Source organism: Chelmon rostratus, chromosome 8 (genome assembly GCF_017976325.1).
Source record: "Chelmon rostratus isolate fCheRos1 chromosome 8, fCheRos1.pri, whole genome shotgun sequence".
In the NCBI taxonomy this organism is placed as follows: domain Eukaryota; kingdom Metazoa; phylum Chordata; class Actinopteri; order Chaetodontiformes; family Chaetodontidae; genus Chelmon; species Chelmon rostratus.
Window position 1 is genome coordinate 11,547,717 of NC_055665.1, and position 512,209 is coordinate 12,059,925.

At 42.5% G+C, this 512,209-nt stretch overlaps 40 protein-coding genes across 55 annotated transcripts; 21 read left to right on the plus strand and 19 right to left on the minus strand.

Moving 5' to 3' along the window:
- Window positions 1-1,152: 1,152 nt before the first annotated feature.
- On the minus strand, window positions 1,153-11,204 carry si:dkeyp-69b9.6. Of its 4 annotated transcripts, XM_041941882.1 has the most exons (5): window positions 10,867-11,204; window positions 10,360-10,472; window positions 5,414-7,884; window positions 4,020-5,125; window positions 1,153-3,926 (listed from the first exon to the last, which is right to left on the minus strand). In XM_041941882.1, exons 3-5 carry the CDS (start codon window positions 7,446-7,448, stop codon window positions 2,757-2,759), a joined length of 4,311 nt encoding a protein of 1,436 aa, XP_041797816.1. In that variant the 5' UTR covers window positions 7,449-7,884; window positions 10,360-10,472; window positions 10,867-11,204; the 3' UTR covers window positions 1,153-2,756. The 4 variants fall into 4 exon arrangements, with proteins under 4 accessions (XP_041797816.1, XP_041797815.1, XP_041797813.1 ...); XM_041941881.1 differs by having other exon boundaries at window positions 1,154-5,125; window positions 10,871-11,204; XM_041941879.1 differs by having other exon boundaries at window positions 1,154-5,125.
- A 6,721-nt stretch (window positions 11,205-17,925) lies between these two features.
- LOC121610042 (protein shisa-7) lies at window positions 17,926-22,314 on the minus strand. Its single transcript, XM_041941939.1, has 5 exons — window positions 21,548-22,314; window positions 20,112-20,266; window positions 19,543-19,608; window positions 19,070-19,255; window positions 17,926-18,848 (listed from the first exon to the last, which is right to left on the minus strand). The coding sequence occupies exons 1-5, from the start codon at window positions 22,312-22,314 to the stop codon at window positions 17,926-17,928; spliced, it is 2,097 nt and encodes a 698-aa protein (XP_041797873.1).
- Window positions 22,315-28,198: 5,884 nt separating this feature from the next.
- On the minus strand, window positions 28,199-32,832 carry ube2s (ubiquitin-conjugating enzyme E2S). The gene is made up of 4 exons (XM_041942104.1): window positions 32,661-32,832; window positions 31,405-31,552; window positions 29,897-30,087; window positions 28,199-29,807 (listed from the first exon to the last, which is right to left on the minus strand). The coding sequence occupies exons 1-4, from the start codon at window positions 32,661-32,663 to the stop codon at window positions 29,436-29,438; spliced, it is 714 nt and encodes a 237-aa protein (XP_041798038.1). The 5' UTR covers window positions 32,664-32,832; the 3' UTR covers window positions 28,199-29,435.
- Window positions 32,833-34,784: 1,952 nt separating this feature from the next.
- On the plus strand, window positions 34,785-38,105 carry josd2 (Josephin domain containing 2). Of its 2 annotated transcripts, none has more exons than XM_041942127.1 (5): window positions 34,785-35,006; window positions 35,264-35,392; window positions 36,745-36,870; window positions 37,448-37,642; window positions 37,898-38,105. In XM_041942127.1, exons 2-5 carry the CDS (start codon window positions 35,271-35,273, stop codon window positions 38,007-38,009), a joined length of 555 nt encoding a protein of 184 aa, XP_041798061.1. In that variant the 5' UTR covers window positions 34,785-35,006; window positions 35,264-35,270; the 3' UTR covers window positions 38,010-38,105. The 2 variants fall into 2 exon arrangements, with proteins under 2 accessions (XP_041798061.1, XP_041798062.1); XM_041942128.1 differs by having other exon boundaries at window positions 34,994-35,123.
- A 1,425-nt stretch (window positions 38,106-39,530) lies between these two features.
- On the minus strand, window positions 39,531-57,263 carry ttyh1 (tweety family member 1). The gene is made up of 14 exons (XM_041941968.1): window positions 57,129-57,263; window positions 55,490-55,719; window positions 52,531-52,642; window positions 50,804-51,141; window positions 48,040-48,135; window positions 47,681-47,753; window positions 46,081-46,156; window positions 45,793-45,848; window positions 45,411-45,503; window positions 45,221-45,313; window positions 44,533-44,672; window positions 43,411-43,578; window positions 41,793-41,871; window positions 39,531-40,565 (listed from the first exon to the last, which is right to left on the minus strand). The coding sequence occupies exons 1-14, from the start codon at window positions 57,261-57,263 to the stop codon at window positions 40,482-40,484; spliced, it is 1,773 nt and encodes a 590-aa protein (XP_041797902.1). The 3' UTR covers window positions 39,531-40,481.
- Window positions 57,264-65,469: 8,206 nt separating this feature from the next.
- Window positions 65,470-71,855, minus strand: leng9 (leukocyte receptor cluster (LRC) member 9). Its single transcript, XM_041942322.1, is given in 12 exon segments — window positions 65,470-65,634; window positions 65,737-65,842; window positions 66,259-66,307; window positions 66,310-66,347; window positions 66,349-66,490; window positions 66,600-66,815; window positions 66,818-66,913; window positions 67,031-67,154; window positions 68,029-68,038; window positions 70,505-70,557; window positions 70,560-70,600; window positions 71,843-71,855. Coding segments are annotated over 12 exon segments (1,053 nt in total).
- A 3,016-nt stretch (window positions 71,856-74,871) lies between these two features.
- flcn (folliculin) lies at window positions 74,872-82,221 on the plus strand. Of its 2 annotated transcripts, none has more exons than XM_041941970.1 (12): window positions 74,872-75,116; window positions 75,284-75,496; window positions 75,645-75,803; window positions 77,636-77,857; window positions 77,976-78,142; window positions 78,231-78,322; window positions 79,152-79,315; window positions 79,599-79,712; window positions 80,496-80,619; window positions 80,729-80,851; window positions 81,369-81,471; window positions 81,576-82,221. In XM_041941970.1, the coding sequence occupies exons 2-12, from the start codon at window positions 75,284-75,286 to the stop codon at window positions 81,781-81,783; spliced, it is 1,689 nt and encodes a 562-aa protein (XP_041797904.1). In that variant the 5' UTR covers window positions 74,872-75,116; the 3' UTR covers window positions 81,784-82,221. The 2 variants fall into 2 exon arrangements, with proteins under 2 accessions (XP_041797904.1, XP_041797905.1); XM_041941971.1 differs by having other exon boundaries at window positions 74,873-75,116; window positions 75,645-75,791.
- Window positions 82,222-83,807: 1,586 nt separating this feature from the next.
- On the plus strand, window positions 83,808-87,983 carry zgc:174888 (uncharacterized protein LOC558116 homolog). The gene is made up of 5 exons (XM_041942105.1): window positions 83,808-84,359; window positions 84,731-84,837; window positions 85,323-85,394; window positions 85,715-85,861; window positions 86,112-87,983. The coding sequence occupies exons 1-5, from the start codon at window positions 84,347-84,349 to the stop codon at window positions 86,463-86,465; spliced, it is 693 nt and encodes a 230-aa protein (XP_041798039.1). The 5' UTR covers window positions 83,808-84,346; the 3' UTR covers window positions 86,466-87,983.
- A 1,120-nt stretch (window positions 87,984-89,103) lies between these two features.
- Window positions 89,104-95,191, plus strand: grwd1 (glutamate-rich WD repeat containing 1). Its single transcript, XM_041942003.1, has 7 exons — window positions 89,104-89,326; window positions 89,442-89,559; window positions 91,721-91,883; window positions 91,982-92,192; window positions 93,061-93,206; window positions 93,943-94,134; window positions 94,578-95,191. The coding sequence occupies exons 1-7, from the start codon at window positions 89,104-89,106 to the stop codon at window positions 94,884-94,886; spliced, it is 1,362 nt and encodes a 453-aa protein (XP_041797937.1). The 3' UTR covers window positions 94,887-95,191.
- A 210-nt stretch (window positions 95,192-95,401) lies between these two features.
- On the minus strand, window positions 95,402-98,441 carry cdc42ep5 (CDC42 effector protein (Rho GTPase binding) 5). Its single transcript, XM_041942072.1, has 2 exons — window positions 98,182-98,441; window positions 95,402-97,293 (listed from the first exon to the last, which is right to left on the minus strand). The coding sequence occupies exon 2, from the start codon at window positions 97,289-97,291 to the stop codon at window positions 96,380-96,382; it is 912 nt and encodes a 303-aa protein (XP_041798006.1). The 5' UTR covers window positions 97,292-97,293; window positions 98,182-98,441; the 3' UTR covers window positions 95,402-96,379.
- A 3,146-nt stretch (window positions 98,442-101,587) lies between these two features.
- Window positions 101,588-112,995, plus strand: leng8 (leukocyte receptor cluster (LRC) member 8). Its single transcript, XM_041941918.1, has 15 exons — window positions 101,588-101,933; window positions 102,005-102,137; window positions 103,428-103,568; window positions 103,758-103,835; window positions 104,487-104,916; window positions 105,649-105,820; window positions 105,906-106,076; window positions 106,381-106,629; window positions 106,731-106,895; window positions 107,238-107,532; window positions 107,799-107,900; window positions 108,013-108,081; window positions 108,171-108,300; window positions 108,406-108,613; window positions 108,705-112,995. The coding sequence occupies exons 1-15, from the start codon at window positions 101,893-101,895 to the stop codon at window positions 108,865-108,867; spliced, it is 2,547 nt and encodes an 848-aa protein (XP_041797852.1). The 5' UTR covers window positions 101,588-101,892; the 3' UTR covers window positions 108,868-112,995.
- A 156-nt stretch (window positions 112,996-113,151) lies between these two features.
- Window positions 113,152-126,991, minus strand: rbfox1l (RNA binding fox-1 homolog 1, like). Its single transcript, XM_041942035.1, has 12 exons — window positions 126,667-126,991; window positions 121,000-121,236; window positions 117,791-117,970; window positions 117,613-117,666; window positions 117,426-117,518; window positions 117,260-117,329; window positions 117,118-117,177; window positions 116,880-117,015; window positions 116,749-116,788; window positions 116,601-116,668; window positions 116,108-116,189; window positions 113,152-116,007 (listed from the first exon to the last, which is right to left on the minus strand). The coding sequence occupies exons 1-12, from the start codon at window positions 126,751-126,753 to the stop codon at window positions 115,963-115,965; spliced, it is 1,152 nt and encodes a 383-aa protein (XP_041797969.1). The 5' UTR covers window positions 126,754-126,991; the 3' UTR covers window positions 113,152-115,962.
- A 618-nt stretch (window positions 126,992-127,609) lies between these two features.
- On the plus strand, window positions 127,610-129,968 carry rps9 (ribosomal protein S9). The gene is made up of 5 exons (XM_041942123.1): window positions 127,610-127,642; window positions 128,460-128,572; window positions 128,704-128,826; window positions 129,018-129,204; window positions 129,711-129,968. The coding sequence occupies exons 2-5, from the start codon at window positions 128,476-128,478 to the stop codon at window positions 129,886-129,888; spliced, it is 585 nt and encodes a 194-aa protein (XP_041798057.1). The 5' UTR covers window positions 127,610-127,642; window positions 128,460-128,475; the 3' UTR covers window positions 129,889-129,968.
- A 255-nt stretch (window positions 129,969-130,223) lies between these two features.
- Window positions 130,224-139,197, plus strand: mboat7 (membrane bound O-acyltransferase domain containing 7). Its single transcript, XM_041941996.1, has 9 exons — window positions 130,224-130,346; window positions 131,485-131,564; window positions 132,517-132,646; window positions 133,138-133,264; window positions 133,348-133,504; window positions 133,885-134,080; window positions 134,441-134,593; window positions 135,148-135,324; window positions 136,043-139,197. The coding sequence occupies exons 2-9, from the start codon at window positions 131,489-131,491 to the stop codon at window positions 136,452-136,454; spliced, it is 1,428 nt and encodes a 475-aa protein (XP_041797930.1). The 5' UTR covers window positions 130,224-130,346; window positions 131,485-131,488; the 3' UTR covers window positions 136,455-139,197.
- Window positions 139,198-139,550: 353 nt separating this feature from the next.
- Window positions 139,551-146,782, plus strand: tmc4 (transmembrane channel-like 4). Its single transcript, XM_041941943.1, has 16 exons — window positions 139,551-139,604; window positions 139,787-139,968; window positions 140,797-140,945; window positions 141,089-141,238; window positions 141,899-141,984; window positions 142,787-142,932; window positions 143,112-143,259; window positions 143,366-143,524; window positions 143,617-143,774; window positions 144,262-144,388; window positions 144,939-145,036; window positions 145,130-145,313; window positions 145,437-145,567; window positions 145,793-145,948; window positions 146,068-146,146; window positions 146,301-146,782. Exons 1-16 carry the CDS (start codon window positions 139,551-139,553, stop codon window positions 146,391-146,393), a joined length of 2,100 nt encoding a protein of 699 aa, XP_041797877.1. The 3' UTR covers window positions 146,394-146,782.
- A 115-nt stretch (window positions 146,783-146,897) lies between these two features.
- On the plus strand, window positions 146,898-153,274 carry leng1 (leukocyte receptor cluster (LRC) member 1). Of its 2 annotated transcripts, XR_006007030.1 has the most exons (5): window positions 146,898-147,487; window positions 148,725-148,907; window positions 150,322-150,611; window positions 151,331-151,691; window positions 151,812-153,274. XR_006007030.1 is itself a non-coding variant. In XM_041942080.1 (4 exons), exons 1-4 carry the CDS (start codon window positions 147,356-147,358, stop codon window positions 151,548-151,550), a joined length of 825 nt encoding a protein of 274 aa, XP_041798014.1. In that variant the 5' UTR covers window positions 146,898-147,355; the 3' UTR covers window positions 151,551-153,274. The 2 variants fall into 2 exon arrangements, 1 of the variants encoding a protein (XP_041798014.1); XM_041942080.1 differs by having other exon boundaries at window positions 151,331-153,274.
- Window positions 153,275-153,392: 118 nt separating this feature from the next.
- lmtk3 (lemur tyrosine kinase 3) lies at window positions 153,393-174,429 on the plus strand. The gene is made up of 17 exons (XM_041942323.1): window positions 153,393-153,434; window positions 153,648-153,960; window positions 156,321-156,454; window positions 156,854-157,001; window positions 157,840-157,913; window positions 158,119-158,237; window positions 159,324-159,411; window positions 160,363-160,511; window positions 160,629-160,713; window positions 160,908-161,029; window positions 162,708-162,857; window positions 162,974-169,328; window positions 169,427-169,590; window positions 170,145-170,278; window positions 170,715-171,049; window positions 171,134-171,218; window positions 172,992-174,429. Exons 1-17 carry the CDS (start codon window positions 153,393-153,395, stop codon window positions 173,123-173,125), a joined length of 8,631 nt encoding a protein of 2,876 aa, XP_041798257.1. The 3' UTR covers window positions 173,126-174,429.
- A 176-nt stretch (window positions 174,430-174,605) lies between these two features.
- prpf31 (PRP31 pre-mRNA processing factor 31 homolog (yeast)) lies at window positions 174,606-179,802 on the plus strand. Its single transcript, XM_041941986.1, has 14 exons — window positions 174,606-174,750; window positions 175,571-175,786; window positions 175,883-175,943; window positions 176,095-176,178; window positions 176,292-176,389; window positions 176,789-176,895; window positions 177,038-177,207; window positions 177,317-177,474; window positions 177,572-177,661; window positions 177,976-178,103; window positions 178,319-178,391; window positions 179,121-179,249; window positions 179,332-179,430; window positions 179,523-179,802. The coding sequence occupies exons 2-14, from the start codon at window positions 175,571-175,573 to the stop codon at window positions 179,634-179,636; spliced, it is 1,527 nt and encodes a 508-aa protein (XP_041797920.1). The 5' UTR covers window positions 174,606-174,750; the 3' UTR covers window positions 179,637-179,802.
- Window positions 179,803-180,101: 299 nt separating this feature from the next.
- Window positions 180,102-190,344, minus strand: cnot3a (CCR4-NOT transcription complex, subunit 3a). 3 transcript variants are annotated; one of them, XM_041941916.1, is made up of 18 exons: window positions 190,210-190,344; window positions 189,485-189,555; window positions 189,299-189,366; window positions 189,129-189,203; window positions 188,930-189,019; window positions 188,691-188,819; window positions 188,327-188,422; window positions 187,025-187,244; window positions 186,796-186,929; window positions 186,522-186,578; window positions 185,281-186,220; window positions 185,052-185,157; window positions 184,791-184,932; window positions 183,965-184,064; window positions 183,302-183,500; window positions 182,456-182,588; window positions 182,244-182,369; window positions 180,102-181,838 (listed from the first exon to the last, which is right to left on the minus strand). In XM_041941916.1, the coding sequence occupies exons 2-18, from the start codon at window positions 189,507-189,509 to the stop codon at window positions 181,740-181,742; spliced, it is 2,739 nt and encodes a 912-aa protein (XP_041797850.1). In that variant the 5' UTR covers window positions 189,510-189,555; window positions 190,210-190,344; the 3' UTR covers window positions 180,102-181,739. The 3 variants fall into 3 exon arrangements, with proteins under 3 accessions (XP_041797850.1, XP_041797849.1, XP_041797851.1); XM_041941915.1 differs by having other exon boundaries at window positions 183,956-184,064; XM_041941917.1 differs by lacking the exon at window positions 186,522-186,578 and having other exon boundaries at window positions 183,956-184,064.
- Window positions 190,345-190,718: 374 nt separating this feature from the next.
- On the minus strand, window positions 190,719-196,758 carry tfpt (TCF3 (E2A) fusion partner). The gene is made up of 7 exons (XM_041942118.1): window positions 196,510-196,758; window positions 195,746-195,847; window positions 195,225-195,347; window positions 194,685-194,755; window positions 194,534-194,603; window positions 191,591-191,749; window positions 190,719-191,397 (listed from the first exon to the last, which is right to left on the minus strand). The coding sequence occupies exons 2-7, from the start codon at window positions 195,845-195,847 to the stop codon at window positions 191,323-191,325; spliced, it is 600 nt and encodes a 199-aa protein (XP_041798052.1). The 5' UTR covers window positions 196,510-196,758; the 3' UTR covers window positions 190,719-191,322.
- A 48-nt stretch (window positions 196,759-196,806) lies between these two features.
- On the plus strand, window positions 196,807-198,054 carry ndufa3 (NADH:ubiquinone oxidoreductase subunit A3). The gene is made up of 4 exons (XM_041942148.1): window positions 196,807-196,858; window positions 197,106-197,180; window positions 197,681-197,758; window positions 197,861-198,054. The coding sequence occupies exons 1-4, from the start codon at window positions 196,852-196,854 to the stop codon at window positions 197,950-197,952; spliced, it is 252 nt and encodes an 83-aa protein (XP_041798082.1). The 5' UTR covers window positions 196,807-196,851; the 3' UTR covers window positions 197,953-198,054.
- A 2,151-nt stretch (window positions 198,055-200,205) lies between these two features.
- zgc:158689 (uncharacterized protein LOC791177 homolog) lies at window positions 200,206-209,317 on the minus strand. Its single transcript, XM_041941944.1, has 14 exons — window positions 209,207-209,317; window positions 208,999-209,074; window positions 208,808-208,894; window positions 207,736-207,797; window positions 207,394-207,465; window positions 207,148-207,285; window positions 206,470-206,622; window positions 205,664-205,840; window positions 204,467-205,109; window positions 203,817-204,018; window positions 203,277-203,339; window positions 202,651-202,819; window positions 202,456-202,496; window positions 200,206-201,384 (listed from the first exon to the last, which is right to left on the minus strand). Exons 1-14 carry the CDS (start codon window positions 209,252-209,254, stop codon window positions 201,312-201,314), a joined length of 2,004 nt encoding a protein of 667 aa, XP_041797878.1. The 5' UTR covers window positions 209,255-209,317; the 3' UTR covers window positions 200,206-201,311.
- A 9,631-nt stretch (window positions 209,318-218,948) lies between these two features.
- Window positions 218,949-223,740, plus strand: LOC121610056 (neuronal pentraxin-1). Its single transcript, XM_041941961.1, has 5 exons — window positions 218,949-219,684; window positions 220,619-221,093; window positions 221,706-221,959; window positions 223,090-223,269; window positions 223,531-223,740. The coding sequence occupies exons 1-5, from the start codon at window positions 218,989-218,991 to the stop codon at window positions 223,738-223,740; spliced, it is 1,815 nt and encodes a 604-aa protein (XP_041797895.1). The 5' UTR covers window positions 218,949-218,988.
- Window positions 223,741-225,112: 1,372 nt separating this feature from the next.
- Window positions 225,113-231,931, minus strand: LOC121610101 (myelin-associated glycoprotein-like). The gene is made up of 12 exons (XM_041942036.1): window positions 231,864-231,931; window positions 228,591-228,657; window positions 228,069-228,464; window positions 227,677-227,973; window positions 227,477-227,576; window positions 227,285-227,320; window positions 227,156-227,188; window positions 227,005-227,046; window positions 226,231-226,266; window positions 226,079-226,150; window positions 225,947-225,974; window positions 225,113-225,848 (listed from the first exon to the last, which is right to left on the minus strand). The coding sequence occupies exons 2-12, from the start codon at window positions 228,634-228,636 to the stop codon at window positions 225,786-225,788; spliced, it is 1,149 nt and encodes a 382-aa protein (XP_041797970.1). The 5' UTR covers window positions 228,637-228,657; window positions 231,864-231,931; the 3' UTR covers window positions 225,113-225,785.
- A 514-nt stretch (window positions 231,932-232,445) lies between these two features.
- Window positions 232,446-252,043, plus strand: LOC121610292. Its single transcript, XM_041942324.1, has 19 exons — window positions 232,446-232,581; window positions 233,753-233,917; window positions 236,047-236,122; window positions 236,249-236,644; window positions 236,740-237,036; window positions 237,137-237,236; window positions 237,374-237,409; window positions 237,532-237,564; window positions 237,973-237,980; window positions 243,588-243,686; window positions 244,907-245,173; window positions 247,126-247,488; window positions 248,211-248,501; window positions 249,408-249,662; window positions 249,771-250,031; window positions 250,137-250,227; window positions 250,585-250,677; window positions 250,811-250,883; window positions 250,964-252,043. The coding sequence occupies exons 3-19, from the start codon at window positions 236,077-236,079 to the stop codon at window positions 250,997-250,999; spliced, it is 2,745 nt and encodes a 914-aa protein (XP_041798258.1). The 5' UTR covers window positions 232,446-232,581; window positions 233,753-233,917; window positions 236,047-236,076; the 3' UTR covers window positions 251,000-252,043.
- Window positions 252,044-253,606: 1,563 nt separating this feature from the next.
- Window positions 253,607-260,563, minus strand: LOC121610124 (myelin-associated glycoprotein-like). Of its 2 annotated transcripts, XR_006007029.1 has the most exons (10): window positions 260,463-260,563; window positions 260,249-260,309; window positions 259,778-260,149; window positions 259,642-259,668; window positions 259,393-259,437; window positions 259,151-259,262; window positions 258,652-258,726; window positions 258,362-258,440; window positions 255,174-257,882; window positions 253,607-254,931 (listed from the first exon to the last, which is right to left on the minus strand). XR_006007029.1 is itself a non-coding variant. In XM_041942076.1 (9 exons), the coding sequence occupies exons 2-9, from the start codon at window positions 260,307-260,309 to the stop codon at window positions 257,808-257,810; spliced, it is 846 nt and encodes a 281-aa protein (XP_041798010.1). In that variant the 5' UTR covers window positions 260,463-260,563; the 3' UTR covers window positions 253,607-257,807. The 2 variants fall into 2 exon arrangements, 1 of the variants encoding a protein (XP_041798010.1); XM_041942076.1 differs by having other exon boundaries at window positions 253,607-257,882.
- A 630-nt stretch (window positions 260,564-261,193) lies between these two features.
- si:dkey-238d18.4 (TBC1 domain family member 15) lies at window positions 261,194-267,116 on the plus strand. The gene is made up of 10 exons (XM_041942002.1): window positions 261,194-261,720; window positions 263,070-263,255; window positions 263,377-263,495; window positions 263,968-264,071; window positions 264,975-265,042; window positions 265,172-265,318; window positions 265,665-265,755; window positions 265,858-266,006; window positions 266,085-266,226; window positions 266,325-267,116. The coding sequence occupies exons 1-10, from the start codon at window positions 261,510-261,512 to the stop codon at window positions 266,491-266,493; spliced, it is 1,386 nt and encodes a 461-aa protein (XP_041797936.1). The 5' UTR covers window positions 261,194-261,509; the 3' UTR covers window positions 266,494-267,116.
- Window positions 267,117-267,908: 792 nt separating this feature from the next.
- Window positions 267,909-272,769, plus strand: hsc70 (heat shock cognate 70). The gene is made up of 9 exons (XM_041941948.1): window positions 267,909-268,046; window positions 269,387-269,591; window positions 269,758-269,963; window positions 270,286-270,438; window positions 270,514-271,069; window positions 271,188-271,390; window positions 271,520-271,718; window positions 271,868-272,100; window positions 272,286-272,769. Exons 2-9 carry the CDS (start codon window positions 269,387-269,389, stop codon window positions 272,478-272,480), a joined length of 1,950 nt encoding a protein of 649 aa, XP_041797882.1. The 5' UTR covers window positions 267,909-268,046; the 3' UTR covers window positions 272,481-272,769.
- Window positions 272,770-274,488: 1,719 nt separating this feature from the next.
- Window positions 274,489-276,485, plus strand: LOC121610110 (chemokine-like receptor 1). Its single transcript, XM_041942049.1, has 2 exons — window positions 274,489-274,598; window positions 274,918-276,485. The coding sequence occupies exon 2, from the start codon at window positions 274,950-274,952 to the stop codon at window positions 275,994-275,996; it is 1,047 nt and encodes a 348-aa protein (XP_041797983.1). The 5' UTR covers window positions 274,489-274,598; window positions 274,918-274,949; the 3' UTR covers window positions 275,997-276,485.
- Window positions 276,486-277,310: 825 nt separating this feature from the next.
- Window positions 277,311-282,213, minus strand: lin37 (lin-37 DREAM MuvB core complex component). 2 transcript variants are annotated; one of them, XM_041942092.1, is made up of 9 exons: window positions 281,748-282,213; window positions 281,460-281,535; window positions 281,319-281,369; window positions 281,186-281,215; window positions 280,895-280,980; window positions 280,596-280,756; window positions 279,098-279,229; window positions 278,877-278,950; window positions 277,311-277,837 (listed from the first exon to the last, which is right to left on the minus strand). In XM_041942092.1, the coding sequence occupies exons 1-9, from the start codon at window positions 281,779-281,781 to the stop codon at window positions 277,750-277,752; spliced, it is 732 nt and encodes a 243-aa protein (XP_041798026.1). In that variant the 5' UTR covers window positions 281,782-282,213; the 3' UTR covers window positions 277,311-277,749. The 2 variants fall into 2 exon arrangements, with proteins under 2 accessions (XP_041798026.1, XP_041798025.1); XM_041942091.1 differs by having other exon boundaries at window positions 281,460-281,538.
- A 166-nt stretch (window positions 282,214-282,379) lies between these two features.
- proser3 (proline and serine rich 3) lies at window positions 282,380-287,343 on the plus strand. Of its 2 annotated transcripts, none has more exons than XM_041941936.1 (13): window positions 282,380-282,450; window positions 282,903-283,011; window positions 283,118-283,392; window positions 283,708-283,859; window positions 283,962-284,065; window positions 284,492-284,577; window positions 284,658-284,791; window positions 284,979-285,187; window positions 285,287-285,786; window positions 285,875-286,064; window positions 286,473-286,623; window positions 286,923-287,004; window positions 287,184-287,343. In XM_041941936.1, the coding sequence occupies exons 1-13, from the start codon at window positions 282,431-282,433 to the stop codon at window positions 287,254-287,256; spliced, it is 2,085 nt and encodes a 694-aa protein (XP_041797870.1). In that variant the 5' UTR covers window positions 282,380-282,430; the 3' UTR covers window positions 287,257-287,343. The 2 variants fall into 2 exon arrangements, with proteins under 2 accessions (XP_041797870.1, XP_041797871.1); XM_041941937.1 differs by having other exon boundaries at window positions 282,391-282,828.
- hspb6 (heat shock protein, alpha-crystallin-related, b6) lies at window positions 287,114-288,954 on the minus strand. Of its 2 annotated transcripts, XM_041942129.1 has the most exons (4): window positions 288,813-288,954; window positions 288,555-288,712; window positions 287,968-288,090; window positions 287,115-287,860 (listed from the first exon to the last, which is right to left on the minus strand). In XM_041942129.1, the coding sequence occupies exons 2-4, from the start codon at window positions 288,708-288,710 to the stop codon at window positions 287,702-287,704; spliced, it is 438 nt and encodes a 145-aa protein (XP_041798063.1). In that variant the 5' UTR covers window positions 288,711-288,712; window positions 288,813-288,954; the 3' UTR covers window positions 287,115-287,701. The 2 variants fall into 2 exon arrangements, with proteins under 2 accessions (XP_041798064.1, XP_041798063.1); XM_041942130.1 differs by lacking the exon at window positions 288,813-288,954 and having other exon boundaries at window positions 287,114-287,860; window positions 288,555-288,802.
- A 1,397-nt stretch (window positions 288,955-290,351) lies between these two features.
- Window positions 290,352-292,193, minus strand: psenen (presenilin enhancer, gamma-secretase subunit). The gene is made up of 4 exons (XM_041942145.1): window positions 292,116-292,193; window positions 291,647-291,728; window positions 291,296-291,400; window positions 290,352-290,968 (listed from the first exon to the last, which is right to left on the minus strand). Exons 2-4 carry the CDS (start codon window positions 291,705-291,707, stop codon window positions 290,829-290,831), a joined length of 306 nt encoding a protein of 101 aa, XP_041798079.1. The 5' UTR covers window positions 291,708-291,728; window positions 292,116-292,193; the 3' UTR covers window positions 290,352-290,828.
- A 1,485-nt stretch (window positions 292,194-293,678) lies between these two features.
- kmt2bb (lysine (K)-specific methyltransferase 2Bb) lies at window positions 293,679-320,757 on the plus strand. Of its 2 annotated transcripts, none has more exons than XM_041941863.1 (36): window positions 293,679-294,008; window positions 295,522-295,600; window positions 295,793-299,308; window positions 299,418-299,599; window positions 299,792-299,911; window positions 300,129-300,315; window positions 300,887-301,118; window positions 301,222-301,289; window positions 301,395-301,652; window positions 301,885-301,991; window positions 303,757-303,867; window positions 304,533-304,646; window positions 304,808-304,954; window positions 305,050-305,142; window positions 305,245-305,362; window positions 305,474-305,587; window positions 305,755-305,939; window positions 306,135-306,236; window positions 306,892-307,002; window positions 307,112-307,188; window positions 307,388-307,611; window positions 307,707-307,810; window positions 307,962-308,099; window positions 308,332-308,490; window positions 308,589-308,706; window positions 308,809-308,887; window positions 308,979-309,139; window positions 309,246-309,413; window positions 309,547-312,724; window positions 314,231-314,331; window positions 314,504-314,641; window positions 314,767-315,019; window positions 315,316-315,423; window positions 315,605-315,688; window positions 317,755-317,884; window positions 317,992-320,757. In XM_041941863.1, exons 1-36 carry the CDS (start codon window positions 293,679-293,681, stop codon window positions 318,265-318,267), a joined length of 11,670 nt encoding a protein of 3,889 aa, XP_041797797.1. In that variant the 3' UTR covers window positions 318,268-320,757. The 2 variants fall into 2 exon arrangements, with proteins under 2 accessions (XP_041797797.1, XP_041797798.1); XM_041941864.1 differs by having other exon boundaries at window positions 303,772-303,867.
- A 3-nt stretch (window positions 320,758-320,760) lies between these two features.
- igflr1 (IGF-like family receptor 1) lies at window positions 320,761-324,169 on the minus strand. The gene is made up of 8 exons (XM_041942071.1): window positions 323,644-324,169; window positions 323,369-323,561; window positions 323,087-323,114; window positions 322,958-322,999; window positions 322,604-322,658; window positions 322,438-322,518; window positions 322,115-322,219; window positions 320,761-321,968 (listed from the first exon to the last, which is right to left on the minus strand). Exons 1-8 carry the CDS (start codon window positions 323,726-323,728, stop codon window positions 321,643-321,645), a joined length of 915 nt encoding a protein of 304 aa, XP_041798005.1. The 5' UTR covers window positions 323,729-324,169; the 3' UTR covers window positions 320,761-321,642.
- A 5,979-nt stretch (window positions 324,170-330,148) lies between these two features.
- On the plus strand, window positions 330,149-339,007 carry LOC121610091 (G protein-activated inward rectifier potassium channel 3). Its single transcript, XM_041942017.1, has 2 exons — window positions 330,149-331,061; window positions 337,854-339,007. Exons 1-2 carry the CDS (start codon window positions 330,164-330,166, stop codon window positions 338,204-338,206), a joined length of 1,251 nt encoding a protein of 416 aa, XP_041797951.1. The 5' UTR covers window positions 330,149-330,163; the 3' UTR covers window positions 338,207-339,007.
- Window positions 339,008-339,174: 167 nt separating this feature from the next.
- On the minus strand, window positions 339,175-350,774 carry zbtb32 (zinc finger and BTB domain containing 32). The gene is made up of 5 exons (XM_041941987.1): window positions 350,686-350,774; window positions 346,996-348,030; window positions 345,858-345,970; window positions 343,772-343,939; window positions 339,175-341,984 (listed from the first exon to the last, which is right to left on the minus strand). Exons 2-5 carry the CDS (start codon window positions 347,997-347,999, stop codon window positions 341,755-341,757), a joined length of 1,515 nt encoding a protein of 504 aa, XP_041797921.1. The 5' UTR covers window positions 348,000-348,030; window positions 350,686-350,774; the 3' UTR covers window positions 339,175-341,754.
- A 6,478-nt stretch (window positions 350,775-357,252) lies between these two features.
- Window positions 357,253-389,157, minus strand: aplp1 (amyloid beta (A4) precursor-like protein 1). Of its 2 annotated transcripts, none has more exons than XM_041941934.1 (17): window positions 388,942-389,157; window positions 369,237-369,416; window positions 368,086-368,215; window positions 366,445-366,557; window positions 365,816-366,012; window positions 365,425-365,729; window positions 364,597-364,724; window positions 363,364-363,438; window positions 363,086-363,244; window positions 362,866-362,994; window positions 362,357-362,456; window positions 362,051-362,218; window positions 361,888-361,908; window positions 361,719-361,786; window positions 361,527-361,592; window positions 361,281-361,424; window positions 357,253-360,236 (listed from the first exon to the last, which is right to left on the minus strand). In XM_041941934.1, the coding sequence occupies exons 1-17, from the start codon at window positions 389,005-389,007 to the stop codon at window positions 360,138-360,140; spliced, it is 2,148 nt and encodes a 715-aa protein (XP_041797868.1). In that variant the 5' UTR covers window positions 389,008-389,157; the 3' UTR covers window positions 357,253-360,137. The 2 variants fall into 2 exon arrangements, with proteins under 2 accessions (XP_041797868.1, XP_041797866.1); XM_041941932.1 differs by having other exon boundaries at window positions 357,253-360,239.
- Window positions 389,158-390,721: 1,564 nt separating this feature from the next.
- zmp:0000001114 (suppressor of tumorigenicity 14 protein homolog) lies at window positions 390,722-411,933 on the plus strand. Its single transcript, XM_041941919.1, has 19 exons — window positions 390,722-390,941; window positions 397,573-397,720; window positions 398,372-398,532; window positions 399,741-399,811; window positions 400,220-400,392; window positions 401,108-401,143; window positions 401,721-401,949; window positions 403,307-403,446; window positions 403,551-403,654; window positions 404,034-404,143; window positions 404,480-404,610; window positions 405,116-405,220; window positions 405,981-406,088; window positions 406,443-406,556; window positions 407,109-407,228; window positions 407,714-407,894; window positions 408,764-409,032; window positions 409,607-409,743; window positions 409,872-411,933. Exons 1-19 carry the CDS (start codon window positions 390,915-390,917, stop codon window positions 410,031-410,033), a joined length of 2,526 nt encoding a protein of 841 aa, XP_041797853.1. The 5' UTR covers window positions 390,722-390,914; the 3' UTR covers window positions 410,034-411,933.
- Window positions 411,934-412,344: 411 nt separating this feature from the next.
- On the minus strand, window positions 412,345-450,809 carry kirrel3l (kirre like nephrin family adhesion molecule 3, like). 2 transcript variants are annotated; one of them, XM_041942501.1, is made up of 15 exons: window positions 450,728-450,809; window positions 424,205-424,360; window positions 423,438-423,587; window positions 421,342-421,499; window positions 419,718-419,868; window positions 419,438-419,543; window positions 418,977-419,125; window positions 418,726-418,853; window positions 417,363-417,489; window positions 417,079-417,179; window positions 416,170-416,368; window positions 415,256-415,363; window positions 414,977-415,086; window positions 414,728-414,817; window positions 412,345-414,601 (listed from the first exon to the last, which is right to left on the minus strand). In XM_041942501.1, the coding sequence occupies exons 1-15, from the start codon at window positions 450,777-450,779 to the stop codon at window positions 414,110-414,112; spliced, it is 2,277 nt and encodes a 758-aa protein (XP_041798435.1). In that variant the 5' UTR covers window positions 450,780-450,809; the 3' UTR covers window positions 412,345-414,109. The 2 variants fall into 2 exon arrangements, with proteins under 2 accessions (XP_041798435.1, XP_041798434.1); XM_041942500.1 differs by having other exon boundaries at window positions 415,244-415,363.
- Window positions 450,810-512,209: the final 61,400 nt, after the last annotated feature.

Below are 512,209 nucleotides of genomic sequence, written 5' to 3' on the forward strand. Positions count from 1 at the left end.
TGTTCCAGCTCACGTGTATCAGGCACGCGGAGACCAGGCCTGTCCGCTGGCGGCTCTGCCGCCGATTGGCTTAGGAAGCTCATCGCTCCGCCCAAAACGAGCGCCTATTGGATAGAAATAGGTCGAATCCGCCCGCTCGGATTCTCCCCGTGCATGCCACTGCCGCGTGAGACCAGTTCGAAACACAAGAAGCGCGAGGGCTGTCTAGTCTACTGTACAGTTGCATTGCACATGCAAAACAAAGCGCGCCGCAGGAATCCACTACTTGTGTTTTTGTTTTTTTTTTACAGAGTTGGACATTAAAAACTTGGCACTTGAACAGTTGACAGGCTTAAGTCATACAGCTCAAAGCTTTCGTGTAAATGTAAAAGTAAATATTATGAACTAAATGTGAACAATATTGAATATAACAGTGCTGTCACCTGTAAGTAGATTTCTGGGCCTCTTCATTAAGTACTGTCCTGAGACACCCTTGCTTTTGTTTTGAATAAAACTGGAAGTTTTGTCCAGTTGTGGGTCCCTAAGATAGTTACCTCCTGTCATCCCACCTAAAACAGCTGTGGCAATGAATCATCATATTTTATGTTTGTAAGCACAACAGATGGATTTTATCATCAATATGAATGCAAAAGCATATTGGAACTTTAAAAATCAGTTTAGCATGTAGGCCTACTATATGTGTGTGTGTGTGTGTGTGTGTGTATGTATATATATATATACACACACACACACACACACACACATCAGGACATCTGTTGGTGCCAATCACATTAGGCATCAAATACTTTCATGTAGCCATTTTCTCTATCATGACTTCATATATTTCAAATTACAGAAAGGGTTAACATTAACAAATTATCTGATTTTCAAATGCTGTGAATTTATAGATCACACACATGCAAAAATACATGCATTTAAACCTCATTAATTTCTAAACATTCGGTGAGATTACAGAGTGGTACTCCAGCATTTTGTTTACTTTGTGGCATTAATCTTGTAGTAAACAGCAGACGGGCACAAAATTCAGTCACACAACACTCACACAGGCTCCCCAGTCCACCCCTATCAGTGCAAAATCCATGTGACTGCCACACTCATCCACAGCAGACCCTGAGTACAGTATAAATGAGTTGCTTACTGCCATCTTGTGGAGCTAGCAGTGAGAAGTTTTGCACAGCCATTTATTTCAAGTATGGTGATAATATACTGTAAATTTTACCTACTGAAAACAATTCTATACCCAGGAGTAATCTGGCCAATAACATTGGTAAGCCTAAGAACTTGGTATTGGTATATCAACTACATCCGGAAATCCATTTAATCCACATATATGTAATTCACGTGGTACATAATGCTAAAAATAATGGTATAACTTCAGTACTGACATTGGTTACAGTTAGAACCTACTCATATTAAATTACTAGCAGTTTGTACCATCTTCTGGATATTGCCGTAGGTAACTTTGAATGAAAAATGAAAGGAAAACAAATGATTACACTTAAGGTTTATTCATTGCTGAAATATAATCAACTACTGACTTCTCAGTAAATAATGTGATAGAAATCTACTAAAACTATCATTTTTCTTCAGAAGAAAAAAAAAACAAGGCTTGACAGGGGTATGGACATTTCATATGTGAATAAAGTGACAAGATGTACTTAAAACTTATTTTTTCTTTAGAAGAAAAGAACAAGGCTTGACAGTAAGAATATGATTGCAACTCAGCAAAAAGTAAAAGATAGAAGGGGTTAAGTATAAGATTGGCATGAAGACCGATTGGGTTACACACATAAATACATGGAATATTACATTTGCTTCTATTATGATAGGTCCTTGTCTTTAACACACTGTGAAGTACTGTAGAAATAATCACTGCTAAAAAGAGCATACAAATAACATGATATAACCGTGTTACAGTCAACTTGTTTAACCTGTTTTCAATCTCTTGGTATAAAAGCTAGGAATATCTCAAATAAATGAAGTAAAGTGAACATACTAAGCAAGGCTTTTTGTAAGTTTCTTCATTTTGGCAGGAGAGGGATCCTTGTACTGCTAATTACCAGCAACCTTGACATTTTATCTATACGTGATTAAATCACTAGGGAATATAGAGCAACTTTCAAATCAAGTTTAACACTACAAACTTCTGGGGATATACTGAATAAACCATCACATACTGTAGGAGTGATTTCACAACCTCAGCAAAAAACTTGACCAGAGAACAAACATGCACTGACAGACTATCAACAAAGGTCTTTGTCCCCATGTCCCTACTCCTAATAAATGCACTTTACATCTTAAAAAAATCCTCAGAGCCTCTAAGTGAACAACAACAAGACAAAGTACACGGCAGAGACGTTTATCATACAGCAAGAGGTGTAGCAGGGATTCTAGTTATGGGGAAGAGAGATACATTAGCAGGTCATTTCACCTAAACTTCTCTATTAACTGCACAGTGTCAGCCAAGCATAGTGTCAATGCACTTAAGGGGTTAAAGAACATATGGAAACAGTCACGTCTTTGAAAACACCTTCCAATATAATCTGGAAGAATTTCTGGTGATATTTTATAGGATGCTCTACAGTAGTTGTTAACACACTCATTCTAATAGTCAGCAGAGTAGATGTCAACAGAGACATGAGGCAATTTCTCCTAAAGGCAACATATGCCTTTTCAAGTCCCTTTTTTTTCTCACCTTCCCATTTTAGAACTGAAATATCCCTCTTGTATGCCACTCTTTTCAGATACCAGGATGCTCAATATCTGTATGGTCCCTGTAGGTATGGCATCTCCCCCTGACCCTCCTGGGTCTGTCTCTCTCCTGGTCTCTTTGAAAGCTTCAGCCTGTTTGCATCTCCTCGCTGCAGTCCTTTAGCCCTGCGGCGGCAGGACACCTTGTGCCTGTGGAGAAGTGTTGCATTCCAGAAGCGTGTGGAGCAGCGTCGGCAGGAGAAAGTCCCCCGGGCAAGATGGGAGGCCCGATGGATGAAGGCTGCCAGAGGCTTGTGAGACTGCTTCCCACATACGCTGCACCTTAGTCGATCCTGAGTGGTCGAGGCTTTTTGTGGGTGTTTTACTGCCATGTGGACTAGCAGTCCCGCCTTACGGGAAAACACAGAATTGGGGCATATAGGACAGCCAAAACGTTTCACAGGTACTTTGAGAGATGACAGGATCTGCACCTTCACTCCCCCAGTGTTGACAAGCTTATACCCACCACCACCTGATCCTCCTCCTCTCCTAATTGTCAAACGAAGAGAGCCTTGTTTTTTATTCAGCTGCCCTCTTATTGTACAACTTATCTTTTTCTTCCTTTTGCTTCCATCGAATCTGACCAAATCTTGGGATTCCCATTTATTTTCCCTCCAATCTCTCCTGTTGGACTTTTTTTTTTTCTTCTTGTGTCGCCTCATGTCATCGTGTGATAACTGGATGTTGCAGTCAAGGTGCTGGTGGGACTGGGTACCTGACTGATGATGAGGATGATGGTGGGAGTGATGATGATGATGATGATGCAGATGATGATGTTCAGTGGAGGGCAGTTCCGTGAGGGGCTGGAACGGGGCTGTGGTGTGAAGCGTGCGGCTACGGGATCCAGCCGGATATATGTGCTCTCCTTTCACCCCAGCTGGGGAATGCGGATGCTGGGGAGCCATGATTGTAGAGTTTGGAGGCAGAGGCTGCGAGTAAGATGGAGCATTAGAGGCTGAAGAATGGGCTGCATCATAAAAGAGGGGAGAGTAACCAGCTGGTGGTTGCGGGGGTGCCTGTTGATGGCTATGAGTGACAACAGTAAGACTCTGCCCTCCATGGCCTTCTGTGGAAGGAGCCATCTGTAGCAGCGCATTGGTTGCAGCCTCACTCTCTGATGTTGACTGATTAACATCACTCCCACCTCTGTTGTCTCCAGAACCACTGCTGCCTTCCTGTGGGTTAGATGGTTCAGTACGGGTCATCCCATGCTGTGACTGCCTATGTCGAGTGAGGCTATTTGAGTAAGCAAATGCTTTTCCACATACCTCACAGCAGAAGAGCTTTTCACCACCACCTTCATGAACCGTCTGGTGATGGGCAGTCAGATGGAAGTGATGGCGGAACGACTTCCAACATATAGCACAAGTGTAGAGTCGAGGTGGAGCTGGGGGCTGTGGTTGGGGTGGGGGTGGAGGCTGTGGCTGGGGGTTGGTGTCTTGAGGCTTGACGTCTTGAGAGTAGTAATAGGAGGAGGTGCTTGGTGCTTGGTTCTGGCTCCTATCTTGGGCCACGCTACATTGAGGGTTTGGGTTAAAGCTGTTAAGGTTCTCCGCAGCTGGTGTTGTGGGCACCTCTTCCAGCTCCCCTTTCTGGTGGAGCTTACTGTGCCTCCTGAGGCTCTGGGAGTAACCAAAGTCTTTCCCACAAATGCTGCATTTGTAATTCTTTGCCCCAGAGTGGACTGTTTGATGCTTGCTGAGGTGAAAAGCCTCTCTGAAATATTTTCCACAGACAGTGCAGTGATGGGGCTTTTCTCCAGTATGGATGCGGTCGTGCCTGCGTAGGGTCTCACGACGTGCAAATCCCTTACCACAAACACTGCAGAGGTGAGTGCGTGGGAGCCCACTGGGACCCATTCTGGGGGTGTATTGCCTACGTTTGGGGGGCTGTCCACCAGGTGCAGGATCTTTCTTAGCTCTGGGTTTGCGTGGACGTTTTGGTTTGGCAGTAGGATTCTGTGAGTTGCTGCTCATAGCCTCCTGGCTCCCAACACCTCTGAAATTCTTATCCATACCAGATGTTGTTGAGGGTGAGCCCAGAGGACCTAAACCAAGACCACCTAGCAGACCTCCTATGATGTCTCCCCTATCATCCCCTCTATTTCCACTGTTACTAGCTGCTGTTATTGCAGAGATTGCATTATTGACAGAGCTAGTGACATCATCCTCTGAGTCATCCAGTAGAGAAGAAAGGGGCAGGTGGGGCTGTTGCTGCGGATGGTGGTGCTGGCTGTGGCTCTGTGAGTGTGGATGCAGTGTTGGGGCCAGGGGTGCCTTTCTCAGAGCTGGGCCCGCCATCCCACTTCCACAGGGGGAGGCACCAGAGTAGCATGGAGATGGATTACCTTGAGAACGGTGATCATCGTGGTAGCCTGTGTAACGATTCCGAGAGTAGTCAGTGGGGTATTTACCATCTGTTCTGTCCCTGTCATTTGAATTCCCTCCCCTTCCAGACTGAAACAGACCATCACATCCTAAACCTGATTTTGGTTCTCCTTCCCCCACAATGATTACACCATCTTCTTCCTCAGTTTTCCCATAAATAACCCCTCTATTGCTCTGATAAGTTCCCCCTCCTCCATTACCTCCTCCACCCCCTCCCCCGACTCTGTCCTCACCATCAGTTCCTGTCTTGCTGCCCCTTTGTTTGGGTCCCCTACCTGGCTTGCCGCAGGTGCCTGAGGCAGCATGGTTGAGTAGAGAGGTGCTCTCACGGAAGGCACGACCACAGGCGGGACATCGGAATGGCTTTTCCTCATGTATCTTCTCATGGCGTGTCAGTGACTCTCTACGATTAAAAGCCCGAGAGCAGGTGGAGCAGCCATATGGGCGGGCTGAAGAGTGTATAACACCATGTTGCAGGAGGTGCCCTTTTTTCTTAAAGCCTTTGCCACAATCAGGGCAATGAAATATTTTGTCTGGGCTAGGACAAGAATTGGATGAGGGTTGGGGAGTTTCTTGGGTCGAATGGGGAAGGCTTGGGTCAGACTGTGTTTTAATATGAACAGGGTTTGGGCCAGTAGTGCTAGTATTGCTAGTACCTGCTGTGGTTGGCTCATGCATGCGCATATGCCTGCGAAGGCTTGAAAGGTGAGGGAAGCTTTTGCCACAATCTCCACAGCTATAAACGGGCTCTGTATCAGACTCTGTGGGGTTGGGTTGCATTGAGCTCTGGTTATCAGATTTAGAAAGGTGAGAATCATTAGTAACCAGTACTGAGGCAGCAGTGGAAGAGGGAGCAGAGGAGGAAGAGGAAGAAACTACAGATGAGGATGAAGATGATGAGGCAAGAAGGGATGATGGGTCTCCACCCATATTTGACATACCAACCCCACTCCCAATTAAAGCTGGTGGCTGACCATGACTAAGCCCTCCACCATTACTAGTAGTGCTGGGATTACCACTATGGCTGCTGTGGCCATGGCTGCCACTGTTATTACTAGCGTTATCAGATTTTCTCTGTGGCAAATAACCGGCCATAGCTTTCTTCCTCCTACTGCTACTGCTACCGCCACTACTACTGCCACCTCCACTGCTTTCCCCTTTACCATCATCCTTAGATAAAGATAAATGAAGTGGCAAGGGGAGGGGCAGACCGGCTTCCTGCTGCATCAGAGAAGCTATCTGATTAGATGAGAGTACAGGGATGCCCTGGAAGTCAAAGCCACCCAGTGATGAGGGCTGGGAGCCTGGGTGGAGCGGGTGGTGAGGATGAGAATGAGAGTGAGGATGAGACAGGGTGTGAGCTGAAAGCTGTTGCTGCTGGGGGGGCTGCTGTGGACCCTGCTGTGGCTGGGGAGTGGAGTGGCTATGTGAGTGAGACGAATGCAAAGCAGGAGGCGAAGCAAGACTAGTACTAGGCTCCCCACCTGTCTGACTTAAACCAATTCCTAAGTGGTTATGGGTTCCCTGTTGAACAAGAAATTGCTCTAAACTAGCATTAGCAGGCACCCCAGAAAGAAAATACTGATTAGCAGCTAACATGCAACTAAACTGTTGGTGAAGACTCCGTGCATCAGACTGGGCCCCAACCAACTGGTGTCCCAATGAGCTGACTGCACTGCTGCTAGGAGGGTTATTAGAGGTGGCCACAGAGGTTGAAGGGGAAGGAGAGGAAGAGGAGGGACCAGATGATGCTTGGGGGACAGAGAGGCCGGGATGCAGAGGAGGAGGGGGTGGAGGTGCTGATGTTACTAATCCTCCCAATCCCCCAGCACTCCCACTACTGCTACTTCCCCCAGCAAAGTGCTCAAAGCGACCTACACCTGGGTGTAACTGCTCCTGTGCTAGTGCTGCCTCAGACGGGTGGAAAGAGCGCAGGAACTGTGGGTAGCCTGAAGAATGGCTTGAGCTGCTGCTGCTCATCTTGCTTGACTTTGAACGAGAGCTCTGAGATGAGGAAGGCTGTTGTTGTAAAGGTGGGGGAGGAGGGGCACTCATCTTGGCAAAAATGGAGGCAGAATCAGAAAAGGCGTTACCTCTAGACCCCTGCAGGGGGCCCAAGCCAAGTCCAGACAGAAGAGCTCCAGAAGACTCAGCCTGCTGCTGCTGCTGCTGCTGGAGTTGATGCTGATGAAGTTGCACTTGCTGTTGATGCTGTAGTTGTCGATCTAAACCAAGGCCTTTAAACTGGTGGGCCTGGTGCCCACTTAACATCTCTATAATGTCCAGATTGTATTTTCCAAATTGGAACATTTCCCACTCACTGGCACATGGGGGTGCAGGGGCCAAACCTCCAGCGCTAGGAGCGGCAACAGTGATCCCACCACTCACTGGTGAAAGACAAACTTTACCCTAGGGGTGAAGTTATGACACTACTTATTCCAGAACTATTCAAATGTCTTAAATCTACAGTTAGTCTCTCCAGACAGTTTACTTCTGGTGCTGCTACTCCCTGTTGATCATCCACTGCCCACACTCTACTTCCAAAACGAGTGGGGTCGCCAGGAAGGTGAGTTTATGATCAAAAGGTAAAAGTGTCTTCCACCTAATTACAAAATTGCTTGGAATAGTTTTTATCGAGAAGCAGTTCAAATGGCTTCGTCTTGTTTCCTTTGACAGTTACTGTGTTGACATTTTCCTTCATCTAAGCAAGATTCCTCATCCGTGTTCAGCCAAGAAGTTCCTATAGCTGAAAAAACAAAATTCAAAAAAGAGGTGAAAGTCATAGTTGGGAACAGGAGTAAAACTTGAATAAAATGCTCCTTACTGTGCCTTGATCATTTAACCTATAACAAAGCACCCCATCCTTAAGGTGATCTACTGCTTGTAACAGATATGTAGAAAACTAAGTCTGTGCTGTAACATCACACTAGGTGGAAAAAAATAATTTAAATTCCTTCAGTATCGTTTTGATAAAGTCACAATACTTACTGACACAAGCAATTAGGTATGTTGAGTTTAGCAGAATACGACCTTTTTTCTTCTAAATATATTATATTTCATATCACAAATAAGTACCTTTTTACTTATAGCTTATTTCTATTAGGTTTCAGCTATCACTAGTTTCTTGATTATGCTGCAATTTACCTACCATTATTATTACTGTGAGCCAATTAGACCCTCAGTTTAAGTGAGAAATTGGACCAGAGCGCCTCGGTTATGGAATGGTTACAGCATATGCCACGTGGCCACGTGGATGCCGGTTCGATTCTAGCTGGCGACATTTGTGGCATGTCCCCTCCTCTGTCTGTCTGTCTCTCTCTCTCTCTGTGTCTGTCTCTCCCTATTTCCTGTCTGCCTCTTCATCTGTGACTATCAAATAAAGGCATACATGCAAAATAAAGTGAGAAATGCAACCAATATGCAATTCAATTACTAGTTACACAGAAAATACTTAACACCTGGTGTAATAAACACAGGAAATCGCTTATATTTTGTAATAACTTACCTTGATGTGGTTCTGCTGGATTGCAGCACAACCAGAATTGTTGCATGAATGACTGAATATCTTTTTATAATACAGTATGTTCATATTTACTAAGGAGGCAACAGTTCTCATCAGCATTCTTACTGTTTCTACATATTGCTGTTAATAACATGCCTCTGCCATAAAGGTGAGTTAGTAGTGGAAGGAGGATGTTGCTCATTTAACAAAGCTACTTTGGAGATAGTGACCACTGACTTACCTACCCCTTCAACCCCTATATGCTGTAGAAGTTCTGAGATGTATCTCACACTTGATTTTGGCCTCTCAAATGAGATGTACAGTACATATACAGTTTATATGGCTATTCTACAAGTACAAAATGTTTATTAAGGAAGAGGTACAGACAGAATAGAGAGTGGTGTGGCAGCATCAAAAACCACATTAGACAGCACATGTGTTGCTTTTGGTTAGGTGCAGGTGCATGTGTAACTGATTATTTGGATTTTACCTTTAATACTTACACAGGTGGCACCAATGCTACATTTTACTACTACTACTACTGCTGTCACAATTCTGCTAATTATGACTTATAATTATCACCACTAGGATGCTGGCAGTTTTACTGGTCTACATTTTGTGTTCACTGAAAATCCAATTTCATATAAGCAAAATGTAAACAATGTATTTTCACAACATATCCATCATTAAAATGGGGTGATGATGAATATTTTTATAAAATAAAAATTCCATTCAGTTTAGATGTTATTCAATTTTAAGAGCCTTTTTTAAGTCAGATTTCTGCATACCTTAAATTGGTGGAAACCACTGGGACACTGTCCCTAATCCAGGTTTTCCTTCTCAACATGAAACTATTCACTGGTCATGAATGTGAAACTGCACATCAGCGAGCAGTACCAAATGTTTTCAAATGCAGGTCAACCTGTCCTGCAAAAAAATGTTAATTATTCACATTCAGTCCTCCTTTAGAACTTTGGTGAGCACATTTTCTAGCCCCAAAGTTCACCACACTTGCCGCAGACTTTTTAAATTTCAGTTTTTGTTTATTACCAGATAGTCACAAAGGCACACAAGTATTTAGTGCATTAAACAACTGTCAGATTAATTCTTATCATAAAAAAGTCCACAAAATGTAAAAATACTGTATATGGAATTGTCTTTTCTGTCTTAAATGTTCTCAAAGGAATACTACTGGTGGGCAATCACATGAGTAAAGAATAATGGGCGTAATTACACCATTGCAGATGCTGTGTTACACCTTAAGGTAGGACAAGAGGATGACCAACCTGTAGATATCAAATTGCATCCATTCATATTGCATATATTGCATGATTATTATAAATGATCCTGTACATTGACTACTTTTTTTGTATATCTAGAGCACTTTGTTACCGCTGGTACCATCTGGTCAGATCCAGAACTGTTTTTGTTGTCCTTCCACTCACTATGTGCAGGGACAATAAAGTTGAAGTTTAACTAACGCAAACTACCAATAATAATGGGATAAATCAATGTGATTCAAATAAATACATTAAATACACCTTTCATACCTAAAAAAAACATTGAAAGTGTAACTGTTGCGTTATAACTCTTAAACTGCATAAAGGCAAATTAAGTTAAAATTCCCCATTACGCTACTTCTGAAAAAGCTGAAAGTACATTGGCTACGGCACAATCACTCGCTTTGAATCTCGTTTTGCTCACCTCGTATATTCTTACCGTTTCCTCTAATCGATGCGATGATCGTAGCGGGGGGTGAGTTCCCGTGGCAGCTGAGGGAGATAATCTATCGCATATTTGACTGCTTCTCATTTTAATGTAAATCACCAATCCTGTGGAGAAGGGCAGAAATGCTCAAATTAACATCAGTATCACACTCGCTGCACAGTGTAAACATTAGCAGAATCTTACAGGCGCAAGTAATAACGGATGCACTTGAGGTAGCATCCTGCAATAGTATTGGCTAGCATTTGAAGAAAAAAAAAGGAAAACATTGGACGCGCTTGCATGAAAAACTTCACGGTTCTCCTTAGCATCATATTTTACACTGGCTCGGCGTGTTTAGCCATTCGGTGCCACACGCAGTCTAGAAAACCACACAACCGCTGCTGCTAACATTAGCCGTCGTCCCAAACCACAATATTAAAAGCATGCCGACTACCGTTAACATTATGATGCTAGCGTTAGCGTATACATCTGCGTAACCTATATTCGGCAAATGTTTACCTACGCATCCAGTTGCAGAGCACAGTTGCAGATGGATGAGGCCTGTCACGCCTTCTTCTAACTGCCTGGCTAGCTACCGTCCGCTTCCATTTCTGCGTGCTGTTTTCCAGCCGTTAGCCAGAGCCATTTTCACTGATGCTGAGCTGGGTGAAAGCTTACACCGTTCCCCACAGAAATCAACGCCGACGGATACCGCAGCCGCCTCCTTGCCATTTGATTACGGCGATTTGCGCTGACAGAGAGCTTTTGCTGAAGAGTTCGACGGCCGAGAAAAATTTGGGTGGTCGGTAGTAATATTTTTGGGTAAAAGTGAGTGACGTGTGCTCTCTTAACATTGGTCCTTTCCGGCCCTTGTAATATTTCCGGGTAGCACGAGCGGGGCTCACGGGCGGTTGTCTAGGGCTCACAGCGGATTCACCGCGTGGTTAAAGGGGGATCCTCGTCCACAAACGATGCATATTCAGATAATATGCCACTTTCACAGCCCTATGTATGGTTATGTCAAAAGATGCACAGTCTCAGTGGGAGGCTGATAACTTGTCCACAGGCTGCATAATGGCTGATGCCTTATAGGCCTACTTATACCACAGGAATATTACATCTTCAGGCTATATAATTTCTTGAAAATACATAGGACGTTAAGTAGATAAATATCTTATTCAAAATCGTAATAGTATTATATTTTAGTCTAGAAACAAAATGCCTACTAATTATACAAGATTGTATTCAAAAGAGTTAGGCACAGGTCATATCCTACTTTTAATTATGCCATATACATTTAAATGGATCATTGTTATAAAAATTTAACATCAGACGTGTATAATCTCTAACATACGTGGCTAGAGAGGCATAATCTGGTGAGGTTAAGAAAACAGGTGTTTAAGGGGCATGAATCCAAATTCAAATGAATAAATGTTGTATGATAGGACATTAATAATTGTGATAAATACCAAAGTACATTATATTCATAGGAGACATATCTCCTTGCATAATCTACACCACATCCTTCTTCACAGTTCATTTGTTTGTCTATATCATTTGTCTGGATATTTTACAAACTATATAAAGGGTATAATATAGACTAGTATTTGCAAAGAAGTGGTTCATTAAATGAAGGCTTTGTAATTCCATTCATACCTGGCCTTTCAGTCATAAACACATCCATAATGCTTAATAAAAAATGTACTACACCTGTGACTGATGGGTGAAATGTATTTATGAACACAAGTCACATGTATTTACTCTCCTCCATCCCAACAACAGATCCACATAATCGAGCCAGTTTAAAAGGATCAGGCCCAAAACTACAAATTACATTCCAGATCATTATGATGATTAAAAAGAGATATGATATGTGTTCTTCCAAAGGTGTGACATATGTCACGCGTAACTCAGGAACTCAACCTCAGGCTAAATCATCACTTCATCATAATTTACTTCTAGGATTTGATTCAGTCCTTTTAATCACAAATATGTGAATAATTTCAGCTCTCTGCCTCTCTGATTTTTAAGGATGGTAATCATGCCCGGGTTAGGATGCTAATTGTGTGCACACAGCATGTAGGACATAGAATCTTTTACTCAGGACCATCAAAGGAGCCGGAAAGCTTTTACTCAAACATTTGCAATTTGAATATTAATTTGTCTTTTCAGGCAGTTTTTCTGAGCTACATTCAGTGTCACAAATTGGGCATAATTTGTAAATATGGTTTCATTTACTCGGGAGACATATAATGCATTAATATGAATGTTGACGGGTGCCGGATAGTGTGAGCATCTTATAGAATATATAATGTGTAGAATAGTCAGATATAATTTTTCTAATTTGTTCTGGTTTCTTCAGAATAGTCAACATATTAGTCTTCCTTGTGAAAGTTAACAGTAATATCTGTAAGGGTTAAATGATGTGAAGTGCTGAGTGAAGGCTTCATGCAGGTTTTGCCTCAGAGCTGAGCGGCCACTGAACCTCCTGGTGGTGAAATGTGCAAATTACAACAATGGCAATGCATCAGTGGCAGCCAGCGCCTAAATCAAACATAATAATTTCTGTGCCCTTTGTGTACCGCAAGTAAAAATTATTTCTGTATCAGTACAGTGTCACAGCCTGCTCTTTCATTTAAGCCTTCATACATCTCAGTGCAATAAATGCATTCACAGGAGGTTTTAAATATGAGCTCCATAGCCCTTACCTCACTCTAAGAATCCAGCAGGTACAGTATGATATAACTCTGCACTCAGATGGTCTCGAGCTGTGAATGATATGAAGACAATTTCACCTTTTCATTTCATTTAAAAGCACGGTTGTACACTCCCACTGGCACTGTATAGCCTGACTGTGGCTTATACAATATCTCACATCCTGGTGATGTGGGATTTTATCATAGATCCACTCTGTGTGCTCGCTAGCCTACTGAAGACTAAAAGGCTTTTTGTTATTATAGAGCTTTTGATTCTGGTTTGACCCCGTATAAAACACTAATTTGTCTTGTGATTATTTCTGGAATCTCAGTTTCATAACAAACGGCCTCTGACCAAGCCAGTGTTCTCAGAACTGCGGCTGGTTTCATTTTTGCAGAAGTCAGTTTCACCTGGTTTAGCAGTTGTCACTGAAGTTTGCGATAAAATATCTATATATGTAATATATTGTAACCAATGGTGGAATGTAACAAAGTAAATCTACTCAAGTACTTTACTTGAGCACAATTTTACTTTTTACACTTTCACTCTCTACTCCATTAGATATATGTAATCATATAGTCACAAGTAACATTCTGGATCAAGATTTTGCACACGGCATGTATGATGACTTTATAAATATAATGCACATTTATAGATTAAACTGCTCGTCAGTATATAGATTAGATCTAAAGAAGCTCCACCTCAACCAGTAGTTAGTAGTGGTAGTATATTAATGCAGTTGTAATAATAATCCATTAATATCATGTATAACACACAATATATGGTATGTAATAAAATATATACTACACAATCACACTCACAGAGCTCAATTTTCTGCTTTTTCTGCTTTTACTTTTAATAATTTAGGTACATTTTTAGCAATAACACTTATGTACTTTCAGTTAAGTGAAATTTTCACTGCAAGGCTTTTACTCATCATCGAATACACGTCTGTCAACAGATTTTCTGCTGAAACAGAGAATCTCATTGGCTTGGCATGTGTTTTAGTTCAAAAAGAGTGTTAATTTAACTACATTACATAGCAAATTAGTCCTATTTAAGAGAGTACAGAATTACCTTTGTGCAAAGAAGGAGCACAGAAATCTTAGATTTATAGGTTTGAGCGGGTTTGCAGGTGTTATCCAGTCCTCCAAAATGAAGAGAAAATTTCCCTCAGAATGTCAGGAGGCTAAGTTGAGACATAATTGCAAGGCATAGAGCCCCGTTTACATTAACATTACTGCAAAGTAAGGTGCACAGTGCTTCAATGTTTGCCTCTTTAAGAAAAGAGTGTGACAAGCCTAATGGCTGAGGAATATGTTTAAAATGTTCCTAAAATATGAATATATATCAATCACTGAGTGACAGGAACAGTGCCTGGGTTTGGTAACAGTGATAAGCAATGTGCCAGAGAAGTAGACATAATTGCAGAGGTTGTGGGTGACTCAAGCATTTATGTGTCTCAGGCAGAAAAAATAGAGATTACAGATAGATTGCAACTAAGGTAAAACACGATAATTCAAGAACATTTACGTAAGAAACCTCACACTCTGTAATGAATGATTTTTTCTCCACCAACTTTATTATACAAATTCTTTGTAAGTCACTGTCGTATCCAAGGGGATCAATGCATTGAACATTAACAAAAGGGTTGTTTTGAAATTCATTGGCATGAAAATAAATCCATGAATTTAATTACTGGACGCGGTCCCCGTCCATACAATTAACTGTTCGTAATGCTTTACATTTCAGGTGGCCATTAACCATCCTCTCTCTAAATGAATTCATAATGGTAAAAACACACACCATATTCATTCATTTCTCTCTGATAACTAGCCTGCTTTTAGCTTACTTGCCTGTGTATTAGTTCTCAGTTGTGAAAAAGAAATAACCCCTGTAGTTTTGTAGGAGGCTATGACAATAGAAAGACAACAAAATGTTATGAGTTTGGCACTGTACAATTCATTAAATACTAACACATAATTTGTTGAATCCTCAAATTAATGTCAAAGAGATCACTCAAAATATTCTGATTGTACTAGCTATACAAAATACAATACTTGCACAAATTAGATTAACCATTTATAAAATTGTGATAATGAGTTTTGATGGATATGGCTTGTGAGATATTACAGACTTTGCTACAGACCTTTTGTGGCTCTATTAAAAAAATCTAATACTACTGTATGTCATCTGTCCTATTTCCCTGAAAAAGACACTGCACTCAAAGCGTTCCAGTTTCCATTAGACGTCCGTTCCTCTCCAACCTGTGTAATAAACATTCATCCAGACACACATACATTATGGCATCATGGGTTTTGTGTGTACAACCCATAATAAGTTATTGGGTCAGGCTGCGGCAGTGGAGACTGTCTCCAGTCTGGTGGCGTTTAAAACTTCTGGCCCATTCCAAACACATCTATCCCTCGCTGGCTGTTAATACACCGTCATCTCCACATACATTTAGAAGGCTGCAGATTTTTTCAATAGATGTTTTTGTACCCGAGTGGAAACCTAAGTAATCACTTGAGATCAAGGAGTCATAAGGCCGATGTCTAGGCACAGTACATACGGCTGGACAGTTGGCCATATAAGCATAGATGACCTTAAAATCCAGGCATACTGTAAATGCCTCTCAATGAAATGGAGCTGGCATGCATCAAGATTCAGAATGTTTTTAAAAACTTGAATTTATGACCAGATGTATGAAAAACCAACTAGTCATGAGAATGCTAGTTATCTAAAAACAATAAACACTTAAATCCCACCAAGTAAAAGAACATCACATCATAAGATAATTGTTAATAATAACCATAACAGTTATAATAATTATTAATAATAACACTCCATCATATTCATAACAACTACATTTAGCACTGTGTATAGGAAGATTGTCTGAATGAAATCTGTGTTTCTGTTTAGCAGTATTTCATCTCTGTATTCTTTCACATGACTGAACAAAAACCAAGCTCTAACAAGTACCTTCTTTGATCTGCGTAATGATCTCTGATTTCTGTTGATTTAAAAAAGGAAAAAAAAGAAAAGAATCCTCGCTCAGTACAATACCTTCCATTGATCAGTCACACTAACTCTCAGCCGTGCTCGTACAGAATGTAAACCTTGAGGACACGATACAAAGTAAGCTTGTATCTGGTGCAAATATCAGGGGATAGATTTGTGCAAAGTTTTGTCTGTGTTTCTCTTTGAACTGTGCTTAAATTGCTCTTGTTTTTTGTACACATTAATACTTAATACATCATGACAATATCAACACAAAATCAAGAGAAAGAGATAGCATTTTATATGGACCACAGATATCACATACTACAGTATATAGGATAGGATAGCCCTTAGTATTGATAAGCGTTGTTATTGATGATGATTTTTTTTTCTCTTTTCTGTTTCTTTTTTTTTTTTACTCATACTGGCTGAAGTGCGTTATGATACAGCAAGGTCTTCGTCTTGAGGATGGGCAGGGCTTCCTAACCATCCGAGTCTCTCATGGCATGTGGAGCCACGCAGGAGAAGGCCTCAGGTCGCCCTCTCTCCTGACTCAGAGGTTTTTGGCTTGCTTCGAAGCCAAATCCTTTGACTGTACAAAATATCACTGACTTGTATAATTTGTCACCTGGTGAGAATAATAAAATGGTGATTGTCAGACCAGCTTCCTCTGTGGTATTTTCTTTGTATCTCCATAAATGGCTTTGAAGGACAGTTGTGTAAGTGCAACCTCTGCGTCATGTTTCTATTCATTTGTGCTCTGCAGAAAAACCTTTGCTCTTCGTGCACAACCTACATTTAAGCAAGCTGCCTTTTTATTGGTAAACTGAACACATACTGTTTTCTCTTGACTTGTCTACGTTTATGTCAAGATGTTTTTGTAATAACGTGACAGATGGCTCTATATTATTTGGTAGCCCATTGTTTTTATAGCTAGGTCCTGATCTATAGGTGGGAACATGAGGGAAAACTCACCCATAACATAATCACACATCAGTTGACACTGCTGGAGTGTAAGAGTGATCAGAGCGTGAGTTCCTCTGGGGATTTGATCTAAGGTCACATGGAAAACTAGGCAACCCAGGCATCAGATTGGTAACGTGGGTACGTCCGCAGTTTAAATCGGGCGCGGAGTCCTGCCAATAGTGTCAGGCTGCTGTGTCCCGGTCAGAAACAGCCCCCACCGGTCTGCTCATTTACATAGGAAGCAACAAAAATCAGTTCTGTCTCCCTGTGTCAGGATGAAGATGGCTCAGCAGAGTGTCAGATCTCCAAAAAACCCTCACCGGGCACACAGTCCATTCAGCCACATCTGGTCCTTTCACCCATGAGATTCAGTTTAATAAATCATTGTCAGCGAGGGCTGAGCAGGCTGACAGTCCAGCAGGTAGTTGGCTATGAAATTCTGCGATACAATATTCCACATGGTCCTCCTCTTCATCGACCTCTTTTTTTTTTATTTTATTTTAATATCGTCTTGTTCCCTATCTAATATGGCTCCTGAGTACTTTTTGAAAAACATATATAAAAACAAAATTATGAACACTTCTGTTGGTTTTGTTTCACCCTTCCAGTCTTTCTACAAGTAATGGCACCGCTGTATATGGCAATATGGCAAAATTTGATAAAAAATATGGCTAATATAGGCTATCACATAATTGGAACAGATATTCCCCACTTAGATTTTTAATTAAGTAATCATATTTAAGCAATTTAATTACAAGATAACACTAATCTGAATAGCCTAAACACGTTATACTGTTACTATACTTTATACTTCTAGTTTTATGTCTTGTAATTGTATATCTAATAGTTAAATGCAGAAGGGTGATCTATTCCCACACCTCTGATGAGGGGTAAACTCTACATTAGGCACAAACCTCACACTGTCACCTCATTTTTACTCCCCGTCCTGATCCCCTGACTTCCTCCTCCACTTCCTCCTGACCCCCCACCGCCCCCTCCCGGTATGAAATGTAGCTGCTCAATGGTGTTCTGCCTTTTCGCTGCAAAAGCCATCCTCCTGGCACTGTGGCCCCCTAGTGTTCCCGTTCCCATGACTACCCCCGCCCCGGGCATCTCCCCTGCCCAGCCCATGCCCCCACTCATGTGCCCCGTCATGGCCGGGTTCCTGTCCTGCTCTCGTCCGGACGTGGGGTGAGAGTTCATCTTGATCATGTGGTGCCGGTCCAGGGAGGGCGTGGCGCAGACGTTCTGCTGGGACTGAGCCTTCTGCTGGCGAGGCAGTGTGGGGACAATGCCTCCTGTGTGGGCGTATGGATCTACAACCCCCATCCCGCCGACCCCCATCCTCTCCTCTAAGTGGTCCGGGGACATGAGCAGCCGCTCCTGCCTCTCTTCTCTCCTGTCCTGGGTCTTCCTGGTGAGGGTCTGCGTGTTGGAGTTCTTATTGGAGGCAGCCATGGCTTTGTAGTACTGGTGTTGCTGGTTCTTGGACAGCCTGGACAGGGTCCCTGTGTTGCCAGGGACGTCACCCATATTGAGCAGCTGGTCAGTGGACTTCACTTTCCTCGGGGGCTTGGAGAGCGTGTCGTAATTGGGGTTGTACTGTGGCTCTGGGGGATCCAGAGGATAAGGATTGGGGGTGGGTGAGGCAGGCATGCCAGAAGGCGGTGGCGGGATCCAGGGGCGGACTGCATGCCTGGGGAGGGTGCCTCTCCCACTGAGGGTGTAGTCTCCACCCCAGTGGAGGTGGTGCTGAGAGGACTGGAGGGCCGGCTGGGCTGTGTGAGGCCGGCGCTTGGTGGTGCAATAACCAGACGAGTACTCATCAAGACCTTTTTCTGGAAGCCAAACAAAATTTCTCTGAATTGTTTATCACCTCAGTAAATAGCATCAGCACATAATGACACATCCTGCACTTTATGTCACAGTGTGAAGAGTGTCACAGTGTTTCAGTACTGAAAAATGAGATGAAGCAGCTGCAGTAACGGCTCTGTGAGGGGAGTGAGGGACAGACAGACTGGTACATTTGTCCTCATTTCTCGAAAACGAAGGTACTTACCAAGGCGTTTGAGTGAGGAGTATCTGTTGAGCTCAGGCTTGGTGGCGCTCTCATAGGAGGGCGGCAGCTGAGCCAGGTTGTGCAGGGAGTGGTGGAAGGAAGGCTGGGATTTGGTGTTGTTGTGTTTACTGGAGAGCAGGGTGCCTCCAGCTGCCAGCTGAGCATTGTTCATTCGAGGGGTGCGTTCTGCAGAGACCACAGGGGGAAATGGCTGTGTGTTAAATGAGATTTGCTCCTCTGGATATAGCGCACCGCACGTAGCAGTGTGTGAATCTGCTAACATTCACTGGAAAAGACAGATTTTAACTTGCTTTCAGCACAGACACAAGCAACCGAAGCTATGATAATCATTATTATTGTGGGGATAAATGAGTCTACTTTTGAGTTTAAAACAAAACAGAACCAAGTAAGTAACACATTGTGGTGATGACAGGAGATTTACTGAGGAGAACGGCTTTCACCAGTTGCCTTACCGATAGTTGCGGTGTGTTTGGGGCTGGAGCCTGATGAGTGGATGAAATTGTGTTGCAAATTGCCCACTGTAAGTCAAAAGAACATAAGGTAGTCAGCTCAAAATGGATGTCAAGCAGTTTCCATCAGTGATGCTTTAGCATAGAAGATCAAAGCAACCATAGACATTTATGTATCTGCATCAGTTCACCATCACATCATCTCACATGCACAGAGCTTCTCAGCATGATCATGTAAGGCATACATATTTTAAAAGCACTAATTTCCACAACCCTGTGCATTTAGCTACTTGAATCTTGACGTGGAGGCCTGATATTATTACACAGAGAAGTCACAGATATCTCTTCTCAGTGACCACAGCCGGTACAGACAAATCACTGATACCAATTTTTAAGATCTTGCACACCACCATGGATGATTCTCTTTTTTCCATGGTGCCTATTGGCTACAAAAATATCTTGGTGGTGGGACAAAGAAAAAAACCTGCATCCACATGCAGACGTGACAAACACAGGATGCAGCTATTAAAGCTCTGATCATGCTACTGGTTAATGCTGTAAAAGCCCCTCACATCTGTTGTCCTTGCTGGGCAGTCCTGGGGCATAAAGGTTTTTTGGTGGTCTCCCCAGTGTCCCCTGTCCGTCTCCTACGGCCAGAGCCACGCTGTTGTTTCTCTCATCCTGCTGGACTGGGCTGGACTGGTGCCGCAACATATCAACCAGGGCTCTAATGATATAATAAATAGGGGCACAAAGGAAACACAAAACAAAATTGACAGTTAACTATTGGCTGTATGGCTGACATATATCACATCTAATTTATACTGTCTAACACTGTGAATATATGCTTGTTAGTCTATGTTTGAGGAAAAGGACTTTTCATTTTTGTGCTTGAAGTTTATCAGCCAGGTCCTGCCAAGCAGTGGTATGAAGATGATGTAGGAAGAACTCGGCTGATACAAGCTTGAGTTAAAGAGACCTTTATTAACAAGCAGTATCAGATCAGATGCCGGCCATCCGAGAGAGCTTCAGGGTCAGATCAGAAGACTCTGCCCTTAACATAAAGACAACACAATATATAGCATGGCATTTCGTCTTACTCCACCCATACTTTTCCTAATTCAAAAACCAGATCATGTTCTGGGCATATGTGCCACTGAGGAATGTTTTCCTTTGCGACAAGCTATATCTATCTCTTTGAGAGGTTTACGTCCTAATAGCCCCTCTATAAACTTTACCACCTTTGGTGTCCCTTTCCCTGCTCTGACCCTATGTGGTCTCACATACTACAACTAAAAGTAATCTACATTTAAACATCAGTTTACCCCAATTATGCTTAATCTAACATATATTTGGTATTTACTTAATCTGATCATATACCTCATGCTCAAAAGGTATCTTATATTGTACAGTGGGTTGGTTCATATTTGATTAGCAATAGATCATCCACGTGTGGATGAAGGATCATTAGATAAGAGGGCAATTTATTGAACATCCATCTTATATTTTTCAAAAACATGTTGTATTTGAATTTTGTAAGAATCTGCCACAGTCTTTTTTGCACAATCACCCACCTGCCAATGATTTGAATATAAATTTGTGCACAGTGATGAAAAACAATACGCTATTAATCATTTGTACTCATTAAGGGATCAACCAACGCTCACTATCGGACTACAACCACCATCCTCCACTACCGGAGGCCAAGATTGAAAAATGTGACCTGTACAAAAATCAAAACGCAAATCTTTATTGCCAAGATTACGGGCCGCACATGAAATAAAAAGCCCAAACGAATCAAAACAACCATGAATTCTGCAGCAGCCACTCGATGAAGATCAAATATGTTTCAGCTGATGACTAACAACATTATTCTGAGCCCAGAATGATGAATCTGGGCCATTTATGGAGTCCTGAAAACCTAATTTCATACATACAGTATTGAAAGGAAATACCAAATTCAGTTGTGAGAGGTGATGAAAGGAAAAAATGTTTTTCAAAGTCTCACCTGGGCATGTTGAGGTCCCTTTGGTTGGCTTCCTGTTGCACCTTGTTGAAGACCACCTTGATGCCCACAGCGACAGCCACCATGAACACAACCACACCTCCGATGACAAAGCCCGTGTTGTGGCTCTGCTGCTTCAGTGGATCAAAGTCTGGGTCAGGACCTAATTCCTCTGATAAAATCATGGAGTCTGTTTGTGGCTTGGCCCAGTCAGGAGAGTCATAGTTTTTACAGCTGTCCTGCTCCAGTTGCCGGCTTCGCTCGGGACAGCAGAAGCGGTAGTGGCAGGTTCCGCAGCAAAAGACGAAGGTGTCCTTGGAGCAGTTGAAAGCGCTGTCAAAGTGTCCCATTACGTCATAATACCCCCGACATACATCCATCCATACATCCATCAGGCGGGGTGGAATGGGCGCTACCTGGGCTGCGCCTAAGGGAGGTGCGAGGGCCTCCGCTGAAGTCACATTCTTGGGGAACATGACCTGGGGAAGGGGTTTCGGAGGTGTCTCAAGAACTCCCTCTGAGGTTTCTGGAAGTTTTTCAGGGGTTCTGCTCCTGCCTTGGAGAGCAGCTGGAATGATATTGGCCTGCAAGGCGAGAAGCAGGAGGGAGGGGCTGGGGCCGGTCTTGGGCTGCTCGGTGAACGGCCTCCCTGAGCGGTCTATGTGCTGAGGAGGAGGGGACGGAGAGGTCTCCACAACAGTGGTAAGTGGGGCAGTAAGGAGGGAGAGCAGGGAGACAGCGAGGACTCGGAGATTGGTGGTGGGCGTCATTTTTACATGACTAAGAGATCTATTTTCTGTTGTTGAGTCAATGCAGTTGCAACACTGTATCCGCTTTTGCAGTTTAACCCACTAAAGTGGCATGTGAAATATTCAAGTAGCATGTACAACTGACTGGATATTGATGATGTATCAGTGGTTTCATTCAGTAATGTTGGATGATGAAATCTGAAGCCTGTTTTATGTTTTGTCAGAAACTGAGTATTTCATAGGGTGTAATAATAGAAAAGGTCAGGAATAATAAAAACGAAAAGGACTAACACTATCAAAATCAGTCGGTGGGATACAATAATTGTTGATAATGGTGTTCAAATGGTTTTAATTTACTGCCAGAGAGGAACTCTGAATGCGTAATGACTTCATCTTTTGCCCTCCAAAAACACCTCTCAAGTCTAGAACGCTAAAATGGATGCATCTTTGCAGAAAGGACAAATTGAAAACAACAATCTTCATGCTTTTAGTCCTTAATGCCTCGTTCTACATGTCCCACTGAAGAAAAGAACAAATATTGGACGTACTGCTGGATGGAATTACGTCTGGTAACCACAAGAACAAGTATTTTCAACAAAATGTGGCAGACCTGTACATTCCTGTGCTGAACGTGGCACTTGAACAATAGTCTGTGGTCTGCGGTTTGTCAAATGTAAACAGTTTTATCTGTTTTGTTCATTCCTGGATGACTGCTTTTAGTCTGGCACTACATACATTCAGAATTGGCACTTGTAAGCAATTATTTTCTGGAAAAATGTATGAAATCTATAATTATTTTCATATATTTGGTGATGTGTGGCATTGTAAACAATCAGATGTAATTAACAGACTGCATGAAAACTGTCTATTAATGGTGCCTAGTTTCTCTTGAGGGACTTGTCTCCATGTTAACTTGCTCTAGGCACTCGCCACATCTATGGATACACCGTGTACTTTATCTCAATCTTTTCTATGGATGGATTAATGTGCATCAGTACTCGCCTGGCACAGGCTGTTTCTGTGATTGGGCCGGGGGGTGATAATGAGGGAGGCTCGGCTTAAGTGTGAGAAGACTGTAACAGCTGAAAATTAGGAGTAAGCATAAACCCAGGAAACGACTCCCTGCCTGCAAAATACATCGCAAACCGAGGCAAACGCCGTGGATTTCAAATGTGCTGCATTCAGCTTTGAGGCACTAAAAGTCGCCCGTGTCATTCAACTGTACCACTAATTAGACATGAACTGAATGGCACATTGCTTCTCCATGTGACATGTCGCTCTAAGTAAAATTATTCCTGATTTGTCTCCGAGGTTCAAAGAATATCACTTTTGTTGAGAAATATGTAAATGTGTGAAGTTATTGTGTTGGAGGTGTTGGCAATAATAGACAGAAGCAGATCTGTCTCCCACAGAAATTATAATTATATGTAATTATCAAAACGTCCCTATCTGTAGCAGAGAATGTAGGCACAGATGGGGGAGACAGAATGCTGAAATCACCGAGGGCTCCGTTTGTTTCAGTTACATGCTCCTCTGACCTTCTGAGGAGAGTTCAGCGGAGGAAAAATGAGAGACACAAAGCAGCAGTTCTCCCACTGACTAATGTTCCCAAAGAGCTCTCCCTCTCTCTCTCTCTCTCTCTCTCTCTCTCTCTCTCTCTCTCTCTGTCCCCGTCACAATTTCTCCTCTGTCGTCTCTAAACGTTCTGCTTCATTTCCAGAATTGTCTTCGGGTTTACACATCGACAATCGAACCTGGAGCGTGTTGGCCGAGCGTCCACTGCAATGCAAACGAGAGACATGATTAGAAAGGAGCCCTGCAACCTCTCCTCCTCACTTACTGACACCCGGCGTATGCACATTTTGAGCGCACGAAACACAGTCATTTTTACTAATTGCATTGTGCGTGTGTGTGTGCGCGCTGCAAGAAGCCGGGTGTGTGTCAGTGTGCCTGTTTGCTTGCAGGAGGAATACGCTCCTGAAAAGCCAGTGATAGAGAAAGCGAAAAAGAGAGCAGAGGGATAAATGCAGGGTATGATTTAAATGAGCAAAGCGATTGTGGCGAGCGGGAAGAGCCAGAGGTATAGATGCAGAGACGACCGTGAGTGGGAGGGCGGTGTGTGGGTGGCACAGAATCAAGTACATTTCTCCCAGCACTTACCAATACAACACAGCACATCACACAAACAGCACCACAGAACAGATCTGCAAATGCAGTCAATGCCACACACAAGAGGAGCGCTGATCAAGACTGTAAATCAGCTGCTGTTAGAGCACTTTAAGAGGTAGAATCCTAATTTGTAAAGGCTTTGTGTGCATGTAAGAGACTATAGTAGGCATTCTGTAAACCTCCTTGTAGTCTTTCCCTCTCCTTTATTCCTTTTGCTCCCTCCTTCTCCTCTTTCTCCCTCGTTCTGCCTTTCTCTCTTTCTCAGATTCTGTGCGTGGGTTGAGGCAGCTAACTCTCTCAGAATAGCACTGCAGCTCTGTCTGTGTGTGAGTGAAAGGGGCAGTGAAAGAGGCAGTGAAAGAGAAGGGAGGCAGAATCCAATCTACACCCATTAGCCGAACCAGATTTCAAAGTCACATCTGCCCGTCTGTCGTTCGGCGAGATGACACTGACGCCTCGCGCCATCGTCTGCGAGCGCTGCTCAACTTCCATCACCACGTTCTACTGCTCGTTCACTTCTCGACGATTCTCGGGCCAAATATCCAAACCACTACCCGCTAAATGTGCAAATGCAGTTCTCTACCAATGCACGAGGTTAAAATATCAAATGATTCTAGATGTTCAAAATATGGAGGGTCAGTCCTGCTGCACCCAGAAGCTTGAGGTCCAATATTCATCTTTCCAGCAAAGTGACTCAATGTAGAAAAGAAGCAAATGTTCTGTTGTTGGTACCTCTATACTGTGCTGCTGAAGCAATGCAGTAGAGGTGGGAGAGAGGGCGAGGATGGGAACCAAGGGGTGAAGGGCAGACATACAGTAATGTGAAGATGCATCCCCGAGTTGCATGGCCACTGGAGAAGGAACAAACCGTTTCCACAGATTCCTGCCATTGCAAGCAACCGCATCAGAGCCAGGGAACCAAGCGGCGCCCTTACTTTCATTGCAGGTTGCTGATCAGCTGTGCACACGCCTGGCCATGCAACAATTTCAACAGGTGTTCGTCGGAAATGAAACAAAATGGCTTCTTTTTCTTTTGAGACGCTGTTGCGGAACGCGCTGTGGGGTGAATCAATGAGAGGGGGATGGTTCAGAGAAGTCATGTTGATGTTAAAACAAACAGACAAAAAAACAAAAAAACATTTAATCACAGTGAAAGCCTAGGAGCAGCGTTGGCTTTAGTCTTATCAGTAAAATATATGCTGCGCAATGACTTCGCACCAGTCGAGTGATCTGGACATCGACTCCTCAGACTCCAATCCATCCGTCATAAGGTTATTAAGTTGAAACTTGCAATGAACAAGCATGCGGGTTATGGACATGACTTGCATGTATCAGTAGGCTAAAAGTGCGTGGGTGTATCCGTGCAGGTGTGTGTGTTTGTGTGCGTGTGTAGTCCGTCTGGATGTGTGTGCTATCAGTGGTCTTAATATCAATATGCCGAGAATGTCGCAATGTGCTGGCAGTGGTCGATTAAAGTGTGTTAAGTGAGGGAAAACATGTCTACCCAGCGCAAAGCCTGCGTGTAGATGTTTCTGTGGCGCAGCTTTCATCCAAATGTTTTGTTTGACAGCCTCCGGCACAGCTGATGCGTCCAAACAGATGCCAAAGTCATTTTCCATCCAGACACAAACACACAATGCAGGTACCAAGCAGTTTTGCGCGTAATTCTGGAAGCGATGGTGCGTTGATAAAAGGTGCATAATGTCGTGTCTTACCTGTGCGTTGCTCTGGGGTTTGATGCTGGAGAACGGCGCTGGGAGAGCCTGCGCACTGTATCTCAGCGTTCCTCAGATGGCAGCCTGTTATTGTATCAGAGGATGATCAGGACAGCGTGAACTGTTGCCGGATCTGCCACCTGTTTTAAATGCCCGTGTCTTCTACGAGCGCTGCAGATCTCGGTCGCTCTTGGTGCGTCTCGGGCAGTTGTTAATCCATTATCGCGGCAGATAGAAAAAAAACGCGAGCAGGGAAAAAAAGAGAGAGGGAGAGAGTGAGGGAGAGAGAGAGAGGGAGGGAGTCAGTTCCCGACGAGATGTTTTGAGATTTTCTGATGTGACAAGGCGATACAACTATACACTACATCGGAAAATTCCGTTTGTTGTGCAGCGCAAGTTCTAGTGCAACCTGGAGGGCGCGCAGCGATTCGGGTGTCAGATGCTCAAAATGTCAAACGCCCGGAAATTTCCCCCAATTCTAACTTTTCTCCATCTGGAACTGACTGAAGGTGGCTGCCTTCATAAATTCCAAGCGAGATGGGTTACACGTCTAACTGCGCCTGGCCTCACGGAGGTCCGCCAGTGGGGGAGCGCTGTGATTGGTCGGTCAGACTGGTGCTGATGAGACTCTCAACTCCGCGCTGCTCGGCGCTGCCGGTCATTAGGCCCATTCAACTGGTGGCGTTCATCTTTATTCCCCTCCATTTCATCCCCCTCTTTAACGGAATGACCCCGACGGCCTACATTTGTCCGCCTCTGACAAAAAAAAAAAAAAAAAAAAACATCGGTTAGGGATTTTGTCAAAGGCAGGGCTGAGACGAGGCAAAACGAGGGAAGGGAAAACAAAAAACAAAAAGCAAAAAAACAAACAAACTTAAATTAAAGCAGCCGGCAAATTCAGCGGAAGACCTCGGAGATCCAAAGTGTGTGTGCGCGAGTGTGTTTTCTTTCTTTGTGTGTGTGCGTGCGTGAGAGAGAGAGAAAAAGAGAGACACGGTTACCACAGCAACTGTGTCATTATGTTGGTGGCAATTATGAAAGCGATGAAAACGGGAAAGGGGAGAGGATTGGCGCAAAAGCTTTAACACTGGAGCGTGAACGAAACTGTCAATTAGACCCAGATCTGCATTAGCAATTCAGAGGTTTCTGCAAGTTTAGGACCAACGGGGACAGCTAGACGTCCTCAAAACGAGGAGGAAGAGTGAAGGAGAGGCAGTCTGAGGTTTGTAAGAGATGGAGTTGCCTCTTGTTTGGCTTCCTTCCACCGTCACACACAGTTAACTGCCTCCTCACGATCCTCAGAGATCAACAGCACATGAATGAAACCGGATTTAGGTTTGTGAGTCAATTTTCAACGAGGACTGTGGTACATGAATCAGAATTAAGTGATCACACATTTGACCTAAAGGATGAATCATAATGAACACCGTGGCACTGTCTGTGACACAGGAAAGCCAGCGTGCATTCCCTTTCACACCTGATCAGACCGAATTCATGTAATTGAACAAAAGAAATGTCTAAGTGTTTGCTCTGACAAACTGGGGAGAATATGCCACGGAGGTGGATAGCAGGTGGGGAAGAGGTAAGCACTTCCAAAATGGGTCTTGGGGAAGGTGTAAAGGGTTATGTGGAGGCCCAGGTGTATAAGACGGGCCTGATAATTACCTGCATGGCAGGCTGCTATTTCTACACAGGTGGGTGGGCTGCTGCATGTCTGCAGCAGAGGCTGGAGGAGCCCTTCATTAGATGGTCCTACGACGCTCTACCGGGTGCACTTTTCACTCACTGGTTTGCTGGGGTGGATGCAATTACTGATTTCCTCATAATGGTTATTCCATCACTGCAGAACAAGAGACCACTATAAACAAAATGAAGCAGTACTACACCTCACCGAACAGTAAAAGCTTCAGCCTCATATCCACTCCCAGTGGCTTTACAGATAGATGCACAACAGCCACATTTTTAGCATAATAAACAATTACACATGCAAAACAAGATCAAATAGGAGGAACAATGACTCATTTTCCATTTCACTTCTCGTATTTCAATGTTTTATTAATTTAAATAATTTAAAATGGACACAAAATATCCAGCCAACAGTCTGCACGATGACAGGAGTTTCAGAGGCACCTTTTCCATCCAAATTAACACAGCGCTTCAGTGTGTTTCCTTGGGAAATGTAGGCCCCGCATGCATTTAGAACAGAGAGAAAACCTGCCCTGGAAACCCCGCCAGTGCTACGGTTTGGGAGACAAATTCTATCAAACGTGGAAGTTTTCCTACAGAGATGTCTTCTCAGGTACCCACATGGCTGGTTGGACAGCTGGGCATTTGAGAGCACATACTGCTTTGTAGGGAAGCAGGGGTAGTTTAAACAAGTCACACCACTGTATGCTTAATACAGAGAATAAATTATTCTTTTTTATTTTTTAATAAAGTAGTCTGGCAGCCTACCCTGTTCCCTTAAAGCCACTGATCTAGGTCTTCACACACAACCACAAGACAGCTGAATATGAACATGTCAATTATAAACAACTTTTGAAAATACTTGACAGTGAAACAATTTCAGAAAAAAATTTAAAAAAACGTTAAAAGGGGTTGAGGTTCCATGACAAAACAGACCTCTTATATCCACTGCCAACTCTTTCCACACCTTTACTTCATTCAGACCACAATGTGAAAAGTACTATTTAACAAGATGTTACTATTTTGTGTGAAATTAACATTTCTCTTCCAATAATGAATCCAGCGACTTCTTGCATATTTGTTTAGCAACTTCTGCTGTTATTTCCTTTTAGCTCAATTTGAAAATATGATTTGAATTAAAGTAGCATCCTGATTTAGACTGAGCCTGGCTGCACAGTACACAGTACCATCACAGCAGAATTTACCAAGAAACACTTTAAAAACAGCTGATGTTAAGTCTGGGACCATCAATGGACAGACATTAGAGGCCATGTTTTGCACAGTGAAAGCCATTCCCTGTATCATTCATTCACTCCAGGCCGAGGGCAAAATAGAACAGATGGCATGACAGTGACTGTGTCATCTTTCCTTTCAAAGAGGAACAGATACTTTTCATCGTGTCTTTAAGTATGGAAATAATTAACAAACCTGTAATGCCAATAGGACAGTGGACAGTCTGGATAGGTGGTAGAAAGAGTCAGAAAAAAGGAACAAAAACATCATTTGCACACTTCGATATTTATATTTACACACGCTCACCCACATACGCACACAGAGAATTATGCTGAGGTATTAAAGTCGCCTCAATGCACGCTTTTTATCTGCTTTCTTTTTCCCTGCTACATTGTTAGTGCTACTACTACTACTGTTGCTATTGCTGGTGGTGGTACTGGCTCCGTTAGCTCCATTACCCAGAGCTGCTGGCACAGCTGCTGCACTGGGTCCTGCTCTCTTTGTGGGGTCACCTGCATGCTTCTTCGGCTGTGGGCCGTCATTAGGGTCCTGAGGTGCCCCAGAGGTACTGCCAGGCCCACCCATGGCGTGGATCTCTGTGAGAAGACGAGCTCGGGACTCATATTCTGCATAGTCCTCTAACAGCAAACGCCCTGCCTCTTCGTTCAGAGCAGACTCTGGATTTGGATGGATCAGAAGACACTTGATGGTCTGTGGGGAAATAAAGGAGACGGAATTGTAAAAATAGTGGAGACAACAAAGGCTGACACTCAGAGAAACAAACTGATGGTCCCTCTTACAAGTAAGACATGTCTGAGGCCAAGTTCTGCCTTCCAGTCCCTCTTCAGCACGTTGACACAGATCTCTCCCTTGTGACCCACGTTGGGGTGAAAAATCTTGGTCAGGAAATACCCCTTGGGTGGAACCGCAGGGAAGTCCTTCCCGAGGACCAGACGCATTCGGAAAACGCCACCAGCAAACGGAGTTCCCTCTGTCAAAGCATAAAGAATTAATTTCATGAACAGTATGTTTGAACTGTTCCAAACTTGCTCCATAAAAAGAAATAGGGTCATAGAGTGGCAACTGAGTCAACTAACAAAAACAATGTTACATCCAAGTCAGCCACAGATCAGTTAGTTCAAACTGTCTTTGTCATTACCTAACTGGAATATGACAAATACTGTCACATACACTCTAATGAATATATAACCCTATGAAACATACTGTAGTGCCACTTGAAAATATGTTAATTTTGGATGTAGTTTGTTTGCAAATAACAACGTATGATACCATTTCTACATGTAAAACTGATGCATTTATACTCATCTTAAGGAGTTGCTTGCCTAATGGGTAAATGATGCATTGAGTACAGGATATAATAATAATAATAATAAAAAAAGTAGTTCCATAGTGGCAGAGCTTAACGTTTAAGCTTGAATAGTTAACCACCAACTACTTAAACATAGAGGTGCAGACAAGCCATCATAAGCGAACAGATAGTCAGCCAAGAGGTGTTATTACCTTAGGATAATGATAAATGGTTGGCCATCAAGAGAAATCTCTCTTCACTGCCAAATAGTTATCAAGCTATTTTACTGAATGTGTAGTGGTGGTGCAGCTGACATACTGTAAGTTGCAAGTATGACACAGCTATAGTCGCAGTTATAATTAGGAGTGCACAATAAGCTATAAGATAAAACTAGTGGGCATAAGTCAGCTGTTGATGAAATAATTGCATTATAATGGCAAGGAGGTCATAGGACATTGTTTTATTATTTACTTAAGAGTGGACATGATAAAATTATCACAGACCTTTACGAATTGAGTTTCAACTTATTCTAGATAGTTTGTTTTTTTTAGTTAACCTTTAAAATGTACGGTGCATTCAAGAACGTCTATGCCTGCTTACAAGCCCAATCAATATAATGTCAAAATACATGCTCTGTATTGACCTTTCAGTAATTCCATTTGACCAGAGTTTCAGACGTTTTTATGGTCACGTGAGACAGCTTAAAATGAATACTGTCTTGAGGACAGATGGAAACAGAGCCAAACTAATACCGAGATGTGAAAGACACTGCTGTATAAGATTCTAAAAAACTTTAATGAATAAAAGACAATATGGATGAATTATCACAGTGCGGAATATACTGTTAATTGTCTTGCAATGCAACCATTTCTTACTGTGTGCAGACCAGTGAGAGCTTTCATGCAAGAATCAAAATTAGCAGTGCAATGTGTTTTTGCTCTAAAATGTCTCATCATGGCCAATGCCAGCTTGGGCACAACACCACATTACAATCCTTACCCGGTCCTTCGATGGCTGTATGCAGCTCAGTTATGTCTTCCTCGCTGGGATAAATCTTGATACCCTCAGGCGGGTCTGCCGCTAAAGCTGAAACTTCTTTGTAGACCAAGCGAAGAACATGAGGAGGCAAATTCTCCACATTGGAGTTCTGTGAGAGAAACAGAAAGATGGTTTAGCTAACTACTGCCAGAGAAAATATTAAAGTCAAAGGTATTTTGACTATGTTGAGAAATGGTAATGCTGCTTTTTTGACACCAATGTAAAGACTGTATCTAGTATATTCATAATGGCCTACAACAGCTTTGAAAAGCGCAACTAGACCCTTGTTGTACTGCCAGTATTTGACCACTGTTGTGATTTTCATTGGGCATATTGTCCAATACAACTGCCAAAAATATATATCATACTAACAAGTATTATGGTGTTATTTCCTTACAACATGCAACCTATTTTTCACCTACATTCTGACTTTGACCTATTGCTATACAAACTTTGAAATCTGAAAAACTAAAACAAAGTAATGCAACATTTAATTATGATAACACACTCACAAGTTCCTAACAGTTTAAGACAACTGATATAAGACACCATTATCAACATCAATTAAAACCCATTACATTTTTCTCTTGCTGACGCGCACACGCACGGCGTGGTGCTCCCAGCTATGTTCCTTTTTAGTTAACTACTGCTTGTCATCATATGTTCCTAATCATTCAACTCTTACAAATACGAAACCTTCAACTGCTTTTGGTCGAGTTAACAGTTATAAAGAATATGAGGTTACACGCGTAAGTGCCAGTGTCTTTACAGAAGCCACGCAAGTTTCATCTTAATTTGTTTAACGTTAGCTTATCTGGCATTGACATCATCACGAACGCCAGGTAACATGAATATATTTTTAGGGTAATTGTGACATCTGTTAACAACCATCCAGTCGATATGTAACGTTCACGTTAACTTTGACGATAGCTTTCTATTGCATTAGCAGCAACGGTGCTAGCATAGCCTCAATCTGATAACGTTCATATTAAAGCAACTCGGCGGTTTTAAAATGCTCGATGCAGCATCTATCATCACCAGTTTATTCATCAAACGATAGAAATGTAGATGACGAGTCTTAATTAATGTCAGGGTCTCCAGCAAGTAGACACAACCCAAATTAAAAGCTCGACGGCTGGCGGCAACGGCTAAACATCGGATCAAGCTAGCAGCTACTGCTGTTAGCCCTTAGCAATAAGCTCAACCATTCGACTTACCATCTTTAAAAAGAGTTCTGCTAAGGCGGTGGGTGTCTGGCTGGTGTCAGATATGAGGATACTTTTTCGTAATGATTGAAAAAAACTATCTTTGATGAAAACTTAGCCGGGTCTCACAGGTTACTGTTCTTTCTTCTTTTCGTTGACACAGGAACAAAAATACGATCCTGAGTTGAACCTACCACAGACCAATGGCTATCTTACTGACATTAAACGTTCGAAGCCTTGAGCCAATCATGAAACATTGTTTTCGAAGCGTCGGAGTCTGAAGGCCAATCAGGTGCGTAGAATCGAAAATATGACTAACGCTAGTCAGCCATAGGTGCGTTTGAAAAACTCAAAACCCCATGAACGTTCATAAGAACATAAAGCTGTGAAATACAAATAAGATGCACAAATCTCAAAAGAGAAACGTTCACTGCGTTTAACTTCTTAACAGAAGCAGGAAACGGGAAAACGGTCATGAGTAGAGGATATCTGCTGAGTAGGGTCGGGCAGATACATAAAAAAACAGCATGCAAATAGAAACTTTGACCTTAAAAACAGGAAAAACAGACACAGCTCACAATTGTAAAATTGTTGTTAAGTCTACTTAGTTAACATTACTTGAAAGAATACCTATCACACATGCCTACAGACATGTCCAGGATATCACAATAATTTCGAAAACTCACCGAGGCCCATAACCCAGTTTAGGACAGCAAATCTATGCTTAAATCTCTGCTTTGTTCTCAAAGCTGCACCACTGCCATGATTTACAGAGAGATGTTTTAAAACATCCAGATTTGATTCATCTTGACTTAAGACACTTACTTATATAACACACAAACAAGATGTTTAAATAAAGTGAGCTAAAAATATTAATTCTGAAGACTATTTCTACATATGAGTATGTATGGCCTTAAAAGTCTCATAGAGTAAAAATGAAAAAAAAAAAAAATCAAACTCAGAAACATTTAATATAAGCTGTGTCAGGTTTCCATGATGGAAAAACTCTTACAAGAAAAAGTCAAGAATTCAAAATTTGACTTGAGTAAAAGTAAAAAAAAAAAAAAAAAAAAAATTCTCATCAAAATATACACATTAAGTATCTGCAGTAAAAGTACTCATTATGCAGAATGACTGACACCAGAACAGTATATATTATACAACTGAACTACAATTATTGATGCATTAATACATAAGCATCACTTTAATGTTGCAGCTGGTAAAGGTGGGGCTAACTTCATACGTTCATAGGTAGCTTAGTCTTTAATAACACATCTGAATGTATTTGTTGATGATGTTGTTATTATTCAGAACAATCATAATGAAGCTGTGCCTGGCAACAGTGCTCTTACAGATATGTATAAACAATAAGTATAAAGGAAAATCATGTCAGTGGAACAAAAGATAATTCGAATCTAAAGCATAAAATTGTGCAGCAGCTAAAATATGGGATTGTAATATAACATAAACCACAAAAATCGAATATAAAATAAAATACTGTGGAAGACAGGTGACAACTAGTAGCCAGGTGAGTAATAGTAAAATGTAAAACTGTAACGTAAGCAGCTTGTATGATTATATACTAAATGTATATACATAAGTGAGCAGGTTGTAGGCAGGTACCTATATATTTAAATGTTGCAATGGATAAATATATACTTTGATGGATAAGCAGTTCATAAACAGGTAGTAAATCAACTAGATACGTGAGACGTAAACGCAGTAATGTGAATTTGCAATATAGCTAGTATCTATAGTTGTCAAATAAATGGAATGGAGTATAATATTCCTCCCTGAAATGTAATGGAGCAGAAGTATAAAGTAGCATAAAATTGAAATAGTCATGTAAAGAAACTCAAAATTGTACTGAAGTAAGTTACAGTGCTTTAATGAATGTACTGTTACATCCCACCACTGATGAGTCTATATGTATTATTGCAACCCTAAAAACTCCATCTGTACCCATGCAATTCTATCATCAACGTTTTTTTAATACCACAAACTACACATCACCACCCCTGCTACGATCGTGAGCGTCGATAACCAGGCTCAGCACTAGAGGGCGCTTCAACATAACGTCCATAGTCATGAGACATGACAGTCGTGGTGGATTGAGAACGCTTGTGTGGGTGTCCAATGAGATAAATTTGATTTTAATGTATTGTTGTGTGAACGGGTGTAATAGAATCAAAGCCAATTAAAAGTGGCAGATTTTCCAGTGCTGCTGTGAATACTGTAAATGGGCGTGCCGGCCGCACAACAAAAGCATCACAACAAAAACAACGGGTCTGCTTCCGGTTTCTGGATGTAGCTGTCAGACTCCAGCATCTGCTTAACTGGGAATCGCTTTATCAGCAGGTCAGTAGCTTCATTTGGCTATTGTTGGTTAATAGTAGTTCACGTAGCCGTTGTTTGGCAAACTGTCAGCGACCAAACTAGAGTATGGTAGGCTGTCACACTTTGGCCTCCGTTACGGTAAGCACGAGCTAACGAGTTTAAAGTTGTCGTTAGCCTGAATGGACTGCGAACTGTGCTAACGTTAGCTACCACGCTAATATGGTGGCTAACGTTTACTCCTCTAACGGTGCCTCTTCTCTGTGCTTGTGTGTGGGAAGCATTATTATGAGCGAAGGAGAAGTGTTTCATGAGAAGCAACGGTTGGAGCTGTGCGCGATTCATGCACTCAACAACGTGCTCCAGGAGCGGGTGTTTACCAAGGAGACAGCCGACGACATCTGCAAACGGTAGGTGAACGTTTTGGTATGGTATCGGTGTGTTACAGAGAGTGAGAACAACAGATTTAACGGCTTTGCTTTGACCAAAAAGCACACTGAAAGTACGAATCTAAGACATATTAAGCAACCGCAGTCCCCTGACATGCCCCACAGCACTGCATACCATCATTTGGTAGCATAGCATTCCCTTTGAAAAAGTTGCTTTGTACCTGTTATGCAGCAACTGGTGGATCGTCACAGTTAATTTTTTTTGATCATACAGATGTCTGCTTTCCGTCCGGAATGATATAATGTTTGCCAGGCGTGAAAGCAACGTTGAAATCTAATATTCCCACACACTGTGCTGGCCACTGCCACAGCTACAGCCTGCCGTGGTTAGCACAGCAGAGAGGGGGGCCACAGTGGTTTCGCCCCAGGAAAACATTTCATCAGGTAGACTGGTAGACAGCTGTGGGTTCACCAAAGTACCTTTCAACATCAAACCTGCTGCAGGACAACAGGTGACAAAGAAATGCATCTGACTTGTTTTCTCCAGAGGTTTGCACATATGTCGCATATGGATGTCAAGGTTGTTGTCCACAGCCTGACCTAGTTTCACATACAGCAGTAATGTTGTTTAGGAGCATGTGAGATAAAAAAAAAAAAAAAAAAAAAAAAAGGTCTTCCTCTGACTAATGTTTAAGCTGGGAATGCAAATCAAAAGTTTAAGTACTGTGTCCCATTGCCTCTGACAGTAAAGTCAAATTCACACAGCAAGAGCCTCTTTCTATAGTGTGTCTATTGTCCATGACATCATTGAATAACTTAATTGACTACGAGACCAGATAAGTCCTGTTTTGTGTAACTCAGGACTTAGACTAAAGAATTTGCTTTTGGAAACCCTGTGACTTCATTGCCTAACAGAAACTTAGTCCTGGTTGTTATAGACAGATCTGCTTTATTCGAATGAAGGGCAGTCCTGTCTCTATATCCCAGTTATATCAGGGGCCCTGGGCCTCAGAACGACCTGCCCGAGGAGAAGAGGCTGCACAATCGATGACTCCTTTTAAATCACTTCTTTCATTTAGATTTAACATTTTGCATTTTTACATCTTTCATCTTCTAGTTTTAACTTATTCTTACTTTTACCTTACCTTGCCAAAGCACTGTGTAAACTGTATTATTGTTACCATTACTAAATCACCATGGATCTCAGGTGTGGAGACGTCCATTGAAAAAGAGAGCTTCAGAGCAGTCCCGATTCCCAACAGTCTTTGCTAGAAGAGGCCTTTCTGCCAACATCCATATTTAAAACTGAACAGAACCAAACACAAGGTGGATTTTCCCTTTAACATGTTGTGTCTGTGTCTCCCTCTCTGCAGGCTGGCTCCACAGTGCGTGGTCAACCCTCATCGCTCAGTGTTAGGCACAGGAAACTATGATGTCAACGTCATCATGGCGGCACTACAGAGCAGGGAACTGGCTGCGGTGTGGTGGGACAAACGCAGGTGAGTGAGACACACTGAAACGTTGTTTTTCATCAGCTTCAACCTTTCCTGCACTAATGTGTTTTAATGAAATCTGAAAGGTATGTTTTTGTGTTTACGGGACAGTTCATCCAAAAAAACACACATTTCTTTTAATTTCTGTGCTTGTTTTTTCAGTTGGTCATACATTTCTCCTCTTTCACATCATCACAAAGCATCTGCTGTTTGTGTCAGGCAATCAGAGAACAAATGTATCCTTTCCGACTCACAGACACAGAAATACCCATTTCTGCACAAGCAGTAAACCATAGCTTTAGGCCATCATGCATTGCAACCCCAAAGCATGTTGCACTGTAAATAAGAGGCGCAACGCTCACTTTTTACTCTCAGTCTTAACCATCTCCAGCAACATGTAAAACTGAGGGTATTATTTTTGGAAATTTAGGGAGTCAGTAAACGCTGCAGAAGTCGGTGAGTCAGGTTGAGGTCAGGTGGCTCGTCTAATGCAACAGTTCATTTTGAGATATTTCCCAGTGTGTTCTGAACATATACAACTAAGAATATCTCTGATATCTATATCCCAAAATCTCTCCTTCAGGACGGTTCAGAGCCTTTGCATGTCAAAGGTCCAGGGTTTTATTCTCAATGTCCCATCAAGAGTATCTCTGGGGATCGTGTCCCTCCCACTCCGACGGCGGCACTGGCTCGCGGTTCGGCAAGTTAATGGACAGTACTACAACCTCGACTCCAAACTGAAGAGTCCTGTCTGTATTGGGGGAGAAGCAGAACTACGGTAAGAATCTTTTCCGTCTTTAAAATGTTTCCAGACATGCAATCTTTGTGCGTGGGGGTCCGCTCTGAGTTATATCAAAACTTGGCTTTTGTGTGCAGCTTGAACTGTGTCTCAGCGAGTGAGTCATCCCATATGAGTGGTCACATGGGGCTTACTTCACTGTTTGTTTGTGTTAGAACGCTGCACTCTAATAATCTGCCCTCTGTCTGTGTCCGCGGTTATTCTAACGTTTTGCCTTCTGTCATTTCTTTTCAGCACATTTCTCAGCGAACAGCTTTCTCAGGATGTGGCAGAGATGCTCCTGGTTGTCCGGCGGGAGGTAGAGGAGGATGGTTCATGGCTGAACTCTGACAACCCCAAGAAGTGATGCCTTGGGACAGGATATACCTTCACATAGCATGAAAAAAAAAACTCCTCTGGGAAAATGACAGACTTCTGTTTTTAAAACAAACACCTCATTACAGAAAACTCTTCAGGGAATGCACTAAAACTACATTTAATATCTACACACAGACACAGAGGAAATTCCAAAGAGAAGCAGAGACGGGCGTTTTACTCCTGAAATGAAGAACTGTTTTGATTGTAAAAGCTGTTGCTCTGATATGACCTGTGTATTTGCGTCATCGTGCTCTTGGTACCTTTGTTTTAACACTGGGAAGGTGCATTGAAGCTGACAAAGTCGATGCCAACGTGGGCTAGCTTGATGATACTTGAGTTGTGACATACAACTGAACTTTCACTGTTTCGTGGTCAGAAAATTGCAGCGTTCGTGCATGATAAACCATCTGCAATAAGGATAAGTGGACTACTATCACTAACACATTGTCAACATGAAAATGGTTTAACCGAACTTGCCCCAGATTTTTACACCCAAGTCACCAAAGTCAGAGCAGTATGTACTGTACGTACAAGGTGGTTGTATCAAAACTCATCAGTTATCAAGCAGCAGCTGAGTGCACCATCTCTTCCCAAGACCTTTGTTGTAAACCTTCTATGCACTGCAGAGTTCGATTTGTTAGCACTGTTTGTCTTTGTGTGTGGTCATACAGGCACAGGAACTGTGAAGTCATCATCTGGTGCGGCTTTGAAGGACTACCAGTGTCTTTGCATGTTGTTGTCCATTTACTACGACATTCTACACTTTTTTCATAGCGTGCCACATTTTTTTAAAAATGCAACGTCTTTTTGTCCTCCAGACAGCCGTTGTTTTCCTTTAGCTTTAGTATGAAAAAAAAAATCAACTTGCAGAGATTTGAAATGTGGTTAAGATCAAGACTCCATCACAATGAACACTGTGAGCCTCCTTTTGTTTTTTGCCAAAGTTGTTCTTGATGTGTGGTAATGTAGCTGGATCCACACAGTGTTGAAGCTTTGACAAAATGAAAGCAGATGTAACTTTGACTAGGATCCATCTCAATCAGGGTTCAAGTCTCTGCAGGTTGAGTTTCACCCAGCTCTGTCATGAATGAAAGCTAGTGGTTGTGTGGAAGTTCGGAAGATCAGTTTATTTTAAATCTAAACGGAAAGCTTGCAGGAACATAAAATACACTGTGCTGATGTAGTTGTAGATGAGTCAAATATGCAAAAACACTGGTTCTGTGACTGTATGTAACCTTTATGTTCGGATTTTGTCTCTCCTATTGATCTATGCATATCCAAAAGAGTAGGAACACTGTCTCTCTGGTACACACTAGTGACTAACTTACACATAAACCTAAGCTCAGAGGTTCAACTATTGAAGCTTATTTATATTAAACTTTGACCTCCTGTTTAAAGTATGAATTTATTGTAAAGCATGCTGTGTGTCATTTACGTTGCACTGACTTGTGGACATGATGAAGACCAGGTGAAGGTTATTGAAGTTATTTTTATTTATATTAGACTCTTGAGTGTAAAAGGATGCCATTCAAAAGGAGCATTGATAACCATACAAACTCAATTCAAGGGTTAACAAGGTCAGTTGGCAGGGACAGGGGATTCAATGAAATCTCCAACATACCATACCATATATACACAAAACACCTTGGAGAGATCTCAGAAACCCAATGCTATACATAGTTATTATTGCTAGTTACGGTAGGGCTACTGCAGCACCAGTAGCAAGAATCATATTGCTATGTACCTGCTGTCATTGCATGGGATTTGTAGTTCTCCACTCTCAAGACTGGAGTGGCAGTTGTAGTTCTCCATTCAGTCATTAAAACAGGGTCATGGTAGCCCTCAAGTAATTTTTTTAAGAGCAAAGGTTCATGATTATTCAGATATTATAGACAGTGAGATATACAGAATACCATATGGTAATACAAGGAAAATACAGAATTGCCACCTATAAAAAGTAATAAAAAAAATGATACCAAGTGAGGGAACTGCATAACCATTCACAGAAAAAAATGTGTCTTGTTGCTACGTGCCAGTGCTTTTCTACAACAATATTTATATAAAAACTTAAAAATAAATTGGTGGTACTGATACATTTAAGAATATAAAACTACAACGTAGTAACGTCAATACCATTCTGACTTGCCTCACCACTGTTCACAGTTTACACAGAGTTTGGACAGACAAGGGGAAATAATTTAGACCAAGTGGACTTGGTTCGTAGCTTTGCACAACCATCTGACCAGCATTATCACCGCCGGTTATATCAGCAGTCCATTTAGACCTGTTTCTTTTACGTGCTTCTGACAATAATAATATTCAGTGGTACTGACGTTACGCACTTTGAATTGACACCTAGCATTCATTGTATTTAGATTAGTTTCTTTTTCATTTCAGTAAAGTGTCCATTCATATGAAAACTAAACATTTTTTTTCTATACATTTCCTAACAAAAAAATAATCAACGTGAATACAGGTTCCGCGAATGGGCAGGATTGGGGTGTGATTGACTTCCCCCGTAACCAGTCAGCATGCTGGGAGAGTACTGCACGTCCAGAACAGACGATGAGATTCAGCAGGAGAGAGGTCGAGGTGGTCCGAAGGTGTGTTGAGTGAAAATGAAAGAGAAGAAAACAAAATTTATTGTCTACGCATGTGAAGATCAACTCATTAAGAGTTTCTCACTATCTGACCAGCAGGCTTTGACATATTTCTGCAGAACTTCAGATTTTTCAAATAAAATTCAAAATCTAAGTAACTTGACTCCTTCCTCAAAAGAAAGTGAAAGTTTAGAAGACTGCAGTTCTAAATATATTCATTATTTTGACAAAAAAAGACAAACTCAATGTCCACTTACTAGCTTTTCCCTGATTTAAGCTGCATCTCGTGGTCTTCCTCAGTGCATGTTGTTTGTTCGCTTTTCTTGGAGATGGTTAAATTCTACGGTCATGTGATAAATTGTGGTCACTTATGAGGCAAAGGGGGGAGGGGGCTCAGTCAAGGACATCTGCTGAGGAAGACCATGAGGTGCAACTGAAAGCTTTGGAAAAAGCAAATGAAGGGAACGTAGCTTATTTGGTTTGTTTGTCAAACTGACTAAAGACTGAATGGAGAAGAATAAATAAATGCAGTTTTAAGGGGTTCTCTTGAAAAGTAACTGTCAGTTACAAAGATCATTTTGACAAACAAAAAATGATCAACATCAAAGCCCTCTTATTAGCTTTTACTGAAGCTTTCAGCTGCATCTCATAATCTTTTTCAGTGGATGGAGTTTGCTCAGTTGTCATGGAGAGAACTAATTTGTCGTTAAGAGCCTGAAAATTTGGGCACTTTATCTCATGGTCATCCACTGAGATGTGATTGAAAGCTGTGGGGGAAAAAGCCAGTAAGGGAACCTTGAGTTAGTTTTTTTTCTCTCTTTTTTTTTTTTGCTGTCGTTCTTTTATCAATCTGCTGTTTCCGAAGTCAAGAATGAACTTTCACACTGAATGTTCATGAACATTGTTATAGTCAAGGTTAAGGTGCTCTGTAAAATGGTCAGTTAATTGCTAATTGTTAGTAATGAAATCATGTAAACTCTCCTTCATGGCTTTGCAGGGTTTGAAACATTGCATCAAAAAGAACACAAGGCCGGCCCACAGGGTCCTGCGAGGTCACAGCCTCACCACCATGTTAGTCCGTCTGCTGCCGATTATTAAAGCGAGCGTGTGCACTAACAGCAACGATAAAATGGCACAGATTGCGATGGTGTCACAAGTACAGAGGAACTCACAGAGGGGGGTGGGGACTGCCTGTCAGTCAAGGGGAGGCTCTCATAGCCAGGGTTGCCATTGGAGGAAACGTTTGGAGTCCTGTATAGAGATAGAAAGAGACAAGGACAGAGGAGAGAGGGAGAGGAGGAATGGAAGGATGAAGAAGAGAGGGAAACAGGGGTGAGACACATTGAGAAAGACAGAGGGGGCGGGGGGCCGCGGGGTGACGGGACCCAAGGACAGGTAACAGGAAAGAAGGAGAAAGAGCGGTTAGAAATATAGTGCGGAAAAACAGAGCACTCAGTATAACTAGTAGGTATTAGTACTACTGGCACTCAAGTGAGAGACTGTGAGCACCAGCATCGGGCGTACAGACCACTCCTGACTGATGATGCACTGCAGGATTTATACAATAATCTGCAATTACATGCATTTAGAGCCGGGTGTGACTCACCAGTCCCATTTCAGCTGTAATGTTGTTTTCCTAATGAATCTGTTTATCTGCACGATAAACCCCAGAAAGCTTTTAAAGCAATCCCGAGCAGATTCCATTTAAGAGGAGTGGACTGCATTTTTAGCTCTAGCTGAGTTTCTGAGCCTTGACAATTTAGTTTAGTCTGTATCCTTGTTTTTACGTGTTAATATTAGATATAGGAGCAGTCAAGTCGATCAGCTGGCATTAGAATAGGAAGTTAAATAGTCTAGGATTGGGTTTCTCAGGGCACTAGCTAAGCTTGGAAACACCAGAAAGGGAAGAAACATAATAAGATGAGAAAACTGAAAGTGAGAAAGAGGAAGAACCAAAAAGGAGGCAGGAGGTATGATGAAGAGAAAGGGTGCAGGGACAGATCTAGAGAAATAACTGGAGAGGTCTGGGCACCACAGTGAGGAGATAGATGAGCGTGATGCAGGTGATGGTGTTTGGCGGGGGTGGGGTTACCTATAGTGAACCTGAGCCTCACATCGCCGGAGTTTTTACGAGCGCAGCCTCGTCAATGACACCCTCCCCCCAGCACAGCAGTAGTCTACTGCTGTTTAGGAGACAGGACGCCATTTGAGACAAGATCTGTGAAATGACCGAGCGGCCTATATCGTCTGTCCTGAAACGCTTGACAGACGGATAGACAGACACACAGACAGACAGACAGACCTCTGGAGTTGTGTCTGTTTCTCTGCCTACACTGTAGTCCATATTGACCTGTCTGTGTGTCTGTCTGCAATGCATGTGCTTAACCTGACAGCTCTGTGGATTTGGTCTAATCCTACATGTCTATAGACAAAAGTATGTGAACCTAGCTGACTATACTGTGCTTCCACTACTCTGCTGTAAAGATGTGTGTCCAACATCTGTTATGTATGTCATGAATACAATTACAGCTGTTTGAAGTGGGAACTATGTGTCTGCACAAAAACGTCTCAGCCAGTCTCTATGTGTTGTTTGCTCTGTGTTATCACACTACATCCTGGACTTTTTACAATCCCTGATCTGCGGGGCATCGGTATAAAAGCTGCCCGTAGGCACAGATCTCGACACAGAAACACGAGCCCGATGCCAAAGCTGTGTCTAAGAGCAACCTCCTCTTGCAACACGTTCTGTCTGTCTGTCTGTCTTTGTGTCTGTGTGTCTGTGTTACTCACGGGAGGGGTGGCGCGCTAGAAAACGGGGGTGTCCACCCGGCCCCCGGGTAATTATAGAAGGGGGCCATGGCCCCTCGCTGAGACCCCGAGGCCGTCTGTCTACGTGCCTGATGGGAGGTGAAGGGGTCCTCACTCTCGCTGTCCGAGTCTTCGTACTCTTCTGATTCACTGCCGTCGTCCATGAAAGAGAGAGAGAGACAGACATGTGTGAGCAGGGAAATGATCTTTCAGTTATAGTTCCATATTCAGAACACACAAATATCTTTATTTTGATTAGTTAGGCGCTAGTATTTCAAGACGAAAAGGTTCTGATGCACGCTTCAGATGGTAACAATCATCGTATCTGACCTCTAATGGTCGCCACAGAAAACATTAAACTACTGACCTACAGGACCAATCACAAACTACTACTATTGCTGTTAACTGATGACACTTGTAAAGGGTTCTCAAAGATTTCAGCACACCTGGAACAAACTTGTGATCCCTGTCTGCTCTCTAACAAACCTGTGCTACTGCTACCAAACTCCTGACTGCTACTGCTAAACCCTATCCTGTTCATCCACCAAGAAGTGGGTTGAGTAGAGCCAAACCTCCAGCTGTTACTGGCTATTTTCATGTAGCGCTGTCATATGACTGCATAGCTTGCTGGGCATGCTGGACTTTTGCAGATGCCAATTTTCATTAGAAATTTTTCGAGGCTAAATTTGGGCCCACTGTCTTCAGTGCAATCCAGTATTTTTTCCAGGTTTTATGCCAAGCAGCATTGTATGACATGCAGAAACGGCAACATTTGTAATCATTATCTGATTGTGAATGATTTGTTTTTATGGCTGGAGGAGCAGAGGAGTGTACTTTATCTCCTCCCAGATTCTGTGGATGGATTTATGGCTTTTCAGGAACTTTAGTCCAAGATCAATCTACAGTGGCTCCCACCATCCAGTTTGGTTACTACTTTTGGTAGTGTTTTATGTTAGGCAGTTTATCATGTATAAATGGCTGAAAGTCCACGCAAATAACAATGTCTAACTTGTCCTTATTTCTTTGATAGAAACAACTGATCACCGCAAAAAAACCCCAGCAATAATATCTATGCAATACCCACATATTCCCAGTCTCTCTCACCTGGGGAAGCTCCTCCAGGCACCGGGCAGAGAGCAGAGGATGGCAGTGAAGGCCAGAGCAGAGAGGAAAGAGTAAAGGGAGAGGTAGAGCAATCCCTCCATGCCATCATAGCACAGGCCTTTCAAAGAGTCAATGTAGTCCTAAAAGAACATGGATACGTATATCAATGAAAGTAAAGAAGCAGGAATGTTGTGTTCCTGAGCTGAGATGTATTAATCTCCTTTATACAATCATGTGTTCACAAAGTGGTGAACCTCTTTCCATCCTCACTTGTGAATGACTGAGCCTTGCCAGGATGCTCCTTTCATACCAAATCATGATACTATCACCTGTTACCAGTCAACCTGTTTACCTGTTGAATGTTCCAAACAGGTGTTTTTGGAGCATTTCACATCTTTCCCAGTCTTTTATTGCTCCTGCCCCAACTTGTTTGAAATGTCTCATTGGCATCAAATTCAGAATACAAGCATTTATTTACAAAAATCAATGAAGCTGATGATGTAACATGTTGAATTTATTGTCTTTGTACTGTTTTCATTTGAGAATATGTCAAAAAGAATTAGCAAACTATCATATTCTGTTTTATTCATGTTTTACACAGCATCCCAACTGTTTTGGAATCGGGTCGTAATTAGCGCTCTTGCTCACGAGTACAGGTCCTGTATTCATGCACTGCGCCGTGGGTTACCTTATTCAGACCTCGACAGTTCAGCAGTGCCACCAACTGATGAAAGTTGCCCTCTGTGGAGTTTAGTATCTGCTGAACCTCCCTGAGTGATTTCTGCAATGATGAAAAATTGCATCAAGTTACAGAAATCAAATCTAAAATGTGGTAGAAAATGTATTTTTCAGCTGCATATTTAAATAGTGTGACAAACCTCAGCTTTGGGGAACTGTGTGAGAGCATTTCTGTCCAGACTGGAGAGGTGAGTGTGAATGTTGGACAGTGCCCTCTGTGACTGGGTCAACAGCTGAAACCAACAAGTAGGTGGAGTTAGAAGCCTTTATTTTGCATTATTGCTCAAATATACCATTAATATGCTGAGAGTGTAGCTTTTTATCTGGGGAGCAAATCACTTGAAGGGCAGGACACGCAGCAACAGCTGCGCATCCTGCCTCAAATCATTTGCCCTTAACCGGCCTTGAACAAGTCTGACATACAATCTGCTCCTTTACTTTAAATCAGTGAGGGTAAGAGTGTGAGCTAAATGCCTGCAATGTTATATACATAAGACATGTGACTGACAGAGGTCACATTACCTGCTGGAATGGACTGTTCATGCGCCTGCTGCAGGTCAGGTAATAATCCAACACATCTGAATGGCCGACAAAACACCAGTGCACAGCAGATCAGTGCACAATAGAAAAGATGTGGGAACATTTAACTGTCATTATATTAGATTGTGCTGACATAAGCGCAGTTGGGAGGTAAATCAAGTGCATTGAAGAGATGGAAAACCACCAGCACTTTCACAAAGCCTTGCTTGTCTGTACATGCAAGGCTTTGTGAAGGTGCTGGTGGTTTTCCAGGGCGGATTAATACTACACCTGAGCTGGTGCCGGTGGTGAAGTGGGTGGAGTTGAGGACAAACGTGTTCGGATCTGAGCAGAAGTCACTGAGAGCCTGGCAATGCAGCAAAGTGATGGGAGACAGAGAGAAGGGATGACAGGAAAAAAAAAACAGCAGGAGAGAGGGACAGATGAGGCAAAGGAGGGAGGGCAAGAAAAATGATCACAAGGGAAAAGTTAGTAGACCCACTGACCGACTGACATACTTACCTCCTCAGATATCTGACTACAGCTCACAGCATAGCAGTATCGATCTGCCTGCGCCACATGCTGCCCTGGATAAACGTGACATCTAGTTTTCTTTCCATCACTCATATCCTCCCCTCTGTTAACCTCTTTTTCCATATCATCTCCATACATTGCTGGCCTATTTTCTGAAGAGGATGCACTCCAGCAAGAGAACACATACAAGCACGCTCAGCTTGAGATCGCCCCCACCAGAAGAGGGAGTGAGAGCCACACAGAGGGCTCGGCGCTTGACGGGAAAAGCGGCGACCCGGGACAGGATAAAGTGGGCAGGCCCACAGCTGGCCCTTTGTTTCCCTGTCAGTGACCAGGGACAGAGCGGCTCTGTGTGGACACACAGGCCTTGGGACATCTCCCGCCAGCTCCACATGACACTGGGACACTTAAAGTCGGCAGCAGGGCAGAAAAACAGCCACCATTTACCCACTTCACACACCCCCAGCCCAGACCAAAACAGTCTCCTCTTCTGAGAGTCCAGACTTCACAGGGGCCGACTGAAAAAGGACAGCCCTCTGTTTGAGACATGAAAACTTTCCCTTTGCTTTGTTGTTGAGAAATGTCACTGCCTCTAACGGCGGCCGGGTTCGTGCCTGTAAGACACAGGACACTGGTGGGGTTGTCATGTTTAGGCCTTGAAAGCACAGCTGGACGTTCTGCTGAACGTTGTCCAGCAGCATGTTAGTGAATTTTATGTTCACGGGATTACACTCACACTTCCACCTCCTTGCAGGCATAAGCCTCAAGGGGCCGAGGTACAGCAACAGCTTCAGGCCCCGCACTGTTGATGGCGAGTTGACGGTTTACCCACGCTCTCTCTCTCCATCACTCACTTTAGCTCGCTCTCTCTCTCTCAAACTGATCTCGAGATGCACTCTCCCCTCCTCACTCTCGCTGAAAGCACTTCTCTTCATCTTCTATCCTTACTTCTCGAAGCCAAACGCCCACACACTTGCAAACACACTTACATGAAAAACACGCACTTTAATGCACAAGCACACTTTGTTCACGAACGCGCTTGTGCACACGCGCATTGAATCTTTAATCTCTGCCCCATTTTTTTGCCTTCTTGGTCCTCTGCCATGACTGCAGCGTTCCCTAGGAGGCAGGTCTTTTCACGGTTTAGCACAATGGGCACAGAAATCACACACAAGCACACACACACACGGCTCTGGCCTGCCATCGGCCTTCCATGGCTCTCTTCCCTCAGCTGTGGCCAGCCAATCCCTCCCATGACAGTCCCATTCACTTCCTATTCCTCCAGCCCTTCATCCCTCCGCTTCCTCCCTCCAGTCCTGGCCCCGCTCACCAGAACAGTTTTACTGGGTCTACTCACCACTACAGTGGCTGTCTCCAAGCCCAGGGAGCCCCAGCTTAGGAAGAGAGCCAGCCAGGCCAGCACGGTCATCCTGTGGGAGGAAAGCACGAACCCTTCAGCCAAGAGGACACCCTGACCATCAATCCAGTGTTGTATGGATTGTGTCTAAAGATGCATGTGTGTGTGTGTGTGTGTGAGTGAGACATAAATGGAGACAATTACAGACAGAGAACTTTAGTCCCCAGTCTTAAAATTTTAGGGAGAAGGTTAGTGCAAGTCTCCAGAAATGAATATAAGTGTATGTTATATCCCAAAAGTTTGCTGCATGACTGTGTGTGTGTGTGTGTGTGTGTGTGTGTGTGCGTGCGTGTACTCACAGGATGAGCAGCCAGCGGGCTTGCTTGGCCAGTCCCAGCAGGATGAACAAACACACTATGAGGTCAAGCAGCAGCAGCAACACGTACGACAGCCACCTATAACAAAGACAAACACAGACACCACACAGAGCAAAGGTCATTACATCACAACCTGTTGCAAAAGAGTGTAGAGTGTTTAAGAATATTCTTACACCAAATAGTTGGACCAAAAATAAGCAGCTTTATTCTATGGTTTAAGGTTTTTTGTTTTGATTGTTTTCATCAAACTACGGTTACAGAAGGTTACAACTCTTAAACCACTGTCGCCTGTCAAGCACAAAAAGGACGAACTGAGAAGAAAACATGAGACTATTTGTCGTTAACATCTAACAGCTGCGATGTTATGATCTTTTATCTCACAGCGCAGACAGAAATTTGTCATTTTAATTTAATTGTGGTCAGTACTTATATGTTGATGTTGTTTTAATCTGTGGTTTTATTTCATAGGTTACTTTGTTATGTAATCAGAGTTGGCCAAGAATGGGAGCACTTTCACAATTTCAATGCTTTCATGGATGAATAACTTGAAGCTTGACCAAGCTTTCAATTATAGAGACTTAGTCAGAGTCAGAATTAGTCAGAGCGACACCAGCAACTACAGTTCAGTTCCAAAACTTCCCCGGCTCAGAGTTTCCCACCACAGCGGTCGGACTAAATGCTTCAAGTTGCAGGTTGCAAATTTTGCAAAATAGTGAAACAAGGCTTTTGTTTTGATTTTTTTCAGAGAGGGATTCAGTCTAATGTCCCATTAAAGATCTCTGCTCTGCTGGAGGAGCTGATCCACAAGGAGATGTGATGTCTTTAAAGATCTTTTGATAAGAAATGTGATGAAACCGCCTTGATGTCATATTTTACGGCTTTGAACTTCAGTCAAGGATGAAGTTATTCAAAGTGGCAGCAGTAGCGACTTCTGTCTTTCTTATTCATTTAATCATCTTGGGACCCTTTAGATTTATCTTTAGGTAGGGAACCATTGCTGTAACAAATCTGAGGTTAGTGCACTGTGAAAACAAGCTACTACTTTCTATTCTCCTTTTTCAGTTGTAATTTTTAGCTTGCCCTTTTGACTTTTTGTCTTATCTGTTATGTGTTTGGTGGTGCGTTCATTTCATCACATTCAGATTTTTCCACCTGCTCGAGGATTAAAACTTGCTCTTTTATTACCCGCTGTTCCCAGAATTAAAACTGCTGAGAATTGTAATAAGACTATTAGGATTGTGATAAGACTGCTGATCCAGGATATCTCTATTAAACCGCAAAAATGAGACATTCACGCAGAGTGTGCCTGTGGTCACCTTGAATAGCTTTAACTTCATTTTCTATTGAAGATAAGGCAGACATTAAGACTCCACTGCAGGATGGACACAGTAAAGTCAGGACAAGGCTGAATATTACTTAACCTCCAGCTGGTCAAGGCCAAGGATGAACCACATCTGCTGTGTTTGCTGCGTGTGGTTTGTTCATGGGAAGCGGTACTTTCCCGTTGTTATTACAGTGGGACTTATTTATCAGTACTGGGCTACAGCCATAAACTTTTATTAATCAATTTAAGTGTGCTGGTTATGGAATATGGGAAATAAAAGCATCCCATCAACCCATTATGTATAGGAACATTTTGTTCACCGCGTTACTTCAATAAACGCAGCCATCTTCATTAACATGCAACATTTCTAAAAAGCTGGGTTGATTGAATTTTAACTCCCGATGCTTCTGCTGAACAAGTTCGAAAAAGCAAGACTTCTGTCTATGTAAATAAATGTAAGTGTTTATGGCCACAGTGTTAAACTACTGGTTGGAAAGCTGACAGATCACTATTAGTAACAGTGAGTTTAGTCAGTGGAAAGAACAACAATTCAGGTTGTTTTAGTAACTGAAATGATAAAAATGTATTTTATTGGAACCTGCTAAAGCATGATTCAATCTTGCACAATTACCAAGAGGAACAAATACATTTATTATTAACTATCAGGGGTCAAACTGTAAGCAGAAAAAGAACATAAACAGCTTTAGTCTGATTTCCCAGAATGCTGACTGTCGCTGCCAATGTTTACTGCTGTTGGTGTGTTAGTGGACATAATTTTCTGGGGCATTTCTGAGGAAGCAGGATACTTCGGTTGAATTTGAGCTTAATCGAGATAATAAAACACGTAATTTTATGGGTCCATAATTCCATTGTTTGGAATGAATTACAGGGACATTTGCTTTTTGTTTGAAAGACCTGCACCATTGAACCCAGAAGACAATATTACATTAATAATTCAGTATTCATTTATGACATGAAACATGTATTCTTCATACATGTTATGTTGATGATGTTCAGGTGACAAATGAAACACCGTCTATTCGTTTATTTATTTTTTCATTTAATTCCTAATTACATATTTCTTTCAAAAAAACGACTTTGAAATTTCTTTTTTTAATCTGAAATAACAGACCCTTAAAATAAGTGTTACCTAAATTGCATCTGAGACAAATTATATTAAATCAGCTTTGATTTTCAGTGTATCCTGTCATGCAGAAATATCTGTATTAGATCGTGGGCCATGTATCTAGATATGTATGGAATCACCTGAAATACATAGATACACACCCATAAAATGCATATGGGAACAGATCCTGGCCATACTACAATTGTTTACTATCCAAAACAAGCTATTTTGAATGTGTATTTGATCCAAATTGAAACATCTCAAATCCAAATGGCTACTCTGGACCACAGCCTCACCTGTAGTCCTCATTGACCATCAGCGTGTTGGCCGCCCAGCCAGGTGAGAAAGGGTTGGGCATTATGCTGCCAGTTGGCACCGCTGTTGGAGCCACAGAGGGAGGTACTGGGGTCAAAGGTATGATGGACGCCCCACTGACACTGCTGTCATTCCCCAGACCTGCATCAAATCTGGACCGAGCCAGGGAGATGGAGGAGAGGAGGTTGACCACGTTCTCAGATAACCTCCGGCAGTTCCGTGTCGACACCAGGAAGGGTTTGCTGCCAGTAAACAGCTCCTCCATTGAGGTCAGGGGGCCAGAGATAGACAGCTGCAGCCCAGCAATTGTGTCTGAAATCTGGAGAGGGAGGAAGGAAGAATGTGAGAGGAGTTAAGTGGGATGGAAACCACAAAGTAGACATGATGATACTCGTAAAATCATGGTGGGCTTAGAGTGACTGTGTGGTGGGCAGCATGGTGCCTCAGTTTCCTAATGCATGTCCCTCAAAATATATAACACATGTTAAATCTCAGGTCCTGTATCTATCAAACTGCAGAGTACACAGTATACTAATCTAAATGTAGAGAGTACACAGTATACTAATCTAAATGTAATACCATTGAAAACACCTTGTGCTTACCACCGTGTAAAATACATGGATTTCTGTAAAGACTGAACAATGGGGCAGGGTTAAAAAAAAAAAAAAAAAAGGTTCCTAGAGTGGGTGCTGTGGCACCCTGGGATGCCTTCAGCTCAGGCCAAGGATGACAAAAAATCTGCTCATTAAAATTTGGTATATTTCTCATAGTGTTTCAACACATTCAAATTCCCCCCAAACATTACTGCATGTTTATTTTGCATTTTTGCATAAGTCAAAACAGAAAAAAAAACAAGCATTACAGAGCTAAAAACCAAAGAACTGAACCAATGCATGAAGTCGTGTGTGCACGTTCATCTGTGCATGCTTACAAAAATGTAAGCAAACTTTACTTTTCAATAAAATGAAACAAATATATTTAACTGGTTAGAGTATTTAACTGTTATTCGTTGTTTATTGCAAGTTCAATATTCACTTATAAATCTGCACAGCAAGACAAAACAAACATTGCTCTTTTTCAGAGCGACAGAGTGATAGAGGATAGGCCTTTATTATTTCACTAAATATTGATGTTAGTTTATATATTGTACATGACATATACGTATGTCACATATTTAAAAACAAAATACGTATTTCAAAACATATAAATGCTTTATTCTTCAGGTGGCTCTTTACAGCTTCCTTAAGTGTTAATGTTTGATCAATACAGGCCCAGATTATTATGTCCAGTGTCTGTGTGCGCCGCGTCAAATGCTGTTGGGTCAGACTAAATATCCTGCTCTAATATTAATGATTGCTAAGTTTCTTTCTTTGATACGAATGGAGATGAGCTGGACTGTGCTTGTCCCACTCATTCTAAGGTATTCAGATGTATATCGCTGCCTATATTACTGTAGTGTTCCTGACCTGCATCCTCTACAGTAGGAGGACATTTAGCAGCGTGACACACAAACCGCCGTCTGACCACAGGGAAATCGATGAAACAGAAGTTTGTATCTGATTTTCTTTCTCTCTCTGCAGACCACATGAAAGCATGAACACATCCTCTCTCTCTCTCTCTCTCTCTCACGCACACACACACACACACACCGGCATCGAGCAGGGCAGATATTCTGCATGACACTTTACTTGCGGAGAGCAGCACTCACCAGCAGATCGATGGAAGCTAGCGTATAATTGGCTGTGAGAAGAGACGAGGTCAACTGATACATCCCATCATTAGCCTCGCTGTTGCCATAGAAACCGATGCCTATGGCAACACTGCAAAGAGGGGGGGAAAAAAAGGACACATGAAAACATTGTGTGAGGGTGTATATATGTGTGTGAGCAGGGGAAAGAAGAACAGATAGCAGAGGCATAACTGTGATGTTTAATTCAGTGTGTATGTACATTTTAAATGAATGTGACACAAGGAGATAGAGCTGGAGAGGATGGGATGTGCGCGCTCTGGGTGAGCATACCAACAGTGGAGCGCAGGGGAAGGAATAAACAGATGATGGGAAAAAAATCTGACTCCCAGCACTCAACGGTTAAGCTTGAGCAAGGAAAATATTCGAAATGTTAAACATCGCGGCATGTTTACACATCTTTCTGTTATTCAAATATTCAGATTAAGGCTCGGGCCAGATGTTCATCAAATCCCTGCAAACCCGAGAGGAATGGTACGACCCAATCTCCCACAAAGTATGTGACCCAGATTAGAAAGCAGGGGGAAAAGGAGGAATGTGTGTCTGCGTCTGTGTGTGCTTTGCATTTCAAGCTGCCAAATGTGAACGCTGTCTAATGCAGCTGCATTTCAAATGACTGCTTCTGTGACCGAAGGCCACCATCTGGAGGAAAGGGTGTCACATGAAATATTTTCAAGAGGTAAACCGCAGCATCATTTTTTCATCAGGTCTGGCACAGAAAGCTCTTATATTGAGCACTGACTGCATTACGTTACATTAGGGTCCATAAGGGGGAGACATGAACCACATCAACCTACAGTCAGTATATGATGACATCATTATGACAGCTGAAATCAGACCTCCAGCACATATCTCAGTGCATATAAACACTCAGGGAATGGACGGGAATATAATAAGAAACGCTGCTGAAGCATTAAATTGAGCTATAATTTTATTACAGCACACAGCTGGGGCTGTAGCTTTAGATTTGAAAGGCAGCTGAGCTTCCCTTCAGTGACTCTTGCTATACAAGAGCGTGCTGGACAGACATCAAGCAGCATTTCTGCATAACGTACAGCGGAGACAATGCACCGCCTTGATGACTGCATGGTCTCCAGATCTGAGGGGAACACCAGTGGGTAAATGACTGTGCTGTAGGTGGGCAACTGTCACACACACACACACACACACACACACACACACACACACACACAGTGCTGTCATAGGCCTGTGGGTTGGTAAACAGCAATATAACATGACCATCAGCTGCCATCCAGGCCTCTTTTTTTCCTCTCCAGTGACATTGGTGACTGTGTGAGAGACTAAAAAGCACATGACGATGGAGAGGGTGACAGCTTGTGATTCACAGCCTTGTTGCTGTTCCACCTAAAAGGCGTTGGTGCAAAATAACTAAGCACATTCGCTTGAGCACTGTGCTGCAAATTCGGAGATACTTCTACTTGAGTATTTCCAGCGTCTGTTACTTTACACTTCAACTCCACTACATTTCCGAACATATAATGCCTTTGGCTGCATTTGTCTGACAACTATAGGTGGCAATTTATTGTGCAGTTTAAGATTTTACCAAAAAAAAAAAAAAAAACACAAGCTTGTGAAAAACAATGCATTTTGAAGATTAAACCAGTGGCTCTCAGTCTGTTTGTTTGCAATTTGAGCAAAGTGATTTTCCCCTTTAAACATGGTTCATTTAAAGGTACAGTTCAACATTTTGGGAAAAAGCATATTCGCATTGTGGCAGAGGCAGATAAGAAGACGGACACCATCTAATGTCCGTATGGTAAATATGGGGCAAGTAAATATACAGCAGCAGCAGCAAAATAGCTTAGCTTATCATAAAGACAATACACAGGGGAAACAGCTACCCTGGCTCTGTCTAATAAGGAAACAAAATAAAAAAACATTAACCTTCCAGTGAAGTCAGGCTAGCTGTTTCCCCCTGTTTCCACTCTTTCTGCTAAGCTAAGATAACCGGCTGTTGGCTCCAGCTACTGCACAGACATGAGTGGTATCCATATTTTCATGTAACTTGTGCAAGAAAGTGAATAAGCACATTTTACAAAATGTTGAACAATTCCTGGTAATAACAGTCGCAGGCTGAAATAGGTAAAACAATCCAATATTGTTAACAAAAAAAAAGCAAAGAAGAAAAAACACTAATTTGTGTATCAAATGTTTTTCTTTTTTCCTTGACCATTAATTATCTTACAACCCCTCAGATTTATCCTGTGACCCACTGGAGGGGACTGGCCTCCCAGGTTGGGAACCACTGGCCTAAACTAGCTGACACGAGCTGACACACTTCGACAGGCTGCGACAGGAATTGAAGCATCAGTATGAACAATCTAATAATGAGTGATGGAAGAAGTATTCAGATCTTTCTTCTGAAAGCAGCTAAATCACAATAAGAACATACTCAACCACAAGTGAAAGCGTTGCACTGAAGTATCAGCAAAGTGTATTTTATATAAGTATCACAAGTAAAAGCACTCATTCTACAAATGGATCTGGAGATATTGTTTCATATTATATTAGTATTGATTGATCATTATTACAGATGCATTAATGTCTAAGGGCCATTTTAATGTTGTAGCTGGTTGAGCTGTAGCTAATTGCTTGTTGCTTTATATATTACAGCAACAAGCTCATCATACGTTTTGTATGTAAAATTATACTCTGCAAAGTAACTGTGACTTAGTTACCAGCACTAATACTAATACTTAATGTTTTGCGGATTATACTTCTGTTCTCCTGCTCAAGTAAAAGCAGGACTTTTACTTGCACTGGAGTATTTTTACAGTGTTGCAGACATACTTTTACTCAAGTAAAGATCTGAATACTTCTTCCGCCCCTGCTAAAAGGCGACTTGTGTGCATTGACATAAAATTTTAGAAGATAATGATGTCTGCATCCTCCTCCTCACCAGCACAGCGTGACAGCCGCCACCGCCACCCACGTGACACAGCCGATGCCCCGCCCCTTCTTCCCGCTGTAACCGTGACCTGTGCTGGCATCCTCATCCTCCTCCTCCTCCTCTGATCCCTCGCTCCGGTCACCACGGTGACAGCAGCAGTAGTGTATGAGGAAGGAGAGAACCACCAAGAGGGAGATAACGAGAGCGATGGCTGATAAACTGGACAAAACCAGCAGAGTCTGAAAGAGGAGGGGAGAAAAAAATCAGAGAATGAGTCAGTGAATGTGAGAAATGGCACTTTAATTCCATTTTTACAAGTGGAGAAGTGCAATTTGAGAGGGTGTAATACCAACTAATCCTGTTAAATTCCATAGCTTGTCATACTGTCCCGCCCCCATTAGCAGCAGGAGATGGTGATTAAGAAGGTATGGTGAGAATATAAATTGTGTTTTTCAAAAAGGCAGGAAGAAAATAAAGGATACAGACGTACAAACATACATTAACAAAGAGATGAATTTAACACGATTCATTTGAGGCCACTCTTGACCATTTATATGTATTTCAAAGGCTTTAACCCATCAATCCCTGATCTGTATGCACCACATATCGAATATTAATGTCACTAAGCCATATCAGACTTTGATCAGGCTCCATGTCATAAAGTCAACATTACTGAAATGCATTTCACTCCAACACATATCTACAGTATTATCCGTCATCCATCTGCCCGTCTGTCACTCCCCATTCCTCCACCTTCTCTCTATCTCACCTCCTGCTCTCTGAAGCCCCTCCCCATCGCCCCACTCCACCCATCCCGCTTTCCCCACGCTCTCACTCTTTCTCTCCCCCACTCTCCCCTCTCTTTCTTTCTATCCACACCACTGAATCTCTATTAATAATCTGTGACCTACTTAAATACATTCACTGCCACTCTCTCTCACTCCCACTCTCATCTCTCTCTCTCTGCCCGGTCTTCTGTTCAGCAACCTCCTCGCATTACTCATTCCCTCTCTCATTCTCTCTCTCAGAGCACTTTCAGTCTCTTTTGTCTTTCTGTTCTGCAGGATAATTTGTGTCCCCCCCCTCCTCTCTTTGTACTGCAGAGAAGTCACAAACACGCACTGCTAGCTGGAGCGTTTTGTATGAGGGAGCCTGTTGGAGAAGGATGAAACCTTTGCATGTTGCAGCAGAAACTGCACAGTTCACGATCATGCAGCAGTGGAAACCTGCTTGAGGACTCGCACCGTGCTGAATCTCGTGCACTCCCTGGAACCAAATTGCATGAAACATCTCCACTTTGCATGCGCAGAGGCAGAGTGTTAAAAACAGTTAAAAAAGGCATTAAAGCATCTACAGCAAGGTGGAAAAATGGAAAAAAAAAAGATGGGCTAAGAGGCTCTTGAGGGCTCTGGTGTGATCTTACCACCAATAATCCAGTCAATAAATTGCCATGAAAATGTGTTTTTAAGGACTGTAAAGACAGCTCTGCAGATTGCTGCCACATTCCGAGATTTAAGGAGCAATTTATAGAGTGTATGAGTCTGAACGGGGCTGTAATTATTATGCAATGTGGCCCCTCAGATTGGACAGTTACAGTACAGCATGTGGTTACAGTGTGTTATGAGTGGCTGCGGCAGGTGTCCGTTACCTGCTGGTACTCCCAGCTGTCGGGGACAAAGATGTTGTCCTTCATCTGCATGGTGAGGTCCAGCCGGGGGAGGGCATGACACACTCTCACCCACAGCGAAGGGGTATAGCTGGGTACCGTTGTCATGGCAGCCATTTTCTACTGCCACTGGTCCCCTCCTCCAACCTGCGGGAGGGAGGAAACACGGGTCAGAGCAACCAGGATGTGAAGTAAGAGCAGAGGGGAGGTGAAGAGGGTAAGGAGGGGTGAAGGACTTCCTGAGAGGACAGAGAGGTCACGGCGAGCTCTGCAGCCTGTGTGTCCCTCCACCCGGGTGCAGTGGCAACGATTTATGACCAGTGATCACCTGAGTGATGTCAGGGTCACAATGTCGGCCATAGTTACTCGAAACGAGCTCTTGAGAGTGTAAATCAGTGCATACACGTTACTAAGAGAGGAGGCTGAAGTGTGTCCTTCTGTTTTTTCTTTACCTGTTAACATTCCACATACAGCAGAGTGTGGCTTCATTGATCTTAGATCAGTTCCTCACGGCAACATTAACTGAAAGATTAAGAAACGAGGCTGAGCGAATTAAGTTAATTTCTCACATGCATTCATTTTGTTTTAAGCCTTACGTGTCCCAGTGTTAACTTCGATAGTTTTGGGACATTATTCAGAAAAACAGCTTTCTTTTATTGAGCAGGTCATGTGTTCAGATTTCAAAAAATTTGACAATGAATTGATGAATCAGGCGATCCATAGGAAACTCGTCTGATATATTTAAGCAATTTAAACAAGCAAAAAGGTAAAACATTTACTGCTTCTAGCATTTTAAAGATTTTATGTGTTTTCTATCATTCTTTGGGTTTTGCACTGTTGTTTGGATGAAAAGAAAATATTTCAAAATGCAACTCTAGGCTCTTTGTGACGTTTAACAGCACAGACAATTAATCTATGGATTAAAAAAATCATCAACAGATTGAATGATAATAAAAAATAATCATTAGTTGTAACCACAGGGGATTTGCCTTGAACAGAGGGAGACTATTTGTAACAAATGATTGTTATTCACAGACCTCTCTCTTAACCTTATAAAATGGGTCGATTCTATAGGAGCAGCATGGATTATATAGGGGATAGATGTGGTCTTTGAAGAAGTCTAACAGGCACAGCAGAAGACCACTGTATAAGGCACCAAGAAACCCATTACACACAGACTGATGTGTAGCGTCTCTTATTGAAGCCGGCCAAGGGGGAGAAAGTAGGGTAAAAACAAAGGGCAAATCCGGTTAGCCAAAACATACACTGGAATCCTCATTACAATGATGAAGCAGTGGAGGAACAGAGGGTGAGACAAGAACCTGCAGCCTCCTGATCCAGGTTGCACAGATTAAGAGACCATTGGAGCTTTTCTGTTTAAGAAAGGAGCATTTTAAGACAGCTCAGAGACAGAAAGAACAATTCACATAACAGCTCTGAAGCTTAAATACAAAGAGCTATACAGCTTCGCTCACTGTTGATATTACAGGCAGATACAATTCTGCATTTGAGTCAAACAGGATCCACTAACGTCACAGAGGCTCTGAATTACAGGCTTGTGTTGGATTTTATTATCTCTTAATGCAGCTGTTTATTTATTCAGTACAACTTTCAATCAGCACAGTATTCTCCACTGCTGAGGGATTTTACTCTCCCTATTGATTCACGCTTACAATCCGTTGCACAGAATTGTGTTAAATACTGTGATAATGCAACTAGTGACACAAGTTTAGATTCAGCCACATGTCGCATTCAATGCCAGACAATATCCCAGTCAGATTTGGGGCGGTTATGGTCCAGAAGAAGTTAACAGCTCGCCCACAGGCCAGACAGGGCTGCTCTAAGCCCATTACAATAAGCCTGTTCACCTTAATGGTTCCAGCAGCCCAACTGTCATAAATCGAATCATCGCCAACACTCCATTTCCCTTATTAAAACTGTGCTGAACATGATGGGTCACATGCTGTGAGAGCTGCATCCATCCACCAAACATCAGCAGTGTAAACAGACTGTGTACTGTACTCTGGTGTTATATTCACACAGTCCTTAATGATTTGATGTATTACCAGCAGTTCTATGAGGTACGTTTGCTTACTGGAGAGGATTAAAATGTTTCTAAGCTGAGTAATAATCAAGAAAAGGAATAACTCCACAATCAAAGGAGAATTAAGGGTACCTGTTGTGATCACCATCAATAAAGTGGGTCAATATAGAAAAGCATGTCCTTTGATGGATGACAATACTGCGCAAAAGATGGTTTTCACCGAGAGGCAAATAAGACACAAGCAGAAAAACACCATATAAATCCCATTATCAAACAATTAGAGATAAAGAAATATGAATCAGCAACATGGCTGCTGTGTCAGACAGTGATGACAAACATCAGGTCAAAGTTTAAGATTCTCCTGCAACCCAGAAAGTTATTGAGGCAACCCTAATGAGGTGCTGATGGAAGTGAAGGGGGTTCAGGAGCAGCAGTTACTCAGCAGATGTCACAGATAGGAATCTTCAAGTTGACGTGACGTCTCGTGCCAGCTTGTTATCAAGCCTCTGACCGTTGCATAACTGAAGCCAAATAAATGTGATTTTTGAGCTCAGTCGGCGGAGAAAAAATGGGAGAGACAGGGAGAGAGACGGCACTGACTCTCGCCTAGCCATGAGCTCTTAAGGAAAAACAAAAAACAAAACGGGAATATTCCGTTGTGTTCAGTCTTCGTGGAGCTCAGACGACACGATGAAATCAGTTGCATGATATGAGACTCCATGATGTCAGAATGTAAAGAAAAGGGCCATTTTGTGAGGCGGCTAATGAGAGCAAGGCTGAAGCATCTCTGTCAGCTGGATTTAGGATCATCTTTAGCACGGGAAACTCATCTCCACCTTCATGGGGTTTTTTTAACAACAGTACAACTCTCTTGATCAGAGGATTGTAGTCATTTTGTTGCTGAAATGATGCACATATCCAATTCCCCTCATAAAATCTGTTGTAATTCACATTACAGCCTGAGCAGTCGTCCAACACCCTCTTAACAACAGCCTTAATGGCTGTAATTTATGGGAAAGCATTACAGCCTCATGACCCGCTACATCACCCAGGAGAAATTAATTAACAGCTTTGTGGAGTTACCTTCGTCTACCGTGTGAAACCACGGGAAAAGAATATTCTCAATTAAAATTTTAATTTTCACTCTGCATTTATCTCCAAAATAAATTTCCAGTTCCAACAATGAACCTTCAAAGTGAGTGCAGCTGACCGAAGGTAAGTGAGTGCAGCTCATAGTCAGTAAGTCAGAGCGAATCAGTGCTCTGATGTGTGCAAGAGTCCAGCATGACAAGTTGATGGTGACAAAATGCTTCCACACTACTGGCTGAATCGACAAACCCTTACAGAGCAGAATATCAAATGTTGTTGCAGATTAAACTAATTGTCCCAAAGCATTTATTGAAAAGACAGATGAAACTATAACTGAGTAGAAAATAATTGGATGCAATCAAACCATTACAGCAACATCTGATAATTCACTTATTCCACAAATGTCCACGGGAGAGGACTCATGCATTAGGTGTGATAGTTGAAAACAGAAGCATGAATCCATTTTGGCAAAGTGGTGTCATGGTTTCATGAACATCCATTAAGCATGTTTGAAAAGATGGCTCCAAATTAGCAATACACTGTCACATAGTGTAATGTGCATTTATATCATATTGCACTTGATTGGTGATTAATCTCTGCAACCACATCAAAAATTAAGCGAGAGGAGAGAGATCAGTCTCTTACCTCTGTCGGTGGCGTTGGGAGGTTTCTCTCTCCTTCTGTGTCTTCTCTTCGACGGGGGTCCGTGAAATATTTACCCACTCAAAGAGGTATACTGCCAGCCATCAGCGCCTGATGCTCTTGAAAAAACATCATCCTGAAAAAATGGCTTGGAGACATGCCAAAAGTATGTAAAAAATGGGAGGGGGGGAGAGGGGAGGGGAAAAATAAGACAATAAGTCTTGCAGTAATTGAAATATTAAATAGCCAATAATTGTATGGTTGTCTGGTGACAGTGGAGAGGTGCTTGTGTTGATGGATGGGAGAGGAGCTCTCAGTGAGAGCGAGTGAGTGAGAGAGACAGGGCGCGAGAGAGAGCGAGAGAGAGAGAGAGAGAGAGAGAGAGAGAGTGAGAGAGAGAGAGGGATTAAGATTGAGGAGACACCCCTAAGGGACCCTTTATCGTTGCATTGTAGCCCGTCGTAGCTTAACGCCCAAACGGCTTCACAACAAGGCAGCAACACGATATTGCCCAAAGATAATTAATCTGTTAGCACGGATTAGCGGGGGTCTAGCCCCTCACTCACTTCATACTGAGATACCAGAGGCACACTTCTAATGCCGACCCCCACCTACATACATGCATACTCCCATCAACCTGACCAATCTCTGCCCAGACAACCACGCTGAACCCTGACCAGATTACTGAGAGAAAGACCAGAAATGCTGCCGGCCAACTGTGTGCGCTGAATAATAGTGAAAAGAGATTAAAAAAAAAAAAATCCACTCACACACTGGATGCAAAAGCGTGAACTCCAGCCTTTACGACAGCTCTGTTAGGCTGTGATGTGTCGAGGGCTACTGTAAGGTAGAACTGCACATAAAATTAGAGAAGGAGAAGCATGTAAACACACATAAATGAATAAGGGGAGGGGGAGATGCAGGGAAAGGCAATGTAAAATACTGAGGAGGGGGAAAAAAAACGTGGGTTCCCTAGGAGTGATGCTGAGAGAAAGAGGAGGGAGGGAGCGAGATGGAGTGAACAATGAATAAAGAGGGGGGAGAAGCAGCATGTATTGGGTTTTTAGGCAACCAGTTTTCAGTGGAGGCTGCAGTACAGCATCAACGCTGATCCAGTGACACGGAGGCTTAAGGAGCAGATGCAACAACACAACATTAATGAGGAGAGGGTCCTGATGGAGGTGATGCTCTGTGAGGGATTTGGCTGAGGAATGCAAATTGGCGATAGCATGGTGAAGCACAGCGAGAACGAGTAAAAAGAGTATGGTGTTTGTCTGCCATTGGTGAAAGTGGGGCAGAAGCGAGTGAGCAAAGAGGGAGGGGGCGGCGTTAGTTTTTCTGTGTCACTGAAAAGAGAGTGGGGGAAGGGAGGCAGGGAGATAATGCCAGCGAGGGAGCAAACGGTAGAGAGCCACAGAGCATAGTCACTGACTCATATAGCCTATGTATAGTGTGTGTGTGTGTGTATCTGGGAGGAAGAGGGCAAAGAAGACAGAAAATCATATTATGTATGCAAGAGTTGTTCGGGGAGCGTTTACGCAGCCTTCGTGTGTCTATATGTTAAACCACAGCAACAGTACCGCATGCAGGCCATCCATCACCGCACTGATAAAATATCACCACTCACAGGATTTAAAATAACCAATTCAATATTTAATGCCCTTGACAATCTAGCGGTTATAATTCATTGTAAAAGGACACAAAGTCATAATTCTTGTGGAACACAGTGCGTACAATATTAAACAGATTGTATAAATTGTGGAGTTATGAGCTGCAGAATAATTAATAATTATATAATAATATAATTAATTGAGTTAATTCATGGCAGTAAAGACACAATCTGTTTTTCCCCTCACGGAAAATTTGTGTCATACACACACCTTCACGGCAGATGCATATCCTTTCTGTGTGAAGTTAAGAAGCAGTAGATAGCAAAGAGAGTCAGAACCAAAGTAGGGTCTGTGTGGCCCACCAAGATGATTTATAGAGGAAATGAAGCATTCTACACATGGCATTTTATATTTCAAAGAAGTTGGTATTCGACTTATATCCTTTATATCCTAGGAGTTTAATGACTCAAAACTGTCTTTCAATGGAGAAGCTAGAACTCAGGAATTTTTGCTTGCATTCAGTTCATCAAATATCACAACCATTGGCTATTAATTTTCAGTTAGTCGACAAATTGATTAATTGACTGTACAGTTTTGTTCTAAAGATGCTTAAATTAGCAATTGTTGCCTTTGTAACAAAAAATACGACAGATGAAAGTTTACATTTCATTATAACTCAAAAAACAGACTTCACAAGCATAATTAATGTTATTCTTTCTGTAAATCTGTTTTTAGTCTTTGTAGTCTTCTGTTCAGTCAGGCAAAGTAAACATCTGTGCTTTTAGTTCTGGATGCACTGCATCCCGGTATCATTATTCTGTGTAGACTACATTCATTTCTCAACAGATGTAAATGCATTCATTAAGGAAAATACATATATTTTTAATGATGTTATCATTTAAGTGTACTTCAATTTAGCATAATTGTTTGTGATTGTGCCGCAGCGCTGCATCAAGTTAAATTTCACTCTCTTAGGCCGTCCCATAAAAACGTCTTTCACCCGATTAACTTTAAATCAGCTACAAGAAGAATTTAACAGGTTATGAAACAGTTTCAATTTAATACCAATGCCTCTATCTGACCTACATAAGCAAACGAGACCATCAGCAAGAAGACTGACTATTTCTACACAGCTATTCTTATTGGCCGTCCCAGGGTCAGATTCAATGCAAAATCAGATGAACGATTTAAACCGGAAAAGTTGCTGAGGTGGAAGTGAATGAATGAAAACAAAAGCAGAAACCTTATGCCTATGGCTGATGGTTTGAGACGAAGTCTACAACCCACACAGGGGCTCAGGTAGTGCAGCTCATCCAGGATGGCACATCAATGTGAGCTGTGGCAAGAAGGTTTGCTGTGCCTGTCAGCGTAGTGTCCAGAGCATAGAGGCGCTACCAGGAGACGGGCCAGTACATCAGGAGATGTGGAGAAGGCAACAACCCAGCAGCAGGATGCCTTTGTGCAAGGAGGAACAGGAGGAACACTGCCAGAGCCCTGCAAAATGACCTCCAGCATGTGTCTGCTGAAACGGTCAGAAACACACTCAATGAGGGTGGTATGAGGGCCAGACGTCCACAGGTGGAGGTTGCGCTTACAGCCCAACACCGTGCAGGATGTTTACCATTTTCACAGAGAATGCCAAGATTGGCAAATTCGCCACTGGCGCCCTGTGCTCTTCACAGATGAAAGCAAGTTCACACTGAGCACACGTGATAGACGTGACAGAATCTGGACACTCTGTGGAGAACGTTCTGCTCTCCAGCATGATGTTTGGCAGTGGGTCAGTAATGGTGTGGGGTGGCATTTCTTTGGGGGGGCCGCACAGCCCTCCATGTGCTCACCAGAGGTAGCCTGACTGCCATTAGGTACCGAGATGAGATCCTTAGACCCCTTGTGAGATCATATGCTGGCCCTGGGTTCCTCCTAATGCAAGACAATGCTAGAACTCATGTGGCTGGAGTGGGTCAGCAGTTCCTGCAAGACGAAGGCGTTGATGCTATGGACTGGCTTGCCCGTTCCCCAGACCTGAATCCAACTGAACACATCTGGGACATCATGTCTCGCTAGATCCACCAACGCCACGTTGCACCACAGACTGTCCAGGAGTTGGCGGATGCTTTAGTCCAGGTCTGGGTGGAGAGCCCTCAGGAGACCATCCGCCACCTCATCAGGAGCATGCCCAGGCGTTGTGGGGAGGTCATACAGGCACGTGGAGGCCACACACACTACTGAGCCTCATTTTGACTTGTTTCAAAGACATTATATCAAAGTTGGATCAGCCTGTAGTATGCTTTTCCACTTTAATTTTGAGTGTGACTCCAAATCCAGACTTCCATGGCTTAATAAATGTAATTTCCATTGATAATTTTTGTGTGTTACATTCAACTATGTAAAGAATAGTATTTAATGAGAATATTTCATTCATTCAGATCTAGGATGTGTTATTTTAGTCTCTATATATATATATATATACACACACACACACACACACATATATATATATATATATATATATAAGGACATAACAAGGAATGTTGATAACATTGGCTTTCACCAAAATTACTACTGCCAAGCAACTGAATCTGTTGGCTTACATGTAAACTTGGTGTATCAACGGTAATAAAAAAAGTCTATTTTGTTTCACTATTGTCATATTACACTTATTAATTTTAAATAGCCACAAACATATATATTACCTCATCACTATGCATCCTGCATGTACAGCTGTTTATCAAAGAAATATTGAATTAAGTTGTGTTTTTCTGTTACTCATTAGTTACTCACAAATGTACACGCTAGCCAGATCAAGATCATTACGACACGAGGCGGTGGTGCTCATGGGAAATGCAGTCTTCATTCTGGGAACATACACGAATGTAGTGTGTGCTTGTAAACCGGAATACTCTTCTTTCATCAAAGTGTTTCTGTGCACACGGTCTCAGGAAAATAATCTACTCCGGAGCCTCCTCTGGCACAAGTAAGTGTTGGCCCTGATGACGATGAAGTGCGTGATTCGTATTTTTTGAGAGTAACCGCCTTGCTTCTCTCCTCTCTTCCCAAGAGGTAAAGGACCCTGGCTGATGTTCAGGACTCCGAAGTAACTCTGAGTATCACAGAAAAGCAACAGAAAGATCATCACTGTGTTCAACATAAACTGTAAAAGAAGAACAAGAATGCATTTCATGGTGACCTTTACTGTACCCACCAAAGTATCTTCTTGCAATTCCAACGAAGGCTCCTCCTCAGCCTCCTCTTTTACGCTCGCTCCTTCTTTCTGGGATAGGGAGGTTTGGTCTGTTAAAGCTTTTGGCCTAAAATCAAAACAGGTGGGTAAACTGACTCAAGAGGCAGAACAGTCTCTTGCAACATTGAAGTCACACAGCATACAATTTCCTGCGAAAAATAATTTAAAACATTTTCTTTCCATTTCTTTGTTATATAAATCAAAAACATATATATCCTAAAAAAATAACTAAACTATTATTCAATTATAAACACGCTTGCTTTTCTGTCAATCGATTAATTAACCAGAAACCTGCTGCTCTATTCTGTTTCACTCTAAAATGCGTCACATTGCAAAAGCTAAAGATGCTCCAGCTTCTGTTTCACTGTGACTTTAAGATGGCATTTTGTATTGAACAAACAGGCTGAGTAGAGAACATGCAGACAACATTTTGTATTGTATCTGTTCTCAGCTAACTTTGAAGGATGGACATGAATATCAGACCTAATTGCAGCCTCCTCCGTAACACATGCTCCTTGTGGTTTCCGTTGTTCCGAAAAGTGTTTTCTCCACACTTTGGCGCTGGCTGAGTCACTCGGCTTCTCTTCCTCCAGATGTGTGCTCTCTGTATGACTACACTGCTCTGTTTCAGCCACTTCCTGCACACAGGCAGCAGGTGGCTGCCCTTCTGTTGTTTTAAGGTCTTGCTGCTGCTCTTGGCCCTCTGTGTTTATTCCTTATGAAAGAAATGATTAGATTTGGTAAATCTAAACTCTGTAGTGAGTACCAGCTTTTAGAACTTTTGTGTATGTAAGGTGGGGTAGCAATAGAGGGTCCTCTCTTACCCTTTACTTCCTTCTCCCCTCCAAAGGGGGGAGCCAGAGATTGACCGGTGGAGCCAAACACCCTGTCAGTCCTGCGTTTTCGGTCCCAGACGCGGTGGCCCCTGTAGATGAAGTACTGGATCCTGTTTCTAGACAGGGCCAGTTCAGCAGAGTAATCACAGTTGTGGGGGTTGATGTCCCAGTTGTTGTCATTGAAGGGACACTCCAGCACACCACATACCCCACTACAACTTCTGAAGCATCCACTGATGGGTCCGACCGGATCCGAGAGGTAACGTCATTTGGTGTGCTCATGCGAGGCTTTTTGTCCACCTCTGCAGGAGAGTGAGATATAAAAAAGTGTTAAAACAGAGCAATGTACGGCCACCAGCCTCTAAAGAGTATGTTGTCATTATCCAATGGTGCTGGAAACCAGCTAAATATGGAGTGACCTTTTGCCCATTTTGGCTTTGTTGCTTTGTTCACTTTCTTCTTGTGGTTTTCCATCTTTTTTAGATCTTGATTGTAATCCTGGTCAGGAGATGCACCCCCTGAATCATCCATTGATTTGTTTTCCTGCTTTGTTTGCTTTATGAAGGAAATGGTAGGGTTTGTTGCTTCTTGAAGGAAATGTTAGAAGAGGCTGTTAAATCTAGTCTGTGGTTTAGGCCTCCACCTTCAGCACCCTCTAAATTTTCCACCCCCTACCCGAACAAGGGTCTGTATCCAATCCCTACTTTCATCTTTTGACTCTACCTCTTTATTTTCTACCCCCTACCCGAACCAGGGTTTGTATTCCCACCCCGCTTTTTTGGTGCAGTTGGAGAGAGGCAGGTGTGGATGATGGTAGTGTGGCAATCGGCAGTTACATGTGGCATCTAGGCCTGTGGTAGCATTGTAGCAGCTAACAATAGCTAAAGCGGTGAGAGTATGATAGTTTCTTAGCAGTTAGCATTGGTAGCTAGCAATTAACATTAACAGTATAGGTGAATCTAGCTTTATTGTCTTCTTCTGTTCCTCTTAGCAGGTAGCGGTTAGCACGTAACATTAGCTAAATGGTAGCATCGGAACTGTATTGTCTTCTTCTGTTCTTCTTAGCAGTTAGCATTAGCATTAGCAATAGTTAAATGGTAGCATCGGTACTGGCCACTACCTGGAGCATCTCTGGGTCAGTTGAACGTGGCAGTGCTGTTTGGATTGTGTAGGAGCAGTGTGAACTGGCACAAGGGGGGTGACTCTGGGACGCCGGAGTTCACTGCCTAACCTCCTGGAGGTGTCGTGGGACTAAGTAGGCGAAACACTGTTGAAGGGAGGTTTCCACCTGATGACCCCCAGAGACGTGTTAGGAATCACTGCTCTTTGGCATGTATAGAGGCAGATTAGAGCTCCAAGGTTCTTCACTGAGAATGAATCCTCTTTTTGAGCACAAGTATCTTGTGTTTAAATTAACAGATGGATCACTAAGAAAAGAAAGCAACAAGAGTGGAAAAAATGTCAAAATATGAAAGTGAAATGTGACAAAAAATTCAGATTCATACAGCATGTCTGAATTTTGTGTATGCCCAGATTTGGTCACGGCTAGTATCAGTCTCTGTCAAGAGACAAGAGAAATAAAAATTACAAACATCATACTTCAATGTCCAAAAAGACACCTGTAAAGAATTCCCTATATCCAAGTGGAGCTTAATGATATCTAGTTAAAGGATAAGTTCACAGTTTTTCAAGTCTGTCTTCACTACCTGTTTAAATGAGCCAAAAATTAGAATAGGCTGAAGTTTTAGCTGAAGAGTTTGTGCTGTCCCACTAATCTACTTTTGCAGGTAACCCCCGGCCTGATCTCAAGACCCATCTTGGGGGTTCTGCTGTCCAGAGGTGCTAAATTGTGGTCCTCGATCTACCTCTAACACCAAGTCGGAACCCTTGACATATTGCAGAAGAATGTCATGTGTTGAGTGAGGATCAGAAAAATGCTAAACCTGTTGCAATGGTAAAATCTGCACATTGCCATTGCATTACCACCAGACAGTGAACTCTCCACCATGAGGAGAAACACCTTATTCCTTGTCATTTACAGTTCAACCAGGCCTCCACATATTACCTTAAGTGGATCTTTTAGTTGTTGGCAGATACATGTCTACAACTTCTTCTTTTTTATACCATCACTGGATTTTAATTTATCTGTCACCCTCAAAACGACTGCTCAAACATTATATTTAATTTCTAGTAATAGTACCCTTTTATTCACAACTATGTTCGCAAAGAAAAACAATTTTGCTGAGATGCTGGGACAACGAAAAGGTCCGATTTTTCAACCTCCGTCACAACAGCAGATTGTAGTTTTCTGAAGCATCTTTGAGTTTTGAAAAAACTTCACAAGAGCACCAATGTGTGTGTCTTTCTTTTGCTGTGCATCAAGAAGACTGGCTGGTCCATGACATCATGTTCCAGAATGCATGGCACTCCAAAGTGCTAGGATGTTTTTTTGCTTTTTTGTTTTTTTTTTCTTTTCTATTCATTCAAGTTCATACAGTCAAACAAAAAATGAGAAATAGTAATATTCATCATTTCAAAATCCGACTTAATGTTTTTTTATAGCCCATTTTAAAAACACATGTTGTTGCTGATGATTAAACAAAATCAAATTGCGTGACGTGACACGGACCAGTACAGCAATACCCCAAATTAAGGCCTTAGCAATAAACAAAGAGTTAAATTAAAACCACACTGACATCATCTCTGCAACAACTAATCAAGTCAAGATGACCTCATTTAATCCCTTAAAATTACTTGTTCAATATAAAACTCCTCTTTATATGAATATAAAACAGCTCCTGTCAACAAAATTGTATTTGTTGTAGGTGTATCTTTTTGCTAGAGCTCAGTCCATGGTCGTTTAACCTGACATACACAACGAGACATAAGTGGGGATGGATTTCAGTGGTTTTGATCAACAAACCCATGATGTCCAGACGCAGCCATGGTCGTGTTAAAGCCACTGCAGCTCACTCTAGGATTGAGGAGTTGGCAGAAATTGCATTTAAGTACCTGCATTTGTGTTTATTTTTAAGGCTTTATTGTCTTATATTTTTTGTATTTGATGAGATAATCCGGATTTTGGATTTTGCGCCCCATCACTTAAATTGAAGCTGCTTCAAAACCATAATCTTTAAGATTTTCATATAAATAATGAACACGAGTTGACTATTATGAAGCAGCCACAGGCAATGCAGTGTGTTTGTCGGTGAGCTATTATTCATCAAAAGTGCATCAAACCAAGACAACACTCGTTTTCAGCATTTTTTGACAGTGGGTCTGTTTGAAATATTGGAGGGAATAATCGAACAAGAGGGAGCAGCCGCAGAGAGCTGTTTGATGAAGAGCTGCAGGCTGCAAACCTCCAACTTCTCAGCAAGGAAACAAGCTCCTTCCACTGTGCCCTGCTGTCTGCAGATTCATGCAGTGTGCAGCATAAAATCAGATCATAGTTGCTAACAGAATGGTGGAAGAAGGCCAATTATTGCATGACTTCATTATTTTATGAAAATTGTTTGTTCTGTTGCCCTCAGAACTTTGTGACATGCGGCATTAAAACTGCCTTTGCTGTTACCACCAGTAACCACAAGCATCGCCAAATCAACCAGGACTTAAATCTACAAGGTTGCCACTTGAAGAAGGGATCTCTTGACCACCAGTATGGACAGAAGCAACATTTACAACGACAGATAATAGTTTCAAAGTACAGTGGCATGTGAGTTTATATACCTTTAACATTCAGGCCCTTGTGCTACAATAACTTGCAATCCAACATTTAGTGTTGAAGCTACTAAAAATAAATGAAGTACATTCAGTCAAGAATCTCACTAGGAAATTAAAAGCCATCTTTTCTCCTGCTGGTGAGTTTGCTGAACAAAAAAATGAGAGCAGACCTGTGAGACAAACGACATCTGTGGCCAAAATAAGACCTTTCCATCAGAAAAAAAACTGGCACACGTTGACTCCTTCCTCATCCCGTTCTGCTGACTCTGTCAGTGATAGAGAGACAGAGAGAGAGAAGGTGAGCAGGACAGACTTGGGATTAAACTGTAATTAAAGTCTGTAATGAAAGTGAGCAGGCTCTCAGTATGGGCTCTGAATTATAATGAAATGAAAGAAACAAAGACTACAGCGTTAATGAAGTAAAACATCCACAAATATGATCCCACTACAGCCTTACTCCGTCCAGACTGAACTCAGGGAGTGGATACAGGCACAAAAGAAAGTACAACCAATGAGTTTATGCCGGTTTTACACTGAAAATACCTACGACAGTGTGGCAGGATGTTCTCAGATTAGAGTGTTGACAAATTAAAATATTAATATGTAGTATTATGTGAGATGCGTACTTAAAGCAGGAGATGAGGTATCTGGTTATGCTGTTTGCTTCTGTTTTGTTTTATTTTGCTTTATACTTTTTCTTTTTTAACAGTTTGTGCTCATGTATAGTTGCAAAAATGTATGTTAGAGTAATGATGAGAAAGGTTTATGATGTAAAAATGAAATAATTTATACCAGTGGCAAAAAAAACAAACAACTCAAATCAGAAATAAATAAGTGATTAATCCCTGAGAGGAAACTGACAGTGGAAAATATGCATAACACTATATTTCCTCTCCAATACACTTTCAAAGAGTATAAATCATGTAACAGGTGGCAATGACTCGACCCAGAGGACTCAAATGTCAGCCAAGTAGTTGGGATGTTGCTGCCTGTAAATGCGAACACATACCACGCACCCCACAATGCTATTTCCAGATAGGAGCACTAGAAGTGATTCACAGCCCAAATTCTTTAATTATTAGCTGTCTTCCTTCCCACTGACATACCACAGGCTGACACGGATTGCTCAGATCACAGGAGAACTTTAGCAGACATTTCAGTCTTTAAACTGTTTACAGGCATCAGACTTCAGTGACTGGAAGAAACTGGTTAAAATAATAATTATGAAGTTTTTCATTGCTTAGAAAAGTTGGATTGAGCCCCGTGAGACAAGTTGGAATGGATGCAGACAGTAAACCTCCCTCTCATACCAGAGCTCAGAGTCAGTTATTGGGTCCCTGACTTCCACAGGACTTACAGGCTCCAGAGACATGATGACATAACCAGAACCTTACCAGAACTCAGACTGCTCACAGTAACACAGAAGAGTATTGAAATATGATTAGAGTTTATTACTTCGAAAAGATCCAGACTGATTTCAATAATATGAGATACTAGCATGTCCATACCATAGACATACATACGTAGACGCTGCATCGAGCATTGAATCATATGTTCATGATTGCCCCCTAAAGATGTGTGTGCGTGTATATATATATATATATATATATATATATATATATATACACACGCACACACACGATGAGGCTTTTACAATTATTAAAGCTTTTACAATTATATGCCTAACAGTAGCTATTGTGTCAAATTAAGTCAGTAGCCTTTGGAGACTCATTTTACAAACAGCAAACAGTCATTTTACCTGGTGTGGCTTTAGTGTGTCGTTGCCACTGTTAGGCTCAACGAGGACTGCGTGGAATGTGTGTCTGTCAAGTGGGTCCCATCATCTCTCTGGTCCTCTGAAGGAACTGAGGACAGTCCTAATCCACCTGATGGCAAAGTGTGCTGTGTCGCTGTGGTGTTTGCTGCTATCTACACTTTTAAATTTGTTAGTCCTAGCTTTAGTAAAAGAATACACTCGCACATGCAGAAGTGGTTGGTTAACATTCCACAGTATTACAAACACTTCAAAATTAAACAACTCATAATAATAGTAACAAAAATAATGATTCTATAATTGTCAGTAAAACTGTTTCATCTCAAATCTTTGACTTTCTAACCGAAGGAAAAAAAACAATTCTGGCTTTCAGCACCCTTTGAGTTTGTTGACCCGCAGGGAATCATGGGTAATGAAGTTTTTTTTCTCTTTATTTAAAAAACAACAATACATGAACAATGACAAACTCATATCAAATTCACACCTCCTAAGAGATTACAAACTGCAAGCTAACAGGTTACAATGCTGGTGTACATCACATTACAAAAGCAAACACGGAACAATAATAAAAATAAAATAAAGACTGAGAGGAGCATAAAGTAAATACTAATCCAGTTAAAAGGTAAAAAACTAAAACTAAAAAAACAAATAGATCCATGTTAAATAAAAAACAAAGGGTTTAGGATAGGTCAAATTCCGCTACAAATGTATATAATTTATTTTCATTCATTTTTTTAACGTTTTAATAACAAGGATATTTCATTCTTAAGATTAGGTCGAATATTTCGAAAGGACCAAAAATCAATGTTACTGTAGCTGGATGACATTAAGTTGTGGAGAGATTTCCATAATTTTTGAACAGTTTCGCATTCATAAAACAGGTGCTCTGTTGTTTCCAGATTCGTTTTACAAATATAACAGTTATCTACCAGAAATTTAAATCAACTTTTCATGAATTCATTTGAAGGATATTCTTTATAGTTTTAAAATGAATTTCTTTACACTTTGGGGGAATTGGGTATTTTAAGTATTTTGTTTGAATGTTTGAAATTTCATATCTGTTATAATCTCAAAGAGAAAGTGAGCTTTCAGGTGTTTACTAAAAACGAACTGTAAAACGTATTGTTACATTTTTCGCTCACTAGGTCTAGCTCATCTATTCTCACTTTATGTAAATTTAGAGTTCATATGTTCAAGATATTAGTTTTTATTATTGGATAAAGACTATTGGGATATTTTGTGAAACTTTGTTATAGATCTCGAAGGAGCAGCTCATGCTATATTTGGCATTAAAATCATTCAGTTCAAGTATGTTTCCATTCCCATACATTAAATGCATCACAGACCATATTCATTTTGACATTCAGTCTTCCATAAACATAGATCTTCCCCGACTCAGTATCACCCTATTGTTCCACAATGGCTCATGATGGGGGCTAAAGTTATGCTTGAACATCATTTTCCAATTTAACAGAACCTGTTAGTGAAATTTAAAACGTTTTATGGGCAGTTTGGATATTTCAAAGTCACATACTAATAGAAACTCAATACCTCCAACTTTGTTGAAAACAAGAGAAGGTAGTGAAAACAAGGAAAAAAGAGAAATGTCATTTTTTAACTGGAACACAGAACACATTAAAACAGTTTCTGTAGAAGTATAAGGGGGTGGAGTAGAAAAGACTTGAGATGAAAGTCCCATTTGATCTGTCCCACTTCACTGAACCATTTCACATCCAAACATCAGCCCATACCTTGGGTCTCAACCACGATGCGCTTGCCTTCTATGAAACCAAATGGGCCCCTGAAACCCGCAGCCTTACCTTCCCAGCCTGCTCAATTTTTGGCCACATTACCTGTCTGGACCTCCAGTCCCCTTGGGTCAGGTCTTCAGCAAAACAGATCCCTTCTTCTTTACACACAGGAGAAGCCCTCGTCCGTCCTCAGTTGTCATCTCTCATTGATTTAATAGATCGCCTTTAATGCCATCATTATCTTTTGTTAGTGACTCAATCTGCTTTTCTATGTGTTAAATCTTCATTTCACACTCATCCAGCTCCATTGAGTTTAGCTGCACTGATTTAGCGATAGCAGCTAGCATGGGGCTGTGTTGTGACATCTTTTTGCTAACCTCCTCCATGCAGTCGTCAACACGTTTTCCAAGACTGTCGATAGCTTTCAGTATGGTGACAGTGTCAGTGGATGTGTTGCAGTCATTTTCTTGAGGCATACCTTTAGCTTTTTTTCTCCGAGTGTGATTTTTGCTGCTTGCTGGGGTTATCGTTCTCTCCTGTTTATTGCTGCTAGCGTTAGCCGTCTCCATCGGCGTTGAATTGTCATGCTCGCTATTCTTATGGGATGTAAGCGGGAGGTATTTCGCTGCCGGAGGTTTCGTGCTGTCGGTTTTTTTCATGTTCGGGCAGAATTTTCCTTTTTAACTGTTCCGCAAAGTGGAGTATATAACTTCAAAAACTATTACATCGGAACTTTGTTAGGCAGCTCAGACGGATGCGACTGCTTGGTACGCCATCTTGCCGGAACTCTTGGGTAATGAAGTTTTATGTCTTTTGTCGAAAAATCTCCTTTGTGGACACATCAAACAAAGCCAGATACTGGCATATAAATCTGTTATTTCCTAACTTTCTTATCGCTTCAAATGTACTTGAGAAATTTTCGATTCAACGGCTAAAACTGAGAAAAAGAAGCTCGGCTAACTGCCATGCGTCATTTATGCCAGAGCGCGTGACTCTGCGTCACATGACATTACGTGTTATTAGCAGTTAGCTGCAGCACAGGAGGAGAATAGGGCAAGTGTAGAAAACTCAAATCTGAGAGTCTGAGAATGATGGATTTTTGAAAAACGGAGTAAATCGAGAATCGAGTTTTGAGTGTTCTGTTTTAATATGCTGCTTTTTAATGTAACGGCTTTTTGAACGTTGCGGCCGATGAATGTACTTTTGTGAAGTAGCATTGAGCACCAGTCATTTGTTGAACTTGGCTCAGTTCTGAAGGTAAGACTCTCAGACACTATCAGCTGTAATAACCCTGGTGTAATCTAATAATGGCATAGACTGAACAGAAACAGATGTTAGGTCATGAACTCCTCGTTACTGCTCTTATCAATCTCAAACATTTTAAGCACAATAAACATTTGAAACGCTTTATCTCTCCCTGTCAGATGAATGCTCTGGTTGCTCTCTGTCACTTCTGTGAGCTCCATGGCCCTCGGACGTTGTTTTGCACTGAGGCGCTGCACCCTCCGTCCCCATCCCCTTCATCCCAGGCAGGTGTCCCAGTGCCTGGGGACAGGGACCGCGATGGCGACAGGGAAGGCGAAGGGCTGACCATGAGGGCCAACAGCTCGGCCACACAGAGAGGAGAAATGTGTGATGTGAGTGTAGGGTGACAGCTGAGGATGAACTTTCCTCCTTTTGAACTGACCCATCCTTCTCTCTACCTGTCTTTTACGTTATAACACAATTTTTTCTGTGCATTTGTGCGTATAGTCGACCCATTGTCCTTTTCTCCTTGCGTCACAGGGATGTCGATCTCTCCCTGCATCTCACCCGGGCTTTGTCAGCATTGATGATGAAACAGGCATACGCTTCCTGAGCCACCAGCATCCCAGACAGCCACAGCTCTTCAGCGTGGTCCGCCAGGCCTGTGTACGCAGCCTCAGCTGTGAGGTAAACAGTGACGTACGTCAGCATGTATGTGTGTGTGAGTCACACATCTCATTCAATTTCAATGCAATTCAGTTTTTTTTTATATAGCGCCAAATCACAACCGAAGTTGTCTCAGGACACTTTACATGTAGAGCAGGTACAGACCAAACTCTTTATCTACAGAGACCCAACAGATCCCTCATGAGCAAGCAATTGGCAACAGTGGCGAGGAAAAAGCTTCCTTTTAGGAGGCAGAAACCTTGAGCAGAACCAGGCTCTGGGTGGGCTGACATCTGCTTCGACCGGTTGGGTGGGAGATAGAGAGGTTCGGGGTTGAACAGAAATCACAATTTTGACAGCTGTAATAGATTGTCCACATGACAATAAAGTCAGCTACAATAATTATTTTGTCTTTTTTTAAGTACTAACCCTGATAGAAACTCTGACAATTCAGATATAAATTCAGAATAAGGACCAGGAGGGCGGTACACTATGACTAATAAAACTGTCTGTGATGTGTTTCAGGTTCTACATATAGTTATAGTTAGAAATGAGTTTAGGTCTAGGCTTGATTACTAAGCTAGAGTCAAAAGTGGCTGTAACTCCACCTCCTCTGCCGCTGCCTCGAGGAACATGAGTATTAGTATGACTCACGGGAGTAGCTTTATTTAGGCTAACATACTCATTATGAGACAGCCAGATTTCAATCAGGAAAAATAAATCAATATTATGATCTGATATTAACTCATTTACTAATAGAGCTTTAGAGGACAGAGATCTGGTATTAAGTAGTCCACATTTAATTCTCCCATCTTGCACTGTTGCTGTGGTGGTGTTAAGTTTTTAGATATGACTCCTCTCCTGTTTATTTTAGATTTAGAGTGTTTACGTGGTCGTGGGGGCAGACACAGTCTCTATGGAGTTTTGGGTGGGTAACTGCTCTAATGGAGGCGCTTTAGGACCGCAGTTCTGCCTCCTGGACTCAACTCTGGATTGTCACAAGTTTGGTCAACTAATAAATTCGGCCAGATTTCTAGAGATGAGAGGTGCTCCCTCCAAGGTGGGATGGATGCTGTCTCTCCTAATCAGACCAGGTCTTCCCCAGAAAGTCTGCAAATTATCAATGAAACCCACACCGTTTGCTGGACACCACTTGACAGCAAGCGATTGAATGATGACATGCGGCTAAACATGTCATCACTGGTCAGATTTGGCTGGGGCCCAGAGAAAACTACGGAGTCCGACATTGTTTTTGCTTCAGCTGTGGACTATGCTTCCTTCGAACAGTCACCCATCCTCCCTGGTTTCCCGCCTGCTCAGGAGCTGCTGAGGGATGGCTAGCAGGGGCTACCCTAGGTCCAATTCACTAAGCCTCGCCTCCAGCGCAGCAAACTACATTTATTACTTGTACCAGTATCACTAAAGAAGGCAGAGGAATAGCTAAAGATCTGACAAACCGAGCTTGAAAAAGTAGGGGAGGGAGAGGGAGAGGGAGAGAAAGAAGTCATCGCTACCTGCTAGGCTAATCTAATGTGGCTAGCAGACCGAACAAGTGTGTGAAAAAGTGAGACTAGCCGTCGCTAGAGAGAGAGACCTATGAGTGCTTGAGCAGAACTAACGTTAGTTTAAATAGCGGTAGATTAACCGCTGTGATAAAAGAGCAATAACGCAGTTTAGGCCCAGACAAGCGTGAGCAGCAGGATTATACAGCTACTAACGCAGCAACTGGGAACAGGAAATGGGACAATACGCTTACCTCAACACATCAGCACGTTCATTTCCCATACAAATCATGCACTAAATATACATAGTCAGTTTTCTTATTCTGCTGATGCCACCCATAGTCTTTCTGTCTGTTTTGTCAGGTGTGCCCCGGCCGTGAAGGGCCAATTTTCTTTGGAGATGAGCAACACGGTTTTGTGTTTTCGCACACCTTCTTTATCAAAGACAGCCTGGCCAGGGGCTTCCAGCGCTGGTACAGTATCATCATGGTAGCAATGGACAGGATCTACCTTATCAACTCCTGGCCTTTTCTTTTACGCCACCTTAGACTCACTATACAGAGCCTGCAAAGCACAGCCCTCAAGGTAGGCTGCTCACCTCCACATGCCGTTTTCAATTTACTCAAGTAGAAAAATGAAGACTTTTTCGACAGGCATCTATCTGTTAGCTCACCTAAAATCTTGGCTTTCTACTCTCCATCAGGTGTTTGACAATGAACAAGGAGTTTGCCCCCAGCGAGCAGTGAGGATGAACAGTGTCTTCTCACCTGCAGTTTTCCCACACCAAAGGAGTGGCAACGCAGCTCGATCACTTATGTCTCTTACCCAGCATCCCAACCTCTGGGCCAGCCTGCACTCCTCCTTTAGCTGGTGAGTCAGTATACTTTTAGTCCCACTATGACACAAGCTGTTGTCTCTGTCTATGTAATCACTTATCTTGACATGTGGATGTCTCCAGGTTGCTTAAGGCCTGTGGGAGTCGTCTGACAGAGAAGCTGCTGGAGGGAGCCCCCACTGAGGACACACTGGTGCTCATAGAGAGACAGACAGGTAGAAACAATGTCCTTAATTAAGAGGGTTTTTTTTTACTTGTTTAAGCCTGTATCTGGGCAAGATGAAGAAGACAAATTTTCCAGTGACACAGAACTTATTAGAAAATGGAAAATCATTTACTTAGGCGATGCTTCAACATGTCTCACCTTCCAGGCAAGGTTTGGCCTCTTGATATCAGCAGATGTCATGTGTTTCCACAGCGTGCCATGGTGTTATCATCGCAATCGTCTGAAAAGTCTCCTGTTTAAGTCTGATTCACTGGGTCAGTCAGCGCGGCCCTCTGTCCTCTGGCCAGAATAGCAAAGTGATTCACTTAACCACTGCACTCAGATGCACTTCCCTGCCAGAAAGGATTTAGTCATTTTTTTAGTCAAGATTTAGAAAGTGATTAAAAGACTTAGATATTTCCCAGTTCAGTGCTGCTTTTAGGTTGTGGAATTTTGATACCCTGTTCCCTTATATGGATATATAAGGGAATAATAAGCAATATTAAAGCAGCAAAATACAAATTCCAATTTTTGGAAATAGGTTTTTCAATTTTTTTTAATGTAACAGACTACAGGGGAGGCTGTGTCATTAAGTGCTGGCTCGTATCAGTGGAGTCCAGTGAGTATTGTGGAAATTAGTGTCACACATAAGTGGTGAGATTGTGAATTTTTGTTTGGAAATAGAGGCTGAGGAGCAACATGTGCTTATCACACACACACAGTGTGACATGGCCGGCCCTTTGCAATAATTTCCACCGGAGTTCCCCCACATTCATGATGAACCTCTGCATGAAAACATTCGGTCACTGCTTTTTCTGCTCTTATGTCATTTCCAAAAGAGCAAGAGGAGGAAATGAGCTGCTGGGAGGGAGCAGAAGGAGGCGCTTCTGAGGCACAGCAGCACCAGTCAGAGAGCGAGCTGGGCCATGACTTCCTGTGTGATGATGCAAAATTAGATGAGTTACCTGGTCCCAAATTTAGGTCACTTAGGCATTTGAGACAGGTAAGTTTTTGAGCCTGTCATGTTGTTGTGCATGAATATATTAAATTAACTATGCAAGTTGGCAGAAACTGAAAAAGAAAACATAAATGGCTGAATTCTACTGTTTTTTTCAACCTGGGAACAGGGACAGCATTGCAAGGTTTTTGCAAGAATTTGTAGTTTTTATGTCATTAATCTGATACATTTTAGTTAATGACTTTTCAAGAAGTTGTTCACATTTTTACATTAGCTCACATGCTATATCTGCAAGCTGCTGTACATTACAGTCTAATTTGTTCTGCAGGTCCTCGGGGCTGCTGAGTTTCGTCACCTAGTGTGGCACGTGCTCATGGGAAATCAGGTCATATGGAGAGGCGCAGACCCCTGTCTCATCCAGTCAGCTTTTACAGTGCTCAAGGTACTCTACTACTGTGGCCCTTTTCTGCCTCGTTAGGACAGATAGTGTCAGTATAATGTGGCTAAATATAATTTGGGACAAGTGGTAATTTTGAGTCAGTGGTATAATACATTTGTAACATCATCTAACACTAAACACTTTCAGTTTGTTTCTTGTTGTCATGGTTGAAAAGTAGTTATAAAATATGATTAATTAAAAACGACTGATACCTTCATACATAAGTTTGATGTGATATTAACTGATAATGTTTGTTCCTGTGATTTCTCCATAAAGATCCAATCCTCACCTGAAGACATACTGTATTGTTGTTTATGCTAATATTACACGCCTTGAAATTGTCTTTGCCTGTACATGCTTCCCTGAGCTTTCCATGCAAGAGACACAAACGAGACAGAGCATGTAAACTGTTTTTTTATGCATTCCTTTTAACTGTTGAAAGATATTTCTTTGTATTTTTTGTAATCATTTTCATACTTTTATTTATTTGTAATTGTTTGATTACAAATACATTGTTCCCTGTTTTCTGATACTTCCCAGGCCTTTTCACAGCAGACAGTTTGACTAGTGTTTCATTCAAGTGTCCCAGTGAGTCATGACCGTGTGACAGTGATCATCATTAACCATTAATTTTATTTTTTATGTGTTTTTCCTACTGTGACATGTGTAAATGTCATCCATGAAAAAGGTTTTTCAGCCAGAAAACCTGAACGGTTGAGCAGGACAATTAACTCACAGCCAGCCAACTGTGTTGATAATCCCAATCTCTGTCCTGTTTCCCATCAGTCTTTGCTCCCGGTAGGCTGTGTGCGTTTGGTGCCATACAGTGCTCAGTATGAGGAGGCCTATAAATGCAACTTCCTGGGTCTCAGCCCGGATGTGCCCATTCCAACCCACGTCAGCTCCTCGGGTACAAGAGCCTGTGCACTCACACTGTGATCGTTTGCTGTATGAAACTGTAGGCCTGTACATGCAGGTCATATTGTGTTGATTTTACCTTCCTTTTGTTTGTCCTATAGAGTTTTCAGTGCTGGTGGATGTCAGTTCAGAGAGAAGCTGTCAGATCTCAGCGATGTGTGATGATATCGCCTCACTTTATCAGTTCACCATCAGCAGTGCCAACACACAGCCCACAGACAGGGGTGAGCGTGCATACTTGAATTTATAAATAGCCACCATGGGTCCGCTGCCTCTTCCAGTGCCAACAATGTACAGTGCATGTCTCTGGCAACGCTGTGCTGACTTACTTCATATTAATATTAATTAGAAAAAATATTTTTACACTTTTAATCACAGTCTGCTTCAAATTACACATAGTGATGGGCTATGTGGGCCAGATGTCTTTGTCCTTTTTATGTAAGAACAGAAGTGAGTGTGAAAATATTGAAACTGCACAGACATGTCCTATCCCGTAATGCTAAGGAATCCATAAAGAGCTCCCAGGGTATGGTTCCACATGGAAAACTGGTTTGTTTCTTGGCCAACTTTCATTTGGGGTCAATGTCAATGTTCATTTCATTTCATTTCATTTCTTCTGGACAAAATGGACCAAAAACAACCTCCTTGTTGGAGGGACTTAGGTTAGCGGGAAACATGAGAAGGCCAGCTTTATAAAAGGTGTGTACTTATACTCTAGGTATTTTTATCCTCTTTTTCCAGGTCCAACATTATTGAACAAGCTTGAGGTGGCCCTGTCTAATGAGAACTTGTCTGTGGACGTTGTATCTCACTGCCTGCTGTGTCTGAAGGAAGAGTGGATGAAGTGAGTAAAATCCATTCAGTCTTAACGAGGACCCCCTGGGGTTAAGTAAGATCTCACCACTTTGCCTATGAAAGCCTTCTCATGGCTGATTCTCTTTCTTTCAGTAAGGTGAAAGTGCTGTTCAAGTTCTCCAAAGTGGACGGGCGAGGGAGAGAGGACACCCAGAAGGTCCTGGCCCTCCTAGGCGCAACAGGGCCGGGCGAGGAGGACAACGTCAGGCTGCTCAAGTTCTGGATGACTGGACTCAGCAAAACCTACAAGAGTCATTTAATGACTGCTGTGCGAGGAGGGGAGAGGAGCCCCAGCCAGTGACAAAGAGAGATGAAGAAAGAGGGGAAGGAGGGGGTAGCAGGGTGAAGAAAAGGGGGCTGATAAGGCGGGGGGAATACTAAAGAAAGGAAAGTGAAAGCAAGAATCTTTTTGTCATCCGTTTTGTGAATTGTTTGGGACTTTTAGCAGAATGAAAGGGGAATGTGAATAGATGACAAATGCTTTGGTTCATCCATTATTGTCTTTTTAAGTAATGAGAAATCTACTGTCCCTAACCTGATTATTATCCTGCACAGATTAACACATTCAGTCAGTTTGGATAATGAATGGGGCTTTTGTTTGTCAAAGGGAATCATTGCACAAGGCCTCTACATACTAATATGTGAACTTTAACTTATTACAAAAGACTTTTGCACTTTGTTTACGGTTTGTTTAGTGTTTTGCTGATGTTTAAAAGTGAAATAAATGAACATGAACGGCCAACGACATCCTTTTTCCTTCTTTTTTGAATTCCACAATCGGCTCCATCTTGTGGTGAACAGGAAGAATGAAATGGGAGTGAGCAGGAGGAGAGAAGCCTTTCCCTGCCTTCTCCTTCTCACTTGTTTGAGTGGCTGACAGCCAACAAGTCTCAAGTGGTGTAAGACAACACTTTTAAGGTTTTCTGGTGTCCTGAAATGAACAAAACGGTTGCATAACAGGGCCTCGCACCAGTACAGGCGGACCACATCAGCAGGATTTTGGCTTCTTAATGAGCGAGTCACATACTGATCCACTAAAAGACTGAGCTCTTTTTTTTTTTCATACCACAGTTATTTTAGCCTGTTGCTTTGCTGAAGCTTGCAGACCTCAGTCAATAAAATTCAGCAACATACGGCTTAATTTAAATTAGGAGGGCTGCCTTTTTTCATACTCACGTATTGTGTAAAAAAAAGAGGAAGTCATATGCATGTTGCAGTCCAAACTGAAAGCAAAGGTGTGTTTGTAAATATGAGGATCGACTCCAGCTTTCCTTGTAAAAATGGATTTACCTCTCAGAATTGCTACAGTGTCCTAATAGAGTTTTACTTGTTGCATTGTTATGCTTTTCTCTGACTAACTCAAATCTGGATTTCATTTTGCAAGTTTCACTAATAGAAGCACGAACATGATTCGCAGCAGCTCCACAGATTAGTTACATATTGCAAGCAATTGCATATGCAAGCCATGTATGCAACAGGAAGACGGCTCAGTGACTGGGTATTTATACCCGTCGTTAAAACACATAGTATAGGTGAAGGGGTTTTGAATTGATGATGCCTTGGGGAATATTACAATGTGTTACATGCAGTGAGGCTCCTGCTCTCTAGTTTCCTTTTCCCCTCAACAGCGATGGGACTTTGGAAATCTGTCTTGCTTCATTTGGCTTGTGTTCAAAAAAAAGGACACATAGAAGAACAATTCCTCTTTGACATCGAGAAACTTTGTACTTCCTTCCTCTTACTCATAATTAACTCCTCACATCTTAACCAATATAACACAATACTTCACATAACCTGAGGGCTCAGAACAACACATTGCAGACAGGGTGATGACAGCTGTGCACAATATTAGACATCACCATCACACCATCCAGCTCTGTGGAGCCCGTTTTAACAGTAATGACCACAGAAAGCTGTCACACATGGAATGACTTGCAAGTTCTGGCAATGCAGTGTTGCAATCCTTTTTGTCAGTCTTTTCAAGGAATGTGATCTTGTGATTTATTTAAAAAAAAGGCAGTTCATGTGGTGATTAAACAGGATGATATTGCACACTGACTCTGGAGGGATAAAGAGCAAGGGATCCACAGGCACAGAGGTGTGGGGGAGAGTCCAAATGAAAAACATACGCTCCAACTGCATGACTAAGCCTCCTTGGGCCTGGTTTGGAGGGGGGAGGATAGGGGCAAGAGGGTGGGTGCCAGGGAATGTGGGGAGCAGGGGGGAGGGGGCCGGGTCAGTCAATAGTGAGGTAAAACGTGTGGCGGTGGGAGGGGCCAAGACTTAAAGGGAGCAGACAAGCAATCCAGCATAGCACTTTCACTTTGAGCAGAGTGAGGATACACAGAGTGGCCAGAGGGAGAGACAGAGAAGAGGAGGCCAGTGTCTCTCCCGCTTTATCCATTAACCAGTTTCGAGGGAGAGAGGAGTGACTCAAATTAGGTTGTTCAGGAAAATTCTAGGTCAGTAGTGAGAGGGGAAAAGGGAAAGAGACATAGCAAAAAAAAAAAAAAAACAACAACAAACAAAAAAAAAGCTTTCAGAGAAAAAGGCTGCAGCCATTCAGGCTTAAGTGGGAAAATCCAAAGTGAGAGAGCAGGATGGCGTGAGAGGATAAATGAGGCGGTTTTTTGGAAAGTACCAAAGGAACCCAAAAGGAAGGAATGTATGAGGGATGTCCACAAGAGGACTAAATATCAGGCCGTGAAGGAGAAGACACAGCAGCGTCCTCTGTGTCAAAGACCTCAAGAAACCACAGAGGAGGAAACTTTGCCTTTCACAGACTGACACTGAAACCCTTCTGCAGAGTGATTGCCGTCAACAAGAGAAATGGAGAAGTGTCCATTCTCAGAAAGATAAAAAGGATGTCACTGCCAGGTGAGAAACAAGATAAAGAGCATGTAAATGTGTTTTGCAAACTTTCTTTTTAAAGTCCGGAGGAAAATGATGGAATATTTGAACGTGTTATTTTATAGTCAAGACTCATGGATGGAATCTGACTCGTTGTGTTAGGGTTAGGGTTGTTAGTGTTACAATAGCATTTCCGGTGTGCACACATTCAATTAGAACTGTTGCAACAACAAAACATGTTTCATGTTGTTTTCTGCAGAAAGAGCTAATTGAGGCAGGAAATGATGTAATGTGTCTTTGGAGGTATGCAGTTTGAAGAACCTACAAACCACAGAAAGTTTCCAACAATTATCTGAATGTGTTCTGTCTCTTTTCCTTCTTACTCACGCCTCAAACAGTTTTGCTGTTGCTATCACTCTTGACTGTCCAATGTGGTGGATGTGACTTTGACTGGGAAGGTGTGAAAAACATTAAAACGACTATCGACTCCAATCCAACTGGATTTGTAAGTTAAAAACTTGTGACTTTTTTTTTTTTAGTCCTTCTGTCGTTTTAAAAGTGAAAAGCATCCTCTCTGTAGTAATGAGATTTTTTCTTAACAAATGTATTCACTATGCTTTAAAGAATACAGTCACTTATTAACAAGTGATTGTATTTGTTAAATGCATTTGCTTTAAAGCATACAATCGCAGTCAGTTGGTACATAGAGGTGGTCAAAGGTGAAGATCTGGCTCAGTGAACGATAATGATCGGCTCTGATTTATCAGATGACAAGCAGTTAATACCGGGCATGAATAGCTCTGCAAAATCAAAGGGATCAAACATTGTGCAGCTCCACCTTTGTGGTTGGTTAGATAATCAGTCATACATTGTTCTTGTCAAACTACGGCTTGACTGAAGTTCAGCATAGTAATTGTGACAGTATAAATGCAAACTTCTTTCATTATCTGTCGGTTCATTCTCATCTTTTTCTTTTGCTCTCTCCTCCAGCGGACAGTATTTCCTAAAGATTACTATGTAGTGCACCACTACACAAGAAGCATGCTCTGTGACACTGATCCGGTGAGTTCCTTATCAGACAAAAAGGGGAAGTCAGGTTTGATGTGCAATAAATGGGCCGTACATCTTAAAGTCTAATCGGCTTTGTCCTGAAAGACATTTTAGTTTCTCTAACAGGTTAATCATTAACTTTTACCTAATCTTCGACGACTGTAACAGGCCTCATGAATGGCGGGTTTGGGAAAAGATCATTGTACAATGTACCACTTAGTCTAGCTTGTGATTTAGCAACTGGCGTGGTTGTTGTGGTGATTTGTCACATGTGTTTCGCACGCTGCATCTTAACTTTAGAGCTGTTGTGCTGTTCTGCCTTTTCCCTGCAGTGCTGTGTGTTCCCTGCTGCGGTGGTCCTCCTGGATTCCTGGCATGTGCTTCTCAGAAACCTCTGGGATGAGCACCTAAATCACTCCTTAATCCTCGATCTAAAGCAGACACTGGATAAAATTGTAAGGAAGAACAAAAATACAGAGGTAGGATTTTCTTTTCAAATATATCTTATTGTAACACCTCATTATATGCTTTACTCTACTAAAGAAAGTTTAAAAGACATTCCTTCAATGCAATGCATTTGCCGTGTGACTGCTTATTGCATTGCCAATGTTTTAATTTTTATTCCAACATTAATTTATGTGCAGGCACATTAATAAGAGTTGTGCTTCTGGCGATTCTGTGTCTTTGTTTACCTTCTTTTGTAAATCTCTTTTTCTTCCTTGTTTCTAGAGGTTCCAAGAGGAGACGGACCTGGCCCAATTCTCCCCATTATCTTCCTCTCCCGAGGAACTGCTCAACCTGACGTCAGAACTTTTCACTCAGTGGCTCAAGGTTGCGTGCTTGCCTTCCATCAAAACTTGCGCCCTGCCCTCTCTGCCCCCCCCTGTTGAGAGGAAGGACTACGGTCCATCGAGGGCCAGACTCTTGACCACCAGAGCTATCAGCGGCGAGGAGGAATTACAGCCTGACAAGATGATAGACATTACATCGCCGCCGTCCAGCAGTGGTCCCCCGTCCTTATCGCTTCATGCTTCTGTCTGGAGCCCCTTGCTATTCAGACTCTACTGGTGGTTGTTGCCATAGTAACTAAAAAGGGTCTTTTTGATGATGCACACAAAATGCAAGACATTTCCTGGCACTGAATGTTTGTTTTCTTATATTTGTGTTAATGTGTTTTAATGCAGTAAGCTTTGTTAATTTGAAGTGACAAGCACAGGTTGCATTTAATGTCCAAAGTTAGCTCACATAGCTAAGTTCACTGTCCAACAGTGACCCTGTAACAACTGATATCACACATATAAACATATAGCCATCCTCTCTAGAGCAAGCCATGTGCTCCAGCTAGCTATGCTCTTTATGCTAACAATGCTGAGCAAGCCAATGCACATAAGCCATTGTCTATTGATGTGGAATTCATCACTGTTTACAATGAATGTTGTGTAAATGTAAGATATTACAGTCTATGGGCGTTTACTTTTGTACATAACTGTAAATTAAAGACATTTAGATATATGCATTGTTAGTTTTTGGTTTAACTTACCAGGATATACTATCCCCAAAGTTGTAAGCTATATTTATTGTGCTGTTTGTCATCAGAGATGGAAAGTAACTAAGTCTATGTAATCAAATACTGTGCTTAAGTACAATTTTGAGATACTTGTACATACTTTCCTGGAGTATTTCCATTTTATTCTACTTTATATTTCTAGTCCACTAGATTTCAGAGGAAAATATTGTACTTTTTATGCAGCTATATTAATCTGACAGCTGGAGTTATTTCTTACTTTACAGATGTGTTGCATTGTAAGAAATTTAACTACACAACAATTCATTAAAGGACCAGTGTGTAGGATTTAGTGACATCTAGCCTTTGCCTCACCCTCCCCTTCCAAGTGTGTACTAGAACCTAAGGTGGCTGCGAGACTTGTGCGAGGTGTTGTCTTGACTCAGTGTTTCATTTTTTGTTGTGGGCTACTGTTGAAACACGGCAACGCAACATGGCGGACTGCATGGAAGAGGACCTTACGAATTGGTTCACCCTAACCCTAACCAATCATCACTCCTCATGCCTAAACCCAACCAACCCAACCACAAAGGCAACAAGTACTAGCCAATCAGAGGCAGAGTGTGGCAGGTCATAGCTTCACCATATAGGTTTTGTAATTTCCCTCTCAAGATATAAAAAAAACTCATCCAAGGTTATGAAAATATAATGATTCTTGTTTTCACATGATTACACTAATGAAATAGGCTATTATTTTCAATTTCTGACAAAACAGATCCCCCTAAATCTTACACAGTGGTCCTTTAAGTCATTAAAATTAGCTCTCTGGCATTATTGCATTAACAAATCTAATCTATCAGAATTATAATGCATTCAGTACTTCAATACCTTTGCTAACAATACTCCTACTTTTACTTAAGTATGCCTTTGAATGCAGAACTTTTATTTAGTATTTTTACAGGGCATTGCTATTTTTGCTTCAGTAAAAAATCAGAGTATATCCTCCACTAGTGTTTGTCACTAAGACCACTTACATACTTGTATTTCTGTCAATTCTGCTAAGAGAGATTAAATTTTATTTATGATTTTGCATTGCAGCAACAGCACACAGATTTTGTGTTGGAGTCCACGTTCATGTGAGCTCAACCATCACTGCCGGATCTTTTTAAGAGTCATTCTCAGTGCAGAAATCCTTTACAACTGTTTTGTAACTCTGATATAAACTGAAAGACGAGTTGCAGATGAGAGAGGAATGCACTCTGGATGGAAAAAGACTTCAGAGATGTTCTGACTTCTGTCAAGAGCTGCATGCGAAACAAAAGTGCACCATTTGTTGCTCGCACTTGCCCCTGCTTGTACACACCCACGCACGTAATGTGCACCATTGTCCTCACTGGAGCCGCCTTGAAATTTCATAATGCTTAAAGTACATTGCTAGTTTGCCTTGGCCACTGTGGGAAGAATTTTTTGGCTTCACTGATCTATTTTTCCACTGACCGTATGTCATGATTTGGAGGGATGGGACAAATGTAACGTAACATCAGTTAGATAATCGCAGTGCCAGAAGACAGAAAATTGGACAAATTAGAAAAACAAAAATGCAACAAAAGGCTCAAGTGCTGTTCTTCTGGACTGGGGACAGCACTTTGTTTGGAGGGTGCACATCTCCCAGTACCTGTTACTGAAAGTCACTTAAATACTGTCTGTCCATGTCAAGCTGCCAAATCCATAGTTTCCCATCAGCAGTGCAGCTATGCGGGTATGACCAGAGGGTCAGTGGTGCAGGTCTGCCACATTGTATGAAATAAATGCAGTACTCTGACTCATTTGGAGCATGTGTGAAATCCTGTCCCGTGTCAGTACATTACTCCAAAATGTGGAAATGATCAATCTGATATCTTAAACAAATGTCGTCCTCCTCGGAGAGGGAGACGAGCCTGAAAATCCACTTAACTCTCATCTTATTAGGCCGAATTAACATTCATGTTAAAGCACTGTAGTTGGGGCAATTTCCGAGACAAATATTTGCAAGTCTGATTTTTCCTGGCAGAGGGGAGCAAAGCGCCAAAGCAGCCAGCTGAATTCCCGTAAATGGGGGAAGAGAGAGGGGAGAGAGCGAGAGTGAGGCGGCGGGGGAGGAGTGGGCGACCGCGCAGGGTGTTTAAACCACGTGGTCGCTCTGCATACCGGAAGTAAGCAAACTCTGCCTCTGCCAAGATGTCTGCGCCCGACGAGGACACGTTTGCCGAGGAAGGAGGCGAGATGGAGGAGATGGACGAAGCTGGCAGCGACGACGACGAAGGAGTGGAGATGGAGGAGGAAGGAGCGGGCGGAGAGGGGGAGAGAAAAGTGTACGTGCCCGGGATGGAGCCGCTTCAGCCCGGAGAGGAGCTGGAGATGGACCGGTCCGCGTACCGCATGTACCACGAGTGCCAAACAGGCAGGTCGAAGCAGCTGTGCCGCTAAAGTTAGCAAACGTGTCTCTATAAGAGCGCGGAGCTTTATAAGCAGCCGCAGTGTGAATTCAGCAGCGTTGTTTTGTCGTTTGTGTTCAGGTGCTCCGTGTTTGAGCTTCGACATCCTGACAGATGGACATGGGGAAGGCAGAGAGCAGTTTCCTCTGTCCATGCTGCTCTATGCGGGCACGCAGGCGGACACAGCTCTGAGCAACAGGTACAAACCCCCTGAACGACAGCATACACTACACAAGGGCTCTGTGTTCAAGGATGCTGCTGCTCTCACCTCAAGTTAATTGAACTTGGACCAAAGCAGTCCCTGGTGATGGTATCCAGGCAACAGGGCTAGAGGAAGTAGTCAGAAGGTGTAACTAATGCTGGAAAGTACATTTACTCATAAGTCATACAGCACTTAAGTACAACTGTGAGTTACTTAGTTACTACTATTACAAGCTTCTACTAGGTAAATATTGTTCTTTTCAGTCCACAACAATACACAGATTAACGATTCAAAAGATAATCAACGAGACGCCATCTTGCGATGGACGTGTCAACATGTTGATGTTCCCTCCCATGAGCACTCAGCTGTCATTACTACATTACTACATGTGTAATCAGTACTAAAGGGTTGGACCACCCGACACACCTTTGAGGTTTTGTGACTGCGCCTTGCACGGTTGTGATACCATGCATTGTTTGTATCAAACCAGGGAATATTTCAACCAAACAGGTCAGCTGTTTTGCAAAACTCCTCCCATGTCATGTCCACTGCACCATGCGGCTGGTGTGATCCCATTGCAGGTCGGTCCCTATTCATGCCTAATGTCTTAAAGTGGACGGGAACGGTTAAAACTGGGATACAATGATCCGCAACTTGAAACGCATCCAGGCCAGAGGGCCTGAAGTTGCGGGGGGGAGTAATGGCACCTTCCCCACTTCCTACCACCCTACCTCCAGCATCCTTGCTCATACCACAGCCATCTGCAAACATGGTCTTCATTCTGATTTCAGCTTCACTCCTTGGAAAATTCAAAACTGCAACTTTCATAGTTGTTACAGTGTTGACAAAATCTCTCCACAATCATATTAACACCTGGAAAAGTACTCAAAACCACTTCTGTGGTAGTTCCTACTATAATAGGTATCTCCAGGACCACATTTTGCCATGATCACACACACACACACCACCTTTAACAACTGTAACATGAAAGTGATGCACACATTGGATATATCGAAGCTTTCAGAAATCTGGAAATTTTAAAGTATACTTGATTTTGTCACTTTTCCAGTGTAAAGAAACAACATACACACCTGTTCAGAGTTACTGTGCAGTGTGGACTTCCCACCTTCACCTGAGCAGAGGTCAGATTAGCCAGATTAACTGAAAGAGAGAGTGCAAGACCTTTAGCAATTTAGCACACTGTAAAAATACTCCCTTACAAATAAAAGTCCTGCACACATAATTAGAAAAGCGCCACTGAAATGTAGTGAAACAGATGTACAAAGTGGCAGAAAGTGTAAAGTCCAATCACTCCAAAATTGCATTGAACAACACTTGGATAAAGACAGGTGTACTGGGTCTTTATGACAAGTTATTCTAGTTTCTAGATGACATGGTTAGAGGCACAGTGTTCAGTTACTCTTGTTAATTTCTCTTAATCAATTATTAATTAATTGGTCGTTAATTACTCTCTCACTCCTCAGGGTAAACGTCTTGGTTTGATTTCTCTGCCGTGAGCTCGCATCTATCTCAGCCTGCTAACGCCTACATTTTATTTAAGAGCACATCAATCTGAAATCTTTAACATCGTAATGGAACTCTGAGTTACCCTTTTGTTCAAAGGAGATGAACTGAAAAGACTGAACAGTTAAGCCCACATGTATAACAACCATATAGACAGATAGCACTTATACCTAGCCATTAATATTCTAATTTTAGGGTATTAACAAAACCAATAAATACTCATGAATAATATATGTTTTTCTTTTGAGTTTAAGTGCTTGCATGCGTTGTGTTTAGACAACTGCCTGTTGTGTAGACACCGAGACATAACTCACAGTACAGTAGAGGTTCTGTTTTTTTTCCAAGCGGTTTTAGTTCTGTTTTGATCATCCAAACAGCTTTGAAAGAGTTGGTCATTTTGCTTTTGAAGAGAACTTAAAGGGTCATCTAAAGGTCAATGGAAAACATTTTCAAAAAAAGTGTAGACCATTTTGCGTCATACTGAAACTCAGCACTTGAATAGCGATCACAGACTAGATTAGAGACGTGTCTCTCAAATAGTTTGCTTTCTTCTGCACGCCGTGAAATGAAAACGCTGCAGGCTGCACACTACTCTGAAATCATTTGAGTGTCACACAGTTTTGCTTTCTTGCAGACTTCTCGTCATGCGCATGCACAACCTTCATGGAACAGAGAAAGAAAAAGACGGTGATGAAAGCAGCGATGAAGAAAGTGATGACGATGAGGAGGAAGAAGATAAGAAGCCACAGATGGAACTGGCCATGATGCCTCACTATGGAGGGATTAACAGAGTCAGAGTATGTTGTGTATCGTTTTCTAGGTAGCTACTAAGCCATTAAGCCTTCGTTTACATTTCTAGAGTTTCTTATTACTGATTTTGCTTCTTAATTCCCAGGTGACCAAACGTGGAGAGCAGTCATTGGCTGCTGTCTGGTCAGAGAAGGGACAGGTAGAAATATTTGACCTCCAACCTCAGCTGGAAGCCGTCCACAGTTCTGCTGCTATGGAAGCTTTCGTCAAACAGCAGAAGGAAGCCACAGCTCTCTTCAGCTTCTCAGGACACATGACTGAAGGCTTTGCGATCGATTGGTCGCCCACAGTACCTGGTGGGTGAGGCCTTTACCTGCGATGCAGTTTACGCATTGAAAAAATACTCACATACATTCTGGCCTTGTTGACGTTAAAGTTAACCTCCAATGATGTAATATGTTGTGTGCTACAAGTGTAAACGTGTCCCTGACTGCACCTACTTTGTAATGTGTGAGTAACATGGGAAAAACAGTCTGTATGCAACATAAAGTGTAATTTTCTTCCTCACACTCTTAACTGTCTCACCCAGTGTGAGACATCAGAAATGTTAGTGTAAATTCTCAAGCTACAACTTTTCAATGCAAGAAGCAACCAAATCGCATTGTCCTTGTCACAACATCCACGTTTGCTGCATGTTTTAGCTTAGAAATGAGATGCTGCCCAAACATCGGTAAACATTTTGATCCAGATCTATCCATATCAAAAAAAATTCCTTTGCTTGGCTCAGCTTTCTACCCAATTTAACTGAAACTTGGGTTATTCTAAATATGAACCAGGCCATCAAATAAACAAACAGGATCTAAAACATAACCTCCTACGCAGAGGTAAAAGAAAACATTGTAGTGTGCTTGGAAAAATGGTCTGCAATAATGTAATGGATAGCAGCGTTGTAATTATAGAGGCTAAAATTTGCACAACCACAAAGAAGAAAAGTGGAACAAACTGGGTGTGCCAATTCAGAGACAGACCCTCTATCAGCATGGCTGAGTGTGTAGAAGGTGTTGGGACAGAGCAGTAAAATGGAAAGAAGAAAACACACAAAGACAACTTGGATTAGATTCGAATATTTTAACCTTAAATTTATCAAACTTCATCTTAAGCGGTGTGTATGTGTCTGTGTCTGTCAACCAAAAGCTAACGTGTGTGTTTGAACTTTATTAACAGGCCGTCTTGTCAGTGGAGACTGCAAAAAGAACATCCATGTGTGGGAGCCACGAGAGGGAGGGACTTCGTGGCAGATTGACCAACGACCCTTCAGCTCGCACAGCAAGTCTGTGGAGGATCTACAGTGGTCGCCCACCGAAGCCACAGTATGTTTCTAGGAAAATAGTGACGTGGTGGGTTGGACTGAGGCGCTGCAGACGGTGCTTTAGTGGGCGGCAGCGTGGCTCAGTGTTCAGTGACTAGGATCCATCGTCTTGTGCTGGTTTCCTCACAAACCTAAAATACATGCGTGTGAAGTATTAGACATGGGGTTTGACATGCCTGTTAGGTGTCCGCAGTGCCCACCGACCGCAGAGCTGGAGTCGCCTCACTGAGGCCAGCAGTGCTTTACAGGTGTTTGGATGGAAGAACAGGGTGTGTTCAGGGAAATGAATGATTGGAATGAATGAAACTATGTTGACATTATAAACACCACCTGTGAACACTGTAGTTATGTGCTGTCACAGTGTTGTACCTAAGAAACACAGACTAAAATATGTAAGTTATATGATGTGTCAATCCTGCAGCTAACATGTTACCAAACTAGTTAGTGGTATGTGGATGTGGATCTTACAGGCTGATGCTTTTTGCTTTTTGTCAGGCTCTTTGGGTCTCTGTGCAACATAACTGACTGTGATTTGTCAATGCAGCAAGGATTGCAAAAAGTATTAAATACAAATTCTGAACACGGAAAGCCCAGCTCTCACACACTAAAAAAACAGCACAAAAAATGGTTTGCAAGAAATCCAGTCAGAGTTCCTTGTTTGAGATGATCAATCAAGTCTTGTTTTGTACATATTAGACGTTGAAATCTCAGAGGCTGTACTCTCTTGTTTGCCACAGGTTTTTGCATCCTGTTCGGTGGATCAATCTGTTCGTATCTGGGATATCCGTGCCCCACCCAATTCAATGCTTTCAGCCGATGAAGCTCACTCATCAGACGTCAATGTGATCAGCTGGAACAGGAGCGAACCATTCCTCCTGTCAGGAGGGGATGATGGGCTTCTGAAAATATGGGACCTGCGACAGTTTAAGGTAAAACACCAAGAGCCAGCGGTTTGATTTGCACATTATTTTATTAGCAAACAAGATAAATCAGGCGACAGTTATACAGCTATGAGTTATACATGACAGGGAGTGAAGATATTACTGTTGTGTGTCATCACAATATAGAGCGACAAAACAAACAGTGTTAAGCACTTGTATTATTACACCATCACATAATGAAACACCTTCATAGTTTGTCAGCCCCACCCAACCAATAACATTTGTTCCGTCTTGTGCCTGTTGCACAGGCGTGTGTTATTAATACAGGAATACATTTTTTATTCGGCAATAAAACACTCTGCTCATGTTTTTCTTGTTACGACTTGTGAAACCCCCCCCCCACAAAATACAGATTAATAAATGGGTGTTTTTGTAGCCTGATGCTGTGTTTTATATGCTGTCACACTGAAGTGCTCTTGTTCCACCTGCAGACTGGGCGGCCCGTGGCCAACTTCAAGCAGCACAGCGCTCCGGTCACGTCGGTGGAGTGGAGCCCCGTGGACTCGAGTGTGTTCGCCGCCTCGGGAGCAGACGACGTCATCAGCCAGTGGGATCTGTCCGTGGAGTCATGTGATGTGGGTGCCAGGGTGGAGGGGGTGAAGGACTTGCCCCCTCAGCTACTGTTCCTGCACCAGGGTCAGTCAGAGATCAAGGAGATCCACTGGCACCCACAGATGCCCGGTGTGATGATCTCCACAGCTCTGTCGGGATTCAACGTGTTCAGGACAATATCTGTGTAATAGTGAGTGAGTGTGTGTGTGTGTGTGTGAGTGTGTGAGAAACAGATGATTGTTGCATTTACATGAGTTGTACACATTTAATGTGTAATGAGCAGTAAACCCCAATAGGTTTAATAATGTACATAACTCGGCTGTGGAGGTAATTGTTCTTTGGACGTTTATTGGCCAACATAGGCGCCATATGGTCTATCATTCTTTACTATTGAACTTTCAGCCTGTATGTTTTACAGATGTGAGTGTGAACTATTTTAGGCATTCCCAATTGCGTGCTTAAAATAAAATGTTTAAAACTATGACTTCGTTTTTCTTCTGTTAATGTTTTTAAAGGTCTGCTCTATTTGTGTTTTTTATTTACAATGGAAGAAAGCACAGAATTACTTTATTTTAGGAAGTGGTTATACATAAAAGTCTGGGCCAAAGGATCTTCACATTCACACTGAATACTGAACGCTTTTTCTTTTTGCTCCAGTTTTGCCCTGAAGTAATTTCTGAAGAAAATAAGTCATAGCCAAGGGTGGTGAATATTTAAAAATCCCAATAATTGTTTTATTGTTTTCACTGTAATCCTTATTAAACCACAGGAATACACATGTGTTAAACCAGCATTTTCAACAGATGAAGACAATGGTCTCTCCCTTTTACAGCATTATGAAATAAAATACTTCTTCAAAAGCAAGCATTATACAAGCAAAAAACATGTACAAAAATACACCGCTGGTCCTGATTTACAATTGACCTTTAAAATCCCATGATTGTCTTAGCATTTTAGTATCAGTCCAGCCCCACAACCCACAGAAAAGCTTTGGTAAACTTGAAAACATGCTGAATAACTGCACTATGAAACAGATTTGGTTTGGTCTGAACCAGAAAAAGTCACACTTGCGGATTTGGAATGTGAAAAATTCACAGTAATTGATTATACACAGGATAACTGTTTTCTGACGAGGTCTCTGGGAACCATTTGGAAAGCTTAAACACCAAGAAACGACATGGAGATTGTAATAAACATGCAATATGAGAAATAAGTATTAAGACACTGGTATGGCACAGGGTACAATAACGTAAGCATACAGCTCCCTTTAAGGCACTATAACATAAAGCTCAATAAACACAGCGCCTGTGTGTGTTTTACATGACAAATATAAGACAAAAACTTTCCACTGAGCATCAGTTTCATAGCGAAGCTTCCAGGTGAATGAAGTAAATCAAAGTGCTACAAACCTTTCACTGTAATAACCTAAATAACACATTGATAAGTCTGATCAAAGTGACAGACTTCTGCAAATCTGTTACCCTTACAGATAAAACATTAAATGTATTTTCCAGTTGAGCAACATCGTCGAGCTGTTTATATTTCACTGAGTCTTGAAAAATCCAGTTTGCATCCTGTCAAAGCCTCCCATTCAATTGATACTGGAATGATGAGTTTAGGAAAATACAGTATGATTTACGTGACAGCAAAGATGTTTTCAAGGGGAAGCCGTACTGATCCCCTATAGACCGATTTCATCATCAAACTCATCTTCAAATGTGTAGCCCCGTCCTACTTCCTCCTCCTCCTCCTCTTCCGAATCAGTCTCTGAGTGGCAGTTGTCGACCCTCCTCCTGTCCAATGAGGTGACTCCTTCATACTCTGAACTGTGTGACGAGGCCGGACTAGGTGGCAAATCTACCTTGTGATTGGTGAGCTCGGTTTCACCTCCACCTACTATGCTCTCACCCCTCGTTGGACTGCGACACGCCAGCTGATCCTCATCCTGGAAGTCAAACCCTTGACCCTCTTCCTCTTCGGACGCTTGGCGAATGATCTCCTCTCGTTTGTCACTGAATCGCACTTTTGGTCGTAACCCCTTTGGCTTGATGCCATTCCCATCTGCTATCCTGCTGTCTCCCACCTGGTCTCCATCCAGCCCAACCAAGTTCTTCCCGTTCAGCTCATTCTGCAGGTTCACAGACATCTCGGCGGCTCCTTTTCCCTGCTTTGTGCCCACAGAGGAAGTGTCACTTTTGGGACTGAACACATCTTCCTCATTGGAGTCAAGTCCCAATCCGTCCATCACCCCCAGTACATCCAGCAGCATAGACGGGCCTAAATCCAGGTCCAGGTCCAAGGTGAATGAAGACACTGACTCAGAGTGCTGAAGCTCATTGTTCTGTGGGCTTCCTGGTGCATCTGTATAAAGATCACTGTGGTTGGCTGCTACCTGAGGGTCTGCTTCTGGCACAGTCCCCGGACTGCCAGGGTCAGGGCTGGCCTGGCTCGGGCCAAGAGTGGACAGGAAGGAAGTGTCCCCAAAGGCATCACCTCCCCTCCCAATGTGCATGGTGTGGCGAAAGTCACCCAGTGGGGCCGAGATCATGGTAGGGTCCAGGCGAGGGGCCCGAGATGATTTGTGCAGCGGCATGACTGCAGACAGAATGGAGAAGAGGAGAAGATGAGGGTGAATTCTTACTCATACATGACAGCATGGAGTGCAACCTGAGCAAATTAGATAAAAAAAAAATACTGTAAAACAAAAACTGTGCAGTAAGAAGCTGAAATACTGAGGCCCCAGTCCTGATAAGGCTGAGCAGCGTCAACACTTCACCGTGTTGTGCAACATTGCAGGAAACCAATGAGCATTTTGGCACTGGTGCCGATGTGAAGGCCATGCTGAGACTTGCACTTGAAGCACACTCATGCAACGCTAGCACATACTTTTCTCTACCCTCAGGGGTGTGTGTGTATGTGGACAAAAACAAGACAGTAACTTTCTCTAAAAAAGAGTCGGACACAAAAGCCACTGAGATGTGCTTTGGTGGGCATTTAGATTTCAGCACGAAAGAAACTATTCCTGTTGAGGCCAGCAATGCCACATATTAAGTTAATAATTACTATCCTTTTATTAGGGGGAAGCAAATATTACCCCACCAATTTGATCATGTCTGACAGGCTCAATCACCTTTATAACAAAGACTTTATCAACATCATACACTGCAAACCACAGCATACATTAAGAAATCTGTCTTTTTAGTGCATGTGTGTGTGTCTGTGTGTGTGTGTGTGTGTGTGACTAAAGAGTCTGGGAGGGGAGGGGGCTAACAGGCCTACCCCTATCCTCAAGACTTTCCAATCATCATTAAAGTAAATGGTACATTTTAATAGTTCAATACATGATTTAGAAGTTGTAAGAAGAGCACGCGAGGGCCACACTTATTGGCAAAGCAGTGAGAGGGACGATCGGATCAATGTTAAAACTAATCAATTGACCTGAGTGCGCGTCACCGAAACATTCAACAAGTATAGAAAACCTACCTTAAAGAGTATATTCTGGTGTTCGGTGGGCTCCCTCTCCGGTATCCAGCTCTTTCATCTGGCTTTTTGCTTTCGCTTCCCTCTCGACTTTTCCCTCGCTCTTTTTCTCGCCGTCGTTTGTCTGTGTGAATTTTCTTTTTCTTTCCAAAGGGATGGGCATGGGGCGAGGAAGTGACGCGACGGTTATTGGGGAGAGCTGGAGCAAAAGTAGCTCTCGACTTTACCAGACACTGTTCAGGCGTAAGCGAGCCCGTCAGGGCTGAGCAGAGTCTTTACTCATCGCTGTTCTCACTGTGAGCTGTGATCCATTGAATCCATTTAGCGACAGGGTGATGCCGCTGCCTGGAAGTTCATGTCAATAAAGGTTATGTCCATTTAAAAAATAGCAACTGAATAGAGGCCTGAATATATTAGATACAATAATTGAAAAAAGAGAAATCAAAAGCTTTCCTAAATTAAGAAGGGAATATGGATTAGAACATCAAGATTTTTACATGTATTTACAAGTCAGAGACTATTTTAATAAAGAAATAAAGCCAGCCCTCCCGGGTGAACCAAATAAAGTGATTGTGACTCTATGCAATGCACACAAGAACAAATTTAGCAGAGTGATATCCGAATTGTACCAGGGTATGGTAGCAAATAGAAACACTTCAACTTTGTACATAAGAGATAAGTGGGAGAAAGAATTAACGGAAGTAATAACTGCCGAGATGTGGTATAACATATTGAAAACACAACAAACAACTAGTTATTCCAGAATATGGAAAGAATTTTGCTGGAAAAACATTGTGAGATTTTTCATCACACCAAAAATGAAAAAGGGACGATCACCTGTACAACAACTCTGCTGGAGACTGTGTGGGGAACAGAATGTGGGTCACACACATATTTTTTGGCATTGTACCAAAATAACAAGATACTGGAATGATGTGTGGAAGGAGATGGAAAAGGTATTAGGCTATGAGCTGCCTAAAACGTGCATTGTACTATACTTGGGAAATGTAACTCAAGAAAACATCCAAGACAGAGACTGGTATCTGATTAAGATTTTACTGGCAGCTTCCAAGAAAGCCATCACAAGGAAATGGTATAAAGAAGACCCCCCTACTTGGAGGAACTGGATGGAGATCATTGACGAGATACACGTTATGGAGAGACTCACACGTATCATAAAACTGCAACAATCATTATGCGAGAGCAGATGGGAAAAATGGACTGTCTACAAAAAACAGTATGAAGACTGATAGTAATTTTACTGACACTATGTTCTATTATTGTTGTGTTGTTTAAATGAGAAAATCAATAAAATATAAGTTCAAAAAAAAAAGCAACTGACATAATAACAACTTATGCCATTTTTAATTTTTATTTATTTATTTATCATTATGAAAAAATAGGCAGTAACCAGCATTTAGAAATATGCTTGAGTCAAAATCCTGCCACTACTATCAAGAAAGTTTAATTTTGGGACAACAATGGAGGTGAGGGCATCAGTTCTTGTTGATGGGATCGATTGTCGCCTTTGGTCTTATCGTGGCATTTGCTGAAAATATGAAAAATAAAGTATACTCCAAAATTAAGTAATTGCCTCCGAACTTTGTCTCAAGCTTGCCTGTGTTTATGGTTATTGCCATGAAGTGAAAGGAAACGACTGACTCATACATTTAAGTTTTATTTGCCAACATGAATGTCAAAATAATGTTTCAAAGCTCAGTACATTGGTTTAGAAATACTGGAATCAGCCTAAAATTTGTGTGAGTTTTTAACTAAGATTTCTAAAATCCCCAAATTCCTTGGAGAAAAAAACCCCAAAACATTGACTCCGTGACCTCAGTGTCCTCAGAGGTCGCCTCACTGGGTGAAACTCACATATTAAAGACTTTTTTCAGGTTACGGTTATGCTTAATGCTACACCAGTATACCAAAAACATTTCATTTCACACTGAAATTATTATGAAGGGTTTGACTAACAGTTGACTGCAATTATGATGGAATGCAGTCAGTTAAGTTAACCCTCATGTGTTGCACCACTTAGCTGACAACATAATATTCTGTCTGTCTGGTGCATTGTTAACTCACACCGTTAACCCCACATTCATTTACTCATACAACTCACAAATGAGGAACCCTCTTATAAAAAGATCAGCGACAGGAGTGGAGTACAGGTGCTTTTAAAGAGTTCCTATTATGCAGCTTCCTCCTATGTGCTAAAGAAACAGAAGCATTACCAAACTCCAGGTACTCACACAATGGTGCTGGCTGGTGAGTCATTGTTTGTGAGATGTTGTCACAAATACTCGACATATTTGTGTGGTGATGTAGCTGGCAAGACAACAATGGGAGCAAATTATTCATTCAGCAGGCGCATGATATCATTCACTGTGAGAAATGGGCTGGAAATTACACTAAATACAGTATCTTATTTGTCTTGAAGCATGTACATTTGGATATCAGGCAAGATAATGCTCAAAAAAGTGGATTTAAAAGAAGGCATTGTCGCACTTGTCAGTATTCAATTCTCAAAAAAGTCAGAGATTTGTTGTATTAGTGTTTTGTGTGGTGTCAGATTGGTTCCAGTTGGAGTCGATCTTTTAAAAAGACTCTGTGAGCCCTGCTGTTTTTTTACTATGCAGGAAAATACACGTTTATTAACAGTCGTGAGTATCATTTACACTCCATAGAGAATTCCAAAAGGCTTGAATGAGTTGGGGCTAAAGTCGCAGAGAAACTGTCAGACAGGAAATGACTCTCCCCCTCTGTAATACACACACACACAAGGTCACACATCCTGCAGCTGTGTGTGCCTCACATGAAGATGAGAGGAAAAAATGTATGTATTCCAATGAGGGAGTATGCCTAAAATCTATACATTTTGAAAAAAACAAAACAAAACACACAAATAACAACATGCACTGTATCCTTTTTTGGGTAATAATAGCCAGCCCAGCCTCCCAAATATGGTCATAGTGAAGAACATTTTTGCTCAAATAGTGTTATGGACAAACGACATGAGCTGATTAAGAGCATGAATCGGTGATTAACCGATCTACCAATCTATCTATTTATATACATTATTGGATTTCATTAAACTTTTATTTTCTTTTTCACTACTCATGACTGGAGCACAGTGAAGAACCATAGAGGTAAGTGTGACCTGCTCTTAGTTTCTCAGGCATCAAACTCCCGCACCCGTTTTTATGATTGACAGGCTAGTAGGTGAATACGGCTCTGACCTAAAGCCCAAGATAGGCATTTGATTGGTGCAGCCCGCAGGGGACGGTACAGAAGGTGGGACAAACAAGAGAGTAAGCTTTGCCTGAGAGGACTTACTCTGGGGAGCACAAATGTGAAAACAGTAACGTCACTTGACTTGGCCAATGTTACTTATCTGCCATTTTGTATCTCCGCAGCCTGGGCAGCCAGATGAAGTTGGTCGTTAACGAAAAAGGAAGCGATTATGCTAATGTTCACTTCATTTTTTAAATTTCCACCTTTATTCTAAGGATGCTAAAGTTTGACTTACTCGGATAAATAGTGTTAGTATCGTTGAGTTGAACATCGTGTCAGTCTTCATGTTGTCTACCTTTTGCTGTAGCAGGAAAGCTAACCCTAACGACGTAAGTCGAGTTTCTCGATAGCCAGCTAGCTTAGCTAGCGAAAGACTGCTCTAGCGTTAGCTTTCTAACGGCTGCTGTAGTCCGTGGCGAAATGGCGGCCAACACGACCCAAGCAACCCCTACAACTAACTGGTAAGTCACACTCTCTAGCTACAAAAGTGACACAAACACAAACACTTGACTCATGTTGTTATTGACGGCAGGTCCTACGGTGCTCCTGGAGACGCCCAGGTTCACGAAAACCCAGAATGGGAGAAGGCAAGACAAGCATTAGCCTCCATTAACAAGAGTCAGAGCTCTGCAAAGACTACACAAGCCAACCGGACAACAGCAGAGGTTTGCTTTTATCTCTAAATGTGTCTCTATCTGTTTTATACCTGGCATTGAAATCAATCTTGGGCTATCGTGGACTGAACATTAAAATAAATGTAAAAAAAAATCTGATCGACCACGTTAAAAGGTGGCATGAGAAGAAATACTGAAGCCGTCACACACTGTAAATAATCAAACGTGCGGCCTCACTCCCAGTTAAAGGTATAATATAAAACATTTAAAACAGCATTTAAATGTCCAAACTGTCTGTATGTTGACTTTTTTGCATGTGGCACTGGTGCTACAGGGGTTAAAATCTCAGCAAAATGTGAATATTTCACTAAAACTGCAATTTAAAAACAGAATTGTGAAGCCTGCCGAAAATGTGCTTAATCATTTAACTTTAGTGTTTGTTGAACTTGTCTTTTTTAAAGTCTTAATTTATTTCCAAAATTATGAACACAATAACATCATGACAGTTTACATGTAAGATCAAATGAGATGTTTACAAACTAATTACGCTGGGTAAAGTTAATATAATTTATTATAGAACTCTTACTATCTACAAAAGAGGAAGTATTTTGGTATGAAAACACACATTTTTTAATTTGATCAAGTAATCTGTACCATAAATACAGGTCTGGCATTTGTAACAAACCAAATCAGTTGACAATTCAACAATAGAATTGGTGTCGGATGCATGGGGACACAAGTTTAAATGCATGATGGACTACAGCTACCAAGTAGAATAATGACAATTGTCGATTTACCTCACACATAATCCCTCATCTCAAACCAGGTGCTCTGGCTCCATCCACACAAACAAGTTTTCATTTTAAAATGGCATTTTAGAATGAAAACGATCTCCGTCCAGGCAAATGCAATTTTAAACACATGCATCGCAGAGCTGTATCACATGGGTGCTATCACTGAATGATTTTTTTTTCCCTAGCAGATGCACATTGTACAGCCCTGCTATAAACAACTAGACCTATTTATATATTTTGTTGATTTGTGTGCTTATATCAGAAATGCGTCCAACAATGTTCAAACCCAGAGTAATCTGTAATTATTACCTATGGCCACATGCTACTTCACAGCATCGTCAGACTTTGTCTTTTGTGTTTGTTTTGATTGATTTTGATCGTCACAGCAGCAGTGGATACCAACTAATTGCTTGTGGGGGTTATGATTAATTTCACAAATATTTGTTTCTGTATCTTCTTGTTGTTGTCATTTCTGTCCTTGCTAGGTGATTTCCTCTCTGTTCAGGATAAAAATACCGAGACTGTTTGTGCATGGTTCTCATTTCAGGCTGGTCAGTTTCAGCCAGCAGTGACTGACTCTGCTGCCATTCAGCAGCAGCAGCAGCAGTACTATCCGTGGTACCAGCAAACTCAGCAGCATTATCCTGGATACACATACCCTTATAACTACTACTACCCAATGGGCCCAGTAAGTTCAAAGAAGGATTTTTTTTTATTAGTATGTTAACTTAATGTTAAATACAAATTCAAGGTATGTACTGTGTTCAGCACTGTTAGCTGCAAGGCTTGAACATCTGTATCTCTTAAAATAACATCTGATGTAGAGAGATTGGGTGATCGTTGTACAATGACAACTTTGGTTTCTCTGAATTTCCAGTATGGAGCTGCATATCCACCAAATCAGTATGGTGTACCCCCAGGGCCTTACCCAGGAGCTCCAACCTCTAATGGACAGGTACACAACAGAAATTTCTAGTTATTCATAGACCCCTGAATTATGTCGCAGGAATAATTAATGAATGAATTGAGGTTTTAGAAAGATAAAACTATGAGCACCAACTAATACCTTAGTGACTGGATGTGACCAGTGACACATTTTGTAATAGTGTGACAGAGCATTTGGTGAAATTAGTATACGGTGTAATGTATCAGATTAGATTAGATAGATACTTTATTAATCTCACAATGGAGAAATTCACTCTTACAGAAGCTCTTCAGAACACACAAGGGGGGTGGGGGGGTTAGCAAATGGCGGTGCAGATAAGAACAATAGGAAGAACAAGAACAATAAAGGTGCAAATAAGAACAATGGAGCAATAAATTACAACTGTGCAAACCACAAAAAGAATTTCAAAAATGTAAAAAGAAATAAAGAAAAAAAAAATATATATATATACAAACACACACACACACACTGTGTATATATGTAGAAAGTGTCTTTTAACCAGCAGCAGTGGGTTTGGTGGGTTTGGATGTTTGTAATCAGAGAAGAACAGAGGTTAGGTATTTATGTAGCTTCTGGTACAATTCTTCAAAAGCTTTATTTTGTTATACTACTAAATATCTTTTTTTCCTCCCCTTCTTCATCTTTTTTTTGTTCTCATAGCCTCCTCCAGTGCCTGGAATGGAAGACCAGTCCCCCAGCTATCCGTCACAGCCCCAGCCTCCTCCCCCTGCTACTCCCCAACCACCCCAGAGCCCAACCACCTCAGAGAAACCCCCTCCTCCTCCACCCCCACCCATTCCTCCCCCACCCAACTCCCAGTACCCCCCTCCTCCATCCCAAAATGCTTACAGTGCCAGTAACTCCATGCCATACCCACCTGGTGACCCCAACCAAATGCAAGTTTACAATCATTCCCAGGGCAGACCTAACTATGGACAGGGCTTCCAGGCCCAGAACACCTATCAGCCCTCTCAGAATACCTCTCAGCAGCAACAGCAGCCAGGCCAGTATGTACCAGGACTTGGCAGAGGAGACGCCAACAAAAACAAAAACCAAAAACAAGGACAGCAACTGTGGCACCGCATGAAACGTAAGGTTTACTGTTTTGAGGTAGCTGACATGTATAACCTTTCCTCAACTGAATTGCTACAGAGAGTTTGATAAAAGTAACACTGTTTTTCTCTGAATGCAGTTTACATCTATGTTAATGCCTATTACTGTTTCTGTATTTGCATTTGAGTTCAGTCATGAAATGTTTGTTTCAATTACATAGGCAGAAAGTAAGCATATTCATACACAAGAACAGAGAGCAGGAGAAAAGCCTGTTGTCCTGGACATGCCAGAAAGTGTGTGTAATTAGGATTGTTGTTGGAAGAGAGTGACGCAGTGCATCTCTGTATCAGGAGCAGTCTTTAAACAGCAATGTAGGAGAAGTACAGGGAGGCAGGTTTTTCCACTTAGCAACAGTTGTAATGATGCACACTGTAATGACGTGTCTCTAAATCATACTAATCAGAGAGCTCTACATGTGATTGTTCATATTCCAGACCTGTATTGTACAATCTGCCGTTGGAAGAGTAAAGCACTTTATAGTAAAGAAGTAAAGTTTTGTTCTTCTGAATCTTGGTGTTAGGTTTCCACAAACCTCATAGTGGTTATTTAGTTTATCTTGTTGAAGGCTAAACGGGATAAACCACAATGACAGAAGACGGAAATCTGTTTTTAGTGGGATTTAGAACAGATGTCAGTTTTGGTTATTCAAAACACTCCCCAGTTAATTTTTATTTCTAAATTGTGTTCCTTTTATATTTTTTTCTCACAGAGGCGCCTGGGACAGCTTCTGTGAAGTTCAATATCCCAAAGAGGCCCTATCAGGTTCAGTGTTCTACAATTTCCAATCAGACTTTCCCTCCAGGCGAGCAGCCCTCAGGCTTGAATCCAGCTCCTTCCTCCCCAGCTAGTGCCAGTGCTGCAGCTGGTGGTGCTCAGACACGGTGGGAACTGGTCTGTTTCTACTGATTCGCTGTCTTTTCTTCAAATCTGTGATTCATATGTTGACATAAAATGTCTTGTCTCCAGACCTCAAGACTGGCCCCAAGCCATGAAGGAATACGTGCAGCGCTGTTTTACAGCCTGTGAGACAGAGGAGGACAAAGATCGTACAGAGAAAGTGCTGAAGGAAGTTCTGCAGGACCGGTTAAAAGATGGCTCTGCATATACCATTGATTGGACTCACGAACCATTGCCTGAGTGAGTTTAGTAGTGGATTATTGTTTGCCAAGTGTATATTAGTTTTTATCTAAGCTTTTGAAATTTCTGCAGACCGCTGCACATGAGCTATGCAGATTAAGCAAACATTAAATACTGTATTTTTATATGGTTTCAGTTGACTGCAAAGGTGAATTCTGGGTTTGTTTTCAATAAGTTCTGCTGTAACAAGCTAAATGGATGCATTTCTTTGCTCTGAATTGTTGTGCACTCCTGTGACTTGTTGGTAGTGTTGGCACAGAGGCACACATTAAGATTTGTTGTTTTTCCTTTTTTCTTTCTGTAGGCTAAAAGTTAAGCAGTCTCGTTGGGAAGCTGTTCAACCCCAGAGGACATCAGATGGTTCAATTAGCCGTGGTGGAAGCACAGCAACTACAGCATCAAGAGGCAGGGGTGGCGGACACAGACTGGGCCACTATAGGAATATATTTTCTCAAAGGAGTCCATCTTCCAGTTCCTCCCGTTCCTCCTCCCGATCCCCATCCCCCTCCCATGGCCGGCACAGAGACCGCAGCAACCAAAGGCATAGACGCAGGTAAGACACCATTTCCTCTTCGTTTTTTTTTTTTGTTTGTTTGTTTTAGTGGACACCTTGTGTGTCTCCTTTTTAAATGTCTTGTGACTTTTTGCTCCCAGCGATTCGGGCTCCCAGTCAGACAGCAGCATCTCAAGTGACCTCCGACCTCAGCTGTCACGACGAAGTCAGAGAGGAGCACGTGGTCGTGGTAATGACAGGGATAGAGGACGTGGAGGTGGAGAGAGAGGACGTGGAAGAGGAGGAAAAGCCAACAGAGGAAGGCGGTAAATTAATTAAAATTGGAAAAAGGTTGTACTTCAAACATGGTGTTCTCAGTGGAGTACTAAACCTAAAATCCAGTTTGCATATTAAAAATATATAAAAAGGTAGCACATCCCAAGTTATCATATAGAGGAGGATAAACCAGTTAAATGTGAGTATTTTGTCTTCCTTGACATGATAACATGGCATGTGCTACATTTTTATATTTTTTCAAATTAATGTTGGCACAAAAATTGCAACTACTTTTTTACTCATTGATCACTGCTCTTGAGGAAGCCTCAAATGGAAGACCAATGTCTGTGTCTTTGACTAGCTTGTGAATAACCTATAACTTTCTCTCCCAGAAACATGGAAGATTCCAATTCAGCTGTTGGAAAGAAGAGGAAAGGTGGCAATGCTGGTCTGGACTTCCATGACCCCAACAGGGAAGCCAAGAAGCAGAGCAGAGCAGCTCGTTTTCACAAGCAGCTTCGCTCAGAGCCGCTGGTTCTCTCTGTCAATGCCCTAGACTTGCCTGATGGTACACAGGAGGGCCTCAGCTGGGAGGACTGCCCAATTGTTGGAACATGCCAGGACATCACCAAGTCCTACCTGAGGCTTACGTGTGCCCCGGACCCCTCCACTGTGCGCCCAGTATCTGTAAGTTGTACTCTTCTGTCAGCCTTTTTAATTCGTTCTGATTGTAGTTGTAGTAGCAGTCTTGAGATGTGTCTGAGGAATGCTGAATAAATGTTAAACATTGTCTGAAATCACTTTTTTCAGCATACTGTAACTGCAATTTGCATAGAATAAGAGAAGAAATGGACTGATGTGATGAAACCTTTGATTATATTTATGTCTCCTTCTACATAACAGAAGATCAAGATTCAGATTTAGCTCTATTTCTGAACTTTTTTGTCACTCAGGTCCTGAGAAAATCCCTGCAGGCTGTGAAAGCGCACTGGAAAACCCACCAGGACTATGTCTATGCCTGCGAACAGATGAAGTCCATACGACAGGACCTCACGGTAAGTTATTTTCATATAAATTTCATTGTCATTCTGTCTTTGTCTTAAGTCTCAAAGTTAAGTACTGTCTGTTTTTTCTTTCCTTTGAATGTGTTTGTTTCTCCCCGTCCAGGTCCAGGGAGTTCGTACCGAATTCACAGTAGAAGTGTACGAGTGTCATGCACGTATTGCTCTGGAAAAGGCAAGTCTGTTTGGTTTCTAAGTGTTGCATTAGCTAAAAGCAATAACAGTACATTTATTTAATTCTAGCTGAATATTTATTGTCTTCAGGGAGACCATGAAGAGTTCAACCAGTGCCAGACCCAGCTGAAGGCCCTATATAAGGACAATCCCTCCGAGAACATTGGAGAGTTTACAGCATATAGATTGCTGTATTATATCTTCACTAAAAACTCTGGAGGTATACTCACATTATTTTCTTTTAAGTAACTGTTAGACATCACTTACATGTAGCCACACTTTCCATATTTCCATAATAACCTTGTCCATTCATCTTCCCTTCCAGATCTGACCACTGAGTTGGTGTACTTGACGCCGGCGCTGAGGGCAGATGTGTGTGTGGCTCATGCACTTGCTCTCCGCGCTGCGTGGGCGTTAGGAAACTATCGTCGTTTCTTTAAGCTGTACCAGGAAGCCCCGCGCATGGCTTCGTACCTCATTGACAAGTTTGTAGAGAGAGAAAGAAAGGTTGCACTGAGGGCCATGGTCAAAACGTAAGTCAAGTTCCAGTAAGATCTGTTTGCAGATTTTAGGTGCTTGGAGCGCATGTGCTGATCTCCATTTCTCTGTTTCCTCTCTCCGTAGGTTCAGGCCTGACTTGCCGGTGCAGTATGTGCAGTCCAATCTGGGCTTCTCTTGTTTAGACTCCTGTATGGGCTTTCTTACTGGCCTAGGTGTTACATTTACCCCCTCTGACTCCCAAAAGATCGACTGCAAAACCAGCACAGCCTCTTTGGCTGCCTCCTGAGGGGGGCGGGGGGTAGCAACATTAAAGGAGATGCTAGGGGACCATCATAGATCCTTACATATACAATGCACTGCACTTCAGACACCTCAGGCAGTTCAAATAGAGTAATTGGCAGACTAAAAACTAATTGAGGATTGTCTAGAAAGATACATGGTAGAATACTCTGCTTTAAGTTTCAGATTACAGAAGGCAGATGTAATATTCTGGTTTCTCTGATAAGAGCTGATGTAAACATGAGTCTGCAGACTACAGATATTGTAGGATAGTTTAATGCGCAAGATCTCACTACATTTATAATGCGAGAAAAGTGTGCGAACAGTTTAGATTTGGGATTATCTTGTCATCTCAGAATTTCAGGGCCAAGAAGTCACAGAACCAGGTCAGGGAGGCACTCACCCTCATGCTTCCTGTTCCTTTACCACCATCAGATGTCAAAGCTAACGGTGTTCTGTCATGTTTTTTTCCTTCCTCAAGTCAGCAGCTCCAAGACCTGAAGTTTCGAGCCTTGTCAACCAAGAGACAACCAAAAACATGTTTTTCAAGTCATTCATCCAGCCGCCGCCTGTTTGAAGTCAAGCCTACAGTGTCAGTTCAGCTTTACATTTCCTCTCAGAGACTGAGACAACGAGGTGAGAGGCTGCCAGCAGTTTGTCTGAAAGAAGACGAGGTGGTTTGTATGTCCTGCCCTGCGCCTGGTTTCTTCAAGGTATCTACAGTTGGCTGTTTGTCCCTAGTCGTATGGCCAGTGAAAGCAATGGACTGAAGTCTTGAGTCTTGTTCCGGATTTAGTTAAGTAGTATTCCTTCGCTGGTCACAACCATGAAATGATTGGCCGGCATTGGCGGAAAAAGTCTCAATCTGATGAGCATTGACTTTGTGAATGATAAAGGCTACAGGCAAGTGTTCTTCAAGGTGATCTCCTCACTCCTCCTCGAAGCTCTATCTCCAGAATCGAAGCATCCAGATGCAGAGTGGGGATCTGGCTCCATCATCCTCAGGTAGATGTTCCACCAGCACCTGGAATCAGCAAGACCTGATCGACACAGCAGTGTGCAGTGATGAGGCCCATGCTTGATCCACGTCTTAACCTCCCCAGTAAAAGAAAACAGCTGCCATCGTCAAATACAGCTGAGGGTGAATTCTGCATCCGGGGGGAACCCGGCTGCTTCAAGACGGAGTAACGAGTGGTTTGTATGCTACATCTTGCTCGGGTGTTTGCGAGGCTGGTAAGCGAAGGGGACTTTGGAACGTTATGGAGCCGCAAAGCAGATTGCTATGAAAACTTGCAGGTTGATACTGAACAGATTAAGTTTCAAAACTAATAACATCCTAAAAGGCAAAAAGCAAATTCTGTATGGTCCCAAAAAAATACTGCAGATACACACTGCTGTCTACATGTTACTTTGAGTCTTAAATTAAAACACACTTTTTAAACCAGCATTGAAGTAATAATGAGGAGATGCCAGTTGAGTGAAGACTAGTGCATTTATATAAATTTGTCCCCTAGTTATGATACAGCTTTGTGAAAAGAAAAAAAGCTGCCATGTTCTGGTCTATAAAGACGCTGTTGTGTCAGTGGAATTGTAGTGCTCTGATGTGTTTTTTTTTTTTCCATGTAGCTTCAGGTGGTCTGTGCTTTTCAGGACCTAGAATGATGATGATGTTGGTAGTGGGGCACACTGTCTGAGGTGACAATTGGGAAATTTCTGTCTTACAATACTTTAAAAATAGTGATAAGACAGCTTGAAAATGTCAGGAAATGCACCCTAACCAACAGTACCTTCAGTGCAGACTTGTCCAGCATATCCTATACTTCCTTATGTAGAATGATTGTACTGAAATTGAAAACCAAGGTTGACTTTTTTTCTCTTTTTCATTTTTAAACAGTATTAACTGCCACTGTAGAAATATTGCGCCTGAGGTATTTAAGACTGATGTAACTGAGCAGAACATGACTGGATGCAGTCTGCTGTACAATCGACGTGTTTACTTATCTATACAGTGTATGTTTGTAAATATTGTATGATATTGGTGTGATTTCAACTCGAGCATAGTGTAGGGTTTTTGTTTCACACACGGTAAGTGTGATTTTATTTTTCTTTTCTTTTGGGTTTTGCAAAACTCTGTGAATATGTGAATTTACAAACAGACAGATCTGGATTGGGTTGTGTATCGTGTCTTCATCGTCACAGTGGATGTTGTTGATTGCCTGTTTCCAGTGCCAGTTAATCCCGGGCTGGGAGAAACTAGCACTGGAAACATGCAGCCTGAAAACATTAGCACAAGCTCTTGAACCAAAGTTTGGCAAGATTCCAGTGATGCGAAGAATTAGGTTTTTTAAATTGTCCCTTCAGACAAAAACACATGACGACATTCGTGTCACTTGCCTGTTTTGTGGCAGTTGTGTGTTGGCAGATTGTTCCAGACAAAGCTGGTGTGTTCTCCGTGAGAAACGGGACCACCACTGCCAAACACGTGTCGTTAACGTCTCCCACAAAAGGACGAGGACAAAACGCTTTTGTGAACCTGTCTTTGTTTTCCGAACTATTAATTGCTTATTATTTCAGCAAACATTTTGTCATGACAATGATCTCAACATGTTTTCTTTCTTCCCCCTTCATTCACCTGACCCCCTGTCCTCTTCGCTCTTCCCTCCCCTCACTCCCTAAACCTTTCTCTCACACGCCACCAGACTTCTCATTCTGCAGCTCGTAGTACTGCTGCATTGCAGGAGCACACGGAGTGATGATAAGTGGGCGAACCACCTCCAGACGGCAGCCGGAGAGGGTGAATTGTTAGCAATCCAAGTCTCTTGGTTTGACCCACTGAAGTTGAAGCCGTACAGCTGATAAAATACGTGGGAGCCTCACATAATGAAGTGTGGAAAATGCTGATCTGCTGCTAACCCAAATATTTAAAAAGTCTTTCTGTGCAAGTGATACCTGTTTAGTTTTTAAAACAATGTTTGATGATTGACAAAGTCACCATGTACTGTGGTTTTTCTGTTTGTCCAGATGCATTCACATTTTTTAACAAGCCTGCAGTTCTTTGCTGATATTTAGGTTTTTTTCTTTCACTCTATTTATTTGTAGTTGTGAATCATTTGGCTTGCGTTTGCTAGGTTAACAGACCTGCTTGAGTCGATTACGGCGTTGCAGTTGAGCCGAGTTTTCAGAGTTTAATCCCGCATCTGAAAATGTGTCTGGACATACAGAACAGGTTCTTATCCTTGGATTCACCTCCATTTATTAACATTTCTTTTAATATGCAGTCTTCTTTAGCAAAACATAATGGTTTGACAAGTGCTGGTTCGTGCTTCCATGCTAAGAGAAAGTTTTTGTTTCTTTTTTTCACGTGATGAGCTCGACTGATGGTTGTTTGTTGCCTTTGGTTTGTCTGAATGTAAGATTTTTTTACACATGGTTTAAGTGTGTAATCTGATGTCTCAGGTTTTCAGCATTGAAACAGTCCAGGATGTTTGCTTTGTTGTTGTTTTTTTCTTTCTTTTTTCTTTTTTAGTCTAAAATTTCACCCCCAGACAACTAACAATACACATTTTGATTTTGGATGCTTTTTTTTTTGTTTTCTCCAATGCCTGAGTCATGTTTTCAGTATTTTTTGCTCCCATGTTACTATATACCTCCATCAGTCCTTGTAACTCCTTCCTTGATATTTGACACTGGAACAGCTCCCACCTTCCTCACTTCAGCTGTATTCATTTCCTGCCATTTCCTTTTAACTCGTCTTCATTTGAATTTGTCTCTCACTTCCTCTTATTTCCTCTCCCTGCATGCTGTCCTCTCCTCGTCCTCCTCCTCCTCTTCTCGTCCTACAAATCTCTAACCGGTATTTGTTCTCTCCTCACTCTCTTCTTTTTCCTTTTATGTTGAGTATGTTTGTGACCATTTGCCGTGTGCAACTAGTCACTCTCACTAGTAAGTATTGTATTGCGTCTGCAATGCTTTAATAGTTTATGTTGCAGCTCACTAACAGCTGACGCTGAAGGTTTACCTGCAATGCTTCCTCCCTATCACCATGCCTCTACAGATCTGACAATGATAAACTGCCATTTTGTAAATATTGTGTACATATTTTGAAAAGTCTAATAAAATTGAAGTATAAAGAGCATCAGCTGTTTTTAATTAATGGAACACTTACTGTCAGAATTTATTTCAGAGACGGACGGATAAAACAAAAGCGAAACAATTTGAGCATTGGTCAAAGAATTGAAGAGTCAGATTTGACATGGACGTACTTTTATTGTGAAATGTCAAATATCTAGTGAGAGGCACCTGTGACACCCTTGAAATAGAAGTAAAATGAGTCTGGTTACATGGCGCAATGAAGGCATTTCCTTCCTGATTTTCCCTTACGCAGCCAGGTTTGACTTCTTTATTTCGGGCGATATGATTGAGGTATACATCAAAGTAAATTCATGGGGCAGTGGGAACAGTAAGGAGTTTCATGATATAGGTGGAAAAACATTTCGAAAAGTTAACATTGCTGGGAAAAGGATAGAAAACAGGTAATTAAAGATTAAAATAGAAGAAAAGAATAATATGTAAGACTACATGCAATCAGTTAAATAGAAGGAAAGAATGGCAAAGGACGAGTTCATGCAGTTAAGTTTAAAAGGAAACAGCAGAAAAAATAGAAGGTTGAAAGCTTTATACAGAAGGTGCACTGATACTGAAAAAGGATCAAACTAAGATGGTATGACAAACCGCTAATGAAAGTCACAAAATAGAAACGTGTTTTGTATTTGATGAACTCTAGATTATGTCCACGAAACCCCATAACCTGTAGTTATAAAAAGTGTGTTACTTTCACAAAACTACAGTGAAAAGTTCTGCAGCAAGCAAGCACATCTTTTATTTTTGTCAACAGTTTTATCATTAAAGGTGAATAAAAAAAAGCTTGTATGTGTGTATCTCAAGTCTACAGCTGTGCAATTCATCTCGTGTACAGTTAGAGAATTTAAAATCATGAAGCACAGTCTGGCTGTTCAATTAAAAAAGAAACTACTCAGAGCAAAAGAGAAACTACTGATGAAAGAGAAATGAGAAAAACTGTAGTTGAGAATTATATAAATTCAGAAGACAAAGGAAACTAAAAACTAAGAAGTAGAAAAGAAAAAAGCTAATTTAATTAAAGAAAATAGAGCTAGAACTGCATAGTATACAGGAGCAGAAGAGGGAAATGAGAAGAAAGAAAGAAGATTAAAATCTTAATACTTATACACCTACACCAACCGCTAGTAAAGAAAAGAATAAAACCAGTAAGTGAAGAAGAAAATAGAAAAGAGACGGCAGTGCAGAAGACAGAAGGAAGAAGAGGAAGGAAGCCAGACTAGAGTGAAGTGAAAGGAAGTAAGCACTGAAATTAGAAAATAAGTATGATAAGTATATAAGTAGGAAATGGTAAATGAAAGCAAGGAACAGACGAAAAGAGGCTGCTTCAGTTTCTCTTCAAGGCCTGATGGACATTAAAGTTTCACATTAAGTTTCATGGTCAATGAATCACAGGTCGAGGCCTCTTAGGCAGCAGAGCTGAAACAGGAAAACAACCCAAAGAATAATGAGACACGATTAAAAGAAGATTGGATAAACGCAACAAGCCAATAAAGGACAGAAGAGGAGAAGAGAGGGAAAGTTTTATTTAGAGGTAAACATCAAACACAGCAGAAAAGAGTGCAACAGAAACAAAGAGCAGGCCGAGAAGAAGTGATCAATACAAGTCAAGAAGGCATTCAGCAGTTCTGAGTGAGGAAGGAGAGAGACAGAGCGGGAAAGGATGCCAGTGGAGCGAGACGCGAGGCAACAATAGACCAGAGTTTGAACAGAACAGAATACCTGAACTCTTAGTGGGCAGCTGCAGAAGCGAGCCTTTGAGCAAGGCCTTTAATCCTCCGTTTGTGTGGCGAAGCTAAAAGCAAAAGGCTGCTTCTTGCTGCAGCTCCCAGCCGTGGCTGTGTATGACTGTGTGAGCGTTAAACTGGAGGTTTGAAGCAGCACAGAAAAAGGAAACTTCTCTGGAGAAATAAGAGAAGGCACACTGTGTTAGTTAGGATTCAACGGACGGAGAGGTGAGAGGTGGACGGAGAGGAAAGCTCACGGACACGCGATGGAGGATTAATAATGACGGCTGTATTAAAAGCTAAAAATGTATGAGAGGTAGATTGTTAGAAAGGCAAAAAACTAAAAAGGCTAGCACATTATATTAAGGTACGTATATTAACATGAACTAGTTGCTTATAGCATGCATATTAGTCATTATAAAGCACTTATTAATGCCTTATTCTGCATGACCATAGTTTTCCTTCAATAATCTGCAAATTACTGCTTATTGATAGCAAGTAGCCTGAACCCCCAGAACAAGGCATTAATAAGTGACAAATAATATGTTGCTAATAAGCATGCTAATAAGCAACAAGTCAGTGTACCTAAATATAAAGTGAGACTCAAAATTAAAAACAAATGAAATTCCACTTATATCCACACAAACATTAGTTGTGCATTTGTAATAATGATACCAGTGTCACAGCTGTCTCTCAGTCGACCGGGTAACTGAACAACCTCACTCATATGCTCACACGCACACACACACACACACACACACACACACGCACACACTCAAACAGAGGTTTAGTAAATAATTAGCATCAAAAATAAGTCATTTAACATTGTACAAAATGTTCTTTTCTTGTACAGTTTGACCCGTGAAAAGTCCCAGAAATGACTCGCAAACATCAGTCTCACAGTATTTTTCACCTTCTGCAGTGTGAGGCCATCTACCGGCATCAGCACTCTTTAAATTCAGAAAACAATTAAGCAACTGTCTATATATTACATATCATCCTCTTCCAGGTGCTAGGTATTCATCAGCAGAATGGGCGGTAAATGGGCCCTACAGTATTTACAGCTTCAGTCTGTTTAGTCTCTCGAGGAGAGGTTGTGATGGAGACAGGAGGTAAAACCATTTCCACATTTCCAAAGTTTAAGGATCTCACTCTCTGTCCTGCAGCGTCCACGGATCAGCCAATCCCAGAGTTCAAGAGAGGCGTCTGTACCCCGACCCCCCCTGCGGGCGGGCTGCTCAGTAGGGGGTGAAGCGGTTGTATCCTCCTCTGTACAAACTGGCCTGTTGACAGAAGCAGTACGCCAGCTGTGACCGGGGACTGTTGTTAACCGCACATGTAACAGGATAGCTTTCAACAGAGGCTGTGCACGTTGTGACTCACCACTGTTCCAACTCCATATGTTGTTGTTGGTCCGACCGAGTGGTGATAGGGATCTGCAGCTGTGGCGTAAACCCGTCCGTATCTGCTCAGAAACATCAGAAGCAGATGTGAATGTCATCTGACGCAGAAAGGATTCGAGAATGTCTGAGTACATGCGTACGCCCCCCAGCTCAGCTCCCTCCACAAAAATGTTTTTGTTTGGATGTTTTTGCTTAAATTTCATCAAAAATGTTGCCTAGAAATGGTCAAAATGAGAGACAACTAGTCTGCAAAAATCAGCATTAGCCTTAATTAAATCCACCATGTGTTGTTGTGTGTATAATTATGGATTTCCAGAAACAACCCAAGTGCCGAGTGCAGAGTTCAGAAAATCCGACTCAGCTGAAAAATCACCTTGTCAGGCTCTCTGGTGTCTAAAGCCGACACTTTCTCTAAATTAGCTGTTAAAGCTGATTTGTGATTTGAGGACTGTGTGTGGTGTTGGTCTGCCTACCCATCACTGTAGGTTGCTGTGGCGGCAGACGCTGATTGAGCCACTCTGTAAGCTGCAGGATAGCCTCCCTGCACACAAATCACAAACCAACATGAATGTAGCCGCCGTGCTCCAGGAGGAAATATGTGAAAAGAGTGCAGCAACTTACATATACTTCTGCTCCGTACAGTCCATCCTGATATACCACCCTGATTAAAGTAGATACAAACAGTATTAAAAGGTGGAGCAGCGGTGAGGCGTTTGCAGAGCAGGCACTGTTACTCGGACACACAGTCTTACCCCGGATAGGCGGGCACTGCAGCAGGTGTGGCTGCAGCAGAGCGGATCGTGTTGTAGACGGCTCGGCCTCGACCCCGCAGCGCAGAGCCCCGGTAGGCCAAGGTGGGAGTCGCTACAGGGTACGGGAAACTGGCAACTGCAGAAAAAAAGAGAGAAAAGCGAATATCAGATAAACAGAACCGTACAATGCTGGTGATCTCACAACAGCAACAGCTCAGAGTCACAGAGAGGAACTTACCTGTGTAGAGTTCAGGTGCGTACATCGCCCCCATGACAGGGTTGATCTTCCATCCAGATGCTACACAGAAAAAAAAAAGATGGTAAGTTTCTCCCTACCAGATATAAGCAGAAGCCTCCCACAATCCGGTGAAATGCCTTACTTGAAAGTTCACCATTCACCAGAGGCGTCTGGGGCTTCTTGGTCACCACTCTTGCAGTGGCATTGTTAACCTGAGGAGACACAGACCAGGACGAAGGCAATGAGAGAGGATCATTCTGCAGAATATTAAAGCGGAAGCTTACTTAAGGTTGGAAGTTCTCCCTCACCTCAATCTTTCTCCCCTCCACAATCGTCCCGTTCAGCTTCTCTCTGGCCCTGTCAGCCTCAGTGGCGCTCTCGAAGGTGACGAACCCGAAGCCCTGCAAGTGCACATGGTCATATTGTTTGTTTGTAGTCCGTCTTTGTTCATTTAATATATTCTTTAAGGTCTGATAATATTCCTGTGATGCTCACCTTTGACCCCCTCTCATTGAAGATAATTTCCACATCAAGGATCTTGCCAAATTGCTGAAAATGTCAGATATTTTATGTCAATATCATACTCATTTAACTTAGGAGGTGATTTAATTTAGTTTTCCAATATGGACAACAGTCATATAAATATGTTGTGATACTGCGTGATTAATCATACCCCAAACATCTGGCGGAGGTCGGGGTCTCTGAAGCGGAAGGGGATGTTGGAGACGTGGAGGCGTTTCGGTTGGGCCTTACCTGACCCTTCCTCGTCACTTCCGCTTCCTGCTCCGCCCACCGATGACACCGACACGCTCAGAGACTGGGAGTCAGAGGTCACAGGGACCAAAGCATCCTCCTGACAGTGAGAACGTATGAAAACAGGAGGAGGAGGAAGAGGAGGAGAGAAAGCGAGCACATGGAACAGAAGAAGAATGGACGTGAAAGAACAAACGTAAACAGAAAGACGGAAAACAAAAGATGGAGAAAAAATGAATGAGATGAGAGTAGGTGTGAAGAGGGAGAGGGCGTCAGTAGAAAAGCAAAGAAGGAAAGGGGGGGAAATCAGAAAAGTCAAATTCAGCTTTCAGAGAATACTCTTTGTGTAAAAACTCAGGTGCGTAAGCATCACATGGCATTAGGCAAAGATCATTTTCATGAAGTCAAGTGATTCAAACCAAAGTTCAAAGAGCATTCAGCAACCAGTGATCCCTCTCAGGCAAATGTGAGGAGGCTCCATTTTAGTGAGGCGTGCACTAATGCACTGTACAACAAGAATAAAGACACTAATATTGACGATGACAATAAATCTACTTATGCTCACTCAAAGCTGTGGCAAACTGAATTAAATAAAGTTTAAGCCCCTCTGACAGCTTACAGCCAATTTGCCTTCTGATTTGCATTCAGTATTGGTAAGAGTCTGTAAAATACATATTAAACTATGCTAATATTTAACTAATTAAAATTGCCCCATGCAGAAAAATCAGACCTAATGTGCCAAAACCAAAACATTCACTATCCCACAATGCACCACGATGCTAGTGTGTGCACGTGTGTGTGCGTGTATGTGTTGGTCAACCAGCGCAAAAAAAGAATTGTTAAATATGTTTTTTTTTTCTTTTAAAGACAAATGAATGAGTCCAAACAAGAAGATGAGAGTGAAAAGGTCTGCAAGAAAAAAAAAAAACAGTGCTCAGCTTCAGCAGTGAGATAGAGAGAGAAGGGGTGGAGTGCATTTAAGAAACATTAAAAAGCAAATAAATTACAGGAAAAGTATTGATATGTGGGGGGAATGCAGTCCTTTATGCAGAACTTGAGTATTAGCATTGTAGTACCAAGAGACAGTGGAAAAGGCCTCAGTGCAGCAGTGAAGAGTAACATTAAACCAGAGTAAACAAGGCAAAGAAGGTGCGCAAAAAGCTCGAAAAGGAAGGGGGTGATGGGGGGCAAAGGGGGCAGAGGTCAAAACTGAACGTTCCACAAGGGTCAGTCTGGGGTCACGGTGCTGCTTTTCTGCCAAGGGTTAAAGGTCATTGAAAAGGGGCGACATTAATAAGATAGGGATAGACAGAAAAAAGGGTACAGAGACAAACATGAATGCACACAGGCCACTGGATTACGCCTCACTGGCTTGCCATGGCTAACTACAGCATCACACTCACCCCCACACACACACACGTACGCGCCACAGACAGGCTACAGTGGAGGGGAGCGGGAGACAGGGGGAGAGGGTTGAGTTGGGTGGTGGTGTCATGTCACGATGCAGAAATGTGTTTCTGGACCTGAGCGATATTTCAGAGGGGGGAAAGGGGGTCATCCGGTCAGCCTCCCCCTTTGACCCCCTCCCTCCATGGCGACGTCTCAACTTTCTCCGAAAATCAGCACGGACCCAAGTATGTCAGGGGCTCTAGTAATAAAATATATAGATGGGGCCACAAAACACCATTTATGAGAGGAGGAAGAGCGACGTCAGAGCTGAGCTGCCACACAGATCAGACTAAACACCTCTGTCCTTATCATAGTGGATGCTTTCAAGCCAGAGGAAGGTTTGATTAGTGCATGTCATCTTAACTGCACTGATATATATATGTTATATAATTTCTGTCTAAATGGAGCTCTAAAAACCTAATTGTCTTACATTCCAATCTGTTCTTCTTGAAAAACTTCTTATTTTGTGCTTTGTGTTTTCCATTGCTTTGCCATTTGCTTTTTTTATTGCTGCTGCCTGTAACACCAAATTTCACCAGCTGGGGATGAATAAAGTTGATCTTATCTTATTTTATCTTATCTTATCTTAACTTATCTTAACTTATCTTATCTTATCTTATCTTATCTTGTTTCCAAACTTTTATATGTGTTTGTATCTTGAAATAACACAACAGCCACGCTAGTAACTCTGTGAGCTAATGAGCTAAATGCTACATCGTCACGCTAACATGCTCTAAATGACCATGTTAACATGCAAATATAATGTTTACCAGGTTAGCATAATTTTTAATGCATTGCGGACACGCTAAATCTTACGTTAGCGTGTCCGCAATGCAGCCAAGAGACGTTTCACTCTGACCCGAACCCCAGTTACACAGAAAGGATAATGCAGGTTGGTGCACTAGAATCAAGAGAAAGGAAATTTAATTTTAGAAAATATTTAAAGCTGATTTTTATTGGAACCAGATTGATAAGATCTGCCTGCGCTGGCAGATGTTTTCACTTATTTAAGAAAAATAAGACTGTAAAACACAGTTAGAGACAAATGGCACGATAAGAAAGTTGTTTTTTTTTTTTTGCTGTTTGAGAAACTTAAGAATTTACAAAAAAAACTATTAAATGAATATACGAGTGCTTTATCTACTGCAACTATGTGTGTTTCAATTCACTTTTCCACTTTAGCAAAAAGTCACTCAACACTGAATCTTTTTGTTTTTTTTTTTCTACCTCTATCAGGAGTCAATTTGATTTCTTGATTGGATGAACCACAAAAACACAGCAGACAAAGTGTTGTACACTTAACGGTTAAATGTCAATATCAACACAGAATCTGACAGCTATATTCTGGAAAAGTGATCCGTTTTATTGGCTGCTAAATAAGAAACAGGGGAGAAGGAAACGTGGGGATTTATTTTCAACAACAAATCCCCACTCAGCTGCCCCCCCACTTCAGTTTGCTGTACTGAGTGTGAGCGACATTCCCGTACATGGACACAACAGTGGAGGTGGGTCTCTAAATATAGAAGGAAACTCTATCTGGCCGTGTTCCTCTGATAGGACATGTGTCTGTACTACCTGTATCAGTAGGGCTTCTTCTCGCATTAACTTACTGAGGATCAGATGTTATTGGGGCATGAATTTCTTGCCATGATGTGAATTCCATTCTCACGCCGTTCTTACCGTGTTACTGGATGTCAGAGCCTCGGCCCCGTCCAGCTGAGGGCCCTGATAGACTCTGAGCTGGGGATGCTCGGGGTACTCTGAACTGGCATGTGCAGAGCTAAAATCGAGAGGTGGCAGCCTGGCCGCGGGTGTTGGCGGACCCTGACCCGGAGGGGGGTAGGAGGGAGGAGGGGCGTAGACCTGAGGCAGGGCGGGGTCGGCGCTGCCGGGGCCGGCCTCCTGCGTGGGGCCTCCCTGAGGAAGAGAGGGAGGGAGGAATCAGCCACTGAGCCCGGACAAGATATCAGATGTCAGAGGTGTAAACAAACTAACCACCATGTTGTTACTGTTAGAGCTCTTCTGCTCTCAACAATACTGAATTGTTGAGTTTGAATGAAGAGTTTGTGACGCAGAAACAAACATCAGATAAACAAAAATCTTTCCAAACTATGTGAATGATGGAAAAAACATGTGGAAATGCTAAAAAGCACATCTGGTCTTAATGTCTGCATGCTTGTTGAAACCAAAACATTTTTAACTTATGGTTCAGATACTAAGATTTAAAGGATCTGCCAGTGGTAGAAAGTACATTTGTAAGTGCATTTAATCAAGTACTGTACTTACTATTTCACTCCACTACATTTCAGAGGGCATATTGTACTTTTTACTCCACTACATTTGATTACTTGGATTACTTAACTTAGGCTAAGATAAACCTTTATGAATCACAGAAGGGAACGTTCAAGCTACAGTATATGAAGTGATCACAATCAGCTCAACCTCTACCAGCTGCAACATGAAAGTGATGAACACATTTATGCATCAGCAATTTTAATCCAGTCATATAATATGCAATGAGCCGGTGTGCATAATGAGAACTTTCACTTCAGGCAACATTTCGATGCTCATTGCTACTTTTGCTTAAAGACATGAATACTTCTTCCTCTCCTTCTTCACAGCTAGAGCAGAGACAATTAGCGGATTAATCAACTGGCTAATCAACAGAAGATGAATTGGCAACAATTAATGATGCTATGTTTTATTGTAAAAGCCACTCTTTTTTTTGTTTTAGACAAAAGAACCAGGAAAATTGTGATGGTGTTTTACACTTTTTTCAGATTTCTTATAGAATAAATGATTACGTTAATTTAGAAAAACAACGGATCAGTAAATGATGAGCCCTAGAACAGCCTCACTCTAAAAACAGCCAAATCCTAACTCGTACATGGAAGGAACAGAGACAGTTAAGCTGAGAGATGCACATGTTAGCAAGCATGAAAACAGATCTGAACCACACAGAAACAGAGGTGAACAACCGTCCTACACAGCTTTCACTAGGTGAATGATCCAACATGGAGCTAAAAGCAGTGTCTTACCCCTTTACTGCATCCCTCGATCTCTGATGCATTGTCCAACAACTGCAGCATGTTTTAATGCAAGCCGACCACCCGCCTACCGCACCATAAGTTCTACTGATCCACCAATCACATCAAATGATCGCAGGAGCAACAGGGACCAGGGGGGCCACACCAACTGTGGTCATCTGTAACTGTCAATCACTTCACCCCCACACCGCCTTCACTTTACACACTCGTGAACACACAACACACACACACTTCAGACTGGAGCTCGTCCCCCAAGATGAAGTATTTATGAATGTTAACGCTCCTTCATAAAGGTCGGCTCTAAGAATACCACGTCTGAGAGGCCAGCATGGCTTTATTGCACTTATTCAAACAATAAATTCTGACCTACTTCCCCTGATGCTGTGTGGAATACGTTTGGTTGCCTTACAAAAAAAACTTTACCTTTAAAATAATTTCTTAATTTTTCATTTCTGTTCTGTTCTGGCTGACATCTGTTGGATCATGTAGACCAACACCACAGATGATCACATCATACTCAAAGATGGGGAAAGAACACTAACTGCATTCACTGTAGTGCTGTACTCAAGTGCTGTCAGTGTTTCAGTTCAGAACAGCTTTGCTTCATCTCAATGAGAGCGAGAATACAATGCTGACATTATCTGAGATGAAGATGGAAATGATGTGAGAAGTGTTTGTCGAGAAGATCCTGGAAAATCCCCAAATTTTTACACACAAGCAGCTACAAAGTGACGCACTGAGTTTGAATTCCCCTTCAGCGATATAGTCAGGATTAGATCCACCTGGAATATTCACAACATCGAGACATTCTTGCCTGTGATTTTGAAAACATTTTACTGGCTTTTTAAACTGTAAGCACTATTTTTGAAGGCAGAGCTTTACTCTTCTCGGATTAGTTTTTTTTTTAATTCTGGGAAAATATCCTTATTTACCAAAAGTTAGATGAGAAGATCAATACCACTCTCATGTTCATACGGTGAATAAGAAGCAACAACCAGCAGCTGCTTAGCTTATCTTAGCTTAGCATAAAGACTGGAAACAAGGGGAAACAGCTAGCTTGGATCGGCAGTTTTTACACTTTTTTTTCGATTAAAACAAATATAATGTGATAACTATGCTAAGCTGAGCTAACTGGCTTCTGCTTCATATTGGACAGACACGAAAGCGGTAAATTGACCTTTTCATCTCGCCAACATATTTCCCAAAAGGTCAAACTATTCCTTAATTTTTTCTATTGCATTATTAATATTTTCACATCATCAAAGGATTACAGAAGTTATTCCGTCTCCGTGTCCGAACAATTAAACTTATATCTAAGTATTGCATTACATGCAAAATGCCACAAGTTTGTCAGCCAGCTTTAGGATTTAGAGGGATCTCTTATAATTAAAAAGTCTCTCCACCACCATTTCATAACCTCTCATGTATTTCTCGATCAGCTGTTGCACTCGGGAGGTGTGAATAATGCAGATTCAGACAGTACAATAAAGCAGGAATTGGAGGCAGCTTGGTTGAAGGAACGGTCACTCTGCGTCAAGCACTTGAGCCAAGTTCTCAAGCTGCATACACTTACGTCTGTCTGGCAGCGTTAAAGTACATCAGACTCCTCCTCTGTTTTCCTATGGTTTAAATCAAAGTATGGGTTCTCAGGCTGGATGAAATACACCAGGGATCTGATGTAATGCACACATTGTCCTAGCAAGACCAGTGTAACTGAATGAGTAAGCAAGCGATGACACTAATTACCCTGCAGCTATGTTACGTTTGTCACATTTGATTGCAGCACAAAGGTTTTGCTGTCTAACTGAATATTTTTTGTTGTTTTGCTTGTTTGTTGTTGTCATGTATATTTTGTCACCTTACGCACAGTATGCCATTTACCATTTTAGCCACTTTAGTTTAGCACGTTTGCACGCCAACATTTGGTCATAAAACAAAGCACTGAGATGTCAATTACTGCAGTTTATCTTGAGGTGAACGTGAATGTGCTTGGCAAATTTCGTGTTTAGCGATCCTTACATTGTTGTTGACACATTTCACACTCACACAAACACAATGTGCACCTCATGGTAGAAGCAAAAAAAAAAAGTCTGGAGATCACTGAAGTGTGTAGCTTCCATTGTCTGGGGACCATGAATGTCTGGACAAACCCTCGCAGCAAACCATCTCACACTTGTTGAGGTGTTTAAGTGTGGATCAAAGTGGTGGAAAGGAATAATGACTGACATTACCAACCCATGAGCCGTGATGCGTTAGAGAGGCTAACAAGTGTTGCAAGACATAGTAGAAATGCTAATTAATCTAAATGGAAGCATTTACTAGGACGGGTCTACCCTGCTATCATGTTCTAATTCTGGAAAGTAGACCGCGGTGAGGGATTCATTCAGATAGCTACAGTATCACGCTGGATCTTTCCAAACACTAACTTGTGCCTGTATTGCGTCTCATCTGTCTCAACAAACAACCAATGTGTGACTGACAGATGGCTGAAGACAACACAATCTGTTAGATATCACTGCCGATCCTCTTCGAATCACTACCAGCGACTGTGCCTGATTCAGTATCACGGCGTCAGCAGGCGTACACTCTCTGTCCCCCTCTCCTCCTTGCAGGCTTTTTTTGATTTCCATTTGTTCCCTGTTTCTCTCGTCTCCCTCCTCAGCTGTCAGTCGGTGGTCAGAGGTCAACGGCTCGGAGCCAGGTGCCTGCTGGGACAGCTGCTCCAGGATTTACACACAGACGACACTAACTGCAGATGTGGCCTTTAAGTGCTGGCCGAGTTACAAATGTTAGCCAACTTATAACTACTTAAATGAAAATAAAGATTCCTTTTTCAGCTCATTCATGCTTTAAATCCTGCTTTGTACTTGGTTCCTTTGATGATATTTTCAGATATTTTATTAGGTAGTTAATAATGAAGAGAAACAGTAAAGATAGAGGGCAAAGACTGATGTGTGACACAAAGATCCCTGACCGGATTTCAAACCTACACTCTTCAAACAGATGCTGCGCTTCAATCAAACAGATATTTATGCAGGAAAACTGCAGAAGGATGACTCAGTCCATGGAAATATAACATTTTAAAGCCAAGTTCAGCATGTGCTAATGCATTTTGGAGAAGTATCTCATTCTTGAATCTCAGACAGGAAACTTTTTTTTTTACACCTGTTTTCTCAAAGAACCACTCTAAATATCCTAAAATAAAACATTGATTTGAATGTTATGCTCCAACAGCTAAAATATTGGATATTCCAATGAACAGCGGGCAGCTTTCACACCTAATCAAAGAACAGTTGACTGCAGTCAAGAAGATAGGTGACAGAATCTCCTCCGGTGATTATCTGCTCAGGATAGGAGGGCTAAAAATACAGCTGGTGTGAACCAAAGAGACAAGGTAGAGAAATACCAGATGCATTGTGGCATTAATGGTATGTCAGGGACACTTAGACAGACACACACACACACACACACTTGAACTGCCTGCTGGCATCACAGAAACCACGGGACTAAAGATAACCCCTAACGTGTCCTTACTATTAAATAAATAAGACCTTGCACAATCAGTGTACTTCGCCCAGCTACACTCAGGCCTCTTTGATTGCTTCTGGCCAGGAGATATATGTAGTCACAAGTGTATTAATCAATACATCAGTAAACTAAATTTGATGAAAGATGTGACTCATTAAATCAAGGAAATAATGGCCATTTGGTTGTGGAATATGTTGGGAATATGTTGGCTTGATGGTCTATTGACTATACTGATATTAATGAGTCATTTACAGTAAAAAAACTAATCTTAGAGCTGAAAGGATGAGTTTGGAGGAGTCAGATTTTGACGATTTTGATAATCAATTTACTATTTCTGTCATTTTTAAGCAAAAATGTAAATAACTCATTTGTTTCAGCTTTCCTTAATGTGAATTTTTGGAAGTAAAATGCTTAACTTTGGATTTTTTACATTTGGTAACAAGACATTTTAACATGTCAACTTCCTGCTGGGTATTTTTGACTCAACCAAGTGATAAATCAAGAAAATAATCAGCAGGTATATCAGCAGTGAGAGCAATTGCTTGTTGCAGCCACAAACTCATTCAACTATGGATTTTATTCAGAATCTTAATCATATAGCAACACATCTTACTTCTGACCTCTGAATCCTGAGGCAACTTAGATAAAGACTCATAAGCCCCCAGCAGCCTGACAGACTGGACAAGATACAGGCTTGTGAGGATAAACATTCTGAGAACTGAGAAGATGAGAGAGATTTTGGAGTTCACCGAGCAGATTAAGGAGAGTTTACCTGGACTAGGCTGGGGTAGCATGTGGTTGTCTGTGGGTAGACAGGGAGTCCATAAGGCTGGAGAATCACAGTGGGTGAGGAGAGCATAGCCCAAAAACCACGCACACGGCGACAGGGAACGGAGGAAGATGGGAGGAAGAGGAGAGCAGGGGAAGAGGAAGGGTTGATATGCAGACAGGAGAGCAGGCAATCAGGCTGGGGAAAAAAGAAGGAAAAATCCCAACAGGAGAAAACAGAAGATCCAAGAGGGTGAGGGGAGAGAAGGTTAAGACTCTGTTCAACCTCGGAGATGAGTCAAAGAAGAAAACATCAAGAAAGTCCACAAAACAACCGAAGTCCTGTCCGGAAAAGACAGGATATAGTGCAGTGAAAGAGAAAGCGAGTGAGCTTCTGTGTGTCCATCAGTTGATCAAGCAGCCTGACAGACAGAAACACATGCTCAGGGTCCCATTTCAGAGTTATATAAATAGTCACCCATGTCCTTCTCTCTGAGTTTACCACCTAACCACCCTCACTCTTACACACTTTGTCATACAAGATTTCTCACGACGTGTTACACGCTTGTACAATAACAGCTTATTTGACAGGGGTTCAGTGTCCCTGAATCCAAAGCAGGTCATTTGAATCCATGTGTACCCTGAAGTTATATATGTCACCATTTAGACATTTAGAACAGATTTTTCGTCTGTCTGTTGCCATTTCCAGGTATGTGGCGACATCAATTACATTAATGTCACACATATTTCTTTAGGTAAGTAGGAACACTCACACACACATACGTAAATATGAAGCTAGTAGCTTTGAGGCTTTCAGTTGTTGTTTTCTGTTTGACCAACAGAGAGCGACAAGACCAACATTCATGCTTCCGTTCGGGCGTAGAGGGGCATGATGGGATATGTAGTGCGTACGCGGGCCCTATAAGTGAATAGGAACTTCCTACAACGTCCTCTTTACTGCGCGAGCCTGAGCGAGACAGGTACGGGCTGCTACCTCGTGTTATATCACAACACAAATTCACAGTATTTGGACCTTTTGAATGTACTTAAGTTCATAGGCAGTGAAAGAAATTGTAGTTATACGGGTGAACATGACTTTTCAACACTCAACGTATCATTTTGTAGTGAATGGAAGTAAAAAGCTAATTCGGCTAAGCTAACATTGGGTTGTCACATTGAACAACGTGGTGCAGCTGTGGCCTAGTCGTATGGCTGACAAAATGCCGGTTTCTCACGTATATTTACACAATTTATTGTGGTTACAATCGCATTTAACTGATCATTTCTACACAATTTACACGTTTACTCTTAATCATAATCCACTCGACAGCACAATGGAAATGCTATCCTTACATTGCAGCCATCTGTCTTAAGTTGTTCGGAGGTCTAACAGCGAGTCAAACGGCAATTCCTCAGAGAAATAGAATTCATATTTATGCGATATTGCGTATTTAAATGTATGTTATTATGAAGTTGTGCTAGTTTGTAAAATGTAAAGCGAGAGAAACTGAAACGCCATGACGAGGTCGCTACAGCCCAGTTTTCCCCAAGATATTTTCATGTATTACAATCTGCATACTTCATAGTCTTGTCAAATAATTTGCTTGCGATTTAAAGGCTGAACTGTTCAACTGAATTGATGTCAGTGTGAGTGGTACTGACCAAACGAGATGTCAGGCTATGATTAGATTTTAAGAGGCACTAGTCCCTGCTAGTATTTACCCATCTCTAATGTAAAGTTATTAGCCTTTAATTAACTCACTGACTAACCTAATGTCTCATGTCCTGATGTTGCAGGCACTTCTAAGCCGCCATGCCCGTTGCCAGGAGTTGGGTTTGTCGCAAGACATATGTCACCCCCCGCCGTCCCTTCGAGAAGTCCCGTCTCGACCAGGAGTTGAAACTCATTGGTATGTTGTGATTTTGTGAACACCAGTGTGAAATAAATGAGCTTGGCTACTTTGAAATTGATTTACTTACAAGATATACCTTTTGTTGCCATGCACATCATTGAACTTTGACTGTTGTGGCCTCTTTCAAGGCGAGTATGGATTGAGGAACAAGCGTGAGGTGTGGAGGGTCAAGTTCACCCTGGCCAAGATTCGTAAAGCTGCCAGAGAGCTGCTCACTCTTGACGAGAAGGACCCCAAGCGTCTGTTTGAAGGTATGCATTATAAACATTAATAAGTGTATATCCAGGTGTGATCAGTGTATTGGCCGATGATTTAATTATCAACTGTCAGACTTCTCTATGGTGTCAAGAATTCCTCGTCAATGAGGCCAGCATTGTCTAATTGTCACATGCACTGCATGTGCCTGTTTGAAATTGTAAATGGCTCCTGTGTGGTTTTCCAGGTAATGCTTTGCTCAGGCGTCTGGTGAGGATCGGTGTGCTGGACGAGGGTAAGATGAAGCTCGATTACATCCTGGGTCTGAAGGTTGAAGATTTCTTGGAGAGGAGGCTGCAGACACAGGTCTTCAAGCTTGGACTTGCCAAGAGCATCCACCATGCCCGTGTCCTTATCCGCCAGAGGCACATTCGGTAAGATCTGAGGCTCCTGGGGAACAAACATCATATAATAAAGAGGGTCACAAGTCTTGTGAGGGACTCATAAGAATCTCTGAATGCTTCCTCTTCCATCAGAGGACCCTCAACTTGTAATGCTGTCCACTGAGATCAGTTAAACAATTCAACAAGGTCAATTCGGTATCAAAACCGTATACCTTGTCATTGTACATTGCCCAGAGACAATCCTGCCGACGAGGGCTTGGACTGTGCCACTGTGGTGTTGTGGTTGTCAGGTAAGGTATGGGGGATTGCACCTCGGGCAATTGTAGAATTCACTGCACCTAAGATGTTGCGATGTACCAAATACTCAGGCTGATGATTAAAGATAATATGTTCAGATTTTCTGTGGTGTCAAGAATTCCTCGTCAATGAAGCCTGCAGTAAATTGATGGCACAAGCTCTTCTGCATGTTTAAGATATCCAAATATGGATGTTTTTGTGTTTTTTCTAAAGTCCCCTCATTGTCTTTGTCTTGGCAGTGTGCGCAAGCAGGTGGTGAACATCCCTTCCTTTGTGGTTCGCCTGGACAGCCAGAAACACATTGACTTCTCCCTGAGGTCTCCATACGGTGGTGGACGCCCAGGCCGTGTCAAGAGAAAGAACGCCAAGAAGGGCCAGGGTGGAGCTGGCGGAGCTGACGATGAGGAGGAGGATTAAGAAGGATGTCGTCCAGGGAGTGTGCTCTTATGCTTCCTGTTCTGTCAGAATTTTCAATAAAAATGTTTGGTCTGACCCATGAACTGAGTTGTTCCTTTTTCCCCCTAAAATAATGGTTCCAGTTACATTCAATGCTAAACGTTTGTACATGGGTTTATACTGTACCGTGTTCATGGACATGTGACTAGTCCGATACAGTTCTGTCATACTGAGGAAAGTTATTCACTGAAATGGTGCGCCGAAGGTTTTCAAATACTATATATGTGTGGCTGTTAGAATGGTACAGCCCACACCCCTACAGTTGGGATGGTAAGTGTCCACGTCCGCTAGGTGACGTCGTTTTCATCAACTAGGAAGTAAATTCGTTCTGTGCTACCGTTAGTGATGTGAATGGGTGGTGTGTGCAGGCTCTAACGGAGACCGGACGAATTAAACTGGCTATTTAACACGTTATAAGTGTAAGTAATGCAAAACTTTTCAACTCGATTGCTAATGTAAGTCGCTCACCGTGGTACTGACGAAGTTAATGGAGGACCAGTTATGACTCCTAATGCTAACATTTGCATACCTGTTTTAACTCCCTACATACACCAGTAAATAAAGACACGAGTGCTTTAGTTTAACCTCCGCCTTTTAGAGTTCATTCTGCCCTGTCTTATTTTTATAATCTGCCAGAATTTGTAAATATGTGACATGGTTATGTACCTTATGTCAGGCTGTGTTGCTGTTAGCTAACGCCACCGCACTAGCTTTTTAAGGAAAGGGAGTGTTGCCAGACGCATTTTACTCACCTCTAGGCTGATTTATCCACTCCTGATCAAATTCAATAACAGTCATTTATACAGTTATACTGCTTAGACATAATGAAACCTCTCCTGGTTTCAGGTACAGACCGTGATCTACTGTATACTACGCCATTATATTCCAAAGCAGCAAGTTCGCACATGTTGTTCCGTGTTACGCAATGTCAGCATGCGTGATGCCTTTTCCATTTCATCTCTTTTTGAACGTTTGTATTCGTGCACTGTTTAAAATATTCTTACATGTTGCTGCAACAGTGTTTCAATGTGCTGTTGCATACAGCTCAGCGGAAACGGCCTCAATTGGGAAGATTTTCTCTTCATACGGAAGAGTTACTGTGAAATACACACTGAAGATTTCAAAACTATTGTTGCTGCCTAAGTTGAATGAACCTTGTAACTACCCCTGGACAAACCTCTCAGTTTGAAGTCAGAAGTGGTTGTTTGCTGTAACAACATTAAAAGTAACTGCTCATAGATTAATTACAAGGCTGTGGCTGCAAAAAGCATGTCCACAAATGTCAAAATGGACAGAAATGATAGGGCAAACTCACAGTATGGAAAACGTAACATATAGACTAACGTGGTGTTTCTTTGTAATAAAAAGTGGTGGTGTGACTATACTCATCACTAAGTGATTGGGATGGATTGTGGTGCATTGCATGTATAGGTTGTTTTTATTCTGCCTGTCATGCTTTGCGTGTTGTTCAGTCATAATTATGGCTTGTCTCTTCATGGTGTTTCATTTGCATGTGTGCTTTTCTGTGTGAGCTGATCTGTGTTTCTGTGCCAGCAGAGCGATGTCTCCTGATGAGCTGGTGTACTTGGGAGTTCTCGCTGTCTCCATCCCTGTTGGATTCCTCTTCCGTTACCTCAGTGAGTATTTTGGTCCACTTGGATTTTCAAGTTACTGACATAAATTGATTTCAAACATGATTAGCAAAATGTGTTATCTATTTTACTATTGGCCTGTGCTGTTGGTGATTCCTCAAATCAAACATATAATTTTAACATTATATATGTACTATGGAGGACGGCTCCTCTTCATCTACAGCTTTGATCCTCCTCAGAAAGCTCACGATCATACATACAGTATTCTGAAATGTGTCTTATGGGATAGTGGACCAATTCCTCAAAGGAGAACCTCCTGTTCTATGAAGGCGACGAAGCGGAAGTCTGCTTAGCATTCTTCTCTGCCACATAGCCTACTTTTAAGGATTAGTGATGTTTAATCTGGCGACCATGAATGATAGTGAAAGTAGACTTTAATTAATCTTTTCTTTTGTTCAGGGTTCTGCTCCTTAACCTTATGCTAAGCTTGTCAATATGCTTTGCAACCTCAGTCTTGTGTATTGTGACTGCTGTTTATATGTTGATGATGATTTTTAAACATTCTGTCACATAAAACAGTTTTGTAATTTTTCTGTCTGATACACCTACAGCGCTGCCTCCGACTGTCCTGTTTGGGCCTTTATCAATGCTTTGAAAACATGCATTTATATATGAAGGGAATGATTGGCAGACCCTTGTATAGAGGATAAACACATGTTATGTGAATCACAAAAATTGCTCACCAAACTGCACAATATACACGTTTGGGAAACGTTGATAAGGCTGTTGAATCTGGGTTGCACCTGACCAGGTTGACAGTGTCAATAAATTCAAAATCAGTTAAAAGCAGCAAGCCGGAAGTTCAGCGAAATTAATAGCTCATCCTGTTTATGACATCAACACGGTGTGCTGTGTCTCAGGTGCTTTGCCCACTCCATGTAGCCTCTTAGCAGATGGTGGTAGGTGGCTCAATTGTATAATTTTGCTTTCACATCAGGTCCTCCTGTGAAGCAGGGGGCAGCTCTTCTTCTGGGCCTGTCCATCACCATCGCCACCTGTCACATCCACACACTCCACTCTCTGGTGACGGTGATTGGAACATGGATTATTATAAAGAGCAGCTGGCGGTGAGAGACGAATATCCACACTTTTACCAAAGTTGTTTCACTGTATGACACACACACTGTTTGCATAAGCTTGGACAGTTGGCCTGCAACTTAGAGAGATCTGCCAGTTGTTTTCTCAGAGCCCAAGATGATGTCTTGAAATTGCTTGCTTTGCCTTGTCCAAAACTCAAAGATATTCAATTAACCGTTATGTGTGACAAAGAAAAGCAGGAAATTATTGGAAAAACTTGAGAATTGAGAATTTTTTAAATTTATGCTTGAAACTGACTGAAATGAATCGAAAATACATCTTTAACAAACACTGGTAATTTCCCCCTCATAGTGTTCACTGCTGGAACTAGAATGAGAAACAACTGTAGTGTGCAGAAGAAGCTGATGCACACGGCACTTAAGTGCACAGTGGACAAACCAGTCTACATAAACTGCACTGTAGATACTCTGCAGACATAACATGTAAACTCACTCATAACAAATGTCTCTCCCTCTACAAGGCATGCCCCAGCACTGACTCTCAGCTGGACCTTTCTCTACCTCCTCTTCTTCCGGCTGGTCACGTGGTTCGGTCTGCCACCACCGACACCTTTTGCCAATGCCGTCCAGCTACTTCTCACTCTCAAGGTACAGGAGCTTCGCCAGTGGATAAATCTACTTCTCTTCGACTCTTTGTTGACTTTTGATGTATCTTTCTGTCTTTGACTCAGATGGTGAGTCTAGCCAATGAGGTGCAAAGCTTCCACATAGAGAAGAAAAAGGAAGTGAGCTCTTTTGCCAAGTCTCCTGTCATTGGGGGTCTGTGTCAGGAGCCCTCTGTCTACGATGTTCTGTCCTATAGCTACTGTTATGTCGGTATAATGACCGGTAAGTCTGTGGAAATGTCTGACAGCTCTCAGAATTATGTTTGCTTGCCAGCTGTTTATACTTGTGTCTGTTGTCATTGATGGTAATTTGCTTTTGCATGACTTTTAACTGTCGTCTCTCTTTGTCTTGCTCTCCGCTTCTTGTCCAATATTGTGTGAGTTCACATCGTTTTCAGTATTTTTATAATTACTGCTTTTCATACACCTCTGCTTTCTTTTTGTTTTCTTACTCCCCTCTCGTATCCAACAAAACCCTCTCTTCTTTTAAAACACACTCTCCTCCGCTTGTCCCTTTTGTGTCTTGCATTTTCCCCATTTTCCATTTATGTCTGTCACTGTCTTCTCAACACTCCTTTATCTCATCCCTTCATCTTCCCAAAGGCCCGTTCTTTCGCTTCCAAACATACGTTGACTGGCTGAAGCAGCCGAGCCCACAGGCCCTGCCTGGCTTGGTGCCGTGCCTGGAGCGCTTGAAGCTGGTTCCCGTCTACGGCGCTCTGTTCCTGGCTGTCAACTCTGTCTTTCCGCTGGCCTACGTTCGCACAGAGGAGTTCGTGGATGAAAACTTTTTCTTTCGGTATTGTTATTCCTGTAAAAAAATTTTTTTTTTAACATGTGATTAATTATATTTTAGAATATTTTCCACATTTCACTGTGAGCCAATTAACGTAAACTATATGATACCAATTGTACAACGTGTTTGTCAGGATGCCTGGTTACAATGAAACTAGACAAATGAATGCAAATCAAACATAGATTAAAATATATACAACAGTGCAGTGGTTTAGGAAAATAAGAAACGAGTCCTGTCAATACAAACAAAATCACAAACTGGGGGGAGCCCGGTAGTTATGTAGGGATGAATGTCTACAGGTGTTTGGTAAGCTAGAGATGAATGATGTGCTTTTCCTCTCTCTGTTTCTCCCTCTATCACCAGGTTGATCTACATGATAGCAGTATTCTTCGTGTTTAGGATGCGTTTCTATGCAGCCTGGTGTGGAGCTGAGGCTGGCTGTATCAGTGCCGGTCTGGGCTGCTATCCAGAGAAGGCTCTGTGCAAACCTGGAGGAGGACCCACTGTCGACTACAGGTACATCAGCACCAGACTAACAAATATATTAAAAGAGGATGCATCAGTGACTGCTAACTTGTGTCTGCAGGTTCTTAAAAAGTCTTAAAATGTCCTGAATACAATTTTGTAAATATTTGGACTTAAACATCATTAAATAGTTCAATTGCCACAAATAGTCTATTTTAATTTAGCCATCTTTGAATTCCTTTTGTCAAAATGTGACAAGCTCTTCTGTCAACATTTCAGATGTTGCACATTTTTAAACCTTAAATATACCACTGAACCTAACCTAATTCACTCTAGGAACCATTCTCCCATGTAAAACCTCCCTCTGCACAGGACCACATGCTGTCTATACTGCCTCTCTTCATACTTACCTGCACACTTCAAAAAGAAAGAGATGATTTGTCAAAAAATAAGTCTTAAATTTGGTTTAAATGGTCTTGAAAGGATCTTAAAAGGCATCAAGTTCAATGCCTGATACCTGTAGTCAGCCTGCAATATCTTGGTCTGTATGGAGTTTATATTTTTGTTGTTGAAAGCTCTTTTCTACATTTTTCTCTCATTGCCAGTCCTGATCCTACCACTGAAGAGAAATACGACTTCAGAACCATCCAGAACATCGACTGCTACAACACTGACTTCTGTGTGAAGGTCCGACATGGCATGCGCTACTGGAACATGACGGTGCAGTGGTGGCTGCATCACTACATCTACCCCAATTCCCCCTTCAAAGCCTACACTCTCAGGTAAGGCTTCATGTGTGCAGCAGTGTCTGCTTTACAGGCATAAACCCCTGTGCTCGTCCATAAATCCCTTGTTGTCTAGTTATCTCTCTTGTATTAATTAGCTTGGATCTTTAAATGTGAGTTTTCTGCAGGGATATCAAGTGAAGCTTGTATTTTATTTTATCTGATTGAATAGGTGTAATTTGTAGCAAATACTGGCTTTAGGACTGTTTTCAGCCATGGATGTGGTTCACTAGTGAGTATTTGTGGCAGCGGGATGGTGTCAGTGGGAGTGATTAAAAATAAACTTAGGTGCCAGTGGTCGTGGTTATGGAGGAACATGTCACAGTGTAACAGTGTGACTCATTTATATGTTTTTAGTAGTTAGGAAGTTTTTGTAAAAGAAATAAGCTGTATTAGGCTTTGGCTACACAGACCATACTTACTTAGCAGGATCAGTTCATTGTTTGTTTTGGTCTTTTCATGGGATATGTTGGTGGCAATAAGAGCACTTTCCTTAAATCTCATTTTATTGCACATCATTTCTGCTGTTAATGTCCTGAAAGACATAGCAGATATAGTGATTGTTATTATATATTATTATTTTGGACGTAAACCATCCTAATCCTGCCCTTAAACCTTAAATCATTACCTGAAATAAATCTAATTGCAGAAGACAGAAACCCTCACAGTGCTGTGTCTGACTCCAGCTTCTCTCCTGTTTGTCTGTTACGCTCAGGGCTGGCTGGACCATGCTCATCAGTGCCTACTGGCACGGACTGCACGCTGGCTACTACCTCTCCTTCCTCACCATCCCTCTGTGCATCGCTGCCGAGTCCGCCATGGAGGCCTCTGTCCGAGCTAAGCTGGGTCCTCGTGGACAGAATATCTTCGACTGGGTTCACTGGTTCCTGAAGATGAGGGCCTACGACTACATGTGCATGGGCTTCGTGCTGCTGAAGGCCTCTGACACCATCAACTACTGGACGTCCATCTACTTTATCATGCACATACTCGCCGTTTGCTGCATAGTAATCGGCAGGGTACTGAAGGGAGGGAAAAGGGAAGGGAGGAGAGGCGACAAGGAGGAGAAAAGAGAGGAAGAGAAGACGGAGAACATGAAAGAGAAAACTGGAGAAAAAACTGACTGAATGGAGGTACGGAAAAGAACTGGTCAGATACTCTTTTGGAACATGAGGACGAGTTACTTCAAGACCAGATTTTCCAACACTGATCTCTAATCTTTGTCGCAACAAACAGGTCCAATAAGAGTTCTTGTGGGAAAATGTAAAAGTTAAACACGATCTAATTAACAATTCTGTAAATCAGACAAAAATATGAAATATAAAATACAGTTAAAACGGACTCGTACGTGTACATAAAAGTACTGTGAACACCGGGGGAGGAATGTTTGAGCTCAGTGAATGTCACTTTTATAGTGTGATTGGCAACTGGGGTGTAAGAAGTCTCTGCGTCTGCCTGTACAGTATGTGTGCTTTTATCTCAAGACAGTATGCCCAGTTTTAGTTGTTTAAGTGAACTACATCACGTCAAGAGGCTGCTTTAGAAGCAGGTAGCAGGGCGGGTCAACAATAAACCCTCATAATGATCTCATCAATCATAAAAAGAGAAGCACACTGAATGTGACTGAATTGACACACCACGAGTTCCCATAAGCAACAAAGCAGAAGCCCTTAGTATTATGTTTCAGGATGCTCATACTGGAATACAGAATGAATAGATTGTGATGGGAAAACATCATGAGGGTGTCAGCTGTCTTGATAACACCAGTCCCATGTTTGTGTGAGCGGTTCCGCATTTATTTATTTTCACAGAACAAAGTCATTCTGCTGCCAATTAGCATCTTAAATCTGCACCTTGCTTCTTTTTGACTACAAGGATTGGTCTAAATATTTCTGTTTTTGTGATAGTTAAATATAAAGATTGCACTGTAAAACTAAACGTGTAGCACTTAGCAGACGTTATTTCTGTAAGGCAGAATCACAAGCATCATGCATGGTGCATGCTGAAATTCAGACTGGTTTACGTTTAAATGAGCAAAACGAGGTGCTGCCTAATTGCATTCTTTAATTGGTTTAGAAGTAGTTTCAAATAACCTCAAGTACTTGCAGCATTATAACATTCCTCATTTTATTTGAACATTTCTGTGTTTACTCTCTCAAATCCAAAATGTTCCTCTCTTTTGAACATTGTTTCTTTTCTCCTTACGTTTGTTCTGCCTGTATGCAACTCAGATCACATCAGGAACATTAAGCACTGACATCTCGTCTGTTGTATATGTGAACGATATCACTGCCAAAATGTCTGTACTGCCATCATGGGCCATTCAGGGTTGGGACCAAACATTTGATACAAACAGTCAGAAGTTTCACATCGTAACTACAAGCTGCCAACATTAAGTCATGAATAACAGCACAGCTGGAGCTGGACGATACGGCTGAAATCATTGTCACCATGTTGATTATTTTCCAGTACAAATGTATTGTGATATATGTCACGGTATGAAAAATGGTTAACACTTTATTTTAATGTTCACATATTCATTACCTAGTTGCTTCTTAGCATGCATATTTGGAGCACATTGGTTCTTCATCAGTCATTATAAAGCATTTGATGCCTTTTTCTGCATGACTGTATTCTTCATATGTTAGCCTAAAGAGCTTTCCCTCAATTAGTGCTTGTTGATAGTAAGTAAGGAATTTGTTTTACATGAATTATGAGCTTAATAACCTAACCCTAACCTGCAGAATAAGGCTTTGGTAAGTGCTTTATAATGACTAATTAAGAGCCAATATGCTAATAGTATGCATGCTAAAATGCAGCTAGTTGATAGTGAATATATACGACGTCATATATGAAATAATCAAACTGATGTTCAAAGTAATAAAATGTCCCAATGTTAACGTATGTATAATGTGTGACCTAATATACATGCAATATGTGTAAAACAAGAACCTCAATAATGATTTTTGTTGTTTTTAAACCTTTATTCAGACAGCAGAACTGTTTGGAAGGATCACATTATATGATCAGATCTCCACAATACGCTTCTGACTGAATGCTGATAAGTGATAACATTGAGTTATCGTCCAGTCCTGGGCACAGTAAACCGAGTATTAGTTGGAAAATGTGTGGAGAATTTGCTCACTCATCCACTGTATCTGCCCCATAAGAGTGAGACTGACAGCAGCATTAACAGGTCTTATCTCCCATTGTGTTTTATTCTCCAAATGCTACTTGGAAATGCGCTAATTTGAATCACAAATTGATTTTGTGTTATGCCTCTACTGTTTACCCTCTCTGTGCCAAAGCTCAACCCTTTGGTTCCTCTTTTTTTTTCTGCACAGTGATGATTGTGATGGTCCCAGTCCTTCTGTTGCCCGCTCGTCTCCGGAGTATTTATTTTTCAGCCTTTTGTCTGTGTTTGCCTGCACACACTGCACGCACTCCCTGCCTGTAACAGTGTTGTTTGTGGAATATATACCAGCATTTCCTCATCAATGTTACTCACTTGCCTTTTCCTTTTTTTTAAGTCTTCTTAAAGTCTTAATTTTGAGGCTCATAATTACTTTGTGTAAGTCATTAAGATGAAGCCTATAAAAAAAGGCTTTTATACATCACATTTTTTCAGTTGTCAGACTGGGAAATCATTAACTTTTTGGCAGTAGTGAGCACAAACACTCCTGCTGAGTTAGGTCACAACAGTGTGTTTCAGTTGAGTTAAAAGCCTGTACATGTGTGTAGTGAACTACACCCCTTTGATAAAACAAATGTGTTGTGGCTTGTGAATTCATATTAACTTGTACACTTTTATATGCTTTATAATTTGTTCCTTTTACTGCCCAATTAAAATTCACCAAAATCGTTTCTCCAGAACACTTTGACACCTCTGTGAACCTCTCAACAACACAAATTACTCCAACCTGTTTGGTTGCTGTTGTTTCTTTTCTTTGCTGGTTATTGGACCGTGCAAACTGTAAACTGGTAACTGTCCCCTTGGAAATAAGGGGTTAAGTCTACAAGGAAGTACCTGCGTAGTCATTTATAAAGGGAGTAAAGTCCGTGAGAGAAGACAACAGGGAAGGGGTTGGTGGATAGGCAGCTTTTCCTCGTGACGAGCTGGGTCACTTTTTGTCTTGTTCTGTTCGACTTTTGGCTGGTAAAGTGTTAGATGTGGCTCCAGAGGAAAGGCTTTAAAGCTGGTCGTGTTGAACTGCATCAGAGAAATGGCCAGTGAACTGCAGAGAGGCTCAAGTCAGGTGTATGACTATATAGAAGGTGTGTCTGTTCTTGCATCGTGTTTACTTGTACACATTTGTTCATTTTAAACACAATATCTGAATATCAAAAGAATGTTACCCCTGATGTGGAATCATCTTTTAATCTGACTGAATCGTCTTGAGATACATTACTTCATCACCTTCTTTGCTGTTTTTTTGTCCTGCACTCGACATTCACAGAGAATGGTTACCTTGGTGACCACCCATCGCTGAGGTCACGGCGGGCTTCGTCTGGAGTTTCCAATCAGAATTACCCTCAGTTTAACTGGGGCTCGACGCCTGCGGAGGGGGATGAAGAGGGTAGTGGGCTGCCCCAGGACCTCAGGAGCACTCCTCTGCCCATGAGCCTGAAAAGAGCTGTGCGGTATGAAAGTTTCTTCTGAACGTTTGCTGCTGTATTTTTAAAAAAATGTGACAATCTGGTGTTGAACTCCACACACACGTCGTTCTGCACAGTGAGGCTCCAACAGGGAAGTAACAAGAAGCAACACACATTTTTTAATGGAGGGGGACTTTAATATTTCAGATGTTACTCAGTTTAATACAGACAATACAAACGTGACAGAAATGTCACACAGCCGTGGTGTTTTTGTGACAGCTCTTCATTGTCTCTGTGAGTGCACACACACATGCACACACATCTTAATTTGCACTTAATCAAGAGGCGAACACTGACACACACCAACAATACTGAAACAGGTAAGGAGGGACACATTCAATGAAGCTCAAAAATAATGTTTTACTGTGGCTTAACCCATTACTACAAATAAGAAAAGGTATTAATTAAAGTAGAGTTGGCCTGACGTCATGTCATGGCATTTAATATGAAAGTTTTAGACAGAATAGCGATGTTTTTGAAAGAAAAGTTCCATTTAAACCAGAGTGAATACTTATTTGTTCTTCCTTTATTATTGGAAACTTTAATGTTTGTTTTCAGTTTTTTTCCCACAAATTTCACTTTTTTACATGTTTCCCTGACCTGCTGTGTACTGCCAAGATGACTCCCAAGGCTACGTTAGCAGTTAATTGGAATTAATTTGAAATGTACCAACTGAACACCACAACACAACCTATAATTAGAATGAGATCAGATATTTCTTCCGAGGAAATAGCTTGGAAATTACAACTGTAAAAGAAATATATCGCACAGTGGTTACTCCAGAGTCATTAAAGTGTAACTTATCCATTACAGCCAGGTGCAGCAAATGCGGGTGCCTGTGGTTTCCAGCAGGGAGTCCTGGAGACTGAACAAGTCCAAATCTCTGCGGAAACTCAGAAACGACACCAGAGAGTTTTTCTACGTTTTCGCTCTGTGGAGGAAGTCTTTGCAAAAGATTGGAGGTGAATCTTCAACTGCTAATTTAATGTGGACATTAAGGGATTGATTAGAGAAGAGTTTTCGTTGCATAATATGGTCAAAGGGAAGTGGTTTTGAATCTGTTTTTTATATTTTTAATGAAATATTTACCCTTTGCCCGTGACAGGGAACTTTGGAGGTGGCGTCCAGTCCTACTTCCTGTTCCTACGGTTCTTGGTGGTGCTCAATTTTGTTTCCTTTCTACTGATTGCTGGATTTGTCCTCATCCCCAGCATTGTCTTCAGATCTGTTGCCCCCAGCCTGGTCAACATCACTGGTAATGACTTGTTCACTCCACAGTTGGTTAGCTCACCGCATTGCGTTTTAACTTGGGGGTGACACTAGCATGATTCTGTCATACATAAGCAGGAAGCCTTCTCACAGCTTGATGCAACAGTTTCTAGGCAACAGCCTGTTCAGTGGAGCAAATATGGAGACAGCAGTACCAGCCGTGGTACTTACCACAGAAATGCATGAGCAGGAGATTTACTCCCAAAAGGATTTGTGAATAAGAATGTGCTTAGGGACATTTGTGAGTATGTGTAAATTATTGAAGATGTAATGTTGAGACATTTTATCATGCATGACTTAGTCCAACCATAGCGTTTTATCATTTTCGCCCTTAGTTATTTTCACAAGAGAATGTGCCATGACTCCTTTTATCAAACAAACCCCTTCAAAGCTGTGTGAGGACACTCAGTTCTAGATGACAGAGGAGGGATTAAGACCCTCTGCTATCAAGTGAGCCACAGGCCTGAATTTCCTCACCACCACAGCCTTTACTCTCCCTCTCTGTCTCTCTTTCAGTTACTCTTAAACATTAAACAGACACCTACATGAGCTGTTCAGAAAGTTGCAGGGAAATCCTTTAGAAGTCTTGTAATCTCTGAGAATGCATGCAGAGGTCATAAAGCTTTGCCCTGGTGGTGTTTTCCAGGTCCAGAGGAATGCATGGAGTATGACCCCAATCCTCGGCGCTTGGTGCCGTTCTACAGTTACTTCCTTGACTTAATCTCGGGAACGGTGAGAAACTGCTGCATCGCACTGAAAAGATGCAAAGATATGAAACCTGCAGAACATATAGCAAAGCAGATATTAGTGTTTTTCATTATTGGACAAGATGATTCTTTACACCTTTGGCCTTTTTCTACATGTTAAAACTCTCCAACCCAAGACTAGCCAGGATTTAGAAATGTCTGTCTTGGACAATAGCTAAGGTTGTACTATTTGATCATTTCAAATACAGTTCTTACACAGTGACTCAAGGTCTCACTTCTTGCCGAGAGTTAGATGACAGGATTGATACCACTCTGTAAAGATGAGGCTACAGCTAGCGTCTGGTTATCTTAGCTTATCCTAGCTCCGTCTGAAGGTAATAAAATTCACCTACCAGCACATCTAGGCTCACTACATGTTATATCTTGTTTGTTAAATCCATACAAAACAAAAACAAAACAAACAAGATTGTGATTTTACGTGACTTTGTGAGTCTCAACAGCTGACGACAGGACTTGTAGTCACTGCTCCCACCCATAACCCCCGTAAAACATCAACATGTGATTTTGACACTTTTTTTGTTTGCATTAAATAAACAAGCTACAACATTGGATTTAGTGTCAAAAGGTGTTCGTAAGTGGATTTTGTCAACCAGCAAATTGTATAACCTCAGCTATTATCCAAAAAAGACATTTAAGATAAGATAAATTAGCCGTATGGAAAGAAGACGAATAATCTTATAATACAAAATGTCAAACTACAGTAAATTTAAACTGCGTTCCAGGACACATCAGACATGCTTAGTAATGATCCCTTCCTTTTTGCTCAGGGTTTTATGGAGTATTCATACCTGTATTATGGCTACTACAACAACACACTGGTGGCGGACAGGAACTTCTCCTACAACATTCCCCTGGCCTACCTCCTCACTGCTGCCTTCTACTTCGCCTTCTGTCTCATTTGCATCATAGCACGGTCAGTCCCAAACACCTTCATCTTCTAGCCTGTGTGTGTATGTGTGTGTTCAGACGTCTCACTGAGGGTTCAGGCCAATAAGTGGAATAAACAGAATGACATTTAAAAGCCAGTACAGAGAGTTCGGCCACCTTAACCTGCATCTGCATCCTATTCTCTGACTGGCTGCTCATGCACAGCATGGGAACTGCAGCTCGAGTTGCTGTGGCAACAGGAGGCAGCGCCGTGGGCAACTACAGCATGATAGCGTTCACCAGCTGGGACTACGGATGCCTGGGAGACCAAGCTACCAGACTGAAGCAGAAACGCATCCTCTACAGGCTACAGGTCAGAGGCGATCTGTCCTGTACTGAGGACAGTTATGAACAACAGAGATGTGGTGTCAGTTTTGAATCATTCCCTGTTAGTGACATGACACTCTTTCCTCTGTCAGGTGGATCTGGAGGAGGAAAGCTTAAAGAAGAGGACAGCCGCTCTGACTTTGAAGCAAAAAATCATTTTTTACTCTCTACGTGTTTTCATGTGTTTGGTTGCATTTGGCCTCATTATAGGAGCCTTATACGGCATCTCTGCAGCCACTGCCTTCAGCCAGGTAAACAGTGTAAAAGGAGAACGATTGATGCAGATGTAGTCTTTGGTCTGAAAGACTTGGGTGACTTTTTGCCTCCCATCTCTTACAAACAGGAGAGGAGTGGGGATGAGGGGATCCTGGGATTGTTTTTTGAGTATCTACCTTCCATTGTCATCACCGTCGGAAACTTCCTGGTGCCGCTGCTGTGTGACCAGATCGCTTTGTTAGAGCGATATTCCCCCAGCACCACGATCATAGTGGCGCTGTTAAGGTTTGCACCGGCGTTTCTGTGACAGCATTTGCTTTTAGTTCAGTTTAGTTTAGTAATTTGTGTTTGTAAATGATAAAATGATCTCTGATCTTTACTATGAATCATTGGAACATTTCTCCTCTTTGGGCCTCAAACAGTAAACTAAATGAAACCATCTGAGAGGCTAACACTGGAATTCACCCTTTGGTGGCACTGCCAACAACTCAGAGACATCTGAAAACTTTGACAAAAGTCCACACATATTTTATATGCCATTGCTCCGGCAATAGAAGCCGCTGTTTTAATGCACCTTTGCTGTAGATCCAGGCTCCATAAACATCTGTAAATCAGAACTAGAACCAAAAAATATGGCAAGCCTTGAAAAATATTTATATTTTATATAATTATTATTCTTTAAATAGCAATTAAAAAAAACAAATAAACTGTAATAAAGAAACTTATGTCAGCATCACAGTTGGTTTGATAACGATTTCTCTTCCATGTGCAGGGCAGTGTTCCTTCGTCTGGTGAGTCTGGGGGTTCTCCTCTTCACTCTGTGGCGTCAGATCACCTGCATGGGGGACTTAAATAGTTTAGAATGTGAAGTGTGCCAATACAACCACGAAGTCTACCCGGTAATTATATATTATTCACTTATACTTAAAGATGCTTCTCCTTCACAGACTTCTCCTTCTGCAAGTACCAACAGCTTCAGAAAAAACAGAAAGGGACTGAGCTAACACAAATCTGCAGTTAGGAGATGACAGAATATTTGTTTTTCTAATCTAGCATCCCTGTTATGGCTGTGTTCACATAAGCGAAGAATTCTGTGTGCAGTTTGATTTGGCATCAGCACGTTATAGAGACCAAGCTCCAAGTTAGCTGGATCAGCTGAGGACTTCAGCAGATAACTGCAAGAATGAGAAAGAGACTGAACAGACTAATGGTAGCTTTGGTTTGCCAAACATCTGTGAGTCACTAGAATGTTAATTGACAAAGCTAAAGCTGGGATCTTTGTTTGTGATATTAATGGAAGTAGTTGACCGTCTCATTTGCTGGGACTTCTAAGTAAAATAATAATGTAAATGTAATTACAGGAAATAATGGAACATTTAATTTAGAATCTTTTCAACACTGAAATATTGTAAGACAGGTTCCTCTTTTCATGTTTGTCCTGTCATGCAGTGCTGGGAAACACGAGTAGGACAGGAGATGTACAAGCTGACACTGTTTGACCTCCTCATCAACATCGCTGTGCTCGTCCTGGTGGAGTTTCCACGCAGGTACAAACCGATGTGTGAACAATTTGTCTGTCAGATCATGTTAAGAGTGAGGCATTCAGGTTGCGCTTGTCTGTTTTTATGTGCATGTGTCAGGATGGTGGTGGACAACTGGTCCTGTAAGCTGGCTCAGTGGGTGGGTCGGCAGGAGTTTGTCGTTTCCTCCAACGTTCTCGGCCTGGTTTATGCTCAGACTGTGGTTTGGACGGGAGCTTTTTTTTGCCCTCTGCTGCCACTCATCAACACCGTCAAGTTTGTCATCCTCTTCTACTGCAAGAGGGTGAAGATGAAGCTTTAACACAGCCAACATTTTCACACCATGCACAAAGTTATTCGCCAACACTCTTGCTTTGGCTTGGCCCCTAACCCCGTTTCATGTCTCCATCGCCACTTTGCTCCCCAGGCCACACTCCTCTATAACTGTCGGCCAGCGATGAGGACGTTTCGCTCCACCACCTCCACCTTCTTCTTCCTGGCGGTGCTCCTCTTTGGCTGGATCCTGGCCACAGTTGTCATGGTTTACAGTCTCACTGAGTGAGTGCTTCTCCCCTGTATCATAAGACAAGTGTTTTTTGTTTAGCACCGGCAGTGACAAGTAAGTGTTGTGAAACAGCAGTCAGAGTGGACACTGAGGTTTTTGCTCTGCGGGTCAAAAGGTGAAGCATTGTAAGAAGAGTCTTGGTTACGATAAAAACACTGAAAATGTTTTCCATGTTATATTACATTGTTTAAGATAAGTGTTGTTCTCATTCCACCCAGGATTCATCCATCTATGGGTTGCGGTCCTTTCCGTTTCTTCCCTTACATGTGGTTGATCGTTCCAACCTCTTTCTACAGCCTCTCTAAAATTACACAGGACTTTCTCTTCTTCATTGGTTCCCAGGCATTCTCCATCCCTCTGTGTGTGTTATTCTGGTGAGTGAGCTTGTGCTTACTGTAGGATCTTGTTACAGTACTGTGCTAAAACCTAAATATAGAATAAATATATTTTCCTTCACTTTCTGTTCTAATCAATGCTCATTTCTCCCTGGCAGTGTGGTGTTGTGTTATTTCGTAGCCTTAGCCTCTGTATATGGGAATTCTGTGGCACTGCTGAGAGCTCAGATTAAACTGGTAAGTTGTTGCTGTTTACCTGTATGGTGCATTGTAAAGCAAAGTCTTCCATGGTCTTCAATTTTGACAATATGTAGGTTGTAGGTCCATGTGATTTCCCAACACACGCTGGCAGCCAGTTTTACTAATGCAATGGTGGGTCTTTGGCTTACAGGAGGGCCGTGACAAGCAGTTCTTGGTCAAGCAGATTGAGGTGCTGAGTCGGCAACTTCAGATACCAAAACACATCGCAGGAGCACAAGACTGACCATGTTGAGTTTTTAAGACCTTCGTTATTACCCTAAACACGAAAAAACATGCTGAGGCATCTGGAAGGACTGTACACACACCCTATTTTGTATATGTGTAAAGTCAGGGTCCTATAATGCTGGCTGCACTAGTAGTAGCAGTTTTGCAGACAATACTGCAAAGAGATTATTAAATTAAAGATGCTGTGGTTCTTGACAGATTTGACACAGATATGTTTTCTAGGAAAATTTGATAAATGGACATTAAAAATTGTTCTATCTAATCTAAGTTAGTGCTATATGGTTAAATTAGATAAAGCTATGCATAAATGGCATGCAGAGTTGCATGTTAGATATGAAAAGTTTCACCACATTTATCTGTACATGAAAGAAATGTTGTGTATCTTGTTTTCCCTTTACATAATAAAATGAGAGGACTTATAGCCCCCTCTAGTGTTATAATCGTGGTGTTTCACAAATGTGTAATGTTTACTTCCTGTTTCAATCGACTTGTTCCTGTGGGCAATTGCAACCTACAGCCAGAGCAGCTCTCTCAACAAGTTAGTTACAGTATTTGTGTCCTGTTTTATTTATGTTAATCGTTTGAATTAATGAATTTGTCGTCAGGGAGCAAGCTAAATGTCTCTGCTCGCGGCTGTGTCGTTAACGTTAAAGTGTAACGTTAGCGTTGAGTTGGAAAGTAGCAAACCTCGGCTAACGTTAGCTTAATTGCAAGAAGAGACGCCGACTAACATTGACAGCAATACCAGAACGGCGGTATTTCTTTTTTTCTGTCTTTAAATTAGACCAGTTTTTATCCCTGCTCATTTCCCTCCTTGGTTGTGCAGTAAATTGGGTGGCTGGAATAAGGAATAAACTGCGTGGCTGACCGTGCTTACTGCTCATTCACAAATCACATCGAAGCTAGCTTGGTCGGCTAGCTGACCGCTAGCAAACCGTATCAAAAGTCACCAAAGCAACAATGAATATCCTTCCGAAGAAGAGCTGGCACGTCCGCAACAAAGACAACGTCGCGCGCGTGCGGAGGGACGAGGCCAAAGCAGCGGAGGAGGAGCGCGAGGCCAAGCGTCGCGTGGAGCGTGCTGAGCAAGAGGTGAACCCGATGTTGTCACATTATTTCCCGGGATGATGATGATGATGATGTAGTAGCTCATGAGTAACAGTTGCTGTGTAGACATACAGCGTGTCATGGTGTCCCAAAGTCTGACTTCACCTCCAACACCACAAACCCTTCAGTGTCATTATCATTAAACGTACAAAACACACGTTAATTTAAATGAAATTCCCTAAATGATATTGAAAGTGAAAAAAGTTTGCAGGTTCTGGCATTTCCAGAAGTTTGCTTCATTTAAGCCCTTTAAGTCATTTAAGTCGTTATTCATTACTGATTCATTTTTCAAATTATTTTCTTGATTAATCAACGTCAAAAACAATCACTAGTCTTGAAAGTGCTTGTTTTAGCTATAAACTCAATTTAATATCAGATATAGCAAAGAAAAACAGCAAATCCTCATTTTGCAAAGCTGGAAACTGCAAGTATTTGGCAATTTTGTTGGAAAAAATGACTGAAATAATTTAGTCAGCTATTAAAGTAGTTGCTGATCAACCACTGTTGTCACTTCAACTAAAATTGACAGCCATGTGTTAATATGTGAGTCGAATGTGTGGCATTTCTATCTTTGAGAAAGGTGCTGAGCAGTCTGAGCTTCAGCAAAAGACCATCCAAATTAAACACATCTATTTTCTTTTTTCCTTCAATTTCTTACTCCTGTATTTCTATTTTATACATTTATACACGTTTATTCATTTATACACATTTCTAAACATGTTAATTTGCTTGACTTTTTAAAGCACACTCTAAAGTGCATAAGCAGTTGAACTGGTTAAAGAGATTAAACAACTATAGTTTTGGTTGTATGCTCAGACTTTTGGACTAGACCCTTACATTTAGAAGAATTTAACATTTTGTAAGTTCAATGAAAAATATGTCCTATGTTGATGTTGATGTTTCCGTACTACTATGATATATTGGTAATATATTTAAAAATGTGTAAAGCATTAGAACGTGTGCCTTTGGGAGTCAATACTAGCTTATAGTTAACTTCGTGTCTTCTTCATATCATCTTTTTATCTCCATGAGTCATCCTGATATTAGTATATAGATTTACTCTTTTGCTGCAATTTCTGTATAGTATCTTTGTTACAATAACAAGACAGAAGCAGGAGGAGACTCATCCCAGCAAATGGAACACATGATATGATGCATTACAAAGAAGCCTTTGTTGTTCTTTATTTATTTACTTTGGACTAACGAATGTTCATCTCCACAGGCACGCACAGAGTATCTGAGAAGGAAAGCCCGAGCTGCTCTTCCGTCAGAGGGAGGAAGGCGCGATGACGATGAACAGAGTGGAGGAAGTGGAGCTCTGGAGCATCTTAATCTTTTTCCCCTTGAGGAGTCCTCTGAGAAGAAGGGAAATGAGGAGTATCTTAAGGAAAAGAAAGATGAAAAGGTGATGGTGCTATTTCCTCTGTCACTCCGGTGGTTTTCATTGAAATGTTCACATGCAGAAGTCCCATCGGTGATCACCTTACAGGCAGCATCTGACTGATCATTTATCAGTGGCTGTTTTCTGTTTTCAGTGTCTCTCTTCCCAGAGGCTATTAGTTTGATATGATTTATGGCTTTAAACTGAAACAGTAACCAGGGTAGACATTTTAATATGAAAGGGTGAACTCTGGTTATTCTTACTTAGCGACTCAGGACATTGCTTGATTCTTTCTCTACAATTTCTGCATGTCTCAATCACAAAAATGCTTAAATAAGACATTATAGTAGTCATTTTGTTATTAGTAAGGTAACGTTAATAAGTAAATTTAATTACATTAGATTTTGAAATGCTCTTATCACAATGTACAACAAGGTTTTTCCGGAGCTCTCAGCCACATCTTCATCAACAGACAGTTTGCTCAATTGTCAAGGAAATAATTTAGTTGTTATCACTTGACGTTTGGATTTAGGGGTTACAGTCTTTGTGATGACAACTTAATTATTGATCAGACTGCTCAACTCCATCTGAGCCACAAGATGTGCCTGAAAGCTCAAGAAAAACCAAGTAAGTGGGCCTTGTTGACATGCTATTTCCTGCTATTTCCAAGGTCAAGAATGAACCTTTAAGCTCAGCTAACATTAGCTTGTCATCAGTGTTTTCCAAACTTAATTAGATTGTTTTTGTTTTAAATTTTAATGTTTTATTGCTACAGTGAACACTATTAATGATCATAACATGAAAAAGTAACAGGCTGTTTAGTGCATGGGGAGTGCGGTTGTGATCCAGGATCAGATCCATGACATTTTGAATTCATGAATTGAATAGTGTGCCTGCTGTAGCTCATTTATCCATCAGCATTTGTTTCTGCACAACCTTAATCATTCAGTCATGTCAAGATGCTGGTATATTGAATACAGATGCACTGATCGATCAGCCTGTGATTAGAATTGGTTGGTTTTCCACATGATCAGCTGTGACCAGCCGATCAGTGGCAGATATATCCCATTCTGTGGCAGTCAGATTTACATGAATCAGATACAGGGTCTCTTGTTGTGGCAAAGAAGTACAAAATATTCTGGATGCATTCCAGCCACAATATGCATACAAGCAGTGTAAACAGATGGTGCATGAGAGTGAGTCATAAGTACTACCATAGGAGACACAAAACTGCTATTTCAGGGCAAAGTGGTGAAATACAAGGCTGTGACCCTTTTTTCAAATCAAATCTCAAAAAATGTTTCTGATATTAATCAAAGTAAAACTTTTTATTGTTTTTATCCTTTTCTACATTCAGAAGATTTAAACAGTTGTTTGGCAGTGCTGTCAACACACATCATCTCATCATCACTTGGTTTTCCGTGTCCATTTCTTTCAGGAAAAGCAGGAACGAGCCATCGGCTTGCTGGTGTCTCTAGGACCCCAACCGGGGTCTGAAGTCACTCCATGGTACATGAAGACCAGCAAAGAAAAAGAAGAGAGGAAAGAAAAAGAAAAGAGGAAGGGAATAAGTGAAGAGGAAAAGGAGAAGAAAGATCGCAGATTGAAAGACAGTTTGGATCCATTGAAAGATATGAAGAAAGCACTGGCTGTAAAGGAGAGGAAAGACAACAAGAGCAAGAAACCGGAGAAAAGAGAAAAGGGGCTAAAGAGGAGCAGTGGAGAGAGGTAAGACACTCAGTGTCTCTTGTTACTATTAATATTCTAATAATAACTTACAATAAATCAGTTTCAGCCCAGTATTTATTCATAGTTTACACATTTTTTCTGTTTTTGCTGCAGAGTTCTCTGGTTTTAAAGGAATAGTTCAAGAACTTGGGAAATATACTTATTTAGTTTCTTTCTTAGAGTTAGATAAGAAGATCAATACCACTGTTGTGTCTAGCAGCTGGTTAGCTTAGCCTAGCAGAGAGACTAGAAACAAGGGGAAACAGCTAACCTGCCTCTGTATGAAGGTAAGAACGAACACCTTTAAAACTCACCATTTAACATGTTATATCCTGTTTGTTTAATGTGTGAAAATGACAATTTGCTGGAACTCTCCGCAGTCTCCTGTCGTTGCCAAGCAACTGCTTCAGCTGAGAAATTGTTTTTGTACAGATAAAATTAATGAGATATAACATATTAATTAGTGGGCTTTGGAGGTGCTGGTAGGCAGTTGTTGTTTGCAATAAACAGCCAGGTTAGCTGTTTCCAGTATTTGTGCTGAGCTAATGTAAACAGCTGCCATCTGTAGCTTCATATTTACCATACAGATGTAAAAGTGTCGTCTAGCTCATGGAACTCTGGGCTTCTTTGAAAATTTTACATTTGTCCCATATGAATAAAACATGATGTTGCAAATATCCTAGTTGAGAGATATGACAAAATCTGTCTGTCTTTTCCAGCTCCATAGAAAGGTTACGTGCTGAGCGTTTGCAGAGAGAGGCTGAAGAAAGGAGGAGAGCACAGGCCCTGCTCGACCAGAGGAGCGGCAAAGGGAAGGAGCCGGGGATGGAGATGACTGAGAGGGAGAGGCCATACAACAGCGCATACTTCCCAGAACTTGCCCGAAAGCGACAAAGGCGCGATCGAGACAGCTGGAGAGATGAAATATTAAAATCATGAGCTGTCGTTTTTGGTCGTTTGAGGAGTGTGATGTGTGATGGATGGTTAAATGGACAAATATTGTGACCAGTGTGTTTCCTAGTGAAGCAAATGTAAAAAGCCAAGAAGAAAGAAGGTAACATGGAAAGTGTGCAGAAGTAGGTAAGGAAGTAGCGTTATGAAACCCTAAGAACACACTTGTAACCTTGTCACGTTATTGTCATTAAGTTAATGAAGGGGCAGCTTGTAAGGCCACTTTTTCTTTTCTTTTTGCTCACCCAGAAAGGGAGATTCTTGCACAGAGGCCAGAGGTCAGGCTCAGACGCAGTTATTTCGCCCGCGATCACGTTGGCAGGGCAGATGGTTGCTGCACGGGGGGCTTGAAGGCTCGCAGCGAAGAAAACACTCCGTGAACAACTGTGAGAATTGTTTATATTATTGCACAAGTTCAAAGAGATTATAACACACGAATGAACAACAGTCTTTCAGTAAAGAATTTACACTGTGCAGAATACAGCTCATTAATCAATGAGAGTCATCAAAAATAGAAGAAAAAACCCAACTTTTTCAAGGAAAATTGCAAACCATTCTCAGTTTCTGGCTCCTCGTGCGGATTTTATGCTTTTCTTTGTCATGTATTACTTTCAGCTGGATTTCTTTGGGTTTTAGACAAACAATTTGAAGATGTCACCTTGGGCTCTAGGAAATTAGAATAGATTCCTTTTCACTATTTCTTGGCACTGTATAGACAAAATAATATATCAATTAAGAAAATAATCAGCAAATTGATCAATAAGTAAAGTGTTTGCAGCCCAAGGTGAGATCGTTCAGAACATGTCTCATGTGAACGTTAGATGACAGAGATTGTTTAGGGTTTGTCTGCGTCAGTAAAGTCCCTGCAATGCTTTGCGTGAATTGAACATTCATAGTTTTCAAAGCCGCGAAGGCCTTTTTCACAGACGACGTTTTAACACATCACAGTGGGAAAAGCTCAGCTGAGGGCTGAGTTCCATTTAGCTGCCTCAGTTTCAGGGTCCTGGTATTATTCCCGCTGTTTCACTGTCACACTGTCATGACTCACTGGGACACTTGACAAGACATGTTAATGTTATTAGTCAAACCTGTGCTTTTCCTAGTTTGACGAGTCAAAATGTCTGCTGTTAAAAACTACCAACATCAATAAGCAACACATAACGTTCACATTTACTTGCTTATTTTCATCACTGTAAATTATTTTATAAATATACTTTGTGAAAATACACTCAGCCTGAAGTAAATGCTGCTTTCGTGAGTGATAAAATGATTATTTGTTGGTTTAACTGTAGTTTGTGGTGCTGATTAATTGTATCAGGTTACAATAAGGCCTTTCTTTTATTTTGTCCACCTCAGTTATATCAATGAGCCAAACTACAGTCTCCAAAATGGATGAACACAAAAGCTGAGCACGACAACCTTTATGAAGGTATGGCTTATGGCAGGGCTGCTGTGTCAGCATTAATGCATTAATTTCAGTTATGTGAACCTAAAAAGCTGGCAATGAGTGTAAATTACCCATGAATTGTGCACAACATTGATCTTTATTTTTATCCAACAGTCTTACAAATGCCTATATATAATATACCCAAGAAAGTGTATTTTTGGTTTATAAAATGAAAAAGGCTTGCACTTTTTGCCAATTAACAAGTCATTTGTATTATTTAATAGGATGCCATAATAACATGCTTATATAAATACTGAAGTGATGCTTTACAGAGGTTAACAATCCAATATGAGATCAGAAGAGGCACACTACCCAGGACCACAAACACACCATCAGCTCCCTGTGGGAATATTACCACAGATTGTCTTCTCTGGAGCAGTGTGATGATCAAGACGGACCATGACAATGCGCGCCGCGTGTCTGACGTAGGCTGGCGGAGGAGAAAAACACAGACAACCCTCCAACACTGAGAGACGGGGGGGAGAAAGAAAGATATTTATTTATATAACGGGAGAAATAGCGGGTGGTTGTTTTCAGCAGTGCTCCACACAGACGGAGGCAGCAATGTATGTAGCGCGAGCGGCGGACGGAGGATGCACAAAAGAGCATCTCACACACCGTGTTTAATTGCGGATTAGAGCAGGGGGGAGGAGGTGGAGGAGAAGGAGGAGGGGGGAGAGCACAACAAGGAAGGCGAGGAGACGCTCTTTATTATCGGGAGAAAAGCGGAGGGGGGGAGACAGAGACAGCGTGAGCCCGGAGACGGTACAGACCGTGGCGGGGGGACGGGAGAGAGGAGGACACCGACAGTCGGCAGCGTCGCTCGCGCGGATGGTGTTGTTGCTCCGGACGCGGCGACGATGCGGCCACACTGCTGGGTGATGGTGGCGCTGGCGGGGATCATGTCGTACTTCAGCCCGGAGAGAGCCCTCGGAGTCCCGCAGAGGGAAGGTGAGCGGAGTCGGAGGTGGTGGAGGAGGATGTGGGGGGTTTGAAAACCTGTCAGTGATGCTGGAGAAAGGAGGAGAGAGGGGGGGATGTAGTCAGTTATCAAAAGGCCTCTCCACATTGATGGGGGGGCGGGGGGGTACTGTATTATCAGCCTGTATGACTGGGATATAATGCGAATTATTATTGCAGTACGTGGTTGGTTTAATCAAAGCAGGAGCGAGGCTGATTTGGTGATGGGTAGGGTACCATATTTGCATGCAGTGATGAAAATATTGGAGGGGGGGGGGGGTCGATCTCGGGCCTCACATCGATGGCATTTAAAAACAGCATATACTGTATGAATAGCAGGCTAAAATCGTCGGCCAGCGCGAGATATTTAGTCTATAAATAGCATCCGCGAGGCACTGGAGATTATTTAGCCTATTAACCAGTGCTGGCATCTTTATTTTTCCCAATGTGAATATGCCTTCTTCCCCCAAGATCTGGCGGAGTGCTGTGTTTGTGTAATGTGTGCAGTCATTGTATTGTTTTGATGAGAGCTGCTGGCACTGGGGCTGGTGGAAAAGGCCCTGTGTTAGGTTCCTATTTATATGCAGTGTCTGTCTGGACATCTGTCTAGGGAAAGATGAAAGAATAGCACTGCTCAGGAATTGTGCATCAGGACCGGAGCCACCAGTTCTGTGTTTGTGGTGCACGTTTACAGGGCCACACTGCCAAAGGGGTCATTTAGTTTTCATATTTGGCCCCTGGTTTGCAGGATGGTGATCAACAATTCAGATCCACAATTAGCTGCATTTCTCTCCGTTTCATGGGTTATAACTCTCATCTTTAATTTACTGGAATCCGGTGTTGCACTTTTCTTTTGTTAGCAACACAGTGGACTGTTCGCCAGCCTGCACCTTGACAGGAAGCTGGTCTGCTGAAAACATCTTTATTTACCTTTGCCCAGGATGTGTGAAACAAGCGAATCATGTTCTATGTAACTTTTTGTAAGCAACGAGTCAAAGACAAGACAACAAAAGGTGCTAACTGAAATGAGGCTCACACATTTATCTTGCAGATAAAACAAATGTCACTTCATGTCAGATTTTACTGGAATGCTGTATCTCTTTTTACAATATTTATTAAGATGGTAAATTATTAAATGTGCTTTGAAATTTATGTATGCAGTGTTTACAATATCATGGCCTGATGAATGAAGGTATTTTTGGATTTGTGTGAGGGACACAGACTGAAATGAGGATATTTTAAGACAGCAGAATAAGTCATAAATTTTATGCCACAGTTTATGTAACCCACTGCGATTAATATAATTATTTTCCTCAATGCATTTTCACTAAATCTCACACTTACATTTATTTGAGATCATAATACATTATTTTCTTTATCTCTATTTCACATTAATTAGTTGTAATATCAGTATTGTTTGCCTGGAGGGTACATGGGCAAATGTTCTTCTTGCTGCCTAAAATGCTGCTTGTTTACACAGACTTAAAAGATAAAAATCTATATATTTTCAGGTGTGGTTTAAATATTAATGTTTATATTTAATACGTAAGTCCATCACTATGATAAGCGTGTGTTGGACACTTTCTGACTGTTTCAAGGTGTCATTGTTCCTCTCTCTTGTCAAGTGATGTAATGTTTGACGTATTTTGGCTGCAGTATTTTAATGAAACCGAGATAATACGTGAAGGGTATTTAACCACCCTGCCCTGCCCCTTTTCTTTTCTACAGATGGTTCACTTCCCACAATCGACCACGTTGAGGTACAAATATCAAATGTCCCGATCCCTCCCTCTCTCACCTGAGTAGTAAACCTTCCTGATTTGAGTAATTCTTTTCCAGTTTCCAACCCTTCCCAATTAGCGCTCCTTTTTACCTAAATGACAGCTCCAGCCACCCCTCCCCTGCTTCTTAACTGTGTTTCCTGAGTGGAATGCCATTTCTGATATCTCCCCTTTCCCCCATGCTTTTTTCCTTACTGGAATGGTATATTATCCCACTTTAAAACTTTAATTCCAGTCTCTATTTTCTTTTACTGGATTCAGACAATCGTTTTTTATCTTCAACTTAGTTTCTTTTCCTGCTTTTGTCCCCCCTCAAATCCCTGATGCAAGCTGTCCATTGGGGTTCTCCACTGTGTCCCAAACCTGCTGCTAAGAAAACGCTCCAATGGTTTCCCTCTAAACAAAACACCTGTGTAACAAGATTTTACACTTTTCTGATTCAGTGAAGTCTCTCTTTTCCTTCTCACTGACTCAAACCCAACAGTCTGTCCCCCTTATAGTAGACAAATACCCTGAATTTTTGTATTAAAGCCTGTTCTCCCGTGTGTTTTTCCCCTGTCTTCCTCTCAGTTTCTCAGTCCAGGGCTGCATCCCTCTCTCCTCCACCCTACGTCGTCATCCTCATCTCTTGCTCGGGGCTCGTCTCTTTTGTTCTGCTGCTCCTGACCTGCCTGTGCTGTAAGAGAGGAGGAGTGGGGTTCAATGTAAGTCTTAAACATGTAAGAGAATTATTCACCTCTCTCTGCTTTCTTTTGTTTATTCACACCTTTTGTGCATGCCGCTATGCTTTATTATGTAAGTTTGACTTGATTTACTGTATGGAAATGCAAACAGGAGTCAATTATTCCAGTTTAATGAAGAAGAAACTGTCAATAATCGTCTGTCAGTCTAATCTTGACTCAGCCTCTGTGGTTTGACCTGACAGTGTTGTTGTTGAGCTGGCAGACAGGGTGCCATTAGTTTAGAATGACTGCCTTCTCATTGTCTGCCCTTGATACTTACTGCTAAATCCAACCATATTATTAAGTGAGAGCGTACAGTTTATTTTATATTTCTGATCATACCAGTAATGTGATTTATCTGTGCTGTTGTGGCTCAACCAGGAGTTTGACAATGCAGACGGGGAGGAGTGCTCTGGAGGCTCCAGTCCCATCCAGGAGGACAGCCTGTCGTCATGTCCCTCCCTCCCTGAGGTCTACACCTTGCCAGTCAGGGACAGACCCAACTGCCCCGCCCTGCAGGATGGAGCAGGTAACAACCTGAAACAACTCTCCTGTTCTCTGACTCGCATCTGAGCGCAGCTTCAAACCCCTCACAACGCAGCTGAAGTGCTGGCCTGCGATAAACTCCCTCAGGGTCTGCTGCCTGAGTCACTGATGTGAATCCATTAAAGGTCTCAAAGTGATTGTACAACCCGCTTCCGAACTTCAGTGGAGTGGAAACTCATCATCTGAGAAAATTCTGCATCAGTGCTCCGTATGAGAGCATGACAAAGTGGACGTTTGGCCACAGACGGGGCTGGTATCAGCTCACGTTAGGGTGGAGTACACACATTGTTAGTCTCAGGAAGAGAACTGTGTCATTCGTTAAAGCCCCCCTCCGCTGAAAAATAGGTTTTGCTTATTGTTGCTTCATTTGGATGTTTTTGCAGAGTCACGTATGTGCAGAGTTTGACACGACAGCTCTGTTGGATTTTGTGACAACTAGCTTGGAGGCCAATCGTAGTCCAGTATGCAACTTACACATTTGTGATGTGGAAACTTGAAACCTCCCACACTGTGAGTGGGCTGTTCAGTGAAGTAAGGGGCATCTTGTGTCCTGTGGTTAAACATTTGCAATGGACGATACATTCAGATTTTTATTATGTAAAGCAGAGTATTGTCTTAAACCATGTTTTTAATGTTGTGTGTAATGTTCGGTGATGGCAGTGACAGTTTGTATATAACTGAACCAACGAACAGCACTGTAAATACTGTATTTCCCCTGAGTTTTTATTTCATTTTATTGTGAGATGTAATGTCATGGAAGAACATCAAGTGACAATGTCTGTGTGACCCTGATCTTTTTTTATACCTCTTCCTTTTTGCAGACTCCAAGTCTCAGTGCTTCAAAAGACACACTTTAAACTACCTTCAGGAGATAGGAAATGGCTGGTTCGGAAAGGTAACACGACCACCTCTCACATTCAGATATCGTTGTGTTTTTGCGTCCCTCGTCGTAGATTTTCTCTCTTACAGCTTGCCCTGCTGTTTTATATTTAATGCTGGCTACTGACCAGATCAGAAGTCTTAACTCAAGATAGTTCTTTTACTGCCCGTCTCCTTCTCCCGGGCACTCTTCCATATTATTGTCCATCGATCTCTCCTAGGTGATCCTGGCTGAAGTGCTGTGCGACTGCAGCTCCTCGCAGGCCGTGGTGAAGGAGCTGCGTGTCAGTGCCAGCCCTCTGGAGCAGAGGAAGTTCTTGGCTGAGTCTGAGCCGTACAGGTGGGAGACACTGCTTGAAACAATTAATAGACAATTCAGGTGATGGTTGTGGGGTAATAGTAAATGTAGCATAACAGTAGCACAAGTAGAGAAGAGTATTTAAGTCGTTGAAATGAACGTGTAACAATTGGCCACCATTAACTAATGGTCATACCAGAGCAAGAAAGGCTGTATGGAAAGAGGGTTTGACTTTTCATCTTCAAGAGAAAGAAAGTTTTCTTTAAAAAATCATGATCTCACTTTGACTAAAGGAGCAACAATGTGTCCAGCTTGACTTGACTTTTACTGTCAGGACACACTTGACAACTAACCACACAGACTGAAAAAAGGTTTTGCTGTGTTCTGGCAATGTCTCTGCAGGTAGATGGTAATAAAGCCAGTTCTTGAGGATGAGAACTGAGTCGACCTACTTAGTGTGTTTGACTCAGAATCTGAGTAGCATTTTGGCTGTCCTCTGTCTTTAACACACACACACACACACACACACACACACACACACACACACACACACACACACACACACACACACACACACACACACACACACACACACACAGGAAGCATCCCAGGACAGGGCTGTCTGTTCTCTACTCCTGTCTCTGGGCAAAACCCACAACAACCACCACCTTCCCTACACACACACACACACACACACATACATACACACTCACAAGGGGTCATTTTCACGCGCATTCATATGCTGTGCTGTTTACATCTCCTATTTCTTCTTTCTGCTGTTGCTGAGGCACAAACCCTACCCTTGTCCTGTTATCTCCTCTTCTCTTGTGTCCCAGTTAGTGTTTGATTCAAACACACCAACCGACAACAAGTGAAACACACAAAACACCAATACTGTTTATTTCCATTTTCCCACTTTCATTCACACTTAATTTGCTGCAGTGCTTCTCTCAAGTGCATCCTCGTTTTCTCTCTCTGTGTAGTACAAAGGCTGGCAGTAAATTAACATCTATCTATCTATCTATCTATCTATCTATCTATCTATCTATCTATCTATCTATCTGTATGTCTGTATGTCTGTCTGTCTGTCTATTTGTCTATCTGTCTGTTTTGTCTTTCTCCCATCAGGAGCCTGAAACATCCCAACATCCTTCAGTGTTTGGGCCAGTGCAGCGAGAACATCCCCTTCCTCCTGGTTATGGAGTTCTGTCAACTGGTGAGTACAAATCGGTCATGTGAATTGTGTGTAATGGGAACCTCACAGTGCAGAATGGTTACTTTAACATTGTTAAACAGCACACTGCGGCTGTCTTTAGCCAACATCTATGATAGGCAAGTTTTACAGAAGGCGCGGCTGGTCTTGGGGCGGAGAGGACAAAATAACATAAATACTTCTTAAGAAATCTGCTTTTATTACTGACGAATGCTGTTAATAAGCGTGAAAGCTATTATGTCTCACCTTTGCAGCAGTTTTTCAGTTGAGCTGTAGTTGCATTAAATGTAGTTTTATTTTTCCGAGGCTTTTACTTCATTTGCTCTTTGATTTAATGTCACTTCATGTGTGTAACTCTGCATATTATTTGCTGCAGAAATGATAAATGATTAGAACCATGAACGTTCCAGAGACAGGTTTTGCATCACTACAATCGGTTTGTTTTCCTTCCCTTAGCCGGCTTAATCACTGACTGATTAAGAAAACCATATGAGTGGACTCTCAGGGCAAACAAAGACACAAGCAGATCAATTATAGCAAGACAGCAAGAGAAGCCAAACAACGGCGTGGTCCTCACAGACTGCTATTATCCGTTCTGATGAAGTCTCCTATTGTCCTTTCCTCGCGGATGTTTTTCATCCTTTTATGTAGTCCTCATTTTATTTCCTTGCCCTTCCTGAAGCCCAAATAACTAATAGAAGGCTGGCAGCTCATTACCAATTCCCCTGCTGCTTTTGAGGCTCTGTGATGGAAAACACCTAAAAAGGGACATATTTACTGCAGAAGTCACAAATAGCCTCTTGGCCTATGTGGTGTTTCTTTCAAGTTTTATCTCTGTTTTAGAGGAAAGGCGCAAACACTTGGCACAAACACTTACGGCCAAACTGGCATTATCTCATCTTCTACTTGAGTCTGTAATTCACTACTTGCCTTATTGTTGTGATATGCAAATAGGGTGACCTGAAGAGGTATCTGAGAGCCCAGCGCAAGTCAGATGGGATGACCCCCGACCTGCCCACTCGGGACCTCTTGACTCTTCAGAGAATGGCTTTTGAGATCACCTCTGGTCTGCTGCACCTCCATGAAAACAACTACATCCACAGGTGAGTTGCGACTTGGTCCATAATCAGGATCCAAGGCTTTAAATTAAATAGTATCTCTCAGAATGTGTCTCTCCGTTCAGTCTGAGTGATTTTGTGAGGATGTGTTCTGCTCTGCAGTGATCTGGCTTTAAGAAACTGCCTGCTGACCTCAGACCTCACTGTCAGAATAGGCGACTATGGCCTTTCACACAACCATTACAAGGTATGTGGGTCTGTGCTTGTATTTAACATAAGTGGATGATTTATCCATGTGGGCCACCATTTTTTGAAATCCTACATTTTTGATTTTAGGAGCCGTAAAGCTTTTGTTTTGTCACTTTAATTCTGATTGAAATGATATAAATAATGACATGATTTTCTTCATGAAAATGAATTCTTGCTGTGGTCTTCGTGAAGGAGGACTATTACCTAACTCCAGACAAGCTATGGATCCCACTACGCTGGATCGCTCCTGAGTTGCTGGAGGAGTACAGGGGATCTCTCATTGTTACTGACCAAACCAAGACCAGCAATGTGTGGTATGTTTTAAAGCCTTCACAGCAGTTCATATACATAGCTACAGAAAAACCAGCATTATGGCCAGTTCATGCGGGGAATGCTATGATCATGCTTGTTTATCTGGTATCTTAGGTTGCACTCAGTGGTCACTTCACTAGCTATACCTGTAAAAGCCAAGGCAATCCAATCCAACAGCTCAGTCATAAATCCTACCTTTAAAAAGATTATAATGTTCAGTTTTGATGGTATTATTTTAACTATATGTTTATCATTCTGGCTGTAGTTTGCAGTGTTGTTGAACTGGACAGCATTACACTGAGAGCTATTTCTAATGTTTTGCCCATCCCATTTACAAACATGAGGGGGCACAAAAACAAAATTAACATAAAAACTGCACTAGATTGTAGAGGCATAGGTGTACAGGTCTGTTGGTCTCATTGGTTTTCATATTCACCTGTGAAACCAATATCAGATAATGTCCTGTTTGTAGTCTCAGAGCTTGGATTTGTCCCCAAATGTTAAAACCTTGGAACTGTTAAATGAAACTAAAGAAAAAAAGGCAGCTGTTTTGAAATGTTTCTCCAAAAAAATCACAAAACAACATACTTAACACAGTCAGTGTGACCTCCGTCAGTTTGTCAGCAGTCTTATTGCCGAGCCCAGTAATATCAGAGGGAGTGATGAAAGAACAAGAGCCCAGGCTGGACCGAACCCTCAGGCTCTGATATTACAAACTCCAGTTTAATGTTTTGTTGAATGAACCAACAAGAAAACATTCTGGAAACAAAACACACAAGTAGAGGAAGAGCACTCTTTGCTCTCACATAGGAAATTATAGCTTAAGATTCAATAAAGATATTTATTATCTCATTCCTTCTCCAAACAGTTTTGTCCGCAGTGATATAATCACACAAATCTAATAACAGAACCAACAGAATGTCTTTTCACCCGTTTTTATGCATCAGTCGAAAGCCAAAGGTCACTGTGATCTCATAAAGCACGTTTTTGGCCAAAATTCAATAATTCATATGCTAATTATGACAAAATTTCACACAAGTGGCTCGTAGGATAAAAAGTGATGACATTTTATGTCCAAACGGTCAAAGGTCAGCTTCACTGTGACATCATAATGCTGTGCAGGAACTCTTTTGTGGCCATTATTCAGCGCCATAACTCAGGAAGACAAGTGCGGATTGTGACCATGTGTCACATTTGGTCAGATGTGTGTGAATCATCCACAGTTTACAACATGTTGCTTTTTTGCAACACATTTTCTGATATTGAGCTTTAGGTGATTGTCACTGCACTGTGTGATGAAGCTCTCTATCAGCCCTCTCCTCTGCAAAAATAGTCTTGCAGTGAAGACAGCATGTTTCTTACAGGAAATTATTCACTGGAATCATGTCACTATAGTGATATTTAAAAAAAAAATGCACTTAATACCTTTTATTTAATTCCTTCAAAGTCTTCACTACATATATTAAATGAGTCTGGACAGACATGGATGTAAACAACAACATGACTGGCTGGTGGAGGCAAACAACTGCGAGGTGGTAATTCTTGTTTTTTATTCTGCCTCTCAGACTTCAGAATTCAGAGCTCTGTGTAAAACAAGGTGTTGCTATAAAAGCATTACATAACAAAACCTAAGAGGTCTGTGAAGTCTGTCACTATCACTGCATTTTCTTGTTCTTCCAGGTCCTTGGGGGTGGTTATATGGGAGCTGTTTGAGTTTGGCTCTCAGCCCCACAGACACCTGAGCGACGAAGAGGTGCTGACGTTCGTCATTAGGGAGAGACAGATCACCCTGGCCCAGCCCAGACTCAAACTCTCCCATGCAGACTACTGGTCAGTACTCATCCACGAAGCGCACTGTGCAGAAATGGTGATTATGTCAATGAGAAGTAATTGTGCCATAAATGTACCTCAAAACTTACCTCCTCTGTTTTCTCTCCTGCTTACAGGTATGAGATCATGCAGTCCTGCTGGCTACCTCCATCACAACGTCCTTCTGTAGCGGAGATATTTCTCCTCCTCTCCTCCCTCCTGGCCGCTGAGCGAGGAATGGCGAGGGGGAGTGTCGGGGAAGAAGACGAAGAGGACGAGGAATATGAGGAGGGCAGAGGAAGGAGAGGGGAGAGCGAGGAGTCGTTTGAAAGACGCTGGGATTTACTTCGTCCACCTGCCTACCAGACTGCAGCAAACGAGCGGCAAAGGGAGAGAGAGTACGGCAGGGATGACAGAGACAACTCCTACCCCCTGCTGGACCCTGTGGGGAACTGTATCACCCCATCCTCCTCTGAACTGGATGACATTTTGACAGTCACTGAAACTAGCAAAGGCTTGAACTTTGAGTATTTCTGGGAAAAGGCTCATGCCAGACGAGGCTACAAACCTCTTCCTCCTCCTCAGCCAATCCCAACTGTGAACAATAACCACAGACAATCTTTGGACACTCCCACTGTGGTCCCAGTGATAAGCGCCCGCAGCCCCTCCCTTGCCAGCGAGTACTACATCAGATTAGAGGAGCACACACCCCAGGACAAGTCGCCTACTCTTAAAGGGAAGACCCATTCCTCTTTCCGTTCTGACTCCATTTGTCCCGGAGACATGGAGCTGGTGGAGATTCGCAGTGGAATGCTGGGAAAAGAACGAGTCCCTTATTGTTCTTCTGACAAGTGTGGAAAGGGCCTCCAGACTGTCAGATCGAGCGAAGTTCAACTTCAGGTGCCCAACACAGGCGTGGCTGAATTCAGAGACACTTCAAGCAGAGTGACTGACTTCTCAGTGGTCGATCTAGGGGATGATGATGAAGACGATGGGAAAAAGAGCAGTGAGGCAGATAAAAAATCGTCCATGAGTTCTCAAGCCCCGGTCCTTCCGCCCAAGCCTCGCTCTATGTCCATGTCATCAGCCAACCACCTTCATTCGCGCCCTCTCCCCGCCCCTCCGCTCGGATATAGAGGTTTGCCTCACTACACCATCACTGGAAAAATCGAAACAGACCCCCATCACATGAGCAGCTGCCCACCTTCTACCTTTGATCACCTGGGGCTCCATCGGTCCCGACAGACTCTACCCCCATCCCCGTCCCTCTCCCCCTCCCTTCCCCCATCAAGCCATCCAATTTACCCCCAACCACCTCAAATGTGTCCTCCGCCTCTCCCTCCCCACTCCAAACCACAAAGAAACTGCCCCAGCTACAACACAGCAGACACTTATTTAAGATACACGAAGCCGCAGCTGCAGAGATCCAACAGAGACCCACTATCCTGTGACTTGTCTGACAGAGAGGGTGGTAGCAGACACTCAGCATCATTGCACAACTCCAAGGAGAATTCTCATTCTCGTGCAAAAGACTTTGACTCCCCTGTTCGTCGAGAAAACCCTCTGCGCCCTATTTATCGCAATTTACCCCGCCCTCAGCCCACAGACCCCCAGATCAACAGACAGTCTTCATCCAGTCCCACCTACTCAGATGAAGATGACTCTCCCTTCATGTCCCCAGAGAGACCCAGCGGTGGGACTACAGTCACTCACTCCAGCCTATCTGAAGATGCAGACCCAGGCTGTGCAGAGCTCTTCTCCAGGGGAATGAAAAGGACTCAGTCACGCCTTGACACCATCCTCCCCACCATCTGGAAGGAAGATGCTGAACTACAGGCAGAACGCGTGGCCGCTGCCAAGAAATCCCCCATGCATCTGTTTCTGACAGAGATATCTAGTGTGACAGAATCTACAGAGTCCAAGTCAGAGGCGCCATGGGAGGAAAAGAAGGTGGAGAAAAGAGATGGAGAGAGATGGGGGAACTTTGTGCTGCCAAACAGAGGGATGCGCCGCTCACAGTCGCTGATCACAGAGCTGGGGTCAGCAGGACAGTCATGGGGGCCAGAGAAACACAACAGGACAGGAGCCGAGGAGGATGATACAGTTGCTAAAGAATCATTCCAAAGGGATCTTTTCCTCACAGAAATCGACACAGGAAGGATGGACACAGATCTAGAGGGAGGATCAGAAAGTGATCCAGTAAAATACCTGTATCCTGCAGGATCCAGGTTGCGGCCCTATGTCTGTGCTCCAGGTCTTCCCTCATACACTGAGGCTGAGGAAGCCTATTCAAAGGGTATACGGAGATCCCGCTCTCTCCTCTCTGAGATCACCATCGGGAAGCAGGAGTCTGAACTGCAGCAGACTGAGAAGGAGCCTCGGAGAACAGAAATGACCAGAGAGGAGTTCCTGAAGGAGATCCAATCGGCAGAGACCTTTCTGACTGAAATCATATCAAGACAAAATGCTGCTGCAAACAAAAAGGAAGCAGACTCTTCTTACTCCCCTACTCCACTGTCTCCTGAATATGAGTCCATATGCATTGACCCAAACTCCACTCAGACCATCAGATTTCAGTCAGACAGCTCCATGCGAGCAAAAGGCAAAGATGACACACAAACTGAAGCCATCTACGCCCAAGTGACCAAGCGTGCCAAAAAGAGCGAGATAAAGATTTCTATGAGACCTGAGATCCCAGTCCTTCATATAGGATCAAATAAACAACCTCTCAAACAGGACAGTCAAGGAAGCAACGCTGACCACTGCCAATCTGGTGAGTTTGTGTTTTCAGAAATCATGCCCAAAAATGGTCTTCTGCACAGCCAAACACTTGCATGTCAGAAAGAAGTGGAGGAGTGTTCAGATGGCCCCGCCTTACCTGCCAGAGGAGAGCAAACAGATCTCTTAGAGCACCCTCCCGCTGAGTCCACCAAGAGTGTTAAAGAATCCAACACTGTGCTAATGCATGAGAACAAATCAGTATGTACAAATGAAACAGATCGTCCAAAGACTGATGTTATAGGGAACGGTGAGATAATGAAAGAAGAGCCGCAGGGCAGCAGTCCCAAGAAAAGAGATCAGACATGTGGAAAGACCGATCCTGACGAAGAAATGTACCACAGCACCACAGTTTCTGCAGCGGACTCTGAACGCATCACAGCACATGACGATTTGGAGAACTCTGAAAATTTGAGTGCTCAAAATAATAATGAAAGCTTTGCCGCGCCGAAAACAGACACCGGTGAAGAAAAGCACCGTCACATTGGTCAGAAGACACCCACTCCTGCTGGCACTCCAACCACTCCAGACTGGGACCCATCCTCTGATGTTTCGCTCGTCACCCCCACCGACTCGGTCCTGTCACCTATGACTTCCAACTCAGCAGACTGCCTCACACCTAGTGACTCATGGACGAGCGGTGGAGGAGGAGTGGGAAACGGCGGGTGGCGAGCTCTGGGAAATGAAACGCCACATCGAGACTCTGCCTATTTCTCAGACAGTGACTGGGAGGGGGACGGGATGAACAGGAGGAGCAGTGACGGACTCATTGCCTCCAGGCCGAGCAGCGGCCGAGGAGGGGAAAGAGGGACGCTGACGGGAATAGAGGAAAAAACTGAGGAGGAGGGGGAGGTGGGAGAAAAGAGCCCCTTAAGAAACAGCATACAGATGTCAGGCAACAAAAGCGAAAGTGGAGAAAAGACCACTATTGAGATGTGTGAGGAAACAAGTACTGTATATCAAAATGCTCCAGAAAATGCCGTCTCTCATTTAGGTGATGACAAAGATATTCTAAACAAAGGGCTGAAGTCAACACAGAGAGATGATTCTGGCATTTTCCCAAACGACAGCAAAAAGTCAACACTGCTGTGTGATGATACTCAAGCCAAGGACTGTGTTGACTTTATTGATAAATTGTTCTCAGATTTAGATGATGAGCCACTGAAAGGGCTCCCACACAGCGGTGGGTATCCGATAGACAACCACTTCACTGATGGCATCATCTCTCAGATAACAGATTACGAATACCAAGACTCTGCAGAGAACAGTTTAAATCTACATTCCAGGAGCATTTCTGAGACAAATATTTTGATTGAGTCTCTATCTGGCAACCAGTCGAAGGACTGCACATTAAGGCCCAGCAACAATGATTACACAAGTGCTGCAGAGATGGATATTGATCTCTCTGTACTGAACACCCGCAAATGTGGAAATGACACTGTGGAATCTGAAACACCAACACAAGCTGACAACCGAGAGTCAAGATTATCGAAACTGTATGGCATTCAAACCACTGATCCCACACTTTGCGCTGAAACCCTGTCAGTAGTCGAGCCAAATGATGAAAGGAAGTCTGTCTATGATAAAGTGAGTGGTCTTACGTGTCCCTCTTGGGCTGATGCAGGTGTTGAAGCGCCTGAGAGACGTGATGAGAGGCCTGGTCTAGACCACAACGAGCTGGGCCTGAGAAACCTGCGCTGCTCAGACGGCAGAGAAGACGACAAGAAGGTCACGACGGAGACAGAGAAACAGCTGGCAGCCGCAGAGCTGAGTAACGCCATGAAGGAAAAGTCGCCTCTGAGAGGAGCAGCAAAACCAATGGACTCTGCTAACAGTGTGGATAAAGAGTCCTGCGAGGGCCTGGATGTGAAAACTAAAGAGTTATGGAGTGCCCTCGAGGAGGATGAAGAAAGCACAACATCTGGTGTGGTTAGGGGAGAGTTTGACTGCCACCGTTTTTCACAGTCAAGGGACTTGCGCTTGTGGCCTGATGAAAATGACCAGTGGGCCTCACCAGAGAGGAGGTGCCAAGACACTGAACTGAGATCAGAATTTTTCTCTGGGTTCAGTAATAAGGCCTGGGAGGTCGGGGAGAGGCTCGTTGTGGGTCAGGAGTTTTGGGAGACTGAAGAAAACGATGAACTCGCAGGAAGCGAACCTCATCCTGCTGTCTTGGAGCGCTGTGAAGAAACCTGGAACAATGAAGCACAAGAACTTTCTGTTAATTTTGCCATTAAGGAAAAGTGGGACTCTAAAGACAATGATGGCCAACAGACTGTCAGAGTGATGGACATACAGCAGGAGGAAAATATTGAGAACCTTGGAGAAATTGGCAGCTTTAACAAAGACCTGACAAGGAAAACATCAGATATTGAAGTAGAGAATATAGAAATCCCAGAGCAGGAGACCTTGGAGCAAGGAGAGATTTCGTCACACACCGAGACAGCCAGAGAAGTCAGGGAAGGTCTGCTAGACTCCACAGAGACTGAGGAGAATCAAAATTTTAACAGATGGCCTCAGAATCACCTCTGCAAGATCCAAATAGAGGAGCAGACGTCAGCTGAGCATGTTGACAAAGACACTGGCTCTAATTTAGAGAATGACTTCAGTCGCACTTTAGAGAATAAAAGCTCAAATATATCTATTTGCATCTCCGAAGCTACTCATGTGAACTCTTCAGACCCGGAAAATGTTGACTCAGATCCCGATTCAGAAGTTGAAATGAGACCGCAGCTTGCTCGGCAGCACATAGAAGAGAGTGTGAGCGTTATGAATGTAGAGGATTGCAGAGACATGTCCCTTCCACCCAATCCCGTCTCTTGTCCCGGTGACCTTGATGTGCAGGAGTTAGATCAGTCATATCCACAGGTAGACAATTTCAGCTCAGTAGATTTCCCCAGTCCCCCACCAAGCATAGATCTTGATGTGCAAGATGATAAATTGGAGAGTTTAGACGACTCTTTTCCTAGTCCACCGCCATCTGTTATAGAGGCAGAGGAGTTTATTAGTCACATTAATCTAGAGGACTATATTGCAAGCACTGAGACAGAGATGTATATTTCCCCAGATCATGACACAGATGTCTCAGAGACACCTGCTACAACTCAGAGTATAGGGATCTCAGCCAATCTGAACCTCCCCTCTGTGCATATAACACTGGCCGATGAGAGCAACCTCACACTCAACATAGAAAACCAGGATGAACTTAATAATCAGTTCCAGAAAACATCATCTGCCACCCCATCTTCCCCCCAAGTTCCCCTCAACAATCTCCCCGAATTGCTGATTTCTGAGTGGAAAGATTTGGATGAGGAGCCCCTGGAGGATTTTGAAAAACTGGAACAACTGTGCTGCATATCTGGGGATGAGGAGGACTCTCTCGGTGACCTTTTTCTGGGGAACCTGGAACTCCTGGAGTCGTTCAAGAAAACACCTGACCAGAAGGGCTGCAGTGAGAGCGATAGCAATACAGGTGAGGAGATATGTGGCTCCTCTTCTCCTGAGGGGAGCAAGATGGATTTGAAGCAGGACGGGCTCCCTGTTTACTCTGATAAGCTGGCAGAGTCTGCACTGCCTGTAATCCTGGATCCTCAGGACAAACTGTCACCTCAAGAGGAGAGGAATGACGGGCAGAGGTCCCCGGGCCAAACATCTGATGTCAAAGACCAGGGATCTCTCTCCAAGATGACGACAAAGAACGGCCTCATGATGCAGGTGAGCGTGTCATCTTGTGGTTTGTCGTAAGAGTGCTCCTTATATTACCTTTCTTAGTTTATTCACCCCTCTTCATTATTTTTGTTTTGTTGCTTTAGGTGTGTGAGGAGAGGCTGCAATTCTCCCTCAGTGAAAATGTGAAAACAAATGTGCTTTGGGGTACGACTGTGAAAGACACAGTGATGCTCCGGCCCTGGGGGGACCAAATCACCGAGAACAACACAGAGCTGATTGCTGTGAAAGAACAAAAAGAGGATGAAAGGTAAGAAGACAGGAAACAATATCCTGAACAAAACGTTAAAGCAGTCAAACTTTATGTGTAAGGGTCAATTCACTCAAATTGCAAAAGAACCTCCTATTTTCTGGTGGTATCCTTTGGAGCCCTCAAAGTCCTGAAAGATTTTTTTTATGCACAAAAATCATCCCATTGACTAAACAGGCTCAGTAATATGGATTTCAGCATGGAGTCAGCGCAGCCTTTTTTAGTGCTTTAACCAATAACAACTTCATATCTAACAAATTCTAAATCACCATCTCTCTTCAGAAACAGTGTCCCTGTTACTCTGGATAATCTGTAGGACACACTGCGACACGTTTTCAGAGATACTGTTTGTGGATTTTTTTAAATGTCATTTTTCAAAGCAGTGAACACCACAAATGAAGTCGCATTACGTTCCATCATATTAGCGTTTGCAGCTGACAAATACATCCAGAACTATTGGCATGGCTAGATACCACAAGGGGTAAATTATTTTGTGATTTTGGTGAGCTGGCCCTGTTATATTCATGTTTGAATTAATTGTTTTGTTGTTGTAGCCACGAGGAGCATGACAGCTCCCCCAGCATTCAGCCCCACACCGAGTCTGATGAAACTAAAGCTGAGCCATTCACTGTGATTGAGCAACCTGAGGTCACGACCCCTCAGCAAACTGCAAACCAGGCTATGAAAGGTACCTTCATGTTACACGCATTGCTAATTGACTGAGATAATTGAATACAAAGTGACATGGCCTTTTATTTTATATGGAGTCGATCTACTGAGCTGTGTAGTGCGTCTTAGTAGTTTCTAGCCTTTTAAGAGTAGTTAGTTACTGTTACTGTTATTTATTGTGTCAAAGTTTGTTTGTCCCCAATTGATTTGCAATTTTTCTGACTGAAGGGGTAAACAAACATACTTCCTTGTTTGATGCCAGTGATCGATGAATTTAACTTCTTGTCCTTGCAATGAAAAACATATTTGCTCTAATTTTAGTAAATATGTACCGAATAAATACTTCTCTAACCAAGTTTGTACTAGTTGGGAATGTTAGCTGCTTCCAATTAGGTGAGAGCAAGGCCTCATCTTATTCCTCATCTGACAACTCTCCCCTACTTTCATTTTCACAGCAAAACTAGCTCGTCTGTCTCTTGCCCTCCCTCCTCTTGCTCTGACTCTTCCCCTCACGCCCACCGGTAAAGGAGGATTCGGGGACGGTGCGATTGGAAATCGGATCGGGAGACGGAGAGGTCTGTCCCCGGGAAGCGACCCTGACGATGAGGAGGAGGATGAGCAGGAGGACGAAAGCTCCCGGAGGGTGATTGTTGTCACGGAAACAGACGTGGACAAACGGGTCGGGCTGAGGAGTCTGCTGAAATCGCCCAAGGAACCGATGGACAGAGAGAAGGACAGAGGAAGAAATGTGTCCTTTTTTGATGATGTCACGATCTATCTTTTTGATCAGGTTTTTCCTTACTTCCAATAACTAATTGATAAGAGATGTTTGATGAAATAAGAGGAAGGCTCACACTTTGTTTCATCACAACAGGAAACTCCAACCAATGAGTTGAGCACTTCAGCGCCCACTAGTCCGGGACCAGTGTCTGTCAAAAGCACCAAGCTGGATCTGCGTGGTAAGATCAAACTCGTCTCACCTTCATGATGAGATGCCAAATGAGCAGGGGACATTTTTAGCCATGCTAGTGTGCTATAGCAGCTATTGGCTGAATCCCTGACTTTTCTTTTGGCGCCACCATAAGCTTTTCATTTATAGTTTTGAATGAAACGTCTCCTGTCTCTGCCATGAAATTGTCATGAATTGTAAGACCTTTCATCAGGCAAAAAATGTGTCCGGTACTTATGACCAAGTTCCCCTCATCCTCAGCTGTATGTTGTGTTATATGCTAATCAGCAATCTTAGCATGATAAAATGCTAAACTAAGATGGTGAACTACTAAACATCATACCTCAACATCAGCATTGTCAGTGTGGGCATGTTAGCATGCCCACATTAGCATTTAGCTCAAAGCACTGCTGTGCCTTTTGTAAATGCAGAGCCACAGAGCTGCTACCCTGCTGCAGACTCTTCTAGTCTACTCAGACTATAAAGATAATGCGCATTAAGTCTGAAATATGTTTCTTTCTAAACATGTGTTATCAGTCAGTCCCCACCTTGGGCCGGAGAATGACGTAATAAAATCTGACAGCCTCTAACTCATCCCCACCCACCGAAGTGGAAAACCCTCAGTTCAGCCATCTCCTCTCCAAATATGCAGCCAGAATTAATCTTCTATAATTATCCTCCTCGACACTGTGACATGTGGAACTGAGCGGGGACATAAATCCCGCGCTCAACAATGCGAGCCTAAGCTGTGTTTCCCAACACATTTTCATTTGCTCTCTTGACTTCCTCTCTCCATCTTGCACACTGATCACCTCATTTCACAGAATAATGAAAGTTTGGGCTCAGAATTTCCTTTGGACCGTGCACATGTGCATAAATGTAGAAACTCCAAAATTAGATGCTTCCACGATCCTTCGTAGCCTTTAGAGCTGAAACTTCAAAGCACTGAATGAGGAGACAGTTTTCCCTTTGAGTTATTTTTAACCAAAAGCTGTCTTGTCTTGCTCCGGTCTGATAATATTAATAGTTATAGATTTGATTATATTTTGTTTATTTTCTGGCTGTTTTCTGTATTTGGTTTGTTGATAATATCTTACAGCAAATGTCAGCACTATTGAAGGCACATATGTCACAGTCATGAACAGATTATGAGGCATGTAAAACACCCACCCCTTCTGCACAGGACACCCAGACTTTCTGCAGGTGAACCAGAGCTCTCAGGTGCTGCTGTTAGTTGAAAAATAATAATAATAATAATAATAATAATAATAATAATAATAATAATAATAATAATAATAATAATTCAATTTCAGGACTTCATTTACCCATAATTTCTCAGTCCAAACGTCACTGTAGCGGAAACATGAACACATGTAACAAAATACTGTTAATAAATAATGCAGCTCTTTTGCACCTCCTGTGGACTGAGGTCCAAATCAGAAATTGACTTAAAAGCTATGAACACACTGAGATGACTGACAAAGAGACGAAAGACGGACATTAATACCTGTCTGGCCAGATAATGAACACAAGTGATGACATGAATTCCTCATTTTAATCCCAAATTTTAGTTGCCATTGTACGATTTTATATTGAATAAAACGCATTTTAAAGTTATGACTTAAGTTTTGGGCTCCCCCATGAATCCTGATGAGTTGGTTCTGACCTGATCTGAACATCACCTGACGATAAAAAGGAGGAAAAATTAAATGGTTTGGTGAAGCGCAAGAAACATGTGACTGGGTCTTCACACAGTGCTTGATTTTGTTTTTCTTTCCGTCAGGGCCAAACATCAAGAACAAAGAATCAAAAAGGAAAGAGGATTTATCAATCAAACTAAGGTCGCCTGTGGGGGCCAATCCAGTGACATCATCACGCTTCACTGTCAGCCCTGCCAACGACCCCCACTTGGTGTGATGTTATATGTCATCGTGGGAACCTTTAGAGCTGAACCCTCTTGGACTGGCCAGTGAATTAACCCCAACAACCAGCCATTCACCCAGAGGCTATTTTTTTATTGAATAGGCAACTGAAAGAATGAGACTCCCGTTCTCAAAGCTGGACACATTCCAGGTTTTACCAGCGACAGGATTTTGTATGACAGGGGTTGTTGTGCTCCTGCCTGCCACTATTTACAGAGTTTATTCATAGCCCTCGGCTACAAAAGTCTTTGGAAAAGGCAGCATATGCTAGGAGAAGAGGAGCCTGGAGCTTTGTAAAATCTGAAACAGATTTGACAGCTATGCAGTGGGAGTCTTGCTGTGTAGCTTACCCTCTCTTTTTCTGCTTCATTTTGTTGTATTATTCCCCAGAAGTGCGGGGAATGCACCTTCTTTAGTCATTCATCGTCTATGTAAACGCTTGGATTCCAGTCCTCTCCTTATTAAAGAAGTTTTTCATTGCAGTCAGTCAATTGTTCTTGTAGGCAGCAGTTTGGAACAGAAATCGCTTGACTCCTGTATTTGAGAATACTCATTTGCATTTGTACAAATATCATATTACAAGTGTATACAATATCATTTTAGAGCTGTTTACTTTTAGATGTATTCTTAGACTGCACGAAAAATGAAACAAGCTATGCTTCTTTATACTTTTAGTTCTGAAAAAGATTGCTCTTACGATTAATTTATATATTTATTATATGGTTTTATTTATTTATGTAAAGTCAGCTTCCATGCATTGTTTTATTTATTTGGTTATTTATTTACTTATTTATTAATCTATTTATTTGCTTTTCTGCAATTAACATATATTAACTTAGCTATAATTTGTTTGGGACAGAATGCATCTAGGTTATCCCTTCTCTAAGATCTTCATAACAAATAAATCAAAATATTTTCCCAAACGTCTTAATCGCAAAAAAAAGTATTTTGTATAATTTTACTTGTTAATATATGCCAATCTGTATGGAACGATGTCCTGTAATGTGTCATTATTTTCCACTGTCTATGAATTTTTTGCTGTCTTGTCATCCTTTTACCTTGTTTAATGACCGTTAATGTAGCTTAGCATGAAAAATCGAAGCCTTTCATCAGTAAATAACTCCATTTTTTTGTGTATCTGTTAATTTACCCCATTTTCTACTAATAACTGTCCATCATGCAGTCGAGATCAAACTAGTCCATTCGTTTAGTCTGTTTAAATGTTGGTTTAAGACCTGTATTGTTTAAAGAATGGTTTTCAAGGGATAATGTATAAACAAGGGGAAATAAAAACTTCAAAATGTGAACCTTTTACTGAACTGATTCATGACAGTAAATCGTATTGTTTTGTAACCGTAAAACGTTGTATTTATAACCAAGAACACTCATGTACCCCCATGACTGAATATCTCTGTTTGTAGTATTTTGACCTCATTACCCATAAAGCCGTGCGAATGTTGTTACGTATTTAGTTCGCGACAAACGGTACAGCAGTAGTCCCACAATTTGACGAGGAAAACATCGTATACAAGTCGTTTTACCTTCATATAGAATAACTTGAAGTCTCCGTAGGAGACATTTGTTTTTGTTTCTTTAAGCGACCGGAGTTTGAGTTTAGAGGTAAGTTCATGTTACTTATAATTCGTCTGGTAATCGGACCGGCTGCGTCTAGCCAACGTTTGCTAACGCTAGCTAAACAGCTAGCATATACCATACGCCACATTACCGATACAAAGAGTGTCTTGGACTGCTGTACAAATATCTTTCCCAAATAGCCACATTTTCAGTTCCACTTTGTCCTGTGCCACATTTATGGAACAGGGCCGGGATACCCTGAAGTCAGAAGTGCGAACTCCAGCATTTTTTTCAAAGATAACCCCAGTTTGAGTCATGGTTTGGTCCCAAAAAAAAATCCAGTTTGAAGTTTTTGAGATTTTCTGATTGGTATTTGCCTGTTAGATCGACTCATGTTAATTTTATAAAGTGTCAAAAACATCTCTTCGTGTGTTAAATTGCCTGTGAAGTGTTGAAATTATAATGAAACCAAGCAGAGAAAAGCTATCGGATGTGTAGCAACTTGCAGTGAAACAGTCATCCAAACATGTTTGGCTTGTTACCCCTTACAATGAGTCAATGTGATCTTGAGATCCTCCATCATAGGTTAGTGCTTCACAGATTGATTTATTCCATGATATTTCATTTCACTCAGCTGTAAGTGCAAGAAAAGAAAATTATTTTTCATAAAAGATGACCAGAAAGACAGAAGTTTGATTGTCTTGTTTTAGATGTTATATTAGAATGATGAAGACTGATCTACAGTGCTCAATGAGTAACGCTCAAGACACCTGGTGGTGATCCAGAGCAGAAACTGATCTGAGTACTGTTAATCTGTAAAGCCAGCTACATCTAATGTCCTCAAATTATCTGATGCTGATTTTAGATGTCCCTGGCGGACGAGCTCCTGGCAGACCTGGAGGAGGCTGGAGATGAGGGGGAGGACGGGTTGTATCCAGAGGAAGAGGAGGGGGACAGTGATGGAGAGGCAACACAGGGAAGGACAGAAGGAGGGCTAGAGGACATCCCAGAGGAGATGGAGGTGGACTACAGTAAAGCTGAGAGTGTTGCATCCATTGCCAAGCTCCGCAATAGCAAACAGGTGGGTTGTATCATATGAGGGCGTCATACAAGCTGATATTTATAGTAATGCTTCTGTTCTAGTTATTTCTGCATAATCTTTACTTTTTGTCTACAGTTTTCAGAGATTATGGACAAAATTTCAGGGTATATTGGAAAGCAGCGCAAAAACTCAGAGGGTGAGTGTAATCCTTGTGCATGTTTTTTCTTTGTATGTTTTATCATTAAGATTTCATCACAACATTTAGTTCCAGCTGAAAGTTAATAAAGAATCTGAATAAATTTGCTCTGATTGCGTTAATGTTTTTTTTTTTGTTTGTTTTCTTTTAGTCTCAGGTCCAGTTGAGGCTGACCCAGAATACAGACTGATTGTAGCAGCCAATAACCTCACAGTGGAAATCGACAATGAGCTCAGTGAGTTGGCTTTTCCTGGTTTTGGTTAAAAAAAACAAACAAAAACCTCCCTAATGTAATTTGTTCTGCTCTTTTATAATAAGTTTACTTATGCTTTTCTGTCTGCATTTCAGATATCATTCACAAGTTTACTCGGGACAAATACTCCAAGAGGTTCCCTGAGCTCGAGTCCCTCGTGCCAGATTCTCTGGACTACATCCGCACAGTCAAGGTGAGATGAGCTGAATTGTTTATTGGGCTTTTATATCAAAAACCCATTTCAAAAGGAGAGGACAATTCCTAGAGTTGCTGCTTTTGCTGCACAGTCAATCAATTGTATCTTTACTTGGACAGAAGACAATTTTTACTTATTGATGAATTATGGCATTACATCTGCAGAAGGCCAATAATGATAATTTTTCTACAACAGTATTTTTTTGAGTTAATGATATAATCAAAAGTTTATCATAAGTTTAATTTTATTAAATGAAAGCTCACAATTTTGACACCCTCAGGACTGATTATTAACATTAAGTCGGTCTGCTTTTTTATTTTAATTCTATTTATTTCCAGTTATTTTCTGGCATGCGGTTTGGGCATCATAGATTCTCCATTTTTGTTTCCTGCTCAGGAATTGGGAAACAATCTGGAGAAGTGTAAGAACAATGAAACTCTGCAGCAAATCCTCACCAATGCCACTATTATGGTTGTCAGCGTCACTGCTTCGACCACACAGGGGTGAGTCAACAGATGTTAATGGTTTATCGATTTTTAATTGTTACCATCCAGCTGACTGCGTCCTCACTGTCACCACAGAGGGTGTCTGTCACCATTTAAATGCTTAGCAAAATGTTGAGTTTGTGTATTTTTATGGTTTTAGGTCCCTGCTAAGTGAGGAGGAACTGAAGCAACTGGAGGAGGCATGTGACATGGCTCTTGAGCTGAACCAGTCTAAACATGGGATATATGAATATGTAGAGTCCAGAATGTCATTCATTGCCCCAAATCTGTCCATCATTGTTGGAGCGTCAACAGCTGCCAAGATCATGGGTGAGTGATGCAATAAGATCAGTTGTTGTATAGTTTAAATACACCAAGATTACAAATGCCGATTGCCCTTACTATCTGTTTCTTCTTTTTTTCCTCTCTCTGGCTGCAGGCATTGCTGGCGGTCTCACTAACCTCTCCAAGATGCCCGCCTGTAACCTGATGCTGCTGGGAGCTCAGAGACGAACCCTGTCCGGCTTCAGCAGCACCTCCCTGCTGCCCCACACTGGCTTCATCTACCACTGTGACGTTGTGCAGTCACTCCCACCTGTCAGTAAATATATTAACACATATTGCAATAATGTTGTGCATTTAACTGAACACGGGGACCTTGGAGCTAATGTATATTTTCCATTCTGGTCTTCAGGACCTCAGGAGGAAGGCTGCTCGTTTGGTGGCTGCAAAGTGCACTCTGGCCAGCCGAGTGGACAGTTTCCACGAGAGTTCAGACGGCAAGGTGACTGTCCAAATGGAGCACATGCACATTAATGCTGAATTTATAATGAGCTGTACAAGCAGACTCAATATTTTCTTGACCCAATTTACATATATGTAGGACCAACATTTTACAAATTAAAGTAAAATGCACTGAAACACAACATCAAAACTTACAGCCTTAATCATTTCCAGATAGTTAAAATAACACCTCTGACACTGTCACATTTTTACAAGCAAAGTGTTTTTTGCAAGCAGTATTGTTAAAGAAAACATTTTGACTCCTGGCACTAACCTTTTATTTTATAACCTTTTTTTTTCTTTTTTTTTTTGCAGGTTGGCTACGATCTAAAGGAAGAAATAGAGAGGAAGTTTGATAAATGGCAGGAGCCTCCCCCAGTGAAGCAGGTCAAGCCTCTGCCAGCCCCGCTGGATGGACAGAGGAAGAAGAGAGGAGGAAGGAGGTACAGAACCTGTCAGCTGCTCTGCACATGCAGAGTCCTGCTCAACAAGCCACAGATTTAGTGAAAAGTGAAGAACAGTATGGAGACTCGCTTTCAGCTGCATGTTGGAGCGCAACAAGAAGCTTACATAACTTGCATAGCCAAGTTTAGAATACCACCATCAACTCTAAATATATAGAGTATAACCAACTCTGCTTGTTTCTTTCTGCCTGAAGGTATCGAAAGATGAAGGAGCGGCTCGGGCTGACTGAGATCAGGAAACATGCCAACAGGATGACGTTCGCAGAGGTCGGTACATATTTCTATCATGCTGCCTATATCGCCCATCTCTTGTTTAACTGTGCTTACTTCTATTTAACCCTCTGTTGTGCCTTTTCAACAATAATATGCTCCGCATTAATACTGTTGTCTATCATTCATGTCATTTATTTATCACATCTGGAACTCAAGGAATGAACTTTACATAAAGACACAAGTAGTTTAAATAATACACCAAACAAACATACAGAGACCTGCACTGATGGTCATACTCTTCCTTTCCAGAGCCTCTAAATATATGAATAAATATATAAACACAACTGCACACAGATTCAAACACTTGAGGCTTGTGTTGCTCACTGCAGTCTCACTGGCCTGATATTGTAATGAGATGATGGCTAAAAGCTGCCTCACTAGCTTCTGATTTCACCAGTTCATAACAGCAAAACAGACATTGCACCAAGACCTGAGAGACAAAGTTTGCTGTAATATTTCAGCCTCAAAGCAGAATCGTTATTTAACCTTATATGTTTACGGCAAAGCCACTGTAGAACGATTAGGTTTAATGTTTTTATCCTCACAACAACAGAAGTTCATAGAGCTACAGCTTAATGTAAAAATATTCAGCGTTTCTCTTCCTGAAATCGAGTTGGATTGGACTTTTTGAACACTATTTTATATTGTTTGACATTAGTGCATTTTGGTAAGAGAAGCATAAGCAGTGAGACTTCAAGCTAAATTCCAGATGTGGTGTTGCAGATTGAAGACGATGCGTACCAGGAGGATCTGGGCTTCAGTCTCGGTCAGCTGGGGAAGAGCGGCAGCGGGCGCGTCAGGCAGGCTCAGGTCAACGAGGCCACCAAGGCCCGAATCTCCAAATCCCTCCAGGTAAACGCTGTCGTGCTTCATTTTCATTCTGTTTTTGAGTAATAGATCTTGTAAGTCTCTAATGTTTTCTTGTGCACAACAGAGGACGCTGCAGAAGCAGAGCATGACGTACGGAGGAAAGTCCACAGTCAGAGACCGCTCCTCAGGAACCAGCTCCAGTGTAGCATTCACTCCTCTACAGGTAGAAAGACGTAAACGTCCTCTTGTATTGAATATCTGCTGAGCCCCATGAAGGTTTATTTTAGTTAACAACCGTTGTGCTCTCGTCTGCAGGGGCTGGAGATTGTGAACCCACAGGCTGCAGAGAAGAAGGTGGCTGAAGCCAACCAGAAGTACTTCTCTAACATGGCAGAGTTCCTAAAAGTCAAGAAAGAAGCTAAGATGTGAACACACACACACACACACACACACCATCATCCCACACATGGACAGTTGCACTCAACACAGCAGTGATAGCATATTTTCAATTTTGTCTGACATTGTGCTTTGTCCTGTATTTTACTTTGACATTTTTTTCTTTTTTTAAATTTGAATAAAATATGTTAAGATTTCACAAAGCGTCCTGTCTTCCTTAGAGAAGGGGAAAAAGGTTTATATGGTATGAAATAAGTTTGTTTGCGCCATTAAACATGTTTTTTAGTAGCTAAACTCTACAAGTAAACACATCAAGTCTTAAGGTGGAAGTTGGTCTTGATACATGGCGACCACAGGAGGTGAATTTACCAGAACAAATTAAAGCCAAGCGCATCCAAAATTAGTGGATCCATATTCCCATGTAGGAATGACAGGACTTTACACCACACACTGACTTGTAATTTCTTAAAAGTATTTATTGAAATTTTACAATCCTGTTATAACCCTGTTTTATGACATCTCCCATGCAGAACTGTGATGAGAAAAAATTGTAAATACGTCTTGAAATTCACATTTTAGCAATTTAACTCACCTTCCCTTTCTGAAAACCTTAAAAGCCCAAAAAATAGAATCTATAAAAGGCAAATCTCTCATAACTTTGCTGTATTTTCCTTGTTTTCACATCCTCCACCCCCCTCCCCCCCTTTCCCTCCCCCAAAAAAGCCTGAAAACTAATCACACACACAACAGAAAATTTTGTACTCCAGTACAGATCTTAATGTTTTCGTGGTCGCTTAAATGGAAAAATCTGATTCAGTTTAACACTCCCCATTCAAACTGCCAAGAAAAGGTGGGATCTGTCTGACACCAGATTCAATCTTATTGTTCTTCAGGATAACACATGAACAACCACAGCAGATGAGACATTTCTTACTTGACCCGCCAGTTAAATCTACCACCAGACGTTTAGGATTTCTGTGTTTTCACTCTACATGTAAACAGTTTATCAGTGCACATTCACTGTATAGGGTTTTCACTCCAGATATCAGGTGGTAAATTGAACAGTGGATTTTTAAATGAAGTAACATCAACAGAATAGAATTAAACCTTAAGGGTGGGAAGTTGACTCAAACCAAACTCAGATTTATTATCTAATGCTATCTGTGTATTTTCAGAGTAATTGAGAGGTGATTTGGGTACAGGTACATTCACTACGCTTAGCGTGGCCTTTTGCATCGAGGATGATGAGGATTCCTCGATGGCCAAAGAATCAAACATCAAGTAGATTAATGTCTCAAACCCTATTTTTAAGATTTATTTTACAAGTTTATTAATTTGTCACAAACATGAATGCGCCATAATAATGCATTTTCTTTGACAGGTTAACTTACAAACATTTTATTTGTAAAGAGAGGGAGTCAGAGACCAGTTCAATTGCATAGCAATTTAATCCATGTCCAATAAGGACTCTTTCCCTGTCACAGGGAGAGGCCCTGTGGTCACTCTCAATCAGCGTTTTAATCGACCAAGACAATATCAATAAAACTATTGATAAACGCTCACTATCTCTAATAGTGACCATGTTCAACAGGCATCGTAGGGTCTTAAAAGAAGCCAGTCCTACACACCATGATTAAATGTCCACTGTACCTCCCCATTCTAAACCACCAAATTACAGTAAATACAAGAAGGGCAGTTTACTCAACAATCAAATCCAAGGTTTGTTTTGTGTCAAGTCAAAGGCTTCCAGGCTCATGTTGGGTAGGTGGTACAGAGAATCTTGTTGAAACGGAAAAAGAAAACAAAACATGAGAAACATGCATGGGGTAGGCTTTCCTAATGCCACAAACTGAGTGTGCACACAAACAGGCACAAACGCAGATCTCTGATGAGCCCTCCCGGCTCATGCAGCGTGATGCGTTTGATCAGGCCCATGGGGCATTTTTGTCAAAAGCAAAGCGCTGCATGAGGAGCAAGGGCTTCACGCTGAGATGCAGCCTATACAGACACCAGTCTCCATTTTAGGAGAGGGTTTCTACTACACATCACAATCTCTATCCACAGTTTGAAGTTCAGTCTCGGAATGTCAACAGCAGCACGTTATGTCTCTTCTGTCCTTTCGTGTCCCCCTGTCCGTCACTGCAGGTCTCTGTCCTCGAGGTACCTGTACTCGAAGGTGAACCCCTCTTTCTTCCTCTGGCCCCATTTCTCGTAGTCGAAGTAAATGTAAGTGCCCTGGAGGAGCAGCAGAGTGGAAAGAACAATCATTCAAAAGTCCACAGACTAGTTTCTAACTTAAAGGATCAGTATGTAGGCTTTAGTGGCATCTAGTGGTGAGGTTGCAGATTGCAACTCCTTATCTCACCCCTCCTCACAGCAGCCACTAAAAACTCAGAAGGCCCTCTCTAAAGCCAGTGTTTGGTTTGTCGGTTCTGGGCTACTGTAGAAACATGATGGAGCAATCTGGTGGACTCCGTGTTGATATAAAGAACACATTTTAAGGTAATGAAAACACAATGATTCTTTTTTTTCCAGGTGATTATACGCCATTCTGAATTTTTTTTCCATTTCTGCCAGTAGATGCCCCTAAGTCTAACACACTGGACCTTCAAAGAGAAAACGTTAACTGTGAGACTGCACCTGTTCAAACTCGTCAGTGATAGTCTTGGGCTCCTCGTGCCTCTGGAACCACATCATGTACTTGGTGTGAAACCTCCATGACTGTTTCTTCAGAGCCTTGGCAGACAGATACTGAGCCTTGGTGCCCTGAGAGAGAGCACAAATGCAGCATAGAGCTTACAAGCAGTAAGGCTGACAGGGAGTAAACATGGAGTGGGTGGGGTGGTTTTTACCTCCAGGTAGTAGAAGATGAAAAAGAGTGTTTCTGTGGACAGTCTCTGGTAGAACTCTATGGAGTCAGAGTGGTGCGGCGGTATCTGATGATGGAAGGGCAAGGTGGGACACGGATTCCTCATCAGGTATTGCCTGTAGGACAGAAGCCCAGAGAGTTATAAGACCAAAGCAAAATTAAAGGCTTCCTACAGTTGTGTTTACATAAAAACCATATTCCTCATAAGGCTTCGTTAATGAAGAAAACCAGCGCCCCACTGTCCAAACAATCAACCAACCTAGTTGTTGTCTGGGTGTTTAGAAATGATTTCTTCCGGGGACAAGACTGGCAATACTCTACATTTTGTTACTGTCTAGAAATCAATGTAATAAGACCAAAACCAACTTGAAAGTCTGTCTGTCAATAGTTAAAGATTTCTCTACCGCCTGTGGCTCTCAATCCAATACATACTTTTATTTTTTAATTTCAAATAATAGCAAACGTTACTCAAGTGGGCGTAAATAATGCATTTGTTAGGGACAGCAGCAGGACTGATGGAATAAGCTCTCTTGATTTTGATCTTTTTGTGTGATTTTTTGAGAATAATAAAAGTAAATAGAATATTAACACAATTACATTTAAAATATGTGTGCAGATCATGTAATACAGACTTTTAATTGTCTGGGAGCCATGATATTATACAGTAAAAAATAAAACAAATATTGTATTGTTCGCTGATAAAATCGCTATAAAATGATCAACATAAATTTGAGAAATTACTGTAAAGCAGAGTCAAAGCCCAGCACTGTGTTTTCATAAAAACATGCAACATGCGACGTCGGTTGTGAAAAAAATGTGGCGCCCTCACCTGATCCTCTCAGAGTCGGAGGGGTGTGGCATGTGAGTCCACGCAGACTCCTGCATGGCCTGCTGGTAGAGCTGGTCTTTGGGGAGAGGGGTGGGGCCAAGTGGACAGACCCCGAGCGAGGGGGGGATGCTGACTTCCGACACGGACGGCTGAGGGGCGGCGGGTGTGCCGGGCGCTGCTGATGAACCAGAGAAGATATCTACAGGAGAAACAAAAAGTGGTGGATTGAGTCGATGATATAAATACTGTATGGGCCCCTCTCTTTAGTTACAGAACCACTTCGCTTCCCCTCTCCACCTTTTTCTTTCTGAAGAAAATATTTTACAAAGCTTTGACTTCTTTATGGAACACTTTGCTATTTACGGATACGCAAGCAAAACACAGATATCTGTTACATGTCTCGAGTGTACAGCTGCAACTAACTATTATTTACATTCATCACCCTAATTACTGTAAGATGCTTCTAACAATGTCAGTATCATCTACCACTGCAGCTGTTACAACTAAAAACATCACATATTTATTCTAAACCTAATGTCATTGTAAGTCACCTCCTCTTCAGTAATTAGTCAGTGTCCAAGTAGCAGAAGGGTTACAGTGTAAAATTATGAGCTAAATATTCTTCAGTAAGTTAGTGTAGAAAAAATGCCTGACCGTTCCGACCTCTGTCTGTTAGGTGCAGGTTGGGAATCTCTCCATCCAGGCCGGATCCCAGCGCTGCTCTCTCAGCCATCGCTTTCAGAGAACTGAGAGGCTCAGGAGCCTGAGGTGGGAATGAGATGGGAGACAACAAGAGAACAAGGTAGTTGATTAAGTAAATTTAAGGTGGGGAGAGAGAGAAAACCCCACATTTATGGACATTTATGGACACAAGAGTGGAATATTGGGAACAACATATCAGTGCAGAAAATTAATTATGAAAATCAACTACTGTTGTACCTGCTACATGACAAAGTCCCCCTCTTCCTGCCTAAAATTATGCAGCCACAGCCAGCAACATTTATTAATAATGACCTGTATTAGATAAACTGAGCCATGTACTCAAAAGAGACAAAATTTGCCAAATAATCTAAATAGGTTTGTTTTCTGGCACAGCTAACATATGTCAACAGATTGCCCTTCACTCTATACTGATAATATCCAACACTGCCTTCTTCATGGTGTTTGCAGTGAACAGAATGAGAATTCGCCATTTGCTTTAGCCCAAATATATCTTAGCATGACATAATTTTTATCTAAATGTATCACTGGTTAAGTGTGGGCCTCTGTGTTTGGTATAAATGTGGCCCAGAGCTTAGGTCTGTGGGCAGACGGGGATATTTTGCACATATTGAGCACATCAGCGTTCATGCACCAAACAATGGTACCTATAATGTGAAAATAGTCCAGACCTGCATATTCAAGCTACTCAATTAGACCCTTATGTGGCTCTGATAAAAGGCTCTTTCTCAACATGCCTCTTTTTTGAAACAATGCTAAGCTGCCTCACCTTGAGGCTCTCAGAGGCCTGTGTGTAGGAGTGAGGCCCGTTGAGAAGACTCCCTCCTCCAGGTGTGCTGTCTGAGAACGAGGGGGACGGAGAGCTGGGAGGCAGGGTGATGGAGCTGATTAAACTTGGACCATTGTCCATCCTGCACCAAGTCGATTGGTAACAGCAGAGAGAGAGACAAGTTAACAACTATCACACAAAGAATAAGAAGAAGTGAGCAGAGTTTGTAGACTCAGATCAGGCGAACGACAAATAACTCACGGCTGACTGGTTGAAGAACTGAGAGATGAGGGTTGGCTGCTTTGTGACTGGCTCGGTGTGCTTAGAGCTGATTCTGTTGAGCTCTCTGCCACTACAGCACTGTAACCTGCGAGCAAAGGGGGGGGGGGGGGGGGGGGGGGGGGGGGAGTTAGGAAACGTACACTTTAAAGAGAAGACAACATTGACTTAAACACAGTCACATATGGCCAACCATGACAAGTTAACATACTTGTGCTTCCGTTTTGCTTCAGTCCACTGGGTGGTCGAGCAGGAGCAGCGTTCACCCCTACTCCTCCAACCACGCCGACATTCCCTCCATTGCCTCCCATCATTCCAACTACTCCAGGGGTAGCACTGACAGAACTCGGGGGCACCTGAGAGGCACCGGGGGCTACATTTTGCCCAGGAACCAGACCCAGAATACTCCCACTCAAAGAGCTGTGGGCCGGGCTGGAACCTAACAAACCGAGACCTGTCCCCGCCCCGTTGGTGGTGACTCCACTGGAGCCAGAGGTGGGGATGGAAGTGCTGCTCTCCACTGAAATGCTGGACTGGGTGGTGCTGCTCAGACCCAAGCCTCCTGATGCTGCTGCCTGAGCGTAAGGGGCAGGTGTGGAGCCTGAAATAAGCCCTGCCATTGTGTTTAAAGGAGTGGGGTGCCCACCCAGGCCTAACCCAGCCATTTGGTTGGCACTGCTGGTCCCCGTCATGCCAACCTTGCTCAATCCCAGCCCCAGCCCGAGTCCCAAACTGGATGCGGGGGTGGGCCCAGATGTGGACAGAGACTGAGAGTTGGGAGCTGATGAAATGGGTGTGCTGGGCGTGGGGAGAGAGGGGGCGGTTGAGGCTGGGAGGAGAGGGTTGCTGGGTGGGCTGGGGGTGTTGTTTGTGGGGACAGAAGGTTTTGTCTGCGATGGCTGCTGCTGTTGCTGCTGCGGTTGGTTTGGTGGCTGAGGTTGTTGCTGCTGCTGTTGTTGTTGTGCAGGTTGATGCTGATGTTGCTGCACTGCACTGCTGAAGCTCCCTATAAGACTGCTGCTTGTGGGAACCGCAGAAATGCCTCCGACTACACTTGCCATGGACACAAGGGAGGAGGACGAGGAGGACCCGGAGGTGGTGGAGGAAGAGAAGGAAGATAGCAAGGATGGTGTGCCGTTCTTCACAGGTGACTGAAAATGACAAAGCACCACAAAAAGGCATTTCAGACAAAACTGTTCAGAGGGCAACCACAGCTGTACAAAGTGTATGAGATGCAATGTTTATTGTGAGCTATTGAGGCCCATATATGCAGGAGATGGTACAAACTAAATCAGAAGTCTCCAACCATGGTCCCACAGATAAAGAGCATGTTCCTTTTCAGTGCCTGAGAGGCCAAAACCCTTCAGCCACCGTGATTCTCCAGGACCAAGGATGAAGAGTGCTGCACTACACTGTTCACCTACTGGCACAGCACAGATGAGAGCCTCTCACCTGACTAACTTCACTGTCTGTCGACCGTCCCCTTTTCTTATCGTCCTCTGAGTTCTCCTATAGGAGGAGATACCTTGATATGACAATCCACTTTGGAAATGTTGTTTCAGCAAATGAGTCAGCGGATTATAATGCAATGAGTCTTGTAGAATGGTTATCTCAATGCAAACTTAAGAGAGGAATTGTGCAAAATCATGTCAGAATGTACTTTTTCTACTAAGCATCTATTTCACACATTGACCCATGTTGCAGCGATATGAGGACAAGAACTTACAGCTGTGCAAGTGGCCGGGGATGGAGGGATGGGTGAAGAGGAGGTGGTGGAAGTGGGAGTGCTGCTGGAGTGGAGATACATCTCATCTTCCACATTACCCTGACCTGACGGAGAAGTTGCAACTAATGCTGCAGCTGCGAGAGAAAAACAGGAGACGGGTGATGTTATTATAGGCCCCCTGATGTCTGTTATATAAATAAAAAGCTCATCCTAAAACTCGACAACTCACGGATGTCTTCCAGGTCTAAGTCATCATACAGGAACTCGTTCTCCTCAAAGTCCGGGTCTTGGGAGGAATCAATGTAGTATTCAACGTCGTCTTTGATCTTCTGAATTGCGTCCACTGCTATTGAGTCATTGTCCAGCATTCGTAGAATGGTCTCCAACATGCGAATGTGGAATCTATGCCTCTCAATCAAACGTTTGAGCTCTTCAATTCGATCTTGCTTCTACATGACAGACAGAAGACAAGAATGTGGTGTTTGACAAAAATTTGAGCCAAAGTTTTACCAGACTACTAGGGCTGCCCACTAATATTCGACCAAACCGTCACTGAGGAGTCCTAGACAGCCAAGATTTCATTAGTCGATTAGTCTTGCTGGTTCTTCCGACACATCCAGCATCATTACTGCTTTTGTCATACGTTAGCAGGGAGCTCGCTTTGTGCATGCGCTTGTAAAATTTGTGTTCCAATCAGTTAATAAACTTCTTACAACACTGGTCTTACTGATTAGGACAGTTTACAAAAAAGGATATTTGTTGAGGATGCTCAAAATCAGAGTGCTTACTCTGATCTCTGGTAGATCTTTTGCTGCAGAGCCCGTTTTGGCAGCCTCACTATTGTGGTGCACTTAAAGGTGTGTGTGTGAAGATAAAGGTGCTGCACTGACACCTTCATCAGACAAAGTTTCCAGATTCCCTCATTAATGTTATCCAGTTCCATATTAGCATTAATAATAGCAAACAGATTGCTTTTCGCACTGGCACCAAGTCCTCCGCCATCGTCTTATCGGTTAACTCGCTTATCCTCATCATGATAAGTGAAATCTGACTCTTGTTATTCTGTGCGACTGCTGCTGTACAGAGCAGACGCTTTCAGTTTCTAATTGTAGCATCCCTTGCTCGACTAAGTATTGATAACATGCTTAGTATTTTACAAATCAGTTTTTTTTTTATTTGATATGTGTGGGTGCTGATACACGAAAATGAACTTATTAATTTTCAAAAAAAAAGACAAAGAAAACCAACAGTTTGGGTGGTGGGCAAGTCATGAAATCGATGTGGAATTGGTAAATGCCCACCGTTTAACACCGGTAACACCGATGCGGGCGGCAAGCCTAGTGACGACTGGTCAACAAATTGCTTGAACTAACGACTATAGTCAACTTAGAAAATCTTTAGTCAGGGGCAGCCCTACTGACTACAATGGAATACACTACACTGGATATACACAGGAATTACAGAATTACAGTACTGACCTGAGTGTCTTAAAAATAAACATTCATGGAAAGAATGAGAAGGGAGGACTTACCTCTTTATCACCTTTCTTTTTTCTTGTCTGAACCGAAAGAGATTCCACCTCACTTTCAAACTGATCCACCTGCATATTTAATGTGTCTATCGTGTTCTGCAGGGGAAGAAGAAGTCAGCAAAAAAAAAAAAGAGCATGAATGGAATTGATCAAAATTACTTCCTAAAACAGATTTTTATCTGTTATTTTTAACTGTCTAAAGCCACAGTTGCTAATTTCTTGATACCCTTCAACAACTACATTCTGTTCTCATTCTGAAGTTTTACACTTTTTCTTCACTTCTGGCACAAGGTTGAGAAGGTTATCAAGAAACATTCGGGTAGCCATATTGCAAAACAGGCATTGATAATAGTGGATGTATTACTGTTAGCCACTGCCCCGTTTCCTCCTTTTCCCTCTGAGCTGGATCCACTTTCTGAGCGAGTCCCAAGCCTTCTTTAGAGTAGGCTTTTGTTTTTGTTTCCCGTTCTACAACCTTGAACCGCTCCATTTGCTAAGGAAATAAAAATCACATAAGCCTTGTTTAGTTGACTGTATTGATGAACTGAGGACACTTTACAGAGACAATAACAGCCTAAATTAGAAAACAATGTAGAAACATACCGTCTCTATAAGTTTGCGGTTCTCGACTAGCTGCCTTTTGTCTTTGATCTCGTTGGAGGCCACCCATGTTTTAATCTGATCTCTCAGTCGCTGCAAAGACAGATGGTGAAAATACTGAAACACATAATCAATTTCAAATATGCACCGTTCATGAGCGCAGATAAAAGACAACGTGAAATAGAGTGTTAACTGGTCTTACCTGTAGTTTTTTAATCTCTTTCTTGAGGTCAGCCTCATATTTTTCCTTCTGATTTGCATTGGCTGCATTGTGGAGCTAAAATATAGATAAATACACGAGGCACTTCAGGTTAATCACATCGATTTTTGAAATAAAGTATCAAACAAATGCAGGATGCAAAGATTTCTTACCTTTTGCCAAATGTCTTCAAACTGTTCTACACCTTCAGCTACTTTTTTCAAACATCTATCGATCTCACCTGTGGAGATAAAAGACGTGGTCCAACATCACTGCATATAAAGTTCTGGGTCTGTGCAAGATGCCAGGCTGGACGGTGTGGTGGATCCTTGCAACATTAGTTTCAACAACAGTCTTACCTTGAAGTTTTCTCTTGTCAGCCATGGCTCTGACTACGACAATGTCCACATTCCGTCTGTCACAAAGTTAGCTACACACAGAAAACAACACGTGTACCAATAAAACGTTCAAATGAAACACACACTCCTTCAACAGAGCAATTAGTACATCGGTTTCCTAAGTGGAACTGACGTTAACTCCAACTAGCTGGCCAGTTGCCGTTAGCTGCACAAATAACGTTATCTCTTCCGAATCTAAGGACACTTATAACCAGAACTTTTGTGTTGCCGTTTGTTTATCGCTGTATTTTCCTGAACGTAGCTGATCTTACTGTTACCAATATGACTGACATGTTTGTCAGCTAAAATTAGCTACCTAGCCTGCTAACATCACTGAGCGAACGTTAATACTAGCCAGTTTCTTAGCTTGTCCACCTCGCTCGATTACTAACCGGCCCGCTTCAAAACAAGTACCACGGAGCATGTTGATGGATAGGTCATATTCATGCATCATTATTTTGGGGTCCAGTATAGCTTTTATATGGTGGTTTTGCGTTGTGAAAGGCACAATATAGCACAGTCCGTTCTAATCGTTAACCTGCAAGCTAATATAGCTAACTGTCTGGCTAGCTAATGCATAAAATGTTAGCTAGCTAGCAGCTTAGCTAGCCAGCTAGCCAAATTTAGGAAAAAGGGAAACTGGGTCAACCCGACCATCTAGATTTATATTTGTTTACGACATTTACCTAGGGTATGGACTTTCGTTTGTCTTTTTTCAAATACAGCCAAAACTAATTCCAGAAAGTCTTCTTTACTTCCAAATTGTGTTTTCTTTTCGACAAGCTCGCTCACTGTAATGTAGCTGAAGATGGACGGTAGCTAAAATCCCACCTCCGCGTTTCAGCCCCGCCCTAAATCTAATCTTCGAGATCTGATTGGACAGAACTCATGCCTGTCACCGAGACACATCCGCTGGAACGACACAAAACCAGAACTGCATCTGAGATCAGACATATGCAGTATTTCTTCTCTGAAACATTTCTACAGTTTATCTTTACAAATCTCTAATCTCGTTGTATGGATAATGTCACTTTTTTGACTTTTTTTGATATTGATTTTTACATTCATTCATGGTGACAAGAAACTTGAAATTGATCTCCATGACAACTGAGGAAACTCTATCCTCTGTGAAAGACTGTGATGTCAAATTAAAGAAACTAGTTACAGACATACTTCTTTTTATTTCTACCTGAGACTGAAAAAAATGTTCACAACTGTATAAAAACACAATAAAACACACACTGAGTTTTGCATCACTTGTTAAAGTTTACGTTATTGGTGTAGATGTGAACAACCTTTTAAAGTTAAAAACATGAGTTCAAGTAACTCCAAAAATAAAATAAAAAAAGTCATAAATGGCAGTCCATAATACTTTCATATTTATTATGGGTCTGCTTGCTGATATAAAACAATGAACCATGAGATTACTGATAGTATCCAGAAATGTATTGTGAAAGCCATTAATAAACAAGTCTGCTGATGATTGTATCTGGGTTGCCAGATATTTCCCAAACATGGCTGTCCATGACAGTGTGCACTGTTTGCAATGATTATGTGCTAACATCAACTCTTACTACAAAATATGACAAAATTAAATTATATATACAAAACAAATGTATATATGTACCAGGTAAATGACTTTGATTTCATGTTTCCTCACAAGAATTCAATCTGTTCACAGCATTCAAGTGAAACTACAAACAGTGCAAAACCTGGCTGAACAAAGGCAGTGGATCTGCTGAACAGCTGAAGTAACTGGGGGCTCCTTCATTATCATCATATCCAAGGCAGTGTAATGATCAATGAGACAGAGAGGTTGGGCTGGGCACTTCTCCAAACTGCGTCTCTGCCAACACTGAAATGTCTGGTTCAGTCTGGGAAAAGAAGCAGAAACTCAATTCAACAGATAATCAATTATTCCACACTGTCAGATGTCTGAATGGTGACATTAAGGAGACCTAACTGCATTTCAAACCACCCATTGATGCATCCTAAACTACACACAACAAGACAATGTATCTAATACTGTACACTTGAACAGACAGTTCAGCAGAGGTGTTCATCTACCGGTTGGTCTTTATCCTTTTCTTGCCGTGGAATTCGGTGCCTCCTCTTCTTTGGTCCAGCAGTGTGATGCAAAGCTGCAGACGAAGCAGAACCAGACACACCGTTGAGGCGGTCATCATCCGCTCCAGCAGCAGGATCTAAAGGGGCTCCAGCCTCATCCTGAAACAAGAACCAGTGAAAAATGTACAATGTAAATACATTTAATGAGTCACACTGCTGTATTTATGTATTAGGATACATCACACAAATCAGCAGACAGGCTGAGCTGGGATTTCCTTGAACACTGAATCTAATTCGACATGGAAACAAATAAAAAATTAATGTAATGTATACAGCAGCATCATGGGCTTCATCGTGTCCTTTTATTTGGATCTACAGTGGGGAGAACAAGTATTTGATACACTGACGATTTTTCAGGTTTTCCAACTTACAAAGCATGTAGAAGTCTGTAATTTTGATCATAGGTACTCTTCGACTGTGAGTGACTGAATCTAAAACAAAATCCAGAAAATCACAGTGTTTGATTTTTAAATAATTAACTTGCATTTTATTGCATGACATAAGTATTTGATCACCTACCAACCAGTAAGAATTCCAGCTCTCACAGACCTGTTAGTTCTTCTTTAAGAAGCCCTCCTGTTCTCCACTCATTGCCTGTCTTAACTGCACCTGTTTGAACTTGTTATCCGTATAAAAGACACCAGTCCACACACCCAATCAAACAAGCTCCAACCTCTCCACAATGGCCAAGACCAGAGAGCTGTGTAATGACATCAGGGATAAAATTGTCGACCTGCACAAGGCTGGTCTTTCAGCATGACAACGACCCGAAACACGCAGCCAGGGCAACTAAGGAGTGGCTCCGAAAGATGCACCTCAAGGTCCTGGAGTGGCCTAGCCAGTCTCCAGACCTGAACCCAATAGAAAATCTCTGGAGGGAGCTGAAAGTCCGTATTGCCCAAACCTGGTCAAGAACTACAGGAAACCTCTGATCTCTGTAATTGCAAACAAAGGTTTCTGTACAAAATATTAAGTTGTGTTTTTGTGATATATCACATTGTTACTTATGTAATGCAATAAAAAGCAAATTAATTACTTAAAAATCATACAATGTGATTTTCTGGATTTTTGTTTTAGATTCCGTCACTCACAGTTGAAGAGTACTTACGATAGAAAAGGAGAGAGCACACTACCGGGGCTCCACAGGGTACTTTGCTCTCTTCTTTGCTCTTCACCCTTGACACACACGGACTTCAGACACACCACAACCAGCTGCCACCTCCAGAAGTTCTCCAATGATACAGCCATTATTGGCTGTGTATCGCAGGGGAACTATTTGAAATACAGGGAAGTCATCATTAACTTAATCAAATGGTGTGGACTAAACCACCTGCACATAAACACCAGCAAGACCAAGGAGATGGTGATAAACTTCCGCAGGAAAGCACCACAGACTACACCGGTGTGCATCCATTTGACATTGAGATCATGGAGGAGTAAAAATACCTGGGTGTACACCTCAACAACAAACTGGACTGGTCCACTAACACTGACGCCCTATATAGGAAGGGCCAAAGCCGTCTCCATCTACTGAGAAGACTGAGGTCCTTTGGAGTATGTAGGACACTACTGAGGACTTTCTATGACTCTGTGGTTGCATCTGCATCTTTTATGCAGTGGTCTGGTGGGGCTGTGGAAGCTCTGAGACGGACAGAAAGAGACTCAATAAACTGATCAGGAGAGCCTGCTCTGTCCTGGACTGCCCTCTGGACACCACTGAGGATGTAGGTGAGAGGTGGAGGTTAGCCAAGCTGACATCAATCATGGACAACCCTTCCCAACCCCTGCATGACACAGTGAAGGCCTTCAGCAGCTCCTCTAGTAACAGACTGCTGCATCCAATGTGTAAGAAGGAATGCTACCTTTTGTGCAATGTAACAATTTTTTTTACTGTTTTGCATATTTTATTCTTCTGTGCAATAGTATTAACTATTTATTATTAATCTGAAGGCAGCATAATTTTTCCCCCACAGTTATTGCAGTAATGCATATATTTTTATGTTTTTCTACATATTTTTTTCTTTTATATAGTCAATTTCATTTTGCTTGTATAATATGTACATATAGTCAACTTTTTATTTTATATCTTGTTTTTCGAATTTCTCTATCTCTGCTGATATTTTTCTTCTAACTGCTATTACATGCTGCTGTAATGCCCAAATTTCATTGGCTGGAGATAAATAAAGTTTTATCTTATCTTTTCTGATAAAAATTACAGACTTCTACATGCTTTTGTAAGTGGGAAAACTTGCAAAATCGGCAGTGTATCAGATACTTGTTCTCCCCATTGTATCTGTGTGATACATCTGCCAGCACCCAAAGACCCAGATAAACTGTCTGTCTCGGGTTTAGTCATCTGAACTCAAATAAAGTATCAACTAATTATGATCCAGTTTTGTTGAAGGGTCCTATTTCAAAATCTAGATTAAAAACCTTAATTATTTTAGTTTACACTGTGATCACATTCTTAATTTTCCAGTGAATAGGGGCCTACATTTTTGCCACTGGGGGCTGTGTACCAGGTTAATCCACCAATTTTCAACTGTTATATTGGCACAGGTTAATATAATTTCCCAGGCCTGGATTTAGTTTCACATTTCTTCTTGTGCATCAGGTGGGTCAAGTCAAAGAACACAGCAGTTGGGACTGAATAAAATATTAAAATCAGATATATTACTTTTTTTATCGTCAGCATCAGCAATTGTTCACAACCTGCTGACTGAAATCATGATGGTTTTATCCCAGTGTAGAAACACTATCCTTAATTTTCACCAATATCATGGCACCCAAGACAATGAAAAAAATGTTTAAGCTGATTTGTAATTATTTTCAAAAACCTGTGATAAGTGCTTTCTTTTCTGTATCTGCCCATGTAATTCTCACCTCTAGAAGTATGGTGAGCTGGGCGTTTCTGTAGTCATCCCCATGAGCATCTAAAGTCTTCATGAGAAACCTGTAAGATTAAAATAATCTTCAGATGGGCCATCATGAGGGAAATGTCACAGAATATGTAAAGAAAATGGAGATGCCATACCGCCTCTCTTTTTTCAAGCGTCGTGTAATTCTTTGTACTTGGTGAAGGCGACCAAGAATCTTCTGATTCACCTGATAAAGAAAAATTTGGATGTGATTACACTGTGGGGAGGAAAGGTACTGATTACAGCATACATCATATTAATTAGGTCATATGAAGTTTAAAAAGCAATATCACTATTAGTCTAGCAACAATATGAGATTGGTGAATTGGAATTTTAGGGTTTTCTTTCCAGACACATGTCACTTCATAACACACTGAAGAAAAGCAACAGAATTAGACAATCATTATTAAGAACAATCAAAATACTTTTGCACTGTATTTGCAGTTTTACAATAACATCAGATGATCTGAATGAAAATATGTCATAAATTAGTAGGTTTGAAAAAAAAATACATACATATAAATGATGTGAGAAATCAGGAACTAAATGACAACAAACCAAACATAACCCATATTCATATTTCACAAGACACACAGGCAGGAAGTGTGTGCAAAATAACACACATATATGCATGCATTATGCAAGCTTGCACGCACCTGTTCAATTTCTTTACATCTCCTGCTCAGAGCCAGATATTTCCTCTTATCAAGAGCTCTTCTCTCTTCATCCTCGTACGCAGTATTCTCCAGCAGCTCATTGCCTCCTGGGCCAAGCTCCACCTGGAGAAAACAGCTCTTGTTTCTGTCCTGTGTTTGGCTGTCTGTGTGTTTTTGCTGATGTCTTTCAAATGGAACAGCAGACTCTATTACTCCACCCTCTAAACTACATCAAATATTTTCAACGACTGTCTTAACTCTAATAGAATTAGTAATGTCTGTTACAACTACAAAATATGATTTTGGCCAAATTGTGGCATCACATTTATGGCACTTATGGCACATTTAAGTGGGTTTCTGGATCAAGGGTGTGACTGTAGCCGCTTCCTTTAAAGACAGGGGTAACTCAGGGCCAAGACGCAGTATTTAAACTGACTTTGTGGCACAGGGAGCACTGGCTATGTGTTCACACTTACTGACATCAACATTACTATTAACATGACCGTGACTATTAACATTACCTCTCCTGGTCCCAGCTCCACACCACCAGGCTCCAGCTCTGCCTCCAGGATGTGTCCTCCAAACAGAGGAGGCAGAGCCAAACCAGAGAAATCCTCCATCATCTGGAAGGAAGAGAAGATTTTGTGTCTTTATCAAAAACATGTTTTTATATAATAATTTATGCATACAGTATGTGTTGGTACAAAATGCCTCTGTCATTCAACCAAATTATAATTTTAAGGAATTTAGGCATTTTCAAATATCAGAGTCAACTTTATTGGCCAAGCATGTGTACACATACAAGGACTTTGACTCAGCATTCTATCTATCCATCCATCCATCCATCCATCTATGTATGTATGTATGTATGTGTGTGTGTGTGTGTTTGTGTGTGTGTGTGTGTGTGTGTGTGTGTGTGAAGCAACTATGAACAACAACATGCAGTGTCTATACACAAGTGTGAGTATTTCTATAAATTTTAAACAAGAATACAACAGTGCAAGGATGAAGAGTGCAAAGATCAACGTTACTGGGATAAATATTGAATGATTGATGTACAAGATAAAACAGGTGGTTGTGTGCAGAAATAAATATACACGTCTATATACAGTCATGTTATATACTGCGTGCTTACATTTATATACGACATTGATGATGATATACGCGTACGTAGCAACGTTTTACTGAGTAAATTAGAGTACAACTGAAAATACTTGTTACATAATGGCCTGGTATTATCGATTAACGTGCTAAATAACATGCTATCAATCCTCCCAATACTTACATTTATGAATGTTAAGTCCAAAAACACTTATCTCCGGAGCAACACCTCTGTCCTGTGTTTTTTAAGCGCCACTACAAACTGTTTGATAGGGCCAGACTGTGTATTCCTCTCCGGTTTACACAGGCTGCTTAGCTAAAACAGTTTACTAACATTGTACTAGATCCTGCCGATGTACATAATATACTTCGCTGTAATCAAACGTAAAACCGAGCTACAACAGTTCCTCCTCACATACGTTGCTAATGTAATGTTTTTATGCGACGGGCGCAGAAATTATACGTCAGTTCGTATTTACTACGTTTCCCATGATCACCCGCTCGCTGGATAACTACACAGGGCAACATGGCGGGTACGTGACCATTTAGTCATGTTTTGTACATCTACCCCGTAAAATTAGCTTCAGCATGACCTCCGGATGGCTTAAACAAAACATTTAAACATCCCAAATTCCGCTAACGAGGTTTCAGAGTTACTTTTTCACAATGATATCCATTCGAAATAAGCGGAAAAACATGACCTTGGGTGTGTTGCTAACGTTAGCTCACCGTAGGCTGACCGTCAGTTCTCGTGGATTTTAACCTGTTTTCTGTCTGCAGGATTCGCAGCGTTCATGAAGAATGCATGGAATAAGGAGCCTGTTATCCTGGTCTCCTGTGCTATTGGAGTAATAGGTCAGTAACCACGCTCATGCACTTAGTTCATGTTATGGATAGAGGGGAGTACAACAGTGTAGAGCCTGTAAAAATAGGGCACTTATGCATATTTGCTCATCGAATATATAACACGTGCCTTGCACTTAAAGAGTGAATCATAACAGCAAATAAACCTTTCAAATTCACCATTTAGATTTTCTGTTTGGCAAAATTGTCATTTCACGATAATGTGGTTTCCAGTTCTTCTCTCTAGATGAATTTTAAGTTGAATTTTTTCCAAATGCAGCATGAGATCAAATCACCCTGAGAACATGTTATGTTACGACTGTTATGTAAAAAAAATAGTTCACATGAAGGACAATATGATAAGATTATTCAAAAGAAGACCAAAAGCACCTCAAAAGTTAATGTCTTGAGATGTCTTAAGGTATTCAGAATGAGTTCATTAGTTAGCAGATTGTTTGGGATCTGTCATTAATGTATTGTGTGTAAAGTTGATTAAACCTTTATTTCCTCAGGTTTTGCTCTTCCATTTATCAGCCCCTTCACAAAGTATTCAGGAATGATCAATTCAGCTGTACCTTACAACTACCCAGGTAAACACTGTCACTGATCATTTTAAGGCTGGTTGAGTTTGAGTGGCATTGAACGCTGTGGGTATGTCAGCCATTTACCTTAATCCCCCTTTCCCAATGCAGTCCCTGTGCGAGATGATGGAAACATGCCTGATGTCCCCACCCATCCATGCGACCCAAAAGGCAACAATTTGGAGTGGCTTAAAAAGCTATAACTTCACATTCTAGCAGTCAATGCTTGTGTTGTTCCTGTTGTTCATATGTGTCTGCATATCTGCCCCACTTGTCCCACAATAAAGATTGTCTATTTAATTCTACTTTTGTGTCACATTGTTTAGTTTGGATACAGTCAGTACATTTGGATTGAATGCATGGTTTACAACATTATAACATTACATTAAGCTAATTGCATGAATTCGTGAATTGGAACTCCTCTGTGGTTCACTCAGTTTAGGTTGCTGAAATTTGATCATGCGACTAAAAACTATTTTTTCATACACCTGTGAGAGTAAACCTTAAAATGACCAACATCTCAAATACCCACAAATGTGAAACAAATGATTTTTTTTCTGTCAGATGACTCAGCGTTAAGATTCCCGTTTGATTTTCCAGAGCAGATCATGAGAGTTATGAAACTAAGCTTCAGTGCAACCCTGATCCCTCAGAAGGGGCTTGACAAAGCTGAAATGAGATTAACATTGTTTAAAAATGAATTCCTTGTTTCATGCGTTATTCTACTCAAATGATTAAGAAAGGTAACAAGAGTATGTGGAGCAGTACTGCTTTATAACCCTTAAAAATGTAGACTCTGCTGCTACAGTTAAAACATGGGAATTGTAGATTATTCAGTAACATGTTGTAAAGCCCGGCACTTTAACATCTGTGTTGTGTTTGTTCATGTGTATGTCATCTCAACCGACGCACACTATATGTGATATATTTTGCAATGATATTGTAAATAAGTTTTAAAAGATATGCGTACAGAATAATAGACAGAGAGTTCCTTCATAGAACTTTTATTTCACAACACGTCAATATTCAGTGTATCAGATAAAGAACGTCTTCCTCAGCAGTGTTCATCATCAAAATATAATATCTTCTGCAGTCACCAGGAATTCATGTCGATGCAATTCGGAGAACAGACTGACGGTCAGTTTACGTTGCTTCATATTTTGTACAGAACCAGGAACTGTGTAAAATGAGCGTGCAATGGTAAAACAATATTTCACGTTGGAAGAAGAGTTTTGGACTTTGGATAAGTTCCTGTTTTTAGTGGCAGCATTCCTACAGTCAACCAGTAGCCAAGAATCTTTTAAACATCCTCACATATACTCTGTGCACATGTACAATATCCTGCAGACTTCTTGTGAATTTGTCTTCTTTTTTTGTTGCATATTTATAATCGTTCCTCTGTATCTGTAATGTCTACACCCTAATTTTCACATTATTTATTATTTCATTATTTCTGCCATAATATCTGTCACTGTCACTTACAGTTTCATTCTATGTTAGATTTTATGGACCACGAATACTGGCCACTACAATAGCAAACAGTTGCTCAAATATTTAAGCCTAAAGGAATCAATATGCTCAGTTTAAGCCACATTCAGACCTACAGTATGTTGAGTTTGAATACCACGGCTGACAGATGCACAGGGTTTCCAGTGTTGGAGGTTTACTGATAATCCAGCTTCTACAAAGTCAAAATGTTCCACCAAAGTGAAATATCATTATGAAATGAAGTCAAATAAAAGTCATACAATCACTCGTTTTAAGCACTTTTTACAATCACAAATTAACATTAGCTCTATCTTTTTGCTGTAATGATGCCACACTACTCAAAGTAAGAATATGTGCTGTTAGAAATTACTCACTACAACCCTTGTGGGCGATATCTTGAATCTTCAAGGTGCTAAAAGATCAGAGAAACTCAAGGCAGTTACACAAACGGGAACACAAACCATTTCAGTTTGCTCAGATGCAGAGTTTCACTTTTAAACACAGTTTTTTCTTTAGAGGCGACAACAGAGCTACAGAATATTACTTTGGATAACTCTAGTTTACCATAAGCACTTGCTCAGACGTTGGTCAACTTCCTGTATCCTTTCTTCATCACTTTCATAGATACATTTTCCCATTAAAACTTAATCCTGTCGTCTGTCTTGGCTTTCACGTCTATCTTGAAGATTCTGCTCAGTTTTACTGGTAAACTTACAGCTACAATCAACTAGCCTAGATGTTGTCTAGCTTAAGATTTGGGACTGAAAAGGAATCAAGAAGACATCAAATCCAAAGACTAAGCACGCAAATCTCTCATTCTCAACACTTTGAACCCTCCACAGCTTTCTACTTTCTAAAAAAAAAAAACAACTCTTCTTTCAATAATAACACCATCCAAACATTCAACTATTAACTGTCACAGTTTGTGTCTGTGAAGCTCATAAGCTGCTCTGTTTTTTTTGTTCTGTAGGACTTTTTCCATTTTATATAAGTGTAGCAGTGAGATACTTACAAGTCTCACTGATCAATTTAAGGTAGAATTTGTTTAATGTATTTGGAGTCCAGGTAAAGAGTAATACGAATCCAAAAAAATCTACATTAATAAAATACTAATATGTAACTTTACAGCAGCAGAATGTGTTGTGTTAACTGGCATAAACATAAGATATAACTGGCAGGGACTTGAGGAACACTCAAACAGCAATGTCCATGCTCAGTAATTTCGAAGGTAAAAATGACACAAAAATAACTCGCTGCACCAACTTCATTAAAATATGCCAAGTCTCTCTCAACCAAACATCCACGTTTTAAAATAGAAAAGACACTTTGAATAAATTTAAAAGTTCGCCTTGAAAACCAAGAAAATGCAACAATCTGGCAGCTGTTCTAAAAAATATAATATCATAATAGCACTTTTAGAGTAGGAGCCTGTCCTCTTCCCATAACACTTCATTACAGTGAAAGTGAAAGTTCACTACCTGCTATTAGGAGCCAGTCCCGAGATCAGCCGAACAAAGACAACTTTTCTGGATATGGCACAAAAAACAACAAAAAACTAGATTATGGGTTATAGCAAGAAAAAAATTGCATTGTAAAACAGTAAGCAAAATAAGATGCATCTTTCATAGGCAAGAAAAAAACCCTAAAAATGTTATTGTGGACAAGCAACATTCGGTATGTTGATCTCAAACACTAAGCTAAGTATAGTCCAACATCTTACTTCTGTTTCATATAAACTAGATTTTAATTCAATTCCCACGTTTTCACTCAAACAGAATTTTCGGATATTATTGGTTTTCCTATTAACTACTTCCAAATTGAATGCACTGTAATTACATTTAGAACAGATCAGCCTTTACACATAAGCTTTGAAAGCTTTGACTTGAAAATGTTCTATTCCTGCGCATGAAACAAGATCTGCATTGGATTAACTTGCAAAAAAGAACATCCAAAATAAAGTACAATTTAAAAGAGTCAACATGAACCAATAGGCTGTTTCCAGGATTCAACCTGAGGTTTGATGGACTGACAAACCACAGAGAACAGGACTGCTGCTGCTGTGGGAATAAAGCCCTCACTCAATAATGGGAGCTGAGCGATCGTTGGTGACTGTTCTTCTAAGTCGGATGTGGGCAAATGGATTGAGCCTGAAAGGAGGAAACCATAAAATGAAAGGTATGACCATTGCACATCGCATAAACTGGTGGTTAAAGGCTCCAGCAAGTTAGCATTGTACATATAAATAGTGGGAAGTGCAAGAAACTGCCGACAGCATGGTCCTCAGTCATGCTAGCAGCTCTGTGAGACTGTGCTTAGGCACAACAGTACTTTGAGCTAAATGCTAACATCAGCATGCTAACATGCTCACAGAGATGCTGATGTTTAGCAGGTGTGATGGTTAGTATGTTCACTATCTTAATTGAGCCTGTTAGCATGTTAACATTTCAAGACTGGCACAAGATACAGAGTATAACTGAGGCTGAGAGGAATGTCATTACTTTGCAGGTATTTGGTGATGGTGTTGCTGGGTTAAAGACATTAGGGTTTATCTTCTGGGTGTCGTGAATGTCTGTAGAAAATTTCATGGCAACCCACCTTATAGTTGTTCATATATTTTATTTAGGACCAAAGTGGAGGACCAACTGACCAGGCTTGGAACCCATCAGCTGGTGTCTGATGATGATTTAGCCTCTGGGGGCAACAGGTTATGTTTCGGTGCTTCTGGTGTAGCCAGCTGATCTGAATAACATGCACTGGTCATTGTTTACAGACCAATTAGCACCTTGACTTTCAAACTTGACAACAACTTTACATTCTCCTTATCTTTATAAACAAATATGCGCATTGGCATGTAGATGCATTTTAAAAAAGCGATTAGCAAAATCATTGCAGACGACAGCTGATGGGTTCTGAGATTGCATTTCGGCCAGTGCTTTCTGCCTCTTTTGCTTTCCACACAGACTATTTACCTGCATGCAGAAACCAGAAAGCTTCCGATGCCCTGATGTCCTTTGCTTACAGACTCTGCACTCATATGCAGACATCTGTTTAAAGAGATTACCATCTGACAGACCGACATTGCTATCCCTAGAGCGAACACTGCTGGGTTGGCTGAAAACAAGTGACTGATCACATGGTAAATCACTAGTAAATTGACTTTGACATATAAAATTGGTGGAATGCCCCTTTAATGACACATTTGAGTGGTTAAAAGTTACCTGGTTGGGGAGGGTGGTGGAGAGGCCAGTTCTGAGGTGATCTGTATGTAAAGAAGATATATCATTAAAGGATATTTTGACTTAATTTCCATTATTATGAAGCATCTCTATCTCTTCCAGCAACAGTGAGGGTCATTTATCAGAACACATTAACTCTAGCTCTTGACCTTCACCCAAAGGTTTCATGTTTCTGACCTTATTGCTGTCGGCCATGCTGTAGGGACGTGGACGGAAGGTGCTGACCCTCTGGGGAGGAAGAGAGCGCTCCTCCTCTGATTCGGGTGTGAGGGCTGGGAAACCTGGAGACACCAGCTTGTCGAGCTGTCCTGTACTGGTGCTGTTAGCCTTAGATAAGAAGAGTGAGCTAAAGGGAAAGTCACGGACAGAGAGGAAAGAATATACAAGAAAAAAGACAAAGGAAACATGATGAGAGTTGAGAGATGTTGGTTTTGTGTTAAATCATCAACAATGCTGTTGGTGTTGGAGAGTGAAGTGAATGTGTTGGGAAAGGGCGGTGGAAAGACTGAGCGGCCAAAACGGCAAGGCCAGATGCACTTTCTGTGCATCTGGCATGGGAGATGTGTTGATTAATTGAGAATACAGATGGAAAAGGGAGGGGTGTCATATTCGTCTTAGCATGAAAATGTTGCAAGTTTTGTGTGAATCAACCAACATTATAACTTCCTACTGGTAAGAAGCTGATAAACTGATTTGAGCACAGCTAAAGGGAAGTGAAGGAAGTATTTCTGTCATTAGTAGTGTCAAAGTTCATCAACAACTGTAAAACCCGCAGATTTTAGTGTTTTTCTTCTCTGACTTACCTCTCGAGGTGATCCGTCTTACTGTGGTGAGGCTGAGTGTAGGAGAAAGGGAACCAGCCTTTCCTGTGAAGAAAAATTTTACTATGCGTGACTTAATAATGAAATGAGAGCTTCAAGCAGCAAGACGGGTGTGTGTGATGAAGAAAACTCTCCTATCTCATCATACATGAATACATGTGTTAACCTGGTGCCAAGGAGAAGCTCACACAGCTCATGCCACATTCTGAAGAAAGAAAAAGCAGCTCTATTTACAGGAAGATAAAAAGGAGCACAAGGTTGAGGGGAAGTGGTGTCCCTGACTTGTTTTGGTTATCACATGAATATAATCTTGACATTCCAGTTGGAACCAGCTTCATTCCACCTCATTTTATGGCATTGAGACATCTCAGAGTCTTCTAATTTTGTTTATTCTAACCATGCTACACATTGCAAGGTCCTTTCAAGGTATACAGCAGATAATTCAGTGGTTTTGTCTTGTGCTGTACATTTCAGCAATTTCTACTACTACTACTCTGCCAATGTGTGATCCATAAAGCATACCGTCCAGTTCGTTCATTTTGACCGTAGTGCCACCCGTCCCTGGGCTCAGAGATGAGCAGGGTGATGTTGTCACCAGGCAGGAAGTGCAGCAAGCAAGCGCCACCCCCTACGCCACCACTCTCTAGTGATTCAGAAGTGTGAGCAAACATGGCTTCCACACGTATAGGTCCAGATAGAGGCAGCATCCTTGGGAGACTGGAGCCTAAGTAGAGGAGAAAGAGAAAAACAATAGTCAAGCAATAGGCATTCATTGTATTTATATTCAGTGATTGGCTCCATACAAAATAGCTTTCATTGTTACAGCTTATTACTGTTTAGAGTTCACTCTCCTACAACTGCATCAGAGCTGCATTAAGTTAACTGCTAATGCTAACACAACATTTTTCTACTGCTCTACTGCTTCTAACTTGCCCTGCAGCTGTCGTGGAAAACTACATTTGTAGAATCAAAAATAAAATTGTGGTTTTTGATCCAATTTTTCATTAAAACAGCACCAGTTTGTTTGGCTGCACTGTAAACAGAAACACATCTGTTGTGTTTTTGACAAAGCAGCGGCTAAATTACCTTTTGCGCCACACTTGCTGTTTCCCCAGTAACCACGGGGTGTCGCCAAATCAACAAGGACTAAAATGTTACGGCTCTCATCTTACCATGGAAGCCACCAATCCTCATTTCGCTGACAGGTCTTCTCGGCAGTGGAAGTGTTGCTGTTGCACACATCTCGGTGGCCTTCAGTAGCCAGGGATTATGTGATGGTGATGAAGTGTTGCTCCCTCCTGGTCCCAACTGTTGGTGCAGTAACTGCACAGGAGTCATGGCTCGGGAGAGAGGAGCACTGTGGGGCAGTGGAGGACTGTGAGGAGCACTGTGGGGGATCGGGAGGGTCATGCCCTGCAAGGAGCCGCTGGCCGGGGAGATCTGGCTGAGCGACATCACCGTGGAGGGGATGAGGCATGGGGAGAGGTTGGATGTGTTGGTGGCCAGGAGGAGAGCGCTTTGCTGGGTGGAGCTGCTGGACGTGGTGGGAGTGGACGCAGCAGGGCTCCCACTGCCGCTGGCGCTGCTGTCAGGGAGGGGGCTGGCTGATGCACTGAGGGGTGTGCTGGTGTGCTGGGGAGACGCTCCTTGTGATGAACCTCCAGCAGCTCCACCAGCGGCGTGAGAGCGGAAAGTCTGGGGGGAGCCCTGAGGAGCACAGGTTTCACTCTGGGAGGAGGAGGGGAGTGAGCGCTGCTGCTGGGAGCGACTGGAGTCTCCATTCAACAGAGGGGGAACTTCCTGAACAGAGAGCCTCTGAAAAGCCAAGGACAGATACTGTTAACTAGGACAAATTAGAAGTCACTGTTGAAGCTCTAATATTGTTAATGTTAATATCAAAGTTTCTAAGTCATGTGTCGGGTGACTTTAGACTTGAATTAGAAGGGCTTGAAATCTTCTCAAAGTTATAAAAAAAAAATACATGTAGACCAACTTCCTATGCATTCAAGATTTTACTAGCCTAGATGTTGCCTTTTAAAATAATTAAAAGTTAGTTATTCTATGACTAGTTTAGAACTCAAATCAAAAAGTTCAGGACTTGGGACTTGACTCGGAACTTCATAGCCAAGACTTGATTTACTTGCAATAACTTTGTCCCACCTCTGCCTGGAACAACTAATAATAGACTTGTTTTTATCCTTGATCACCACTAAGCACGTCTGAGTTTACCCACTGAGGTTTTGAATTCCTTTCAATATATCAACCCAACATGTAATCCTTATGTGGAAACCAACCACAGTGCGGCTGAGACTTCTGAAAGAGCAAACCAAAGTGCACGTTTGAACCAGTGTGAATAAAAATGATCTGACCTGTTCTGGCTGAGCAGAGCCGAGCTTGGTGTGTCGGAGGACTTCGGCTATCCCAGCAGCCCCTGAGCTTTGAGGCGCAGTGTGACGCAGCAGATTGAGAGCACGCTCTGGGAGTTTTGTGGGCTGAGAACATGACTGCTGCCAGGATGACAGTTTCTGCGACAGAAGCTCTCTCACCTGGGTTATTTTCAAATAGAAACCCCCCCCCCCCCCCCACAACATTGTTAAAGGATAAGGCTGGAGTCCAAGACCACAAATGTACAATGCATTGCCCTCAGTACTGTCTGACCTCCCCAGTCTGTGCCTCTCAGCCCTTTAATCTTACTGAAGGTGTAAATCGTTTAAAAATGGGTTCCACGAACAGTATTTAGCTTCATTTTTATAAAAAGTATAACAGCTGGGCACTGTAGTGTTTAGCATTTGTTGGGGACTTTTGGGGTTGCACAAGAGAGCTGCCTTGATCCATATTTGTGCTGCCACTTGACATCATTAGAGAGCACAATGCATGTTTCTGTAGGTATGCAGATGACACACAACTGTGCATCTGTGCTGCAGCTATAGACTCCATTACTAACTGTGTTTTGGCAATAAATAAAAAGACTGGACTGGAATTACTGGACTCCCAAAAAAAAAAAACAGTGAAAGACTTCAGCTCATTCAAAACTCTGCAGCTCGGCTATTAACCAAAGTTCATTCTGTGTCTTTTTTACGTGAAGCTCTTGGTGCGTGTGACCTCTTTGTCGCAAGTCGAGTAGGAATGCTGAAATCTTATCTTTATAAAACATGAGAAAATGTAAACAGATCACCTTGGAGTGGTAGTTGATGAGCAGTTTGGTAACACAACACTGTCTGTCCACCAGGAAGCAATATCTTCTCCTTTCCTCAGTGAGGGCAGACTTGTAACCCGTGGCAACCAGCGCGTCCAGCTCGCCTTGGCGGCGGCTCATCAACTCCACGAACTGAAGGAAAAGTCAAGAGAGATTTCACAGCAAACCTGAACATCCTAGCACATGCACACACAGCTCTATGGTCACGATCACCAAAGTGACCTTTAATGCACACTGTAAGGAACGAGGAACTTGGAGGCATATGTGACATCATTTCCTGCCTGTGACACAGTGATAACAAAATACAAATCAGAAAACACTGTCCTCTACCCTGGTGACCTTTTCTGCCAGCATAACCTCCCCCTGCCCTTTGATTTCTCATTTTCACTCTCCGAGTTAACTTCCTGTTAAGGCTAGCGCGCTAAGTTGCTTGTTTTCTGAAAAATCAGCTGAGGCAGATTGCTCTTTAATCTTATTCACTGTGGCCTGGATCTGACACAAAAGCTCACATAACTCTGCTTTTTAATCCGCCGTAATGCTGAGTGAGACGTTTAATATGCATGTGTTTGAAGGATTTTTGTTTCCCAACCCTAAGAGGTCACTGTGTCATACGAGCTTTACGCTGCACGTGTGCGCTGTGCTCGGGCATTCACGCACCTGCATCTCTCTGTCTCCATATTTGTTTGGGTGGCGACTGCCTTGGCTCTTCCTGCGGAGTTTCTTCAGCTGGGACTGGCAGCGCTCGATAGACTCAGATTTAGACCTCCGCTCGCTCTGATACTTCTTCAGGGTGGCCTGAGAGGAAAGCATTCTTACATTTGAAGCTAAACAAAAGTCCTGCTTTTCTCACAATTTATCATCTTATAATAGACTGAGCGTCATGTTAACGACATGTTAACTTACTGTGAGGTATTTAATATCCAGTTCCAGCTTCTGCTCCAACTGGGCGAGCAGCTCAGAGTGAAACAGCTTTAACTGTTGATGAAAACATCCACACGCAGCATTTAAAACCAAAGCTACAGACACTGCAACATCCACGTGAAAGGCCTCGACTCATCCGAGAGAAATTGGACTTGCACCATTACAGGCTGATAATTCACAATGGTTGCTAAAACTCCACCATATCTAAAAATCTGTCTCCGTGTATAATGAATGTGCATTTTTTTTAATGATAACTTCATCCCTATGTCATCATTTGCTGATACCATGAGATCATTTGTGCAGAGCGACTGAGCTCAGTCTTACCACGTCCTCCAGCTGCACCTGAATCTGTCTGTGGACCTCGGCCATCTGAAACAGTGTGTCTCCTGTGAGGAGCCGCGAAGCACAGGACAACATTGAGCCAGTCAGTAACATATGTGATGTTCAGATAATAAAAATAATCAGCTGCTTTTATTGGTTACAGTTCATCTTTAACCTGAGCAGAAACTGCCTTACTCTAATCTAATACTGGCTGTTTACAACAGTATGACTATATACTTCTCAAATGTGAGGATTTGCTGCTTTTCCCTTTAATTATCTACTAATTATTATTATGAATTAAATGTTACTATTGCTATCTAATGTTATTTTATTTTTGAGAATATTTTTAGAATTATTGCAGCACTTATTACTATTTTCAGAATTTAAAAAAATCAGTGGAGAAAATAAACAGCAGATTGATCCTTAATGAAAATAATCATTAGTTGCAGTTCTAAATGAGCTCCACCTCAAATCCAGCTCTCACATCACTGCAGAATAATAATGATATGATACATAGTAGTGTAACAGTCACTGGAGATATTCTTCTGCAGTGAGTACTTTCACTTTTCCTGATTATACTCACATACTGTACTTTTACTTAAGTAAATGATCTGAACACTTCCTCCACCACTGACGTCAACATACATGCAGATGACACATCAGTGAAAATGTCATAAAACCTGCTGTTTTAACACAATCTCTCATTTACAAAGTGTCGGTCAGCTGCGAGTCCCTCCCTCGGTCACACAGCGCTGTAGTATGTGGTGGCTGGCATCTCGCCCTCCGACTCTCCTGCCTGCCTCCCCCGCTGTTTTCAGCATTACAATGAGATCATGTGGTGTTGTTAATCTCCCAACAATGACCCTACTCTCTCCCTTTCCCTCTGTTCTCTCTCCCTCTCTCTCTCCACATTTCCTCATTCCCTCTTGTCTTCATCTCCTCCCTCACCGACGCATGCGGCAGACTATTTGCAACTTCTCTCCAGCTGTCACTCTCTCCACTTTATTAGGTGCCACCGACAATTTATTTTTATTTTCTCCTCAACCCGGCCCTTGTCCACTGGCCGCCCACTCACCCAGCTCTTTGGAGCCTTGACTGTCGCTCGCCAGTTCTCCAAGTTTCACCAGAGCATCAAAGTACCCTTTGGCGGCCACCGTTACTCCTGAAGAGGAGAGTACATTTTAAGGAAAAATATCCTGTTCGGTGATTCAGTAACGTCACTGAACCCAAATGAGAGGACAAGTCAGAGGCCTGTGTTTGACTAACCTGTCAGGGCTTTCTCATAGTGTTTCCCCATGGTCACAAAGTTCTTCAGACTGGGGTTGAACTGGTCCAGAATCCCCTGTCGGCAGTAAAACACACAAATAATGAGACATTTCTAACAATTTGACGGCACATTGTACTGTATTGTGCACCTGACAAACAAATCCCTGTTGGGGTAGACAAGGCAGACAATCAGACAGTAGAGTCGCACCTTGTAGACGTTTTCGGTCATCTTGTTGACCTCTTCTGTCCGAGACATTTTTCTTCTCTCAGTAATGTCCTGATGTACGTTTGTATTGTCTTTTCCTCCTCTTGTCTGGTGCCCTAAGCTTTACAGCAGACAGCAACCCCCTAGACGAAGGAAAAAGCACAGTGAGTAATGATCTAGCACAGAGACTCTTAAAATTTAGCCCAAAACTTGAGGAAGAGGCACAAATCCAGGCGTTTTTATCCTTCAGCTCCTCAGAGGAAAGACGCACAGTGATAAGTTTTAGACTTTTGTCTTGGAGAACCTCCCTTCTTCCTTCCTTTTAATGAATAAACACAAGCTTTCAAATCTTCATATTTACTGAACAAGAATCTGCACCTGACTATTCAGCGCTCTCAGTCTCTCAATGAGGGACTGAAAATGTGAGATTTAAATCAGCCAGAGGGATTTTAAGGCAACTGAACCATCACAACAAGTGATGAGGATGTCAGACCGTCTTCGGTTTTGTCTGAGGGCAGCAGTGTTATTTTCGCACGGATCCCCTCCGTGTCTGAGCTGCCAGTTTCTACATTATCACCCCGCAACATTACGGCAACCCAAATATTTCTCCTAGATTCGAGTGCCAGACGAGTTATACCATTTCAGATAAGAACAATGGGCTTCTCCAGCGTGAGTCACAGGTGTCAGAGCACTGAATAAACACGCGACAGCAATGTTTCCTCAGCGGAGAGGACGATCAAGGGGGGACTGGTCCGGGGTCAAAGGATTTCCAGTCTGGATTTAATGGCAAAATGCTCCCTCGTTTTCCCTGTGCAGCCCTCACTTGTTATCACAGCGAGATTACAGAGAAAACGTTGACCCAGATCAACTAATGGTATATGACACAAAGAAAACATTTCCAGACTCTTGCTCATTAAGGCCACCCTGGTGCAGTCTGTAATTTGTCAGAGGCGCTGTAATAGTCTGCAGCTCTGCAGCAACTTTGTCGTTTTTATTTAGCTTAAAGAGCTTTATAACCGTGCACATACTTCCAAATGATGAAGTGAAATACTGAAGCTAGATAAAACATTGATGCTTGTATATTCGCAGCTCATTGCAGGTTAATTCTAAGAAATAAAGTGCTGTTTGTCTCAGGATGCAACAGGACCAGTCTGCAGGTGGTTGGGGAACTGATACAGAAGGTACATTCATGTGGTTTGGCCTCTTTAAATTTCTCAGATGGTTTCAGAAGCAAACATTTAAAGTCATTGATGTCACTTAAAAACAGCAACAGCTGCTCGAGAGAACGATTAGCCAATCATCAGATAAAACAATCTGCAACTATTTTCACGATCAGTTACTTGTTTGAGTCATTTGTCGGGTAAAAAGTCCAGAAATGATCTGGTTTAAACTTTTTAGGTGTGAGGATTTGATGTTTTTCTCTCTTTTGAATCATAGCAAATTGAAAATCTTTCAATTTTGGAGTGACTGTCGGACAAGACAAGCAAAAGTTATTTTGCACTATTTTCTGACACATGCTTTCAATTCCCAAGAAATTACAAAATGATTTACCAAAAAGATATTTTTGTTTAAATGATTCATGTAAGACTTGTAAATAATCGTGCATTTTGGTGGGTTTGAAGGTCCTGCTGCCATATATTCATGCTTTACTTCTTGTATTTCTCTAAAAATCAATTCATGGTGCAACATTGCAGCTATAACAGCAATCTAGACCATCTCATCTCGTTTCACCAACTGCATCAAAGTAAAAATTACCCCAAAAACTGACAAGTAACATCTAATAGATAAGTTGGGTAATTACACAGTGGATGTTTTCAGTGAGTACAAAAATGCATTGTGCCATTTGCCCACACAGTGCAGCTCAATAAGCTACCTGTTGATACCAAACTCTCAGCTCCACTTCCATTTGTAAAACAGTAACAAATAAATCAGCTACTTAATAAAAAAAAGTTACATACCTTTTCAGATCTCATTGTGGGGAACGAGAAAGGCTTCCAGCGTGTCTTTGAGTGTTAAATGAACGGTACAACACCGCCTCTTTTCTTCCTATTAGGCTACTTTCCCTCTCCGTTAGTTAGTGGGGGGTTGTTTCACCCAGCAGAGCACTAAATCTCAGCTCCCCTCCACCCCTTTTTCACATGGCCCTCTCTCTCGCTCTCCCTCTTCCTCCCCTCTCTCCCACACACTTTCTCCCTGTCTCTGCCTCTCTTTACTCCCAGGAATCGGGGTCAGATATTTGGTGCCGTTCAGTACCTCTCCTCATTACTGAGCTGATTACCGACATGCCTTCACGCCCGCAAAAACACCGGCCAGAACACCACCGACAAACCCCCGCCCAGTGCAACCAGCTCCCCGCCGTTGGAAAACCACAGTCAGCCTCCCATTCTGCGTCTGCCTCTCTCTGTCTCTCTCTCTGTCACTTGGGCAGAATAACAATGAGCCAACGGGACCTCCTCTGAATAGGAGCAGGAGGAGAATAATGACTTGAACTTTTTAAGCCACAGCACAGGCAGGCCTATCACTGGCCTACATACACCAGGACCATCACCATGCTCCCAGGGGCGGGGGGGCAGAAGAGGAGGAGGCCCCTACATGGACCATTCATTTACTGCATTAGATTGCTGGAAAACTTTAGGGATAATGTAAGAAATAAAGGTGCTGGAGTTAAAATTGGTGGAAAAAAGTCTCCAAAGACTTTAAGGTCAGTTAGCCAGTGGTGAATAAAATGTCTTCACAAGTACTGTACTTGTGTACAATGTTGAGGTACTTGTACTTTTGAGTATCTCAGTTTTCTGCTACTTCTACCCCACTACATGTATTTGACAGCTGTATTTTTTTATTGGGTCTAAGAGTAGCCAAACTTAAACATAGTCAAGACAATGCTGGAATCAGTTTAGAAAATGTGCACCAAGTGTTTAATTCAAGAATTTAAAGTAAGACCAGAATAAAGAAATAAGTAATACAAAGGTCGTGACCTCTAGTGTTCTCAGCCTCAGCTTGGGTTTGTATTTTATGCTACTTCACTATATTTCACAGGGAATTATGCACTGCACTGGATTTATGTGACAGCTGCGTTGCCGATTGACATTGATAAAATAATGAGGATATAAAATATGACGTGTTGTTATTCAGTAAATTCAATTACCTAACAGTACAGAGAAGACTTAAAAGTAGCTGCACTTCCACCAGCTACATCAAATGAAAGACAGGCAGAGGAGAGTGATGAGATGATCCGTCATGCAGAATGATGTGAAGTAAAAGTTCTGCGGAGCAGCAAACTGATATTTCTCTGGAGGTTTGTCACTATGGCAACCAGCTCCACATTAACTAGTCATGTGCTTCATTGTAAAATACAAAATAATTAAGTTAATCAGAATAATTCACAATTCAGAGATAAAGTATTAATTGTCAAGGATAGTTTTCATAGCACTCCTCATACTGCTGGCTAGTCTAAACTCTTACAATATAACTCTGACAAGTTATATTGTAGGACTGTTTGCAATCCAATGAGTAAATGTACACAAATACGTACAATTGTCAGATAATTGTAGTCAAGGAAAGTATTATATGTAAAGTGTCAGTGCTTTACAACTGTACATTATGTATATATACGCATATTTGATGTTTATGTTTTACAGCTAAACTCTCACTTGATCTGGAGCTCCATTAAATACTTCAAATGGGATGAAAATGACCTCATATAAGCTGAGATCACATCACCTGTAGGGATTTCTGACTGGTGCCATCATGTGTTGCAGTTGCAGGTTTTTTCCCAGGTGGTGGCGATAGTGTGCCCTCACTTACTGCAGCACTTCCCCTGCATGAGGCTGAGCAGCCAGTGCAGATTATAGAGTTACAACAGTAAAACTGTATCTTTAAGACCGAAACAGGCACGTAGGAAACTCGTAATCACAAACTCACACCTTTATACACATAGAACTCGTAATGTTGACAGCTTCACTGAATAAAGCAGTTAAATGAAACGCTCAGCACAGCTACCATGAAAAGCATCTTCTCTTCAGTTGTTACTTTGCAGTCTTCCCCCTTACCTGATTACTGCAGCACATCACCTCTCCACACAATCAAAAACACTAACATGGGTGTCAGTAAACGAGCCAAACCTACATCAAAAAGCAGATCAAAGTGTCTTTACTCAGTAGCACACTGTCCAGGACCGTCATCTCCCCGTTCAGAAGACGACATGTCATCTCTCTCCAGCGGCCTCCAGTTTGCCACCCGCAGAAGGCGAGTGTGCTCTGTGGGGTTCTGGGTCACTTGGTTTAGTGCTGAGGGGGAACACTGGAGCGTCTGTGGTCTTGTGTCCTTGGACCTGAGCCGTAAAGCTGTTTGTGTCGGCTCACTTCCTCAGGGCCTAATGCACACACGCACTAAGGAGATTGACAGACAGGAGAACTCTGCTCATGACCTATTAAACAATAAAGATGACTTATACACATCTCTACCACCATTGCATCTGTCTGCCATCCCGTCATCACACAGGGTTTCGTTGGACATGCTGGCAAAAGCAGACGTGTGTCTCTGAAACAGGTCATGTGTTTGCCTGAATACCGATGACTCAGCTGGTCTTCACTTCACGTTTTTCCTGGGGCTGTGTCCAAATGTGTCACATACAGACAGATGAATGTCCTGCCACAAGCAGGGATAAAGCTCCCAGAGGGGTCAAACCAGTCCAGAACATCCACGAAAAGTGTGTGAGTTCTGAAAGTGCAAATATTTTTCAACGTGTACTCTCTTCTAGAAGTGCAAAAATACTCTGTTATCGGTCCTTCATTCAAAAGATACATAAGCAGTATCATCAAAATATACTTAAAGTACCAAAAGTACTCATCATGCAGAATGGCCCATTTCAGAATAATATCTCTAGAGTATTATTATTTTGCATTAATGTGTAGGCATCACTTGTTGGTAAAGATGGGGCAAACATTTAATATGATATTACTTGCTGGCCAACCTAATCCATAGGAATGCATCATGATTTATTAGTTGATTTATATTTTATATCAATAATCTGAATCTGCAAAGTAACTAGTAACTAACATTGTATAGCAAATGTAATGGAGTAAAAAGTACAATATTTGCCTTTGAGTTAAAGTAGAAGCATAAAGTAGGATGAAATTGGAAATACTCAAGCAAAGTACCTCAAGCCTGTTAAATAGAGTTCTTGAGTAAATGTACTTAGCTACTTCCCACCACTGACTGAATGAAAGACAGTACATTGTATGATGAGCGATACAACCATCTTATCTACACACAGTGCGTGTAGATAAGATGGTTGTTTTCATACTATTGATCTGATGAGATGTGATATGACTATAACACTGTACTGTAGCCACAGTGTGTGTGTGTGTGTGTGTGTGTGTGTGTGTGTGTGTGTGTGTGTGTGTGTGTGTGTGTGTGTGCGCGCGTGTGTGCATGGATTACTCATATTGTGGGGACATACGTCTGTTTACCTATTCTCATTATGGGGACTCACCTACCATATGTGGACTAAGTCTCCATGATGTAACTCATCAAATTTTCGGGTGAAGACTTGGGTAAAGGTTTTTTTGAAATCTCCAGGAAATAAACATAAGTCTATGTAATGTCTCCAAAAGTGATGGAAACGTGTGTGAAAGTGTGTGTGTTTTAACAAGATACAGAAATTTCACGTTGCTACAAAACACGACACTATAATAAGATTTTGTAGTTGATAAATATTACAAATAATGTATATTTAGTGAATGTTTGCAGGGTTTTGTAGACTTTTTAAGTTAAATTATGTATTCACATTCTCAATACGCTGCAGTGTCAAATGGACAGGGAGGACTTAGGACTGGTTTAGTTCAAGTGTTCTTTTGTCAAACTACTCTTGGCCCAACGTCTGCTTACTAGTTTTTTCTACTGGCAGTAGTTTAAGACCTAATAAAACACTGCAGCAGATTTAAGATGATGAAGAAAGAGAAAAAAAAACAACTCTAAGATATTGAAATGACTAGATTACACCTGTATTATCATTCCAGTGCTTAACTTGCGACCATGCCTTGAATTGTGTCACCAATTATTTTGTAAGACCAGGAGAAATCAAGAAATAAGTATGGAAGTAGATTAACTCTGAATGATGTTTAAATCAGAGGCCTGACAAGGTGCAGTGTTAATGTAACCATAAGTGCCTGATCCTGTATTGAACATGCTGGCTCCATTGCTTGTGTGTTGTGTGATTTTCTTTGACCTGAAAGGAGCCATCTGCTGTCCCGCCAACGCCTCTGTAGTCCGTCAGTCAGCCTGGAGGAGGCGAGGAATTAATCAGGCCAATTACTCCCGTGCTGAGATCTAGGTGAGCTGTGTGACGTTGTGCCTGAGGATCTGAGCCAATGATTGTGTCCTGTTAGAGAGGATAATTGTAAATCAGAGGTCAATTTAAAAAAAAAAAAAGCGTTTAAGAGGTTGTCAAGAGATGTTATCAGTGACCGATCTGTAAATTTCCAGGATGAAAACAAACATGGTGGAGCAGCGAATAGGATGTCAAAAGGTCAAAAAAAGTGTGACAGGGAAAAAGAGGTGTGGTCTTCCAAGAAAAACACAACAAAGCTGAAGGAGGGGAGGAGAGAAAAGAGAGGTAGAGACAATGAAGGAGGGATAGAAAGCGCTGAGCTCCCCTCTGCTGTAAATCTCTGTCAATCTGATCAGCATGTGGGGCGAACTAACTCACTACAAGTTCACAGTGTGGATACACAAGCAGCGCTCACAGTGACTCCAAGGTAAGGACGCTTTTTCTAATGTTCACTTAACTGGAACAGATTGTTGTCTCATATCACTTCAATGATTTCACTGAGATGTAACAAAGAGGACAGTTAAGAGCCATAGTGTGTTTTTGTTCTCACCTTTTAGAGGCAAAGAAACAACGAAACAGTCAAGAAATATGGACATCTTGTTGAAAACAAATGATATATAGTTTGTTAGTTTGTATTTAAAACAGTTTAACCTGCATCGGTTAGCATGTGTTTTTTTGAACGTGCATGTAACTTTGCAGTAACTCCAGGCGGTTGAGAAATCCCCAGTGACGTGTTTTTTTGTCACGTCTGACTGAGCTGCATCAAAAGAAACAGTTAGATGAATTCTTGCATGGAAATGAAGATGGATCTGTTCAGCCACAGCACTGATAAAAGCTAGGGGTAGATTTATACATTTTGTTTTTTCTCAAACTTTTCCAAGTAAAATTCAGTTGTCTTGAATAGTTTTATTGACGCATAAATGGTTGGAATGATTACACATTTTATTTAATGGATGTTTAAAAAATAGAAATTTATTAGATTCCAACTAAGGGGAATTAAAAAGAAAATCATCATTTGCATCATTTGGTATTGGGTTGTTTCGATAAGACATCTCAAAATTTTCCTTAACTATGTTTTTTTTTTTTTTTTATTGTGCGCTGAAGGGAATATCAGTCAAACTGGAGTTAGTTTTTTCATTGTAATAATGGCCTGGTGTGGCTGGCCATGACAGCGTAATGTGACAGACTCACTGTTTCTCCAGAGAGGTGCAAAGATTGACTAACTTTACCCAAAATGGACATTTTGACAGATAATGTTAACTTAGGTAAGTGATCAATAGCATTTAAAATTGAATATGCTATATCATTTAAAAATGAGAATCCATAAAGTTAACAAGTCTCTTGTTTTGGCATCAGACAGGTTTCAGTAAAAAGGCATTTTAATGGCATTAAACACGAAAAGGACTAGCATGCATATGAAGCAATGTAACTCAAAATGCAACTGCATGTGATTCACAATGGAGACGACTTTTCTTAAACTTCGTGCGTGAATAAACTCTGGGAGAACCAGCCACTTGCCGAGGAAAACGATGGTGACGCTGATCTTGTGATGCATTGATGATTACAGTTTTAACGCCGTCCATGTCTAGAAAGAATCTTGTTTGTTTACAAATACAGAGCAGTTCATCTGTCGGCGCCGGCTGTTTTTTAATCACAGGTCTTCTGTAACTGCAGTTGTCAGTTTTTAATTTGGGACTAATCGCACTACTTAAATATCCACCGTGACCATATGGTGCAGGGATGTGCACGACCCCAGTGTTCACCATGGATTACCACGCACACATGCACACACACATACACACTCGAACATGCAAGCTCGAGGAAGCCCACTTATCTCTGGCTAAGGTAGCACAACAACTGCTTGCAATTAGGTTAATTGAGTGACCTGTGGGTGGTAATAAACTTAGGGCTAAACTGTGGAGATTGGGTGTGACACGGTTCTGTACCTCGACCATCTGTCTCTCCTCTAAGCCTCGTAAATCACGACAGGAACTGATAGACAGAGACAGATACAGAATATATTTTAGCTCAAAGATTTCTTCCCTTTTATGATGATGAGAACATCATTACTAAGATGAAACTCAGTTAAAAAAAACAGCGGTTATTCTGGCCTAGATTCTGCAGCTCAATAAATCATTTTTTCCATTGGCTTTTGAGGAGACTCCTAGAAGACATGATTGCTGTCATGCAACAGACCACATTTGTATGTTTTCTTTCACTCTGTTACATTATTGATAAAACACAGTGAATCATGTATGAACTATCAACACAAACACACACACACACACATTGTAGAAGCTGGCCAGCGTGAGCAACAGGTGGTCAGCGAGGTTTAGCTGCCACATCACGTGTGTGCCATTTCAAAATGCCGACCCTGTATAATGAAGGACATGTTAGTGCTCAGAGGGGTCAGCAAGCCTTTATGATATAGACACAGGTAGTGAAATACAGCTCATGGACTCACTGAAATGTTTAGGGATTATTTATTTTGGGATCCAGAGTATATTTCCACAAATGTTTGTAAATGTTATCCGTGCTCTCCTTTAAGACTAGTCCCCTATGCTGCTTTTTATTATCATCCTCCAGGTCACAGACTTAAATAACCATCTAATTCAACTTGTGAATGTGTATCTGTCAATAAAAGATTGAATGGGTCTGCATATGTGCTCGCACTCACACTAAAGGTACCAACACAACTCTGGTTGCCTTGTCCGGTCAGGATGCCACACCTCTGATTTGGATTAATCCTTGTCTGGACAGGCTCGGGTTGTTTTGGCACATGCCTCTGCGGATACTGGTCAGACAAACTACAGCTAACTGGGGCCGGATACGTCACGCTGAGGTGTTCATCCACCATCACATCCTGCTGAGAAGTGAAGACCTTTAGATTTGTCAGCCCGGCCTGACTGTGTCTGCATTGTGTGCGTTAACCTGTTGATATGAATACAGGCTACTGGGGCAAAATATTAGATTTACTTTAATGAAATGGAATCCAAAACAACTCAACCATCACAAATGACAAGTATAATCAGGAATAGAGTTGATTTAACACGTCTCACTGGCAGAGTGGCGATAAAAAGCTGAATTCCCTTATTGAACAGGTGATGTTATTATTGTGTCCACCCTCTGGTAATGCTACTAAAAGACCTTTATCTAAAATCTGATGTTTTGTTTCCCATTCCTCAGGGAGAGAGCAAGGAAGAGAGAGAGACAAGGCAACACCTAGAGTTAAATTAATTCCCCCATGTGACAAAGAAGATCACATTTTGAAGACAAAACTGTGATCTCTAGTTGTTCATCACAGATGAGTGAATACTTCCTGGATGGAGATCTTTGTCACTGTGCTCCCTGATGTCCTCTTTACAACAAAGAAGTCAACACAACCTTTACTTCAACTGGCATCACACATTTTGAAGTGAAGCCAAGCTCCTTAGTCTTACTGGCTGAACTGTGGATGGGGATCATGAGGAACTCTCAGCCTCTACACCTCTTTCTTGTTCCCGTTGTGGTCTCTGTACTTGCAGCCCTCCCCTGCCTTGCATCTGCCAGTTCAGGAACTGACTATGACTACGGAGCCCACCCACGCTTTGTTTGCACCCCTATTCCCATGGATGCAGACCCCGCCTGCTTCCATGCAACCGGTCCAGGCGTAGGGGCAGCAGGGCCCAGCGGACCAAGCCATCAAAGTGCACCTCCTGCTGGCTGGTGGGGGGCGAGTGAAGAAGCCAAAGCCACCATCCTCCACCTCAGGGAGAGCCTCGTCCAGCAGAAAGAGACCATCCTGGACCAGAGGGAGACCATCAGAGAGCTGACGGCCAAGCTCACCCTGTGCGAGGGCCTCGGACGGGGCGTGGCGCCTCATGACGAGCACCACGGCTCAACCTCGCACTCCCATCACGCCGGGGTGGCCAGTCATCACACGTACACTGACAACGGGCACTATAGCAACCAGCAGGGTCACCATGGAAACGGCAACCTCATACCGGACTCACCTCACTACCCCTCTGCAGGGGGGCAGCGATCTGATGGAGGCCACAGCAACAACAACCAGGGGAAGGATAAACATGTGACAACAGGGGACATCACATCATCACCAGAGCAGATGGAGAGGATGCTGCAGGCGCTGAAGGAGAGGCTGGACAACCTGCAGGTGAGCAGCAAGAGGAGGAAACTTTTTCAAATGTTTGTTAATAAAGATAACTATAGAGAGGAGGAAGAGAGTTAAGGTAAAAACAGGTGAGGAATAAACAAAGAGGGAGGCTTGTGATGTTGGCGTGCCCATATTTGGCTTTTCCTTGTTTGGACACATCAATGCTGCTGTCGCTGGATCGTAGAATAATTAAGTCCCAAAGCACTGTGTCGACTAAGTACTTTAGACAAAGGAACAATGAATTACTTAATCGCATAAAGCCACTCACTACATTAAAGAGGGTCACTCTGATGTCCCTCAGTGGGCTCCTCAGAGCAGCAGCGGGCTCAGAGGTGGACGTCACCGATGTAAGACGCTCTTGCGTGTGGTTACAGTGGATCTAGACTGTACACATTTAGGTTTTGGAGAAAATTCAGTTGTTGTGTGATGCTGTTTCCTCCATAGCTACTTACTGTTTTTACACTCTTGGCCCATTTTTCTGCACTTTTCTGCCGTCTCTCCTTTTCGGATCACGATCACGGACAGATGTCGGGAGTGCAAAGAGGGGGTGGGGGGTGTGGCACGGGTCTAACATCAGCAGTAATTATCGTGATCTCCCTTGACAGACTGGTAATCAGGGCACGCACCAGGACAAAGCCTGGATTATCTGAGTGGAAGAGAAGCAGCGGCAGATACAGGAAGACATATAGACCAAGACCACGAGCATACCTGACTATTGCATTTGACATTACAAGATCATTAGTGAATATAAGAAGTGCCAAAGACACACAAGTGCCCTTTTAGGCGTGCAGGTGACAGATCAGCAGATGCTCACATGATTCCTTGAGGCCTGTTTGAGGCTATGCCAAAGCACCAATGATGCGTTTGTCTCCCCTGTTGTAAAATACTTATTTAATCAAGACTTCACCTGTGTGTGTTTCACCTTCCTCAGCAGAAGAGGAACACATCTATCACCTACTCCAGCTCTCTGAAGGAGCTGCTTCAGAGGAAGATCAGCGCTCTGGAGCAGCAGCTGCACCACCGCACCTCCGCCCTCAGCAGCCCGGACCATCACGACCATGACAGCAGCCACAGCGACGACGGAGGCCAACACGAAGACGACGACGATCACCACGATTACGGACACCCAAGTGACCACAAGGACGACCACAACGACGGCGGTCACAGTGACAGCGGTGACCACGATGACGACAGCCACAACGACGACCATCATGATGCAGACGGCGACCACGACGACCATGATGACGACCACCATGATGATGATGATGATGATGATGATGATGACCACCACAGTAATGAAGCAGACGGTCACAGCTACCTTCCACACACAAGATACAGAGCGCCAGGACCACGTGCTGGCTTCCACTCAAATAAGCTGGAAACAATGCTCAACCAGCTGCACCTCGCAGGTACACAACCGCCGCAGCAGCTTTATGACACACATTTATTCCAGCCAGTGAGCTTTGTGAAGTTCTGATTATTGAAGCAACATTTGGTATAAGTCACGTGAGCACAAGCTCCCAAGGAGAAAGGGCGAATGTGCAGTATGAGGGACATGACAAAAAAAGATAAACATGAACAATTCTATAGCTTGGATGCTGATTTTTTGTGTGCCTTGCTTTCTGTCATTATCCTCTAACATTTATATTAAAAACAGGAGTGACGTAGAGTTTCAGCATTTATTCTTTGATTAAACCCTCTGAAGATCAAAAGCTCCAGAACAGCGACTAAACAGACCTTTGGCTGCTTTGTCAACTGCTGTTGGATTATCTGACTGGAATAAATTTTGGATTTCAATATTTAAGCCAAACTTGGATATCATGCACAATTCAATTGATCAGAAAAATTCTGATTTGAACATCTACAGCATCATTTCATGACGACAGGGCAAACCCATTCTGCTGAGGAAGCCCATAGGATGTGATTGAAAGCTTCAGACCAGTTACTGAATGCATCGTAATGACATGACTCAGGGTGAAACTGTTAAAAATAATATGATGCCATTTTTCTTCCAAAAACAGGTTCCAACAGGAAGAAACCCAAGAATCCTGATGCCTTCCAGATCAGCTTCCCCATGAGAACCAACTACATGTACGGGCGGGTGAAGAGGACGCTGCTGCAGGAGATCTTCGCTCTGACTTTGTGTCTTTGGATCAAGGCGGGCGTAGGGCCTGGTCTGGGGACGCCCTTTTCGTACTCGGCACCCGGACAGGCCAATGAACTGGTCCTCATCGAGTGGGGGAACAACCCCATGGAACTGCTGATCGATGACAAGGTGTGAAAACTCATTCTCTCAATCAGCTTTTTGCTGGGAGTGATAGGATCCTACACAAACACACGCACACATGAACACACACGTTTCTGTTTTTATTATCATATTAATATATTATATTTTTGCACTTCTAGATATATTTTTTTTTCATCACAAAAGTTTGAAGTTGGTCGGGCTTTTTCGCATAGTGCACCAATCGGGATTTAGATACACCTGAATCAGAATCTGATTGGCTGTGTGTTGGTCATTTGCATCTGATCAAACCGCAACCGCAACATCGTCACAAAGGAGTTTAGCTGAGTTTATAAGTGTTAAACTATTTAAAAATATGTATCTTTTAGTATTATTCATCAACCTTTATTGTTATTTAATCATAAATATATTAATGTTATAGAGAAATACTTAAGATTTGACGGCAAGTTGCCAGGGACTTTAAAAATGACACATAATCGTCCGTACCTACTGTCTAAACTAGACTTACAGCTTAAGTGTAGCATCTTAAAAGGTACGACTTTACAAGAGGATGCAGTGGTGGCACAGCAGTATGGCAGGGCATGTTAAGATCTCTGTTGAAGTGCCCATGAGCAAGAGCATTTATTTCCCCAAGCGTTGCAGCTTCAGGCTGCTTAAGTGCCCATACTTTAGTTGTGAGGTTCAGAATTTAAAGTGTCTGCTAGAGGTTCAGCCATGCTCATGTCATAGATAAATAGGCAGCAGGTCTCACAGAGATATTTTCCCTGCTTACAACTCTAATTCCAAAATAGTTACAACGCTGTGTAAAATGCGTAAACATTTTGATTGGTAACAGGTGATAGTATCATGATTGGGCATGAAAGGGGCATCCTGGAAAGGCTCAGTCGCTCACAAGCAGGGATGGAGCGAGGTTCCCCACTTAATAAAACACATGAATGTATGATGGATATCACTACATGGGCACGGGAAGACCTTGTAAAACCATTGTCGGAAAACAAATGATGATTGTATTCTCGTTTTATTTATGTATTATACTGCGTCCCAGCTTCTTTGGAAACAGACTTATAATAATAAACCATTTTCGTGCCTCTGTACTTAACTGTATTGAGCCAGTTTGTATTTATATTAGTGTCTCACCATCTTGGCCATCCCATTGCCAGGCTGTGACGCTCCCCCTGTCTCTGGGTGACGGGAAGTGGCACCACGTCTGTGTGACTTGGTCAACGCGGGACGGACAGTGGGAGGCCTACCAGGATGGAGTCCAGAGAGGGTCTGGAATCAATCTTTCTCCCTGGCACCCTATCAAACCTGGAGGGGTCTTCATTCTGGGACAGGAACAGGTAAGACAGAAGAGATTCATTCTCTGTAGATGCACGTTGCAGACACAGACAAACTTGACAGTCTGAGAAGACACCTGTGAGTGATTTCAAAGAAAGGGAACCACTGAATACAGAAGAGTTCAATACGTTCCATATTTGCACGAATACCTAATGAAAGGCTTCAAACTTGAGAAGTGTTATGTTATCCAGACAGATGTCAACGTCTGTTTCATTGTACACATTATTTCATATTTCACATAACCATTGTCCTCTCTTCTTCAGGACACTCTGGGAGGCCGTTTTGATGCCACTCAGTCATTTGTGGGTGAGATGTCGGACCTGCACATGTGGTCACACGTCCTGACCGCCGGTGACATCTACAGCCTGGCCTCCTGCGGCAGCCACCTCAGAGGAGATGTCATCGCTTGGTCCGACACCGAGGTGGAGCTTCGTGGAGGCGTCTCCAGATACCCCTTTGACCCCTGTCACTGAAAGGCCGGAACGCAAGCGAAGAACTCCGAGACGTCCGGGAAGAGACTGAGAACATTCATCGCATATCAAAAGGTGCAAGAATAAAACAAAATCCCTTTGACTTTAAGCTATTTTTGAGGATGATCAATCAGTGGCACCAACTGAGAATCAATGCCTTCCTTTAAACTTCATCAGTGACTTTTTCTTAAATAAGAAAAACAACAATCTAGGTCTAATCTGTGTTTACAGATGCTGTGGAGGGACTGAACGGTCTTGGGCCTTGGGTTTTGGCCTCGACTGTAATCATGAGTTAGTGTTTTATTTTAAACAGACAAGTGCTGTATGTGACATATTGTCATATTGTTAATAAGACTTAATACTGTAGGGTCTGTGAACAAACTAGCAGACTTTACATGGGTTCTGTTGTGGTGAAGTGACAAATTGTCTGTCGTTAGTTGAACCTCATAGAAATGTCAAATTTGTAATCTGGGTGATCTTTTTTTTTAAAAAAAGAAAAAGGTTTCCAGGGGAAATACAGCTAATTTACCAAAGAATATGTAGAATTGATTGGTGTTATACTTTGTGATTTCTAATAATCTATGTGTCATAGCTAGATTGATATGTTTTGGGAAAAATACTGAAAAGCCAGACAGACTTTGGTGTTTTACAGCCTCTGCCGGTTTTACAATTGTTTAATGGAATCTCGGCATTATACTGTCATCCAGCAGTGCTGCTTAAAACTAATGGTAACAGTTTATTACACATGTTTTTTAAAGACTTTCTACATTGTATCTGTTTTTTCTCTGAACAAGTCACTGATATTTATCACTTTTTTCTTCAGTAAGTTAGATTTATCTTTTTGAATTAATGTATTTTGTGTGATCAAGTCATTGCACTGTGGCTTTTTAATTTCTTAAATGATCTGGCCTTGACTTTATATTTGTTATTGTACTGTATATAAAACACTGAATTTAGGCCGGGTTAGATCTTTGACCTCATGTGTTGTGTGTAAGTTGTGTTTTCTTTTCATTCAAACCTTATGACAGTGTAAATAAAAGTGTAAAAGATGAATGTCTGTTTTTATATTTTTGTGGTAAATCCCAAACCTGATGCAGGTAAACAGGCAAACTGACAACATCTCTTTTGGCCTGTTACCGATACTGAAATGGGTAACAACTTCCCGGTCAGAAAACTTTTCTGACTCAGTGCTGAGCTGAGGTGGCTGTCCACTGTCTCAGCCATGCCTTTCCCTGGAGAGCTGGAGGATAAAATCAGCTGCACTACGAGCTCCTTCTTTGCCAGGCTGCTGTGTAGATCCTCTTTCTGTTAACAACACCGTGTGTCCACATCTGTGTTTTGTCACTTTTACCAATGAAATATCAAATACAACAGCACTATATATGAGTTTATTTATACCTTATATATGTGTAGGCTTTGTAAATTTAATTCAAAGACATTGTCTAGCAAATGTGATTATCAGCCTTTTTTTTCCATGAGATGAAAAGGTTGATTCCAACTTTTTAAGCTTTTATGTCTGTATGCTAGGCTAACCATCTATGCTAGCAGATGGCTATCTTAGCTAGACTTGAAACGGGGGCAAACAGCTAGCCTGGCTCCATCCATTGTTAACAAAACCTACGAAAACCTTTAAAGCTTGCTAATGAACGTGATGCCATTTTTTGTTATCAATTAGCGAGGTGCTGGTTGGAGGATTTGGTTACCTTTGTGCAGAACCAGGCGAGCTGTTCCCCTCACTTAGTGAGTCTAGTCTTTACACGAAGCTAAGCTAAACTGTTGGCTGTATCCCTGATGGACACGTTTCAGGCCCAACAATGATGACACAACGATTGAACATATGCAATGACAACAAAACTGCATACATATTGCTACACAGAAGCCACATTATCACAGACAGAGTTAAATATATAATATATATTCTGCTTGATAGGAGAGATTAACACAGTAGTCATGCAATCATCAGATGCGCTTAATACCTAATGATCATTATAAGCGTGGATTGGTTTGCTGTCTGCTTTTATCACAAACTCTCATCGAAAGGTTTTATTTCACAGGTTTCCATAGATGTTGAGCTCCGCACTGTTCATGTAATCGTCACCGTCATCGAGGTCCTGTGAGAGATTATGGTCATTATTGTCACATTATTGTCAGATGTTGACAGTGCCAGTAAGTAATTTTTGGGAATAAATCACTGGTGAATGAAAAATACCTCTTTGTAGTTGCAGGATTTTGGCTGGCTGAGGCCCATAACAACAGACAGAGAATGATGTAAGACATTACTGAAATACAATATATCTATATTTTGTTAAAAGGTCAGGTTCAAGGGGAGTAAGACAAGTACCTTTTGGGTGATGGGAAACGAGGCTTCGAGGTTTTCTGATCAGCACAGGTTTTTGACTTCACATGATTGGGTCTGTGAATTAAAACTCATGTCATGACACAGATTGGAAACAACAATTAGCTACGTAGCTTTCAGATGTTAAACATACTCACAAATGATCTAAATGCAAATTGTCCCGTTTAGGCCCTCTGTTGTATGAAAAACAGATTATATATATTATAGTATGAATCAACATGCCAGATATGCTAGTTTCATTACACAACCTTAATTCCAAAAAAGTTGTGTGACGCTGTGTAAAACATAAGTTTGAGCCTTTCCAGGATGCAGCACCTGTTACCAATCAACCTGTTTACCCGTGGACTGTCCCAGACAGGCATTCCACGTTTTTCTTTGGTTGCTCCTGTCCCAACTTGTTTGAAACGTGTTGCTGCATTAGATCCAGAATAAGCAGATATTTATTTATTTATTTAAAAATCAATCAATCAAGATGATGAGATTAAACATCAAACATATTGTCTTTGTGCTCTTTTCAACTGAATCTCCAAAAGGATTAGCAAATGATCACATTCTGTTTTATTCATGTTTTACGCAGCGTCCAAACATTTTTGGAATCGGGGTGAAGCAAAAATGCGTTCTCAAAGGTTCAGTTTGAAAGTAAAACCAAAAAATGACCAACTGACAAAAATATGCTCCAATAGACCTTCTGTGGAGAAAAAGAAGAACAGAAACTATGCAAATGCTCTGAGGCGCAGAATTAATCTTATCAAAGACAACAGTACAAACAACAAAAAAAGTGTCACACCTCTTCACAGACATGGAAATTACAGTGACGCAGTTTATACAAAGCTGCAGTAGAAAAGGACAGAATTAGTCACTAAAATTCCATTCAGCATTTTGGATATAAAGACACTTAAAATGCCTCTTGCCTTTGATCAGGTCGAGATGGTCGTGGGCCAACAGAATGCATCCTGAAAATTTAACAGATTAAATTACACGTCTGTACAACTGAGAGCCACTAAGATAACAGTATTCTGGTCAACTCTCCAGGATGAGAAAGGAAAGAGAATCACAAACCACCTGCGAGACAGCCTGGACAGCCGGTTCCACACGCTAAACGTTAAAGAACATTACATCATGAAAATGAATTGAAATCATGTGATATCAGTACAGCACGATGAACTGAATCTGCTTCCACAGCATTTTTACCTGCCGTCCTGACTTTGGAGCTCTGCAATGCGTGTCCTTGAGCAGACAGAAAACAATGTCATTTGACTGAGGAGCACATTGTTTGACCAAATGTATTAAAAATGGAGGCATGTGCAAGAGCACAGACAATTTTTAGCTCAAAATCTCATGTGCTCTGTCTATCATTTCATGTCAGTGTACTGTGTTACTCACCTGTACTTTTTCACCATGAAAATGCAGGTGGCCATAAAGATGATGGCAGTACCAATCCCCACAGCCGCGGGAATGATGATGTGTTTATAGTTTTCTACACCTAAAACAGACAGATCTTATATGTAGCAGCCGTTCTTCTATATATTGCATGAATATATCCAGTATGTAAACTTCATTATAAAGGAGTGAAAAGATCTCACGTTTTACATGGAGCTTCAGTGTGGTGGAGGACGTCTTCCGTCCATTAAAATGCGCCGTGCAGGTGATCTCACTGTGGTCATCCGTCTCCCCAGGAATGAACGTCAGGATGGACTGTAAATCCCAGTAACCAGGATGGATTTCTTTGTGGACCTCAGTGACATCACCTGCGGTGCCCCTACTCCATGTGAGATTAGGCCGATGGGAGGGGCAGGTATGGGTCACTGAGCAAATGAGAGTGTGGGGATGATCTTGAAGTGCTTCTTTTGGGTTAATCAATGTAGGTTTTGGGGGGTCAGCTATAATGAAAAAAAGACAGAGATAAAGTAAGAGGCTATGGTTGCAACATAAAGTTGATACTGATTAATGAAATGTTGGGAAGTTGATGACATACGCAGCATTGTCAACTCGAAACAACTTTCAACAAAGGAGAACATGTCCTTGGTGGGTTGGTCAGTCTCTGTTCGTGCTAATTCAATCCGGAAACAGAAAGGGCCATTGTCATGATCTTTAATATCAGTGATTTCTAGGGTGCAGTTGTTCTGACCCAGATATCCCAACATCCGAGTGCGACCTCGAAAGTTGTCCAGAACTTTTGTGTTGTCGTAGTAATAGATGCGTTCATCCCATTTTTTTGAACGATGCCAGATCCCTCTGAGCCTGGAGGAGGGCAGATTTTCTTTAGGATGGCTGAATGAACAGGGAACCACAACACAGGATGAAACCAGGGCCTCGAGGTTTTGTACAACAGTGGCCTTCCATTCTTCACTCAACGCAGGGCTGCTCAGAGCTGAAAGACAATCATGGCAGTGTCAAAGAAAGAAATGACTTCTAGGAGTCTCCTCCATGGATTTTTTCATTAAGTAGGGTGTATGTAAGAATGAGATTGGAAACAAAGAGGTGACTCGTTGTTTACCTGCAACAAGGAGACACAGCATCACCATCTTTGTTTCCTTTTCCATGGGGTTTGTTGGTGAAACACACTGTGGGATGTTTAAATGAAACAACATTAAAACAGTTGTGAAAGTGGAAATTCTTCGAACAACACTAATCTTCACATCCAAGAACCATCTTTTATACATACATACATCAGATGCTGGCATTGTTTATGTCCACATACAGAATAAACAGATCTGAAACAACATGTAGCCCTAATATGGCTCTAATATGATGAAATAAAATCTAAAACCATACGACCAAACGACTAAATAATTGAAATAAGTAATCAATATATATACATCTGTTAAAAGTTGTTCTTAAAAAGTCGGTTTAAAATGCACAAGTCATTTGCATAAATAGGGAATAATGCCAAAGGCATTGTGTTTTACGGAAAGGGTTAAATCACATGTTCCCCAACCAGCCAATCAGAGAATTCCGTGAATGTGATGTGACAGTTTGAGATCGAGTCAAGTCAAAAATTAATAATATAATGATAATAAATTTTATTTGGAAGCGCCTTTCAGAACACTCAAGGACACTTTACAGAGCAGGTAAAACACAAATAACACAAGACAAATACAAGCACAATAAATAAAACCCAATAAGTAAAAACAAGCAACAAGGAGAAGTGGAGTTAAAAGAAAAGGCAGTCAGACAGATGAGTTTTCAGTTTGGATTTGAAAGTGGGGAGAGAATCAATGTTTCTGATGTCGGGCGGGAGTGAATTCCAGAGTTGGGGAGCAGAGCGACTGAAAGCTCTGCTCCCCATGGTGCTGAGACGGGCGGAGGGCACAGAGAGGTGGAGAGAGGAGGATGATCTGAGGGAACGAGAGGGGGTGGCTATGGAGAGGAGGTCAGAGAGATATGGGGGGGCGAGGTTGTGGATAGCCTTAAATGTATACAGTAAGATTTTGAAAGTGATTCTGTATTTAACCGGGAACCAATGGAGCTGCTGAAGGATGGGGGTAATATGGTGAGAGGAGGGGGTCTTGGTGATGATGCGGGCTGCAGAGTTTTGAACCAGTTGAAGTTTATGGAGGAACTTGTGAGGGACACCGAAAAGGAGTGAATTACAATAATCAAGACGGGAAGTGACGAGGCTGTGGACCAGGATAGCAGTGGTGTGAGGGGTGAGAGAGGGACGGAGACGGTTGATGTTGTGTCAATGAAAATTGGCAGACCGGGTAATGTTATTGATGTGAGAGCTATCGAGGATGACACCCAGACTCTTAACCTGAGGGGAGGGGGACACTGTGGAGCTGTCAAAATCGAGGAAGAAACTGTCGGTTTTGGATAGTGATGCTTTAGTACCAACCAGAAGAAGTTCTGTTTTGTTAATGTTAAGTTTGAGGAAGTTAGAGGTGAACCAAGATTTTATCTCAGAGAGGCAGAGGGTGAGGGACGAGGGTGGGAGAGCAGTGGTTGGTTTACAGGAAAGATAGAGCTGGGTGTCATCCGCGAAGCAGTGGAAATGGATATTAAATTTCCGGTTGATGATAATGGAAATTAATCCCATTATCATCCAGCGGGTAAGAGGTGAAAATGACCTTGCAAATGAAGTCATGTTAAATCTTGAGGATGTTGAATAGTTGCTGATTACTATATTACTACGTTAAACCTTAAAAGTGTGACTGGACAAAAGTTGCTGATCTGTGAAGTGAGATGCTGTAGAGCAGGCGTGTCCAAACTATTCCATCAAGGGCCTTGTGGCTGCAGGTTTTCTTTCCAACCAAGGAGAAGCACACCAGCTGATCTCAGTCTTCAGCGGATGACTACGTGATCCCTTGATGTTGATTGGTTGGCCTGGTGATGCCGCTGAGTTGCTAATAGCCTACTAGCTTGGGCCTCGCCACTTAATTGGGCCGATTATTTAATGTTATATATAAATTTCAGGGGTGTTATTATTCCAGCCTTATGTTTACTACAGATGGAAATGTATTGAAAAGATTATTTGAATTCTTTTTGTTTTTTCCATGTTATAGTAATAAGTAAAGATATATTTTTGTTGTACAACTAAACCTCTTTGAGAACATGATTTGAGCTAATTATTACAAAATGAAGTGTATTGAATAGGTAATAATTCATGGAGAATTAGAAAATGAACATGATTTGCACAGATTGTGTATGACTGCAACAAACCATTTGAATCTTGTCTGGCCTACCGACAGGTCAGGGTTTTTTTACCCAGGTTTTGTTTTACCCAGGTTTCTTTCCTGGTGTATTGGTGGTAACAACTGAAAAGAGTTGGAGCCATACTCCATCAGAGGCTGCATACTTCCTGTCGTTCCCTCACGGACTGTGTGGCAAGACAAAACATTGGTGCACAGAAGTTAACTGTGAGAACGGAGGGTTTTTGTTTTCCTTGTCGGCTTCATTATTTTTATTAATTATTTTCTGTTCATTGTTTCAAAATACTGTTGTGTTCTCAATTGTTTTGGTTATTTAAGAAAATTAAAAGAATTACAGAAAACTCAGCTCATTGTTGTCTGTTATTATTGATGCACTGGCTCTGACCAGCTTAGTGCCTTCTGATACTGGTCCAGCTCTTATCATTGATCTTCACTCACCTGTGCTGTTATACAACGTAACAAGGGTTACAAACACATAATACACAAGCCATCATTTAAACTGTCTCACCAAAGGTAAAAAGCAACCTTTCATACATGACTCGCCTCTTTTTTCTATGCATTCTCATGACCATTTTAACAAAACCGCACACACATTTAAGAAATAAATCTCATCATTCAGGCAAACAACGATGACAAACAAGAAATAATAATAATAAATCCAACATCCAACCGAAAAATTAAGAATCGCCAAACTGCATGATTCATTATTTCCTTACATTAATATCAAAAATACTGGGATTATCAATGTGTCATATACAGAAAATGTACTTTAACTATTCAAAAGTGAAAGTATTCATCATATGATTATATGAACTTCGTACACTCATTTTTGCTTCCTTTTCTGATTATTCGATGACAAACAAAACAAACAAACAAAACATGAAATAAACATAAAGAGAACAAATGATTCTGATTCTCGGAATCTTTTAGTCACATTTTGTATTGTAGACAATGAAATCCCCAAATTCTTTGTCACAGAGCGGTGAACCTTTCCTCATCTTTGCTTCAGAAAGACTCAGCAACACACACACACACACACACACACACACACACACACACACACACACACACACACACACACACGACCATTATTGTTTTAGCTAGTTATATCAGAATATTACCTGATTTTGTGGCTGCTGTCCAGGAGGTTAGTTCATTACGACATGAACTGTACGGGCAACAGAGCGCACTGTAGACACTGTAGGCAAATCCACGCCAGTTCCTCTTTTGGTTTGTCTTGTGTGGTGATTGGTGTGAGACTTGACTTCCACCTTAGTTGATATCTGCTTTTTTTAAACGACTTTTCTGCCATATATCACAGAGAGAGATTCATTTCGGTAAATTAAACAATCTCAAACATTATATTCATACAGCGTGGTGTTTCATTGAAAATCTGCTGGAGCTTGGAGCCAACACAACAGAATGTGTACCGGTTTTGCTTTCTGTAAGCACTGTAAGATCACTGATGCTTTCAACTATGTACCTTCATAGTCAACATGGCTATGTTTGTGTTCAGATTTTTTTTTAATTTTGTGATTTAATGTCTTTGAAAACTTAATCTCAGAATATAAAACACTAAAAGGAAGAATTATTTCGCAGAAATGTTCTCTAACTCTCACATCAGCCACACAGATAGAGGCCACTCCCAAATTTCTACTCCATTAACTCTACCACTAGTTTAGTTCATCTGGTTTCACTTCACCCACGCAGGGACACAAAAATACACTGTTTTCTAATTTGGCCTGCAGTTTTTCCAATTGCCTGTATTGTATATCACATGTGATTCTTCAGGAAGTGTTTTTATTACCAAAGGACAAATCTGATCAGCTCCATCATCAGGTAAGATCCTGATAATTCTACATTATACTTGATTATGGTATAGCAACAACAGATCTAATGAATGTTGGTTCACTATATTTTCTTTAAATACTTCATTCTAAAGTTTGTAGTAAATATACGGCTGAGCTCAGGAATGATGCAGCTTTCCACCATTATTTGTCATCGTTGTTTGTCTGAGTGATGAGATTTATTTTTTCAAAGTGTGTGCGGCTTTGTTAAAATAGCCATGAGACTGAATAGAAAAAAGAGGCAAGTCATGCACTACCAGTCCAAAGTTTGGACACACCTTCTCACTTTCTTTATTTTTATTACTTTCTACATTGTAGATTCATACTGAAGACATCAAAACTCTGAAGGAACACATATGGAAATATGTAATGAACAAAAAAGGGTTGGACCTTTGGACCACTTAGTTGGACCATCACTTGTTTTTCAAAACAACAATGACCCCAAACACACGTCCAGGTTATGTACAGGCTATTTGATCACGAAGGAGAGTGATGGAGTGCTGCGTCTCTATGATCACCTGACCTAAACCCAACTTTAGGATGAGCAGGACCGCAGAGTAAAGGCACAACTGCCAACAAGTGCTCAGCACCTCTGGGAGCTCCTTCAAGGCTGTTGGAAAACCATTTCAGGCGAGTGCCGAGTGTGCAAAGCTGTCATCAAAGCAAAAGGTGGCTACTTCGAAGAATCTAAAATATAAAATATATTCTAGTTCGTTAAACCCTTTTTTGTTCACTACATAATTCCATATGTGTTCTTTCATTCTTTCATTTCTTTCTTTTGATGTCTTCAGTATAATTCTACAATATATAAAATAATAAAAAATAAAGAAAAACCATTGAGTGAGAAGGTGCGTCCAAACTTTGGCCTGATAGTGTATATGAGAGGATTGACTTTTACTTTTGGTGAGACAGTTTAAATGATGGCTAATGTATTATGTGTTGTTTCAGATGTGTTTATTCTGTATGTTGACATAAACAATGCCAGCATCTGATGTATGCATGTATAATTTTATAATAGATCATCAAACATCAAAACCGGTACACATTCTGTTGTGTTGGCTCCACGCGCCAGCAGATTTTCAATGAAACACCACGCTGTATGAATATAACGTTTGAGATTGTTTATTTTACCGAAATGAATCTCTCTCTGTGATATATGGCAGAAAAGTCATTAAAAAAAGCAGATATCAACTAAGGTGGAGGTCAAGTCAAGACAAACCAAAAGAGGAACTGGCGTGGATTTGCCTACAGTGTCTACAGTGCGCTCTGTTGCCCGTACAGTTCATGTCGTAATGAACTAACCTCCTGGACAGCAGTCACAAAATCAGGTAAGATTCTGATATAACTAGCTAAAACAATAATGGTTGTATGTGTGTGTGTGTGTGTGTGTATGTGTGTTGCTGAGTCTTTCTGAAGCAAAGATGAGGAAAGGTTCACCGCTCTGTGACAAAGAATTTGGGGATTTCATTGTCTACAATACAAAATGTGACTAAAAGATTCCGAGAATCAGAATCATTTGTTCTCTCTATGTTTATTTCATGTTTTGTTTGTTTGTTTTGTTTGTCATCGAATAATCAGAAAAGGAAGCAAAAATGAGTGTACGAAGTTCATATAATCATATGATGAATACTTTCACTTTTAAATAGTTAAAGTACATATTCTGTATATGACACATTGATAATCCCAGTATTTTTGATATTAATGTAAGGAAATAATGAATCATGCAGTTTGGCGATTCTTAATTTTTCGGTTGGATGTTGGATTTATTATTATTATTTCTTGTTGTTTCTCGTTGTTTGCCCGAATGATGAGATTTATTTCTTAAATGTGTGTGCGGTTTTGTTAAAATGGTCATGAGAATGCATAGAAAAAAGAGGCGAGTCATATATGACAGGATTGTTTTTTACCTTTGGTGAGACAGTTTAAATGATGGCTTGTGTATTATGTGTTTGTAACCCTTGTTACGTTATATAACAGCACAGGTGAGTGACGATCAATGATAAGAGCTGGACCAGTATCAGAAGGCACTAAGCTGGTCAGAGCCAGTGCATCAATAATAACAGACAACAATGAGCTGAGTTTTCTGTAATTCTTTTAATTTTCTTAAATAACCAAAACAATTGAGAACACAACAGTATTTTGAAACAATGAACAGAAAATAATTAATAAAAATAATGAAGCCGACAAGGAAAACAAAAACCCTCCGTTCTCACAGTTAACTTTTGTGCACCAGTGTTTGGTCTTGCCACACAGTCCGTGAGGGAACGACAGGAAGTATGCAGCCTCTGATGGAGTATGGCTCCAACTCTTTTCAGTTGTTACCACCAATACACCAGGAAAGAAACCTGGGTAAAACAAAACCTGGGTAAAAAAAACCCCTGACCTGTAGGTAGGCCAGACAAGATTCAAATGGTTTGTTGCAGTCATACACAATCTGTGCAAATCATGTTCATTTTCTAATTCTCCATGAATTATTACCTATTCAATACACTTCATTTTGTAATAATTAGCTCAAATCATGTCCTCAAAGAGGTTTAGTTGTACAACAAAAATATATCTTTGCTTATTACTATAACATGGAAAAAACAAAAATTTCAAATAATCCTTTCAATACATTTCCATCTGTAGTATATAGTATATATATAACATTAAATAATCGGGCCAATTAAGTGGCGAGGCCCAAGCTAGTAGGCTATTAGCAACCCAGCGGCATCACCAGGCCAACCAATCAACATCAAGGGATCACGTAGTCATCCGCTGAAGACTGAGATCAGCTGGTGTGCTTCTCCTTGGTTGGAATGAAAACCTGCAGCCACAAGGCCCTTGATGGAATAGTTTGGACACGCCTGCTCTACAGCATCTCACTTCACAGATCAGCAACTTTTGTCCAGTCACACTTTTAAGGTTTAACGTAGTAATATAGTAATCAGCAACTATTCAACATCCTCAAGATTTAACATGACTTCATTTGCAAGGTCATTTTCACCTCTTACCCGCTGGATGATAATGGGATTAATTTTTGACTTGACTCGATCTCAAACTGTCACATCACATTCACGGAATTCTCTGATTGGCTGGTTGGGGAACATGTGATTTAACCCTTTCCGTAAAACACAATGCTTTTGGCATGGTAATTATTCCCTATTTATGCAAATGACTTGTGCATTTTAAACCGACTTTTTAAGAACAACTTTTAACAGATGTATATATATTGATTACTTATTTCAATTATTTAGTCGTTTGGTCGTGTGGTTTTAGATTTTATTTCATCATATTAGAGCCATATTAGGGCTACATGTTGTTTCAGATCTGTTTATTCTGTATGTGGACATAAACAATGCCAGCATCTGATGTATGTATGTATAAAAGATGGTTCTTGGATGTGAAGATTAGTGTTGTTCGAAGAATTTCCACTTTCACAACTGTTTTAATGTTGTTTCATTTAAACATCCCACAGTGTGTTTCACCAACAAAACCTCAGAGAAGTATGGACGAAGAAACAAAGATGGTGATGCTGTGTCTCCTTGTGGCAGGTACACAACGAGTCACCTCTTTGTTTCCAATCTCATTCTTACATACACCCTACTTAATGAAAAAATCCATGGAGGAGACTCCTAGAAGTCATTTCTTTCTTTGACACTGCCATGATTGTCTTTCAGCTCTGAGCAGCCCTGCGTTGAGTGAAGAGTGGAAGGCCACTGTTGTACAAAACCTGGAGGCCCTGGTTTCATCCTGTGTTGTGGTTCCCTGTTCATTCAGCCATCCTAAAGAAAATCTGCCCTCCTCCAGGCTCAGAGGGATCTGGCATCGTTTTAAAAAATGGGATGAACGCATCTATTACTATGACAACACAAAAGTTCTGGACAACTTTCGAGGTCGCACTCGGATGTTGGGATATCTGGGTCAGAACAACTGCACCCTAGAAATCACTGATATTAAAGATCATGACAATGGCCCTTTCTGTTTCCGGATTGAATTAGCACGAACAGAGGCTGACCAACCCACCAAGGACATGTTCTCCTTTGTTGAAAGTTGTTTCGAGTTGACAATGCTGCGTATGTCATCAACTTCCCAACATTTCATTAATCAGTATCAACTTTATGTTGCAACCATAGCCTCTTACTTTATCTCTGTCTTTTTTTCATTATAGCTGACCCCCCAAAACCTACAGTGATTAACCCAAAAGAAGCACTTCAAGATCATCCCCACACTCTCATTTGCTCAGTGACCCATACCTGCCCCTCCCATCGGCCTAAACTCACATGGAGTAGGGGCACCGCAGGTGATGTCACTGAGGTCCACAGAGAAATCCATACTGGCTACTGGGATTTACAGTCAATCCTGACGTTCATTCCTGGGGAGACGGATGACCACAGTGAGATCACCTGCACGGCGCATTTTAATGGACGGAAGACGTCCTCCACCACACTGAAGCTCCATGTAAAACGTGAGATCTTTTCACTCCTTTATAATGAAGTTTACACACTGGATATATTCATGCAATATAAAGAAAAACGGCTGCTGCATATAAAATCTGTCTGTTTTAGGTGTAGAAAACTATAAACACATCATCATTCCCGCGGCTGTGGGGATTGGTACCTTCGTGATCTTTACACTCATCTGCATTTTCATGGTGAAAAAGTACAAGTGAGTTCATCACAGACTTACATTCCCCAGAACATTAACAAAGAAGGGCTGTATATCCCCTCATCTTGTCTCATCTTTAAGTTGGTTCTGTGCTCTTAAAAAAAAAAAAAATTATATATTTTTTTTGTCTGCTCAAGGAACCGCATTGCAGAGCTCCAACGTCAAGAAGGGAGGTAAATGAAAATATATTTTAGGTCAAATTCAGTTTGTAGTCCTACACTGATATGCATTTTCAATTCTTTCAGTGTCATGAGAATGTAATTCATGTATTTATTCATTCATTGGTCACATTTAGTGTGTGGAACCGGCTTTCCAGACTGTCCCGCAGGTAAGAAAAAAAAGTGATTTTGTGGAGTTGGGGAACATTAGATACTATCTATGTACATTTTGACCCAAAAATGTCTGGAATCTCTGAGACTAAAGGGAGGTTGTTGAGGATTACATTTCTGAAATGACTGACGGCCATTCTGATTGGAGACAACAGGTCTTTTAAGGGTTTTATAGATATTATAATTGTATTATTATTAATATTTTATTATTATTTTATTTTATATGTCCTGCCCTGTTTCAGCTGTACTTTCACGCACCAATGCATCATTGGTCGCACAGTCATTTTACATATCTCTGAAGGAGTACCATGTTTATTTTTATCTCTGCTTTTGATAGTATCTGCGTTCATATTTCTATATAAAATGATATCTTGTTTTCTGTTCTCCTTTTTCTGTGGTCTAATCAGGGGCAGAACCTGAAGGTGAGAAGTGAAAAAAGAACTTTGTTGAAATACGTGAGACTACCCCCAGAAATGGTACCAGGGTTTTGTTTGTCTATTCTTGGCCACTGTATGGTGGTCTGCCTCTGTAGGTACTGTATAAAGAGCTCATTCCAAGGTAACGAAAACATGATTCTTATTTTCAGGCAATTAGATACTAATGAAAACATAATTTTGACAGGTTTGACTTGAACTTCATATATTCTAGATAAATGCAGCATAAATGAACAAACTGGATCAAACATGTATTTTTCTTTTCTTTCAGATGATCAAACAAGACCCGAAGAAGTCTGCCGTCCGCTGCTGCCTGCCACAGTGCCTGTTTTGATGGGGACACCAAAGTCTCAAAGCTCCGAATGCTATATGTGTTTTTAAAGCTTCACTATAACAGTACAATGTATTTTACTGAAATTAAGTCAAGGGGCAAATCATTTGCTGGAGGGTTGGATCTGCTTGTTTGAGAATCCTGCTTTCATGTTATTCACATACGGCTTCAGAAGAATGACATCTCTTTGTCTGTACAATCAAATGTGGGCAAGATAAGCCCATTGTTTCCTGAAAAGCAACATCATGTACTGTGATCTGATTCAGATGTCAGTACTGAAGTGGCTTCATATTTACCTTGATTTGCTTTGTCAGCACACAGCTTTAGTTTTTGAGAAGAAAACATACTTTTTACATGCTAAACTCAGATTTCACCAGAAAGCTTCCTGTTGTCTGAACAGATGTATCAGGAATGTAAGCAGTATTTCTTTTTATATTAAATATTGGCTCCTGCTCAGTTTGTTGTGATCGCTTCATCATTGCGTGATCGGTTCATGTCAGAGAAACCTTTTTTTGACGAAGGATTGTTTTTTACAAACTAGCCACTCTCAGTGGTGGCACCTCAACGCTGTTTAAAAGCAGCTGAAGACATTGAAGGGTGGGATTGAAAACAAACTGAATTCTGTGATGGAAAGTTTGAAAAATTAACTGGTTCTCCCTAAAATCTGTAGCTCAAGTTAAAGCTTGTGGTGGAAGTGCAGAAGTGCTGTTGTTTGTACATCGTTAAGTGGAAATCATTACATTTCCGTAACAGTCACTTTTTCAGCTTGGTTCCGATGAAGCAAAAAAAAGTAAATTCTGTAACTGTAACTGCACCACATATGAGATTTGTCCGGAAGAATTTCTCTTTCAGTCAGCAAAAACATTCCATTTTAATTTGGAGACATGTTCAAATGATAAAATTATTGATTTTCTTTCTAAACAAGCTTTAAATTCGGAAGCTCAAGAGGTGAGGCCTAAGTTAGTCAAAACAGGAGACCGCAGACAAATTACAGTACAGATTTTGTGATGTTGAAACTGGAGGTTAAGTGCGTGAGCAGTGTGTGATTTAGGCTTAAGGAGCACACACACATACATTTTGCAGACTGGCTCTTATTTTAAGATCTTAACAGTGTATATTTCTACAAATCTGGATCTTGATGGATCGTAATACTAGGATTTCAATATCAATAATAAGGTCAAGATGTCAGAGGAGGAGAAGCACAAGTGTCTATTGTGGAAAAAAGCCTATTTCACAAAAGCTTATTATCTTTACCACTCAGTTACCAACAGCACGATGAGCATATTTCAGTTGCAGTTTGTGAAACGAATATAAAAATGTGATGTCAAATACACAGACATAAACATATCAAAAGTCTGTGTTGGGCGTGGGTGTCCATGAACAGTTTGAGGCGCCTGTGGCTCAGCTCTTTCTGCCTGGGTGGAAGTCAGGCACAAAAGTAGCAGTCCAAGCTCAATGCACACTTCTATGACTGAGTAGAAACAAGACACTCAAATCATAACTGGATGTGACACACACACACACACAAAAAAAAAAAAAAATCAACATTTTAGCCTGACAGTTTGATTCCCTGAACTGTTCAGCTCATCCAGCAAATCTTTTCCAACACCTGCTTCTTGGTGTTCAGCTGTCGTCAGAATCATGCTACACAAAAACATACAGGGGATATCCCCCATAACAATTTCTGCCTAAAAGAAATCCAATGGGCATGTTTGTTTGTGAACAATAAGGAGCTTCTTCTCCCCCCTCCCATTAGACCAACTGAGTCTGCTGAGTGCTGGCTTTTGTATGTTTAGGGATTGGGTTCTGTTTGTTCAGCAGCTTCCAGGTGTTATAGACTACTGAAATAAAAGGCCAGGGGCCTGTTGCACAAAACCAGAATAAGGGATTCAGATAAAACAAATGTCTAACATAATTCAGTTTAAAAAAAGGTATAAAGAGCGTGATATAGTAATGACTAATAGGTATTTGGGTGTGTGTTGTGAATCACAACACTTTCTTCTATACATAATGTAACTGTCAATGTCTGCATACTGTGCACGTTATTTATCGGTAATTGCTGAATATATGGATCATGTTTAGGTTGAGGATGAATCCGGATGTTTCAGTCATGAGTTTTTTGATAAAAATGTAACAGTACTTAAGGGGTAGGGTTTAATAAGTTTACACTTCTTCCTACTCCCTTTCGCTCATGTAATCTGAGATCAACATGAATTGAAGAGGGTGACTTTTTTTTCTTCTTTATTTTTATTATCACTTTTTGTCTGTTTGCTTTGTCTTTTTCATTACATGTTTGAAAAAAAAGGAATCAATATCAAAATGCACATCATACAGTAACATGACTTGATGTTCCTTTATTGAATAGAAGAAATCAAAGCAAGTAATCCATCAGTTCTTTTCAAAAGTGAAGTCACACAGTGCTCTACAAGATAAAAGGCACAGAATCAAAGCATATTATTCGTCACAAGAATAAATACACATTCTCAAAGTCTGTATATAAAACACCCTGCGTGTCTGCACACTGGAATAAATGCAGGACAAATCCATACTTAACAAATGAACAGACAAATGTCAGGCCTGTACACACAGTACAATAGGCCAAATGAATATAATCAGAATTTTTTTGGGGATGTTAACCCATAAGAACCTAAAACATGACATTATCCGAGTTCTCAACGCCCAATGTGACACATCATTTGAGATCTTGGACAGTAGGGGGTGGTGTTTTGAAAAAAATGTCAGAAATGTGTTCCTTGTGGTCTATTTACTCTGTCTTATGTCCCCCATAATTTTCCTAAAAGCAGAAATGGGTCCAGGTTCTTATGGGTTAATAAACTATTTGGATTGTAATTGTGATGGTTTCAGTGGAGTATTGAGTGTGTGTTTGTGCAATACTTACACATTCAGGCAATCTGCAATACTTAGCCACGCTTTCTCTTGTTGTTTTATGGCAGTGGCGGTGTTTCCTTTTTTTTTACTTTGGTCTTTCACCTCTTCATATGCATCCATAATTATCTCCTGCTCCAACGGGGAGAAGTATGCTGCACAAGATGCCATGGTGAATTAGTGAATCTGTGATTGATTGCGGGCCCTATTTGAGGAGCTGTGTGATGCAACTTATCCAGGATTGGTTTCACCTGGCTTGATAAATCCATGTCTACTTATCCTGGCCAGGTGTTTGTGCAACCAATTAAGCCTGAACTCTGTTTTGGATTGGTTGAGCCAGGCTCAATAACTTATCCTGGATGTCTTAATCCTACTTTTGTGCAACAGGAGTATTTTAAAGAATGTTCTAGCTAGCTAACTGCATTGACTTACAGAACTCATTATCCTCAAGCAGATACTCAGCCCATGTCCACTAGCTGACAGCAAGGTGATGTAAGTTTGAGGTAAACAAACCACTGTAGGCTAAATCTTTAAATTCTTTTTGTCATGTATAATTTGATTAATAGAAGGGAACTGGTCTTTTCAAAAAGAATACAAAGTGCTGAAGTGTCTACGCTGTCAAAGCTTATGACTACATCCCCTCTCTCCAGGCCCACATTCTCTCCAAGAGGCTGGCTGCAGATTCAGAGCTGCCTCTCCAAAGCCTCTGTGACCAGATGACACGAGCAGACCTGTCCTTGTCCCATTGTGTCAGCACCAATAAAGGAGCTTCTACAAATTAAGTCAGGAGAGGTCTAGGTAGGTGCAAACAGTATGCAGATAGTCAGATGTGGCCTTACAGAGGGAAAGGCAGGCACATCACACAGGTTAGTTGTAATTCAATTTATTGTCAGGAAGGACGGGGTTATAAGGGGAAACTAAGGGAGCTATGGGTAGAACCCAGACGCAGACACAAGGGCGTAGATATAAATTAAATTTATCAAAAGAAAACCAAGGGAAACCATAAACACAAACTAGGGTAAAGAGGATTACACATAAAATGAGGGCAACACCTGGAAACATTGAGCAAACACTACACACAACACAATGGGGCATGGGTGAGACAAAGACTGCACTTGAAACTAACAGAACGTGACCGAACTTTAGGCACAGACGACCCTAGCAACTGGCGTTACATAAAACATGGCACGATTAAGACAATACGAAACATGGCAAGACTAAAATTAGAAAACCAAAAACACTCCCAAAGGCAGAAAACACAAAGAGCTATGAAAACAGAACTGACCAACTGAAAGAACTAGATAAGAAAAACTAACTCAAAATACACTCCCAGCAAACGGAGGAACCAGAATCTAAATAAAAGTAATCAAACAGAAATTCAGTATTTAACAAAGAGAATAAATCAGCAAAGTTACAAGTTATACTAGGAAAAGAAAACAGAAACTAGGTTTTTAAAGTTACAAACAAAGAACACTCATGAAAGGACTATGGCATGGGAACTCAAACTAACAAGGGAAACACAGACAACACAAAGGACGGTGAACCAATAACATAAAACAAGGCATAAACAGGAAGAAGAACAAGACAAGAAACAAACTTACTGGAACTGTGGCAAATAAGAGACAAAGACAAACCAAGGAGACAATCACAAAAATCACAGCACAGACATGAACAAAGACTACAAGGAAGCACAGACAACGACCTGACAAAGACGGGGGGAAGACACGGACTTATATACACAAGGAGGGATCACTAATGACACACAGGTGGAAACAATCAGACAATCACAGGGACGGAAAACACAGGAAGTAAAGTAACCCAAAGACACTTAACCTAAACCTTCAAAATAAAACAGGATGTGACAAAAACCAGACAAAGACAACACAAAAGGGGAAACTTAACAAAAAACCAGCGTGCATGGCACGGGTCATGACAATTGTGTTTCATTCATAAAATTAATTCAAGGAGAAACTGATTCATTTCAAGAGAATGTAATTTTTTTTTATTTGGTATGGATTTATTGGCATGGTCAAGGAAGAGAGATAGTCAAACCACTTGCTGTAGAACAGGCATGTCAAACTGATTCCATAAAGGGCCGTGTGGCTGCAGGTTTTCATTCCAACCAAGAAGGCGCACACCAGGCTGGAATCAATTAATCAGCTGATCTCAGTCTTCAGCTGCTAACTAAGTGATTCCTTGATGTTGATTGGTTGGCCTGCTGTGCTCCTCCTTGGTTGGAACTAAAACCTGCAGCCACACGGCCCTTTATGGAATCAGTTTGACAAATGTGCTGTAGAATATGAGATCCTTGTGCATAAAAAAATGTTCCTGATCCTCCTCTCCCCTCTCTGTCTCCCTATTGCTCTACCAGATCCGTCCCCAGGTGACTTCAGCCATGCCCAGTTCAGCTGGACGTCATCATACTTCTTGGTGGCTGATGGTCGTCTCAGTGCTGCTGTGGCCCCAAGCTGTCACATTTTACCCTTCACTACAACACATCCTCCCCCGAGTTGTATTTTATTTATTTATTAGTCCAGAATTTTACATAATTGACAATTTTATATTGTTTCATATAATGATATAATGATATAATATAATGATCTAAAAATAAACTTCAACCAAATCCGTTATAAAACAGGTTCATTATGTGAAATGTTGTGAGAAACTGTTGTATTGCACTTTACTCTTTATTTGTTATGATTTTATGCATAAAAAACATTGAGATAACCATCTGAAAGTCTTTTTGGGACGGTAAATCTTAAACCTTATCTGAGTAAGTAATGGTTACTAATTAATTTATCAGGTATCACTTACAGGCAAATTAAGAGAATTTTACTCAATTGTATTGAATAAGTAGCTGTTGAATATATACATGTGAGATAAATTTAAGTATTTCATAGCTTTTTCAGTTATTTCATGCTCAAGATATGGAAGTAAATCTATCCAAAAAAGTGGATGAAAATTATTACCTCAATTTTATTGGGTAAATTATATAGGTTACTTTTAACAGTGTGTGTTTCATTTGTTTGGATCTTTGAATGTTTCTCTCTTGTATGTGCTCTGATGTTGATGTTACTCACTTTGTAACCCGTTTAATGAGGTGCTATATAAATGAAGCATAACTCAGTTACTTGGTTGGAAAACTTATTCTTAATCTTATACTTGTTCACCAACAACACAGAAATTACAGATCAAACACTGATGAAATAAAGACGTCTTACAGTAATTACATTCAATTTCCATTTTTAAAATAGTGATTGGCAAGAATTCTTTGATTGCCTGTTTGTGATTGAAGGGATTTTCCGGTGATTGATTAACTGTCTGTTGAATACAAACTGATTGTGAGCTTCATTAATCAGCAGTGATGAACTTGCATTGTTACTGCTCTGTCTAATCTCATCCAGAGCAGGACACAATTAATTGTTCCTTTGATGGCAGATAGGGCCAAGTCTTGAATGTGTCCTGCAGGACTGTCTTTAAAATGGATGAGCCTGAGCACCTCTCATTCAGCGCTGTTACTTCAGAAGATACACCAGCTGACAAGGGACACAGCTGTGACCAGTGTTAGCAACCAAGGTTAGAAAAAAGATATTTGCGTGGATTCTACAGTTTATGCACTTAGTTAATGTGTAAATATTAACAGGTATTTCTTTGCTACATTTTTCTGTTTTTTTTTTTTTTAATTCACAGATTCGCAGACTTCACATTCAAGCACCTTTCCTGCAATGGGTAACTCGGCATCCACTGGCTTCATCACTCCCACTCCCAGGAAGCTGTCCTGGGGCCGCCAGAAAGAGGACAAAGTCAAGCTGGAGGATTTCTTGACACAGTGCGAAGAGGATATCTGGGGAGTTAAAGGAAAGCAAAGTTTATCTTTGAGAAAGATCCATCTCATCCGCAGCATCCGTTACGTTGACCTGGCCGCCCAAGAGAGCGGCAGTTTTAATCCAAACAGGGGTGAAGTGCTGAACCCTACTTTTATTGGAGATCAGGGCCCGTGAATGACTGAATTCACTGTGGACCATTAAATCAACGCAACAACTCAGCCAGAAGATCCTCTCAGTTGCGACAGTTGAAGGGGTGACGACACACAGCCAATGTGGCGCCCCTGCAGCATAAAGGGTCTCTATGATGACAATTCTCTCACCACAAGACTTTAGGTGTGAACTCAGAAACAGGAAGTGAGGCCTCAGTGAAAATTTAAGATGTGATCAGTCTCTTTTTTGGTGAAACGGAAACTGAAGTTTTCCCTTTTTTTTTGTATTGGATGGGATCCAGTCAAGCACATATATAAAAAACGGGGTTCAGATATCAACAACGCGAGCAGAAATCACACACGAGACCTCTCGTTACATGACTTCATCGGCTGCAGACATCAAGTGAGCAAAGGAAATTCTGTCTTCACGTCTCTGCACTTGTGACGCACACAGTTTGAGGTACAGTAAATGGCATCGTCTACGTGGAAAATGACCTGAATATCTTAAAGAAATGTGCTTCCTCCTCATTAACTGAACTTCTCAATGCTGTGATAAATGTATCTGCATGAACAGTTGACCAAAGTAAATACTAAAAGTGGACCGTTTGCAACTTCTGTGGACTTTTCTGTGAATTTACATGTCAAAAAATACAGTTTGTGATTAACATGTAAGCAAGTGTGTTATGCAAATACATTCAACTTTTCAGATGATGCTGTTGTGGCCTCTTGTTTTATTTCTAGTGCAAGAAATGATCTAGTTCTCACAGTTGATGTACACACGTTAGTCTTGGCCACTGCTGTTTCCTGTTGCCTTTCTTTAGGTGAAAGACCAAACACATTCACCCACAGCGACAGTGCAAGTAATACACTAGAATATGTTAGCAAATGCAAAAATATTTCATCATTAATCTTTAATATCATTAATATTTAATCATCAAGCAATCTCAAAAAGTGATATTGTTTCAATCATCAGTAAAAGTAACCTCACCTATTGAACTGTGAGTGGGCTCGTTCTAACAAATGGCCCATTAACATTACTAAAAGTACCTACAACAAGTCAGTGGGGCTACAGTGCTTTATATGGGGTGAGTGATGAGAATGAGTGAGGTTTTTTTTATTTTTTTACCTCTATCCACATGATGAAATGTATTTGGGAGTTGTTGTTCAGTGGCAATGAGGTCAAGGAATCCAGATTTCATGAAGCGCTCAACATCTGAAAATAGAATTGGAGAAGTCGTGAATACTGAAATATATCAAATATCTAAATGGCCAAAGAGGGAAGTAAGAGCAGCTGGATGGCACGTGTTTCAATGAAGCCAAGGGACGCAGAAATCAAGCTTAAAACAAACTGAAAAAAAAAATTCTAAAAGCTAATTGCACTTTTTCTCTTTCCTTTTGTGTGTGTCCGTGTTTATGACAGTAAAAATACACGGCATCGGTCAGAGCACAAGACATGGCTAAAATAAGGAATAAAAAAAATATCATTAATGATGATTAATACGAATTCCTGCCTAATTTAAGTTTGATGAGACCAAAAAGTCAGATTTCGTGTGCGCCACAGTGGACGAGCGGTGGATTAAAAGTGGAATGGAAACTGGACAAGTCATTTCACACCAGGGGGAAATGACAGTGACACAGCACAAGCCTGAAAATAAACATCACTTTATTTGCAGATCTGATCCTGAGAGGACGAGATGGACTCCTGCATACGGACTCTGGTTTTTGTGTGCCTTTGTTTCAAAGGTATGTCACATTCACAATCACACAGCTTTTTGTCTTTTTGTTGTGTTGCTATCTTTATGTCTAGGCTAAGGATTAATTTTCAGTTGAATTTCTCATTTATATTGTGCAAGTAGACCCTCCTTCTCGCTGTGTGTTTCTCTGCTTTCACTGTGTCATTTGAATCTAATTTTCCTCCTTCCTTTGATTACAGTTACTCAAACTGAAACGTCATTGTGGACCATTACGGTGCCATCCTCAGTTAAAGGTCTCCCTGGATCCTGTGTGGTGATCCCCTGCTCATTCAACTACCCCACTCCAGGGAAGAAGGTCACTGGATTCACTGGGATGTGGATCGACGAGACACGTCAGCTCATTTATCACCCAGTTCAGTCTAAAGTGTTGCAGCAGTATCGGAATCGGACAGAGCTGCTGGGAGACGCTGGACAGAAAGGCTGTTCACTGAAGATCGATCCCCTGCAGGAAAGTGACCAGGGGCCTTTTTGTTTCAGGATTGAAATAGCAGACTATGAAAAGTTTTCTTACCTACAGAACAAAGTCTCCATTGCAATGATGAGTAAGTAATATTTTCAACCAACACCTTTAACAGTGCTTATTTCTTCTGCTTCAGAAATCTCATTACATTTCAGTATATTTGTGCCTCAAAAGAAATGGTAAAGAGACGCATTGTAACTGAACAGCAGTGTTAACCTTTATGGTTTATTTCAGTTGTTTTAACTTTGAAAGCTGAATTTGTAGCTATAGCCTCAGGTAAAGTCCTCTGACAATAAACTGAGTGCTAACAGGGAACATTTCAGCTCAAACTATTGTCAACAGCTACTTCTAGTTCCTTTTTTTCTGCGACTATAACTGGTGTTCTCCACTTTAAATGGCATAAAATATAACAGTTTCGTTTCTGTAGACAGACACATTTTCACCAGTTCCTTTATGTTAAACCTTGTGCAGCAGAACACAAACCTTTAAATTTGTGTTCTGACTATGATTAGAGTTGAACTGCCTTTGTGGAAACAAAGTTGGCTGAGTTGTACCAAAGTGAAGTTACCGTTCTAGCATTCTCATATATTTTTAACCAGGACTGAACATGTCAAAGATAACACATCAACATCTCACCAGCACATGACAGCAATAACACCTGAATAAAACAGGAAACATCTTTCTTTTATTTACTAAACTCAACTAGAAGTGATAGCAAAATTCTTTCAAAGCTGTAATGTAGTGACCTTATGATTTCTGCTATTTCCTATCATCATTTCCGGTCATGAAATCTTGTTGTTACAGGCAAACTAAATCCCATCAGTTTGTCTGTGAAAGAGGAGGTAGTGGTGAGTCAAACTGTGTCTGCGTCCTGCTCTGTATCTCACTCCTGCCCCGCCTCGCCTCCTGTCTTCACCTGGAGTCACTCTGGAGACGTACGTTTCCAATCTCAGCGGCTTGAAGATGGCCAGTGGAAAGCGACGTCTACTCTGACCTTCCACCCGACCAGCGCTGATCACAACAAGCCTTTGCAATGCAATGTTACATACAGGGGAGGGCAGCACCACAACACAGCCAAGGTCCTCAAAGTGAAATGTAAGTGTATATGGTAGCGGTGGTAATACAAGCTGATACTTCAAACACTGTAACTGAGTATGTTCGTCATACCTACTGATATCAAGAAAGGACCAATAAAGACAATGAAGATTAAATTTGACACTAAACCACACTTAGGGCCAAGTTTTTGGGTGATTATTTGATGGATTTAGTGGGTTTATTTACCCATGACATATGCATTCAAATACCGTAGTTTTCGAAGCTTCTTGAATCAGGTTTAGTCACAGTCAGAGGATTTCCAGTCACCGTGTATTCATCTGCATTGGAAAAAAAGGATTATGCTGTCCTTTGCTGTCATTTATACTAGATGAGCTGGCTGCAGGAAGGAAGGTCTGACTGCCTATTGGATGGATTTACAAGATATTTTCTACTGACTTTGTTGATGCCTGAATTTTCATCTTGTGGTTTTGAGTCAAATATCTCAGCATAAGGACTGGATTGACTGCAGACGTTCACGTCTCCGTCAGGAGGAATTGTAGTAACTTTGGTGGGCCCCGACTTTTCCTTTAGTGCAATCATCTGGTCTGATAATCCAATACTTTGATTTATGACCAAAACCTGCAAAACTAATGTCTATATCATCAGCCTTGGTTGTTCTTTGTCGTTAGTGCTAATTAGCAAACAAACTAAACTAAAATGGTGAACATGGTAAATGTTATACCTGCTGAACATCAGCATATTACCATTGTCATTCAGAGCATGTTGCCATGCTATTGGTATTATTTAATAGCTCAATGCACCGTTGTGCCTAAATGCAGCCTTACAGAGCTGCTAACATGGCTGCAGACTCAGATACAGATCATCCTGGTTTTTACATTACTTTGTCAAAAATGTGAACATGTGTCTGTAAAGACCCCTGTGGCATTATGAATTGTTCCCATGCAGACGCCCCGGTGAACGTGGAGGTTGAGTACGAGTCAGATGTAAAGGAGGGAGAAGCTGTGCGTCTGAATTGCTCGAGCGATGCTCACCCTCGTGCCAGCATCTACGAGTGGCATAATGAAACTGGTGCTCGGCTGTATCAGGGAAATGTCTTCATGCTGCCAAATGTCTCCAGACACCACACAGGAGCCCTGTACTGTACTGCCATTAACATAGTAGGACGAGGCAAATCAAGCCCTGTGCGGCTCAATGTGTTATGTAAGTAAACAATCTAAGAAATGTCATGATAAAGGAGAGAATCTTTATTTAAATGCATGTATATAATAAAAGTTTGGCAGACTCATAACTACATTTATGTTCTTACAGATGGCCCTGAGATTAAGACCTCGTCCTCCTGCTCCTCAAACGCAAATCTGGTAAAGTGTGTGTGCATTGCAGAGTCCAGGCCTCCCAGCACGGTCCACTTTGTGCTTTCTGACAAAGTCCTGCCGAGCACCAAGGTAGAGAAACATGGAGCTGTAACCATCGGGACTCTGCAGGCAGAGTTGGGATCTTATGAGTCTGTCCTCTGTCTGGCTAACAACACGCAGGGCAATGCCAACCTCACACTGTTTTTACCCATTAACAGTAAGGAAGTTTTTTAAATTTAAAGAATGCATGACATGTGCACAAACACTCTTAGCATGAATTGTATATGTAAAAAAAATTGCCACATGTTTTCTGTTTGGACAGGCAAAATTCAGAGTCTTTATATTATCATCGCCATTGGAGCAGGCGTGATTTTGCTGATACCTTTAATAGCAGTGGGAGCTGTTAAAAAATGGTAAGTTGGTATAGAAAATATTTCCTGTCATTGAAAGCATAGAAATGTATTCCTTCACTATAGCATTCAAATTTGAGTGCTTTAAGATATTTTAAATGTGTCATCTTTCAAATATTAAATACAGCTGCAAGCATATACCAGAAATAAATAATCACATATAAGTTATGCATGTGGAAGTGTTTTTTAATACAGAGTGGAAATGTGTCCAATAATAGTAAAACCACATCATTTTGAACGCTATGGGAGCAGAAAGTGGTTTTGCAAAGTTGTATAGGTTATGATAGCATTCAGTGTTGCAGCTTGTGTTGTTGGGTCTCAGTGGTGTGGGTCCTAAATTAAAAACCATTGTTCTGCCAGTAGGGGAAGTTCTGGAGTTGCACCAACATCTCACATGAGCACCGTGAGGGCAGGCAAAGATGTGGACCTCCCCCAGTATGCCTCAACAACAAGGTTTTAGTTTTTCACTTCACTTTAAACAAAAGCTTCCTCATGATGTAAAACATGACACAAGGAAGCTAACGCTGCATAGCCTCATGTGTGTTTCTGTGAATAATTTGATCTGTTTTCTGCATCCTGTCCTCAGAAAACAGAAGACCTATGATGATGTACATTGCCCTAGCGTTTATGCCAATGGTCCTGTATACGGCAACATGGAGGTATGTTGAATTTCCTGCTTTCGCCCATTTTTTTCCATGCATGAAAGAACAGAATGAGTTAATCTTGTTTTCTTATACAGACTGACTGGGATGATGGAATATACGCCAACATGTAACACTGGATTCACAGGAGGAACAGCAGTCCCTATCGTCTAGCTGACGGGGGTCAAGAAGGTTGTAAAAAATACTGATATGCTGTATTCTGTATGTAACAGCCACCCCATGTATTGGTATGATTTGATGTGACTCTGATATGTGTAGTTATACTTTGGGAGGGGCCTGGGTACGTTTTTTTTTTAATATAATGGCGCTATTACCTGTATTTATGAATTACTGTAAAAATAAAATACAAAATAAAAAAGATGTAAAAAAAAGAAACAGAAAAAGCTCGTCTTAACCAATATGCCTCACATGCAAAGCTAATGACTGGTATGCTAAAGGATACTCCCGATTAGCAACAGGTATATCGTTGTTCACTACACACAGTTCATCAAAACAACACACACAGTCTTATTTACCTCCTTGCAGGTCACAACAGTCCAAAACCTGATAATGACTGGTCGTCAAACATTAATTTACAGACGTTATTGTTCTTGGCCAGATGTTCACTCAACGTTGATAGTTAGTTTCTATCTACAGCCCAGGTACACGCAGCTTACCGCTAAGCCCCACCCACCCCTCTACCTGAGAATGAAAATGGGTGGGCTGTTACCATTCATGACGTTCAATCACAATAAAGAAAAGCAGGGCTAACACGATAGGCTGCCAGCCAAGTAAGATTGTCTTCTCTGATTTCACGTGCCGGCTCAAATACATGTCAAACCAACTATGCTCATTTATGTAACTACAGAAACTTTTTAACCGTACAGGTTACAACTTCAATGTTTCCTTACATTTTATCCGTCCATATGAACTTTTTTAACCATGTATATTTTTAACCCTATTATGAACATGGCATGCAAACTATTATTATGTTTTAATGTCTAAATGGCTTTTAACCAGGGCTACATGTATATATTACATAAGCATTATTATTCTGTTTCCTGTAATTCACATATATGAAGAATGTTGTTCATGTTCAAAATAACTATACAAATAATGCACTTGTGTTTGCAGTTCGATTTTGTCCGATCAATATGTGTTTTGTAAAAAAAATCACCATTAAATAATAATAAGTATTGCAAAAAAGTGAGCATGCCTTGTGAGTCTCCTGTTGGTCAGAGTCACAGATAAGAATGTAAGTGTCATGCCTATTTCCTGCTGAAGAACAAATGAAGTACAGCTAAAATGTGGACCTATTTGTGCACCGCTATAAATGCAGACATGCTCTGTCTCATCACGGCAGACGTGCTGTCCAATAATAGTAAAACCACATCATTTTGAATGTTATGGGAGCAGAAAGTGATTTTGCAAAGTTGTATAGGTTATGATAGTGTTACACAGATATATGTATAACTTGCCTCACAACTGTAAACTGTAAATGTATCTGTACGTATATGAACGCATGACAGCAGTTCTCACGCTTCATGCACCTTCACAGACTGTATTCACCCATTCATCAGCTTAAACAATCAAGTGAAGATGTGCGTTGTGGGTGCAGGTCAACGTGGAGAAACCCTTGTGTGGCTTGAAATTATGTTAATGGTAATTTAACTGTCGTGATCTGTCAAATTCGTGTTATGTGAGTCACTTCCTGTTTTATTTTGGTAGATTTAGTTTCATTCCTCGAGTTCCTGTCAAGTTTCTCTCCCCTCCTGATCAGCCTGTGCCCTGTTGTTAACCTGCTCCTCCCTCTGTATACCCTTTGTCTTTCCCCTTTCTCTTGCCAGATAATCTTGATCCCGTGTGTGTTGTTATCCAGTGTTTTCTTGGATTTTGACTGCTCTCACTGCCTTTGCCCTGGGATACATTTGTTTGTCGAATGTACTGCTTTTTGTCTGGAGAGACATTAAATCCTGTGAGCCTTGTGTCGAGACAGCTGGGTGAGTACACTTCCTCTGAGCCCTGACATCAACAGGAAGTCAAAGGGGAGTCACAATCTTAGCAGATAGAAGTGCTGAAGTGACATTTCAAACACACCAAACACCACGAGTACAGATCCGAACTAAATTAAATAAAAATCACATCATGGACAGCATATTAGTTCACCACCAGAGACACCATGTTCAAGGTGTGCCTAACCTGGAATGAAAATAAGAAACCAAATCACTCACATATTATTTAATCTTTCCCTTCAGTCGAAACAGTTGTTTTTCTATTGGTTGTATGTGTGTTGTTTACAGTAAGAGCTCTCATTTTTTAAAATGTACATTTTGCTTGCTCCTGTTTATCAATTCTGCACAGCCGCAGGTTTTTTTGTGATAACTTTACCGAATTTTTCCTCTCCTGTGTTAAGTGTTTTGATAGAGGCATACACAACAGCTGGGCTTATCCAGTCAGGAGATTAGAAATCTAGAAACGAATCGATTTGTTTTGATTGTGGAGAAGACACCCCCTTGTAGCTCTGGACAAAACACTCCTGGAACATCTTATCTAACACCTCTGTTGTTTAGTATGGTCTGATTTATATTGCTGTGTAAAAATAATTCAACTACACAATCTGCATGAAATCCATGAACTTGCAAACTGCTAATTTAGCATTCAGATGAAAAAGAAATATTAGTGAAGAGCCATCCACAATTTAATGATAGATTTTATTGTGAAAGAATTCAAATATTGTGTACATTTGTTTAGTTTAATGCCATTGAACCTCATGCTCAACCTCGTGCTGTCGGATTTAAAGTATTTTGCCTTTTAAAATATCTTATCTTGGTATATATCACAAACACTCAGAAACACTTACAGTACGGAATATATGCAACTCATACAATATGTAGATACCTAATGGTGCAAGATTATGACATTTATTACAAATGGGTCAAAAACCCACAGCTGGGTTAGTTTATACACAATCATACAGAAACACCAAATATATCTTAAAGTTCTTTACGGGGGGGCATCATTACCCATCTTACCCTTCTGTTATGACAACATCATACCCATTAAAAAAAAGCAGTTAATAAGTATTTAATGTTAATCAGACACAAATCATATTGACTGGAAGACTTGTGAGAATTCTTAAACAGTGAAACATTTGTGACCTAAATCTGATCTAGAATAACACAGCAGAAATGAAGTGGTGCACAACTGATTGTGCGTGACACTGCCGTTACAGTGTGCAGTGAAATGTTAGCGTGTTTCTTGATTAACAGTATAGGTATATACTGTAAACGTATCAGACATTAAATGAAAGATCTGAAGCTCCTTGACGTACAGGACCTGGATTCTGAGAGGTGATATTTAATCATGGACTGGGCTTAGGATATATGCTGATGGAGTTCTTCACCTGCTTTCTTCCTGGATATTTCACCATGCAGTTTAAAGGCTTGTTGGTGTCGGTGGCCACAGGATTAAAGATCGGGGTTGATGTCGTTTCCCACTTCCATGTGTTCAGCCTCCTTGATCGGCGATTGACGGTTCCAGGGCGACTCCAGGAGAACTGAGGGGGACTAGCTGGGCAGGAGTGAGACACAGAGCAGCGGCAGTCACCTTACTGTTCACCTCCACAGAGAGATCACCTGCGGAGTAGGAACATGATACCAGTATGACCCATAATGCAATGAATAAAATGTTAGTGTATTGCCTTAAAACGATTAAAATAATCCATACAATACTCATCAATGGACACCATGTTTTTTTTGTAGGAGAATCTTTTGTATTGGGGCATTTCAGTGAGGGCCAGCATCACTCAGTCTGACACCATGCAGCACCATGGTGCAGTTGAGTGCTTCCAGACGTCCCAGAAGCTGGCTTCGTACTCCTTAGCCAGTATCTCTCCTGGGAGATTGGTTGAGACGATCGTTTCCCCCTTCTTCCAGAATCCTCTCCACCTGTTCAGGATCGCTTTCAAGGTGGGCTCGGGGTAAAAGTAGGTGCAGGGAATAACCACACAGGAGCCTCCTTGGCGGTACTTGTGCTACCCATTGGCTCGACTGCACGTCACAGATCACTAAAAACAAGACAGTAGATCGATTTATCGTTGAGCGGAAGATGAAGAAGAAGTCTTCAGCTGCATCATGATGTGAGACCCACCAAGTAACAACAGAAGGGAAAGCCACCACTTCAGCTCCATCACTGATGATGGTAGACAAATAGAAAGTGCAAAAATAAAAATGCATGAAGGCAATGAAAAACATGGGAAACTGTATTTCTGCTGTTGTAGTTTTGCACATGTGCCAATAATTCACTCACCTCTGAATCTGTTTAACGGCTGGATGAATACGCCCTCACTTCCAGTGCCGGTGAGCTTTGTGCCGTGTTTCTGGACGTCACATTTATAGTCTAGCTTCACTCTTTGAAGTGTTTTACAAAGTGTTTGATCTTTATTCGGCTACAGCAGAGGCCGAGGACACAGATGTTGTTACAATATGTGATGGTTTCTCCTTGACTGTCCTCCGTTTAACCTGTGACTTGACAAGCAAATACAGAGGGAAATTTCATAAAACACTTCTGGTTAAACAGAACAGTTCCAGTAATGCACAGAAGAACAGTTTGTCTCACTGCAGAATTATAAAACAAGACACATTAAAATGAGTCCACAGAGGAGTGTTACACAGTTAAGACTCCCTCAAATACACCAATGAAGGCCAAGCCAGTCTGCAATAAAGAAAAAGCTGTGAGGACATTAAAGATGAGTTCAGATAATGCAATTTATTAATTGATTTTTTTCATTTAACTTGTCCATTGTTTAAGGGAAATACCACAATTTAACCACATTTTCTTTTGAGGAAGTCAGCACTGCGAAATTTATTTTTATACACTTCACAGCTTTGCGGTTCAGGCGTATGTCCCACTTTGAAAAGTCATGTGATGCTCAGTCAAATGAGATCATAAAACATCACAACGAAGTATTAAAAACAAGTTAGTTAGCTGAAAAAAGAACAGAATTAATAAAAATGACCTATGTAAACTTTGTGTAGTGGGTTTTAAAGGATGGACTAAACATTTGGTTTGTTTAGTCCGCGATATAAGAGAATTTACAATTTAGATTTACATGAAATACTGACTCCACATTTAGAGAAAGACTGTAAGACAAATTGTGGGAAGTCAACTCTCTCAGCTATGATGATAACCTGGTGCGAAGTATGCAGGACGCCGATACAACCAAGGTCGAGAAAGTCTTATTCCTCAGCCGCCTCTTCTGCCTCCTTTGTTTGGTGTGAATTTGCTTCCAAATTCTGTTTGCACTGACACTGACTGTAGACCAAAGATTCAGTTCTTCTCAATAATGATGATGTATTTCTTATGACAAGATTATGACGTGACGCTGAAAATTGAAAACTCATCAATAACTGACAGCTTATGAATGAGCCTTAAACATAGAGTGAAATTTGTTCCATTTGCTCTGATGTCAGTGCAACCACTGTTGCTTGTGGTGACAATTTGCCACTGACCAACTGCCAGATGTGCACGGCAGGTGAAATGTGTGCAAGCAACAGATCATTTAACAGAGCACAGCGCAGTCAGTCACATGGCAGGGAGTGAACGGCCTCTGCAGCGATTGCTCCACACAGTGTAGGCACAGTGGCCGCATTAACATCTTCACTAACTTCCACTTAATTTACCTCAAGCATTTACTTAGTTTAATTGTTAATTCAGTTTTATATACCAGTATAAAGAAGAGGAGGAAAGGGAGTAGACACTACAGATCACATCCACCTTTAACCCTTTATTTTTGATACAGTCCTTAAATTAAATGTCACGTCACAAGTAACAACTTAATCTCTAAACTGGAGAATAAACGAGAAGAGAAAACAGAAGTTTCAGATCCAGCACAAATGACGCAGGAAGTGAATTAGCAAACTTATTGAGAAAGGACAGAAAAACACGATCTATTATTGCACTAAAACAAAATGTCACGACAGTTTTTTGACAAGGTTAGAAGATAACATTTACACATTCTGCAGAAAACAGAACTCCAGTCATGAGATGTTACAAGCAGCTTGCAAAACTGATCTGATAAATGCTTGATACCATTTCATCAGGTCAGTCCCTTAGTGGCGCAATGCCATTGGCACACTAACTGATCGGAGCCTCTGTGTTTACTGTGCGGCAACATATAAAGAATGAAAACCAACCATGCAAAGCAATCATATATGTACTGTATGTAAACAGTAAGAGTTAATGGTTACTGCAAAAATGCTTCCTCACCATACTGACTTTAAAGACATCCCTTCCTACCATGACTCCAATGTAAGAGATGGGAACAAAGTCCACAGTCGTTGGCACAATTTTAAAGATAAGGGTCACATCCGTAAAACTAGTAAAAATGTGTTAATGTGTTAAGATAGACGAGAACACATCTGAACCTGTCCTTTAAGCATGACACATTTGACACAATCTGCCTACTTACCGTACTGTGACTGTAAAAGTGTGTGTGTGGCATGAAGCCTGCAAATTAGGCACTGCATTGCAATGGACTACTGTTTTGGAAATTTGGAGTTAAAATGAGAATCAGAAATATGTCTATTGCCGAGCAGTTTTTCACACATTTATCTTGGTGAGAGAAAAAAAAGGAAAAACAAGTACTGCAAAAGTCAAGGACGTCTTGTAATAGACTGACAACAGGCATGGTTTTTGGTTCATAAGCCTCTCACAAGTTCTCCATCCATGAGCCAGTAAATAAAGAGTATTTGTAATTGTTCTTGATGACATATGGTCTTTATCTAATTCCTTAGAGGGAGCTATGCATCCTTTCTTCCTCATGATAAGATAATCCTGTTGTGATGCACCCTACACACCAACACAAGTTCATGCACATGTGTGCAAAACACGGAGAATACAGAAACAGTCCAAATAGACTGGACTTGAGATGGAGCTTTTTTACTATTTTGAATAATCCACATTTGCATATATATTGTCTGCGTGATCCATGCTTTGATCCATCTGATCCAGAGGGGCCTGCAAAAACAGAAGTTGAGTTAGATTAAAGGTGCAATGTGTCAGAATTAGCCACCTGTCCAAGGTTGCTCCAAATAAATGGGGGGGGCAGCATATCACCAGAGTAATTGCTAACGGCAGCACACTGTGCTATACTATACTACTCTGTAATTATCTTTGAATTTAGCTACTATTTGCTGTTCGGAAGACACGACAGGCAGGGACAGCAGAAACCAGAGTTTTTAACACTGTTTTTTTGTGAGTTTTAGTTTGTTTCTGTTGAGCATGTTCTGCAATGAGTTAACAAGGCAATTGAGCTCGTCTCTCTCGCGGAAGAGAGAAAAAGTGTACGCTGTATTTTCTATTTATAAGGTAAATAGGTGTAATAGTGCGTTGTTTTGGTGGGCACATTTAAGGTTAGATTTAGCTAATGAGTTATGGGACTTAGTCTTAGTTACAATCATATTAGAATATTAACCCAGCTGAGTGGGGTTTCGTACCTCCATGTTGATGTAGACAGGCTCATCGATGGCCTTCGCTTTAGGAAGATTCTTGTCTTGTTTTTTACAAGATGCGTCTCTGAAAAGAAAAAAAGAGACCGGTTTGGATTCTAATTTGAGGAACATTGGATCAGAAATGTGTCATTATGTCCACATTTCACTTGCATGTATCTGCTTTTCAGAGTATCCACAAACATCTTTGGTCGTCATGTGTCTAGTATTAAATGTGTCTAGTATTAAACTTTTAGAATGTTAACTTTATTAAACCTTTGTTGTATCATGAAACAAACCTGTTGGCTTGGTTTGATGATGCTTTCCTAAAATTTGCATAATATCCAGAATCCTCCCTGGTAAAAGACTTGGACCTGTGGAAATAGGTGACTGCTGTGAGGCGTGTTACTGGAATTGTGAATCAAGTGCACATTGATCATCATCTGTTCCTTCTTTTCCACGTCACGTAATTGGCTTCCAAATTAGTTGTGATGTCACAACATCATAGTCGTACATACATGAAGTGAAATGAGATTTAAGAAAGACAAGACTTTTCCCTTCAGCGAATGAATGTGAGAACAGCCTTCAAGTGTCAAACTCTGCACATGCATCATTCTGCGCAGTGAAGCTCAAACATCCAAGTGGATTAACAATAAGCAAAGCACATATTTGAGTGGAGGGGGACTTTAAAATATCCGCACATGGTTTGCTTAAGGAAAACACAAGGTGCAGTAAACAAAACAAAAAGACTTTTGCTTCCACACACTCAATTAACAAAACAGCCCATAGTGGAGTTACCTTCTGTGTTTTATGTAAAAGACAATTCCCGTGACAAAAACGATAATCAGAAGTGCAGCGATTGGAACAAAGATGGCTGTATATGGTGTTGAAGTCTCCTCTTTCATACCCACTGTGAAGAAAATGACAATATCCACAAGCAGCAATCTTTTCAATAAACTGAATTACAGATTTTGATGTTTTAGTATTATTATTAGTCTGAAACTGTACTGAAAAACAAAATGTGTAAACGCTGAACTTACTTGATGTTGTTTCAAAGGTGTTCAAAAATGTTGTGTGTGTAATATCTAAAATATGTAAAAAAAAAAAAAATTAAAAACATTAAATAAAAAAAACTAAATTTGTTAATGACAGTTTTCATTATAGTTCCATTCTTTCATATCTTTGCCGTAACTATTGGGAAAATAGTATACAGACTGTTAGCAAATTTAGAAGTACACAAATTATATAAATGTGAATGAGTTGATAAAAAATGAAAGGCTACTGTATACCTGCTGGTACAGTGACTTGCTGAACACCTGTCAATGTGAGAGAAACATGTTTGTATTCTTTCAATTTCCAATTACTCAAGCATACAGTATAAATGTGATTAAAATCATACTTCAAGTGCTTTCCTAAAATTCTTACCACGCACAGAAATGGTGACACGTTTCTTTTTGAAGCTGTATTGTTGACCTTTTACGATAATTCTCAAGTAGATGTCTTGGTCATTATCCTGGACGTTTTGGATCACGAGGGAGCAGTTTCCGTTGTCTTTATTTCCGATGAGCATGGTCTTTCCTCTGTACTTCTCAAGCACGAACGAGTCGTTCTTATGGTAAACGAATGCATTTTTGTCATTGTCTTTGGTATCAAATGTACTCTTCTGAAGCTTTTTCCAGTAAACTTGAACATCTTCGGTGAAGTATAGATGTGGATAGGTGTAAGTACATGGTATGGTCACATTTGAGCCCAATTCTGCCATAATTTTGCCAGAGACGTTAACATCCCAGTTTTGACCTGTGTTCGAAATCAAACCAGAACTTCAATTTATTAATGCGTCAAGAGCTTCATGAGATAAAATTTTAAACAAATACATCACACACATATGTCACCCACCTTTTGAATTAGAGGCCAGGATCAAAATGAGACTAAGATCAATGAGGCCTGGCAGCTTCATCTGATCCAAGAAAGACATTCTGAGGTTAAATGACATAAACCTGAATCCTTACAGTGAATTCAGCTTTACAGCAACATCAACCACACCTGACAGCCTACATGCTGCAAGGTTATGCCCGTATTCTGCCATTCACTGCAAAAAGCAAATACTCACTGTGATCTAGCAGAGGTTGTCGAGCTTTGTTGCGCTCTGTCAATACGTATTTGAACTTAACACTGGCCTGAAATTCTTGGGTGTGTTTGCTTTCGCTCAGCAGTGGTGAACTGAAAAAGGAAGTTGTGACAGAAAAGTGTATCGTTACCACAGTACAACTTTCTCATGGAATCTGATGCCAAGCGTTACACAAATGCATCAAGAATCTTGAGGGCAAATGCTACAACCTGTTCCTCATCGCACGAAAAATAAAATACTGCAAAGTGAAATTTTGCTTGGTATAAAAGTTGATATTCACTTGAAGCTTGCATGTATTTTTACACGTCTCCGACAATTCTTTACACACACAACGACATCTCAGAGGTGTGAAGATTCCGAGGAGACCATGCAACTTAGCACATCACAGGAGGGCAATCCAGTATGTGTAAGATTTCACACACAGAGAGGTGCTGTCCATTCACTGTATCCAAACCTCTAAGTCAAACCTCTAAAGCTTTAGAGTGTGAATAACACTGCATGAATTAAAAGATAGATAGATAGATAGATAGATAGATAGATAGATAGATAGATAGATAGATAGATAGATAGATAGACAGAATGAATGAATTCTGCCAGATGGATTTGTTTCATATTGCTACAAACGCTTAGTGCTTGACGCTGTTCAATACAACCACTAGGTGGAGTGAGACATGCTCGCAAATCCAGTGTGAACTTTGCCACTGAAGCCGGACTCCACCTGGAATGTGGCCCAAGCTCGGATCTCAAGGTGCAGTCATGTGACCTCCAGATGGCGGAACAAGAGTAAACAGAGGGTTTGCTGAAACCTTCCTGAAAAGTTTTGTGATCTTGGACGGTTCGACCCCGTTCGAGGGGGCCAGTCCCGGTTGTTTTTCGGCCCCAGCTCGCAGAGGGAGATGGGAAGCGGCGCGAGCGGTTGTTCACTCGGAAGATGACAGTTTGTTGTCTGGTGAGGCTCCGTGGCTGCGGCGCGCCAGGCGAGCTCTTCTTTACCTGTGCGAGGTGTGATCGCGAACCCTGCGGGCACGGATGGGAGATCTGACCAGCGGGAGTCCACGGCAGGCAGCCGGAGAAGAGACGAGCTCATCGGACAGTCCCCAGTCAGATGTCCGCTTCCAGAGGAGAGTAGCCGCGGTCAACTCTCCGGCTCTGCCCGCCGCACGCCTCACTTTACCTGGAGTCATGGACACCGAGGGGAGGGTCGACGAGTCTAGACTGAGGATGCACATTTTCAAAAACGGTAGTTCTGCACATCTGTAAAGAAAATCATGTAATAATTGTAGATGATTTGATACTTATCTCATGCTTCACCTGCACCAAACACGACTGCTCGCAAGATTAAGTGATTTTACTAAATATATGTAATTGAAATGGCTTGATTTTACATAGCATCATTATGACAAACTTTATCTTCACTCATATGCAGTAACTGTTTTTCATTATTGCAAAATAATAGTAGAAACTAATGATGGAGAGGTCACAACAAGCCAAAGAGAAATCTTAAATAATCACATAATGCCCATTTAGAAATATAAAGTCTCTGCTAATCCAGTGAAATTCATGTTGGAAAGATTATTTGTACATTTCTGTGTTAATGCAGTATTGAAGTCTGCTTTTTCATACTGAACGCAGTCTTGATGAGGTTTAATATTGTTCTCATAAAAGGCTGAAAGGATCACAGATGGTGATTTCTCTTTGCTTGTAAATATGCTATGTACTAATTAACAAATGTTGAATTAGTGTCTCAAAATGTAAAACTGTCTCCACACATGCAGTATTTTCTTGTTGCAGTAAATAATTCAAGAGGGATTTTTAGGATCTGATGTTTCAGATGCATGCATGAATTATGACCATTCCTTCAGACCAAGAGGAAGTCAAGTGATGCTTTACTGCAGGGCGCAAGCCACAGCCGAACACCCGTCATTTGGTTGCACATGGGACCCCCTCGAGCAAAGAACTGCATTGTGACTATTGTGATAAAACAACAGATTCCATTTAGTGAGTTAGATTTCTCAGAAGCAGAATGAAATCACATGAGATGAAACAGTCAGAAAATATTCAGTGAAGTGTGTAAACCTAAGAAATGAAGATACCCCTGGAAAGTATTTTTTAAGGAAGCGCCAGTGCATGAATGTGTTAATACAGTTGAAAATCAGCAGCACATTGGCCGCAGGACTGTCGACACACAGGAGTTTTTGCTGGGTTAAAACATCACAGTGAATCTACCATCTATGAGCAGGAATGTGGAAACTCACGCCTTTCCTGCGGCCCTTTGACCTTCATGCACATTCCATCCCTACAAACATGGAAACCAAAGATTAAAGAACTTGCAAAGCAAAACATTACATAAGACCTCTCAAATCCCGGTGAAAGCAGGGTAAAGTTCACAAACTTTTGGATCAGTGATTGTTTTAAATATTCCCTCTTTTCTCGGTCATTCTTGTGTGTGATCCATTGGTGGTTTGTTTTGGTCTCGTGGTGATTGATTTGAATGATAACAGCTGAAATAACCTCTTCGACTTGGAAACACTGCTGAGTCAGTTATATTGACCGCTGTAAATGATCAAAAGGTTTTCAATCCATGTCCAGGTGGCGTGTCCCCCTCTGAGCGTGGCCTGGCCTGGCGTTTCCTGTTTGGGATGTACCCGTGCAGCTCAACGGCTTTAGAGCGCTCTCTGCTGCAAGAGCAGTTGGTCGTACGTTACCAGATCATGAAGAGAAAGTGGCAGCAGTTTCTTCCATCAGCTGTGCGGATGCACCTCAACGGCACTGATGGTAAAAGTCCAAACGTGCACCAACTCTGTCACAACGAAGGAAGTCATATTTGGCAGCTTTCACTGCTCTGCTTTCTCATGTTGAAAACGTCTATGACCACATGATCCTGTCTCCGTTGCAGCTGAGTTGGTGGCAGCAGTCAGGTACTTTGACCAGAGGCAGGCACAAGCCCAGCAACAGACCCAGGACCAGTCAGAGGAGGTCAGGGACAGACTGGCTTTCTTGGAGCTTCAGGCACAGGTTAAATGAGTTCAACATATGTTCACTCTAATCTATATGTATCAGTGTCACTGCATCTTTTCTAGTCTGTGTATATTTCTGTTTTTTCGATTTCAGTAGTTCCATTATATATAATTTCGTTGGCTTTGTCTGCTAGAAGAGGAAAGCTCAACTGTTAAAATTGGAAGGAGTGAAGTATGAAATTTCACAACAGGATCCAGTAATGCAAAACAAACTGTTAATCATGTGTTTGCAGAAGGTATCACTTCACCTCTTTGTACCAGCTGAAGTGATTACCATTCTGTCTGGAGTGTGTGTGCATTTAGGAACAGCTGATAGCTCTGTGCAGGCAGATAGCGATACCTCGCATGCAACTTTAACTGAATGATGCTGTTAGCAGATTGCTGACATGAGTTCACAGCCTGTGCATTATTTCAAGTGCAAAAAAAAGGTGTCAAATATATTTGTGTCTACATTTCCTTCCTGTCACTAGATACTGTTTGAGCGGGTCACATTTGACCAAGCGGAGCTGCGGGAAGCCATACGAATAATTGACAAGGATGTGCCAAGAACTAACAGAGACCTGAGCTATTACCAGTGAGTGATTGTGAGCCTTAAGGTAACAGGTAGCGTGTGGAATTCGACGGCTTACCCCTGACATGAAGTTTGTGGGAGTAAAGATCCAGACTTTGGTTTTAAGCAGCCAAAGGGGATCAATCATGTTTTGCTCACCTCAGCTGACCCAGAAAGGAAACCGCATCAACCGTTTAATGTTCACATGAAACAAGCAATCACTTTGTGTAGTTAAGCCGGTCACTCACGCCTGGTTTTCTCCAGAGCTGAAAATTGTGTATTGAAGCTTGTTTCTGTTTTTCATGATTTACAACCAGCTGTTCACCTGGTTACCAGGTTACAGAAATGCTTTATATAAGATTATTAACTGCATTGAGTAAGCTGTGAGCTTACAGCTCAGAAAAAAAAATATAATGATTTAAATATGTGCCTCTGAATTAAAATAAACACAGGAGGGAAAACAGAGCAAACCTGATTTGGAGCCGCCAAGATCATTTCTCTCCTGCCCCCCAGGGCTACAGAACCTGTCGAACTGCCTCTCCTAAACGCAGACATGTTGCTACAATACCGAAATAATACACATATAAAAATGAATAATGGAGAGCTTAATTTGGAATTGTGTAGTCTGCATGTGTAGTGTGACTAACTATCATATGAACTTACGACTACTAACTGCTGTAAGCATATTTAAAGATAAAAGCCATTCAAGTGTATTTATTTAAGCTAATTCAGTGTTCAAATGAATTCAAATTACTTTTGTCGCCTGCCCTTACAATATAAGCGCACTAGCAAAAGCTCCTTTAAGTTCCTCATGACTATATAGGCTTTATGCCAGTGATAAACTCCATATGTTGCAGACACATTTCTGCAGAGGTGTTTAACTAATTCTTCTTAAATATGTCATACTAATAATTAATGTGTCTGCAGGGGTGAAGGTTCAGGCAATCTGTTGGTGCTGAGAGACATCCTCATCACTTATGCTGCTTTTCATCCAGGTAAACAGCGAGAATGAGCCCACCTCAGGCTTATTCATACTGACCAGTTAAGACAACACAAGAGGCTGTGTGTTGTGCTGTTAAAGACTCTGTTTGTTTGTGCACTTCTTCTTTTGATTGCTGATCCAGAGGTCAGTTATGCCCAAGGAATGAACGACCTGTGCAGCCGGTTCCTGGAAGTTCTTGACTCTGAGGTGGACACTTTTTGGAGTTTCTCCTGCTACATGGAGAAATTCTCCAAGGACTTCAGGGCTGATGGCCTGCACAGAAAAATAGGTGGGATTAACAAATAGAAATGCAGCTTTATGCAAATAAATGTTAAGTTTCCAAGATGTACATGTTGTGAAATGAGACTTGTTCCAGGATGTAGTTTGCAAAAGAGATTTGGGACCTCTAGTGGTAAAACCAGAATACTGAAACCAACATACTTTCTCATGCTGTGTTTAGACTGATATATAAAATGTGACCAAAATCATAAAACGCTGGGCCAAGATCAGACAAAAAAACAGTTCCTGAACTCATTAGAAATAAAACAGGTTCCCCTACATGAAAGCACAGACTGTAAATTGGTTTAGATTCTGCTGTATAAGCATATGAAAGAGTTGTTTTTCATGTCTTTTAGAGTTGGAGGCTGCCCTGCTGAAGGAACTAGACCCTCAGCTTTATGCTCATTTGGTCACAGACAGCATGGAGAGCTTCACCTTCTGCCACAGGTAGATCTTTGGTACCTTCCTAGATTTTTACTCTCTATATCTGAATTTCATTCCACAGACACATCTTGTTTGTGTGTGTGCACGCATTGTCCCTCCTTTCAGGTGGCTGCTGCTGGGTTTCCAGAGGGAGTTTGAACACAGTGACGCATTACGTTTGTTCGAGATCCTGAGTTGTGACCACTTGGAGCTTATCTCCCAACAAGTAGACCGAGCCCGCTATCAGGAAAGGCTTGCTCGGAAATGCAGCGCAGGTAAAACCCCAAACTCAAGTTGTAATAATAAATAAGACTGATTATCTCATATTCATCTTTGCTCTGCAATGTTTGCAGAGGACAGTTCAGAGTCAGAGCTGCAGGCCATCAACACTGACTTCACCTTTGAGCTCTTCATCTGTGCGGCCATCCTGTTAGAGAACAGAGAGTCTCTGCTGCGGTGCCGAGATGACGTGCAACTCATCCAGTTTACGAGCAGGTTCGTCTGTATGCTCACACATGAAAACCTCTATACAAAAGAAGGGATTGTGTGCTTCGTAATGAATGTGTTGCTTAATCATTTGCTTTTTGTTGCAGCCTTCAGGGAACGCTGGACCTGAACAGCACGCTGAAGAAAGCAGAGCACCATTTGTACAACTACTGCAAGAGCTGTGCTTGGGACTACATGAGCGGGCGATGCAGAGCGCACAAGAGCAAAGAAGAAGACTTTCTTTATCAGCTCCGCAGTTTACTTGTTTTAAAGTGATAGCTACGCTTTAAATACCCGATATCAAAGACTCCTATGAAACTGTCATTTGTAACGGGACATTCGGTATAATTTCTGTTTGGAGTATTGATGGCACATATTCTTTATCTTTGTTTTTATTTCTGAGGGAAACACACTAATGGCTGCTTAAGTTTGATCAATTCCTGCTGTTTATTATAATTATAAATGTACAGTATTTATTTTATGGAATTTGACCTACACCGACTGACTCACCTTGGTTGCTGTCCCGATTGTACATGCATTTGATAGCTTAAGCCTAATATCTTAGTAACTCAGACAAGCTTTGAAGGGTGTGTTTTTGCAGATCATGCAATATCCAGCCGCTAGAGGAATACAGCCACTTGACAGGCGTGGGCAACTACCGAGATCTGGTGTGTCGCAACAGGTGGTGTTTGCAACGAACTGCAGTTATATTTAATGCCAGATGGCCTATGTGTCAGAGAGACCTACAGGAATTGATATCCATTTTTTTGCGGCCTGGCAGGGAGACCATGCAGTAATAGGAAGGAAACCCCACTGCACACCTATGTCTTAAAAATAGGATGAAACACGTACACAACATAAAAATGAGACCTCAATAAAACTACGGAAGGTTGGTTACTATGTGGTGTTTGCAAAGTTCATGTTCAGTTTAATAACTGTTTTGTTTTGTTTATGCTTTGAATGTAATACCCCTAATTTTATTAGCCAGTGCCTGCAGGTAACAGATAAACTGGGATAAGAAAACAAGACATTGAATTTGAAAAGAATAAAGCTCCCTCAGAGGAACGCAATCTCAAAAACAGAGAAAAATGCATCACTTTACAACCACAGTTTCTCCTTCTACAAAAGTAACATACAGCAGATATACTGTGCAGACCATCAGTGTAAATGGTGAATGGACTGCATTCATATCTTCTTTACTGTTTCAGTCATTCACACACAAGGACACTTTGACATGTGGACATCAGGAGCCGGGGATCAAACCCTCAACCCTGCAATTATGGGACGATGTGCTCTACCTCCTGAGCCACAGCAAACAAAAAAACACATCACAACAATCATGGTCAAACATCTTTAAGAGCACACTAACTGTCTACTTCAAACACAGTTACAGAAGTTTAAGGCCATGTAGAGATTTTCAAAAGTTCATCTGTAACTCTGTTTGCTGTTCAGTGTCCCAGCAGTGTATGTAACAGAGCATGTGAACAACATTCTTCCTGTTAATGTCCTAACAAGGCAATGCTCACATAACAATGACAACATGTTGGGGTTGGATGCCAAATCAAAGCTGCAAACTTTCTGTCAGCGAAAACCAGTCAACGAGCAGAGACATGGGCCTAGAACTTTCCTTGGTGGAGTCACCTGACACCCTGACGGGCTCTCCCTGCACAGTGCTCTATATACACTGGGGAGCAGAGACACTCGCCCTCTCAGTCCGCCTGCCAGGAGAGGGAAAGGAGTGCTGGAGAGGAGTGTTGTGTGCTGGGCGAAAACAAAGCACCACTTTTAACTCTGTAAACCCTCAAGTCTTGAACGTCTGACGGCGCAAGGTAACCCCTTCTACGAGAAGCATTGCACTCAGCCTGGCTTCGCAGTCTGTCTTGCTCGCTGCTTTAAAAGCCTAACCGCCAAATGTTAGAGCTGTTCCCAAATAAGTGAGGCTTGCATGGCTTCTGTCATACAACGGCTTGACAAGCTGAGGCAGAATACTTATGAAAAACCACACAGTGCAGTGACTGTACAGTGAACAAAACATCTCTTCGGATAATCTGATTTCATTTTCATTTCACAACAGCATCAGTTGGATGTGATTGTGCCTCAGCTAGAGAAAATTAGTGAATTGCATTAACTATACATTATGGCTATGACAGACCCTAATACAAACCTTCTGCATGTAGCATATTTTTCTGGAACTGCATACGACAAATTTCAAGCATGAGTGAGTGGAGGACAAACCACAACAGCACTATGTCAGCATTTTCTGTTCTGTGTTATGCAACTGGATAACAGGAGATAATTCAATAGTCTGTAGTTGAAGCAGTCCTCACCCATACTTTCACCCATTAGGCAATCAGACAAAAAAAGTGTTCTCAGTCATTGAAATGTTGTGTAATATTTAACCGTATGTTTGTGATCTCCTCTGTCTCTAAAAATGTTCAATTTCTTGCTTCAATCTGCTGGGTTTTGTCAAATCACAGCCCCATGCAACAAGAGTTTTTTTTATTAACAATTCATTTCTCAAATATGTTTGTTACTGTACCTCAGAACTGTAGTTTTCTGTCTGTGCTTTTGGTTTTTAAGCCCTCTGTGTTAATATGAACCACGCAAGTCTTGCCTATAAGTCAAAGATAAATGATCTCTTAATTTTTAGCCACCTTCCATTCATTACCATCTAGATACCACTGATACTTATTATAGTAACTGTAAACTATTTGGAGCCAGCTGTCGGAAAATAGACACACCGATCCCTGTTCCAGGATTAGTACATTTCACCAGCCTGACTGAGACACTTGAGTGTTATGTTGCTGAGGGAGGAGTGGAGAGAGAAACGGTGTATAGAGCAGTGTGACACAATCCAGTCATTCGGCCTCAAGTGTCAGGAGGTGGTTCAAGATAGTACGTCATGGACGCCACTCCAACACTAGCCGAGCCTCACATGGCCCTGCATCTGGATTTATGTAAATCACAGGCACGCCTTTGTAAGTACACCTACAGTAGTTATATGTGAGTATAGGTAGTATGCAGGCACATACACACTGTACAAAGTGCAAAACTATTACAATCACAAACATCAGAATGAATGTAAATCCTTTAAACAGTGATAATGGATCCAAAAAACAAAAAGGGCTATAAACTTCTCTGATCACTTTTTTTTTTTCTTTGATCTAAGATGTCTAAAGGACCAGCAATCGGCATTGATCTGGGCACCACATATTCCTGCGTGGGCATTTTCCAGCATGGAAAAGTGGAGATCATCGCGAATGACCAAGGAAACAGAACTACGCCCAGCTATGTGGCCTTTACAGACACTGAGAGACTTATTGGAGATGCTGCCAAGAACCAGGTGGCCATGAATCCAGCCAACACTGTATTTGGTGAGGATTACAACACCCAAAAGATAACATGCTCAAAAACAGCGATCCAAAATTACTATTCACATTCTCCTCAATGTGCTGATGACTATTCCTTTTGAAGAAGAAAACTCAACACTGTTTATTTACCTGTATGTACACTATACGGTTTCTATTAAATCTCCTTTAGATGCTAAGCGTCTGATTGGTCGTAAGTTTGACGATGCTGTGGTGCAGTCGGACATGAAGCACTGGCCCTTCAAGGTTGTGAATGACTCGTCCAAACCCAAGGTGGAGGTTGAATACAAGGGTGAGATCAAGACCTTCTACCCTGAGGAGATTTCTTCAATGGTCCTCACCAAAATGAAGGAGATCTCTGAGGCTTATCTTGGCAAGGTAGAGGACAATAAGTGAGGAACACTATGCTTGAAATTACAATGTAGTAGTACTAGTAGTTTGGTTTTATGCAGGCAAAGTGTGTAAATGACAAGCTGCAACAAGTCTCAGAAACAGCACCTATTCTCGACACCTGTTAGACGCTTAGCAGAAAGGCTTATCTAAAATCTAAAACCACAGAATCATTGCAAGCACTTTTCTCTGGTCTCTATAAATGACTCAGACCGCTGTTTCTCATGTTTGCAATGTGGTGACAGATTTACAAAGTAGAACAGTCTGAACACACTGATGCTGTCTATTGACTGATGGTCTGTCTTTACAGCCTGTGAGCAATGCAGTTGTCACAGTTCCTGCTTACTTCAATGACTCCCAGCGTCAAGCCACTAAAGATGCTGGAACCATTGCTGGACTGAATGTGCTGCGCATCATCAATGAGCCCACTGCTGCAGCCATTGCTTATGGCCTGGACAAAAAGGTGGCTAGCTAATAAGAAGTAAACCTTAACCAAATTTCGTTGTCCCATCACTTATTCTTACCATTCATTTTTTAGGTTGGCAGTGAACGTAATGTCCTCATCTTTGACCTTGGCGGTGGTACTTTTGATGTGTCAATCCTGACTATTGAGGATGGCATCTTTGAGGTCAAGTCCACAGCCGGCGACACTCACTTGGGCGGTGAAGACTTTGACAACCGCATGGTTAATCACTTCATCGCTGAGTTCAAGCGCAAGTTCAAAAAGGAAATCAACAACAACAAGCGTGCTGTCCGTCGTCTGCGCACAGCCTGCGAGCGTGCCAAGCGCACCCTCTCCAGCAGCACCCAGGCCAGCATTGAGATAGATTCACTCTACGAAGGAGCGGATTTCTACACCTCCATCACCAGGGCCCGTTTTGAAGAGCTCAATGCAGACCTGTTCCGTGGAACCCTCGAGCCTGTGGAGAAAGCCCTCAGGGATGCCAAGATGGACAAGGCTCAGATCCATGACATAGTCCTGGTGGGTGGTTCCACGCGTATCCCCAAGATTCAAAAGCTGCTGCAGGACTTCTTCAATGGTCGCGACCTCAACAAGAGCATCAACCCTGATGAGGCTGTGGCCTATGGTGCAGGTGAGTCACATTACTATTTTGGTATAAAAGCTCAACAGTTTAAAAATGATTAAGTGGTCTATATGAAATCTATCTTGTCATCATGGTATCAGTTTCACCATTTAGAAACTCTTCACAGCTGTTCAGGCGGCCATATTGGCTGGTGATAAGTCCGAGAATGTACAAGACCTGCTTCTACTGGATGTCACGCCCCTGTCCCTGGGAATTGAGACCGCAGGAGGAGTAATGACTGTCCTCATCAAAAGGAACACCACCATCCCTACCAAGCAAACCCAGACCTTTACCACCTATTCAGACAACCAACCTGGTGTGCTCATTCAGGTAGAACAACCTTTTAGTAAAGTTCTGTACAAATAGTAGTTCACACTCCCTCCCACGCCCCTGTGTATTGAAATGACTCCTAAAAGTGTTTACTGAGCATCAGAATTTGATTTGAGTAACTGTTTTCAGGTTTATGAAGGCGAGAGAGCCATGACCAAGGACAATAACATCCTGGGCAAGTTTGAGCTGACTGGTATTCCACCTGCTCCCAGAGGTGTCCCTCAGATTGAGGTGACCTTTGACATTGATGCCAATGGCATTCTCAATGTATCTGCAGTTGACAAAAGCACTGGAAAGGAGAACAAGATCACCATCACCAATGACAAAGGTAGATAACCGCATAACATACTTCTTAAACCAAGCATTAAAAAGCAGTATTGCAGCTCTAAAGCTCGAAGAATGTTGTGCATGAGCAGAGAGAATGACTAAATATTGCACAGGAGGTACAGAGTTTTGGGTTTCATCCTCCTCCCATAGGGCGGCTGAGCAAGGAGGACATTGAGCAAATGGTACAGGAGGCAGAGCAGTTCAGGGCTGAGGACGAGGCCCAGAGAGACAAGGTCACAGCCAAGAACTCCCTCGAGTCCCTGGCCTTCAACATGAAGAGCACTGTGGAGGACGAGAAGCTCCAGGACAAGATCAGCCCTGAGGACAAAAAGACCATCGTAGACAAGTGCAACGAAGTCATTGCCTGGCTGGACAGGAACCAGGTAAAAATCCACTGACTAAACTATGAGTTTTGATACAGAACACAGGTTCCTCTTTGGCTCACATTGTGAGAGCATGAGGTAGCCTACTGTACGTTCACGTCTGCATATTCATATTGTGTAAACAACGTGAAGCAATTTCCCCACTTCCATGTCAAAATGATGTCTTTGATGTTTCTGTTACCCAGACGGCAGAGAAGGATGAGTATGATCACCAGCAGAAGGAACTGGAGAAGGTGTGCAACCCCATAATTTCCAAGCTATATCAGGGGGGTATGCCAGGAGGGATGCCTGGGGGAATGCCTGGGGGAATGCCTGGTGGCTTCCCCGGAGGAGCTGGAGGTGGCTCCTCCTCTGGACCAACTATCGAGGAGGTCGACTGAACACTCTGCTGACACTTGACGTCAGATCCCAGCACACACTTAGTGTCTTAAAGCTGTTTACTTAGCCAGAATACGCATCCAGTAAACATTAGGTCACAGGCTTATTTTGATTTAAATTCTTGCTATAATGTTTGCTCAAGATTTCAATCATTAACAAATCGAAGCAACTAAATCTGACATGATGATATCTGATATCTCTCCAATGATGATTTGCATGGATAATAAAAATCTCTTTTCATCTGGGATTTCTAAACGTTCGACTAATAAAGATCACTAATGGGATTCTGATTTGCAAAATGTGCTGTGCGCTTCTTGTGATTTGTATTTTTCATACATCGAAGAAGTCGTATACAATATATTCATGAGTGCATAAAACAGGTATGTACTGGGACACCCAACCTGCAGCTGTTGACAGTTGTAGATAAAACTGGTTCCTGTGTGCAGAGTAGGTTTTCTTATCTGTATTTCTTTCCTGCCATCAGATAGTCATACATGCCACAAATGGTGTCAAATATTGAAAAAAAAAAACATGCTAAAAAGGGTGTTGCTGTAGATGTCAAAAAATTATCTGTCAAACATAGGTGAAGAGCTTATCTATCTATCTTATTATTTGCTGCTTCTTATTTCCGCTGATGTGTGAGGTATGAAACAAGGATGCTCAACTGAACTGAACATGCAATAATAACTCAGTTTTAAGTTTTCGTTCTTTACTGAGCAATAACAAGGAGCACTGCTGCTACTTCACAATGGAATCATTGCATAACAATTTGTTTGCTAACAGCCATGATCCACGTACATAAGAATGCAAAAAACACAAGCATTAGATTAGTGGTTGAATGTTTTGAATTATCACCAGACGTTAGCCTCCCAGACCGATTGGCGGTGTTTGTTGGCGGGGTAGCTGCAGTATAAAGTGCCACACATGGAACTCAGGGTCAGATGCGTGTAGTACATATATAAAAGTCAGCGTCTTACACAGCAGAGACTGTGGAAGGGAAGTGATTCATAATTGAGACATGGCCATGTTCTTGCTTGTCAGTTGTTTTGATCTTGTGGCCTCTGCACTGGGTGAGTGGCTGGTGGTTAACCTGCAAATGAAGCACTTATCTGTAGGAAAGATGGTTTCTGTGATGGTATGCTAGCAACTGCAGGTTTCTTAATGTCTGGCTGCTTGCACATTAATACATTTGTTAATGCAGTAATACACAGTTACACACTTCCAGGTATATATGCCATATACTGGGACAAGCAGATCGTTTATGGATTGAACCTTAGTATTGCACCAGCATCCCCTCTGGAACCATACGTGGGGGGCAGCACTGGCCAAAACTGCGAGTGAGCAAATGCTTTCCAAATCCTACATGCAGGGTAAACTTACTGATATAAACTCACATAGGTATCAATGGATCCATGTGCTTACCTGTTCCCACAGTTAATCACAGTGATCAATGAGTGATTATATACAGCATCAATATCAGTTGTCAAGCAAGGATGTTACTATTTCTTGAATAGTAGCAACTACTCGCTGTACTGCCAGGTTTAGTGCATTTGTGAGAATTCATGCATAAAATCTACCTTCTAAAAACACTACTGCTGATTTTCATATTTTACATTTGTGTCATCCTGATGCTGGAGTCGGACACATGCAGTCTGTGTGTAGTGTGTGTTTGTGCGTAAGAGTGCTGTGTATCATCTAGTGGATGAGGCGGACTGTGCAGCAGTGCAGCAACAAGCATATTAAGATAAAGATTAAAATGCATTTTAAAAAGTTATATTCCAATTGTTAGAGAAGAAGACAAATTTAGGTAACCAGAAGTGGTTAAAAATTTTTTTTTATACTTTTCAATATAATGTAATGTGCAACATAACACTGCTGCAATAACTAAGATCATGCAGTCCCGTTGGATTACATTATATTCTAAGGTGTCCCTGTTATTTTGTCCACTCCTTCTGCAAGGTTTAATGCCTTGTTGCAAAGCCATGGCTGCAGCAGAAGTCCTGTTTCATTGGCAGCTGCTTGAACTGAGAAGGAGGAGTAATCAGAGAGAGAGAATTTGAAAAAGGCAGAACCAAGTAGAGATCAACTTAGACTCTCTCCACAACAGAAAAAAAGCACTGGTAAGATGGGCCTATTTGACATGACATTGCATTGTTTTGAAATTGCATTGACATTCTTGCTAAACTGATCTAAAATAAGTATGCATAAACCTGACTTTGGTGTATATGTAAGATTTTTGATCAACAGAACTTGAGTGAAATGGGTGGAAGGGTGCCATGACAGGAGTATTCTAAAATACTATGATACAAACTACAAACACTGCAACACCGTTAATTAAAATCTGATCACTGAAGTTATGAAAGTAATCAAATTCTCTGTCTTCTCTGTGCATGCTGTGGTTACCACAGTCTGTAATAACACGTTTCTTTTTTTCATTAGATAAGAATTCCTCTGCAGGTCAACCAGCTAGGATGGATGAGACTACTAGAAAAATGCATTTAGCCTCCCTCGTCATCTACTGCGTGATATTTGCTGTTGGGATTCTGGGCAACGCCCTGGTCATCTATGTGACAGGCTTCAGGATGAAAAGAACTGTCAACTCAGTTTGGTTTCTCAACTTGGCCCTGGCCGACTTCCTCTTTACGGCCTTCCTGATTTTCACGATCATTTCTGTCTCCAACCATTACCACTGGCCTTTTGGATATTTAATGTGCAAGCTCAACACCTTGGTGACTGCTGTCAATATGTTTGCCAGTATCTTTCTTCTGACAGCCATAAGTCTGGATCGTTGCCTGTCAATCTGGGTGGTGGTGTGGGCGCAAAACAAGCGCACCGTCCGCAAAGCTCAGTTCATATGTGCGTTCATCTGGCTGACTGCTGTGGCCTGCAGCACCCCGTACGTCACTTTTCGGGACATCGTGACGGCAAGAGACAAGGTTTACTGTGGCTATTCTGCATCCATGACAACTGAACGAGCACTGACTCTCGCAATTTTTCGCTTTGTTGTCGGCTTCCTCATCCCATTCCTGGTAATATTTGTCTCGTATGTGGCCATAGGTGTTCGTGCAGGGCGCCTGCAGAGAACCAGGAAGAAGAGACCTTGCAGAATCATTTTGTCCATTGTTCTTGCGTTCTTCATCTGCTGGTTGCCCTTCCACATTTTGCAGATTATAGAACTGAAGGCTAAAAATAATCCAGATCTCTGGAAGGTTGTTAGAATTGGTGGTCCTCTGACTGTGAGTCTGGCTTTTACGAACAGCTGCCTGAACCCCATTCTCTACGTTTTCATGTGTGATGAATTCCAGAAGAAGCTCAAGCAGTCCATTTGCTTAGTCCTCGAGAGCGCCCTGGCGGAGGACCACTTGTCGTTTATGTCCTCCCGCTCCTTGGCGTCACACTTTTCCCGGATCTCTCGGAAGTCTGACTCTGCCCCACCTTTGGAGAAGAAAGACACGACCACCTCCTTATCCTTTCCGGAAAGCAACGTGGTCATCACTGATACAGACACCGTGCACTGATTGAGACCGCCATGTCTGACAGACGATGTAAATATTGAATCCATATTCTTTAAAACCAAACTTGTAATCAATAGTGAGAAAAGTATAGTACAAACTGAAAATGACATGTTAAAGTGATGCAAACAATACATCCATGCATAGAAAGAAGTTAGTTGAATATTTGTTGTGTGCTTTGAATATTTTTTATGTTAAGGTGCCTACTCACACGCAGGTGTTTTCACTTATGGCTGGTAAGACGTCCCTGAAACCTCCACCCGTTTGGCTTTTCCCCTTTTTACTAGTGAGTGCAGCTCGATGATATCTCCCATACATTTTCAGTGGAATCGGCCAGAAAAATTGAAAACGCCTGTGTGGGTGTGCTGCAGCATTAAAATGTAAATATTCAGCTCTTTATTCTTACAATGAATGTAAAACAATTTATTTTGTACCATCTAACTGTAACCTTCAAGACTTCTGAAATGGAACGGCCTATAAATCAGCTGATAAAGAGAGCAGTTTCCGTGTGGTTCATAAGCTTTTGATGCTCCATCTTATCATTATTGACAGGCTAATTGTCCACATCAAGTTTAATCATTGAGCTTTACAAATTTCAATACAGTGAACAGAAATGTGTTGTTGATTAGCTGCCCACTTCCTTCGACGTGACAAACATGTGCACACGCTTTTCATCAGGGTGTCTTATCTAACAGGATACCACAAATGTAGGCTGTGCGCGCCGCTTCTTGGGTTTGCAAAATGGAACATACTCCAGTACTCAAACCGCTCACAGAGAAAGGCACGATACAAATCCAACTTGTCAGTTTTAAATAAGGAACTTACTTATCTCATAAATCACTTAAGTCCTTTTTTGCATGCTGTCATACTACACAAGTCTAGTAAATTCATGCATTCATGTGTATGTTGCATTTTACTGCAGTAAATTTAAAATTGTGTTTACTTTAATAACTGCTGGGTATGTTAATCTGCAGCAATGCATCACATTCTATAAGGTCATTATGTTTGTAGCGCCGCTGTTTTAAATGGTTTATTTAGCTCAGTTCAAAGGAACGAATAAAAAAAACGCATATATAAAAATCACCATAACTTAAATAGTTTTCACTCGACTAGAAGGGTGTGACAAATTGTAATCTGAAAGTAAGTAGTAACTCATCTGAGAGGCAAATGTAGTGCATTAAAAAGTACAATATTTGCCTCTGACATGTAGTGGTATCAAGATGCATAAAATGGAAATACTCAAGAGCAAGTACCTCAAATTTGTACATTAGTATTACTCCTGAGTTGTGGTGAATATTAAAATGTTCTCAGTAGGCTACTCTTAGGAAGTAACTGAATCCTCTATGAAAAACTAATTTATCTTAGTTGCTGTTTTCTGGTACTTAATGGTTTAAGTTAAGGAAGCAAATCTGAACAAAGAGGAGACCACAATGGACTTAAATCAGTCTTGTTAATATTGAGAATGCACAAGTCACAGTGTGTCTGGAAAAATACAACTGATGAACAAGTTAATTTATTTAGACGTCTACACACAATTTTATGAATAACAGTTCCACATCACGAAAATTGCAACAAATTTAAACATCCTTCAATCCAATTTTTGCAAAGCATAAGACATGTGATATTTAAGGCTCAAGGTTCTGTTCATGCTTTCCTGTCAGTCTGTGTAGATGGCAGGCGTATTCAAACATTGGCTGCTACGCCATGGCTCCTTTCCAACTGCATAGAGTCAGTTCTGTGGCGGAGGGCTACGAGCCAGCTAGTGATCATAGAGCTCCTTCATCTCCTTAAGGATTTTGATACTTTCGCTGTATCTTAACTGGTTCTTGTTCGAGCACTCCTTCCATCTGGAAAAAAGACCAAGAGGGGGCGATGGTCAGCTGAAGTCATTCCAAACTTTTGGATGTTTCGGTGTTTAAGACTCATGCTTGCCTCAAATAATTGTATGTCATGACCAGACTTATAATGGTAACACAAGTATGTTGTTTTATGTCCCTAAATACCAAAATATCATGTTGAAACCACATTTCCCAGTTTCCAACCTAAAAAACACACTCTTATTAAATATTCTCATGTTCTTTTCCAACATACTAAAATAAAGCATTTAAAAATGTTTAGGGAGTAAAGCATGGTGTATTTGAGACACATTGTGTGACAATCATAATTTTGATAACCCATGTTTCCCAACAATGGGCTGAGCCCTGTGACCAAACCTGACAGCCCTATTTCAAGCTGTTTGCCAATATAGTATAACACTATTCACTTTTGTCTGACAAATATTTAGAATTTTTGTCTCTCTTTTCTTTTTTCTTTAATTTCAGATACTGAACCCATGTAATAAGTAAAAATAAAGGACATGGGCTTTATGCAAGTATTCGTAAAATGATATCTTCGACATGAGTTAAAGTATGCATCTTGTGTATGTATCACACAACAGGAATGTCACTATTTTTTATGCTTAAGGAGATCAAATTACAACTACTAGAAAAAACAAATCCAGTACACAGCAGATTTAAATTTTAAGAGGAAATACAAGCATTATTTAAGGTTATATTTTTACCATTCAGCAAGTCTATCTTGGTCTATCTAACTGATATGTGGCAGGTGCTGCAATGCATGCACAAACAACTTTTAAATTCTGTTTGTGTTCAGAAAAGCACAATTACAAAATCATTTTGTTTTCAAGTCAGGATCTATGGTCAACTTTCTTTAAGAAAAATTCACTGCACACATCAGACCATAACAACTTGTCACATGTTGCCCCATAAGCACCAGGTGACACAACAGCCATGGTGGTTGAGGTGGGTTCTGTGAGTACACAGGTCAGTGAAAATGTGAACAAATCAATTCAACAAAAAATCAAGTTGCTTTACATGAAAAACATACTTATGCCTGATCTTTTTCCAACGTTCCATGTGGTCGCATATGAGAGGACTGGACACAGGAATGGAATCTGTTAACTGTGGAAAGAAAAAATGTTGACATTTAGTTCGTTATGGTTCATTGGTAACTTCATAACTCATTTAATTGAACACCAGTAATAGATGTGTGCCATTCAATATTACTAAAACACCATCAATAAGTCTCATGCAAATATTAAACAGAACCTTGGTAACAGTGGGTTTTTCAGTCAGTGGGATCCTGAGATTGATGGGTTCACCAGATGTGCTGACTGGACAAGAAGTTGGAGGAGGGAGTCTGTACACATTTTGACCTTTACCATTAATCATGTCTGTAACCTGGCAGAAGAAAGAAATTTGGAAAAAGTAATGCAGTGAAACAGTCATGTACAAGAGATCATTCCTGGCGTTATGATGCCAAAAGACCGGGGCATAATGCCGTCTTTAGGGCTAGGAAATTACAAATACTTTCTGGTAAGTAGGTTCTCTCAAATACTGTCTAAAAATTCATTTTACTTTTTTAAAGGCAATTTTATGCAAAATTACTGATAGCACCAATGACAAAGATCCAGAGTTTTATATTTAGTGTGTTAAATGGTCAGTTAAAACAAATTACAAAATTCAAACAGAAAAAAATAACTTTCTTACTTCCCACTGGTGGTGTTTAGTCATATAACTATGCAGTATCAGTGAATGAAACAGAGTTTAGGATGTATTTTACTGGAGCCAACGACCACAATACCACAATGCTCATTATCCTTGCAACAAAACTGAGTAAAATTATCAATTTGTCAAACACCTGTTGAACAAGCACAACACAAACATGCAGAAATGTGACGTCTTCAGCTACTCTGCCTACAGTAACTTCTCTAGTACAGCAACTTCTACAGTACGGTGCTCGAAGCACTGAAAATCTATAACTGAAATACTCAAAAGCAACTTAAGTTTCCTGAAACCACAAACACATGCTTTCTCACAGACTAAAGAGACTCCAAGCTGACTACTGCCAGTGCTCTCTGCAATAGGGGTGTCCTGGTACACCAATTTTTACTAAATACCATGGTGAAACAATAAGACAATTTCTAGCATTACTGTGACTACCATCATTTTCAGAGGGCACTGTGAATACAGCACAATGCTCCTGTCTTCATTAGCAGTTTATTTTGCTTTCCCTTATGCTAGTCAGAGCGAGGCTGAGTGATGCTCGTGGCTTGTATGCCCAATATAACTGTGTCACGGTCCATCAATGTCAGGCATTGTCAAACAAACATTTTCAATTTAAAAACTATTTCAACCAATTCCCAGTCCACTGTTATCACATGTATTTTATATTAATGCTATTGCACGATACACTTCATTGTTCAGGGTTTATCAGGTGTAATAAAATCCATGGTATACTGTGAGGTAATTCTATTATATTTCAGCTCCATGAAAAGCATTCCTGAAAAGTTTGATGAAATATTGTAATAATGTTTGTTATTTTTGGCCACAATAACAGTAGCATCCCTACTCTGCAAAAAGAAGAAGCTAGAACATTTCAAAATCCACCACTCTCGTCTAGTAGTTGAGGATTTCACACTTAAGAGAAGATTTTCAGTGATGTATGATGTTAAAGCCATACAGGTTTAATTTTTGTACTTTCTTTGGTGATGTTTGCATATTTTGAATAAAATTTATAATTTATAATTATAACTGGGGGGCTCACCTCTTCCTCTATCATGCTGTGTGAGGGGCTCGGGGAACTAGCTGGCTCTCGAACAGAAGGATTGTTTCTCATCCAGGCACGGCAGATAGGATACAGAGGGGTGCTAGTGTTGAACTGAGCCAGATCCACGCTGCGATCAAACAACTTAATAATATAAGAATCTAGCAAATGGAGAAAGACAGAAAATGGCAAAATACGGAAAATGTGAGAAAGTGTATAATGAGGCAAAAAGGACAAGTGGACAAATACTACGATGTAATTTTTTGCAGAATAATTTTCGATGTTTGCACTAAGTTTACTTTGTTTATGCTGATTGGTCTCTGGTATGCCCTCGTCCATCTCTTTTCGCTTCTTCCTCCGGTGCTGTGGAAATCGAGCTGACGGCCTGGAGAAATCAAAACAAGGATGGGGAGTTTATAGCATGGGGAGCAAATTCACAAAAGTTACTGCTTTTTTAAAATGTATTATGTTGTACAGACATGCAACTTTTGTCACTGTGAAATACTGCTTTCACCGACAATTGTAGACAAACAAATGTTATTTATATTTTCTGAGTTACTGGGAACTCTGGAACTGAAACAGACACTTGCCTTTTTCCAGCAGATGATGGAGACAAATCCCTAGAGATAGCAGGTGACACATGAAATCAGCATCTGCTACATTATATCATACATTTAACAAAATTTTACAAATGCATTTGAAATCCAACTCATTGATCCATACTTGCTTAAAGAGTCAGCTGATATTTTTCCAGTATCACCCTCATTTTGTTTCCTGTTGGAAATACAATGGTGTTGGTTTGACAGGAAAGTAATTCCAATAATTAGATAGAATGTTTCAAATATTAATAAAAATTTTACCGACCTTTCATTTTCACGCCTCTCCACCAGTGCGTTCAAGATAACATCTAATTTGCTTCGTGCACCTGCCCCCTCTGAATCTGCTGAGGTAATACAAAAGTTAGTAGTACGTGCATTATCGAAACAATTACTACACCCACAATAACGAATTCATATGAATGTAGGGGACATTCTTATACTTCATTACTGAATTTGAGTAGTGACTATAATGCCAAATGCAATGAGTCAGAATGACTTTTCAATCAAACTAGTTTCGGGGAGGTAATACGGGATATGTTCGTAAACATCTCACCTGGCCTTTCAGTCTTGATCTTGACGTGATGCATTATCTCCACTATACTATATATAATTTGTATGGGGGGAAACTGAGATGTACAACCACGAGTTCCCTGTCGGTAACTGAAATGCAGTTTCTTTAAATTGATAATGGCGGGATATACTTAACAATACTGACATCGATCTACTACAGGACGTTTGCTTGCTAACGTTACATTAGCTTGCTAGCTGCGGTTAAATTATGACCGTTTACAATCAGCTAGCCGTCTTGCTTCTGCGTTAGCAGTGACCGTTCGATAACGTTAAAGCTTAATCGCAAGCCCAACTTTATCTGAGTTTACCTATTATAATCTACAGCTAACTAGCAGTTACCCATAGTGGTTTCCATGCATCCACTAGAAATATAACGTACACTGGCCGTTTTACTATAGTTAAATCGGACCGTAGCATTTACTAGCTCAAAGTACCGTTGCTAACTTAGCTTGTTTTTGACCAACGAATAGAATTGCAGACTTTCCTCTTCCGCGCGCTGCCGGTTTTCTATCAACTGATTGGCGTCTGTGCTGCAAAGACGGTCTATGTGATTGGATAAACTGTATGTCCATCATATTAAACTCGGTGCCCATTGGTTGTATGTCTGGTAGTAAATAACGATCGTTATAAACAGAGGGACTCGCTTCTGGTTTCACCGATAATGTTATGTGTGTCAAAAGAGCAAGGTAATTATGTTTACAGTTTAAAAGGTGGACTTGTCGCATGAATAGATATTCAAAATGCCTGCTGTAGCAGCTTAATTTGCTATTTTAGGGATAAGTTGGGTCGGACCAGCGTTTGATTCCATGGTAACTTTCTATTGTGGACTTGCCAACTCGGAAGGCCCGTGGATAATGTGGGCTTCGTCTTTCTATGTTGGTTGTATTAAAGTAAGAGCGAATTTACACAGTAAGTCAGACTTGCCGATCTCCCAATAATTTATTGTCAAAAAGCTCATTTCGGACCAGACCACCGTAGGACCCTCATAAATCAGAGTCACACTGAAGCAACATTGTGTGTTATTATGCATCACATGTGACGTCCTAAGCTATAATGCAATCCAGGTAAGATCTAAAGATCACGTTTTTATTCTATCCTAAACAATGGTTACAGTTGGTCATAAGAGTTGTTTTTACAGTGGACCTGTGTTCACGAGGCAGAATCCCTTCCAGCCAGCGTCCAGGGTGGGGAGAGCACACTACCACCCATCCAGAAACCAGATCCTGTCAAAGAAAGAGAAAAAAACAGTATGTTTTAAAGTAAACTTTACAGATAATGTAAGACACATCCGATTCTCATTTCTCTTTTATAAGTCATAGCAAATAGGTCCATCACTTTTTTGTTTTTCTGCAGACTTTGAGTCCTGTGCGTTCACACCAGTGGTCCAGTCCACAATTACACACCCTGAGTCCGGAGAGCCATCGGCTGTTTGAGAAAAGTGATTGCCGTTTTGCCGCCACGGACGTACAGCCTGTTTTTGCAGAGTCCTGGCCCTCCTCTGACTGCGGATCTTCTCCTGCCAGCACTACAACCTCATCTGACACGGAGGCACCCAAAGAGTCTGTTAGAACAGGAAAATCTGCAGTTTCCTCAGAACTAGAGGTTCAGCAGGATTCAGTGTTGGCAAAGTATGCTTTAGTTTCGTACAGTCAAACAGTACACTTAAACGTGGCAAGTTATCCTTTCATAGAACTGTAACTGGCTTTTATATGCAATGAAAAGATAGATAGATAGATACATAGATAGATACATAGATAGATAGATAGACAGATACTTTATTAATCTCCAAAGAGAATTTTATAGTTGAAAAATGAAAAGTTAAAATATTTAAGGCATTACCAAATGTGACAATGTTATGCGAACAGTAATGCAAAGACTGGAAGATATTGAAACTGGTCAGTGGAATTGCTTCTTATAACCAGCGCTGACCTTCGTCTTCCCAGGTACATTGAGCGCTTTCGCCATGGTCGACCGCAGAGTCGAGAGGAGCGCCAGAAAGTTGATTCTGCCGTTGGAGAGAAGCATCTGCCATTTTGGTGGATGTCGCCCTCATCTCTACCCCCCAGTTCAACACCAACTAAAACAACAGACAAAGGTGCATTGTCACTTATTGCAAACTTCAGTAAAAATCAAATCGGAAATGTAGAAAGCAACCCATCTGGTAAAATCCTTTGGTGGAATCCTTTCCTCTGAAAAGATGTTGTCCAGGCTCTGAAAGATGACCATGGACCTGCCATTTTCAGCCCAGCTGGACTTCGTCGACGTGACAGATCTCTTTCCCCGTGCAGAGGTTCCCTTAGTGTGAGTGCATTTATGAGTTTATTATTTATTGGGTCTGCCTTAGTATATGCACAGTTTGTCTGAATGCCTGCGAAGCAGTCTAGAGGAGTGTCACCTTATTCTGACTAAGTGTGCATATAAATATTTACACTTCAGTGCCAGATGTCCATTTGGAAACCCCTGTGTTTACTAAATTCCTGGGAAGCCACTTTTACAGCCACGTTTGATACATTTATGGCTTGTTCAGCCTGCTCGCACCTCAGTATATTTCTTAGCAATATAAGGCCAGATAATACAACTGATTAGATATTGTTTTTACTAAAATGCTGCAAATGTAATCATCTGGTTCTATTCATTTACACAGTATTGTGAGCGTTATTTGTGTTCAAATATCAGGAGAAAAATTGTGGCTTGTTGAGTGTTTATCCTGTTGTTTTTCCCCCTCAGATTCTGTCAGACACCTTCCAAGGTGAATTCGATGATCCAGAGATACTACACCTTCAAGAAAAGGCCAACAGACTTCTGCTGAGAAAGTACGACGACCAGCAAGTAGCATTAATAATGAATTAATTCATTCCTTCAATCGTCAGTAACTTTGTTGTCTTCCTGACAGTGAATGTGCTCTGAATGATGGCTCTGTACATGTCAGCTCAGAGGGCCTGGGATGCTCGGATTTCTCTTCTCCAGTCGACATAGATGAGCCACTGCGAAGACCTTTGATTCCCAGTACAATAAAATCCACCACAGGTAACGCAACAGAGTGGAGAATTATTCATTTTTTAGATGGATCTTTGTCAGTTCTCTTGTAATTCAAGCTTGCTCAATGCTGTTCCCCTTTATGGTAGAGGATGATTTTTCTTTTTTTTGTGCTCGATACTTTAAACTGTATCGCTGTGTCAGTGTTGTTGTGCAATGTGTTTATTAATGTTTCCAGTGAGGGCCTGCTCAGACTCAGTCATTCCATCTCTGGTGCCCCCCACACGCCCAGAGGAGGACATTTTGTTCCAGTGGCGTTTAAGGAGAAAGATTGAGCAGGCCAGGGAGTGGCCCCAGCCCCTGCAACACTCCAGTCTTCATGGTCCCGCATTTAGCTGGCAAGGCCCCAGCTTGAGCTACCCCTCAGCCAGTGGACAGCCCTACAAGGTTGGAGTCGTGTATGATATTTACCCTCCATTTTTTTGTTCACATTTATTCCAGACATAAAGACTAATTTAAACTTCCTCCTTCTTGTTTCATCTGTAGCAACAGCAGAGTGCTAAACATCCTGAATTCTCACAAACAGCTACACATCCACACATTGCTGCCCCCCAGCCTGAAACCAAAGAAGCCCTCGCATCATGTGCCCCAGCCTCAGGTCCGCCTCCCTTCCCTGCCTTTCTCGTCTCTGGCTCTTCAGTCTCTCAACCCAGCGCTGTGGCCCATGTTCCTGCCCACATGCATTTACTCTGTGATGTCTTGCCCTGTCCCATCCAGCCATCTCACTCAAGCAGGCAACAAAACATTTCACAAAGTATTGATGAGTCTCATGCCAAAGTTGTTCGTAAGAAGACCAGAGTGGATACCATCACTGATGAGTCTGTTCGTGAACATATGCCATCCCCACCCCCTGCTACAGAAGAAGCTTTAGAAGCAGAGGGGCCTAGTTATCACAAAAGATATGAGAGGAAGAAGAAAGAGAAGGCCCAGGTAGAACAGTCAGAGAGGAAGGCAGCCATGACTTTCAGAAAGCAAAAGAAGTCAAGGTATAGTACTGAAGTAGTGAAACATGCACACAGTGTACAACTAAAAGTTTGAATGATTAATGATTAATATACTTCTCCTATTTTGCAGCTATGCTGTGGATAGGGAACACGCTGTTGTCCCTGACGCTACAAACAGGAGTTCTTCGGGCCGAAGAGTTCCCAAAAAGGTGCCATGGCCACAGCAGCAGCAACAGAGGGGAAGCCAGGACTTTTCCAGTGAGAGATGTACCAGCGATCATGCACCACCACCTTCTCCAGTCCACAGCACATTAGGACAGGTCAGCACATGCACAAGCTGCGATGGTTTTGACCCACATCCCCAGTTCTCGTGTTATTTTCCGTAATGTTCTCTATTTAGTTTGATTAACAGAAGCTCCTAATGAAGCCAGGGAGGCCGTCTGCTCAGCAGTACATGCGATTATTTGAAAGCTGTCATTGTGTTGCTGCTAAAACTAAGAATTTATATACCTCAGATGGGATTTTCTCACTTCCTTACATGAGGAATTCTTGTGGAAAAATGATCCTTCCAGGTTGTCTTCAGGAGATGGACTGAAGACAAGATTTTTTTAAAATATCCTCCATTTACCACATATCTTGAATGCCATCACTTGGATTTTTTAGATGACCTATCAATGATCATTAAAAGCTGCATTAACCACTTGGGTGTTCTTATTGTGCCTTGGCAGGTTGTTTCAGAGGTATTGTTCCCAACGGGGGATTCATCTCCTGCACAAAGGACCCTTGTCTCCACCCCTGCACCTCCACAATCCTCAGTTCCTCCATGCAACGCACAGAACTCTATGGAGGTCATTTCACAGCTGCTGCGAGAGGCCGAAGGTGAGCTTATGACAGCAAAGAGCACCAACCTTTAACATCTGGTTAATTGTGGAGAATATATTCTGACCTATGAATAGCTGTCATTCCCAACATTCCAAAACCCTTCAGGTCAGAAACCCTTGAACTTTCTCTCTTTTTCTGTGCTTGCTGTTTGCACGTGAAGCTGCTAACACTTGTCATCTATGTTGAATTTAGCTGTAGTCATAACTACAAACTGCCTTTGGTAGTTTAATTAATAAAACAATAGTTTAAGGTTTTGGCTCATCACCTTCAACAATACTGTTATTAATCTGTTTCAGATTCAGATGAAAAAGAGTTTGAAGATGACCCTTTATTACAAGTCCTTCGCAAACAGAGGACATGGGTGAAGGAGCAGATCAGGTAAAATAATAACTTGTAAATTAAATTGCGCAGCTACACATTGATTGTCATCATTTATGAAAATAGTGTTCAGAGAAGGCTGTTAGTCTTGCAAAGTGTAGCTCTTATAATGCTATTAGAATAACGTAAACATAGCACCCAAATTCCAGAACAGTAATTTACTGTATTTTTCCTTTTAGTGAAGTGGACTCTATGTTGACTGAACTCCAGGACGAGCAACAAGTCACTTACACACTGGCAAAAGGCACTTGATGTAGTCTTTTTTTTATTTTCTATTTTATAAAGAAATAAAGTTTTTTTTTTGAAAGAAATGTTTCCACATTAAAGAGTTTGGAGATATGTATGTGTGCATCATTAATCACAATCACAATACAGTGCATTTTACAAAAGTTGCACAAAAAAAAGCAGTACTTTGAACTGTGGACGCAGAATATTTACAAAGACTGGTTCCTTGAAACATTACGTAAGATTGATGAGCAATGGCAGGACAGTATATACAAACCTCGAGGAGCAGGGAATAATAGAGCAGTGCCAGGAACAGAACAAACTTGTGTTTTGGCACATGCTGGGTGTTGCTGTGAGTGGAGGAGTCTGAAGTTATTTCTGTTTGTGCCTGTGTGTTCATAAAGGCTTCTGTTGCATTTGTTTTTTTATGAAATGGTGAGAGAAGAGATTTCAGTGTTTAGTCTTAACGTGATCAGGTCAGGATTCTGGTGTTCTCGCCTGGCAGCATCGGTGCAGATATGACAAGGATGCCATCTGGAGAGACAGCTGACTCCAGCGCCATGGTGTGCACTCCCTTTGGGATTCGGTACCGGCGGTTAAACTGTCGTGTTGTAAATCCTGGACCATCCTTCTAAAGAAACATAGAGATGAATAGAAGTTTAGAGGACAATGCAAATCATAACTATTGTTTTGTTTTGTTTTGTTTTAACACAGCAGTGTTGCTCCCAGAATACCAACCTTTCTCTCCTCATGCTTGCCTTGCACTTCCACAAAGTCTCCCACCACCTTGACCATGAGGTCCTCTGGGTTGAAGTCCTTTACATCAACTTGAACTACAAAACCGCTCTCATCACAGTTCACCTGCCAACATGAGCAGAAACATGGTGTGTTGTATGAAAATAAAATGCCCCAAAACAAAAAGCCTTATTTGTCAGCAGGCACAAAGATAACCTGACAAATATAAGTTCATTCTTGATCTTGGAAACAGTAGCTTGATAAAAATGCTCTTCTCACAGCTTTCTTTTTTTTGGGGGGGGGGGGGGTTGCAACCATATCTCAAGGTTTGCAAGGATGCAACTGAAAGCTCTGGAAAAAGCTACAAGAGAACCCTGAACTTTTTTGGGGGGGTCAAAACATAAAACTTGAAGGGAATGCCTTTGAGGTACATAGAGTGGACTCTCATCCTATTGAACTTGTTACCATTGGAAAAGCCTATTTGGCATCACTGAGTGTCCTGTTTTGATGCAGCTCTACTGAGTCAAAATAGTCTTATTTTTTACATTGTTGCATAACCTGGCAAGCTATACAAACCTAAAATGACCCACCTCTGCAGAGCTGGCATTATCAGTCTCCGGAATCAGCAACTTCGGGGACCACTTATATTGTCCATAAGTCCCATTCAGCCGAGGAATAAGAGGTGGCAAAACCTTCTCCCACGGGATTCCGCCATCCGGCAGAGTGGGTGGCAGGATGAAGTCCATTTCTAATGAGCAGAATTAAAGAGATAGGGAGAGAGAGAGTTGACCGTAGTCGAGGCTACAACAAGTGAGGCTCTGGGGCAGAACACACCGGCCACAGCTCACCCCTTCTTAAATTCCCTGACCAAATTAGTGCGCTCAGTGGAGAGGGCGGCCCCTGTTGGCTGCTTGCGTCCAGTCCTCAGTGAGGTGATGACTCGGAGCGTCCGTCTGTCTGCCTCCACCCGTGACGCTGCTGGTTTTATACTGGACAAGTTGCATAATGAGCTGGGACCTCACCGCGGGGCACCTTGCTTCTGTTATGTCCTGGACTCATGCGTACCCTTGGGTGTTCGGGCGGAGCCGTGCGGGATAAGAGCGTATTGTTTGGGGAGTGACGCAGCTGTTGCGGGCTTATTGGCAATTAACGTGTTTATCGGCTATTACCAATATTGCGGCCTACAGTTTATTCCGGGGGATGATGGCACCGATGGGAACAGACTGTGCGAGTTGTAGGACCTGTTCTGTGCTTAAGATCGGTTGTTGGGGAAGGTCTGTCCAAAAATAAGTTCAAAAGACGATGTTGTTGACCCCGGTGGGCCGATGCCGGACAGACAGTGACAGCAGGGACGTCCCGGACACATGCCAGAGCACGTGTGCTGCCATGAAGCCTCTGTCCCCCCACATCACTCCCCGTCAAAGTGGAAGAACTATTCACATCATTCAGTAAAGTAAAACTAACAGTGAACGTCCCTCAATGTTAAAGTACTCCATTACAGGTCCTGCATTCAGTATCTAAGTACAGATGTCTTATCAGCAAGACATATTGGAAATTACAAAAAGTGACACTACTCATAATGTAGAAAATGTGGTCATGTGGGGGGTTTGTTATGGTATATTCTTGTTAATGTATTAATGTGTAAGCAGCATTGTGATGCTGTAGTTGGCCCGGATGGAGCTAATTTAAGATTCTATACATTTTGCTGGATAGTTTTCCAGTTTCATAAGATGATTGAATGTTTTGTGGATAAAATCTTTATCAGTACAGTAACTAGCAGTCAAATATCTAGAGAAGTAAAATCACAATATTTACCTCTGAAGTGTAGTGTGTACACACACATGCTGTAAAATACAACACACTTGGAAACAATGTCCAAAGTCCATAAAAGGATTCTTCATAATTTCATCCCCATAAATCTGTTTTATGAAGCGACTCCCTGCATTGTGAAAAGTACTGATCGTGCCGATACTTCGGACTTGTTCTTGGCACGCTCAAGTGAAGTCACCAGTTTATATGGCAGGCACATGTTCTCCCTGTTAGTAATGTGGAACCTGTCACTTAAGCTTTGACTAAAAATGGCACTGATTATATTATGACTCATATAGGACGATAGGGAAGTGGGGACATCTGGAGGGATTAAGTTATTGGGTTTCACAACAGGCGCCAGTTATTGTCCAGGCTTTAGGGCACTTCTCTAACAATGAAAAACATTAGGAGTATATATGGAGAAAATAGCTCACAGATGACTCACCCAACAAAAAAACGATACAGATTCATAGATCTAAGAGGGAATGATGATCCAGTTTCCAACATTAATATGACATTGTGACTTTCATGATAATACAGTACATTGAGTAAAAACATTGTAATTTGGAAGCATTATGGATGTTTGTTTGTTTTTATATTTGTCATTCATACAAGAAGTAGTTCTGGGTGCACAACCACACACAAACAATAAACATTTTAAGTCAAGGAAAAAAAAACAAAAAAACAACAACAATCTATTGTTCAATGATCCTGAACAAACCTGAATGAACATCCAGCTTCATTATTAGATACTGTTAGATACTGCCATGACAGGTGACATTGTCTGCTATACAAGATTAATTAGCCTAGTCTAAAGCCAAAGAACTTTCTGAAATGCCGTAACATGCATAAAAAGAAACAGGAATTTTCAAATCCTACAGCATTTATCCTTTGAACACATAAGGGATTACTCTGTTAACGTTATCCAGTCATTGAATTTGGCTCCAGAGACAAAACAAATCACCAAAGCCTTTCACTGTAGTTAAAAGAAAATTCTTTGGTCCATTATACTGGATCAACAGTTATTTTCAAAAGACCTGTCATCAAAAAATGTCTCAAGGAATGCCCAGCGGAATGGTAAATGAGAGATAATCTCCCACCTCCCCCCACTCTGCTCTGAAGTGCTGGAAAATAGTAATCCATGTGGTGAGTACTGCTACCCATAACAGCAACCCCAGTGCTGACCGCTTCACATCTAGATAAAAAAAACAACAACAACAACACACACACACACACACACACACACACAAAAGATAATAATTGGCATTAAAACAATGGCCACAGACACAGTATATCATATCATGGTCTAGCTTTGCCAAAAGATTTCTTTAAAAATAAGTATACATATATATAAATACATATATTCTTTTCAATGTAAGCACAAAGAATGTACAACCTTCGCATTTCATTTAAACATAGATTAAACTAAATGGGCCTTTTTAAAATACATATTTATATCAGAATTAAATAAGTAGAGCAATGGCTGGTGAAGTCTCTGGTATTCAAGTGTCCTGACACTTACAAGTTTTTATCTGGAGCTGCTCAGTGTAGGCTGGCTTAACAAAGGCCTCCCGAAAAAACCAAACAACATTGACCAGCCAAAGGAATGGCAGAAATGCGAATCCACCTGAGAAAAAAGATGAAAAAGACGACATTAATTACAATACTACTGATTTTACAAAAAGCCCTGGAACCATAACTATAACCCATCCTCTCTCTCACCTCAATGGGACTACATCAGATCATTTTAACACTCATATTGAACTTATGTAGGCAGCTATCCAGAGTTCACAAACCAAAGGACAGGAGGGAAGATTGAATATGAAAATTGTTGTTTCGGTACTTTATATTAATAATTTTTGATTCTTCTCACCCAAATAATATTTTCTGCACAGGCTGAGTTTCTCCTCATTGGGCAGTCGTTCCAGGTTCATCGTGAATTTTTGTGGCTATTGCTACAGAAAAAAAACAAAATCAAGAAAAGTTAAAGGGCAGAACGAGCTCGAGACAGATCAATCCAAAGACATCGAACTTTTGCGACAGAGCTTATGCTGGTAATGTCTACGTTTAAGACACGATCGTAAGCTTATGAAAACGGCATAAAATCCAAGCCATAAAGCACCTCCCTGGTGCTTGCTGACCTGGTGTGCATAGTCGTATGACTCGAATTTCACCTCAGGCTAACATTAGCATTTCGATAGATTAGCAATGTAACATTAGGCTGGTCTGGCTTCCACAAAACAGCCGTAGCAGTTTCTTACATCGGTCTCCACTTTCTGGGCTAAGTAGTTTTCTAACATTTCTATGGTACTCAAAAGTTGTACAATAATATGATAATTTACCTGATATGATATTTTAAGGCCAAAAAGTCAGAGAACAGTCGCAAACAGACCAAATAATAAAAAAAAAATCAAACACTTCCTCCTTCTTCTTCTTCTGAATCACATTCTTCTTCGTCTTTTTTCTTTGTTTGTTATAGCAGGCACACGCTATATACTGCCATCTACTGTACAGGAGTTTGTAACATGCAGTAACAGTACGTACATTAATGGATTTTTTAATCCAAGCATTGAGTATGTTTCTGTTCCCATATTTTATTTCTAGTATGAGAAAATAATCTCAATTAAATTATCTATTCAATAGTTTTTTTCTCTTTTCATTTGTATACGAGACAAAAATGTTTATCGAGTTCTTTGGCTAAGACTGATGAACAGACTTATTTTTCTTGAACAAGCGTGAGATGTGTGTGGGAATTTAGAAGTGTGAAACCAAGACACAGCACAAAATACTATATATATTTACTCAAGCTTCATTTCCTTACCAGATATTTTCTGCCAATATCAAATCATTATCGAAGAAGAGGTTTTGCTTCATTTCTAGTAGTCCACATCACTATCACTTTTATAATCCTTCTTTAGCCAATTTATTTCGCAAAATTACATAAAAGTGAATTATAATCTATCTATTGACAGCTTCTGCTTTCTCCTCTTCTTCATGTAGCTTTTTCATGTGACAGTAAAGATGCTTGCTGCCATTTGCCAGGTCGTTAAAACATAGATGCACTTGATCATCAAAACAGGGTGTGAATTATATACTGTACTGTTTCTCCTTCTAATCTGCCCCTGCTTTCCATTCTTTCTGATAGATGTTAATTATGATTGATTTAATTAATGATCAATCAAATTATTACGTATCAATAATTACATCAATAATAATCAGTTATTACTGTATTGTCATTTCATTTCAGGGCCATCTTCTTTCCCCAGTTGATTGCAATTAAAAAAAAACAGGAGAAATGTCAGAATTACCCATCATGCTGTACTATCCTATTCCCAATTATGAATGGTCTAACTATTGAATTAAATAAAAATGTATCTGATCAATCTCACCTTCATGAAGATTATTAGAGTCAGTTTTGTTTTGTTTGTTCCTGATTACTTTCGAGGCTTTGTGCTGTTTTTGAGAGGTGTTGATGTATTATGAGCGTTATTACATATGTGTTATAACATATGCCTGGGAAATCTCGAGACATTTAACTCATTTTTATTTATTTTTCAAAGAGAATACAAGGCGGCCTTGTATTTATTGAAATTATGTGGTAGCCTATTCACCTAAACAAAAAGGAACAATGAGGTTTGGTTGTCATCAGCCATACTTACGTCCACGCAGGACTCGTACCTGTCTATCTCGGTTAAGTGGCGAAGCCGGATATACTGTGTGTGTAAATTTCTGAATGGAGATTTGACGTACAATCACCAGCAGATGTCGACCCACTCTCCTCTCTGGAGCCTCGCCGAAAAAACTCACTTTCCCTTGCAGCATTGCGCCTCCCCCCTCCCATCTCGCGCCTTCCCTCTTGTCTCTCCTCGAGCTGCTAGCCGTCGGTGTGTGTTGTTGTTGAAGCAATGATGGCGGCAGCGGGATGCGGATCAGCAACCGCGGCTGCCGTAGGAGGCCAAGGTGGAACCGCTACGGCCAGAGGTCGTTTCCCCGGTCGGCCTTGGTCGTCCCGCAGTCGTTTGCGCTCCGAGAAGCGATGGCAACTCGGACGGTCAGGCTTAGAAGCTGATGATGTGACTAACGGAGGGCCAAGGCCCGCAAACCTGGTTCTGTCGTTAAACGAAGACCAGTCTCACTTGCGCTTACTTGGAATAGAGGCGAGCCACAAGATCCTTGGCCAGGCTGGATACAGCTCTAGTGCGAGTGAAGAGGTGAGGTCCCAAACCGACCCAGGAGTTAGTATCTTTATTTCATCTTCTCACATTTTGTGTGATCGTTGAATGTGCAAGAATGAGTGCTGTCTACAGCAGTGTGACTGGTTAGTGCCATGGAGAAATGTCAACATCCCCTCGCTAGGCTAACGTTAACTTTAGCTTCAAGCTTGGTAAGCTAACATTACATGCTAACTAATGTTAGCACAGTGCAGCGTTCCATGACATTTAATGAACAGTCGCAACACAAAATACCACTTGAGCAAAGCAGCAGAACAATTCAAGTTGCATTAACACTGTTCCCTCAATTGGCCTCATGTTGGTTAAAATATTAGAGTATGAAAACATGAATAGAAGATATTTTTAAAAAGCCAAATGAGTGTGTACGCCAATTTGTAAACAGGGATCGCAGTTATTTCATGAAACGTTATGGCCCGCTCGTTATCGGGCCAGAGTAGCAGCTAGCTAATAGTAGCGAACACAAAGAACGGGAAGACTAGCCCCTCTGTATCCTGCACAGCGGCTAACTGCTAACTGTTCTGTTTTCATGCGCTGTCCAGATGCGGGCATAGTTGTCTGCCTAACTAGATAAAATAAGATAGAACACACAAATCGCACAGGGTCCTACTTGTCTGCCTAAGGTAACTGCGATAGTAACACTCGCATAACTTAGTTGTAATTTAAATAGGTAGCTTTTCTGCAGACAGAAGTGTTCCTAAACGCTTTCGGCTAAGTGTTAGCTAACGTTACCAAGCACGGCAGGTTTAAATGGTGGTGCAGAAGTGAATCAAAGCCAGTTTCTCCCTTATTGCTAGAACTGAAAGCTAGCACACATGTAGTCGTTGATGTCTACAGAGTGGAGCCGTTTGTATGCTTTTAGGTCACAGCTGCACGTATGAGGAAGATGTACAGTACTTGGAGGGAATCGTAATTACAGACCAACCTATCCCTGCAGTTTTTTGTAGGTGGTGTAGGTGTTCGACGTAACTTCTAAAGTGGGATTCATGCAAAGGTTGTAGAGTTCGAAGCTTGCTTGAGGCAGTAAATAATCTAGATTATCTTAATTCTTAGAATTATTTTGTTGTTACTAATGCAGGCCGTATGTTTAGTGCATTACAACCCAGATGAGATGAATGGAAAGATTTGGTTTATATGTGGAAAAGTGAAAACAATTGTCCATTGTGTGTCATTGATTAATTTATGCAAAGTCTTGTCCAAATAACCTGTTATATTATTTGACATAGCTGTTGGTCCAATATGCTAAGACATCAGTACATTGTTATATTGGGTGTATTGATAATATCGTCATTGCGCTGTGCATGAATTCATTCTTCATAATTTACATTCAAAGAAATGATCAGTGTTTCTCCATTGTCTTAGTCTGTGCAGTAGCAATATTTAATGTCATGCTCTGGAATTCAGATGAATGCTATAAAACATATGTTGTAGTTGTTGTTTATGCTGATGGTTTTGCAGCCTCCTGCAGGGTGATGTTGTATCACTTCAAGCATTAATTATCTATTTTTATTTTTTCAAGGGAGATGACTTCAGAGGATTTGAAGCTGAGAGAAAAGGCTCCAAAGGACCAATATGGTCACGACAAAACCCTTCCAAAGGTAAAGACTGCACCACATGACGCATTTGGTGTAATTTATGAACAACAAGCTTAAGTTTGAATTAAGCATGCAATTTAATATAAAAGAGCTTTGTTTTCTATCCAATATTTGCATTCAGTGGATGACCCATGGGCTTAGATGTGGAATATGGAATATTGATTTTTTTGTTTGTTATTTATTTTTGTTTTGTAGGTGACGCTGTCAACACAAAATCAAAACGACGAAGTGAGAAGATGCCACTCAAAACGCCAGCAGTGGAGGCAGCTATTACCCCACCTGATCCTATAAAAGATCTAAAATCTTTGGAGGAAATACATGGCTTATCTCCTGAAACAGAGCCTGCAAAAGATTGCAGGAAAGGTTCGAAAGGAAAAAACAGTGGAGCCTCATCAACAGCACCAAGGATTACTATCAAGTTGGTGGCCAAAAAGAAAGTGAAAACTGTAAAGGAGCCTAATAGAAAATCTGTGAAGAAGTTGAAGATAAAAGGAATTCAGGATCAACCTAAAGCCAAGGATATTCGGGGCGACCAGATTTCAAGTGCTCACGTCAAATTAAAAACTGAACCACATGAGGATACACATGGCACAGAAGACAAGGGAGGGGGGACTGTACCTGCAAGAAGGCGTGGGAGATCTGCTTCAAAGACAGAGCCTGTCTGCCAGACTAGCGCCAAAGTTGAGGTTGATGACCAAAAATCAAAGGAGAGCAAATCAGCCAATCAGTTTGACACTGTTAATGAGAGTGAGAGTGTAGAGCCAAAAACAAATGCAAAGAAATTAAAGAATAAGGAAATTGTGACAGAGCAAAGTTCTGAAGTTAATCAACTAGGGATCCGCAGGAGCAACAGAGTCACAAACCCACTCTCTAAAAGAGTCTCGGACAGTGCAGCTGAACCAGAAAGTCTGAGTAAAAGTGATTCCATTCTGGTGGAGTCAAAGCCAGAAATTTCTAGAACACTGGAGGCCAAACCATCGGCGAGAAGTGACAGACGAAGACAAAGCAAGAGGCTGAATAAGGATGTCACAGTGCCAGAAAACCATGGTCCATCATCCACAGAAACTGATCATTCGGCCGTAAAGTCCAGTGATGGTTTGTCTTTGAAAAGCGAGGAAATGAGGGTCCCAAGTTTGAAGTTGAAAAAGATCAAAAACCCAAAATATGATGTGCAGGCCAGTGGGAAAAACTCTACCCGAAAGAAGAAACTGAGAAAATTTGTCTGGACTTTAAAATTAGAGCAAGGAGGAAGCCAAATGCAGGGTGAAGAAAACACTGTCAAAGTAACAGAGAAGACTGTGAGTGAAGTGGATCAGTTCACTTTTTGTGACACCAGCGTCAACAAGAGTTTGAAGGGGATGGATAAAAAATCTAAACTGGATAACTTGGCCCCGCAAGAGAGTGAAAGCATTGACAATAATGAGAAGGTTTCCCAAAACAAGGCTGACGTGTCATTTGAGGAAAAGTCTACTTTACAGGTGGAGGTTGAAGTGGAACATGTAAATGAAACATCTTCACTGGAAACTACTAAAACAGATTGTGAGAAAGTTGTCCCACCTCTTCAGATCAAAAAGGTCTCCTCTCCTGGTAAACATAAAAGCTCAAAGCCTTCCTTTTTAATTCAGCAAATTAGTCCAGTGCCTGAAAAGAAAGAGGATGTTCTGAAAGATCTAAGTGAAGTTAATGAGGATAAATCGTCATGTCAGGATACTGAAGTCACTCCGACTAGGAGACTAAGGAGGAGGACATCAAGCTTTGATTCACCTCAGACAAAGTCTGTCTGTCATAAGCCAGTGACAACTCAGAAACGGAGGTTAAGAACGAGTCCACAGGATGAAAATTGTCCGGAGGAGCAGGTTGAATATTCTCAGGCCTCAACTGCAGATTGCAGCTCTCATGGTCTTCCTAAAAACTCCTGTCAGGATTTGGATGAGGACCCCTCACAGGTGACTGCTGTAAACTCCTCTGAAGTTCCTGATTCCTCAAAGATGGCTGGCGATCCCTTAGTGGTGCCAGGTGAAGTTTCTACACAGACCGTGGAGAGTGAGGTTGAACCACAGATCAAAGAGGCCAAACCACTGCCCGTGCCTTCCAAACCTAAAAGATGTAGAAATAATAAATTAGGGAAACAGAAGTCTGTTCAAAGGAAGAAGGCTGCTGTCTCTCCTGAAACTGTTGTCAACACGGAGTTGGCTGCAGTTGAAGCTACTATCACAGAGTCTGTGCTAAAGGAAGATATTCAGCTTTTAGAAACGGAGTTAACTCAGTCAGAAACAAAAGATTGCACCCAGCTTGAAGCAAAACAGGACCTTGTGTCAGTGGAAGAGGAGCAGATACAACCACCAGTAAAAGAGGAAACAGACATTCAGCAGATAGATAGTCAACAATCTTTAGTGTCAGAAAGTCAAGCCAATGATCCAGAAGCACAGTGCCTACAAAAGAAATCTCTCAAAAAACTAAAAAAGCGACGTAAAAGTTTGATTGGGCAGCGTCAGAAACACAGGCACAGGGGCAAAGATGGGAAGTTTGCTCCTCTTAAATCATCTGAAAATAGTGAGGAAACTGTTGAGGGAGACAGGGACATTTCCATCCCATTGGCAACTACCACACAGGCCCCAATCTCCAAACTTATTGGTATACATAAAAAGTACAAAAAGAGACAGTCAGGTCTTCAGTTGTTTGGGTCTAAAAGGCCAAAATCGCAAGCTAAAATAATTTCTAAGCTAATAGAAATAGGGCTTGAGAAAGATAGTTTGAAGCAGGAAGAAACAGACACGTTGGTCGACGGGAGACGAGCAGATGTTGTAGATGCCCAGCCTAGTAAATCAAAGTTTGTAAAAAACATCAAGCACTTCATTATGCCTGTCGTAAGTGCCAGATCTTCACGAGTGATCAAGACCCCGCAGAGGTTTATGGATGATGCTGGAATGTCGGTTTTGCCTCGAAGAAACTCTCCGAAGAAGGGTTTACAACTGGGCTTGCAAATGCGCCCAGGAAAGAGGCGAGATGATGGAACAGGCAGAGCAATATCTCCTATCCTGCCAGTTGATGAGGAGGACATATTGAGTGAAGCTCAATTGGATGTTGATCTGTTTTCAGCTCAGGACCTAGACGACAGCATTGATATAGCTGACAGCCTGTTTTCTGAGAGAAAAACTGGCAAAATTGAGAAGAAGAAGTCTCTTCTGAAGAACTCTACTTTCGATTGGCATTTGCCGGAAGAGTCTAGCGAGGAAGTTTATACACTGGACAAAACTCCAGAAAGCAAATGTGAGGATCTGTTTTTATCTCCACCAGTTGATAAGCCCACAGAACAATCTACTGACCTACTGGAAGCTCAGAAAAAGAAAAGTTCCCCTAAGTTTAACAAACAAACATCGCACCTCAAGATTTATCAAAAGCTAAAGAAGGCGCACACGGGACTTCCCAAAAGCAAAAACACAACTGAGATGGATAATATGTGCAAACCTCCACAGCCTCCCGTGGATTTAGCAGAAGGACTCGATGATGAGGCCATGAGCATTAGCCTTAGGCAGCGGAACCCAGACACAGAGAAGGACAAATCCAAGCTCAAGATAGAAGACCTTGATTCTCCTGGAGTGGTGAGAAAAGTTTGTGTGCGCGTAAGGACTGTGAACTCCAAGAACCTTGCGTTTCAGCAAAGTGAAGAGAAGGATTTAGCAGGGAAAGACACTGCCCAACTTCACTCAGGTAAGCAGACTGATTTAAAAAAAATCAGATATTGAATGCAAACCAGACAGCATTTGCTTCACTACTCATTACGGACCAGAAATTGGCATGCATTTCTTTATATCCACAGGAGAGCCGCAGTCACAACAGAACTCAGGCACAGGTGAAGGCGATTATCTTGGATCTGTGGAGAAGGGAGCTTCGCAAAGAGCGCGTCTCACCGGTGCAAATAAAAGAATGTTCAATCTGCTCAGGAAAGCCAAGGTCCAGCTCATTAAGATCGACCAACAGAAGCAGCTGAAGTCATCTAGGGTAAGGTCACAATCACTGAAAGTCATGTTCTCTGTCATTTTGGAATTGAATTGTTCATTATTAGCTAAATTCTATGTAATAGGAGCTGTCATAGATGAAGAAAACTCATAATTGCTAATGAATGATGCAGGGTGATTTTGTAGTTTTCAGAGGCTTGTATTGATGTCTTGTTTTTGTCCATTTATCCTGCAGCTGTTATCTGGCACGACGGCTGCCCGGGCTCGAGATGTGACCTCTAAGAGACAAAGGAGGAAGCAGAGGGTTCAGCTTGATGCCGATGTTCCAGTCAAGACAGAGCCACCTCAAGGACAAGTAAGTGTACAAATCAATCAGCTCATGGCGGACATCGATCCTGTTTAGTATCTTGTTTTGCCATTGTTTATTTAACCTTCTGCTATAGTCCAAACTGGGCACGTGGAGACTTGATTCAGATTTGGAAAAAAATGCCCCCCCCTCCTGTCAACTCCAGCCGCTCTGCAACTGTGCTTCTATCCTTCTTCCAATTGCTGTTCTTTTTTGTTTTTTCCAGCCACAGCTCATCTCTCCGCTGTGCCAGGAGTTCCGTAGAGCAGGAGGTCCACGTATCAAGCATGTGTGTCGCGCTGCATCAGTGGTGCTGGGGCAGCCTCGAGCCTTGGTGCCAGATGACATTCCCAGGCTTAGCGCCTTGCCGCTTCATGAAAGAACTGGCATTTCCCCTTCAGACATCACTAAAGGTAGGTGTGAACTGATTGGCAGACTTACCTGGATTTGCTTTCTTTAGGCACGCTCATAGAATTTCTCATGATTTGAATGTGATGACTTGTTGATGACAGCAGCAGTAGTTGCGGTTTTACTAGTTTCAGCTTCTCAATCCTGCCAGAGGATGAAGTAGTAGAGCAAACAGATGCATTGAATTAGAATAATTTTTGATGAATGCATCCGTGTAATATATAAATGGGTGCATCTCTAGCTTTGGGTGTCTCTGTCCATCAGCCCATCATTTTGATGTGTCTAAATTTGCATTTTGTAGTAACCATTGCTAAATGTTTAAATTTATTGTTGGCCTATTGCTAATCCTTCCTCCTATAAATCCTACTGTTCCAGAGATGTGCTTTGTCATTAGCTATTGTGATTCCATTTGATTGTGTATACTCAAGATTTTTTAATCCATATATGAGTTACTGAGTGTGAGTCAATGTCCAATTCAACATTACTGCCACCACCTTGTCTGCTACTGCCGCTGGGTCCTGAAAGGTGAATAATGAGCTGCTTAACTAACTAATGCATGAATGTTTGTTGTTGCAGATGTTGGGTCTCCCTCTGAATCAGACAGTCCTGGGCTGTCGGATGCAAAGGTCACCAAGGTCAAGAAGCCGTCAAATTTTGTGAAACGGAAAGGACTCGGGCCATTTGGATATCGCTCTCGGAGATGTGGAGTATGCAAAGGCTGCAACCACGAGGACGACTGTGGCAAGTGCATGAACTGCCTTGACAAACCCAAGTTTGGTGGCCCCAATACCAAACGGCAGTGTTGTGTGTAAGTTGACCGGTACTATGTATACTGTATGTATATAGTGGAGTTCATCACAGTGTTTGAGAATTATTAAGAGACTTTTTTGTTATTTTTTTTTCACCCCAAGCTATAAGAGATGTGATCAAATTGAAGAGAGAAAAGCACGCAGACTAAGTGGAAGAACAGCACCCAAAGGTAATTTTTCACTTGAGCGTGTAAATTTCATGTTGCTGTGATACTAATATTCAGCAACTGAGTGATATCACCTCTTTATTTATTTATTTGTTTTGTTTTTTTTAGGTTCCTCTAAGCGACGGCGCTCCTCTCTCAGCTGTGGTCATTCAAGTAATGACGAAGGGAACGAGGGTGCTGCAGATTCACCATCTGGTCTCCATGGAGACAGCCACAGTCCATCAGTAAGGAAGCAGCCAAAGCGTGTTGTCAAACCCCGTGTCTACGTTGACCTCGTGGACTACGACTCTGATCTAGATGACAAAGCTGTCCAAAGCTCTGCCTCGCCAGCCAGGAGAAGGGGTGCTGGACCCCGTTTCAGTGAAGGTAAAGTAACATTCAGAAACAGGACAAGCTAGATGCTTCATTCATGATCTAGATAAGTCTTTTTATTCTCAATACCACAAATGGTAAGTACGTGCTTACATATAATATGGAGTCTTTATACATTTTAATTAACTAAAAGTTAAACTTAAGGTTTTTTTGTTTTTTGCTAGAAAGAGTATCAAGTCTTGTGATGTGCCCCCTTTCTAATATATCTTTTTTCTGTCCTCTAAAGACTTTGTGTCACTGGATGGATTCCTTGGAGACACTTCAGATGATGAAGTCAGGCATCGAAAGTCCAGCTCACATCGTGTACAACCTGGTCGACGAAAACCCGAGAAGGTGGGTTATTCTGAGTTTTGTCAGTGGTCTACACAACTTTTTTTTGTGGCAGTTTTTGTGTTTGCTGTGCAACATTTTCAGAAAGGTCTGCTGGTTAGCACTGGCACACTGCGTTGATGGTTCCAAATTATTACATATTGTCAGAATCCTATGACACCAACCTGCCAATTTGCCTCTGACAACATGCCAAACACAGTGTTGCTTGTATCCTTCCAGCTTTTGGCATTGTGCAGCTGAGAAACCCCCTCAGTCCTTCCTGTTCCTTTTTGGAAATTTAGAACATGTTGTCAATTTCTGCAGTTTTATTTTTACAAAAATAAATGTCTGCATTGCTGGCAGCCAGTAGTTCTAGTTCTTGTTTAGCCACTCCTCAACTCATGATAGAGACACACATAATCCGAAATGGATGCATCTGAATGCACCTTTGCTACTGGCGGCTTTGACTGGTTGGTGATGCACTGCAAGTTGGGTGGTGCTTGGTTTTAGCCGTTTTCCGCATGGCAGCCTCATATATTGCAGCTAAACAGTACACTAAAATGTGTTACTGCAGTAACAGTAACTATAAATGCAGTAACAGAATCTTGATTCATATTTTATCGGCACAGCCCAGTTTGACAGTTTGATCTGATTTTCACGAGCCTGGTGCGTCATGCTGGACGGAGTCATTTGCATTAAGTTGAGGACAAGTTGTGATTATGCAAATGCAGATACAGTGACTGGTCCGAGAAATCACTTTGGTGGATCCGTCATGCACCTCACGTCTGGCTCTCCTGCCCTCTATAGAAAATGAACAGGATCCATCGACTTGAATTAGTTTGTCTGTACCTTAAGGGATGTAATACTGTAGTGCCTGCTATGTCATTTTAATCAAACTTAGTACAAGGTCTTTGTTGCAACTTAAATATGAGTCTAATGCTGACTCTGAACACTACCACACCGCTTTAGCCCGGCTCAAAGCTGGGCTAAGGCTTGATTTATGGCTGTGCGTTGATTGGTTAACTTCATAGTTAGAGAGCCTGTACACTGAACCGCCATAGCTGTGCTGTAGACTACACTGTAGCTGACCCGCACTTCCTCTGAAATGACGGTCGAACTTTGATCATCATGTGCTGCTTGTGCTTTCACCTACAGTTTTCTGATGTTGGTGTTGAAAGCAAAGACAACATTAAAGAAGCTGAAGAAAGACTTAGTAGCCTTCTTCTTTTGAGTAACTCTAGAAAAGCAGTCTTCAATACAAACCCTATGATGACCACGTTCAGAATAGTGTGCATGAACGTATACAAGGCAATTGCATCACCTATTCAGTAATGAGACAGGGCAAAAAAAGTTACGGTATGTAACTCCAGTTCCATAAGTACATCATAGCCCGTTGTTTGAAAATATCACTAAGTGAATGAAAGAATGTAGAAACAGTTACTGTGGGAAGGGTAACTAAAGTGTAGTATGGCCAGATCAGGGACAATACATTTGTCTAGTGTTGTGGTGGTGCCATTGACAGGTGAACTATAAATCAAAACTTGTGCCGTAGGTATCTTCAGGGGGACTTTCAGGTAACTTGCTAATCTTAGCAGACAAAGCAGCAGCTTTGACATAAGTCCTAATATACTGCCCTCACTATTCATGTTCTTAATTGCAGTCTGTGAATGTGTCATGTGTATGCAGGATGCCCCTGATGTCTATGAGAATGTGTAGTTCAAAGCACGTCCACAATAGCGCTTTAAGCGCATCCATTACTCTCCACATTCATGTTCACGCTATCTCTCAGGGTCCTTTGGAGCAGACTCCTCCCAGTGTCCTGGCTGCCCTGGCACATGGATTTGAGCAGAGAGATGTTGAGTGTTCTAAGCCTACTCACAAAATCAGGGTTGACTTTAAGGTAGGTCACTTGTAACAGTACATTTCATATATTTTAATATCAACATAATTATATGATGACAGACAGCAGTAGAATTCCTGTTTGGTGCCACCCATTCTGAAAAGAAACAATTATGTGCTGCTGATGATTGGGGTTAGGCATTTTAAGTTATTTGTTTTCTTCAAACATAATTCATTGCACAGAAAGTGTATTGATATCAGAGTGCTGTAACCCAGTCCCACATGAATCAAATTGAAGCTGTTTTAAATGACAAAACATTATTTATTATGTCCACTAGAGGTCACAGTTTATTTCTTAATTCCAAGATGAATGCACTGCGTGTTCATACTATGCTGTATATATGTCAGGAGAAATGTGACCACTCTAATGACTTATTTTAACCTGAGAACAACATTTTAACAAAAAACAAACATCGTATATAAAAACATACAGTTGAGCTCATCACTTCCCTCAGAACTTCAAACATAAACCCACTCCTCACATTGTCGCCCCACTGTTCCATCACAACTTAAACACCATCATAATGTTAAATGATTATACAGTATATGTATCTGTATTGTTTTCCCACTGATATCCGTCAGCAGACATAGTGTTATGTGGGTAACTACAGTGACCAATCTTATTTTAGCTTTTAACAGAGTTGTGTGCACGGTGTCTGTTTTCAGGAGGACTGCACATTGGAGAATGTCTGGAATATGGGTGGTTTAAGTATATTAACCTCTGCGCCGCTCATGCCACCATATGTCTGCTTCCTTTGTGCCAGTAAAGGACAACACGAGGTAACTGCTCTATACATTTTGCTCCGTTTTAATAGAAACAGTGACTGACAAGGTTCTCAGAAAAAATTCAAATGATTCAGTTGAAAAAAAGTGAATCCCTTCATATCAAGGATTTTGAAATTCAAAAAGGTCTTTTTGTTTTTATGAATTCTTTTTGGCAGATGCTGTATTGCCAAGTATGCTGTGAGCCTTTCCACCAGTTTTGCCTTGAACCAGCGGAGCGCCCCTCTGAGGAGAACAAGGAAAACTGGTGCTGTCGGCGCTGCAAGTTTTGCCATATGTGTGGCAGGAAAAACAAGCAGTCAAAGGTACAGCCTGCTAATTGGACTTGTTTCTCTCCATTTTACTTCTAGCATTAATGTAGTTCAGTCATTAAGCATTGCACATTTCATGTCTCTCTCAGCCATTGTTGGAGTGTGAACGATGCCAGAACTGTTATCATCTTTCCTGTCTGGGACCCAACTATCCAAAACAAAACAAGAAGAGGAAAGCTTGGGTAGGTTCATGTTTCTTAAAAAACACAAACTCATGTGTGTTTGCTGTAAGGATTCTAATGTTGGAACACATTGATGGCCCTAATATGATGGTTTCTGTGCAGGTGTGTATGACATGCATCAGGTGTAAAAGTTGTGGTGTTACACCGGGAAAGAGTTGGGACACTGACTGGAACCACGACAAGGGACTCTGTCCAGACTGTTCAAAACTCTATGAACTGGGTGAGGATCAAACCTTCAGTACATTTGGTGATCTGTCAGCTCATTTATTATCTACTAACATTACTGATCTATGTTGAGGCTTATCTTGTGAATGCATTTTTCTTTTATAAGGTAACTACTGTCCAATCTGCTTCAAGTGCTATGAGGACAATGACTATGACAGTCAAATGATGCAGTGTGGCACCTGTAACCACTGGGTGCATGCCAAGTGTGAGGATCTAACAGGTGATTTTTATTGTTTTTCTTTTTGAGATAGTTGTTACATAATTATTTCCAATTATTTCCTGAGCATGCATACAAAGCCCTACTTCACACACATGCTGTAGGTGCAAATGATTGAGTTTCTATTGTGGGTTCCTGTTTTCTTTAAAATTCCTGTAAAATAATTTCAGATGAGCTGTATGAGATCCTGTCCAGCTTGCCCGAGAGTGTGGTTTATTCTTGTCGGCCATGCAGTGTGACCCAGCCCAGTGCTTGGAGAGAGCTGCTCTACATTGAGCTTAGGGCCGGGGTAGAAAAGGTGCTGGCTTGCTTGCTTTCCTCCACCCTCACCCAGCACCTTGTTACCTGCTCACAGGTAGGAGACTAACCTTTATGTTTTATAAATCAAATATAGCATATGACAAATAAAAGACAGTCACATGATATGTTTGTGCTAAGAGTGCCTGGAAAACTTGAATTTCACTTAATGCAGTTACTGGACTTTGTTACTGTTCACTAGAATTTTTGCCTTCTGTGTTAGTGCTGATGTAGCATTTGTTTTCTGCTGCAGTGTGAGAAGTTGGTTGATCCTGACAGTGGAATAGAAGGACAGCCAGCCTGTGACCTCCGAGCTGTTGGCAAGAAGTTTGATAAAGGCCTTTATACCACATTGGTGAGCACACAACCTCTTATTCGATGTCTACGTAGTTGAGTACTTTAACTTTGCTTACTTTACTATTAACTGTGCTTTAATTTGCCCACTGTTGTGTGTGTATGGAGTGGAAAAAATGTCAGTGTTAATTTTATGGGGCTTTATGGATATTGACTATTTATATTTCAGTATGGATTGAGAGATACTCTATTGATACTTAGGCTAAATCAAGAAAACAGAAATATGTCGTCCCACTTTTGATAAAAAGGACTATACTGTATATAACAAACTGTAGGACTTATTAGGAAATGCTTAAAGACAGAAAACTCCAGCGCATTGTTGATCACTTCTGCTCACCTCAGATTTATTGCTTTTTTAAAGAAATAAATAAAGTAGTTTTTGATTCCATCCACCTGACAGTAAGACTTTGTGATGAAGAACTCTAGCCACTCAGGAAACTAAGGAGCTCAGACAAGATAAGTCTGGAAGTAGGTGCCAGGCCCTCTTCCCTCTGCAACATGCTGTGTTGTAGGATGGTGGTCACATGGGGTGTTGTCAGAATGCCTACAATAATGTTCCTGCATCTAGCTGTTGTTCTGTAGGGCATTCTGCCTAAACAGTGGTAGGGGACACTAAGATATGCAACCTAATGAATACAGAAAACTGTTTTTTATAGAAAATGTTCCATGAAGATGTGGTTCAGGTGGTGCGAAAGAGGCTTGAGCAAGAGGAGAATCTTCCAGAGGAGAAGAGACCCACTGCCCTGGCACGCTCATACTACTTAAAGGTGCTGTACAACCACAAAAATAGTGCAGAGATTTTGAGTGTGTGATAGACAAGTTTAAAATGTTAGTAAGTCTGCATTTATAATTGACTGGTATGATTTTTCTCTTTAGCTCCTCGAGGAGGTATTTAATTGGTTCAACAGCCAAGACCCAAAGGTGTGGAATCCATGTACCAAAGACTTGCCCATGTGAGTAATGGTTTTCATTCACTGGGTTGTATATGTGTGGACATTAAATTTGAAAATGACTCTTCGTATATATGGCTTACATAGTAAGCTCAAGTGCTCGGTGGAGATAGTCCTCCATCACAGTTACAACCACTGTTCTGTTTTTCCATGGCATCAAAAGAAATTTATCTTTTCAACTCTTGATTTCGTTCTTAAACAGGGGGATGCTGTCCCATGCTGTTCATCCTCCTACAACGGAGCATGTTTACGCCCAGTGGCAGGAGAGGGAGGAGCTCTCGTCCATGGCTCCGCTGGATCTCCTGCAGGAGGACAATGTGCAAAACTTGGATGTAAAGGAAGAGGAGGCAGTTTCTCCGATGTCTGGGGAGCCAACATGTCGGAACCACTTCAAAACCAGCAGGGCCGTCAGGCTCAAATTCAAAGGTAATGCCGTCAGGAGAGATGATAATAAGATCATAATTAAAAAAAAAAAAATCTTGTGCAATATTTAAAGTCTTTACTTTTGCGCGTGTGTATAGGGAAACGGGGCCGGCTTTCAAAAGCTGATTTAGACACCGGATGGTCTAAAGATGATGAGAGACAGTGCTCTTTGTGCCAAAAAAGGGGAGACCTCAAACCTAATGTAAGTAATGCATTAAACATTAAAAAATAGTTCACTGTACATCATGAATACCCAACTTTGAAAGTAAACTGCTTAGAAATACAATGCATAGGTTGTGGATTAGTCACTCAAGATGGTTCATGAATTCCTTTGTCGTGGTGTTGTTCTACAGGAAGCAGGCAGGTTGCTGTACTTGGGCCAGAATGAGTGGGCACACGTCAACTGCTGTCTCTGGTCAGCTGAGGTGTTTGAAGAGGAGAATGGCTCTCTACTACATGTACACAGTGCTGTTACAAGGGGCCGCTTGATGGTTAGTTGTTCATCTATCTTATAAATTGATTTACCTATTAGTTAAAAAATAGTAATACTTGTAAACTTAATATTTATATATTGAAAGTGGTGAAAAAAATCTGATAGCAATAGATCAGTTGTGCTCTACTTGTAAACAAATAAGCATTCCTATAATTGATTGCTGTTCTTCTAATGCTCTGACTCTTTTTGCATTTCATCCTTTGCTTCTTTCAATCCCAAACCCCTCTTAGCGTTGTGAACGCTGCAATAAGACGGGGGCCACAGTGGGCTGCTGCCTGACCTCTTGTCAAAGCAACTATCACTTCATGTGTGCCCGCTCCCGTCACTGTGTATTCCAGGATGATAAGAAGGTCTATTGCTACAAACACAGACATCTCATCAGTGGCAGGGTAAATTCTGTTCTTCCAACTTGTCTCTTACCATGTCGGCTTAAAGGTTCACAATTTGACTCTGGAATTTATTACTACTTGCTTTCTCTGTCCTACAGATGATAACTGGTCAAGAATTTGAAGTAAATCGCAGGGTGTATGTGGATTTTGAGGGCATCAGCCTCCGCAGAAAGTTCTTGACTGGACTGGAACCAGAGTTAATCAACGTGATGATTGGTAAGCATCTCCCTTTTCCTAGTTTCCTGTTCACAGCATGGCATTTACTAATATGAGCTTAAGGTTTAACTAATAATTGGTATCCACATTGTGACTACACAGGTTCCTTACAGATAGATAGACTGGGTGTGCTGACAGAACTTTCAGCTAGCAAGGGAAAACTGTGTCCTGTGGGTTTTCAGTAAGTTGCATTTTATCTGATCTACATTTAATTATATAAATAAGTCATATTTGCAACATGGAATCACTTTTAAAACTTTTTCCTTCCTAAGGTGCTCTCGTTGGTACTGGAGTACAGTTAATCCATTGCGCCGATGCAAATACACATGTACAGTCCGGGAGGTCCGTCCTGCTGTCCCTGAGAAGCCTGTTGAGGAGATGCCTGATCAAGGAGACAATCACACCATTGCTCACAGCCCCTGTCCACAGCCTGGTGCGCGTTTTACTATTGAAAAACTGCAGTATATTAAGAAATGAGTTGTTGTAAATGATAGCTAAAGACACTAATATTTTCAAAAACATTTTTTCTGAATCTTTAGAGTCTAAAGCCCAAGAGACTTATATAACAGAACCCCAACCCCCAGTGGAGGAAGCCTTTGTCCCAGGACCACCCCTAAAGTCAGATCATGGTGCCAGACCAAAGATTCCCAGCTATCCCCAAACCAGAAGACCAGCTGGAGGAATGTCCCGACCTCTGCCATCCCCAGGTAAAATATACATTCATAACATGTTTTTGGTTAACAAAAAAAACATTAAAATTCACTAACAAAAAAAAAAGTTGATACAATGAAAACTGCACAGATCTCAAGCTGCAGATTAATGATTCTGATTTCTCCTCAGGACTAACCCTGCTGAAACCCCACCACATATTGACCATAAGTGATCTGGAGGAGACTCGACGGGTTCGTCGCCACAGCCCACACTCACAGACAACAGGCCCCCGCACCCACATGTCCCCTCCGCCACTGAGCCCTCTGGCTGGACCAATCACCCTCCGTGCTGGAAAATCCTCCCTTCCTACCTCCCCACTGTTCCCACTCGGTGCTACAGACAACCTGATAAATTCCCCATCATCCCGCCCAGTCGGGGGTAGAAGTGCTTCCTCAGTCCGATGCCCTGGGAATACAATGACTCATTGTACCTCATCCTTCTTTCCCCAGTCTACCTGGCAGGACAGTGCAGGTAGCTTTCCCTCTCCAAGTCTGTCTTTTTCCCCATCCATGCAACATCTACCCAGGTCTCGCTTGTCTTTTGATCTGAGCCAGTCAGACTCAGTGGAGGTGCCGCACAACTTCTTAGCTTCACCGGAACCTGAGGATGTCTCTCCGGCAAATGGTACATCACCACAGGGGGATTTAGACCAACAGAAGGGTGAGGAAGAATTTCCCTACAGTTCATTCCACAATGATCCCAGCATGAGTCTCGGCCAAGAGATGAGGACAGAACTGGAGATTGAAGAGACACTCCTGAATGAAGGTGTGGCGATGAACTGTGGGGGGCAAATAGTGGTGGAAGGTGATGACCAGGAGGAATTTTGGGGAAGAGCCCAGGAGGTACACAAGAGGAAGACTCTTGTTGCCAACCTGCCACGGTCTGCAGCCTCAGCCAGAGATGACTTGGGCAACTCCTCCTCTGATGATGATATGGAGCACTATTTTGACTTCTCGCGGACAATAGTCAGCTGTCCCGGATCAAAAGACCATTCCAAGTCTCCCTCCTCCCCTTCCTCTCGCCCTATGGCTCAGCTGGATGGTGTAGATGACGGTACAGAAAGTGATGCAAGTATAGCGACCAATGATGATGCTCAGAAAGTTGAGGGTTCTAGCCAAGCTCAGATAGCCAAAAACCTAAATACTAAAAATGTCCGTGATTCAGAAGCAATCGGAACACAGGCTGTTCAGAGTCTGTTCCCCGAAGCATCATCCAATGATAAGCACACAGATCCGTCATCAGTCACCATCGCAGTCGCCAGCAAAAGACCTACGGATAGTTCACCACGTGATCCACCTAAATCCTATGATGCCAGTCAGTCAAATAAGGGCAACATGGGATTTGTTTCTCACCACATTTCCAGAAATCCTGTGGTCAAAGAGCAAAGCTCTGACACTCCTTTAGTGTATCAGGAGACCGTGCTTCCTACTCCAGTCCATGATGCTCTGCCTAACTTACTCACAAAGGTGCCTGAGACCTCATATTCAGAGGACTTATTCCAGGGTTCCAGTTTAGGATTTGCCTCTGGAACGCCTCTCGTTCTTGAGAGATGCGAAACTAGTACACATTTAACTGAGATGGTTCCTTTGCAAGGAGGTGCACCGCTTGAGGCCCAACAGTCTGAAGCTTGTAAACCCCTAAACTCAGAGCCTGACAGCAGTCACTTTGTATCATCAACTGAGGGCTCTACTGTGTTAATGAACAACTTAACAGCTAATACAGTGGAATCCTCATTGGCAAATTCTGCTGGTAACAGTCAGGGTACCCTGCTGGATCTTTTTCAGCCCTCCCCTTTAATGTCTACAGATGTACAAAACACATCTCAAGGCCTTGTAGACTCTCTGCAGATGTATTCCTGTTTACCAGGTTTCAGTCAGCCTCCTCTGGCAAGTATCACACTTCAGCCGGTAACATCCTCACAAGAGTCAACAACCTTCCCATCACTGGAGCCTGTGTCTACTAAACTAACCACTCTCAGTCCTGTTGGAGACGTGACACAAACACTGCTAAATGTTGCCCCTCAAAATGATCAAGTGCTGTCAGCTACGTCAGGCACTTGTCCCCCAGCAGGAACTTGTGGAACTGTCACTCTGCCCATCTACTCCACACAAACACAGCCATTGGGCTCTACGGCTGTCACCATCGTTTCTTCCTCTACGTCAATATCGTCTCTTTGTGGAATGTCAACACAGTGTTCAGCTGCTCCAGCATCAGTCCAAACCACCTCAGCCCCTGTCATCTTAAATGGTTACAACTCTTCATCTGTCCAGAAGGAAGCTACATCTGGTCACACAATATCCATCAACTTTTCTACACCCAGGCCAGCTTTAGAACCTCAACAGCAAGTAGTTCCCCAGGCTTTACCTGGGCATGCTATTCTTACTGTGAAGGAGGTGGGAGGTCCAAATGTGGATCCTACGCCACATGTCCTGCTTGTGAATCGCCTTGGGCAGATCTTTGTGAAGAACCCAGAAAGTAACACTTTCCAGCTGCCCACTCCCAACTCCCCCTCTTACAACTGTGTGACTCAGATTGCCAGCCTTTTGCAAAGTAATGCACTGTCAGCCACACTAGCAGCAGCTGGTAGTATGGCTGCTCCACCTCCCGTGGCCAACATAGCAACGGCAGTCCCTTCGACGGTTACACCTGCAGTTCAGAATCCAACCACAGTTACACAGCTGCTTACTCACAATAGCAATGGTGCAGTAGCATCAGTTAATGTGAAGAAACCAAGAAAGAGTACAAAAACATCAAAAGATGAAACTGTTCCAGAGTCGAAAAAAAACAAGAAAAAGAAGGAGTCTAGTGCATCCAAAAAATCCAAGTCCTCCAAGCCCCCAGGGCAGCCTGCTCTGTCAACTGAGAATCCTCCTAAGACTCCTGCTGAAAGTGCTCAAGCAATTATCAATCAGGCAATGGCAAGTAACTACACCCCCAAGTGGAGTGGGCTTCGGACACTGAGCCCTTCCTCGCTGGTTTTGCCACCTGGCCTATTAATTGAACCAGAACCTCCAGCGCTGCCTCAAACTCCATCAGCACCACAAGAACCTGCTCCTGCACCCCGCCCTCGTACCCACGTCCGCATGAAAAGAGTGTCTTCGCTTTCAGACCGTATAGTCACAAAGAAATCTAAAGTTGACTTCCTACAACCAGAGCCCATCAGAGAGGATGAGGAGCGCCGTAGACCTACCTTTCCAAGCATCTCCAGCAGGGCTTCAGGAGTCCGCATCAAGACCCCAACAGTGAAAGGAGTATTGAACCTGGACGAGTTAAAGGAGGAGCATATAAGTGATTCCGATAGCTCAGGGTAAGATTCTACTTGTCTTAAATAAGGCTGCAACTAACGATTATTTTAACACACTGTCTGCCTGAGCAGCACGTCTGCATCACAGAACCTCTTGCTTTTCATTGCTTTAGCGTGGCACCTATTTCATACATGGGACACGCATGTTAGAGGTCCTCACAGGCCCATAAATTTGTGCCCGAACCCAAAAAGACTTGTAACCACCTGGAACAGAACCAGATCTGTCTATTGGGGCTGCACTAACGATTATTTCATTATAGATCAATCTGCCAAACATTTTCACAATTAATCATTTAGTCTATAAAATGTCAAAAAACATTGTGAAAAATGCACATCACAATTTCAATTTCCCAGGTATTGGTAAAATACATCCAGGCTTTACATTATTCCTCTCTTGCTGATTGAAAAAGCATGGCTTTTCCACTAGTTATTTTATCTTAAAAGTCTACTTGCTGCCATGGTGATGGATGGCAAACACGCACACACACAGCACTTCCATCATGAGCTGTCTGATCAGGGTCAGGCCTTCTAGAATCCACTTAGGTTATTACACATAATGTTAAACAGACCTGGGACCTGACCCAGACCCAGTTGACCATTTAAAGCTTGAATCCAAACCCGTACATGTCCCGGGTTGAGTCAGGGGTCCCCGTTAAGGTTTCAAGTGTGCCGTTCTCAGCAGAAACAGACAGTGAAATTTTTCAGTTGACAGTCATATTGACATCATACCAGCAACATACCAACACTTTCACTACAGTTTCAAGTCTGTCTCTGTGGAATATGTCAGACATGATAAAATCAAATTTTATTTTTTAACTCAACACTTCCTTTATTCTGTATACTTTTTGTGTCTAAAATAAATATAAATTAATTTCAGGCTTCAGTGTTCCCATTGTGGGAAACTGTATATTACACAGCAGGGCTGTTATACATTTACTACATTTACATGCACACTAATAATCCACTATTTGATGTGGGTTATGTGAACAGCATATTCAGTTTGGGTATTCTAAATTAGGCCTTGTTCTGAATGTAGCATTTTCTGATTAAGATGTAAGTTGCCTGTTTACAGTCAACTCTGTGCATTGAAAACAAACCAACTAGCCAATAATTTATAAGACTGGGGTAGAGATGCATGCACAAAAGAAAAGCCCACATTTCTGGTCAGAAGTAGAAACACACCTTTTAAACATTATAAAAGGATATTAACAAGTTCTTGGATCTGTGCAAATATCACAACGCTGACCTTTTCAAGAAGATGGTTGAACAAATGATAGAGGGAGGCTTTGTTTGTTAGCCGGACTATGCACAGCTTTATGTAAACATTAGCCATGTAAACAGCTGAGTGGGAATATGGTAGTATGTATAAACTTTTTCGGAGTAAGGGCAAAAAACAGAATATTTTCTGCATGTAAACGTAGTCATTGAGTGCATTTGGGTTCCAATGGAAAATGTTTTTGTCTTGATAAATGTGTATTTGAAAATCTTTTGCAATCTTCTATTTCACAGATCAGAGCCTTGGGATTATATGTCTAAAGGCGAACAAGGCAAACAGCATGCTTGGGAACCAGTAGGACACAGCGCTCTGACTGACTGGAAGAAATACTCAGGTATTACTGAGTTTTAACTGTTTTCTAGAAATATGATTATGTTAAACAGTGTCTTCCACATATGGTATGAAATGTGGGACTTAAGGTGCCTCTGTGCTCTTTAACTTTGTTAAAATTGTGGCCACAACATTTAAGAATAGTGTGTCTGATTGTATAAATTGTGTTTTGTTAGGTGCTGCATCTGCCTCAGATGAAGAACCACCACCGTCTGACGAGGATGAGGAATGTCCAACCAACAGAGACCAGCCACACTTGAGATTTGAAATAACCAGTGATGATGGTTTCAGTGTAGAGGCAGACAGTATTGAGGGTAAGGCTTATATTGCATAAGAAATATTTCTCCTTCAAATTACCTGTGTTCTCAAAATCATGATATGGTAATTCTGTAGCCATTTTTGCTCATTGTATTCACTTGATTGTTAACTGTCCCCTCAGTGGCTTGGAAAGCAGTGATAGATGGGGTGCAGGAGGCTCGAGCAATTGCAAGGTTGAGACCTCTGACCTTTCAGAGGATGACGGGTGCGCATATGCTGGGTCTGGTCCACGATGCAGTGGTGTTCTTGCTGGAACAACTTCAAGGAGCCCATCGCTGTCAACGCCATGCCTTCCGTTTCTTTAAACAGTTCAGCCAGGAGGACGACCTCCCCGTCAATCCCAGTGGCTGTGCGCGCTCTGAGCTGTACCTTAGGTAGGGAGAGCAGTGACTGTTAACTGTGTACAAACAATCAACTTGTGCTAGCTAGCATCTTAACTCAGATTAATAGTAGCGCTATATGACACCATTCATGATCACCAGAATCATTCTGATCTATTCTGATTCTCCATCACTTCTGCTTATTGATCTTAAGTCTGTATTGAATCTATTCTAGCATCTTTCTTTCTAAATGTGAGTGGAAAGAGAGTGCCAGTGATAGAGATTGAATGAGCTGACTGCTGTATCAACCCATCTAGACCTGATGTCATTTTTTCTTTTTCTCTCAACAGGAAATCTACATTTGACATGTTTAATTTCCTGGCTTCTCAGCATAGACAGCTTCCTGACATTGGGCCTTACGATGATGAGGAAGATGAGGTTCTTTTGAAGTCCACAAGGTGAGGCTTCACACGGTTGTAGGTTTTTAAGCTAAAATGTAGTCTTACTACTTTCAAAAGCACTTTTATTTTAAAAAAGAAAAAAATCTCTCAAAAGTTTTGCTAAATTTGTTTTATTTTTAATGGCAAAACAATCTTTTCTGGATGTATTTGGTGAATTACCTTCTGCTCTTTTTCTTAGACGGGCTACTAGTTTGGAGTTGCCCATGGCCATGCGCTTCAGACATCTGGAAAGGACATCCAAGGAGGCTGTAGGCGTGTACAGGTCAGCACAGAACTACATTTGCAAATTCTATGTAATATTGAAAAAATACTTGTCTTGGAACCACATGCGGACAATAATGTTAGGTTTTAACATATTGGGTGGGAACAAATTATAAGGCACATTTTGAATTTTCCAAAGAAACACTTTGCGAAGGTTGTGCCCAAAGTGACTCAGACAGGGTGTTGCAATCATGTTGTCTCTCTGGAAGCCTGTGGTTAAACTGCAGGTTTCAATCCAAGAAAGGAGGGAAAGGCTGCACACATATAACTAGCTGTACTAGTTTAGATTCTATGGATCAATGTTTTAGCACATTTTGCCTCTTGTCTGACTGACATGTATAGTGTATAAGAAAGGTTTTTCAAATCACTGACCTCACAGGGGACTCAATATGAAAATATAATCCACAGAGAGGCAATTCATAGCTAAGACATTAACATGTCCACACTCCATCAATGGACAAATACACAGAGTAAAAATCATCAACTAGTTTGCAAAAGAATATAGTAGCATCTTAATGACACATACAATGTTTGGTGTCAAGTAAAGGCAGCAAAATTCATTCACCTTTTAAATCGGTGTGTAAAAAATATCTGTACAATATCAAATCACAAAGTGTAAATGCAAATAAAACATCTGGGAAGGTGTAAATGGAAATAGAAAAACAGTCAGTAAACAGGGATGTTTGTCCCCATTGTATTCTGAATAAATATATTAAGGAAACCTCAACAGGGTCTCAGTAAAACATGATGAAAATGGACTGAGCGAATGTTGAGATGACATGACTGTAGTCGTGCTGATGAGGAAGATGATTTTTAGAGACAACCTAAGCCTTCCGGTAATTTTAGAGCTTTGTACAAGGAAAATGTGAAGTGAGTAAGACAAATGACCATTGAAATTTATTTTGTGGCTGTAAAGCCACCTATAAGTGAAGTGCGATCATATTTTGCAGAATCATTCAGAGTAAATAAGTGCACACGTTGTTTGAATTTAATTGCAATTGGGTGCATTTAAGATTCATGGCAGTTTGTCAAATGTGCAACTCCGGATGTTTTACGACGACAATTTGGAGAAGATTTGTAAGTGGAGTGGTGGGAAAAAAATGTACTGCAAAATTATCTGTTGGCTGTGTGGCAATATTTTTAGTCAGACTAAGTTATCCACTAACAGAAGACAGACTCAAACAAGGGAGAGCTGATCTAACTGGTCCGTCACAACATGTGTCACAATTGCATCACTCTTGTTTATAAACTAATGGATGCAGTGTTGCTAAGTTGGTTATCACATACGTCTGGAATGTCTGAAGGAGTTTCATTGCTGAGACAGTGAGACCAGTTCCAACAGCTGCTATAAAGATGTGAGCAAAGTCAGTACGCCAAACCACTACCACTGAGGATCTTAACATGCTTGTGTTCAACAGATGTGTTCACAGATGTCTGCAATGGTCGTCATCAAAGTTTAGTGTGTTAGCATGCCAACAATTGCTTATCACAATCCCAGTTTCAAAGTGCTGGGACGCTGTGTAAAACAGAAATTAAACAGAATGTGGTCATTTGCTAATGATCATTTATTGATATATACTCAATGGAAAACGGTGCAACGACAATATATTTAATGTTTTACCTCATCAGCTTCATTGATCTTTGCACATATTTGCTTATTCTGAATTTGATGCGGCAACACATGTTGGGACTGGAGCAACAAAAGACTGGGAAAGTTGTGGAATGCTCTAAAAACAGCTGTTTGGAACATTCCACAGGTTGATTGGTAACGGGTGATAGTATCATGATTGTGTATGAAAGGAGCATCCTGGAAGCAAAGATGGAGTGAAGTTCACCTCTTTGTGAAACGCTTGATTGTATAAAGGAGATTACTCAGGAACACTTCGTAAAACCATTGTCGGTACACAGTTAATTTCCAAATGATCACATTCCGTTTTTATTTCCGTTTAACAAAGAGTCCCAGCTTTAGAAACCGCAGTGCACATCATCACTGTTGGTAACTTGAGCTCTCCAGCAAATTGACTTGTCTGACCTAACCAGTTCCGACCTTTTGTGGATGTCTTGCAGGTCTGCTATCCATGGGCGTGGTCTTTTCTGCAAGAGGAACATCGAAGCAGGGGAGATGGTTATTGAATATGCAGGCATCGTCATTCGCTCAGTGCTTACTGACAAAAGGGAGAAGTACTACGACGGCAAGGTTGGCGGGGTTTCTGTTTCTTTGATCAGTTTTATTCTAATGTAGGTGACCTTGTAGGTAATGAAGGTTGGAGGATGTATCATTCGGTTTCATTTTTGCCTTCACAGGGCATTGGCTGTTACATGTTCCGAATTGATGACTTTGATGTGGTGGATGCAACCATGCATGGCAACGCAGCGAGGTTCATCAACCACTCCTGTGAACCTAACTGCTACTCACGAGTGATCAACGTGGAAGGCCGGAAGCATATTGTCATCTTTGCTCTTCGGAAGATCTACAGAGGGGAGGAGCTCACCTATGACTACAAGTTCCCCATTGAAGATGCCAGCAACAAACTCAGCTGTAACTGTGGGGCCCGGCGCTGTCGCCGTTTCCTCAACTGAGACAGCCCTCGTACGAAAAGGAGAGGATCCTGTTTACTAGTAAGCCTTAAATTAAGGTGGCACTGGATTGGGCTTGGGGAGGCCGTGGGCAGTCTGCACAGCAGGGGAATTAGCCACTATGAGACCGATCAGGAATATTTGGCGGTTCAGAAGTGATTCGTGGACATTTTATGGATTGGGGTAGAGTAAGAAGAAGAGGAGAACCTGCACAAAAAAATGCATAACTTTTGAGAGGTTTCTTGCCTGATATGTGTTCACAAGGCACTTCTGCCTGTGAAGAGTTCAGATGTACAGTTGGCACAGCAGTTAATATTGTGGAGAAAGTGATTTGGTGTTCATGACAACAGGACATTCAAACCAGGGGGCTCCTGGGCCATTATGGATGACACCAACAGAATTTCTTTGATACACACGTCAAGCCTTATCTGTTTGAATCATGGTGTGTCTGTCTATAGTACACTTGTAACCATGATTGCTCCATCGTCCAGTGATGGGAATATTATAACCCCATCTGTGCAGTGGTGAAGTCAGTTCTTGAGCCATACATTCACCCAAACCTTTATTTGTGTGTTTTATCTTACATTTAACGCTTCACATGTTGTTAATATTGGTTCCTTTTAGACTTTTTTTTGTTCGTTTTTGTGAGTAACAAAACAGCCATGGTGCTAAGTTTTGAAAGGTCTTTAAAGTCTTTAGTTTGACTAAGGTGTTCTGCAAATCAGGAATTGTTTAGCTGTTTATTCACCCTGCTGAGACCATTTATCTTAAATTTATGCACTCAAGCAGTACTCTTATCATTGGATTATAAAGTGTCTGCTAGGTTTCACACTTAAAACACGTCTGCTGTTTTTCACCGACTCTCTTTCTGTGCTGAGTTTAAAATAGATTATCGCCATGTAACGGTTTCAGTCAGTAACATAGTGTCATATTTATAAAGACAGAAACGTGTCTTTAAGGCATGTTTGTTTTTTCTTGATGTACAGTGTATGTAGCAAACACTACCCAAGCCAAAAGAGTTGTGGTGAAAATCAGTTTTTTAAATATATATTTTATTACTCTCATGGCAGATGCTCATTAACTATTGCAATAAGACTTTGCTGCCCTACAGTTGCACATGATAACCATCAAGCATACAAATTTTCATCTTCATCTCTGTGAAACCTGCTACAGTTTATCTCTTAATCAGGGAGAGCACTGGTATAAAGCGTCGCCACTGAGTGTGTGTATTCAGCTCCTGCACCCGGCTTGTTGAGAACTGAGACTTTGTAGATGTTGTTGCTGTCGCAGAAAACAGTCTAAAGTGGAGCTGAGAGAATGCACTCAGCACCTTAAAAAAGTGTTTCATTGTTGTTCTTAGTCGATGTTCTGCGCTGTCATTGATGAGGCTAATCTAATTCACACACTGTTCAAATTGATAGTTATATTTATTCATGTTTCAAATTATAGTTTTAATGGTAAAAGGTTGTGCTTTGTATAAACGGTGGCAGTCTAGTGTATTAGGAGACCTCCCCCATCTTTTTTTTTTCTTTTGTTTACAAATGATGTCCTTTGTTTCACTAATTTTACTTGAATTTTCTTTCGGGGCGGTTCTGTCATGCATTTAAGCCTTTGTGACGGAAACTTTTCTAAAGCAGGTATTTTTAAAGAATCGTTTCTATTTTATTTTTCGTTCTGGTAGATAACTGACGGTCTTAGAATCAGCCACATGAGTGAAGTGAGCACTGTTTGCCTCCCCAAGCCCACGATCATCTTTTTTTCCTCCCCCTTTTCTCTTCAAACTTATTAGAGCAAATTACCATCATGTTTTGTCTTGATCTTAATCCCCTTTTCCTTCTTGCATGTCCAATCACTGGGATGGAGCCCAGATAACTTGTGTCAATCACCTTACTGACATCAAGAGCAGAGTCACTCCCAACACCTTGCAAGGATTCTACCTCAGCTGTTTATACAGATGTTTGGGAATACTGATGCAAAAAGAGAGGATGATAATTTAAGTGTAGGTTGGTTTTAATGTCCTGCAGAGCGCGTGAATGCGTACGTGTTTGTTTGTTTGTTTGTTTGTGTGTGTGTGTGTGTGTGTGTGTGTGTGTGTGTGTGCGTGTGCGTGCGTGCGTGCGTGTTTGTCTCATTTGTGTGTGTGTGTGTGTGTCTCATTCGTGTGTGTGACTGCAATGAAGGATGCAAAGCACTAGTCAAAACCTTAAGTTATCATGACCATCTCTCCCAGAATCTGTTAAGAAAGCTGTATGTTATATATACACACACACACATATATATAAATATATATATATAGTAGGATTATTTTAAAGTAAGTGTAAAAGACATACAAATGAGAAAATAAGTGATCTTTAAATTTAAGTCTTTGTTACCATGTACAAATAAACTTTGAGTTTGTAAATATTTGTATACATATTTCTAAACCTGTTTAATTTTTCTATGCACTTTTTTTATTTATAATGTTATTTGCTTAATAAAGATGTTAAGATGTTTGAACAGATTCCATTTTTTATTATGAAAGGTGGTAGTAAAAAATAAACATGTAATGTCAAGCATTAATCATTAACTGGAATGTTACAAGAGGCTTTAAAAAAAACAAAATTAACATTTATTATATAATCATTAGTTATAGTAGATTCCATTATTTTCATTATTAATGTAAAAAGATGGGGTAAATGTGATTTAAGATTCCAATATTGAAGCTTTGCACAAAGAAAAAAAAGGGGGCAGTTCAAGGCAGACAAATGAGAAAATATGTTCACAAGTAAGCACTACAAGGTTCAAAAAAAGGCTTTTACTGGCAGCTACTTCTTTCCTGTATGACACATCTCAGTATAAACCTCTTTGAAACAGGTTGCAGAGTAGCTGCCAGTTCAATCCTTTTCTGTGCCACTAATTCTGTAGTATTGCACATTTTCAAAACTCATGAGAGACAAATTAAGAAACGAAAGCTCCAACTTGAGGCTCCTACACTTGTCATAATGCACCTTAAGACCATCTTTCCTTAGACCCCTCCTCTCTGATAAATGGCTATGGCTGTGTCTGAAATCACTCTAATGCGCTTCACTGCATTTACCTTTCGCTGTTTTATGTCAGCGTCCTAATTCTGTGTGTGCCATTTACGCTCTGTGTACTGCCCTTGAAAATTCCCAGAATGGAACAAAAAAGTAGCGCCCGTGGCATGTACGCTAAGACGCTGCTGTGTGACTTCAAACCTAGCAGCGATGACACAAAATGATCTTCTTTGTGGTTTCCTGGAATTAGTTGAGCATCTGAACTGCACAGTTTGGCTCTCACAGGCATGAGCGGAGAAAGGCAAACATCTGCCGTCCAAACCCTACAGTGAAAGTTGTTTGGCAGTTAGAGATGGTAGGAGTGCTACACGTCCATATCGTTCAGTCTGAGTTTGGCCAGAACAGCGATGGCGTCGTTGCGCTCCATAAGTTTGAGCATCTTAGTCAGGTGCCCTACTGTCCATTCAGGGTGCCTGCTGGTAACCCCCTCCAACACAGCTTTCAGAGGGCTCTTACTGTCCTTCATAGAGTAGGTGTAAGTAATCCAGGTGGAGGGGAAGGAGCAATGAGAGGCCAGATGTTTGGTGTTTTTTACTCCATGGCTTTCGGGATCTAACAAAATCACCAGCTCTTCCAGAACGTCCAGGTTGTTCAGCACTGTCTGAAGAGGTGCTGCCAAGACGATAGGACCTACAGATGAAAAACATTATTGTATTTCATTCACAATCAGTTTACAGGGAGGTACACTCAGACATACACAGGATATGATATTAAAAACAGCTGAAATCATAGGCTGACAGGAAAGACTGGTAGAAGTAACGGTCATGTCCACTCACTCAGAATGTCCTCCAGATCATTGTTACCAGGTGGGCTGGAGAGAGAGGAGAACCCTGCATTGATGTACGATGACCTCCTGTCAAAACTCAACACCATGTTCTGACCTGTGTTAAACCCAAGCACATGTAATCACTACCAGGACTGGCACACAATGCGCAATTCTGCAAAATTACATTCCAGGATAATGACAGGTTTGCTCTCCAACAAACAGCGGTCAGCTTCTGTGGAGTTTCTCCAGACTACGAGCCGTCCTCGGGAAGGCTTGCTTCACCCACATGCTTGTCTTATCTGCATTGAAACTTTTTGCTTTCAACATGCAAACCTCTTTTCCTCTTGATGTAGATTGCACAAACAGATAGCACAACAAGCGCGATGGAAATGCAGATAGCCAGTGGCACCGCCCCTGCAGAAATATGAAAAGGTCATGGTTAAATTTAGACAATTACAAAATGTGTTCTTGTTCCATTATCGATGCACCTTTAACTTACACAGAACATCAGGTGTAGCTGCCGCCTTTGGTGCTAAACTGGATTCTGTCTGAATCTGAAATGAAAACAGAGTGGGATAGGCTGGATTAAATGTGAACCAGCATTGAGCAGATGAGAAGACTTGAGGCTAATGATGAATTAAAATTGGAATTCATTATTTGAAAAAGTTATATATTTTTTATTCTTCTTTTCTTACATGATCGCTCAACTTAATGACTCAAACCATGAATTTGGGAAACTTTTACACGTGGGTTCATTTCCTTGTACAAAACCAATGACGGAAGTTCCTGCGCTCATCAGTGCACGCACACACACACACGGAGGATGCTATCAAAGGTGGCAGGTGGGCTGTACCGTTGATGCCCTGCTGAAAAATGTCTGAGGTTTCGTCGTCTCCTGAGGAGAAAGACAAATTGAAATCAGGCAAACCAGTCGAAAACACCCTTTAAGTAACTACATTTCGCTCAGGGCCTGCTTACTAACTTGGTGTGGAGCTTCGGTCGTCCGCCTTCTGAAGAAAACCAGCAGAGAAAAAAAAAGAAAAAAAACCTCTGTTTAGGCTTGTGCTATGAGTAACACAAAGCGGTGTTTACCAGATGAAAAAATCCGTTACATTCTGCCCCCTCGGGATGGCAGAAACGGTAAGGCTGTCTTATTTAATGTGATGCTCCTAACGCGGCTTTTCGGGCGATCGCGGGGAAACAAAGCGTGCAACATGCTGCGGATGGTCATGCTTTTATTTTGTTTTGTTTGTTTTGTTCTTACCTGGATTCTCCGCACTGGGTGTCTGCAGTGAGGCTGCAGCGGCCGACGGTGTCGTACCCCGGCGGGCATGTGGTGCACGGCTGACAGTAAGCTCTGCTGCCGTCATTAAAAGTGTTTCCTGTGCACGGTGTGGTGGGGGGCTCGTGTCGCCCTCCGTAGTCATCAAAGCCGCAGTTAGGGGTAATTTCACGCCCTGGAGCCATAGAAGCATGACATAAAGATACAAAACACGACATTGCATGACAAAAAAGATGTCTAAAAGAATTGTGACCTACCTGGTGCGAAATTGCACGACACACATTGCTGTTTCCTCCTGTCCCAGCGGGTCGTCAGATCGGGGCAGTTGTTGGAGTGGCCCATCGTCACTGAACTGCACCCGAGTGGAAATCGTTTGGGACTTTTAATGTCGACATGGCGCCTCCCACTCTTCCACAGCCCACAAAACACTTGAGCTCCACTTTAAACAATCCGCGTCAAAGCTCCGAGCTGGTGCGATCTTTCATGTTTTGAAATGTTGAATAGATTTGGTTTCGCGGACTGTACTATATATGATCTGATGTGAAAAAGAAAAAAAAAAACATCTGCTGGGCTTTAAACAAACATAGCAGCCCTGTTTTAGCCTCTCTCTTTTTTATCTATTGTCTGATTTTATTTGTCATATTGCAGTCCTAAAATGTTTTAATCCTGGTTCAGCTATGTAGAGCAGGGGCAGACTGGGGGTTCGTTGGTACACAGCTATTTTATGGTCCGCTGTGTTTTCTCTACCTGCACTCACCTAGTACAACCCCTGACAAATCCAAAAATGGCCAAACAGGTGGAGCATGGGTGGAGCTGAGCTGGGGCTAATGAGGCCTGGTTGCTGGGACCTAGCAACTAGCTGTCTCTCAAAGCAGCCATGTCCATGAGTGAGTTATATTCACCCCCCTCTCATGAATAAGGAAATTAGCCATAGAGACTACAACTGTTGAACAAGGCTGTAAACATGTTTGTTTCTGCTTTTAAGTTGCATTATGCGTCATTCACAGGACTGCAGTTTTTGGCACTTTCATGTTGGCTTTGTTTTTTTAGCCTTGGAGGTTGCTGCTTGGATGTTTGTGTCTTTATTTGTGCTACGATTAAACATTTAATGACAGATGTTTTAACGATTGTTTTCTTCTTCATGAACTTGGAGGCCTAACTGTTAATATATGTGTTGTTGGGGTATTTTGAGAGGTTAAAACCTATTCTGAAAGATTTAAAACAATGTTTATACTGTTAGTTAACTATTACTATTATTGTTATTATTGTTATTATTACTGTTATCGTTATTGTTATAATCATCATCGTCATTATTATTATCATTTTTATCATTTTTATTACTGTTATTTTAAATAATCAATGGCAAAAGTAATTTGTCTGTTGAACTGCTTAAAAATGTTATTTTTTTCTGGTTCTTCTTGCACCATTTTAACACAGTGCCTACCAGCCCTTTGATGCGGCTGGCAGCACAACATGACGAAAATCACAAATCACCCAGTTTTAAAACCATTTTTGTACATTGAACATATTTATTTATAGCCGACACCTTAACCTTTCAAAACATAGCACAGACTGAAAACTGTGCCAACCAGCACCTGGTCTCCCCCGCTTTTATAGCTTTGTTTTCAAATGTGTTGTATGAATAAAGTTTGTTCATTTAAGTTTTATTAATATTCATTAATAGTATTATAAACTATCACAGTTATCTCTTCAGAAACACGTATTGGTTTGTATTCTTTTAATACATCAGTGAGTCAATGACGTTTCCTTTTTTACTGGCTTCCTTTTTCACGCCACCCACTTTACACTTGAAGTTTATTCATCATGACACAAACAGCTGATGGCTTCATCATAACTGCTCAGAAACACAAGCCAAAGCACGACCGACAGAGTAAGATGGAAGGTAATCTTTGCAGAGGCCGAAACCAGTTAAACAGGCAATAACAGGAAAACTTACCCAGATGGCAGTCACAAAGAGAATCATCAGTTTGAGCTTTAGGCAGCAGACAGATGGACTGAATCAGGAAGGCAAAACAAAAACTGGAAAACTAGACAGATGTAAACTAGACAATGTGTGGGTGGAAAGGGGCTGGCACATGCAGTATGCTGCATGGCCCTACTGAAGAAAATGGGGGACAGGTAGACGAGTGGGTGGAAAGTCTAGAAAAATGTGCTTGAGTTTCATTATGAGAGTGTTTTTTAAGCTTGACCTACACTCGGCACTAAAGATAGCTCAGTGTCTGCTGCCTTAAGTGGCACAGCAGTACCATACTGAATTGCTGGAGTACCCCTTTAATTACAGAATGACCAGTTAAAGACTCTGAGCTTCGAGGCTGGACCTTAGACTGATTGCTTGGTTGAAAGGTTAGATGTTTTTTTGAGTATATAAAAACTGTGGTGGACTGTAATTTCTTGTCAGAGCAGATTCACAATCTCAGTAATTTGATAAATATGGTTCATCGTCCATCCCAACACTCTAACCCCCCATCTAATGAATGACAGCATAGAAACCAAGTAGGCCGGTTACATCATTCATGCTACGTGACACATGGAGCTACACAAGGGAAAATAAGTGAAAGTAAATAAGTAAAATAATAGTAAAATGTTAAAAAAATTGATCCCCACTTGTTGACCATGAGCACAACAAAGCTGTCATTGTGAGCCTAACTTTGAGGTTTTCCAGTAATATTAGCCATTGGTAATACTAGCCTAAATGTCAAGGAATCCTTCTTCCCTTTTTGAGTCACCTCACCACATGAGTGTCATCAGTCTGTCTCTGTAACATTAGTTCAAAGTTGACTAAATTTGGTTATGAAGGGGAAGCATTAGTGGAGCAGGGGGTTGAGTAAGCAGGCTAAGGGTGAAAGAGTGCAGCATCATCAGGTTTTGACATCAGGTTTTGAGGATTACTGTGTCTCAAATGATGACTAGCATCAGAACTGGTTTCTGAATTATTTTGACACTGATAGCTCAGAGGATATGAGCTTGCAAAACATTGGACCACAGGGAGCGGAAAGCACAAGTATGTTGTAATGACCATGGCACAGCGAGGGTGAACTATATTAAACTATATTTTTTCTTTATCATTTTCATATTTGTAGCTCGTGTTTCAGAAATTATAAGATACTAATGACTGAGGATTGTTTTGAAAACTCATGGATTTAAATAGACCCTCAGTGATTATCATTGCATGGCCCTAAAGTTGCGGAGCTCACAAGGGCCAGAATTAAAAAAAGAAAAAAAAAGAGTCTTTCATTTAACTCCTGCATTGTAAATGCCCACTTCTCTCCACTCCAAACCTTCAGTTTGTGATGCAGACTGTCTGTTAAAACATTTAAGGCTAAGATAACCCTGATGATCATCAGGGTTGTTTTTAGGCATTCCCGGTAAGGCTCTAGAAGTATGCCTTTTATGTCGGTAAGTTGGTCCACCATTTTGTTCCAGACTGAAATGTCTCAACAGCCAGATGGTTTACCAAGAATTTTTTGTACAGAAATCCCTGGTGCCCAGACATTAAATCCTGCTGATCTTTCATCCAGTATCCAATAATAACACTTCCATCAGCCTCAGTCATACTGTGTTTACTGCTTAGGATTGGAAGTTGCTGTTTAAGCAAGTGCATTACACTGTACAGTATGCAGGTTGTTTTTAATGGTCAGTTTATGAGAGAGGACCACTGCCAGGAGTTTCAGCAGTGGGAGGCAAACCAATCACCACTGTGGCTGCATGTGGATGAGTCAAGGAGCCACGCCATGGAGTTGGATTAGCCAGTTTCTCCCCTTGAATCCCGCAGAAGACTTAAGAAAGTAAAAGCACAGAGGGAGCCTTAGCGCACTAAACTACCAAAACTGATGGCTTTTGCATACATATTAGAACTACATATTGGTGGGTTACTATATGGGTATCAAACCCATTCTAGTTAGCACTTACATTAGTATTTTGTTCAAAGTACAGCCTCACAGTAGACTCTTGATTAAACACAGTAATATGGAAAATCAAGCTTGCAGTGGAATATTTTGTGCAAATATACTCCCTTATATCACTCATGGCTGTGTTCAGGTGCCTTTTTTGACACGTGAAGTGTCAAAATCAGGCTCAATTGCGGTATACGCTTTCCAAGTTAGAGAATATACATAGTTGTTGCACTCTGTCTGGGGTATGAGAGGAGCAGCTGAGTCTACGACTCTGCAGGATACAGCGGGGGTATTGCTGAGGCAGCAGGACGAGGAAGCTTAGCTCCAGCTGGAGAGGATATTTCCCTAAGCTATCTCTTGTAGTGTTGGCTGCTCCAGTATCACTTAAAGTACGCAGGCTGCAAAAACATTGCTTTAAAAGGATGTATTAAGTGACTTGTGTCAGGTGTGGAATGATGGGATGTGCTGGCACTGCCCTCAGGTTAGTTTGTTTCAGATTTACTCTGGAAATTCTGCTTTTTTCTTAGAAACACTGTTCCAGTTAGAAAGTGACTCACTGTTTGCAATCAAAACATTTTTGCTGGGTGAAACTTTAACAAAAGACACAAGTGTTTAAAGTGTTTAAAGAACTTTTAACAAGCTTGAGTTCATTTTAAGGAGCTAAGTGCTCTTCCTGCTGAGGGTTATATATCCTGTGTGACAATCTTCTTTCATGTCCTCAGGTCTTGATTCAATGGAAGATCCTTGGAAACCAAATAATCATCTCAAATGTATCCTGGTGCAAGAAGAGACTCTAACTTTGAGACCAGAGGGTCCCCTGGATCCATTGGGACAACACTGAGCATAGGAGCCATGGGGACTCCAGGGGCCCCCCGGGATGGGACAAGGGGACGGCGGACGTCCATGCCCTGTCAACCAAAATCTATCATGGTTGTCCATTCCACACCTCTGGGAGAGGAAATTCAGTGTGAGAGCTACTTAATAAATGTAAGGCAGTGATTTAAGATTTCAAGATTCAAGATTAAAGATTGCTTTTATTATCATTGAGCATAACATGTCAATGAAATTTGCTTTGCAACCCCCATGTTAGAAACAAGATAATAAGAAAGATAAGATAATAAAATAAAATAAAGATACTAGAATAAAATAAACTAACATGCAGTAAAAATCTGTGTAAATGGAATAAAAATACACCAGAAATGAAATGCCTGTGAATATTCTCATTTATCCAGGTCATTGTAAGCTTTAGGGCATTCAATCGTTCGCAACTGGACCTCGTCAGTTTGTCTTAGAAGACGTTTCGCCTCTCATCCGAGCAGGCTTCATCAGTTCGTACGCAACCAGACTAGATAGGACAGCTCTAGTCCAATGCAATGGTGTTAGGTTCAAGTATTTATCCCCTGAGTGAGACCAACCCACAAAAAACAAGAATGGTATCACTCTATTGTGAGGCAAACGATCCCCCCATTAAGGCGGGGTGGGGTGCAACCCTTTGGTGTCAACGACAGTCGTTAGCCTCGTTAGTGTCCCATTGTTGTCATTGGACAGGATCATTTGCCTCACAATAGAGTGATACCATTCTTGTTTTTTGTGGGTTGGTCTCACTCAGGGGATAAATACTTGAACCTAACACCATTGCATTGGACTAAAGCTGTCCTATCTAGTCTGGATGCGTACGAACTGATGAAGCCTGCTCGGATGAGAGGCAAAACGTCTTCTAAGACAAACTGACGAGGTCCAGTTGCGAACGATTGAATGCCCTAAAAGCGACCAGAAATGAAAATATACTAATATAATAAAAATATGCTAATACAATAAACAATAAAATATACCAACAGCAGCTGAAATATACTAAAATTTATATACTGAGTGCAAATAGCTGACCATTTAGTTAAGCGTGTGTATACTTAAAGTGCAGTGTGCAGTGGCTCATAGTCCTCACAGTCTCTCACTCCAGTGACGGGGGTAATAGCTCTGACAGCTCTGGGGAAGAAGCTGTCCCTCAGTCTTCCCGATGGAAGCGGTACAAACAGTCTGTGGCCCGGATGGCTGGGGTCCATGGCGATGGATCTTGCCCTCTCCTGACCCAACCTGCATATATAGAGTCTAAGTCAGGAAGGGGGCAGCCCATGATGCCCTGTGCAGTTTTAACCACCTGTGCCAGTTGTTTCCTCTCCTGTGCCGTGCAGCTGCCATACCACACTGTCATACGAAGGCAGAGGATACTTTCAATTGTGGCCCTGTAGAAGTTGAACATTTTTCAAGAGTATTAATTTTTCTCATTGTTCTCTCTGCCAACAATATCTATGCAGCCTGCAAAGCAACCGAGACCGGTGAAATGGAATCAAAAATGGAAAAGGACTCCTTGTCCAAGCTGGGTTAAAAATTTTAATTGCATGACCTTGGAAAGCAATCTCACTGGCAGTCAAAAACAGCTCAGGAAAAGAAATGTGTTGTTGTTGAACTCTAGTGCCCTCATACTATGTGTTTTGGAGGAGAAAGTAACATTCCTGTTTCCTTTTCACAGGCAAAGAGCGACTCGCCTTTTCCTATTTCAAACATCCTGCCAGGGACTTTTTCTGAGCTCGCGACAGCCAAGCGACGTCATAAAAGTACAACAGATATTCCCTTTCGGGGCAACATCTGCTTGCCTCCACCTTCCACACTCGGCCTCACAGATACAGAGCAAGCCTTTTTGCCTCGCTGCTCAGTGAGAGATACCAACAGTGTTTCACACTGCCCTCGCCATGCCCTCAGTGTGCCTAACATGGGCAGCACCAGCCCTCTTCATGTCGTTAACAGTCCCCTACACAGCAACCCACTCTCACCTCCACCCGGCAACACACCCAGTCCTGCTAGAGAGATGGAGAGGCTGTCCAAGGCCCGGAGTAAACTCCTGGAGACTGAGTGCAACCAAACTCCCACCCTTCCTCCAGAAACCCGTGAACAGCTTCGCTATGTGTCCAAGGATGGAAAGTGCCGGGTCAATCTGTGCCACATTTCTGAGAGGGGCCGCTTCCTGTCTGACATCTTTACCTCTTTTGTGGACCTGCAGTACCGCTGGTTTCTTTTTGTTTTCATGATGTGCTACATCAGCACGTGGTTCTTGTTTGCTGGTCTCTACTTCTTGAACGCTTCCTTCCGAGGTGACCTAGGACAAGAGCGACCCCTCGGTACCCCTGAAGACCGTCTCATAGAGCAAAGGCCTTGCTATTCAGGTGTAGATGGCTTCATCTCAGCTCTACTTTTCTCAGTGGAGACGCAGCGCACCATTGGTTATGGGTCACGCACTGTGTCTCCAATATGCTATGAGGGTGTGCTGCTGGTTATGATGCAGTGCATTGTTGGGTCCATGATAGATGCACTCATGGTGGGTTGCATGTTTGTCAAAATATCCCGTCCCAAGAAGCGGGCTGAGACACTTCTTTTCAGTCGCACCTGTGTTATTGCCAACCGTGATGACCAGCTGTGTTTGATGTTCCGTCTGGGGGACCTGAGAGAAAGCCACATGGTGGATGCCAAGGTCCGTGCAAAGCTAATCAAGTCCCGCCAAACAGCCGAGGGTGAGTTCTTGCCACTGGAGCAGACAGAGATTGATCTTGGTTATGAAACTGGGTCGGACCGACTCTTCCTAGTGGAGCCTCAAGTCATTCAGCACAACATTGACTCTAACAGTCCACTCTGGGAGCTGGGCCCCGAGCAGCTTAGACGTCAACAGTTTGAGATCATCGTTATCTTGGAAGGAATTGTTGAGGCTACAGGTGAGTGATCGAAACTAGTAGTGGTCAAATAGAGGGTATATTTTTTACTTTACCAAGTGGAATGTAGCCACACAAATAATTTTGGTTTTACAATTTTAGATTTATGCCACCGGTCCCGTTCCTGTGTTGATGGTGTTTTTTATTGTAGGGGTTATTTTGAAAAGAAAAATACATTTACAGTAACATCAACCATTTTCATTGGGACTTTCTCTAGTGGTTGGCTTACAATTCACAGTAGTTTCAGTTTGTGCAGATTATACCGAATAACATCAGAGCAGGGAAAGTTCCAATCACTCTCGCTGTGGAAATAACAAACATCTTGGGAAAAACCTGAGGAAGTAAAACTAAAACTATGTGTTGGGCTGAAAACCACAACAGGTCGGTGAAAATAAAAACGCTTTTTGAAATTTCAGTATTTAGTGACACGAGGCAATGCACGAGCCACTCGCCTCTATAGCTCTTTGAGCTATAGAGGCGAGTGGCTCGTGCTTTTTGATCTCTGACCATCTGAAGACCATAAAGTTTCTAAAAAAAATGCTCTGAATTTCTGCTCCTAGAGTGGGTGATGTCATCAGCTAGAGTGCGAGAGGCAGTGAAATTAAATTGCCATAAACTCCAAACGGTGAATAGGTGACACATAATTTTTGGATCCTTTTGTAGACAAACGTCTCTTCTCGCCTCTGATTTCAATTTTAAAGGGTTAGCCCCCACCAAATTTAAATAAAGAGGGATTTTGCACCAGCTGCCCTGCTCTGCTGCTCGTTACTAAGCTCTGCTGAGGCCTGATAACGAGCCATTCATTTGAATCAGGTGTGCTGTCAAAATTTCGGCGGCGCCGGAATTGTTTAGTTAGATTTACTTTTGTGACTTCAATCATTTGCCAGCACCAGCCATTTACTGCCTATTAATACATATTCATGAACAAATATGTTCACGTTTTTTGAGAGAGGAGACTTCGCTGCCCCTCAGTGTAGTCAAGACACAACCACGGTTCCATAAAAGTTGACTGAGCCTTTCCAGGATGCTCCTTTCATACCCAATCATGATACTATCACCTGTTACCAATCAACCTATTTACCTGTGGAATGATCCAAACAGGTGTTTTTGGAGCGTTCCACATCTCTCCCAGTCTTTTGTTGCTCCTGTCCCAACTTGTTTGAAACATGTTGCTGCAACACAATCATAGTAAGCATATTTACAAAAATCAATGGTGTTGATGAGGTAAAGCATATTGTCTTTGAACCGTTTTAAATATATGCCAAAAAGGATTAACACATTCTGCTCTATTTATGTTTCACACAGTGTCCCAACTTTTGTTCGAATCAGGGTTGAATTCCTTGGGAGATTGTGTTATTTATCAAATAGTACTTAAGGTTACTGTAATGCTGACAAATTAAATCGAAATGTCTAAAGGCTGAAGGCAGAAATCTCATGACAAAACAAAGTTTTGTGACAGGAAATTAAATGTCCTTCACTCAGTTGGCAGTAATCCCTTCATCCTGTTTTGGTACTAGCTGTTCTGAACATGGGGAAGGGTGGCCCTGAGGAGCACAGCACAACAATATTGGACAAAACATATTAACATAAGGGGGTAGTTTGACATTTTGTGAAATACGCTTATTCACTTTCTTGCCGAAAGATAGATGGAAAGATTGTTGCCACTCTGCATACTGTGCACATCACAACCCAGTTGAACTATTGCACATGTTGTTGGGATTAGTATAATTATGAGGCAATTCTGAAGTAAGCAGCTACTGACCCCTTAAGTAAATCCATTGACTCAGAGTGACTGACACTCTGAGGGAGTCTGATGATCGCAGGCAGGAATTACTTCCTGTTGCGTTCTGTGGTGTATCGCGGGGAAAAGAGACTCACACAGAATGAACTCCTCTGTTTGTCCAGCAAGTCATGGAGTGGGTGGGAAACGTTGTCCAGAATGACCCTTAGCTTGGACAGCACCCAGCTCCACCCCAACAATGGTACTGGCCTCACAGGGGAGGAGCTGGACCACATGGTAAAGCAGTAATGCAGCTACAGACAAGGGTGAAAAAAGTTAAGTAAGTCCAGGGGGCCAGTCTATTGACTGACACTCACACAAATAGAAATGCTTTGTAAACCTCACTTAAAATCATTTTTAGTTTTCCTTAATGGACACCTTATACTTTCTGATAGATATTTTGTTTTATTTTACAGGTACTGAGGCTGCATAAAGCCTTAACAAGATCCACAAACACTGACAAAAAACAAGGTGCGGGTCTATTTCTTGGCCAATAGCAGTTGCCAGGCAACCACTAACAACCCCCTGAAGTGTCTGTGGTCAGTCAAGAAATATTCTGGCACAAAACAAAAAACAGAGAAATTTTTTTTCACACTTTGGTTCAGATGGTAGAGATTAAACAAGATGTAATCTAACTAAGATTTAGGGCTGTTGGTAGGCAGATTTTGCTACATTTGGACAGAGTCGTGCTAGCTGTTTCCCCTCTGTTTTCAGTCTCTATGTGAAGCTAGGCTAAGCAGATGTGAGACTCATTGAAAGCACTGCAGATAAAGACGGAGAAGAAGAGAAGCAGCAAGAGCAACAATGCTGATTATTTCAAAGTCAGCTTTATCGTCAATTCTGCAGTATGTACAAGACAAACAGAGAACCGAAATTGCGTTACACTCAACCTCTGTGACAAGACATATATTAAAAAGAAATAAATAAAAACTGTACAATCTAAACAATGAAACATTAAACATGAATTTCTAATGAAATTCGGGCACTGACCATGTCAAGGACAGGCTTGATTGTGCAGGTAATTGTTTCAGTTCTGACTAGACTTTTAGTTTTTAGACAACTTTGTGTTGCAAACACGAAGGAGGACCCAAATGCAGGACACAGACTCAAAAGGAGAGTGCAAAAAGGGGTTTATTACAAAGAATGGAGACTGAGGGAGTGGGTTGAAGGCAGGGAAGCTAACCAGGCTGGAGGGGTTTGAGTTGGCTGGAAGTGATGGCAGGCAGGCAGGCAGGTAGGTGGTGATCCTGAGACAGGGAAAAAGACAAAGTCAGTTCTCACAAACACAACAAGCTGAAGTGGAATACACAATTCCAAGGCGGCCTCTAACGTGACGTTACCACACTGGTAGACACAACGATCTGGCGAAGACTGGAGAGGAGAGCCGGTGTTTTATACTGCAGGGTTGATTACTGGATGGATGTCAGGTGAGCAGCAGGGAGCAGGTGAGTTGAATCACAGCGATCAGGGACCCAGGAGAGTGAGGGAGTTGCCACGCCCACAGCACAATCACACAGACCCAGACAGGAGGAGGGGGAGAAACAGAGGACAAGAAAAAAGGAAACACAAGGAAACCTGTGACACGGCCAGAGCCGTGACACTTTGCCTCTGATGTTGTTGAAGTAACACGGCCAAATGCACATTGTAGATAGGTCCCAGCACCTTTACCCTCTGTTGTTTCTGTACAGTGCAGTTGCCAGTTAACATTTACTTATTCAGGCATAGCCTCATTATTTTGGCTGTATATTTCTATTCCACTCTGCTGTATTGTCCTCGCTTTGGGGCGACTGTGGCTCAGGAGGTAGAGCAGTCGTACATTTATCAGAATGTTGGTGGTTCAATCCCTGGCCTTGGCAGCCTATATGTCGAAGCATCCTTGCTGTACATTGGTGTGAAAATGCTTTGAGTGGTGGTCAGACTACAAAAGTGCTATATAAATACAGTTTTAGCATTTTAATTGTAGTGTGTAATCATGAGCATGCTACAAAAATCGATTAAAAAGTGTCAAATGAATGTTTTGAATGTTTATCCACCTAAAAGTCCCCATGCACACATTCTGACAGTTGTTTGGAGTGCAGGGTTTAATTCATGTGTGTGTAGAAATAGCTCAGAAGGGATATGTATGTTTGGTTTGACGCTATCTGTTATGGGAACTGTGTGTTTGGTTGTTAGGTGTGAGTCACAAAATGAAGGGGAAGTGTGATTAGGTAGGTCAACATCAATTATGTGCCTCTATACATGCTATTGTTAGCTGCTACAATGCTACCACAGGCCTAGATGCCACTGCCAATTGCTGCACTGCCATCATCTACCCCTGCCTCTCACCAATTGCACCAATAAAAGCGGGGTGTGGGAATGCAAACCCTGGTTCGGGTAGGGGATAGAAAATAAAGAGGTAGAGTCAAAGATGAAAGTAGAGATTGGATACAAACCCTTGTTCGGGTAGGGGGTAGAAAGTTTAGAGGGTGCTGAAGGTGGAGGCCTAATCCACAGACTAGATTTAACAGCCTCTTCTAACATTTCCTTCAAGAAGCAAACTAAACAAGAAAACAACCAAAAAAGAACAACCAAAAAAAAACAAAAAAAACAAGCCAACTCTGTATCTTACAACACAAACTCACCCGAACAGGCCACATGGTCCCAAAGAGAGACTCTAGCTGGCCACAACCCCACCTTATCTACACTTCCTCTTCCTGGATCTCTTCCTATGGGGAGAGCGAGAAGATGGGGCGGGGAAAGCAGAGCAGAGGAGAGGTGTCTTGTTCAGACTTTAACCTCTTCTCCTGCCGGATTAGGCATGCATGTCCTCTGCCTCCCCCTACTCCCTCACTGCCCCTATTTCACCCCCCAACTACTATTATTTCTCCTAATCCATATCCACTGACCAGACCAAGCAGCCTCATCTGACATCTCCCTCACTGTCTTCCTTAAATTTTGCCCTTGCACTCCCAGCTCCGTCAACAGTGAAACAGCTGACCCTGCAACAAAACCTCTACACCCCACTTCAACCGGACAAACCCTGGTCTTCCATCCCCTCTGCTCAGATTCTGTCTTTAAATCTGTATACCTAGTCTTCTTCCTTTCATAAGCTGCCTCCACTGAATTTTCCCAAGGGACTGTTAACTCATTAAAATACACAGTCTTTTTACTCATGGACCATAAGTCCTGACAGTTCAGATTACTATAAACTATTTCCTGGGGCACAACTAGCTTTCCTCCCAAGTCGACCTGCATTTGCTAATCATCAGCCCCTACCAGGCAGCCACCTACCTGCCTTCTCCCTGACTTAGCAGCTCTATTTTTCTCCCCCTCTCGAACAAACTGCACACCTAACCTCTCCTTTCTAGAACTTCCAGAATTCACCTGCTTCCTTCTCTCTTCAATGCCTGCGGCTAAGCTTCTCAGCACCTGATTATGGCCTTGTGATAAGCTAATTCTACAACCTGACAAAATGTGCTTTAAACTTGCTGTACCTGAGCAGAGTGGGCATGATTGATCGCCCTGTACCCAGAGTCTTAGGTTCTGCGGGATTGGCAAAGGGTATCCATGAAGTTGACAACGTCAAATCTATTTTAAGGGAGCTATGGCAAAAAGCCCTCGTAACTTTAACAGCATGAAAGGCAAGAAGTGGAAGCTTCACCACACTTTTGCTTTGATTGCAACATGGTGGGTTTGTTTTTGTTATTTTTAATTTACAACACACAGCATCTCCAGGAAAAGGCTTGCTGAGAGGAAAGGTCCCTGCATGCCTCCATTCCTCTAGAAAAAATAAATCATGCTCAAAAGGAAATGTTATTGAGATAACAAATTTCATGAAAGGGGATGGCTACTGTTTCTACGGAATTTTACTGAGTAAAATAAGTATTTCCCTGAAATCTATGTTTGAAATCTTGTGAGGCAGAATGCAGTAACTTTTATCAGAGCAGAAACCCTTCCAGAAAAAACAGCATATCTTCCTACACTACAAAGTAGAATTTCACAAAGCTTGTACAGCAAAGAGAGGAAATCTACTCTTCAATCTAAACATTTAAAGTGCCTGTAGCAGCCTTATTCCTGTAATGGTCTCACAATGAGGGCATTTTTTTTAACACTTTGTTGTGTTTTCTGTCTTGTTCATTCTATTTATTGACATGCTACTATATTTCTTGTTTTTTTCTCTTTTTTTAATTTGTGTGTCCAATGTTGTAATGCCCTGCACATCAGAGCCACCGTAATAGGTGCAGAAGCTGACAAAAACATGAACAACAAAGAGGTCCAATGCAATAGGCTTACAGGCGACAGAAACACAGGAAAAAAAGTTAAATCATTTTGAAGCCTGTCAGAGATGCGATGGAAGCCCAGAAGCAAAGTGAAAAACATTTAGCAAAATTTTCTATTTGCAGATGATGATGTTCTTGTCCACACCAAAAGCTCTTTAGTACAATATCCAGTAGGTTGTCATATTAATATCCAAATATTTGCACATTGAGGGGAAGACATTTACGCCTTTTTAAAAATACGGATATCTGAAATTACCTTGAAAAAGTCCAACTGCCTTAACTGAAGGTTAGTATAGGTCAGCCCTGTCTCCAAGAAAATATGTTTATATACTAATATGTTTTCGCTTTGAGAGAAACACAGTTGCTACCTGGTATTGCAAGAGGGCATGATGCATGGAAAACAAATGAAACAGTGAATGCTAGTGAATGTTTTGCCAGTAGGTTCAGTATCAACCAAATGCAGCTTGGTATATACGTTCAATAAAAACTTCTTCTCATCATGTTGGTTAAAAAAACACAACATAGGCCGCAATATATGTCTTCCAAAATGGAAAAGTCTATTGCTCTCACCCCCCTAAGCAGATAATAAAAGCTCATCCATGATTGAGTGGTGGACTGTTTCAAGGTAGTGATTCAAACACATAGCGGCATCATGTGGCAAACGGTGTGTACTTCAGTTTTTAAACTGTGATGCATTTAACATGTTTGACAGAAGCACCACTAGCATCCTCTCCCATCTTATCTTTGTGTACACAGGCATGATGTGCCAAGCCAAAACCTCCTATATTGAAACAGAGATTGAGTGGGGCGCTCGCTTCGAACCCTGCATGACACTGGAGAAGGGCTCGTTCAGAGTAGACCTGCGTCGGTTCCACACCACCTATCAGGTACCACTGCCCAACTGCAGCGCCAGCCAGGTGCACCTGTTCATGGCTCTGGCAGATTTTAAGCTCCAAGACTCCAAAGCCAGCAGAGACTGGGGAACCCAGGCAGATGGAATAGCAGAGGAGGACAAAGACAAGGAACCGTCTCATGGAGGATTCATGATCAATGACATTTTGGAGGAGAGAATGTCTGAGGGCAATGAAAGTGAAGGGACAGCAGAATGAAGCTCGCCAAAACAGCAGCTGATACAAGACATTCTACACAAGGATTGAATGTTGTCTTTTTAGACATGTAATACAATTTATTGTGAATGATTTATCAGCATGGAACTTACATATGGACCTCACCCTTGGCTACTGTTGTCACACCTGTCAAGCTTTCCAATCTAGCGCTGCACATGCAGTTTACGACAACAACACTAACAGATTTAGCACTCAAAACTCTTTTTAATCTTTTAGACAAGTACTTGATTTTGGACAGAGGTAGACAACAGCAGGCTTCTCAGTTCTCGCCAGACACAGTTAACTGCTGAAATGGCAACTGTCACTGGCAGATTCATTAGCTCTAGCTAGCTAGCTAATAATGCCAACGCTAGCTCCCTGAGTTGGTTGAAAATGTTGTCTCTCGTTGACTTTTTAATATTTCCAGATGAGTTGTTTTAAAGTAAGAACCATGTAAAATGGGGTTTATTTAAATATGCACTTGATGGATGCATACACAATAATTTGCTAGACTGAGGCTAAAGCTGCATGTTCCAGGAAAAAAGTTAGCATGCTCACTAGTTGATGATCCACGTTTTCACTTTTAACATTAGAGAAAAGGCTATAAAGATGAGCGCTAACCAGTGAGTTTGGGCAGCTATCTCTGAAACATTGGGCTGGGGTTGATGGGAATGTAAACTTTCCCCAGTCCAGTATAACAAGGCTGAGCCCCTAGCATTAGCCTACACTGGACAGCATCCAGAACCAGCTACCACACAGTTGGAAATAACATGTGCAATTGATCTTTTTTTTTCTTTTTTACCTGTTTACCTACAAGCCAATATAATTTGTTAATCATTTTATGCTGTAGGTAGCTAAGGAATTTAGTTGATTAGCCAGATTGGCTAAGATTGCAGTTAACATTACAGATGATGAACACAATTTAATCAGTTCCTTACTCTTTTCCATTTGTGTTTTTAGTTGTGGAAAAAAAAACTAAAAAACAATCCACTAACAAAAAAAATGACAGGCCTGCTATGCCTAGTTATGTTTTGTAAGCTGTTATTGGACAGTCATTGTTCCTGGGAGGGGTTAAGACAATGGTCAACTCCTATTAGCTGCCTCAGTTTTAGCATGGTATTTGTGCAGAGTGTCACGGCATGGGACGCTTAAGTAGAACAGAGCCATTGTTGATGTTATTAGTGACAACTGTGCTTTTCCTGCAATATCAAGTCGAAATTTCTGCTGCGAAAAAGGCCCCTTAGATCATCAATGGTGCAGCATCAATGCCTATATGGATTATCTAGATATCATGATATCATGTACTGTACACGTGTAGAAACGAGGACCCCAAACCAGCCTGCTGAACAACAAACACTGATCTCAATATTACATCTGCTGCTCCGCCTGTGCATTGAAAAGAGCTTTTGAGGGGTACCAGTAGTCTACCTCAAGCAAAAGACATTGGCACTTTATCTTCTTCATAATGTGATAAGTTAGGTATACAGTTTGTGCTGAGCCATTCACTCGTCACTTCTTACAATTTGTAAATGCTCATTCTTTTCCAATGTCCTCAGTTTCAGAGAATTCAACATGGACAATCACTACATGCACATACATGGCAGACTTATGTTAACCGTATTCACTTGAGTCAAGCATAAGGCAAGACCTTGCCTATTCAGACTCTGCTTTAGGTCGACTCATTGAAAGCAAAATGTTTACACTCAGAGTTGACATTTAAAGATTTAATGATCATTAATGATGCCATGTGGAGAGAGGGGCATTTGACAGTATATAAAAGAAGTTAGAAACTCTTTCAAGAATGTCTGATACTTGTGATATTCCACTAGACTGTCTGTCTTACTTCTACTCCATTTGAAGTGAAGCTAAAATACTTACGTTGATAAAAATGATTAATGATGATAAAATGGAAAAGTTGTTGTCAGCTGCCCCCAGCAAGTCCTTTAACATTTACATGTCTTTTATCGTCTGTGAAAAATTGATAACCAGGATAGCTGTTGTGTGTTAGCTTGTTTATTTGATGCATTAGTAGTCATGGCATACTGATCCATTAAAGCCCATGAATGAAAAATGAATTAAACATTTATTTATTAATCTGTTAACCCCATACACATTAAAATAATGCTGTACAAATCAACAAATAGCTTTAGTGGAAACAGGCCTGAGAGCTCCATCTGGAAAGCAATGCACATGGCTACATTCTGCATACATGCCATGAGGACTTCTGGGATAACTTCAAACTTCTAACTTCTTAGAGAGGTATGACATTTGTTAGATACTACTTGGTATTTACTTTTAGAGAATTAGTTATTCAGTATATCTATATCCACGTCCTTTGAGTTAGTCAGCCTTTGCATCTGTGACTGACGATGCAGAAAATTCACTAATGGAGGAGTAAAATAAAAAGAAACGCTGGCCCATTGTTTGTCACTAGCTGGACACACACAGCTGCCTGCAAAAGCTCTGCTATTCTCAACTCAGTGAACCAGAGGAGATTAATGAGCTGTCCACTGACATTTTTGGTCACCCACAACATTCCTTCTTAAGGTCCTCCTTAAACTTTTTGATGTTACCATGTATGGGAATTGGCTGCATTTTGTCTCACAAGCAATGCCAAAGTTCAAAATCATGTTGACTGACAGTGGAGAAAACACTCCCACCCATCTCTTCCTGCTTTTGCTTCTCCTCCGAGAGTAAAATAACACAGGACCAGAGCAAATTCACATTCTGAAAGGATGATATATATATATATATGAATTTGGGCTAAAACTGGGAGATGCAATCCTTGCATATATTAAAACACACACACACACACACACACACACACACATATATATATATATATATTCTGACTAAAGCTGGATGAGTGAATGTAGACTGTTTATATGTTCCAGCATTTAAAAAAGAAAGTCAGCTTTTGTCTGGCTGCAAACACGGTTTTTCAGCCACTGCTCACATTTTGAACATGGTGATGCATTTTTGAGCACTGCAACACACACACACACACACACACACACACACACACACACACACACACACACACACACACACACACACACACACAAACAATAAGATTTTTCCAGTGGTCGTCCACATGAGGGCGCTATAGACTTACAAAGGTTCCACAAGCGTCCAATAATTCTGAAAGTAAGATAACGATGCCTGCGTCACTGGATGAGGATGAGCTGTTGATGTGGTTTTAATGCACGTACATGACCTAATGTGAACAATTTAAGTACCTTTTCTCACATATCATGGAAATGAGTGCTGTTCTACAGTTCTGAATATGAGTACAGCAGTTTGTGTAGGAGTTATTGCAACATGTGTATACAGCTAGCCCCAGTTTGTGTCTCCAATGTATAATTATAACTTTGAACAGTGGTAAGTGTTGTTAAAGGACTGTTCTGTTCAAACATCATTCGGGTTTATCCTAGAAGAAAAAAGATGCTTTGCTTTTTGATTCAAATGTAATGATACACCAGAGGCACAAACCAAGGCCTCACCTGTGAGAACTTTGTGTAGACAGAGGTGTCTGTGTTTTGAGGGCCGGCTCAGATGTGTGAGGTGTACAGGTAGGTGCTGTTGATGCTCCAGTCAGGGGGGAAGTCCTGCACTGCGTGGCTCTTGACGTGTCTCTGCATGGCGACCAGGCTGTTGCAGAACTCCAGGCACACCGTGCACTGGTAAGGCGCGGCCCCGCCGTGCGTCCGTAGGTGCTTGATCATGGCCGAGTAGTCCCGTGAGCGCTGACCACAGAGGCGACACTCGAAGGGTTTCTCACCTTGAAGCAGAGAGAAGAGAAGAGAGAGCGGGGGGGGGGGGGCAAGACAATGGAGCAGGAAAAGAGGTATGCTCACTTGAGAGAGGGTCTCAGAAGACAATTCATTGCCAGCATTTGTTAATTTTGTATATATACTATTGAATTGACTGCAGTGTTTGTCCAGTCTGCTTTGTCTAGTTGACAGATTAATTGCTTAATTTGTCATGGAATCATTTAAAGGGCCTCTTTTATGCAAAGCATCCAGATTAAGTCAGGGCCTCTCTTTGATTATGTAGATAGAAAAATAGATGGGAGAACATCTTTATGCGAATTAGGACATTTCTACCATAAGTTACAGAAAAGGCACAAAGTGTTTAATGCTCAAAATGTTCAGGGGGAAATGACCCTAGAGCCCCCACTTAGCCTGCATGTGCCCCATTGATGTTGAACCAAACTGACACCCTATTAATAGGAATCAACTACCATTCTGAACAAAAATTAAACATAAACATTACAACAGCCAGTCGCTTAAAACAGCAGCTTTTGAAAATCGGTGTGCAAATGTGTGTGTCTGTTTATGTGTGTGTGAGAGAGAGAGAGTCTGAGAAAAATGAACTAATCCAGGATGGAATATATGCAAGAATGCACCTCCCAGTTTTAGGCCAAATTCATATTTATGTTTTCAATGACGGGATTCATCATCATTTTCAACAACAAATTTTCTCTTGAAAACATTGTTTTATTAGAGATATACAGGTTTGTGTTTAACACCATTTCTGTGGTTTAGTGTGCTTTAAGCAATGAACAATAATCCTCTTGTATGATTTATTTTGTTGCTAATCTTTTTTTTTTATTACTCTGCCGTAGTGTTTTGCCCACAGGTTTCCGTACTTTTTGCAGAGCAAATTGCTTTGCAGAGCCTATTGGATAGGTTATACATTCCATTAAATATTTTGCTTGATGTTACTGTTGTCAGAGTCAACATTGCATAGTAACACAGCTGTAAGGGCACATTTTAAATTGCTTAGCCCAAAGAAATAACATTGCTTTAAAAGCAGTTAAAGCAGGCATGTTTACCGCTGAAGAACGTATTTTCTATCTCACGGAAGTTTCAGGTCTGCCAGTTTCAAGTTTCTGCAAGGTGAGTTTCATAGTATTAAAATGAGCAGAGAGTGCATGGAAGATGTTCAGCAGCAATACGAAACATATGTGCGTCACAGTAAATGTTAATAGATTTTGTAGCCAAAACATCTTTAGAAGCCAAAGAAAATGAAAATCAGTCATAAATCCCTCTGTTACCAGCAGCTTGTTATACTGTGGTAACATCTGTAAGGCTCTATAGACAGGTCTTACACTCCAGATCAATCCTACTATTGCTGCTTTTCAGCAGTTTAATGCAACTGGCTTTTGAAAGTCAAAGTACACGCATGCTTTTGTAGTTATCTGGCTCTTTCTACATGGTGGCCCAATTTATCTGATTTCACTTTCTAACTGGATTTTGGACAAAAAGAAGTATACTGAATATTGACATTCCCTTGGGGATAATTTATTGATTTTGCTCTAATATGCCAGATTATATAAAATAAAGAATATTAGCCACCATTGTGAGTAGGCACAGTCTATAGATCCTCACATGTATAATGTCTAACCAGTGCGTGCTCAGCAGCTGCATAAGTCACAAAGCTCAGGCTTTTCCAAAGAATCATTAATTGCCACCTACACTTATTTCTGAGAAGTTCTGAACAATCTGAGCGAATACACTCGCAAAGCATTGTTGTCTTGCACCTCTGATTAAATCTTGTGCTTACCGGTGTGAACTCGGTGGTGTGTGTCCAGTTGGTGTTTCAGGCTGAACTTCTTCGGACAGTGTTGGCAGTGGTAGGGTTTTTCCCCTGTGTGTTCTTGTCGATTGGACTGTGGTTCACGCTGCGAAACATCTCCTCTTCCACAGAACCGACACCCTGCATAGGCCTCACCTATGGAAACAACAAGATGGGAAAGAACTGGTGAAGGCGTGAACTTGCGGTTGGCAGAGTAAGAAAAATATCATATTACAATTTGAGGGTACTGTGGTTCAGTTCCTGCAACAGCTGATAGTCCTTAAATAATGTTACGGAATAAAGTATTGAACCCCGACGCGTTCATTCACATTTTACTGCTATTGCCAGCGAGTTTATTAAAAGTGAACATATTGTTTTTTGCCACATGCTCTTAGTTCCACTCTTGTTATGTGCCAACTATTTGTTCACCAGAATGACCAACTACTTGCAATAAGGTTCACTAAATTCATTTTAGAGCTGATGCAATTACTCGATTAATCAATTAGTAGATTGACAGAAAATGTATTAGCAGATTATTTGAAATTGATTGATCATTTAAGTCCTTATACAGCTGCCCCAGTGTGATGCTTGTCTGTTGCACTGTTGGTTGGATAAAACAAGACATTTGATCGAGGTCGCTTTGGGCTCTGCAGTTTTCACTGTTCATTTTATAGACCAAACCAAATACTTGGAAAATAATCAGCAGGTTAATCAATAATGAAACAGCTGGCAATCACACTTATGATTAAAATACAAATTGAACGGCTCGATATAATACCCATTATCAAAAGAAAAGTGGCTGTTCAGTGCATACTACAGTATTCACATGATCACCTTTCAGAGGGACAAGTCTATTTTACATCAGCATCCTGTTGTAAGACAATAAAGTATATAGAAGCTTATTTTCCTGTCCCACTGCACATATGTCTCGTCTGCAGCTTTATATGTTAGTGATTCTTTAAAAATGACAGAGGTGTGATTTTTGAGGTTAGGGTAGCAACTCTGAAGCCTTTCAGTGTGTTGTATTTTTTTGGGTTTCTAAAGTGAAAACCTGGGCCTCATACTATAGACAGGATGCTGAAATAAGAGGTGTCGGGGGCTGGACTGTAGTAGGGGAAATCAAGAGAATGAGAATAAACCACAACAATAGAACATTCACCACTCTGAACACAACCTGCTGAGGCCTGTTGTCATTAGCTTGCTTCCTGTCCAATATTTGTCTTCAGTTGTCACTTTAAAAGTCCTAAAGTCGTGTATAGACAATGCTTTTATTGTCATCGCCCTTATTAGCACACAGTATTATAACTTCAGTGGAAAGCAAAAGTAAAGGATGATAAATCATCAGGTAGCAACACTGAACATGAGTGCTCAAATGCACGATTTATACTCTTTTTGTTTGTGTGCTGTTACTTGTTTTTTGTAATTACATATTAGAAGGAGAGATTTTCAGTCAGTGCTTAAGTAGTGTCATTGTGTACTTGTACAAGTTATTACAGTGCTGTGAAGGCAGTTAGCAGTGTAGTTTTACCATTGCCTAATCTCTTGAAACATGAACATAATGTTCCTCTGAACATACGTACATATTAAACATCAGATAAACCGTATTTATCTTTGTTGTACAAGGCAAACTATCTTACTCACACACGCACACACACACACACTCACACAGACACACTGTTGGTATAGCTCTTTTTTGTGTTACTGCAGTTACGTACGTAATTTTATCGCAATAAATATACATAAATGAGGGGGCTGGCATAGGATGAAAACCACTGTTGCGATGCAGTACATACTGTACTGCATGTATCTAGCTGTATCTAGTAACCACACCACTGCTCCTGCTGCACCATGCTTTCAAAACCACAACCTTCTTTATCACTTTCCATTGCGTAGCTGCATAGCTGGAGTCTGCTGGGGTTAGGGGTCATAACAAGAACTGTCTTACTATCAAGTTAAATTAATCGGTTCTACAAAGGATATCCACTGCTCCAGCCTGTGTAGTATTAACACTATCTTCAATGTGTTGTGATCAGTAAAAAAACAGTTTTCTGGTTTGTCGTAATCATATGATTACCTGATGACGTGGAGGCTGGCTCCTGCAGCGCTGGATCACCATGGAGGCTTCTTGTGCTGCAGTGTTGGCAGTCTTTAGCTCTTTCTGTGTTCGCTTTGGGTACATCATGGTAACTGCAAATTTTTTTTTACACAAATTGTACTTTTTGACAATATTTAAAACACTGCAAGTGAAAAGTGAAGTATCCTGTTTGTGCTCCAAAAGGATACGTCACTGGAGAAATATACAAGTAAAAGACTCACATGAAAAATATATCAGTCTGCATATATTTTACAACACGATGCCTTATCACAGATCACATCCTTATACACCCTTTCCTTCCTCTCATTCCAAACCGCAAGGTATTTATGGCGCTCCTTTGGGTAAAAGCGTATTCAACTTTCATATACTGTCAGTGTTGAAGGAGCAGGTGACACAGATGAATAGAAATCTTTTCCCCAAAGACACAGTGTTTTGAACAATTTCTTGTGGTACATTTGAGGCCAGTCTAAACACTGAAACTGTGTTTCAGTGGGTGGAAAATCTTGAATTCTGCAAAGGAAGGGAGAAATTTAGGGGGCTCCCCTCTACACACTGTCTGGTTACGCTGTGTGGAACACTGTACAATATGCATCGATTAGAAAAAAGGAGGTAAATCACCCAAAAACAAACTCAAGTAGTATCTAGTATCACAAAAAGGAAACGCTGAATTCATTCAGAATTCAGCATTTCCTGGAACACAGTGTCATTTGTTTTGATCCAATAAAAAAGCTAAAATGTATAATTAAATTTATCCTAAAAATGAACTTCCACTTTTTATTTTTGTTCTGTTTCTGTTTGTTTCTGTTCTTTTGTTTCGTTGCTCTTCTGTGCTGTAATTGGTCTGAAAACCAGGATTATGATTGGTCACAAAAAGAGCTTGACTGACTGGGGCTGGCAGGGAAGGGTTAACAGGTGAAACTGCTCTAGCTGGAAAGTGCAGGAGGCTCGATCGTACACCGCCACCCAAGCAGCAGTGAGTCAGGTAGCTGTAGCTGTCGCAAGGGAACAACTGAGCAAATTAGGGGATTCTAAATGAGTCTGTGAGAGGAAAAATATGGAGACAGTGACTGATAATAAAAACTGAAGTTTCCAAAATCATGTCCGAGTGCTGACTTACCTCGGCTCGCCGGTTTGAGCGTTCCCGGAGAATGCTCTCTGGCTGGGTTTTTTCTTTTTCAACAGGCCTTGCTTGATTATGCTCCCCATCCCCGTGGATCCAGCATAAAGGTTTTGTGTATAACGTGGATGAAAGCCCGAGTAGCCCATTACAGAGCTTTGAAAATGGGAGCCAAGCAGGGGCAACATGTGGGGGGTGGTGAGGGAGAATGGGTATGCTACTGAGGACTGGTTCGGGGACTGGGCTGTAACAAAGTTTGAATAGTTCTCTGCTATCCGCCTCAGGGTGCTCACAGAGCTCCACATGTTTGTAGGAAAAGTCCAGGGAGAAGAGAAAGAGGAACTGCTGCTGGCAGGTCTCGCAATAACACTTTCCCTGTTAAAGGGTGCTGCTGATGCATGGGCCAGTCTGGGCCTCTTTTTGGGAGATGGAGGACTGGTGTGGTTCACGGCAGGATCAGAGGGCGACATGTTTTCCATGACAACGCTGTTGCATGCCTCGTCTGCTGGGGGAGAAGCCACTCTGAGTTTCTCCTCTTGAACTGGACTTCCTTCTTGCTTTTGATCCTCCAACTCTTCACTTTCTTTTTCTTCTTTGACATGTGTGATTTCTCCCCTGTTCGCCTGTCTGGCTCTGTAGTGGAGACTGTCCAGCTGCTTCTGGCACTGGTCCTCCAAAGACTGCATCTCCAATAGCTGAGCGGCCCTCAATAGCTGGTGCAGGTCATCCACAGGCACCTCCAGGGTCTGCGTGTAGGTGAAGTCCAGAACTTGTTTGAAGGTGCGGGGTGAGAAAAACTCCAGAGTGCAGTGGGCTGGGCTGTCTATGTCTCCTCGAGCTAGCTGCTGTGCTAGTCTCCTGCTAGCACAAGCCAGTACTAGCCGATGAGCCCTGAAAGTTTGACTCTTTACAGAGATTATGGCATCACAGAACGACCCTGAGCGACGCAAGGCATCTGCCTGCTGCAGAAAGTGGAAGTATTGGGTGTTGTTGATGCGGATCATGTCTGAAGTTTGCAGAAATATAATCGAAAGCCTGAGAAGAGCAAGACAAAGGAACAAAAAAATAGAGAGATCCCATCAGATTATGCCCACACTGCGTTCAAAATTAGTTCCGTCTCTTTTGCGAGACTGTTGCCAGATATGTGACATTTCTAGAAATGCTAAATTGTGAGTAGGAAAATCAGTTTGCACATCAACACCAGGGATTGGCGTGTGATGAACAGATAGTATGTTTCTCTGTGGTTTGTACTGTTTCTTTTCCATCCTTTCCAGACAGCATTACCTGTATTGAGAGTTGAGGGGGCCGAATGTATACGTCATTGTTTATATTGCAGAACAGTTTAGAAAATGGCCACAGATTTTTATTTTCAAGCAACCCGCACAAGTATTTCTGTCATCACGGCCAGTGTGATTCACGAACATTCTTTGCATTAGGCTCTCAAATATGCAGAAAAACTTCCCTCAATCACAACCATGCCTGATATCGTGTCTGAACGTCTGGTTGATGTGTGGAAATGTACTCAGTTTTGTGAAAGCTTTGATATTCGTCGCTCACATACACACTCTGAAGCCACAAAGCCCTACCAGTATATGAAACCATGACTAATGACTGTACACGGAGTAAACATGAGTAAAGTTTGAACATCAACAACAATAAGACTGTATTTGAATACAATAAACATCAAAGGCAAGAGAGTGCAAGGGTGGAATATGTAAATATGTAAGTATGTTACAGAAAGATTTGGAATTTCACATCTAAAATTAAGAATACGGGGATGAAAACGCTCCGGCTGTGTGTCAAATCTACCGGATGCTTGAGAGTTTTCGTCTTCACACAGTCTGAAGTCTATAATGATCTTTTATGATTATACAGTGTGTGGTTGGTTTCTGCAGCAGAGGTCACAAGTACTGTGAGCTTTTACAGAGGTTTTTTTTTTTTGCACAGTTGCAACCCCATTCGGTCCTCTGATGGTGACTGTAAATGGAAAGTAGACGTGAAACGAAATGACATTTAGTCGTCTCATTACTGGAATTTGCTTTAAATGTGCATGCATATTTGCACTCTCTCTCTCTCTCTCTTTCTCTCTCTCTTTCTCTGTGTGTGTGTATGTGTGTGTGTTGTTAATCAAATCAATTAATTTAGATTATTGGAATTTGCTGCACCAGACAGCAATAGTTCAAAATAATTTCTGGATTATTTTATTTGTAAAGCATGTAGCGCTGAGAGTGAAAGTGACATTAGAGCAGCTCTGCTGTCACAGGCAGAAAGTCACTTAGATTTACTGTATTCGATAAGGGTCAGACAGCAATCTTACGCTTTCAGTTTAGTATTTATTTTGTCAAAGCAGATACAAAATGTTCAGCGCACATCGTTGAGAGAACGTGCAGAAATTATTATGCAAATTGGCATGCATCAGTTCAGTGAGGCCTATTGTCTGCGTACGTAGATCTAAAGCAGTCGACCGTTTTGGTCACTTCGACTTTTGCGGCTGCCAAAAACTATGCAACGCCTAAACAAAACTGTTTATTTTGCCCGTGTAATATATCGTACAACTTAGGCCAGAGTAGGGGACATTATGAATTTTTTATGCACAATTAAAATTAGTTCCGTACAATTTGCAATTATGCGTTTTGTACAGTAGTCATTTTAACTCAACTAATTAAAAAAATATATTTTATTACAATAATAATAGTTATTATTATAATAGTTATTATTATAATAGTTATTATTATTAGTAGTATTTATTATTATTATTATTATTATTATTATACTAATAATTATACTAATAATACTAATATATAGTTTTGTAATTGTGTTAGTAGTCATACCAGTGGCACTAGAATGATAGCAATTTAGCGGGTGGATTCATGTGGTGTTCTGTAACACATTCCATGATAAACAATATGCGCATGAGGATTTTGCAGAAACTTGGGAAATAACTGCCTTCACATATGTCATATGTTGTTGTGTAATATACAAACCTTTCTTCCTCACAGAGATTTCAGACAGCTCAGAACTGTTGCTGTCTGTCAGTGGTGAGTGAAGCGCCAGTCCATGAACTTCAGTTTGAGCTGCACCTGATGTGTACGCTGTGTAACTTTCAGTTGTGCGTTGCAGTAATACATAAAGTGGTCCTCTCCTGAGGCCGCTGGCCTATGAATCAATTCTTCTATTGTTTTTTAACCTGTATTCTTATGCTTCCCGTCCTTGCCAACCTTGTCTAAATCTTTTATATCTTTAGAATACATGTGATTTTGTGATTAACTGGCTTGTGCAATAATGAAATTCCCCCCTGTTGCAGCTCAAATCTACAATGCGCTTTTGCAGCGTTGTGACATAATTAGCAGGTCTTGAAGCTCCTTGCAGTCACAGTGCTATCTCAGTGCTTACACAGGGGAAAACCATGCATGCACATGTCAGATTTACACATCCTTTGACAGGACATGAACTAGCAGTCAGCCTCCCCACAGCTCACATATAAAGGACTGGAGTTACAAGAGAGAACCCTTAACATAAAGTCGCTGTGAGCAATAGAAGATCAATAGCAACACGCTAGGTTGTGTTTACAGTAGATCACAGAAAACACAGCTAAAGAGACCAAAGATAAGCGAAGCAGAAGTGTATCTGCTTGTGGTTTCAAGTATCGGAAACTTTCGAAGCAGCAAGCTCTGTGAATGAGGCACTTACCCGATGTTTAGTGAATATTCTCCCTGGAGAATGATGAGCTACCTCGCATCATGACTGTGAAGTGACTTGTGAAGTGACATGTCTGTCTGGGTACAGGTTTTGGTGAGGGACAGGGTGGTTTCCTCTTCTGTCTTCACAGTCCCTCCTCTTCAACTTACCTCTCATTGGTTCATTGATTATGGTGGCTAATGGTTTGTTCTTTTGTGATAAAAGATGGTGGCTTTCTCCTATGCAAAACAATTCTTTTGATTATTCAGTTCTGTTTATTTTGCTTATAGCATGGAGGCTGTTTTACGATTTAATGTTCTCCACTTGATACTGAAATTGCATGCAAATCACACAGTTAACTGAAGTAACAATAGGAGAAATGCATTTTCTGACGCTGAGAAAGTTTGAATTTGATCAAGTGATTAAAGTATTTGTGCATATGTGTGTGTTTGTTTATGTGTGTGTGAGACTGAAAAAGAGGGAGAGAAACGGGGACAGTGGTTAGAGGGGACATGTGCGTGCCCTACTCATGCTGTATATACCTGCACATGCTGTACATGATTTCACCACCTCCATCACTTGCTGGTCACTACATTAATAGGCTGTTCTGTGCTGAGAAAAAAACCACTTCAAAGACACTGACAGGAAACATACAGACAAAAGGCAGGTGGTACTGATACGTAGAGCTGGGCTTCACTGAAACCTGCTCCCTTGAAATAGAAATGTCAGGCCTTGGTGTCAAAACCTGTAAAAATAGATCAACTGTAGAGAGCTGGTCAGTTTAACAGACCTTGATGGTTGAGTACATTATGACACCTTTAGATCATTTATTATCAAGTAGTGAGAACAGCATATTTAAACTCGCTCTCAAACTGGATGCGTGGATGGAATCATGCATTTGGTCATGTCCGTGTGTGCGCCACCTACTCTTGTGTACTCTTGGACCCGTCTGTCTGATATTTCTTGAGCACATTTATGACTCTATGCTCAAGGACCTCATGGTTGCAGTGATTCACAATTTTTGGAAAACCTATTTTACCAACTGCTCTGTTTTATATGGCCATTGACTGCTGGCTCTTCACGCTAAAAGCAAGGCTCACCCAGTCTGTCGCAGACCAGATTCTGGCCTTTGTCATGCCTCAAAAACTGAGATCAATAGAAAGAGCCTCATCTTGAACCGGAGCATCTACAGGATAATTCCGTATGTAATACGTTATGATTCACTAACATTAGGCATGGCACGAGATGTATGAATCCTTGTTTTTGTTGTCTTCACCCCCATCTTGACTGTACGCTGGAGATCTCCACTGTCCTGAGTGCACTCTTCTAGTGCATCTGCACTAATGTCTGTCGTACATCAGAGCCACAGGAATTCAATAGTTGAAGCCCATCTCTCAATGGCTTCTCTTACTCACACAAACATGGTGAGCTGTGTTCAAGTCTGAGGCACCACCATCAAAACAGTTGGTTCACTGATCAACAACTTAACCGCTGAAAAATCTGTTTTAAAAAATGGTTTATTACCTCTCCCAGGAGGTTATGGGTTTGGTTCGGATTTTTGGTTTGTTTGTCTGTCAGCAGGATTACGGAAAGACTACTGGCCTGAGTCCAGTGAAACTTGGTGGAAGGCTGTAGCATGGACCAAGGAAGAATACATTTTGGACTGCATCACAGGGTGGATACACAATTTTTTTTTCACTTTTGTTAACATTGCAAGATATTTGACAGAATAAATGCCATATGTCCTAGAATCCAGTAGATGGTAGTAATGTTCAAAACAGCCAATTGTAGAAATCTGATGACTCCATATCACAAATCCACATGCAGGGCTAATCCTGTTACACACATGTGGCTGCTCAAAGACATACAGAAAGCAGATGTTACGGAGCACTCGGGGACAATGGTTTCATGGGAGAAACGGTACAACTGTCACATGGCCTAACCTCGCAGATGTGCATATCACAGATGACTAGACTATAGCTCTGGTCTCTCCGAGCGCCCCTCTAGTTAGTATAATGTGATCTAATGTAGTCATTGACTGAGAAAATAATCTTACTTAATGGCACTGATTTATCCTGTACAATCATTTGGAAAACTTGGTAACTTTGTATAATCCATCTGACAGACAAAGTTAGCGAGTAGCTTGTGAATGTAATGGAGCATTTAGGTGCTAGAGCCAGATGTTTCCCTCAGGAGTCGGTGGAGACCAAAACAGAGGTAAAAGGAGAGTGAATGCTGGACTTAGATTCATCATGTCGCCAAAAACACAACTCCAAATGAATCTCAATGTTGCTGGGTTATGTAGGTTGCTGTGAAGTTCCTCTGCCCCAAGTGGCCAAAAAGGAGGCCCCAAGCAAGAAATGAAATAAGCAGTGTGCATTCATGGAACTTTTTAATTTTATAACTTTTTAAAAGCCCAAAGAAACAGCAAACAGGTAAGCAGAAGACCTCATAAATAGAGATATAGGCATATTTAGCACATTTATACATGTTTTCATTGTGAAATGAATGTTGCTTACAAACTGAAACAAAAACTAGATAATCAACACAATTAGCCCAAACTGCTCTCTGCACTTTCCTTTTCAACAGCTGGGGTAGACTGTTGCTGGTAAATTGCAATAGGAGAACAGATGGCAGCATTTCTGATGCAATGACATCTGATTAACAGGAGAGAGTGTAAGCCCATGTAATATCACATGGTAAAAGCCCTTTGAAGTCACAGCTGCTAAGAACTGGGGAGCAGCAGAGGGTTGGTAGCACAGTGTTATGTGGTAAAATGTTATTGCTAATCGTGGAAGATTCAAAAAGCAGCTTTTCTGTTCGAATTTTATCAATGTTATCTTCAGACAGTAAAAGCATTTTCTGTTGATTATCCTGACTGAAACTGTGAAGCTAATGAAATTCAATTTTAACTATGTCTTTGATATTTGACTTAAGCTGAATAATTAATCAATACAGTTATGAGTCAATTAATAACAATGCAACAAGATATGTTTTGATGTCTGTTGTTGGATTTTGATGTAATGTATATATTGAGTGTCATCGGCATAGCTGAAAAAATGAATGGCAAATTTACAGAGTTTATCTGAGTTAATATCACGCAGGCTAAGGTTGACCAAAATAAAAGCTGTGCTCAGGTTGGTCAGACTGACTAGTGTGAAGGAGGAAATTGGCCAGTTACATGTAGTTTCAAAAAAGTGATAATCTAATGAACATGTAAAACCCAGTTAAAACAACCAGATGTTATCAGACAGGTTGCAATCTTTCAAGCATGCTGGAAATAAGATAAGATTGCTCAGGTTTCAGTAACTGCAGTTTTCTGCAGGCTTCTTTATATATATATATATATATATATATATATATGTGTGTGTGTGTGTGTGTGTATATATATATATACATATATAGCGTCTGACTTCCTTTTTGTTGTCCTTGTTCCATATATGTATATATATATATATATGTGTGTGTGTGTGTGTGTGTGTGTGTATACATATATGTATATATATATACACATATATACATATATATACATATATGTATATATATACATACATGTATATATATACATATATACACACACACACACACACACACATATATACATATACATATATATATGTGTGTGTGTGTGTGTGTGTGTGTGTGATTGATCAGGAGGTACTAATGCTTCAAGTTTTACAGTTTTCAGCAACTGTCAACATTATGCTCTTAAATCAGGCCATTACATTAGAATTGCATCTGTGAAAAGCGATCTAATATTGATAAAGCTTGTTCTCAAACATTGACTGAATTAGCTACAACCACAATTCCAAGAAACTTGGGACTCTGTGTTAAGAATGAATAAAACAGAATGTAATAGCTTGCTAAACCTTTTTGACTTTTAATCGATTGAAAACAGTACAAAGACAATATATTTAATGTTTTACCTCATGAAGTTCAGAATTTTTTTTATCAAGACATGCTTTTTTCTGAATTCAGAAAACCATTGTTGGTAAACACAGTTCTTTGCTGCAACTACAAATGTGAGAAAGAAAGAACTTCTCTGACCCGAGCTCGTCTGAGATGGACTGACGCCAGACGGAAAAGTGTGCTGTGGTCTGATGAGTCCACATTTCAGATTGGTTTTGGAAATCATGGATGTCGTGTCCGTCAGGCTAACTTGCGTATCTGTTTACGTGAACGGTACGTTCAGGTTCTGGAGCAACATACGCTGCAGTCTAGGTGACGTCTTTTTCAAGAATGTCCTGCTTATTGCATCAGGACACATTCTGCAAATATTACACTGGACTCTTTACTTTACATTCTGCAGGATGAGTACTTTCACTTGCTTTCCTTGAAGTATATTTTGACGCTTAAACCTCTGCATCTTTAATGGATCACTTTTGTTTTTACACTGCGCTCTTGCCTCTTTTACTTATAAATATTCTTCCACCACTGTTTGTCACCTCTATGAATTTAATATAGTGTAAAACCCAATGTGGTTTCGTTGCAAATGCTGTGATAGCAGGTTTGCCATGTTGATGCATTAGCAGCAGAGCAACAGTGACATTTCTTGGAGTTATTATTCCATTTTGAGTGGATTTGAAGTGTTTTTCCCCCACCAGCTATACAAGCTTCTTGTAATGTACAGCTGACCATCCATGATAACTTAATCTGTGTGTACTGCATGTGCGTGTGGGTGTGTGCATGTGTAGGAGCATAGGTACTGTATATGCTGATGTCTGGGGCTGCTGTGCATACCTTTGTCTGTGAAAACAGTTATCGTTAAGTGCTGCTCAAACCACTGGACAGTCTGATCTCATCTATTCCTCTCAAGGAAATTAGCATTATACCAACACTTAAATGTCAGCTTGTGCTATATGCGAAGGAGACAGCCAGAGCTGATGCACAGGGCTTCACCTACCAGTAATATCAAGACTGTCAGCGCCCCCCACACCCCACTCCTCAGCACCTGCTATCCCCCCGACCGTCAGTTTAACAATCAACAACACCCTACCAGCATCAATGCTGACTCAGTGAGGTGTCGAACTGTGTGGGGTATTTAAAGTAAATGCTCATCTATGCACATTCTGCATTAATGTGACCTTCACCACCCACATACCTCACATGACGCTCTTTTAATTTGTCAAGTGCACAATTTGTGTGATAACCCCTTTGATCTGCCTACCAAGAGCTTTTAAATCTCTCCGGACCGAGGGGTTTCATATTGTTTTGTTGAATGAATCAAAGTGTTACTGAGCTAAACAAAACGCACGCTCAGGCTGCGATGCGATAAAAGTCTGGGTTAATATGAGTTACCACAGTGGCGGTATGTGAGCAGTCGACTTCAGAGGAATCACTAACAAGATGACTGATGTGCGCTGGAGGCATCAATGACAAACTGTCACTGTACGGCCACAGAGGCTTTTCACAGTAATCTGGGTAAGGAGGACTACCCGTCAGTGTTGTGGTTTGGAAGAAGTGAACCTGTGCAGGGCTAGGGGCTGGGGCTTGACACTTCTACGTAAATTGTGGGTGAAGGAAGTATGAGGCCTACCCACACTTCTGACTGTCAGGTGCTTGGGAACTGTGTCAAGGCATTTATCAGTTGGTTTTAGAGGTAATGATGACTATTAATGCTGATCACAACATTAAGTAAAGCACTACAATTTGATTTAAAGCAGTCATTTGCTTAGAGGTATAAGGTAGTTGACACAAACATCACAGCTCAAGCATATCATTACTCATTGCCCTACATTGAAGTTCAAAGGAAAACTCTAATCAGTTATGTTACAATGACGAGGAGGTTATAAACAGTAATTCTCATTGCTTTTAGATTTCTAATGGAAATGAAATGCTTTAGCCCCGCTAGCTAATACACGCAATTTCAAATTTTCAAAAAACAAGAAACCTCATTCATTGAGACATTTATTGTGCTTCTTCCGTTTCTTTGAGGTTAATGAGGTGATATGCATCACATGTTGCTTTTCCTGACAAAGGAAGTAAACTGCAATTTTGACACTGTGGCTTAAGGAGTCACTGAAACTCCATACTGAGAACTGAGAGAAAACCTTATCTAGTGCCGTACATTCATCTTGGTTTAGATTCTTATCTTTTAGAAAGTTTTACCATCGAATGGATGAAATTACGTCAATGTTTGCTTTTCATGGCTTGAATTTCATACTTAAACATCATTACTGCTGCCAAATCACATCTTGTGCACTGAGGTAAACCTATGTAGGGACTCCACTCAGTGATGTACCTGTAGTGTATTGATGTGTTGCAATGTAATTGCAATGTAGCACAGACAAATGTGTGTACTTTAGGTTTCATTTTCCTAAGAAATTCACTGAGGGTATGCAGGAGGAGAAAAAAAAATGAATTTTCCAGTGTAAGTCAGATGGTTTTTCCCCTCTTTACATCATAGTGTTCATTTACACAGGTTACATCACGGTCAATTCGCTGTCTCCTGCATGTTGCATTTGGGAGGTGGATGACTGGATGAAGTTTCCGAATGATGAGCACATGCTGTCAGTCAGAGAGAAAAACTCTGCATGTTTCAGAAGTGATTCAACAAGCGCACACAGTAGTTTATGGGTCATTCATTTTTTATTACACTGTTAATTAGCTTGACCAGTTTTAATTTCTCAGATTGCTTGCAGATACAGTTACACAACAGAGAACATTTTGCCAAATTGGAATATCTGTCTGCTTGTTTGTGGAGCATGTCTTTGGTTAAAGGTCTGAATGAAAATGGAGAACAGCTCTCTCTCAGTGATGCTATCAACATCCCTTGAATCAATGCAGTATAATTGAAGTCAGTCAGACAGAATCAATGTCTAACATTTAGCAACCTGTACCCAAATTAAGTCATTTGGTTTTACTTGTGCTTAGTGCCACTGCTTGTCAATTAGGCAGAGGCCATATGTCCGTCTCTATTTCACATTTCTGAACGTTACAAACTTGTCAACATTTTATCTCACAAGCCTCTAAAATTACATTACAGGTGAAAAGTATGACCCTTGATCCAACTGATTATTACATATAAATAAAAAATACAGAATAATTACATCCAAAACACAGCATTGTAAAAGGCAATAATGCAGCAATTAAAATCTCAATAACATTGTTTATATTCGTCGGGAAGTAAAGGGGACAGACCAACAAAGAAGTCTAGAATTTGACAGAGGACGTACGTACAAATGTGATTTGAGTAACTACAGTATACACCATTCTAAGTCTGCTAAATGCTGGTAGGAAACCTTCAGTGGTTTGGGAAACACAGGCAAGCTTATTCTCATCTATGGTTTCAGTAGTATCATTACAAGATCAACTGACTTAAACTGTGAACATACAACGTTTTCATTCACTAACGTAGCTGTACAAATTATACAAGGGCTATGACTTCTCTTCACCTGTCATAACACAACCGCAACCTGCAATTAACCTGCCTAACGAACGAAACTGAAGATTAATGCTAAATCATAAACGCATTTGCTTATTTCAAAGCAAACTTCACAAAAAACAAAGAAGAAAGAAAGAAAGAAAACACAAGTTATAAGTAAACAATGTTTCCTCTGAAGGGACAAAAGCAGGTGTTTAGAGAAAACTTCAACCAGTGAGAAATAAATAAAATATGAACTGATTTTGGTATGGATTATCTATACTATAGCATATAGTTCAAGACTGACAAACAAAGAGCAACATCCCACAATGTTATTTTCCTCAACCAAGATGGTCTGATAGAATTAAGTGGAAATCAACCGTGACACACTAAGCAGTTAACAATCAGCCGGAAAAAAGGGGCAACCCCTTTTTTACTTACCTATACAGGGTAGCATGTTGATCATAAATATGACAAACTACAATGAGTCATTCAGTGAAAAGCTATTTATGAGGAGGGTAACTTAAATATAGCATCTGTAGAGTACAAATATTCAATGTTGTTCAGTCCAAATTTGTCAAAGTGGCAGATTTAAAGACATACCGCATGTTTTACTGCTCTCAAGCCTGAGTGCGGTCTGTTTTCAGGACTTACTACATACACTGACACTTCACATTACTTTCGCGGTGGCCTCTTTGCACGCCTAAGCTTTACGTTCCTCTGCTCTGATACACACCTGCCAAATGTGAAAATGAACAGGCTGCTACAGGAAGTGATGAGAAGGGCATCAGGCATGTAGTCTGTCTGCTGGATGTCACTACTCGGTCTACGAGGGGAATGATGCGTTACTGAAAAGAAGATGAAATCTCAACGCCTACCTTAAATACATTCAGAAAGAAGTTACTGTGTCGTTGTCTTGTGCTGGTTTTTACAACAGTCCGTTTTCAATCAGCCATGTTAGGAAAATGTTTCTCCTTCTCGTAACAGCACAATGTACTATTTTTATGTATTATTCCATTACATCAATGCAAATTAATCATAGAAATGTCTACACCTAGTATGTATTTCTTACGTTATTTACAGTGTCCATTTTGAACGGTGACATTTCCGACTTTTCAAAAGCAATGACAAGAACAACACAAATAAGTACAGCAGCATCATACACCAAGTTGTCATGCTTTCATTAAAATAACAGACTTCTGATTTTTCTGTTTTACAGTTCTTTAGGTAGCAGTACAAATAAAATAAACTCAATCACTGACTAAATTAGCTAAATGGAATATTTGGTATATTTCGCCAAATAATTTCATTCTCAGAAGTCAAAAACGTGATTTTTCTTTTTTTGTACCACCAGCACACACAGCTGCTCTGTATCGACTAGTGTGGTCTTTTTTTGGCCTTCTTTGTTTCAAACTAAAGCCTAAATGTCTCACACATTCAAAGTAAACACCTCCACATCTTCATCTAGTGTTCGTGTCTTAATATTAGCGGTATTGTCCAATGTTACGGCAGCTCTTGGAGGTAAGCTTAGCCTGACAATCAGCTTGGTAATTGCCCTTGTATCACTGAGTGGCTTTTAAATTGAGAATTACCCCGTAATTTAACTAGGCTGTCACTCACACTCATCTACACAGATACATCATATCTAACTGTGGTACAATTTGAACAAAGAGGCTACTACTGAAAAATAAATACTATAAAGCATTATGCACCGTTCAACTTCAGTTTCCAGTGAGGGGCAATAGGTCAAGTCATGCCACTGGGATGGTTTTCCTGTCTATGAGGTGAATGTTTTCAGGATTATGAAACGCTGTGGCACCGCTAATGGAAACAACAATGCTCAGACTCTAACCAAGAGGAGTATTAGATTACAATAGGTGATGTGAGTTTGTATCGTTTCTCATTATTCACATTCGGGTAATGATGGTTGTTGTTGGTCATTTACAATGGGTTCGGGACGTACCCCGTACTTATTCAGTTACTTCATGTTTGCGACACATCATAAATCCGTCAAAGGGAGTGCAGCTGGGACACCACTGGAAGGAAGAGTGGGGGGGACAAAACAAGTGGGCGGGCATGACTTGTTGGCAGCCCCGGTACCTCAGTTCATCTGTTCAAAGAATTTATAGGTAGGGTTTTCGTAGCCGTGGTTCTGCATTTTGTTGAGCTGTCGTTCTTCTGGTGTCAGCATGGGGTCGACCTGCTGCGAGACACACAAGGGCTCCAATTATTACACACTAAAGACAAATTCATGAGCAAGGACCACATCATCAACTGAATACATTGTTTATCAAATATGGACTGCGTAAGCAGGGACTGGCAGATGGGAATGGATACAGGAGCGGCGGTGGTGCCTGTCCCAAAAGCCTGACCACTGCACAGGTCCTGACAGTCAGAGCAGGTGTACACTTGGCAAGCTTGTGATGACTGGAAGGCCATAATTCTGATTAAGTGATCTGGGTTTTCTTAGTAGGTCCACCAGGTGAGAAGAAGGTTAAAGTTTTGAAACATTTCAGTATTGGTGATTAGTTAAAGTTTGTTACAGAAACAAAGCTGCAAGCGAACTGGGTGTTCTGAGGTTGCATGCATAGAAAATAAGAACAAACAGGCGTGCAGGGCAGCAAGCCATTTATAGACGTATGACAGGAAGAGGAGTGTTTGAGGTATACTCCAGCTCTTTAACTTCAGATAAAATTATCTCAAACCATCACCCTATACTTAATCACGAACTGCCTCTTAGAGGAATACTTGGACATTTTGGGAGTACGCTTATACATGAAAAGATCGATACTGCTAAGTATGTAGCTAGAGCCAGAATCTTCCATGGGGAAACAGCTAGCATGACTCTGTCCGAATTTTAACAAAATCAAACTACCAGCACATCTAAACCTCAATGGCCACTAATCTAATATTCCATTTGTTTAATCTGTAGAAAAACTGTCAAGTGTAAAAACGTCAATTTACCATTTCACAGGCGTTTAAGTGCTAAACTACTTGTTTGCCAAGAGCAGGACATTCGTGGAGTCTCCGCTCGATGCCAGCCAGCTGCTCCTGGTGCTGATAGGCGGATTATTTCACCTTTGGGAAGAGCCAGACAAGCTGTTTCCCTCTATTTCCAGTCTTTATGCTAAACTACTGGAAGCTAACTGGCTGTCACTTCATATTTACATTTGCGAGAGAGGAAATAATCTTGGTGCTTTAAGACTGCTTTTGGCTTAAATCAAAGGCCCATGTGGGGTCGTACCTCTACGATGCCATGACTGATAGTGCCGTATGGCTTCCTGCGCACCAGCAGCAGGCTGATTACCATCACCATGGCAATCGCCACGGCCACCACCAGCAACCCCACCATGGCGCCGCGGTTAAACGTCTCCAATGCATCAGGTTGCTACGGACAGAGAGAAATGTACGGTGAGACATTAACCAAGGGAGACGTGTGGGGACAAAATGAAGTAGGTCATTTGAATTTGAATTCATGCTAATTTCTAACCAGTTCATCTCTCTCAATCTCGGGAGGCTTGTTGACGACCTGCTTGAGCTCCACAGAGGTGTTGATCTGAGAGAGAAAGAGAGGGAAATATTGGAACACAGAAACGTTGAAAAGATCCCATCCATGCACAAAGCACATATTTCTGTGTCTAAACATGTTGTTTATCAGCCCTTCAGATGACGATCATCTTACCTTTTCCTCATATTCATAAGTAGCGCCTCTCTCAGATGTGGTGTAATCATATTCATCGACTGTAGACACTAAGGAGGGAGACAAAATAGAAAAAAAAAAACACTTAGCTGCGAGCACAAGTAAGAAATAGAAAACTGCAGCCTTTGTAACCAGTAAAATACCAGCTCACCTTTCTTATTTGACTGCAGCTCTGTAGGGGAAAAATAGGGAAAAGGTACCATTAATAACAGCAGCCTGTGAGAAGAAGTTCATTTGACTCGCACAATGAGAACAGACTTAAGGATGTTGAACTTGTGGGTGTGTCTACGAGCGGCATGAGGATATATACATACCAATGCGGGGAGGATAAGGCCTGTTCTGGAAGGCTCTCTCCTCTTCCTCTTCATCATCCTTTTCCTCCTCGCTCTCCGCCGGCAGAAGCTCCTCAGTAGTGCGGGTCTCAGAGAAGGAGGTGGTCATGAGCTCGCTGATGTCTCCTCTTTCTGCCTTGACCAGCTCCTCTACAGGTGACGCATACATTGAAAAAAAACCCCACATAAGTCATCTAAACAGATATCGGACAACACCGATGACAATAAAAATACACACACAGGTTAGATTAGACAGCTGATTATATGATGATGGGAAACTTAGCTTACGGATATCATTGTGCAGCTCCTCAGCCAAGGAAGGATCCTTGTACAACAGTGCAAGACTCTGGTTCATCCTCTCCTCAATAACATGGAGATGTGTGTACACCTGCAAATTCGAAAAATCCATTCTGCTTAATTTTTTACCAAGAAAGGGCCAACAGAGTTCGAACAATGAGCGTGTGTTGAACTGCTCTTAGCTGTGAGAAGAGAAGCAGTGAATTTGGTTCCTTGAGAGCATGAAAAATGAAAGTCCAGATAGATGTTTTTATGGATTCATGTGTGTAAAGCTGCTTTTGAAGTCAGCAGAGCCTGGCTTTGATCTAAGTTTAATGAAAAGAAGCTTGGTGGCTGGTTCACCTCTGTGAGCTCAGGATTGATCAACTTTTCTGTGGCACGTACTAACTCTTCAGCACGCGGTGTTTCGTGTGCGTTTCGTGGTCAGCAGAAAAGGAGACCCGCATCTCAAAAGCACAGGTACGAAAAGAGGCACGCCTCGCACGCTCTCGGACACACACCTGGAATTTCATCTGCTCGGCCTTCTGGGGGTCGACAGCCACAATGTGCTGGTAATGCCTGAGTGTGTGTCTGCGGTCCTTCTGCTCTGCGGCCATGTATCGCTTCAGAGCCTGCAGCACGCGCTCCGGCTGGAAGGCAAAGTGGTAGAAAGGACAGAGTCAGTGAGATAAAGGTGCAGTCTTAATCCATACGCTCCTCTGCACGCCACGATGGTCTTACCTGAGGGGGCTCAGACTGCACGGCCGTCAGGTAGTTCTCCAGGGCCAGGCGGCGGTTATTATTGAGAATGGCCTCCACTCTGGCAAGATGAGTCTCCACCAGCCTCTGCCTCTCTCCGGCGACCTGTTCCTCCAGTGTTTGCAGCACAGACTGGAAGTGCTGGTAGAGGAAAGAGGAGGGAGCAGGTGTAAGGATGAGTAAAACTGGTGCTATAATGCCAAAGGAGAATTTAAACCATTGAATTAGAGGCAATAGAGCAGGCTGACAAATCCACTTACTTCATTCAGGGCCTGTCTCTCTGACTTTGGAAGATTCTTTGACTGGTTGTCTGCCTCTGCCCATTCCTTCATGATCTAAGGAATTGAAGACACGTGATACGAGTCAAAATGGGGTTTGACAGTATAACCTGTATAAACAGCATACTGATACAGGCATGCTAAATGAGTTAGCTGTGGAGTTTGTAGAGCTGTGTGTGTGTGTGTGTGAATATCTCTGTTACCTGGTGCACCTGTTAACACAGTGTCACTGATCATGGTTTGGTTTTAAAAGCTTGGACATTTGGCTTCAAAGAATAGTTTTGACATTTCGGGAAATGTCACCTCTTTGCTGTCTTGCAGAGAGTTAGATGAGGAAACTAACACACGCAGCTCATTTCAGAAGTAGTCTACACTAATCCACCTACCAGCACCTCAGGACCTGACTTATTAACGCGTTCTATCTGCACAAAGTGCGAAGAGTAAAAATGGGGATTGAGAGCTGAGACTTTTTCTTCACTGGGCGAAATGACTTCCTGAAGTCTGTGCTGGTTGCAAGGCCACAGCACAAGACAAGACCACAAAGTCAGCAAAGAAGCAAATAAGGGTATTTCCAAAAATGTTTAACTATTCCTTAAAAAATGGGGCAACAGTTGTGCTGACAACATCTTTTATCATCTCAAAACAAAGCATGCAAGCTGTTACCAGGAATGTTTGGCATAGAGGAGAAAAACCATGATGCAAACATCATTGTCTGACTTACTGAGTTGCCCTTTTTCATATAAAAGGCTTGATGGCAATGACAGAAACACCGTATGTGTGGTTTATGATACTGCAGCCAAAACCCAAAGGAATACAAACTTCATCTTGTACAGAATCATATTTGAGATAGTGGGCAAAGGTACACACACAGACACACGCACACAAACGCCAACACAGCAAGATGTGCAGTGTGATAAATTCTTGATTTCCATCGAGTATGAAACTCTGCCTCACAAGCATACTACTAGTTTAGTGATAGTAAATTACTGTTCCAGAGTCTTGTGCTGCATTGACGTCACATTCTATTGAAATTAAAAAGGGATTAATTAGACGTGGGAACATGCTGTATACCATCCATGATAGACTGATTTTAGGTCATACCTCTCAGTTCACTTTTTAGTTGTTTTTCGCTCTATCCCTGCCGTTCTCCTGCCAGACTCTCCAACCTGCCAGCCCAAAACACTTCCAGCCTGTTCTCAGCCGCGTGCAACTCACCTCATTGATGCGCTTCATTCTGCGCTCCTCCAGGTCTGTCTTGGCGCGCAGGAAGTTGGCGTGCTCAGTATCATCCACTGGCTTCTCAAAATAAACATCGACGCCATCTGTGGGCCGAGCAGTGGTCACTAGGTGGGAGGGACAGAAAGCAGAGGTTACACTGTCGAGCGGACGGTAGTTTAATGAAGGGCCCTGGTCAAAATGTGTCTCAGGGTGTGCTGGAGAGAATTTGGGTAATATCAGAGAGTATCAGGGAAATATACATCAATTTGTCCAACACTTTGCTTATAAGACAATAACTGTATTGTATACTGTATTGTATACTGTATACTTATTTGAATTGAACAGGCTCTGGCTTTTCCTTTGCTTACACTGCTGCCCGCAGAGACAGTGAGCCCTATCATGGTTTACCATGCTGTTTTTGTTCTTAGTCAAGTTCAGCCAAGAGGTCGACTGCTCCATTTTTTGTGCATGCTTGCATGAACCTTGCAGAGGCCAGGGAGTTACTGTGGGTGTCAGTGACTTAAGCACCAAATACAGCTCCCATATATATTTAGAAAGACACACATGTGTGCATGTCAGAGGCACGCAGATACCGCACGCATGCACGAGGTACGTGGGCGAGCGTGGAAGTACGTGTGTGGTGTTTGAAAAGAAAAGAAAAACAAGAAAAACAGAGCTATCCCCGCGTTAGAGGCTGGGAAAGGGTAGGAGACGTACACTGAGAAAGCAGGAGTGACGATGTCTGCAGTTTTTAGCTACTCAACAATCACTGATGACTTTTTACACATGATGCAACAATCAACAGGAAAAACGAGGCCCACTCACAGCCGTCTCCCTTCATCAGAGGTGTGGAGATGGTGGGTTTGTGGCTTTTCTCGTAGTAGAAGGAGTCCAGATACTCTGATGTCTGGTAGGGACCCGAGTCAATGGGGTATTCATACTCCTCTGGATCTTTCACGGCTATTGCCTCCTCTTCTTCCTCTTCTTCAGCCTCCTCCTCATCAACTTCCTCCTCTTCTTCTTCTTCCTCCTCCTCTTCCTCCACCACTTCGTCATCCACATCCTCCATATCCGCCTCGTCCACATCTGTATCGGGAGAGGGGCTCGGCGTGGGGGCTGTCACTTTGGTGCTGTGGAAAAATGGACAAGTCATTACTCCGATGACGCAAACCGCCATCCTCCAGCGTCTGCAGGTGGTCGAGCTGAATCATCTTACAGAGAACCGAGTTTTCCGCTGGTCTGGGATGTGAGCGTCTGAGGCCCGGCGGGGATGTCTCTTTCCTCTGTCTCTCCTTTACCGCTGCTGGAGCTCCCCCGGCCTGGGCAGCACACATACTCGACCCCCCGGAAATGATCTCCACATGGCAACAGCATCCCGTAGCTGTGGAGCTCCAGATTGTCTGCAGCACATTCCTGCAACGGAAAAAATCCACAAAGTAAAAAAAAAAACAAACAATGTATAATGAGGTTGAAATCAATAATATTATGTTTAAATTTGCACAAAACACTTTAAAATCTAACATAAGGCAACAGCATTCTGAGTTCCTTTTCTCCAAACAGAAAGAGTTGAAGGAGTGTTAGAGCTTTAACCTTTCTGCTCTTTAACAAACACCTCATGTAGGCGTGCTGATGAAGTATGACGTGATGCACAACACACCACTGCGCAGACTTGTCTGGTCTAGTCTGCGATGGCTGTTCGGGCTGGCTACACAAGAGGTTTTAAATGTGTGAAAGAGAAGTTGAACACAGTGGAAAGTCCCATAAAAATCACCCTTCTGCTTTAACCTCCATTCGGCAACTTTAACAGTCTAAAAAAATCAACTGCCATTCGTCTGCCCCGCTCACCTCCTTAGCGATGTTGTGCCAGTACGCACAACTCTTGCACACATCCATCTGCTCCTGGTGGAGGAAACGGCATCGGTCGGGCACCAGCAGGGCCTCTCTCACGTACTCGCCCTCTGCAGTGGGGTTGAAGAAAAAGTTGAGGATAGCATAAGCAGTGGGAGCATGTTAGGGCTCTAAACTTGAGATTTAAGTAGAACTGTGTTTGACCTGGACCTTCAAGCATGACTGTACAAAAAGAGAGCGTAAGAATGAAGGCAGGCTGCACGATACATAGAGTTCATGAAAGAGAAGGATGATGGTGAGCCAGCGTCGTTAGATGGGGATGAGGTGCATAAATTAGGACTGACAGAAAGCATAAATGTGTAATGTGCAAGCACTTTGAACAGACAAACTGCAGCTACAGTCAGGACATGAAGTGAAAACGTGCTTTGCTTAAAGCGAGTATAAAATATTCATTACAGAGACCAAAAATGCAGATTATTGCTTTGTTTTATACCATAAACCATACAGAAATGGTGAAGAGGTTATGCAGTATGTACAATAGAGTACATTTTACATTCATTTCAAACCTTCATACAGCGCTGCTGTTCATCACACGATGTTCTTTAGGGCTCATGCACAAAGGGAAGTGTTCACCCACACAACAGGCAGTACAGTAGAAATCAAACAAGCTCGAGCCAGCTCTACGGCGCTGTGCACAGTGATCATGATGCTTCGTGAATGCAGGGTGACTCACTGTGCATTACTCATTCATTCATTCATTCATTCCATCATCCATTGTTAGCCTATCTGCCCCCCTAGTGGCTCACAGCCGGCACGGCCTCTCTGCAACACTGCTGAGCTGTAACATGGTGCTTTGTGCCTGCTGAACTGCACGTCCTGCCTTGTGTTAGAGAAAGTGATGCAAAGGGAGTTTTGATACGCCAGAAGTGACAGAAGTGAAATCAATGCAAAGTCATACGTGCTTCTCTTGTTAGCTTCTGCATTAGTGGAGTATTTTTCTGCTTCGACACAGAATCATGGCTTGTGTCACTCTGTTTTATTCAGCATGCTGTGTGTTATGTAACTGCTTAGTTTTGATATTCACTCCAACTAAAAAACGATGCTTCAGTTCTCAAACCATGGTGGTGTTTTAAAGGAATCTCCGACATCTCAAAAGGATCTGTTTTTGATTACCATAAAACAGGATGAACCAATACAGTCATGCAATGACACAAGGAAAGTGAAAACATCTTGAGAAATACGCCTATGGGCTTTATCGCTGAGAGTTAGATAAGATGATCGATAGCACTAAACAGACGAGATGTAAGGCGTTACTATTCGTTTAATTCCTACAAATACTGCAATGTAAAATTTCCAGTCACTGTACTAAGCTAAGTTAACCAGCTGCTGGCTGTAGCTTCGTGTTTAACAGACAAACGAGGGGATGGTGTCGATCATTTCATCTAACTATCTGCAAGACAGCAAATACTGTTTGTTGCATGTCATCTTCCTGCCTCCTCCTTTCTGTTTCACTATCAAATGAAGGCCAAATGCTTGAAAAAAATCTTCATTTGATGAATAAGAAGGCACGAGGAGGTACTTTTTCTGCATTTTCTTGGTAGTGTAATTATCTAATGGTAGTGGGGGTGTTGCTCTTACCTAGACAGCGGTAGGGCAGGACTATGAAGGGGTGTGTCTGGCAGTGGCCCCAGCCTTTCTTACACCAGGCGTGGATGGTGGCGGGTCTTTTCGACTCCTCTATATGGGAGATCGGAAGCGCTGGGTATATCTGGACGTATGGGCACAGACAGAGATGACAGAGACACAGAAACAGACAGGTGGGTGGATAGAACAAAAGGGATTGAAGACAGAAGCAGCGGCGGACAGGGGAGGATTGGTTAGAGAAAAGGTTTGGGGATTGTTTGGGTGGGGTAGAATAAAAGTAGCAGGATCAGGGAAGAAGGGGGCACAGGGAAAAGAGTCATGCAAGATATTCTAACCACTTACATGAAGCTGTGTAGGGCCTTTGTCTGAAGCCACATTAGACATGGCATACAGAAGATCATTCTTTCATGTCAATGAACATTCTTGTCTTTCAGTACTTCCAATTTCACATCTGACTACTTCAATTTAAAATCTAGGCCAATAACTTGCAGCACAAACACATAATGAGGTTTAATAGAGAGAGAAATGTAGCTGGCCCAGCGTCTGAATGCGCACTAAAATGCTTCCTTCACAAATGTCAAGGCAAAAAAGGAAGCTTTTGTGTAAAAGCCATCACAGATACACTGCTGTCAGCTAATCGCATTACAGTCCATTCAGCTGCTCTCTGTCGCAGCTGTGCCTACTTTGACCTCCAGATGGCGCTTGGTTGCCTTTACATCAAATAAATATTTTTGAAGGAGGAGTGTGTGGGGAGTATGTGTACCACTGATTACAGTAAATGTTAATGAGTACACATATCAGGTAACAAAAGGAGGAAAAGTGGATGGTGGCAGAAATGAAATACTGAAATATTCCAACAGGCCACCATCACTTTACTATATATGGTTAAATATATAGATTCATAGGATGGGTGTTAGACAAACCAAATTAAAGAAAACGAGTATGAAATTTTACTTCATTTTCTTACATTTTTCTACAGTGTCTTGTTGATGTCGTGCTGCATTTTTTCAAAAGCAGCTCCGGACTGCTTCGCCATTAAAGGTCATTCTGAGTTAGATAATGCTGCCGTTATAAGTATTGATCCAGACTGGTGTTCATTACAGTTCATGTGTATGTGATCCCCCTTGCAACGCCCGGGACCCTACCTCCTGACAGTAGGACAGGATTTCGCTGGGCTCTTTGAAGCAGCCCTGGCGGCCCTGAGGATCCGGTTCCCACTGGCCAGTCTGTAGGTTCATGTGCAGGAGCTGACGGCCACAGAACATGGCAATCTGCGGCTCCACCACCTGGGGGCCTGGCCCGTTCACCTCAGTCATGGACAGGGCCTAGAGAGCGTAGAAAGGGGGGGGGGGGGGTGGGGGGGGGGGGGGGGGGGGGGGGGGGGGGGGGGGCACATGAGAGGTGAGAAGGAGTTAGGAGAAATACAGTGGCACATAACATTGTGTTTGAAGCTGATCTGGGGCGGGCAGACCACACTCCGCCACTATCCAACATTAGACTAAGAGTGTAAGCCTGAGAGTGAGAGAAAGATCGAAAGTGAGAAGTAAGAATGTAGAGAAAGGAAGAGGAAGCTAATGCACAAGAGGACTGACTGCAAACTGCAAGCTGTAAGAGAATATCAGCAAACCTAAAATTCAGGAAAGACCCACAGAAGACTGTTGAAAACACCCTGAAACGAATGAGAAAAGAGTCAATAAAAAGCCGGACTTATCGACTGGTGGCCTACGCTCCCTGTTTGCTGACAGCTGGCTAAAGAAGGAAAGGAGGGTGGATGAAGAGGAAGGTGTGTAGCAAAGATATACAAGAGTATGTAAAAGATTGTTCCTTCTCTCCTCCTTCCCCTCCTCCAGCGGCCTTCTAGGATGTTGTTATTGATCACGGGATATGTTGCCTCTGCCTGGGGGAGGGCCCGGGGGACCCCACATAGAGGAACAAACAGCAGCAAGGGCTCGGAGTCAGGTGTTAATACAAGCTCATTGACCGATGGGCCACTTCACTACATTAACACACAGCACAGAGACAGAGAGAGCCCAGGGAGGAATAAAGGAGGGGAGGGGTTGTGCTGGGAGGAAAAAGCTCTATAAACAGCACAGAGAAGGACTTCATCTACTCTAAGAGGCAGATTTTTCAGACAACAAAACCACGCTGAGCTCTCCAGAATCACGAGAAAGCACGAAAGCATATCACGTTCTGCCGGACGTCTGAGCCATCTCTGGCGCAAAAACGAGTTGTTTACCAAAGCCGTGCACGCTCTGGTCTCCGTCAGACTCACTTAGCCCAAGCAAAAGATGTGGGTTTCTCTGTGCATCGCTTGACGCCAACATTCATGGTGGAGAACATGCCATAATGTGTACCGTCCAACCCCGAAACTCATCAAACAAGCATCCTGCACCCCGGAGCCACCTATGTATAGCTCATCTCCTTTCATCTGCGCTGACAGACAGGGAGACAGACCCACTGACGACAGACAAGGCGAGCGACGCTGAGCCAATTAGAAGGAAGTTGCCCAAAGGGAAGAAACGGAGGAGAAAAAATCTGGGAGAGTGACGCCTGATCAAAGGGAGGCCCTGCTTTGGCCGACCGGAGCTCAAGTGTTTGAAGTCCTAATTAAAATTCATATGGAATAAAATAAATATATAAAACCCTTTGAGTAAATGTACAATAAATATAATAAGCCCTGAGCAGTCTGTGCATTATAATTACGCTAAGAGGAGTTTGTGTTTCTGCATGTCCTAGCAGATTTCTTACAAATTACAGATCCACTTTTCATTACTGCTGACCGTTTCCCAAAGCACACCAGTTTGTTGGATCTATGAATGCATTTTTACAACCTTACAGGGCACCGCTTTTTCACTTCATTTCTATATTGTCTGAATATGAAGCACAGGCTGGCAAAGGAGCGTGAGGCGGGAAATCATCACAGCCTTTTTATCTAAACCACTTTCCGGGTCGTGGGCTGTAAACACGACGCTCATTTTGTTTTGATGTTTTTTGTTTTGATCTGAACTTATCTGTATGTGGTAGTTGTAGCTGAAACTATATCTCATACTACACAATCTATTCTGGAAAAAATCCTTGTCTGCTTTGAACACAACTCATTTTTAAATGCGACAAAATAGTAATAATAGTATTTTTTTTTCCCTTTTCTTGTTGAACATTTTCTCATGACAAAAATTGCTCCTTAAAACAATGCTGTTCTTCAGCTAATTCTAAAGTTTTGGCTTTGACACATCTCTGCTGTGATGGATTATTCATCTAAAGCAAGTCCCTGCTAGTTAATGATCACCCCACAGATGAATGGGAAACAATGGCCGCTCAGAATCAGAAATAAGCACAATATGCTTTGGAAAACGTAGCATTTTTAGTAAGTTCGCAGATAACAAACGTTTACCTTCAACTTTTACGTCTAGTTTCACAGTAAGAAATGTTCGACTGCTGGACTAAATGGCTGTGTTAGCTGTCGACTGTGCTGGATTGGTGCTTTTTATTGGTTAAGTGCATTGTTGGATGAGCACAAGAAAACGCTGCTGAAGCTGCTGAAACAATCTGTCTAGTGGAGCTGCTGAGCTAATGTCTAAATAGATATATCTCTTTGACTCTGGGAAGGTCAGTGCCACTAAGAAAAAAAAAAGAAGAAGAAGAAGAAGAAAAAAAAACTTCCGGATATTTGAGAAGATAACCTGGCAGCTCCCCCTGGTCCAGCTCTCTCATTCTGCCTGCTCTACACTACTGCACTTGCAGAAAATCAATGCTGAGCGACTGCAACTGTATCGCCACGTTCCCCCCAAATCGATAGTAGTCCATCAGGAGCCCGAGGCCCCGACCTCCAGCACGGCAAGGCCGCACATCCAATCTCCAGTCTGATCTGGGACCAGATTAGATCTCCCTCTCGTGATAACTCTAATAAGAAATACAGTTTTCAGATGTACATTTGTGTTGGCCTGCTCCTTCATGGCGGCAGGAAGCACGGTTTGGATTCTCCGCATGCTGGCTGCCACTACAGACAGCATCACATAAACATCACTCGGTGGCTGACGTCACACGGACCCACTCTGCTCTGCTGTGTGAATGCCACACAGCGCCTCTGTAGGTGTTTCATTGGACTGTGTCACTGTATTCTCACAGCAATAACAGAAACAGTCGCCAGTATGGATCAGTCCTCTTTATTCTTACCCAGAAACGGTGGGATTGCTTATAGGAGGCATCAGTTGTTGGACAGAAAGTTATTTTGTGGAATTTGACAGCTTTATTAACAGTGCGTCATGCCGTTTCGTCAGATTGTGGACATTGTTTTTTTAAAAATATACACTGGCTTGGGTAATCAGATAACACACAACTACAAAGTCTGGGAAACATCTGGCAAGACTGCGCTTGAATCCGGGCATGACGACAGATGTCAGATTTCATTCCAGTCAAAGATTTCGTTGACTGCACTTGTTTCTTTCTGTTTTCATCTGCTTTGTTTATTTGGTCACGTTTAATCACAATCTTAACAATCGTATACGTTCAATTCATTGCATTGTGTCTATCATGCTTAAGCCCTGGATCACATGTCAGAGGTATTTCTGTCAAAACAACTCAAAATCCAACCTAAAGCCCGGCAAGGACACGACTGCACAAATATTTCTGTGCCATGTGCTGTCGTCTGTGCAGCGGGACAGTGGAGAGGATCTGCCAAGGTGCTAATCTTGTTTAAATGGCAAACCAGTCAACCAAGAGCAGAGTCTACCTGATAACAACAGTCAGTTGGAGAGGACGGGCTGCAGAGGTTGTGGATGAGAGAGGAAAACAAAGCGGGGATGTTATGCATAGCTGGGTGGGTTGCTGCTTGCAACAAAAAGACACCAAAATGTCTGCACACGTATTTCTGTTTCACACACCTACTTTATTTCCTCCAGAGACCCAACAGAGACAAAACAGAGCTAGTTCTGCTAAGGTGACAGTTAACAACAAATAATACAGTTAAACATGCAAGCAGTGTTGGACCACCTCGACCCAGCCTGAAGTAACTTGATCACTATGGGATGGATTGTCATAAAATGCTGGTCAGACATTCATGATCAGAGGATGAAGGCAACTTTCCGGTGACTTTTCCTCTTCGCGCCACCATAAGGTTGACATTTTTAGCTTTTAGTGAAATATCTCAACAACTATTGGACTGATTGCCATAAAATGTGGTACAGACATCTGTGGTTTCCAGACAATGTGTTGCAATAACTCCCCTGATCTTTCCTCTAGTAGCACCATCACGTCAAATTATGAATTTGTCCTATACGTTGCTTTATCAACATGCATCTGCAATACTGAGGACATTCCCATCAGCCTCCGCTGCACTTATACCTGCAAGTGCAGATGATTCACAATAATTTGACTGACCATCATTTGAAGATATGCTATGCCTTTTTTAATATTGTTCTTAATTCAACCAAAACTTTGCCAAAACAGGTAATGTTTACAAAAATTCAAAGAGTAAAATGTGTTTTTCCCACAACGCCTTGAGGTCTTGCTGTATTCACTAGATACAGATTAAACAGACACAGACAATAGTCCTCTGTTGTGAAGGATTAGGCTTTTATCCACAGCTAAAAATAGCTTTTGCTACAGTGAATGAATTGCATTGTTGCGCCTTGATTTAGCAGTTTCGTCCATGTTTTATACTTACAATTTATAGCTAAAATTCCCTTCAGACTGACAAACATGCGGTCAAAGCATTTCAGTGTCTCTGTGGTGCACAATTTCCATTTTCATGCCAAATTGGACTTCAGAGTGTTAGAGGTCTTGCGGTGTGAGCGCGGACGTCTAAGTCTCTCTGAACATTCCCAGTCTCCATCAGGAGATGAGGCACACTGATCCAGTTGGCTTCGCAATAACGCTTCACAATCTGTCAACAATTATGCTTCTCCAGTAAAGGACAGGCTGCAGAGCTGCTGTCCGTGTCTCAGTGAGAGTATACTGTGGTGTACTGAAGCATCTCTGCACAGTACAGTTTGCAAGCATGGAGGGGGGGGGGTGGGAGGTTGGTAAGGCAGCGCTGTTCAACCAACCCGAGTCCCACATATCACGTCCTAGTGCTGATGAGGCTGAACAGGCAGACAGCCCAGAAGCCTGGCAGCTCCCCACTGCAGAGTATGCTGCATCATTAATAACGACCTGGTGATATTAAGCATCGATTGGCTTTGTGCCTCTTCACCAGGTTCTTTGCCTCTGCCGGCTCCCTTGATATTCTACCTCTCTCTGCTTCTCCATATCGTCTGCATGCAAACGGTGCTCCTTCACTATGTGATCGCATGTGTGCCTCCACAGTCACCATTACAGAAAGCATCACAAGGAAACTAAGTGATCCCACAGAGACACAGACACACTGTGCACTGGAACAGAGGCTGTGGAACAGCTGATGCAGATCTAATAATGGTTAATTATATTTTCACAGATATTCCTCTAGTAAAGGAAATTATGCTGCAGAGTGAAGCACTCAAAATAAGAGCCGACAACGGCAGCATAAATAGTTCGGTCGGTCAGGGCTGAGTTCGGGTCGGGGCAGAACATTTACATGTTCTGCCAGCGTCTTCCGCCCTGTTCTAATTAATTTTTTAGCACCTGTTCCACCCTTATGTTGCAGGATGACTTCATCCTCTGTAATGATGCAATCTCCTGGCCCTGGCAGGCAAGCCGGAGCAGTTGAGGCGGAGAGGAGGAGCCCACCCATCATTTTTCACCTTTTATAAGTTGCTGCCAGGCTTACAGTGGAGAACCATGTCATAAATGCATCAGAGGCTTCGAGTGGATGCATAGTCTTTTAGTGCTGCTGTGCAGGGAGCAACATGTCACGTCACGTACATAACCGCAGTCACACCTTTGATATCCCTTCTCATTCCCGAACATACAGTTGTGATTCGCTGTGATTTTTATCCTTTCATGTTCCTTTCAGTTTAATTGATCTGTTATTCATTTGCTCTTTACGTCTATACTAATCATACATGCTCCAAATGATCTGAGGTATATGCTCTGTGCCTATTTGTTAGGTACACGTGTATATCTGTGCATACGTGCGCATGAAGCGCTACATAAATCAACTTGAAAATACAATACCTACTCCATAAACACAGACTCTCTCATAGGCAGCTTGCTTGACACCTGATAATTAACTGGAGACATCAGACCCCTGAGGAGCTAATCCCTACTTAGCAACAGGGATCTGGGATATCCCCTCTAACTAAAATACACCATGTAGTGACAATATCATCAAACAACCATACATCACAAAGACTAAACAACTTCTAAAATTCCAGGATCAGTTTATTCCTGCCAATCGTGTCTATTATGTTGTGATTTGACATATGAGGTTATAGGGTTATGAATTTAAAGCAGTGCTTCTGGCACACTTTCACCTACTTGCAAGGTGCATGAGGTATTGAAGTATCAAAGGTTCAGGCAGCAACATATATGTACATTACACATTTGTTCTCACTGCTACAAGTGTTGCTAGAGTTTACATGAGGCCTGGACGATTGATCAAAATATCATCGAAACTGCAATATGACAAAGTGCAAAATCCAAAGGTGAAATTTGTCACAACATGCCATTATAACAGAAGCATTGTGGTGCTACTGAGGTGTCCCAGCCATACGGGAATGTGCTTGTTTGGTACAGACCCCAGCAAAAATCACATCATCGTCATTTTTTTTATGCGTTTCATATCATTCAGCCCTAGTTTACGTCTTTCAAGTTTCAAATTTCCACAGAAATCCCATTAAACATGTTGGTGATACATGCGATCAAACCATCAGCTTTACACCATGCAAACAACGAGCTTTGTCATTTCTGGTGTGAAAAGCCCAGTACAACATTGTGCACTGGCAAATTTCCATTAATCGTGTAGAGAACACACCCACATACAAATAGGCCTCATCGACACATAGCCCATGCATGTCTGAAACACACACACATACACATAAACAGGCGTTCCTGAGCTTGTCTTTGTGCTTCTCTGCAGCACAGATGGCTGAATAGTGGGTGTCTTCCTGCTCCCGGGGGCCCCTCCCTCCACTTTTTCTCAAGGCTGTGCTCGATCCACCTCAGCCGCCCTATCCTTGATATCCCCCTTGTTTCCCTCTCCCGCCCTAACAGATTTCACACAATGGCTGACACTCCGCTGTTTGGCCTCCCTCCCTCGGCCGGTGCTAAATGGCCAGATAGATTTGCGCGCATTCATCATTGTAATCATCTTGGTTAATTATTCATAGGCTCCATCAGGCCTCTTCCTGGTGTGGCATGTACTTATTAGAGAGTAGCAACATTAGTCTGCCAGACTCGGTGCAGAGGGGACAAAGGAGGATAGAGCAGGTTAGCGCTGCACACTGACACTCATTATTATACATCTCTGACTAATAGCTAATTGAAGCCATTAATTTTCAATTCAGAAGAGAGTGATGGGCAGAGTGGAAAATACTGCGCTGTCTTTTATGTATTGTTCTATAGCTTCCTACTATAAACCACGTATGGAGTTACTTATTGAACACTAAACTTAATGCCTCGTTTCAATGCTTGACTGCCGTAATGACAGAGGCTTTCGGCTGCATTTTGCAAACATCACGACCTTCTCTAAGTCAGGCATCATCGGTCCAGATTACAGCGGTCCAGCCTCCAGCTGGGCACACTGGGAGCAGATGGCCCCATAATCACCAGGGTTCATCTAGGTCTGAAACAGCAGCCAAAACCAGCTCGCTCCCAATATTTGATTTCATTTCAAGTATAGCTTAAAATACACGTCAGATGGCATCACTGCAAGAGACTCCATAGATCTGGAGGCTGGCTGTGCCGACCATTTCATGATTGTGGTTATTTAGGAGTATATTTACTCTGAGCTGTGCCCACTCGGGTCTGTATATATAAAACCAGAGTGGCATAACCCAAGGTTTTAATTTATATCTTCCCAACTGCAGCTGGGGAAGAGGAAAGAGATTATTTTCTCTCTTCTGTAAAGGTCACAAACTCCTCCTGGACTAACTTAGTTGTATACAGATTTCCCTGATATACTACAGCACCATGAGACTCAACAGAAGCCCCATGCAGACAGGAAGAGAAACTTCACCTTTCCCAGCTGGGACTCACGTGATGCATGATAAATATATTCACACACATCCTGCCTCTCTCTTTCTCTCTTTATAGTGCCCTCCACAATGCGCACACCTTAATTTTTACTTCCATTGTGCAGGCAATATTGTTAAGGCTTTGTTTCCTGTCAGCTTTTCTTGTTTTTTTAACATCCTGCCTTTCAGCAGATTATGTGGTAAAACTCATCAAAAATGTCCAGCACAATTAGAAGAACAAAACAGGAAACTCCCACAGACACAAAACTGATGTCATGCATTGTGTTCCCCATTCTATGGAACGGCTGTATTGAGCAATATTCAGAATGAGACAGGTGGTTCTGATGCTTGTGCTGCATAGAGTAGGCTGAATGTCCCCTCTCTGTTCCACCCACATTTCAACAAATGCTTCTTCTGAGTCACACACCATAATGACGCCACACTGTGCATGTTTTCTCTCCAGTAAAAGACAAAAACACATAGCATCGTTGGTCATTTTCACAATCCTCTCAATGCCACCGCCTCCTGCAGATATGTGGGAGACAAACAACCGCGTAATAATGTTTCATAAATCCTGCCAGAAAAACAGAGAATCTGAAAACACAGAATTCCTGCGAGATTCAGCTTCTTCCACACGGCCAAACTGAAATGATTTCGTCTTCTGTTAGCATTGCTGATGAATTCCTCCTGTTACATAACACTGCTGAACCTCCTTGACTGTTAAGCAACACAACATGGGAATGCCAATGTGTTAATGCCAAACAGCGTTCGCCTGCAGATATGATTTCAAGCTAAAGAGCTTCCTCAGGGGATTGAAAGAATCAAAGGCTTAGCCGAGATTTGAGCACTGCAGGTCCATCTGAAACATCCTAATGTCAACAGAATTGCCACTGAATCAGGGATTTTCTGCAGGCAGATTGTGATTGACACAACGCAAACAAGCTCTCCAACTCTGTATTTAAATGGTAAATACATTCAGAAAGGCTTGGGTCATATCTGGGACCCAAAGGTTCAAATTTCTATTAGCAAGTGCATTTTTGTGCATTGCCACAGCTGAGATGTATTAGACAGTAAGACAATTATTTTCTGGAGGCTGTTGTTGCCTTCTCTCCCACATAGTTCAATGCTCTTGGTTCAGATAAGTGAAAGAACATACTTCAATGAAATGTAATTAAAATGCAGAAATACATTAAATCATAATAATCCTGAAACCACAATGGGCTACGATCAGTATTTATTTATTCGCTTTTGGCTTGCTTTGAGCGTTATGAATAAAGAGTCCCACATTTAAACGACTGACAGACTGGCTTTGAGCTGGATCTCGGAAATTGGTAATCCACCCTGGAACTATACTGTGAATTCAGCAGGTTAATGGAGATTAGAAAGTAACACGATTTTTTCAGATTTTTTCAGTTTCAGACCGAGGACACATATACAGATGATAACTTTATTTCACACTGGAGTGAGGTATCGGACAAGTGTGTATTTTGTGCCGGGGGAGACGAGACTGGAGGTCTTAAAAGCACCACCACAATGTCCTTGAGCATGTTTTAAGAAGATTAAGGCAATCTCAAGGCCTAAATGAGGGCATGTTTAGGTTAAAAGACTGCAATAATTGATCCACTTATGGACACACTGCTATTCTACGGTCTCCCTGACAAACAGCAGGCAGCCGGCATCAATAAGATCTGACGCTTCTTCTTGCTTCCTTCTTATCTCACACCCTGGGCCTCTGCTGCCTTTCAAGCCACTCACTCTGCCTTTGACTTCGATGTCTTTGTAGCCGATCTGTACTGAAGTCTTCTTCCTGGGTATTCTCCTTTGGATCCACATGTCATCCGCCCCCCACCCCCTGCATTCTACTTGTACTTTCCTGTCACTTCATGCTCTTTTTGAGGATTCCACATACATGAATCCTCTACAGATGTGTCTATACTGCACCTTGACTTGAGTGTTTTCTTGAAATCAACAGCATCTTTGCTTTGGAACTGAAATCTTCAAGTCAGATTTAGAGTCCTTTGGGACATATGGATGCATTTCCTCCACCTGACATATGACCTCTCCCTGCACGTTAATACCACAAATATGCAAATGAGCAACAGTTAATCTGATCTCCTCTGTCTTGTTTCTGCTGTATTCCACATCTTGCCTTTTGTGATCGTAATTAATTGAGTCTTTTAAATTGAAGCATGTCAAATAAATAGAACTGTGCTGAGCTGAATATACATGTATAGTGGCAGAGCAATAAATCAAGCAGAGGCTTCCAGCAGAAAATGGAGTAACATCCTGTCAGGGAGGGAGGTGCCAGCCAAGGGGAGGGAGGAGGGGAGGAGGGGAGGAATGGAAAGGGAATAGGGGTTAAAAGATTCATATATCTCTTTCTTTCTGTCTCTTATTTATGCACATATACAATTCCGATCACATCGTGTCAGCTCCCCTGGGAGCCTGTCTAGCAGATGCATCTTATGGAAATGAGGCTTTGAGGTTATATATATACTGTAGATGTTGTGTGAGCCTCACTAAAAGAGGTAGGGGCTGAGTGGTGTGTGTATTTATTAATATTATCTTTGTATGTATTCGTTGAGGTGAGGGCGTGACCAGAAAGCCAAAAGCAATAATTGACGTTTTTATGAGTGGTGGAGACCCACCACCTTCGATATATTATACACCACATTAAGCATAATGGTATGCAACATTTCACTCAACTTCACAACATGCTGGTTCATCGCTTTAACTCAGAGGCATGTGGTATCACCACAGTGGGAACGCACTGGTCTTTAACTCCCAGTAAGAGGTCAGCATCTACACCACCACTGGTGAAAGAGCCCAGCATAGCCAGTTTCAGCCCAACAAACTGTAAAGACATATTGAGGGGATGACCTTTTCCCAGGTCCCTCACTCAGAGAGCATGTTGCCCTGCACAGCATCTTTGGCCTACTGTTCCTGGTAATGAGGTGCTCTGTTAATGAACAGCAGGCTCAGCAGCTAATGCTGGGGCCGCTGGGACAAGCTCGCCACTTGCACAAAGCGAAAGAAAAGAGATTCTGCTACAGACTAGCTTGATGAAACAGCGCGCAGCGCGGCTGGTGTCGCTCTCCCACATTTAGCATCAGCTTCCGCTCACTTGTCGTCCTCTTCATCCGTCTCCCATCTAACCCGTAAACACACTTTTTCTTTAAAGCCTCTCCTCTACGTTCTCCCTCTCAGCATCACTTGGCCACCGAGGGTGGTTGCCATGGTAACACCACCCACAGGAGCCGGCTACCTTCCCTGTTACCGTAGCAACTGGTTCCCTACAGAATTTCAAGCATGTCACTCAGTGTCTTTCTCTCTCTCTCTCTCGTGCTCGTTACCAGTCTGCCTCTCTCTCCCTCTTTCTTTCTCACATGAAAGAGTCCCCATATGTTTGATTCGACTTTCTATCCTCTGCAAGTCGCTGATCGCTGGTTTAATGGTTGGTTAGCTTTCCTTATCACACCCTGTTGGTTGTTTACACGCCAATTAAATCACTTGTGAGATACTGGGCCCTACTGAGTTGGGCAAAATCCTAAACGTACATTTTATTTGTAGTACTTAAAATTTGTATCTAATCTGTTCATCATCAGAACCAGTGTTTGGTTTGTCCGTTCTGGGCTACTGTACAAACATGCCGGTGCAACATGGCGGCCTCCATGGAAGAGGACTCACTCCCTCTGTAGATATAAAGAGCTCATTCTAAGGTAAAGAAAACACAATGATTATTATTTTGAGGCGATTATACACTAATGAAAACATACTGATGAACATTATATTCAATTCCTGCCAATCGCTCCTTTTAATATCTTTGGGTTGGACTGTTGGTTGGACAGCACTGATACCTTGGAATCTGGGAATGTGAGGGATATGTTTCTCTAATAAATTCTTCCAGAGATTACTGGATTAATTGCAAAGAAAATCATCAACAATATATACACAGTTGATACAATCTACCATGTTCTGTCTGATGATCCTACTCTTAGTCACTTGCTGCCCTCCCTAAATCTCAATGTGGTGAATCAGAAGCTGACTTAAAGATTCGTCACATGTCCCTCTGATTGGTTTGCTTCGGGGCCAAACAGCGTGCATGTTGCAACAGAACTGATTATCTTTCCATTTTGCTTTAAATCAACTTCAACTGTCTGTCTTACCAACACTTCCTTCAAGTGTGCCATTTCCATTATTACAAAAGATGGGACATCAGCTGATTATGGTAAAATCATATGATAAATCACCTCACCTGAAGTCACCTTTTGCAGCAAGGTGCTGCTTTTACCAAATCCTAATCTTGAAGGCGCTGCACTGTTTGTGTTTGACAAAATGAAGTTATTTCTCATCGTCCGCATGCATCACATTCAACACAAGCACTTTACATTTCAGGTAGCACTAGATAGCACACAAATCCACAGAGATCGCGTCAGGCTGACATGCCCTGTCTTGCTTTAGCCGTCTCAGTGTTATTTTAGACCGGGCCACTCTGGTGAGATAATGCGTGCTGGCTGTGCAGTCTGCCAGTCTGTGCTGCAGAATCACTCAGTAGATTAAATATTAGTGTTATCTCATTTCCTCAGGCCATAAAGTCTCCACAGACTGTCCTACTGAAGGGAAAATGGTTTAATCATTGAGACAATCTGCGCAAAAGACCCCTCACTGGGGCCTAGAGCCTCCATTTGTACTTTGCTTACCTGCTTTTATTACTACCAGTAATTACTATTTTTCGTTTTTATGTTATTTACTAACTCCTTGTCTGCTTCTTGTGTTTGGTGAGCCTGCGACAAATTTTTCACCCTGCTGGAAAATAAAGACATATTCTATTCTGTTCTGTTTTTCCAAGCCACCGCTGGACTCACGCGGAGTATCCAATTTGTCAGCCGAGCTTGGGCGAGTATTGGCTCTTAACTGGCACAGCTTGGCCTTGGCAAGCACAATGAGAAGACAATGAAATACTATTTGTCTCTCCCCATCACTGGCTCAATCTTACTGCTGATGATTAACAGCAGCCACAGCAGCACCTGAGTCTATTTGTTATGTGTAGCTGTCTGTATCACTGGCCTGGTGGTTTACGCTAGGCACACCATGTGCGTATACTGTACAGAGCAGAGGAGTCATTTGCAGGCCGTCTTTGGAGACGATGCTGACTGCTGAACACTGAGCATCCAGTCAAATACTGTCCGAACATTTTGTCTCAGGGAAAGGGAGGATATGTTTGAAACTCCTTTGCTGTAAGTGAGCCTAAAACATATTAACACTGGTAAATAAACAACTGCTGCTAGTGATTTTGGTTTCCATACAAGCGATATATATTTCACTCCCAAATATTGAACAAAAAAGGTCATTAATGCATTCATTTATGTGCTTAAACTTAGCTCCCTTACAGTTTATTAAATGCCAATGGTAAGTGTTCACTGAACATCCAATATTCAATATTAAGCTACTGGTACTGCCTACACATACACAGCTGAATAAAACATATTTACACCGGCTGTCTGGGGATTTTCAAAAAGCATTCTGGGAAATGTTGGACATCACTAAAGATAATTTGATGGCATACATTAAGGGAAAGGGAAAACGCAAACTTCACAACATAACTCCTGAAATGTGCTGGACAAAGCTGACTGGTTGATGTTGTAAGAACACCTGATGGTGCAGTGAAAACAGAGAAGCGGCAGATAAGGACAGGCAGAGTCTGAACACACCAGGAATGAAGATAAAAACGTGCAGGGAAAAAAAATAACAAAACAAAGGGTGAGTTTGGAGCGTGAATTATTCAAGAACAATCAGGAGGAAAGCGAAAAGATGTCACTGGCCACTGAAAGCTGCTGAGGCAGATGGAGGAGCAGAGTCTGGGCGGGAGGAGAGGGGAGGGGTAATGAGTGCCTTTGGGATGTGACGGGGGAGAACAGAAGAGGCTGGGGCAGAGGCAGAGAGGAGGGACGAGGGGGGCTGAAGCAAGGAGGAGACGGGCGTGGGGATTTTCTTTTGTGCTCTGGCTGGGGAGCGGACCTGGAGGCTGGGGAAGGGGGGTGGGTGGGCGTAAAAACCAGGTAGCACGAAAAGGGAGGACCGGAGTCAGAGCATCGAAAGGGTGCGTGACAAGTGCCAAAGCCCCGTCGACAAGCGAGAGCCCAGACCTTTCCACGGCCTTCAATAATTGATGCAGCTTCTGCGGCGTGCCATCTTTATAAAGCAGCAAGTGTGTGCTGAATGTGTGCGCACTTCTGAGGTATCCACAAAAAATTTCCACCCGTCGATACCGCTTTGCTACATTTGGATTAAAGTGTTAGAAATGAGCTTTTAGTGCTCCTGATAGAGCCGTGTGTCTTCCAGCCAATGCCGCGCAAATGATGGCAGAGCAAAAACCACCTGCCAAAAACTACATCCCTTTCTCTCCATTATAGCCTCCAATGTTCTCCTGCAGAATGTTAATACCAGCGTGATCAGTCTCAGCGGGCCCAGCAGCACCACGCTCTGTCAAACCCTGCAGCCACGGCCGTTAAGGAAATTAGATTTTGCAGTCCTGGTTTCATACGACTCAGTTTTGCGCTCTGGCCACCGGGTTTGTCTCGCCTCTGCCCACCCCGCCCACCGTCTCATTTCAAGGCCACCTGTGAATACATGTACATGACAGAGATGGATCTCTGTGCTCTCCCTGGCCGCTCGGGCCGAGTAGCAGTAGGGATGGGATCCTTCATTAGCATGCACTCCACCCTGCAACCCACATAACATTCAACATGCTCTACATCACTTACACTCTCTCCCCTCCTTCACCCTCACGCTCTCAAATCATCCGCCGTGCCAGGGCAATCCCCTCTCCCTCCACCAGCAATCTGTTTCACTGCGCTCTCTCTTTTTCCTCCTGAACATGGAGGACAAGTGTTATCACCATACTGCAGATGTTTTCGACGGGGGTGGAGGCGGGGTGCTCCTCTGAAACCTCTCCATGGCTGCAGCAGGACTAAACATCTCGCTTCGCCCAGGCGTTAAACTTTTTTTTTTTTTTTTTTTTTGCAGAAATCCAACCCATTAGGCTTACTGATATCTCTGCCCTGCAAGACTCTGGAGAGGAGCCACAGCTGGATGTGATCTAGGTGACAAAATCATGACTGAAGACGCTCGCACACGTCCCAACCACACTGTCCCATCCAGGCCTCAGCTTTTACAGACACCGGTGCGAGCAATCATATTTGATCTGCAAGAACTCAAAGCTTGAAACTGCCCCATCAATCTACATAATATATATCTGACATTCAGTAAGCGGATGATGAAAAGTAAAGTAATCTTTTGGAAACTTAAATTTCTTTTAATGTTATTCCTGCATTATACGTAACCTAGAAACAGACAGAAACAGCAGTCTGGGAAGCCAAAGAAATTAACCCATTAAATGCAGTGTGTCAGTTTAAGCATGACAAACGTAGAGATGATATAAAGTGATGGGCTGTGCAAGCAAACATTATTAAACTCTGAATTGGGAACTTCTACCCTTTGAAACTGAGACGCACAATTTGTACTATTTCAGAAAGGCAAGAAGACAATATCAAATCAGAGCTTCTCTGAACCTATTGGAAGGATGCCGTTCAAATGTGCAATTAATGTCATCTTATTTTCAGTAGAAATCTGGACGAACTCCATGCCCGGAGACACAAACACAAACGCATACTTCCGTCATTTCCACCCCAGACACTCTAAGCGACCAGCAGCAAGAAAGGAAATGAACCCTACCCTCTGCTAACCCTCTGAACCAAGCAACGCAGGGCACAGTTTCAGTGTTGTGGATCGCAAGAAAGGCCGAAAGGGTGAATTAATATCATTCATTAGTTCGTCACCTCTACTAACAGCACAGCTGCTAAAGCACATTTACATCTCGCCTTTCCTCCGGCGTACAGCGTAGCTCTCATTTCACAATGACTCTGCAGGATTTAATCCAGGTCCTGCGTGCGCGCTGCACTTGAAAACCTTGGAAAGGAAGCCAGATACAGAGAGCAAGGGGGAAAACATGTGATACAATAAAATGGTACATTTTATGCCCATTGGCGCACGGATATAGTAGAGAATAGCAAGCACACAGGAATCCATTAGTGGAACCCGATTATCTCTTGGCTCTAAAATTAATTAAGTGGGTGTAGGGCAGAGTGTGTGTCTGTGCGTGCGTTTGTGTGAGGGAGATCTGTTTGTCCTTATCTTTTTTTTTTCTTGTTTTTGTTTTTTTAACAAATCCTCTTGTGTCACTGCATTGAAAGGCAGATGGGGGTGGGAGTTGCATGAATCTGTATGGCTGTATTCCAGCACAAGGCCTGAAACTGCCGTTGGTGTTACACAGCGAGTTTGCGACTCACCATTTTCATTTAATCTTCAGCCTTACTAAAACGTGCTTCCTATACTTCTACTCTTTCCTTCCCCGTTCTCTCCCTCCCCTTCCTCCCTTTATGCTGCCTGCTTTCCCAGGCATCCTGCACTTCCTGAAACCTGTAGCTGGAGTAGGCTAGTGTCTGGGTTTGCCACCACTGTTCTTCTGCCGCCTCTCTGGACTGTTGTGCTCAGGCCCAGGTGCACTCTGCAGTCATTTATCTTGATAAATACAGAACTGGCTGACTAAAGCTGAGCACACCTATAGTCCCTAGACCCACTTTTATTAAATATGGCTACACACAAGCGCAATCTTTGTGTGATTGCTTTCCTTAAATCAGATTTTCCTGTATGTAGTCTGACTTTAGTATTCACAATATTGTTGGGATCCTACAGAGCAGGCCTGGGGGGTATGACAATATATACCACAGGATGATGTACATTTGTCAACTGTTAGACATGGTGGTGAACTATTTCTGCAGCAGTAGCTGTTTCTTTCATATCTTTGGCTGTATTAGACTATTGCAGGCAAGTTTGCAAATCAGCGACCAGGACTGCTAAATGACAACACGACAATGGCCAAGTGCAACATCCAAATCACAGGAGCTGCAGTTTCAGCCCTAATATCTGGATTTGTTAGATTATTTAATTACCTGTATCAGCAAACACAAGACACTGCAGTCTGGTAATTTTATCCACACACAGATTCCTTTGAGAATGACTGACTACATCATGATAGAGCTGCGCGATATGGATAAAATCCTCTATAATGGCACGTGTAATTCCATACCGCGATAAGAGCTGAAACAATTAGTCGATTAAGCAATTAGCTGATTGGCGGAGAAATAACTGATAACCATTTTGATAATCATACAGTCATTTAAATATCTTCACTGGTTCCAGCTCCCCGGGGTGTGAATATTTGCTGGTTTTCTAACTATTTTCTGACAATAACTGGATGACTGTTGGTTTTGGAGTGTTGCTGGGATAAAACGCTGTCTGAATATGTCACCTTGGACTTTAGGTAACTGTGATGGCCATTTTTCACTACTTCCTAATGTTTTAAGAAAGATTCATTGAGTAAATAAAGGTCAGATATTAACAGATCATGAACATTACTGATAGTGGCAGAATATCTACTGTATATACAGTAGATATTCTGTTGAGGAAATTGTTAATGGATAAAATAACCAGTCATGTCTGTTATTTGACAATAAATCACTTGAAAATAAAAGCACTTCATCACTTTCATGGAAAAGTCATAAAAATCTAATGCTGCCATAAAGCAGTCCTGCTCATTGATATGACCTACACGGCATGAACATGTTCAAAGGATAGTTATCGTGGTACAGATGGTAAGGAAAAATCCCTGACAGCCGGAAAATTTACATCGTTTCGCAGTATATGTTCTCATATCCCGTGTACACACACACACACACACACACATATATATATATGTGTGTGTGTGTGTGTGTCAAGGATGAAAGAGCACATATGACCCTGGTGCTGACACACAAAACCCAGCAAACTGAACTGAATCCAAACTCTTCTGCTCCGTGAATATCGGACGACATGGTGTAAGCTTGCAGGTCGCCAGCGAAGGTGGTTCCTTCTGCCATCTTTTCACGCCCCCGTGTTCAGCGTCAATAAGATAACTGCTTTGGCTGTGACAGGTGAGCCCTATTACCTGAGAGGCCATCACTCCGCTTGACATATGTGACAACCTTGCATCAACGCGTCTGTCCGATCGCAGCAACAACACGGGACGATGCTGAATTTGCATTAGAGCAAAAATAAAATTACTGAGGCTTCACTAATCCACCGTGATTATATTCTGATTAGGCGTTATCCCGGCGCACTGGCAAATTCCAATATTACACTATAAAAGAGAGATCCAAACAAATTTGTCCATTTCACACATTTCAGCTGAATGAGTGTTGAGTAAATTAAGGGAAGCTGACAGTTTTATTAGGACTAATACCACAGTGTAATCCAGCCAGCCAACCCTCTCACGGCGTAATCTTCAGAGTAAACCTTCATGGGCAGGTCCCCTTGTATGAAGCTAAAGCCTGTTCCTCGGCATAGCAGTAATCCCACTAAGGCTCTTAGAGAAGTGAAATTATTTCAGAATGAAAGGAGAGGCTTTATGACTGTTACAGACTCACTGTGGAAGATGGCTAATAAATAAACATCTCACAAATCCTCTTAGGAACTCCGAACCCGCATTCAAGACGCGTCTGGTTTAGATGCTGCGCCGGGAGCAGGCCCCTCCGCTCCTCATCTCCAGGTGGAAAAGTAGGTTTGACCCGAGCCAGAGCTCCAGCTGGGACATCATGACTCATCCTCCCCCCTCCCTCCTCCACATTCAGACGCGCCTCCAACACCACCCCACTCCTCCACGCAAGAGCTCCAACCTGAATTCGTGCCTCGGTTCTGTCAGGGGCCGATGGGTGGGGGTGATGGATGACTGAGAAGTTATTGAGAAATAAAGGTCGAGTCCATCAAACTGTGTCTGCTGGACGTCGTGATGAGACAGGAGGGAAGGCCCGCTGATCTGTCGCTCTGTTCAGTTTGACCCTCTCCTCTCTACCTTTTAATAGAAGCAGATCCCAATAGGATGACCCCCCATCTCTCATTAGGATGCTCTGTATCATGTCATGCACTGGACGAACAGCTTGTTCACACCAAGGCAACACATTCAGAAATGGAGATATATGAAACCTGCGAATGGTGGACAAAGATCCTCCCTGGGAGATTAAACTGAGACTTTTCTCCTCTGCTCAGCCCTCTTTGATGGACACCAAATGTAACACAGAGCAGCAATTGAATATGCATGACTCCATCCTGCTCAAAGAGCTGCACCACTCCTCTGAGAAGGACGGATGGAGGCTGATTTCTCCCTCTGACGAGGCCAGATGGGATGCAGCGAGATGGGATTTGATCTCCATCCTTCCACCGAGCAAAAGGCCTGTGGAACATTTTCCACGGCGGCTACAGGCCCAGACTTGACGCAGCGAGAGAAACAGACTGAAAACCACATCTTTAGGAAGCCTTTATATGTTTACCCTGTGAGTCTGAGCTTCCCTTCGTGTCTTATCGCAGCATTTGCATCTCAAATCCTTTCCCCGTCACTGCATTTGGTGTGGACCCTGCGTGTCATTACTCTTGTTGACATTAGGACGGTGCTCGAGGATGCATTTACAAATTAAACCTGCCCCAGATAAGAGTGCGCGTCAGCAATATGGAGATAGGAGGCAGAAGCAGCTGTGTGCGTGGCATGTGAAATGTCGGCATGAAGTAAAATACAGCATTTTTGTCCACGGGTCACATCGACATTCAGCTTAACATGCAGCAAAATTGCAATGCGCCATCGTTGCAAGTGATCGAGATTGTGTCGTCTTACCTCGACGTTTTCCCACACGCAGAAGGACAATACAGCCATCAATATAGGTATTGCGGTATGTCCCATTTTCTCGCCTTCTTTTGTCTCTTTTTGTGACAAAGTTGCTATTGTAGAATAAACTGCCTCCAACAAACGCTGCCTGGTTACATCAGCAGAGGTGATGGACACTGCGCTCGTCGGAGCCGTCCTGCGATATCTCCTGCGTCTGCGTCCTGCTCGCTCTTGCCGACGGGCTTCTCCAATGGCAGCCTGGGATTTTATGTGGATGAAGTCTGACAGAACCAAGCCCTGTTTCTGCGGGTATTTATCACACACTTTATACTCGCGGCGTCCTCACCGTGGCTTGGTGAAGAGAGCCACCTGGTGGCGACGGGCTGGGAGTGCACGGCGGGCGCGCAAGTTGAGGTTTTGCGTCAGTTTAAAGGGACGATCCGGAGAAAAACGGAATTAACGATATTAGGTTCGTGCTCGAGCTGAACGGCAAACAGACTGGTTGGAAGTCATCTGGGGAGAAATCAATAGAGAATAAAACTGTTAACAATCCCTTAGTTTTAAGAGGTGCAAAACACTCTGCTTTCAAGAATAATGTTTGTCTTCTGGTGGTTTGTATTTTTAAAACTACACATGCACTCAAGGAGCAATCCAGGATCTATGAATGGGCCTATATACAAACATTTAACTGCTACGCTGCATTAGGTTTGCAGTGACCGTATATTTATATATTTATTTATTCATATGGACTTTCCCGTTTTCTCTTGTGAAACCAAACCTCTTCAAACCCTTCAAACTAAACAGAAATTGAAGGAAAACTCAGTTTTTGGCTGAACTGCTTACAGCTCATGTTCACTGAGGCCTGTGATTAGGAGGCTGCAAACTGCTGGGACACACACAGACAGCACATAAAAAAAGCTTCTCGTATAGGATGAAACAGCCCTTTATTAAATGCAACTTTGCATAATAATAATAGTTATTATTATAGTAATTCCTGAGTCTGTATTTTATGGTGTTGTTGTATTAAATAGTGTTCATGATGTATATTTTTTTGTTTTATTTTAACTGAAGAGTGGACAAACGGTTTGGCATTGCACACAAATCTGACACGAACACATGAAACCTCTGGAGGGTATCTGGAATCATTCTTTACACCCTCCTCCCATTATAAGAAGCACTGAGGAAACAATCAATAAATACAAATGTGAAAAATACTGTAAAGCTTCACTGCAGATGTATAAAGCATCAGAAATTTTACTTTATTACTTTGTGATGTAAAATCCTCATGTTCATTATGATAGATTGTATAATACATAAGATAATCTTACTGTGGAGTCTACATCGCAGAGGCGTTTGCCATTCAAATTTACAACTTGTATATTTTCCACACAAATGAAGGTGTGGTTTTAGCTCGAGCCTTGTTTTTCCATCCACCTTCCCTATGAGCTGTCTCTGATGTGATCGGCAAGATGTTGTTTTTTCCAGGACTCTCGGCGGCAACATCCTCGAACGGCCAGCAGGGGGAACACACGGTGTGAAAATAAAGCGAACAGCCTCATCTCACCTGCTCGCAGCGAGGCACCCACCCGGATGAGCAACAGGTGGTGGAGAGGCGCACTCGCCCCGCACCCTTTGCGCGTCGGCGGGTAATTATTTGTCGCGGTCTCACATTTCGCTGAGGGACGCTGTGACGAGAAGCATGGCTTTTTTCCCACAGAGGGCGGCGGTGCAGCTGCGGCAGGTATTCGGGGCGTGGCTTATACCAAGGTGTGTGAGACGGAGAGGGGGGAGGAGGTCGTTTCAGGTGTGTCAGCAGGAGGAAAAAAAGCGACTGACGTTTGAATCGCGCTTTTACGACTGCAGACCTTTTTAACAAGTTTTAGGTTCAGGATCTTTAACTTCGCAACTTTTGTGGGAAAAGTGACGACTTACGAACGAGGAGGTGTCCTTTGGACTTCAGTGGGAGCCTTTTCTTTTGGGACATGCATTCCGCCAGATATGAATACGACGTAAGTTTGGTCAAATTGCACTTCCTCATATCATCCTCACTATCAGTGACTGTGTGAGTTGTTTTCTCACACTTGTAGGCTTCTGCGCACCCAGAATCAGTTTGCTCCGGGTTCAGAGCTTCTTCTGAGTCCTGTATGTTTGCACCATCGGGCCTACAGTGACACACATTTCACACCCTCATACCTTTGACCTCTGACAGCGTTTGTGTGTGTGTGTGTGTGTGTGTGTGTGTGTGATCGTCGGCATGTTTCTGGGCCTCTCTGCCTCATCCTAGAATCAGCACTGATACTGGGATGAAGTTTTCTCTTTATAGTGGATGTTTGAATGGAATATTAAAGTGGGACCACTTGATCCGTGTTAAAATGAGTCCTCTGTGGCGTTTTCAATGTTGGCCTGTGTGCTGTCACACTGATGCAGTTTTTATTAACATCTGTGCAGCCAAGTTTGTGTACTTAAGTGAATCCATTGTGCAATTTCTTGGTATTTTTTCACTCTCCATCTCCAAGTTACGCTACACCTCTCTCACATGTCTTATTCTTCACAAAACAAAGTCACTTCTTTCAGTCACAAAGGCAGTTGTGTGCTGACTTCACATTGACACAAAGCTTTTTTTTAAAGATACTTGTTCTGTTTAGTAAAGTAACGTTCTTCAATCTTGGTGAGCTATTTTTCTAACCTGCCACTCATCTTGCCGTAGGCTGTGATCTGGATCTGGTCACATACCGTTGAGTTGATCTCTGTTCCGTCATGCAGAAAGCGGGATACAGGCTTAGCAGGCCTCAGCCAGGAATACTGTGCCACTACTCATAGTTGGTATTTACATTGCTGGTTTAATTTATGTTTTTGTCCACCGTGTGGAAGACATTTGGTCGAATAACATGTGCTTTGGTTAATTCCAGAATATTAACTGTAAAGGTTCTTAAGTTGGGTCACGTCCAAACTGTTTCTCAAAGCCTCTCCAATGAATCTTTCTGTGGAGCTACTATTCAAGATCTCCTTATTTAATTCCCACTGGCTGTGGCTGTTGTGTGTATCAGCAACAGCTGCAGGTATATGTCTCGGTGAAACTCATTGGATTATTGGTTTTAGGCAATAAAGGCCATAAACAAGTTGGCACTGTTATTTACAGTGATTTTAGATCAACCAAGACAGCCTCGAAACTGTTTTAAATTCACAACAAACCTCTGCTTTTTGTAGTGCAATACTCAAGCAGGCTTGTGTTTTAAGTGTTGATAAGATGTGAAAACAGCCGAAAGCTTATTTTGCCTAACCTATAGGTCAAATTCTCCTGAAGCACGCATACATTATGTAAATATCCACCATACAGTTCTTGTTACTACATAATTCAGTCTTGTTTGAGACGAGGAAAATGCCAGTAGAGGATGTGGGCAGTAAATAGTGTCAGGCGGCCAAAGGTGAACTTCACTCTGCAAAGGGACTCATTAATGGTTACAAGGCTTTGGTCAGTGCTGCTGAAATCCACCAGCTCTCTACCACCTTTATTTGACAGCTTCATGGAAACAGTCCTAACACCTGGGGAAATACAATCTGCAGTCCTCCAGAATGTGTTCTGCTGAGAATGAGAGCAAGCAGTAACAGGATTCAGGCAAAAGAAACTGTTTTTCTTCCTTAATATAATGCGACATTAACAAGGAGTTAGAAAAAAAAACAGTAGCTTGTTATCAAAGTAGCCGTCTCCCGGCTCAGAGACGAGGAGATGCCCGCACTTTCAAGGTATTTGACACAAGTGAATTGTTGAGTGTGTTCTCACTTGAGCCCCTTGCTCGTGCGAAGACGCAACAAAACAAACAAAACAAGTGCTGATTTTTCCCTTTTTTAACAAAATGATATAGGTTAGTGTTTGGAAAAGTGTGTGAGCTTTCTCAAGGGAATGATGAGCGGTACAGTGGCATGAATTAAGATCCAGTAAGAGCGTTGTTCATGTTGCATGTACATGAACGCATCCTGTGTTTGTCCAGCTTTGTGATGGTGAACAAGTCAGCCTCATTGCTTTAGCTCAATATTTAGCTGTGTAGTATATGTTCACAAAACAATTAGTAGGCATTGTGAAGTGCCATATACAAAGGGTTTTGCAACACATGACATCATACATGTTATATAGCACATCTCCAGGATAGATTCAGAGGTGAAATAATGGAATCTGGATCTGCACATCTGCCATTCGCATTCATTTGCAGTTGCACAATAAGTGCTGTTAGGCACTTCCAAATTTTCTGACTCATCTTCTCTTAATTCACCATAGCTCATTGTCTGACACTCTCTCTGGTCTTTTTAATGTGCTGCAAAAGCTCATTTGCTTTTGCATTTCTTTTTGTGTGTGGTAGACCTGTGATAAAGTACACAACTAAACGCTGTGAATAACTCAGAAACTCAGTGGCAGTCACTCAAGGACATATTGTTATATTATACTCTGATAGAACCTGACAAAATTAACATTTAACTTGCCATTAAACCACTTACCAAATACATTAATCTTCTATTTCAAAAATCTACGTACCAAAGTTGTCATGCCACACCTCTGCCTTTTCGATTCTGAAACTGGCAGAGGTTGCGCAAGTGGCTTCAGTGAAACTGCTGGTAAATGAGCATTTCTCCCTTTGTTAATATTTGATTACTCACAGACAGTAGGGTCGGTCACAGACACTGGATCAAGTGTGAAATACAGTGATTAATGTAGTCTGTTCTCTGTTTATGTGGTGACTCAGTGGAGTCAGTAAATAATTCTTCAGGCAAGGCCGTATAGCTTTTCTCCCGCATTTCAAGCCACATTTCAAAGGCAGCCATGCTGAAACAAAGCAATGGAAGTGAAGTAAATGTGGTGTTAATGTCATGTCTCTTATTATTGACTCCACTGAATGATACATCCAAATGAACAGCTGACAAAACCGGGGACGAAATCAATCTTTAATGATGTCTAACTATGTTCCGTTAGATTTAGTTTCACGCAGCCTTTGTTTGCCCTTTATCAGAGCATCCCGGCGAGCTGCTGGTGAGCCACGAGGCACCGCTTTTCCTCGCACACAGCCGCCTCGCTGATGCCGCAGTAGAGACTAACTGCTAAATGTCTGCTTAGGGGTACTGTCAGATAAGAGATGTGTGTAGGTGTTTGTTCGCTAAAAGTAAATATGAGGTCAGTGAAGCCTAAATTGTATCGATTGGGCTGTCCTATTTGATTGGCCCTTTGGGTCGCCGTCTCGGGGCTAGTTTCTTTAGACAGGACAGATCAGCGCTGGTGAGAGCAGAGACGCCATATGAGAGCTTTTTAAAGGAGAACTCCGCCGATTTTTACACATCAAAGTCTGTTTACACGTCTTGGGGAGTGCTTCTGCATACGTCGAAAAAAAAGTTGTGCAAAAGCACGGAATCTGATAAATTGCCTCAAGTGGTGTCGCTTGAGGCAACGTCGACTGGGGCTGAAGACTAAAAGTTTGAAATGAATAAACTCTGGGGGTGTGGAGTTAGAAGTGGGGTTACCAGAGCTCCGGAGGCCGATCCTCATCTCTGCTTGAGGCTGGCGACTTGAGGCTACATTAGCCGCTACTAGCATAACTCACCGACCGAACTGTCAGCAGTTGCATTGTGGGCGATGTAGGTGCCAGCTTTTGACAGGGAAGAAGAATTGCGTGGAAGAAAAACAGATGGCTTCTTTGGTTCTGAGTTATCAGTTTTGATCACGTCTTTTAAACTTTCCGTTGTGTGTCCGACAGTATTACGAGGGTGTAATGCTAAAAGGGAGGCGTCCTCTTTTCAGCTTTACCAGAGACTAACCAGACTGTTTGGCCTCTGATAGTTGTCACTGTGAAAATGTGACAATGCATCATGTGGCTACTCATTAACCCCAGAAAATGTTCAAAGTATGTTGAAAAGCTACTTGAGCAGAAACACACACATGAATGTTCAGGCTGCAGCTGTTCCTGCAACTTTGGCAGTGACAGTGTCACTGACATGCATCCACGTTTTCTTAGGCTGATAAAAAATAGATACAGGCAACTTAACAGAGACAGAAAATCAGGCAAAGCAAAGGTTGCACACTGCGTGCTGTACGTGCTGCTCACCCACAGCTAAGACTAACTGTGGGCCGAAGTGGTTTTGCTGCTGTCCTTAAATGAAATCAGGACCCGACTGACTGACTGGCCGAGACATGAAAACAAGTAGCTGAAGCTAACAGAACGCCATCGGCCTTCGAAAGAAGTTTGTTCACGCTGAAAATGGTTTATGCGGAGCTAGCACTGACTGTGCTGTTTTCAAAATGTATGCAGTCCTGTAAACAGAAATAATCACATTCAGTGCCAGTGCCTCAAAGCTAAAGATAAGTACTGTACATTACATTACATTACATTACTGACACTAGATCTAGGTTAATATAAAGAAATTGTTGTTAACAAGGACCAGTGTTGAAATTACATAGTAGCAACTTCGCTTGAGGGTGACCCGCTTTTTTTTTTTTTTTTTTAAACCACACCTCACAACAGTGTTAACTTGTTTCCCACTTGTCAAACTGGTTAGACGACTCAGCAACTGACTGCCGAGTCACCCCTCGCTCTGTATGTTGAACAGATATTTTGAGTACATAGCTTAAAGCCTAACTTGCAGCCCATACTGCTCTCTTGTCAGACAGTTTGTTTTCTTTAGTTTGCATCAGCATGTTGTGGCTTTTTCCGTGTTGACATATCTGCACCACTTCCTGTTGAATAATGGCCCGGCACCCTGAGCTGGTGTTTAAAGAAAGAAACGCTACACGCGGTTAAAAAAATGGGATAGTATTTCTTTCTAGGAGTGAAGAATGGGATATGATGAAGAGCATGTAATGGTTTTATTCGGCTGTGATCAGGGTGACTGAGACCCTGGAGCACTTGCTGACCCCATATCTAATGATTCCCCTCATTCTGGGCCATGATTGCTGTTAGAGATTCCAATTAGAAAGCATGTGTGGAAGCCCGAGCCGGGTAAGAATAGGCCTTAATTGCCATGAGTTATCATCTCGACTCATGTAATTGAGCCCCCATCTTAAGGGGCAGCACATCTGACAAATTGATTTAATACCAAAGTGATTCTCCATCCCTAATGGCTTCTTCACTCATGGGCTACAGGCACTGAATTCATTGTGTGTTGATTACTAACCGGCCTGAAACCTTTCTCTCAGTCCGCCCACTTGTGAGAGTTCAACAACAGACACACACGCAGTATCGACAGACACACACGCAGCCCAAAGCACAGCGCCCATAATCTCTACAAGATATCCCTCAGTTATTATGCAATTTGTGAATACATATGTGTGTGTGTGTGTGCATACGTTAAGGTATGAGTGTGGGCGCTCTGTCACATCTACTGAACAGGTTTTGCCAGTTTTGCAAAAGCACAACATGCGTGTCACCTGTTTGAACTTGTCACTCTTGGAAAGCAGTTTAAGGCGTTTTACATCACTTTGTTGTTCATTACTGTGCCATAGGTCAGCAGTTTATTTATCACTTACATACAGAGAGGGAGAAATATTATTAGCTGTTTTACACCACTTTACAAGGGTTTCTTTGTTAGCCTGTTAGTGGCAACAAGTCAAAAATATTTCCCTCCTAAAATCTGAACAAGTCCAGACATTGATCAGACTCTCAGCTTGACAGACAGTGATGCATTCATCATTTCTTTTATTGGATTACTGTTTTAATACTTTTATACTTTTATCCCATCTATGTCACCATTCCAAAATTCTGTATAAATGCTCAGCGAGGCCCTCGTCTGGTTAGAAAGAAGAAAGCAGCATGTGGCGGACACATTATCCTGCCATTTAAAGCAAACTTTAATGGTTAATGTTTTTTTTTTTTTTTTGGATACTTTTTATTTATTTAATATTTTCAATTACAAGAAAGAACAAATGAACAAGTTGACAACAGACTGTCAAGAAAGTAAAACAAGAACACAAACAAAAACATGGGGGCTCCTCGAATGGTAATACTATAATTATTGTCCAGTGTCTTTACTTGTTAGTGTGTGGCATCCTCAATCGATTTGATAAAAGCAGTCCATTTCTTCCATTTCCTGTGAAAGATTGCTCCACTAGATCTGAGAGAGAAAGTCATCTTTTCCATTAAACACATCTCCTTCACTCTGTCAATCCATTGATTAATGCTTGGAGATTCAGTTTTATACCAGCATTTTGTTATAGCTTTTTTACAGGCCATCAACATTATTTTACATAAATACCGGTCTTTTTTAATAATCACATTTTCGTTTAAAACACAAAAATAGAGGACCATGACATCATTAGGAATTGTGTATCCCAAGATCTTTCCCACAGTAATACATACAATACCCCAAAAAGTTTGAATTTTTGGGAATGGTTAATGTTTTAATAAATTAGAGGTTTTCCAACAAACAGCCCTGCAGAGAAAATGTGGGATTTGTTCGGTCAAACAGTATTGTTGATGACCCAATCCTTGTAGGATAATTTGGGCATCTATTGTAAGGATTTTTCTGTAACTGATGTTGATCTTAATGCAGTTCACTCTGCAGGAATACACCTCTCCCCATTGTTCACAGTTTAATCAAACTCAGTGTTATCTGCATCCAGAACATGACATAACGTGCTGCACGTTTGCTCTTTCTCTGCATCAGGGCCGTAATGGCCGTCATGAGCAGATTGACTTCTTGACCAACAAAGAGAAGGCGCCATCAAAGCGGAAGACCGGCATCCTGATTGGCGTTCTTGCGGCTCTTCTCATCCTTGCGGCTGTCGCAGCGTTCCTCATTTGGCTGTTTGTCTGTGAGTATAGTTGAAAGCCTCCCTCCACTCTATCACCCTGGGTGGGGACTTGAAGGCTGCTACTGGGCTTTCATAAGTTTGGGCAAATGAAAGATGAAGAAAATCATGAGATGTTGGACATTCTCTAGACATTTAGTACATAAATCAAGGTTATTCTTGATAGAATCAAATGAGAACGTGTGAGTTTTTACATTCCAATCCGTTACTGCCAAGAGAGGCATAACATCAGAAGCTGTAAAGTGGATCATTTCCACTTTTTGTTAAGGCACAACTCTTTGATATAAGAATGTAAGAGTGGCTTGTTTGGACTTTGTAATTTCCCATTAGTGTTAGCCTATTTGACAGCTCTGACTCCCTCCTTTAATAATGCAAAGGAGAAAAATGTCACACAGTCCATGGCACAGCTTCCTTGTCATTTACACATACATCTGATAAAAAGGCCTCTGAAGTCTTGATAAACAGCCTCTTGATTCAACTGGCTGTTTTAATTGCTCTGAGAACCAAACTGTCTTCTTGGGAGATCACGCTGTACAACTTTAAAATAGTGCTTCAAGGCCTGTTTAAAACCCCAAGTCTCCTCTTTCATCAAAGCCAGCTATCTTATAGCATTTTGTTGATCAAACACGCTCTGATCTGCCTCTCTCCTCCTAGTTAAAGATGCTGATTCAAAGGCCACCTTCAGTAAGAAGCTCAGTCCATCAGAGCTGGTCTTCAGTGGACATATGAAGTTGGTTGGCGTAAAGTATGACCAGAAGCTGGAGAATACTGAGAGCAAGGAATTCAAGGATTTGGCAGCCAAACTGGAGGCAACTGTGAGTTTGACACCCGAAGAAGATGACTCTCCCATTTTTGTTCCTATTCTATCATCCACTTTGTTTATTCTGAACTATTCTGGGCAGAGTATTACGCTCGGTTCCAGTCTTTCACTAAGGATTAGTTATGGATATTGTTTGGCAGCGTGGAGATGCTTTTTTATAAATGCACAGAAAATGCTAAAGGCACATTTGCGTGGGTGGAGTGAAACACTATATATTCCCTTAGTAATTCCCTCAACAGCATCTCCTATTATTGGAGGCAGTGGAGATGTTTGTAGCACCACTTAGCAGCGTGTTGGTAGCAAAAAAAAAAAAAAAAGAAGAAGAAGCCTAGCTCAGTCAGGCGCATACTTCCTCAGTGAAAAACTACAGGAGTGAGGGTGTTAGGTGAGGTTTGGAGTGGAAGCGGTCAACTGGATTATTAGATGACTAGATGATTGGGGTTGTGAGCTTTACAATGTGTAAGGTTTGCACTTGCACGCAACAGAAAGGACCTCTTTCAAGGAGTAGGGTCAGCTCTAGGTTCGTGTTTACACGACAGGTGCAGCTTGTGGAGTGTAGTCAACAACGCTGGGCTAAAGCACCTCGGAGATAGAGCCGTCGTGTTTAAATCCCAGTTGTTCCACAACTTCTACTCCTCCGCTGAAGCACCACCTGTCTGCAGAGTCATTTAAAGTGGCCTAACTTTATTTTATCTCCACCCTGTCTCCGAGATGGGTTTAGTAAAATGGCAATGGGTTCATATTTGATGTTGCTGACTTAAACTTTACAAACGGCCATTTTTATAACCCGCCTTGATATTCTATTTTATGATAATTGACCACTTTGTCCTGTGAGCAGCCATTTCCTCTCCCACCATGTCATTTTCTGCTTTTATCGCTAACCATACATCCTCTGCAGCTGGTTCTGTTCCCTTGTTGGTGTTGCCTTCTCACAACAAGCACTTGCTCTGAAGTTAGATAACACTGTGCATGCATAAAATATGAAAGTGACCTGCATTTAAGACCGCCAAGTACAAGAGCAGCCTTGTCTGATACAGTTCGCAGCTCAGTGCAGCTGAAGGCAAGACAGTTAATTGAGAATCCCATTGTAATAGAAAGACAGTTTTTATGTTAACACGCTAATTTGTACTTTGTCTTTAGGCAGACACGCAGAAATCTTGTTCATGTTCGTTTCAGTAAAAAATACATTTTGTCTCTGCACAGCTGGGGGAAATCTACAAGAGAGACCCACTCCTGGCAGAGTACTACGCCACGTCTGTGGTCACTGCTTTCAGGTACCGTTGAGACCTTGAGCGCCACTAATTTCTTTATGCTGCTGAAAAGATTGTGAAAACTTAACGAAGATACTAAATATTGTATGAAGGAACTGACCTGGCCTCTGTGGCTTCAAAGTCTCAAGTCTGTCGCAATTCTTAATGAGCAACCAGAAAAGTTGAATGTGGTCTGCTGACTTGTGCACTGCACTGTAGTGAACTGTAAAGTTTAAACAGTAGCAGTAAATCGGCTGACAGCCTGCATGGAGGCGAACTTGGACGAAGCACGCAGCTGCTGTTAGATCTAACTTTTGTAATTTGCAGTAATCCACTTTGCTTTCTTTCAAACGTTGAAGCTGATATTGAATGGTCTCTTTAAGCTCCTCCCTTCATCCATTTCTCTCTCTCTCTCGTTTCTGCTTGCACCAGCGAGGGGGTGATAGCCTACTACTGGTCCCAGTTCGACATTCCAGTCAAAGACCTGGAGCTCGTGCCCGAGTTCTCAGAGGAGCTGGTGCTGGAGACGCTGGAGAATGGCATTAAGGCGCAGCGCAGTACGGCGAGCCGCAACCAAATCCAAATCAGTGAAGTCACTGCCTCATGTAGGTACCACTGGGGGCCAGGTAGGGGGTCGCACAGAGGGCCCAAAAGATGGGGACAACTGTGTGTTTACTACAGCTGGCTCCAGATTATGACATTTAACAATCAGCAGAGATAAAGCACTGTGAATACAGATCTGAATAAGGTCATTGTCAACTCCTATCAGCATTGGTATTCTGTATGCTTTCTATTTGTATTATAGGAGCTCGCTCTGAGTTGTGCTGATAAGATGATAACAGATAAGCCAGACCTCTCTGCTTGTGCTGCATCTGAGATTGCACATTTTATGCTGTTTGGATCCTCTAATGATATTAGCTGGGCCCTGGCCTGGCTTGAGACAGCCATTTTTCTTCCTTCTGTCTTCTCAGCATTCACGTTGCATTTGTCCACATCGTGGCCACCAGCCAAGCGCTGGCCCTGTGACTCAGTGGTTTTGGTCCTCTTTAAAATGATTTCTGTGGGTCTGATTTGATGTTGCTGTCCCAGATAGTTAGACAGAGATGTATGGGTTGCTGCTGTAGGGCAAGGTGAGATGGAGCAGAAAGCGCTACACACCATCACCAGTTCCCTTAACCGCAGGGAAATGGAACAGAAAATGTGCAACCCAAATATTTTAGGCTCATGCATCAAATTCTATCAGCCTCCCAATGTTAGTGACCTATTCTTACCTTTCCTCCTGTTCTCTGCATCTCTGTCTCCCCCTCTCTCTGTCTCCAGTCACAGATCCTCGCATGGCCAGGCGCCCCACAGCCAGTGAGTACAGCGTGTCCCATTTCAATCACTTGCAGTTGTAATTTTCCAGCTGGCTAGATGCTCACCCTCCTGCCAGTCTGTAACGAATGGCTGGCTGGCCTGTACTGTACATGTGCTGCTCGAGTCAGAGATTGAGAACCCTGTGTCAGGCCGGAGCAAGTCAGTCACTATGGCCGACACTTTTCTTTGACACTCTGTGGTGATTGATAACTTTCGGATGATTAGACTACATTACATTACATTACATTACCATAGTAGCTGGACTATCCTTACATTAACCTGTCTCTGCATACATCTGTAGCATAAAGGATGGAAGAGCTTGTGATTACATGCCGATCGAATGAGTGATTTGTCATACAAAGTCACTGCTCTGTGTAATTAAAAATAGTTTCCAAAGAAAACAAGGAAAGATTGAATTTTGAGTGTAAGAAAACAGCTGCAGCGGTAAACATGAGCAGAATAAACTACAGAACATGATGATGACGATCAGATTTTGATTTACAAGCTGTAAACTACTGTTGCCAAGTTACACATGTCCATGCTCACAGTGTGATATGAACAATGTCGTTGTTCCCAGACCAGTGTTTCTTCCGTCTGGAGGCCGAAGCAAGGGCACAGGAGTTTACATCACCCGGGTTCCCTGGAGGCTACCCACCCAGGTCTCGGTGTCAGTGGCAAATCAGAGCTTCAGAGGACAATGCCATATTTGTCACTTTCCCCTTTTTCCACATCGAGGATGACTGCTCTGATGACTTTGTCTCCATCTATGACTCTTTGAGTCCAGATGATTCTCAGGCCATTACAGAGTAAGTTAGAGGGCTGTGAATGTCCACAGGGTTCGGGCAACATGTTTGCCAGGTCAAACTGGTGCTGGTTTAAAGTTAAATCTTCATGGATGGATCCCGCTTTACCATCATACTATTCACTTGCAGGATTTCATGCAGCAATGCATGCTCCAGAGAGGAACTTTATTTACATGAAAACCAGTAAATTGTCTAATTTCTGCTCCTGCAGTACATCAAATTGTGACACAAATCACATTCTCATTTTGCCTTAAACCTTGTTGGATTGGGCTCAACCAACATTTGTGTCGTTTATTTAGCCTTGAGGATCAGAGAGAGGGGAAATATAGTTGCACATGATTCCCAGAGGACAACCACTAGGAATCACTTTGTATTTGAGTGAAATGTTGCAGGGGGATTTCGGAGTAAAAGCTGTTTTGATGTGGGTGGAAAACATGTTCCACTTCATTCCTTTCACTGGATTTGTGATTACAACTTTTTTGAGGGGGGTGGCCCTGAAGCCTTTAGCGCCGCATGTCCCATTTTATTGTTAACTTTTGAGACCTCAGTGAGATTGAGTTGGCTCAAAAAGACCTTTCCTTTCAAATCTGTGATGGGTGCCAACCTGAATCCTGCTACACCACTGTGTGTAATTGCACTGTGTCTATGGGGGAGGGCTATGATTCTGAAACTACAGGCTCCTGAATGCAACATCAGTTGTAGCTGCAGGCAATTTCAAACTCAGAAACCATTGCCAAACAAATATGCGTTACCAAGCGATGCATAAAATTTTTATAAAGCTATTGAGCGATCAGCTTTATCCAAGGTGACATGGGGTTTATGAGAGCCATAATATAATACTCTATAATGACATTATTCTACTGGAGGTGGATGTATTGCTGCTCTTGCAGCGTCATTCACACCTCCATTGCTCTGCCGCCAGCAGTGCTGAAACTTTTTGCTAATGTACCTAATGTTTGACTTTGAAACTCCGCCTAAGCAATTTCTATCTAGTGCTGGCACATCTCTCCTTATTTATCTCTTTGTCTACCTCTCTCTACTTATCTATTGATTTCTTCTCAAATTATTTTTTTTCTTGAAGCATTTTAAACTTGTTTGCTGAATTGATGTTTTAGTGCTTCTGACTGAAAAGCATTACAGCTTTATTTGAGTTCCCCAAGTGTTGCGCATCCTAAGGAAAAGCAAAACTCTCATTCACAGTAAATGCATCAGACATTCATCTTCTGCTTCATGGTTGTGTTTACTACAATTTGTATTTATTTATTTATTTATTTTTTGGTGTGCAAGCACCTTTTTCTGACACAATATTTGTACCAGATTTGTGCACTGTCTTGCTTGACTGCTAATCCTTCTCTCGCAGGAAATGTGGCCAGAGGCCCCCCTCCAACCCTCTGGAAGTGGTGTCATCCGGCAACATCATGCTGATTAACTTGATTACTGACAGTGTTGTCCAGAGGCCTGGCTTCAGTGCCAAGTATAAGGCCATACCCAAGTCTTCTGGTAAATAAGACATCCACGCCACTTAACATCATCCCTTTTCCAGCTGCATTCTGTATCATAACTACAGCATTTCAGCTATTGAGTTAATGACACGTTCTTTTCAGTGAAAACCTGCGGTGGCGTCCTCACTCAAGACAATGGCGTCTTCACCTCCCCGCTCCACCCCAGCTTTTATCCTCCTGCCGTGGACTGCAAGTGGACCATCAAGGTTTGCAGCACCGCTCCTCTCACTAGCCCCCTCCTCTACCTGAAACCCCTCTACCCACCTCCTCCTCCTCCATCCTCAGGCTGCCATGAGAGGACTGCTGAGGCAGCACTATAGAAGCCAAGCTGTTCAGTACCTCTTCTATCTTCATCTGTCAGACGGCTGTTGCTGCCGCAGCTCTAGCTGAGCTGCAGTGTTTTGCGTGTTGGTTTTGTTTGTTGGTGTGTATGTGTGTGCACCCACGGCTGGTTTGAGCGTGTTGCAGCTTGTCCGCTCGCATTTACATGGAATACAGATACATGTCTTCATGTGTATGCGGACGAGTGACCTGCATGGTAAATATGGCTGTTATGAACCAATCACCGTTTCCTCTGTGCTGTAGGTCCCTGCCGGGAAGAAGGTGCGGCTGAGGTTCACCATGTTCCGCATGAAAGAGCCTGGGGTGGACATCCGTGTGTGTCACAAAGACTATGTGGAGGTTATGGACACAAAGTAAGACTGGAACTCCTTTAAATGACACCCTAAATGAACCGTCTGTCACATACATCCATCACCGTTTGCAGACGGTTTGCTTGGTTAAATTTGCAGTTTTCTGTGCAGTTACTCCAAATAAAAGCATTTGGATGATCTAGCAAAACAGTTTGTTTGTTTAAAACTTGTCTGATTGCTCATGTTTCTTGCCCCGTCGTTGTGGGGATGTTGCCCTTTTCTCCAATCTCAGCAATTGCTTCAGCAAGCACTCTGTCATCGTAGCCACTAGAACAACAAAATAAAACCTGCTGAAGTGCAAATAAACTTGAATTTTCCTTTAAATCTTGTGTATCTCAGGTATTGCGGGGAAATGTCCTCCTTGGCTATAACCAGTCGCACCAACGTCCTGGAAGTGATGTTCCATTCCGACGAGTCCTACACTGACAAAGGCTTCAGTGCCGAGTACAGCGCCTACGATCCTTCAAACCGTGAGTCAAAAGTCTCGTCTCGGCGCCCGCATTTACACGACATTTGGCGAGATGGGTGAAACGTTGCGATGTGACAGTGACACTCATAGCCTGCCATTACAGAGCGAGACACGGGGAGCGACTGTGTCGTCTGAGAGACTGCGACACGGTAACTGACTGACAGTCAAATAGAGCTGTTTAGTGATGGAGGCTTAGAAACTGCGGCAGTGAAACTCAAGAGCTAGACTAATCACCAGAGAGCTTGTTTATTGGGTCCATTTTATTTGCCACTGTCAGTCAGGAGCACTCCACTTTCAATACTCTCCGCTCTTTATGCTGTCTCCCAGTTTGACCGAAATGGATTTATAATTGCTCTGATCAACAGGGACAAGCATTGGCAACATGATGGATGTTGCAAACATACACTGTCACTCCCTCTCACTCAATTTGTCATCATCGTCCAGCTCTCCTTTTTTTTGTTTTTTTATTCTCTGCTCCCTCCCTGACTTCTCTATTTTTTAAACAGCTTGCCCGAACAAGTTCGCCTGTGCCTCTGGCATCTGCATCGCCAATGATCTGAAGTGCGATGGCTGGAACGACTGTGGGGATATGAGCGACGAGATGAAGTGCCGTGAGTTCCCCCCCTGACCCAACCTCACTCTGTCTGTCTTTCCTCCCCTCCTCGTTTCTTTTCCTATGTCCAAATATTCTCCTCTCTTCTCCTTTTAAAGGATTGTTTGACTCTCTGGCAAATACTCTTACTTGCCTTGTTGCCAAGAGGTGGATGTGAAGATCGATACCACTCTCATAACTGCCCGTTAAATATAAGGCTACTGCCAGAAGCCAGTTAGTTTAGCTTGAACACCGGAAATGGGAAAAATGGCTAGCCTAGCTCTAAGAGTGAAACTGAGGAGTTGTGCTTTTATGGGCGGTAATGTACGAGACTATTTGTTGGCTTGGAGCACTGATTTCCTAGAGCCTTATCTTCATTGTGAGGTTGCCAGGCTCCAGGAAGTTACTCACTGCGAACGTCTAAGAAATGGTCTCGCACATAAACGCCCCCTATAAACCACAACATATATAACGTGTTAATTAGTGAGCTTTAAGTGCTGGAAGGCAGATTTTGTTCGGACACAGCCAGGCTCGCTGTTACCAGTCTCTGTGCTAAGCTAAGTGGCTGTTTGTCGGAGCCTCATATTTATCCTGCAGACACCAGAGTGGTATCCATCTTCTCATCAGTAATTTCTGTAAGGCTCCAGCCATTGCCTTCCTTTTGCCTTTTGACATGGTGACATGCATGCACGTACGGCGATTTGTGTTTTCAAATCACTCACATGTGCATCGTCCTCCTCAGTTGCATTGTTTAACACATGGCGTTTCTGTCACCCCAGAGTGCGAGAAGGACCAGTTTTCGTGTAAGAATGGCCTGTGCAAACCGAAACTCTGGGTGTGCGACCGCGTCAATGACTGCGGAGACTGGAGCGACGAGAAACAATGCAGTGAGTGTCGCCGCCTTAAAAGCCGCTCTTTAGGGCACACAGACCCTATCTAATGCTACGCTAATTGTGCTAACATTAAAGGCACATCACTGCTAATGCTCTGGTCACTGACTCCTGGGCTGTGTGCAGTCATTATTTTATCAGTAATGGAGTTTGTTTGAAGCCTAGCCTAATTTGCTCAGCAGACGCTTAATCATGTGTAACACGCGCAAGAGGAGCAGAGACAGATGCTAATGTCCATTGCGGCTGCAACGCTCATGTCCTTCTGAAGCTGCCTGGCTGGTCTTCTCCTCGTTCAAGGTTTCATCTTTGTTCTGTCATAACCTGCTCATCCCCGTGTGTCATCGCCTGCAGGTTGTGAGGAGAATGAGTGGCGCTGCAGTGACGGGGATTGTATGCCTCAGGATGTTGTGTGCGACGGCAAGAGGGACTGTGAAGATGGAAGCGACGAGGCCTCTTGTAAAACCTGTAAGTGGCGGCGCTTGCTCTCGTCCCAGCCAGTCGTGTATTTAAAACAAACAAACAAAAAGAAGTCCGCACCAGAAGGATTTATAAGCATGTTACACAACCCATTAAGCAATTAACCTTCATCCACAGCTCAGTGATGTTTTAGGTTTTACAAAGAAGGTTTTACTGAAGACTTCATTCTTAATGAAAAGTGTTTTTCACTGTCTGCATTCGTTCAGCTCTTTCTCTCATTCCCTCCCACTCTTCACTTCGCTCTTTATCAATTTCCCTTTCACTCACTCACACACACACACACACACACAGAGGGCACACTTGCATTTCCTTTTGATTTTCACTTCTGTGAATAAAGAGGGATATTAGACCTCAACCCCAATCAATACCCCCAATCAATGCAGTCTGCTCCTCAATCACTATGCATTGTGCATTCAAGTCTCACTTTGAAGCCTCGCTGATTGCATAGTATTTTCCTGGTTGAACTTAGCAATGCTCCAACGCTTTGATTGAAATACGCTATGTGTTTTGATTTTGGGACCTGTCTCCACCCCACTGTAGCTCCAGGTATCTGCTCCGACTTCAGCTTCAAGTGTAAGAACAACGAGTGTGTCAACAAGGTGAATGCCGAATGCGACCGCGTCGACGACTGCTCCGATAACTCGGACGAGGCCGGCTGTAGTAAGAAATGTTTTCTCCCCCCGTTACAAAATTCAGCTTTTTGCCTTTTTTTTAATAGAAACAGCTGAAAGTGGATCTAATCTCTTCAGTGTCATTCAAATAGATTATAGAAGAGCTGGTTGAGCTGCACGCTGGGCTGTCTGTTAGAAAAGAGCCCCAGGCCTTGACTGCTTTATTTATTTCATTCTTCTTTGAAAGCAGCTCTTGTCATCTCTGAAGTTTTTGTTTTTTTTCCTTCATTTAAGCCTCAGGGTGTGTCTGTGTTTTTTTTCTTTTGTTTTTTTTGATCACCTAATATGCCAGTGTGCCTTATTAGGATTCCAAAGACTCATAGTAGTGCACGCAGCCAAGGCCGGCGTCATGATGGCTTCAAGTCAGCTTAATCTAATTTTCAGATTTATGATCATTCATGCCAGTCTCTCTTGGTATTTTGCACTCAACCATCCGGTGGCCCTCCTCTCATTATTTCCTCTGTTAAATGTCAGATTGTGGCACCAGGCCCTATAAGCTGAACCGCATCGTAGGAGGGCAGAACGCTGAGCTGGGGGAGTGGCCCTGGCAGGTCAGCCTTCATTTCCTGGTCAACGGGCATGTTTGTGGCGCCTCGATCATATCTGAGAGGTGGCTCCTCTCGGCTGCCCACTGCTTTGTCACCAGCGACCCAGCGTGAGTCACCGCTTAGAGATTATACTGAATATAACATGAAACACATCCCCTCTCATATATATTGGTTATTGTTTTCCTTATTTTTTATTATTCATCAAGTTATTTACCATGTTATTAGATCTCATTATGCAATATTCTCATACGCATTCTGCTGGAAAAAGTAGAACTGTGCACAACAGAGGGCCATTTATATACAAATTGCAAAGTCTGAAAATTAGCCCCTGATGATGCAGTTAATTCAGAAGAACCTTGGGGGGGAGGGAGGGGGGGTAAATTTACATCTCATCCATGAAAGCATGGAGCTGTAGTCATCAGAGTGCCCTGTAGGTGGAGCACTAACCATGTTGTTAGACCTGAGCCGCCTCTACGGTTATCGAGCAGGGAATGTGTTCAGTTTTTTCAGATGCACAGTTGGTGTTGATACTTGCTGCACACAGCGCTGTTATTTAATTTGTAAGCACTTTCCAGATTACTCATACAAGCCACTGGAAAGGTTTTCTTTACAGTCGTATATCATCATGAGTAGTATGTGCTTTTGCACGTTTTTGTCCAGGGATGGCGGCAGTATCATGAAAATTGAATGTAATCCAATAGAATAATGTGTCAGATACCACCTTTGTAGCTTATGTTGAGTTTTTCTAGAGACTGTTGGAGAGGATTTAGTGTGTGGTGGTATTATATTGAATTGCATTTTGTTGAGCTGACACAGTCTCAACAAAAACTGTAACTCAAAAGTAGCATGTATTGCAAGGCTTTTATGTTGGGTTGTGTTAAATTGCCCATGTTCATGATATTGCATCCACCCGACCTGGTTCATGTGTGTGCAGAAACCTAACCTTTGCCCCGTGATGCTGTACATGCTACCACAGGAACCATGTTCCATCCAGCTGGCAAACCTACAGTGGCATGCAGCAACAGTACAAGCAGGATGGCGTACAGCGCCGCCCATTGAAGAGGATCATCTCCCACCCGGATTACAACTCAATGACCTTTGACTATGACATTGCACTGCTGGAGCTCAGCGAGCCGCTGAAGTTCGCCAACACCATCCAACCCATCTGCCTACCCTCTTCCTCCCACGTCTTCCCTGCGGGCATGTCCTGCTGGGTCACAGGCTGGGGCGCACTCCGAGAAGGAGGTATTATGCAGGAATTGGTGATTCTGTGTAGAACTGTAGTCATTTTTTTTTTTTTTCGCTGTAACTGATTATTATACTCATTTTGAATATTTATACTGCTATTCCTCAATCATGGGTGACCCACTCCACAATTGTGTTTTTCCTTTTTGCATATTCGGTTCACATCAAAATTAAGACATCCCGCTCCTCCCCCATCCTTCTCACAATTAGCTATTCATCTCTGTCCTTCATCTACTTCCCCTGCCTGCTTCCTTCTTCTTCCCTTCATCTCTTTCTCATTTCATCCTGCCTTCTTCCTTTCCTTTAATGTCCCTCCCATTTCTTTATCTCTCCCATCATGACATACTTCTCTTCCGCTCAACCCTCCCTCCCTTTTCTCTCATCTTTTTCTAATCTGCTCTATTCCATTAAGCCTTCTTCCATATCCATATATCAAGACAGACGTCGGCTCTCCTGGGAAGCCTCTTAAACCTTCATTAGCTAACACTAATCCAGCCCATTAACACCTTTGATGTTAGTGACGAACACAGAGGTCACGTGACAGAGCTCTGACCCCTTTGTCCTGCTCTCGCAGGTCAAGCGGCACAGATGCTGCAGAAGGCCTCGGTGAAAATCATCAACGACACAGTGTGCAACGTGGTCACGGAGGGCCAAGTCACCTCCAGGATGCTCTGCAGTGGCTTCTTGGCTGGAGGAGTTGACGCATGCCAGGTGAGACCGTGCAATATGTTTTCCAGCCAAAGGGCTGCTATAGATAGGTTTTCACACCGATATAATTATCATGTATCTCACATCCAAACCCAGTCTAATAACCATTCTGCCCCGTCCGTCCTCACCAGGGAGACTCTGGGGGCCCCCTGGTGTGTTTCGAGGAGAGTGGGAAGTGGTTCCAGGCCGGCATCGTGAGTTGGGGTGAGGGCTGTGCTCGTCGGAACAAGCCCGGCGTCTACACGCGCGTCACCAAGCTGAGAGACTGGATCAGGAAGGAGACAGGGATTTGATGATGCTGCACGGAGCAGGGAGGGTTGCAGAGCGGGGTGCAACGTCAACGTGCTAAAAATAATGGAGACAGAACATTTGAGTCCGATTCAGGACAAGGCTCTCCAAAATTTATTCATTTAGCAGCAGACTGAGGATGCTGCTGCGTGGACCCAGCCACTCACATGAATGACTACAGCACTTTATTTGGTTGCCAACCCCCTTTTTCCTCACTCCTCGTACTCACTCACACGCATACAAACCACACCCGACTCATATTTTTACAGTTTTTAAAGGCGTTAATCAGCACAGTGTCTTTTACCCCCATCAATCCTATATATATATATATTTCAGTAAAATATTTCACACTTGAATGAGTACAAATAATGAAATATGTATGTTCTGGGATGAGTGCACATTACTGGGAGCTATTTTCCCAATATTTGACCGATGTAACTTTTTAAGATGGATGCAGAATATAAACATTCTACACAGTTTTTCTGGATGTATTTTTGAATACAGTGTAATATAATATAAAGTACTTTGAGTTTTTAAGCATTTTTATTGAATACTTTTAAACAGGTGAGATGTCTTTATCCTCTGGGGCTGCAGTGAATGTTGCACTTTGCCAGTGGGCTCATGCTGTCGATAGCTATGAATCTGGGTTTTTGTTTATCAAGGATCTTTATCTAAGTGCCATAACGCTGTTTTTAGCGTATTTGCCTCACAACACTCATACATTACTGCCATTTTCCAAAGCATAGCATAGGTTGTTGAAATTGATTAAAGAATTTTTGATCTACCTTTCTGCCAGGCAGCCATTAGTCTCAGTTCTTCACAGCAAAGTGTAAACATAGACTCGCAGAGACATCTGCTTTACCATGTGATGATAACAGAAAAACAAAAACAAGAGAATGAGGAAAAAAGACTGCTCAGATCTATGCAGGGGCATTTTCATATCATGCTAAAATGAATGAAAACCAGAAGCTGCCTGCGAGGTAGAAAATGCATTAATCAATCTGAAAGCCCACGGTTTGCTTTGGAAAATGGCCAGCAGTAATGTTAAGTATACCAGATTTGTAGACTGTGGACTGAAACATGCGAAAACACCCATCATGGTCCCTGAAGAATGTTGATGTGAGACTGGAGTGATGCTGGAGTTGTTTTAAGTTGTTGTAGATCTGAACAGGGGTCTTGGATCGGTATTTCTATCACATGTTTACAGATGCTTATTGGCCCCGGCCCTCTGTGAATGATTTGCCAAAGTGTGATATTCGGAGCAGAGGATGAGGATTAGATCCAGCTGGCTTTTGCACGGGTCTTAAGCTCAGGGGGATTGGGGTCTTCAGTCACACACACCTGAGAGCCAAAGCAAACCGATGGGGTTTTGAGTTGCTGCCAGAGCAATGCAATGAGTTCTTATCCCCGCGAGAGTTTCCTCTCTGTGGTCACATCCAACTCAATCAACTTTTAAGTCTTAAGATTTGACCGAATGGTTTCTTTAAACCTTTTATCTCTGATTTATCCTGGAAATGTTGTCTCCTGGATAAGCAAACCAAAGATTTGCTCAAGTATTATTTAATGAAGGGGAAGTTTTTCAGAAGAAACTTTATCGAGGACATTGCTCAGCCTTTTTTTTTTATGATTGATTTTATAGAGGTTTACAGTTTAACTCAGACAGTTGGGAGAGGCAACAACTTTAACTTAGAAGATATTTTCATTATCACTGATGTGATCTGGATCCTGGACATAACTTTAGAACTTTTCTTATTTTGTGTGTGTTTGTATATGTTTTTATACGAGTCATGACAATAAACATCTTTTATCTGATTCCTCAGCACCTAATTGCATTACCTGTATTGTTTGTCTTTGATGAGGTCTCGTTCTGTATTGTGTTGTGCATAATAAATGCGTGTCTTGTGAGACCTTGTCCCTTCTCACAGTAGAATTGTAATGAGCATGTACTTCTCCTCCCTGTCGTGAGCAGCATGCCTACCTGGGGAACAGAGGTGACAAGACGAACTCATATTGTCAAATAATACCTAGCTTTGTCACAGCTCTATCCTATTACCCTACGAGACGGGCATGTCGACTTCGGGAGGTGGATACACATACAGCGGGGGTTCTACTATCTCATCTGTCTTCATTAAAAGCAGCGCACCACTGGGGGAATAGGAAAATCAACATAGACAGTGCTGCTAATTTATGTATTCATCATTGTTGCTACATGGAAAGCTTTGTTTGTCGCTGTTCCCCATGCCCAGTGAAGCTACTCACCAGGCTGATTAACTCTTAGGATTCACACCAGCCAGTTCTTTATCGGAAATGGTTTTATTTAAATATAAATATGTGTACAAAGGTACAAGCAACGATAGCTCATTTTTAGCAAATAAAATTCTTAATACATTATTAAAAGAATGAACAAACAAATGGCAATTAGTCGTGATCCAGAAAAGCATAGTAACTGCATTCAATGATTGGTGAACAACTTAGACAAGAAAATCTGTGGACCCAAATAAATCAACCAAGATAGATACATATGTATATAAAGATACTTTACAATAGAGCAGCTTACACGCTGTACATTAAGGCTTATATAAAATATAAAAATAAAGACAAGCGATGATGTTTGCCTCCTCACTTTAAGTGGCATTTGTTCTCTCGTCAGGCTGCCTGGTAACAGCTTTTTAGACAAATGGCAGTACAGGCGTCCATACTGAAACATCCAGGAACTGGAATGCAATTGGGCCGGGTGAAGAAACCAATGTCTCAAACATGAAATGGACATGAATATAAACGCTGAAGATTTTCACTAGACACATCATTTGCATGCAACAGAGAGAAAGTATGGGCTCAGCCATTTGTACAGATACTTAGTGTTTCAGGGTAGTACTGTTTCTTGTAAACATATTGAGACAATTTGATTGAGTTGTAAAACTTGAGTGTATGGTCCGCATTAGGACTGCCTTTCCCCACCTGAGCCTGCTGACGTTGACGCTTCATTCAAGTTTATTTCAAGTTCAAGATTGCCACCATTCCAAACCACCACTTTTGATTGTTCTGGTATTAGCCTACTCTTCACTTTACAATCAGAAAACAGTACCAGGGGTAGGCCAGTGGTATTCAGCCTCATCCCCCCGCTTTCCCCCCATAAAATTGTCACCATCTTTGGGTTTTCATGGCCTCGCTTTGTCCATCTTGGTACACCACACAGTTAACATATAGTCCCCCATTAACATGAAGGCTAAAAAACACATTCTCTTCATATCTCCGTCTTTTGTCTACCAGTAAGCTGCTAAGTCCAACGTTTTAGGGTTATTATCAGAAGAAACTCCAAAAATACAGCTCAGGCCACAAGTATTCCACCGCTGATTAGACTCTTCATACAGTACAGTGCCTGTAGCACTTGTTGGTCAGTAGAGCTAGCCTGTTGTGCAGAAGTTCATGTCTGTCTCTGTGGATAGCGCAGTCTTTTGTTGATGATAGAGACACAAATGTGCTTAGAATTCCTTTCGCATGCCAACAAAACACCAAATGACAGACAACAATAGGTTGTTCATATTGTTTTTTTTTCCTCGAATATGTCTTAGCTTGTCAAATCGTCTTTCAAAGTATTTTAGAGCTCATGTTTGACATTTAGTGTTGACACAAAGTAAACTCTGGAAGGCAGGTAAACAGCTACCCCAGTCATTTTGGCCACCCAAATTCAGGAGATGCATTTATTTTCTAGTTGGCCCTTGCACTGACAGAATATCTCCACAGGTTTGGGTGGTCATCATGTAGAGATAACCTGGTGAGGTATCACACTGTAATCATAACTTTGACTTGAACATCACAATCTGCTGAATTCTCCAGCTCAGGAGCTCCACAGTTAGGATTGTTGTAGATCCCTCAAACCATCACAACAAATAAAGGTTGGTTATCCCATGACCAAAATCCCACGAATCCCTCCAAATACTCTCCAAACATGTCCTCGAAGGACCGTCCAAGTAAAGAAAGTCTCTGTTCGTGTTAGTCCAGCCACACATATACGTGGAGGTGACAATGGTTATCTACTCACTGCTCCCACACTCCTCTCTTTTCCATGTTCTTTGTCCGATCAAACATGCGTCTGCATACGTTGTGAGGGTCGGCCATAGTCAGACTGCTGGGAGGACACTTGTGAGGAGGCATAAGAGAAGCGAGACGAGCTGGACACCTTGCTGGCCTGATCCGATTGGTCATACGCATCCACCTTCTCATAGGAAGCAGGTTTAACGTAGCTGGTGAAGGCGCGGCCGTAGGTAGCGGGCAGGTAAGCAGAGCCACTGTAGACGGGATCAGTGGGATAAATGCTAGCTGGCTGGGCAGGCTGCTGCTGGGCAGCTTGCTGCTGTTCGTATGCTGTTCTGCCCGCTGTGGTGGTAGCGTAGCGGTGGGAGAAGTCATAGATACGAGGCTGAGTGCTGTGCTGGCCGTACATGGGGCTGGGGGAGGGCAGCTGCGATGGAGTGTAGACTGGCCGAGAGTTGGGCACATATTCAGAGAATCCACTGCTTCGGATATGGCGGTCTTCGTGGCCACGGACATTGTAGTAGCCATTGGTGGGATCCTATGAGATGGAGAGAGACAATCAAATTGTGAACTCTACATAGTTCAGGTATTAGGTATAATGGTTGAAATGAATGCATTCTTGCTATTTTAGAGTGTTTCTTCAAGTAAGAATTTTCCGTTTTACCTTCATGTCCGATCTCTCATCCTCCTCCTCTTCCAGGAGGTCGCTGTGTTCTGTGCGCGATGTCCCAGGAGACTCGCTGCTGTTCGGAGCCTGAGGGAAGACCAAGCATTTCTAAAGAATTACTAGGATGAACAAAACCTCACTTGAATAAGAACAAAACAAAATCTAAGTATTACATTAGAGTGTTAAAGTGAATTTTTCCTAACCCTCAACAGAGCTACCTGGCAGAGGGTGAACAAAGAAAGTTACCATGGGCTCTTTGACATCCTCTTCATCGTCATTGCCACGGGTAGCGTTGTGATCACTGTGAACAATCTGAACTCTGATGTCACTCTTGGAAAGACGAGTGCACCTTTTACCTACGGGGATGGAAAATAAGAGGAGCTTTACTTGACGCTACCACACAGCAAATTAAACGGAACAAGACCTGAACAAATAAACTGCTCAATTTTCAGAAATGTACGAAAAAGGCTTAAATCTGAAGAACTGGCCGTTGACCCGCTTGCCCATACTAACCGTTGAGCTCACCTTTGCCTGTGTGCCTGCAGCAGAGGGACACCAGGGTGATGACGCAGATGAGCAGGACACAGCCTCCACCTACTGCTCCGCCAACAATTATCATCATAGGCAGGGCTTCTGTAACAAGAGCAGGAATGGAGGAAAAGTGTGGTGCAGGAGGTGGGGGCAGATGGTTGTCAAGAGAAGGGGAGGGGTGACATGAGAGATAGCGGAATGTCAGTGTCAAGAACGTGCAGATCAGAGCTGGAGAGAGAAAGCGATCCACTTGTTTGCCTTGCTAATCCCAGAAACATCAGCGCCTATATAAATTCATCTGCAGTAAGCTCTGACCTGCTCACAGCTCGCGTATGCTCATGCGGGCAATCCGGCAAACCAGAGCCCAGCTATTGTCTCTAATCTCTCTGAAAGAAGGGTAACAAGGCCTGACATGCAATGAAGCAACAGACAGTAATCTAATTAGAGATTCCAGGAGATACCGCTGCCCATTTCTCTGGAGACCCCACTCTGCTACGTTGATGTAAATTACTGGCGAGGACCTTATTTTTGGTGTCTGCTGCAACAAAAGCTTCCACTAGCATCAGTGTAGTAGTAGTACTGCCTCATCTTAAGATCATTCAAACGGGCTGCAGCCTGAACTTGGCTCTGAGACAGTGATAGAGAATATGAGTTCAGCCACAAACACATGTGACTTCCTTTAATTGACTTTTGTCCCCAATCAATATCTATATTATGGGGCAAACATATTCATTAAAGGAACCATCTGCTGATTAAATCATATCGATTAGGGGAGAATAATTAAGATAAGCACAAGGCAGGAGCACTGCTTTCAACTAATCTGGCCCCCTTCACAGCTAGGATTGAGAGTATCACTATAACGTCTGCAGAGGGCTCTGGTGGGGACAGTTACTCCTGTCAGTGTGTACCTTGCTCCTTCAGCGTGACCAGGGCGGTGCCAGTGCCGAAGCGGTTCCAGGCGGTGCAGTTGTAGCGCAGCTGGAAATCCTGCGCCAGAGTCTCCGACAGCACCAGAGACGACAGGACCCCGTGGTCGCTGGTTACCGTCTGCACGGAGTAGCGACCGGAGGAACCAGACGACAGGCTCATGTCTCCGAAGGTCCACACCTGTGGAGAGGAGCAGGAGAACAGACAACAGGGAGTAAGTCGCTTTTCTATGAAGAAAACCTTACTGGTGGGCAAAGCGGAGGCTTGCATGGCTGTTTATCCTTAGGTCCCTGCCTGCCACTGACTGAACACCAGTTTCTCTATCTGCTCTGTTTTCCCTCTGCCGACCTCTACGGTGCTCCGAGGCTGACACAGCACACAGGCTCATGTTTAAGCTGCCTCCCACGTCTGCCCTACAGGTGAGGCCTAAGGAGGGTTAGGTAGCTGCACTGTGAAATAAGGCTCTCCTCTGCTGTCTCTAGCAAAGGGCCAGCAGGGCACCTGTCTCTCACTCCTCCTCACACCCTAATTATCCTCTCTCAGCCCAGCGTACGTTCAGCAGTTCAACAGGGTCAGCCGAGTGATGCCTCTTGGGCCGCTAATTGAATGCGGTTTGCCTGAAACCGGCAGGAAGCCGGTCTCCCACAGCTCCCCCAACTCGACTACCTCTCCAGTCAATGTCTGCGCAATTATAGTTGTGAATATGTGTGTGTACATGTTTGTTAGCGTGTGAGGTGGAGATGTGCTCGTGCAAAGGTGTGAAGGTGAGGTCAGGGATTAAGCAACGCTGAGTGATCCATCTCACGTGGGTGTGGCTGGGAGGAACGCAGCGTATGTAAGCTCCCAAACACAAGTGAATGACGCATAGCACAAATAAGAGGCTCACTTACAATCTTATCAGGCGGGGGGCTGCTTCCCACCCGACACTCCAGCTTGCCCTTGGAGTGCTTGACGGCGTGCTGCGTGGCGTCCGCTGTGATGATAGGTGGGCCTGGTGCGAAGAAGAAAGACAGAGAGAGCAGAGCAGAGACATGAAAAAAAGAAGAATATTCTGAAATACTGACCAGTACAAAATTCTTAATATTCAAATATTGACTTTGATGCTAGTTATTCAACAGATCAGTCAAAACATAACGAGCGACCCCGCACAGGCTATGTAAAAGAAGCCACTCACCATTTACAGTAAGAGCGACGTCTCTTTCTGCAACTCCGATCCGGGGCACGATGGCCTTGCAGGTGTACGTTCCCGCATCCTCCTGGGTAACAGCCTTCAGCTGCAAGGTGTTACCATTACTGAGCACCTAGTGAGAAATCCAGAGAGACAAGTGAGAGGCGTGACAGAGCGAGAAGGAGCGACATAGAGCAAGGCGGTGGGGAGAAAAGGCACACAGAGGACCTTTATCAGTAGCCCACTCATTGTGCAGGCAGCACAGAGGTGGGCTGACCATTGTAACAAATGCTGGTGGTTTGAGTTTAATTTCATTGTGAAGAGCTTTAATCACGGCATTAAGCACTCCAGCCACCGCTGAGTGACCGTGCTGCTGGGGAGATTGTTGTAATTAAACAGTGGGGACAGAACAGAGCATGCTATGGTGTGAGTGGGCCTCTAGCCTTTGGAGCTGCTACACTCACTCACTCCTTAGCTCATTGATCCTGTCATTCCATCAAGCTGTGATTAATCCATTTACCCCCACTCCGTCCTCCCCCCTTCCATCCTATCTACCCCCTCTCTCCCTCTCCTTTATATATATATATATATATTTTTTTTTTATTTCAACACACTTATGGAGTAACCCAATTAATCCATTACTCGTGGCTGTGCGAGGGACAGTGGCAGCAGTGGGTGGATTAGAAAAATGCCTGCATGTCTCCCTCAGAGGGGCCGAAAGCGCACACTCTCTGAGATGACAGCATCGCTTACGCCATTCCCGCGGCGTTCTTCACTGGGGGTGTTTTCTCCAGCATAGCCTCAGAAATTATATTAGTCACCGAGAGAGAGGCTCCTATGGGATGTCCCCACTGATGGGGTGTGTGCGCTGAAAAGATTTTTACCAGGATGATGTAAAGTGAAGGTGGAAATGTCCCATTTGTTCCACCTACGAAATTGACTTTGAGGAAATGGATACTCAAGTGCAGTCGGGCCTCTTTAATGTCTAAGAGGCAGAGATGCCGCTCTTAAAGCTGCAGCATATGTTGTCATTCTGTTAGTTTCAACCACACCTTGGCTCACTGGTTGACTGGCTGATTGACTGAGCGATTGATTGAGTTAAACTTATTATGACAGCATGTCATGTGCCCTGATGATGCTGTATGAATCTGCCAGTGGACAGACAGTTTTCTGCCAGAGGCTTTAGCCCTCAGGGAGCATGGAGAGAGGAGGTGTTGAAGATTCAGCCGAAAAAGGAATATGTGTGTGGAGGGGAAGTGTGAAGGATTCATGCCTGAAGGCCATGTGTGAATGTTTCTCCCTGGAAGGAAGGTGTTGAAGCCTCACCTTACCACCAGTATAAAGTGGTGACTAGTGTTTGTTGCCTTACCACGCTGGAGCCTTGCTTTGTCCAAGCCAGGGTCAGAGGAGGGTTTCCAGTCCACGCACAAGTAAAGGCAGCATCCATCCCCGTATCCACCGTCATTGGTTTAGGCTCCGACAGCAATCTGGGGCCAACTAGGTTGAAGCAACAGCCAGTTGCAATCAATAAACTTCTAAACTAACATACGTGTCTATAAAATATCAAAATACGCAGCTTAGCCACGCTGAACAGAATGTTTGCCTAAAAGTTAAGCTCACATTGGACATCGACCAGGGTGCTGACATTGGTGCTGCCCACAGAGTTGGACACCTCACAGGAGACGGGGTCTGTGAAGTAAGAGTAGTCCACTGTCACCTCAAGGCTGTCCCCGTTTGCTTCCGAGATGGGAACTCCTCCTTTTGACCACCTGGGACAGAATAATCACATTATACAGGCGCATTAGTTCAGGGACGGTACTTAGCCACGCGTATCAAAGCGGCTATTAGCTGATTCATGGCTTGTGCCAATCACAATAAATGCTGCCAATCAAGCAGCCTGTGTTACCCAGAGAATCTACTGAACACTTGTGCTGCTTTTTTGGATGATATCTTTACTCTGGTTGGCATGTTCATAGCATAATGTCTTGAAATAGTTGTGTGATCGTAAAGCATCATCATCTTAGGCTGCTGGCTTTGCTGAATCAGAGAGAATAACTGAGATTAAAACCGAGGATGCGTACCTGTATCCAGTGATTTCAGGATTGGCCGAAGCAGAGCAGATGAAGAGAACCTTGGCTCCCTCAGTCACAGTCTGAGGCTGGACCGACAAAGTCACTGATGGAGGATCTGTGAGAAGGAAAACCTTTATGTTAATGACTCCAAGGTACAACTTAGGTCTTCATTGGAATTGGTCATCTTATCGGTACCATTCACCAGGATGAAATATGTTTTATAGATTACTGTACATAGCATGCGCTGTTTTGCTGTTGTTTATAGGAAAGCTGATGTTGGGACACTCACGCTGGACATTGATAGTGACCGATATCTGTCGTCCAGCAGGAGCAGCCGGGTTAAGAACCCTGCAGGTGTAGGTGCGTCCAGAGTCGCTATCCTCAGGGATGATTGGAAGCATACTGACAGCTGCCTCCCTCTTCCCGTCCTCCATCGGTGTCTGTAGCATTGCACAACGACGCAGAGTAACTGTTAGATGCAGCTGGAGGTCCTGAACGACAGTTTGCAAACTACACTTTTAAAGAGAGACTCCATTACAGTCGAATAGAACTGGACACCAGCTCGATGTCGCACAAGCGAGTCTCTTGCCGTTCGTGATTGCACCACTTTGGAATATCTCTATGACACTGCGGGTCTTATTTTTTCATGTGTGAGGCATTAAAATTGCTATCCCGTTCTTTGGCATGGCAGTTAAATCATATATTTTATGATGCAGCAGGGGGATATTGTGCTGTTCCCACATTTCTGAGAGTGTTCCCCGTCAGCGCTCCTTGTTTGTCATCATCTTTTAAATCTATTTACTGCTCACAGAAATCAATACGCCTAAGTGAGGAAAGGTGTAGATTCTGAGGATATGGCTCAGTGCTCTCTCACTTTCTCCCTCTCTTCCTTATAAACACACACACACACACACAGAAAAAAAACTGTGATAGCAGAGGTGCCTGTGAGTCTGTTTTTTGGGTGGCGACAGTGAGGAAGAAGTGTCACACATCTTTGGAAAAGAGCAAGGGCAAGCTGAGCCTTTTCGCTGGACAGCCAAATCAATGGACGCAGGCTTTCACTTCCTCAGCCAGACACACAAAAAGCATTTTTATGCTAGATCAAATCACATCACTCCCTGTCACCACCCCTCGCCCGGACAAGGCTTTCTCTCCCTCCAGTCCTCACTTCCTAATGTTGGAAATTCTCTCTGTTTCTCTCAAAGCTATCTCACTAGATAACTCTATATTCTTTTTCCCCCCTCTACCCCTCTTTTCCTCCCCTCTCCTCTCCTCTCCCTCCTCCCCCCTCCAATCTTCTTCCCTCCCTTCTCACTGCAGGCTCTCGCCTCCTTAAATGTGGCGTTTAGCGTCGTTTAGCGTGGTCAGAGAGCATGAAAAATGTGACACTTTCCCAGCCATGGCTGGCTTACGCTCCGGCGCATCCCCATTGTGTTTCTGCATTGTTGTGGGTGATTTCTCCTCTGCAAAAACTCTACTGTATGAAACACTCATGCCTGTCTGAGCTTTGGCATGCTCCAGTTATGCTGTAGTGTCGCTGCATTAGCGAGGAAAGGGGGATGGAGGGGGTTAGTGAGTGAGGGGGGGGGGGGGGCAGAGGAGGAGGAGGAGGAGGTGGGGGGTGGTGGGGGGGTCAGGCCTGAGTGAAAATGGGAGGGGGACTGCAGAGAGTGAGCGCACACATCGTGAGAGAGAAGGGTGGCGATAGAAAAAAAAAACTGTGAGACCATGTAAGAAAGATGAGAAAAATAAAAAGAGAGATGGAAGGAAAAGAGGAGTATTATGGCCTCAGAGAAAATATTCCTGTTTTGAATAGCTTTGCATTTATTTCTGCCTGATGTTACGTTTTGTAATATCATGTGGGTGTTCGTGATTGAATGATAATGCTGGACAGAGATCTGTTCTCACTGTACCTTGGAATAAATTGCAGACTCCATGACCTCTCCATCTCTGTACCAGGTGATCTCAGCAGCAGGTTTGGCTCCCGAGGCTTTGCAGGTGAGGTTGTGTGGTGTGTGGGCCTTAAGACGTACAACAGGGCCGCCCTCCACCACAGGGTCTGAAGGAGGAACTGTAAAGCAGAACAAACACACCACTCTAAACAACGACAAAAAAAACTCATTACAGCTGCAGGCCAGCACAGAGCCACAAAGAAGTCATACCGATACTGAGCTTGCTGTTGCTCTCAGCGCCGCATCAATATATCGCAACAGCAAAAGAAGCAAACGGCATTTCCTTATGGCCATGTGTCTGTTTAACAAGGTGTAGTTTCAGACAGGAGAGAAGACCAAGAACAGTTGTCATTTGGAAAAAAAACAGACTCAACCTTATTTATTTTCTTTCTTGGGACTAACATTATTACTCTATTTGCTCTTACTGTTGCAGAGTGATGTTTCAACTGAATTGCTTATTTGTTCATTTATTTGCATGGTTTCGCACGCACCACTGGCAAGCCAAGCGTGCCACCCCTGATGAAGGCGTCTATCTCCCCAACCAATAAGAGAAGGCGTAAACATGGGGTTTGTGCTGGCCTTTCTCGCTCCCTCCACCAAACCAATTTCACTGTGTGTATCTGAATTGTCAGAGGTCCTTCCGCTGCCGCGGCACGGACACTAATGGAATCCGAGTGCTAGGTGATTTTAATTTCCATGCCGATTCCCCTGACTGCACTCCCGCCGTTGACTCCTTTGACTGTGCAGGATTGCTTTGGTCTCATCTGGCCACATTGATTTACACACACATACAGGCATGTGCACACCCATACACATGCACAGAGAAAGCCCCCTTCTCTCTTTAACACTCCTTCTGTCCGTACATAAACCGCAGGTTCCTGAGCGATGCACCAGATTTCATGTTTATGAAATGCAAATAATGCTCATGAGCCACCTGCCTTGGTCTTTCGGAGTGCATTTAATGTGGACAGGCACTTTTATCAACTGTCTTTGCTGCTGGCTGGCTGGTTGTGTGTGGGCATGTGCTGACCGCTGCTCTGTGCAGGTTTAATAGTGACACACAGGAAGGTGGGCTGATGGACACAGGTTAGCTATCTGAATCTGTTCATTTAGTTGAAATGTTCTTGCATCCTGCCTATGATCTCAGTCTACGTGCCTTTCCATGGCAACCCTATCTGTGCCACCCTGCCTCAGTGAACTTGTCACAGGAAAACAGGCTCTGGAATGAGAGTGTTGTGTCATAAGCTGCAGCATCACGCCTGCTTAACTGCTGCCTCTGAGTTTCCCCCTCTTCGTTGCTTGTACAGCAGGTGAATATATGGACAATTGACAGGACGAATTAATGAGTGATATTCCTTTGCATGCCACCAGATGCCAGCAGTGCTTTGTCATTTCCAATTCCCATAAGACCTGACCCTCCTCCTCCCCCTCCTCCTCCGCCTCCTCCTCAAACCCTCCACCTCCCCCTCCACCTCGGAACGGCTGTGTGAAGAAGTAGATCACTCACATCATGTTAATGTAAAAACCGCCTTGCGGTTGACAAATGTTGTGGCTCACTGTAAAATGTGCTAACTGTGCAGACCCTGACTTTCAAGCGACTACGCAACTCATTTGTGACTGCAGCAATCATATTATCCTAGACGTCCACAGTCTTGATTACCGCTACTGAGAGCAGAGGGGTTTCCTTTTTTTTCTCTCTCTCTCTAGCTGAATCTCTCGGCTGAGCCTTGCTTGGTTTGAATTCTACTTTCAAGACATGAATTTTTACCAGGAAACTAGATTTACAATGGGGTTATCTTTGAGTGGTGATAAGAGATGGTTTTATGAATTGCAAATCACTTGAAGAGTGTTTTGATGTATTTTTTTCTATCTATGACGAGTTGGGTTTTGAATGTGATTATCTTTTGTGTACTGCACGTGTGTTATGTGTATATTTGTCTACATGCTTCTGTGCTTCGCAATGAAGACACTCCCCTGATTGTTCCCATGCGCTGCCAGCCTGCAGGCCTTGGCACGAGGGCTGGCTGTGAGGATCATGCATGAGCTGTGTATCTCACCTAGTACAGTGAGCCTGGCACGGTGGGAGCGCAGTGCCGCCTGTGTAGCCTGACACTCATACACCGCGTCATCCGCCAACTCTGCCGAATCGATCAGCAAGCTGTGCTCGCCTGATAGCGGGTCGCCCATTAAGGAATAGCGCGTCCAGCCTGCGTGAAGCCAGCACAGAGAATAGAGTCAGAGACAAACAAACCAACCAAGAACAAACACATAATGAAAGGACTATAAAATGAACAGACTTGTGCCTTGAACAAAGGCGAGAGAAACGTGGCAAGGCTCTGTAAGACACAAATGAAAGCAAGCAGCACCTCACTGGGCCAGGAATTGAGCCGTTGTGTTAGCAGAGCAGCGTGAGGCTGGAAATGCAACACGTGAGAAGGCTGCTGCATGAGGAGTCTGTCCTTTAAACACAGACACAATAAAGATGGGGTGGCTGAGGTCAAGAGGAAGCCTCTCCACCCTCTCTCTCGTCTGCCACACATTTAAATGTCAGTGCGTGACAAAAGCCAATTGATTATCTACCTTCCTACAAGACCCTTAAAATGCTAAGCAACAAATTAAAGTTCGGCATGTGCAGCAGTAGCCGACCTGTCTGCTGTACATTGTTCTCTAAACATTAATTTGCGTAAAAGTCCAACGTTTGACAGAGAGAGACTTGGTTTCTAATGAGACCTGGCATTGATCGCAGCAAGACAGACACAGAGAAAGCAGCAGAGACAAGAGAGAGGGAGGCAGAAAGACAGATATAAGAGCTCAAGGATAATACCTGGAAGGTCTCTCTCTCCACCCAGTGCCAGGCCATCTTTGGTCCACTGCACCATTCCCCGGTAACCCACGATGACACAGGGCAGAGTCACTGACTGACCAGATACAACCACCTGGTCCTGGGGCTGCTGGGAGAAGTAGGCTGCTTGGGTGGCGGCTGGAGGAGAGAAAAGAGAGAAAAGCACGATGTGAACACAGCATTTCCTGGAATTCACCTTTTCATGACGGTATACGGACAATTCCTACTGAAATTCTCAAAATAGCTCTAAAATATATAGGCACGCCAGAACAGCGCTAATGGCACTTCAGTGGATGTGATAGCGGTGCGTTTCTGCAGAGCCAGCAGAGATGAGAAAAGTGAAACCTGCACTGTAAGGGGTGCGAGAGTGAATTGGTCCGCTCACTCCCTTGTTTTCATGGCACTTTCTGCGAGCACGGACGAGGCTGACATGTGTGAAAATATTATTCCCCCCCTATAAATGTGGCTTCTGAGAGGAAGAGTCAGCTGCGCCTCATCACTTATTTAACTCTTTCCCAAGACCATATGGTTATATGCTCGCTGACATGAAGCAAACACACTTCTGGGGAGAAAAATCTGCCACTCGTTCTGCGTGCTTTTTGTAGAAATGGATGTTAAACAATCAAAACTCCATTAAAGTTCCCGGGGGAGCTATCCGTTTGAGGCTGCTGAAAGTCAGCGGAGACACCTGCCATCGTTCCGCTGCTGTGTTTAAGTACGCCGCGCAGTCTCACCGGATTGGCTGGCCTGCCTTCACACGCATGCACAAACACGGCGTGAATGTGGATCCACAGTTCCAAGTGTTTGCCGCTATGCTAAAGATTGAGCATTACAAACCCTACTGGCAGTGGAAGATGGCAACACTCCAGAGGTAACTAATCCGTAGGGGAAGGTAGGAGGAGAGGGAGAGAGGCAGTTGGTTGGTTATCTAAGTGGGGTGTCTGTGTGAGTCGGGAAGAGGACTTAAAAAAACCCTCTTCCCTCATTCTTCTTCTCTCTTTCTTTGTTGCTCAGTGGAGAATGGAAGGGAAGGGGGACAGAGGAAGATAAAGAGGGTTCTATTCAGGCAGTGCTAAGCCCCCCCCCCAAAGAACTGCTTCTCTTGGTGGGAGTGCTTAAACAGACAGGGTTGCCCCCCCACCCCCCCAGTGAAGAAAGCCTCTGAAAGGAGGGCAACATACGGCGGCCAGAGACGCGCTATTGTCCCCTTGTCCCTCTCTTTTAATAGGCCTCTTCATTTCCAATCAATCCTGCTAAATGCAAGTTTAATAGCTTTTCAATAGCAGCTTTTCCCCCCAGAGGGTAGCTGGGATTTTCTCTCTATCTCCCTCTCACCCCTTTTCTCTTTGCCCGTCTCTTCCCCCTCTCCCTCGCTCCATTCTCCAAGTTTTTCTTTCTCTCTGAAAGAGAAGGGGGGGGGGGGGCTTCCGAGGTTGTTGGCAGTGTTTATTCGGCACTCAATTATCCACTTCATCTCGGGGTGCACCGTGGACTGAACCCTGCCCCCCCCGTCTCCCCGTGCACCCTCCTGTCTCTGTCTCCCAACAGCACAATTAGAGCCGCCAAACAGTGAGTTCATCAGGAACGTGAGCTCTCCATGGCTCAGACCGTTGTGGTTCTCAACAACTACCTCAAAACCCATTTTCACATGCGCCCGGTCTCTCTTGCCCTCCATGTGGGCCAAAGGAGATGTTAATAGATAGTTGAACAGTGGGGGGAAAAGATCAGAGAACAATGGATGTTAGCTCACCAATAATGTCTCCCTGTACATCATTTTACCAAAGTGTTTGAAAAACGTATCGAGCTGTGGATGCAAACAGGTAGGCTGTATGTGTGTCACGCACCGTGGATCAAAAGAGGCCAATTTAAGAGCGTCAATGAGAAGTGAAACGTCTTCTGGCTCAGGCTATTAGGCGTTTAGCGAAGGCTGGCATTTTCCCATCATACCTTCAAAAATTCTGTTTTTACCGTCTGCCTGCCTGTCCCTAACATTCAGCCTTTATGAGCTATTTGTGGCGGTTGGTATTGTCTGTGCTGTTATTTTGAAGGTCCATTTCCTGTGTTCTGTTTTGTGGGCTGTAACTTTACGTTTTGTTTTCCTGAGGCTCCCCTCCCCCCCGATGCGTCGAGGAGTGTTTGGGCACACCTGAGTTCACTTCAGGAGATTAGGACGCCTATTTAACCTCTGCGGAGTGACTCCTCGACGCCAGAGTATACTTCCGCGTACCGTGGTATCAGTTGGTCTCAGTCTCCTGTGGTATAGTACGTTTTGATAGCTTGCTGAACCTTTTTGATTTATTGTTTGTCTCTTCTCTTTTTGTTCCAGTGCCTCCCTTGCCCACACAGCCCAGCACTCTCTGGACCTCTCTGAGTTCATGTTTTGTTTGGACCTCACGCTGCCAGCGAGTGTTTCAGTTATTGCCTGTTGTTGCAAAATAAACTTTTGTTAACCTTCTCCGTTTCCGCTCCTGGGTCTCTCTCTGCACCCGCCGTCACAGAATACTCTGGCCAAACATGGACCCAGCGGATTCGGACCCCTTTCGAGCGGCGCTCGCCCATCAAGGACTACGTCTCGGCCAGCACGAGGACATGCTGCGGGGAGTAATGGAGGCAGTACAAGGTCTCAGCGTCCAAGTCCGTGACCTCACCGCTTACCTCAGCCGCACGGACACCCGTGGCTCTCCTTCCTCCCCAAGTCCCACACCAGCGCCACCCCCACCGGCAACCGCTGCAGCCCAATCTACCTCTCTGTCTGTCTCTCAGCGTGAGCCGTATGTGCCGGCCCCCGAACCCTTTTCAGGTGAAGTTGGTAATGCTGGGGGGTTTATCTTGCGCTGTTCACTAGTATTTGATCAACAACCCCTTAGTTATCCTTCTGATAGAGCTAAGATAGCTTATACAGTTAATTTGTTACGGGGCAGGGCAGCGCAGTGGGCTACAGCGTTATGGGAACAGCACTCCCCCATTCTCTCGTCTTTCGACAGTTTCTCGAGGGAACTTAGTCGTATTTTTGATCATTCACGACAGGGGCAGGAAACTGCTAAACGCCTATTCTCCTTGGCGCAGGGAGCGAGGTCAGTGGCAGATTACTCTATTGACTTCCGTATCGCAGCTTCAGAGAGCGGGTGGGGGGAGTTAGAGCTACGAGGTGTTTTCTTACGGAGTCTTTCTAGTGAGTTAAAGGACGAATTAGCTTCCAGAGATGAACCCGATTCCTTAGAGTCATTAATCTCCCTCGCCATACGCATAGATAACCGCTTGAGAGAAAGACAGAGAGAGAAAGCCCAGACTCGCCTCCCTCATGTTCACGAGCCAGCTTCCCTCGCTCCCCCTTCAGCCAGTGGCGGATCCTCCGGCCACTCCGCTGCTCCCTCCACGTCCTCCTCTCACCCTTCGGAGCCCATGCAGTTGGGTCGGACCCGTCTCCACCCCAGCGAGCGGCAGAGACGTTTCAGCCAGCGGCTCTGTATCTACTGTGGCCAGGGAGGTCATTTTCTCGCTAACTGCCCTCAGACGCCAAAAGGGCAGGCTCACCCGTGACGGAGAGCGCACTGGTGAGTCAGACATCCCCTAATCCCAGCTCTCCCTCCCGTATTACCGTGCCCTCCTGTCTGCTTTGGGGTCGTGAGTCGCTTCCCATGAGGGTTCTGATTGACTCAGGGGCAGACGAGAGCTTCATCCACACCGAACTAGCCACCCAGCTTAAGCTCCCCCTTGAATCCCTCCCGGTGCCCAGAAATGTAACCGCCTTAGACGGCCGACGTATAGCTCAGGTCACTCAACGTACGGTCCCGGTCACGCTCATAATCTCTGGGAATCATAGAGAAGACATCCAATTCTTCGTCATTCCTTCCCCTCAGATTCCCCTGGTGTTGGGCCTCCCCTGGTTGCTTAAACATAACCCCCAGATAGACTGGACTACAGCTAGTATCTCCACCTGGAGCCCATTCTGTCATGCCCACTGTCTTCGTTCGGCCAACCCCTTTTCTTCCCGTGTTTCTCCACCACCTCCCACGCCCCCTGTCCTTACCTCCGTGCCTCCCGAGTACCATGACCTAGCCCCTGTGTTCAGTAAAGAGTTAGCCCTGTCCCTGCCTCCTCATCGCCCCTACGATTGCTCCATAGACCTCCTCCCTGGTGCTCCTCTCCCTTCTAGTCGGCTGTATAACCTGTCACGCCCCGAGAGGGAAGCCATGGAGACATACATCCAGGATTCTCTAGCCTCTGGACTCATCCGCCCCTCATCCTCTCCGTTAGGGGCTGGCTTCTTTTTTGTTAAGAAGAAGGACGCCTCCCTTCGCCCCTGCATCGACTTCCGTGGACTTAACGACATCACCGTTAAGAACAGGTACGCTCTCCCTCTCATCGACCCCTCCTTCGAACCACTCTGCTCCGCCACCATCTTCTCCAAGCTTGATCTGCGTAACGCTTATCACCTCGTCCGGATAAAGGAGGGTGATGAGTGGAAGACAGCTTTCAACACACCGTTAGGTCATTTCGAATATTTAGTCATGCCTTTTGGTCTCACCAACGCCCCCGCTGTCTTCCAGGCTCTCATTAACGATGTCCTCAGAGACATGTTAAACCGGTTTGTTTTCGTTTATTTAGATGACATATTGATTTTCTCTCGAGATCTTGAGGAACATAGACAGCATGTAAGACTAGTGCTTCAGAGACTTCTTGAGAATAAATTGTTTGTTAAAGCGGAGAAGTGCGAGTTTCACTCTGACTCAGTGGGTTTCCTCGGCTATATCATCGCCAAGGGTCAGCTAAGACCCGATCCTGCCAAGATCCAAGCTGTCACGGATTGGCCCGTTCCCACCACCCGGAAGGAGTTGCAGAGGTTTCTCGGCTTCGCTAACTTCTACCGCAGATTTATCCGTGACTACAGTAAGGTAGCTCTTCCCCTCACTAGACTTACTTCTGTGAAAATCCCCTTCCAGTGGTCTCCCGATTCCCAACAGGCTTTCGCCCAGCTTAAAGCACTGTTTACCTCTGCCCCGGTGCTCAAACACCCCGATCCCACTCGTCAGTTCGTGGTCGAGGTGGACGCTTCCGACTCCGGTGCTGGTGCCATCCTCTCCCAGAGAGACCCTCAGACTCATAAACTGCATCCCTGTGCTTTCTTTTCCCGCCGCTTATCCCAGGCCGAGCGGAATTACGACGTCGGGAATAGAGAGTTGCTGGCTGTGGTTTGGGCGCTTCAAGAATGGAGGCACTGGCTGGAGGGCGCTACGGTTCCCTTTTTGATCTGGACTGATCATAAAAACCTCGCCTACTTACGCACCGCGAAGAGGCTTAATCCCCGCCAAGCCAGATGGGCTCTGTTTTTGAGCCGGTTCAATTTCACCCTCTCCTATCGCCCCGGCTCCCGTAACACTAAGCCCGACGCCCTGTCCCGTCTCTATGCCCCTCCCCTGGACTCGGAACATCAGGATGTCATCCTCCCGCCGGCTTGCATCGTGGGGATGGCTACATGGGAGATCGAATCCCTCGTGCTCCAGGCGCAGAAGCAACAACCGGACCCTGGTTCCGGTCCCCCCGATCGCAAGTTTGTCCCGGATTCGGTCCGGTCGCAAGTTCTCCAGTGGGCTCACTCCTCTAGACTTACCTGTCACCCTGGTTTCCACCGCACCCTCCAGTTCCTCCGTCAGAGCTTCTGGTGGCCGAGGATGTACCGCGACACCCGTGCATTTATTGCCGCTTGCTCTGTCTGTGCCAGGGGAAAAGCTTCTCATCATCCCCCTGCGGGGTTACTGCACCCCTTGCCCGTCCCAAGCCGCCCATGGTCTCACATCGCCGTGGACTTTGTTACTGGTCTTCCTCCATCTGAAGGTAACACTGTCATCTTAACTATTATTGATCGCTTTTCCAAGTCTGTGCATTATGTTCCCCTGCCTAAACTGCCTTCTGCCCTCGAGACTGCTAGTCTACTCGTGACTCATGTGTTCAAGCTTCACGGAATTCCTCTCGACGTGGTCTCGGACCGGGGTCCACAGTTCGCTTCCCAGGTGTGGCAGGAGTTCTGTAAGGCGGTGGGGGCCACGGCAAGTCTGTCCTCTGGTTACCATCCCCAGAGTAACGGCCAGACAGAGCGAGCTAACCAACATCTGGAGTCCGCTCTTCGCTGCGTGGCTGCTCATCATCCCGTCTCTTGGAGTACACACCTGCCTTGGATAGAATATGCCCACAACTCCCTCTCCTGTTCGGCCACAGGTATGTCACCGTTTCAGTGCTGTTTGGGTTATCAACCTCCCTTGTTTCCCGAGCAGGAGACTGCGGTATCCGTCCCTTCTGTGAAGGAGCACCTCCGGAGGATTAAGGAGGTATGGCAGTCTGCCAGAGCTGCTCTCACCCGCTCCACGGAGAGGAACCGACGGCTGGCCGACGCTCGCCGCGTCTCCGCCCCCGAGTACCGACCGGGCCAGCAGGTGTGGTTGTCGTCACGGGATCTTCCGTTGGATGTCGAGTCACGTAAGCTCTCTCCCCGTTTTGTCGGTCCTTTCGAGGTGTTGAAGATCATTAATCCGTCTGCCGTCAGGCTCAAGCTACCAGACTCTATGAAGGTCCACCCCACCTTCCATGTTTCCCTGTTGAAGCCGGTGCATTCCAGCGAGCTCAGCCCGCCGGCCGCCGCCCCACCTCCCCCCCGCCTCATTGATGGTCATCCCGCCTACACGGTGTCACGGATCTTGGATGTCCGTCCACGCGGCCGTGGTTTCCAGTTCTTGGTGGATTGGGAGGGTTACGGTCCAGAGGAGCGTTCCTGGGTCTCCAGGGGACTCATTCTGGATGACTCTCTCCTTCGGGACTTTTATGCCGCTCACCCGGACAAGCCGGGTAGAACGCCTGGAGGCGTTCGTTGAGGGGGGGGTACTGTGGCGGTTGGTATTGTCTGTGCTGTTATTTTGAAGGTCCATTTCCTGTGTTCTGTTTTGTGGGCTGTAACTTTACGTTTTGTTTTCCTGAGGCTCCCCTCCCCCCCGATGCGTCGAGGAGTGTTTGGGCACACCTGAGTTCACTTCAGGAGATTAGGACGCCTATTTAACCTCTGCGGAGTGACTCCTCGACGCCAGAGTATACTTCCGCGTACCGTGGTATCAGTTGGTCTCAGTCTCCTGTGGTATAGTACGTTTTGATAGCTTGCTGAACCTTTTTGATTTATTGTTTGTCTCTTCTCTTTTTGTTCCAGTGCCTCCCTTGCCCACACAGCCCAGCACTCTCTGGACCTCTCTGAGTTCATGTTTTGTTTGGACCTCACGCTGCCAGCGATTGTTTCAGTTATTGCCTGTTGTTGCAAAATAAACTTTTGTTAACCTTCTCCGTTTCCGCTCCTGGGTCTCTCTCTGCACCCGCCGTCACACTATTGAGCGTTTTCATATGCCTCCCCTTGCAGACCGAGTAGGGGATTTTCCTCTTTGTACTTGCAACAGTATAAACATTGATTGCAATTAAGTATCTTGCCCAGAGTATCTAAATGTTTACAATGGGTAATAATTCACTGCATTGGTTGATTGTTCAGATGGATTACATGCATTGAATTGTTTCTCTTTACCTCACCCACATACAATTTCTCATGCTCGCATATGGCAATTAACACCAAGCACACTCACACATACAGGCGTATGCAGGCATACAAATATAGAGTACAGTGTATGTGCTGTAGCGAATGTCTTCACACCATATGAGTGATTCATTGCTCTCCAGATCCCTTATTGAAAATGCTCAACAGAACATCTCGACTGGCTAATGACTCATGCCAGATTCCTTTAATTCCTCCTTGCTGAATTAGACAATTCTTTGACGGTGTATTAGCAGCTTAATTACATGAATACATTTCTGACGGGGAGAGAGGGAGGAACGGAACCAGACAAAGAAACAGTGGAGGAGAGGCAGTCAGGAGAAGTAGGGAGCTGTGGGTGTGAAGAAGCTTGTTCTTGGTGTGCTGCAGTGTCACGCGCACACATGCATATACACAAATGACACAACACCACCGCAGCTTTCAGTGTTTTCACCAGACTCAAAAATGAGGAGCTCGTCTTTTGGCTGCAAGTGAATCACATTGCAAAAGAAAGACTTGAATCCCCTTGAAATCCCAACATTTCTGCAGTAGATGTAGGTTTTATTTACCATGTCGCCTTGAATGTTACGCAGGTAAATATATACAGTGTAGATTAGTTGCACCGCATGTGCTGTTCTTGATGTTACTTTAAAGGCAATTAAAATTTAGATTTACAAGTCCTCATCACAAAAAAATGCAACATTTACTCTACTTCTTACCGTTGCTGTTTGTGTGAGTGTGTGTGTGCTTTTCCATCCCCCAGCAACAAGGTCAAAACACATTTGGCCTGATACATTTTAATCCGGATTTCTCAAAATGGAATATCATTTCACGCCGCTGGATGCACATAGGGCTAAGTTTATGTGTGTGTGCATTCCTGCGAGAGCTCAGTGTGTGTGCTTGCTTGTCTACAACTGTGCCATGTATGTTTATTTGTGTGTGTGTGTGTGCGTGTGTGTGAATGAGTGTGGAGGGTGGGGCAGTGGTAATGGGGAAAGCAACTTGTCAGGCACCGGAGGGCACATTTAGCAGTTAGTTTGACACAGTGACTTTGCTGTTCCTGTCACATGGTCCGAGTTAAGTGCAAAACAGCCTCTCCGACTTGGACACAACCTATTAAAGAGCTTTGCGTCGACCCTGGCGCTGCCTGCACTCTCTCTCCTTCATCTGAACTGATAGGGGATACACTCACATCAGGAAGGATCAGGAGTAGATGGACAGATGTCAGCAATGATCCGTCCACCACTGGACATCTGCCTTGATAGAATTAGATTGAACCAGCGACTGCGTGTGGGTGGGCGTACTGAAAATGTGTATGTGTAAGCGCCGGTCATGATGCTAAAGACGAGAAAGATAATAGCACTGCAGATGACCTTCAGATAAAATGTGGATCGAGCACACACACAGCACAGTGCATTTACCACCAAGTCGCCACACTCATAATCTGTTATGCCATTTTGGTAATCTGACAAAAAACAAAAACTGGCAGTCCAGGCAAAGAATCAATTTAAAACAGCATTCAAAAAGTCAGATCCTTCAAATAAAAACATAAAACAACATTAGACTTGTTTGTAACAGCTCAGGCGATGCTCTCTGTCCATGTCCCCATGTTTTTACAATGACACTCAACTGCAGAGGTTCATTCACTCTAAGAGGCTCCAAGCTGCGTTCGCAGAGAGTCCCTATTTTAGTCTTGATTTTATTCCATGTCCTCATTCCCATCCAGTGCAAAGAGCGCAACATCCTGTCCTGTGGGGTCTATAAATATAAGTGCTCTCAACTTGACTGGACAATTTGCTCTGCGCAGTAATAATTCACTATGTTAAAAAAAATAGCGCCCGATATCTACTTGCATTTTTGCCCCAGTATGTGAGGCAGAATCCTGTGCCCAACTGGTGTGAGTCTTCCACAGCAAGAGTCAGAGAGGAGAAAATGAGGAGGAAAAACAGACAAAAAAAAAAAAAAAAAAAAACTCTGCACAAAACAAGACAATTGGCAAAAAAGTGTCAAGCTTGGAATAAACAACCCCTTTCCCCAAATGCCATCCATTGTGCCTTGTCTAGATAAGGCTTCTAAATCGGGCTGGAAAATGCAAGCTCCATTTCTCTCTGTATGGAATTATTATCCCTTTGTTTTGAGTCAGGCTCTTTTGTCTTCCCCTTCCTGTGTGTGTGTGTGTGTGTGCGCGTGTGTGCAAAGTAGACAGCAGTGCTGAGGTAGCTGAACCAAAGAGTATGTCCCAAAGGGGACCCTGCACCCATCTCATGTTTGATCTGACTACTAAGCTCATTACCATGACTCCTACAGAACTTCTGAGGGCTTGAAGGGGGCTAACAACAGATACCACCCACCAACTCATGGCAGTGTGGCACCCAACACATGCTCCACCACATGTGTGGGCACCTCTGTGTTTTTCTTTGACTCGGGCCTGCTTCAGCTTGTGCCTCTGCAGATGGCCTCCTCTCTCACACCTTAATGCGCCCCGGCCTCTCTTCAATCCTTTCTCTCCCACGTTGCATTCCAGCCGCACTCCCACCCTCCCACCCACTCTCGCTATCTTTTCTCCCATTCTGCGTTTTTGTGCCCAAATTGCAGTCTAACAGCTTTTTAAGAGCTGTTTTGCTGGCGTTTAATCCTCCTAGCCTCCCCTTTCAGCCTTTATTCCATTGTGAAAATCTTGGCTCAGACCTAGACCCTTTTTAGAGAGTGGACCAGCTCATCCGCCCAGCCTCCCCCCGCCCCTGCTGCTCTGCTGATACCCCCACCAAGGGCATTCCCTCTCATTCCTGCATCCCTCTACAATCCAACTCCATCCTCTCATTCCTCTGTTTATCACTCATACGTCTATAGTCAGTGAGCCATGATCCCTGAAATCAATGCCTAGCAGGCCCCCTCTGAGAGTTATATAAGGTGTTACTAATTGTTGATTTGCTTTCTCCATGGCTCTTTCTGCCATCGCTCTGCTTTTCCAGACTCCGTGTCAGCTGTCATCCCTTGCCAGCCTCTCCCTTGCACTCTCTCTCTCCGTCTCTTCCTCCCGTCTATTTTGTATCCCCTGTCCCTTTCTCCTGGTCTCTGCATCCCTGGTGTGAAAATCACAGGGGTTTGTGTCAGCTTGTCAACACAACACTCAAGAAAGCAGGTAGAGGGAACAACAGAAAAAAAGAAGAAAAAAGAGTCGCTACATGTTAGAAAGACCGGAAAAACTGAGGAAAGGTAAAAATGGAAAAAGTGGCTTCCTGTCAGCTTCCAATTGCAAAGGAGCGGGCCTGAGAGGGGATTGATGGAACGCTGTAATCAGTCTGTCTCTGAGGCTGTCACCATGAGGTACTTCTCTGCTGGAATGGGGCACTGCACACATCAGGGCAGCAGTGAGGCTGATCGCATGGGAGAGCAGTGGCAGAGCTTTTCCCTGGGTACCTGCTACAGCAGATGCAGTGGATAGAGTAATAGAGTGGTATGCATACAAGGAGGGGAAGAAGGGAGGGAAAAACGGAGGAGGCTGGTAGAGGGGTGGGGGGGGGGCAAGAGTGCTGATGTGACATACTCAGTGTGTGAGTGCATGTGAATGGGTCGCAGTCACTGTGCTGCAGTGCCCGTACAATGTGCCATAAATACACTCATTCTTTTACTGTCTTCTCAGACTTCTAGCACACACACACACACACGCATAGATGCACACGCACTGTCAGAGCCCCATATCTTTAGGGTTTCCAGTGGGCAGCAGCATCTCTCTGAGTATAATTCTAGCGCAGCTTTTAAACAGCTCCCCCACTCTGAAGCCAAGAGCCAAAGAGCTGACTCCATGTAGACAGATAGCAAGTGACTGGCTGGCTGGCAGGAGGACAGGAAATAAAAAGCCATATAAAAAAAGAGAAAAAAGGGGAGGGAGTCGGCGGTGGCAGTATGAAATTGTCTGTACACATCAGCCAGCAGTGTTGACAAGATGTTGATTGAGCTAGTCTTGTCATTTCGTGTCATTCCTGCTTACCCCCTGGTGTTTTCACTGCAAAACAGCTGCTGGCTGGATCTGTGTCACAGTTCCAGCCCTTTTCTGTCCCCCCTGCTCCTTTCTCTCCCTCTCTCTCTGTCTCTTTCACTTTTTCTTTCTGCATCCCAATTTCCCTCTCTGGCTCCCTCCCCCCTCTTTCACCAGTGTTTGGATGGAAGGGCTTTCAGTATAATTTACTGTGCTTTTAAATCATTAACTTCTTGTGCTTATTTGCAAAAAGCTCTGGTTTAGTGTGTGCATAACAGCTGACACAGTGGATAAAACAGCAATGGTGCGCAACATGTGACAGAAAGGCTTCTCAAAGATGGGACAGGAATTAAATAAATAAATAAATAAAGTAAATCTTTTCGTTCCCCGCTGCAGACGTGACAAGTGACACAAATAAATATATAAATCAACAATAGCTTAAAAATCCATAAAACAATGACGAGATCATGTTAAAATTGCCTCCATCTCTTGCTTTTTCTAAAAGGCGGCGGAAATGAAAACAAAGGAATTCTCTACATAGATTCTGTACTGGGACTGTGGGCCTAATGCCCTGGAGTGTCAATTAATTTAGTCTAGGGATTTGCGGCCTACTCTTCCTAATTGAGCCCGATGGAGACCCCCTTGGCTCTCCACGATAGGAAGTAGTGCGCTTCATAATTAATATTTTTTTTCGCTTTATTATTATTATTTTTTAATGAGGGTGGTAATGTTGTAAATGTATGCATCTCATTAGAGTAAAAGGGCCATCTACACTATTGTTCACTTCTGCGGTGTTTGCTGCTGGTGAGATGAATAACAGAGACAACCTCATTCAGAAGCAGCAATGGCACATTGAAGTCAAAGCTGTGCTTTTGTGTGTGTTGGAATATAAAACAGAGCTAGCTCAATGAGAGTCTCATTAGTGTTGCTTAATATGTGTGCTTTTTAAAGCTTAGAGGTTAATGCCCGACTTGCCTCCATTTCACTGGAGCTCTCTTTAATTTGATGCATAATTCTTTTTTGTCAGCAGCTGACAAGAGCTCCTTCAGAGAGAGCAGCTGAGCTGTGTTGTGAACCCTGCATCCAACAGGAACACAAAGGCACAAAAACACAGCTAATTAAACCTGTTTAAAATGTTTCTCTTCACTTTCCCTCTCATGCTCGCGCCGCATTACAGGAGATATTTCAGAACTATCTTCCCATCTCTCTGTCCGGAGAACATAACTCCTGGCGATTAAACAAATTACCTCCTCTCCCAGGAGAGCCATGGATCCAGTGGAAACAATAAGTGTGTGATTCACAATGCTGCCACCTCTCTGTTCCTACAAACAGCCTTCAAATTGCCATTTATTAATCACCGTCTGTGGTTAGTCTGTGACCAGAACTCCCGTTCCCTTTTCATCTGGAGGTGGAGAAAAGGCAGGTTTTTAATTCAACTCCAAATTTTTATTCTGTTCATCAGATTGTCTGTAACTTGAATCGTTCCTTTAAAATTACTGATGAGTAAGAGCTTCCGGGGGGGGGGGGGGGGGGGGGTGTTACCTACCGACCTCAATACATCCTGCTTTGTGTTGAGAAAAAGAAGGGAAGGGGAAAACTAATTTCCTGAAACTCCATTTCTTAAGCGTTGATTAGTAAAGGAGCATAATTAGAGTGAAATGTGCAGTCAGGGTTTTTTCAGATTGCACCGCTTCCTCTAGAAAAATCAGGCCATGATTAATGAATAAATGATTAATGAGCGAACTAATTAATCAATTAATTATTAAGCAAGCACTCTGAACAAGAAACGGGTAGGACGACGGTGAACAGTGGATATAAGAGATGGTTAGGTTGTGTGTTGGAGAAAAAAGGATTTAGGATAATCTGTTTGTTCTGTCAGTTTGTTTTGTCTTCCGTTACAGGGGAGGATGAGGAAGAGGGCGGATGGGAGGAGATGGGACGCTCAGCCTGCGTCTTGAGCTTCCTGAGTCTTGTGTGGGACAACTGACCTCAAAATACAGCCTTTGCAAGCCCCCCCACCACCTCCACCAGCCAGCATATCTTGGGGTCAAGTCTTAAGGTTACAGCCTGGCACAACATTTGTAAATCCGAGTGATTATATTTGCAGACGGCCACGCGAACAATCAACACCTCTAAAAAAAAAAAAAAAAAAAAAAGGCGCGAGTAACGCAAAGTTCCCTTCTGTTACCAGTCGTCTCTCCACCCCCTGTCTTTAACTAGGACACCCCATCAATCTTTGATAATGTGCAGTGTGGGTCTCTCCTGTGTGACCAGGCTGATGAGACATCACAGCAGGGATTGATGTATGAAATGCAGGCTCCCAATGTAACTGTGATATACTGGACCGATTCAAGTCAAGTTTGACCTTTTTTTCGCAGATATTAATCGCTGCAGTAAAAGAATATATGTGTGATATATCCCTCCCCCAGGAGCTCCTCACACTTTATTCTTTGGCATGGGCTTCTTCTATACCTTTAGCTTAGTGGTGGTGGGGGCTTTTTCAAGTCTGCCAAAAGTCCCCAGAGCTTCTGCACAACGGGATATGGGACACAAAATATTATTTTATAAGCGGGCGGGTTTATTGTTTCTATTAAAATGCAGCATTACTCTATAAAGCTGCATTTTCCCCACCTCCCCTCGACACCCGGAAACACATCCTCAAAGCGCGGAACATGAGAGAGGGATCTTTCATCCCTGCATATCTTTCCTGGCGTTTACTGCTGGCCTTATTAACAGAGTTGTGAGTGACAGAGGCAGCGAGTGTGCTGGGAGAATCTCAAGGGGCTTTGATGGAGGCAAGCGATGGAGCTGCAGCAAGCTGAGGGCAAGATCGTGCTTACGTTTATCCGCTCAAAGTGCTTTGTAAAGTTCTTTGTCTACCTACTCTTTTCTCTAACGCTCCTCTTTACGTCTCTCGTATCTTCTAGTCTTTTGTTTTTTTTCCCTAACTGCCACTGGCTGGACTAGTGCTGCATTCTGTCCTAATCACACCATGGCATTGCAGATTTCCTCAGAGTCAACTGGATGTGAATAGGTCTTTGTCACGCTGGGTGGGTCGGCTCATTGACTGTGAAACCTTGGACATATGGTGGCTGTGTGTTGGGATGTACCGTGGTAGAGAATGCGGTGGGCTGGGCTCTTGACCCTTGCCTTTAACACCTTCGCGGCTGCACCAGAGTCTGCAGCTTGATGAACTTAAACACTTCATTGTCCAGTCTGTTTTTGGGGTGTGTTTGCTCTGGATGAAGAATGTATGGTTCACAGTAGGGGCAGATGTGCGCTATGTGACTCTTTTACTAAACACGTAGCACGCGCCTTTTCTCAGGCTGCGGTGGCACACACGGACGGACACACACTTTGCAACATGATGATTGTACAGCCGGAGAAAAGCCGGATGGTAACAGTGCTTGTATCTTTGATGGCCAGACTTCGGGAGAAATCTTTAGTCCTGGTGCGATAAGACTGTTAATTAAGTGTCTAAGAGGAGCATCCACAGCTTCCACTGTGGTGACACTGCCACCTATAGAGCCGCATTACAAAGGGAAATCAGCTCAGCTTCCATCCTCATGTCTGGTCATACTAAAAACTTTAGAGACACGTCTCTCGCGCTCTCTCATTCATTCTACCTGTCTGTCTGCAAAACAAGACTTTCTTTGCAGGTCACACCTACTGAGAGGCCTCAGGTTTGGGGCTCTGATAAACAAGTGGAGCGTTACATGCTCTTAAGCCCATCTGGTGAGATGATCGATCATTAGACAGAGTGTGGAGATAACTCCCTCAGCTTGCCTGCTGGCTACCACTGATCCCATATCACCCTTGCAGGATATGGTATGAATCACAGGAAGTTGAGATCGATCTATAGAGATTGTGCCGCTTGATTACAAATGAAAAAAAAAATCCCATTTGGCTTAGCCACTCGAATGCCCCAGAGTCTGGCCGCGTTTGTGTGAACACGTGGGTGTGTACGCCGAGCGCATCTATGTGTGTAAAATAATAGCTTTTTAACTTTCCCCTTTTACCAATTTCTGATATTTGTTGAGCCCTCTCTACAATCTGTCCTACCTTCATTCATTTACTTTTTGCTCAGTCCATCCTGCTCTTAAATCTCCCTTCTTGAGGGAGTCGTCTTTTAAATCTTAATTAAAACAGACTCCAAAACCCCCCACCCTCCCAGGGGCTGGCTGAAAGCAGCTTAGAACAATCAAGAGGACGGATTAGAAGTGAGAAGAAAAGAAGAGGAGAGGAGACGCAAGAGGGAGGGAAGGGGGGGAGAAAAACAACAACGAGAACGGAACGGCACAGAAAAATATTGAGAGGAGCGAGAGCGAAATGACCCCTTTCCTTCATCCCCCCTGATCCTCTCTCCTTCCCCCTTCGCTCCGTCTCTCCCTCTCTCTCAGGGCTCTGGAGTCTTGGCCTGACCTATTGACATTCAGCTTCTCGGCAGATTAAGCAGCGAATGGAGCCTCTGGAAAGGGTAAACACAGTGGAGGAACAATGACCAACAGGCGGCAACCTTATTGGATTCTAATTAACTGCCAGGAGAGATGGCTAGGGGCATGTTAAGTGCTGTGGGACACAAGTTAGAGCCCCAGACCTTAAGAGCCACACCTCACATCACCTACACTCCCCTCTTTTCTTGTAGATTGTCTTCCTTTAACTTCCTCTGGATCTCTCTATGCCCGCCATTCCTCTCTCTTTCAATTTATTTGCCCGCTGTTTCACATACGGCCCATGAGAACGGCAAGCAGAGGCTTTTAAAGCACTCCTCTGAGAGCTATTTGCCATCCCTCTTTCCTCGGCCACCTCTCCCTTTCTCTCTCCCCCTCTTTTTTTAACAAGGTGGAACGAGGCTCGTCCCCCAGAGGTAGGTGTTTGAGCGATAAGGTTAAAATAGGCTGAAAAATTGGGAGAGATTATTTGATATTGAAGAGATTGAATTATCTGGAGTGAGGGAGGGGGATGAAGGAGAGCAAAATCATTTTTTCTGCATCGCCCTCAGGAGGAATTCTACCGAAGGGAGCTGAACGGGAAGGAGCCAAGATCTGAACCTCAGTGGTCACATATCTGAAAATACAACCAGTCCCTTTCTTCCGTTCTTTTTTTTAAATACTCCTATACCAATTAACCGGAACGCTAATTCGAGTGTGAAACCAAGCAGGTCTCCCTGTATGTGTGAACTTTCTCACTGGTGCAGCGGGCCCTCGGTCTTTGAGAGGTCCCCTGATTAGGCCGGCTCACAATGGTGCTGTGGTTTCTGGGGTCCCCTGTATGGAACCACAAGCGCTAATTAGACTGGTCTCATTAATGGGTTAGTGTGAGAGAGAGGGCGCTGGCCGTCACACGTCAGAGGCTGACACTGTGTTGGAAAAAAAGCAATGCCCTGCCAGAGACAGGCCATCGTCACCTCAGCAGGCATATAAAGCAATTCATTAATTGGTGTGAAAACAGCCACACATGTGCAAACACACACACACACACACACACACACACACACACCTCAGCACAAATACAAATACTAATGCTATGGGTATCCCATGAACCCAGTGCTTGTTAACACATTACCTGGGATCAAAGAGGCAAAGGCTGGAAGGAGACAGGGCTGGAGGAGTCATTATTTGTCGAGGTAAATTGCAGCCCAGTGTTATGTTTGTCCTTCGGCAAACCCGGCAGAATAGAGGTCTCATCCGTTTCACAAAACGGACGGATCTCATCCCTCGTCGCCATCATGTGAGAGTCTTTGATATCCTCTGAGTACTTTTTTTTTTAATCAAAGCTGGGAGGAAATGAATCGGAGCTTCAGTTGTGATCCAAGCCCGGAGGTATAGAAGGGATCCACATGACCACTGCCCATTTCCACACCATTACAGCAACAGTCATGGCTGTAATAGGTTGAATTGGCCCATTGATTTCTCTCATGCACCCTCTCTTTCACCCAAAAAACTAGTCGGTGCCAGTTCTCCCAGTTCTTTTTAACAAAACATCACATGCTCAAAGACAGCGCACACAAAACTTCAACTTAGCCCAATGAAAGAGCACACACACTCACACACAACCGATACAATATGTCCAAGCTTGAGTTCCTGGGGAGTTAAACAAAGGACTGAGTTTAAATTGGCTTTTAAAGAACTCCCCAGGACAATCAGGGAGTTGACTCGAGCTACTATAGTGTGTCAGAGGACTGCTTAGAGAAAGAAGGGTAGTTAGGCCGAGGTCTATAGTGCAGTGAATGGCTTATCTAAAGTGTGACGGCTCAAGAGCTTCCCTCGACCGGCTTCAATAGGCCTCCAATCAGGCCTGACTGCCCCTCAATCTTTGGTCAGCTGTTTTAACTGGCTTGTGATTGAGCAGCTTCATTAAGGGCCTATTTATCTTCCCCTGTATCACAGTCCTGAAAGACTGGTGACATGCTCAACACACCCACACGCCGCCTACACACGAACCTGAGCAGACGCACAACTGCATTAGCACACGCAGAACATTCAGCAACACAACATCGGCTGGCTGAGAACAAGCTCCTTTTCAGTTAGTTGAAAAGATGTAAATTATCTTCTTTTTCTAAGCCAATGCTGGTTTTAACAAACTTTCAGCTCCTCTTTCTCTTTTATCTACATCTCCTCACCCAGCAGCTTCAGAACGCCACCGGTCCTCTCTCGAAGTGTCCCAGACCCCGCAGGCTGCGATTCCTTCGAGGGTTTGGCGTGTGGCTGTGCTGAAGAGTAATATCGCTGGAACAAAATAGCAGACCAGGTCAAATCGTGACCCCACACAGACAGAGACCCTCCCAAACAAGCCACAACAAACAGCTTTCTGTAGCCTCTCTCTGCCTTTGATCTGAAGAAGCAGAGATGAGATCTGTCTCCTCTTTCCTCTCTTCTCTTTTGGCCTTTTCTCTTTTTCTTCACGACTTCTCCTCGCATCTCTCTTTCCTCTCCCGCTGAGCAGGTGTACTAAATGAGGTGACTATTCCAACAGCATTGGGCCGCACCTCAAAGTGCAGTCTGTGAAGAGGGCTTTTCTCTCCTTCCCTCTTATCTTTTATCCCTTCCATCGCCCCATCTCCTTTACTCTCCCTCTTCCTCTCCCTTTATCCCTCTCCATCCCCTTTACTTCTTTTAACATGCTCCCTCGCACTCTTGAATGTGAAATAGAGAGGGCCATGCCTCTCATCTATTTGAATTCATCTACACCTCCCTGTCTATCTCCCTCTGTGCATCTCTCTCTCAGCCTATTGTCTATTTAGCTATACGTCTAATTATGCTGTCTCACTTATGTAATTAGCACAAAAATAAATGGCTGCCGTGGCTTTGTCTCTCCCCTTCACCCCTCCCGTTGCAGGCTCTGAGAAAACAAATTATGGAGAACAATAGGTACAAATGGCTTCTGCACCAAACCACATGATGGATGCAGCCTGGCTTCCCTGCATCTCATCCCTTCCTTTTCCCCTTCCTCGCTTACTCTCTTTACTCTCCCTCCCTTCTCCATTATCTCTGGCTCTATATGTCTCTGTTTGGAAACAGGGGAGGACTTGAGCACTCTCTCGCCCAACTACCCTATCATTGTATGGCTGTATCATCTGTCTTCCCTTCTTGGCACTGACACTATATTCACACTGACATCATATTAGGCAAGGTCCTTTTTCTATCCCTTTCTTTCTCTTCCTCACTGTTCCACTCTCTCTTCCCCTTCCCCTGCTGTTGTCTCCACTGGCACTCTCTTCTCCGTCCCCCGGAGAATTCTCACCACGACTGCAAAGCAAACGCCTGGGACTTTCTAAAGCAAACAGCCAGCATCCTGTGCCGCAGCCCCATCTGTGGATAGTCTGAGCGGGGAACAATCAGTCCCTCTCCTCCACTGTTTCGTTCTCTTTCCAGCCCCCTGGGATCTGCGCAGCGCTAGGATGCCTCCGTCAGACGGGTGCAATGTGCTGGAACAATGGTTGGGCTGCTTCCTCCAGGAGGGGTGTTAGGTTCACCTCAGCCAGCTTGGGAAGCACTTAGCCATGTGTTCATGCCCTCCTTGCGGCGGCTTCGCAGGAATGTGGCAGAAGCAAAAAAGCCTCCCACTATACACCTTCCTTACCTCAACCTCATACACCCCCTATCCACAACTCTGCGCTCACACACTCACACATGCACGCACACAACCACTTTCTGCGTGTCCAAGCACACACCTGAGATCCAATGCTTAGCCTGAGGTGTTGAAATATCAACTTTCTATTAATCCCCCTCAGACTTGCAGTCAGTTACACCTTTGTTGTTTTTCACCTCTGCCACGCTGGAAGAAAAACAGCAGGTTTGGTTTACACCAATACAAGCATATCCATTACCTGAAATGCTAGGCTCCTGGCAGTAAATCCCTTTGACCCCTCTGCCTGCCTTTTCTTTCTTTTTCTCTCACTGCCTCCCTCTATTCTCATGCTGAGCCCATTGCTGTCTCTGCATCGTCTTTCTCTGGCCAAACAGACGGCAGGAGACAGACACACCTTACCCTCCTACCGGTTCAACCGCCACCCACCTCAACCGCCCACACGCTACATTGTGCCTCACGTCTCCACACAGCTCAATAACATTAACATGTTTTGCCATTGAGGGAGCCGCAGTCTATTGCCCGATCAATAAGCTTTGACTGACACCCCTCAGTTGATAGCAAATTGGCTGCCTTCTCTCCCAGACCTCCCAGGGTGAGTTTCTCAGCCCTGTCCGAAAGGGGGGGAATGGCTACACTCTCTCCAACCCTTCACCCGTCCTCTTACAACAACACAGCGCGGCCTTTCATTGTGCAGAAGAAGAAGAGACCGAGCCACAGCCAACCCGCTATTTTGGTTAATGGTTGAGTCACTAACACAATATTAGCCCAGGCGTTCCAGGCAGTTTGAACTGACAGGAAGGAGAGATGAAAAGGAGAAAAAGATGGGGGGCTTGACTTCAAGGAACAAGTAGCTGGAGCACTTAGTCCCACAAGGGCATGCCCTGTTTCCATCGCTAACAAAGTGAGCAGCAAGCGGGCAATCTCTCGTTTCCTTGAATGTGTTTTTACCCCTAGTTGGTTAAGGAGATGACATGTCCTGAGAGCTACAGCATCATTAATTAGACAGTTGGACTTTGACTAATCGCTCCACAAAGGGCACACAGCCCCGAAGATGCCAAACACTCATCTCAGCTCATCATCCTCTGCCCTAGTGTGTGCCCTTGACCTCTGCGTGTGTGTGTTCAGGGTGTTGCTTCCGTGGGCTCCTCGTGAGTCATTTCTGGATGATGTGCGTGTGCAACACAGTCTCGCAGCAGTCCGTGATATAGTCAAGAAATGAAATCTTCAGGATTCGCAGTCAAGTTAGCAGTAATAAATATGTAACGTGGAGTTAGACTTTCAAAATAAAGCTTGCTCAGAAAATGTTTCAGGTGAAGGTCTCACTTCAGGTTTTGGAAAAGATCAATAAAAATAGCTACTTCCTTAAAATATTTTATATAAAAATCTTATAACATAATATAAAATCAAGGACAGGTATAGAACCCTTCCTGGGCGAAAGTCCTGTTGCCCACCTGCCTACACAGACTTTCTCGCTCTTTACAGTCCATGTACACAAATCTAATAATTCAATTTCATGACTATTTCACAAAGTGCTTTGATATTGGGCCAGCCGCTGTCATTAGCCCAGGTACACCGAACAAACTATTTCAGATCTTCTGTTTAGCTAAGTGCCAATGACAATCACATTTCATATAAGGAGAGTAAAAAGAGAAGATAAATAAATCAGCATCTTGAGTTACATAAATGTTGTCAGATGGTATTCCGAACTGAACTTTTCTTTTTCTTGAGCCCCTTCTCGGCTGCCAGAACGCGTCTCCAACAGAGCTATCTTTAATATAAGGTTAAGGAACACGGCTGGTGAAGATAACACAGGAACAGCTATTGCTGCAACGCAGAAGATAAATTTCAATTTGCTGTTGGTTTCTGTGTCTCGGCAGGAGATATGAAATTCTTGTCTTGCAGGGCAAGAATTGATTGGAAAATAAAAATGAATGTGTGGTCTAGTATGTCTGCAATTTTTCTGTTGTATGTTGGTTTCTGGGCTTAGGGTCCTTTGAAATGGTGATACATCTCTCTAGCAGGAAGTGACACTTGCATTTTAGGGGAGATAAATGCAATCCAAGTCTTTCTTAAAATAGCTGCTACTGTATAAACGTGACTGTTTTCCTTGGGGGGGCTGTTTTAATGGCATGCACAAAATCCCGGTTTCTCCCTCTCTCTTTTCTTTTCATTACTGTGTTTGTACTGAGGAATAAATGAGTAAACAAATTTGCGCTGTCCCCACCAGTCTGTATACTGATGATACAGCCTGAAGTGCTGTAATTGGGGAAGAAGTCTCCAGGCAATGGCAGGAAGCTGACATGGCCCCTCCATTGTCCTATTCCCTGTCATTTCCTCTCCGGATCCTCTGACTGCCCCAGAGGAAGACAAGGTGAGGATGTGCAGAGACAGACACAAGGAGAAAGCGAAGACAAAAAGAGGATGGGCGGGCAGAGGTAAAAATAATGCTGCAAGAGGCCAAGTGTCATCCACTGTTTGCTACCTGGCCAGTTTGGCTTCCTGTGCTGAGCCATACCAGCGTGCACATCCAGTTAAGTTGCTAACAGCTGATAACAAAGCCTCAGGACACACTGCCAAGTTCTTTATCTGTGTTTGCCCGCATGGCAAAGCTGATTAGAGACAGGCAACATTATGAGGCCCCATTGTTTCCTTTCTCCTTCCACTTTCTCCTTCCGCACACGTAGCGAGTGCGTGTGCGGCAAGGCGAATGGGAGGATATCTGTTTATGAAGAAAGGCAGAAAGACAATGGCATGTGTGCACGACACGTCTTCAGGATGTGGAAAAAACAGCAGGCTATAGTTTAAGAGCTTGATCATTCATTACGGTCTGCGCGCGCCTGTCTGCATGATCAAAAGGTTTGTGAAAGTGAAAATCTAGAGGCTTTCTACAACCCTGATGCCAGAAATGTTGGGACTTTGTGTAAAATGTGGAAATAAAAACAGAATGCAATCATTTGCAAACAAACTGTGTTTACTGACAATGGTTTTACAAAGTGTTTCTGAGACCGAGTGTTCATTTTCTTTATAAAATCATGCGTTCACAAAGTGGTGAACCTCGCTGCATTCTTGTGAATGACTGAGCCTTTCCAGGATGCTCCTTTCATACCAAATCATGATACTATCACCTGTTACCAATCAACCTGTTTACCTGTGGAATGATCCAAACAGGTGTTTTTGGAGCATTCCACATCTTTCCCAGTCTTTGGTTGCCCCTGTCCCAACTGGTTTGAAACGTGCTGCTGGCATCAAATTCAGAATAAGCAGATATTTACAAAAATCAATGAAGTTGATGAGGTCAAACATTAAATGTATTGACTTTGTGCAATTTTCAGCTGAGAATATGTCAAAAACTGTTTAGCAAATTGTCACATTCATTTTAATTTATGTCTTACAAAGTGTCCCAACTTTTTTTTGTAAAAGAAACATTCAACAGCAACATTAAAACATTAAATTTTTAGCTGTTTGGTTAAAACGCTCAGGAGAACTAAAATACATGTCTTGGTTATAAAGACAGAAAACATACCTACAGCTACAACACATGTACAGATCTTTACATTTGATTTGTGGCCGCAAGTGAATTTAGAAAATTCAGAAACAAAGTTCAATATAACACCCCAGCAGCAAAACCATTACACAGAGCTCACATAGGCAGAAAATCAAAGTAGGCCAAAATTCATCTATATCTTTGCCATGACTATGTCTCCTAAATAATGCAAGACACTTCTGTTCGAGACTCAGCCGTGTTCGGATTCTGCTGCGTCTGCACTATTGCGCACCTCGTATCTAACACTCCTCATCGGCTGGCTGGGGTTCTTGCCGCCAAACTTTCTCTCACTCATCCACTTTATCCTCAATCTCGGCATCATAGAGGCATAGAGGGAATGGAATTAATGGAGGGACAGAAAACTAAAGGGAGAGATTTTGACAGCATGGGTATGTTTGTATGTGTGTGTGTGTGTGTGTGTGTGTGTGTGTGTTTGTGTGTGTGACAGAGAGAGAGAGACAAGAGTAACAAGATGGATAAAAGGTTAACGACGCACAGCGGCCTTCCTCAGTGTTTCCTTGCTGCTTGTCAGCTTAATCATCAAGACACTGGTGACACAGCCGAGTCTTATCCCTGCAACAAGACTCCCCTCAAAACCCTGTTTCCCTCTGCCCATCCGGACTTCCTCCGCAAGAATTCAAAGAGCAGCAGAACGGCTGTTCATAAAGTATGCACACTTCCCCAAAACCAACCTCTTGGGCCACTCGGCCGCCACTGCGTCCACAAACATATCTGTGCTGAACAGGGAAAAGACAAATCTCTGGTAATGGGAAAGGATGGTGGGGAAGAGGGGGCTTGATCAGAGCTCATCACTTCCTCCGCTTAATAACAGTTCCCAGCTTGTGTCCGTGCGCGCCTGCACGAAGTGTGTGCCTGTGAACAGGCTTTCAACCTTTGGTAAAAGTCTGGCAGCCGCCTCCGGCCCATTAAGCAGACACGCTCTCGTGTCCTCGTGTCCCATAGTCGCACATTCTGCAACCAGGCAAAGGAGTTGTGAGAAGAAGTAAGGTGGAAAATTTCCACGGCGTTACACTATAGTGTGACATGACAGGCAACACGACTTAAGAGGAAGGGAGAGAAACTTGTAATCTCAGCTCCCAGCCTTTGAACTTGGCCCGATGAGACGCAAGCGACCCAAAGCAAAAGGTTCCAAAGAAGAGCTCACTGAAGATTACTCAGAATACTGATGCAGTGTGGAATCCAATTCCTCCGGGAGCCCAGGGGACTTTCCGAGAAAGTAAATTATCAGTGTTGTACAAGACTGCATACATACAAATGTATGCTATATGCCTTACACACATTTCAAAGTGGAGCCATGTGCTGTGGCCAGATTTTTATACTGTGGAAGACTGGCACAATAAATGAGGTCTAGGGTCTCTTAGGTTCTAATTAGGGCAGCTGTTACCATTTTCATTATTTGGGAGTATGTGTGTGAGGGAGAGAGAGAGAGAGAGAGAGAGAGAGGAGTTCTCTCTCTCTCTCTCTCTCTCTATGTATGTGTGTGTGTGTGTGTGTTAGGGTCAGGGGAAATATGCCACTGTCTGGCTACTGCCCCTTCTCATCCAGCTGTTGCTAGTCTGTCAGGGAGCAGAGGTCTTCTGGTGTCATATCCCTCCCCCGGGCTTGGAATAATGACAAAACCATGCGGAACCGGGGCTGAAGGTAAAGATGCACTCACAACAAATGGCTATTAAACATGGTAAGCAATTCAAACTACGTGTGATGAAGCTACAAGCGCTTCTGGCAAAGAAATAATAATAATAAATCCCTATAAGGATTTTGTTTTTATTATTCCATCTTGTGTCCCTCCCAGAGAAGACCTGGGCCAGTGCGATGCCGGCCTGTATTCTCTTACTTTTAAATGTAATTATCTTCTCTCAAACTGTTAATGCCATGCACTAGTTGGACTCTGAAAATTGCTGATAAGTCAACAGTTGCTCAGTGCTGATTGCTGAAAGCTTCTTTGTTTTGCATCAAGACGTTTACTGCACTAAATTAATCGGGTGCATTTTACCAGCTGCTCAGAGCGCCTGCTTGTTCATAATGATTATATTTATACTGGGGAAAAAAAAGATTGTTCTCTTCTCTGTCACATTATATCCCAACTGTATTACACCATCACTTTAATAATAAGATGGATGCATAAAGCTGGAAAAACTACCTTTACAGGCGAGATATGTATCAAATGAAACACTAATTCAATTTGTTTTCCGCAAAACACCCTCACAGTGTGACTTACATTGATACTGGGTATGAGTATAAGCATGAAGTATGATTTCTTTTGTCCTAAGAACTAATAAACAAACTACTGTAGTCAACTCAATTCTGCAAACAAGACGCAGGAGGGGTGGTGGTGGTGTGGGGGGTAGACAGGTGCGTTATGTCTCTGCCTGTCTCCCGAAAAACAAATGCTCCGTCGCTCTCACACTCACTCTCTATCCCTTTCTTACCCACTCTCTCTATCTCTCCCCTCTCACTCTGTCCAACACATATGCCAGCGAGACCGTGCTCCCCCCGTGGCAGACCGTGCACCCTTATATCCGTTTGCGCACTGCTCACAGCGGCCACGATCGTGCTGGATTACGGCTGAGAGACAAAAACTTCAGATCAGCAGAAGATTCCACGTCCTTCCTCCAGGACGAAGCTCTCGCCTTAGTTTCACGCTGAATCGACATCAATCTGGGGACCGCCGACTAACTTCGGGGAAAGGGGGTGCGCAGCTCTGCTCATTTCGCAGCGCTTCAGTTGTAGCCTTTTATCCTCACCTGCTAAAATATCCAATTTCATCCTCAGATTAAAGGAGGGTTTTTTTGTGAATGGACACACGGGCGTATACGCGCAGATACGCGTGCACACGCGTCGCAGTCCGGAGCAATAATCCCCGGGTGAAAAAAAAAAAAAACAATCTTAAACTTTCCTTTCGTGCGCTCTGCATCCGTAAGCTCGTGCCTAACCACTAAAACACAGATATCGCCTCCCTCTCTCTCTCTCCCTCTCTCTCTGTCACACACACGCACACACGCATCCGAAACCTGAACCAGAACAGAAACAATCACCGCTACCCCGGTTTTACGCAGTGCCGCTATTCTCCGGTGCTCCGGCTCGTCTTGCAGACAGTGAAACCTCCTGATGTAATCACTCTTTAAAAACTAATCAAACAGTTAGCGGCAATTAACAGCGCTGAATTGCAGCACTGCAGCACATCGGTTGCCCCTGAGTAACAGCGCACTGGATGGCTTGACGCAGCGCACCAGCACGGAGCGGAGCGCGGTCCGTCCTCTCTCCATCAATAAAGACCTGCAGGTGAAAACAAACAAAAGCACGTCTTACCTGTGACCATAAGGCAAAAGATGAGGTACAACGCCGTCATTTTAGCCGACATGAGCGCTAATTGTGTTGCGTGGAAGGATTCGCTCGCTCCGTCTATGCGACTGAGCTGGTTATGGTCCACCGCGGCACCGGATTATCACCGGACGGACAAGCCAAGCGCACAGGGGCTTGTCTATAATAACATCCACGTTTTAATTGAATGACTCTGAATGGTCCGAACAGTTTGTAAACTCTCAGTTAACAATGCATCTCCATAGTTGGTAACTTTCCCCACCGCATCAGCTTCTCCTCCAGAGTCCGTTCCCCGTCACGCTGGCGCAGCTTTTGCCTCTCACTGTGCTCTCAGTGAGTCCATTAGTGAATCGGGCGTTTCAGTCGCTACGTTCGTCGACAGTCCACTTTTTAACCTGCTTGGGCATGCTGCGCTCGAAAGCGACCTCTCCTCCTCGACAGTGCGCAGTGATAAACCCCGGTGAAGTTGCCTGTCGCCCCCTCCGCTGGAGTCTCTCACTCTGTTCTCACTGTAACACACTCACTCCTTCCCTCTCTCACACTCTTCCCCCGTCGGTCTCCTCTGTTTACTTCTCACTCCCTCTTGCCAATAGGAAATGCGCACTGACAGTCATCTGGTGGTGGTAGGGGGTGTACACCAAATCTGCCAGGAGCTGAGTCGGAGGAGCCCCTCTGCCTCAGACGCTTGCTGGGGGGGCAGCGGCCCCCGCCCCCTGAGGCCCCGCTATTGGTTGAGCGGGCGTCACGGGGAGGGCATTTAAGACATTTATTCCAAGTTAAATGACTGCCCTAACATTTTTGGGTGGTGTATCCCACATGGAGACTTGCATTCTATCCACTCAAGCATGGTCTATTCATAAGTAGGAAAATGTACATTCCGATTTTATTTGTTTTTACATTTCACTCCAAATCACCAGTAATGCCATAACAATGATGGTAAGTAGCTCAATATGAGCCTTGAATGTTTAACCCAAATCCACGTACCTTCATTTCACTCTGGAACTGCAGCTTTGTGATTCCATCATGTTGAGACTCAGCAATATGAGCTGAAGAATTGTTTTACACATCAAACTTCTTGCTGAGGTTTAGGAAATATTATCAGCAGACTTCCCTGCATGCACCACCTTTGTTGTACTACACAGAAACTTTTCCTTACCGGACAAACCTTTTGCTTTTGCACAAATGTGGGTCCAATTCTGATTGGAAGAAATTGTAACCATTGGAAAACTGGTATCCAGTTCTCTCTCTTCCCTCCATTAACCGTGTGTGTGACCAGCTTTAGAGCAGAATCAGCTGCAGATTCTCTGCCGAATGGTGAAATGATGACTCTAAAAACCTCAACGCATCAAACTTGTTTTTTTGTTTACTCAGCTTTGCAGACAACTCGCATTATTTAACCTAAATACGTATCGCCATGTCAGTTAACTGACAAACAAGGGTTTTTAAATTGAAGTATCGTTTATGCAGAGTAGGTTCATAGGCTTATTGAGTATTTTTTATAATAATTTTCTTTGAAGTTGCCTCAAAACATACTTTTTTTCAGGTACAGTTTGATCTAAAATGAGCCTATTGTTCATTGTCATACAGTGGGCGCTGAAATGAACAGAAGAGAACAGAATCATTATCATATTTCAACAAAAGCTAAGGCTTTTATAAAGAGATGAAAACAGTGCAGTCTATCACTTGCCTGTGGCTGTTTATAACAGCTCTTTGATGTTGTTCATTAGTTATTCAAGGATCTATTGATTAACCAAAATAATAGGCCTTGCAGTCATCTGGTTAATCAGTCTTTCACTTCTATGTGTATTGTAGCAAGCAACGATTTAATTTAATGTTAACACATCCCCCCTTCACACACACACACAATAAACACACAGAAGGACATGCACACATGCGCCCTGTTAGCTCAACCAGGTGGTTAGCGCTCCAAAAGACTGTGAAAAATTCATCAAAGTGGGTAAATTTGGACACCGAGGACTTCAGCGTGCGCAGATTCCAGAAAACATCATCCACAAAAACAAGAGTCTTTCTTTTTGACATTTCGCACTGCATTTAATTAAAGGCTGAACCACACAATGATTAGGGCTCACGCCTCATGAGGGTTCCCCCCCAAACAGCAGCTTTCAAACCCCGGGGCTGGCCTTCCTGTTTATTGCCTCCCTGTAATGCAAACATAAGGGTCCCCTGCCAGTAAACACATGTTGATGGAAGAAACAGCTTGCACAGCTGGGAAGCCAACCCAGGTTAGTGTGAGTGAGCACATGGGCAAATGAGCGTGTCTGAATGTGTGTGTTTGTGTGCAGGAGTAGACGCCCGCTCGTTGTTTCCACATATGCCAAAGTGCGATTTCGGTTGCGTGTAGGCGCCTGAATGTGAAGGACAGCGAATGCTAAGAAGAAACTGTGCTTTTTGTTTCTGTGGGTGCTTGTGAGCTGCAGTCTGCACGCGTGAAACCATCAATGAGTGACTGAAGGCGGGGGCTCGGGTGAGCAGTAAAACAGCGGGGTGCCTCCACCAGTTGTGCTCTGATAATAAAATCAACATCCATTGTGCAAAGGCTGTCACCGGGCACGATGCTGTGATTGAAATGTATGATCCCCTATGGCTCACACAGATGGACGGATAGATGAGGGCACAACAGATGATACATGCACTAGCATCAGTTTGAGCCAATAGTCTTAATTATTCTGGCCTCCATGGCATCAAATGGAGGGCGCCCATACTCCCCTAGCTTTTGAGTGTGTGAATAATTTATAAATAAAAAGGGGGTTTTCAGCTGTGGGTTTATTAATAATAAATATGGTTTGATATTTACTAAACTGTTCAGAGGGAGAAAGGGGTGACAGTTAAGACGTCGTTTGCATGGTAATTGTAAGGAGGTAATAAATAAGGCATGAAGCTGAGATATATGGAAATGTGATTCACAGGGAAATGAGAATAATTTAACAAAATATTATCCCAGTCCCTATTTGACCCAGGGTCAATTAAAAAAGAGATGTCAGTCGTGGAGAAAGGCATGCTGGGCCTTAAAATCACAATCGCTTGCTTTCTCTTTTGTCTGGCTGGAAAGTGGCTGTAACTTTCAAGTGGGGGGAAATGTATTCATACCGACACGAACCGTGTGTTTAGTTTGAATGAATATTAAACTGAATAAAATCAACCTCATTATCCACCAGGGGGAAAAGAAGACATTTCTCTCTCAAAAGTAAACTCGGTGAAACATGAGCTCCAGGTTGAGGAATGCGAGTTTTGTTTTGTCTCAAAACCTTCTAAGGCTGTGGGAAAACTCCACATAGTTTTCAATGAAAATACATACCATAAGCACATTATGAAACATTTTATATAACGTATGAAGTAACCACGTTTTATTGTTGAAACACGCACTAATCAATTTGAATCTGTATCATAATTAATAAGCTCAGTCTTGGGATTAGACTGATGAATATTAACATCCTGCTCTATATACTGTAGTGTGAGTCCATGCTGCAGTGTTTGGGTTCCTCTAGGGGTCGAGGGTTTATCCTGCCATCCGTGTGAGAAACATTACACCAGCTTTTACTGTAATTGTTATATTGAATGTTGAGCTGATCTGTGTCAACCGTAACTCTAAATGCCACTACAAGCTCATAACTCATAAGGACATATACCTTTGCTAGGCAGTGGTATCCATCTGCCCAATTCAAAACCTGTCTCCTCTCCCCCATTCCAATAATATGACGTCAGTGCGCTGCACTGGTTTGAAATTTGCGATTAAGCATTTTCTTTATGTGTGATTGACGAGCAGGAGGAGGGCCATTAAAGCTCAACATGGACCTCAGGCTCACGCTGCAGTCTATAGGACTATTTCCAGCCTGATATCAAATCCATGTCCTCTGCCCTAATATCAGAATATGACTCTGGCCACCCATGGATTTTGTTTTTGTGTGTAATGAAAGTCTCTCTGGGGATCTGGTTGAGGGATTCTTTTCCTAAGGGGTCAAGGAGAGGTTGAGGCTTCTGGTTCAAGCTGCGCTTAGAAAAGGGTGTGGATTACAGGAATGTGGCTGTTGAACTGCAGATATACGGAAAAGATCTGCAGTCTGACATTACAGTAGTCATGACTGGGGACTCGAAGGTATAGACTCACATGGTGACGGACAAAAAGGAGGTGAAGCTGCAAACTCTGCAGCTCTGATGCATAGTTATCACAAAAAATAGCAATCATGCACAAACTGTGTTTACTGACAATGGTTTTACAAAATGTTCCTGAGCCCATGTAAAATCTTCCACTTTGTGAACAATCATGTGTTCACAAAGTGTTGAACCTCGCTCCATCCTTGCTTGTGAACGACTGAGCCTTTCCAGGATGCTCCTTTCATACCCAATCATGATACTATAACCTGTTAACAATCAACCTGTTTACCTGTGGAATGTTCCAAACAGGTGTTTTTGGAGCGTTCCACCACTTTCCCAGTCTTTTGTTGCTCCTGTCCCAACTTGTTTGAAACTTGCTGCTGGCAACAAATTCAGAATAAGCAGATAATTACAAAAATCAATGAATGATGAGGTGAAACATAAAATATATTGTCTTTGTACTGTTTTCAGTTGAGTATATGTCAAACAGCATTTTGTGTTTTGTTTTATACAGCATACCTTTTTTTTTCATTTGGAGTTGTAAGATAATCAAAGCTATAAATGCATCTGAGCTGAAAAAGCAACTTCCCCTCCTTCTTTTTGCAAGCCGGCACTTCATCAACCTGGTGATGTTTTTTCAGCTGCCTTCTTCACTAAAGTGATTACAACATTCCCCAAAATTTAAGATCAGATTGACTGGGTCCTTGGCCAGCCTAGCCGTGTCTTGGCTGATAAGTACAGCAGTAAGCTGTCTAAAATATTCATGCACTGATGCAGAGTTGTTGTCCCTTGATGGGCCTCACCATGTGCAACATCTGTTCCTGATGTCATGCGCGTTCCTGTGTGCCAGAAATGCCCTGATGGCGTCCGCGGCATCTCTGCTGTAGTAAGCCACGTCCAGACACACACACCCACCCACCCCCCGGCTCTGATACGATAAATATCTGAGACAACGATAGCGATCCAGTCGCCTGGACAGAACTATTGAACACTTCTGCTAATCCATACACATAGATTAGCCACTGCAGTCCCACACTGAGATCAGCAGTTCTGCCACTCATTGACAAATGTGTCAGCTGATTGTTGGCTCTGTCAACAGTTCATGATTACTTGGTGAATATTACACCAAACAACTCCTTGCACAGTGCAGGGCACTCATATGTATGTTAGGATGCATAATGGGCCAACACATTAAACTGCAGATGCATTAATGCAGTTAGCTCATAACAGTGTGATGAATATGACTAAATTCCAACACTGTACACTGTTGCAGCAGTCAGGAACTCATCACACCATTAAAGATGCGAGTTAAAGATAAGCAGTCAAATTGTTCTGACCCATCCACAGTTGACACTGACCTCTCATGTCCATGACATGAAAGCGAGACAATGAGAGGGGCAGAGACAGAGTCAGCAACAGTCAAGGTAACTCCTGTCCTTACCAGGCCAAAACTAGTCACAGCTTCCTTCACCACTGGGCTCGCCTCGCTGTCTGCTGACAATCACATGAATAGGCCACGACTGGCTGCTTGTTTTGTGCCATGATCCCTTGCTGCTCATGCTGCTGAAAAAAATAAATAACCCAGCTCTGCACTGCTATAAATAATGGATGACTCGTCCACTGTCACTTTTCATAGCATGTCAAGCCACGGCCTGGCCATTATTAGGGTCTGTCCTCTTCCCCTTTCTGCCTCTGACTCCAGTTTTGTTATTGTTCTGGTCGACTTGCCTGCACACCTCTTCAGTGGGTCCGCTGTCAGTCTTTCTCTGGGTTAGTGCAGTTGATGGTTGCCACAGAGAAGAAAGAGATGCTTTGGGGGCCTGAAACAAGATGGGCGATACAGCAAGTCTCTGTTGGAAGAGCAACAGAAGGAAATCTGCCTTGACCTGGAACAGGTAGCTAAGCACTTTCAGCTAAGATGTCATCCGTCTGCTTGCGTTAGATAACCTGTGCTAAAGTGCTGCCAGGGCAGTGGTTAGGGATTGCCGTCATCATCTTGAAACAGACTTTCTGTTGCCCTCGGACCCAATGAAAAGCAGCGTCGCTTAAAAGTCCAAAACAGGTCTACACCCCAGGCGCAAAAGTAGAGACTGCTTACGATCTTCCCATATGCCCGATCTTCCCATCCAGCAGGAGAAATCATGGATTATTTACATATGCAGCTGTGTGTTAGAAAAATGAATGAGGAACATCTGGCTGAAGAGGGGATATGAGAGAGAGATATGACCGGCCTCTGTAACACAAACACAAGGGTGTGTTGAGGAAGCAGAGGAGGATGTTGGTTTAGGGGGAGACACTAAGAAAGTAAAAACAGTTTTCACCCCTTATCGGATTCCAGCTCTCTGTTTGTTCAAAATGTGCCTCGGTGCCACCAGGCCAGGCCCGAGGCAAGCGTTGTCCACCAGCAGCTCTCGGCTCCCGCAGACTGAGCCAGTCTCTCCAACTGCAGAGTAATAGCATCAAATCAAGGCCTGCAGCAAACAAACCCTGACAGATACTCTCATTTGGGATTCACTTTGGGACAGCTGTGGTGCCATCCAAAAGGGGGGACGGAGAGGGGGAAGCCAGCAGTCAGTAATGTATGCAGAGTGTCTGCACGTCCTGGATGACAGCAACACGAGCGCTTGTCACAGGAGACATCAGTTCTACTTAGTCACAGCGCTGCGGGGCAATCCATATGACTGCAGTGCTGTGCGAACTCTATTAATAGTTATCTACCTTTCAGGAGTTATTATGCTGAGTAGGGGATGACAGAGGAATATAATGGATGAAGTCCCAAATGAAGGAAGGAAACAGGGTCTGTGGAGCATCTTTTGTGCCACTTGGCCCATTTCAACTAAAGAATCCTCCTCCAATCTTCTCTCTCACCCTACTCCTGTTAGCCTGTGTGGCTGGGCAGTCTGGTGCCAGACCCACGGTTTATGTGAGAGGCATAATAAGCATTAGTTATGGGGCAGGAAGGGAAGCGGGAGGAGAGGGGGAATGGAGGAAAAGATCAGCAGAGGTGGGGTGCAGAGGAGGGACTGAGAGCAGACCAGCAGAGATAGATGGTAGAGAGAGGGGAGGGTGGGTGGGAAAGATAGGCCGGCTGCCGCAGACTTGTTTAAAAATCAAGGTCCTGCGTTGGCCACGGTTAATTTTTCATCATACTCCTAAATTAAAAATGTGAACGGTCATCACTTATTTGTCAAATTGTCTTAGCTCAAAAGGTGGATGTCACATTGGGTTTGCAAAAGGTCAGGGGAGCCAACCGGCGGTGAGGAAGAGAGTGGATCAAAGAGTGCTGATCCCACCAAATGCCCTGCAAAACTACCTTGTTTAAGGGGCATTTACTCCAAATGGAGTTCCTGGACTGTTACACTAAGTGGAGATGACATGATTTAGAATGCAACATCTGGAATGGCTTTGGCATACTTATTTAACAAACCTTCATAGCCCTGCATGAATATATCAAATACATAAACAAAATATACCACAGCATACTTATATCCCCTACTTAAGTCTAAAAAGCCTGGAAGTTAATACCCATGTGCTCTAAATCAATACCACATTCCTTTCAGTGTATGCATAAATATGTATCTTACTTTTCCTGTGATTATCATAACCACTCACATTTGCAGTAATCATCTCATGGTGCTTCTCCATATGCATGAATATTCAGACATGATGTAAAGTGAATCCATTAGATTTCTGCAGATTACTTTGCTAACTCTTAGTGTCCATCATTCGGCTTTCTGTCTCCTTGTTATTTTGGTGCTCTTTGGAAAGGAAAAGCAGCATGTTTGAAGCAAAAACCACGCAAATACACAGTTAGAATAATCAACCTCCCCTGGCGATGCTTATCGTGCCTCATTTCCAAGATTTCCAAGATTAGAAAGAAGGGAATAGAAAAAAAAAATGATAGACTGGTGTTGCTCCTACCTCTTCAAAACTGCAAATGTGTGGATCTATGGATGAGTGCTTAGCCCACAGCTGCCAGCCAAAGGAGAGAGAGACACAAAGGTCCCTTGTGTTCAGGGCTAAAGACTGGCCAAGAAAGGGAGCTAAAGATCTACTAGTGTACCTCAGCTGTCTCAAGGGTCAATAGATCCTTTCCATCCCACTAAATGAGTCCACAGCCCCTGCTGTTCTGCCATAGGCATGTCAGCATTGGTAAATGAATGTTATGAAAGACAACACCATGTCAAAAAAATTGGATTCCAGTTTCCTCTCTTTGAAAATGTCTCGCATAACTTCAACTGTTCAGCAACAGATACCAGCTCACATTTTGTTGTTTCCTTTTTTGAATAGGAAACAGCAGCACTAAAAAAAAAACAAGAAAGAAAGAAAAAGACACACAGGGTGAGGAGAGAACCCCGCACTGAAAATATTGGCCTTTATTTTGGTGTAACACATCTGGAGAGCTGGTTCCTTTTGCCTCATTTCCTCATCTCTCCTCTGTAGGCTCAGGATAAGCATCTGTTACTGGGGACATCTTGGAAGATAGGGTAACCTAACAGATTGTGTTTGAGGATGAGGAAAAGGTTGTTTTGATTCAGAAAGGAGGTGCGATTTCCCACACAGGCTTCCTGCTAGTCTCCTGACCTCGCCTAGTGGAGGATAACAAATTATGATTTTCAGTGGAGATTGTGTTGGAGGATTGTAGTTAGAATTGGAAAACTCTGAAACACCAATTTGTTTTTGTCTGCCAAAATAAAAAATACGGCTTTTGCAACATTGAAATCACCCAACTGGCATCGAATGTGTCTCTGATCATCTCTATCTTGTAAAACTGAATTAGTTGTAATATGCATATTTTAATCTTGTAAGCCATTTAAATTTGGGGGAAAAAAATCGACACAATGTAATAATATGAGCAATATTTCATCCGCATCTGCACATGCAGCTCACAGGGACAGCTGGAGTCGTGCAAATGATGAACTCATTTTCCTGCGAGACCAGATTTAAAGCAGTTAGTCTGCGTATTGTTTGGGCTACACTGCTCTCTTATCAGCTCTATTATTAGCCGGCCACTCGCTCTCTGCAGTTGCCTTCCTTCCAGTATTTCCTGATTGCATTTTTCATCCGTGTCTCAAATGCGTCCCCAGTTCTCGTGTGCTGTGTACTTTCCCTGGCGGTTCCTGTGAAAGGCCACGTACTCACCATGATTAGAACTGTTTTTAGAAAATCCGTTCTGAGAGGAAGTTCATCATGCCCTTTCCACACCAAAGCAACATGCCCCGAACCTCCGTCGAGACACACCCCAATTACCTCTGTGGCTTAATTATATTTCACACTGGAGGTTGTAAGTAAAGGTTGTGCCCCGGTGTCTGTCAAAAACACACCCAGCAACACATGGCTTACATGAATCGTCAATCAGTGTTCTGATACCATTATACCTGTTATAAAATGAAAGAGTTAGGGAGGAATTGAGACCTTATGTAAATATTATTATTATTATTTCATGGTTTGGCACAGACTTTCATCCCAAGTGACTCACAAATTCTGGAACCCATTTGCAAAAGCTGAGCTTTGCACCAGAGAAACGCAGGTAAAGTACACTGCTCAAGGGTACAACCGTTCCACATAATACGTGTTGTATTAAAACAGGTTGTGCTCATATTAAGTGGACCCATGCATTGAAATGAAAAAGGGCCCCTTTTGAGAGGAAAATAGATTAGTTTTGCTGATAGATGATCACTTGAAAGCTCTGTGATGTGAATAAGTAAATTTTGACCAGTTGCAGTAAAGCTGATTTATATCAGTTAAGATGTTGTCCTGAGGGCCACTGCAGGGGGGGGCAATTTATCCATGAATACATCAAAGCCTTCTAAAGTAGCTTATTGCCACAGATATGCTCTTTAATTGTTTACATTGTATAACCTGATTTAGTTTCCAGAGAGGAATTCCTAAACAGAGTTTTAGCTTCACATTTTTAGACTGTTAATGTGGAATTACTCACGTCAGTAACATAAAATGCTGCAAACACTTCTCCCTATGCAGGTCTGGTGCAGTACTGACCTTTTAATAAGAGTATAGTTAACAGAGATCCCTGTGGTACTATTCATTATTGTTGTAACACTAGCTCAAGTACCTTAGTGAAAACTAGAAATTGTGGTTCCCCTCAACCAAAACCTGCTCATTATTGTCCATGTGAACAGCTTGTCTGACTCATTAAGTGTTTCCCGCACTATGTGCTCAAGAGACAGAGAGAAAGCACAGAAAGAAGGAACTGTTGGAGGGAGGGAGGGCGATGGTAGGTTGTGGTTTAGCCGGAGCGTGCTTGAAGTGAAATATGATTGATTAGTGCATTCTTGGGTTGACATGCCCTCGCTGCAGCTGAAATCTGTTAGCCCAATGTGCACGGGCTGGGCCGAATGAAGAGTCAAACCTGTTGCGACTGCCACATGGCAAATATTATAGTTGGCTGGCCAGGCCACGGCTCAAGTGGGGTAGGAGTGTATAAACAAACAGTCTACTGTGGGATTCAGGGTGTGTGTGACACCGCATGTCCATGTTTGGCAGAGTATGCATATGTGTGAATGTGTTGGGAGGTATATGCGTGAAATGATGGGCTGGTATTTTTCCTGGGTTGACGCTAAACATAATACAAGATGACAGGAGCTGAGTGTTCCTTAACATCTGTTTGCATGTTTCAAACAAACATGGCACTGTGCAAGGCTGACCAGAGACAGACACAGCTTCATCCTGCGGATTACTCAAGGAAGAGAACAAGGACGATGCAATAGTAGTACATGGGATATCACATCCAGAGTCAATGTCACCAGCTTGAGTCATCTTTGTTGGATCACTATAACAAATAGGTTCTTTTCTAGTCTCTTCATTAATCCTAAGGGTTAATGTGGTTTTAACACAACTCTGGCAAAGGTCAGATTAAATCAATTCTTGGTAAAGCCAGAGCTTGGTCCTAGTGAGGCTGGGAAAATACAATAAGAAGCAGCATGATGAGCGGGGTGTGAGCCTGTCTGTCAGCAACCATTAGCGGCCACATCAAAGCCTCAATGAAATCAGAGCCTTGCTGAGAGCTGTCATTACAGGGCTGTCTGAGAGTCTGCAGGGCCAGGTTCCAGATCTCTCTCGATCCTCCGGTGCTCCGTGGGGACCGGTGCCTCTGGAGCAGCAACCGCCACTCAGAATTCATTCAACCGGGCCAAGTTCAGACCGGCTTCTGCCGCTAATTAGCGAACAATAAGGTGAGGAAGGGAGCCGTTTTGAATTCATGATAGTATCAAATTTAAATCACTGCTCCACAGGTGCCTTTATCTCTATAATGAAACTGGCATTGGTACGTTTCCTCTCCTCAGCAGGACACCGTAATGATTTCTCATACAAAAAGACACGTAAAATATACCTTTCCCATAAAGGTGTTAGTTAAACATCACTTTTTACACTGAAGTGGATGACTTCAGGTGAACCACCACTATTTGCACTCCCTGAGCATGGCTGAAATGGCTTGAAATGTTAATTCATAAATACATGCCTGCATAATTCACCACAGGAGAGTCAGGTGTCACACAGCTCCACATGCTGATTTCAGAGAGTTCCTGTCCACATTATACAGCCGCGGAAACGGAGACTTCAGCCATGCCCGGCCAGTCTGTCTAAACATCTGTGTCTGCGTCTTTATGGGTGGCCTATGCAGTGAGGACAATCATTGTAATCTTGACCACAGTAGGGGAAATAGTAGCTCACCAGGAGTTCAGTGTGGCTGTCACAGGAGTCCATGCTTGACAGGCTCGCACTTGAAAAGCCCCTGTGCTGTGAGCGACTGTCCTCTCTCTCCTGTCTACCCCTTATCTGCTCCCCTCAGTCCCTGCCACACACACACACACACACACACACACACACTCACACACACACACACACACACACTGCATTTCTTCACCTATCACACAATAGTGTGCTGCAACAACTGTCTCCCTCGGCCACCTCTGTTCCCTGCCCACTCAGGGAAGATGACATGTGTTTGATGGCCAAAATCACTGCACTGTCTACCTTCTCTGTCTCCTCAGCAGCAGGCACACCACGGCCTGAGGGTGGTGGTGGTGGGGGGAAGGTTGAGTGAGTGGCATGTTTGTACTGCTCAGCGCCTTCAGAAGAGATTTAATGTAGCTGATATGTTGTTTTGTTTGCTGCCTTGTATGTCGCTCTTAATTAGCTCCATGGACGAAACAGTTCGAATGTGCCCCCTCAAAGCCACTATAGCTAATCAGGAATGCTGAGGAGCCAGAGATGAAGAGCAGAATGACGCTGACCTCAAAATGTCAGCTGGTGTTGCATTTCTTATTGTTTACTCTTACTATTCCACGCACTGGTGTGCATGAATCGTGCTTAAGGCTCTTTGCATATTTGAACTCTGCTTTTTGTCCATATTTATTTCTTATAGAATGAGTTGGGATTGGGAAGAAATTAAAAAAGGCTAAAAAAGCCTTGTGGCTTTTTGTTGAAAGGATGGAAGCTCATTATGGGGAAACAGACTGAACCTTGGCCGCCCACGCCATTCATTTGGGGAGCCATGAGGCTCATTATCCTTTTGGAGAGACTACAGGTCAGGGCACCAAAACCTGCCCTCTGCAATTGCCACAGCAACAAGACCGGCAGAACTCAGAGGTGACGTTAGACGGCACATTATGGTCTTTCGCTGTTATCTTATTTGCTAGTCAGCCAGCGAGCCAAGAGGACATGAGAAGGATGAGATGAGAAGAGGCGACAGCCGCCAGTCACTATGAACTTGGGTGATTGATGGCAGTAATGCAGTCTGCTTAGGGACATCTGCATAACTAGTTCTTTTGTTCTTAAAGTTATGTCCTTGCAGGTCCTGACTTGATACAGCTACATGGACTGGGGTGAGAAACTGAATTCACTGAAATCTGCTAAACAAGGACATTTTGGGATGGATAAATTGGAAACATCCCTAATTCTTCTATTAGGGATGTTTCCAATGACTAATTTCCCTGATATTTAAACAGAAATTTCAACTTAGCCAAGCTGACTAGTCTGAAAGGAAGAAAACACTCCAAAAACAGTCAAAAAAGCTCAATATTTGCAACTGCTTAGATTCTTAGATGCAACAGTACGAAGCCCTACCTAGACTGAAACACATATCCAATACCCGAAGTAAATTGATAGCAGCTCTTGAGCCATTTGGAGTGGTTTTTGGTCTTGTTTGAAAGGTACATAACACTCTGAACTTTTATTACAATCAGTCAGAATCACTGTAAGTGTTACTGACATTGAGTGACAGAAGTTGAGAGGGTTTTTTTTCTGTCAGATTTTTTTTGCAAATAGATGCTTGCAGATGACTATCTTACTAGCTGGAAAATGAGACCACAGCATGAAGCCTTACACTAGTCCAAGTTCACTAAAAATTGACAACAATACCACTGAAAATGAATATGGATGGTATAGCTAGGCATCCTCCAAAAAAAAAAGAGAGACAATTTATCATACAGCTATCTGCATAAATCTATCTATCTATCTATCTATCTATCTATCTATCTATAGATATATAGAAACATTGCCTGCTAATTTGAAAGGACAAAACATCTTTCTGTGGATTATTATCATGTTTTGGACTAAGTATCTTCACAGCAAGGAATCGTCTGGATGTCTGTCAGTGTTATCAGACTGTCTTTGTTGGAGTTTTATAAATCATTGGATCACTGTGAGATGCAATCGGTGAGTTGCCTAAATGTTGCCTCAATTTTAACAATGTTTGTTTGTCTGCTTTTGGCGTCAATTGTGCTTTCTGTTGTGATTGTTTCTTGAAATGGTTTATACCAATCGATTTAAGTGAATCTTGGCTTTCTCATGGTGTATTATATGAGTATAATTGTGAAAGTAGCGTTTGTGTCAATAGGCAGGAAGAACAATAACTGCCTGCTGGCGGGCCGTTGGAACAGTAAGGGGTTCTAGCTGTAAAATTACTTAGAGCAGACACGTTAACGTAAGTTGATTTATCTGTATGCGTGATTCATTGAATATGCCTACAATAGGATGACTTTATCAAAACTGAATGGGAAAAGATTTGTACATAGCGCTGCTTTGAGCCACTGGCCAACAGGAAATAATTTGTCAATTGTTTACATTTTCTGTGCAACTTGATGCCAGCAGAACTTGATGCGGAATGGTATTGTTACTGTGACATTGCCATAGAGCCCCTATTACTCAAAATACATATTGTCACACTTGTATAATCAGTTGCCAGACCCCCCTTACTAAAAAACATCTTCGGCGAGCCTGGTATAGTCGACCAGTTGACTGCTAGCACACATCCCTAAACAGCACTTTGACCATGTATAGAGATTGTAATTACAATAATGTACTTTTTCCTTCTCCCTAAGTTTTAGGTGGATGGCACACCTGAACTGATAAAAGACTGGGTTCAGGCCATGTCTTATTTGAAAGAGCACAAAGAAAACTACTATCATTGTTTGTTTGGTTGACAGAAGACATTTTTCCTGTTGATTGTACCCTGGATGTATTATTTACTTCAAATCCTCTGGAACAACAACAAAAAGAAAGTCAAATCAATGTGAGAGGAAATAAAAGCTGAAATAGCTCTCCGGTCCTCATACGTTAACTAATATGCCAATACAGAAATCTCTTAACACACCACTAGAAGTGATGTTAAAAATTCTCCCTATTTACATGATCCTTCTAGTCAGATAGTCCAAGTGCTGGGTATGAAAAAAAGAGCCCAAGCAGAGTAACTTACAAGAGGAACATAAAGGATCTAGACCTCAACTACAGACTACTTCAGGGTTCTTGTCTCTACGGAGCTCTACTTTGTGATCATGTTTATGACTGTAATGGGTATGAGAGGTCTGATAATGCTCCCGAGAGTCTCACCCACACACCGAACTTAACATTATGGCCATACAGATGATGAAAAGAAATAATGTAATGGACAGGCTGCAAGGTCTTTATAATCTACCTGCCAAAGCACATTGTGAGTCTAGCCTTCAGAATCGCCCTGCTCCTCCACTCCACATGAACTTCACATGCCACATGTCATAATGAGGAAGCAGCCGCGCCTGCATGCACCTCTCATGTCCGCCATCTCCTTAGTAAACTGACAGCTCACTGTTGCCAACTTCGCCCGTTACTCACGCTCTGTCCGCCTATAGCACAAAGCTGTTGAATGGCTTTCTGGTCCTCATGCTTCCATTGATATGCTAATACACAAGCTCTAATGAACACCAGTAGACAGCAAATTCTGAACATACAATTAACACTGACACTGCATTTTATGGGCTTTAACAGCTTAATTTGCAAAAGTTATTCATCCATGAATCTTACCACAATCTTTAATAAAACAGAGAAAGCTATATCTTCAGTGATGAAAAATGAGCACCACGTTTTTCTGTTACTCTGGCAGCATAGCTTTTTTATATTTCACCTGTCATCTGTCCTTGGGTTAAACAAATCAGTAGCAGAGTTCTGCCACGGGCACCAGCTGTTTTTATCTGCTTGTTGCTATTGGAAATGATGGCACTTAGACTCAAGGGCCCTTTCTTAGCCTTGATAGAGCTAGCTATCTATTCTGAGCCTCCTGGCTCTTTCTATACCCCCACTAACAGTATGGCCACAATCTGCCCTTATCACTAACCCCCAACATGGTCCCCTCTCTGAGTCTGGCTCAAGGGAAAGGGAGGGAGGGAAATGGTGGTTTGGATCATGTTTATGATTCCCACTCTTGGTGCCCTTTCCTGCTCCCCACCCTCCCGCTCCCTGAATCCCATGGCTGACTGATAATGGAACAAAGCTGCTGTCCACTCATCTGTGTGTGTCACATGTCCTGCTCGAAGCCCCCCTCAGTTATGGTGAATCATCTGCGACAGAGTAACTGGAGCACACGATCACTCTGCCCCCTGGCTCTGCCTTGCCAGTGCCAGTGCTGAATCCATCGCCTGCCCAGGGAGAGTAAAGAGAGGGCAGGCAAGACTTTGCTGAGCTCTCCCCTCCCTCTCCCCTGAAGCTCGCAGAGATCAAGCCTGCATGGGTGGCCCTGTCTGAGACTGTTTGCTCTTAATTGAGTTGCTCACTCAGCCACTGGCCCTGGGGGACACCTCTGTGTCACTTCTTATGATTAACCTAAATTTCATCCATCGTCCACGACTGCTGCCAGATCTGGTGAGGCCAAGAAGTATGTGTTGAGACATCCACAATAAAAGAGCAAGGAGAGGAAAAGGAAAGGGGTGAGCGGAGGGCCAAGGTAAGATTTGATGATGGTGGCAGAATAAATCCTCCCATTAATGTGAACATCTATACATAAAACAGAGAAGTGAGGATGAAGATAATTAGGATACCTGGTAAAAGGTCCAACTTTTCCTGCCTCAGCAAAAGCGATACTGCATTGATGTCGCACAGTCTGCATTGAGCTGGTCAAGTGGATTTAAAAATGGCCTCTTGTCATACTGAGTTCCATTTAACAGCATTGGTGTGGACCAATTTGGGCTTTTTAGCTCTGGCCTAGCTCCAGGGGATAGGATGGTAATGTATGGGGCTTTCTGTGAGTTTGTCTTAGGCGAGGTTGCTCATTTCCCCAGTAAGTAGCAGGAGATCAAAGGCAGTGAGTGAAGAGCCATTCTTCCCAGTTCTACACTGGGCCAATCAGACCTTTCATTTATTGGCACTCTAAGAAGCGGGATAAATCACGTCAACCAGCATCGACCAGAGCCTTAGTCATGAACAGTAGCTCACAACAACACATGGATTTGCTGCTGTCTTTGATAAATGTGAAGTTATTTAACAGCTTTGATGGGCGACCATCGGCGCATACATTGTTTTCCTTTTTTGGTATTCACAGCTTTTTCTTATGCTCGCTCTCACTTGTTTTCTTTCTCACTTGCTTCCTTTTTCATGCCTGTTTTGTTTTCCAAACACTTGTGTGCGTCGGCAGCCTTCTCCCTGCCAAGGCACTCATGGAGAAGTGATAGGCATGGGGAGTCTGTGGGCCAGCAACCATGAAATAAATATGGATGGTCATGAGTGAGATGAGCGAGGATCATCTGTTTTGCCATCTGCTTGTGCGAGAGCGTGGATGTAATGACTGTAGTCCTGCCTGGCCCAGTGAGCCCTCCGTTGCCGGGAAGGCGCTTGACAGAAATGCACTCTTGCTGGGCCCACAAACACACACACAAACACACACACAGACACACCATGCATGTACATGTACACATTCATTCATGCATTCACACACACACAATTGCACAAAGAAACACCACTTATACTGTATCCAGTCAGTTGTTCCCCCTTAAGGGTACAGTACACACCAGCCCCTACACACAGAGCCACATAGACACAACAACATAGTAGTGGCTCAGTACAAAGCCAGGGCTGCTGTGTGTGTATAACTGTCCTGCCTATTCTGTGAGCATCTGGCCCACCGTGGCCATGAGAAATGACAGGTTGACAATTGCCAGGCAGGATTGGTGTTGGTGATTCTTCAGCTGGCAGTGTCCTGCCACGTGTCTGTTAGTGTCTCTGCATAAAGAACAACATGGGAGTTGCGTTCGCAGCACTCTGGGCATTGAGGGGAATAAAAAGCTGCACCAATCCAACAACACCAGCAACTCCCCCACAACCCCTGTGCTTTGTCCCCCAAGCAGACAATCCTCTTTTTTCCTTGGATGGCTTCGCCGCTGAGGGCTGGTAATAGTATGAGTGTATGTTTATAAAAAAAAAAAAAGAGAGAGAGGAAAAAAAACAGGCTGTTGAATTATACATATTCCTTATGGAGGGTGACACAGTAGGAGCTCGCAGAATCAATCTTGACGCTTGGATGGAATCATAGAGCGCAGAGAAAATGGCAAACATTGCTGTGGCTCAATGGCCTGATGCTCTCATAAATATGTTTTTATGGCCCTGAATGAGTTGGGGCACAGAGATGTTTGGTGCTCATAAAGGTGCGCGTGTATTAGACTGTACAGTATAATGCTTCATACAGCAGGTCATAAAATATTGTAATTTAATTAGCTTTCACAATATGAAAATCAATAGCATGTCAATCAGGGTTGAGCGTGTTACACATCACAAATCAGGAGTTCAGTGTAAGAAAATGACTTGATTGCTGGTAGTATCTTGTTTCTCAGTCTGTTTCACAGAGGATGCTATTGCTATATACTCTATTGACCATTTGCACAACGAAGTTACAAATGCATCTAATCCAACACAACACTCTGAAATCAAATTCCGTCTCATTTACTGGATCCTCTGTGGAGAAATTGAACATTCTGCTGCCTCTGATTTTTCATCCATCCTTTGGGTTAAGCGTTGTCTTGGGAACTCGGAGAAAAGCAGGCGGCTGGGGGTGGAGTGGGGTGAGAGAGCCTGTTAAGAGGCTCTTGAACTATAGTCTACTGTCAGTGGAGAGTGCTGAATGAGAAAACTGTCCGAGAGGAGAAAAGAGAAGCAGAAGAAGCAACAGATTCATGGCTAGGATGATTTGTTTTGCTTGTCTACACCCCCTCGAGCTGCCAGCCTCCACTATCAATGAAATACACTTGAGCAAAACCAAGCGTAGCTTCATGCCATGTACAAAGTCATGGGATGGGAGAGTTAAAGCTGCTTTACCACCAGTCATGTTGCTTTTCTGCTTTCTGTGTTGTTTATAGTCTCTGTTTCCCGTTTTTTTTTTTTTTGTTTGTTTGTTTTTTTGTCTGATTAGGAATTTCACAATGTTCTCTTTGGTTTAAAAAAAATGTGTACAGAGAAACAACGAAGCAACCGTCCCTATTCAGCTGTGATGTTTTTCTCCCTCATTCAGTTTGAAGCTTCACCAACTGGCACACTCTACTGCTTTTTTCATGTTGCCCTGGCATTTAAGCTACAGCGAAAGCACTCTTTGAAATGCGTGGTTCAAAAAAAAAAAAAAAAAGTTATATCCGTCCTCAATGATGTGTGGCGGCCACAGGACACACCAATATGTTTTGAACCTGTGTAATTTGGTGATTAATGTTGACCCTGTCTGCCCTATACCTTATTTATCTCCAGTTTTATTGAACCACAGGGAATCGCAAAGACTGCAGAAGCTCCGGCTCTGGATGCCAGTAGTGCGTGAGCATGATGCAAAGGGAGTCCCACACCTCTTCCCCGGCCGTTCTTTTATGCCCTTTAGCTCTCTGATGATTCACCTGCCAATAATCAAACGTGCCTCACTTTCATGTCTCGTATGCTCCAATAAAGCTTAATAACAAGTTGTGGGTTTAAATAGCACAGGCCAAACCGTGGCACCAGCTCTATCCCTTGCTCTACATAGGGCTAGAAATAGCCAAGATCTGGCCCAAAACGTCACAGGGAAATTGGGATTAAGTTCAGCTTGATGTCGCTCGTCTCTCCGCTGCCCAGATTTCCACTTGCACTTTCCCAGCAGCACTCTCACATCTTTGTGGGTCACATCACTGAATTCCTGTCATCAAGGGCGGCGGGTTTTAACGTCAGTGACTATGATATCTCCTCCCCAAACCCTTCCCTCTCCCTCTTCCCTTCCACCGATAACAGCTAATCCTTGCCTCACATTAAACTGTGACCAAGATCAATTAAAACCCTGCCTCACCCCGATAGCAATCTCCCTCCGCAGCAGCCAATCCTGAGAGGAGTTTGTGCGTGCGTGTGTGTGTACAGTATTTGAGTACACATGTGGATGTGTGTGTGTTGAAGGGGAGAGCTATAACAGAGAGCCATCTCCATCCTCTTCAGCGGTTTGCAGTTGGTTGCCAAGCCGCAGGGAGAGCCTGCCATTGATTTTCATCGCCTCTTAACAGAGATGAAAGACAATAAAAAACAATAACAGTGACGATCACAACACTGCTGCCCATGTATGCATATAATGATTTTCCATATCTTAATTAGTATTCTTTCCTTTGTTGTAATTATTTTTATTTGGCACCGGCCTTATCATTGTTATGAATTCTGTAATGAAAGTGAATAATGTTTAGTGTGTTTGTATGTGTGTAGCTGTGCTGCTGAATGTGGGTCTGCACCCAACAGCACGCTGTTCCTCCTTCTCTCATCTCTCATTTTTGGATCAGTCCAATGGAGATCTCTCACACAAAGAGGATTCTCCCCACCTATCGTTTTTATTTAGAAAGTTGAGTGAAAGTGGCCAGTATTTTCTGTTGCATACGGTGTGCCAATTTCATGGTGCGGAGTTGTTTCCAAAACCATTGGCATCGTAGTGAGACTGGTTGGCAGAAATGGAAGGCTTGGTCCTGGGGTGCCAAATGTGCTTTGGCATGTGAGATGGAGGGTTGGGTAGAGGGAAGTAGGGGACGCCATGAAGGTAGAGGATTGGGAGGGGATGGTAGTGAGCACGGCAGGACAGGGCGGGAATAGAGGCGGAGTGGAGTCTCAGGCGTGCATAGTGGCTGCCAAGCCGACTGTCATGTTAGCCACTGGGATTGGCTGCTGTGGGCCTCAGGTTGTTTTGGTGTGTACATCAAAAGGACAGGCTGCGAACATGAAAACACAACTCATTTTTCCCCCATCCATCCCATCTTTCGCCTCTCCTACATTACTTTTTTCTCTCGCTCTTTTCGTCTTCCTCCCACGAGAGGCACATCCAAGGTGCTGCAGAATCTTTGAGCTCAGGAGGAGAGACAGCATGCCTGCAGGGTTGCCACGACAAAGTGCAGGAAAGACCCGGGAGAGGAGAGGGATGGATAGAACCGGGAAAGAGAGGTGGCCAGCAGTCTGAAAGACACAAATCTAACTATTGTGTTATCAGAGATGACAGAGGAAATGTGTCCACTGTATTTTCAACAGAACAGATGACCCAGGAAAACTAAACACAAGCTTCTCGCTGCATCACAAACCACAAGAAAAGTACCATCTGCTGCCATTCTCACCCTCCTTCAACTGAGTCTGTGTTTCGTCTTTTGCACTGCTGTCAGCACTGTTTCAATTACATCCTGCAGCTTATGTCTATAGTCGATTACACCAGCTTGGTGTTCGTGTGGCTGTGGGTTGACTTTGTTTGTAGGCTATGCAGGTCTTTCTTCTTTTATTGTCTAGTCCAAAGACAATGGTGTTCTTGGCCTGCGAGCAATTTCCACCCCTTCGCACCGCAGTGCAAGAATTACGTTGTGAATGATCCAAATTCAGAACAAAGGCATCCCATTTTGATTGCTTGATGTTGTTTGTGTTTTCTTCCTATACCACACTTTTTATTTTTAGTTGGTGGGGCTTTTTCTTCTCCTAGATTGGCTGTGCTTAGTTGTGACCTAGTTTATTAAAAGGGGGGAGTTTGGCCAAGCCATGGGAATCAGGGGCAGATTAACTTTCTGCACAGCTCCATATGTCAGAGCAACTGCTGTAAAAAACAAACAAAAAAAAAAAATATAGAAGTCAGTAAGAGTAAAATAACTTGTAGGGGTGAAATGCCCACTTCAACTGAGCAGCTGCATCCCTAGCATAAACAAACTAAAGGCTGAATTATTCTTCTCCACAGTGCTGTTGCAGTAGTCACAGTGTAGTCACAGGAGCAGCTACACAGATCCATTTAGAGACCAGCATATCTTAACTACTGACTGTACCACCAGAGCATCAGATGATGGGCATTATCAGGCAGCTTCTTTATACACCTAAAGTAACCATGTTTACAGTCTTTTATTTACTTATTGAACAACAAATGCTGCAGAAGGTCAGAGCTGGAAACATGGAATATGTCTAGAATTACTGCAAAAGAGAAAATTACTTAGCCTTTCTTCAACCTGCTGCATGTTGTCTCCTTTATCAACTAACACTGTGTGTGTCTTGGGGGGGAGCACCAAGCATCACCTTGGGAGGGTCAGTCACAATTCTTTCTCCAGTCTCCACACATCCCTGTAGCCCTGATGTGTGTTGCAATTGCATTTCTGAGGAGGCGCGCACCACATCATGTTGGTACCTCAACACCTCGAAACAGAAACATCATTTAGCCTTAAGTTTAGAGGTGAGTGTTTGGCAGAAGGAAGCGGAAATGGGTTGTATTGCTTTATTAAAATTGTATTTCCATCTGGAAGTCTTTCAGCAGTCAATGGTAATCTCCTGCTTGCCAACACATACAACATCTCTAGTGAAAGGCATACGCTTAATTCACTACTCAGTAGAACAATATGCATTATATCCACTGTTTTTGAGCAGTGGCTTGAAAACATATTAGGCCCGTCTTGTATCATAAGCCATCCGCCCAACATCTTCATTGTTTTTCTGTCCTCGTGTTTTTGCCCGACTTTGTGTAAACATCATCCATGCTATCCACAGCCTGGCTTTTAATTAAGCAGATTCAGGAGTGATAACCTCATTGAATCTCAAAGTATTTACGAGGTTATCCAACTGAAGTCGGCTTACAAAAGAAATCAGGGATCAGGAGTAAATGACAAGAGGATAAAGGGATAGGAGATAGGAGAGCACTGGGGAAGGGCGTTCGGCTTCTTGTCTTACTTTACTGCAGCCAGTGGGTGGAGGCTAGTGATTATTGAGATGGCAATGAGCTAATAAAAAACATCTTGGGGGTGTTGAATTCTGTCTTGCTTTGATTGTTGTGCAGTTTGTATATGTCAGTAAATGCTGCATCTCACTTACTGTATGTGGGCCTGTCACAATAACAGCATGACTGCAATAATGCAATGAGTCGCACAATGTCGGGGTTCATTCTTTTTATTTAGAATGTTGAGGCCTGAGTTCTTGTGATATCTACAGGTAGAACATATCATAAAACACAGAAGCATAATGTAAGCAGCTGGAGTTACGTTGGTTTTTCGTAAGAAAAAAAGGCCAAATTGTATCACATTTATTACCCAGCAATACTGTAGCATCTTTGTTAGGGCTAATCCTGAAGAAGATGCAAACCACATACACTGGACTCTAATGGACACCAAAACCAACAGAGGAGTCGTGAAAATGACTGTATGTTGGTTGAGCACTACACACCTATAGTAACCAGACTGTGACCGTGGGGTCAGCCCTTTCACGTATGTATCAATGCTTTTCAAGGCCGTTAATTCAGTATTGAAGCTGTATTAGCAGAACAACAATATGGTATACACAACATGTACTCATTTTTTCTCATGCTACCACACTCATGCTCATGCCAAACAGCTACAATAACAAGTAGAGGCAGCAGAATAAAACCAGTCCACTGGATGTCTAAGGGAAGAAATAAATTAACTGTGCTGGTACTGATAAGTCAATGGTAGTGAGATGTTACATTTCAAAAAATATCCAAATCACTCTCCTGATTATGCCAACATGTGGACACATTTGCATCGTGACACTTGATGCATGCATGGCCACATCATGTGTATAAGACACTCGAGGTGGACAAAATGTTCCCAAACCAAATGGACCAAACGCTACATTCAAAGCATTTGGCGCAAATGCTCTGAATGTTGTGTTGAGTGAGCGAGTTAATGACAGCAGAAACCAATTGCAGACTCAGAGTCAGAACAGACAGAAGCACACAAGCACTAATCAAGACCAGTGGGTCCTGCAGGCAGATCACTCATCTATGTTTCTGCCTTTCATTACCTGCCCTGCTTTATGCGAGGGCAGTTGGATAGAGCTGCCTGCTGCCTGTGCAGAGCATCTCTGCAGGGCCCCCTCATGGTGGTCCCTCCTCCCCACCACTGAAAAACTACCCATGGCTACTTTTAAACTTGTATCGGATGATTAGACTTGGGTTGCATCCCAGAACACCGCTCAGCCCCAGCAGGGATTCAGCAGGGAGCATCTCAGCCAATGCATAATTTCTCAAGATGGGGGGACTCACACTGAGCCAGCGACTCCCAATCCTGCGACGGCAGACATGTGAAAAGCTTATTGAAGAACTAAATAAGACAGAATTGTGCAGATGAGGAAAAAACTAAACAAGATTGGCCCTTACTGACACAGTCAGAAAGATGGGCCAGTTAAGTAAAACTCCAAGTTAATGCTCATTATTGGATAAAAAGGAGCGGGATATTTCCTTTTCTCCAAGGGAATAAAGCTCACCTCTCTCCTCTGTCTTCACCTGCTTTCTATATCCTACCATCTTCTCCCTCATCTCCCTCATACTCCATAAAGGGATGCTCAAGAATATGCTCTGCAATCCTCTCTCAAACTTATCTGCATCTTAATTAAAGGTTTTATGGCTTTCCTAAGTTTCATTTGGTATTCCTCTTCTGTTATCTTATCTAAATGCTATAATGGAAGGCAATTTTCTAAATCTGAAAAGAAAAACTGCATTTTTGGAACAACAACAGCAACAGCATATTGTTATGAAGATATTTGTGGGCCTCTCTATCTACGAAATGAGGAGATTTCAGTCTCTTTCATCCAGTTCTAATCAACGCTGAACATGTGGGAAACTAATGGTGTTTTTCTGTTAGCAAAACAGCGCCCGCTTCACCTCTGAGTGGGACAGGATACCGGATTGAATAGATTATAGACTGTGCTGTACATAACTACGGGTCAAACGTACAAAATGTGCATCTTTTATTTTTAATGGCTTATGAATATTTAAGTGCCGGGGTCACTCAGCAAAAAAAATCCACAGTGGAAATCAATAAATTGGTTTTTTAAATGGAAACCTGGGCAAAGCATTTAGTCTCACCAAAAATACTATGAATTACCCTGAGCTTAATCTTTTGAGCACTCTGCCAGGGAGAAAAAGCTGCAGCTCCTGACAGCACTGAGTGAGTGTGTGTGTGTGCGTGTGTGTGTGTGTGCGAAAGAGAGTTTTTAAGCACGTGCGCATGGCTGCATATGTGCATTCTTGATTTTCTGTTGTCAGCCCTTTCTTGTGCCTTTTGCACTGTCGACTGTACTTTTTGGGTGTTTGTGTGTACAGTGTATGAGTTGATTCCAGGAGGATTTGTGAGTACAGTATGTGTTTCTGCAGCTATAAAGGCATCTTTTATTCTGTCTTGCTCATAAATTTAATTTCTAAGTCAAGAAACATGAAACAGGAATTAAAAAAACAGACTTCCACTGTGGCTGGATGTGCGCCAGCATACTTTAAGCCATTTTTTTTTCCTCCTCAGCTTTTTTCTTCATCCAACAGTAAAACGTTTTAACTGGGGGTGATTGTGCAGATCTATCTGCCAAGGGTTTTAGGGAGAGCAATGGCGTTACCATGGTGCTTGCACCCCTCTCGGTGTTGTAAACAGGAGCCAGTGATTCCCCATTGGGATGATTTTGCATGCAGGTTGGAGAGAGAAAGCTGCCGGCCCCCCAAATGCATTCCATCACCATCACCCTGAGGGTCCACTGCTGGAGCCTTATTTCGACACATAGAGGAGAGCAGGGACAGAAAGGTTTGGGGGCACAGAAAGGGATGGGGGGTATTAGAAAGGGAGAAAGAAGGTTTTCAGAAGAATGTGTTGAGGTAGATGAGAGGAAGGAATGCATCAAAGAGATACAGAAGAAAAACAGATGCCGGGAATGGTGAGGAAGGGAACTAGAGACCTGAGTGCATGGACACAGGAAGAATTTTAAGAAAAAAGGAGTATGGGATAAAATGCTCTGAAGCTATGGCTGTCTGAATTCACATACCAGCTAAATGTTGCCCGAGATGATTGCTCCACTGTAGCCTTGAGGGGGAAACTCTTTTGCATGAGACTTCAAAAATCAGCCCAAGACAACTATAAGCAGCACAATCTAACATCAATGGCTTCTCCAGGAAAATGTTATCTGAACCCTCCTTGGCGGTCTTAGTGAAGCCCCATACAGAGCCTTGGGTTAGTGATAGGGGCCATACTGATGAGCAGCCACGATGCAGTGAGAGTCTGAAGCAAGCCGGTATAGCTTAGAAGCTGGTGTCTTATCTCAGGCTTGATTTTTTTTATTTATTTACTTTTTGGAGTCCAATCCTTTTATCTGTGATCTGACCTGCAATGACGAGATAAAGCTGTGCTGACTTTTCCATAAATGCACTTATCAGAGCTGTACAAGCTCTCCAATGCCAATGAGATGGGCAGGATGATCACTTAGCATTCAGTGTGCGTGCCTTCACCTGTGCTGCCCACAGATACACAAACAAGCACACACATACACCTACAGTACATGCACAAAGCACCGAGGCGCGTACACACTTTTCCACTTGTGTTGCTGTGTCTACCGGCTATTCACGGTAATAGCTTGGGCTTTCAGCGCTAAGTGTGTTTTTTTTCTCTCTCTTCCAATCATACAATGGTGCCTGCTGAGCTGGCAAGTAAGAATATCAAATAGCAAATGAAATTCCTGAGAGCCGTCTGCACCAACACCAACTTGTAACATGAATTTTTCATCATTTGGTGTGGTAATATTACCTCATTGGAGTACTCAGGCAGCCATTCAATAAGCGTGGTCATTCTCCCTGCCAAGACGGGATCAGTGGTTGTATCAAAACAGCTCAATTCATTCACCCCCCTGCACGCACAAATATCTATACACACACATTCATAGTATTTTGTTGTACATGCACTGACATGTAATGAGGGTCACTGGTGATGGACATGGAGGAGTATATTATATGTTGTACACACTATATTGGCTATACAGTACTGCGTGTCTCAGATATGTAAGATGAATGCATAATGCCCACGCAAGCACGCTCAATCTCAGTCTTTCTGTCTCTCACGCAGTCTTTCCATCTAATTCCATCTTTTCGTATGTCTCACTCTGTCTCTTTCACTCATCTTTATACTCCTACTGGGATCAAAAGGTATCAGACACAGAGCGAGGTGGGTAAGGGTTGTGGGGAGGGTTTGTGTGTGCGTGTGTGTGTATGTGTGTGTGGGGCGGCTGACTAAGAATTACCGGCACAATTGCGATTTCTGTACAAATATTCCAAGCAGGTCTTAGAAAGTCACTCAGATCTGGTGCATTCATTACTTCAGCGGCTTTCCAGCCTTATGCTCACCTGCAGCGACAGCTGCTAGCTCTTTTGGTGGGTTGAGCCCGGTCTCCTGGTGGAGTCATGAGAAAACACCATTTTCACCTGGCTGCTATTTATCTGAGGGATGAAAACATCACAGCATCTAGCAGGAGCTCAGCACACGTGGAAGGGAAGGGCTAGCTGGTTATTTATTAATTTCTCCAGCAAGGAAAATATTTACATGTCTTTGCTGCTGTGTTTGCTGCAGGTGTACGTTGATGTTTACGTCTCCCCGGTCCTCATTCATTGTGTGTTCTTCATAACTATTGTCTCTGCAGGAGGCCTTAATATGAATGGGAGTTATTATATGATAATAGCAGTAAGAGCACACACACAGGTTTCAGAAAATTTGCATTATAAGGGAAGAAAAGTAAGCAGTACCCTGAAACTTGACTTGGAGGGCTTAATTTAGCGATTGAAAACACCTTTGAAAATGAACGACTAAGGTGAGTGAATGGGTGAGTGAGAAGAAATGGTCCTTTGACTGTGAGACTCAGTAGTAATCATGGAGTAGCTGCATCTTTTTTTTAGTGCTGAGCTAAAAGGAAGAGGATTTGGTGACATGTTGGGGAAAAAAGCTTTCTCTAATGGACAGTGGGTGACACAGGGATTAAGTGGCATTGCGTGTCTGTGCGTGTGTGTGTGTGGGCATATCTGCACTAGAATATGTTTTTTTCTGAGTCTACGCTCCATAGTCAGGCTGTTTCCTTACCTTTAATTACAGTGAATTAGGGGTGTCAGGATGGATGAATTCTTATGTCATGGTACATGGAATTGGTATATAATACATTTTATGGAACACTTATCAGAAGGTCAGAGGTTTGATCCCTGGCCTCGGCAGTCTGCATGTCGAAGCACCTTTGGGCAAGATACTGTACCCCAAATTGCCCCCGATGTATGATTGTGTGTGAATGGTGAAAGCTTGTAATGAGCAGGTGGTGTAGCAATTGTATGAATGTGTGTGCTAGGGTGAATGCAGACTTTGAGTGGTCGTCTGTTTTTGGCTTCATATTGCCCTATCACCCCTCTGTATCAGTAATGCCACTTTTTTCCAGGGCAACGAAGTAAGGATTTGGCAAAGAAGTCTGCCCCAATCTGTTCCTGTGATATAACCATATATATAACTATATATGTTTCAACAGGTCTTAATCCACATTACACGGATTTAACATGAGATACACAGGGATTTGCGAAGATCAGCGCCACTCGGAGATAGAGAAAGAAAAAAAATCTCTCTTTCTCCCTCTTTTTGTCATCCCTATATCAAGTGTGGTTGTGTGTGTGTGTGTGTGTGTGTGGAGGGGTGCTGCATTTTTTTCTCATAATCTTTTTTTGCATGTTCATGTCAAATATATTGTGGTAACAAGTCCCACATCTCCCTGCTCTCATAAACCCCAAATCCTTTATCACTGTTGTTGTCATGTATGCTTAGTGCAGTGATGTGTCTTGCCCAACCCCCCAGCCCACCAGCCCACATTATGTTTGCCGTTGTAATCATCTTATACACAGGTTATGGTCCCATAAAAACTGCCTCTGATGATCTCAGTCACAGGAATTCATCATGATGAGGCATGACGTTCATGATGGAATCAGGAATCACTCCCTGACTAACCAGTCTGTGGCACAGCTCCACCAGCTGCCTCGGTGTCTGGCAGAGCCGGGGTGCATTGTGCCGTCTCTGGCTTTCCCCGACCTTCATCTCACCCAGCCCTACAGCACAGCTTCTGTTTGCATCATGCTAAGAACCGAATCTGGCACAAGACCGCTTAACAGCAAGAGGCTTCCGTGCTGTTTAGCTTTAAGTTGAGCAAGACAATTACGGCAGAATCAGAGCATATAGAGATCCAGCAAGACTTCGTCCTTTTATCTTCACTAAATCCGATTCAAACTGATGAGAGCATCCTCAATTACAATGGCTGTGCAGCTTTCTGAAAAGACCTTTTTTTTTCCTTGCAGCAACCTTCAGAGAGTTCCATTTTGCAAGGATTTTATGTTTTGGGTCTGAAATGAAATCAGAGTAGGGAGGAAAGAAAAATGACTGGCTGTATAATGAAGCCTTCCTGCAAATCCAGCGGTGACTAATATCTGAAAGGGAGTAACATTTGATACAGTAGTGCATGCTTCACGCCTATGAAGAGTGATAATTTTTTGCTGCCACAACATATGAAACATCACAGTCTCCGCACAGCTGAAGAACAAAATCTACAGTAAGTCACAAAAGGAAATAGGAAGATTTGTTTGAGAAAAGAATTGTGTTTAGCAACCATGGCTGCCCGCATCTTGGCCTCGGTCAACCTTATTGCTTTGGTCCTATTTCCCAGCCTCTCTCCCTGCTCCAATATGATAAGATTTACTGGCATGTCCAAATGGGTAATCTTGTTTATTCACTGTAGCTGTTTGGATCCCAACATCACCAGGAGAATTAAAGCCTCTGATTCTCAGCAGGAGGTCAAGTGGAAAAAAAAAAAAGGAAATGTAGTTTTCTATCTCTATTCTGCCTCCGTGTTGCTGTTCATTAGTGCTGTAGCAGCTGATATTATTTTTTACTGCAGCTTACTCTTATATTCCCTCCTCTGTTGTTGATCCCACTTCATATATCTTTCTCTTACTTGAGCTCTCCCACCTGAGCGCATGGATGTGTACATGTATGTGTTTGTGCCTGTGTGTGTGTGTGTGTGTGAGAGAGAGAGAGAGCAAAAGAGAGACAGAAAATCAAACATGCATAACATCAGTCGTTTCAAAAAACGCCTTTGCGCACCAGGCAGCAACCGTCAGTGGTCATCAATACAAATTTCTTGCCAATGCATTTGACCCAGTGAAGTAACCCATGAGAGGTGGCCAAAAAACAACAAACATTAAGTAGCTACATTGCTGTTCCTCCACCTACAAACAACTGTCAAACCAAACCCGAGCAGAAGAAAAGGCTTTTTTCTGAAAAGCCAATCCAAGATGTGCAGCTTGAAGCTAACAATGAGCGTGCCGCAATGTGGAGTAAGATGTGCTGTTTGCATCCACATCATCAGACAGAACATGTACGTTTTATACAGGCCCAAAGAAATATTCCAACATTTGATAAGTACGAAAAGATGAAGGAGCACATGAACGTGGCACAAGCCGTTTCTAACAAACAAGCTAGTCAAGCGGAAAAGTCGGGTCGCTCAGTTTCTAATGGCGAACTGGGAGGTGCATCATCATCATCATCTACCATGTCGAAGAGGAGGACAGAGATGGACACACCCAGGAGGACAGCGAGAAAGATTGTGTTCATTCACCCCTAATTTCCACCGGGCACATGACGTCTGCGTTCCGTCCGCGGCGCTTACGACGGAGTTGATCGCTGCCATTCTTGTCAATGATTGTTCATTTTCACCAGGTGTGTAGAGTCTCCTTTTCAGAAGCACCCCAGAAGCGTATCTACACTCTGCTCTGTGGAGAAGACGCGCCGAGTCTACAACGCGCCAATCTGCACTGAGCAAATTGAGCCAGACAGGAAGTCTCTGAAGAAGAATCTAGTAAATTTTCAAAATAAAACACACTGCAGACTCTGGATCGTACATCAGCAATAAACACAACTAAAACAGACAAAAAAAAGAGAAACCATTTAACTACGAAGCCTTCTTACCCATGGTAGGAGCTCAAAAATCAAGGGAAAATGACCAAAATAGACATGATCAGAGCAAGTCCACAAAGCCCGGCAGGCAAAACACTTTGCTTCTGAAATGCAACCAGTGGGGAATGGAGACACATTGAGGACGGAGCAAATAGGCATCACATACGCGCCGTCACGGATACGTGCCCGGTGGAAAACCCAGGTCAGACCATGCTAATGTATGTATGGGGTGAGTGCCGAACACAATCTCCTGGTACTCACCTGAGTACCTAGTTAAAAAAAAGTTGTGCACGCATGTGTATACTGGATACTGCCGCTGTTTCTAAACAGTGCTGGTTCAATGGCCACAGTTCAGATGGACCTCTGGAATCAATACCATCGATCTAACATCTAACCACCAAATTTCTAAATTGTCACTAAATTGTTTAATTGATCAGTTGCAAAAGCCCTGCAGTATTTGGGCCAGAAGGGGCAATAGAGCTGACGGCCTGGGGGTTAAACAGGGAGGCTGGTCTGTCATACGAGCATGCTTTCTCTCTCTGCAAGAGAGCTCCAATTATAAGAGGCTTGCACTGCTTTTGCATCCCCCCCCATCAATCCTTCACCTCTATTCAGATAAGCCCAGGCCTTTACCACTTGGTCTTATGGGGGAAATCTGCAGACACTGAGAGTTGATCTCGTGCTTTTTTACCACAAATCCTCTTTGCTGATCTTTCTTTTAGAGACACGCTGTATTGCAATCTGTATTAGTGTATGGACACTGTCCTTCTCTCACCCCAAGACCTTAGAAGGTAAAGATCAATCCACATCTCAGCTCATCGCTAGCCCAGAATGTTGTGAAATAGGTTGAGCTTAATCTCTGATACAGTTTCACCATCCTACCATGAGAGCAGCATGAAAACAATCCTGGCTGAGCAGATGTAATCTTGGGATTCAGATAGCAGCAATATGTAGCGACACAACACTGGCACAACACAGCCCTGACATGGCAATGCGCACGTCACGCCGCAAACAGAGTGAGCTTCTGTCCTCTTGGGGCCGACAATCTCTCCATCAGTGAAGCGGTTGACTCACCAAATCAATTCAGCAGCGAGGAAGAAACGAACTGCATGGACAAGACATCTTAGGTGACGGAGAGCCTTTATTTGCTCTCTTTCTCACTTTCACTTCCTAATAGATAAGACATCGAGATACCCGCAGGGAATTGTTCGTGGTGGTGTGTATCTGTGCGTGTGTGGGTGAATGAGTGGAGAGGGAAGGGTGGGAGGGGGATGCAGGTTGTATGCGATTGCATCAGCCATAGTGCTGAATGTGGATTCCTGGATTTCACTCACGTATAGTGGGGCCATTGAAAGGAAACAGGTGGCAGAGTACGGCGGGGGTAAGGGAGGGGGGGGGCTATTGTAATTAATGCTGCAGATGCTGCTTTCTGCAGCACATCTGGGCAGTGCTCTCATTTCCAGAAATCTCCTCCAAATTCTCTGCAAATCCCCGCAGGCCTTCAGAATCCTTTTAAATCTCCCTGCAACTTCTTCTTCTGTTTCCTTATTTCTTGACCATAACCTCCTCCTTACTCATGATTTTTTTTCTGATACTGCGTTATTTCCTCTTCTCTTATTTGCTTTCTTCATTTCTTTGTTTGCTGCCTCCCACAAAGAGTCCTTCGATTCTTCAGACAACTGTAACGTCCACTTCCTCTTCCTCTCAACTCCTCACCCCTCCCACACCCACTCACCTTTGCATCGTTCAGCAGACCAATGGCATGTGTTTGTGCGGTCACAGTGGTAGGAAGCCCGGGCTCCTCTGATTACAGTGTGTTCAGGATTAGAGGGAATATGCTGTAACATATTCAGTCTGGTATTATGCTGATATCCCCTGACGCTGCTTCAGAGGAACACCACAGCCAGGACAGGACGCTGCCTCACCGCAAATGACATACAGAGCGCCAGGTGGAATCAAAACTGGCCAAATGGGACAACAGGGGGTTCAGTTCTGATGCAGAGGAAGGAAGGAAATACACCAAGTTTGTATGGATTAAAGTGAAAGTGTTGGAACCTTTTAAATAAAACATAGGGCAATTTAGAGGGCCAGAGAAATAATGGAAATGATATACTGCATGCAATATCATCTGCTCTATTCCACTTCACTGTCATTTTGTAAAATTGCAACATGCAATACTTTCAGGAGAAAAAAAGTAGACATATTTTGATTTGCATTCGTTCACACATCAAGGGCACATTAAAATAAGGGCAAAGAATTCAACAATCTTCTGAATTTTCTCCCCTCTTATCTCCCTCAGCTCGGCAAGCGCTGTGCCAACGGAGCACTGGGTGAAAAAAAAAGCATCTTTGCATAAAATAGCAAGCGAGCAAAATCTAAAACAGTTGGTGAGGAACTCTAAATAATCACGGTGCTTTTGGAGATGAATGCATTAGCATAACTTAGTCCCAGCGAAGTAATCACTCGTCTCAGGGTGAGAAGATCCCCTCCAGGCTCATCTCACTCCCGCTGCTGCCTCTATCCCCCTGAGTTCATCCTCGGCAGAATGACTGACCCCCTGAGACTGAGGGGTAGATAGGACACGTGGCAGAGAGGAACAAGTTCGAGACCCCCATTGGTTTGTAGCAAAGTGCCTTTGGCAAGTGATAAGATCATACACAAAGCAGGATAAATCTGCTACAAAGCACCGTTTGGTCTGTCTTTATCCCCACATCACTGTGGGAATGACCACATGCACTGAAGAGACAGAGAGTGTACAAATGAAGCTATGACCAAGTCAGCATGTGTTCATCGAAGGGATTCCAAGTCCACAAGAGGAGAGAGTAGGATTCAGATAAAAGAGACAGAAATACTTCATATCTGAAAGGCACAGTTCAGTATATTATTTTTGCTTTTTTTGACAGATTGGCATAACCGTGCATTTTAACAGGGGGCGTCGATGTGAATTGTTTTGGTGTTTCTTGCTGTTGTCTTGTATTTTAACATGTCAGGAAAACTCAAAAATATGTAAAAGCAAGTTTAGTTTTTTGTAGACGGTTGAGACATCATGAAAAATGACACCTTTGCCCTGGAACCTACTTTAGGCACAAATGTGATATTGCAGCAGTTATGTTGTGTTTGTATATTTGTCCATGAACACCTCCCGCCTGGTGAAGAAGGCACAACAAAGGCTCTTCTTCCTCAGGAAACTGAAACGAGCTGGACTCTCCTCTCGGTTGCTCGTCAATTTCTACAGGGCCACAATTGAAAGCATCCTCTGCCTTAGTGTGACAGTGTGGTATGGCAGCTGCACGGCACAGGAGAGGAAACAACTGGCACGGGTGGTTAAAACTGCACAGGGCATCGTGGGCTGCCCCCTTCCTGACCTAGACTCTATATATGAAGGCCGGGTCAGGAAGAGGGCGAGATCCCAGCCACCCGGGCCACAGACTGTTTGTACCGCTTCCATCAGGAAAGCGGTACAGGGACATCCGCACCACCACTAACAGACTGAGGGACAGCTTCTTCCCCAGAGCTGTTAGAGCTATCACCCCCAGCAGCCCCTCACTGCAGTGAGAGACTGTGAGAACTGTGAACCACTGCACACCGCACTTTACACCTACACCTCCACCTCCACCTGCACCTTCTGTGTACTCAACTTTTAGTACACACATACACTTGACTAAATTATATACATTTTAGTATATTGGCATATTTCATTTTCATTGGCATATTTTATTGTCCACTGGTATATTTTATCCTGTCGGTACATTTCACTGTGTATATTTTATTCTGCTTGTATGCTTGTATGCACATTTCACTTCCATATTCTATTGTTTATTGTTTAGTATATTTTATTGCCTTAGTATATTTTCATTCTGTTATATTTTTTTAATTGCTTTACGAATATTTTTATTGCATGTTGGTTTATTTTATTTTATTGTAGTTATCTTAATTTTATTCTTTCTAGTCTTCTTATCTTTCTTACTATCTGGTCCTTACATAGGGGTTGCAATGAAAATTTCACTGACATGCTCAATGACAATAAAGACTCTTGAATTGAATTGAGTGTGTAGTTTATGCTATTGGTTGGAGCAGCATTCATTATCCTATTCACAAACATGATTTGAGGTAAGCAAGACTGCCCATTGTTTAACATACCTTCAAAATAGAGAAATGTATAAAAATTGGTAAGTAATAAAAAAATGTTTTCAGTGGTAACTCTCCCAATTAAACCACAAGGGTGGACCAGGGATGTTCTGTGAACTAAACACTCTTTTTCATGGTCCAGCTCGTAATATGGCCTCCATGGCCTCAACAAGACAGCAAGGAGTTAAAGGCACAGACTGCAACACAGATACATTTAACCATCAGAGGAAAAAAACAGTCAAGACATAAACACAGATAGAGATATGACTCACGTTATTTAACGTCTAGATCCTTTATCCTTTTCTTTCATAGGGACGATGTGTCCAAGTCTGTCCAACTGCACTTGTTGCTTGGATGGTCAACATTTTTCTTTGGGGAGTGCTCCTCAATTTCTTTTCTCTCCACTGCTGCTAACCAGCTTACTAACACAGTAGCTGATTTCAAACAACATGCCCTCCTAGTTGTTCCATTTAAACAATGATAGTAGTGAAGCTAGAATATATCTGGCTTCACAGTATATTTCCAGCAAGTTGTCTTTTCCATGAGCTGGTAGACCAAACCACATTAAAATACAAGACCAGTATTCATTCATGAACTGCATTCAGCTGGTAGAGAAGGCCTTGGTACAGCATACCAAGGATCATGACTGAGTGCGGGTCAGAAATCGCTAAAAGCAGTTTTGAATGCCAAAGATAGATAAAGGGGGCTTCCATCTCAAAATGTCTGGCATTTGGTGTATTATTTTTTAATGTAACTGTTGGCACTTTGTGAATGCAGCAACACAGTTGATCCAGATAACCCACAGATCTCATTATTGCCAGTTTTGTCCTGCTGCATAGACACGAACAGTTGGTGGAAAGTAGTTCTCAAACTGTTCACCATGAGATCCCTGCATTATCATAGCTGAGGCGTTTTTATTTTTAAGAAATGTTGCCATTGAGCTTTTGAAATTTCCTTCATGCTTTGAGCACTGCAGACCATTGCCACTGAATGCACTTTACTGGGGTGATCTGCAGGAAAAGTGGGTGGATAGTGCTCTGAGAAGAGAAAGGTTTTGTTTTCATGTTGGTAGAACTCTGTCTCTGTGCCTCTGTGTTCATGTGGGTAATGGTAACAGAGTATCCCCATTGAAGTTGCCTTTATTTAGATTCAGAAGAATCAGAAGGGGGCTAAAAGTGAACATTTCCACTGGAGCTCCAGTCTTAGGGAATACAAAGCTCATTCACAGCTGACAGAGGGGCCTTGTGTATTTCAGTGTCAGAGGGAAACGTGGGCATTAGCATATTCTTGCTGAAGTTCCCTAAAGTGGCACATATGGATGTAAAAATGCTGCCTCTTCCATCAGCGGTGTGGTGAATGTTGCATGACATGCATTGTGTGCATTTCCACGTCTTTCTCTGCCTCTTGTGGATTCTATGCTAACTGGTCCATTAGGGGTGAAAAAAAGCACTCCGTGTTTACTGTAAATGTGGCACTATGTTGTACTCTTACAGCTTATCTTTTAAACCCTCATCAGCCATTTCCTTCTTACCTCTCTTTCCTTGCTGTATTTGCTGATACGGCTGCCTGTTGTCTCCTTAAATCAGAAACAGATTGTGTTTGAACTGCGTTTGATAAAACAAAAAAGTGTCAGGAGTTGCTGTGGGTTTTCGAGCGTCACAGGCGTTTTCAGCATGGAGATCCTCTGTGTTGACCTGTCGATGGATGCAAGATCCAAAACGCGATGACGCGGCTGTATGAGCACTCGAGCATGCAAACACACATAGGAAAAGATAAGTGTTATAAAGAATCTGCTCAATGGCTATTTTCCCGGGTCCTGAAATGTGAAACACAAGCTGTTGAGCTGTGTTCACTAGAATCTCTGGCCAGATTTCCTAGTTTTGACTGCAGAACTTGTTGGCATTGTTGGTAGTTGGCCTCTTAGTAGGATGGCCGTACTTTTGTATGTGTGTGTGTGTGTGTGTGTGTTTGTTTGCTCGCCCATATGTGTGTGCATCGTTGTGTGCATGAGTTTGGCAGTGAATACCATTAGGATGGAAATATGTGTTGGCTTACTGACATGCTGGCAAGATCTAAATGAGAGCAAATGAAAAAGGAGGCCAGGAATAGAAGTCAGGGATGAATGGACACTGAGAAGAAGATAAAAGGTTTGTAAAAAAGAAAAAAAAAAGGCAGGGACAGCCAGTTCTCCGTGTGTGTGTCAACCCTCTGATGTTACAGGTGTTATCATTTAATCTACGTATCCTCTTTCTGCAAACGCCAGTCGCTAACGCCTCCCCCTCTCTCCTCGCGCCACATGTGTGTACGTCAGTGTTTCTCTCTTCTATCGTCTCCTCCAGCCTGAGTAAATGTCAGAGCAAGCTGCTGCTCTTCCCAAGACCACGCCGTGGGAGACAGACCAACCTCATCGCCGTGGCAACCCTCTGTTCTGGCTCAAAGAAAGAGGCAAGGGCAGAGAAGAAAGGAACTTTTATGCCTCTGAACCCCCACTAGCTTCCTCATCCCCCTCGTCCTTGTGCATTGTAGCCCAGCCCTGAACCATGTGGCCAAGCTCCCAGGCTTTACCGTGACTAGAGAGGAGGAAGAGAGGAGGGCCGCAATTACTGAGGAGGTGACGAGGGATTTCTGAAACTCTGTTCGAAAAAAGAAAATTTTAGAAATATTAACAAGAACTCCATGGGGCATTGCTCTTTGATGAACACTCCGTAAATTAATTGAATAAAAGAAACAAAACCATGCTCTTCAATTCAGAGTGAGAAAAATCCTGCCAAAGACATTTCTCCTAAGAAGTAAAGAACACTCCACTAGAATTACCAGCAAGGCAAGGAAATGGCAATATTAGATTTCCCAGAATACCTCCTTGGCTCAGAGCCATTGTATTTGGTTTCAATTTATACCAGCAGGAAGCTGCCTGATACCTTTCTTCTCTGGTAATGGCTTTCTTCTCCAAGCTGACTTGTCACCTCTAACAAGAAGTGTACCTTAAGGGATTTCAGTGGTCATAAGGAGTAGTCGTAGGAGCCTGGCCAAAAACTGTCACTCATGTCCAGAGTGAGCCTATTTTTTTGTGACAGCACAATCGGTTGCGGCACTAAGTTGAATTGCTGAAATGACAGCATTTAGCTATTACCCTCCCTGGGGGCGAGGTAGAAGACTGTTGGAGAGACAAAAATTGAAAGGGGGGAGAGGGATAGAAGAGTCATAAGTGGGGAACCATCTGGTTGTAGGTGAGGGACCATATTTAACACTGGCGGAAGCCCAATATTGTGTCTCCGGTGTATCCAGGTTTCTGCCTGCAAATCTGTCCATTTCGCTCCTGCATTTTTTTTTTCTCTAAATCTGTTTGCACCCAATATTCATTTTTTCATTCCTCGGGATATCGACAGGCAAACGCACACACATACACACACACAGGCCCTAAGCTTTAACTTGTCTGCGACATCTTGTCCGCTCTCATAACGCAGATTTATTTCTCTCTGAGTCGCTGTCCTATCATTTCCCCTCTCTCACTTATTCTTGCATTGGAAACAACAGGAAAAGATGTCCTGTTGCGAGACCCGTTTCATTTCACCCACGCCAACTTCATCGCGAGTTGTCGTGGGCAGTATGAAGATTGGTTCACTTTCACCTTTGCTGTACACCTTTGCACACTTTGTCGATGTGTATTATATTATAAAGATGTCTCGGCTGATAGCTACAAGTGTCAGCATGTGCACAGACGCACATGTATGCATGTAAATGTGAATATTCATGTGTGAGCGTGTGTATGTGCAGAGGAGGGTGTTTTGCCAATAATAATCAGTGATGACACATGTGATGGCTTGTTCCCTCATTAGAACTAATATGCCGTGTGCGTGTGCATGGAGGGGAGAAGGAACAGGCTTGTTGTGGGAGCTGTGGCAGGTGTGTCTGACTGAATTTCCATGTGAGGTGTCCTGTTCTGGGGGGATCTTGATCACATGATATTTTTTTTTGAAGGCGTGTGTGGATGCGTGTATTTTTGTGACCATGTGTCTGCATGGACTGCGTGTGTGTGCATAATAGTGTTTTCTGCTCGGCTGGCTGTGCCGGTGTGCGCCTGTGTTCAGGTTGCACATGACCCTGCCTCTGCTGGGAGGTCCATGTCTTTCATGTCCCCTGTTCAGTTCTCCCTCAAATTTGGGTCAAAGGATAAAAGAATAACCCCTATCCGCTATGACACACACACACAGACACACACACACACACACACACACACACACACACACCGGTCTCTCTGAAAAATGACTTCCTGGAGATTTGAGTGGTAACAAGGTGGCACCGTGGAGGACACTGAAGCGGACAACTTTTAAAATTCACCTTCTGTAGCAGCAGACACACTGTCCTAAATCTAGATCCTGTCACCTCTCTCTATTAACAACAGTTACTCACTGCACCAGTTACTCATCCAGTCCTTCCCCCATCTCCCTGCCTCTGTCTCCCTTTGTTTGTTTCAGTACATCTCACAGTTGACCTTGTGTAGACCAGATGAGAGTGCTGGATTTGCAAGTCGGCAGCAAGTCGATTAGGAATGCGTTGTGCCCCAGTGTCTCCTGGCATCCCTGTGTCTGTCTCGGCATTTCCGTCTCACAGCTTTTCTTGCTCTTCCTCGTGTAGACTGTCCTTCTTCCCTTCACTAAGCCTCACCGACAATGCTGATGCGTTGGACCAGCTTCAACCCTGAGAGGAGGATGAAGCCATGCTGGGGCGTTTGTGCATGTCAGTGTGTGTTCGGGCATTCATGGCTGTGTGTGTGCGTGCGTGTGCTTGACAGTTCGGGAGGAAAGTCCTTGCCAAAGAACAGAGTGAGCATCGTCAGTCCCCTGCGTTTCTGAGCAGTGGCTGTCACTGAGGGGAAGCAGGGAATTGTTCGTGTGCTGGGACACCCTGCCGCTCTCATAACTTCTGCCCCGTGGGCGTCAGGCTGGGAGCAGGGCAGTGTGTGTGTGGAGGATGTTAAGGCCTACTGCCTGTCATAGATAAAGGCTGCAGACCTCCTACCAGCAGTGGGACACAACCATCTGGGAGGACCACTTACAGTGCCTTATATCCATGCAGCCCCCTACTGCGCACACTCGCATTCACACATACACAGCATCCTTAGAAGTCCATGCTGGGCAAGGGTGGACCCTGACAGATTGATGGAGAGGTCCCTTTGGCACACTTTTTGTCTCCAACAACTTTTTAAAAAATGACTCAACACAGACCCTCCCCATCATTCCCAACAGTCTGTGCACTCTTTCTCTACCACCTCCTTGTCTCTATGCTGCACAGCTGGAGCAGCACATTGTTCCTGTTCCCTGTTAATGGAAAAGGAGAGTAACTTATTTGTCATTGTGTGAACAGTAATAAGTGTCTGACAGGGGTCCATCATGACAGAAAGACGGAGGGAAGTGAAAGCCACTGTATGCCTCCTGTACTGGTTGATGTGCGATTGCACATCACTCTGAGGATCTGAATAACACCACTGAGGCTTGCATGTGTCTCTCAAGATTTTAATCATTGCGGTCCACAGTTGCTCAACCTGTGTGCAGCTCCTTGGATTGTGGTCTGCGCAACCAACACCTCCAGAGAAAAACAATTTGTTGTGCACCACCGCATGCTTTTCCTTGTAATTATGTTTTGACCCAAACTGGCTTGATTATTCAAAAAGCACAAAAGTATCGACAGAGCATTGTGTCTACACAAGCCGACAGAGATCACTCCCTCTTTCTCTTCTCTCTTGCATCGCTGCATTATTGCTCAAAACCACCCACATTTGTTGAAAGTGTAATTATTAAATTCATATTTTTCAATTATCAAGCGACTCCATAAGAGACTTGACATGGATAGGCTTTCTCTCATCTCGAATAATCCCATCTTTTAAGCAGAAATATGTACTTAATTATGTTGGTTTCTGATACACCTTTATGGAATGTATCCTGTATACAACTAATGGCAACTCTATAAGAATATGGCTGTGGCGTATTAATAGTATTTTGAGTGTGGCAGTTCAATGAGAACTTGCTATACTTGATTTTCCAGTGTGCCTGTTGTAAATTTGTCTACAGTGCCAACTGCAGTGTCGGAGTGGAATGGCAGCCCCCATAACAATAAAAGCCCAGCAGCATGTACACTATAAAGGTCTGGACAGTGGACACAGGTTCACAAAAAGGATCACGTACAGGCAAGTGAAATAGGTGTACTGGGACCTTGAGGGAGGACAAAGGATAGCAGTTGAAATCTGCACCCATTTGGTTTCTCCTCTCCAATGACTCAGGTGCTGATCTCCTTCTGTCTTTACCAGCAGAACCATGAGAAGTGAGAAGAGCTATCCTGGGAAATTACCCTGTCGACAGACGGCACATTGAGACTTCGTTAGCACAACCACCCAACCTAGTGCCTCTCCAGCCTGATCGAACAGAGCAACTCTCCATGACAGAGTAAACAAAGCAGAATCACAGGCATGATGAGGAAAAGAAGGGTTTTTTTCATGTGATTCAACTGCTGCAAATCCCTGAATACCCGTGTGCTTGTGTGTGTCCATGTATCTCCACCTACAGAACGAGTGTGCAGGTGGAAATGTGTTAGTGTTTTTCTTTGTTTCAATTATGTAGGTGTGTTTATTCTCTGTGTGTCTTTGTGTGTGTGTGTGTCCGCGCATGCGAGTGTTTGTATCTTCATGGAGGTATTTTATATGTAAATTTCACGATGCACCTATATACCATGCGTCGATATCAATATATCCCATATAATATATTTCTGTGTTTGGGTGTTTGTATTAATGCAAATATTTGTGTGTATTTATGTGTCTGTTTGTGTTTGTGTGCGTGTGTGCGTGTGTGTGTGTGTGCCTTTCCATCCTTCTGTCTGTGTGTGTTTCTTTGTGTGCTTCAGGCAGAGAAGAATGTCTGTGTTGAGGAGAAAGAAGAAGCAGAGAAGAGGTGCAAGTCAGAGACTGCGAGTAAACAACCTGCAGTAGCTTCAGCAAGTGTCAGTCTTCCTGACTCTCTTCCACTGCTGCCGCGCCTTCCTCCGTTACTTTTCATTCCTGCGCTTAAACAAACACACACAGCGACCGTGTTGCCAAGTTACTGAGGAACTCGCTCTGCAAACTTCCGGACTTCGCATCTCTGCTCAGCTTTTTGTGCCCAAATTGATAATTGAATCGACTATCGCCATGTAATCAATTAGGGTGTTCTTCCCCGGCTCTGAGTCAAACAGCTAATTGGCTTGTGCCACAGAGAGGCTGAGACAGAGAGCAGGCTGGTGCAGGAGGGACTGTTGGATTACTACAGATGGGCTCTCAGACCTATTTGCATTGTGTCTGACTTTAAGTCCTTGATTGCCTTCCTGGTTCAGAAATTGCCTGGGTGCGAGCAGCGCACAGGTTGGGATTGGACCTTGGTGACAAATCCTGCCTGTTTTAGTGAAGAGGGCAGGAATACATATAGAGCGCACACAGCAGGTTATCTCTCTGCTTTGATCACAATCTTTCAGACAGATGCATGCAGGTCTCTCTTCCATTAAACACCCTTTTGTTACTTTTTACCCAGTGTCCGGAAAAATTCTTGGCCACCTGCAGTCAGCAATGCTTTGTCTGAGCACACAGAGAGCAAAGCATTTCAAGTCCAAACAACCCTGCAGTATTGATCCACCCTACACCTTATTCCATTTTGTCCTCTAAAACATGCCTTTTCACTCAGTTGACTTCTATTCAAAGCTATCCAGTGAGACCTGTGTCAATGGGGAAGCTTGACTTCATTCCATAGCTCTGGAAGCCCCCTGGGGGCTAAGCATAGGCTGCTAGACCATGACAGGCAGGGGGCTAATAGGCCGGATAGGATTGGATAAAAGAAATGGGGGGGTTGTAACAAAAAAAAGTTTTAAGACCAGGACACAGCCATCTGCTTTTGTGGTGATGAGCATCAAAGCCTGAAGGAGCCCTGTTGGGTCCCTCTTTCAGATGGCCGTCCTACATATGGGCTTCATATTTCACCAGGACAGACAGTCAGCAAGGCCCATTGGGCCACAGCCGAGGCCGCTATTCTGTCTCACCGCATGGTTTCCAGCCTTTGAGAAGAGCAGCGAGATTACTTTTATTTCTCCGGAGAAATGTGGCTAATAAATGACCAGGCTTGACCCAGAGGATTTGGGCCTGCACCCCCACCTCACTCAGCGAAGGTATGGATGTTACTGTTGAGAAAAATGTTAGAGAAATGGGTCAGTGCATGGCTGCAGCGACATGCTCCCAGGGTGATTAATTATTGAAGTGACTAATACTGCATTTGCCTGGCAGCACCAGGGGCTCCAGTCCACATTGGTGGGACCATAACAATAATCAGCCCTGCTGCATCTTTTATGTCTATCTACCCCTTCTAACTTCTCCCTGTCTCCCCCACTTCCCCTTAATTTCCACTCTGTTTGTTATTTTGCCCTTACAGATTTCTGTTTTTCTCTTCTCTCCCACTTGACAAACACAGGCCTCATCTAATTATTCCTTTTCACTCATTCTCCCCATCTCTCACTTCCATTGCCTTTCACAGCCCCTTCTCATGGCTCCCGTCAGTCAGTAGCATAGCCTCTGTCTGTAAGTGTGCTCCTTGATGAGAAATGTGAAGGCCAGACACATATTATATCAGTGCTGATGGAAACCAGCCACTCTTTTCCGACTCCGCTTCTCCTTCGCCTTTTGCAAGACTTTGCCTGCCTCAAGGTAGCATATGGCATTCTCTCAGACTGCTGGACTCGTTGGCCTCCCACACAACACTGTGCATCCATCTCTCCCTCACTCACAGCTCCTTTATGGGCCCTCCAACAGTTATTTTCTCCCGTACCCGTCTCCCCTGATACTGTGCAGAGCCTCATCCCTCCACATTCTATTTCACACAGCCACACTTCAGTGACGTTCGCTGCAGAGATGGCTCAGGTCTGGCAGTTGGTGAGAGGAGGGCGGTCGAGTCTGGAAGGCACAGTCATTAGTTAAATATTAGCCAGACTGTGCTCTATTCCCCCAACATCCAAGGGAGGGGTACAAGAGGCATACCCTTCCAAAACAATGGGCCATAAGGGGATGGCTTTGTGCCCTCATGCTCAGACACACACACACACACACACACACAAACCTCCTTTCCTTCCAAACCTATACAGATGGTGTTCTCTTTGTTAAATCTTGTACATAGGGTACAGTACACCCCTTGAGAGATGGGTTAACCTCACCAAGGTACAAGCAGAAGGTGTAGCAACAATGAAGGTTGGGTCACAAACAACAATAGACAAGGTCCACAATTACACAGCTGTACTACAGCAAACACGACTGGACAGAGTGGATATGTTGCACACTGAAAGTTTTGCAAGCACATATTTACGCACATTTTTTTTTTTCATATTGTAGCCAGGGGAAAGTGAAGCAGAGTGCAATAACTGTCATTCCTGCCCGGTAAAAGTCAGTCACTAGCTGATGAATGCATGGAGGTGGATGCTGTTTGCTTGGGTATTTCTGACATTAAGCTGCAGCATTGCTACAGTATATTACAGCTGAGCAGCTGTTTTATGTTACTGATTTGATGTTTCTGGGTAGGCCGTAAGGAACAGCATCACCCTTGAATTGATCGCTCCGAATGGGAAAAGTTGTAAAGATAAAGGAGATTTTTGTGTACAGTTTGTTTAGCCTCCGGATGAAGACAAATTCTTTGGTGATTATAATGAGAACACTGTGGATGCCGTATCGGTCAGAGTCTGAGGTCTTGCTAAGAGTGATGCTTTGTATTTCTGTGTGTGTATGTGTGTCCCGAAGGCATGGTGTGTGGGAGCCACAAGGTGCATGCACAGGATTCACGCTGTTTGTGTGGTGAAGGGTGTGTGGATACATGCTGCGAGACTCAGAGATCATCTCTGCTCTGCCCAGGAAGCCTCTGGTCAGACAACAACTATCTCAGCACAATCCTTGTCTTCTCTCTCTTTTTTTTTTCTCGGCTTTCTTTCTTGTCCTATCCTCTCTTTGCTCATCTCCTCTCTACTGTCCTCACTTTAAATGTTTAGACAACATTCATCATGACACATGAATTGATTCTGTAATACTCAATGCACAATGTAACACGATTTTCCCAGAAATTTTGAAGAAGTGAAAGTAAGTATTGTCAGCCTGAAATTACAAAGCCCCATTCCATTTTGATTTATGTACTGTAACCTCCAGATAATGTCCCTCCTGTGGTACTCCACTCTTCAGGTAACTAAAAGCAGACGGCGCTGAAATTGGAAACAGCCTGATTCATAACTTAGTTGTCCAAAGTCAAGGCTTTCTGTCTGGCTGCACCCAAGCAGTCGCCTCATGTCGCTTTGGCTCTTTGTGTTTTCTTTGTGACGAGAAGGAGAGGTGGTTGAGGTTGGGTATTTGAGCTGGTGACAAAACAGACCACTTGCATTTGCCAGCTTTCAGAACTAAAGTGAATAATACAACACTTCTGAAGGAACCTCCTGACTGTCTATCTATATTGTACAACACTATGGGAGAGTAGCGCTACCTTTTTTCGGTACTTTACTCTCCTCGTGTAACAAAAAGGCCATTTCACCTGTAAAAAATAAGTCCAAATTTCTCAATGTCAACAATGCTATGTATTTAGAACATGTTGCTATTTATTTAGAACATTTTATACACCACACAAAATAAAATCTCTCCCAACCCGCCTCTCCTCTCCCAGACACGTCCCTTCAACCTGCAGCCAGTCGCAGTCTGTCCCCAGGGCGCAGCGTGAGAACGCTGCTGTGTGAGTCTCGGAGGAAGCACATGCAATTATGCTGTTGTTGTCGTCATCACTACCGCAGTGCTTGCACACTGTAGTATTTCCCAAGAAAAAGTATAGAACAAAGGTTACACAGATCAGCAACAGATGTTGCACTGACTGTTGTCCGCATCAAGTTTTGGAAAACGTGACCACACTTGCAGCTACTTTTGGCTCACCATTGCCCTGACTCACTGTGAAGAAGCTGCACAGGTGATGTAGTCTCACTCTCTCTTTCACTCCATACTCTAAGTTACTCTCTCATCCAGATGGGCTCTCAGGTACAGAAATTTAGCACAGATTGATCTCACGTGAATCGGTACTCAGTTGTACTGATGTATTTCTGTCGGTACCCTTAAAAAGAACAGCGTTTGGTACTCAACCCCACACAAGACTGACTAAAAACAGCCCAGGCAAGGACCAACAAACCTTGACAAATCTACATTAATATAAATTTGTTGTTGGATAGGTATATAGATGGGTAGATACACCCATGTGATTCCAGCTCTGCTCTTTATCGTTCCCGTGAATCCCCAGCAGAGTCAACTGGGCAGGCACAGGTGTGAGCAATTAGTCGGATTCAGTAATGTACTCGCATGCTCTCAGCTCTTTGCTCTCCTGAGTCCCAGACGGGGTCCACTGGGCAGGCAACAGTGCAATTAGTTCAATTTGGTAGCGTTGATTCATCCACCAGCATCCCCCAGTGCACATTCTCACTACAATAAAACACAGCCCTGTGAAATAAGCCCAGTCCTCACTTTGGCAAAGAAGTTTGCAGCATTGAATAAATCTACACTGTCAGCCTAAAATACACTCCCAGTATGCAGCACAGAATTTCATTTTCAAGTCATTTGTACTTACTACAGTTACAGACTTCAGATTTCTCTGACACATTTCACCTGCGAAGTGCAAAAAATTCCTGTTATAGGAGGCAAAATATAAAAAATGATGGTTGATTAATTTTCTATTAACAAATCACAGATCAATCATCAATCAGTGGGAGTTGTGATGTTTTAATTCAACAACATGGCAAACTGCTTTTCAGGCTGATGGTCAAGATATGCATCTAAAGGAACAGGTTGGCATTTTGGGAAATGCACTTATTTGCTTCTTATTTGCTTTTTCTGTACATGCCTGTTAGAAGAACAGGAAAACAGCACAGGATAATACTAGGACACCTCCTACCAGCTTCTCGAGAACTTCTTTTTTGATTTAATAGCTCTAGTTTTTAATTCATGTAAGTAAGAACGCCATGTAAGAACCCCAATTTGTGGATTTGAAGGGGGTTATGTATGTTTTGTGCTGGTTGTGTTGCAACCTCTTGCTGACAGCAAGGCTCGTTTTCACACTTCAGTTTTTTAACAACTTAAACATATACAACGTGTTAATCAGTGAGCTAGATATGCTGGAAGGAGGATTTTTAAGAACAAAGATTTAATGCCTGGTTTTCTTATGGATTTCCCCAAAATGAGAAGTCATTTTTTACCGTAAAATGTTTTTAATCTTTTTTTTTTTCTTTGGGATGCTAATATATTTAGTAGCAATGGGTTTAAAATCATTTGCAGCAATGGAGTTGGCCTCCATTATTATGTATGTTGAAATATATGGCATGTCTGTTTGGGGGTCTACAATATCCTACGCCTGACTGTGGAGATTTAAGCATATAGTATGAGAACCAAATAGCCCTGATACATAGCACACTTGCCCAAATCACAGTAATTGAGGTGCAATCCCTCCTCCATATGGCATATATTTCCCATGCAGACATGCACACTCAATGGCATCTCCACACACACATGTTCATAACCCTTTAATCAATTAGTCTTTGGATTGCATGGGAACGTCAGCTGGTAGCACTCAGGAGCCCCTTCAGTTCCTCTCACACACACATGCAGATCGCACTAAATCTCCAACCCTGCCCCCAGCATCATCTGACACTCTGTCTTCTGGATACTGTCTATGAGCAATATTTACACTGGTCCTACATCTGGTGACAAAAAATAAAATGAGAAATATTGCGCAGGTCAAGCAGACTAAGACAAACACATTTAATGCCTATACTTGATATTGTTTAGTGAGACAGTATGTAGAAATCTGCACATTTATTGCCATGTGTGGTCTCTTACCATGCATATAACTCCACTTGAGGTTACAACTGTCTGTAAATGGACCCAGCACAGCCCTTCTCACCACCTTGGGAGACAATGAATACTTAGCCCATAATGTTCTTTACCATTTGCACTGTTTGCCTGCACACTCATTTAAATATCCTTGATTACTTTATTTCAGTATGTATGTGTAGAAGTGGGTGCATGTGTTTGTGTGTGAGAGAGAAGAGAGAGATGGGTTACCGTGGTAATGTAGTGTACCGTGGCACTTTTAAATTCTGTCTATTATGATGTGCAGCCTTGCTTATTTGTTATTATATCATGAAGTCTGTGTTTGTTTTAATAAGGCTTATAATGAATGGAACTATTAGAGTGCTGGATTCAGGAATGTGCACAGGCAGAACAGCGCTGATTGCCCATTCAGGTTTTCCACCCTGTTTTCTTAAAGGGGGGTGCGTTGGGGAATGGTGGACGGGTCTCAGGACTGATTCACATTATAATTAAAAAAGTCCAACCATCCATGGGCAGTTTGTTTCTTTATCTGGATTGGCAATGGAAGGGAACCATTGCATGTCCGTGCTTGTTATTCTAACTTCATAGTGCCGTGCCTCAACAGTTCACAGCAGCGAGGCAAAAAACCAAACAACACAAACATTAATCAAAGTTATTCAGTCCACAAACTGTTTATCTTTGGTCCATTTTCAGCCTCGACAGAAATCACACTCCCTGTTTCGGTCCTGTCACACGCGCAATCGGAAAAGGGAAAGCAAGGCTTTTAATCAAATTATATGTTATTTATCGCACTTGCACCCCCTAAGGATATTCAGTGTACCTTTAAAATGAACAGACTCAAATGTTGTGTAGGATTGCAAACACTGTTCAGTGCAGCTTTAATCAGCTCATTCTCCTTTGTCTTTGCTAGTTTTCTCACACTTTTGCAATTAAGCAAGAATTTCGTTTGAAGTTGATTGCCCCCTTCTCCCTCATTGCTTTTGTCTGTAGTTATTCAAATGAGAGCATAGCGACCTGGCATACCACCCTGTATTGTGCCTGCCGAGTTTATACCACTGCTATAGAGCATAAACAAAGACTGTTTAATTAGGTGCCTTGCACTTTATTAGTCCTTAACTCATACTTAACACACATGCATACACACACACACACACACACACACACACAGCATCCCTCTCAAATGCACCCAACACTGCCTGCGTTATAGTCTTAACCTATTGAATAATGAGACTCTTGCTTGGCTTGAATAAAGAATAGTTAAACTGCAATGAGGACCAACTTGTGTGTGTGTGTGCATGCACTTGTGTTTGTGTATCTTTTTGGATCCCGACGAGGGGGAAGAGCTTGTTAAGAACAATGTTTTCTTGGCCAGAAAAGAGCAACTTTTTGCTAACTGGCTTTTTTTTGTCAGGATAACAAAGAGAAGCAGAAATATGCAACATTTAAAATCTTAAACTGGTGAAACCACCTCCATCTATAAGCATATGCGAGCACATGTGCTGATGTCTTTTGTCTTAACTGCTTGCTTTTCTCTAACTTAACTCCCTCTTTTGTCCCTTTTGACAACTTTGGCCCAGTAGACTCTCTACGCCGGTCACCATGGAGACCCACCCTCAAGTGGCGTGGGAGTGGTTCGGGGCAGGGGAGGTCAAGCCGAGGGACTGTTTTGGCAAACGGAGCACGCTTCATTAGGCCTTTTGGCTTTGGGTTCATTAAAACTGCAGGAGAGGACATTCCAGGAGACTCTATTAACCAAGCAGTCTTGTGACACGCTGTCAGACCAGCAGATTTCAAACATCTTGTGTTAAACCGCCATGCCCCCACCACCGCCCCCTCCTTCCCCTCTGCCCCCCACACACACAAACACAAAGGCGCGAATGCACGCATACACAAAACATACTAGCACACCCACAAAAACAAGTGTAGCCTTCATAAACACGTGCACAAACACACCGAGAATCGCACGCGCGCACATGCACGCTCTCGACTCTTCTGCGGCACTGCTGCCACACTCTACCCCACACCCACACCCTCCCTCACACAATACTCTCCATCTGTTGGCCCGTTCAACTTTCCCTGGCGGTCCTGTGGGGGTTGTGAGTCTGCAGGTGGAGGGAACCACAGTCACCCTGCCATTGCTCCTGTGACACCTTCAGATCAAAATAGCTACTCATAAGGAGGGCAGAAGAGGGAGAGAGTGGTATGATGTTTTGGAGAGTAAACATGAAAGAAGGGAAATAAACACATTTTCTGATGGATGAAGTAAGGTAGAGTTGGTTAAGGGTTAGATGATTAGGACAGAGTGACAGGGTGCATGGGAGGAAGTTGCATGGGAGAGAATAAAGTGGTTAACGGCACAGAGGAAGATTAAAAGAAAGGCACATGCTCTGCAACCCAGTAGCAGTCCATATATATAATCTTATTGTGCAAGCGGAGCGCAGGGCAGATAATGTGGACAAAATGACTTAGAGAATCCTATCAGATCGAGCCACATGATATAAATAAATGAAAACACTTTGGTTAGAGCAAAATGCAAGCTATGGCACTTCAGAGAGAGCCTGTCAGATCAGTGCTTTTCGCCGTCCGCTGCATAAGCAGGTATAACTGGATTATCCTTGTGTTTCGGTTGGCAAGCCTTATCATGTAGGCTCCATGGTTGGTCAGTTCAAACTGGGCAGATTACAGTTTGCAGAGAAGAGGTTTAGCCTCGTTTGGAGCTCTGATATGTTAATTAAAGTGGATTTTGTGAAAATGGGATGGGCAGGATGGCAAACTCCACCTCAACAAAGCTATAAACCCATCTGTTGGCAGAGGTGTATCTGGGCCTGATTGTGTGTGTTTTCAATGTCCGTGCGCCCTTGCACGTCTATCGCCACAAGCCTTCAGAATGAGGACATAATTTGTGAAGTGAGGTGATTTTGGCCTGTGATTTGTTTTGGGAGAGGCTTGTTTAAAAAAGATATCAGGATCCTCGGTTGGTTCGAAAATGGAGTCATTTACAGCATTTTGTTGCACAACAAAAATGAGGACAGAAAAATTTGTGTTTCTTAAAGTTCACAGTGTTTGAAATGATCACACTTTGCACTGTGTTGTGCTTTTTGTCATCTTATGTCATGAAATGATTTGGTCTGCAGCAGTAATGTATATCGGTCAATCTGCAGTGGCCTATTGACTTTTTTGCGTTGTTGCTTTAAGCGAGCACAGCTAAAATAAAAGTTGGTCAGTTCTGTGAGACGGGAGAAGTCAATAAAATATGAGGCGTACTAGCAGGTGGTCAGCCATTTCCTCTTGCAGCTACAGGCTTAAAGACAGAACATTTCTTCCATATTTTGCAGTATATGGTTCACATGAGACGTTTAAAGGCTGTATAAAATCTGAGTGATGTGAATTCAAAGTAAATATCCTTGTAAGGATAAGAGCCAAAACATACCATGTTCATGTAGGGTAAACGTAAAATATATCAGCTCTGCTAAAGACAGTGCTGAGGCTGGCTGTCTATCACTCATTTTTACACGTCAGTGTCTTTCGGTAAATTCAACCATTAAAGTAATGCAGTTTGATTTATTTCAAACTCTCGCTTGTTGCTGCAGTCCATTTCCCAAGCCTCATATTGCACAAAGCATTACTTTACAGTGAAAACACCGCCACACTTGGATAAAAACAGCAGATTTAGTCTCACCTCAGCAACCACAGCACTGCATTTTGAAGAAAATACCTGCTAGACTGCAATGACTAACTCTTAGACAACAGTGCTGAATTGTAGCTCTCATTTCAAGACATATTGTCCATTCAATGCATAATGTGTACTGAACTGAAAACCCATCTTAACACAAGCTTTGCCTTTGGTGTCAGGAGGAGGTGACGCAGCTCCTCCAGTAGGTATCCTCGCTTGGTAATAATCACAAATAATGCAAACGAATCATTCAATCACGCCATTGAAAACTGCATTGACCTTCAGTAATAATAATAATGAAAAAAATCCCATTCTCCTGAGGTAAAAATTGCAAAATCTTCACCTCTATGGTGATGCTAATGCTGTCAGGGAGAGGTGAGGAGGAACATTGCTGCTGACCTCGGCTCACTGTGGTTATAGCTATAGGTGTGAGAGTTATGGATAATAGTTGATAGAGGAATGAATCTGGTCAATGGAGGTTCTTTCATAGAAGACACAGAAGTAAAAATATGTATGTGGATGGCAAATACATTTGTGTTGTGTGTGTGTGTGTGTGTGTGTGTGTGTGTGTGTGTGTGTGTGTGTTTGTGTGTATGTGTGTATGTGGGTGGACAGCAGAACATAAATAATAGAACACAAGGGTTTTGTTATTAAAGTGGCCTTTTATTGCTTAATAGCCTTTGTTAGGCTTGCTTTGGATCCATTCAATATTGTTTCCTTCCATGCCTTGTTTTTGCCCTCATTTTTAGCTCGCCCAGATTTAGCTCAGTTTCATCCTCTAATCCCTCTGTTTTGTTAGTGACACTGGGAGAACAGCCTGGGCTGTGTGGCTCAGCCCGCCTGTCAAAGCCCATAACATCTCTCGCCAGGATCAGGTTATTGCCTGAGCTCTGTGTATCTTTATATTGAATTGCTTGTGATAGGAAGCTCTGGCGTTGTGTGTGTGTGTTTGTCGGGCGTGTGCCTCCATGCACATGTGCACGTATCGTACATGGCTGAGGTGCCTCTGAATGAGTGAATGGGACGCACAAGAACGGTTGCAACAATTGCCTTTTCTGACCTCAAATTTCAATATTGTCCCCTCGTCTTTCCTCCCTCCGCCCTCCCCCACCCGCCTCCATGTTCCCTGCTTTGCTCTCCATTTGTCCATCACCGCAGTGGGGTGATAGATGGGGCGGCGGAGACAGCGAACGTTAAAGTTTGTGGGCCGTGGACGGACAGCTCGGCATGAATATCAGTGGCACAGAGTAAGCGCTGGGAATTGGATGAGCAAGAGCGAGGGAGGCGTCAGCACTTTCCCTCCCGTGCTTTTTCACTCAGTCGGATTGAGTCTTATTATCTGACCCTGCTCCTCTTCCCTCAGTGACCTAATAATATTGTTTCAGGGATCCTGTCCAGCCTCTGACCTCATGACTTCACTCAGGAATCTGTTCGATGAAGAGTTCTGCTTTCCCAAAGACTTCTTTTTTAGCTTCTGCTCCTTCCTCGGCCCTGGCGTGATCATATGCACTGGCAGCAACTTAGTGCTTTATTTTACTGTCTATCTAAATGTTGCTACAATTGAATTAGCATCATGCAGCCATCAGTTACATCCCTTTATCTAATGCTGTTTATTAGCCAACTGAAGATTTTTATCTAATATAGACCCTCTCACACACGCTCGCTAAGCCTCCTCATGTTGTACTTTGCGGAGACAAAGATCTGTATAAAACCTCATCAACAAAATGTCATTTGATTGGTCGACTGAGTTTGTTTGTTATTAGCAGCGGAATCAAAGTCGCAATATCAGTGAATTAACATGGTTATGTAGGAGCTTGTTAGGCAGCTGAGGTAAATGGGGGAGATTTGGGGAAATAATCCCTTCCCAATCTGGACACCACAGCTGGTTGTCTCAAGCCTCTCCATTCATCCTGACACACACACACACACACACACACACACACACGCCCACCTCTGAACTCCACGTTGCTGCCAAAATGCAAAGGGACACAGGGATGGGGATTGAGAGGGAATGGCAAAGAGTGTGTCGGTGTGTTTAATTGGGTTTTTCCAAATCCTTCTTAACCCTGATACATGTCCTTCCACATGCTCCGGCATCACTTGGTCTACAGGTCACCCAAAGCACAGCGACTTGAGAATCCCTTCTTGCAAACTTGCCAGCAGTGGGACAAGGTTCATGTCCCTATACAGACTTCATCACAATAACAGACTTTTGAAGAAAGTGCCGCCGAAGGGGATTAAGCAACTATCTATGCTGTCAGACTTTTGAAAGTCCTCTTATCTCTGTTTGCTACCGTTATTTTAGTGATGCCTGTAATTGTCATTTCTGGTTTCTGGTGATGCATGCTCCCAATCTGCGGCTGCCTGTTAAATCTCCTTCTCCTGCGGTCGACTGGGAGCCAGATTGGCCAGGGTAAAAAAAAAAAAAAAACATGTTGACCTTGTCTACAGATTTAGAACACAGAAGCATCACTGATATGGCAGCTGTACTGTGGCAGGCAACAGAAGCCTGGGCTCCAATCAGATCATCAGGTCAGATGGCTGTAGTTAATGCCGAGGCTCAGAGTGTGGATGTAATACGCTCCAGCTCAGTGCACAAAGACAATTCTGCAGGCCTTTGTCGGAGCTCTCAGAAGTGTTGAAGGGTTACTGGGGCCCCTTTTTTGCGATAAATTAACCACTTCCAAAGAACTGTGGGCGCTGAACTAGTTAAATCCTCCTCTTGGTGTGAAACCCATATTGGGCATTGAATAACTCTGCCTGTATAGACTGTTAGCAACTGACTCCAAATCGTCATATTCATTCATTCTTAATTTTGACAGAATCTGAGCTGCCACGTTGCTAATGGCGATCCAAATGATTTAAGCCTAACCCGTGCACCTTCCACACACATACTGTACACACCCAGAGGCATGCACAGGAACTCAAACACACAAAATATATCGCATACAGTCTCACTCCTACTCTACTTTTCCGAATCAATCTCCTGGACATGACCCTATCTTTCCCTCTTCCACATATTGTGTTGCTTTCCACCGTAGTGCTTATTGCTTTCTTTGATTAATCTTCCTCCACGCTTTCCCTGCCGCACTGGTCTGAGTCAGTAGACTTCCTGTTGGTTTTCAAAACAACTCTTCATGTCAGCCTTCCTTCCTCCCATCTCCCCCCTTCCCCTGATCCTCCCTCGTCTTCTATTCATCACTCCACAGCCCATTTTACAGTATCTTTCTGTCTCCTTCCTCCATCCGTTTCTCTCGCTCCATTACCTTGCTCGTTCGTGTCCCCTTCATCTCACCCTCTGCCTGTCCAACCTCCTGACATGAATTCTTTTTACCCTCTTACTGTATTTCCCTCCTTTTCCCTGCATTTCTCCCCTCGCCATTCATCTTCGGGGTCCTCTGTCCATCTCCCTCCCTCCCTCTCCACCTCTCTGTCAGGCTCCAGCTCTCTCCCTCCTCTTCCTTCGTCTGGCAGTGGAGCGGCTCCACTCTTGCTGACAGTGCTGTTTGTGTGAACTGAGTGCTGAGCTTCACAGCCCCCTCGCCTCCCATTGCTCCCCCCACACTCGCCCCGCCGCCACCTCTCCTCCTCATCCTCCGCCCTCCCTCCTTCCTTTCCTCCTTCCTCCCACCTACATACCCCTCCAGGCGGGGGAATTAACCTTCCAGCCCTGGGCTGCTGGGCTTAATGACTGTCTGTGGGGCCGGCTCCGACTACACAACCCAGCTGTTAACATCTGGGCCACACACACCCACACACACACACCTAGCCGCATACACAAAGCCACACACACACGACTATACTGGACACTGGCACTGTGCTGCATGCACAACACCAGGTTACAGTCTTTGAATGTGTCCCACTATAAGGTTGTGCATCATTATCATTCTTTCTTGCCTGCTGCACAAATGTAGGAGTTTCTAAGCACTATTCGCACAGACAGTGGCTGGTCTATCATTACTGCATGGCCGACCCATAGCGGAACAACAGATGCAGCAGTATAACTGCTTTTGTGTTAGACAAAGAGCAAATAGCTTGTACTTAAAGTCAACACGGAGCCACAGCACAAGTGTGGACTGTCAGCAGATCAAATGAAATATACATGCACATGGAAAATAAAGATGACCTTTAGGTGGTCTTACTAGAATAGCTTTCACCATGTTCCACTGAGCAAATGGTCGGTATTCTCCAGCCACCATTCAGTAAGAAGAATATAATTGACAAAAGGCAATATTCGGGGAAAAAAAATCAAAAATTCCACTTTTGAAAGTGAATTATTTGGCCTGTCTCTGTCTCCATCTCTGCAGCAGAGCAGATCACCTCAGGAGTATTCAGTATAGGAAATACAGTTATGAGGATACTCTCTATTCCATTCATTATGTATGAGCGTAAATGTTACAAACTAGCAGCTGTGAAGACGTCCGTGTTGCCACTGCATCTTTGAGGGCTGCACTGCTCCTTCCAACCCAGCACAGTGAAACACTAAATAGCAGGATCCATGAATACTCCCCGGGAAGGCAGAAGAGACAGAAACTACAAGCGTGTTCATCCGCTCTTATTACCGGCTCACTGCAACTTTATTAAGCTTTTAAAGTTAATTCAATTCTGCTGAAACTGAAACAAGAGGTCCGTGCTGTTACTGTGTGGCCACAAACACAGTCAAAATTCTCTGAATCCTTGGGGCAGCGATGACATTGCTATTGTTTTTTGACGATTATTTTCCTGTTCAGGTGACCCCCTTGTAACCGCTGCCACCAACACTTTTCATATACACACCTTCCTTCATTCTTCAGTCTCCGCTACTGCCTCTCTCCCCCTCTTCATCTGTTTGCCTCTGTCTTAGACTAAGGAGTGAGAGAAGGGGGAGTCCCATTGGCATTCTTTAACATCTCCGTTGCACACTTGTGTTCAGAGAGCCATCTGTAGATCAGGAAGACAAAAAGGCGCTCCTGTGCCTTGGCATCACTCAACAGGTAAGCACAGCTCTCTTTCTCTCATGCAAATCCACACACCTATTCAAAGATTCCTGGCTCTTTTTTTTTTTTTTAAGACGGAGGTACCCCCTCTCTCTGTCTGCCTGCTTCACTCTCTTTCTCTCTGTGCACCCTAGGCAGGCAGATGCGCTCGAGTTGGTGGAGGTTGAAAGAAGGTTTTGCCTCTCTGTCTCTCAACTTTTTCCTGAGGAGAGCTGGTGTGTGAGTGTGTGTAGCGAAGTCAGAGTAATCCAGTAAACTCCAACACTTTGCTGAAGGGAGTGGAGTCGAAGCAAACTCCGAGCTTGGGTTTCTTTCAGTGTCTTGAATCTGCACTGGACGAGTACATTGTCAGGCTGCTGGGCCAAGCCGTAAGATTTAGGTTGTCTGCTGTCGAGGCTGAGGTCTGGTCTGTCAGTTTTTAGCACTCCTAGCTGGATCTTAATCAGACTGCTTAAAAAATATCACGTTTTAATACACAATCAATGATTCAGATGTGATTAGATCCTGCTGATAATCTAATCTGCATCTTTGAGAAACCCTCTTTATCAGCAGTTCGGTGTTAAAGCAGTAATGGCTCACAATGCGGCTTCTATAAAGCTACAGTAATTGCACCCACAGGCAACTGGTGAGATTGGTAAGAAGTTAGGCTGGTATTAAGATGTAGGACCACATCTGAATTGGGTGGCTGCACGGAGGTTGAAACTTCATTTTCTGCACATTGACTGATTTCATGGGGTTTCACGTTAAATTGGTCTAGGATTGAGTGTATTGAGTCGTTTGATGATGTTATGAAAGACGCCATTAAAAATCTACCTGTCGGGGTCACGCTGAATGGCTCAGCTACCTCTAATGCCCTTGCAGGGAGAGTGGCAGCCTTGTCTCTGAAAGCGAATCAAATTTCAAATCAAACTTTCTAATTTGCATATGTAAGAAGCTGGTGAAGAACAGGGTCAAAAAAAACCTGTGGCAGTAAGTGCTGCTGGAGTAAAATATGGGTCTTTTTTATATCTGAAGACAAATTAAATTGCCATTCAGTCTGGTATTTATCTAATGTTACATTTCAAGCAACTGCTAAATGACAAATCACAGTTATTCCACAAACGCTACAACATCCCACGTTTTTCATGCAAGCAAAATAAGCATGCATCAGCGAATCAACATTCTTGCGACTGGCTGTGTTTTTAAAGTAATTAAGGTGGTTGTTTGGCTAGGTAATGGGAATGTGGGGAGGTCAGGCAGGTTGTGTCTGTTTTCAGTAAGAGTCCAGATGAAAATGGTGAGTCATGAGGCCAGCAGCAGCCTTTCTGTGCTGCCCAAACCTCTCCCTCGCAGGGAAAACCTGCTGTTTGAGCTCTAAATCCCAAAGGTACAGATTAAATTCAGGCTTTTTTCATTGTACCGTAGACAAATGAGAGAAATCCAGTATTTCTTGTCCACGCATGAATAACTGTTAAGTCCAAAGCCTGTGAGAAAAAACGTCAGCATTAGGCAGGGTATAATGATTGTGTTTGTGTTTACCTACATTAATAGAGACAGACATAAAGAGAAGACGGGCACTTTTAACCTCAGAAAAGATTTTCTATTCATTGAAGAGGGAAGTAATTGCCCTTGTGTGTTCAAAGAGTAGACTGGGGGCTCTGAAATACACAAATGTTTTGAGAGCGAAAAAAAAAATAATTGAGTGTGAGTTAATTCTTATCAAAGCCTGTTGGAGTGCAACTAATCGACTGAGGGGAGATGCGTCAAAGAGCTGTTCTTGCCTTCAATTCATTTTGTCTATTCAGATGAGAAAATATTTGGTTTTCAATTAAGGAAATCACTATTATTTGTTCCACTCCTGCAGCAGATAAATTGAAGTGATTGCAAACTGACTTAAAATCCACAGAGGACTCTTCCAGGTCAAAAAGAGCACTGGATGCAATGGGCAGGGACGCGCAGCACGCCGTACGGACGCAAATTCCAAACTGTCTCTGGGATCTGTTCACAACAAGAGCATGGCATCGTCCTTACACTGGGTCACACTTTTCCACTTACATGTGCCAGTGAGAAATCACCTGCAAAATACAAATACACCTGTGTAACTACAGAACTTTGGACTTTCTTAAAGGACCCTGCCAGTACAACTGCATATTTTAACCTATTTACTAAACAAATTGTCTTGTCTGAACAACAAAATATGAGCATCTTATGATTCTGATGCAGCCATTGATTTCCATTCAGTTAAATGCTGTTTAAAAATCAGCTTACCTTTTTGTTCAGAAAGGTGTCTGTTTATTCTTCTTGAGGACTAAGAAGAGCTCAGATCCTGAACTATTGTGGTAAAGCTATGATTTCATTGCATGCCTGTGCAGGATTGGTGGTCTGATTGATTCATTGATAGACAGATAGATAGATAGATTAATCTGAAAAGCAGGCTCTAATGTTGTTATTATGTGACTTTAGCTCGTGCTAAAGTGAATTGTAAATACTGTTGCAAGCACAACTTACAATATGTTGTCAGATAGTCAAACCTTGGAAATAAAGGACAAAATGCAGACATGAAAAGACTAATTTCAGTTTGATAGCTTCTTATACTGCACTGCTTTACTGCTACAAGCACATGCCTACTGTATTCACCTTGTAGCCTTATAGGGGAGTTCATGCTTGTGCCTATTTCATGTAGTTTTTTTTTTTTTTTTCCAGGATTGTCGAAGGTCAGGTGTCTACGGTGAAATGGACTTCTTGTCAGCATGGATTGTGTCTCCTTCAGCTCTACCCTTTCTCTGTCTCATCTGGGGTAAGAGAATCAAATGTCACAGTGGAGCTATCGGTACAGTAACGGTGGCCTTTTCATGTACCATCTGTGTTCTGGCCGTCCAGCTGAGCAGTGGGAACTCTGACTTTATTGAATGACGCCACACAGGTTCAGAGCAATGCATGTGCTGTAAATGTAAATCAGTTAAACTAACCTGCTTAATCTCTTACTTATCTCTTAATCTTGTGAAACCCTTGTTTAAGATACCAGGTTTACTGCAGTATCAGCGGGCTCACTGCAGCATCCATACACAGTGTGCTTCTCCTTTCACTTTTTGTTTTTTCAGCATCCGAGCAAATCGAACAGCTAGAAAGTCCAGGCGGTGGACAGAACATCATCATGATTACCTTCTTCTGTTGTTATTTCTTCGTCAAATAGGAAACCAGCAGCTGCGTCTTATTCACTCTCTTTTGCCGGGGGGGCAATAAACAGGCCCTCGGGTAAAAAGGAACATTTTATTAACCAATTTATTCATGCTAACACGGGAACTCAGTCTGAGGGTATTAGTGTTTTATGCAAATAGCTTAATCCGAACACCCCAACTGTAGTGTGACAGATAGGGCACTCCATGTGACCAGAGTGATTTTTCAGCCGGGGTTGTTGTTTGGCTTCGTTTGGCTCAAGGTAAATCAGTCCACTGTGTGCGGTAAGGTGCTGTGCAACATGCATGTTTTTATACACTGGCTCTGTCCATCCTGTTTTCACCTCTGGCTTTGAGTCGTTGTCAATACAGAAAATAAATAGCGGCGACATAATTTCGCTTCTGCTACTGGGCATTTCCTCACAAGCTGCCATGGTGATTACTGCCATGGCTTCCAGGTCATGGAACTCACTAAACACAACCCTAAGTCATTTCACAATATAGTGGACAACATGATGTTAGTCACATATGCTGCTACATTATGACAGCAGGGAAGACAACAAAGAAATCATCATTAGATAATACTGGAATATGAGACATGTACATGCTGTACCTTGAGAAGGTAGAAATGAAAGAAGGGTTGAGAAGCAAACATATATAATTGCAGACACCCAATCTTGAATAGGCAATGGAAATCAACATTTCACAGCAGACCTTTTGACAAGGTATAGCAAGACGGCACAGGGGTAATTAGTAACACGAATTAATGATGGATGCATTCCATTTAGGAGCTGCAGTTCCAGCACATCCAGGTAATGTGCATGCTTGTTTACTGGTGAGGCTTACGGGGAACTGAAATGGAATTGAGCAGTCATTAATGTTATTACTTACACCTGTGCAAGTCAAAATGTTTATCAGTTTTTTCAAATAGACCTGCTTGACACTTCCCTTAGAAGCTGGAGAAATTAATATGTTTGTATCAATGGGTCAAGAACTTGTAATGTGAAGGGTGATGCTCGCAGTCACAAAATTGCAGAGGATTACCGCCCGTCTCTGATATTCCCCTCATTTTTATGGGCCAAAAAAAAAATTGATACTAATATTTTAGTGTCTGTGGTCACAAGTGGCAAAATGTTCATGCAACATTAAGTTCTCTTTCATTACAACTGACTCAGCTGGTTTAAGATATCATCATTTGGCAGCTTGACTTGAGAAAGAAGAGAGTGGTGAGGGCCCCCGAGCAGGACATAACAAATGTGTCTCCTGGTGAGGTATTAACGTCTTCTTTCAGGTTTTGGAGAAAATCATTGAAATTGTCAATCTGGGACATGAAAGGGATTATTAGCACAAGTAGAGAAGAGTCAGTAAACTGTACTCAGTAATACCAGTTACACATCAGTGTTGAAAGCTTGCTAACATTAGCCACCATACGTTATGAAGTGAGGCAAACCCACTGAATGAATGCTTATGAATTTATCTTGTAAGAGGAAGATTGTGTCATTTCCTCCTTTAAAAGTTACACACTCTCACTTTATGACATGAGTCGTTTTGCTACATGTGGTATTTAGTAGTTTTAGATCTCTAAATGACTATTATAAGCACAACTATTTCAGCGGCCACTGTCGATCGCTGTTGAGTATTCATTTATGTAAACTGTATGCTAATGTGCTCCTGTGTTTGGTTGTTTGTATGCATCCTCTGTAATGGCCAATCTTGCCCTTCATATTTGACGTGAGGTGACTGGTTCAGCCTTGATCTGAGAGCTCTGCCTCTCACTCATGTTGTCAGACGCAACAGAGCATGCACTTCACAAACAACTTGGTCATTGCTTCAATGAAGGTCAAGACTCAAACAGTCTAGCGGAATCAGTCCGGCTTCTCTGTGGGGCATTGTTTAAACGAGATTCATGCTTAGATATTAGGCATTAATTGGAGTATGCAGTTGCGTTTGGCTCGAACCTGAACTGAATTTATTCATAAACCTCTATGTATAATAATCATATAATCCTAGCCCCAGTGTTAGAAGCTCACGGGCGGTC

Coding starts and splice junctions, on each gene's coding strand:
- cnot3a (XM_041941915.1), bottom strand. CDS start 189,509: ATGGCTGACAAGAGAAAACTTCAAG. Junction 186,930..187,024: donor CTTAGACCTGGAAGACATCC/GTGAGTTGTCGA, acceptor TTTCTCTCGCAG/CTGCAGCATTAGTTGCAACT. Junction 185,158..185,280: donor GAAGCAAAACGGAAGCACAA/GTATGTTAACTT, acceptor CTTTGCTCGCAG/GTTACAGTGCTGTAGTGGCA.
- ube2s (XM_041942104.1), bottom strand. Junction 30,088..31,404: donor TACAGCCATCGAAGGACCGG/GTAAGGATTGTA, acceptor ATGCTTTGACAG/AGGGAACTCCGTTTGCTGGT. Junction 29,808..29,896: donor GCCTCAGACATGTCTTACTT/GTAAGAGGGACC, acceptor ATTTCCCCACAG/ACCATCAAGTGTCTTCTGAT.
- psenen (XM_041942145.1), bottom strand. CDS start 291,707: ATGAACCTGGAACGACTGCCCAATGAGGAGAAACTCAGCCTGTGCAGA. Junction 291,401..291,646: donor GTGCAGAAAATATTATTTGG/GTGAGAAGAATC, acceptor CTTTTTTCTCAG/GTGGATTCGCATTTCTGCCA. Junction 290,969..291,295: donor GCAGCTCCAGATAAAAACTT/GTAAGTGTCAGG, acceptor TTTTTTATCTAG/ATGTGAAGCGGTCAGCACTG.
- tmc4 (XM_041941943.1), top strand. CDS start 139,551: ATGGCCAGTGAACTGCAGAGAGGCTCAAGTCAGGTGTATGACTATATA. Junction 141,985..142,786: donor TTGACTTAATCTCGGGAACG/GTGAGAAACTGC, acceptor CTTTTTGCTCAG/GGTTTTATGGAGTATTCATA. Junction 142,933..143,111: donor CTCATTTGCATCATAGCACG/GTCAGTCCCAAA, acceptor GCTCATGCACAG/CATGGGAACTGCAGCTCGAG.
- si:dkey-238d18.4 (XM_041942002.1), top strand. CDS start 261,510: ATGGGAGATCTGACCAGCGGGAGTCCACGGCAGGCAGCCGGAGAAGAG. Junction 263,256..263,376: donor GCACCTCAACGGCACTGATG/GTAAAAGTCCAA, acceptor TCTCCGTTGCAG/CTGAGTTGGTGGCAGCAGTC. Junction 265,756..265,857: donor AGCTTCACCTTCTGCCACAG/GTAGATCTTTGG, acceptor CCCTCCTTTCAG/GTGGCTGCTGCTGGGTTTCC.
- leng1 (XM_041942080.1), top strand. CDS start 147,356: ATGAATATCCTTCCGAAGAAGAGCTGGCACGTCCGCAACAAAGACAAC. Junction 147,488..148,724: donor TGGAGCGTGCTGAGCAAGAG/GTGAACCCGATG, acceptor TCATCTCCACAG/GCACGCACAGAGTATCTGAG. Junction 150,612..151,330: donor AAGAGGAGCAGTGGAGAGAG/GTAAGACACTCA, acceptor TGTCTTTTCCAG/CTCCATAGAAAGGTTACGTG.
- LOC121610292 (XM_041942324.1), top strand. CDS start 236,077: ATGGACGAAGAAACAAAGATGGTGATGCTGTGTCTCCTTGTGGCAG. Junction 247,489..248,210: donor AGTCTCCATTGCAATGATGA/GTAAGTAATATT, acceptor TTGTTGTTACAG/GCAAACTAAATCCCATCAGT. Junction 250,678..250,810: donor CAGTATGCCTCAACAACAAG/GTTTTAGTTTTT, acceptor TCCTGTCCTCAG/AAAACAGAAGACCTATGATG.
- zgc:174888 (XM_041942105.1), top strand. Junction 84,838..85,322: donor ACTCCAATCCAACTGGATTT/GTAAGTTAAAAA, acceptor TCTCTCCTCCAG/CGGACAGTATTTCCTAAAGA. Junction 85,395..85,714: donor TGCTCTGTGACACTGATCCG/GTGAGTTCCTTA, acceptor TTTTCCCTGCAG/TGCTGTGTGTTCCCTGCTGC.
- LOC121610056 (XM_041941961.1), top strand. CDS start 218,989: ATGGGGATCATGAGGAACTCTCAGCCTCTACACCTCTTTCTTGTTCCC. Junction 219,685..220,618: donor AGAGGCTGGACAACCTGCAG/GTGAGCAGCAAG, acceptor CTTCCTCAGCAG/AAGAGGAACACATCTATCAC. Junction 223,270..223,530: donor TCATTCTGGGACAGGAACAG/GTAAGACAGAAG, acceptor TCTCTTCTTCAG/GACACTCTGGGAGGCCGTTT.
- LOC121610124 (XM_041942076.1), bottom strand. CDS start 260,309: ATGAAGCTGCCAGGCCTCATTGATCTTAGTCTCATTTTGATCCTGGCC. Junction 260,150..260,248: donor CCTGGCCTCTAATTCAAAAG/GTGGGTGACATA, acceptor TTTCGAACACAG/GTCAAAACTGGGATGTTAAC. Junction 258,441..258,651: donor TCATCAAACCAAGCCAACAG/GTTTGTTTCATG, acceptor TTTTCTTTTCAG/AGACGCATCTTGTAAAAAAC.
- lin37 (XM_041942091.1), bottom strand. CDS start 281,781: ATGCATCACGTCAAGATCAAGACTGAAAGGCCAG. Junction 281,539..281,747: donor GATCAAGACTGAAAGGCCAG/GTGAGATGTTTA, acceptor GTATTACCTCAG/CAGATTCAGAGGGGGCAGGT. Junction 279,230..280,595: donor ACAGCATGATAGAGGAAGAG/GTGAGCCCCCCA, acceptor TTCTTCTGCCAG/GTTACAGACATGATTAATGG.
- zgc:158689 (XM_041941944.1), bottom strand. CDS start 209,254: ATGTCTCGGACAGAAGAGGTCAACAAGATGACCGAAAACGTCTACAAG. Junction 208,895..208,998: donor CTATGAGAAAGCCCTGACAG/GTTAGTCAAACA, acceptor TCTCCTCTTCAG/GAGTAACGGTGGCCGCCAAA. Junction 205,110..205,663: donor GCTCTGCTCAGCCAGAACAG/GTCAGATCATTT, acceptor TTGGCTTTTCAG/AGGCTCTCTGTTCAGGAAGT.
- hsc70 (XM_041941948.1), top strand. CDS start 269,387: ATGTCTAAAGGACCAGCAATCGGCATTGATCTGGGCACCACATATTCC. Junction 270,439..270,513: donor CTTATGGCCTGGACAAAAAG/GTGGCTAGCTAA, acceptor TTCATTTTTTAG/GTTGGCAGTGAACGTAATGT. Junction 271,070..271,187: donor GGCTGTGGCCTATGGTGCAG/GTGAGTCACATT, acceptor AACTCTTCACAG/CTGTTCAGGCGGCCATATTG.
- lmtk3 (XM_041942323.1), top strand. CDS start 153,393: ATGATCAAGACGGACCATGACAATGCGCGCCGCGTGTCTGAC. Junction 157,002..157,839: donor CGCCCTGCAGGATGGAGCAG/GTAACAACCTGA, acceptor TCCTTTTTGCAG/ACTCCAAGTCTCAGTGCTTC. Junction 169,591..170,144: donor GAACAAAAAGAGGATGAAAG/GTAAGAAGACAG, acceptor TTGTTGTTGTAG/CCACGAGGAGCATGACAGCT.
- kirrel3l (XM_041942500.1), bottom strand. CDS start 450,779: ATGTCGGCTAAAATGACGGCGTTGTACCTCATCTTTTGCCTTATGGTC. Junction 424,361..450,727: donor CTTTTGCCTTATGGTCACAG/GTAAGACGTGCT, acceptor TCTCTCCTCCAG/CCGCCACCCAAGCAGCCTAC. Junction 423,588..424,204: donor TGGAGAGAGAGACCTTCCAG/GTATTATCCTTG, acceptor GGCTTCACGCAG/GCTGGACGCGCTATTCCTTA.
- hspb6 (XM_041942130.1), bottom strand. CDS start 288,710: ATGGACTTCATCCTGCCACCCACTCTGCCGGATGGCGGAATCCCGTGG. Junction 288,091..288,554: donor ATAATGCCAGCTCTGCAGAG/GTGGGTCATTTT, acceptor TCATGTTGGCAG/GTGAACTGTGATGAGAGCGG. Junction 287,861..287,967: donor GCAAGCATGAGGAGAGAAAG/GTTGGTATTCTG, acceptor ATGTTTCTTTAG/AAGGATGGTCCAGGATTTAC.
- rbfox1l (XM_041942035.1), bottom strand. CDS start 126,753: ATGCTCTCCTCACCCACTGTGATTCTCCAGCCTTATGGACTCCCTGTC. Junction 116,669..116,748: donor TGTACGGAGCAGAAGTATAT/GTAAGTTGCTGC, acceptor ATTTGTGTGCAG/GGAGGCTATCCTGCAGCTTA. Junction 116,008..116,107: donor CATATGGAGTTGGAACAGTG/GTGAGTCACAAC, acceptor TTCTGTCAACAG/GCCAGTTTGTACAGAGGAGG.
- prpf31 (XM_041941986.1), top strand. CDS start 175,571: ATGTCCCTGGCGGACGAGCTCCTGGCAGACCTGGAGGAGGCTGGAGAT. Junction 179,250..179,331: donor GAATCTCCAAATCCCTCCAG/GTAAACGCTGTC, acceptor TGTGCACAACAG/AGGACGCTGCAGAAGCAGAG. Junction 179,431..179,522: donor TAGCATTCACTCCTCTACAG/GTAGAAAGACGT, acceptor TCTCGTCTGCAG/GGGCTGGAGATTGTGAACCC.
- mboat7 (XM_041941996.1), top strand. CDS start 131,489: ATGTCTCCTGATGAGCTGGTGTACTTGGGAGTTCTCGCTGTCTCCATC. Junction 134,081..134,440: donor GATGAAAACTTTTTCTTTCG/GTATTGTTATTC, acceptor CTCTATCACCAG/GTTGATCTACATGATAGCAG. Junction 135,325..136,042: donor TTCAAAGCCTACACTCTCAG/GTAAGGCTTCAT, acceptor TGTTACGCTCAG/GGCTGGCTGGACCATGCTCA.
- ttyh1 (XM_041941968.1), bottom strand. CDS start 57,263: ATGGCTGCCATGACAACGGTACCCAGCTATACCCCTTCGCTGTGGGTG. Junction 47,754..48,039: donor GCCCGCTGGCTGCTCATCCT/GTGAGTACACGC, acceptor TTCCTCCCACAG/GATGACCGTGCTGGCCTGGC. Junction 45,504..45,792: donor TGAACAGTCCATTCCAGCAG/GTAATGTGACCT, acceptor TGTTGGTTTCAG/CTGTTGACCCAGTCACAGAG.
- LOC121610101 (XM_041942036.1), bottom strand. CDS start 228,636: ATGGAAAAGGAAACAAAGATGGTGATGCTGTGTCTCCTTGTTGCAG. Junction 228,465..228,590: donor GCTGTGTCTCCTTGTTGCAG/GTAAACAACGAG, acceptor ATTGTCTTTCAG/CTCTGAGCAGCCCTGCGTTG. Junction 227,321..227,476: donor TTCATGGTGAAAAAGTACAG/GTGAGTAACACA, acceptor TGTCTGCTCAAG/GACACGCATTGCAGAGCTCC.
- LOC121610110 (XM_041942049.1), top strand. CDS start 274,950: ATGGATGAGACTACTAGAAAAATGCATTTAGCCTCCCTCGTCATCTAC.
- zbtb32 (XM_041941987.1), bottom strand. CDS start 347,999: ATGATCCGCATCAACAACACCCAATACTTCCACTTTCTGCAGCAGGCA. Junction 345,971..346,995: donor GCTCAAACCGGCGAGCCGAG/GTAAGTCAGCAC, acceptor AAAAATTTGCAG/TTACCATGATGTACCCAAAG. Junction 341,985..343,771: donor ACACCACCGAGTTCACACCG/GTAAGCACAAGA, acceptor CTCTGCTTCAAG/GTGAGAAACCCTTCGAGTGT.
- tfpt (XM_041942118.1), bottom strand. CDS start 195,847: ATGATGGAGGATTTCTCTGGTTTGGCTCTGCCTCCTCTGTTTGGAGGA. Junction 195,348..195,745: donor TGGAGCTGGGACCAGGAGAG/GTAATGTTAATA, acceptor TGTTTTCTCCAG/GTGGAGCTTGGCCCAGGAGG. Junction 194,756..195,224: donor GATGTAAAGAAATTGAACAG/GTGCGTGCAAGC, acceptor TTTCTTTATCAG/GTGAATCAGAAGATTCTTGG.
- igflr1 (XM_041942071.1), bottom strand. CDS start 323,728: ATGGGCCACTCCAACAACTGCCCCGATCTGACGACCCGCTGGGACAGG. Junction 323,562..323,643: donor GTCGTGCAATTTCGCACCAG/GTAGGTCACAAT, acceptor CTATGGCTCCAG/GGCGTGAAATTACCCCTAAC. Junction 322,659..322,957: donor TTTTCAGCAGGGCATCAACG/GTACAGCCCACC, acceptor TTTTCATTTCAG/ATTCAGACAGAATCCAGTTT.
- ndufa3 (XM_041942148.1), top strand. Junction 197,181..197,680: donor CTGTGCTATTGGAGTAATAG/GTCAGTAACCAC, acceptor TTATTTCCTCAG/GTTTTGCTCTTCCATTTATC. Junction 197,759..197,860: donor TGTACCTTACAACTACCCAG/GTAAACACTGTC, acceptor TTCCCAATGCAG/TCCCTGTGCGAGATGATGGA.
- josd2 (XM_041942127.1), top strand. CDS start 35,271: ATGAGCGAAGGAGAAGTGTTTCATGAGAAGCAACGGTTGGAGCTGTGC. Junction 35,393..36,744: donor GCCGACGACATCTGCAAACG/GTAGGTGAACGT, acceptor CCCTCTCTGCAG/GCTGGCTCCACAGTGCGTGG. Junction 36,871..37,447: donor GTGTGGTGGGACAAACGCAG/GTGAGTGAGACA, acceptor TCTCTCCTTCAG/GACGGTTCAGAGCCTTTGCA.
- flcn (XM_041941970.1), top strand. CDS start 75,284: ATGAATGCTCTGGTTGCTCTCTGTCACTTCTGTGAGCTCCATGGCCCT. Junction 79,316..79,598: donor CACTTAGGCATTTGAGACAG/GTAAGTTTTTGA, acceptor TTTGTTCTGCAG/GTCCTCGGGGCTGCTGAGTT. Junction 80,620..80,728: donor AACCCACGTCAGCTCCTCGG/GTACAAGAGCCT, acceptor TTTGTCCTATAG/AGTTTTCAGTGCTGGTGGAT.
- si:dkeyp-69b9.6 (XM_041941881.1), bottom strand. CDS start 7,448: ATGTTCCAATTTGGAAAATACAATCTGGACATTATAGAGATGTTAAGT. Junction 5,126..5,413: donor AGGCACCTGCGGCAAGCCAG/GTAGGGGACCCA, acceptor ATCGTTACACAG/GCTACCACGATGATCACCGT.
- LOC121610091 (XM_041942017.1), top strand. CDS start 330,164: ATGGAGAGGCTGTCCAAGGCCCGGAGTAAACTCCTGGAGACTGAGTGC. Junction 331,062..337,853: donor AGGAATTGTTGAGGCTACAG/GTGAGTGATCGA, acceptor TTGTGTACACAG/GCATGATGTGCCAAGCCAAA.
- grwd1 (XM_041942003.1), top strand. CDS start 89,104: ATGTCTGCGCCCGACGAGGACACGTTTGCCGAGGAAGGAGGCGAGATG. Junction 89,327..89,441: donor GTACCACGAGTGCCAAACAG/GCAGGTCGAAGC, acceptor GTTTGTGTTCAG/GTGCTCCGTGTTTGAGCTTC. Junction 94,135..94,577: donor GGGACCTGCGACAGTTTAAG/GTAAAACACCAA, acceptor TTCCACCTGCAG/ACTGGGCGGCCCGTGGCCAA.
- aplp1 (XM_041941932.1), bottom strand. CDS start 389,007: ATGGGACATACCGCAATACCTATATTGATGGCTGTATTGTCCTTCTGC. Junction 368,216..369,236: donor TCCTGTCCTACTGTCAGGAG/GTAGGGTCCCGG, acceptor CCATACGTCCAG/ATATACCCAGCGCTTCCGAT. Junction 360,240..361,280: donor TCAGTCATGGCATCGTAGAG/GTACGACCCCAC, acceptor TGTGTCTCGCAG/CAGGTCGACCCCATGCTGAC.
- proser3 (XM_041941936.1), top strand. CDS start 282,431: ATGTGTGTCAAAAGAGCAAG. Junction 283,860..283,961: donor AACTAAAACAACAGACAAAG/GTGCATTGTCAC, acceptor TCCTCTGAAAAG/ATGTTGTCCAGGCTCTGAAA. Junction 286,624..286,922: donor GCTGCTGCGAGAGGCCGAAG/GTGAGCTTATGA, acceptor AATCTGTTTCAG/ATTCAGATGAAAAAGAGTTT.
- zmp:0000001114 (XM_041941919.1), top strand. CDS start 390,915: ATGCATTCCGCCAGATATGAATACGAC. Junction 401,950..403,306: donor GATTCTCAGGCCATTACAGA/GTAAGTTAGAGG, acceptor CTTCTCTCGCAG/GAAATGTGGCCAGAGGCCCC. Junction 407,229..407,713: donor CTCGGACGAGGCCGGCTGTA/GTAAGAAATGTT, acceptor GTTAAATGTCAG/ATTGTGGCACCAGGCCCTAT.
- rps9 (XM_041942123.1), top strand. CDS start 128,476: ATGCCCGTTGCCAGGAGTTGGGTTTGTCGCAAGACATATGTCACCCCC. Junction 128,573..128,703: donor CCAGGAGTTGAAACTCATTG/GTATGTTGTGAT, acceptor GCCTCTTTCAAG/GCGAGTATGGATTGAGGAAC. Junction 128,827..129,017: donor CCCCAAGCGTCTGTTTGAAG/GTATGCATTATA, acceptor GTGGTTTTCCAG/GTAATGCTTTGCTCAGGCGT.
- leng8 (XM_041941918.1), top strand. CDS start 101,893: ATGGCGGCCAACACGACCCAAGCAACCCCTACAACTAACTG. Junction 103,569..103,757: donor ACTACTACCCAATGGGCCCA/GTAAGTTCAAAG, acceptor CTGAATTTCCAG/TATGGAGCTGCATATCCACC. Junction 103,836..104,486: donor CTCCAACCTCTAATGGACAG/GTACACAACAGA, acceptor TTGTTCTCATAG/CCTCCTCCAGTGCCTGGAAT.
- kmt2bb (XM_041941863.1), top strand. CDS start 293,679: ATGATGGCGGCAGCGGGATGCGGATCAGCAACCGCGGCTGCCGTAGGA. Junction 308,100..308,331: donor TTACAAGGGGCCGCTTGATG/GTTAGTTGTTCA, acceptor AACCCCTCTTAG/CGTTGTGAACGCTGCAATAA. Junction 315,424..315,604: donor GTTCTTTTGAAGTCCACAAG/GTGAGGCTTCAC, acceptor TCTTTTTCTTAG/ACGGGCTACTAGTTTGGAGT.
- LOC121610042 (XM_041941939.1), bottom strand. CDS start 22,314: ATGACGCCCACCACCAATCTCCGAGTCCTCGCTGTCTCCCTGCTCTCC. Junction 20,267..21,547: donor AGGGACCTCAACATGCCCAG/GTGAGACTTTGA, acceptor TTATATCATTAG/AGCCCTGGTTGATATGTTGC. Junction 19,609..20,111: donor GCCCAGCAAGGACAACAGAT/GTGAGGGGCTTT, acceptor TTTGACTTACAG/TGGGCAATTTGCAACACAAT.
- cdc42ep5 (XM_041942072.1), bottom strand. CDS start 97,291: ATGCCGCTGCACAAATCATCTCGGGCCCCTCGCCTGGACCCTACCATG.